This window comes from Sorex fumeus, unplaced genomic scaffold, assembly GCF_029834395.1.
Source record: "Sorex fumeus unplaced genomic scaffold, SorFum_2.1 ptg000072l, whole genome shotgun sequence".
Taxonomy (NCBI): Eukaryota; Metazoa; Chordata; class Mammalia; order Eulipotyphla; family Soricidae; genus Sorex; species Sorex fumeus.
In genome coordinates, this window is record NW_026606129.1 from 57187567 (window position 1) to 57687066 (window position 499500).

The following is a 499500-nucleotide window of genomic DNA, read 5'->3' on the forward strand; positions in this document are numbered from 1 at the left end:
ACCTGGCTTGCTCGCATGGTTGTCCTTCAGAACACTAGATAGTGTTCTGCCAATCCTATTCCGTATGACTCAAGTGAATAGCTTGTAGACAACAGACAACAGGCAGATGGGGTGATAGTTGCCAATGTTGTGAATGTCTCCCTTCTTGTACAGTAGAATGGTCCTGCTGGTTTTCCACTGGGACAGAACCTTGCATTCAGACAGGTAGCGTGTGAAGAGCTGAGCCAGTGTATTGATGAGTACTGATGGCAGATTCTTTAGGTGTTTGGGTCTGACCTTGTATGAGCCGGGTGCTGTTCACTTCTTTACCAATGAAATGGTGTGTCGGATTTCAGAAGGGAGAATGTTGGGAAAGACATATTGATCCTGCAGAATTTGGTATGTGGGCATGTAGACGTGGCTATTAAAGAGATCCGAGTAGAAGTCATGGATAATCTTCTCCATTGCCTGTCTGGAAGATGTGATAGAACCATTAGGACATCAGAGGGCAGTCATCTTGGTCTTGTAGTTGGCGAAGGACAGGAGTGCATTGCAAATGCTTTTCCTGGTTTTTGCCACATCGGCCAGCACTGCTGCTCTTCTCTCTTTTAGATCTTCCTTTATCGCTTCTCTGCACTGCTTTGTGAGCTCGGACATTCCCTTGTGGTTACATGAAGCTCATGCCCAGTCACACTGGAGAAAAGCTCGAGAGTTTTTGAAGACAGGCGTCTTTTTGTGGCATTCTTTTTCTCAGCGTTCCTCACCAATAATGGAGGTGCTGAACCAGTTGATCGCATTCTTCGTCAATGCTGTCAATGATGGCATCTTCCCATGTTGCTGCAATAGTGCTAAAGAGCTCCCAGTTGGTGGTCGTTCTGGGAGTTCTTTTCTTAAACTTTGCAGTCCTTTCTCCCCCCTCCGTGCAGTAGAATTTTGCATGAAGGAGAAGGTAGTCCTATCCCGCTTGGAATTTTGGGACAACAGAGACATTGGTCAGGCAAAACCGTCGACTGAATATGATGTGGTCAATTTCGTTGTGGAACTGTCCACTGGGAGACTCCCATGTCCAACGTTTAGATTCAACCTTCTGGAACTGCGACTTACCATGGATGGTCTTGGTCAACGCGATGAACTCAAGACAGTCTCTCACCCTGTTCGTTCCATTCTAGGCCATGGGTCCCGATGTGGAGTTCTTTGGCTGATCTTCTCGGTCCTATCTTGGCATTAAAATCACGGACAATGATCTTGTAGAAGGTATGGTCTTCTTTATAGAACTTCTCCACCTCAGTGTAGAAATTCTCAATTTCTTCTTCATCGTAATTGGATGTCGGTGCATAGACAATGAAGATAGACATTGCCGGCAGTGAGCCACATCTATTCAAGTGTAATCATCTGATTTGGGTTGTTAGGCATTCGAATGAATCAATGCTCATGGCCAAGTTCGTGTTGACAAGGACACCGACACCACCCGATGCTTCTTTTGTCACATGTTCCGAGGAACAGTTCTTCTTCAGTGTCAAAAATGGCGTGATGTGGTTGATGCCTTCTCATCTTGGTCAGACCAATGTTGTCGTACTTGATCTTCCATGCTTGCACCATCGGGTCCTCAATGAATGGATGCTTCTGATGTCAGCATTAGGTGCATTGAAAGTACAACAGTCATTTTAGTCCTTCTTCGTTTTGGCAGCCTAGTTCAGCCTTGAGATTTTTTTGGCCTCTCCTTGCTTCCGAAAGGTCGGACTGCAGCTGAACCTCATGAAGACAATGTTCATGAGAAACAGACTCGATCCTGATGCTCCATTCACTCTCAATGGAATGAACATCTCTGAATGCAGCAGTTATATATACCTATGCCGAGAACTCAACAGGATGAATGACCTGGCACCTGAGTTGCACAGAAGGAAGAGAATGGCATGGAATGCCTTCAAGAGCGTCGAAGAAATAGCTAAGAGGACGAAGAACCTCTGGCTCTGGGCACATCTCTTCAATTCCACTGTTCTTCCTTCATTAATATATGTCTCAGAGACCCGGGCCCTACGAAAACAGAATGAGAATGCTATTCAGGTCTCCCAAAGAGAAATCAAAAGAGCTATGCTTGGAGTATCACACTTCACTCAAGTGAGAAAAGGAATCTGGAGTTCCAACCTCCATTGAGGATCGAGAATCAGGGACGCTGTCTTGTTTACCAAGGCGTTGAAAATCAGATGGGCTGAACATGTAATGCGATTTGGAGACAACTACTGGACTAGGGCTATTACCAACTGGATTCCATGGGACGTCAAAAGGTGGCATGGCTGCCCACCTATGAAATGGTCAGACTTCTTCATCAAGACCCTGAATGATTGGTTTGAGGCTCTTTGTGTTCCTGGAGCAAGCAGACACCATTGGACTACACTAGCACACAACATGGACGAAAGAAGACGTTACTGGTGCCCGTTCGAGCAAATCGATGAGTAATGGGATGGCAAGTGATCAAGTGATCAAATGTTTTCAAATGTCTTGTCTGCTATTGCTAGTATCTGTGCCACATCTAGATTGGTTTCAAATTAAAAAAAATATTTTTCTCCTATGTTTTTTTTTTCTTCTTTGCATGTCAGTCACTGATTAGATGACATGCCATTGATCAGATGACAAACATGAAGTTTTTCCTTTCAGGTACTGTATACTTTTGTGTTCTCACATATAGTCTTTAAAAAAAATTCCTCTCCCGGTCCCATTGCCATTGTTGTGGCAACAAGAATCATACACATAACTGACTACGGTGTTTGTGCATTTACTTGTGGTGTTCACTGTGTGTTTCACACAAACTGTGGTGCTAGCAACTTGACAATACTCTCCAAGGGTCACACTTCTTTGTGTTTACACAATGAATTGTCATACTCATTAGCTGAGTCCTCACACATTTTCCAATTGTAGTGCTTCCCAGAGATATCATATAGCATCCTTATTTTACTTTTAGAGCTTGCACACAGGGATGCAGTGTGGTAGAAATCACTTATGTTTGCAAGGGATCTTAGCAGAGCTTCAGAATTTGACTCAGCATGTAGCGGCACTGGAGATTGAACTTGTCACTTGTTAGTCACAAAGCATGTGTTCTCAGCTATGAGTTACTCCATCAGTCTTTAGCTTTGTTCTGGGATGCATTTACTTGAAGAAAGTTTAGTTCTTTTGATTCCCTCCCTCTTTTTTTTTTTTGTTATACTACATTTTATTTCACTTACTTTTTTTTTTATTAGTGAAACACCATGAGGTACAGTTATAGACTTACAAATTTTTGTGCTTGGGTTTCAATTATACAATGATCAAGTATCCATCCCTCCACCAGTGCCCATCCTCCACTCCCACGTGTCCCAGCATCTCTCCCACCCCCGTCCCCCTATCCCATCCTGCCTCTGTGGCAGGTCATTCCCTTTTGTTCTCTCTCTCTCCTTTGGGGTCCTGTGGTTTGCAAGAGAGGCATTGAGTGGCAATTATGTTTGGTCTATAGTCTACTTTCAGCATGCTTCTCCCATCCTGGGAGGATCCTCCCAACATCCTTTATTTGGTGCTCCCTTCTCTATCTGAGCTTCCTTTTCCCCTAGCACATGTGGCTGGCCTCCAAGTCATGGCGCAAAATTCCTGGTACTAATCTCGGTCACTCCTGGGTGTTAGTCTCCCATTTTGTTACTTTATGTTCCCCAGATGAATGCAATCTTTCTGTGTCTATCCCGTTCTTTCTGACTCATTTCGCTTAACATGATACTTTCCATGTAGTACCACTTGTATGTAAATTTCATGACTTCATCTTTTCTAACAGCTACATAGTACTCCATTGTGTAAATGTACCAGAGTTTCTTTAACCAGTCATCTGTTCTTGGGCACTCAGGTTTTTTCCAGATTCTGGCTACTGTAAAGAGTGCTGCAATGAACAAACAAGTGCAGATGTCACTTCGACTATACTTTTTTGCCTCTCTGGGATATATTCCCAGGAGTGGTATTGCTGGGTCAAATGATTCCCCCTCTCTCTTGAATTGATCGAAGTATAGTGAGATTTGCAATACTATTAATGATGATTTCCACTGTATATAATTCCAACGCTACACCCATCACCAGTGTATCCCCCGACATGTCCTCAATGCTCCTCCCTTTCAATCCCTACCCCCAATTTGGTTTGTAGATTGTTCTGATTTATACCTTTGGCCCTTTGTTGCTACCATGCTGTGTATCTTTAAGTACTACATATGAGAGAGATCATTCTATATTTATCCCTTTCATTATGGTCAACCTCACTTAGCATGATATCATCTAGTTCCATTTGTGTCACAGAACATTGCATGATTTTATTCTTTCTTAGAGTCATATAATATTCCATTGTGTGTATATATTGTAACTTCTTGATCCATTCATCTGTAGTTGGGCATTTGGGTTGCTTCCATATTGGCTACTGTATTTCAGTCTTTAAGATCTGTTGGGTGACAGCAGAGTAGTATTTACTCTATGGTTAACTATTCCTCTTTGCTGAATCCAGGCCTTGTCAGGAATTTAACCAATGATGATACTCTAGTCTTGTTTATGAAACAGGCACCAACCTAAACACCACAAGTTCCTGTCTATCTTTTGGAATATTTTTTCCATCCTTGGGTAGTTTGTTTATATGTGTGCAGTGATCGGTAATCAACTGAGTACTGGAGGGAGTTTCTCTAGAGATCTCCAAGCTTTTTTTTTCCCCCCTCTCTCTTTATATGCAGCGCTCCCCTCTTGGGGCTGAAATGCTGTCTCTGACTTCTCAGCAACATATCTTCAACCTGCTGAGTACACTATGCACTGGTTTCACTGCCACACCTCCAACAACCACAGATGCCACAGCAGTAAAGCTTCTGGACCACTAAGTACAAACAGTTCACATAAGTGCAGGGAAGGAGTAGCAGGTAGAGTGAACTTAGGGAGTAAGGGTAATCTCTGGCACAGCATTTTAAAGTATAATAGCTCCTTTAATCCCTTTAATAATCCCCAGAGTGGGCCTGAGAGAATGCAGGAGGTAGGCCCTTGACTTGCAAATTGGTTGCTTCAGTTCAAATCTCCAGTATCATGTATGATTCCTTGAGCATAACCAGGTCTCATTCCTGAACACAGAGGCAGGAATAGTCCCTGAACATCACTAGGTGTGGCTCAAATCCCATATCCCCAATCCAAAATAAAATAAACAACAACAAAATAATCCAATAAATTATTATTTTTATCCCTTAACAATTGTGTAACCAATACACAAGAAGAAAAATTTAATAAATCTATAAGATACAACTTTCCTAAGATCTGTAATGCTGTAAGAATAAGGACAATGTTAGAAAAATGAAAAAGTCTTTTTTTAAAACAAAACAACAAAAAAAGTGAGAAAAAACTCTTTCCCCAAATTAATGCTTACTAGATCCCAAAAGGACTAAAAGATAAAGGTGAGGAAGTTTCCCCAGAAAACAAAGTAGAAGGACATTAAAAGCAGCAACAAAGAGGGGCTGGAGTGATAGCACAGCAGGTAGGGCATTTGCCTTGCACGTGGCCAACCCAGGTTCAATTCCCAGCATTCCCCTGAGCACCGCCAGGAGTAATTCCTGAGTACATGAGCCAGGAGTAACCCTTGTGCAACGCTGGGTGTGACCCAAAAAGCAAAATAAATAGATAAAACTTAAAAATAAATAAATATATGAATAAATAAAAATAGAAATGAAGAGATTAAGAGTATGAATGAAGAACATTAAAAGTAGGAATGAAAAAATAAGAATACTCAAAGAATATTCACAAATCACGAATCACGACCATCCTGTTATTCGTCAATTGCCTTGAGCAGGCTCCAGTAACGTCTCCTTCATCCTAGCCCTGAGACTTTTAAGAAAGTGCTATATTCAAGGCTCTTTAGGAGAATGAGACCCATTCAAAGAATATTCAATGCAGGAGAAATGGGATCAAATCCAAGAGTTTCAATTTTCTCTTTCTGAAGTTCTTTAAAAAAAGAAACCAGAAAATTGTGGGAAAAAAAGATACCAAAGAAGGGTTTGGGGAGAGAGTATGCTTGAATTTGACCAACCCAGGTTCAATCCCCGATACCCCATACGGTCCTCTGAGCCCGTCAGGTGTGAAATCTCCGGTTGCAGAATCAGCAGTAAGCCCTGAGGACCACTGGGTCCCAAAACAAAAGAGAGAAAGAGAAAAGAAAGAGAGGGGATGGAAAGAAGGAAGAAAAGGAGGAAAGAAGGAGGGAGGGAGAAAGGAAGGAAGGAAGGAAGGAAGGAAGGAAGGAAGGAAGGAAGGAAGGAGAGAGGGAGGGAGGAAGGGAGAGAAGGAGGGAAGGAGGAAGGGGAAAGGGAGAGAGAAAGGGAGGGAGGAAGGGAGAAAGGGAGGGAGGGAGGAGGGGAGGGAAGGAGGAAAGGAAGGATGGAAGAAAGAAAGAAAAACAGATTCTCTGATAGACACCTCCCTACCCCCACTCCTCCCTGAAAATAAGCAGCAAAGTCAGTGAAAGGGTCTGGGTAAATCTATGTGGCTGACTGATGTGCCAACTAAGCCTGCAAAAAACAATGACTGTTTGGCAATGTTGTTTGCTCAATCAACCGTCTATCTGCAGTGACTACAGTAATATGTTCTCATGTGGGCAAAGTTTTAAATCATCATGATCCTCAGATTTCTCCTGGTGGGTTTCGTCACCTCTTCTAATTCCCTTTCAATGTGGTCAGTCTAGAATTCTGTCAAGAAACAAAAAAGCATGAATTAAATGAATCAATGGCATCAACAAGAGGGAAGTTCAATGGTGTTTGCCACAGTGCAGTGGGGGTGCCAGGCAAGCCAAACCAGCAGAGTGAAACTGCACAACCAGATGTTCTCTTTACCAAATCTTCCAAGTCCCTGGGCTTTTGGAGACCTAGTAAGAGGTGGAAAGAATGGAAATTAAAAGTTAAACTCTTTGTACATGAAGACAGTGGCTTGGAGTTTTCTGTAATCACAGAAGCTTTATTAGAACAGGACTCTTGTCGTGAAGAGTTTTGCATTTTTAGCTCTTGAAGACAGCTAGGAATGGAAACTAAAGCAGCCAGTGGTGGTGACCACAACCCAGGAGCTGAAACCACACTCTAATTTTGCACAAAATTGCTAGCTCTGGCTCCCTTATTTACTTATGGCTTTTCATCTAGACGATGAGGATTACGTGTAGTTGTGTGTAAAATAACATCTTGAAACTAGACTAAGAAACCATTTAGCCCTCAGTTATTTGTTCTAACCCACAAAATGTCAGTATAAACATTTTCTAACATACTCATTGAGCTTCACTCTTTTGATATCAAAGTTGATTTGATCATGGGAAAGTCGGGGGGGCGGGAGAGAGAAAAAGCAAAGTGACACCCAAGAAAGATGAAATGGGGGAAGTGGAGAAGGGAAGAAGTGGAGCGGTAATTAAGAAGTACTCGTTTAGAAAAAAAAATTGGGGGGGGGAGAAGCACATACCTGGAGGTGCTCAGTCATCCTCCCAGCAGTTCTCCAGGGGAGCAGAGTGGTTGGGGCTTTGTTATTCACAGCACAGGTTTCAGCCCTGTAAGCAACCTCCATAATCCTTAGAGAAAAACTTGAACTTACTTACATTGACTTATATGAATATATTGGTTACTCTGGGAATTGACAATATGTTAAAGAAAATGGGAGTAGTATATTTAAAGACCAACTACCTACCTTATTGAGCCAACTTGCTCTTGAAATTTGGCTAGCGAAGCTTAACTTGTTTAGATTTTTCATCTAGAAACTACTCTTAGGGCTTAATAAATTAAAAACTACTCTTGAGGACCCAGAGAACAAGGGGATCCCCAGCACTGCATGACTTCCCCAGCATCCACAGGTGTAGCCCTGGAGACCCAGTTCTGCAAAGACTGAGCAGCACTACATCTGTGGATCCTATCTCGAACTGCTAGCCCTCTGGTTAGCTGAGAATCACTGGCAGGAATCCTCAAGCCCCTTGACCACCGCTTGAGAATAATGCCCCTCTGAACCAAATTAGCACTGTCTACTGTCCTCTCACTGGTCATCAATTTGCTCGAGCAGGCACCAGTAACATCTCCATTGTGAGACTTGTTACTGTTTTTGATATATCAAATACACCATGGGCAGCTTGCCAGGCTTTGCCATGCAGGAGGGATACTCTCGGTAGCTTGCCAGGCTCTCCAAGAGGGATGGAGAAATCGAACCCGGGTCGGCCGCATGCATGGCAAATGCCCTACCCGCTGTGCTATGGCTCCAGCAGTCCGAACCAAATTAAACAACAACAAAAGACTAATAAAAACGACTCTTGGGACTGGGGAGAAGGCTAAAAAGGACTGAGTCCTTGCTTTTCACATGAGAACTCTGTGTTTGATACTTAGTTCCACAGGGTCCCCCAAACATGACCATGAAAGACCTCTGAAGCACAAAACTGGGAGTAAGCCCCACGCACTGCCAGGTGTGCCCCCAAATCCAAGAAAACCCAGATCAAAAAGTTGCTCTGGGTAGATTAAAGAAATTTCATTAAGAATTTGAGAGTGAAGGGCTGGGTAGAGCACATGCATTGCATGCAGAAGACCTGAGTTCAATCCCTGGCATCAAAGGGTTCCCCAAACAACACGCCTGAAACAGGCCCCGAGCACTGTAAGGCCCCAGACCAAACAATTTCAAAGCGCTGTCTGCCTTCTGTTATGTAGCTTGGAGTTCATTAACACTCACATAATCTAAACAGAAGAGTCAACACTATTCTCTGACAAATATGACTTATTACTTGACTTTATATGTAGTATAGCTTCAAGATATAGTTGTTAAAATGAATAAGGGGCTGGGAATATAGCTCAAAGGGATGGAGCACATGCCTGGCATGACACGCCTGTCACTCCAGCTCTTCTGCCCCCTTTTCAGTGTATAGTCATCAGATGTGGCCATGATGGATCCCAGCAGTGATGGGCCCAATTATCTAACCATCAAGCCTGTTGCATCTGGTTGAATTTGGCCAGAAGTGACCCCCCACCCTGCCCTTCCCCCAGCACTGCTGCATGTAGCGCCTTTTAAAAAATGCATAAGTGAATGATTAGAAAACACATGGAAAGTGGAACTTAGAAATGAGCTCAGCAAAAAGCTTTGATATCATTTACCAAAAATGTTTGTTTTGAGGCTTACATTATTTTAAAGTTTATATTTTGCTTGGGCTAGAGATTAATACACTGGGTAGGGCACTTGCTTTGCATCCAGCTGATCTGGGTTTGATCCCTGATACCACATTATGGTCTCCTAAGCCTTCCAAGAGTGATCCCTGAGTGCAGAGCCAGATGTAACCCCGAGAACAGCTGAATGTGGTCTTTACTGCCCCACCCCCCAAAGATTTGTATTTGGGCATAAAAGGCAAAGATTTTAGAAAGAAATTCCAGAAGAAAATCCCAGAAATTTAACATTTAGAGGACAAACAATGTACACAACAACAACTGTGACAATGACTTTTTAATGCAATTTATTTGAAATGCTTCCAGAAAAGTTTAAGGCCATTATACAAAAACATCCAACTTATCAAAACGTTCCTTGACTTTCCTCTCAGAGGCTATCATTTGACAGACCTCCTTTCTCAACACATTGGCCAAAGGGGCTGATGCCTCCTGCAAAGAATGATTCATTCTTTTCTCCACCATGAAACAACTCTCCATGGCTTTCCTCTGCCTCTCTCTGCAACAGGTCCATGTTCTTGCTAAGTCCGTAACAACTTAGAAACAAAGCAGTTTTAAATAAACTTGTAATAGAAAAAAATTCATCATGTTTAAAATCTATAAATACAGAAATACGTTTTACAGGGCAAAATTGACCACAATATCTTTTGTTTTTTGAAAAATAAGTAATATACCTTGCATTTTTACTGATAAATCTTGTTACATAGCTTCTTCGAATGCATAGGATAGATGTACATAATAAAACAACAACATAGTATTTACTGCTTTCCTTTCTGTAAACTTGAAAGACACAGAAGATTACAAAAGAAACTTTTTTGGCAATAATTTAGAATCATTACTATGAGTGCTGGTGTGGGTATAACTTTGCACAGATTATCCTTAATATTTACACTTGTTGGGAGCTTTTCTGCGTAGTCAGAGAATGTTTCTTAGTAAGGTCTGTGACCCTCAGTGCGCTGTAAATCAAGGCTGGACAAAGAGGTTACTAGTTTGGCTAGCTCTTCCTTATTAATCACAGTTAATGAAGATGGCCTTGGGAGAATATAATTATGATTCTGATCAGCACAGAGCCAGAGCTGGCAAACGAAGACCCGAAAACCAAGTGGGAAAACCCAGGGCTCTGGCCTTTCCTGCAAGGGCAGCCAACCTTGCCTTTCTTCTTCAATGTTTCTCACATAAGGTCATGATGCAGTTCTTCTCAGTTTTTCTTTCCACGTATTTCTGTAAGCAGAGTCAGTGACTGGGTCACAGTTCTTCTTTCCTCATCTCTTCCTTCAAACTTTAAAATATGTTGGCCTCAGCAGATAAAACAAGAGATGGTATCATTTTGTAATCCCACCAGGCTGCCTGGGCCCTTGCAGTTCTTTTCCACTGTCTTAGGCTCGAAGTGGCTTTCTCACACAAGCTGGTCACGATGGTAGAGCCCTGCTGGTGTGAGGTACTCTGCATTGCAAGATCCAGAGCTGACAGCTGCTTTTGTGCTCGTCCGTTTAAGGTCAGACTCTATCTCCTGTCCCAGGAGATGTTTGCATCGGATCTGTACTGATGAAATTACAGGGTCAAGACAGTGTTGCTTCCTTTGTAAAATTAATCCTCCAGAATCCCCAGGAATGATTTTGTGCATTCTAGCTGGATAATATCGAAATATGTTCACTCTAAGCACTGATCTTTTACAGCTCTTCTTTGGGTGCCATTGCAATACATGAGTGACTTCCTCATGCCCTGTCTGCAGGGCTCTCAATTCCAGCCCTTCAGTTACCATGTCAAAGAGCTTAAGAAAGCATTTGAGGAACACACAGGGACTCTTCCAACAATCTACATGAAACAGTAGTTTAGAGATCTTATTTCCTTCAATTTTTTTTTTAAATCCAGCAGGACAACTGAATATAACTTGTTCAAGTACCTCTCCATCCATCCTGACACTTGTGAAATACAATACAGGGTAAGAGTTGCCAGATGCCAGCTTATCCAAACAGAATGGCAGTTACAGTACTAGGGATAAAGGTACAGATACAAGAGACTGGGTCACCACAGTCATCAAAGGATTAAAAAGTGCTTCTCCAAACCGTTCCATGTGTGGAATGCAAATACTTGTACAGGTAAGACACAGGGCTACTTCTGGGAAGTACACACACTTCTGTCAGACGTTGCTTTCAACAGGCGTTCCATTCCCACAGGAGGAGTCTGTCTGTTCCATGCGTTCACAGTCAAGGCTGACTTCACTGGTGTCCATGCTACAGTCAGACTCACTGTCCGATTGGTCCATCTGCTCAAGTTTGGATTCTCTCTGTGGCTCTCTGCTACCAGAGGTGGGGCTGAGAAATGGTCCCTCGGAGTCAAGCACCCCCACCTGCCCAGCTGCACACAGGACTGTCTCTTTGGCTTGACGAATACAGTTGAGCCACTGCTGTTTGTTGAAGCTGTCGTTAGCCTGGAGCGAGTGAGTCTGGCTTTGGGATCCATTTTTGAAACTTACTCTGAAGAAGTTTTTAACTAGGAATGAAAAACACATGGGAAAAATGGTTAAGAGAGAATTCGGAAGGCAAAGAAAAGTGGGGTGGGTAGCAAGTGGAGAGGCTCTAACCCTGACCCCTGTTCCTAGCGGCCAACACCACAGATTGGTTACAAAATGTGACACAGCTCAGCTTACTCAGCCGCTACCACCAGACAACTATAGTTGATACAGGTTGAGCTCAGTTGCCATCAGACACTTGCAAATGAGTATCACAGCTCTGAGCAACTACATCTTATGTTTCAGGGGACCCCAGAGGACTAGTTACCAAGTCCAGCTGCCTATCAAAATTCCCTGGAGAACTTGTTAAAAATATAGGCTGCGGGCTCTATCCTTAGAGATCTGGATTCAGTAGGTTAAGGTGGAACTGAAAAATCTGTATTTTCAACAGATGTTCTAAGCTAGAGCTTTTTCAAGTTTATGAAGCTCTTCATAATACTAAAAGTATGCTCACAGTCCTCCATTCAATGGTACCTACGCATTTAACATTACAAATGACTGAGACAATAGGCAAAGGCACAATTTTTTGGGTGTGTATTGTATAAATCGTATAAAGTTATTATACAATTACAAAAATTGAATTATGTTGCATTTATTTTCATTTTGGGGTCACGCCAGTGATGCGCAGGGCTTACTTCCGGCTCTGCACTCAGGATCACTCCTAGCAGGGCTTGAGGGACAATATGGGGTGCCCAGGATTGAATCTGGGTTGGCTATGTGCAGGGCAAGCCCTCTACTCTCTGTATTATCTCTCCAGGCCCTCAGTTATATTTAAAGTACTTCAACAGAAGTTATATCCATTTAAAAATAATAGTGCATGGTCTGGAAGACATTTTTTGTTGTTTAATAACAAAATACAATATTTAATGGGCCCTGCATGCAGTGTGCAATATAGAGTTCACAGGAGCAACTGCACTCAATCCTCTTGCTCTACCGTCTCTGTAGTCAACAATCTTGAAACCAACAGTTCACATCAATTTGGGCTCCATTCTTTGCTCCTGGTCAAGACCCTTAACTCCTTTATATCTCATTTCATTATTTGTAAAACATGAGAAATAAAGAGAATATCTCTTATATGGTTACTATGGAAGATAAGAGAGCTAATACAAGTAAGGGCTTACATAACGTCTGACGTGTAGTCAGTATTCAAGAAATATTACAGCTGCTGCTTCTGCTGCTGTCACTACCACTAGTATGGAGGAAATGATGAGGGAAGAAAAGGCAGTATCTATTAAATAACTTCACTATAAAATAACAATGTTGGTGCTGGAGAGACAGTACAGCAGATAGGGTGTTTGCCTTGCACCTAGCTGACCTGGTTCAATCTCCAGCATCCCATATGGTCCATTGAGCACCATCAGGAGTATATCCTGAGTACACAGTCAGGAATCATGCCTGAGCATCGCAGGGTATGACTCCAAAACCAAAAATATTAAAAACAAAAAACAAAAAAAAAAAAAAGAAAAACCCAATGTTAACCCGAGGCTCAAATGTCACTTCTTCAAAAGCTTCCCTGGTCATTTAATCTAAAATAGACTTCCTATTGCTACTTCTATCTATCTCTCTATTGAACTTTAGTTTTCTTAACAGTACACAGATTTGCTTTTGTTTGTGTACCATGTATTTCTTATCTCATACTGTAAGCTTCAAAGAGGCAAGAATTTTAAGTTTTTTGTTCATCAATATATATCAGCTCTTAGCACTGTACCTGTCACATAGGTGATACCAGATTAGACACTGCTATCTTAGTTTATCTTGGTTACATGCTTACTAAGTATCAAATTAGAGAGGCCCACTTGAGTAGCTACTGAGGAACTCTCAGGCCAGTTTACAGTTCTTCTATCTTTTTAGAAATGAGTTTGCCAGCTCAACTGAAAAAATCCACTGTTATGTAACCTGTAATTACATAGGGCCTCTGTGGTATTCATATGCTTTTACCCAACAGGAGACAGAGAAGGCGGGTATTGTGGTGGTGGTGGTGGGGTGCCTATAAGGAAAACCAGTTATATATGTGCACAGTTTTACCTGCAGTCTCTTTCTTAATCTTTATCACAATATGAAGCAGGCACACATGTATGCATCCCTGCCTTGCATATAGGAAACAAGCTCCCAGAGATTGAACAAGGGCACCTATTAGTAAGGAGTGAGTCAGACTGCTGTTTTACTCCAAAACTCCTCTCTCCAACTGGCCATCCCAACCACAACCAAAGATAATGCAACAGGTCAAAATGGATGCCATACATACTTCTTTCGTTGTTGCTGAAAGCCCCACGCAGCGAGCCACCCAGCCTCACTTCTCCATCTTGCAAGTCTTCTAGTAGCAGATCCTTCACCGGGATGGGCTGCCGGTACAACTGGTAGCAGAGCTGTTCGTTGTGGGTGATGGCTCGTGTGATCACAAGCACTTCTTGGAAGAGGAAAACATGCAGTTTCTGGAAGAAAAGAAGCCACAGATCTCCCTAAGCAACAACCTAGTGATGAGTTCACTAGTGGCTCTCCATGGGCAAGAGAGCCCATCCCAAGTTTCACTTTGAATTATGGATTTCTACATCAACTCTACCTGCAGCGGCATACAGAAGTTGTCAGAGTGGAGGCATTTCCAGATTCTTCTAGTACTAATACTACAGGAGTACCTCAATATAATAGCACTCTGAAGCCCCACTGAAGACAATATTTCTATAGACAGACACCCCTGCAACCAACCTCCAACTCCAGAATCACTATTCGAGTTGCAAGTTACAACCTGTGATGATGCACATAGCTTCAGGCTTCCATTAAAAAAAAAAAAGAAGAACAGAGAGAAGGGAATAGAGTGAAAAGTGGGATTTGGAAGAGAAGTCCCTGAGTGCAGAGCCAGGAGTAAGCTCTAAGCGCAGCCAGTATGGCTCAAAAACCAAATGAAATAAAATAAAATAAAAATAAAGTGGGGTTTGGTACCCCTGGATTTGGTTTATGATACCTAACACTTCTGAAGGATCAAAAAATGAACAATAGTCTATAAAGATTAGGACTATAAAAAACCTATGATTAATCTTTTCTTCTCAAGCCTGTAAGAATACTTATTCCTTCAACCATAGATTATCAGCTTGGATCAGGCATTCCAACTCAAAACACTGCCCATTACTGAGGAAACCAGAGCTTGCTGCCGGGGCCATAAAGGAAGATGATCAAAGTTGTCCTAAGTTAAATGTCCTAAGTTAAATCAGAGCCTTGATTCTCTGAAGAGACTGCACTTAAAAGACTGCACAATGACTGAAGTGTGGTGGTATGGGAAAAAAAAAAAGGTTCATTTCAAACCACATCATGAAAGCAACTTTACTTGCTGGGTGAAGCTGGAGTAAATTGTTACAAGTGCCAGTCTGAAAATGCTTGGGAACTGAAGTGAAAAAAAAAAAATCTAAATTTTGTAGTTAAGTTTTTGGTTTTCTAGTAGAAATACTTGGGACTGTATTTCTCAAAGGTCTCAAAGAGGAGTCCAGAAGATCAAGCCAGGCATAAGGTAAGGGCTGTCACTGTCACTGTCCTCTCGTTGTTCATCAATTTGCTCGAGCGGGCCCAGTAACATCTCCATTGGAGACTTTGTTGTTACTGTGTCTGGCATATCGAATACATCATGAGTAGTTTGCCAGGCTTTGCCATGTGGGCAAGATACTCTTGGTAGCTTGCCAGGCTCTCTGAGAGGGGCGGAGGAATCAAACTTGGGTCGGCCATGTTGGCTGCGTGCAAGGCAAACGCCCTACCGTTGTGCTATCGCTCCAGCCCATAGAGGGGTAAGGGCAGGGAGTCACAATCTTGATTTGGAGTAATATACATATATATATACATATATATATATTCAGACAATTTTACTTTGGGAGAAAATTCTACTGAGAAAGGAAAAAATAAGTAAAAAAAAAAATCCCACTGCCAACTTCTACTTTTGTTCTCAAAAATATATCTGCCTGCAATATGAACTAGAGTTTCTTTGGGTCTGGGGTGGTAGGACAGATCCCTAGGTATCATATATGCAAAGCATATGCCCTACCACTGAACTACATTCCCAGCTAGAATACATCTTTAATGCCCTTCCCACAATCCACACAGTCTTCAGTCCTTAGCTGAAAGAGAACAGGCCTTCATCCAAAGGACTGAGTCACTTTCCCAACTATCTACAACAAAGTTTCTGAGAAAATATGGTGAGGGAGCCAGATATCAGACATTGGTTTTCACTAGTGCTTTGTGAAAATCAGTGAGAAGCAGAATTCAGCTCCCAGCAACAAGTAGTTCTCTGGATAAAAAGAAGCATTTCATAGGCAGTGGAATCACCTCCGTGCCACCTCCAGTTGATTGGCTTTATAGAAGTCCTGATATTGTGGTACTGTGATATGTGCTAAATGATTTCAAGTAACATTTCTAAGTGGTGGGGCCCAAGTACTAGACTGTCAGGACTTACTGCAGGGTTGGGTATTGCCTGGAGCAGCCCCTGGGCCCCGGAGCCCCAGGTACTCCCTGGGGTGGTACCTTCTCCAGAAAAGAGTTGGCAGATATTGAAGATGAAATACAATTTAAATGGAAATCTTTTTATGGAAATTTTTTTCTCAATGGCTTTCTTAATATTGAAATCCATTGACATTTAGATATATTTAAGTATATATATTATCACATGAAACATAAAAATTATATACACACATTAGTATTAATTTCTACTGGCTACACATATACAGCTTGAAGAGAAAAAAAATGTTGCAATTATAATTTAAATCCATCTCCTTCTTTTACTCACTGACTCCTTGACCTTACATTACTAAGTGTTGAGAATGTGTTAGATCACCATTAAAAGTGCTTAAATTGACAAGGCATGTCAATTTAAGAATTCTTTTAAGACTTCCCTTTCTGTCAAAAAGAAGCTAGAAAATGGGATGTCTACAGTTTAGAGAGAGCTAGAGATAAGGCCAATAGAGTTTAGGTTACTATTTCCAAAAACAAAAACTTGGTCTCAATATGTCTTTCTGGAAATATGTGCTAATACATAAGAAAGTCTTTTCTTTTCTTCTTTTGGGTGGCACATCTGAGGGTTTACTCAGGGTGGTTCTTGAGGGATCATATGATATGCAGGGGACTGAACCCTGCTCAGCCGTATTGTTCTGCTTGCTGTGCTTCTTATAGCTTAATGCATTCAACTTAAGCATTACATTGAATTTAAGCATTATCTGTTTTCCTGTGATCTCTGTTAACATCCCATCAAAATCACCCATTTTTTCTGGTATCAAAGTAGAAGAAGATCGTGACATTTTGCATCTGTTAAGGAAGGTCATGATCAAACAAGATAAAAAGTTGGTACCCTTATGTTTGTTTTCAGTGTTCCATCTGAATATGTACTGCTCATGAAATTTTAAACACACACAATAAAATATACTTTATATAATACCTGAGTATAAATAATATATAACAAATTATAAATATTACATGTTTGTTATATATAATTAAACAAGCTATGTAAGACATAAAAACACAAACATCTGTATACACACATCCCCACGCAAAGATGAATATGTGAAATATATAATCCCTGATATAAAGGACAATGGGAAAGCATTTTTGTGTAAAGAACATGACAGTGGATAGAGAAGACATAGTAACAGGAGGCCCAGCAACAAATGGATTAAGTGTTGGGGGAGACTCAGACTGAGACAGAGGAACTACTCACCACGCCTCTGTTGTTCTTCAGTTCACCATGACAACACAGCACTCTTGAACTGTCGATCAGAGCATCTTTCTGGCCTTCTTCCAAGTAAAGAAGTCGCTCTTTATAATAGCGGCATTCAGATTCTCCAGTCTTGGTGTTGATTTCTGCCACAATTCCCTGAATGATGTTTATCTACAGAAACAAAGAAGAAAGTATGGGGAAATTAAGCAACTCTTCCATACAGAGTCACAGGGTCTAAGCCAAGTAAGTCACCAAGATAGGCTTGGATCAAATTCTGAGCTGCTTTGGGAAAGGGTAAAAAAGGTAAATTTTAATATACCATATGTCTATTCATCCATGTACATATACATATAGACAAGCATATATGTGTATGAGGGCTGGAGCGATAGCACAGCGGGTAGGGCGTCTGCCTTGCACGCAGCCAACATGGCCGACCCGAGTTCGATTCCTCCGCCCCTCTCGGAGAGCCCGGCAAGCTACCGAGAGTATTCGATATGCCAGACACAGTAACAACAAAGTCTCCAGTGGATACGTTACTGGGCCCGCTCGAGCAAATCGATGATCAACAGGAGGGCCTTTACTTACTTTACTTTACTATATGTGTATGTATACAACATACATATTACTACAGGTCTATAGATATTTGCATTACATATAAAACTATATTTCATCTTTTTAATCTGATTTTAGGCACTGTAGTTTACAATACTGTTAATGATATGATTTCATGTACGATACATTCCCAAATCACACACCCTCCACCAGAGTGCCCACTTCCCTCCACTCTCGTCCCAGTGTTCTCCCTACCCCCTGACCTATTCCCTCCCACACTTCTCTCCCCTCTGGTAAGCTTTGTACTAATGATCAGTTCTCAGGTTCTGTTGTCTTTGGGTATTTATTAAACCCCTACTTTCTTTCTTTATACCCTACTTAAGAGAGAGATCACTCTGTGTCTGTCCTTCTCCTAACTACATTCAGCGTGATGCTCTCTATACCCATTCACATAGCAGCAACTTGCATGATCTCATCTTTTCTAAAAGCTGAGTAGTATTCCATTGTATATATGTACTGTAGTGAAACTAATGCCTAGTTTGAACTGTGAAGATGAGCTTAAGGTACAGTTTTTAATGTGCAGGAATCATAACTAATAGGCTCCATGTTGCATATACTGTTAATTAAAAAATTAAGGAAGACAAAACAAGGATAACATGGAGACATTATCAGTGGACATTTATTCTGCAGTGATGTTTTATCACATGAATAATAGGACTAAAAAGTCAGAAAACACTATAAAACAAAGAAGTGATAAATTAGTTGAGCAAAAACTTAGTGAGCACAATCAAAGGCAAAGTAATGACTTCCTTAGCAGGATATTCTGTTCCCTAAGAGTGAAAAGCCCAATAGTTCCATCTCTCTAGCAGTGGCGTAAACTGAAAAGCCATGGTGAGAGATACTAGTAAAACTTCTTGGCCACATTTAAGAGAAAAACAAAACAATCTGTGAAAAGCAAGGTTTCAAAAGAGGCTTTTACTGAACAAGAAACTACCAACTCCTATAATTTGTTAAAGTGGTAGTGAATTCTAAGACTTAAGAGATTACTTTTAACAAGTTAGTGATATGGTATCTTCTGTCCAAAGAAACAGGAATGAAGAATGAAAAATTCTACACAGTAGTCTCTGGTAGCAAGTTTGGGAGAACATTGTAAGGTTCTGAACTAAAGTCTGGTGACTGTACCCTATGGACAGAAATATAATCTCTACACTTCAGTAGCTACTAAAGTTCAAATATTATTTGTTGTTTCCTAGTTCTCAAATTTAAATGGGAGTACTACTTTGATGAAAAAATAACACACACCGCTGAAAGTAGACTAAGGACCAAACATGATGGCCTCTCAATAGCTGTATTGCAAATCATAATGCCCAAAAGTAGAGAGAAAGAAGAAAGGTGCCTGCCACAGAGGCAGGGGGTGGGAAGGAGTGGGGGTGGCAGGAGGAATGCTGGGAACACTGGTAGTGGAAAATGCACACTGGCGGAATGGATGGGTGTTTGATCAATGTAACTGTATCTCATGGTGATTCAATAAAAAAAATTTTTTTAAATGATCACATGATCACATGATCATCCTGTTGTTCGTCGATTGCCTTGAGCAGGCACCAGTAACATCTCCTTCGTCCTAGCCCTGAGATTCTAAAAAGTGCTACATTCAAGGCTCTTTCAGGGTTAGGAGAATGAGACCCATCATTGTTACTGGTATTTGGCATATTGGGTACGCCACGGGGAGTTTGCCAGACTCTGCTGTAATAACACATATTATTAAAGAAAATACCAGGCTCTTAGTATCATAAATGTAGATCTTCAGTCTTTGATATCAGTCTGATTTACTGAAAAGAAATCATGTAAAATTAGACTGATTTTTCTATTAACACCTAACAAGCAATAAGTAGAACACTTTGGTATACAAATTTTGCCTTTGTTTCTGTCCCCGGTGGTTTTAAAAATTATCAAAAACAAAACCAAAAAAAGTCACAAAATATGCTAAAACTATGACTCCTTAAATTCAAATTAATGCAAATTGAGCACCTGTTCATTGTTAGTCTAGATGGTCACATGGAAAAAATGAGAGAGCTTCTTGCCCTCACAAAGCTCTAAAATATATGGTAGGGGGCTAGAATCAGGGGCTGAGTACTTAAGGTGCTTGCTTGCCTTGCATTAGGTCGATCCCACTTTGAATTTCAGAAACTACATTTGGTACCCTGAGCACCACCATGGGTTATTTCTGAGCTCAGAACCCTTGAGTACCTCTGGGAATGGCTCCTAACACCCTCTCCACCAAACATATCTGGGAGGTTTCTGTGCATTTGCTTATCTTATCCCTCTGAAGCTGTAAATATTTATTTTGGAGTGTTGGGCATTAACCACAGGGCATCACACATGCAAGACATGTACTCCACCACTTGAACCACATTCCCAGACCCTTTAACATTATATTTTAAATATATAAGGAAAATCATACGTTTTACCTTGCTTCAGTATTCATTTCTGTGGCTCAGCTTATCAATGAACTATTACTAGATAAACCTGGACAGCTAGAATTAACTAATAGTTGAGTCAATTTCCTGAACTTTCTGCAAGTATTCTGGAAACCGAAAGAAGATGCAAAGCAGGCAGAAACACATATTCACTTCCTAAATTAACTCAGGAACTGAACAGCTGGCATACTACACAAAGATTAATGAACTCAAATGCCACAGCGGGTTCCTAGAGCAGCTTTGACTACTTTCAAATGCCGCTTCGTTCTATGATGATTTAAAAAAATGTAAAGATATAAAATAATGGAAACCATATATTCTATAGTTTAGGTGTCTGTATTAACATGAAGAACTCTCAGTCTCCATTTATTAAAAAGCACTGTTTTGTGTATATATACTATCCCACAAACAAGGAGAGTTTAATCCTTCTCCACTAGCTTCTGAGACGGATTCATTATGCAGAATTACTTCAAGGAGTAAAGCTATACATAGCAAATTATCAATAGCAATCAGTTGTGGTAGTTTTGAGTTAAGGGAAATTTTTTTGCTTCTCTCATCGGGATTCAAACTGAAAGGAAAGGACAGGTGAAGGAGATGATGAGGGACACCTGGAACAGATCAAGGGTTAAGTCCCCATAGGCTGGAATCCCCATCCTCAAAGTGCTCTCTGAAAGCCTCGCGTGTCTAGTCACTTATGTGGTAGTATCATCTATTCACTGGTTCCTAATAAGAAGGAAGAGCAGCAACTTTCACTGATTTTTACATTAAAAGCAGGACAGTTCCTCCTACTGATACCAATGATTGTGTGGGTTTGTATGTGTGGTTGCTTGTTTCCAGGTGATACCTGGTGGTACCCACGCAGCTGGAACAATGCTAGGGCTAGTCACCAGCAGTGCTCAGGGGCCAAGTGGTGCTGAGGACCAAACTTGGGTCTCCTGCATGCCATGCACGAGCACCAGCTCTTCGAGCTACTTCCCCAGCCCTCTGATGACTTTTATTTTTTCAGGAGCTGGGAAGCAGTGGTGAGGAGAAAGAAGAGACATCTGCAGGGTCGTTTTCTGGGTAAAGCAGTCCTTAGAATTTATAACATAAACAATCAGATCTAAGGATTATTTGCACATCCAAAGTCCTATTTTAAGAATTTCTCTTTTGGGGACATTCCTATAAGCCTTCCAAAATACTTTTAAGAAATCCTAATAAGATATGGTAGCGTATGCACTGCTTTAAACAAGAGCTTTCTTTAAATCTAATCATAGAACTGAATGCTTGGGTAGAAGCAATATACTTAGAATTCTCTGATTTTTCCCTTTACATAAACGAAAATTTTATTCTGGGAACATAAGTCAAGCTACATTATTATTGTGGGTTTTCTGTTTATTAAACATTCACAATGTGCCCACAAGCACAGGGCTAAATATTTCTGCTCATCAAGAGTAACAACATAGGGATTTTGAAAAGAAGGGGAGAAATTGTCATGCCTACATTGTATAATTTGGCATTTAGAAAACTGGCTTTGCAGATATTCTCAAATACAGGTCTGCCAAGCTTTGTGCACAAATCTGCCTGAACAAACTATAGACCTGCTTTTGAAAATGGCATCACATTTTATGTACCAGGAAAGCTGGGGCCTCCTTTCCAATTGTAAACAACCATATTCTTCTCTATTTCAAAATTCTCTCGTGCTTGCTTTATTTTTTTTAAAAAACAGGACATTATTAAAAAGAATGTCCATTATTTGCTCCAGATTAAAAAGAAGAAAGCCTTATAGTAAAATTCAGAGCCTGTTCTTAAAAAAAATAATAAAAGTAATTATTTAGACTAGTTCGAGCTCTGTGTTGTTTTCATTTCTGCAGACCACACACTAGCTGGGATGAAATATGGAGAGGCAGCAACTCTATTGTTTGCTTCCTGGTAATAAAAACAGACATGATAAAGTGAGATGGTCCTCAATCCGGGTGCCTACATCACCGCTTGTGATCAATTGAGGATCTGCTCTGTTTATGCCAGACACACGGAACACCTCATGAATCAGGACAGTCTTTCTCCTCCTTCCTTTCTGCCTTATCCTAGCTGGATTCCACCCCAGCAAGACTGCCCCACAATGTCTAGAGGCCAGACTTCTTTCTGCAATTCCAAAGGCAACAGAGGCTTAAAGAGGTGGCAAAAGGGGCTGGAGCAATAGCACAGTGGGTAGGACGCTTGCCTTGCACACGGCCGACCCGGGTTCGATTCCCAGCATCCCATATAGTCCCCTGAGCACCATAGGGGTAATTCCTGAGTGCAGAGCCAGGAGTAACCCCTGTGCATTGCCGGGTGTGACCCAAAAAGCAAAAACAAACAAATAAATAAACAAAGAGGTGGCAAGGCTTTCAGCATCATGGTGTAGGATTATAAAGAAAGAGAAAAGGCATAGGAGTCATAGTTTACAGAGTCCCGATGTCAATTCTATCACCTGCAGGCACTGGACCTGGACAAGTCTCATCTGGAAAACTGTCCTAACATCCTAACAACAGCAGCTATTCCATAAGTTATGAGGAGGATTGAAAAAGAAAGAGACACATTACTCACAAGTCAATTACATAAAGCTGATCTACTTGGCATTCAGTAGGCCTTACTAGTGTTACTGCTTATTACTATAAATGTCCTCTCTGGGAAAAGAGGAAGTTAGTTTAGCGGTTCAAGGCTTCTGACTGTCAATTTTTTTATGCGTTTCTTCCTTCGGTCATTGCCCAGATCCAGTCTGGGAAAGAGCCCTGTGAGTGGGTCTCTTTGCCGCTGACCCCACTGTCACATCCTTGGGTTTCCAAAACTGGATACCTGCCCCATCACAACTTCTTCTCCCCTTGCCTCCCTGTCCTTGAGTCTCCTCCTCCTCCTCCTCCTCTATCTCCTGCTCTGCAGACAAAGAGATCAATATGCCCAAGGTTAAGGAGCTTATTAGTGATGGAGCTGCGATTTGAGCCCTGAATCCAAGCTACAGAGAATACAGAAAACAAACACAAGAAAAAAAAAGTCTGAAATTGTTATTTTAAAAAGCTTCTATGTGGGGCTCATCCTCATCCTTTGCCTCCCTTTCTAGCTACATCCTCAGACTCTCCCTGGCCCCAGGCAGACTGATCCATGATGACACTTTTCAGACAGGACCAGTCCTGTCTCACTCTTTGCTCAAACCATTCACTTGTGCTAGGCTGCCAGCTTCGCTGACCTACCCAGAAGAGCACGCCAATCAGCACTGAGCTTTCTGGGTGGAATGCTCACAGTTTGCAGTGTTCCTGTGATACGGACCCCACTTCTTCCTGGTGTTCAATAGCTGCAGGGGAAAAATCCATAGTGCCCTCTATTCAATAAACATTCTCAGTGTTTTGATGAGTTCTTCCACTGCAATCTGGCCTGGATCCTAGACAGGCTTCACAAATGGGCTTTGGAGTGCTGGTAAAAGGTAACTCCCCTTTGCTAACTAAGCCAGGATATTCCATTTAAAATCTTCCTAGAGATATTAGCCCTCAGCAATGGTAACCATTATAGTCATCTATAGAGAAATCAAGATGCTTTCAGAATAGCTGAGATCAACACCAGGAGGATTACTCCATAGCTTAGAGGCCAGCCGGGTATTCTAGGGGAAAGGACAGTTCAGATAGAGAAGGGAGCACCAAATGGAGGGTGTTTGGAGGATCCTCCCAGGAGGGGAGATGCAGGTTGAAAGTAGACTGGACTGAACATGTTTGCCACAAAATGCCTCTTTTGCTGACCACAACACCCAAAAGGAGAGAGAGAACAAAAGGGAATGCCCTGCCACAGTGGCAGGGGGGGATGGGGGGGCTGGGGGGGTAGGGATATAATCCATGGTGGTGGAAAATGGGCACTGGTGGAGGGATGGGTATTTGATCATGGTATGACCGAGATTCAAGCACAAAAATTTGTAAATCTACAACTGTACCTCATGGTGTTTCTAATAAAAATAAATTTAAAAAAAAGTAAAAAAAAAAAAAAAGATGCTTTCAGAATCAAATTGACCTTAGAGCTCATTTCAATATAAACACTGAGTTAAGAGAGAGAGAAGTGACTTGCAAAATCAAAATACATTTGATGGTGAAGTTAAGCTTGAAACCTCAGATTCCTGAGTTCCATTTTCCTGAGGACCCTTTACTCATCCACTTTCCTAATCCTCTAGATATAGTGAGTAGGAGTCGGGGAAGTTGAGTGGGAGACAGAAAGAAAGTCATCACTTACAGCTTCTTCCAGGTGCTGCTGATCTGGATTATCATTTGGTGTGTGCCTCAAGATTTCTCGAAGCAGTAGAGGGTATTTCACCAGACGGCTTCTTGGGATATCAAGGAAATTCCAGAGATCTAGTTTGCGGCTAAACGGGGATTCTAAACATCGCTGTAGAAAATCTTGAACTCGGTGGTCTTGTTTTTTGTGGTCCAGCAGAGCTTTGGCGGCTACTTGATTGCTGCAGTAGCTGTCATAGGAGCTGAGACAAGGCAGCTAAGAAAGGAACATCAAAAGAGAGTTGGAATGTTAAAATAACTGTGCTCTGAAGCTACAAGAAAACATCACTTGTTGCAACTGAACAAACACATAACTGGTCTCCACACTGGGCTATTACCCCTTTATCTGCCCGGCTGGAGGAGAAAAACCAGTGAAATCTTCAAATCATTATTAGGCTCTGGTTTCCTCACACAAAAGTAATTTTCTTAGCTGCATCATTACTTTTGTGGTTGTCAAATTCCTACATGGTTGGTTTGCATTTTCTGTCAGTCTAAGCTGAAAAAAAAATTATAATTCTTGCATATGCCTAAATTTTAGTGTTTTCCTAAATTGGAAATAAGGCATATGCACACAGTTCAGAGTTCTAGTATGCTGTCAGAAGAACTCTGTAAGGGTACTTCTTTAATAATTTAAGAAATAGTATTTACTTTTAAATTATTCATAAGAAATTTATCTAGAAGAGTTAACTCATGCATGCATCCACGTGTGTGCATATGCACACAGACACATACACGAAGGAGCCAGACTTTACAGCCTAGATGTCTGCATGGTACAAGCACCTCTACATAGATTAAGGTCACTGGATTCAAAGGTGGACTCGTAATAAAAAAAAAAGTTGTAAAAAATTTTAAAAAATAGAGGTTAGAAGTGTTTAGAAAGATGCCTTAAACTTTCTGATAGACCCTTAATCATCGAATCAATTGCTTTTATGCAATGGTTGACCTCACAACACATTCACCAAACAACTCAAGACTTTGAAACCCTGAAAACCTAAGACTCCACCATTTCACTTCTAGTGCAATACTAGTTTCCCGAACATGTCGCATCCATAACACAGCAAAGTGCAAACACAAAGTCAGAGATTTAGTGAAAGGGCTGCCCATCTTTCTTTCCTCCTCCTCTCTCTTTATGGCATCCAAGACTCACCACCCTGATACATGAGTTGCCAGCTTCCATGGAGTTACCAGAGGAGACAGAATGCAGCCAATGGTCCAACGGTTGGTTTCTCTCAACAGTGACTACAGTCACTCCAAATCATGCTTAGTCGAGGCAAGGGAGCATTTTCATTTCCGCCTCCCAGTGATTTACACTGGGCCTACTATCCAGTAGACATTCCAAGTTTGCGTTCTGCTTACACTAATACATAACTATTTAATAGGCTGCCAGATTAGGAAGTATTTGATGGTTTGCTTACAAATAAGTTGTGCCAGCACTGTACAAACCAACTAGCTAATTATAGCAGCATCCGAACAATAGGTTAAAGTAAAAGAACTAAGCAGCAGTTTCTCTTAGTTCTCCTAGTGAAATAATTCAGGGACTGAAACAAACAAAAATACCGTGGAAGTGATGTTTAAGAAGTTCACTGCTGAGTTTAACATTCCTTGGAAATGTCTACCTTCCTTACATGTTATAAAAAGAAAAACCAGAGCAACCCTTTATTTCTCTATTTGTGTTAAAAAGAGCTGAAGAAATTATTTCTGCAACCTTATATTTGAAAGTAATGATAATTGGTACTTACACACACACACACACACACACACACACACACACACACACCTCCCAGATGTGGTATTATGGCTTGTAATTTAGATTTTTAGAGTTAATTAAAAGGAGCCTCAGGTCCTCTTAATTTCATTTCCACTTCCTCGCCTCTTAAAAAGGCCGGGAAATGCCCAATGTTTTCATTACAAGAAAACAAATCAACAGTAACCATTGGATGTGAATTATCGAAGAAAGCCAGCCACAATGCTGCCCACCGTCCAATGGGCCATTGCTCTCTCTGATCCTGCCGCCTCTGCTGCTATGGCAACCACACTGAGCTCCAGTCCTGCATTCACACCTGACAGAATAGAATGCTCATTTCCTGAGCAGGGCCTCAGAGGCTGTCTGGTTTAACCCACTGGCTAGAAAAGACCACAAGTATAAACTGACAGAGAATGTAAAAAGTGGGTCCCTAAATACATACACTTGCTTCTAGATGCTGTGAGAGAGGATAAGGCAGTGGTTAAGAGGACAGGCTGTGAAACCAGGCATTTTCAGAACAAGGTCTAACTCAGTTACTGGTCAGGAAACCCTTCTGAGTTTCATTTTTTCTACTTCCCAAAGCATATACTGACATCCTCTTATGTTTTCATAAAGTAAGGTAGATAAATAGTGTAGCATGGCACTTGGATCCTGGTTAGGAGTTCATACTAGCTATTATTGCTATCCTAGACCATTTTTTTAATTAAAAAAAAGGTAAAGGCCCTCCCGTTGATCGTCGATTTGCTCGAGCGGGCCCAGTAACGTCTCCATTGGAGACTTTGTTGTTACTGTGTCTGGCATATCGAATACTCTCGGTAGCTTGCCGGGCTCTCCGAGAGGGGTGGAGGAATCGAACTCGGGTCGGCCATGTTGGCCGCTTGTAAGGCGAACGCCCTACCACTGTGCTATCGCTCCAGCCCTTTTTAATTAAAGCAATCATAATTTAAAGATACTAAACTCTTTGCTCAGTAGGAGATAAACTGAAGCATATTCTTTGCTCACCCTTCCCAGCAAAGCTTGAAGCTATTCAACATCTCTTTAAACAGACTATAAAGAATTTATTATGGAAATTCATTTTTCTTCTTTTCCTTTTTATTTTATTTTTTCTTTTTGGGTCACCCCGGCTTTGCACAGAGGTTACTCCTGGCTCGTGCATTCAGGAATTACTCCTGGCGGTGCTCAGGGGACCATATGGGATGCTGGGAATCAAACCCGGGTCTGCCGCGTGCAAGGCAAATGCCCTCCCCGCTGTGCTATCGCTCCTGCCCCATTCTTTTCCTTTTTAAAAGAAATTCTTTCTATGTCTGTAACATGGAAACCACACAGAGCTCCAGTCCTGCATTCACACCTGACAGAACAGAATGCTCATTTGAAAAGTTAAAGAAAAAATTTAAAAGTTAGATTTTTTCCTTTCATTTCTTTCATTCCATTCCTGACTCTCTCTTTGGAATTAAAGTTTAATTAGAACCCAAATTAACATGACAACTTGTCCCTTAAAGAGCTTATAAATTATTTTATTACTGGAAAAAATTGATAGTCTGAAGATAAGTTGCTTGGAAAATTGCTCCTTTCTCTTTTTCAGGTTTTTTAAAAAACAGCTTTTTAAAAAACTTAATGTATATATAATAGGAAACTGAAAAACAAAAAGCAAAGAACAAAATCATACACAATTACAAGCAGTTCTGTTTGACATCCTTCTAGGTCCTATTTAGGAAGTTGTTTCTTTATGGCAAGGAAGGCCCAGGAGAATAGGCTGAGCCATGCGGAGGCTGATCCACAGTAACCAAGGTGGCTGGGAGGAAACCCACACTGTGTAAAGGTCTTCAAAGTGAAAGTAATTGATTCATTCTAAGGTCAAAAGGACTGACCAGGGTTGTCCACTTGGGAAGCTCACTTGTTTGAAAGGTTTTCTCCCCTCCTACTTTTTCCCTTTGGGGGCAAATAAATCAATTTTTCATGGATTGCCTGGGCTCTGACTTTTCTCATTCAAAGTCCACTAAGATGTTTATTTTGTTCTGTTAAAAAAGCCAGAACTCAAACAGATGTACCTCTTGGTTTACAGTTCCCACTCACAAGGACACATCTGCAGTTAAAAGAGGGAAAACATTTAACAGCTCATCGGGTCTGATAAATAAGGGCCAGTTCTCATGAAGACTGGTAACAATGGGCCACTTGTTAAATATTAGGCTGCTCGTCAAGCTACAAGTCTCCATTTGAGGTCTGAAAAGTTCAGATAGCAATGCACCAGCATGGCCATGCTTTCTTCGTCTAATGACAATAAGGGATAGCAAAAGCCATCCTCTCATCAAACCAAATTTCTGAATAAAAGTGACATCTGTTTCAGAAAAAAAAAATTCACTAATGCTTCTGGAATAAACAGAAAATCTATATCTGATGCCTAAGTAAACCACATAGCTGCTTAGAGCCATCTTGCCTCAAATTGAGCAGTTGGCAAATTTATTCTGGAGTGTGGCCTCTTTGGCCTCTTTACTTCCCATCAAAGCAGTCCACAGCCTCAGGAAGTTTAACAAATACAGAGACTGACTCTTGAGAGAGAGCTCAAAGGACTGGAGGTCTGGGTTTGATCCCCTGCTTCACCGAGTTCCAAAACATCACCAAGTGTGGCCGGAGCAAAAAAGAAATACTGAGGTAGACCACCTAATCTCATTTAAAATGTTCTGTTTCCAGCGGGTAGAATCTCTTTAGAGAAATTCTTTATGGGCCAAATCAGTTATTTTTAAAAAATCACCAGAACTCAGAACAAAATGAAAGTCAAGAGGATAAGATGAGTGATCACTCTTGAAATATTAAGGCTCATTTTCTAAATTATTTATCTTAGAACATTACTTGTCCTTCTGACACACCAGGGATATTTCGGCCTCCATACTAAAATGGTCTACTGAACAAAAGTTATCTATGTCAAGTAACCCTCAAAGTCCCCTGGTGGAAAGAAAAACTGGGAAGCAAAGACTATGATAAAGAGATCAACAACATGAAAATTTAGGTCCTGAAAGGTTTTTAAGGAGTTTAAAATACAAATGTAACTGTGGAAAGAGATCATGTCAACAGTATGATTTATAATCTTCATAATATACTAGACAGTGGAATGACTCTTAACACTTGCCAGTATGGTACATGCTGCTGATTTTTCCAGATGACGGTGTAGGCAGACAGATAACTGATTTTGCATGAAAGAAGTCATCAGGGTAATTTGTTTTCATTATTTGCTTTATAACAAATTAAGAACACTTGGAGCTGGGGTGGGACATTCAAGTACTCAAAGAAATGGAAATGTACAATTTGGAAGTAATGAGCACTGTGGCAGAACACAGCTCATGTCTTGTCTAAACTAAATTATAGTAATCAGCAACCACCTATGCAATCTGATAAAACACAAGTTCAGGGGCAGGATTATATATTTAAAATGTATATGTACATTAAATGTGTATATAAACATACAGGATTGGATATTTACAACTTAAGACTAAGCTTACAGTTTATTTCTTTGTTTAATTAGCAAAGGAAAAGCATTCCAGTGGGATAATTAGCACAATACCCTATTCATCTAGTAGTTACTTAGGATCAGATGTATACTAAATATTCACAACATTTGGTTCTGATCTTGTTAATGAAATTACATTTGATCATAAGCCTAAATAAAAGCTTTTTAGGTAATAGACAGGAATATATCCATGAATTTTTACTGGAATAAAAGTTCTAACAATATGGTAGCATCTGGCCTGAATATCAACCAGTTTTACATGATTTGATGTGAAACTAGAGTACCCTGTATGCCTTCATGGGGCTCAAGGGTTATATGGTGCTGGGTATTGAACCCAGCCTCACAAATGTTGGGCATGTGTTCTACCAATTGAGTCCCTCCCACTCCCACCCCATGCCTTTCTATTTAATTTACAGCACAAAGGTCATGCTATCTTTAAATAAATTTGGAGCAATTTTCAGTAACTTTTTAAGAAGAAAAATATGCTTTCATGCTTTGAGGAGATAAAGTCTTATATAATACTTCATTTTACGAGAAATTTAGTATTTGATCTTTTTTTAACATATGAATCCAATAATTTCTAAAAATCTAAATGAAATTCCATTGAAATTATTAAAAATTATCATTAAAACCAGAGAATTTTTCTTACCCAGCCCACAAGGATAGGCCCAACATATTCAGTTGAACCATCAGGTTTCCGAACATCTCGAAGCTGACTCAGGAGCGCTGATAAAAGAAAAAAAAAAGGGTGAGGGGGGAACAAAACAGAATTTGTTTTGTTAGACACTTGAATATGAACAAGACTAGGTTTTTCACATTGTTTCATAATCCTGAGTTGTTTAAGACAACTCAACTAAAGCTACAAGCCACGACTCATTGAGGGAATAAAATTATACCTTCATGTAAAGGAATGAGAGAGTCCAGTGTTCCAAAGATTTGATTCAACTCTTGTTCTGTCATGATGGAAAGTTTCAACATGGGGTCATGATAGGCCTGCACAAGAGGGGAAAAAGATGGGAACAGACATTGAAAAACAGGAAGTTAGTTGTTCATGTAAATGAGGTCTGACACAGTAACAAGAAAATTTATTCTCCCCCCAAATCTCTTCCAAACAGGCTCAGATCCAGAGCTCAGAAATGATGCAGGTGAGGAGCTGGAGCGATAGCACAGAAGGTAGGGTGTTTGCCTTGCAAGCAGCCGACCCGGGTTCAATTCCTAGCATCCCATGGTGCTACGAATATGGTCCCCCGAGCACTGCCAGGAGGAATTCCTGAGTGCATGAGCCAGGAGTAAACCCTGTGCATCGCTGGATGTGACCCCCACCCCCCCAAAAAAAAAGAAATGATGCAGGTGGGACTTCAGAGCAACACAAAGTTGAACCAAGCACATATAGCAGGGGTCCTTTTTGTTTTTATTTGGGGACATTTGCCCACTACTATGTCATAGGCCCTCAGCTGTCCTTTCTGATTCTGTGATTCTTACATAGGCTATGACTATCAGATATTCTGATTTTTCTTCTTTCTTTCTTTCTTTTTCTTTTTTTTTGTGATGGAATCACTTTGAGATAGTTACAAAGCTTTCATGATCGAGTTTCAGTCATACTATCCATCCCTCCACCAGTGTACATTTTCCACCACCAATGTCTCCAGTGTCCCTCCTGTCACACCTACTCCACCCACCCCCTACATCTGTGACAGGCATTTTCCTTTTTACTCTCCACTTTGGGCATTATGGTTTGCAATAGAGATACTGAGTTGGCCCTTTGTCTACTTTCACACATCTTCCATCCTGAGTGATGCACCATTGACTTAGTGATCCCTTCTCTATCCCAACTGCCTTCTCCCCCAGCACATGAGGCAGGCTTCCAACCATAGAGCAATCATCCTGACCCTTCTCTCTACTGTCCTTGGGTGTTAATCCCATACTATGTTATTATATATTCCACAAATGAGTGCAGTCCTTCTATGTCTGTCTCATTTCTGACTCATTTCACTCAGCATGATATTCTCCATGTCCATCTACTTACAAACAAATCTCATGACTTCATCTTTTATAATAGCTGCATAGTATTCCATTGTTTTAGCCCCAAGAGAGTCACTGGATAGCAAAGTTTTGGAGAAAGATTTATTGTTAAGACCTTCTTAAACTCTTCCCACTCTGACCCCTTTTCACCTGAGAAAATGCAAGTTGGGCAAGCACTGCCAGAAACATTGTGGATTCAAGAGGTGACAATTTTGAGTTAATTTTAGGTGGCTGACCACCCAGAAGCTTTCCCTTTTGCCAAACATTTTGCCATCCCCCACATATGTGATCCCCATCCCCGAGTATGGGATCAACCAACAGTTTAAGCACCTAAGGTCAAGATTAAACGGACTACCGCACGACAGAGCCTGGCAAGCTCCCCGTGACGTATTCGATATGCCAAACACAGTAACAACAAAGTCTCCAATGGAGACGTTACTGGGCCCGCTCCAGCAAATCGATGAACAACGGGAGGGCCTTTACTTTACTTTACTTTACTTTACTTACAAAAGTCAAGGGTTTCCTCTCCCATCCAGCATTTAAATTTCTACATAAAACTTACACATAGTATCTAATCATCTCCTTCAAGTACTTGAATCACTCATGAGATTCCAGTAACTTCACTGTAAGACACAGCTCTGGTCCCCATTTCAGACAGTGCACACTCCTTCCCACGGATAGAGGAGCCTCCACATGATACTTTTAAGATAATGAAATATACATAAAACCAGGCCTCCACAAACACCTTTGGTTAAACTATTCCTGGAGGTTCATTAGAAATGTAGAGGGGAGAACCCCTAAAGGTACAAGGTTCAGATAGTCTTCTTGATTTGAGCTATTTTCCCCACTGTTAGATTTGCAAAGGTTCTTCTCTATTTTTGATAACCTGTCTTAGTCATAGAGTGCCTATGTAGCACAATTTTAGAAATGTGAAATAACTCAGAAGGAAAAAAAAATAAGTTGCTAAACTAACCACTAGATCTAAACTTACCTTTTTTGCCAGTTTCAAGTCCTCTATCAAGTCTTCTTCTCCTTGGGAGAGCTCAAAGATTGCCTGTAAGAAAAAGCATATTCACTGACCTCTTCTTTTCTTTCTTTCTGAGACTAAATTGAATAGTGCTTGTTCCTGTTCTCAAAGTCCCAGGTCTACTTATTCTTAAATATACTCAAGGATTCTCAACAGTTAAGTTAATCCCTAATTCTCTTAAGGATTCTCAAAAGTTAAGTTAATTTGCAGCAAAAGTATCAAGTATCTAACACTTACAAAGCAAAGACTTTGCAAAGTCCCTGTACGTGTGCTTATACATCTGTGTGTGGGAGACTTTCCACATATGTTTTCCATCTAACAAGTCATCTTTCTTGGTATAGAACTTTTAATGAAGCCGAACAAGAAGGAACTATTTTAGATGAAATAATTAGTTTGAGCTATGGATTCCATTTTGCCATTGTGAGAGGCAATCGTATTAATGAGTTTAGATGTGTTGGACACATCAGGTTTATTAATCAGAATATCACAACTTGCCTTATACTCAACAGAAGCTGGACTGCCACAGAAAACTCTGTTCATTTCAGCCACTATCTTTTTTCATTAATTTGGCTTGTTTGGGGGGCCATACCCAGTAATACTCAGGGATTACTTCTAGCTCTGCACTCAAGAATCACTCCTGGCAGTGCTTGGGTGACTATAAGGGGTCGCCAGAGATCAAACTACAGTCAACTGTGGCAAGGAAAATGCCCTACCCGTAATACTATGGCTCTGACCCAGCCACTTTCTTAAGACTGAACAAATCCAATATTTCACCATTAAAAATGTATGGCAAAATTAATTCATTCTAAATTACTTCCAAGTTTTACCTGGCACCATAAATTAAAAGAAGCTGTCCGTGTGCAAGAGTGTGTAAATGGACCATTTCTAACTTGTCTATATTACACCATCATCTTTAAAAGCTATGATGTACAGAACAAATTCTTCCATCTAAGAGTCTAACTGATGAGTAACATAACTTTATAAAAGACTACATGTTTGTGGTGATAATGTAGTCACTACCGTCTTTCTTTCAGTCTAGAGGGAAGAAGTGACTTGAATTTGAAACCCAATTTCCATCGATACGGGGAGGGGGATGAAGTGCAAGAAAAATGGGTATCAAAAAGCAGATGGAGGGTTGAATAGAGAGAATACAGAGGGTAGGGCACTGGCTTTGCATGTAGCCAGGTAAAAACCTGTCACTGTGCCTTAGAACAGATGACTGATTAAAGAAACTTGGGTACATCTGCACAAGGGAATACTATGCAGCTGTCAGGAGAGATGAAGTCATGAACTTTGCTTATAAATGGATAGACATGGAGAGTATCATGCTAAGTGAAATGAGTCAGAAAGGGAGGGACTAGAGAGGGACTGCACTCATTTGTGGAGTATAAAACAATGTAACATGAGGTTGACACCTAAGGACAGTAGATACACGGGACAGGTAGATTACTCCATAGCTGGAAGCCTGTCTCATAAGCAAAGGGGGAAAGGCAGCTGGAATAGAGAAGGGATCACTGAGAAAATGATGGCTGGAGGAATCGGTCGAGATGGGAGATGTGTGCAGAAAGTAGATAAAGGACCAGGTGTGATGGCCTCTCAGTAGCTATATAGCAAAACAATGCCTCCCTCCCCCCCGCCAAGAAAAAAGTAGAGAGAGAGTATGGGGAAGGTTGTCTGCCATGGAGGTAGGGAGAGGGTGGAAAAGAAGGGATATACCGGGGATATTGGTGGTGGGGAGAATGTGCAGTGGTAGAGGGATAGAAGTTTGATCATTGTGTGATTGAAACCCAAACATGAAAGCTTGTAACCATCTCACGGTGATTCAATAAAATTTAAAAAATAAATTAAAAAAAAAAAAAAACACCTGGCACTGCATGCGGTTCCCTGAGCCCTGCCAGCATTGATCTCTGAACACAGAGTCAGGTGTAAGCCTTGAACATCACTAAGTGTAGCCCCCAAACAAAATAAAACAAACAAAAAAAACAGATGGAGGTGAAAGATATCTCAAAATACTGGAGCATATTCTTTGCATGAGGAAGCCCCAGGTTGAAATTTCTGGCACTGCATGGTCCCCTGAGCACTTGGAGCGGCGCCCAAGAACCAGTGTGTAACCCCAAAACAAAACAAAAAGAAAATGGAAGCAGAACACAGCACTAGAATCCAGTGAATGGAGACCCTTGATTGAGGCACATGGATGTCTCCACGTCATGTTTTTTGGGGGCTCTATTTTATTTAACCTTTTATTTTTAAATAATTGCAGACTCATATACGATGGCAAAATCAGTACAAGGTGATCCTGTTTACCTATAACCCAACTTCCCCTAATTGGGGGGCACCTTACATAACTATAGTGTATTATATAAACCAGGAAATGGCTTGCCACAAAATAATTATCTAGTCTTTATTTAGACTGTCCTCAGATTTCCTGTACATTTGTTTTATTAGAGGTCACTTCAATAGGCCTGATACTCTGACTTAACAAGTCTGACTGGAGAAGAGGAACCCCAGTGAACCCCACTCTGGGTAAAACACCAGGGTCAGAACTTTGTAAAGGGTCAGCACAGTGTTACTGTGAAGACCAGAGGTTTTGAAGGGCAAATCTGATTTTGCAACTTCCTACATGAGTCACCTTGGATTCACTATACCTGAATCATCTCCTTATCTGCTGAATCAATCCTCCCCTTTCTTCTTACTACCAAACTGTATAGGTCATATCTATATACTACTAATCTTTGAGAAAACACAGGAAAGTATAAACCACCCATAATACCTATCATTCAGTTAACCAGTTTAAGATTCTGCAGTATTTCTTCACAGGAATTTTCAGGGGAGTTATTTTTGAAATGTTTTCAATGCTTAATACTTATTTATAAGTAGTATACTGACACGGTACATGAATGGGTACATATAAACACTTACCTCTAACCTTTTTTTTTTCCAGTCACATCTGACTGTGATCAGGGGTTATGCCCGGTTCTGTGCTCAGGGATCCCTCCTTATGGGGCTCTGAGAACCTTATGTAGTACCAGGAACTGAACTTAGGTCAGCTACATACAAGAAAAGTGCCCTGCCGCCAGTTAGTTCTCTGTTCTTTTTCCTCCTCTCTCACCTCCTTTCTTTACCCAAAACCCTTCCCAGGAAGAAACAATGTTACCAATTCTTTGTAAGTACTTCCAAAATTATTACACCGCTCTACCACAACACACACACTTGTTTTATGACAGCCTACTACACATTCATTTTTGTGCTTTGCTGTATTCACTTAGCCATATATATCAACTCTTTTTGTGTTCCAACAGCTACGGAATACTCCACATGTGGACATTCATTACTTAACAACTTCCTGGTAACACAACCAGGGTCCTTGTAGCTGGCTTAGAAACACAATGATGAAAAACCTTGCATACATATTTTTTAATCTGTGTATAAGTGGACTTGACCAATAAGTTCCTAAAAATGTGTCAATGAGTCCAAAACTTAGAAAGTTTTCAAGTACTCCCTCCACAAGGTCAAAATTTCTACAAAAATAGACATTCAAAAAATTTCACTAGCTTAAGCCTGGTCTGGAGTTTCTTTCACAGCCACTGGAGGCTTATTGAGACAGAAATCTTACATGGATTGAAGATTTAACTGCATCTCAAAGAAAAGAGGTTCTCCCCTAGGTTGGATCAATCAATGTTTTATAAGTGGAATGTTTTTAGAATATTCTAGAAGTTGCTATTAAAATTAAAGTGATCCCTTCTGTGAAATCTAGACTCCTAAACAGATAATTCCCTGATTCACCTCCTTTATAAATCCATTTTTAAAAAAGTTTCCTTTGAAAGCAAAGGCTACACCCACCCATCTGGGTGCTGGTTTTTCAGTTCCTTCCACAAATCCTGATACACCCCGACTTTAGCTGCTATCGGTCTACAAATGCACTGAAGCTCTCATCTGGAGACCACAGTGTGGGCCCCATGTTGGCTTTCAACTGCAGGACACCACACCCTGTGCCAGCTTCACCACCTTGTCCTGGGTCCCGTGCCTACCTCCTGCCGTTTGATTTCCTTGGAAGTAAGCATCTGATTGACGCACACATCGAAGGTCTCACTCCACAGCTTGCTGTCTCTCCGTTTGGTGCTCGAGGAGGTGGCATTTCTGGACCAGGGGCGAGGGGTGAGGATGTCGGGCCGGCTCTCACTGCGGAAGCTAATGGAACGCTAAACAATGAGAAAAAACAAACTGTCACGGGGGCAGGAATGGCAGGGCTGGGTGGATCCTTGGAGTGGCTTCCCGTCACGGACAGAACATAAATCAGACATTTGCAAGAAGAAGAAGAAAAAAAAGCAATGCTGCAAGGCTTTTTGGGAAGCCAGGCATTGTTATTGCAAGAGACTGCTTTCACTCACGTGCGGGGAGTATCCGCTCAGAGAGAGCCGGGCACCTAGTGTACCACTGCATCAGAACATTACAAGCACACTGAAGCACAAAGGCCACACAAAGTAATGAGCTCTCCATTTCCCCCAGGGGATGCCTCCCTTCTTCAGATGAACAAGGAAGGATTAGAAGGAATGGACTGGGAGTTCTTTTAAGTAGGGTAGAATCAACCTCCCAGCTTCCTTCCACACCTTGTCTCACAAAGTGTGGGTGGTGTCCCCTGACCAGATCTATCACTGGTTCAGGGGAGTGGGACATTAGTCCTTGCAATCTGTAGGAGAAAGAGGGAAAGAGTCTTTCTTCTTTTGGAACTGAACTCTAGAGAAAGTAAAACTATCAGTTTTGTGCAACTCCTCTCAGATCACAACAAAGAGTCCGCTACAGGAGAGAATAATGGGACAAACATAATGAAGGCTGCAGAGAGGCGATGACGAGAGGGAGGTAATGAGCTTGACCAACACTGTTTAAGCATCCCACTACTTAAAGCCAGAAAGAGCCTCCTAGACTTAGAGACTAATTAATGCTGTCCCCTTTTTCTCTTCCCATTAATCTCAGTGGAGTTTGAGTCAAGTGGAAAAGTACCAACTAACAACACAACCAATTTATATGCACCATCACAGCAGCAAACGATGCCAATTCCTGAAGCATTTTCTTATTTTCCAGAAAGGTTCCACAAAATGTGGGGGCAACTGAACTGCTCAAAGTCTACCTTTATGGTTGAAACAGACTCCCATAGTACTTCCTCATGACAAAAAAAAACATGATCAAAAAGAAAGCCTAGAGCAACATCTTTGGCCTTCATGAGAGGCAGTTTCAAAGTACTTATTGGAAACATTCCCAAAGCATTGAAGTATCACTGTGCTCAAAAAAAACACATCTTAGTGAGCAAATATTCCCATGCCAGTGGCCTTCAGTGTGAAGTTGCAACTCTTCCGTTTGGCACAGAAGAGCTCTTGGAAGTTGACTGGTGTGTCGATGGAGGATAACCTCCTGCACTCACCCATTAGCCCCCATTCTTCAGCTTGACTTGGTTACCTCCACTCATTCATTAGGCTTTATGCTTTGCCAGCACTTGGTGTTTCACTCAAGCATATTTTTCTTCCTGGAATGCTTTCATTGAATTAATTTCTTAGGGGCTGGGGGGCCACACCTGGAAGTGCTTGGGGTTACTACCAGCTCTGTGCTCAGAAGTCACTCGTGACAATATTTGGATCACACAGTCCTGGGGACGGAACCAATGCTGGGTTAAGGTACTGGCATACTTTTCTTTTATACGTTTTACTTGGCTAACTCTTAACTCTCCTCATGCTACAACTCAAATCCCTCCTCTGAAAGGGTCAGTGCCTCACACCATCTCCCAGACCAATCTGAACATACCTTTGATTTAGCAATGATCACATTTCATTATTGCTTACAGGTCACCTGCTCCGAACTATAAATTTCCTGAGGGCAAGAAGGGATTTTTACATGACATATGAATCATTATCACTAAGGCCTTCAACAATAGCTTCCAAATGTTTTGAAATCAACAGTAAAATTCAAGTAAAGAAAAATAAGTGTGTGTGTGTGTGTGTGTGTGTGTGTGTGTGTATGTTGCTAGGGATACAACCCAGAACCTCACACATGCACAACAACAAATAGTTCTACTGCTGAGATGCATCCCAACCCTATAAAAATGTTTGGAAAACTATCGAATACAAGAACACTGTTAAAGGAAGTTAGCTTAATGGAATATTACCTAGTCACTAAGACAGATCTGAGATGGCTAAAATCAATTCTACTTAGTTTAAAATAGGAAAATCTAAAAATGAATATTTTAATACTATTTCAAATTATGAAAATGCACACTGAAATAAAGGAAATGCCACAAAATTTTGTTGTTTTCAGCTTGATGAATCTTAGCTTCCAAGCTTTTATAGTTCTTGAAATATGCAAAGGAAACTTCCAAGGGGATTTAGGGCTTTGCCATGACCTTCTGCTACTTTGCAAGTAGCAACACAGCCACTCAGGCGGGCATAGGCATCTCTGAGTTCCCAGCTTGTTAATATGCCGGTCAAGAAAGTACTTGCAGCAAAGATACAGTTCACTGATGGTATCTTGCAAATCCCTGTGATCTTCCAAAACAGGCCCTTATAAACAGCCACCCAGCTAATGTTTGCAGATGCCCCAGCACTCATAATCAATTAGCCACAGGCACAGAAAGGTCAAAAAAACGAGGGAGTGAGTCATCAAGCAACTCACTCGTCTCAGTTTGTGGTTCTGATGCCAGCCAGGGCAGGACTTAAAGAACAGGAAGAGAGGAAAACATAGAAAAAGAAGACTCAAAATGAAAGCCATTTTCCACTTTCACTTGAGAAAGTTAACCACCCACCACCTCATTCTGTCAATCCCTGACCAACACTGCACACCCTCCCACCTAGTTCTGAAAGTAAGTTATGTTCATTTTAAGTATTCAGACCTTACTAAAGAATAATAATTAAGTACAAATCCCCTCATTTTCCCACATCCTCTTCCCCAGAATAACTGCTGTTAAGTGTGTTCCAGATCTTTCCAAACCCCTCTATGCACTTGCTATCATTCAGAGAAAAAAGTATTTTTTTTCTTCTCTGCAATAAGAGTCTTTGCATTAATACTTTTTTTTTAATTTTAGTTTTGTTTGTGGGACTTCACCTAAGTGGTGCTTGGGGGTTGCTCCTGATGATGCTTGAGGGAACATATGACACTGGGAGTCAAACCCTGGTCTGTGTGCAAAGCCTGTGCTCTATCCACTGAGGTATCTGGCCTTAGAACATGACTGAGGTGAGAGGCTGGAGGGACAGTACAAAGGTTAAAATGCTTGCCTTTCGTGGGACCAATCCAGATTCAGTCCGTTGCACCACATACGGCATGAGCACTGCCAGGACTGTTCTCTGAGCACAGAGCCAGGAGTAGTCCTGAGCACTCCACGTGTGGCCACCCTTTCCCCCAAAATAAGTAAAGTAAAGGCCCTCCCGTTGATCTTCGATTTGCTCGAGCGGGCCCAGTAACATCTCCATTGGAGACTTTTGTTGTTACTGTGTTTGGCATATCGAATACGTCACGGGGAGCTTGCCAGGCTCTGCCGTGCGGGCGAGATACTCTTGGTAGCTTGCCGGGCTCTCCTAGAGGGGCGGAGGAATCGAACTCGGGTTGGCCATGTTGGCTGCGTGCAAGGCAAACGCCCTACCGCTGTGCTATCGCTCCAGCCCCCCAAAATAACTGAGGTGAAATTTACAGAAAATAAAAGAGAGCTGGAAACTACTGTGATTTTCATTCAATGCCCAGGCCTAAGGATCAGGTGCCATTCAAACCCTTAGGCGCTAGAGATTACCAGGACCAGGGCCACCTGGATCTGCAAGCACCTTACACCTGAGATGGGGAGCTGGAGTTGGGGAAGGAACTCTCTGATCCATAAACTGATCTGTCAGTGTCACTGTCCTCCCGTTGTTCATTTTCTTGAGCGGGCACCAGAAACGTCTACATTGTGAAACTTGTTGTTACTGTTTTTGGCATATCAAATATGTCACGGGCAGCTTGTCAGGCTTTGCCATGTGGGCAAAATACTCTCGGTAGCTTGCCGGACTCCCTGAGAGGGACGGAGGAATCGAACCCGGGTCAGCTGCATGCAAGGCAAACGCCCTACCCACTATGCTATCACTCCGGCCCATAAACTGATCATTTAAAAACATTAAATTGAATTCGGTAGCCTTTATTACACTCACAATGTTGTACAACTGCCACCTCTATCTAGTTCCAAGACATTTCCATCATCCCTAAGTCACTCCTTTGGCTAGCTGCAGCATTAACATCTCCAGAGTCTGGATGAGACACAGTGATTCAATAATCCCCACCTGATGAATATTAAAGCCATTTCCTGTGTCTGGCAATTACAAAAAGTATCTCGGCAAATGTTCTTTTATGTATTTGTGGTACTATTTCTGTAAGACAGAATTCCTTAAGTAGAATTCCCCAGTTCCAGAAGTATCAACATTTTAGTGTTTGATAATGTACTGCCAAAATGACCTCCAGACCATCTGTTCAGCAATCCCAGAAAGGTATGCCAGCATGCTATATCACACTCCCATCAACAGGAAGTTATTAGCAGTAGGATGGGGGAAAACAGTGAGAGAGCTTAATTTCAGTTTCATGTTTTAAATGTAAGAACAAAAATTACTTATTGAAAAATTTCCCAGAACTGAAGATTTCCTTTTGTTGCAGCTTGGGTGAAAAAGAGAAGCAAATTATATGAGGAAGCGAGGGCTGTGAGGAATTTGCCACTTTGTGTTTCCTTGGTGATTGCTGGGCCCTGGTATTAAGGAGGGAAGGGATGGGGGAAAGTTCACCTGGTATATCCCTTAAGAACTGTTCTATGCCTGCCTGTGCTTAGTCCTTCAAGTGAGTTCTCTATGATCCTCAAAACTACCCTGCAAAGTGGTAGTTTACAAATGAGGAAACTGAGGCTCATGGAGGCTAAGGGACTTGCCCAGGCAGGTTTCAAAACCAGACTGGTCAGACTCCAAAACTTGAGCCCTTTTCATCTGGGGGCTACATCTGTGGCTTACAAGAAACTCATACATGGTCGGGAGTTTTCCATGACATAGAGCCTAAAGCTGGTTTTAGGAATAATGACTGAATGGTTGTTTTTTTTTTTTTTGCTTTTTTTTTTTTTTTTTTGCTTTTTGGGTCATACCCAGTGGTGCACAGGGGTTATTCCTGGCTCTGCACTCAGGAATTACTACTGGCGGTGCTTAGGGGACCATATGGGATGCTGGGAATTGAACCCGGGTCGGCCGCATGCAACGCAAACGCCCTACCTGCTGTGCTATCGCTCCAGCCCCCCTGAATGGTTCTTTGATCAAAGTTCAGCCTCACATCTTTAGTTAGGCTGGTTATAACAAGCATTCGGTCTCTTAAAACTCTACTCAGAAGTTGGGAGAATGTTGAAAGGAAGATCCCGAAGAAGAGATAAAGAATGATGGTCAGGTGCACAGTCAATAGCCAGCTGGCCCTGGGGACAGTTTACAGTTAACTAGGTCAAAACCATGGGCAGCATCCACCCAATCTGGCCAAAACAATGCACCCTACCTACCAACTATTAGTACAACTGGGCACAGTGAGTCAGGGAGTTGGAGTTGAGGAGGAACTTATGACTGATCACTGCTAGTAAGAAAAAAAGAGGCTGCCTCTGAGAACAGTGTGCTGCCACTACCCACCCCTCAATTCATATTCCCCTATTTTCACCATATGCTGCATGATATTTACTATACTGCTTCTGACGTGTTTTTTCCCTCCAAACTGAAGGGGAGTTTCTAGAAGGCAAAGATACCTATCTGCTCTACTCACTAATATTTTCATCAGGATCTCAACAATTTTGCTTGCATGTACAGCAGGAGGAAAGCTGGAGAACAGCGTTGAAGCTACAAGGAAAGAATCATTTCTCCCACTGTTTGACAGGTGTAGAGACTGCAGGCTCAGAAAAATGACACTGTGCTGAAGATTATGCGGTTAATGAAGGCTGCTCCCAAATTTACTCCCAGGACAATGGTGAATGACAATCCAGGTCAGATCCCTTTCAGTCCACCGTCCACTCTGGTCCATCATTTAGACTAGGATCTTACCCTGCTTTTCCTGGAGTAAGATTTAAAATGTGGTGTGACACCTGTGCCCAGACAGATGAGTTTCAGGTTTAGTTGATGACAGAGTTTCTCAACCATACCACCACGAACACTGTAGTCCAGAAAATTACCTGTTGTCCTGTGTGTGGTAGGAGGTTTAGTAGTTTTCTGACCTCTAATATTAGATGCTGACTGTATCCTCTCCTTGATTGTGACAACCAATACATCTTGAGGCACTGTAACTTATCCCCCAGAGGGACTGGGAGCAGGTCTGGCCCACAGAGAGGGACCCCATCCCTTGGGGGCAGAATGAATGAAAACAGAGACAACATACTGATCCCATGGGTATGGGAGAACTAGAGCTGGAATAAAATCTGTTCCAGGACAAGCATGAGATTCCATGAGGGACTCTAGCCTAGCACATGAGTTTTAAAAATCCCAAAGCTCATAATGGTTGGTAGCTAAAATAACAATGGCCATAGCAAGTCCAGATACTACAGATTTAGGAAATGGGTGCACATGTTTAGGCCTGGGCTGGGTTATGGAAAGATGTTGCAAAGTCTGTCAGGTGGGAAAAGGGCTCTGTTAAATGTGTCGGGGGAAATGTAAACCCAGTAGGTTATGCATGATGGAACCTATTTGATAATGCCACCTGTTCAGCGGGGTGCTCCCTAGTCCTTTTCCAAAAACAGAAGGTCTCTCCAGCCAAAGATAACAGACTCCAACAGAAAAGAAGCCAAGCAAGGGAAATTCACCATACTCACCATTGCTATTTTGCAGCAGATGGCTTATTATGAAATAAATTGGAGGTTAGGGTGGGACTGTAAGAGAAAAACACAGCTATAATTGGATCAATCAGTATGTGCCATGTTATAGGCAGGACTGGAAAATGTTCTCCACTAGCATCCTAAAGGACTCTCATGGAGAGCTTGATTGAGCAATTAATTTAAACTGAGAAATAACACTTCCCAGCTGTGTGGACTCCATCACATTTGACCTTCATTCTAATCCTAGCGTGAAGGATTAGTGTGAAGAGGCACTAAGCAGATTCTTGTATTTTTTCTTTTTAATAAATAAAAAAATTGAGTACCAGAGGATTAAAGGATAGACACAAGGGTTGGAATAGGAACTGAGTCCAGTCTTTCGACTAGAAAACATGAATTTCAGTTAAGAGCACAGATTTGGAAGTAAAATAAACATGACTTCAAGTCAACTTTGTGGTTGAAAGATCTTGAAAAAGTTTCTTTCTCTCTGAGTTTCAGTCTCCTTATCTGTAATGGGACACAGAAATGACTAATCACAAAATTGAAATGAAGATAACTATGTCCAGGACTTACCAAAGCACCTGGAGCTGGTCAGCAGGAGAGTGGATATTGTCTCACACTGTTGTTAAACCTCTCACTGCACTGCCACCATTAGTGTGGTTTATGAGTGTTTTCATCAGTACCAAAGAGCACGTCTCTGGACTACTTGTGCAAAGAGATCACTGCATGACAACCATTTGGATAACTTAAGGAGGAGGGAAAACACCTCAGGTGCTACAGGTGTTGCTTATGAATGCAAAAAATCCAGAAAAAGTTTTAAAATGCTGCAAAATAGGAATTAGTTCACCATAAAGCAACAACACCCATAATATGGAATATTACCCAGCTGTTGAAAACATTCCTTTGTTTTGGCACCACAACTACTAATATTGGAACTGTACAGAGGAGAGTTCTGAACAGTTGCATGCTCCTGCATTAAAAAAACATGCAAATTTGTCACGAGTTCTTTTTTTTTTAAAGCATATATATGAGCTAATAGTTAATTAAACCTATTATGGTGTAATCATTTCACAGTACCTATAAATCAAGATTATGCAGTGCTGTAGGTCAATTATATCTCAGTAAAACTGGAGCAAAGCATTCTCTTTTGAAAAAACCTTACTAATAAGAAAATCTCACATATAGAATTCAGACAAAGAAAACTGCTGTTTAAAATCAAATTCTAACAAAGGGTTGCTCCCTGGATTTGGGGGGAGGGCTATGAATTATTTTGTATTTTTAATCATCATACTTCTTTACATTTATTCTCCAGATTTTCTGTAATTAAGTGATATGAATGAAGAAAAATCAGAACCAGCAGACAAATGCACAAGACCATGAACATCAAGTCACATGCATTACTTGCTAAAAATATAAAATATCATCATAGAATATGGTTAATATTTATACACATTGTAGCACTAGCACTGTAGCACTGTCCTCCCATTGTTCATCAACTTGCTTAAGCGGGCACTAGTAACGTCACCATTGTGAGACTTGTTGTTACTGTTTTTGGCATATCGAATACATCACAGGTAGCTTGCCAGGCTTTGCGGTGCATGTTTTTTTGAAAATGCCCAATGAATACACAATCAATAAATTTTGAATTCCAAAGATTCAGTGCCAGGAGAAACACTACGTAGCTGTGAGGCATTCTGAGCAGAATGATTGAGGAGAAGAAGAAAACTTCAGTTCAGAGGTGGGGAAAATATTAGTGGAAACTGGCAGCTCAGCCTCTTCACAGGGAACCATGAAATGGTTTTTACATAATAATGTCATGTTCCATGAGCTGAAATGGAAATTCTGACTTAGCCCCACCTCACAGGCTAACAAAGGAACAGGAGTGAGATGGGACGCTCCAGTCCCAAAGCCTGGCCACGACTTTTTGATCTTGGTACAGTGTTAGTCTCACCAAAATGACGTTGTGGGGCAGTCCACTTCACGAGCAGCCCTGGTAGGTTCCACAGGACCCCAGTTTCCACAGGCACTTCTCGGTGGAATCCTGACAGAGTTGTGAAGGAGACAGCCCTGAATCTAATGTGCTTTGCACAGAACTTGGTTTGTTGTAAATACTCAGCTAATGGAAGTTGTTATTGCTGAATAATAATTGATAAGCTTTAAATTGCAATGGTCAACAATAACAATGATTTACTATTATTCTAAAAATTATTATTTTATTCTACCAGAGCAATAGTACAGTGGGTAGGGCACTTGCTTTGCATGTGGCCAACCTGGATTCAATCCCTGTCATTTCATATGGTTCCTGGAGCACTGACAGGAGTATACTTCTCAGTGCAGACCGATGAGAAACTCCTGAGCACCACTGGGTGTGGCCTCCAAAACCAAAATAAAAAAATAAACTGTTACTTGGTGGCCAGGGATAGGGCTCAAGTAACAGAGCATGGATGAGGTCCTAAGTTTGATCCCTGGAATTTTATGGACGTCACTTCCAGGTGTGGCTCTAGGCGCCCCCAAGATCATGGGATTTGATCACTACTGGGAATGATCCTTATAAAAAATATGTATATATATATATATTGAAAATATGAAAAAATATAAAAGAAGTGTTGTTTATAATGGTGGAAAATGGAAACAACTTGAATATTGAACAATATTGAAATATTGAAAATCATTATCTAAACTGTTATAGTCTGTTGAAAAAACATTATATGAACCCATTAAAAATTATGTCCACTGACAACTTGGAGGGGGATGGGTTGAGTTTCCTTTTCTGCCTCAAGCAGAACCCTGGCAGCTGAAAACCTCTAGAACCCAACCAAAGCCATGCTCAAGGCTGCTCTCCACAAGCTCGGACGAGCCTCACTTATGAGGGAGCCTGCAGGAAAACCCAGATATGCAGGACCCATGACTGAGTTCTCCAAGCTCACTTGGAATGGAACTGGGCCTCCTTCCCCCAGCTTCCCAGTTTTCCGGTAGCTCGGCAGTCACACCCACAAACTACCCCCGCTCCCTGGCACCATATAATCTCATCAATGGCCAAGATCCAGAGACTATGAAATAAAGATCCCAGAAGAGAGCAATGTAGGATGTCCTGGAGCACGCAGCTAGATCTCTCATACTCTAGCCCACTGATGTACCAAAAGTAGCACACATGTGTTTGGCTTTAACATACATGCTTGTAATCTCTTATATAAGGGCTTACTGGCTCCAGGATGAAATACAACAATCTTCACACACTTTCCTCTTACAGTGGTGTGATGGTACACGGTGGTGGAATGGTTTTTGTGAACAACTTTATAAAAATAAATACTGTCACTGTCCTCCCATTGTTCATCAATTTGCTCGAGCGGGCCCAGTAACATCTCCATTGTGAGACTTCTTGTTACTGTGTTTGGCATATTAAATCCTCTCAGAAGCTTGCCAGGCTCTCCAAGAGGAGTGGAGGAATCGAACCTGGCTCGGCCAGGCTGGCTGCGCGCAAGGCAAATGCCTAACCGCTGTGCTATCACTCCAGCCCTTTAAATAAAATATTAAAGAAATTATGTCTATAAAAATATTTAATGACATAAAATATATTTTCAAACTGTAAGTTCATTTTTCTAAGAAAATTATTCTAATACAAAAGGAAGTTAAGGGGTTGGAGCAATAGCACAGCGGGTAGGGCGTTTGCCTTGCACGCGGCCAACCTGGGTTCAATTCCCAGCATCCCATATGGTCCCCTGAGCACTGCCAGGGGTGATTTCTGAGTGCAGAGCCAGGAGTAACCTCTGTGCACCGCCTCTGGGTGTGACAAAGTTAAAATAGTATGACTATTATTTTATTAAAAGATATACATCACATGTGGACTATTAAAAACACATATATGTCAAGATGTTAATTATGTCAACATAATTCTTAAATAATGGTGACCTATGATTAAAAGTGACTTTTAGGGGCTGGATGGACAGTAAAGAGAAAGGCGCTTGCTGTGAATGCAGCTGTGGCTGCTGGACCCTGGTTCATATCCCCAGTACCTTAACTGGTCCTCTGGGCGAGCACTGCCAGGGTGACTTCTGAGCATAGAACCAAAAATAGCTCCTGAGCACTGCTCAGTGTGGCCCCAAAACAAAACAAACTGACTTGTATACTCTTCTCTGTGCTTCTCTATATTATTCAATTTTTAATCACTTTATACAATCAAGTAAGAAAGCACTTAAAATATGGCAAATGGATTCAGAAAACATTCTATACAGTTACATAATGCATTAAAACATTCACAGTCTAAATAACCGTTAATTAGGAGATTAGTATGTAAAATAAATCACACCAATATGTGAACTAATACTCAGTTCATAAAGATCTTATTTTCCAAGAATAGCTGTGATACAATACTTCCCTTAAACCAGATCATAAAATTCTCATCCAAATAAATGACAAGGGGAGGATGAAAGTAAGAGAACAACCCGTATCAGGAAACATACAAACAAGATTCCAAAAAAACCACTCGAAGACAGCTGGAGCGATAGCACAGCGGGTAGGGCGTTTGCCTTACAAGCGGCCAACATGGCCGACCCGAGTTCGATTCCTCCGCCCCTCTCAGAGAGCCCGGCAAGCTACCGAGAGTATTCGATATGCCAGACACAGTAACAACAATGTCTCCAATGGAGACGTTACTGGGCCCGCTCGAGCAAATCAACAAACAAAAAATAGCTTCATGGAAAGTTAGCGCTTTACCAGGAAGCTACAACTAGGATAAGAAACCTTTTGATAATCAGTTAGTTGCACAGCTTGGAAAGGGAAGACCAAACCCAACAGCGGGGTATAGAGATGCCAGAGAAACTGATCAGCCACAGGCCCCAGGGAGGTTTGCTCAAAAGTGAACTGATGACAAGGAAGGAAAAGCAGGTGAGACTCTGCATAACCCCCAAATCAGGCTTGGGGTGTGTAAACTGCATATTTACACCTAGAACAACGCAGGAAGGAAATGAGAACAATATTGAAAAGGTTGATTGGGTGTGGGAGACCGCTCATTCTTGTCTCTTTCCCCTTTCTATATTTTTCCATCATGAACACACTCTTTTACAATGGAAAAAGAATAAAGCCCGTGTTGGGAGAGAAGGCAAGGCCCACTCAGAGCGGAATGATCCCTGCGTTCCACCATATGCACTGCTCTCAGCTCAAAGGAGCCCGCCAGCAGCATGCAGCTGGGACCGGAGGCTGCGCGCAATCTACACGTGGAGCTGGAGTCTGCAGCCGTCTTTCAGAGCGGGCCAGATTTTCCTCTTGGGCAGGCCAGCAAGGGGATTTATAGGCCCAGGGGGATCCAGACATCTGTGCCCCAGTCTACGTCCCCATCAGAAGCAGACAGAGCACCATGCAGTCGGCGGTCCCTCTCCGGCTTCCACAAATGCTGCCTTTGTGCTGGGGCCCTAGCCCCCAATCCGTATGAGGCCCCAGGGAGGCAAGGGAACAAATTGTGCAGTGTCTTGCTGGACTGCTGCTGCGTGGACCACTCTCAACCGTAACTGGGCTTTAACCTTTGTAGAAGGGGCTGCCGGTCCCCAGCTCTCCTGGTATCCTCCTGGGTAACCTGTGGCCTCCCAAGGAGTCAGAGGAAGGACTGCTGAGTCTTCCATTATTGGTGAGAGCATCCTGTTTGGCCACTTGGATTTAAGTCCTCTCTTCTCCTGTAATAAAAGAAACCCTGTGGAGAGCCATAGCTAGATATCCAAAGGGCCAGAGTTGTCTTTAAGGGGACAGGGACAAAGTAGTGCGGCAGAAAACCAAGCTGCCTATTTGTAGTTTTGAAAAGCACAAATAACACACACATGAATGACTACTGAGAGGGCTGGGGCTGCCCCTCCACTCCTCAGTCTCAAGTGGAGGACTAGAAGGGGCAGCAAGACCACCGCAGACAACATCGAAAGGATGGGGAGCTATCTGAGTGTCCCTTCGGGGTTCTCCTTTCTCATTCAGCCTCCTCTCAGGTGACATTTGCATGCTAGCCCATTCTAGCTGTAAGGTAAGCAATCAAGTTACAGGGCACTTACTGGGGTGCCAGGCATTCTGAGGAACTTGTTCTGCATATGCCAAGGTGAGAGGTAAGGGTGTGGTGGGAATGACTCCTCCAGGCTCTGCAGATTCCCATGCAAACATTCTGCATCCAACTGCAGGAGCATATTGGCATTTGATGACCCTCTCCCCCAGAGACACACTCAAAACATAAGCACATTGCTCCAGCTCTCTCTGAGTCTATATTGTAAAAACATTATGAATAACAAGTTCTCCTTCGTTGTTTCTGTCCGACAACTGAAACCTGGCATGAGTGATTTCTTATGACTTTTTCACAAAAGCAAATTCAAATTATTTGACCAAAGAAACTCTTGAGGTTTTCAGAAGCCTATTTCAATAAGCCAGACCTCTCTCTTGGAACTGACTTTTCTGTCCTTTCTTAGACGCAGACTGCTGGAATTCAAACCTGGCTGGATTTCTTTCTGCCTCCGTTCTCTAACTCAAAGGAAAATTCCAAGGTGATCTGATTATTTCCTACAGTGTTCCCAGTGGAGGGGAGAAAGAGGTGAAAGAAAGAGAGGCTGCCAGGGAAGGCAAAAGGAAAGATTCTGAACTCCTGACAATGGCGGATCTTAACGTGATATGCAGCCAGGGCTGGATTGTGGTGGGAGGTATAGACAGAACTTTCTCTAGATGCAGGGCCTTTCTTCAGATGCGGGCCAGCAGGTCACGCAAGGCAATGGCAGTGAGGTGGACTGTATGCTGGGGAGGACACATAGGAGAGGTAGGGACCCTCAGAGGGGACAGCTGACTGGCTGTTCAGGTTCAGCGCATCACTGCCATGTGCGAACACTGACCCAGAACCATCTTGACATTCCTACATGACGGTTTCAAATGTTAGCTAAAACACGCAGCCGGCAAAATAGAACTGGAGAGCCAGATGAACCAACCAGAAGGCAACTCCATCTAGATGCAGCAGGATTAGAGCAGGGAGCTGGGTCTGGAGGAAAGCCCACTCCATGATGGGGGATGTGTGAGGGTCTCCCCGAGACAGAAGGCAACTGTCAGAGGATAGACATAGGACGGGATGGCTGGCCTTGGAACCAAGCCTGGTTGTCTTACAACCATGGGAGGAAACATGGGCACTGGGATGGAAAGGAAAGGGTCAAATGGCAGTAGGCAGACTAAGGAATTTTCAAAAAGCAGAACTCAGCAAAAGACCAGATGTGCAGGACCAGGGCGGTGATGAATCTTCCAGGGGAAGCCTGCAATGAACTTGGCCAGAGGGCTCAGGGACTGGTCATGGGGGAGAAAAGGTAAACACATTTTTCTTCACTAGCTTCAAAGTCCTTCATCTGTTCCCCCAGATGATTTTTTTTCTCTTCTCTATCTCCCCCCCCCCCACCCCCAGATAAAGGGAATCAGGGAAGAACCAAATGTCCAGAGGCCTCAGCACTGGGAGAAACAGAATTGATCCTATAGCCAATCAGGTGATGTGGTCTACATTTAGAAGAAACTGAGCAGGATTAACAGAGGTGCGGACGGGGAGAGGAAAGCACTGAAGAGGCACAGCTCTAGAATAGTGACAGGACAGCATGGGCCATGTGGTGTCACGGGGTCTTGGCTGAACAGGGCGGAAGCAAGAACATGAGGTGGGCCAAGGGAGAGGCGCAAACATTTCTCAGATATCTTTATAGCATGGGTTCTCATCCACATTTTTCTAAATGGTTCAGAAAGCTAAGACACCACGATCTCTAAGTAGAAACATTCAAAACAAATGAAAATTAGCGACCTCAAAACTATCCAAGAGGGAGAAAAGTCATTTGTTTGTTTGTTTGTTTGTTTTTTGACTTTTTACGGCATGACTCTTGTGGGCCTCAGCCTGAAAGAGGATCTTTTTATGATATCAAGTTGGATCCAAATCCTTGGACAAATAACAATGCTCACTTTAGGAGATAAACTGTATTACAAGCTTGGGAATATCTGTGGCACATGTTCACCAGATCATTATGATAACAGTCAGTCTTTACTGCACAGCTAATTAGTAAATTAGCAGTTGCTAACTAAGGGCCAAGGTGCTTAGGCTTGGTTCTTTCCCATGCTATCCTGTACATCTTTACAGTGATTTGATAAAGGCACAACTGGCATCATTTCTAGTTTATCCATTAGGTAGAAAAGCAAGACCTACAGATGTTAACTTACTTGCCCAAGGTGACAAAGTCTTTGAAGGAGCTGAGGTCAGAACAAAGATAATTCACTCTGGGGCCCTTATTCTAAGCCCAACGTCAGCAAACATTTTCTATAAAGGTCCAGATAGTAAATCTTTTGACCCTGATCAGCCAATATGACTGTATTAGAAGGGCTGAACTCTGTCATTGCAATGCAAAAGCAGCCACAGACCACACAGCAGCAGTTGGGGCCAGGCTATGTTCTATCAAAGCCTGACTGATGAACACTGCGATCTGAATTTCATATCATTTTCAACATGTTATGAAACAGCCTCTCTTTTCTCTTCTCTCTCTTCTCTTCTCTTCTCTTCTCTTCTCTTCTCTTCTCTTCTCTTCTCTTTCTGTCTCTGTCTCTGTCTCTGTCTCTCTCTCTCTCTCTCTCTCTCTCTCATCTAAAAAAGTAAAAACTTTCACTCCGTGGCCAGAAGGAAAGAGGCTGAATTTTTTCCCTGCACACTGTGGTTCTGCTTACTCAGGCTTACCCGGGTGCTAGATTCCTTAGGTTAGATATCTTAGAACATGACCCTAAATGTGAACTTAGAGGGGGGCACAGGATTCTGAAGTAGGTGATGAGAAGGGACCCAGTAGATGAGATTTCTTGAGTAATCCTTCCAAGGACTCCACATGACCCCATTTTAAGACTGAAAAACAGCTTTGCCTTATGGCCCCTCATGTGTTCTCCACAATCAAAGCTGATGTGTATTCAAGTTCATCTGAAACCGAGGCAGGCTCAAATATAACAAATCATCCCCTGGACACAGCACGGTTTCTCCAAACATGCAGCAGCCTTCTTACCTGCAAGGTCTGACCGAAGCGCTTCAGTGGTGTGGCCTTCACAGGGGGGATGAGGTTTGCAAGCGATGTAACTCTGGAAAGGGGTTTTACCCGTTTGTTACTGGGCTCCTGGAGGATTTAAAAAAGAAAAAAAATGTCAAGGTCAATTACAAAGACAAAGTCACTCCACTACACAATCGGGCCCCACTCCACAGGCTACTAGTTCTGCTAGTTCTGCATTCTCTCTCACTCCAGTTGTTGGCCATGGTGCAGGGGGCAAGGAAGGAGCCATGGGTGGGGGGTGTCAACACAAGACTCCAAGAAAGCAGCAAGTAGGCAGCCACCAGCTCCCATGCCCCAATATCCCATGCCCCAAAAAAACCGACATGTAACTTGGAAGCCTCCACTTTGTAGAGTCTATAGCAAACTCAGATTCAACCCCTGATGTAGCAAAACGCTGTCTGGGATCTTCTGTCTAATGACCTTGCCAGACAGTCTTTGGAGGCTTTTGGCTTCATCTTTTGAAAACCTTTCTCCTCCCTGAGCCTGCAGCTTCTTTCCGCATACATTTTATACAAAGGCTTTCCTAAGGCACAAAGAATCTTGGTTTTATACTTCACTAAATATCTTTTTAATTGTAAAAAAAAGAATTCTTCTATTACTATAGTCTTAAGAAAGCATTATTGTATCTACAGTACACTTGAAGCGTCCATATTAGCATTTATAAATAGCAATTCAGCAGAAAAAGGAAACATATACAAAAAAAAAAAACCTACATGGGTGTTCACTTTTATCCTACAGATAACCACGATTTTGAAAATCATCTCTACATAAAACAGACTTGGCAGATCTGCAAATTACCCCAGACCCAGCTGATGAGTGGGAAATTATGCATTTCCAATGCCTTTGCAGAGGAGAATTACATAAATAAAAACAATACAGCGTGGGAAAGAAAGGGGAAAGACAAAACACTTGACAAAGAGAATAGTTACCCTGCTCTTCCTAAGCTCCATCTGACCTGCAGTAGATGCTGGACAGCACAAGAAGACACCAGATTTTGATGGGAAAAGCCAAACATGCCAATTGTGGTGAACTTCAATCATTTCAAGAGGGAGCCCTCCAGAAGATCATCTTTCTTTTTCAGCCATTGCTTTCAAAGTTTTGAGGGTTAAGCCAGAAGCTCACATTCTCCAGAACATCCCCACGAGGTGTTTTGACCATAGTAGGTACTTGGAAAAATCTTCCTTGAAACCTTGATCACTGTCAAGAAACTTTCATATCATTTTATGCCCTTGCCAGCCTCAGAAACAAGAAGTCTTCTTTGAAATAGATCCCTCCTTTTTTCCATTTAAAGAGACAACCAAAAAGGATAAAAGGTACCAAAAAAGAGGGGGAAAAAATCCCAAATCTCAAAAAAAAAAAAAAAAAACAACAATAACACACACCAAAAACACAATTCACAATGTGGCCAGGAGTGAGTTCACAATTTCTCAGTGCTGTGAAAAGCCCTTTCTAAGTAGAGAACAAATCCGGACTGCTGGGTATCTCTCCAGTTTCTTGGCAAGCCGAGCTGAACCGATAGCATGAAACCCTCCAAGCACTGTGGAAGGCTCTGTTCAAAACAAAAAGGATGAATCTCTCAACATGAGAGACTTAGAATTACAAAGACTGCAGTGCTGAAGAGAAAGCTCCAACAGCTCTTTGGTGTCCAGGTGGTGGTACCCTTCAGGATGTTCCTGTTCAGTGCCTGGCTCCTGAGCATCTGTGCCCAGAAGGAGAATTTCTGAAACGTCAGAGCTGCACCATCAGCATACTGAACACACACACACACACACACACACACACACACAGCCTCTTGAGCCTTCTAAATTTCTCAAAATGGCCCCTGTTTGGGGCTAAAAATGCCAAAGTTGTGATATAATCACCTTTGGTGGCACAAACTGCATTGCAGCCAGTAAGATTTCCTGGGGGAAGCAAAAAAGGTTTCAGATAATCCTGCACGCACCTCAGAGCCCAGAGACTCCTCTGTTTCTGTTTGAGCATGCTGGCGCTGCTGGGTCATAGATTCTCTTTCAGAATGGGGAGACAGAAAGGGCAAATGCCAATTGGGTTCTCTTGTTTTAAAAGGGGGCAGGGAGCATTGCACACTTGGCAGGCTGGGGGAAGATTCAACATTCCCCTTGCTGTGTCATCTTTTCTAAGGTTCTGCTGACTTTGCTGTCCATTTCACATGACCCAGACACACCAGGATTTTCTGCCGAGTTACAAGATGTATGCATAACGCAGACCCCTCCAGCCCTCCACAGGTCGAACCCAGTGCTGTTACATGAGATGGTAATTAAAACTCCTTCCTAAGGCATTGCTCATTGGGAAGTAAACATTACGCTGCTCTCCGGCAACTGACTTTTCCAAATAATGAGCAATCAAACTAGAAACAATTGTTGTTAACCTACAGTAATTGTTGTGAACCCGTGATCTAGAAAAGCAGGCTGGTACAATTTCAAAACCAGAACTACCTACAGGGTTTTGCATCTATGAAAGTTTCATGCCTGATCCACACAAGCAAAGAATGAATTGTGTAGATCTTGTGGGCTTCAGTGAGAATCAGTGGCCTAATTTGATTTTTCTTTTTCATTTACTCAGTATGTCTCCACTACGTTTTACTATTGCCTACAAAGAGCCCTTGGGGAAAATGTTTCCAGATTCTAGTTAAATAGCTCTATGGAGAACTGGCAAATGAAATAGTAGGGATGCTTTCAGGTTTTACAGAGAGATGAAAGAACCAAACCTGCAGAAGCTTCCTAGTCTAACTCCTCAGCTGCCACACAGAACTGAGCAAGGTCAATGCTAAGTCCAGCAACAACTTGCCCTGTTTCAAGTACACACACCCCCCGACCATGCAATTTCAAGACAGGGCAGAGGGCACCTCTAATAGAGCTGTTTAAAAGAAAAAAAGAAAAAGGCAAGTATTGCATATGCTATCTAGGCAGTATGTTCTGAATAACATCAGTTTTGTTTGATCTTTTCTTAACAGCCTCGCTTTCTTGTCTTACTGCACCAGCTAAGACCACCTATGCATGGTTGATTATAAGCTGAGAGAGTACACTAGTTTAATTCCTGATTCTACAATGATGGCGGCAGGTGGGAGGGCATGCCTAGAAGTTTCAGAAATTATCCTGGCTCTGCACTCAAAGATCACCACATGCAGTGCCAGGGATCAGATCCAGGTCAGCTGCATGCAAAGCAAGAGCCTTACCCACTGTTATATCCCTCTAGCCCTGCTAAAGTAATTATTATGAAGAGCTGTCAGTAAGTATTGTGTTTGATGACAGCATAAATGAGATACCCGCTATCGAGCAGAGGAAGTACCCTTCTTTACCAAGTTTGCTGTGAATTTTTTTGTTTGTTTGTTTGCTTGCTTTGTTTCAGTTTTGATCCACACCTGGTAATGGTAAGGGCTTATTCCTGGCTCTGTGCTCAGGGATCACTCCTAGCTGGGCTCAAGGGACCATAGAGGGACTATGCCAGTGATTGAACCCAGGTTGGCTGTATGCAAGGCAAGAGCTTTATCTGCTGTATTATCTCTCCAGTCCCCAGTTTGCTATGAACTTTTATTACAAATGAATATTGACTTTCATCAAATTTCTTCTTTGTCTTGACAGAGTAGTTGAGTTCAATGCATTTTCATTTTTGAAAAATAATTCGTACTTGTTGCAAAGCACCCCCCCCCCCTTAAGGCACCATGATTTACCAAGTTACTCATAACTGAATTTCAAACATACAATGTTCCAACACCAATTCTACCACCGATGTCAGTTTCCCTCTACCAGTGTCCCTAGGTTCCCTCCCACCAGCCTTCCCTGCTCCCAGCCAGCCTCCTTGACAGGCACATTCTTAAGTTTGATTTTGTAGTTCGGATCTTATGTTTACAGAATTGCTGGCTCTGTGTTTTAGAAGTATACATAAACCACCTCTCTATCCCAGCAATGTGCAATGTGCTGTGGCCCCTGACCCCTACCCTTATTACATCCCATCTCCTTCTTCTTACTCTCCCACTCAATTCCTTTCTTTCTCTGTTGCAGGGACTCTTGCCAGTGGTTTTTCCATATTTACTTTTCTAGTCTTCCTAAAATCCCTACAGAGTATTATCTATTATGAGCCTCATTTTAAAGATGGGAAAACTGAAGGACAGAGTGAGCCACGATGCTTAAATTTACTCAGGTGAAATGTGTCTAGGATTTACACCTAACAGAGTTCTTCACTAGAGCCTGCAAACCTTTTCTATATGGGAACCAGATGGCAAATATTTCAGCTTAATAGACCATTCAGACGCTTTTCTCATGACTATCAGTTATGTCATCAGCCATAAGCAGTAAATAAATAGATGAGCATGGCTATCTGTCTCTAAACAATGTGACAAAAACTTAAAATATAATTTTCATATGTCACAAAATATTCCCTTCTGTATTTTTAAATTGAAATAAAAATTTAAAAATATAATTAAAAATTTAAATATATTAAATATAATTAAATTTTGAGTATAATTAAAATTTTAAATATAATTTTCATATGTCAAAAAAAATTATCTTCCTTCTGTATGTTTTTGAATCACTGAAAAATATAGAAACCACTCTCTGTTATGGTCTAGCAGAAGTGGCTCAGGGGCCATACTTTGCAGACCACTGTTCTGTTCTCCTGCTGGCCCTACGGGGCTCAGGTCCTGGATCAGTTTTCTACTATGACATATACAAAGATGACACTCACAGGCATGATCTCCTCCCACAGCACACTTAGTCTTTAGGCTCTGGCAGGTGGCACAGTCTTGGCTTATCATCTCCCTGGTAGTGGATATATAAATCCTCCCCTGGTGAGGATATATGTAGGTTACCTTTTAAGAGGAAACTCTACCTCACTGTTTTTTATTCTTTTAACTTCTAAAAAATCAGCCTGAACAAATATTAGCCTGAATATAATACAAACAGTACCTGATCATTAATATATACAAATAAGAAACATTAAAAAAGAGATGGGGTGCGGGGTGGGGGCCGGGGGAATGCCAAAGCCACATGGGATTGGAGAGAGGGGATGAGTCAGAACTGGATGGATCACAAGTTGGTTAAAGTCAAAGTAGGGGCAGGGGAAATGAACTTCAATGTGCAGTTCTACCCACAGAACATGACCAAAATCTCCATCATAAAAAGACTTGTTTTAATGAACTGAAAATTGTTCTTGCAAATGCACCAGTGCCTGTGAAACTGAATTGGCCATTGATATTTGAGTCGTTTACTTCAGTTGTTAATGAGGGTCTAGTGAGACAGCCTCTAGAACAGATGCAATTAGATAAAAAAATCTGGTTTAAAAAAATCCCATTACTAAAATTACAAAATCCTCATAATTCCCAATGAATCAAGACCAGTACAGAGAAAGATTCACATAGATGGTATCCAAAGGTGGGAGAGTGACTCAGAAACATTTAAGCATACAGAGAGGCACAACCAGGGTCCAGAATCTATGAAGTCTGTTTATTCCATGGATGGTCTTGTACATTTGCTGGTTTGTTTTGTTCTTACTAAGATATGAAACCCATCAACAGGCTCCTGATCACTGAACTCTGACATAAAAAAAAAATCTGTCAGACTTCAACTCTGATTCATGCCAGAAACTGTACATAGAACACACGGCCACTCAAGGTTAGATTTCCAAGGACAGGAGTCCTTTCTTTATTTCTTTATTTCTTTTCACTTATGAAAGACTGCTAAGCTATCTGAGACTATGCTCCAAATGCATGCTTTTCTTTCTATTTCTACAATGACACTGTCCCCTCCTGGGATGGCTTAGACCTCCAGTCCTTGCTAGATTCTCATTTCCACTCTGCTTCTTGCAAGAAAAGGAAATAGAAAGCTCAGTATTGAAAATTGCCTTCACTTTACACCACTTCCTTTGGACCGAGCAACAGTTCACATGGTTCTAGTTCATGTCTGAGATTCTCATCCTCAAAACCTCTAGGTCACCACAAGTATTATTGTATTCTCAGTTCCTTTGGAAAAACCTAGTATCAAGTCCATCCCACCCTGTTGGGGTCTCTTACTTACTTACCAGTCTATTAATTTTTGACGTGCTTCTTCTTCCTTCCACACTATAGCTTTACTACAAATGGTCCCACCCTTCGCTTTTAGGGGGAACTGACAGTTTGCTTTGTATCTTGCCCCTCAAAGAATCCTGTAGATTCTCTTTCCTGGTTAATGTTTTTCTAATGAAATAGTTAAGAATAAGACTTACTTAAAAAATGAATCTTGGGGCTGGGGAGATGGCTCAAGTAGCATTTTAGCTACTTAGCACCTTAGCATATGCAAAGCCCTGAGTTTGATCCCTGGCGCCTCATGTGTCCTGAACAGAGCTGGGTATAGTCTTTGGGCTCTCAGCATTGCTGGTGATCCCCTAATTAAAAATATCTCACTGAAACTCACATAAGCTGGGTGACCTTGATCAAGTTACCCATAGTTTCTTCAAACAAAGAAATGGGGAAATAATATTCTCAGAATGCAGTAGTGGGAAATCTGTGGATAAAGTTATCATTTATTGGAAACATAAACTTATCAAGACCCAAACTAGAAATTTCATGTGAATTTGCTTATCATCTCTTCAAAACTTTCTACCAGAGATAATATGGTTATCTCTAGTTTGCAGATGAGTAAATTGAGGTTCAATTAGCTTAAATACCAACAGAGGTCACATATCTAAAATGGCAAAGGCAAGATCATAAACAAGAACACACACCTCTTAAATCTCTCCTACAAAATTCTGCTCCAGAGATAATGACGACAGGCACTGAGCACAGTGTTCCATTAAAGCATATTCTCAACTAATAGTCCCAGAACAGGACTGTTACATTTTCACAAGACTGTTTCTCTGACTCTTCCCCTTTGTATCTAAGAATAGGTGAACTCATCCAATCATCCAATTGTACTTTTTCTTTTATAAAGCACTGATTGAAAAATAATTTTAGGTTTATAGAAGTGTTGCAAAAATAGTACAGAGTGTTCCTGTGCCCTCTTTACTCCACTTCCCCAAATGTTACATCTTATATAATCGGAAACCATTTATCAAAGCAAGTGATTAACATAGCTACAACATTATTAACCCACTATTAAAGGAGTTTTGGGATTTCACTGATTTCCCAACTAATGTTCTTCTGTTCCAAAAATCTAATCCAGAATCCCACATTATATTTCACTGTTCTAGCTCCATAATTTCCTCCAATCTGTGGCAGTTCTCCAGTCTTTACCTTTCATGATATTTATACATTTGACACTTTCAAAGAGTATGGATTTGGGCAGGGGGAGGTGTTGTCATAGAGAAAGTACAGGGGTAAGGTGCTTTCCTTCCGAAAACCTGACCCGGTTTGATTCATGGCACCACAAATGATCCTCTGACCCTCCCCACCATCCAACCCCTGAAGAATCCCTGAGCACAAAGAATTGGCTATTTTATAGAAAATCTTGCAACTGAGATTATCTATTGCTTTTTCGTGTTTGTTATTTAAATTAGTAAATCTAATTTTGGGTATTTGGGGCAGGAATACTGCAGAAGGGATGTGACTGTTTGGGACCCTCTCAGAGGATAAATGGTGTCATGGTATCTAGTGACTAGTTATGCCAATCTTGACCAGTTGGTTAAAGTGGTGTTGTGCCCCCAAAAAGACAAGTTGACATCCTACTCCCAAACCTGGGATTGTGACTTTGTTTTGTGTTAGAATCTTTGCAGATGTAATCACATTAAGATGATGATACAGTCGATTGGAGTGGGCCCTTAATCCAATCACCAGTGTCCTTATAAGAAGTGAAATTAAGATAGAAACACGCAGGGAGAACGCCATGTAGTGACGGAGGTCATGATTGTAGTGATGTATGTATGAGCCAAAGCACACCAAAGATTTGTAGCAAACACCAGCACCTGGGAAGAGACAAGGAGGGATTCATTCCCCTGCAGGCTTCTGAGGGAGGATGGCCTGCCAACACCTTGACTTCAGATTTCCAGTTTCCAGAACAGTGAGAAATAATTTTATGTTGTTCTAAGTCACCTGGCTTGTAGTTCTTAGTGATAACAGTTCTACAAAGCAAATGCAGGGGGTGTCTGCTGTATTGAAAATTTACTTTTCCCCCACCTTTGTAATCAATACATATACTGGAAGATAGTGGTTGGATTTAGGGCCCACTCCAATGTATCATCTACTGTATCATCATCTTAATGTGATTGCATCTGTAAAGATTCTAATACAAAGTAGGATGTCAACTTGCATCCTTATAAGTTCAACCCTGCCTGTGTTTATCCAATATTTGCAAAGTTGCCTTTACTGATATGTTCAGTGCCTCCCTAAGGGAATTTCTCTTGAATGAAGAAGGAGAACCAGGCAGAGTACACAAGACAGCCCAAGCATTTACTTGGCGCAAGCAAGGAGTTAGCTGAGGTGCTGGGTAGGTGGGGCATGGTGGACTCCAGGGAATGTAGGACAGACACAAAGACAGCAATGAGGAGGCCTTGATGGAGCTGTTTGATAAGAGGAATGTGGCTGTAGGGATAGAAAGGGGAGCAAGCTAGTGACTATCTTATTTATTCGAACTAGAAGAGGATAATAATGAAATAATGGTTTTCTAATTCCAAAATTTCCATCAAATTTTGTTTTCTGTTCTCCTTTCCCTGGCACAGAGCTCAGTGACCCAGTGCCATCTGTTACCAGAAACTGAAAGACAAGTAATGAAACCCAAATTCCAACGGAAATCTGGCTTCATCGATTAGGTCAGATGTGTTTCAGAATTACTTGCTTTCTAAGCCACGAGGTAAGCAGAGAGTCTTCATTCTTACAATGACAATATTTCTCTAAACACTTATCACTGGGTTTGAGGACCTTAACAACCCACCAGGAATAGCTGTGGGGAGGATCTCTGATACCTTTGGATTGGCTCAGCACAAAGATGTCCTCACATACTCACTCCCACCCAGAATAATTCATTTCTCCAGCCCTGAGTCTGGTTGCCTTGCACTAAACATCTGAGAGAGATCTGATTTCCTCTTTGGTAAAATGACCCAATTTCTCCACATTGTACGCTCTCACAGAAATCCTTCTTCTTTCGCACTTTAAGAGAAAGAAATTAATGATGGCTGCCTTTTGTTAGGTTGGTTTTGGTTTTGCCTTTGTTTGACTTGGTCACAAATGGGGGAACTAAGAAGGCTTGGACAGATAGCTACAGAGCATTCAGAGTTAGTTCAGTCCGTGGCCAAGCTTCAGTGAAGGTACCAGAGTGCTATGCTAAGGATGTCATAATTTTTCCAACCTTCCTTCACGGAAATGCGACAGAGCAGATGATAGATATATCCCAAGATGGCCTGGGCAAGTCCACAAAAAAATCATCAACTCGAAGGGGTGTAAAATGGAACAAAGAGTGTTGGAGAGATAGTACAGCTAGCCTTGTATGCTGCCGATCTGGGTTCAATCCTCATATGGTTTCCCAAGCCCCACTAGGAGTGATCCCTGAGCACAGAGCCAAGAGTAATCCCTGAGCACAGCTGGCCCAAACATTTTTTAAAAGTATTTAAGAATACTTTTAAAAAATGGAATACAGTAAGGCAGGAGGGATGCCTTACGCCCTGTAGATCAAATCTGTCTTAGTTGAAGCCAGAATCCACCTGCTAAGAGCCTGGAGCAGTACTATTTGACAGAGCTAAGACAATGCTGGCATGAGATTCTGGAAGTACACTCGGTTCCTGCCCCAAACACAGTGACCCCCCTAAATACAAATAAAAACAGAGGAAAGAAAGAAACCACACTTTACGACTGTTTCTGTGGACATTTGGCCTCCTTTCCTCCATTCTTTCCTTGCTTCCATCTAGTCAAAAACACACAGTGGCAAAACCAGCATGGCTCTCCAGTGTTCATGACCACCACGGAATAAATGAAAAGAAAGGTGGGCCAAGAGATGGATTTCATCCAGGGTGCCCTGGAGAAGCAATTAATTTTACTACAAACAGAAAGGCTAATGTTCACAGCATTTTGTTTTGTTCCTGAGACAAGACCTCGAGCAAGCAATTAATCATTATTTATCTCATTATCTTAAATGTTTGTCCCCACATTGTAAAAGTAGCTTATTCAACTTGTCTGCTGTAGGGAAATTCAGATTTGTGGAATGATGGTTTGTGGGCTGAAGGAAAAGAAAAAAGGAACCATGGGAAATAATTCAGTTAAAAAAAAAAAGTGGAGGGGCCCTCCAAGAGCTGAAGCAGGGCGCAGCAGTATAGATCATGAATACAATCTCTTTGCAGTGCCAGTAAAATAAAACAGAGCCACTGCTTCAGACACCGTCTTTTTGGCTAAGGCTTCGCTCCTCAATTACTTTCAAAGTTATTCATTTCAGTCAACATTATAAGGGTAAGTCAACATTTGTCCTGGCAGCAAGCCCAAATTTGTTATTTTATTAGTCTGCTACTGGTTCAATTGGCCCAAGATTAAACAAAGCTAATAAATAGCCCTAAAATATTGGAGTTTAGCAGAAAACCACATTCAAGTTCTCTTACACAGGATGTTACTATTACTTAACCTTGGGTCGGAGAAATGCACACCCACACCCCAATAAGTTTCTTTCAGCAGATGCCAGTCTATGGACTGAAAACTCATTTCGGTCATGCCCAGACATGGCACGACAGACCTTCAGAGAAAGGGGAAACCAAATATTTAGCTCTTTCTTCAGTCTTGAGCTCCACATCTGCCTTCTGAACAACAGCAAAGCTCTTACTCTGTCAAGGCGGAAAGGGCCAGATACTCTGGGCTGAAGCTCTTCAACAGTTGGCCCTAGAAGAGCATGAGGCTGCCAGCAGTCCTGCCCCTGGACTCCACAGAGCAAGGCCAGCCTTGGGCCTAGCAAACATCTTCACCTGATTTTAAGGGGTTACCTAGGCCTAGTTGGCAAGAATGCATTGACTGTGATGAACCCACCACATGAGCCCCATTCCCCAGGCTGGAGAATGGCGCTAAAGCAGCACGGCCTCTGGTGGGAGGAAGTAGCAAGGCACACAGGGGTGGTTGCAGTGGCCTAATCATAGTTCCAGGACCTGAGGAAGCCGCTGTGGCTCCGGGGTTTCATAACCACTCATTTCCTACCAGCTTCTTGGAAACCAACCCCTGGGTGGAATGCAAGTTCTGTGTTTGCCTGTCTCTGTGAAAGGGATTCCCTGACACTCCCTGGAACTGGGTGAGAGTCAGGTAAGGGCAAGGAGTGCTGCCCCTGGGAAAGCAACTCTTCCTAGTTCAGGTCTTGGTTTGTACGGGGCTCATTAGTCCTTTAAGGGGACAGAGGGGGGATGTGGCTCTCAGCGGTAAAGCACCAGGCCTGCACGCATAAGACTGTGGGGAGTCTGACCTCTGCCGCCACCCCCACTTGACCCCAGCACTGTTCCTGTGGTGTCAACATATTTTTGTCAACAATGACGACAATAATAGCAAAGGGAACAGGGAAAAACAAACACCACAGAGTCCTTTGGGCACAGTTGCACAGGAGCTGAAAACAAGGGGCAAAGTCAAACCAATATTTCTGCCCAGAGCACAATGCCCTGGGAACTCCAGGCGCGATGACAGAGGGTACTAAGACTTCTGGCTAAAACAGTGGCCTCTGCAGGCCAATTCCCATGGAATGTGGGGGTGACTCTCCTCTCCCTTTCAGGGGAGTTGGAATGGGGTGACGAAATGACAGAGCATCATTCTTGGTACTAGTGTGCTCCCGCCGGAAGTTGTCAGTAAATATTAGATCAGTTGCAGTGGCCTAATGTTCTGATGTCCTAGGAGAGGCCCACTGGCTTCCATAGCCTCTAGTGCCCTTGCCCATCCCTGAAGCAGTGGGTTTTGTCCTGGGCCTTCCAGGGACAAAGCCTGAGCCCCAGGTCATCCACCATGGACTCAACAATCACATGCTCTGGCCAGAAGCCCTGGGCTAAGTATTTGGATTTTACATTCCTGCCTTTCTTTCTTCCTGCAGTTTTATCATCTGTTTAGTCAAGCTCAGGGTGGTGGGGGTTGGGGTTGGAGGGAACAGAGCAAACCTGGGAGTGGTTTGGCAGGATCCAAGGCTAAGTCAGAAAAGGAACACATCAGTTAAATCCAAAGATAAAAACCTGAGTGTGGGGGAGGGGATCTAAGAAGGTGGGTCTAAGGATCTTAGAGAACTCCTCCACCCCACTCTAGATCCCTGAATTACAGGCTATAAGAGATTACCACTTGCTTTGCAAGTGGCCAACCTGGGTACAATCCTCAGCTTTCCATACACCCAGAGCTCTGCCAGGAATAATTCCTGAGAGATAGGAGGGAGTAACCCCTGAGCATTGTTGAGTGTGGTCCCAAAACACAAGACAAAACAAAATAAGAGCTGCCATCACAGTACTATTCAGGAATAGGTGACATAGAAACAGTCAGCTCATGACAGATGTGCAAGGTGATATTTCTACCCCAAAGAACACATTAGCTAGGGTTTCCAGAACATACAACAGAGAGAAAGAGAGAGAGAAAGAGAGGGGGCAGGGGTTCATTGTTGGGGGTAGTTTGTTTTTTTTTTCTCTTTCCCTACCCCCATCCCCTCTATCAATCATCCTTTGAAGCTCAGCATTATCTTAGTTTCCAAGAAAAGAAAAAGTGATGAAAAAGGATGAGCAGATCTTAATCTCAGAGTTCCAAAGGAAGGACAAATTGTTCCAGATGAATCTGAAGGGAGCAAACACATCTCAAGCAAGCAAAGCTGACACAGACTGCCATCTGATGATGACGATGATGCCACTGGGACCAAGGATGCCACCTTCAGTGCCAGGGAAGCATGTGACCAGGCCACAGGTTCTGCAGGAGAAGAGCACCTTCTTGTTACTCAGACCATCTCTGTTTTTAACAAGAACACAGATTCAGAGCAAACAAGCCTCAAAGAGCTGGGAGCTCCAGATGGAAACCTTAAACGCATGTGCCATGTTCCTTGGAGACCATGAGCTGCTCATCCTCACACAGTTTACCCCTTGAAATCAGCTGTGCTTGCACTTGGAAGTGAAGAACACTTTAGAACTATCTGCTCTCTTCTAAGAAGAGCTCATGCAGAAATTGGAGGGGGTGGGAGGGACATATCAGTCATACAGCCCTAGAAAATGGACAGAGTCAGTTAAAATGGAAAGTTTTTCAACTTTCCAGCTTTCACTTGACATTTTGCCATTCAATGCATAATGGTGGTATGTTAGAAAATAAGGTACAATGTGTAACTATTCAGGGACCGTGAGGTCAGAAATCTATACTGGCCTTCCTCTTGCTTCTGCACAACCCAAACTGAGCAGATAGCTTCCAAATGCGAATCCTTGAGGTATGTAGGTGTGTGTGTGTGTGTGTGTGTGTGTGTATACATACAGAACAAAAGACTGACTTACTTTAAGAATTTTCACTTGGTAGCACTTTTTTTAGTGACAAATTTTAAAATGCCCACTGACAATAGATCCCCCCCCCACACACACACCAAAAGCTCATAACAAACCCTGGCTCCTGGTGCTTTGCACATGCAACCTTGAAACCCAGTGATTAAGTGTTATTTCTAACTCTCCACAATTAATATGCAACCAGATGTATAATTATCTACAACCGGTTAAAACTCAAAAAGCCAATGAATTTGAAAAATGAGGTATTCTTCAGCAAAGGAGGCAAAAATGCCTGGAGACCCGGCCTCACTCCACTCCCCACCTACTAGCTAATTTCAAATCATAAAAACTCAAGATGGAAGATAAACAGACGATGGTGGTTGACTTAAAAAAAAAAGTGGAACACAGACCTGTGATTTGGAGGTTCGGTTTTTGTAAAACAATGTTGGTTTAGCCATTGAAGATTCAGTGGTAAGGGGTGCCAACAGAATTTCCAGAAAAAGACAAAGGCAGTTTTGCAGTATAAGGAAGTTGTTATTCCTGAGGTAAAGGGCTACTGCAGAGGAGGTCGTGTCAATACAAGGGGTCGTGACATACGAGGGTTCCCTTGGAGAGACAAGCTGCAGCACACTTTCCCAGTAAAGGCTCCCTAAGAATCTTCCAGGGATGGAGAGAACAGCTTCCTTCCTGGTCCAACCTGCAGCTCTGCCCTTCTGTTTAGGCCTCAGGCTCTGTGTTCCTGAGTATGAGGAGTGGGTGGCAGGAGCATCACACCTGGCTAAGCCTCCTGATTTGTGATTAAACAAATGACGTGCTGTCAGGGCTCGCAGTCACTCCCAGATTCTAGCAGTTTTCTAGAAACAGAATTGTTCTCCCACCTCTGCGTCTCACATTGTCAAGAAGAGAATAAAGTGCTCTAGAGATGCCGGGGGAGCCCTGTATGGAAGGTGGAGCCAGGCAGTCATTCTGCACACACACACACACACACACACACACACACACACACACACACGCACGCACACACGCACATGCACAAAATGCATGCACAATAAGCATGCACATGCACACATGCATAATCATGAAGGCATGCTACACACATAATCACACATACTCACCTAGAACACACAGCAACACCATCACCCCATTTTATAGACAATGAAGTGGGTATTCAGAGAAACAAAGCAACTCTCCCCTGACTTGAAAGTCTCTTCCCAGTCCCACACTGGCCACCTCCCAGCATATATATACAACATCCTTTCATGTCGTAACAGCAATAATACTGAGGGTTCCTTCAGGCCCAGGATTGTCTAGGTGCTTTTAGGGCAGAATTTCTTTGACTTTTCTGAATACAAATGTGCCCATTTCATAGAGCGGACAATGAAGGTTCAGAGGGGTTAACTGCCAGTAGTGGCAGTGGTCTGAGACCACAATGCGAGTCAGCAACATTCTTAATCATAATATGGCTCTTTTCCTAAGCCTATTGGCAGTCTGAGAGGAAACAGACCAGGGGGCTGATACTGAGGCAGGGAATTGGAAGAGCAGCTGTAACAGTCAAACCCTGTCAAATGGAATTGGCATCCCCCAACCCTCTGCTTGGTGTCTCCTTCCCACTTCTTCCTGTGCCCCCAACTGTCTCTTCTCCAACAAGGGCACGTGGGAACTGGTCTCTTCGTACACTGGGGCTTACTAGATGGCCATCTCCCAATAAAACTTCCACTTCAGTCTGCCAAAGTCCCAAGTAATATTGTAGTCTTTCTAGAGAGATGACTCAAAAGGCTGGTGTGCTTGTTTTGCATGTGGGAGCCCAGTTTGAAACACACACACACACACACACAAACACACACACACACAAACACACACACACACATATACACACACGCCTCGCCAAGCATCTATCACTGAAAGTGGCCCTCAAACCAAGGACAGCTGGCTTTCCTCTGACAACTGCCAATATGTCAGGCTTTTAAGTAGCTTCCTCAAACTCAATAAAGTCCAGGGGCTGGAGCAGTAGCACAGTGGGTAGGGTATTTGCCTTGCACACGGCCGACCCGGGTTCGATTCCCAGCATTCCATATGGTCCCCTGAGCACTACCAGGACTGACTCCTGAATGCAGAGCCAGGAGTAACCACTGTGCATTGCCGGGTGTGACCCAAAAACAAAAACAAATAAAAAAAACTCAGTAAAGTCTGAAAACAGAAAGCATAGCTTTCTCTTCTTTAAATCTGGGGGGTGGGGGAATGATAGGTCAAATCTGGTCCCAGTAATTCTTTACGGACAAAGAGCATTATGGGTACTGTCCAGCTTCCTCTTCAGTGACTTGCGTGTATCATGCTATGGAGTTTCCCCACATTTCCAACAAAAGATCTATTTAGAGTGAAAGCACTGCTAAAGAATGGGATGGGGGGGGCTGGAGCAATAGCACAGCGGGTAGGGCGTTTGCCTTGCATGCTGCTGACCCAGTTCGATCCCCGCCATCCCATATGGTCCCCCAAGTACCGCCAGGGGTAATTCCTGAGTGCACAGCCAGGAGTGCAGGAGTGACCCCTGAACATCGCTGAGTGTGACCCAAAAAGGCAAAAAAAAAAAAAAAAAGAATGGGCAAGACTCCAAAGCAATCTAATCTCACCTGCTTGTCTTGGGCCTGGGGCAGTGATCAGACCAGCACAGTTAAGATTCCCTGAAGAGGGCCAGAGTGCAGAGTGAACGCTTTATATGGAGGAAATCTGGGTTCAATGCCAGTCCCATGGTTCCCTGAGAACTGCCAGGATAGAACCCTATGCGCTGAGAGAGGTGTAGCCCATGAACACTGCTAGATGTGACCCCCAAACAAAATTTCCTGATGAGGGATCAGGGGTATAGCTCAAGCGAAAAGGCCTGGGTTTGCCCATTGGCCCTGTCTGGTCTCTGAGCACCACTGGGCATAAATCCCCTCCGTCCACCCCAAAAGAGATTCACAGATGATAAATGGAGAGATGACACACTCCTCATTTCCCTGAACCAAGCTGCCTCTCTTCCGAGGGCTCCTATGCGACCTTCTCTATGAAAATCACCATATGCTGGCCTTCAACTTTTTCCACCTGTGACCCCTTTTCCAAGGCAAATCCTGGCAAGTTACTCATGATGTATTCAATATGCCAAACACAGTAACAATAAGTCTCAAAAAAACAGAGACATTCCTGGGCCCGCTCAAGCAAATTGATGAACAACGGGAGGACAGTGACAGTGACCGTGACTTCTTTTCACCTGAGATGTTTTTCTGTGACCTTAGGAATAACAGTATATAAAACAGGTGTACAAACTAGACATTTATGGATAATAAATCAAAAAATCATTTAAAAATTTTTTCTTTTTCTTTTTTTTTTTTTCGCAACTGCGCCATTGAAGAAGAAAGGATGATGGGAACACGAGAAAACCACACTGAACTCTTTTGTCCCACCTGGCAGGAATGTGCGTGAGTGCCTGCCAGCATGCTTGGAATATCTTTTGTTTTTAAAAAAATAATGTCCAGTGCCAACTCAGATCCTTGGGAAACTGGGTGGGTGTTTCCTAAAAGGAAATTCAAGTGACCTCTCTGTGAACCCCTTGATAGGACTAACCACAGCATCCACTCAACTAATAGATATGAAAAGTAGGTGCTGCTGGAAGGGTCTTTGGAGCACTGGCTGTGGGCAAGCCCTGCAAGCCCACAGTCGCCTGGAAAATTCTCAGCCAGATAGCTGAGGAGTTTCCACAAACTGGTCTGAGCTCACAAGATTGGGATTCAAACTCAGCTCCTCCCATGTCCCGAATCCAAGCTCCTCGTAGCTAGGTTTGATGACTGCCTCAGATTAAAAACGTCAACTTACCAATTCTAACTGGAGGAGGAAAGATGATAATTTAAACGATTCCAACTGAACCTCTTGGGACTGCTTTTTACCCTTCGGATTTGGTCCTTAGAAGAGAAATTCTGGTGTTTTTTGTTTGTTGTTTGTTTGTTTGTTTGTTTGTTTGTAAGGTGGCTAAAACTGAATGCAAAACATTTCCCATGCTACAGAAAAGTTAAACTTACCCTATGAAAAATGAATTGAGCTGTTAGAAAGTCAATGGGCTGAGTTCATGTTCTGCACGTAGGAGGACAGGATTTAAATCTCAGTACTACCTGAGCACCCTTGGGGGGACCTCTAAGCACTAAGTCAGGAGGAGCCCCTGGGTACTGCTAGTGTGTCCATCTCCTACCCCCAAATACTGATATCTGAAATTTGGGTCCTATGCTCAAATTCCAAAGGTCAAGTCTAGCCTGTAAGTCATGGTCACAGGCCTCCTGTTGTTCATCGATTTGCTCGAGCGGGCCCAGTAACGTCTCCATCATGAGACTTGTTACTGTGTTTAGCATACTGAATATGATACGAATACGAATACGTCATGGGTAGCTTGCCAGGCTCTCCGAGAGGGGCGGAGGAATCGAACTTGGGTCAACCATGTTGGCTGCTTGTAAGGCAAACGCCCTACCACTATGCTATCGCTCCAGCCTGTAAGTGGCTGTGGCTAAACATAGAAACTGATGCTCTTAATCCCAGAAAAGCCTTCCTTTGCAATGCTCTCCATACACTGCATCATTAGGATAGTTTCTTAGCCCTATGTCGAGATTCCTGAACTATTACATATCTAATGTTTCTTTACAGTGCATAGTAAACAATGTAAAATTAAATTATATTACTGCTTTAATTGAAAAATCATTATCACCTATCCTAAATAAATCAATCTCAGGTCCACAGACTGGTGTAGCTCTATTGATATTAAACCAGTTGGAAACCCACTGAAATAGATTCTCTACTCCCCCCCACCCCCCAAAAAAAAAAGAACTCTGTAGTTTCAAACTCTTGATACTTTTGTTTCCCTGAAGGTTTAGGCCTGAGCTTCGTTAAAAGGGGAAATGTGCAAGTCACAGACTCAAAAACATACCAGCTCCAGAGGTTTTCACCTTGACAAAATCAGATGGGTCAAAAGTAGACCAAACACAATTGCCACTCAATGCCTCTTTTGCAAACCACAACACCCAAAAGGAGAGAGAGAGAACAGAGGGGAATGCCCTGCCACAAAGGGAGGGGGGGATGGGGAATGGGGGGTGGGAGGGATACTGGGATCCGTGGTGGTGGGAAATGGGCACTGGTGGAGGGATGAGTATTTGACCATTGTATAATTGAAACCCAAGCACAAAATTTATAAGTCTACAACTGTACCTCATGGTGTCTCACTAATAAAAATTAAAAAAAAAAAAAGAGAGAGACCTGTAAAGGGAAAGTTGTTCAAAATTATGGTGGGTCCTGGCTCCTGTTATCACCTTGTCCCTGTATCATCTAAGCTACCTCAAGTGGTATGAAACCCACCTTTTGAGAAATAATGGTCTAACCTAATCTCACTCCAGACAAAGACTCTCTGGTTCCTAGTTGCGCCCTGTTGCCAGCTCACAAAGGGAGCAGTTGTAAGAAGAAATAAAAGCTTCTAAAGAAATTCAGGTGAGCATTTAAGAGTCTCCCAAGCCAAGTTCCTTTTCTTTAGCATTGAACCAGAACAAAGTTCCCTCTCTGAGATTCTCGGAGTCTGGGGGTAACGCATTTTGAAGTCTTTTCTGATGTTCTCTCCCTGTTTAAAGTCTATGATAAGTCCCTATCAAGAAGCTAAAGCGGAAGGGGGTGACTTTTCTGTGGCTGACACTTGAGCTACCATCGATGCCTTCCTCTTCTAGCTTCAACTTCCTTTGCCATGGTGGTTTGAGACCTTACCTTGTCCGTGAGACCACACCCAGAGGGCGTCCTGAGCAATCACCAATCGGCAAGAAGTAGGGCTGGTGTGTGAATATAAACCAAGACTGCCAAAAACCTAACCGGAATAGTTAGTGAACCACCCGCATGCCTCCCCTACCTGAAGTGAAAAATGAGTAGTGTCTTCACCGGTGACCTTTAATTATCTTCTCTGTATTTGCCTGGAATTGTTCGTGTCATGTGTGGGGATTTGGGAATTATGAAATGTTAGCCTTGTGATATAAGATAATACACTTGAGAAAGGAACTTGTGCTGGCCTTGTGTCAGGGTCAGAGAGCACCCAAAGGAAACCGATCACTTCTCCCCCTATCAGGCCCAACACCCTCTCTTTCTACCCACTGGCTGGTTCCCTTTTCTTTGTGTGACTGCTGTTTCCAGGAAGACCTCTCATTTCCAAATAAGACAGCTGCAAAACACTGAATTTTATAAAGTTGTTCTTGTAGGCTCTTGGTTTTATTTCATTTAACCAGGTTACCAACTTCTAGTGATGTCTATGGAAACCAGACTCACGGGAAATGGGCTCTAGTTCTCTTTAGCATTTAATTAACACCGCTGCTGGAAACATCAGACCTACTGAGCTCCAAAAGACACTATTTAAGGATGGCATCTACATGCGAAGAAGTTTGTGTCTACTCATTCTTTGGGGCAGCTGCCTTTTATCTGTGATCGCACATCACAGTTACAGTGAGGCCTTGCATTAAATAAATCTTCTGGAGGGCAGGTGCAGAGAAGACCCACAGGAACACTGGCCCCCAGTGAGACTCCTCTATGTGATCACATTTAATGGGATTTATTGTAAACACCCCCCAAATAGTGCTGCTTACAGCAGAGGCCCCCTCCCACCTCAGGAAAATGATTGGTTTAAGACATCTGTACAGTGTGCTAAGACGTCAAGACTGGATAGGAGGAGCCACCATTTCAGCCCTGACCCTTCATTGCTCTGAATCTCTTCCCTCACTGGACAAAGAGGATTTGCCTGGCCCAGCTCCCTTAGTGGGTGCCAGGTTTAAGGAGGAAGACAGATGGTACAATGGATAGGGCACTTGTGTAGCATGCAGCTGACCTGGGCCCTATCCCTGGCACCCCATATGGTCCCCCAAGCTCCACTAGGAGTATCTCTGAGGGCATAGACAGGAGTAGGCCCTGAACACTGTGAGGTGTGGCCCCCAAACAAAAATCAAAGGAAGAAAGCAGGTGAAATAACTGCATTTGGATACCGGTAACAGTACTGGGTTTTTATTAAGCAAAAGGAGAATGGAAGGATAATGATGAACATCCCTTCCTCTACTTCTCTAATCCCAAGTGCATATGTCTACACTTAGATTGCTTACATCATGCATCTGCTTATGCTCAATTTTTCCCTCTTTGGTTTTTCCAGGAAGACTAAGGTATTTCTGATTGCTAGTGTGTGTTACATCAAATGATGCACATGCCTGAGGTCAGGGTACGTGGGAGCCAATCTCTCATTGTAGATCAGGATGGATGCAGGTTTTTCAATGGTTATAAACAAGTTAGAAAGAATGCTAGCTGGAGTCAGACTATCAGACTTTAAGCTTCAGCTCTGACATTCCCAGCAGGGTGATTCTGAAAAAATCATTGAGCCTCTTCAACTTGAGGATACTCAGATGAGGCAAAGAATATAAGGTTTTTTATATATACATATATACCTATAGCATGCAAAAACATAAAACTTGGGCCATTATTGTGAATTATGTCATTATGAACAACTTCGGATGCCTAGTTCCCTGCCCCGGCCCCACATAACTGAAATACTGGGTCCAAAGATCTAAACCTTTTTTCCTTTCCACATATGCCCTGGAGTCACTTTATTCCTTACTGAAATGTGTTATTTATCTGCAACATCAGCAGCATTCGGTTTTATTATCTCTTGGAAATATTTGCTAAGTCATTTAGTTATGAAATAGTATCTTGTTATTAGTCTCTTTAAAAATATTAAGAGGTTTGGGGGCCACAACACCTGTGTTCAGGGAATACTCCTGGCTCTGTACTCACTCCTGGCAGGGCTTGGAAGGACCATAGGTGGTTCTGGGGATCGAACCTAGTTGACTGTGTGCCAAACAAGCACCTTCCCCAATGTACTGTTTCTCTGGCCCCTCATTTTTATAAGTTCTATTAGAATGAACATCTGAAACCTGAAGATAGCTCAGTGGCTTAAAGCATGTGACTGGCAATACAAAGCCACGAGTTCAATGCCTCAGGCACACACCATGAGCACAGCCCCCAGGGCTACTATACAAACTGAAGCAATCCTCACAGCCCTGCTATCTGACAATCCCTAGCAAAGGAAAAATACTGGAGCCATACAATGAACATTTCAGATAATGTTTACTTTTATAGTTTTTACATATAACCAGGCTATTGCTGTCTGCTTAACTGTCAGTAGACATCTTATAGTATTCTTTTACATTTATGTAAATTATATTAAAAATTAATACTTGATCTGTATCTATTTCAAAAATCATTTTCAATAGATAGTCTAAGAAAAAAACTAAACATGGAAGAAGCCTTGCATGTGAACTGTGTCTTGGGCTGTTCCTTACTTAAGCTTTCCAGGTACACTGATTTGACTATGAGTCCAATTTATAAAAATGAGAGGACCCAGGAATATATCAGGAGAAGGCAAGTTCCTGGGGGTAGTATGTGTGTGGAACGTGAGAAGAAGGTTGGTGGGATGGAGGGGAACAGGACTGAGGAGGTTTCCAAATATCATGCACTAACTATTGAATTCTTTTAAAAAATATTTTGCTGGTGACGGGGACCAAATTGAGGGCCTCATATTTGCAAGGCAAGCACTCTACCGCTGAGCTATATCTCCTGCCCTAGAGGCTAGCTATTGAAAAAGCATTATTGTATAATAAATACGCAGTTCCATAAGGCAACATTAAATTAAGAAAGGATTTGTCTGCTGATCCTTATTGAACAAAGATGGAATCTACAGCCTTAGAAGGTAATGAACTCTTTGTCCCTGGAGGTGCTTAAGCCAAGAGTGAAAATCTCCAGCAGTGGTAAGCCTGCCTTCTTACAAAGGGTCATAATAGTCCAAACACAATAGGTCTGAGCACATATGCTTTGGGAAATTTTCTTCATTGAGTTGTGACAAGTCACTTCTAAGTTAATAGCTACTGTCACTTCACAAAAATTGGAAGACATTAGAAGCACTGGCTTTTACTCCAGACAATCTATGAGCCAATAACAACAAGAATAACTGGCAAATGTATTCATAGCAATTTCCTCATTTTGAGGAACCTGTACTTATTATCATTGCTGACAAATTATGGAATGCAACTGCATGCATAATGAAATAGCCATAATGTAAATGAAGGAATCCTTCTAGATACTCACATGCCATTTATAACAATTACATGTACCCAGGCTTTGAAAAATTGGATATGATCAGTAATTTATTTTCACTCAGTTGTTATAAAAACAGTGGCATCAGTCCAGGATTTTATAGGCAATCACGGAGCATCTTGAGAAAACGGCACAATTTGCAAGTATTCAGATGGCAGTCAGGGGCTTCCAGTTATTCATTTATGTGTTAGGATAGTGGTTACCATAGATAAGCAAAATGACTAATTGCAGAACTAACCATGTCACCTCCAAAGAGCTGAGTATGCGGAATTCTGCTGAAGACTGGTTCCCTGGAACCCTTGAACACAGAGCGGAAGTTACCAAAACCCTTTCAAATGGAAGGTTTACAAACCAACTCCTGTGGTTTGTAGTCATTCTATATAGTAGTCTGGGAGAGTATTGTCTAATGGTGGGATCTCCCACCCAGGCACGCGGGGGGGTGGGGTGGGGGGGGGTGGAGGGATGGGCCTTTGGCCATGAAGCAATTTGCTCCAGCAACTGGGTTCATCCTGCATGTGTTATGTGGTAGGAAGCCCAGTGATTTAGTCATTTAGAGGCATCGTGTTGTGGTTAGGAAAGTACAGACTTCAGGGTCAGACTGGGGAATCGTGGCTCCCCCACTGAGTAGTTCAACTCTCCTGAAAGGCTACTTTTAGTTTCTTGTATGAAAAGGGGCAAATATCTCAACCTTGTAGGGCTGTTGTGAGGTTGATAAAAGGACTTGCAGTAAAGCTCCTAAAATACTCCTATGCATAGAACAGTATATTGGGGAATTAGAATGTTGATCATGTTTCCTAAAACTAGTTTAGTTTGAGATGTAGGGACCATGATGATATTCACATAATATGTGCCAACCACTATGCTAAGCACTGTAAATGAATCATCTCACTGACCCATCACTGAAGTCTTGCAAAATAGAATTTTTATTTCCATTTCACCACTGAAGAAACCAGGATTTAGAGAGGCAAGCAGATGGTACGTCACTGGGACCCAGCAGTCATAGTCCAGAGCTGATGCCCTGAGCTGACTCAAATGTACATGTATAAAGTCAACATATTTTCCTCTACAAACCTACTCCTAATTCATGGACATCCCAAAGCCCAAGACCACCTCCTACCACCACAAATACTTTCTCCTCTGAATATGTCTTGGAATCATGACTAAACCAGATACTATCAGCATGTGATGTTCTTTACCTGGGTAACTCCATATGGCTCCCCTCCCAGCATGATCCAAAGTCACATGATTCACTGGGGTCTAGTCATCCCAAAGTTTGAAACTGCAATAACTCATCAGAACAATTTCCATGCAGCTGGTTAAATAAACTGGCAGTTAAACAGCATGCGAAGCAGATTCCAAAAAATATATGAATGGCTGGAAATTGATTGACCCCTTTAGCTCTCCAGTTGGCAGGCCAGGAGTATAGCCCCAGGTGCATACAATTTTCAAATACCTCTGTAGACTGAGTGTGCATAAATCCTGATGGGCATAGCATTCACTTTATCCTATAGAGCTGAGGCTTGAATGATACCTCCTCAGTTACAAACACACTCAAGAGTATGTATTTGAAAGAAAACATTTTCAAGCATTTTATATTGGTAAATGTAAAATTTACTCCTCTCCCCTGCCTTTTCCTTCACAGAAGTAAACGCCCTCAGTTGCTACAAACCATGCCAGTGTGAAAAGCTGGCCTTAGTCCATCAGGAAACCTGGCATTGGAACTTGGCTCAGGTTCTGATTTTCTTCAAGGCTTTCTTCGAGACACCGCCCATCAGTGTCTTTATTCATAAAGTGGGGGAAAATAATGTGTGCTTTATATGTGTGCTGTTTACCTTACAGTTAGGTTGGGGTTTAAGAAACTGGATACAGCACTTGGAAAAGAACTGGAACTCGGTCATTTCTGGGCAGGTGTCATCCCAAGAGTACTGGCTGAGTCAAAATCAGAACATACACTTTTAAGAGGCAAAGGCAATAAACAGAATTACAACTAAATCTCATCTAATACTGACCAACATCTGAGAATGAGTAGGCTGTCAACTTGTCAGCTACATTGTTAGAAAGAAGAAACCAGAAACATCTTTGTATTTTCATGAAAAATGAAAGGGACTCCATAGCTTTAAGTCTATCTCAACAGGCCCTGGCATCCTTAGCTAAAGTTTTCATTTATTAGCAAACCTCACCATTGGGAAACAGTAACTTTTAATTTCTATCTATTATTTTGTCTTCTTGTTTGTGGCCTTCCCTGTAGTTCTGGAGGACACCAGAGCAGTACCTGGTAGTTCCAGGGAGGTTTATGCAGCGCCAGGGATCAAGCCTGGAGCATGCAAATGCCAGGCAAGCACTTCAGCTCTTCAAGGCATCTCTCAAGTGCCCAAATCTAATTCTTTAATAGTGCTGACAGCTTTTCCTTCAGTAACTTGATTGGGTGGTTGGAGGACCTTACATTCCTAGAAGAACAATATATCCTGTAGTGGGAAGTAAGCACCCAATAAGAAAATAAAAATAAATGAAACAAAGCTGCCATCAATAATCAAATCAGAAGAAATAAACTTCACAATGCTCAGACGATCTCATGTTTCTCTGTGAAAGTCAACTAAGATGGACTAAGCTTCTTAGATTTTGAGGTTAATGATTCAAGCCAGAAGGCTCTCACAGGTTATGGGTGTTAAAATTAAATATCTGCAATGTAATTCCTGCACTTCAGTTATAAGGAATACCAGATTAAGCAGCAGAATTGTATTGATATAATCAAGACAGAATATTTTCAATATTTAAAACTGAAAAAAAACACACATTTTAAAGTCATAGCTTTTTTTTTCGCTTTTCACTGGACACTATCATTAAGTAAAAAAGTTAAAACAAGCTGAAATCTCAAATAGAAATTTTGCGATTGTTCATTTCAAATAGAATGCCTATTGGTACACATTTTTTCAGTGCATATCAGTGAACACCCCTTCCCCACAAGTCTTTCCTATGTGGAGATTCCCAGAAAACTTGCTGTACTGGCACCAATGTGCTATAAGGCCTTTTCCTGTATGATATTCTGCCCACTGTCCTCCTTGGAGCAAAAGCTATGGGCATGGCCCTGAGGTCTCTAAGGGCACAGGTGCTTTGTTGCAGCTGCCTTTGAAGTTCAAAAAGGACATAAGGTAAGCTAGTCATTTTTTATTATAACCTCATTTGTTCAGCCAGGAAGATCAATCTAAAAACTTACTTTCATAGGAATTAACAGCAAATGCCTAGTTTCTAAGCAAGTAAATACGTTTTTCGAAAGGCCAACCAGTATTTGCTATTTAAATACTTAGAAATACGGACGACACCTACTGGTAGAATATATATCTAGTGAACTGCTTTATATATCTAGCAAGGGCCCAGAAGTCTTAGCAATCTTCTGTGCTGATAACAGAAAACTACCCATTAAACTTATGCAGGGTCTTTTTCTGACATTGTCTATCATAATCAGGAAGTGACATTAGCTCAAAGAAACTAAGAGATGTAGTGGATTAGAGGCCTCTGCCTCAGAAGCGATACCTCTGATTTAACCTTCCCTCCTCCACACACACACACACTAAACTTCAGTGGTAATACCTGAAAAATATTAGCCAACTAATTCCAAGATTGTTTCTCTCTCATCTTTACTCGCACACCAGGATTACTCCATAAAAAGGAAGATAACACTTTAGAATTGAAGCCCAGCTGCCAATAAAGAAATTAACATTTGACTTTTGATAACATATTTCAACCTCATCACATTTGTGATATTCAGATAAACCTGTATTCTAAGATTAAGCAGTTGAAATAAGTCAAACTACTCAAAAACAAACAGCGACAAAAACCACAAAAAAAGAAAGAAGCCACACAGGACTAAGTGACAGCCAGAAGGGACGAAAGTCCATAGCTATCCTCACTATTCTTTCCTTCAATTCACTTCAAGTTATTAAATTCGGTTATATTTTTGTTTTCTTTCAAAGGGGTGTGAAAGGGCACTGTGGCTACATTTTTTAATTATAAATTTCCCACTGAAAGTCATTAGACCCATTCCAAGCCTGAGCAACCTGAGTCCTATGCAAATACTGTCCTGTCAAAACTCCAACAAGTGTCCAAACATCCCAGTTTCACAGCTGCTGTGAACAATAACTCTTTGTGGAAATAATGTCATTGAGCTGGGGGTGGGGGGTAAGAGCTGTGCTCTTACAGAAAGCTGATTACAACCAGAGACTCATCAGCTTGGAACAACTCTGGTTAGGGGGAATGAACCTTTGATGAAGACCTCCTAAAGATGCAGAACTCGGCGAGCCAAGTGCACACAGCTAAGCTGTCCCATGGAGGAGGGTGGTTGGAAACCCCAAGAATGCTTCAGCAAGGCCGGATGCACACCTGCCAACAGACTGTCCCTGGGGCGGTTAGGGGGAGCCGGGGTCTCCCAGTGGGTGAGCGGTGAGTGGGTGGTGAAGGGCAATGATGAGCTGGGCTCTGCGGGTTCCATTACAGTGACACTGCGCTCTAGCCAAAGCCATGGTGTCCCCCATCTTCTGCCACTACGAAGGTCCCTTTCTCCTCCAGCTAAACCCCAGCCCTTCAGATCAGCGAACGCTTTGCCAGAGATAAAACACGCTGCAGGAAAGAGACAGACTAAACATAAGCCAGGAGGACTCCCAGTCTCCCTCCCTTAAGGCAAAGCAAAGTGCCCAGAAAGAGAAATGTTCCCGACGTTCCAACATCCCACCACCACCCGCCAACCCCCGCCTCCCCAGGAGTTTAATTCATTTTCAGGATCCGTGCGGAAGACGCTCAAATTACTCATTTTTGCCCTGGCCCCCCCCAGCTGAAGGACGCCCACCGACCGGGCAAAGGCGACAAGAGCAAGAGGTGCTGGCCGCGTCCCGCCGTGGCTGCCAAACAGCTGCAAGGCGGCCCCGCCTGACAGGTGAGGGATCCCGGGGGGATCCCCGCGAACCTCCCCCTTCTCCCCGAAGTCGGGCAGGAGGAAACCCCACGCACGCTTGCACGGGAACTCTTTCCTGACATCTGGACCCGCTGCTGCGGTCCAAGAAAAGTCTCTGAGGATGCTGGGGCGGCGGCTGAGAGCCACGGAGGACGCGGCGGGAGGCGGGGGCCAGGACGCGCGGCGGCTCGGTGCGGGAGGAAGCGGGAGAGACACGGGAGGGGCGCGGGGCTGGGTGCACAGGAGAGCGCGCAGAGACGGGGATGGAGAGAGGGACGCTGACCCGGGGGGTGGTGGTGGGGGGCGGGGGGGGGTGTCCAGACAATAAGGGGCGCCGGGAGGCCCTACCTCGGCGTCCTTGGCCGGACTGCTGCTCCCGGGCACCTCCAGGCTGCAGTTCGCTCTCTTGACCGTGAGGTAGAAGGGGTAATCCTTGGCCACCATGGCGGCTGCCGGGCCTGCCCTTTGGGATGTCACCGCTGAGTCGAGGCGATGGCAAAATTCCCAAGAAAAAGGGGGCCCCCGCTCCACGGTGCCGGGCGGCGACGCGGAGACTGACAGCGCGAGCTTCTGGTTTGACTCGACCCGGCTCGGGCGCTCCGGTTGAAAGGGAGGCGGAGCCGAGGCCGGGCCCGCCCACCTGGGGCGTGTGGGCGTGTCGGGGGGGCGTGTCGGGGCGGCGGGGGCGTGTCGGGGCGGGGAGGGGCGGGGCCGGGGCGGGGCTCCGCTCCACTCGGGTCCGGAACGCCCGGGTACCGCGACGCCAACATCTCCAGGGCGGCGAGGGGCGGGCTTGGATCCTTGAGCCTGACGGGCTTCCTGCAGGTTCCTGACCTCCCGACCTCGGCTAGGGGTCCGCGATTGCGAGGCCGCCTGGCACAGGAACGTCTCCGTTTGGACTCCCTGGCACTCCCAGGGAGGTGGAAGGGGCAGCAGAAAGGGGCACCGGGCAAACAAGAGCGTTGGCAAAGAGGGCAAAATGCAGGAGAGCAGCTATGGTTGGGTGGGGGAGGGCCTTATTCCCAGCTCAGTCACCTCCCCACCCCCTTTTTTTTTTTTAATGACCATGCCTGCAGATAATCCACAATCGCGCCAGAGATAGTTAAGGCACATTGATGTGCTCTCAACACTGAACCAATGACATATTTGGCCGAGAATAGCCTGGAGGCGCCCCAAGCCTGAGCACTGCTTGGGAGAGACCCCTCCCATCAATACAATTTTTTTTTCTTTTTAAATCGATAAGTAGTAAAACGTTAAAGGTATACAGTTGGTTGAGGGATACAAATGTAAACACCTGGGCAACCATTTCCATCAGGACTCAAAACATTCCCACTACTTTAGAGGGCTTCCTCCAGTCCTTTCCCTGCACCCACTTTAGTACAGGAAAAGGGTGTTAAGAGGCTGCCTGCCACTCATAAAGGGCCCCCAGTGTGTGAAGTTGAGGTAATGCGGTCCTGACCTGGCTCTACATTCTGGAGAAACATTAAAATGTAAAGTGCCCAGCAGGCAGTTAGCAGATCCTATGCTGCTGCCAACCCAGTGTGGACAGTCAAAACCCAAACGAAACCAGACTGCCAGGCAATAAGAGTGTGCCTTATGGAATACCACTAGCAGCACTCAAAAGGAAGATGGGTTTGGGGCATGGAAATGATCTCTTTCGGTGAAAATTACAGGTGCCAGAAAATGGCCCAGTGGTTAGCGTGCAAGAACCTGATTCTTTTTTTTTTTTTTTTTTTTTTTTGTGAATAAAATAAAGTTTTATTTTATTGTCTAGCTTCACAATGTCCTAGGTGAACAAACTCTCGTTGTTGGGCAGGAGGACAAATGGGCGACAAAGCAGCCACCGCAGGCCTCGTCTCCCAGGCCTTGTAAGGGGCAAGAGGATCTATAAGGCAATTACGATGTGACAATGGAGCCTCGATCCATCACGTCACCTCTTTATGCATCACCTTTTTCCTGTGTCACTGAACGAGATGCGTGGGCTCCATGCGCCCAAAGGTTGAATGTAGTGAACTATGTCAAATTAAATATGTCACATGGCCCAGATCCTTAGAAGCAAAGTCAATATTTAGTAGGTGTAATTTTTTTTTTTTATTTTTTTATTTTTTTTTTTTTATAATTTATTTATTTATTGAATCACTGTGGGAAAAGTTACAGAGCTTTCGGGTTTAGGTCTCAGTCATGTAGATACCGAACACATTTCCCTTTACCGATACTCATTTTTAACCCCGAACCCCAATAGACCCCCACCTCCCACCCCTCCCAATTCTTGTGAGGTAGATGAGTTCTAGTTAATACTCTATCTACTTTGACTAGATAGATTATTTCGATAAAAGATGCACAATTATTGTTAAGAGTTTACGACCCACCCCCCCCCCCCCCAATCAGACATGCTGAAACAGCGTTGTGAAATGATTTGCTTTCTACAACTTGGTTTAAGAATAAAATGATGTCGCACGGCCGCGATAGCGGCCGCGCGGTTTTGAATTTCTGCTATTTTACTTATTGACCCTGGAAGAATTTCTGTTAAAAGTTAGCTAGTTAAGAGATTGGTTTCTGTGTCCTGGAGTCGTGGCCGTGCCGGAGAGCCGCTCGTGGGGGGCAGCTGGCGACCCCGGTGGGGCGTGGGGGACGGCCCACAAAGCCCCCCTTCCCATGAGGTCCCCGCTGCTCCCCCCCCCGAGCCCGGCTCAAACCCGCTTTCCACAAGGCTCCCGTGCGGCCGCCATCTTTCTTTCCAGAGAGGAACGGGCGGGCAGGCCAACGCCCTTCCCCCTCCGGGCAGGCTTGGTGGCGCGGATCAACACAAGTCCATTTGCTTTTCTGCTCCAAGCGGCTGGTTCTCTGTGCTAAGTCCTTGTGCCTCCGGGGCCGTGGCCGTGCCGGAAGAACCTGATTCTTGATCAATTCCTTCCACCACATGATCCCCTCTGATAAAAACCAACAGTTGCAGTTCTGGAGGCATCCAGAACCTTTGGAGGGGCCCACAAATCCCCAAGACCTCAGGGCAGAAGCAGTATTGCATCCTTGGGCCATTGCAAAGAACTGCCACCTGGTTGACTGAGAATCACCAGTGCACCCCCTCCACCCACACCTACCTACCACCAGACCTCCTGAGCCTTGGTTGAAATGAGAAAAAGATGCCTACATACAAAAAAAACCCCCAAAATTATAGAATAATCATGGCATAATGTTATTTGGTTCAAAATACATCTACAAATAAATTCCAATGACTTCCTAGGGAGTCAAATGGAATTGTGAACCATCTTGAAGGATGGATAGCAATCTTAGGAGTTCCCTTAGAACTTAAAGGGATACCAGTGGGTCCCTGAAAGTATTAAAGATCATTTGACATGGGACCATTGAGAGAACACAGTGGCATTTGCCTTGCACATGGCCAACCAGGTTAAATCCTTGATACCACATATAGTGTTCCAAGAACCTCTAGGATTAATCCCTGAGTACTTCCAGGTGTGATCTCAGACCACAGAGAGCCAGGAGGACGCACTGAGCCCTCTAGTTCAGCCCCTCCTCCACACACAAAAAAAAGTCATGGATGACAGAGATTTTCGGTAAATAGTTAATGCAGGGCCAAGGATATGGCTCAGTGGTAAAGTACATATCTTGCATGCCTGAAGCCTTGAGTTTTGATGTACACCAAAACAAACCAAGCAGGGCATGTATAAATTTAGAGCTAAAGAACTTAAATTTTTACAGGAAAAATAAACTTACATGTCACTTGGGGAATGAGAAATTATTAAAATATAAAATGATCATGGAGCCACAGTGATAGTACAGTTTGTTTTGCATGCGGCTGACCTGAGTTTGATCCCTGGAATCCCATAGGCCCCCTGAGCACTTCCAGGAGTAATTCCAGAGTGCAGAGCCAGGAGTAACCCCTGAGCATCGCAGGGTGTACCCCCCAAAGCCAGAAATTCACAGCCAGTGGTCATCTGGGGAACCAAAGTCTTTTGTTTGGTGGGCAGGAGAGGGTGGGAACGAAAAGACCTGGGCGCTGTTTCAGTGCTGTCTCCAGCTGAGGCAAGACTCCAGCAGCCCCCACTTTCCAGGCAGGAAAACTATTCTTCCGTCCCATGTACCAAACCCACACCCTGGCACTAAACTCACCCTCCATCCTGCCCAGTTAGTACAGACAAACTGCCTGCAGATGTAGGGACTGTCTGGCCCATTTTTACCAGCTTCCCTGTTGCTCCGATGGAGTAGATTCCAACTGAGAAGAGACCACCTGAGTGCTCGCCCACAGATACACATACCAAAGTAATGAGAAGGAAGTGATGCGAGAAAAGGCTTGGTAGGGGGAAAAGAGGTTTAGGATCAGTGGTTTTTCCTATTTATGTTTTCCTGAGGACCACTCTGTCCTTTCAGCCTGAGCTCTGCTGACAGGCTCCTTATACAGATGCTCACCATCCAAGTCTGGCCAAGCTTGGGAAGGGAGACAAGAGAACCCATTCTCTAAGGATACCCAACCAGTCAGTTCCTGATAAACACAGCATTTAGTGGCACGTGTGTGTTGGGGGGGAGGTGTTGTGAGACAGGACTCTCTCTCAAGACTCCCCTTGCTATCAAGGACCTGGGCCTCTATACTTGGAACTGGTCCTCATTCCTCCCTCTTCCTACTTCTCTGGCTCTCTGAACCCAACATCTCAACTAGATGATGCTGGCCAGCAACAATTTCTTTGGAGATGGGTGGGTTGGATGCTCAGGGGAGCTCATTGGACCTTCATCTCTGGTTAGAAGGCATAAGTCCCAGCCTCTGATAAAGAAGAGAATGATCCTGGGGAAGTCCAACAGCCCTGGTGCTGGGTTTGAGGATGCTCAGAAGGACAATGTGTCATAAATGTCAGTGACAGATAATAGAAAGATGGAAGAAGGGAGCTTCAAGCGCAAGATGAGAACGTGATTGTATCTATTTTCTCTTAAAACATGACCTTGGTCCTCCACAACGATTTGAAACTTTAAAAAACCAATTAGAATACTTGGCCCCATGACTTATGTGCAACACATTTATATACTTTCCATAGTACATGCCAGAGAGAGACAGAGGGGAAAAGAGAAGAACAGAGAGAGAGAGAGAGAGAGAAATAAGAGAGAAAATGGCCTCTAACAAATGCCACAGGTGAAAAGTAGCATAAGCTCCAAAATGAGTGTGAAGTAAGGAGAAGTACAGAGTTGCCCTGGGTGGTCTGAGGCTTCCAAGCTTCTCATGGCACGAATCTCCCACCATTATGAATCAGATTCTGGTGTTTAAAGACATATATTTCTGGAGCTGTAAGACTTGTAAACTGAAGCTAGCAATTTGGGGTATACACAGTCATGTATGTGGTCCTTGAGACATTAAAAGGATTTTCAGGGATATTTTTGGGTCCATGCAATTTCCTTCCACCTTGTGCCCTGACTTTAGAACCCCCCATTCGGGATGTGTAACTCCACCATTAACAGGTTTGGGGGTTAGGCAATCTGCCTGGGTTTCCAGCCAGGGCTGCCTGTGACCAAAGGCTGTCAGAAAGCAGGCTGCTCTGTTAGAGGTCCCAGCACACCCTGGAGGCAGCTGCCACAGTTGAGAGAAGGGCTCCAACTCCGCAAAGCTGCCCAGCTGCAGGGCCCCAGGAGCCCCCTTTCCCCATCCTGCCTGAAGGTGTGTTTATGGGCTTAGGAACAACTCAGCCCCAAACAGTCAGCTCCACTCAAAGTTACAGCACAAAGTGCCTTTCAGAACTCGCCTTAGGCACAGCCCGTTATAATCCTATAAAACGCTTCAGAGCGGGGCAGTGTTCCTCACAAGCCAGCAGCCTGGAGACTAGAATAAAGAAGCTTGTTTTGAATTTCCAGGAACGATGCCAAGTGCAGGGCCTGTGCTGCTGCCTGGGCCAAACATGGCTCATTTGTGCAGTTGGTGGAGTGGGGGGCCTCCACACATACGCCCACCACAGGTCGTGAGCTCCTTTTAGATGCACAGAGTGCGGCATCAACTTCCTTAAATCCCACTCCCGTGACCATGACAGGCCCATGGGGTGACAATCTTCTTGATGAACAGGACAATGCTTGGAGGGAGCATTTCTTAAGGGGGAGGGCTGATGAGCCACATCCAGCAGTGCTCAGGGGCTACTCCTAGCCCAGTGCTCAGGACTATCACAGTGCTTCTCTGGGGACCAAGTGCAGTGCCAGAGATCCAACCTAGACCAGCCAGATGCAAAACAATCTCCTTTAACACCTGGACTATCTCTCCAGCTCAAATTCTATTGTTTGTTAAGGGCTTATTCATTCATTCGTTTGATGATTAATTAAATATGTAAGACTACTTAATACAGTTCAAAGACTCTGCAAGCTACAGTTTATCCCTCCTCTACCTGTCCCTGGACCTATATGCCAGGTAGGTGAGAGTGACTTTAAAACATGACGTTTCAGCTATAACCTTTGTAGCAAGGTATGCCTTTGAAGAAGGAGCTGAAATGATAGCTGTCCCAGAAAGTCTAGCCTTTTAATTCATGTCCCCTCATCTGCTTCCTTAGATAGGCATTCTCTCTTCTACAATAGCTAATCTGATCTGGTCACATAGATGCATGTTGGACACATATATGTAATAATACCTCCGGCTTCCCCTCCCCTCCATTTGGGTTAGGAATATTGTTAGAGGGAACAATATCCCGGTTAGGAATATTGATCCCCCTCTTCAAGGAAAAGAATGTGTGGGCGGTGGGGAAAGGGAGGGTATGGTAGATGTTAAGGAACTTCTGGCAGTGAATTATGAGAGATCAAGACTGTGTTTTGCTACCAGGCAAGTGAAAAGGGGCACAACTGGGCCTGGGGAGATAGCACAAAAAACTGGAGTCCATAGTCCCCCCAAGCACCTCGTTGGAAGTAGCCCTCAAGCACCACCAGATGTGGCCCCAAAATCAAACCAACAAACACATGGTATATAAGAAACAGTGGGAATATGTGCATTGGCTCTATGCTAGATTTGTGAAAATATATCTGTGGATATTCTAAAATTGGATGATTGCTTTCTTGCATTCTCTTAAAAGATTTCCTTTCCTGAAATAAGTCTGAAAACCCAGTGCAGTTTTAGGGAATATGTCTCTTTCCCTCAGAATTGAGCTAACCCTCTGAATTATTAGCTGTAATGGAAAAGTAACCAAGTTTGTTTTGCTTTAAAATATAAATAAGTGTCTTTCCTTGAGACCCCACAGGGTAAGGCTCTGGTTCAGAAAAGCAGTGATTCACTGTATTTCCTAGGGGCCGTTGGCACTGTGTAGATTTATTTTTTATTGTATAATGGAATGGTGTGTGTGTGTGTGTGTGTGTGTGTGTTTGTGTGTGTGTGTAGAGGGGGGTTCTCCTGGTTTTTAATGGGTTAAGGTGAGATTACTGGTATCATCCTAAACTGCATCGTTATGGTATCATCTTTGACTGAATCCTATACACTATACCAAGAAAGAATTAACAGATCCCAAGTAACCATTATGCCACTGTTGAGAGACTGCACAAAGAAACACGGAGAACTGAAAGTGTGGTGTGAGAGTCAAGAGTCCCTGTTGGTTTTGACCTAAGAGTATATTCACTACAGACCTTCATCACTGATGGGTGTCAAGTGTCATTTTGCACTTAGGGTGGAACAAAGTAAAAATGTGGGCCTCCCAAGAAGCCCCAGGATATTTCCCTGATGCCCAGACCTGATCCTTAACAGCACAGCATATTTCACAAAACAAGAAAAAGATAATAAGAAGTGAGAGTCAGTGTGGGATAGAAAATTGTCCTTTACTGTTTCAGATATAAAAATGAATCTCAGAAGATAGTGAAAATTAAAGTTCCAAAACGGAGGGCTTAAAGAAGAAATTGGGGAGAGAGAGGAGAAATATTTCAAACCTTACTGTTTGCCAGGTCTCAGGCTTGGTGCTCAAGGGACCTTGAGGAGCCCAGATCAAATCTGGTGCTCCCATATGCAAAGCAGGTGCTCCATCCTTTGAACTCTCCCTAGCTTCAAGAAACCATATTTCTTTCATTATCACATTATTTAAATGTCTGGGGATACAGAAATGCAAACCCTGTGATGAAATACAAACTCAATTCACTATCGTTTTGATACATTTCTGGCGGTACAGCATGTATGACAGGAAACTCATCTGAATAGAACTTTTACAATAAAAAATCCCACAACATATAGATTTTGTTGGTTGGTTTGGTTTAGGGTCAAGCCTGGTGGTGTGTAGGGGCCACTCCCAAATTGGTGCTGGGAAGAGGGGGATTGCTCCTGGCGGTGCTAGAAGGAACCACGTGGTGCAAGGGATCCAACCTGGGCCTCCTGCATGCACAGCATGCACTCCTGACCTTCGAACCAGCTCCCTAGAACTGACCTCCCATAATTTGAGCTGACCATTATCATAAAACTTATTTTGCTCACAGGGTTTAAGTCAGTCCTTAAAACACTTTTGCATACAGTTCTTTTTTTTTTTTAACTTTGTGGCTATTCTATATTTAAGAATATTTCATATTTTAAATTTAGAATTTGGGGCCAGAGCAAAAGTATAGCAGGTAAGGTGCTTACCTTAAACATGGCCCAGCTAGGTTTGAACCCTGGCATCCCTGTGGTTCCCCTAGTACCACCAAGAGTGATTCCTCAATGGACAGTTGGGAGTAAAGCCCTGATCACTGTCAGTATGGCCCAAAACAAAAGAAACAAAGAAAAACAAAAAACAAGCCCCAAAAAGAATTTGTTATCCTCCAAAGTACTTATTCCCCTTACACTAAGCTAATCTCTACATTAGGTGGGTTTTTTATATTAACTCCACAATCCGTGGAGAAATTGGGACTGAAAATGTGTACAGTCTAGCTTTGAGTAGTGAAAGTGTTTCCTCTACAACGAGTATAAATTCAGCAAGGTACTATATTTCATCAAACGTCAGATGCCATAAACTATACAATGTGTTATTGTTCTATGCACTCCAGTGAAAGAAATAATGTTGCCAATTAAATCATAATACTCAATAAATTGGAAGATACATCTTCATTTTAGAGAGATGAAAATTTATGGTGCGTAGAGGTCTATACTGCAATGAGTTATTGTGGTACTCATATCATCTGGCAGAGACTAGAAAATTTACATATTCCCAGAAACATGACTCCTGGGAATTCAGGAATAATAATTCCAGAAATTGTCTTCAGAGACATCAACTGAGAAATTCAGCAAATCTATTTCCCTGAGGAAAATGTGGGCCATTGAAATGTGGATCACTGAACTGCACTTCTTAACAGTGAACTTCCGAAATTGGAATTTTCTCTTTTTGGTTACTGTTGTTTTTGTTTGGGTGTCACACCCAGTGGTGCTCAGGGGACTATGGGGTAGGGGTGGGGGGTGCAAAGATTAAACTCTAGACATCATACATGTGAGTCCAATGAGCTACCACTGAGCCACATTACCAGCACTAAAATTTGAATTTTTGATAGATACCCTCAAAGAGCATGATCTGAGGGAAAGTGTTGTGAATTAAAATTATTAGCCATGGGACAGAGATAGTACAGAAGTGAGGGTGCTTCACTCAGGCCGAGCCTCACCCACAAGCCTCATCCCACTAATCTCCAGAAAATCCAGGTATGCAGGACTCTGTGACTGAGAAATCTGGATTCAACAAGACCTGTACTGAAGATCCACTGCCCGTATTTCCCTGTCTCCATCAGTTCAGCAGTCACACCCATAGGCCACCCCTGGCCGGCGCCAGATAATCTCATCATCAACCACCATCCAGATCAAATGTCTTTTTCTCTTGGAAGGGAGCATAACTCAACACCTGCCATAACCATGCAGCCAGATCCCATGCCAGGCTGTTTCACTCAGGGCCCCCCTGAGGGGGGTGGGTGAGACCCCTCTCCGCCCCAAGGCAGCTGAAAACCTCCAGAACTCAACCTCCACCATGCTCATGGCTGCTCTCCACATGCTAGGGCCGAGTCTCACCCATGAGTGAACCTATTCCTGGACACTTCATACCACACACCCTACCCATACTCCAAGAATACTGCACCACTATGTGATGGGGTCTTGCTCTGCCAGATACACACGCACACACACACATACACAGAGACATACACATACACACACACACACACACACACACACATATAAAAGCACACAAGGCTCAACCTTTAATAGCATGTTAGTGATCTCTTACAGAAGGGCTTAATGGCCCCTGGGTGAAATACAACAATCTTCACACTCTTTCCTCTAAGGATACTTTTTTGTAGCATTTTCAGTGGTTTTTCATAACAAACACTACAAAATATATTATTTCGATTCTGCTTTGGGGCAGGGATTGGGGTTTGGGATGGAAACATCCAAAATATGGTGGTGGAAAGGTATAATGGTGGTGGGACTGGTGTTTGAATATTAAATGTAATCAAATATTGTTTACTACTTTATAAAATAAAAAATAAAATAATTAAATTAATGTCAAACAATAAAAAAAAATTAGAATGCTTGCCTTGTTAGTGGCCAACCAGGGCTTGATCCCCAGCACACCATATGATCCATTGAACCCACCCAGAGTGATTCCTGAGTGCAGAGTCAGGAGTTACCCCTGAGTACAGCCAAGTATGGTCCACATCACAAATTATTAAATAAATAAAAACAAATTATTAGCCAGTCCAATAATATACTTGGGCCCTTACACTTCCCAACCCCTCTAAGCATATATCTTGAGGCCAGAGGTCCCCAGAAGTAATTTTCTGAGTGGTTGTAGCACTGACATCTAAAATGCACATGAGGAAATGTATGACCTCAAGAGCCTGCTATACACAGGGGTGCATTGGCCAGAGCACAGTACACAAGGGACCAGGAGATAGAACAGCAGTTAGGGATCATGCCTAGCCTGTGCCTGACCTGGGTTTGATCTCTGCCACCACATGGTCCCTGACGTATCACTGTATACAACCCCGAAGGTCTGTGAGCAGTGTTGAGTGTGATCTCCTCACCTAGCACCACTGGCTGGCCCAGATAATTCCTAGCATTATAGGACCCGAGCAGCCCAGTGTCTTTGAACACCTACACTGAGTCACTTGTCAAGAAGGCTGAGAAATGCATTTGGGATATTATGTTCCCTGAGCAGTGCTTGCCCCTTGACCCCATGCCAACACACACACACACACACACACACACACACACACACACACACTATGGTAAATATATATATATATATATATATATGTATATGTGTGTGTGTTTACCGTTCATAATGAGATATATTCCAGTTGCTCGAACTTGATCAATCATCTAGAGTTTTAATTAAAAGCATGTTTACCTTCATAGCTGGGGGCTATGTTCGCATTTTAGTTTTCTTTAAAAAAAAAATTAGCTGTAGCAGGAGAGAATGGGAGAAGAGCAGTTGGTTTGAGAAGTTTACTTGAAAAAAAAAAACCTGGGTCTCTGGGGGTAGGAAGGGGGGCACGTGTAGGAGGGCGTCCTGTGTACAAGACCTTAATTATGGAGCAAGTTCAATCAGCAGCAGCAGTCCGGCACTGCTGGCAAGCATGAGACTCACTCATCTGGCAGGAGCGGAAGTGGATTGTAGCATGCTCCAGAGCGGCCCGTGGTTTGCATGTCGCGTGCCATGGCCATCAGACAGTGTTATAGAGGGTTAGAGGGTGCAAGTTCACCAAGAGCTTTAGTCGAAAGAGGGAGTTGAAGGGGGGGAGGCTCTTCAACTACATTTGAATTTTTTGATCTTACTTCCAAAAATGAACTCAGCAAACACAGGGCTTCTGTGTCCATAATTCTGATAGAATCAAAAGCTTGGGAAAGCGGGGCTCAAACAAAAATGCTCCTCTAGCAGACTCACTAACTGACCACTGTGTCTTCGCTGCCTGGCAGCAGACTATAAGGGCATAAGGACCATATTTATTTGCTCATCCCAAGTGGCTCCATCTTCTACCCTGCTACCTCACAGTAGAAGTACACTTGTTGGAATAAAAATTAAATTCAAGTGATACTAATGAAAGACTGTGTTATAGAGGAAAGTTTAGAGAAGAATCTTTGCAACAAGGACATAGTGCATTGAAATTTCGTGGTATGGGACCAAGAAGTCATAGGCAAAATGCTTCAGTGAATGTTAAAATTTTGTATAAAGTACATCCATGTACTAATACTTAGTTTTCTGAAGAGGTCAGGTACAGGCTAGGCTTGAGCCCTAACTACTCTCTCCCAGCCCCTTTATATTGTGGTCCGGTCAATATATAGCAGTATATAGTATAGAGCAGGCTCTTGGGGTAATAAGTCTCCTCAGGCCTATTTTACATTTCACTGCTACAACCACTGGGATAGTCACCTCTGAGGACCTCTGAAACTCAGAAGGGTTTGGAAGTGGAAGGGCCCAAGTATATTATCGGACTGGCTAGTAATCTGCTTTTTAATTTATCTAATAATTTATTATTTGCACCACATTTGTCTTTGCTCAGGGGTAACCTCTGGCTCTGCACTCAGGAATCACTCCTGGTGGGTTCAATGGACTATATGGGATGCTGGGCATCAAACTCTGGTTGGCCGCATGCAAAGCAAACACCCTAACTGCCGTACCATCTCTCTGTCCGTGGCTAATAATTTTAATTCACAGCACTGTTTTCCTCAAATCATGTTCTTGAGGGTAATTATAAAAATTCAAATTTAAGAGCCAGTAATGTGGCTCAGTGATAGAGCACTGGAATCGCATGTAAGATGACGAGAGTTCAATCCTTGACCCACCTTGGTCCCCTGAACACCATGGGTATGACACCAAAACAATATGAAAGGGAGCTCCTATGGTGTAAGGCATTAGGACAATTTAGAATATTATTGAAAGTGTTGAGCACAGCGGTAGGGCGTTCGCCTTACAAGCGGCCAACATGGCCGACCCGAGTTCGATTCCTCTGCCCCTCTCGGAGAGCCCGGCAAACTACCGAGAGTATTCGATATGCCAGACACAGTAACAACAAAGTCTCCAATGGAGACGTTACTGGGCCCGCTCGAGCAAATCGACGATCAACGGGAGGGCCTTTACCTTTAACTTTACCTATTGAAAGTGTTCCCTCAAGCTTTTTACATGCACCCAACAATTTACACTGATTCCTGAACCAGGGCTGGGGTGGGGGGTAGGGTGGCTGCCCAGGAAGATGGAATCTAGTGGCAAAGAGAATGCCAAAAAGTTTGTTTTCAGAGATGCTGTGTGGCAAGCTCTGCTGTCCTTTTCCTTCCCTCTAGAAAGGCTTTGTTTTCCTCCTCTAAGATTGCTCGAGCGGGCCCAGTAACGTCTCCATTGGAGACTTTGTTGTTACTGTGTCTGGCATATCGAATACTCTCGGTAGCTTGCCGGGCTCTCCGAGAGGGGCGGAGGAATCGAACTCGGGTCGACCATGTTGGTCGCTTGTAAGGCGAACGCCCTACCCACTGTGCTATCGCTCCAGCCCTCTAAGATTTCAATGTTGCTTAAACCCTACAGGTGTATGTATGTGTTTTCCTTTTGCACTTACCTGTTCACACCTAATGCTATTTGGACTGAATCTTTGTTTTCTAAATGGGGCACTCAGAAACTGGCTTTTAAGAGAGATATTTGCATGACTAAGCATTACCCTAATCTAGGTTCTCCAAATGTTACAAATTTAGGACCTTCTGGCCTTGGGAGAAGGAGGGGACTTCTCCCTTGGCTGCTCTGCCCAGGAATAATCATGCTTTCTTGCCTGTGGTCCTTACGGAGCCTTTCAAGAGATGCTTTGAGAGCTCATTTGGTTTACATACAACTCAATGTGAACAAAACTCATCTGTCAATGAGAGGGAGGAGGGAAGAGGAAAAGGTAAGAGAATTAAAATTGCCAAACCAATAGCATGTGCCTTCCGCCTTGAACTTTAATAACCCAGCGCTGCCTGCAGGCTAAAAAAAAAAAAAACAAATGCAATGGGTAGGTACAAGGCTTGTGCCGGTGCCAGGAAAATACAGCAAGACACAACTTTTACAAGGTAAGCAATTATTCATTAATAAGAGCCCTGCAGGACAAAACTGTTTTTAATATCTTCGAAGTTGGCAACCAGATGCCTGAAACCTTGGCTCAGCATATCCAAAACTCACAGCAGATAGGACCACCTTCTTGAAGATGAAATCACCTTCCAGGGGAAAACAATAGCTGAGAGGCTGGGTTTTATGATTCAGGGAAGGAGGGGAATTTGATCTATATTTTCTTTGCCATAGCAAGACCCATTTAAACAAACGTCACAGGTATCCCATATGTTAGGAAAATTTTCAAGATTTTTTTTTTAAAGGAAAGACATTCTGTAGATACTCTGTGGATCAAGAGCTCCATCTTTCTCCCTGTGCCAAAGAAGGATTTTTTTTTAACCCTCTAATGCTATCAGGAAGATCTGAAACTACAACTCTTCATTTGAATTCTGAAGATGAACCGCTCTTTGGGGTGTCTTATTACACTTGTCACCTTCAGAAGCGTTAAAGGAAGTGCCTGTCACGAACATTCAAAAATAAAAATGAAAATGATGCTGGAGGAGTTCAAAAACCAAATGCATCAGCATTTTGCTTCAGTTTCCTGTTCATAAAACTTGATTTAAAAAAAAGAAAACACCCATTAAAAGGGGGAAAAAAGCTCACAACAATAGCTCGTTATTCTTTTCCTAAAAGCTTGCCTTATGTCACTTTGAAATGAGGTGCCATCAAGTTTCCTGAGTAATGGATTCCAAACGCCACCTCCCTTTCCTCACTCTTGCACCCCTTCCGCAGCTGGCATGGTTCCTGAATCCAGGCACTCCTCAGTTGACCGTGTATATTCCCTCCTACCTGTCCAGAGGAGGCCAAGCATTTGTGCCAGCTGGAAGCCTGAGTAATGGAGGCTTCCTTCCTTCCAATTAATTTTCATTTCCTAAAGAAATCTTTAATAACATGCGCACTTACAAAGAAAAAAAAATCACTGACAGACTGCTCTAATGGTGAACTGAAAATAATCATAAATGTATTGCCTTGTGAAAATCATCTGTGCAAAAGATATTTTCCTCCCTTGTTCTCTGGTAAAGCAGTCAAATAGTCAAGGCTCTTCATTTATTGCTCAGTGGACATGAATATAAAGTCTGGAATGAGAAGTCTGGGTTCAAAAGCCAAATTTCTATTTGCTAACTATATGAATTTGGGCAACTTAACTATATTAAACCTGAGTTTAATCATCAGTAAAGTAAAGATGTGAGGGTTTCAGTTTCAATAAAACAAAACATGAATTGTTTAATAACTTAATACACGTATCACTATTCTTGTGTGTGCCACACTTGTTGGTGCTTGTGGAAGAGTGAAAATAGGAGGGAGGAGATATTTCCAGTCCAGTGCTCTGTGTCAAGCTTGGTGGTGCTCAGGGACCATGTGTTGCTGGAGATTAAACCCAGGGCTCCTACATGCAAAGCATGTGCTCCAGTCTGTTGAACTATCTTTCCACTTCCTATATCAACATTCTTGACACTGGTAAGCACATCCTTTATTTTGATATTAACCTCTCTGCTATATAAATCATCCTACTCTGTTTTTTCTCACTGAATAAAAAAGGAAAAGATGCATTTGCTTTTCATTCTCATTCCTTCCAATGGAGTGACTTCTTTCATTTTAATCTATGATTTCAAGTGTGGGTTCTAATATTGGACATACATTAAAGAATTCTTTCATTTTAACCTATGATTTCAAATGTGGGCTCTAACAGTTTACATCAATGGAGTTGCAGGGCAGAGTAGACTAATCTCAATCAGAAGACTGGTCCCATCCTGGTTCTACCATTTAATTTTCCGTGTGACCTTGGTCAAGTCCATTACACTTTGAAGTATAGTTTCTAAAGCTGAAAAGTAGGATGCCTTAAATATAAGTTCATATCATCTGTGAGTCTATGAAACAGCAAAGGGAGTATGTATGAGCTATAACTTCCATTTTTTTGTTATTTTATTGCAGTAGAGGAAATTTAAATGTTAGTATTACTTCCAGATGTAAACATCCTTGTCTAAAAATCATCAAACTTGGTAGAGGGAGCCCACATTTGGGGTTAGTTTGGTACTCTCACAGTTTATAAGGGGTCATCAGAAAACCCAGTCCCTGGGCCAGCAACGTGGCTCAACAGTAAAGCATTTGCCTTGCATGTGTGAGGCCCTGAGTTTGGTCCTCAGCGAAGAGGGAGGCACAAGGAGTTCAAGCAACTTACTCAGAATCACAGGACTTCTAAGTGATAGCATTGGGTACTAAAGGCAAGAACCTCATTTCCAGAACCTTGTAGTTATGATGCATAATACTGACTTCACACCTTTTACAACTTAGAGGCTTTGCACTAGGGCCTGGAAAGCTAGGGGCTCAGGATCTGAGTCTGTGGGATTAATAAAACATTAAATGTGAGAGAGGCAGGAGAACTGAGGGGTTAGATGGTCATTTGGGTGCTAGAGACGCTTTGGACACTGCTTTCCAACCAGACCATGGCTGGTCACACAGCTGTGCCTCCTGTCTTCCTGGAGCAAGAACTACCACAGTATTTTCAACCACCAGCCAGACATTCTCGGTGCTCTCATCAGTAATTGGGACATGAAAGCCCAGCTTCACAAGGAGGAGGTGGAGATCAGAACGGAGCCAGATCAGGGGCTAGCATAGAGCAGTAATTTCATTGGCCTCATCCAGGTTGACTGTGATCCCAAAGAAAGCCAAGAGCTAAGTCTGGACGAGTAAAAGTTCCATGTTGGATGACTGGACTTGCTTTCAAAAACCAGAGAGGGACAGTGGTGATGGCTGCACAACAATGAAGATGAAGTAAGCGCCACTAAACTATATTTAAAAATTGGCAAGATAATGAATGTGCTTTATTAAAAAAGAAATCCCAACAAACTAAAAACTAATCTGTGGATGGGGTAAGGCCATTATCAAGTGGTACTCAGAGGCTCTCCTGGATCTGTGCTCAGGGGGTCACTCCTGGCAGTGCCCAGGGGATCACATGCAGTACCGAAGGTTGACCAGGGTCAGTGGCACGCAAGACAAGAGCTCCACCCCTGCATTATCTCTCCAGCCCTAAAAACTATTTCTTTTTTGGTATTGCTTTGATTATTTGTAAAACAAAACAAACAATAAAAACCAAAAAGTAATGTAGCCAGTGTTAACTTTGGATAGAACAAAAAAGCAGCCGTTGCAGTTTAGGGAGGTCACATGTGATAGAGAAAGATTACCAAATCATGTTCACTGCTGCTTTCTCTCTAACAGGCCTGTGACCTGTCACAGGTCTCACCATCTACTTGAGGGCCCTTTCTCTGCTTTGTAGAGGGTGGCAGAGTAGTTCAGAGAAACCACACAGATACCAAATACACTTTGAGTCTAAGCACTAATGGTTTTAGCCAGGCATCTACAATCCTCACCCCAGGTCCCCAGGCAGTGGGCTCTTTGCACCACAGGGGCATCTGACTTTATTGGCAGGGCTGTGTGGCCTCATGGGATATGAGGTCACAGTGCACAGACCGGGCAGTCACGGCAGGGCTGGTTCTCTAGGAAGGAGAAGCTGGGAAAGGATGATTTGCATTTTCAAAGAGACAGCAAAGAGAATTCCTTTGTCTTTGAAGAAAGGAGTAGTTCATTTACAACCTAATGGCTCTTCCAAGGCACTGGAGTAAGAGTGGGGGTGGGAGGGAAGGGTGGGGTGGGAGGTGTGGTTCTGTCTCTGTTTATCCCCGGGCTCTGTTTATCCCTGGAAGCTGTGGGCAAATCATTGAACTTTCTTGGCTTCCGTTTGCATTAAACAGAGTGTACTGGATTAGAGTTTTTCAATCCAAGTCTTGTGGAACATTAACTGCTTACCACTTCCATTTCAGGCCCAGGAGGTCAGGAGTAAGAGAGGAGCCACAACACGGACTGACCTTCCGTCCCGCCCTCGTGGATGTGGGGGAAGGAATGGAAGATGGCGTAACTAGAGAACACTGCACCAGGTGACTCTTTAGTTCTCCTTCTTTTCCCTACTGAATACTCTGGGGCAATATAAAAGAAAGAGGAAAGAGGGGACTCAGGCCGGGGTTCATCTCGAATCTGTATTTCCACAGTTAGCATGGTGAATGAGAGGCCTTTCAGAGTGGGAGGGCATTGGTGGAAATAATGGGGAAGAATGCTCAATCTTTTGCCTTGAAGTACCCACCATTACATACAGTGAGCTCTCCAGAGATGCTGACAGCATTAACCTCAATTGCAAACATGCCTGCATCAAATGGAAAGAGGTTGCAGAAGCAACGTGACTATGCCAAATGCCCACCGTTTCTGTGGTGCCAGCCACCCACTCTGACAAAGCCATTTTCAGATCAGTGCTTTTCAACCCAAATGAGCACACCTCTTCCCGCAGGATAACCACAGGTAAAGCTCCTTTTGCTTCCATCCCACGTGCTTGGAAACGGAACAAAAGGGAGCTGTCTGGAAACTGAAGAATTCCTCTTGCTTGCATTGTATCTCTGCCCAGGGTTGTGACAAATACTGTTTCATGCTTAGCTTTAGAGCTCAAAAGATAAAGTGCCTTGGTAAGAATGAAAATAGAGGAAAAATGGTGAAAGAACAAAGAAATGTAAGCCCTATATTATTATTTTTTTCATTCACATAGTAGCCTTTTCTTCCTGGGAAAGGTGACACTTTCCACAGCCTCCCAGGAATGACCAAGACTCACAATTAGCTCCTTATTTTTATTTTTTTCATTCTAAAAATAGAATTGAAGAGTAATCTCAGGCCTGCTGACTCTGAGCTTATGTTTATTCTACAAAATCGGTTTGCTCATGAACCATGTTCCCATACCACAAAGGCCGGCACCTAAGTGTTCCATAAATATTTATTGAATAAATTAAAGAACAAAAGAAAGAGGCTCTAATATGTGCACTGAAGACCATGCACAAAAGTGGAGCAATAGGCTGACATTTGAAAAGTTTGGCAACTCTTTGACCTCAGGTCCAGACTAGCCTCCCTCATCCTTCTCTGACTTTTCAAATATGACCCAAGCCTAGACCAGGCTTTTCTTCTGAGAAACCTGTCTAGAACAATCCAGCCCACAGGAGATGGCTCCCTCTTTTGAATTCTAACAATTTTTATGACTACCACTCATTAATCTTGTTTTATTAGCTGCCAACATTTGGAAAGTGTTTAGCAGTCTACAGCCACATAACTTTTCTGGTTATCTAACCAACTAGAACTACAGCTAGTGTTTAAAAAAAAAGCACTGTAGCACTGTCCTCCACTGTCCATCGATTTGCTCGAGCGGGCCCAGTAACATCTCCATTGTGAGACTTGTTGTTACTGTGTTTGGCATACTGAATACATCCCAGGTAGCTTGCCAGGCGAAAAAAAAAAAAAACTGGAGAGGGAATTGTGTCATCCCCAGTACGGTAAAGGGGTATTCCTGGCTCTGTGCTCCTGGTGTCACTTTTGGTGGTATTTGGAGAACGATATGCGGTACGTGTCATCTCAGGTACACTGCAACAAGTAGCCTAGTGAGCAATCCTGGGACATCATCAACAACAAAGGATGGGAAGTGGGGGAAGTAAAGATGGTATCTGATCAAACCTCCAACTCTGCCCAGCGGTTTACAGGAAACAGAATGATAAAGGAAAAAGTCACATCCCAAGAAAGCAAGTCCCAAATCCAGGAGAGTAAACATGACATGGCACAAGGCTCTGATTTATCCAACAAATCAATCAACAAGTCAAGGAGAGGTATGGAAAAGAGGGAAAAGGAAGTTTTACAGAATAACTACCATAAGAAAGGAGTGAACTTATATGGGATCCTGATGCAAAAGATCAATGGGACAAGGAGAAAAATTACCAAGAATTTCTCTTTGTCATCCAAGATGCAATCCAAAGGGAAATGTGGGGATATCTGACTTTGAACTGAATACCTCAGTATTATCTAACTAAGGATTCTTGTCAGTTTCGTGTGTGAAAAGGTACAGTGGTTAGTTATGTAAAAAAAAAAAAATTAAATACCCTTATTAGTAAGAGATTGTCATAGTACTGATTAGTGACATGATGATTGAGTTTTACTTAAAATCCTAAAAACACAATGTGAGACCAGGGATTAACCATTGAGATTGAAATGCTACAAGTGAAGATGCTAATTATAATGTCCTTTTAAACTATCCAACCCAGAAAATTATAGTTTCCAAGGCTGGTGAGAATATAACGTAACTAGTACTCTAAATAGTTGAAGGCATTTAAAACTGCTCTGCTATCAAGAGGTGTCACTATATACTAATAGTGATAAAAGATACAAATATCTTGTCCTCCTATTCTGACACATGTGAATATGCCAAAAAGAAAATAATATATACAATGGAAATATTTTCAGTGTATTGTCATTTAATAGTCTAATTTAAAATAATAATAGGCTAGTTATTGAACATGGATAGTACACTATATGCCAGGAACTACATTAAGTGCTTTTATACTGTATTCCCTAAACAATCCTCTGAGGAAAGTATTATCATTCTCCTGATGGAGCTCCTCCCTAAGACGACACAGCTAAGAAATGGCAAAGGAGGAGGTTCAGGTCAAATGTATCAGCCCTGCACCGTTGCCCTGACTCACATGTTTGACAATAGGTGACACTTAATTAAATTATGAGACATTCACGGGATGAACATTATTTAAATATTAACAACAATATTTGTGAAGTCAAACATGGAAAACATTAAAAAAAAGGATGGAACTTCATGAAGGCACCTACGAAATATGTCTTTATGTGGGAAATCTTTGCAGGAGAAGTATATAAAAGGGAGGGAAGTCACAACTGTATCTAAAGCAAGGTTTTTCAATTATGGCCCTGCAGTTATTTTTGTAATTAAAACAAAATAAAAGGAAAGGAAACTTAAGTAAGGGGTGGTTATGACTACTGATGAAACCAGGGCTTGATGGGATAGGTTTTCTCAAAATGTTATAAACCTTTACTTTTTTCAAATAAGTGTCTTTAATTCTTTGGACGTCTTCCAGATCTAAAGGAAGAAACACACCCTTCTCCTCCTCCTCTAAATATCTTTCCAATGATCTCTGCCCAAAATTTTGGCAAGAAATTTGACTAGCAACAAAGAATCAACCTGTTGTTTCCTCTGCAGGAATGCTGTGTAAAATATTAGAGTAAGAAAATGGGTGTCTTCAACATACTACAAGAAGAAGACAACAACATATGTGAGTCTGCAAAGCACTGTTGCATGATGGAGTTTCACTTAGAACCTCTTACAGCTTATTTGTTATTTGCATGATGTGGGGGATGGGGGAATGAGAGGGAGGTGAGGGTTACAGAAGCACCAGAAAATGAGAGCTCGTCCTTCATCTTATCACAGCCTAATGCATCCACCAGACTGCTAATCGCCTCACAATCTCAGCCCACAGCTCACCATCCTGCATAGACTCTGTGTGCTCCCCCACCCTGGAAACACACATTCAGCTCTTAGATACAAGTTGACTGCAAGACTCTATATATGGAAGTACTTTGGAATCTATGAAATGTTCTACAGATGAAAGGTTATCCTGTTGAAAAACCTGATGTGTTTCTTCTGCCATAAACGAGTTCCAGAGACATTCTTTGAGGAGGGAAGAAAACAACTAAGTAGATACCAGTTTTCTTTTTTAATTTTTTTTTTAAACTGCCAGAACCACAGTAACCATAAATAATCAACCTTTTATGACCAAGCTTCTGTAACTGCCAGGGGATCATTATCTTCTGAAAAAAGTCTCTAATCTGTAAGCTGAGGGCACATGACCATTTGTGATTCTGTGTGGTATCCATCAGTACCCATCACCAAGATAACAGCTTAATCTTGAATGGAGGAGGCAAGGATATTTTTGAGGAAGCACTGTTAAACATTTCCCTTTAAAAAACTGAAAAGAACTAGAGAGACAGCATGGCAGGTTGAGAGTGTGCTTTGCCTGTGGGAGGCCTGATTTGATTCCTGGTACTGCTTGATTTGATTCCTGATTTGATTCCTGGTCTACCAAGCACTTCTGGGAGTAACCCCAAAGCACAGAGCCCGACTTAGTCCCCCCAAACCACCAGATGTGTGCAAAAACTCTCCTGCCCCCCAATTTAAAAAAAAATATAAATAAAAGGATTGGGATATGGCTTGGTGGTAGAAAGCATTGCTTGTTCGTGTGAGGCCCTGGATTCATTCCCTGGCACCACAAAAGAAAAGTGACAAGAAAAAGATCTTGGGGTCTTGGGGAAAGAACAACAACAAAAAAATAAGCGAGACACCTCGCTGAAAGAACAGACTAGGCTGAAGTCAGAGGCCCTTCAAGAGAGTCAGTGCAAGTGTTGTGGAAGATTATGGAAAAGCCTCTTAGAGATGAGAATGAAAACCACTAAAGACGGTTTGCTGAATGTAACTTTAAATATTTTAAGTTTGAACAAACAGAATTCCAGGAATTAGGAAAAGAGGAAATTGCAAGGTGCTTTGCAAAGCACCAACAAAGAAAAGTTCACTTAACAATAGAGTAGCAGGGAGAACAATGGAGAGCTCATTGTAGAAGAGGTTATTTTGGAGGGGGAGAGGGGACAAGAAATAATAGGAGCAATAATCATAATGTTAATGATTGTATCACTAGTAGTGGATGCTTTTGTTTAGGGACCACACCTGGTAGTGCTCAAGGGCTACTCCTAGCTCAGTGTTTGAAAGTCATTTTCAGAGGTGCTTGAGGGGACTATGTAATGCTGGAGATTAAACTCAGGACTCCTACATACAAAGTGTGCACTTCAGCCTTTTGGGTCATCCCCCAGTCTAGCAGAGACATTCTTCTTTCTATTCTAGTGCTGGGGATTGAACCTAGGTCCTCATGTATGTATGCAAGACGAGGCCACAACTGTGGTCCATCATCATCATCATCCTCATCCCTTTTTTGTTTTGTTTTGTGGTAATGCCCAGGGGTTACTTCTAGCTCTGCACTCAGGAATCACTCCTGGTGGTGTTCAGAGGACCATTTGGTATGCCAGGGATGGAACTTGGGTTCACTGCATGTAAGACAAGCATCTTATATGCTATACTATCTCTCTGGTCCCCATCATCAGCCCTTTTAATCCCTAGACATCCCGGAAAGTAGCCTATGACCCCCTTTCTAGGTAAGAGACTTGAGGCTTACACAGACCCCACAAATTTTTTTTAGACAATGGTAGGGCTATGGTTCAAACCCTGATTTGCTTAAAATATATAATGCCTTTAAACTATTATACAAAAGGCATGTAATTATCGCAAAAGATCGTATTTCGTTGTTGTTTTATTTCTGGGTTACACCCGGCAATACTCACTGCTTACTCTTGGCTCTGCACTCAGAAATTACTCCTGGCAGTGTTTGGGGACTATATGGAATGCTGGGAATCGAACCCTGGTCAGCAGCATGCAAGGCAAATACCTTACCTGCTGTACTATCATGCCAGCCCCAGATGATACTGATATTTTAAAGATTACTGACAATTTTTAAATTATGTTTGCATACCCATTTTTTTAGCATTATAACTCCTCACTTCCTGTCCTAAAGATACAAATGAAAAGAATGAAATGCTACACCAGTTCATGGTAGCAATTGCAGATCTTTTCTGGAAAAGGTGAGAAGAAACTATTAGAAAAATCTGGGGGGGGGGTTCTTTGTTTGCAGACCATTGTTATTAATAGCTAATTATAACAGAATTCTCAAAGAGAAACACCTTAGTGACTTCACTGTTTGAAGATTGTTCTAACAACTCAAGTATGTGCCTATAAAGAAGAATGAGGAAAGGCAATGAGGTAGCAAGGTCAGGGTCACACAGTCTGCTAATTCCTAAGCACTGTTCAGAACCCAGACACTGGAGTCTAAAGGCTGAGTCTGAATTCCTTCTTTACCACTCTTTCCTGGGATTCTGTGCGTGTGTGTGTGTGTGTGTGTGTGTGTGTGTGTGTGTGTGTGTCTTTCCAGGCAGGCCTCAGTTTCCTCACTTATAAAACAGGAGTGAAACTAGAATATAAATCCACTGTAAGAACCAAATGGACGGTGCATGAAAACAAGAAGCACAGTGCCAGACACAGTGTGAGTTACTACTCCTGGCACAGTCAACAAAGAAACCAGACTGTTTCATTTACAAAGACCCTGGCACTTCATGTCACATTCTTTATAAGCTACAAAATATTCATGTGTGGAATGAATACACAGCCTTTGCAAAAGCACCAAATTAAGAATCTTGCCCAACTCAAGGGCTCATTCATTTTTTCCAAGCCAGAGTCAGTAGTTTAGAGGAGGGAGACAATATTTCTGTATGTTCTTTTCCACGAGGCTTTGGCATTTGACAAATGCTGCTGACATAGGGCTGCTTTTCCAACGAGGCCCACTAGAATCAGAACCTAGCATCCGTAACAGGCAGCAGGGTTCTCTGTTTCCAGCTTTATTTTGTAAAGCTGGGGGCAAATGACAAAGACTCTTGCTCTTGATAATCGCGTGACAGCAACTCAGTGACACCTCATTTTACCAGCTTAACTCAAATCCAGCGGCTTCATTCAAGACTTTCATTGTTGAGCTGTTGGCACACAGAGCCCATTCTTTAAGAGCTCTAGAGCGAGGAGCTCACGATGTACGGCACCATGGGCCTTTTGACACACTCAGCTTCAGTCCTCCCTCTTCTAATAACAATTCTAGCATCTCTTTGGGGGAAACTGTCCCTCTTTCATTTCCATGATTTCAATGGGAGCACACTCACTGTCAGGCCCCTTGAGAGTACATATGACTCAGGATGAACCAATCAACACCCTCCTCCTTCTGATGATAGTGATGGGGGTAGGAGGGCAGGAGACTCAGTCTTTGGATTTTTACCAGAAGACTTGGGCAAGAAAGGACCTCTCAGGACCAAAGAGATAGTACAGTGGATGATCCCTGTCATTGCATATGGTATCTTGAGACCCACCAGGAGTGTTCCCTGAGCACAGAGTCAGGAATAAGCCCTGAGCACTGTCAGGTATGCCCTATCCCCCACAAAAAAAAGGGCACCTAAATAAGAATTTTGGAACATCTGGTGCCATCTTTCCATCAGGAGAAAAGACTCATATATGAGAATGGAGGCAGCAACGGGAAACAAAATCTGAGGAAAATTAGCACCTGGATCTAGCCATGCCTGAATGCCATAACTTGCTGAAACCTGAACATGTATTTCTTTTTTGCTTAAAGGAATCCGAGTTGTGTTTTTTGACTGGAAACAGCAATTTTTTTTTTTTTGGGGGGTGATAACTACAAAGATTTTTTTTTTGTTTCAATTATACAATGACCAGATACCCATCCCTCCACCAGTGCCCATTTTCCACCACCATGGATAATATCCCTCCCACCCCCATCCCCCCATCCCCCCAGTCTCTGTGGCAGGGCAATCCCCTGTGTTCTCTCTCTCCTTTTGGGTGTTGTGGTCTGCAAAAGAGGCATTGAGTGGCAAACATGTTCAGTCCATAGTCTACTTTCGACATGCATCTCCCCTCCTGGGAGGATCCTCCAAACATCCTTTATTTGGTGCTCCCTTCTCTATCTGAACTGCCCTTTCCTCTAGGATACCCGGCTAGCCTCTAAGTTATGGAGTAATCCTCCTGGTGCTGATCTCAGCTATTCTTGGGTATTAATCTCATACTTTGTTACTTTATATCCCCCAGATGAATGCAATCTTTCTATGTCTATCCCTCTCTTTCTGACTCATTTCGCTTAGCATGATACTTTCCATATTGTACCACTTGTATGTAAAGTTCATGACTTCATCTTTTCTAAGAGCTACATAGTACTCCATTGTGTAGATGTACCAAAGTTTCTTTAACCAGTCATCGGAAACAGCAATTTTTAAATGGAAATACATAGAATATATATTATATATAAAATACATATAAAATGTACATATTTTATATAAAAGACTTTATCATATAAATACATATATATGACACATTATCAAGGGTTTACATTACATATAATGTAAACATTACATTGCTTCTCTTGAGAAAATTGTAAGTTTCCCATAACAAGAAGATCAATTTCACAATCTACTATGAAGTCAAAACTGCTTGTCAAAAACAAAACCTTAGGATAGCAGAAATTATTTATAGCAATGCCAAGGAGAACAGCATAGGAAAACGTTAAGTTTTCATTGGTCAGTTTCTGGAACTTGACAGCAGGCTTAGGGACCATGTGAGTATCCAAAGCTACCTTTACACTGGGGCTCCCCTACTTCTAATTCTTCTACAACCCTTTACTTGACCCTGTTAACAGAACCCAGACCCTGTTAACAGAACTCCTACCTGTTAACAGATAGGAAGACCAATATCCAAATATCAGGCTAGAAGTTTAATTAGAACCATGAGGTTTAATTAGAACCACGAACAAGTCCCTAAGTATTACTTGTGACACTAGTAAACCTAATTTTACTCCAAAGAAAGATTCACTTCCCCCCGCCCCAACTCTTCACATACAAATTTTAAGCACATTTGTATATAATAATTTGTGGAGTTGGGGGGGGGGGCACACACAGAGGTGCTCAGAGCCAACTCCTGGTTCTGTGCTCAAGAGTAAGTCCTGGCAGGGGCTGAGGGAGTATATGGGGTGCTGGCTGATACCATCTTTCTTTGCAAGGCAAGCACCATACCCTACAGATAGTACGACTGTACTATCTCTCCAGCTCCTGTATAGGATTAATAATTATAATTTTTATTATAGTGTCATATGAGTTTTTTTAATATATATCAAGAAAAACTTCATACATACCAAAGACCATTTATGTACAAAAACACAGAAGTACTGTATGAAAATTGACAGATAGTAAAGGTTTTTTTTTTTTTGGCTTTTTTTGGGGTCACACCTGGCAACTCCTGTCTCTGCACTCAGGAATTACCCCTGGTGGTGCTCAGGGGACCATATGGGATGCTGGAAATTGAACCCAGGTCAGCCACGGGCAAGGCAAATGCCCTACCTGCTGTGCTATTGCTCCAGGCCCAGTAAAGGCTTTTCTATCTATGAGTCAATATTTAAGAAAAAAATTTAGTGATCTTTTATAAAATAAAATATAATTTTTTTTTAAAAAGGCCATCCACTTGGCAAACCAAACAAAAATATAGTAAGCAAAACAAAGCAACTCATGACAAACTGGGAAAATATTTTCAACAATTCATATGTAAACAAAGAGAAAACTGAGATGCAGAGAGGTTAAACTGCTGAAGGTGGCAACGATGAGTGGTAAAATGATAATTAATTTCAGCTGTGACTGGCTCCAAATACACTTGCAGTGTTCAGGGCCACACCCACCAATGCTGGAGACCTTGTGCTGCTGGGAATTGAATCCAGGGTCTCACACACGCAAGGCTTGTGATCTACCACCAGAGTCCCTCTGTATGCATTTTGCTATGCTATTCTATTTATAATAAAAAGGTAAGAAGCAAGTCACTCAACTAAAAAGTTGTAGAAAAAGATATCCAGAGGCCTCCAGTTCTAAAAGTCCTGTCCCTCAGGTGTGAAAATGGTCCCTGAGCAAACCACCATTCACATGAGAGTTGCGAACTGGGAAGGAGGAGACCCAGAGCGCTTACTGCAGACCTTCACCACATGTTGCTACAGGTCTTCCTCTTCTTCGCTCAGAAGTCAGAAAGGCTATCGTGAACAGTGCTGCAATGAACATATAGGTACAGATGTCGTTTCTACTGTGCTTTTTTGCATCCTCAGGATATATTCCCAGAAGTGGTATTGCGGGGTTATATGGAAGCTCAATTTCTAGTTTTTGAAGGACTGTCCATATTGTTTTCCAGAAAGGCTGGACTAGTGGGCATTCCCACCAACAGTGAAAGAGCATCTCTTTTTCCCCATATCCACGCCAGCACTGGTTGCTTTTGTTCTTTTGAATGTGTGCCAGTCTCTGTGGTGTGAGATGATATCTCATTGTTGTTTGATTTGCATCTCTCTGACGGGTGTTTGATCATTGTGTGATTGTAACGCAAACATGAAAGCTTGTAACTAGCGAATGAACCCAAGTGCCCTAGAACAGATGACTGGTTAAAGAAACTTTGGTACATCTACACAGTGGAATATTATGCAGCTGTCAGGAGAGATGAAGTAATGAAATTTGCTTATAAATAGATAGACATGAAGAGTATTATGCTAAGTGAAATGAGTCAGAAAGAGAGGGACAGACATAGAAGGACTGCACTCATTTGTGGAGTATAAAACAAACTAACATGAGGCTGACTCCTAAGTATAGTAGATACATGGGATGGGAGGATTGCTCCATAGCTGGAAGCCTGCCTCATGAGCAAAGGGAAGAGGGCAGCTGGAATAGAGAAGGGATCACCAAGAAAATGATGGCTTGAGGAACTGGTTGGGATAGGAGATATGTGTTGAAAGTAGATAAAGGACTAAAAATGATGACCTCTCAGTGTCTGTATTGCAAACCATAAAAGTAAAGGTAAAGGCCCTCCCGTTGATCGTCGATTTGCTCGAGCGGGCCCAGTAACGTCTCCATTGGAGACTTTGTTGTTACTGTGTCTGGCATATCGAATACTCTCGGTAGCTTGCCGGGCTCTCTGAGAGGGGCGGAGGAATCGAACTCGGGTCGGCCATGTTGGCCGCTTGTAAGGCGAACGCCCTACCCGCTGTGCTATTGCTCCATAATGCCCAAAAATAGAGAGAGAGTATGGGGAATATTGTCTGCCATGGAGGCAGGGAGATGGTGGGAAAGGAGGAGCGGTATACCGGGGATATTGGTGGTGCGGAATGTGCACTGGTGGAGGGATGGGTGTTTGATCATTGTGTGATTGTAACCCAAACATGAAAGCTTGTAACTATTTCATGGTGATTCAGTAAAAAAAATTTTTTTTTAAAAAGAAGAAGTCAGAAAGGGTAGGGCAGGGCTCCCTTCTGGGGCCATGTGGGAGGGGAATGCACTGCTGCTGATTTGGGGGGACAGATTCATCTTTGTTCTTTTTTCCCCTTCTTTTTAATTGAATCACTGTGAGATGCAGTTACAAAGTTCATGATTGGGTTTCAGTCATACAATGTTCCATCATCTGTCCCTTTACCAGTAAACATTTCCCACCACCAATGTCCCTGGTTTTCACCCCAGCCCCCTCTTCAAGCCTGCCTCTATGGCAGGCACTTCTCTCTCTCACTCTCTCTTTCTCTGTCTCTTCCCCTTTCTCTCTCTCTCTCTCTCTCTCTCTCTCTCTCTCTCTCTCTCTCTCTCATTTTGGGCATTATGGTTTGAAGTACAGGTGCTGAAAGGTTACCATGTTTGTCCCTTTACCTATTTTCAGCACTCAGTTCTTGTTCAGAGTGACCATTTCCAACTGTCATTGTCATAGTGGTCCCTTCTCTAACCTAGCTGCTCTCTCCCCACCACCACAGTGGCATGCTTCTAACCATGGACTATTCCTCCTGACCCTTGTTTCTACTGTCCTTGGGTATTAGTCTCATAGTATGTGTTTTCTTTTTTTAATGTCCCACAAATGAGTCCAATCATTCTATGTCTGGGGGGCAGATTCTTAATGGTGCAAGTGCATTCACCTGGGCCCTGCAAAGGACCTCGTATAAGCTGTCTAGGCTCAGGGACTTTACTCACTTTCTAGAAGTGGATTCCCTGGTTCCATTTCTGCCTTCAGCATGACCAAAAAGGACAAAGGCCCCATGTTTCGTTTGGCCCATAGCTGTAATACTTAGGGAATTACTCCTGAGGCCCTACAACTGCAGTGAGGCTCTGCTTAAGACAGGTGAGATGCCCTCACTTAAGCCCCACTTTAAAACATTGATGCTGTCACAAACCAACAGTTGCTCGAATTTGGACGTGGTTTAATTAACAGAAGTTACAGTGCCAGTGGGCTGGAGTGATAGCACAGCGGTAGGGCGTTTGTCTTGTGCGCAGCCAGCCCGGCTGAGCCCGGTTCGATTCCTTTGCCCCTCTCGGAGAGCCTGGCAAGCTACCGAGAGTATCTCGCCTGCACGGCAAAGCCTGGCAAGCTACCTGTGATGTATTCAATATGCCAAACAAAGTAACAACAAGTCTCAAAATGAGACATTACTGGGCCAGCTCGGGCAAATCAATGAATAACGGGAGGAGAGTGCTAGTGCCAGTGCCAGTATCCATGTGTTAAGAAGGAATATCTCCTCAGATGCCCAAAGGCTGGGGCACATGCTTTGTAAGTCGGACTCCCAGGTTTGATCCCTGGCACTGCATGGTCCCCTGAGAACTTTGTGTGGTTAAAAGACAGAGAAAGAAAACATAAAACAAAGAGGCCATGCCTCCCAAATGACAGTCTTCTCAGACTCACACAGATTCTGCACTGCACTGTAGCATTGTCCTCCCATTGTTCATCGGTTTGCTCAAGCGGGCCCAGTAACATCTCCATTGTGAGACTTCTTGTTACGTGTTTGGCATATTGAATACGTCACGGGGAGCTTGCCAAGCTTTGCCGTGCAGGCAAGATACTCTCAGTAGCTTGCTGGGCTCTCTGAGAGGGGCGGAGGAATCGAACCCAGCTTGGCCGGGGTTCAGCTTTTCAAAATGGACATATACCACTAAGTCAATTATCTGTGGGAATTCCAATATGTACTCTTATTGTCTTATTACCGTTCCATCTTTGGAATGCTTACTGAAAAGCTTGCAGCAAAGTCGTTCCAAGAACAACAAAACAAACAAGCTATTTGGTCCCTAAAACTGTAGCATTTCAGGTTAGAGAAAATACCTCCACCAACTTCATCAATTCATTAATTACATAAAGAAGAATTTGGTTTGATCTCTAAGGAGAATATCCAGACTGAAAATTTTAGCAACATTCTCCAAATTTCTGTACCAATGCCCCAAATACCTGCACATTATTTAAGGTTTAGATTTGACAAGCATGTTCTGACGCCTCCCAATAGGCTGTGAAGAAGGCATGCCAAGACCCTCTTTTAGAGAAGGCAATGAAACACAGAGGCTATGCAGTGTGCCCACAGTCACAGAGCTTTGTGACAGAGCTGGGACTAGAACCAAGGAAGGGGGGCTTGAGATCCCCACCCTGCCCCTCTCTTTTTAATTGTGGGAGGTGGGGGGCTTGCTCGGCTGTACCAACCACACCCAGCTGTGCTCCAAGCTTACTTCTGGTGGTGCTCAGAGGATCAAATATGGTATCAGGGATCAAACTGGGATCAGCTACATGTCAGGCAAGAGCTTTACCTCCCTGTACTGTCTCTCAGGTCTCTTGAGTTTCTGTTTGAAACCACAATGCTACACTGTTACTCAAGATGATGGTGGCAGTAGCTGGTGACTGTAGAAGTGATGATGATGATGATAATGATGATGATGATGCTGATAATGAAAACGACAATGATGGTGATGATGATAACACTAAGGCTTATGGTAAGCATTCCTTATACCATATCACATTAAATTGATCTCCCCACATATTCCATCAATGTCACCTTCTCCATTTACCTCTCTCTACTTCACTTGCCACTATTCCAGCCCACCTGGGCAAGTGCCATGGCCCACTAACTGTTCTCCTTGCTTTAAGGATTGATCATTTGGACAGTAATCTCAGATCATAGCATTGACCCCTTGCCCTTTTGCCTAAATTCATCAGTAGTTAACAACCAGTTAGACTGAACTGAAATCACAGTTTCTTTTTCTTTATCTTCTTTCTTTTTCTTTATTATTATTATTATTTTTACTAGTGAAACAACACGGGGTACAGTTATAGACTTACAAATTTTTGTGCTTGGGTTTCAGTTATACAATGATCAAGTACCCATCCTTCCACCAGAGCCCATCCTCCACTACCACAGGTCCCAGCAAACCTTCCACTCCCCATCCCCCCTATCCCACCCTGCCTCTGTGGCAGGTCATTCCCTTTTGTTCTCTCTCTCTCCTTTAGGGTTCTGTGGTTTGCAAGAGAGGCATTGAGTGGCAATCATGTTTGGTCTATGGTCTACTTTCAGCATGCTTCTCCCATCCTGGGAGGATCCTCCCAACACCCTTTATTTGGTGCTCCCTTCTCTATCTGAGCTTCCTTTTCCCCTAGTATGTGTGGCTGGCCTCCAAGTCATGGAGCAAAATTCCTGGTGCTAATCTCGGTCACTCCTGGGTGTTAGTCTCCCATTATGTTACTTTATGTTCACCAGATGAATGCAATCTTTCTGTGTCTATCCCTCTCTTTCTGACTCATTTCCCTTAACATGATACTTTCCATGTAGTACCACTTGTATGCAAATTTCATGACTTCATCTTTTCTAACAGCTACATAGTACTCCATTGTGTAAACCTACCAAAGGTTCTTTAACCAGTCATCTGTTCTCGAACACTCAGGTTTTTTCCAGATACTGGCTATTGTAAAGAGTGCTGCAGTGAACAAACAAGTGCAGATGTCACGTCGACTATACTTTTTTGCCTCTCTGGGATATATTCCCAGGAGTGCTATTGCTGGGTCAAATGGGAGCTCAAATTCTAATTTTTTGAGAATTGTCCATACTGTTTTCCAAAATGGTTGGACCAGTTGGCAGTGAAGGAGGGTCCCTTTCTCACCACATCCGCACCAGCACTGGTTGCTTTTGTTCTTTTGGATGTGGGCCAGTCTCTGTGGTGTGAAATATCTCATTGTTGTTTTCATCTGCATCTCCCTGATGATTAATGATGTAGAGCATTTTCTCATGTGCCTTTTAGCCATTCGGATTTCTTCTTTGCGAAAGTTTCTGTTCATTTCTTCGCCCCATTTTTTGATGGGGTTGGGTGTTTTCTTCTTGTGGAGTTCAACCAGTACTTTGTATATCCTTGATATCAACCCCTTGTCAGATGTGTATTCGGCGAATATCCTTTCCCATTCTGTAGACTATCTTTGTATTTTGGTCACTGTTTCTTTTGAGGTGCAGAAGCTAAGATAGTCCCATTTGTCTATCTCTGTTTTCACTTGCTTGGCCAGTGACATGACATCTTTGAAGATACCATTAGCTTCAATGTCATGGAGGGTTTTGCCAACTTTTTCTTCAATGTACCTTATGGATTCCCATCTGATGTTGAGGTCTTTAATCCACTTTGATCTTACTTTTGTACATGGAGTTAGGCAGAGATCTGAGTCCACTTTTTTGCATGTAGCTGTCCAGTTTTGTCAGCACAATTTGTTAAAGAGGCTTTCCTTGCTCCACTTCACTTTTCTTGCCCCCTTATCAAAGATTAGATGATCATATGCTTGGGGAGGGAGGGAGGTGTCAGTATATTCAACTCTGTTCCATTGGTCTACAGCTCTACCTTTGTTCCAGTACCACGCTGTTTTAATTATTACTGTTTTGTAGTAGAGCTTGAAGTTAGGGAGGTTGATTCCTCCCATCTTCTTTTTCCCAAGAATTGCTTTAGCTATTCGTGGGGGCTTATTGTTCCATATAAATTTCAGGAGTGTTTGCTCTATTTCTTTGAAGATTGTCATGGGTATCATAATAGGGATTGCATTGAATTTGTACAGTGCTTTGGGAAGTACTGCCATTTTGACAATGTTAATTCTCCCCATCCATGAGCAGGGGATATTTTTCTATTTCCTCGTGTCCTCTTTTATTTCCTGAAGTAGAGTTTTGTAGTTTTCTTTGTACAGGTCCTTTACTTCTTTAGTTAAGCTGATTCCTAGGTACTTGATTTTCTGGGGCACAATTGTGAATGGGATTGTTTTCTTCATGTCACTTTTTTCTCTTTCACTATTTGCGTATAGGAAAGCCATGGATTTTTGGGTATTGATTTTATACCTGCCACAAGTCTATTGTTTCTAGGAGTTTCTTGGTAGAGGCTTTAGGGTTCTCTAAGTATAGTATCATATCATCTGCGAATAGTGAGAGCTTGATTTCTTCCTTCCCTACCTGGATGCCCTTAATATCTTTTTCTTGCCTAACCGCTATTGCAAGTACTTCCAGTACTATGTTGAACAGTAGTGGAGAGAGTGGGCATCCTTGTCTCATCCTTGATAAGTACCTGAATAGACCTATTCACAGCAAGGAAATTGAAACTGTAATCAAAAGTCTTCCCAAAAACAAAAGCCCAGGTCCAGATGGATTCACTATCGAATTTTTTCCAAACATTTAAAGAGGACCTATTGCCAGTTCTTCTCAAGCTTTTCCAGAAAATTGAAAAAAACAGAAACTCTCCCAAACAGTTTCTATGAAGCCCATATATCTCTAATACCAAAAGAAAACAAAGACACCACAAAAAAAGAAAACTACAGGCCGAAATCCCTGATGAACATGGATGCGATGATTCTCAACAAAATACTAGCAAATAGAATTCAACAACTCATCAAAAAGATCATACCCCATGACCAAGTGGGATTCATCCCAGGGATGCAAGGATGGTTCAACAGTCAGAAATCAATCAACATAATCCATCATATCAATAAAAGAAAAGATAAAAATCATATGATCATGTCAATAGATGCAGAGAAAGCATTTGACAAGATCCAGCACCTGTTTATGATGAAAACCCTCACCAAAATGGGGATAGAGGGGACTTGCCTCAACATAGTTGAAGCCATCTACCACAAACCTACAGCAAACATCATCCTCAATGGGGAAGAACTGAGAGCCTTCACCCTAAAATCACAGTTTCTTGCCACAGCTCTTTTATTTTTGGTAGTGCCAGAATCTCATATATGTAGAGTAAGTGCCAGGAATAGGACCTCATACTATATGCAGCGCAAGTGCTCTACAGCTGGACCGAAACTGAAAACTGACCGGGCTCTACCCATCATCCTTCACCTCCTGCTCCCTTCCTCCTCACCCACAAGCTGTGCACAGTCTCCTTTCTTTTCTGACTTTATTGTGGGCCAGGACACTTGTCGTGGCTCGTCCCTGCTCCAGATCTCGGCAGAGCTGGCTCCTTTGGCTAAGGCGGCATCAACTCACATGACCGCTAATTAGAGGGGCTGTCCCTGCATTCCTAACTCTAGGAAAACACCAATCTCCATCTCTTCCTGATTGCTTCAAAACTCAAGAATTTCTTTTTTGATTTACTGTTATTTACCCTGTCTCTGACTAGGCCTGTACTCTGGGACTGCAGGGATCTTGTTCCTCATGTTTTACCGTTTTATCACCAGCACCTCAAACTGTGCCTGGCACAGAGTAGAGTCCAATAAACATTTACTGATGAAATAACTGAGTGAGCTCATTTACTCTTCTCAAGAGCACTGTTTTAGAAGAGAGGCAACAGTTTTGTAATCTTCAATGACACACCTGAGGCCATATGTCTAATAAGTGGCATTAACTCGAGCCCTCCATTTTAACCCTCCTATAAGAACTGGTTCTCTGACCTCGACTTTCTATCCCATTTCTCTGTCTTCAATGTCACACCCACTTTTAAATAAGATCTTAGGGCCGAAGATGTAGCTCAGCAAAAGAGCACTGGCTTCCCCTCTGGAACACAACATCAATCAATAAAAATAAGATCTCGACCTCCATCCTAATTTCCAGGCATCTTCCATGTCTCTTAGTTCCCTTCAAGAGGATTTAGAATTTAGAGCCTATGTGTCTAGCCAGTTGGCTCAAGGTTGGCAAACTTTCCAATGAAGGGCAGATATTTTATTTTATTTTTTATTGAATAACTGTGATTTACAAAGTTATTGACAGCTGAGTTTTAGGCATATAATATTTCAACACCAATTCCACCACCAGTGTCCACTTTCCTCCACAAGTGGAAATATTACCTCCCCAACCCCCACCCCCACCCCCAAACTCCACCCTTGCCTGTCACTTGACAGCCTTATTACAAAATTTCAGTGGTTGCAGCTTAGATCTCATGTTTTCAGTGTGGTATGATCTTATGAGTACAGATTTCCGTATTTTCTTCACTTGTAATTGTTTTTGAGCTCCCTTTCTATTGTTTGCCCTAAATCTCAGAGTTTAGTTGAATCTAGCCTATTTATTCTCCGTTTTTATCTGTTCTCTTATTTGTAGGTTATATAGTTCTCTTTTCTTTCCTTCTGCCCACCCCACTGTTAACAAAAAATCACTGCCTTTCACATTTGCCTCCTGAACTGAGATTAGTTCTATAAAGCTCAAATGTACCACAGGATATGCAGTTACAAACTTACCAGATGTTCGCTTTCTTCTAAAACATTTACTTAGAAACCAAATGCAAGTTTGGATCATACTTCATGAATCTTAGCCTCCAAGGTATATCAACACCCTTACATTTGCCAAGAAGGATGAATGGTCAATTTTTTCTGAATTTTCTGTAATTTTGATTGCCGTTGCAAGCATTCTTCAGGAGGTAGTGTAAGAAAGCACTTCTGGGAACCAGAGAGATCCAAGAGATACAAAGAGTACAGGGATTGAGGCACTTGCCTTGAATGTGGCCAACCCTGGTTTGATCCCTGGCACCAGGCATGGTCTGCCAGCATCACCAGAAGTGAGAATAGATCCAGGAGTAATCCCTGAACACAATTCTTCATCCTGTCTGTCTGAGCAATGGCTCCCAAGGCACCTGACTTGAGAACAGTAGCATCAGAATTATCTGAGAACTGTTAGGAAAGTGTAGTTTTTTTTTTCCCTTTATTTTATTTTATTTTTTTTTACAGTTGTAGATTTACAATTTTTTGTGCTTTGGTTTCAATTATACAATGATCAGATACCCATCCCTCCACCAGTGCCCATTTTCCACCACCATGGATAATATCCCTCCCACCCCCATCCCCCCATCCCCCCTGTCTCTGTGGCAGGGCAATCCCCTGTGTTCTCTCTCTCCTTTTGGGTGTTGTGGTCTGCAAAAGAGGCATTGAGTGGCAAACATGTTCAGTCCATAGTCTACTTTCGACATGCATCTCCCCTCCTGGGAGGATCCTCCAAACATCCTTTATTTGGTGCTCCCTTCTCTATCTGAACTGCCCTTTCCTCTAGGATACCCGGCTGGCCTCTAAGTTATGGAGTAATCCTCCTGGTGCTGATCTCAGCTATTCTTGGGTATTAATCTCATACTTTGTTACTTTATATCCCCCAGATGAATGCAATCTTTCTATGTCTATCCCTCTCTTTCTGACTCATTTCGCTTAGCATGATAAGGAAAGTGTAGTTTTAAGGCTCATCCCAGTCCTGAATCAGAAACTCTGCAACACCAACAGGTGATGCTGACACTCAAGTGTGGGAACTACTGTATTGAGCTTCCCCACTTTGTAACGAGAGGCTCAGCCATAGACCAGCCACCTGACATGAGGCCAAAATACATAGGTTAAGGAAGGAGTGAGCAATTTTAGACATCAGAGTTTTTATAGACCACGGGGAGGGTGTCACTGGGACAGAATGAGGTTTTGGTCCCGAACGGGGGCAGCCCTAGAAACCCCTAGAAAGACCCTCCACTTCCCTGGATATTATGGAGTTGGTGAGGGTTCAAAGAGATGTTATATAAAAGGTCTCACGTCGTATGATTCTGCTTGGAGCAAAGAACTAGGATAGGAAAACTCATATAAAGTAGATTAGTGGTTGCACTGGTGAGGGGCTGGGGGTGGAGACAGTGCAATTGCATAATAGGCATAGGGTTTCCCTTCAGGGACACAAAGTGCTTTGAAATAAAGAGGCAATGGTTTCACAACCTAGTGACTACAGTAAATGCCATAGATTAGTATAGTTTAAAGTAGATAATTTTATGTCCTATGAATTTTGCCAGCATTAAATAAAAAGAGAGCAATTACATGGAAAATACTCCACAGAGGACCAGGTATGTTGTAAAAAGGAGCAATCATTATTTTAAAAAGTTGACTCTTTTGTGAAATTAAATGGTGGCAGGCCCCCTGTCCAATCATAGTGCATTTAATAAGGCTATGTCCCTAGTGAAAGATTCAATCTGAATCAAATGAATCTGTTCAATGACTTTGAATCAATACTACGGAGATACTGAGAACAATAGGGTTCAGCTGTGTATAAGCAAGCAATGTCCTCAGGGTAGAGTGAGAGCAGCAAATCCTAAAACAGTATGCTTGAGTTGACCCATCTGTTTGCTCAGAGTTCACTTAACATGCATTTGGGAGAGTTAGACATCAAAGGAGTCACTTCTCTCAGGTAGTAAAACTACGCTGGAGAAATAGTATAGGGGTAGGGTGCTTGCCTTGCACACAGTCAACCTGGGTTTTATCCCTAACACCCTATATGGTCCAAACCCTGCCAGGAGTGATCACTGAGCAGAGAGTCAGGAGTAAGTCCTGAGTACCACTGGGAGTGACCCCAAAACAAGCAAATGTATTACCTTTATCTTATAATTGCCTATGAAGTCAGCGTGAGTATAGGATAAAGGAAAGAAAAAAATTGGGAAATGTGAAAAATAATATACTAGTATGTTTTAACTTTAACTGGTGGATCCTTACTTAAAAATATCCTGAATATCTGTACTATATTCTGGGAAGATAGTACAGGGATCAGGAGAATGTGCTTTGAATGTGCAGGACCCCAGCTGGACCCTGACATGATGTGGCTGCCAGAGCAATGCTGGGGACGGCTCTAGTGTCCCCTGGTACCACGGGGCTCAAACAGCACCTCATCCTCCTGCTTTAGCACTGAATCACCCAAGCCAGTTAGCAGAACATTGCCAGGAGTGCTCCATCCCAGCACCCCCCGGGGAGTCCCCTGCAAAGTAATCTGAATATAAATCTGGTCCATTCTCTAGTGGCTTATATTCCTGGTTTTAATATTGGGTTTTTGGAAACAGATGCACACTCATTTTTCATGAATTAAAATCAAACAAGTAGCGCTAAATAAAACCATTAATTCAGAGAAAGACTAATTCTTCAATTATTGCTTCCACTTTCAAAGGCCTAAGCCACATGGAAGAACCATACTGATCCCTTGAAGAAGGGAATAGTTAACTTTGACAGAAAGACTTCAATGTAATCCACCGCCACCACCACCACCACTCAGAAAATGCCCTGGAAGGTCTCACATCTCCAGGCAGATGGCTATCATGGGGCCCCATGAATGAATCAACCACAATCCACTTCTGACCTTGGTGGGGGCTAGAGTAAAGAAATGGCATCCTTTACCTTCATCAGAGTTAAGAACTGGGGAGTTAGTGCAAAGGGCTGGGGCAGATGTCCTGTATACTTAAGACTGGAAGTTTAATGCCCAGCACTGCTTACCAACCACCCCCAGCACTCCTGGGTGGGCCCTGGTGGCCCCCAAGCACTGCTGAGCCCAAGTACTGAACTGCCAAGCCAAGTATTACCAAGAGTATCTTTTTGGGTCGTAGCACCACATTGGCACCTCACCCCCAAATAATAATAACATTTTTAAGGGAATAATTTGTCTTTGCTCAGTTTCCCCAAAGACCTGAAATCATGTCTCAGAAAAATGGTGTTTACCAAGTAAAGGATGCTTGGAGGGCCCACACGGAATGGGAGATGAGTGCTGAAAATAAACTATAGACCGAACATGATGGTCACTTAATACCTGCACTGCAAATCACAACACCTTAAAGGGGAGAGAGAGTAAAAGGGAACGTGACTGCCACAGAGGTGTGGGGGGTTTGGGGTGGGGGATACTGGGAACACTGGTGGTGGAGAATGGACACTGGTGGAGGGATGGGTACTCGATCATTGTATGACTGAAATGTGAGCACGAAAGTTTGTAAGTCTATAACTGACCTCACGGTGATTCATTAAAAAGTAATTTTAAAAAAGAAAGAAAAAAAAAAGAAAAATGGTGTTTAGTGTGTTTCTATAGGACCTTCTTGAGGGTTTGCCGGCAAACATCTGATTAGCACAGCTCTTTCCCTGTTACCCCTGCCCACTCTCCTCTGTGCCTAAGAGAAAACTCATAATGATTTGCACAAGGCCAAGTAAGCAGTTTTAATTTTTATTTGTTTGTTTGCAGTGCTAGGGAACAGACACAGGGCTTCACACATGTAAGTGCTCTACTACTTGCTTAAGAGCTACATTCTGGGCCAAATTAGTGGTTTTAAAAAAGGAATGAATTGAAAAACAGATGTTTCTTTTAGATCCATACTTGACAAAAAAAACTTCTAAAGGAGTAAGGGTCATCTACAATGACCCTTGGACAGCACAGATTTGACTCTGGGACTCATTTATTTGCGGACTGTTTCTTTCCGTGGAGTGTGCAACCATGGATGTTGTTGGTTGAATCTATGGACATGGAATTCATGGAGAAGAGCACTGACTACAAGGGACTTGAGCATCCTCAGATTTCAGCATCAGGAAAGACCCTGAAGCCAACCCCCCACCTCCCATCCCAGGCCCCTACTGATACCAAGGGATGGCTGGATATCTGATTGTACAGGGTTGGTACCCCTTAGCTCTGTGTTGTTCAAGGATCAACCCTATAGTATTTCCTTTAGGAAAGAAAGTTTACTTTAAGACAGGTTGGTGTTGTTATGGGGGAGTAACTTTCAGGCCACACCTGCTGGACTAGACCCAGTTCTGTACTTGAGATGTCACGAATCATAATGGGGTTGATTGCTTCCATGGCAAGTGCCTCAATCTCTGCGCTATCTCTCCAGCCCCTACGATGTCATTTTTGAGGATTTCCTCATGCATTTTTGTACACAGAAATGTTGCATGACACTCACTCTTGTACACTTTTTTTAAATAATGAAGACAGCAACTTTGGCCATGAGGGGAGCTAAGCTATGCCCTGTATTACTAAAGGGTGGTTCCTGGCTCTGTGCTCAGGAGTGATCCCTGGTGGTGCTCAGGGGACCATATATGATGCTTAGGATTCCAACTGGGGTTGACAGGATGCAAAGCAAGTGCCTTATTCCCTGTACTATCTCTTCAATTGTTGACAATTTAAATAAAAAATTATTTCTATAATATTATGACCTGTGTAAAGGCCCTCCCGTTGATCATCGATTTGCTCGAGCGGGCCCAGTAACGTCTCCATTGGAGACTTTGTTGTTACTGTGTTTGGCATATCGAATACATCACGGGGAGCTTGCCAGGCTCTGCCGTGTGGGCGAGATACTCTCGGTAGCTTGCCGGGCTCTCCGAGAGGGGCGGAGGAATCGAACTCGGGTCGGCCATGTTGGCTGCGTGCAAGGCAAACGCCCTACCACTGTGCTATTGCTCCAGCCCTGTGTGATTATTCTAATTAACCTTGTCATACATTCATTCATTGGTGAATTCATTCATGGTGATTCTATTGTTCAATGATTCATTCACTCACTAACCCAAAGTCTTGAGGAGTCAAATATAATCAAGCCATTCCCTGCTTGACTGAATTTTTTCTTTTTATCCCCCGTCCTTCAAATGATTCACACTAGTTCTGAAGATGCTTTTGAGACAACCAGTGGAGAAATAAAAAGGAACCAAGTAAGGACCAAAGTCGACATGAAAGAACTAGAGTATATTTCAGTCTTTACTTCACTATTTCCCAGAAGGCCCATCATCCAAATATTTCACACGAACTTATGCTCCAAAGATGCAGAAACTAGAAACTAAAGAGTGTGTTTTATTGGATGTGCAATCTTCTATAGAAAGTGAAGAGTTGGATCAGAAGGGCAGAAAATGTAATTTTAGACTTTGAAAAGACTGGTGCTGAACTGTTGATTAAAAAGAATGGCGATTACAGAGCCTGGCTAGCTCAATCAGTAGAGCATGAGAAAAAAATGATGATCTGGGGGTTTGATCTCTGGCAACACACACACACACACACACACACACACACACACACACACACACAGAGCTTTATATATTTTTTAGAGCAGAGTCTAAATAAGAGACTTTATAATGGGCAAGGGAAGAGAGTGAGCAAAGGACATAACTATTTTCCTGCTGTAATACTAAACACTGCAAAGAGCATGACCAACTCAGTTTATGGGGTTCTTGCCTAGTAGCCTAGTATTAGCACCATGCTCCTATCAACCAAGCTAACTAGGGCTTGAACTGTGGTTGGCCTCCCGCGAGGCAAGCACCTTAAAAACTTCTGCACTAAGCCTTCCATTTATAATTGGGTAGAAAGCTTGTCAGGAAATTTTGCAGTCCATGTAAGTAGAAAATCTGAGGATAAAAGACGGCACAACGAATGAGAATCGAAGGAGATGACTATTCATTACAGCATTAGAGGAGCTATTCCATGAAGCTGGAGGGCAAGACAAAGCTGCGGGAGCCTGTGGAAGCCTGCTCCTCATAAACCCTGGGCCCTGACACCATCCCCTTCCCCAAATGAGATCACAAAATTGCAACAGGTCTTGACACAGTTTCCTCCCAGGAGTCAATACCTCACCAGACAAGGCTTAGCTCTGATGTTCTGAATTCACCCCAGTGTAATGGTGCCACTACAGACTCTGGTGCAGGCACAGTCATTTCCTCTGCTAATGTGTGCACACAAGTAAATCCACCCTGGAAGCTCAGGATTCTAAACTTCCTTCAGTAGCCAGAAGTCACACTGCAAACGTAGAAAAAGCCATAAAATGCCATCAAAGTACGCATTTTTATTCAATGATTTCACTCCTGGGAAGACACTTGCAGGTGCATAACAAAGTGCAGACTGTTCACCACAGGGCTATTTATGTTTAGAAAAAGAGACAAATTAAAGATAACTCTCTTTGTGCTCAATATAACTGTGAAATGGAATATCACGTACCTTTCCAAAATAATGACAGAAGGCGATGGAGCTGGTGCAGGGGTTAAGGTGCTTGCCTTGCTGGAAGCCAAAGGCAGTTCAAGCCCTGGCACCTCGTGGTTCCTCAAGCATCATTTGTCCATGAGCATCACAGGGTCCTAGTAGCTCTCATCCCCAAGCACCACTGGGGTTTCTGGGTGATGCCCTGTGCTGCAGGGCCCTACAGCACTACATCCTTGGGTCCTTTCATTCAGCCCTCAGTCTGGTTGAGTGAAAGATTCTGGGGGGAGTCCCTGGCTTTCTGGGTACTGCTTGGCAGGATCCCCTAACTCCCCCAAATAAAGAAATGACAAAGAAAAAAAAGTTACCCACATTTCTCAACTTTTCTACAATAAAGAAATACTTTGGTGAAGCATGTAAAAGTACTGTGGAAGGAAAAAATATTAAAAATTTTACACAATGTCATAGCTATTCTGCCAGACCCCGTGCCAGGCTGTTTCATTCTGGGCAACCCAGATGGGGGAGGGTGTAGCCCCTCCCAGCCCCAACGGAGCCTGCCCCAGTAGCTGAAAACCTCCGAAATTCAACAGACACCATGATGTTGGCCCTCTTCACACACTCAGGTCGAACCTCACCCAATGAGTGAACCTATTCCTGAACCGTGCAGCTGCGTTTGCGGTTGAACGACATCTCATACCTCACACCACTAATATTCCAAGAGTAGCACACCACATTTGATGCGTTTGATGGTGTTTAAAGTAGAAGGCAAACACTCTTAGAGGGAAATATATTTTACAGATACATATGTTCATATATATACATATATACATATATACATATACAGATATGCACACAAGGCTCAACTTTAACAACATGGTAGTAATCTCTTTTAGAAGGGCTTACGGACTCCTGGGTGAAATACAACAATCTTCACACAACTTTCCACTAAGAAGCCTTTCTTGGATGATTTTCAGTGGATTATTCATATCAAACAATATAAAATAAATGATTTCAGTACTGCTTTGGAGTATGGATTGGGGTTCGGGATAGAAATATCCTAAATATGGTGGTGGGAAGGTGTAATGGTGGTGGGATTGGTATTTGAATATTAAATGTAATCAAATATTGTGAACTACTTTATAAAAATTAAATTAAATTTAAAAAAAGAAAAAAATTTTACACAGATACTGTCTACATAGTTAAATGACCATTTAAATGCACTAGGAGAATATAATGCTAATGTAAATATTTTGGAACAAGTTTGTATATAAGAGATAGTCCCTCCATATTTTTAGCTACTAAAATATATGTTGTAATGGTTACTTAAATTTTCACTGAATTTTGAATTGCTATTTATTAAAATATTTTTTTTAAAAAATAAAATAATAAAAGGGCTTTGAACAATGCCAAAACACCCACACACCTCACTAACTAGCATTTTTCCATCTGTAAATTTAAAGATCCTAGACTATGGTTATAACATCTTTCCAGGTTAATAGTTGACATGTAGATGTGAGAAAGAGGTTTTCCATAGACAAAATGCAGACTGCAGGAAAGAGCAACAGTTGGCATCCAGGTAGTAATAAGGGTGTTGAAAATCATGAGGAGCTGGCCTGAAAGTTCAAAAGCACAAAAAACTGGAGCCAAACACTCATAACATATCTGGAAGCCAGTAGTGAAGCAAGACTGATGATCTTTCTAAAATTATATGGTGCCCAGAGCGATAGATAGTCCAGCAGGTAGGGAATTTGCCTTGCATGCAGCTAACCAAGGTTCGATCCCCAGCATCCCATATAGTCCCCTAAGTCCACCAGGAGTGATCCCTGAGCCAGAGATATGCCCTGAGCACTACCAGCCCCAAAACAAAACAAAATCCCTCCAAACCCAAAAATTATAAATGAGAATTTTATTCATATATTTTATTTAGATCATCTGCTACAAAAAGCAGGAAAACATAACATCCATAGCAAGCTAAATTTGTGTATTTGTATTTGTACATTTCAAATACAAATGCATTTTAAAGTAAGATATATTCATATGCGTACATATATATACTTCCATATGCATATAGTAGAGGGGCACTTAGATTTTTTTTTGTCCACACACCTCAAGTGGTTATTTAGATTTTTTAATTGGTGTTTAAAAACTATAAATTTAAATCCATATGGATTGTGTTATTTCATTGGGGAGATTATCTGTTATTAGTAGTACATTGGGGAGAGTATCTGTTGCTTTCTTGATTTCAATAAAGGAATTATAGTTAGGTAAGGTTTTTGTATTTGTTTTGCATTTGTTTTTGTAGTCAGTGCTGGAAATGGAACCCAGGGCTTCATATATGCAAGCGAGAGCTCTGATACTAGGCTACATATCTGCCCTGCAAAATATTAACAAAAAGAAATTAAGTAAGGGACATGTAGGAACTCTCTCCACATTATACTATATCTTAAAATTTTCTGTAAATTTAAATGTATTCCAAAGTAAACTTACTGAAACTGTGAAACAACAAAATGAATAATGAGAACTTGGTTATTTAAACCTATTTTTATGCTTTGCACTTTCTCCCCAAATCTCAGGAAGCCTATGGTTGAGATTCATGGCTGGGATTTTACTAATTGGTATCAATTTAGTATTCTAAGGCGTCTTTGGCCCCTTCTCTACTTTTATCCATTTATCGTGTAGATGTGTAGGAGTAGATAGCTTTATTTAGGAAACATAGAAGGTCATGTGGAAATTGGGGGTGGAGGAAATTCAGAGACACAGAGACAGAAACTTAGGGAGAGAGGCAGAGACATACAGGCAGAGAAACAGACAGAGAGGGAGATCCAGAAAGAGAAAGAGTTGCAGGCCATTAGGTACAGGTAGAGCAATTAAGCACACCAGGCTGGGACTGTGCTGGCTTCTTTAGACAGCTCATAGAAAATACATTGCTTTGCCCTCCACAGTCCAGCTGCTAGGTTTACAAACATGGGAAAGAGTGGTAGCACCTCTCAGAATCCCAGGTCTCCAGAAGCCTGTCATTTGATAGAAGTTCCTTGGGATGGTTTCAACCACTAATCCCATGTATTAGTTCATCTCCACGGCATGTCACCCTCTGCATTTTCCCTCAAGCTTCAAGGGGAACTGGGAGGTGGAACACACATCCAGCAGTCACCTAACTCTTAAGTGAATTTGTTTAACTCTTTGATGGAAAGTGCTCAATTTTTAAGACCTTCCCTGGTATTCTGCAAACAAGAGGTACAGAAGAACAGATTGCTGATGGCCAGAGGGAGTCGGGGATGGAAAAATGCAGTAAAGAAAATCAAAAGGCAAAGCTTTCAGCTACGATATGAATTAGTCACAGGATATCATATAAAACTGTTAAGTACAGACACTGCACACTGAAATATGCTAAGAGAAAAAAATTTTTTTTCTATCTTCAGTTTCTCTTACTTCCATGTCTAGCCTGGCAGGAAGCATCAATTTATTTTGCCTTAAAAAATTATATCTGGGCTGGAGAGATAGTACAGTGAATATGCAGATGACCTTGGGTTCATCCCTGGTACCTGACATGGCCCCCTGAGCATTGTCAGGCGTGATCCCTGGGTATAGAACAGGAATTAGCCCTGATTAATGCCAGGTGTGGCACCAAGACAAAGTGAAATAAACAAAATTATACATATATATAAATATAAATTCCAGGTTTAGGTTTAAATTCGGAAAGTTTCTTAACAACAACAAAAAAATGAAAATAAATAACTTGAAGAAGTACCTAAGCTAAGAGAAATTTCAACATTTCTTTCCATAGGCAAAACATTTTGCAACTGCATATAATGATGGATATTAATTAAATTTTTTGTGGCGCAGCGGGTAGGGCGTTCGCCTTACAAGTGGACAACATGGCCGACCCGAGTTCGATTCCTCCGCCCCTCTCGGAGAGCCCGGCAAGCTACTGAGAGTCTTTGATATGCCAAACACAGTAACAACAAAGTCTCCAATGGAGACGTTACTGGGCCCGCTCGAGCAAATCGACGATCAACGGGAGGGCCTTTACTTACTTACTTTACCATTTGTTAATATACACAAAATCAAACCATTATATTGTGTAGCTGCAACAAACAATGATCATATATCAATTATATCTTCTTTTTTTTTTCAAGTAAAAAGAAAGAGCTAGAAACCTTCTCTGCTGCATTTTAGCGAGCACTCCATGCTATGCTTAGGAAAACCGGCCAACAATGACTAGTAACAGGAAAAAACACTCTTCTTCAGGAGCCTGTAAATATTTACTGTGTTCCCTGGTGTATTTACTGTTCAATGATCATGAAAACAAATGTTCTAGGACAAAAGACTGGGCTTATTTCTCCAGGCCCATGAGCTTCAAGGCTAGGAAGGAGGTCAGTGTTTAGATCCCACATGTTACAGACAAAATAGTTGAGACTTCAAAAATGCTCCTATCAAATAGCTATCACCTTTAAGAATATAAGAGAGAATATACGCTCTATGTCAGCATAGATTCCCCAAATCACTACTCATTATTTAACCTTTGTCTCACACAACTGATTTCAAATGTTTGCCAAGGGATGTTAACCTCATCAACCACCAGCAAAATTTGTGTGTGATACACCAGGAGGAATCCCAGCTTTGCCTATTCCTGCTCCTGGGGAATCTCTTCACTGCACCAAATTTAAAACCGAGAGGACAAACCCTATCTCTGAAAGCCAAAATAAGCAGCCAGGAGTTCACTGGAAAAGTTCATTCACTGATTTATTATAAAACTAACACTTCTTAAAAATTTATTTTCTTAAAAGGGATAGAAGAATACTATCGTAGAGAACTTGAAGACATTGTTTTTCACTTATTTCATCAGAAAGAGAAATTTAAATTTAATTTTTTTATTTTGTGTGTGTGTGTGTGTGTGTGTGTGTGTGTGGTGCTGTGTATTGACCCTAAGGCCTCATATAGGCTAAGCAAGAGTTCTAGTACTCAGCTATATCCTTAGTCCCCTATTTTCTTTTTTCTTTCTTTCTCTCTTTCTTTCTTCTTCTTCTTTTTTTTTTTTTTTGGTCTATTACTCAGCTACATACTGAAAATTTTGATTTTTGAGTCACAACAGCAGTTCTCAGGGCTTACTCTGGCTTTGCTTTCAGGGATTACTATTGGCAGGACTGCAGAGGTGGGGGTAGGGAACCATATGTGGTGCTGGGGTTTGAACCTGATTAGCTGCGTGCCAAAGCAAGCACCCTACCTGCTGTACTATCTCTCCAGCACCGCCCCCGTCCTTTTTTTTAGATAAGAAAACTTCTGGAATTTTGCTTCATTAAATTTCATGGATAAGAAGATTTACTGAGGCACATGGTTGACCCTAGGCTGAGTCTAGACACTGCGCCTGGTCTCCTGAGCACTGCCAGGGGTGTTCCCTTAGCACAGAGCCAGGTGTAAGGTCTGAGCACTGCCAAGCGTGTCCCCAAAACCAAACTAAAACAAAATACAAAACAAGTTTTACTAAGATAGAAAGAGCTTCCTTACATGGTAATATGGAAAGGTTCCTATTATTAACATGCATAAAATGAAGCAATGCCACAGGAAGTCACTAGCTCCAGAATATATCCGCCAGATTTTACAGTTAAATTAACGATTAAAGTCTAAAATGCTGAAAAGTCCTACTCTGAGTCCCAATTTCACCAGTACCTTCTAGTACTTTATCTGTACTAATGAAGATCAAGGTAAAACAAACAGCAAATTCACAACTCTAGTTATGTCCATTTGACATTTCAAATCCGAAGTAAAAAGAAGACTCTCACTGCCTGTAGACTAGTCATGACCAGTATAGGAAAATCTCACTCCATCAGCTTCACGAGCTAATCAGGTAGGAGCTCTAAAGAAGTGACATAGAAAAGGTGGGGTTTCCTGACGGGTGGGCTTTCAGAACAGGATCACCTTTCTGTCCCAGTGTCACAGTGTTTATTCTTATTCCATCTTCTATGGCCTTTGTTTTGTAACTATTTACCCAGTTATCTGCCGTCCACACTGCAGAGCCTGCACTTTCCCTCTTTCTCCATCCCTATCCCTTTCCAAATCACTTTTAAGCCGAGTAGTTGCTTAAGATTCCTTCTGAGTATAAAGTCAACTAGCAAAGGCTAGAGCTAGAACAGATATATTTGATACACAATTTAAACAAAAGCTCCCACAATCTGATTTTCTTTTTATTAGTGAAACACCATGAGGTACAGTTATAGACTTATAAATTTTTGTGCTTGGGTTTCAGTTATACAATGATCAAGTATCCATCCCTCCACCAGCACCCATCTTCCACCACCACAGGTCCCAGCATCCCTCCCACCCCCCCACCCCCCCATCCCACCCTGCCTCTGTGGCAGGGCATTCCCTTTTGAATCTGATTTTTCTAAGGCCGTAGTTACATAGTCCATGCTAAAGACCTAGCTCTCCCTCAGCACCATTTAATTAGAAAAATTCTTGTAATAATGTAAGAACTGAGTCTGTGATGAATGAGAATTCATCAGATTGATCTGAAATGGGTGATTTCCAAAATAACACCCAACATGAAAGAAACAAAATAAAATAGCTTAGAACCCGACCTCCCCACCAAAACGTCCCTATATCCATGTACAAATTTCCCCCAAAAGGGCCAGAACAATAGTACTGCACGTAGGACATTTACCTTGTACGAGGCTGACCCAGGTTGGATCTCCAGCATCGATTTGGTCCCCTGAGTACTGCCGGGAGTAATTCCTGAGAGCAGAGCCAGGAATAAGCCCTGAACATTTATGAGTGTAGTCCAAACCAAAAATATTTCCCCCCAAAATAAACAAAAAAAAAATTAGGGCAACACCTTTTCCAATTTCGTATTTATATTGAATCAAGGTGTTGGTATTTGTCTTATTATTAAGAAAGACCTTTCTTGTTTTCTAAAAAATATCTAAGTTCTACATATTTTGCTCAGGTAACCTTTACAATAGCCCTCTGAGGTAGGAGCACACTCTGAGGTAAGGAAATGGAAGCAGTAAAGAAGAGTAAGAGCCCAAGTTATGTAACTGTGGAGATAAGATTCGAACCCAGTTCTTCCCTAAAGCTCAAGCTCAGCACATGTCTGGCAGTCTCTTCCCAAATATGGTCCATGCACCAATTGTAGAATGTGAGAATTTTAAGATACACATGGATAAATCCTCGTTTATTTTAAGTTTTGTTAATGTATGTTTATATAGAGACGTTTATTTTAATGTGATTCATAAAAACAAGTTCAACCAATCAGATCCATCTTGGATTACACTGTTTAAGCTCTGTTTAATTTAGTACCAATTACATACTATAGAAAAATAGGCAAGAGTTACTGGGTAAATTTCTCCTAGGAATTTTAGTGATCCAGCCCACCACGGGATGGAGTCTCTATCAGGCTATTGGATTGATACTTAACTGAGTTAATCAACCTGAACATTAAATGATTCTTAACAGATATCGAGAATCCAGTGTTTAATTTTTAAAGCTGAATTTCTCTTCTTACTCTTCTTTCCTCTCATCCTCACTCTCCTGCCTCAACCCTGCCTCCTTATCTTGACACAGATTACCCAACACAAGGTGAAGTGATGGAGTGCAGAGATGACAGGATGTGAACAGAAAGTTCACTCATCCCTCAATTCCCAGCACGGTTCATCACAGAGCACTTCCTAGGGTAGCCATAGATGACCACTGAGTCAATGGCCAGACATTAAAGCACCAGTGATTTAGAAATCTCTGGGTGGTGAAAAGTTCTCTTGGTGATATAGTATGTTTAGTGAATCCTTTTTATTGTTGAAATAACTTATCAATAACTGCTATTGTACACTGTGGCTAGTTCTGAAGAGAACTGTGTGTTCCACTTTTCACTTAATAAAACAACTCCTTATTCCAAAAGTAACATGCAAGTACTTTTTTATTGTAAAATTTTAAAGCATGAAGGTTTAAACTAAAGTTCCCTCCCAGACTACCACAGGAGCTAAAACTAGGCCCAGCTTCACAAGGAATCATTTAAATGAATTTAGGGTGTTATCCTTCAGACTGCTTTCTATTCATTTGTGTAGCTTTGAAAAAAATAAACAGAATTGCCTTACATGTGGTTTTGTTTAGCCCACAAACTGCATCATGCTCAAATTTCTGTAACTTGCTTTCAAAAACCTAGCAATATGTCTTGGAAGTCCTTCCATCATTGACCTGCCTCATTTATTTATTTTCTTTCCTATCTTTTAAATTTTATACTACTATATTATGTTCCAATCATTCTAATACATATTTTACATTTTAACAGTGAAAATATTATGTGATTATAATTTTTGGCTATTCTACAACACTTTTTTCTCCAAGGGCAGTTACTTACAAGAATAAATACCACCTCACCCCTATTCTAAAAGCCTTTTTCTTCTAGCATCTAGAAAATTGCATTTAATTTAAGTAAAAATAATGATCAGATGACAATATGGGTCAGAGATCAACCATATTTCTTGGTGCAGTGCAGGTTATTAAGATATGGAATCAGGCAAAACCCCAACTCATAGATATTTTGTCTTCAACTTGTTAATCAACATTTCTGAATCTCCAGTTAATTACTTGCAAAAGTAAGATCTACCCTTTTGAAGTCACTATCCAGATTGTATATATATATATAAAAGAAATATAATAAGTAGAGTGTCTGATAACTTAGTGTATTACAATCATTCAAAGCCTTAAAGTGCAGTTATGCTAAATATTGCAGAACCCAAATTGATTTCTGTTGTGTAGGATTTCCTGTTTATGTTAAAAATTATTAGTTCTCTATTAGAACATCTCTTTAGCAAAGATGCAGAACCCTGTGGATTTATGCACTGTAGTACTGTCCTCCCATTGTTCATCAATTTGCTCGAGAGGGTACCGGTAATGTCTCCATTGTGAGACTTGTTGTTACTGTTTTTGGCATATCGAATATGCCACAGGGAGCGTGCCAGGCTCTGCCACGCAGGCAGGATACTCTCAGTAGTTTGCCGGGTTCTCCGAGAGGGACAAAGGAATCGAACCCAGGTCAGCCACGTGCAAGGCAAATGCCCTACCAGCTCTGCTACTGCTCCAGCCCCTGTGGATTTAGAGGTAGGGAAATTAAGCAGACAAATGTACTCAAGGTTATTTCATCATGGTGCTACCATTAGCTTTTCAAAGGGTTCTTTTCTATGATTTATCATTAAATTAATAAACAAAATGCTTGAAATTACTACTTGAAACTTTCCACTTTGTTTGGAATCCTTAATGTTAATTTTTTTCAAATGACTATTATTCAAATTAGTTTTGCTAAACAAATTGAAGTTAAAAAAAAAAAGACAACTATAAAGAGTCAAATCTTTCAGGCAAAATTTTTTAATGAACAGAACAAAAAAGGAATAGGAAAACAAACCAGTACAAACTGCTGCTGTGCCCAGGATTCCAATCAACAGAAAATGGGCCAGGTTTTGCTTCACCCTTGTAGTGGAGTTAAACTAATCAACTTGAAGGATTGTAGTGAGGAGTCTGGATCAATTACTCTAGATTACATAAAACCAGAGACAGACACAGGTGGTTTTGTGACTACAGCAATGTTTTCTAGGAAATCTATAGGCTATGGTCTCTTAGCTCTTGATCTGTTTTATCACCTCTATCTACCGAGTCCCTGAACATCACATGTGGCAAACAATCTCTTTTTGTTTGTTTTTGTTTATAGGTCACACCCAGCTATGCTGGTTCCATGAACAGGGGTCATTCCTGGATGTGCTAAGAGAACCATATACAGTTCCAGGGACTGAACTGGAATCAGCCACATGCAAGAAAAATGACGTAATTCCTGTGCTAACTCTCCAGCTGGACAATATCTTATCTGTCTTTCACAATCCCTGCCTCCTGAGTTCATGCACTTGAGTGATCCCCTGCCTTGAGTTTAGGTAGATCCAGTTATTTGCTGTAGCCACATAGAATAAGGCAAAGTGAGATGATTATAAGTATATAATCGTCTTGCATAAGAGCCTAACACCCATATTTCAAAGCGACCCTCTGCTAACATGAAAAAAAGACAAGACTTCATAAGAGGAGAACCCAGTGACAAATAAGGCTTCAGTGGTAGTGGAGGGAAGGTATAGTCAACAGTCAAGAAGAAACTAAAAATTTCAGTCCTATAAACCAGAGGAACTTAATTCTGCTAATACCCATGTGAGTTTTGAAGATCTTTTTCCAGTCAAACCTTGGAGCAGATCACTGACCATGGCCAAGTTTCTGAGACCCATAGTAAAGGACTTAATTAAGCTCACAAGCCTCAAGAGCCATAAAAAAAAAAAAAACTGAGAAAATATGTGTTGCTTTAAGTGATAAACTTGTGCTTCTATAGTTACAGATAACTAATGTATCATATGTTATTCCATGTCATCATCTCAATAAGGAGCAGAAATCACAAAGAAGCTGGTTTTACCAGTAAAAAGGAAGTAAAAATCCATGCCCAGCCTTGGTTGTATTTGGTGAATACAAGTTGTATTTGGTGAAACCTGGAATGAAATGAGGCTTTTTCCAAAATTTGGTGCTGCAGTTTGTATTTCTTTGGTTCGTTATTTTTCCTTTTTGTCCATACTGAGAAAGAGAAGAATATACAATTTAAAATGAATAGAATCCCATAAATAGATGACCATCCTGGGAGATTTCCAACTTCTTCCTTAATTTATCAACCACTAGGCTCTGACTTCAGTCAACTACTTTCTCTTTTTTGTTTTGTTTTTGAGCTACACCTGGCAATCTTCAGGGGTTACTCCTAGCTCTGCACTCAGGAATTACTCTTGGCAGTGCTCAGGGACCATATGGGGTCCTAGGGAAACCATATGGGAAACCTAGGTGGGCTGTGTGCAAGACTAGCACTCTGCACTGTATCTCTCCAGCCCCTCAACCATTTTCTCAATCCTTGATCTCCTGAAAGAACACTCCAATCAGATGATATTCCCCCTCTCAAGCCCTCACTCTCTAGAGAATCAGAGCTAAACTTCTCAGCAAATCTCTGAGGACCAGCTTTCTTGAGTGAACAAAAACATAATGGCCTGGGGCCATATATGTCCCACTGTCTGCAGTAGTGATAGGTCAATGCTGAAGATGGTTCCTCCACCATCTTCATTCCCCCAGTGCCTAGCATTGTACTGGTCATGCAGCAGCTGCCCCTCCCCCAATTTCCTATTGTGAAGAAGCTGGTTCAGAGGCAAAGTTATGTGGCTGCAGCATGTTAGGTGACTCATGAGTACAAGGCCATGGGTTTGATCCCCGGTACTGCCTGGCCCCTGAGCACTGTTGGGTAAATGTCCTGAGCCCAAGCAGTGGCAGCACCACACACACACACACACACACACACACACACACAAAATCCACTACTTCTAGGATCTCTGTAAAAACTTTTGGTTTTGGAAACACACTTGTAAAAATGAATCCAGTCTTCTTAAGCCCAATCATGTGTCCACCGTGTAAAAACGTCCAACAGTTAACAGCACAAAATATACCTCCAAATGGATAACCTAAAATATCCATTTGGAGGTGTGGGAATAGATGGCTGAGCAGCAGAGCGCCTGCCTCCCAGGCCTGAGAGCTGGGTCACCGGATAAGCCAAGTGTGAGCCTGGTGGGACTGTGGTCTGGGATCTCGGACAGAGCAACTAAGAGTGTGCAGTCCCGTCTCCCCACAACAACAACAACAACAAAGAAGGGGGGGGGAATTTCTCATCTGAGTTCAAGATAATTTCCTTTTCACTCCAATCCAAGGGTCTTTTCACTTGCGCTTTTTTTTCTTTTTTGCTATATTTTCTTTTTTGCTTTATTTTTTTTTGCTTTTTTTTTTTATTTATTTTTTGCTTTATTTTCTTTTTTGCTATATTTTTCTATTTTGCTATATTTTACTCAACTTCATTCCTCAAAGGAGCACGAGAACACAAACAGAATTGTGCAGAAACAGAAATTAGGGTTGGAGGAAATCCGAGGTTGAATAAAAGACCAGGTAATGAATGGTCTTACCACTTAGGGAGCCGTGTGGACAGAATGTAGGTTGCCGGTTGTTCAGGAATAATGAATGAGAGTTAATTGTTAGGGAGGGTAAACATGACTGGAGAACTTCCAGGCCCAGGTGCTGTTTATTCAAAAGGGACACATTTATAGAAATTGCTGTGAATGGGCCCAAAGTATGTGTGGGCCGATTGATTTGCTGTTTCTGCTGCTTTGATTGCTCATGGGTACACCAGAAATTATACACTGCTATTTCAGAACAGGGCTTGCTCACGGGCAAACATCGCAAGCTTTCCCACACCACCGCCTCTCCACAGAGCTGATCTTTCACTAACTGGAGTGCATATTGTGGGGTTTTTGGTGCGGGTACGGGAGAATGGCACAGAGCTGCCCCTTCTGACTGCAGGGGCACAGGAATCAGCGCATAGAACTGCCCTATCACAACCATGAGAAGCACCAGGAACTTGGGAAAAATTCACTGCCAGTGCTGAAAGTGGTCTATAGACCAAACATGATTGCCACTCAATGCCTCTCTTGCAAAACACAGTACCCAAAAGAAGAGAGAGAGAACAAGGGGGAATACCCTGCCACAGAGGCAGGGTGGGACGTGGGGGGGGGGAGCGGGGGAATGCTGGGACCCGTGGTGGTGGAGGATGGGCACTGGTGGAGGGATGGGTACTTGATCATTGTATAACTGAAACCAAGCACAAAAATTTGTAAGTCTATAACTGTACCTCATGGTGTTTCACTAATAAAAAATTTTTTTAAAAAATTCACTGCCAAGCACAGCAGAACCCCAGCTGATCAGGAAGTACCTCTAAAGAAAAAAAAAAGACCTCCATTGTGACATTTAAACTATCTTTGAGTTTTAATTATGTATTAAAGTAATACATAATTGGAATATGCCTTAAAATATAATAAATAGAAGGCATGTGGGTGAAGGAAGAAAAAAGTTTTTAATGGGAACACTCATTCTAGAGTATTCAGCTAGAGAGAGAGTACAGCAGGTAGGATGTTTGCCTTGAATGTGACAGACCTAGGTTTAGTTCCTGGCATCCCATATGGTCTTCCAAGTACCGCAGAAGTAATTCTTGAGTGGAGAGCCAGGAATAAGCCCTGAGCATCACTGGCTGCCCAAAACCAAAACAAAACAGAGAAAAGAAAAAAAGGGAATGCATGAAAAAAAAATTATCCTTTAACTTTTTTTAGAGGATAATTTAGAGCCAGGTGAACTTGTATATGACATGACAGTTTTCTTTATAGAAATCTCTTGAACTTGTTTTCCTTTAAATCTGCGCGATTTATGGCTTACTTTTTTCCCCTAACAACTTAATTTTTTATGCATTTTTTTAGTAGCACTGTAGCACTGTCCTCCCATTGTTTATCGATTTGCTCGAGCGGGCACCAGTAACTCTCCACTGTGAGATTTGTTACTATTTTTGGCATATTGAATGGCCAAGGGGAGCTTGCAAGCTCTGCTGTGCAGGAGGGATATTCTCAGTAGCTTTCCAGGCTCTCTGAGAGAGACGAAGGAATTGAACCCGGGTCAGCCACGTGCAAGGTAAATAAATGCCCCACCCACTGTGCCCCACATTTTTTTTAGTAACTTAAAAAATTATCTTTACTCCTCCTTCCTCTTATATCTCTCAGATTTTTGTTCATGATTAAGAATTTCTACAGAAAAGAAAAATACAATAGCTGCAGGGTCAAGTCTAAACTTTGTCATTTGCTAGCTCTGTGGTTTGGAGTAATTCACTTACTCTTGGGAGCCTGTCTCCAGGTACACAATGGCTATAGCATCCCTTACTTTGAAGGCATTATTTTGAGACTTATGGCCTGGAAGTATTTCTAAGAGAATGCAGGAACTCAGCAAGAGGTAGTTTGCTACTGCTCTCATGAAATAAAATGTACTACAGGGGGTGAGGTGGGGTGGGGACTAACAGAGAATGCCTTCTGCATATATACAATTGGCATTCAGCTTTCTCACCTAGATCTCTCCATACACTCAATGTACGAATAGATTTTTAAAAAGGTTGAACAGAACACTAATCATTATCAGAAGGTACCTTGTTCTTTATTTAGTAAAAACACCAAAAGGGCTTTAAAAAAAATCTCTATTGCAGCGAATCAGTCCTCATTTATCTCATGCTGCAGTGAAAGCCAGTCTTTTGTTCTTTTACTTCATTATGTTCTTGGGGATTAGATAATAACACCCAAAGTCTCCTGCACTTACAGACTGAAATGGTCATTTGTCAAGAACTTACACAATTCTTCTTTACAGGCTTTCCCTCTGATTTATTTAAAATTAAAACAGCATAAGCTAGAGGGGGGGAGGGGTTTCATGCACACATACAGATAAGGGTTAGTGATCATCTGGCAATTGGTTCCAGCAATGCAGTTACAAGCTTGACCAAGATTCTTAACTTTGTTCAGCCTCATTTTTAATCTGTAAAATGGGGAAGGAGGGGGCAGTGTATAAATTTCCTAGGATGTTGAAGACTCAAAGGAGAAAATACATATTAAAGTCACACAGTAAAAGTTCAATAAATCTTAGTAACATTAGTTCCTTTAATTACTAGTTTACCGTGTTCTCAACCTGTTCTTACTCTGATAGTTATTTTCTTTCCACAATACGTGGGGACCATTGCCTTCAAGATGATGTTTTACCAACTCTAGCAGCCAAATATAGACAGTTCCTCCTTACCTCTGGGTGAAACAACAAGAAGTTTAATTACCAAAGAAAACACACTTTATTTTCTCTTTCTAGCTATCAATCCTAAAGTAGTACGAAGAGTGGAAGAATGTGTCTGAAATTACATTGTCATCTAGTTAGACTGTTTCTAGAAATCAGAGAACAATGAATTCTAAAAATATTGTGCCTGCATCTTCCAGCCATCACATTCCAGCATGGACAGGACAACTCAAAGGGCCTTTTGGGAAAATATCTGATGCAAAACTTAGTCTCGTGCCTTAGACTGTCCTTATCAATTCTGACTCAAGTAAATTGCCTTATACCAAAAGTAAATGGCCTTATACATTTTCTAAGTTTTAAACACTCTACCCCTGCCCCACCCCCACTCATGGCAGGGCACTTAACTATATTTTTAGCTTTATATGTTTAATTGACACTTCCCACATCATCCACCACCTGTAGGTACAAGGTTCCTGGAAATTTTAAAAATGTAAGCAATCCCTACTTTGATAAAGTCATTTCATACCAAAGTTTCTTTATAAATGTGTTATCAAAAAAAACTTCAAATGGCATGTTCTTCTCTCGCGGAAGGGAGCATAACATAACACTCACCATAACCATGCTGCTAGACCCACGGCAGGGTGTTTCACTCCGGGTACCCCAGAGGGGGGGGGGGCGGGTGAGAGCCCTCCCCGCCCTAAGGAACCCAGCCCTAGCAGTCGAAAACCTCCAGAATTCAACCGCCACCATGCTGATGGCCACTCTCCACACGCTCCAGCAAGCCTCATCCATGAGTGAACCTATTACTGAACACTTCATACCCACACTCTACCCATACTCCAAGAGTACCCCACCACATTCGATGGAGCTCAAGGTAGGAGGCAACCACTCTTAGAGAACAATATTCTTTTTTTACTGATATATATATACATATATATATATATATATATATATATACATAAAAACACACAAGGCTCAACTGCTAACAACATGCTAGTGACCTCTTATAGAAGGGCTTAATGGCCCCTGGGTAGAATACAACACTCCTCACCCTCCTTCCTCTGAGGATATATTTTTGTAGCATTTTCAGCAGTTTTTTACAACAAACAATACAAAATATATTATTTCAATTCTGCTTTGGGGCAGGGATTGGGGTTCAGGATAGAAACATCTGAAATATAATGGTGGGAAGGTGTAATGGTGGTGGGAATGGTGTTTGAATATTAAATGTAATGAAATATTGTGAACTACCTTATAAAACAAAACATTATAAAAATAAATAAATAAAAACTTGAAATGGGGCCAAATGATAGTAAGCAGGTAGGGCATTAGTCTTGCACACAACTGACCAGGGTTTGATACTTTGTATTCCTTATGGTTCCCTGAACACTGTCAGGAGTGACCTCTGAGTACAGAGCCAGGAGTAATGCCTAAGCATTGCAGGGTATGATTCCCAAATAAACAAAAACTCAAACCAAAAACCTTCAAATAAGTTGTTCTCTTTTTCCATGCATAGGAAACAAAGCCACCTGCAGTTTGTTTAACTCATAGTATAGTCTTATTACTAGAAAAAGATTTCATATTATATCTATTTAGTTGACAGCTGTATAAACAGTGCTTACAATGTACCTGCCTAGTATGGGATGAGGCATTTGGAGAAGCAATGAAACACACAAAATCTATTTTTTATTTTAATCAGTCACTATATAGAGCTAAAGATTCCAGGCAATGGGCTAGGGACTTTACATGCAGTAACTCATTTCATTCTTTCTTCCATTTCAGTTTTGGCTTTTGGGCCACCCCTGACATGGTGAACAAAGGTGGCCCCCAGAGGTGATAGGGGTCAAACATGGTTCCCCTGCATGCCAAGTACACATGCCTCGACCCATGACACCAGCTCTCCAAACCATTCATTCTTTCACTTTATTTATTTATTTATTTATTTATTTATTTAAAATAGCGACCACATCTGAGGATCCTGGGGATTGTCAGGCCTATGTCTGGCAGAGTTTGAGGTGGGGGTATGGTCAGGCAATTCTGTTGACTAAACTCAGGGTCTCGTGCATGTTACATTGGGAGCTATCTCCTTGATCCCTCTTAAATCCTATGACTGTCTTGTGAGGTAGGTAATAGCATCACTCCAAAATTCAGAGGGAGAAGCTGAGGTACAGAGAGCTCAAGTAACTGGTTGCTTATGTATTAAGAAATATGTGAAACCCAGGTGGGCTGGCTCCTAGTGATACAAACTGCTTGTTCAGCACATTGTCTTTCTATGACAAAATGACCCCAGATTTCACCTGAGGGCCTGAGCTATGTCCTGGGGAGGCACTCATGTTCCCACTCAGTGACTATTCTTCCTCTTTTCACTCTCCCTCATGTCTGCTCCAACAGTACCTGAGGTGGCCAAGTCTTATTAGGGCCTCTCCCAGCTCTCTTATCCTCCTATCTGCTCATGCGGTGGGTTCCATTTTAATGTTCTATTTTCTAGGGCCAAGGAGAGTTGGTTCATCGGGCTGAAGTACATGCTCTTCATATGGTGGTCTTAGGCTGCATGATACACCCAGCATTGCATGGTACCATGAACACTGCCAGGCAGAACCCTGGAACACTGCTGGTTGTCTCTCCCTCTTACCCATCCCCCTCAATCCCACCCAAAGTCTATTAGTATTCCTCACTTGAAGGATTTTGATCACATCTTAATAGGTTTTCCTCTCCTCGGTATTTCCTACAACACTCTCTTCCTTTAAAAAATTTTTTAAAAGGTATAAATAATACACAATTTTTGCACAAAAATGAGAAGACAAGCAAAAAGAAATGTGGAATTATTCAAGATGTCTAAAAATTTAAAGAACTCAATTACCATATGCCATAAATAGATGCAGTGATTCCACTTTTTGGTATCTACCCCCGAGAACTTTAAAGTGTTAGTTCAAAAAGATGTTTGCACTCCTACGTTCATTGCAATGCTATTCCCAAGATGTGGAAATGTTTTACATGCCCAAGAACAGATGACTAGATAAAGACACTGTGGTATATATACACTCTATGAAATATCACTTGACTGTTAGAAAAGATGACATCCTAGGTCAAAAGGAGAAGGACAAACACAGAGTGACTTCTCTTACATATGAGGTATGAAGAAAATAAAGAGGGAAAATGGCCAACGATTATAGACCTTGAGAGTCAACCTATACACCTGAGCATTCTAAGATGTGTGAGGATGTCAAGGAAGGTGAGAGGGGACCTGTAGACAATGATGGAGGGATGCGGATGCTCCAGCAGTGGGAGTGGTATAGCAACATGGTATGCTTGAAACATTATGATTAAATTATAATTTTTGGTACCTAAATAAAAATGGGTGGAGTGATAGCACAGCGGGTAGGGCGTTCGCCTTACACGCGGCCAACATGGCCGACCCAAGTTCGATTCCTCCACCCCTCTCGGAGAGCCCGGCAAGCTACCGAGAGTATTCGATATGCCAGACACAGTAACAACAAAATCTCCAATGGAGACATTACTGGGCCCGCTCGAGCAAATCGACGATCAAATAAAAATTAAAAATAAATAAAATTACCCAAAGCTTATATCCATAGATAAAACTTGCTTTCTGGGTTAGTCCTAGTCCTGTTGATCTGTGCCCAGCACACACACACATGCACACACACACACACACACACACACACACAAATTGCTGGGGTTTTTTCAAATGCATAAGCAGAAAGCAATATATCTGTGTTCCATTTTCCTTATTCCTGCAGATCAAAATCTTGTTTCACTGAACAGAAGAAGGAAAAGTCCTACAAATTTCTCACAAGCTGACTCACATGCTGTAAAATCCCCACTTGTATAATATGCCATTCTTAATGGTCAATTTGGAGAAGAAAATGTTAAGTATGTAGTTTAGTAATCTTTCCAGCTTCAAAATGCAATGGCTGATTCATCAACTCCCAATCTGACATGTTCACTTTATCCTCTCAACTATTCCCGTGACTCACTAGAATTATTACTTCCCAAAGAGGAAGGCTGGCTGCTCAGTGGATGTATATATCTTGCGCTGCATTTAGAAAATAATGAACGCAAGGGCTCAGAATAACTGGAGAGCTCGCCAGTTGAGAGTCTCTATTTGAAGTTCAAGGGAGTTTGTGTTTAAGAAGACCTCCCAGAAACAGTGTATTTTCAACCCTGAATTTGGTTCAAAACTGGAGATCTGTATACAAAATGAATCTTGCTCTTATTTTGTTCGTTGCAGATCTTTTCTCTAGTACCTCAGCATAGAAAAAAAAAAGATGACAGCAATATCAGAGGGAAACTTGCAGAACTGGACACGTTTTATGTGTCTATAGACAAAACCATCTGATAATTGTGTAGAGGACAGCTGGCATCTTCTCGCCTCAAATAAAAAACCTGGTTATTAAAGGTTTTGTTGCTGTAATTTGATTTAAAAATACTTTTATAAGATGCTGAGAACCAAAATTATTATGAAGGCCTTAAAATTTACAGAAACATGTCCCCACACTGTGAACCCTCATGGTCTCTCTTCCATGATAACATTATAAAATGCAAACTATGAGCCACAATCTCTCTTAGGCTCTTCAGAGCACATAAGCAACAGGTGAAAATAGAGAGTCCAATGGAAGCTTCCAAAAGGGGCATCTCACACTGATGTTCAAGGAGGGCACCCCAGTGAAAGTGACAGGGAAAGCAGAGGCTTGAAAGACAAGCAGGGAGAGGCATGGACAGAGGAAAGATTCCAGTCAGAAGGAGTTGCAGGTGGAAGGGATTGTGGTCCCAAAGTACATCTGTTTAGAAGAGGATAATGGAGAAAGGCTCCTGGGCAGACAGGGGCTGGGTTTTCAAAGCCACATTAGGAAGCAGGACTTTTTTCAATAGTAGCCACACCTAGAAATGCTGGAGTAAAGAAGATGGGGGATATGTAGTACCAGAGATTGAACTCAAGGCCTCACACATGCAAGGCAGTGTTCTACCCATGGAGCTATCTCCTGGGCACTAAAAGTAGGCCTTTAAAAAATCATTAAGTCACCATCAGTTTATAACATTATACAAGTTTCAGTTGTATCATAGTTTGGCATGTATATACAATTGGGTCAACAAAAGTCTAGTTTTTATGTACTCCCATACAATTGACCTCTTTATGTATTTTACCTTCTGGACACCACCATTCTGTTTTCAGAATCTTAGAGCTTGCTTTTATTTTGTTTGTTCATTTGCTCTGTTCCTTTATCATTCATATAGGAGTAAAAAAGTATTCAGTATTTGTTATCTTCTTTCTCAGACTTATCTCACTTAGCAGATTCAAGGCCCCCAAAATTGGGAAGAGAGGCTGAGCTCTTCGCTGGGACTAGAGGAATCAAAATATTCTCCCTAATGTAGCAGAAAAATGCAAGAGAAGAAAGAAATAGCTATTTTAGGGGAGAAATAAAAGGAAAAAATATTTCATGGCTCGGTTTTCTCCAGTGGGAATTGCAGGGGGCCAGGAAAAGATGTAAAGCAGCAGAGCAATAATGCGGCCTGTGGCTTAGGAAGACCCCACTGGCTTCAACACAGGCAATAGAGGGAAGGAGAAGGAAGGAGACAGGTAAAGTACCTACTACAGTGGTTTTCAACCACTGGTCCAGAGACTGGTGTCACTGTGCTAGTGTGAAAAGACTGAAAATCACAGAGCTGGGGGCAACAGAAATGCAGGCCAAAGAAGGGGGCAAAGCAGCTGCCAAAACCTGGAGGAATCCAGAGATATTTAGGAGTCAGGCAGAGGGAGATGTGGTGATGAAGTCACTGTCAGAGAGGAAGGAACCATGATATCACCTAGGCTTCTGGCTTTGGCAACTTTGGGGTTGTATTTTGAGGGGCACAGATTCTTCTGGAGCAGTGGATTCAACAAGAGAGATGTTGCATGTCACATACGCCTGTGTGGAGACTGAGGGGAACACTCAATGAGTGGAGGCCTCCATCAGGCCTCCATCAGGCCCCATGTTGGCTGCTCCTATTTAAGAAATTGCTGAAGGAATCTGCAAGGGAATCCAGTGTGGCATTGGGCAGGGAGGAGAAGGAGAAGCAGAATATCCTGTGAAAGGGAAAGCTGAATCAGGGGTGGCTGGCCATGCTGTGTGGCAGGGTCAGGATGGTCAATGAGCCAGATAACATGGCCATGGCAGGACCTGATATTCAGGCACTTGAGTTTCTTTCCACACTGAGGATGGCAACAAGGTCAAAAAGAGGTGAAAGGGAAGAATCCCACTGAATTGGTTCCCCGTGCAAAAGGAACAGAGGAAAGAGATGGAGAGGAGGGCCAGATAGACGGTGCTTGCAGTCTGCCAAGGGCATCTACTAGAATGAGAAAGGCTTAAGGCTATCAGGAAAAGTTCTGCTTCCCATTTTCCTCTGGAGAATGAAATGTATTACCCAGGAAATGGAGGATCAGGAATGCAAATACATTTTCTGACTCTTCAAGTATCTCATGTTGGTAGCAGCCAGCAGGTCTTGACAGAAATAAATCCTATATAAAGGATGCCTATGCCTGAATGATAGTGACCATCAGAAAAAGCATTCTAAATAGTCACATAAGCACCAAAATAAAAAAATTTAACTTCTGAAATTTATGCTACCAAATACTAATGGGTCAATGTTCAATTCCACTACTTGGATTTTCTTATTTTTTTCTTGGTGGCTCCAGAAATTGAAGCCAGGCTTCACCCATATAAGGTTCACCTTCTCCTCGGAGCCACATTTCTCACCTGAAGGTTATGTGAGGTTTATTTGTACTTTTCTTTTTGGCAGGGAGCATTGCAGGAAGGAAGTCAAATGCAGGGTCACATACATGAAAGGCAAATGCTCTACTACTGAGTCACATCACTGGCCTCACCATTACCTGTTTTTATTTGGGGAAGGGGGATATGGGTTGGTGGGTAGGTGGGGCAGGAGTGTATTTGGGTCACACTTGACTGTGTTCAGGGGCTGTTCCTCACTCTGTGCTCAAAAGTCACCCCTGACAATGCCCAGAGGGCCATATTTGGTGATGTGAATTTGAACTGCAGTCATTAAAGTACAAGGTAAGTGTCTGAGCTCTTGGCTCTGGCCCCTCGTTAGCTTTAAAAAGGATTCTTTTGTCATTTCACTCAGTTTCATGTCCAAAGGAAGGGAGAGACTGCAGAGGAGATGGACGCCCGACTTATGGGCAGATATAGATTGGGGTGTGACCCCGTGTTTGTAGAAGAGGGTCTCCCAAACAGAACTGGATATCTAGACTCATAACCTGTCAGACCCTAGAGATGAACCCTTCAAAAGCACCAAGCCACACACACAAAAGAAAGCACAGTGATAAATAAAAGGAAGAAAGTAAAAAGAATGCTTTGCCTAATAATATTTTTTCTGAACGGAATACAACTCAACATTTTTCGAAATCTCAGCTTTGTTTTGTTTAACCGTAGAAACTTCAAATACCAACACGAAACGAGAATTTTTTTTCTTGTGCCAGAAATTGAATCCAGAGTTTTACACATGCAAGGCCAACACTCTACCACTGAGCTACTTTCCTGGATTGAAGGACTGCTTTCCAATCTAACATCTCATTTCACTTTTATATTTATTATTGATAATATAGCCTGCCCACAGGGCAGAGTCTGGCAAACTCCCCGTGGCGCACCAAATATGTCAAATACCAGTAACAATGATGGGTCTCATTCTCCTAAAGAGCCTTGAATATAATCTCAGGGCTAGGATGAAAGAGACGTTACTGGGGCCTGCTTGAGGCAATCAACGAATAACAGGATGATGAATGATGAATGAATGAATTGATAATAAGCATACTTTCTCTCCATTAAGTGCTTATTATTCTAGTAATTCTTGACTCTGCATCTTTATTACAGATATGCCTAAAGTTACCCAAGGCTCCTCCTCCTGCTTCCCCATCCACTATGCTATGTCTCAACCCCCATATTCTACCTCCTCTCTGGGGAGCTTCCTTCTATGTACAGAGCAGTGGTGACTCTCACTCCTAATCTTTCTCTGTACATTAACATTGACAAATACTTTTGTGTATGACACTTGTGTATCCCCTAGTTTTATCTGTTCTATAATTTTCCTAAAATGAATCAAATTCTATTCCACATTACGAGCATTTTTATTTCTGGTTCCAAGGACCTATCATAATAGCGGCTGATATCTCTGCTGTTATAAATTGGAATTTGAAAAAAATCTAGAGGCTTTCCAGAGATTGCATAGAGGCTTTGCTCTGCCTCCCAAGATCAATTGACTTGCTTCTTTATAGTTTCAGTAAGGTCTAAGCCATGTTATGTCTTTGAAAATTTATATTAGAGCTTTTCAAAATCCCTGGCATTCACTCCCTCTAAAACTAACCACGGAGACCAAAGCCTGTTATATAAGCATCTGAGTCTACAGCCTTGGGCTGTACTTCTTCAGCTGCCAGATCACATGACTGATAACAAGGCCAAGATAAAGGCGGTAATAACAACTTTTCCTTTTTATCAGGAAAAAGACCCAAGTCTTTGAAAAAATAAAAACTCTGATCAGAACCCTTTCGAAATGGTTAATCCTCAACAGCATAACAGCAACAACATTTTAAACTTTGAACTCTACCTAAAATAGGTGCACACAGTGTCCTAAAGACTGCCCCTTATTTATTCCTCCATTCTCTCAAAAATTTCTTTTTTTCCCCCTACACAAACTGATAAAATCTTCCTGGCCTCCTCTGCAGGTTTTCATTGGCCCAGAGATGAGCATGTGACTTGAAGGTCCCAGTCACATTAGCAGAAAGAACTCGTTTCCTAGGAGATGGAAGTGCATTGCTCCAGTGGCTGTTGGTAGTCATCTTGCAGTCATGAAATCAAAATAAAAGAGCATGAATTGTAGGGTGTAAAGAGTAAGGTGGGGAGGGGGAATAGAAAGGATTTGGGGTTTGTGAGAGTTGCATTGTGTCCCACCTTACCTCTGGACTTTTTATTCAGCGAGACAAATCTTTCTTAGCATCTAAAGTCCATTGAGTCAGGATTTAGGCTGCTTTCTCCAAACAGATAAATCACTAAAGAAAGCCAGAAAAGAAATCTGCCATTTTCCAACCTATCAAAGACTTTGGAAAGGCTTCTCTTACCTTTTACTGAGTCAGTTATATAGCCCCATCACTGTATCCACATGTGTTTTTAAAGAAAATATTATTGTAAAATAGAATACAGAAAATCACACACACACACACACACACACACACACACACACACACACACACACCACCTGTGTGATTTAATTATAAAACATTCTTATACCCACTCTCTATATTCACAGAATTTGCCAGCTACTCCAAACACATGCATTTTTAGAGTTGAATACATTTTCTTACATCTTTAAGGAGCTACTTTGATGACATTAAGCCCCGTAGCTAAATGCATATGATAAGCTCGCAGTGACTAAGAGGGATGTTTAATAGAAGCAAACTCTTACTTTGAGAATATAAAACCCCTGCTAGGGCCATCACAGGGACTGAGACAATGAACAATCAGAGGCTCTGTCTGTGCTCTGGAGTGGCCAATGGTGCAGGGATGCAAAGGGGTGACTGCCAAGAGGAAACAGGTGGAGGGCAGGGCTCTTAGATAGGGTTATGGGTGGGTCTCCACAGGGACAGAACTTGAAAAGCTGAGAACAAGGTGAAAGTAAGATTGGGAGAAGAAGAAAGAGAGCAATAAACTCAGACTGAGGAGCAACAGAAAGTACAAGTTTAGTAGAAGGCTCAAGAAAGGGGATAGGAAAGAGGATGACGTTGGCAAGTAGGCAAGAATTCAGAGATAGGGTTCTGCAAGTGAGAAAGTGGACTGGATGGATACAGGGCACTAAGTGTTGACGACATGGGGGCATGCAACTGGGGCATGCATGATGGTGTGAGGGCATGCAACTGGAGGCTAAATTTAGGACATTGTCCAAGCTAGGCATGTGTTTTACCGCTTGAACTGTATCTCTGCCCCCTTGGTCAGCAAATCTTTGGGAGTTCTCTCCAGTAGAAATCAGGGGCCAGGGCCCAGTCCTGGAAGTTCTTGGTCTGGCACAAGGGCTTGATTACATATGTCACCATTCAAGTCTGGAAATGGGATGTTGGATGTGGTGCTCTGGGACCCAATGGGGCTTGCAGCCAGTAGGGTTACACCTAGTGGTGAGCAGGGGCCCATGTGCCAGGGACCAATTCTGGGACATTGTGCATGCAAGGCATTGGCCCACCCCTTTGAACTCTCTCCCTAGCCTATGTCAGAGATGTATTATTGTTTCTGTGGCACAGGTCTCTTGGAAAGCCTGCTGAAACTTACTGACCTCCTCAAAAAAATGCTTTAAATGCTACAAAACAAAATAGAAGTATATAAAGAATGACTCTGAAAGAATACTATGAAAGGGATTTAGGAGCAAGGGACAATGGGAGTGGTTTATCCTGGTATGGCGGAGTATCTTATCTTTGACATTGTAGTTGCCAGTCTATGGTGATAATAAAGGTAGAGATTTAAGTACTTTATATGGTCCATGATACTTACGGCCTAAATAGAGATAACAATCACTTCTCTACTTACCCGCCTTATACACTTATGATGAAGGAAACCAATTATATTAATGTATTAAAAATCAATTGCATAGTTTCTGTGTGCATGTTTTAACAAGATTTAATTCCTGCTCTTGTTTTGAATAACCACAGCTATACATATTATTTTCATATGTATGCGACTGGTATGATAAATATAATTAAAAACAAAGTCATCAGTACATGATTTTGGTGATAACATCACAGGTACTGCTGCGGTTTTCTGTCCTCAGTTATAATGACAGTAAATCTACGTTTCAGTTGGAAGTTGGCGAAAAGAGATTTTTTTTTTTTAATGTAAATGCATAGATGCCATGGAAGCCACTGGAGGGTTTTGCTAAGGAGTGTAACATGATCATGTTTCTGAAAAGATCAGCATAATGGGTGGTGGGTGGGTGGGCAAAGAAAACACACCACAGTCATTTCCAGCTCAGAAGTTGGCATTGGCTAGATGGGAAGAAGGGCAAGCCCATGGCTTCTCTTGATGTAGTACTGTGAAGAACAGAGGATCTGTCCTTCTAAGTGGTCTCATCAAATAAGCAATACTTCATAAAATAAAGCCCCTCCAGTCTCCTGCTTCAGGAGAAGGAGAAGGGAGATTGTGGCCAGGAAAGTTCCTTGGGAATGAGTCCGTGAGGGCTGGAAGGAAGAAATCATGTTGGCCTAAGTTTCCTATAAGATGGAGCTGAGGATAACTGCCTTCTTGCTTGTTCTGCAGATGAGAGGAGCAGTCGGTGACAGATACTGGTTCCAGGGCACTCTCTATAGCTGTGGCAGTGCTGTACATTTTGGTACCTTCTCTCTGGGACCTTGCCATCAGCTTAGAGGGAAGTGGAACACAGAGAAATCTCAGGGGGCAGTTTACTTTGTGGAAGTCAAGGGATGACCCCAGATGATGTAGAAAACCAGGGACTAGATAGGGCCAAAACCTAATTCTGTTAGCAATGGTCGGAATAAAAACAATGTAAGCTCTTCAAATACTCAACATATTAAGACTTAGATTGATTAGGTGACAATGTGCAAAAGGAATTCCTCCTCTAGGAGGGAAAGTAAGAAAAATGAGACCAGAAAAGGATCCTAGGTAGTGCTCTGCATGATCTCCAGATCTGTTTTTCCTTTATGGACACATTAGCAGAAGGAGTCTTGGATCACCCACCTCTAGACCAGCCATGCCCTCGGGAGAAGGGCTGTTCGCAGCCTTACTGAGGGCAAATACAATCCAGGGCTTCCAAGGCAGCTTCTCTCTGGGACAAAATGTTCTCGCCTGGTTTTTGTTTTTCCATTTCTCTTTTCTCTGGCAGTGCCAGAGACAGAACCCAGGTCTGATGCATGCATAGCAAGTACACTACAACTGCAGCACACCCCAACTTTCCTATTTCTTTTATCCCTTTCCTTTCCTCCTATCTAAAACACAGCAGCTATGGGATATAAACAAGCATAGTAAGGGAATAACAAAGAGTCAAAAGCAACAGAGCTTCAGAGCTTTTGAGAACTGGTCCATAGAACTGAGCCTACCATGGCAGGGAGGCTGGGTGGGGGGAAGGGATGGGTCTTGGAGGTGCACCCAGAGAGAATGGTGGAGGGAAGCAGGCACACTAATGGAGGGTGTGGGATTGGAACGCTGCATGCATGAACCCTATCATTAGCAGTATTGTAAATCATGGTGCATCAAATAAAAGTTTTTTAAAAAAACTAAAGAACAGGAAAAATAAAACCCAGCAGCTATGTCATTTATAATTATTCTTGAGTGTCCCCCCACAAACTCATCCATAGCAACAGAAGGAGGGGAGGGGGTTTCTTCTGGGAAATCTGATACAAAGTCAGAAAGAGATTCTCATCTACATCTTGAAATGGAGGAGTAGAAGAAAACTAAGGCCCTCCACCATTAAGCTCCTGCACCATTTGGGACTCTATAAGGAACAGCTCAACAGTCAACTAGGAGAAAGGAGCAGGGAGCAATTTGTTCTGGAAATGGGAGAGGGGCAACTATAAGACCAAGACTGAAGACCTACCCAAGAGCCTCACTTCCCAGCATAGCCCTCCTCCACAGAGTACACGTTGGACCCGGGACTGCTGAACAGTTCTTGTTGAGCCAACATCTGTCACTGTCACTGTCGTCCCGTTGTTCATCGATTTGCTGGAGCGGGCCCAGTAACATCTCCATTGTGAGACTTCTTGTTAATGTGTTGGGCATATCGAATTCGTCATGGGTAGCTTGCCAGGCTTTGCCGTGCGGGCGAGATACTCTCGGTAGCTTGCTGGGCTCTCTGAGAGGAGCGAAGGAATTCAACCTGGCTTGGCAAAAGCCTTACCACTGTGCTATCAAGCCAACATCAAACCACTTTTTTAAAGGGTTGGGAAATATTCTCTCCCCAAATCCCTGCTCTTGTTCCAGGGGTTTAACAAAAAGCTTTTATCGGGATGGTTTCACTAAGACATTGCACAAAGAAAGCAGCCTGAAGGTCAACAGTGCTGCTCTTGTTTCAATTTGCAGCTCCTCTAGGAGGCCTGGGCTGAATGAGGTCCCCCTCCCCTCTCCATGGCAATGTGTATTTGTTTAAAGACTTACCATGGGGAGGCTGCTGTGGGCAGCTGACCAAGGCTGATCAGCAAATTGCACCTCTTGCCTTGCCTTTGGCCCTGTCGTTAGATATTTTTTTTAGGTCAATGGAAATGTTATCAACACTCCTCCGCTGGAAAATGTTTGGGGTGGCCGCTGAGTGTGCCTCTTGCAACTGCTGACAAAGGATTCCAAAAATCATGGGACACAAGAGTCAAATGAACCCCCTTAGCAAAAACTCCTCTAGTTTTTTCCACTTCATTTAGTCTGTGTACACTGAGCAGCTTCATTAGAGTCCCAGCTTTCACTCCTCCTCATGTGAATGTGGCTCCTCCCCCTCCCCCACCCACACCCTATAATGAATCACATCTGCAGTGTTTTTTTTTTTTTTTAAAGCATCTGTTTTGGACCTCGGAAAGCTTGTGTTCTTACAAAACTCTATGCATGGAATCCATAAGCCCCAAGTGTGACAGCATTTGGAAATGGAGTCTTCGGGAATTTACTCTGGGGTTTAGATGAAGTCATGAGAGTGGGGCATTGGGATGGAATTAGCATCCTTATAAGAAGCTTTCTGCCAAGGGAGGACACAGCTGGAAGATGAGGATATGACCAGCTGCAGGGCCTGGGCCAGCTCTCACCAGAAGCTCAATCTGCTGGCACCCAGATCATAGATTTTCCAGCCCTGAGCTTTTAAAAAAGAAATGTCTGTTGTCTAATAAAATGGTGTTTTGTTATAGTAGACAGACTAAGCATCCTGATGAGATTTATTTACTAGAATAAGAAATGGAAAGGTAAGCATTAGTGTCCCTAACTGCTAAGGTCTTTTCCATCATCTAAGGTATGGGAGGGGACTTTAAACAAAAAGGTGCTGGTCAGTGCTAACCCAGTTTTCAATTTAGTTGTGCATCACACCTGGTGGTACACAGGGGCTCAGTGCTTAGGGAATCATGTGGTGCTGGGGGTTGACTTGGAGACTCCTTGAGACCAACACACTTGCTTTAGACTTTTGGGCCATCTCCCTGACCTTGCTCTCCTGTTTTCTTTTTTTTTCCTCTTTTTGTTTTATTTTGTTTTTGAGACATACCTGGTGATGCTTAGGAATTATTCTTGGCTCTTCACTCAGGAATGACTCCTGGCAGGCTCAGGGGACCATATGGGATGCCAGGGATTGAACCCAGATTGGCCACAAGCAAGGCAAGTGATGTACCTGCTATACTACCTCTCCAGCCCCTTCTCTCCTATTTTCTTTCTTCATGTGCTGGTGATGGAACCTAGGGCTTCACATAGGCAAGGAAGCACTTCAGAAACATCCAAGAAATGCTGAGAAACTTCTCTGCCCTGGTCTGCCATTCCTAACCAATAGTTAATGTATTTTTTTTACCTTGTACTCATCTCCCTGAAAAACCTAGAGTAGGCAACATATCCATCATAGACCACACAATTGAGCACTAGAAGGCATGGGGCTGATTGCACTGTTTTATCAATGTGGAAACCAAGGCACAGAGAACTGAAGCAGCAGACACAAGGTGTGAGAGCTACCCCTCTGACAGAAAGGCCAGTGAAGCCTAAATCTTCCCTTTGCAGCTGGGAATGCCTGTTCCAACAAGGCTGTCTGGTTATAAAGCTTGACACAACCCACCAGGCTCTCTGGCCTGCTATGTGTTGGCACATTCAAGGCAGCCTCTTGCTGGGTAACCACATCTAACTGTGATCTCCTCTAGGCTATAAGGAGCTTTTAAGAAGACAAACCACACTCCTGCTTACCACCCTCTTTGACCTCCCACTGACTCCATAGTGGTCTTAGGGAAACAACCTAAATGTTGAGTGTGTTCTTTTAGGCTTTGCATGGTCTAGTGCCTGCAGGCCATGAGTCTTAGACCATCTACCCACTACTAATCACATTTGCCTTTAGAACTGCATGTCCCAGCCTGCCCCAGGATCTTAGCATGAGCTGTTCCAGGCTGCAGTGCATTTTTATTCTCACCTTTAGCCTAGTGAATACTCTCCCTTCTTTCACATCTCACGTCCCCCCAAAAAGGTTTTCTTGACCTTTCACAATTAGATCGAGGTCTTCAAAATACCCCCAGAATAGCAGGTTTCTTTTGCTTGCAAAATTTTATTCCCACTTGCAATTACATTCTTGTTATTTCTGGTCACTAATTAACATCTGCCTCCTCTGTTTCGTTATAAATCACTTGACTGGTTTGCCCACCACTTATCTCTGACCACCAGCAACATACCAGCATAAGACCTGCTCAACCAACATGAAAACTAATGAAAGATTAAATGAGAAGAATTTTTAAGACTCTTGGGCCAGGGATGTGGGTCAGTAATACAGCACTTGTCTTGCTTATGTGAGGCCTGGTGTTTGATCCAGCTTCGGAGCCACCTTATATCAGGAACTTTTCAGTAATAAATGTCACTTCATACAGACCTTTTTAGGAGAGTAAAAAAATCACTTGATACTCTTTTCAAAGAAGTCCACTTGCTTCAAGACCACAGTACATAAACTCTAATAACATTTCCAAGTCTACTCAGTAAAACATGACTCTTCCACTGACATGAACCCGTCAGTCAAAAATAAACTCCCAAGTGAAACAAAACCTCCAGGGTCCCAGTGGCAATTTTGTTCCTTACTACAGTTTCCCAGGACCCCATAAATCAAGCCCTTCATTACAGTGCACACAGCGATAGCCCTCCCATCAAACCTCCCCTGTTCTCAGACACATTCTTCGCGACTGTCGCCAGCAGCTGGCTCATTTCTCATTTCAGACACTCCTCCACATCCCCGCGGGGACAGGGAGCACATGGGTAGACCTATTTCCGCAACCTGACAATAATTTAAATTAAATTTCAGTTTCAATTGCTGCTTGCATGGTGGAGAGAGATCATCACTGAGGAACATAGCTAGACTTACAACAGCAAGCTGGCAATGGGCAATTTGGGACAGAGCAAAGACTGGCCAGAAAGAAGAACGGGCCTTGGTGGAGGAGAGTGGAGCCAACTGCCCGGCAAGCTACCCACAGTTCAGGAGAAAAAGCTCTTTGGGAACATAATTATAAGCACAACACATTTTGGATGTGAAGGCAGAGCAGCATGATATATCAACATGAAAGGAAGAACCAGTTACAATTTGTAAGGCCAATATTTTTCAGCTAAACATACTATTCTTTTCTTTTTTTCTTTTTGGGTTACACCTGGCGATGCACAGGGGTTCCTCCTGGCTCTGCATTCAGGAATTACTCTTAGCGTTTTTCAGGGGACCATATGGGATGCTGGGAATCGAACCTGGGTCGGCCACATGCAAGGCAAATGCCCTACCCACTGTGCTATTGCTCCAGCCCCTATTATTCATTTTTTAAAAGAAATATTAAAAAGCTGTTTTCTCCTTCCTGTGTCTTCTATTGTCCATTTATGTGTCTTTAATCATATTTTAAATGGTGCCTGGTGAGAGGCCATTTGGGAGCTTAAACATCTTCTTCCAAGGGCAGTTGCTTCTGTGAGCAGAGGATCGATATTTTGGTTTATTTGCCATTTCCCACCGCTCCCCAACCAACCACCACTGTTTTAAGGTATCAGCAGCATCAGTATCAGGTGAGACAAATGGAAGGTCCATTATGGGTCCATTACAGCTTTCTACTGTCTTTGAAGCTTAGAGTCAGTGAAAGGCATTTAGATTTACAAACTTATTTACCTTCTGTATGTAAGTTCACTGAATACTTAGGTCAAAGGGAAGCAGAGGTGGTGGGTGGGTCCACACAGCAGGTGCCTGGTCCTCTTCCCAGGCCAGGCTCCTCCTCACCACTGACTCTGGCAAGAGGGGGAAAAATTTCCCCAGGGCCAAGGTGGCAGAAACAGGCACATCCCTATTTCCTACAGAGGAAGATGTCTCTCTAAAGCAGCTCCCTAATTTATTCACAATACCTCTTTCTTTTATTGATACAACACACATTTACATTTAAACCTAATTGTCGAGACATATTCCTGGGCACAACCATGCATCAGAAGTGCATTGTTTTTTGAGTGTCTGGGAAGCATTTCTCCCCAGGAGCTAGGATGAACCAGAGATGAGCAGTGTGAATGACAACACTGCATACACCTCTTCTATGGCCTTCGGAGGTGTGTTTTGCACTCAGTAAATAGCAGTTAAGTGGAAAGGAATTGAGACTTCAGAAGAACAATGTTTTTCATTTTAACAAATCATTTCCGTTCCTACCATCATGCCGAGAGAGTCCCACAGCACTCTCTCAGTTCGACGTAACAGCATTGGCATGAACAATTCCACCTCTGTGGAGTTCATGTGTACAATCCACACTGCTTATATCCCCTTATCTTTGGGCTGATTTATTTTATTAGGTCATAAAAGCCCGGCATTACATTCACTTATCTTGCCTGAAGGCCTCCTCAGGTAGACCTTGGTTTTATCTCATCGGGTGGATTTTCTTCAAAAACAAAGGAATGCAAATATATGTGTGGCGAGGAAGACATTCTTAAAACGCTGCTAAGATAAGTCTAGCCTATGTTTATAATAACTTTCCAAAGACAGCAGGAAACATATGAAGAATGAAGTGGCCTCTCATTCATTTAGCCAGCAAGTGGGTGGACACACTCTGTACCAGACACCACTTCAGATGGGGAGAATACGACGGAAAACAAGAGAGAAGTTATAGTGTAGTGTGGACAGACACTAATGCATACAAAGTACATCATGGGGCAGGTGGTGATAAATATTATGAGGAGGAAAAAGTCAGACCAGAAGAATAAGGTGTACTGGGGGCTAGGGGTAGGGTGGAAATGATACTTCACACAGGAAGACAGAAAAAGCCTGTCCATAGAAAGACTGCATTCATCTGGGAAATATAAAGTAACAAAATAGGAGACTAACACCCAAGAGTGGCCGAGATTAGTACCAAGAGGTTTGCTCCATGGTTTGGAGACCAGCCACACATGCTAGGGGAAAAGGGAGCTCAGATAGAGAAGGGAGCACCAAATAAAGCGTGTTGGGAGGATCCTCCCAGGATGGGAGAAGCATGCTGAAAGTAGACTATAGACCAAACATGATTGCCACTCAATGCCTCTTTTGCAAACCACAACACCCAAAAGGAGAAAGAGAACAAAAGAGAATGGCTTGCCACAGAGGCAGGGTGGGATGGGGGGGGATTGGGTGTGGGAGGGATACTGGGACCTGTGGTAGTAGAAAATGGGCACTGGTGGAGGGATGGGTATTTGATCATTGTATAATTGAAACCCAAGCACAAAAATTTGTAAGTCTACAACTGTACCTCATGGTGTTTCACTAATAAAAATTAAAAAATAAGAAAAAAGAAAAAGCCTGTCCATGAACATGTGAGCAGATAAATGGAGGAAAGGTAGAAGCCAGCTATGTGTGTGTCTGAAGGAACTTCTCACAGAGATAGGGACAGTCACCTGCCAAGACTCTGGGGTGTGAGTAAAGAAAGGTAGGAGAAGGGCTGGTGTGGGGAGAACCCAGACAAAAGGGGTCAGAGGTGGGTGATGAGGTCCAGACTTAGCAATATGATTGATCATGCTGCCCTCAAGGGGCCACTAGGAGAATGTGGCTCTGCCACAAAGGCAGGAAGAGACATGAAAGAGATTGAAGGTGACTTAGGCTTAAAAGAAATCCTTCAAATGCAGCATTGAGAGGGAATGACACAAGGTCAAGGGAAGCAGGGAGAGCAGGTGAGAAGCTCCCAGCCTCTTTCTGCCACAATGAGCATGAAGGTTATCCTGCCAGAGGTGGTGACAATGTTGTGGTTTTGGCTAGTTTCACGCAGGCCTGACAGCAGGGATAAGTGACCAGTCCCTCTTTGGTGGATACTGCTGGGTCTGAATAAAGCTTTGTGAAGGAACTCAACTGCCGAAGCATCTTCTTAAATACTTCTAATAGCTCTTATTGACAGAAGGGATTCATTTCTAATAAACTCTTTTCCCCTAAAAAGACATAGGATCCCACAACTTTCTACTTTTAAGCAACACATAGAGATCATATTTATTATACCAGTATCTCCCTGGTATCACTTATCTTTTATGAGAGTTGCCAGATTTACATTTGGAAAAATTCCATTCAATAAATCTTGATTGAGATCTGGATACATACCAGGCATATTCTGGGCACCGGAGGGGGGGGGGGGGGGCGGCGGCAGTAATGCCTAAAATAGACAATATCCTTGTCTATGGCTATTCCCTGCTCCAGGATTGTTCTACAGAAACATCAGTAAGTGCATACTTGCACCAGGCATTGTGCCACAGTCCTACTTGTATTGTCTTATTAAATCCCTACAGCATTATTATCTGTTCTCCCTCCCTCTCTTCTTTTTCTTTCTTTCTTTCTTTCTTTCTTTCTTTCTTTCTTTCTTTCTTTCTTTCTTTCTTTCTTCCTTTCTTTATTCCTTTCCTACCTATTTTCTCTCTTTCCCTTCCTTTCCCCCTCCCTTTCTCCCATTCTCCCCCCCCCCCCCCTGCTTTCTTCATTCCTTCCTTCTTTCTCTCTGGGATCACCAGACACCTCCATGATGGCACTACAGGACCATGCAGTGCCACAGATCAAACCTGGGATCCACACATGCAAAGCCTATGCTCTATCCCTTGAGCCACACTCTGGCCTTCATTTTCATTTTCCAGCAAAAGAGATTGAAATTTTTGTCCAAGATCACATAGGAAATTGTGAGGCCAGAATTCCAGGATCAGCATCAGAATTCTGAGCTTTCATCTTTGCTTAGATTTGAGGTATAATTCAGAACATGAATCCTAAGATTGGTATTCTCAGATTTCCTCAATCTTCGCAGGGTGCATATTTGACTCATCTCAGTTTCAATTACCATATTTTACAAAATGAAATACATTTAACAAGAAAATCACTCAGGTTCAGATCAACTCTGAAACCCAAAGCACACCAAGTGAAAACACTAACCTGAGAACAGTACCCTATATCAATGCAAAGATCTCTCACCACAGAACGTAATTTCTAAAGCTCAACTTTTGCAAAGCACCTCCAAATGGAAAGTTGGGTTGGCCAGCTAAAAGAAATGAAATAGACCAAACAGATAGTTTCATGGGTAGAGCCGTTGCCTTGCATGCGGCTGACCCAGGTTTTGATCCTAGGCACCGCAAATAGTCCCCTGAGGTCCGCCAGGAGTGATGCTTGAGCACCAAGACAGGAATAAGCATTGAAGAGTATTAGGTATGTACTCCCAAAACCGGGGGGGGGGGGGGAAGTAAATTTAAAGTATACTCTACAGGGGAGAAATGAAAAATGTTAGCAAAATCTATAGCCATGCTTTTTCTTCAAAAGCAACTAACAATCTGGAATCGTTCTATTACAGAAAGGAGAAAACCAAATCCACATTATACTGCTACAGCGTGCTATCCCCATGCCTGGTTGGCTTTAATTTTTTTGTATGCTAGCATGGTGCTAGGAATTGACCCCAGGTCTCATGCATACAAGGCTTTACTTTACCTTGAACCTCATCCCCAACTCTAAGTGCTTGGGTAAGAGCAATCCCACCTTCTACAGATGAATAAGTCTTAGATTTTACTTCCTTCACTATCATTTTTGCCTCTCAGATCTCAATAAATGCCAGCTGATTGAATTAGTGAGTGATTCAATGAATGCACTAAAGATTTCGTGAGTTCTATACTAATGAATATTTCCTTGAATGGAATTTACATTGACCTGACTTGCAACTTGCAAAAGTATCATCCAAAGATGATTTGAAAAAGTCTCATCTTCGCTGGCAAAGGAATACATGGGCTTTATTGTGTTCCTTAGAAGATTCCAATTTTAGCCATTTATATTTATTCAAGTGTTTGGAGACAAAAAGAAATCTCATTTATACAACTAAAGAGGGGAAAACAATAATTTCCTCAAAAAAGGATCACAATAAACATCTTCAGGTCTCCGCAGGAATCTAAGGAGTTAGCCCAAATTAAGGACTTTGACCACTGAAGATTAAATGTTCACTCTTGCGGTACAGCTGGCAGAGTGCTTGCCCTGCACATGGCTTACCCTGGCTCAATCCCTGGCATTCCATATGGTCTGCTGAGCGCTGCCAGGAGTGATCCCTGAATGCAGACCCAGGAGTCAACCATGAGCCAGCCTGGCATGGCTCAAAAACAAACAAGAAAAATGAATTGTTCAGTGTTGAGAGCACCATGACTGCTGCTTACAAAGAATCCACCTTGTCAATAGCCATAAAATGACCCATGACTTGAGTATGAATTAGCAACAGGATGGTGGAAGATACACAGTCTGTAGAACTCTCCTGGACCCTTCACATGTTTTTTTCAGAAGTTCCTCCTAAGCTTTACTATCAATCAAGTAATATAGAAAACACAGGATTCATGCAGGGCAAATGTCAAGAGAAACTGTCCTAGACTGCATTAGTTATAACTAAGAAAAGTAAGAAAAATATAGCTCCTGTTATTGAAACCAGGAATATATAACCAGATCAAAGAAGAGGCCTGTTGCAATTATATAAGTCATTTGGGTGAAAACTCAATTATCTGGGAATAGAAGGCTGGATGGAACTTCCTCACAAGAATAATAGACATAATTTTCAGGTGGACAGACCCAGGCATGTTCTTGAAAAAAATCTTGAACAAATGTATTTGTGAACCATTCTTTTGTAGAGCTTTTTGTTTTGGGGGTTTTTGTTTGTTTATACTACAAATGTTCTCAGGCAAGTCAGGTTAGATGTAAACTTTGTCAATATAAAAAAATTTCTTTCTTGGGGCTGGAGCAATAGCACAGCAGGTAGGACGTTTGCCTTGCACGTGGCCGACCTGAGTTCGATTCCCAGCATCCCATATTATCCCCTGAGCGCCGCCAGGAGTAATTCCTGAGTGCAGAGCCAGGAATAACCCCTGTGCGTTGCCGGGTGTGACCCAAAAACCCAAAAAGCAAAAAAAAAAAAAATTTCTTTCTTGGGGTTGGAGCGATAGCACAGCAGGTAGGGTGTTTGCTTTGCACATGACCAGCCTGTAACCCAAAAAGCAAACAAAGATAATTTATTCTTTAAATTTAAAATACAATTTTTAAGCCATGGAAGATACAGAAGGAGCACACTTTTTAAAAACATATAGTTTTTTAAAAAGGTGTATATATCATTTAAATGAAACATAATGATGGTGACAAAAATAATTTTCTTCACCTATTTTCACAGACTCTTCATTAGGTGACATTTTGATTAGCTTGATTTTTAAATTTGTTCTGTTTTTCTTTTTTTTAAATGAACTTTTAAAAAATACTAAAACTTCAACTGAATATCAGTCTAAATGAAAATAGCAAGTGTTCAAGGCACTTTTTTTGCCTCTACCTTAAGCTCAGCTCTGTTTTTGTTTTTCTTGGAGGAAAAGGTACACATTGAGCTGTGCTCCGGGATCACTCTCTAGGGGACCCCTGGCTGTGGAGACAGTAGAGAAGGTAGGGTACCTGCCATGCATGCAGTCAATCCAGATTCAATTTCCCAGGACTATTAGGTCAGCGCCAGGAGTAAGCCCTGAGCATCACCAGGGGTGGCCCAAAAATAAACAAAACAGCCAGCATAAACTTATGGTCATTATCTATGTCTAACTGTAAATATCTGGAAAGGGACCAAACTGATAGCCAGAATTCTGAGTTGCTAAGTGGGACCTGGAGGTGGATGGACAGAACCGTCAGTTCTCTCTCTCTCTCTCTCTCTCTCTCTCTCTCTCTCTCTCTCTCTCTCTCTCTGTTTAGGGTCCACATTCACTGTTGCCTGGGGGCTACTCCTGGCTCTGTGCTCAAGGATTCTACAGAGTGGTGCTAAGGATAATACTGTGCTGAGGATCAAACCCGGACCTGCCTGGTTTTGTGAGTGCGCGTGTGTGTGTGTGAAGGGAGAGTTTTCAGTGTTACTTGTGAAATTAAACATTTTTCTTCTTAAAATATTCACCTTATGTTCTATGCTAAAGTATTCCATAGTGAATTATATCTCTCATGCCATTCTGCCCTAAGTATTTCAGTATTCATTTCTACCCCAAATGATTTTCTTGAGAGCAGAGTGTTTCTACTAAAATGGTAGGTTAATATAAATCATTTCATCTTTCTCTAAAAGAATTTGGGGTCATACCTCAAGTCTTTGAGGGTTGCTCATGGTAGTGCTGGCCAGTCAGAGGAGGGGCGGGAGGTGATATGTAGTTCTGGGAATCAAATCTGGGGCTCTCATGTGAAGAGCATGAACTCTAACCCCTTAAACTATCTCCCTGGGCCCAACTCATCATTTTCAAAAATAGTAAATATGTCTCAAAGTATTATCTGAACATCAAGTATTGATAAATGATTCAAAGCCACGTTTCTGGGGCCAGAGAGATGGCGCAGTAAACTAGAGAACATGCAACGGAGGCCTGGGCTTGAATCACCACCAGGATTAAACCTGACCATCTTGCATGCACGTGCTCCAACCCATTGATTTTTCTCTTGAATGCTTTTTGTTTTTTGTGTGTCTTTTTGCTTTGGAGTCACATCCAACTATGCTCAGACCTTACTCCTGGCTCTGTGATCAGGGATCATTCCTGAAGGGCTCAGGGAACCATATGGGTTTCTGGGGAGCGAACTTGGATTGGCTGCATGCAAGGCAAGCACCCTACCCACTGTTCTAGTTCTCTAGCTCTCAATATATGCATGCTGAATCTAGAATCCTCAGACTCCCAGAGAGTCAATGGATAAATTTTGGATCATAAATGAGCATGGATAGACAACAGCATCCCTTTAGTTCACTGATCACTCAAATTTATCATTGTCTTCTAGACTGAAGGGAAGCACCAACCACAGAAGCATCTATATATTTGTGACTTCATCACCATATAAGAGCGATAGCACAGCGGGTAGGGCGTCTGCCTTGCACGCGGCCAACATGGCCGACCCGAGTTCAATTCCTCCGCCCCTCTCGGAGAGCCCGGCAAGCTACCGAGAGTATTCGATATGCCAGACACAGTAACAACAAAGTCTCCAATGGAGACGTTACTGGGCCCGCTCGAGCAAATCGACGATCAACGGGAGGGCCTTTACCTTTACCACCATATAAAGCACTATATTTTATGTCATTGTGGCTGCTGCAGGTATTTCAAAACATCTTACCAGCTCATGGAAAATATAATGGTTATTAAAATTTACTTGACCGTGGTCAGGTTTTATTACTCTGCATTAAATAAGAAGCACATATGATTTGGGGGCAAGGTTTGGGGTTCAGGATGGAAATATGAAATATGGACTCAGCACAGGAGGGAAGGGCTTGGTGTCTGAATATTAAATGTAATCAAATATTAATATTGTGAACTTTATAAAAATAAAATAAATTTTTTTAAAAAGACGCACATATAAAATTCTTACCATAAATGTGTTCATTAAATATTTTGTTAGCAGTATTTCAATAGAAGTGGAGTTTTATGGTAATTTTGTGTTTTTTTTATTTTAAGCATAGATCAACCATCTTTGGAGGCAGTGTTCAGAAGTTTCACAGATAACAAAGATTAAGAACTTCTAGAAGGCACAGTAACTGCCTTGCAAACATATGGTCATGAATTCAAATCCCCAAGTGTCCCTCATGTCCTGATGCACATGAGTACAATATTGGTTCAATATGTCCCTTTGAAGGAAGTAGTATCCTTGTATTACTATCATCCTGTTGTTCATCAGTTGACTCGAGCAGGCATCAGTAATGTCTCTATTCATCCCAGCCCTGAGATTTTAGCAGCCTCTCCTTACTTGTCTCAACAAACCATAGAGGTAAATATATATATATCTCGGAGAGCCCGGCAAGCTACCGAGAGTATCCCTCCTGCACAACAGAGCCTGGAAATCTCCCTGTGGCATATTCGATATGCCAAGAACAGTAACAATAATCGGTCTCATTCCCCTGACCCTGAAAGTGCTTCCAATATGGTAGAGTTGAAGGAAGTAGTTAAAGCAACAAATTAGATGTTGCTACATCATTCATTTTGGAGAGCCAGTTGGGAAGCTCCTTGGGATTTTCTCATCATCGTGCTTTTCAGAGGTGGCCCAAGAGAAAAAATCACCATACCATAGTCCCCACTAACTGGACTAAAGGCAAGATGGCAGGAGTCTGTCAACCAGGAGGAAAGGTGCCATCAGAGAAGGCAGACAGGAATGACCATGGACTCACACAGGTTTCTGCACGACCTGAGGCACAGATGGTTTCACAGTCAGCAGACACAGATCATAATTCCTCACACACACACACAAAAATGCTAACAGGTCAAATACAAGCATGTGCTAATGAAGACCCAATCTCAGAGACAGGCCTGGTCTCCTTGGTGATAAAGCGCATTATTAAAATCGCCTGCGTAATTCATCAAGGCCTCGTGCTGGCCAGGGCAAAGCTAATCTCCCCAGCTCGCAAGTTCCAGAACACATCAAGAGAAACAAAACCACACAACTGGTATCTTTTATAATTATCTGGACTTGGCTGAGCAGAGATAAAATAATCTCGCTGCTCTGCTGGGTCTGGTGTAACATCCTCTAGCAATGAGTAGTCATTGAGCTTCACCGAGACAGGAAAGTCTTCCCCTGCTTCTATCTCGACTCTAGGCCTCCGACAGCCACCCCACTGGGAGAGTAATCAGAGAGCACAGATGACTGAAATTTGGGGATGCATGTCATAAACCTCAAAGGAGGTTTACCAAAGATCCACCAAACCACCCATACATCCATGGCCCCAGGAGCCAGGAAGGCAGATGCTTTCATCTCCTTTCTTTCCTGCTCTGGAGACAGTGAGGGGAAGTCATGAAATCCAGCCACCTTGGGCTTGCCATGACACTAAGCTGGGATTCTGAATGAATGGCTATTTCTCTGGGCCTGAGTTTTCTCAACAGCTAGGAAGAGGGTGAGACCACCCATGGTCACAGGGACACTTAGGGGATTAAATGGATCCATTCTACCTCCAGTTTGGGTTGGCCACTTCCACAAGGAAGCCACCAGCAAGGAAGGGATGCCCTGCCTCCAGCTCTGCCACCCGTAGGCTGGCATGCCCATCATGAGACGGGCATGTGTCCCAGCAGGGAGTGCAAATGGTAGAACACATTCCCTGTATGTGGAGGCCCTGGGTTTGATTCCCACACTGCATGGCTTCTCGGCACAGGTGGGTGTGGCCCTGTCTTTCAGGCACCCTCAGGTAGGGATGTGGCCCCAAATAATTAGAAAGAGAATGAGAGAGAGAGAGAGAGAGAGAGAGAGAGAGAGAGAGAGAGAGAGAGAGAGAGAACACTAGAACACTAGCTGGGCCCTGTGGTTCAAAAGAGAGGGGCATCTGATCAGATGTTCCATATTCAACCTACAGACTTAGGAACAGGTTACAGAAAAAGCAGAGAGAAGGTCTAGAAAAACCTGAAAACAATCTCTCACTCTAGGAGTTTCCCTACCAAGCACTCAATACACTATTGACTATTTGCTTGTCACTGTCACTGTCATCCCGTTGTTCATCGATTTTCTCGAGTGGGCCCAGTAACATCTCCATTGTGACACTTGTTATTGCTTTTGGCATATCGAATACGTCACAGGTAGCTTGCCAGGCTCTGCCGTGAGGGCGTGATACTCTCAGTAGCTTGCCGGGCTCTCCGAGAGTGGCAGAGGAATCGAACTCGGGTCGCCCATGTTGTCTGCGTCCAAGGCAAATGCCCTACCGCTGTGCTATCGCTCCAGTCAATTTGCTTAAAAAATTATTTTATTCATCATGATTTACATTATTGGTACTGGCAGGGCTTTATGCATAAAACATTCCAACAGCACTTTTCCACCAGACTGTCACCTTTCCTCCACCATTGTCTCACTGTCCCCCATCCATCCTATCCCACTGCCAGAGAGTATGAACCTATCCATGGGTTTAAAATATTCACCCTCAGATGTTTGCCTTGCATGTAACATATCCAGGTTTGATGTCCAGCACCCCATATGGTCTCCCAAGCTGTGCTAGGAGCCAGGAGTGATCTTGAATGCAGAACCAGAGTAAGCCCTGAGCACGACCAGATGCAGTCCCAAAAAGAAAAAAAAAAAAAACTTACCCTCTTTAACTCAGGAATTTAATATTTTATCCCTTTAATTCTACAGATAAAAGAGATTGTACAAAGCTATTCATGGATATCCATCAGTGTTATTTATAACAGTATAAAATTGGAACTCACTGAAATATCCAATAAAGCATCGGTTAAATAAATTTGGTGCATCTGTTTGACAGAGTACAGTTATTCAAAATAATGAACGTTCTTGAAGAACGTCAGGATATGATGACATGATTTCAAAACAAGTAAAACAGAACACAAGAATAACTTTAAATGGGTTAGGATTCAAAAGTTTTTATTTGTTTTTATTTTTTTGCCTTTTTGGGGTCACACCCAGTGATGCTCAGGGGTCACTCCTGGCTCTGCACTCAGGAATTATTCCTGGCGGTGCTTGGGGGTGGGGACCATATGGGAAGCTGAGGATCAAACCCGGGTTAGCCGTATGCAAAGCAAATGCCCTACCTGCTGTGCTATCACTCCGGCCCCTGGATTCAAAAGTTTTTAAATTGTGTGCTTATGCAAACTTTAAGAACTAACTGAAAATGTATTTGCTATTTAGGGATACACAGAAAGTTTACAAGCAGGCAAGACAGCAATAATTTCTGAGGGTTGGGGAAAGCAGGGGTGTGTGCATAAACTTACCACACCGGTGGTATTCAGAGGGCCATGCTGTGTAAGGTAAGCATTTTAACCCACTTACTATCTCCTTGGTCCAGTGATAAATATTAAATTCAGCCAACAAAGAGATTTGCAAAGACCTTTGGCTTTGCAATAAAGGGCGTATTTCTTGAGTTGTTCTGGCATTTTTTTTTGTCAGGGGGAGGGGGTGTCATACCTAGCAGTGCTCAGGGCTTATTCATGGCTTATTCAGGGCTTATTCAGGTATCATTCCTGGCAGGATTCTGGGCACTATATGGGGTGCCAGACCCTAGTCAGTTGCATGCAAGGCAAACCAGTGCCCACTGTACTATCTCTCCAGTCCGTTTTTATTTTTTAAATTGGGGCCACACTCCATAAAGCCCCCTGGCTTAGGGGAGTATCCTGGTAGTGCCACATATTTCTGGCAGAGCTTAGACAGATATGAGGCAGTTCAGACTGGTGGCACTCAGGGGTCACTAGGGCCATAACTGGTGCTGCTGGGCTGGGGATGTAGGCGATGTGGGGAATGATGTTTGGCATTATACATCCCAGGCATATGATCTACCACTTGAGCGATCTCCCAATTTCTACCTGGAGTTTTGTGTTATCTATTATAACATCTTGTATGTTTGCTGGGCTGGAGTAACAGCACAGCAGTAGAGTGTTTGCCTTGCAAGCGGCCAACATGGCAGACCCAAGTTTGATTCCTCCACTCCTCTCGGAGAGCCCAGCAAGCTACCGAGAGTATCTCGCCTGCATGGCAAAGCCTGGCAAGCTACTCATGATGTATTCGATATGCCAAACACAGTAACAATTGTCACAATGGAAACGTTACTGGGCCCGCTAGAGCAAATCGATGAACAACAGGAGGGCAGTGACAGTGACAGTATTATTTCATAATGAATTTTGTGCATTTATTTGGTGGGGGGAAGGGGCACACCTGGCAGTGTTCAGGACTTACTCCTGGCTCTGCACTCAGGGATCACTCCTGCTGGTGCTCAGGGATCATATGGAGTGCCAGGGATCAAACTTGGGTTGGCTTCATGCAAGACAAACCCCACCCTACCTGCTGTACTATTGCTCCAGCCCCCTGAAACACTTTTTAAAGGAGCATGTGAATAAAGGCAGGAAGGAAATACATCAAAATATAGTTACTGCTTGGAGGTAGGACTATCATGAATCCTATTGTTCACATTTGCCTCCAAAGAACACACTTAAATAAACGTATACCATGTATTCACATGTATATTTGTGTATACATATGTATATTCCTTTTATTCTATTACACTGTTTTTATCATTTAAAAATGTTTAAACATTTTAAAACGTTTTATGTAAACCAAGACTCCTTTGCTTTCTAAGAAACGTGGTCTAAGCCTAAGTACCCAGCAGCAGGGTAACTGTACCCACATTATTCTTCTTCCCATGGCCTTTCCTAGGGCACCAGGAACTCCAGTTTGTCACCTGAGTATCCCTCATCCAGTAGAACCTAAATGAGAAAGTGCTGTGGGGGAAGCAATGTCCCTGAAACCGGCCCACTCCTATCATCTGACGTGAGAGATCTGTAGGCGGCTGCTGGGAGCATTCTCTCCTCTGCAAATTGTTCTCGAAAGTATAGGCTGCTTTCCCACCTCCTGCACCCCACCAGAACAGTTTGTGTTCTACCCTGCCAGGAAGCTGGGGGTGCAGCCAGTGGATTGCGTGAAGTGGTAAGGGGGGAAATGACGCTAATTATATCGTCAATGAGCATGGACTCTCTCTTCAGTCAGAATTTATTTTCACCAAGGACTGTGGGCGGAGGTTGGAAGAATAATTCTTTGTAAATACACCAGGGTTTCCAAAACCCTTCCAGCTTCCTTGTGAGAGGACAGCTTAGCATGGGGTCCACTGGGCCTCCACGGATCCATAGAATCACAGTATAATCTTGTAACATTTCTGGAGCCCAGATTATCACCAATGCTCCACCAAAAGGCCATGACACCCCACCCCAACATCTGAGCAGGACTATTCTGAAGAATAAACTCTTTTCTTAGCCCATCTACTTGAGTGTTTAAGTCCAAGTTCAGTGAGAGGTTGGAGAAGAGTTTAGGAGGAAATCTTCCTTCAGGCACCAATAGCAATGACCACTTGAGGCTTTAAAATAAAGTACGATGTTGGTAGGAATGTTTGGGGTTATCAGCACACAGATAGCCCTAGGGGTTCTAGAAAAAAAAAAAAACTTCAGGTAAGAGAGATAGTACAGCATGTAGGGCATTTGCCTTGTATGTCATAGATCTGGGTTTGATCCTTGGCAGAACATATGGTCCTCTGAGTGCAGAGCCAGGAGAAAGCAGTGAGTATCACCAGGTGTGGTTTCCAAAACAAAAACAAAACCAAAAAAGGGTGAATCAAGTGTTTTCATTTCCGAACTTTAACTCACACATATATTTTTTTAAGTGGGTGTATATGATAACCTCCCCCGCCCCCCATCAGTTTGCTTTGTTGGTTTGTCTTTGGTTTCGGGCCATACCTGGCAGTGCTCAGGGATTACCCCTGACTCTGTGCTCAGAGATTACTCCTGGAGGGCTCAGGGGATCATATGATGTGCCAGGGATTGAACTCAGATCTGCTGAGTGTGTGTAAACAAATACTTTACCTGCTGTAGATGCTCTATCCACAAACAAATGCTCTCCGGTTACTGGTTTGCTTCTAAAAAATTTATCAACCAATAAATATTTACCAAAAGTCCACTGTGGATGAATGCAGCAGTGAGCTGAGTCATAGTGGAAACTTGACCCTGAGTTAAGACCCCTTCTCCCCTCATTTAGCAACTTTTTTTTACAAGGCATATTATCTGGTGAATATCTTTCCACTTATTACATGGAATCAAATATCAGAGATACTAATATTTTCTCAAACTTTCACGACTTCTGGTATGAGTCATCATGGGAATCTACTTTTTATTTCAGCTACTTTCCATTAACCAAAGAAATAGGTTCAAAACAACTCTTCATGGCTGCCTGTTAGCTAATGGACTGTCATTCTACTCTGACTCTCTTTTAAAAGAAATCTGGGTAGCCAACAAAGACCACTGCTTCATTAAATTGGTTAATTTACTAGATTTAGGTTTTATTTAAATATTGGTGCCTTTATTGCAAAGTATCTCCACTTAATTCCACTCAGTCTCTACTGCTGTGGCCATGCCTGGATATGTCATATAACTTGTCACGTCTATATGATTGTCAGTAAACTTGCAAAACTGGTGGTTTATCTTTTAAAAAGTAAGCCTTTCTTGTCCTTGGGTTACTCTCATTTTTATAGCCATTATAATACTATGTGACAATATGTTAGGAAAATTCTCAGGGTCTGGAATCTGTCTACCAATATTCAGGAGAAATGTTAGTCAACTCAGAAAGGAGTTTGTTTTATCACTAAATTCCTAAGCATAAAGGTACATTTCTTTTTCATTAAAGTCTCTTTGCTATAACAAAACATGGTGTGTGTGTGTATGTTTGCATGTGTGTGTATGTTTGTGTGTGTGTGTGTGTGTGTGAGAGAGAGAGAGAGAGAGAGAGAGAGAAAGCGAGATCTATAGTTGCAGGAGAAAAGACACTGAATTATTTGGTATATAAAACTTAAATGATCTCCATGAGAAGGCATGATCATAAATGCCAAGTAACAGCAAAACTGTATCACAAAAAATAGTTGCAAACTATTTTCATAGAAGATTTTAGTGATTCCATGACAAAAAAAGCTCTCAGAGATTGTCTTTCCTTAAAACTATAGCTGTTGGGAGTGTAGTAGGGGTGGAGGTAAACAGGTAAACTTACCTTGCATCTTGCCAACCCTGACTTGAATTCCCAGCACCATATAAGGTCCTCAACATCACTAAGGGTCACTCCTGAGCACAGAGCCAAGAATACCTCTGAGCACCATTAGGTGTGACCCAATAATGAAAAACAAAAAAGTTGTAAAATGTACAATGAGGCATATTCCTAGCACTAACCTAAATAAAAAGTTTTGCCTCTTCCTCTCTGGGTTTCTATTTCTTCATCTTCAAAGTGAGATAACTTGAAAACCATAGGCAAAGTGCTCTTTATATTGTAAAACTAAATGATCCAAATCATTTGCATACAACTAAAAAACTTTCAAATACACACATACTTGTTAATAAAGGACGTTCCTGACCTTCAAATGCTTGTTGATAGAAAAGCATTCAGTAAATAAAATCCACAAACATCATATTCCTTTGTTTTTGTCTTCACCTTGGAGGAACCACTCCTGGTAGTGATTTAGGGTTGCGCCTAGGTGCTCAGTAAACCATGCAAGTGTTAGAGATCAAACCCAGGACTCCCACATAAAAGCATGCACCCTTTGAGCTATTTCTCTGGCCCCAAACATCTTTCGGTTCTGCTCCCCTGGCAACCAAGTAAATTTATCCTGCTCCATGAATTTGATGGCCTAGAGATGGGAACAAAACCCATATGGTGAAATAAAGATGGGCGAGTACATTATTAATTAGATGCCAGCTCAGGCTCATTATATTGTGCCTTTTGCGACAGAAGAAACTTTAATAATTAAACTAACCAAATGAGCACTTTCTATAATCTGTGTTCATTGCAACTTTTAGTGTTTACAATGGTTTTAGAAGACCTCAACCCCAACCATGAAAAAATAAATAAATAAAACAAAGGAGCTGAGAGCCCAGGCATAGTAAGATACTACCCAAGTGTTGTATTTACTACAGGCTGTGCCAGCACCACACCCCAGTTCTGAGTTCTGCACACAGGCTTACTTCTCATTTCATAGCAATGGTTTCAGTGCTTTCTAAAGAGGCAAAAGAACTAAGGTTAGATGGATCCACTGTGTACAAAGATGAAACCCCAAGGAGTGTAAGAAGATGAGCAGATATGGGGAAGGACTCAATTTCCTATGACCACCCGAGGCCCTAGAGAGCGAGACCCAGGGAGGTTTCCCAGTTGTGTCAGTGAGGAGACAGGAGACTTTGCCAATGAAACCTGCTGAAATGAATGATCCAAGAACATGGAGCAGAAACATGAACACTTTTTACCTCTACTATCAACAGGATTGATTACCCTCATATTAAAATATCTTATACAAAAAAATTTTTTTTCTAACAAGAAAGCTAAGCGTATAAAGCTAAACATTTCTGTACTATACCAGGAAATAGACTTGATAATTCTCGCTATTATTGTTTTGATTTTCAGAATAATTCTTTTAGACTCTTTTCTCTTATTTTGGGGATTTTTTTTTGTTTTGGGGCTATACCCAAAAGCTCAGAGCTTACTCATGGCTTTGCTCTCGGGCATCACTCCTGGCAGGACTCAGAGGACCATATGTGGTGCCAGGGATTGAACCCAGGTGGACCACATGCAAGGCAAGCACTTTACCCACTGTACTATCTCTCAGGCCTCTTATTTCTTTTTCTTTTTTAAATCCCTTTTCCTTTTTCAGAATACATTTAGTAGCATTCTGGAGTTACTTCAAGCTCAGTGCTCCAAGGTCACTCCTGGCAGTGCTCAAGAATCATATGCTGCCAGAACCTTGGCCTCACACATGCAAGCAAGGGTGACTGATTAAATGTTTTCAAAACTAATTTCCATATTTCCATATAACAAAACCAAAGTGAGTAAAGGTGCCACACAAAGGCTAAACAGACTCATTTTTCATTTTTTTTACCTGTTCAATACAAAGTCATTCAAACCATCAAGTTGTTGGGCCTGGCTGTTGATGAGGGGTGGAAGGCACCTGACAACCTGAGTCAGGCCAACTTGCTAACTTCTCCCAAAGGGTAGTAAACATTCAGACCTCTGGTCCACCTTCTAGAACCAGCCCCCAAACAGCACAGCAGCATTTACCCAGGTTCTCTCCAGATGCAGAGTCCATCATTCATTTTGAAAGAGAAAAGACTTAAAAGACTTAAGACTTAGCTTTCTTTAGTACAATGAAACACATTTTCTGTGGGGTTCTAAGACTTCTCTTGGGTCACAGCTTCCAAATCTGGAGCCTCCTTTAAGCACCCAGCCTGGTAACCCCTCAGCAGTGAGTACATACTCCTGGGGAAGGACCATACTTACACTTATGTCGAGACTACAGAGACTGACAGCATCTTCATCCTGGGTGCTCTGCTTCCTTTTTCGCTGCAAAACAAGAAATGAAACAAAGATTATCACTACAACCGAAGAAACTTAAATTTTCTGTGAGCTTATGACGAAGAAGTCTGCCAGGTTAGATATGAAAAAAATACATTTTATTCTTTAGAAAAATAACTCCATCTATAAACAGTACGAAACTCACTGAAGATAAATCAGCCTTTCTTTGGCATCCCCAGCTTAATCAATGAAACAAGTACTGTTTCTTCTTCTTCCTTTTCTTTTTTTTTTGTTTGTTTTTGAGCCACATCCAGCAGTACTCAGAGTTTAATTCTGGCTCTGTGCTCAGATATCATTCCTGAAAAGACTTAGGTGCCAGGGATTGAAACCAGATAAACATATGTAAGGCAAATGCCTTACCTGCTGTATTATTTATCCCAATATTTCTTGAGTTCTTAATTTGAATTCTTAGTTTGTCAATGGCTGTCTCCTGATTCTACTTGGGAAGAAAATGTTGTTTAAGAATAAATAAACTGGGCTGGAGTGATAGTACAGCAGGTAGGGCGTTTGCCTTGCACTTGGCTGACCCGGGTTTGATTTCCAGTATCCCATATGGTTCCCTGAGTACCACCAGGAGTAATTCCTTAATGCAAAGTCAGGAGTAACGCCTGTGCATCACCGGGTGTGACCCAAAAAGCCGAATAAATAAATAAATAAACAAATAAATAAACTAGCAAAGACAGCCCGTAATAATTGCAATGAAGTTACATGGGGTCCAAGACATCTGAGCTCTTTCTTCCACCCCACAAAGCTCAGTATGTGGGATAGAGAGCGCTGGAAGTACAGGGAAGGAATTAGTTTGGTCTCCATGGGGTTGAAGAGGTTTAACTAGAGTAGGAGACACCTGAATTGGCCTGAACAATGGACAAGAGTTTGCCAGACAAAGATGGGGCAGGAACTGGATCCTTTTATTTCATAGCCAGTTACTTAGATCCTCAGAATCCCCCAAAAAGAATGTGGTTCTATCCAGAATATCAGAGTTCTCCATGAGATGTATTATTCCACCTGAGGAATGGGATGATTTAGGGGTCCGATACCAGAAGCCAGCCCGAGGGATATTAAATCAGCTGCTTTAAGATGATATCCAGAATGTGCATGAACCAGCTTGCTAAGTTATCAGTAGGGATTCTGAACACTATATCAAGGGGCTTTACAGAGGAGACGTGAGGAGATGCTGGCAGCAATGCCACACACACTTGCCACTTCTGAGGCCGCTTCATGTTTGTCCGGACCTGACCCTTGCTGACTCATCTTCCTGCTACAAGTTACGGCGGCACTTTGTAGTCAGGGAAGCCAATTCATCCGCTTATCTTCACACGCTGACGTTTTTTAGGCCAGTGAAGATGATTCCCATTTTGTGGATAAATAAACTGAAGTCAGGAAAGATAAGCAACTGGCTCAAAGTTACAGAGTTACCATGCAGCACTGAATTCAGGGCTCTAATTGCTAGGGAAACCCCCTTCCCTATCATCATTAAGAGATTGTTTGACAAATCAGCTCTGATTCATTTGTCATCTAAATGGCTTGGTGGCACATCTTCCTGGCACACTGGATTGCAAAGAACAAACAGCCCAGTAAATAGGAGACTGCTTGGCTCAGCCACATGTGCCAGGCAGAAGGATAAGAACTGCTGCCTGGGTACCCTATTGGCTCTGAGAACCCCACTTTTCCTGAGTTGGGCTGCACTTGTCTTGAGAGGCTCTAGTATTAGATGTGGGATCCTGGGAACTGCTACAAGAGGGGCTGAGGCTCTGGACTGGGACTCTGAGATGTCATCTGTGATGTGGCTGCCATCATATAGCATCCTGACTGCAAGGTACACCATGTTTACTGACATGACCATAGTACCTGCTACCCTCAGACATACACTGGTGGAGGAAGGCTCTGACAAGGAGAAGTACAACTTTTGCAAACATAGTGATACAGTCACTCCACCTAGCATGAAACCCTGCCTCTCAAGCACCCCTAACTCCAAACACTTCTACCAGCCCTAGGTGCCTAAGCCGGAAGGTTAAAAAGCCCTCTCAAGAGGCCAGAGAGTTAGGAGTTGAGGGACATGTCTTGCACACAGAAGACCTGCTTCAATCCATGGTGTAGCCTATGCTGCTCCAATAACACTCTCAGGAGTGATCTCTGAGCACTGTCCATGAAGCTCAAACCATCCACACACACAAAAATGAGGCCTTTTAAATTAATCCACAGTCAATTAATTACTCTGGGATGAAATGATGTCCTAAGAAACCCAAAGTTCTTTGGGGAGTGCAGGGCCCAACCTCAGTGGTGCTTAGAGATCACTCCTGGTAATGTTTGGGAGATTGAATCAGGGTCAGCTGTATGCAAGACAAGGACTGTGACCTTTGTTCTTTCTCTCTGATCCTTGAAACCTTTATCTTTAAGGGGCAGAGAAACAGTTCAAGTGACAGACCTCATGCCTAGCATGAGCAAGTCTCCAAGTTAGATGCTAGCATTGTATGGCCTCAGAGTACCACCAGGCGTGGCCACAGAAAGGGCATAGGGAAGAGGGAGAATAAAAAACTGAAATTTTATTTTTACAAAATAAGAGCTATATGAATTAGCAAGGTGAATTTTCTATTCTTATTACACAACACAGTGACTGATCGCTGTTAGAAGGACTGAAGGAGCATGCAGATTAAACTCTGGGTGTGAAGCAAACATTTCACAATGTGTGGCTCAGTCATTTGTTCATTTGCTCTACGTTCACTGAGTGCTATGGGTAAAGCCTACATTTGGGTCTGGAACTCAGCAGTGAATAGGCAGGCATAGTTCCTGTTCGCTGACTGGGAGCAAGAAAGAAAAGAAAAACAGATGTGGTCTCTTCTCTGAACAGATCACAGAAGGAATAGAGGGGACAGATACGGTGAGGGGAGGCAGCATTTGAGAAAGCTGAATTTATTTAATCTTTCACTTCCAGCTATTGGCTGGCAACCTCATGAAACACGAGGCCATTGAGGCAGGGCTGGTCTTTCACCGTCACATTCCCAGAACTTGGTGCAGAACCTGGTGCATAAGCAATTCCCCCCAGGATAGTAGGCCTGGAATCTCTTCTGAATGCCAACAGAGACAGGGACAGGCGCAGGAAGCCAAATGGGCACTGACCTGGCCAGCCTGACCAAGCCAGGTGAGGATAGGCTTGCAGGTGAGAGCTGCCAGTCATGTGCTGGCTGTCCTGCCCAGGAATGCTGAATTCCACTAGCAATGGGGAACAGGCTCAAGCCAATGCTCTACAGCAGAATGGGTTTCAAGCTTCTTGATGGTTGCCCCCTTCAACCTTCCTTCCTTCCTGTGGTCCCTCATAAATGTGATTTCACCTGTGGCTCCCTTGAAACACTCTGGGGGCCAAGAGGGACATCTGACACCCACTCCTCCCACCTTGCATTAAAAATACTAATCTAAAAAACAATTCATGGAAGAAATCACCAATGAGGAAGGTGAGGCTGGAGACGAGGGCAACGAACATCTCCAAAATCTCCGAAAGTGAAGACGTGGCAGAGAGCCATCACTCTGAACTTCACCAAAGTGTTTAATGTGGGACAACAATCAAACTGATAATCACAGCAACTTTAACAACAGTTCAATCACAGTGCTAAACTCTTAAACACCTTACCTCCTTTGATCCTCATGACCAGGCCATGAGGAAGTAGGAACGAGAACGATCTCCATTTGATGAGGATATGAAGCCTCAGGGTTTTGCCCTTTTTTTTTTCCTTTTTGGGTCACATCTGGCGATGCACGAGGTTACTCCTGGCTCTGCACTCAGGAATTACTCCTGGCGGTGCTCGGGGGATCATATGGGATGCTGGGAATTGAACCCAGGTCGGCCGTGTGCAAGGCAAGTGCCCTACCCACTGTGCTATTGCTCTAGCCCTCTTGCCCTTCTTTTTTTGTCATTGGCAGAGCTTAAATTGTAATAAAGTCTGTCTGGTCCCAAATCACTTGTTTTATTAGTGTGTGATCCTGTCACAGAGTCTGGGAGGTCAAACCAGACTGAGGAAAAAGGCTAAGAAAGTGTTGAGAATGAAGAATTTGGAAGGAAGAAACTTTCATCACTTTGACTATACCAGAGGACTGGTCTTGAGGAGCACACACTGTGCTAACATTTTAGGGCCCTTTCTAGTTTCACGTGATCACTGCCTGCTATCAGGTTTGCTGGGGAATGGGCCATGTCACTGACATTTTGCTTTCTCTAGACATCAGAAACCAGAGACTAGTAACCTGGGGGGAGTTCTTAGGCGGGAAGGATACCATGTGAATTATCTGCATTGATTGTCAGCTAGGCTGAGAAGCCATGGACTCATCCTGCCATTCTTGTTAAATTTATTGAAATGCCCAGTCACTTCCCTTTCAGCCATAAATACAAAGCACCTTGGGTGCGCTCAGTAACTGTGCTGTGGTCTGCCTCTGATTTGATTACTCTGAACCCCAGTGGCCTGTGTTGAGGTCAATAAATAATTTTTGAATGAGTGACTGAAAGAATGAATAAAGGAGGCCAGTGTTGTTGAGGCGACACCCTTTCCTTCCACAAACCACCTGGCTGCCAAGATTAAATCAAAACCTCAACAGCAAAGGTTACTGAAGGTTGGAATTCTTCAACTTCCTACGTCCTTGGAAACTCAAAGTCTGCACATTCAACCTATGATTCTTGCTTTTCAAATTAGAGGTCATTTCCCAACCAGAGGGGGCATTTATTTTCCTCAAAGTACAGACATATGAAAGAAAATTTCAGCGGTGTAGACAACGGTCCAAGTGGTACGTTAGTGACTTCTGCTTCTTTAAGGAAAACATCAGACACCTTCGAGCATAAGGATTCCCATGATCAGGCATCCTCTGTACAGTGCCCTGAGCAACACTATCTCTGTGCTTCAGGAACAAGGGGGTTACAAGACTGCAATGCCTCCAATGAAAGGAATGAGCCACCTGGATCAAACCAAGAATGAAGTGAATGGGAACGTCGCTCTGTCTGAACACCTAGTGCCTGGCTAGAGCAGAGGAGAATTTGTGAAACATGGGGCCTGAGTATTCTATCTGCAGGTTACTCATTGGATGGAGACACATTATGAGTGTTTAAGTGCTAAGAAAACCCTCTTAAGCGCTTATTATTCCGAAAACAACCAGGAAGTACCTTTGTAAGTTTGCAAGCATTACCCTTTGTATATTTGAATATACATGGATGATTGTGTATCACCTGGATCTGGTAAACTGAGTCTCATAAATGAATACATCTTCCTTCTCTCTCCACCTTCACTGTATGCGGAAAGTCTTCACTGTCTGCTGTCTAACCTCCCTTCACAAATCATCTTTGCCTCCTGGGTCACACTTGGGTTCTCTCCTTCCAGGTTTGTCTGCCTCTGATGGAGCAAGGTAGACATCTAAATTTCATCAGTAAATGATCCATGAGACACTATGATTGCTGTTGTTGTTCTGTTCTACTATTGTTCTTTGTGACTTCCCTCTATCCTTAGTTGATGGACTTTTTAGAAGCCCTGGTTCAAGCCTGAATATATAAGCCCAGGTTTTATTCTCTCTAGAGAGGATAAAGCATTTTTTTCTCTATAAATACCAGGTATTAGGTACCAGGCATTAGGTGCCTTTAGGACTTTGGGTTCTGGAATCAAGATGTCTTCCAATAAACAAGTGAGGGAAGTAGATGCAAAAACTGGCTATTTGCTCAAGTACCATGCTCTACTCACAATTTAAGGGATTTTTTTAATTTAAGCTTTGCCTCAGCCACACTTACGCATTTGATCTATTTTAATGAGGAACACATTGAAGTATTGGAAGGTTTCAGCAACTTGCTTAAAGTTACAGAATTAACGCAAGAGAGGGATTTTTTTTTGGCTAGACTCTCAAACCACTGATCTTTTAACCATACAATATTATTTCTCTTTTATATGCACACTTAAGTTCATTGTATCTCTGAGTACAATAGCTAGGATATGAAAGCAACCCAAATATCTAACCACAGATAAAGGAAAAAAGAAGTTGTGGTACATATACACAATGGAATACTTTGCAGCCACTAGAAAAATTAAAGCCCTGCAATTCGTGGCAACTTGGATGGAATTAGATGGTCTCATGCTAAGCAAACAAGCCAGAGGCAGAGAGCAAACACAAGATGATCCCACTCATCTGTGGTATGCAGAGGAACAAATTAATGATATGAACAATATCAATTTATAGTAAATTCTGGACATTCGATTACACAGCTGAGTGCCAGGTTGAGCTATTGTGAGGGAAAAGCAGGAGACTGACTGGAAGTAACATGGGAACATAGGTGGGGGATCTGGAGCACATGGGTATGGTTAGAAGAGTTAACAGTATATGCCAAAGCCATAACTGTCAATCAACAAATAGTGGGCGGGGGGAGGGTTTAGAGAAGCAGGAAAGTTGCACCAGGGATCACAAAGGCACAGGTACGGAAGGTCATGAACACTTCAGTCATGAGAATGTACAGTAACTTTGCACACCAATACCATAAACTTAAACACTATTGTAACCCTATTGCCTAAACTATAATTTTAAAAGATTAAAAATTTATATGTTCCACATGAAAAATATAATCTCTTTATAAACTGATTAATATATATTTAAATATATTAAAATGACAAAATTATTATTATTTTAAAAATTTTTTATTAGTGAAACACCATGAGGTACAGTTGTAGACTTACAAATTTTTGTGCTTGGGTTTCAGTTATACAATGATCAAGTACCCATCCCGCCACCAGTGCCCATTCTCCACCACCACTGAAAATGACAAAATTATTTTAAATGTGTTTCACATGAATATACAAAGGCTCATAAGGTACTTACCTACATACCTCAAGAAAATTAACAGCATAAATGAGAGACTTAAGCTCTTTTACTACTTAGAGTGTAACCCTGTAAGTTACACTCACACAAATGTTATTGAGGATCGATCTACTGTGAACCAAGAAGATTCCAGGTGTGTAGGATGTGTGTGTGGCCACGTGTGTGTGTGTGTGTGTGTGTGTGTGTGTGTAAAACACTTCTATTGTCTTAATTTCTCCAGCATATCACTATCTCAAGGATAAAGAAAAAAAACTTAGAACAGGGTCAGGCATATGGTAAGAGATTTCTAAAATGATAATTAATAGGCTGGGGAGCATGTGGAGGCCTCGAGTTCAATCACTGATGTTGCATGACTCCCCCTCTCCCATGAAAGTGGACACCAGGCCTCCCCCCACCCCAGTATTGCTTGGGAGGAGTTCTCCCCAGTTATTTCTCATTTGTGGGGCCACACTTGGCAAAGTTCAGAGGAACAGACAATGCTGGGGATCAAATCCAGCCTCCTGCATGAAAAGCATGCATGCATGTTCAGCCTGTTGAACAACTCTTTGGGCTCAAAAAAATATTTTTAATGAAAAAGTCCATAATTATTGCTAGTTGGTTATTACCACAATCACTGTTACTATGATTATCACTGCTGCTTTGTTCCTGTTCCGCCTTAAGAAGCAGGCAGAGCGGATGAGGGCTGAGGGCTAGTACAGGATGACGGCTCCGAAGCCTGGTGTGCAGCCTGGCCATTTCTAAGTATCCTCATCATGCAGAGCTGTAAGAGGCTGTTCTCTGGATACCGCCGGTCACATTTGCAGTGTGTCAACTCCTACTTCTTACACAGAGACAGGGAAAATGCAAGGTCTGTCTGACTTAATTATCGATGGCTGAGATTGAATTGATTTTAATGTTGGAACAGCCCTGTTATTTAATCAACTGGGCTTTTCGATTTAATAACCAAGTGGGCAGAACAGCAAAAACGCACTGATGGAGAGAGTGCAGTTCCCGTTCTGACAGCAAACGGCCCCTGATTAGTCATTCGTAATTATTAAATTCAAACCAGACCCCAAATCTTTTTTTTATTTATCTTCTTGCAGGCAAACTGCTTTGGTGGTTTCAGAGGCTTTGATGCCTGGTCTTTCATCTACACCTTTTTTCTCGGGTGAGATTAGCACCAGGATTGCCCTCAGCTGCAACGTGACTCACTGAAGTCACATTTCAGCAAGGAGAGGGCCCACATTTCGTTTCTCTCCAGCCTGAAGCTCCAGGGGTAAGCAAAAGAGAGATTCTTTGTTTTTAAAATACACTGTTGTTGTTTTTTATTTTCCTTATTTTTCAGACATCCTCCCTTCCCCAGCCACCTGGATCTGGGTTCCTGGTCCATAAAAGGGAGGTGCTAAGGCTACAGTGAGAGGCAGATCAATGGGGTTTATAAAGGGTTCAGCAGAATGCCTGGCACACAGTATGTGATTCAATGCTCCTTATCACTTGTTAGAAGCTGCAAGAACACCAATAAGGGAAAGACAAAACAAAACAGCACTGGGAAAATAAATCAAATCTATACCATCTACCAGGGACAAAAACCACTTATCAATTTCAGTTACAAAATTCCCAACACTTAGTTTGTTCAGAAGCAGAAATGAGATAGCTTTGGCAAAGGAACAGGCTTTCTCTTCAGTAGGAAGGAAAAGATGCTGCATCAGGCAAGAGGTCCACAGGGGTCCTCAGCACTGGGGCCTCCAAGCAGCAGCTGGAGTCACTGACAGTTACCCCCAAATAGTAGGGTCCAGAGGAGTAAGAAAGAAAACAAAAATGGCTGGGAAGCAAGATATTTTCAGGAAAACTGTTCCAGAAAAGTCACACTGTTGACTCTTCTAGCCATCACCCAATAGAAGGTGTGAAAGGGGATTCATAGTCACAAAGATTTTTCAAGAATGAGATGAGACAGGAAAAAGAAAATCAAACTAGGCAGTACACTCTTCTGACTTTCTAGTGATTACTACAACTGTGGCTTTTCTTTTGGATCTCAGGTGCACTGAACTGAATTAATCACCAACCTTGGTTCGTAACACACCATTATCACTAGGATTTCTCTGGCCCTCTTGTATTTGTTTATTCACTTATTTTTAATAGCATAAGGAGCTTCCACTTTTTATAATTTTTCCCATAGGTTGTTTGGAATAAGTTTTAACAAAAGCATAAGGCAGAGGGTTTAGCAAATGTTCAAATAAAAACCCTATTCCTAGTAAATTACTCCAAGGGGCCAATCATTTTAGATGTTTTACCTGCACAATTCTGATCTGCAGGTGCATGTTTGTCCGTTGCTGTACAGGGAGCCTAACCTCCCAAGGAGAGTTCTCTGTCCTTCCCTCATATTTGGCTGTGTACCTACCTTGTCCTATCTAGAAAGACCTCACTGCTGGGAATGCCTTATCAGTCACAGCACCCCAGACTTTCCTGTGCGGTCTCTGAAACTGGACCAGGCAGGCGTTTGAGCAGAGAGAGAACAAGGCTTCCCTTCAGCCTCTGGTCTCTGGACCCGCTCCTCCTGGGAGGGGTGGGGTGACAAATGGGGGGAGGCGATGAGTCACACCAAGCAGGTGTGGTACATGTGGGTAAGTGGTAGCACCTGCTAAGCCTTTCCTGACAACTCACCAGAACACTCCTTTCAGAGTCCCTGGAAGAATCATTCACCTATTTCCTACTAGACCATAAACCCCAATCTGAGAAGCTTCTTCTTTTTTTTTTTGGCTTTTTGTGTCACACCCAGCAATGCACAGGGGTTACTCCTGACTCGTGTGCTCAGGAATTACTCCTGGTGGTGATCGGGGACCATATGGGATACTGGGAATTGAACCTGGGTTGGCCACGTGCAAGGCAAATGCCCTACCACTGTACTATTGCTCCAGCCCCAAGAAGATTCATTTCTTTAAAGGACATTCTGGCTGTTAAGCCTTCCCCTCCCTTTTCTGGGAGCAAAACCATTGTTGAGTGAAACTCCATACATGCTGGGTGCTTTCCATATCTTCCACCCAGTCATGACCGGCCTACAGAGAGAAGTTATCCTCAAAGAGCCTGAGACTTGAGGAGCTGAAGTGACTTGATTCAAGCTGCTCTGTGGGCTGATGGACAAACTCAGCATTTCCTATCAGCGTTTTTTTTTTTCTTTCAGCTCTCCACAGGTCTGTTATGCTGAGAGTTTAGTGCCACAGAAGCAGTACTCAATCCATGTGCGGCTTCAGTGGGAAGTAAATATACCAGCAGTCTAGAGCTGGAGGACATACCAGTGCGGGGAGGGGGACTCTTATGTCTTGCTTGAACATAGGAATCACCTGGGATGTTCAGGCGCCCAAGCTGCCTAGCTCCCACAGTCAGGGATTCTGAACAAGCTTGTGGAACCCCCAAAAGATTTTACAGTTCAGTCAAGTGACACAGAAAGATCCAGCAGGACTGAGGCTCCCCATTGACAGTAGAGCTGAGGTGCTCATGGCCACAATCTATACTGAGTGCCTTCTCCTCCCTGTCTCCCTCCCTGCTTCCTCACTGGTGCTTCTGGGGGGCACCTCCCAAAGATCCAGGGCAAGTAGCAGCAAAGGGTCAAAGGTAACACAGTGGGTAGATTGATTCACAGAAGTTTGTGTGTGTGTGTGTGTGTGTGTGTGTGTGTGTGTGTGTGTGTGTGTGCAGCACTGAGGACTTGAGGAGAGGAAGGTGGGCACCCCAGTGATGAGTGTTGGAATTATGTACATGTGAAAACATGGACTGTACTGCAAACCACACAACCTCAATCAATAAAAAAAATAATAAACTATTTTCATGTGTACTGGGCTGGAGCAATAGCACAACCCGGGTTTGATTTCTCCATCCCTATCAGAGAGCCCGGCAAGCTACAGAGAGTATCCCACCCGCAAGGCAGAGTCTGGCAAGCTCCCTGTGGTGTACTAGATATGCCAAAAACAGTAACAAGTCTCACAATGGACACGTTACTGGTGCCTGCTCAAGCAAATCAATGAACAACAGGAGAACTGTGCTACAGTGCCACATTTGTACTGGGTTTGGCTCCTGGAAGACTGAACTAAGATGAGCTAAATATGACTGTACTTCTAAGCTAGAAATGTACTAGATGAAGTCACAGAAGAGACACAAAGCACCTGATCCACTTTATGGGAAGCCAGAGGAGCCATTAATAGAATATTTAAACAAGAGGAGAATGTCAATTCATAGGCATCTGTAAAGGTATGGCTGGGGAGAAATTTAGAGACAAATGACTTTTGTATTGCACATTGCTCATCCCCCTAAAGGCACACCAGGGGTTGACTCCACTTCTTCAGCCAGATGCTGGGAAGTGTCCAGAAGACCTGACAGAGCAACGACTCTGGGTTTTGGTCCATCCATGATGCTCCTCTACAGGAAGAAATCCCATTAAGCGTCTCTAAAGAGACTTTCCTCATTTGGTTACTAATCCGAGGTCAAATCAGAGTACAAATCTTCATGCTAACAAGCCCAGTTCCATTTGCACACCGTTACTTATTTTCTATCTCTGTCTACCAGATGAGGTTCATTCTTACACGCTGTGATTAGAACCATAGGTTTTTAATTAAGATAAGAATAACCCAAATAAAGATGAAAAGAGTTGAGGATTCAGTTCAGCAGCAGAGCACTTGCCTTGCATGTATAAGACCATGGGTTAAATCCTCTGCATTGTGTGTGTGTATTAAATATTCCAAATAAAGTTTGAATTACAATCTTGTTTGACTATTTTTTATGGTGATGCTTGGGGTTCATTTTTGGCTTTGCACTCAGAAATTACTTCTAGCGATGCTCATACTGGAGGTTGAAATTGGGTGGGCTGCATGCAAGGCAAATGCCCTACCCACTCCAGCCCCTGAATTACAGTCTTAAGTTGGAAATCTGACATGAGTCTTTTGGTCTCTATGACTTCGGGGAACACTGGCACTGCCTGAGATTTATAATCAGAGACCGTAAGATGGGAAGGCAGAATGTTGTTGTCATTCAGCTTGTCCCCAAATGCCACAGACAGGATTAGGTTATATAACAGATGCAAACTTTCTGGAAGACAGTCTGACACTATCTATCAATATTTAAAATAACTGCTAGAAATAATCATGGGAAAACCAAGGTTATACTTTCAACCGAGAACCGGGCACAAGGATGTTTACAATAGCACCGTTTATAATAGTGAAACACTGAAAACAAATCTCCAACAAAAAAGACTAGCTAAAACAAACTAAGGCCATCCATATAATAAGAAAACTTATTAGAATACCGTAAAGCTATACAACATATGTGACAACCTCCAGAATATATTTAATGATAATAATACAGCATGTTTCCAGCTATGCTAAATTCTTAAAATTAAAAGAAAAATATTTATCTCCATATCCATAAATACATGTATATTTATATATACACATATTGTAAAGTATTATTTACTAATTCTTTTTTCTGTATGGAAGTATAAAAAAACACTCACTGGGAGAAGAGTTGGAGTAGGAGAAATAAAACTCACTTTTAATTCATGCCTCTCTATACTAAACAGATATGTTTATCATTTCATTAAAATGCCATTATAGGTTACATGAAAACTATGACAATTCCCTTTCATTTAGTGCCTACTGTTTCTTTTATATATCTCAATACTAAAGAAAGATGCTCAGGTCACACTTCACACATGAATAAACTCCCACAGAACCCAGGTAATGTAGAACTTTGTGACCTTGGACTCTGGACTCAAGTGGACCCGGGAGCAGAGATCCTCTGCCTGCTTCCCCCAGTCTCTGGTGATCCAGGGGTCATACCCATAAGCCACACCCTGCCAATACCAGAAAATCTCCTCATCAAACACCCTCCAGAACTCACAGCTGCTCCATCCAGATGGGAGTATAAAATGGGGCCCCCATGACCATGCCACCGGACTCTACACCGGGCTGTTTTCACTCCAGGTGCCCCAGAGGGGAGCGAGTGAGAGCCCTCCCTGCCCCAGGGGATCCAGCCCCAGCAGCTGACCTCCACTACCCAACTGCCGCCATGGTCCAGGCCACTTTCTGGACTGCGTGGCCGCTTCATAAGACACTATTTACCCATTTTCCATAATTACCACACCATGTCTGATGAAGTTCAGACAGTAGAAAACAAATCATATATACATATATAGATATAGATATATAGATATATATCTCAGAGAGCCCAGCAAGCTACTGAGAGTATACTGCCTGCACAGGCAGAGCCTGGCAAGTTCCTCGTAACTATAACAAGTCTCATTCCACTGACCCTGAATGAGCCCCCAATCACTGGGAAAGATGAGTAAGGAGAGCCTGCTAAAGTCTCAGGGCTGGAAAGAAAACTACAGGCCGATATCCCTGATGAACATGGATGCAAAGATTCTCAACAAAATACTAGCAAATAGAATTCAACAACTCATCAAAAAGATCATACAACATGACCAAGTGGGATTCATCCCGGGGATGCAGGGATGGTTTAATATTCGGAAATCAATCAACATAATCCATCATATCAACAAAAGAAAAGATAAAAATCATATGATCATATTAACAGATCCAGAGAAAACATTTGACAAGATCCAGCACCTGTTTATGATGAAAACCCTCGTCAAAATGGGGATAGTGGGGACTTTCCTCAATATACTTAAAGCCATCTACCACAAGCCTACAGCAAGCATCATCCTCAGTGGGGAAAAACCGAGAGCCTTCCCCTTAAGATCAGGGATGAGACAAGGATGCCCACTCTCTTCACTACTGTTCAATATAGTACTGGAAGTACTTGCAATAGTGGTTAGGCAAGAAAAAGATATTAAGGGCATTCAGGTAGGTAAGGAAGAAATCAAGCTCTCACTATTCGCAGATGATATGATACTATACTTAGAGAACCCTAAAACCTCTACCAAGAAACTCCTAGAAACAATAGACGTGTATAGTAAAGTGGCTGGCTATAAAATCAATACCCAAAACTCCATGGCTTTCCTGTACACGAATAGTGAAAGAGAAGAAAGTGGCATGAAGAAAACAATCCCATTCACAATTGTGCCTCAGAAAATCAAGTACCTAGGAATTAGCTTAACTAAGGAAGTAAAGGACCTGTACAAAGAAAACTACAAAACGCTACTTCAGGAAATAAAAGAGGACACTAGGAAATGGAAAAATATCCCCTGTTCATGGATCGGGAGAATTAACATTGTCAAAATGGCAATACTTCCCAAATCACTATACAAATTCAATGCGATCTCTATAAGGATACCCATGACATTCTTCAAAGAAATGGAGCAAACACTCCTGAAATTTATATGGAACAATAAGCCCCCACGAATAGCTAAGGCAATTCTTGGGAAAAAGAAAATGGGAGGAATCAACCTCCCTAACTTTAAACTCTGCTTGCTACAAAGCACTAATAATGAAAACAGAATGGTACTGGAACAAAGGCAGAGCTGTAGACCAATGGAACAGGGTTGAATATACTGACATCTTCCCACAAGCATATGATCATCTAATCTTTGATAAGGGGGCAAGAAAAGTGAAGTGGAGCAAGGAAAGCCTCTTTAACAAATTGTGCTGGCAAAACTGGATGGCTAAATGCAAAAATGTGGGCTCAGATTTCTGCCTAATGCCACGTACAAAAGTAAGATCAAAATGGATTAAAGACCTCAACATCGGGGGGAATCCATAAGGTACATTGAAGACGAAGTTGGCAAAACCCTCCATGATATTCAAGCTAATGGTATCTTCAAAGGTGTCACGTCATTGGCCAAAGTGAAAACAGAGATAGATAAATGGAACTATCTTAAACTAAGAAGCTTCTGCACCTCAAAAGAAACAGTGACCAAAATACAAAGACAATCTACAAAATGGGAAAGGATTTTCATGGAATACACATCTGACAAGGAGTTGATATCAAGGATATACAAAGTACTGGTTCAACTCCACAAGAAGAAAACATCCAATCCCATCAAAAAATGGGGTGACAAAATGAACAGAAACTTTCCCAAAGAAGAAATCCGAATGGCTAAAAGGCACATGAGAAAATGCTCTACATTATTAATTACCAGGGAGATGCAGATCAAAACAACAATGAGATATCATTTCACACCACAGAGACTAGCCCACATCCAAAAGAACAAAAGCAACCTGTACTGGCGCGGATGTGGTGAGAAAGGGACCCTCCTTCACTGCTGGTGGGAATGCCGACTGGTTAAGCCCTTTTGGAAAGCAGTATGGACGATTCTCAAAAAATTAGAAATTGAGCTCCCATTTGACCTAGCAATACCACTCCTGGGAATATATCCCAGAGAGGCAAAAAGGTATAGTCGAAGTGACATCTACACTGCACTTGTTTGTTCATTGCAGCACTTTTTACAATAGCCAGAATCTGGAAAAAACCTGAGTGCCCGGGAACAGATGACTGATTAAAGAAACTTTGGTACATTTACACAATGGAGTACTATGTAGCTGTTAGAAAAGATGAAGTCACGAAATTTACATACAAGTGGTACTACATGGAAAGTATCATGTTAAGCGAAATGAGTCAGAAACAGAGGGATAGACACAGAAAGATTGCATTCATCTGGGGAACATAAAGTAACAAAATAGGAAACTAACACCCATGAGTGGCCGAGATTAGTACCAGGAGGTTTGTTCCATGGCTTGGAGGCCAGCCACACATGCTAGGGGAAAGGGGAGCTCAGATAGAGAAGAGAGCACCAAATAAAAGGTGTTGGGAGGATCCTCCAGGATGGGAGAAGCATGCTGAAAGTAGACTATAGACCAAACATGATTGTCACCCATTGCCTCTTTTGCAAACCACAACACCCAAAAGGAGAGAGAGAACAAAAGGGAATGCCCTGCTACAGAGGCAGGGTGGGATGGGGGGGATGGGGTGTGGGAGGGATACTGGGATCCATGGTGGTAGAAAATGGGCACTGGTGGAGGGATGGGTATTTGATCATTGTATAGTTGAAACCCAAGCACAAAAATTTGTAAGTCTGCAACTGTACCTCATGGTGTCTCACTAATAAATATTTTAAAAAATAATAATACAAAAAATAAAAAAATTTTAAAGGCACAGCTCCTTGGAAAATGATTTAATTCCAAGGTTGCGGGGGAAGGCACATAATACAAGATGAGTCTGGGATATCATTTTTTGTATGAAAAATCAGGTCAGGTATTATCAGGAGCACAATTCCTTAGAATATAATTTAAGAATAATTAAATCAAAAGTAACAATTCCTCACTTCCAAACAAAACTGGAAACTCCCACTGGAGACGATTGATCCTTAAAGCTATTTCTCTCTCGGCAGGAAAGAAACAGCGACCAGTAACAGTGTAGTGATGAATATTTGAGCTCTCAAACAGGTATTCAACTATGCCAATAAGCACCCTCTTCTGGCTCTGTAGGAGGCAGTGGAGCCTTGGGAGCATCATGCGCTGGCCTCTTGACATTGACCCTGCCCACAGCACAAAGTGGCCGCCACTTTTAAAAGTGGTTTTAACAAGTTTAGAATAACAGTCCTGGCGATAGTGTATGGAGAAACCATAGTGACCCGTGAAAGCCTGTTCCTATTTCAGAGCAGAGTTTAAAAAGGTGACAGCCGAGATAAGGAGGACATTTTCCTTCTGCAGTTGGCTTCAAAAGTGGAAAAATGACCCACCACAAACCCAAATTGCAGGTGGAAGCCACAGGGCCCTGGGATGCCAGGGGCATGTAGGTTTTTGTGGCACCTTCCTTCAGTGGCACTAGCACGTTCTGCTTGGTGTTACATGAAAAGCAAAAGTTGTGGTGAATCGCAAATGCCCTGCAGGGGTGCTAGTGGGAAAGACTTTGCACTAAATTTTCTAATTCTGAATTTTCTCTTCAAAGCTCTTCCCCCTCACTTTTATCCTGAAGCCTAAAACCGAGGTCTGGAATTTGCAGAATGAACACATATTTATGTAGTATTTAATCAATTTCCTAAGATATCAGTGTTTTTACTTAGAATTCTTTCATGTTCAGAGATTTCCTGGACACCTTCAAGGCCTAACTCGGTACAGAGAAAGCCACACACAAGTTTGTTGACTGACACTGTGAACAAACCAATCTTCTTGCCCACAAGATGGCAAATTAAGGCTGCAGAAGTTCGAATTTTTAAGAAAACTAAAACATAAAAAAGCCACTGTTTTAATTCTGGAACCCAGAAGATTTCTGAACTTTAGCACTAGAAACCGAGGAGTAACAGTAGTTACAAACTGATAGATGTGACCATCTAGGTTCATTCATTCTGCATTTTACTAGACACCTATCATGTGCCAGGCACTGTGAAAGCTGTTATGTATCTACTAGTTAATGAAAGAAATAAAGCTCCTGCCCTCAAGAAGAATATGTCGGGTAGAGAATACAGAGTCAAGTAGGGAACAGAGACAATAAACCAGCAGGCATATAAATAAGTTGGTTCTAGAGCCTAAGAAATATTGACAAAAGAAGCCAGAGTAACAGAAAAGTCCATGATTGGGGCTTGGGACAGAGCCATGAGAGGCTTCTTGGAGGAAGGACATTTGAGATGACACCTAATGATGGAATGGAGGGAGACAAACAAAGATGGAGATGGGTGTGGAAAGAGATGTGCTACAGGAAAAGATGCAGTTCTCTCTCTTCTCATGGCCGCCACACTATACCTGATGCCTTTTCTGATTGGTCTGTGGTCATGTACGTGTGGTAGTTCCCCTGTTCTTATTGGTCAGTGGCCAAGCCTGTGACTGTTGACATGGAAAAAGAATTAACTCCTTACTAACAAAGATGAGAATGATATTAGAGTAATATAATTATACTGAGGTTATTTTAAGGGTTGAAAAAAGTGAACATTTTTACTTTTCTGGTATTTTAAGCAGTGAAGACCAACCTGAATTCCCCCAGTCATCTTAGCTCCTCTATGATCTTGTGCTAGGTCAAGTCCTGATTCACCTCTTATCTCAACCCTCATTCCCTTTGCTCTGCACTCTGGCCTGTCATAATCCCGATACTTCTTCAGTGTTCCTGCAGTGTTTACACAAGCTGTTCCTCTCAGCCTGAAACTCTCTCCTCTGGCCCTTTCCTCCTATTTAACTATTCCTTAGTATTCCAATGTCAACCATTGGAAATGCCAAGATGGTGCCAAACTGGATCAAATTACCAGGTTATGGTCCCTTAGCCTCGTGTGTTTCTTGGTTGTACCAGTTCCATTAAAATGTTACTTCTTCTGGGTGAGAGCGATAGTACAGTGGATAAGGCACTTGTCTTACCCACAGTCAACCAAGGTTTAAACCTCACATCCCATTTGGTCCCCCAGCCTGCCAGAAGTGATCCCTAAGTGCAGAGCCAGAAGTAAGCCCTGAATACCACTGGGTGTGACCCAACCCCTGCCACCACCAGCAAAAAGGTGCCACTTCTGTGAAGATTTGATTAACACATTAACACTGGTGGCTCACACTTGAATGCTGCTTAATTAACACAAATTGCAGTGCCAAAGTCAATGTATTAATGGCTGACACCTCCTTAAGAGTTCAGTTCAGTGAATGCAGAAAGATCTAGTTTCACTGACTCTGGTACCTCTAGTGCCTTCCACTGTGTGGGCACACAGAGTTGAATATTTTGCAGTCACAGTCCTAAAACTGATCAGTATTTTTTTAACCAAGAACCTTTCATTTTCATTTTTTGCTGTATTCTGAAAACTATGCAGCCAGTCCTGGGAAAGAAAGACTGCATACGCACTTTGCCATGGTAGGTATTCATTCTGAACCTAATATCTGGTATTTAGTACATGTTCCTGAAATCCCAAAGCAATGTAAATGGTAAATGTTTGATCATTCAAGAAGCAGTATTAGGCAATTTTATGTCCCTGCATTATGGAAGCTTTCTGAGTGCAGAGTCCTATCCTATCCCCACCTTTCTACTGGGGGTTCTGATCCTGCATCACCTTTTTAAAAAATTTTATTTAATTTTTTATTTTATTGATTTTTTATTGAATCACCGTGAGATACAGTTACAAAGCTTTCCTGTTATAGTTTTAGTCATACAATGATCACCCTTCTCTCCACCAGTGCACATTTTCCACCACCAATGTTCCAAGTATCCCCCCACCCCCCATCCCACCACTCTCCCTGCCTTTATGGCAGACAATTTCCCTCTTACTCTCGCCCCAGTTTTGGGCATTATGGTTTGCAATACAGATAATTAGAAACCATCATGTTTGGTCCTTTATCTACTTTCAACACAGATCTCCCATCCCTAGCAGTCACAATCCTAAAATCCCTCCAACCATCATTGACTTAGTGATCCCTTCTCTACCCCAGCTATCTTCACCACCGGCTCATGAGGAAGGCTACCAACCATGGAACAATCTTCCAGACCCTTGTCGCTAATGTCCTTGGGTGTTAGTCTCATATTATGTTATTTTACATTCCACAAATGAACCTGCATTATTTTTTAAGAGCATCTGTGGCCAGGGAGAGAGCCCTAGGGGTAAAGCACAAGCCTTGTATGTACAATGCCTTGAGTTTGATCCCTGGCTCCACATGGCCTCCCCACACTATACATAGATCCCCGGAGGCCTCAAGCATTGCTGGAAATTGTCCTATAAACTGAAAAACAAGATGCTTCTCACTCTTGAGATAGTAACAGGTATACCACACCTTATAATTCACCATTTTCAAAACTAGGTTTCCTGGGATAGGACTTCATATCTTGGGCCCAACCCTGAAAACAAGAAACCGAGGGACTGTGATTCAAGTGGGAAAGCACATATGTTGAATGGGCGAGGTCCTGAGTATAATCCCCAGCACCACATGTGCCCCTGAGCACTGCTAGGAGTTCCCCCATCCTCCTCCCTACAAACAGATGCACAATAGTAGAAATGCTTTCCCCATCAGAAATTTAATTTTTCCTTCAAACTAACAGTGGAATTTAAGCCAAAACAAAAACCCACACTAGGAAGTATCTTTTTGGGATTTTTTGTTTGTTTGTTTATTTGGTGGAGTTTTTGGTAGATGGGTGCTGGTAGGCCATACCCAGCAGTGTTTAGGGCTTACTCCTGGCTCTGTGCTCCTGGCAATGCTGGGGGACCATATATGGGACTGGAGGCAAATGGATTGGCAGCATGCAAGGAAAGCACCTTAACCTTTATACTATCTCCCCAACTCCAGAAGGCATCTTTTTAAATATCCCTCATTTTTTAAAATTTTTTGACTTGTTGGGTCACAACCAATAATACTCAGGGGTTACTCCTGACTCTAAACTCATGAATTACTGCTGGCAGTGCTCAGGGGACCATATGAGATGCTGCGGATTGAACCCAGGTCGGCTGTGTGCAAGGCAAATGCCCTACCCGCTATACTATCACTCCAGTCTCAATCTCATTCACTTTAAATTCTTGGTTTTCCGCTGACATTTGGAAAAGACTTGGCAAAAAGTGGTTGTCTAGCTTTCCCCAGTGGGGTACGGGTGAGGGGGTAGTTCAGGCAAGGGAATACTAGGACAATGGTGGAGGGGGAAAGTGCTTGCCATAGAGGCAAACTGAGGCATGGAAGGGAAACTGAAGACAATGGTGGAGGAAAGTGAACACTGGTGAGAGGTTGGTGTTGGAACACTGTGTACCTGAAATTCAATCATGAATCACTTTGTAACTTTTTAATTCACAGTGATTCAATTAAAAAAAGGGGCCACTGAGGGTGAAGGCCTGAGTTTGGCAACACTGTCCTACTGCCTTGCAAACAGGTCTCATCATGGCTCCACCAGTAACTTTGAGCAGCCTCAAACCAATAGGTGTGATTCACTGGCCATGTCATACAGTCCAGCAACAGACACATGCCACTCAGTGAATATGGGCAAACTTGCAAACACCCGATTGAAAAATGAAAAGCAAAAACGGAAAATCATGCTACTCATCAGTAAACAGTATCAACCATGTGTAAGAGAAATGGCAAAGAGGGTTGAGCACTAAACATGAGAAGATGCTTATTACCAGTTGGGTATAAACCTCGGGGTACTTTTCCCTGAAGCTAGGTCTGGAACTCTAGGACTGGTGAAGCTATTTTGGGCTGAATGCTTTCCAGCTGTCCTTGCTTGGGCCCTACCCTAATCAGAGACTAGGATAAAGGTGTAGGTCTACAGAACCGTGCTTACCATGGTGGAAGATGGGGTTAGATTCAGAGGCTGGGGAGGGTTGGGCTGTGATGTTGGAACACTGTAGGAATGAAACCCTATCATTAACAGTATCATAAATCATGAGACCTAGAGCAATAGCACAGTGGTAGGGCGTTTGCCTTGCACGCAGCCAGCCCAGCCGAGCCAGGTTCGATTCCTCCACCCCTCTCGGAGAGCCCGGCAAGCTACCAAGAGTATCTCGCCCGCATGGCAAAGCCTGGCAAGTTCCCCGTGACATATTCGATATGCCAAACACAGTAACAACAAGTCTCAAAATGGAGACGTTACTGGGCCCACTCGAGCAAATGATGAACAACGGGAGGACAGTGTTTGTTTGTTTGTTTGTTTGTTTTTAATTCAGTTGCATGCTACTTATTGGGAAGTGATCCCCAGGAAGGCATAGTAGAGACTAGAGGAGGGATGCTAATAAGGAGTGGGGGACAGCAGGTTAGACATGGGCAGTTTGAGTTCAAGTCATGGGGATTCCCTGAGACATGGGGTGGGCAATTTTCCACTGAGGGGTGAGGAGGTGCAAGAGATCAGAATACCAGCTCCTGGGTTGGTATGGAGAAAGGCTTCTTGGGATTGAACTCCCTTAGCTGCAAAACCTCTCAGATGGAAGTATCTGACAAGTGGTACATGGGGACAGCAGGCTCTGTAGGTGGCCAGTGCTGTGAGTTCCACCAATGGGGAGCAAGTTTAGTGTTGACTCGGGGAATCGGCCCAACACAAGCTGAGGCTTCAGCCCGCACAGAGCACATCCCCTGGTGGCTGTTACATTTTCCACGCACTATCCATCCTGAATTCCTCTGAAAGGCTCAGACTGGGGCTATCTCCCCTTCATCACCCTCCTCCAGCCCCTCCATGGTGTCCCAACCTCTCTCGTTCCCCTCCAGGTGTAGAGCCTCAGAACACAACATCTACTTAGAACTGAGTCCCATTGTTCTGTGCACATTTGTTTATCTTCATGGTTCAACCCTATTTTTGGAAGTCTCCTAGTTTTCTGTTTATCCTAAGAATATAAACTTTCCCTTAAAGATAAATAGAAGGAGGGGAGGGGAGTGGGTTTTTATAGAAAATTATGACAAGATGATTCACAAATGAGTGAGACTTAGGAAGAACTTTCTTTGTGGAAACTCCCTCTCACGACTACCATTCGGAAGAACAGTCCCCCGCGGTCGCATGCGTGGCACTGCTGTCAGAAGTTCAGCAAAAGTGACGTTCCCTTGCTCTCTTCCTCTGATGACTGAAAAGGGACTCCTCCCTCCTTTCCCCCATCCTTTCTGGGAGGATCTGTAGCCCTCTGTCTGCCTGGTCATGGGTCACAAATGAAATTTGTATCTAATAGGTCTAACTTTAGCCACAGGAAATGGGAGCGCTCGGGGAACACAGAAGGCGAGCCATGAGTTGTTTGAGGATGGGCACATTATCTCACTGAGCGCTTCCTTCCCCTTCTGGGCAGGGAAGGGAGTGGAGGCTAAGATTTGGGGAGCTAGTGGGAAGGGAGGCCTGTGATATCTGTTTCCTGGTCAGTTTTGTGGGAAATTTCGTGTGTGAGTGTGTGTGTGTGTGTGTGTGTATGCATGTATATATTATATTATATACATATTATACATGGGTCAGAGCAATAGTATAGCAGTTAGGGTGTTTGCCTTGCACGCAACCAACCCGGATTCAATTCCTCTGCCCCTCTCGGAGAGCCCGGCAAGGTGCCGAGAGTATTCCGCCTACATGGCAAAGCTTGGCAAGCTACCCGTGACGTAGTCAATATGCCAAAAACAGTAACAAGTCTCACAATGGAGACATTACTGGTGCCCGCTCAAGCAAATTGATGAACAACAGGAGGACAGTGACAGTGACATATTATACATATATGTATATACATATAATACATATGTATTGGGCTGGAGCAATAGTACAGCAGGTAGGGCGTTTGTCTTGGATACGATCGACCCGGGTTTGATTCCTCCGCCCCTCTCAGAGAGTCTGGCAAGCTACTGAGAGTATTCTGCCCGCATGGCAGAGCCTGGCAAGCTCCCTACGTGTATTCAATATGCCAAAAACAGTAAATACAAGTCTCACAATGGAGACGTTACTGGTGCCCACTCTCAAGCAAATCGATGAACAACGGGAGGACAGTGCTACAGTGCTACATACGTATTATACATAAGTATTAGAAAGAGAGAGGATAGAAGGGGAAAGAGTGAAAAAATAAAAGAAAGTCATAGAATGAAGAAAATTCACATGGAAAACAACTCTGCTCAGTCAGAACAGTTCCCCATGAAAATGGAGATGCACCCCTTTGGCCAAATCCTTTTTAAAAACACATTAGGGGCCACACCCTGCAGGATTCTGACCAGTGGTACTTGGAGGCGAGCAGGGCCATACCCAAACTCTGGCCCAGCTATATTCAGGGACCACTGGGGTTCCATTCAGAGATGTCAGGGATCCAACTCCAGGTCTTGCACATGCCAGGCACATACTCTCCCACTAGAGGAAGCCCTGCCAGTGTCTTTTATGAGACACATAAAGATGTTTCTGGCAGCACTATACAATTGGCAGGATCTAGAACAAAATGAAAGGGTGTGCTTCCTTATTCCCAAATAGGACTTTCCAGTTGCAAATGCTAAGCCTTCAATGGAGTATGAGACCCTTTGAAGGCAGGGAGGAGCCTGTGGCCTTACACAGGGTTCAGATGGAGAGGCTGGGTCTAATTTCAGGCCCATAGAAGGCCCAAACTGAGCAAGGCCATGTGGCTGGTCCCCAGAAGCTAATTTCTCCTCACTCCATCTTTTTGTCAGTGTTTGAGCAGAGCCTTGAGGCTTAGTTTAGTGCCTTTATCCGAGCATGATCCAAAATACTTGCCCAGGTTAAGTAATAGGAAAAGGCTTGATTTCTTCCCCCTTGGTGCCAATGCAACTGAACCCAAGTGAGAAGAATACAGAGTTTCTACGAAAAGAAAACAGTGCCCAATTTCTCATTCATTCCTTATGCACAGAACCAGAACAGAGAATTTGCACACATACACACATACGCATTTCCTTGAGGTAAAGACTTCCTGAACAGCTGGTTCTTCAAAAGAATAAACAAGATAGATCAACCCTTGGCTAGACTCACAAGGAGAATAGAGAAAATGTCAAAATCAATTGGGTCAGAGATAAAAGGCAGAAATAACAACAGACCCCTCAGAAATTCAAAAAAAAGTGAGGGGTTCCTATGAAAAAACTTTACACTGTTAAGGCCACCTCCTAGGAGAACTTAGAAGCTGTGCCTGTTAAGGAGGCAGGCTGGAGGTGGTGAAAAGCGTGGCAGTGCTCTGGGTGACAGAAACTGGGTGAAGTCTAGAGGGAGAGCCCCAGGTGAGGCGGCAATAAATGGCTTCCAAGCAAGTTGAAGATGGACTCATGTTACTGTTCAAGATTTCCTGTTAGGGAGACACTCAAGAGCAATTCTTGCACATGGGCAAGCACTGCAAGACCAGCACAGGGTGTCTGAATACGCACAATAGCAAAGGACTAGCCGTAGTATTTTACTGGAGTAGAAAGGGATTGCAGGACATGTGCCAACATTTCTGTCAACAAAACCAACCCATTAGTCATGTGCCTTCTTTCACACATACCCACCTATCCAACAATAGTGCCTATGCCCAGAGGGTTAAATTCAAACTCTGGGGGCCCAGGAGATCATACTGTGGGTAGGGCACTTGCCTTGCGTGCAGCTGACCCAGACTCCATCCATGGTGCCAGTTATGGTCTCCCAAGCACTGCTGGGAATGATCTCTTAGTACAGAACCAGGAGATAGCCCTGGGCACAGCTGGGTGTGGCCCCAGAATTTAAAAGGAAGAAATGAATAAATGTAAACTCTGCTCACAAGGCACTCTCATTTGGCCAATCCGAAACCTGATCCCAGGTCCACAACTGCCCTCATCTATGAACTGATTCCTTTGACTGCTCCTGAGTCCACTCAGTTGCCTGAACCTGCCCTGCCTCTGAGTCTCAGCCTCCCTCCGACCAGGACTCCTATGCCTCTCACAGTTTGATCCAAAGGTCACATCCTCAGGAAGTCTTCTCTGATTCATTCTGCCCTTACAGCTCCAACTATTTATGCTTAGATATGTCTTTACTTTTTGAGTAGGCAATTTAATCTTGAAAGGGTAATGAGCTAGAGAGGTAGCCCTCCCTCTCACCCCAGGCATCCCTTCCTCTTCCTGGAGATAACCAGTGGGATCAGTTCCTTCTGCCTTCTCTTAAAGTCATTCTGAATATAAAAGAGCCCATCTTTCTTGTTTTGTTTTCATTTTGATTGGGAACCACAGCCAGTATTGCTCAGGGACTACTCCAGATTCAGAACTTGGGAGTCCCTCACGGTGATGCTTGGGAGACCATCAGTGCAGGGGATCAAAATAGGTCTCCTGCATGCAAAGAATGTTGTCCAGACTTTTGACTCTCTCTCTTCTTTGCAATCATTTCTTTTACCTAAATGGTAACTGTTCTATACTTGCTTAACTCTGTATCTCGGGCAGTTTTCCTGTCATCAGACAAAAATTGGCTTTATTCAATAGTTACAAATCATTTTTTAATTTGGGGGGTAGCACCAGAGACTGAGTCCGGAACCTCACTCTTAAAAGGCAAGTATTTTACTTCGCTGAGCACATCCTGGCCCTTTAAAAACATACTATGGGGTACCAGAGTGATAGAATAGCAGATAGGGCACTTGCCTTGTATGAGGATGACCTGGGTTCTACCCCAGCAACCTATATGGTTCCCCCCCCCACCACGCCCCATGCACATCCCATATCGTCCCCTGTGCATCAACAGGAGGAATTTCTGAGGGCAGGGCCAGGATTAACCCCTGAGAATCACCAGGCTGTGGTTCCAAAAGAAAGCAATTTTTTTTTAAATATACCATGACTTATTTATCTATACCCCATTGGATGGGTCTGTATGAGATTTCTAGTCGTTTGCAGATTTAAATGTCCTTCTTCAATAAACTACATATGTGAAAGACTATAACATTAATATTTAGGCAGGGAATTGCTGGTCCCATGACAATATATATTTGAAATATGATAAACAAAAAAGTGAAATATGATAAACATTGTCAAATTGTCCTCCATAAAAACTTTTCTAGTTTATATTTCCACTGGCATTGTATAAAATGTCCTGCTACCTCCTCCAAATAGTACCATCCTACTTAGAGTCTGTCAGTGTGGTAAATGAGGGATGATACCTTTGTCCAGCTTTAATTTATATATATATCAAATAAGATCAAATCTCTAGAGTTTCACTTCCAAAAAAGGATGCTCAGTCTAATGAGTACACATGCTATTTAATTTTAAATTAATCAAGATCAAATAAAATTTAAAACACAACTTCTTTTTTTCACTGGATACATAATACAGTCGAATATTAACCATCAGTATCATCATAATTACAGACCTCCCCAGGACCTTTACAGGCCAAAGGCTAGACAAGGTGCATATGGTATTGAGCCCTTGAAATATGACTGAAATGACCTGAAAGCAGCTCTAAGTATATAACACACAATGGATTTTGAAGACATTGTACTGAAAGAGGGGGGGGGAGAGAGAGAGAGAGAAAGGGAGAGAGAGAGAGAGAAAGGGAGAGAGAGAGAGAGAGAGAAAGGGAGAGAGAGAGGGGGAGGAGGAGAGGGGGAGAGATAGAGACAAAGACAGAGGCAGACAGAATATATACTTTTAAAAGTTCTAGGCCAGGACCCAGAATGATAGTACAGCAGGTAGGGCATTTACCTTGCATGCAGCCAACGTAGGTTTGATCCCCGGCATCCCGTATGGTCCCCTGAGCATCGCCAGGAGTACAGAACCAGGAGTAACCCCTGAACATGCCTGGTGTGACCCAAAGAGGAAGAGAGGAAGAAAGAAAGAAAGAAAGAAAGAAAGAAAGAAAGAAAGAAAGAAAGAAAGAAAGAAGAAAGAAAGTAAGGAAGAGAAAAAGAAAAAGAAAAAATAAACAAAAAAAAGTTCTCAGCCAGAGAGATAGTATGGGGGTAAGGAGTTTACCTTAATCCGAATTCCATCTCTAGTTCAATTCTCCAGCATAACATATGGTATCCAGAGTACCTCTAGGGGTCACTTCTGAGCAAAGAGCCAGGAATAGCCCCTGAGCACTGAAGGGTGTGACCCCCAAATAAAAATGAAAAAGAATGTCAGGGGCCAGGAGAAAGCTCAAAGCGCAGGAGTGCCCTGGGTTGGATCCCTGGCACCATGTGGCACCCAAAGCAGAGCGCTGAAAATAGTCCCTGAGCACCCCCCCCCCCCGCCCCATATAGCCCCCAACCAAAACCAAAATCCCTACAATGTCTCCCTAATGATTTTTGCATCGGTCACATGCCCGATACTAATATTTGGATATGCTTTGCTAAATCAGTTATTGACAGTCATTTTGGTGGCATAGCTACCAGAGAATTTTAGATTTGCATGTGGTTCAAATTCCCTTTTTATTGAACAATGCTGCTTCACAGCGCACTGTTCTGTGGCAACCTGAATTTTAGCATTTTCCTTTTCACAAGGAAAAGAATTTTCCTTTTTACAAGGGATGGGTCAGGTTACAACTGCTATGAAGAAAAATAGTCTCATTAGAAGCATTTTTTCCCCCTCCTGGCCCTTCCCTGCCCCATGCCGACAGGGTGGGCAGCAAAAGGAGCATGGGAGGCAAGGAGTGATCACGGCTGAAACAAACCCTTCCACTTCCCACCTGCAGGTCACAGGCAGGAACCAGCGGCATCACTGACCCCAACCAGGGACCGACTTCCTGGTGGCTGTAAAAACAATGCATCACCAGAGAACAAAGTGCCTGTGAACTAAGAATAGAAGAACGGCTCCAAATAAGAGTTCCAGGACTCAGAAACAAACTCCAACCCTGCTCTTTTCGTCAGCTGCCTGCTGTCCTGGCTGCACAAATGCCCCCATCTCAATTCCAACTTGTTTGTATGTCCAGGAGTTTGTACTCAGCTCTAAGTGAAGACTGAGGAACAGATGGAAAGGGGAGACCTAGAGAAATAGGGGATGTAGAATAAAACAGCCCTAAAGGGCTCACACCATGATAGTTCTATAGTTAAGGCATAGAGAGCTCTGTCATCTGAGTCTTTGCTTTGAATGTGAAAGGTCCAGAGAACTCAGTTTTGGGGCCAGAAAGGTAGTACAGGGATAAGGCACTTGCCTTGCCAATGACTGACACTAGTTAAATTCCTGGCACTGCATATAGTTCCCCGGGGCACTGACAAGCATGATCCCTGATCACAGAGCCATGAGTAAGCCCAGCATTGAATGTGAACTAAATTCTCCCCATCATCACCACCAAAAAAGAAAAAAAAAACCACCAAAAAAACCCAGTTTTGCTACGTGGTCCAGGAAACTGATAGAATAGAATGGACATTGAATGAATACTGATTGCATCTGTTTGGAGGCAAATATTATTATTATTATTATTATCAGCTGTTCCATTGATCAAGTGAACTTCTCTTTCTAGATTGCAGTGTTCTCACCTATAAAAATAGAAGGGTTGGATTAAAGTTTTCCTATCCCATCCAGTTCAAAAGTTCTGTGACCTAACAAAACATTCTTAGCACTTCATCCTACTCACTCATTTTAAAAGAAAGCTCATGGGGCAATTTATGATTCAGACCCTGAAGTTGATACTGGCATCACATACAAACACACCTCCCACTTAATGAAGTTCTTAAGAGAGGAAAGGGGAAAAGAAAGAAAACAGAATGATTGATGAGAACGGAGTTAGTGCTGAACATGAGGTGATGGGCCTGCAAGGCAACTTTCATGATGACAGTTTCTGAAAACAAAATTTCAAATGGCCTGTGACCTCAAGAGAGAAGAGGTGGTGATCTGGAGAAACAGTGATAGGTCAGCCATCACGCTAAATTCTGCACTCTGGTAAGCATTTGAAGAATTAGCACCACAGACAGTACACAAAGTTTCTATGGGTTTAAACACACACAGGATTCAGACCAGTCTCTCTGGCTGCCAAAGTCATGCCTTTACCTCACATCAGGAATGATACCTTTGTGCATGGCTTGTCCCTGATACTGAACCTTCTTCACCAACTCTCCCCATCTTCACAGCAAGGGTCGATAAGCCTTTAACGGAGTATGAGTGCATCTCGCCTGTCTTGCCTGGGATATCTGTATGTACCACTATGGAGGTGGGAGGTTGAAATGACATGGCCCAAGTGAAATACACACCACTAGTCAGTACTCTGAAGGGATTGCCATGTTCATTCATCACCTACTGACTTATATCTGATACATTTTAGGTCAGGCTAGATGGTCTTATCGACTTCATTGCCTATTGGGAACCTGTTTCTTTCCCCTACTATGTGGGAGAGTGTTCCACATAATAGCTGCTCAATAAACGTTGGATGAGTGAACAAACCATGATGATCTCCATGGTAGATTCATTTATCCTTCAGCCAACTTTCATGCACCTGCCTGACTTCTGTATCCTGGCATTATGATGTCCTCTGGCCATTGAGATATGGGTAGAAGGAAAAGTTATAATTTCTGGATCTAGACCTGAAGAATCATGGGTTTCTGCTTATTCCCCTGAGATTCCCAGTATCTCTCCTCTCCCTCCTCCTCCTCCTCCACCTCCTCCTCCTCCTCCTCCTCCTCCTCCTCCTCCTCTTTCTCCTTTTCCTCCTCCTCCTTCTTCTCTCTCTCTCTCTGTCCAGTTCTAGGGATCCAACCTGGGGCCTTGCACACACCCAGCCAGTGCTCTAACATGCAAAGCAAAGATACATCTTAGCCCTCCCCTGAGAGTTTCTAACTCCCACAGGAGGACATACATGCTGTTAGCTAGAGAGTTCGTCTGGATAGACCATCCTAGTCATGCTGGGCACTTGTTACTTATGACACCAGGGTTGAAGGTGGCTGTTACCTCACACTGAGGGATGCTTCCTTGACCTGCATCTAGAGATTTCAGACAGCATGTGACTCTGGCCTCTGCCTTCTCAAATCAGGTGGAATTTCACTAATCAGCCTCTCCTTTGGTTTTCTCTTAGCTAGTAATGCCCAATTCAAATAAGAAAAGAGGGGCTACAGAACCCATATTTTGGCTATCTTGGCATAGGACACAGAGTGAAAGATAAAATTGGTGCTCGGGTAGGGGCTGGTGAGGAAAAATATGGATGTATTCTGGTAAAAATCCTGCGCAGGCAGCAATCTAGATCTCAAGACGCTCAGGGTCAAAAAGTCCGTGATCCTCAAAATGTGGGAAGTAGACTTCAGTGGTGAGATAGTATCCTTTCAGACCATCTAAAGTAGACTAGGGTTACAATTTTAATTGTTTTTGGAGAATACAGCCAACCTGTGGTTTCAGGACTATTAATATTTAAGATAAATTTAAAAATCAAGCAGACAACTTAAAGGAAAAAATTAAGTGAAAAATAACTGCACAAGTGGGCGTGACTATAGGAAATATGACTAAAGTTCAGGAAACACTGAACCATTTCCAGTCTCATTTGCCTACAAATCAACCACATCATTGCCAGCATTTCTGAGCATCAATGTGATAGAAAATAAATTTGTGGGATTATAGAGCCAGAGCAATAGTACAGCAAGTAAGCCTCTTGCCCTACACATAGCCTACCTATGGATTCAATTCTTGGCATCCCATATGGTTTCTTGAGCCTTGCCAGAGTGACCCCTGAGTGCAGAGCCAGGAATAAGTCCTGAGCACCCTTGAGTATGACCCCAACAACAAAATAATAATAATAGTATTTGTGACATCCCCTTTCCATGGGACATCAAAAGGATGCATGGTCGCCCACCTACGAGATGGTTAGACTTCTTCGTCAAAACCCTGAACAAACAGCTTGAGCCCTTCATGTTCCTGGAGCGAGCAAATGCCATTGGGCTACACTAGCACAAGACAGGGACAAATGGAGACGTTACTGGTGCCCGCTAGAGCAAATGGACAATCAACGGGACGACAAGTGATACAAATGATACAAGTGAATATTTGTGAGGGGCTTTGGGGGGGTGGGTAGTCCCAAGCAATGCCTTGGTGATCCTTGGCCAACTAGGACAGATTGTTCAATGCTGAGGCTGATCTGGAGTCTCCGGGGTCACTGTGGCATGCTGAGGAGTCGGGTATGTGATTCCAGGAACTGGACTCAGAGTCCGCCATAAGAAGGACATGCACTCAAGCCCTTTGATCTATGGCCCAGTATTTTGAAGCAAAAAGCAAAAAAGTCAACCTCGAGAATCCAGAGTGTGTGTGTGTGTGTGTGTGTGTGTGTGTGTTTGTGAGTGTGTGTGTGTGTGTGTTTCCAAGAATAGAACTCAAAGCCTCAGGGCAGGAGAGGAAGTACAGTGGTTAGGGATTTGCCTTACACGTATCTGATCTGGGTTTGATCCCGGGCATCCCCAATGGTCCCTCAAGCAACACTAGTAATTCCAGAGTGCCGAGCCAGGAGTAACCCTTGAGTATCGCTTGGTATGACCACCCTACCCCGCACAAAAAAATTCGAAACCTCATATTTGCAAGCTACCGAGAGTATTCGATATGCCAGACGCAGTAACAACAAAGTCTCCAATGGAGACGTTACTGGGCCCGCTCGAGCAAATCGACGATCAACGGGAGGGCCTACCTGCCTACCTGCCTACCATATTTACAAATCATGTGCTTGACCACTGGGCTGCATCTCCCACTCCAATCCCTGTTCTGAACATCAATGTCTTGACTGATTCCAGATGGAGAATCTGATACCGGGGAAGTTGAGCTGAGCCAGGTGAGCTGCAAAACCAAAATATAAACCCCAATCTTTGGACTCTTCACCCAGTGCTCTCAATCCTACTGCCTAAGGAGAACTGTGGCAAGATCACTGGGCATTTATGGCAGGGGCTGAGTGAGGAGATCACCACAGCAGTGAAGCCTTGAAGGGCAGAGATGGGGACAGAGACAAGGCTGCCAAGATGAGGCAAATGTTTAAGGACGTGCAATAGCAAGAACGTGGGCAAATTTATTCCGCCATAAGGGCTGGCAGAACAAGGACGAGCAAACAGGGGCCGCTTCCTGAGAGCTTCCCGGGAGACCCGCCGCCCCCACCAGTGTTGAGAAGCAGTTTCCTTAGTGACAACAGCGGAGTTTCTATTTCGGTCTTCCACTCACCCATTGTTTCTGTCCCAGTGGACTCTCAGGGTCACTCCCCTGTGCCCCCTCCGAATCATACCTCTGAGAGGCCCTTCAAAAGGGGCCCTTTCAGGGGCAGGTTTGAATCAACTTCCCTTTCCACAGCTCCCACTTGGCGCCCGAGGCAAGCTGTCAAAACATGGCTGGACTCGGGGCTTTACAGTAAAGCACCAGCCTTCCATGGAACATGCTGCTTCCTTCCCTCTACAAAAATCAAACCCGGGGCATGCTTATCTCAGGATATAGGGTGTGTCACAGCCCCACTGCCGCTACATCCTTACGGGCTGAAGAGGCATCCGAAAGTAATACATATGCAAGATGCGGGGTATGGGATGGGTCATGTTCACTACGAGTGCTCACGCTGCTTGGCAATGTCCTGAGTCGTTCCATTCCTCGTAATCTAATAAAAAGACACAGTCTCTGATCTCCATTTTAGAGAGGACAAAGTCAATTCAGAGAGGTTCAGTAACATGCTAAATACTGCCTGGCTAGGTACGGGCAAGACTGGGATTCAAACTTCTGTCCACATGGTTCTACCTATCGTCATACACCTTGACCAATACTCCACAGATAGAGAAAAAGCTTGGCCAGATCTTAGAAGAGAGATTCCCTCTTCCCTTCTTCTCCCTTCGCATTCTATGACCAACTGCCTTCTTATTTTCCACCCCCAATTCCTCCAGAATCTCTTAGCAGACTCTCAAAGTCATTCAATATTTTCCAGAGCAGAAGGGTCAATAGCCAGACAATCAATTACATTTTGAACTCCAATTAATAATCCTTGGGTCGTATATACTCAAAAGCACTCATTAACTCATTTGAGTTTGGTGAGGAGAGAACTGTTCTTGACTTTTTGTGCAAGATATCTGCACACCTTAGATTCCTATCAGACGTGATATGAAAATGAATGTCGCAGCACCAACATGTGTCATGTGGGGAAACTCAGTGGGAGAAGGCAGAGATTCATCACAGAAGCTTTTTATACAAACACTAACCAGACCACAGCAGACATCCACCCAAAGAGGCCAGCTTGCCAAAAGACTAAAAAGCAGTGGTACAAAAGATGGATGCTGAACACAAAAAAAGCCGTGGGGCGGGCCCCATGCTTATAATTATCACATAGTGCCCGAAGGCTGTGTCTCTCTTGTATTCGTTCTGCCTAAGCTTGAAGTCAGGCCCATTACAAGCAAGCTAAGTGATTGACAAAACTATTTCTCTAAACCTCAGCTTTAACCATTCACCAAACAGTGTAACTATGTAAAACACTGCAGCCAAATTCTAGTTTTAGGAGCATTTTAAGAGCTAATAAAAGTAAGAGGCTTAGTGATACAACATGTATCTAAATCAATGATAGCTATTATTTATTATTTCTCTCCCCCCTCCCCCGCCCCTCGTGCTGATGACCAAGGCCTCATGATCTACCATTGAGCTATACTCCTAGTCAGTCCCTAATGTAACTTTTATTGATGTTAACTACAAATAAACTATAGTAAACGATGTAAATGATGTAGTCCATTTCCATATCAAAAACTCAAAAAAGTATTCTTTATCAAATGAGCAAATAGTGAGCTCAGTGATATGGGGAAAGGAGAAAGCGTAAAAGCATTCAATTACACAGAAGATGAAAAAATACATGTCTATGGTCACATATAAGGATCTGTAATGAGCATTACAAAATCAGTCTGCAAAATAGAATGCTTATGAAAGGAAGTGAAAAATCACTGGCAATTTCCCTTAGAAAACAGTTTGAGTTTGGTAAAAACTTTAATCCCTGGGCCCCAACAAATAAACAAATGGGACAGAGATAGAGTGAAGGCCAGAGTTCCTAGCATTCTTTAGTCCTTAGAAGTTCTATGCTTCTAACTTCTCCCTCTGCAATAACTAGGTGCTAATAATCTCTTGGTCTGTGTGTTTGTTGTGGTGGTGCCGGGGAATAAACCCAGGACCTCATTTATGCGAGCATACTTCCTACCATTTCCCTGGCCCCGGAACGAACAATCTCAGTGAGCACAGCAGCAAACTGGAATCTCCCCTGATATGATCTGGCTGCAGCTACCCAAGGATGAACACAATCAAATCACCAGGAGCACGTCAAGAAAGCCTACAAAAACTTGACTTCAGGCAGAATAAACTTCCAACACAGACTTTAGTCCTCTTCCAACTGAAGATCTTGGAAGTCTATTTATTCTGTGAGAACAGACATAGCAACAACAAGAAAAAAAAAATTCAAGAGCTGATGCATTTTTTTTTTCCTCCTCTTTCCTTCCTCTGAATTGAAAACAGGTCTTATCAAAAGTAAAATACTAGCATCGTGTTGTAAGAGCAAAGTGTGAAAGACACCACAGAGGCCCCGCCACCCTCCCTCTCACTCTGCTCCAATCACAGATGCTAAGGGCGCCCCTGACAGCTAGGCACCCACTTAACTCACCATCTCCACCAAGCACAACCATTTGTGGTCTTGAACACAACCACACAGCTCTTCACTGATGTGCACCAAAGTGAGACACACACCCGCTTCTGTCATTCCGGGGGGAGGCGGGGGCTATACCCGCTCACAGCAACATTTCTTGGGCAATGAGAAGCCAGCTGTGTTCGCAGACACCTCAGCTCCCAGCACAGCTGGTGAGCTCGGCCCTCCCTAGCTCAGCAGCAGCCACCGCTATCCTCCCCGCCACGGGCAGCTTACCTGAGCAGGGACAAAAAAGCAACACCACACCATGGGGCGCTCCGACCTCATCCACCTGGAGTCCCCTGCCCCTAACTGTGGTGGCGTCCTGTGGACGGGATTCTCTGAGCGGAGCAGAACAGAGCATGGTTTCCTTGAAGGAACTCCTCCCCGCCACTTGGGCTGCATGACAGGAAGTGACAGGGGGCCATCAGTTACAAGTGTCAGAAGCAGAGAGCGGCACCAGCCTGGAGCTCCCCACCTCTGGCGGTTTCCTCGCCTGCTGCTGCTTGCTGCTTTTTCAGAACATTCTGTCTCTGGACACTCAAAGGCACAGTCCCAAATCGGTTTCTGGCTGACAATCTCTAGTCCGTGAGAAGCACACAATGGTCGCTGGGTCCCCACCTAGGGTCAGGCTGGCCATTCCTGTGGCGCTGCTGAGTTTGCTGCCAAATGTCCATACCTTGAGTCTTGGACCCAAATATGAGAGAGAGAGAGAGAGAGAGAGAGAGAGAGAGAGAGAGAGAGAGAGAGAGAGAGAGAGAGAAACCCAGGAGTGGAGAGGAACTTTGGGTGTTTGGAGAAGAATCAATGGCCCGTTTGAATTTCACTGAAGAGCCAGCAGCCCTGCCCAGGATACAAGACCCCAGTTTCAGGGCAACTCAATCAATGAGAGCCACTGCGCAAGTGCCACACCCATCCGTTTCTTCCCCTTTTTTTCTTGGGCTAATCTGGCATCCCCTCTTCAGAGCCCCATCAAAATAGCTGCTTCTGAAACCTCCCTTTCAGTTTGCGATGCAGAAAACAGGAGACTTTCAGAAGATTTTATTGCTCTTCTCAGTTATTATGAAAACAACTCAGGACTGCTATTTCTCATAGGAACTAGGGTGTCACCAAAAAGCACACCTTGTCCCAGTTCTCTGCCTTTTACAAAACTCAGACTTCCTGGCTGATTCAGAAGGTTTTACAGTGAACTACGAGGTTTCAGCTGCACTAGCTCAACCACTACCCCCACCAAGCCTCCATCACCCTCCTCGGGGAGTGGCAATGCTCTCACGAGCACTAGTATTATAGCAGAGTTTTTACTTGTTTGCATTTTAGTTCTCTAATCAACCATTATTTAATTTATGGGGGAGGGGGGTGGGTAACTCTTTCTAGTGACAATGACCAAGCCCAGGGCTTCCTGAGGTCTTTGTGTTAAAAAATGCACTGTTTTTTTTTATTATTATTTTTAAGCTTTTTGGATCACACCCGGCAATGCTCAGGGGTTACTCCTGGCTCTGCTCTCAGGAATTCCTCCTGGTGGTGCTCAGGGGACCATACGGGATGCTGGGAATTGAACCTGGGTCAACCGCGTGCAAGGCAAATGTCCTACCCACTGTGCTATCACTCCAGCCCAAAAATACACTTATTTTTTAAGAACCTTTGCCTATCTCAGCCCTGAGACATGTGGGTGACTTAATGCAGAGAATTCCTTTAGTTAGGTTCAGGGGCTGGAGCAACAGTACAGAGGGGAGGGGCTTGCCTCACACACGGCCAAGATGGGTTTCATCCCCGGCACCACATATAGTAAGACCTGAGCACTGCCAGCTACGGGCCCCAAACCAACCATAAATAAATTAAATCTACCTTTCAACTTCAGTGCTTATAAGAAAGGAGGCTCTCCCCACTGGCCATGCCAGCTCTTCGCCTAGGGCCTCTGAAACATGCCTTCCACCCAACAGACATTGTAGTGACTACACCAGACTCTCGCAGACCAAGGTGACCCTCTCTGACCAGAAAATGAAAAAAAAAATACTGCCAGGAATTTAGAAAGAAAGGAAAAAAGAAGGAAGGAAGGAAGGAAGGAAGGAAGGAAGGAAGGAAGGGAAGAAAGAAAGAAAGAAAGAAAGAAAGAAAGAAAGAAAGAAAGAAAGAAAGAAAGAAAGAAAGAAAGAGGGAGACAGAGAAAGAGAGAAAGAAAAAGAAAAGAAAAGGAAAGGACAAGAAAGAAAAGAAAAAAAAAAAGAAAAAGCAGTGAGGGACCAAGAATAATCTGAGTCTTGCGGATGCATTTGTTTTTAAAGGGGAAGTGCTTTGGGGAAAGCATCTCAGAGCAGCAGACACACATCAGAATTCTGCGGGGTATTCTAGGTAGACCCGGCAAGAGCCATAGCAGAACCATGGGCTGTGTCTGGGGGGGAAAAAATAGCAAACGCTTTGCTGGTTTTGTTTCTCGCTTCAAGGAGCATGAAGGGGGTCCCATCTGTTCAAGAAGGAAGGAAGTGAAATCGCTGTGAAAGGCTCCGGCACTTCAAGCAAACGACCTGGGTCACCTCAGGGCCTTTTAATACCTCCCCGTCCGGCACCTGGGAAAGGCTCAGTAGGCTGCATCCTATCAAACAGCAAGCGGCCACAAAAAGTAGGTATCAGGGCCGAGCGGAAAGGGCTCAGGGCACACGTCTTGCAGGCAGGAGCCGGGGATTTGCTCCCCAGCCCAGGCAAGCGACTTGCAGCACCACCTGGAATAAATCCTGAGTGCACATGGAGTGGCCTCCTTCCCCAAAAGTGGCTTGTTCTTGGGAGCTGCTGGTCCCTAATAGGGAGGCAGGGAGACAATCCCAACACACCTCTGGCCTCGCCTCCAGCTCTGAAAGAGCCTGGGTTTGAGGCCTGGAACCCCTTGGGAGACACCAGTTTTGGTAACAGCTCAGGAAGAAAGTCAATTCAAAAAGTCAAAGAAAGTGGGGGGGCAAGGGGGGAGGAGGAAGGGAGGGGGGCAGCAAAGGAGGTCCCATAGCTCGGCCCTGTTTCTCCCCGAGGATTTGCAAACAAGCCGCTTCAGAAACCCCAGCAGTGGCATCCAGGCCCCTCGGAGTAAGGAGCCAGAGGAAACTGGAGGAGACCATTTTGGAATGGGTGAGTTTCTTCTGAGAGCAGAGAGGGCAACAATCGCAAACACGAGCCCCGTGTTCGTGGAATGATGAGCCTTCCTTCTAGCTGCTGACTGTGAGCGGAAAAGAAGAACCGAAAGCCGTGGGCGAGCACACTCAGAGCATGGGGGAAACTGGAGGGGCTCAGGCCAGGTAGCCGTGCAGCGGGGGCGGGTCCCTGCAGACACCCTGGCAGGGAAAAGGGCAAAGCCGGCCCAAGGGAAGAAAAAGATGGGCCTCGGCCTTCTCCTCAGATGCCCTGCTCTGACCAGCAGCGCAGAGATGAATCCAGCACAGGGGCCCCACCGAGCCTCTCAGCAAGAGGTTCCTGTCCGCAGACCCTTGGCCATGTCCAACTTTATAATTTGAGCTCAGAAAAGAATTGGAAATGTGCTTCTTCTCTAGGTGGCATCTCTGAGGCTCCTGACTGGGTACTCAAACACATTTTCTGTTCTGATTTTGGAGGCGAGTGGCCTCCTACGCAGTGCTCAGGTATTGCCAGTAGGACCATTTCCAACTAGAAATTTCAGATTTTTATATAAGGTTCCCCAACGTTTTCATGCTGGTAATGAATTGTCTTTCTAAAATGCCACAGAGCCACACAAAATACCAGTGCTGGCTGGATTTGAATGGAGGGTTACCACCACTGGTAACCCTGTGGAGCTCCTTCTGAACATCTCCATCTGTTGAAACACACATAAATTTTTGGGTATAACATTATTCCCATTTAAAAAATGGAACGATAGGACCAGGGAGCTAGCTAGCTCACAGGTCTGGAACACAAGCTCCCTATGCAAGAGGCCTGGGTTCAATCAATGACAACCAACAGTCCCTGCGTACCACCAGGTATGACACCAAAATGTTAAAACAGAGAGGGGGGAGAGAGGAGAGAGAGAGAACAGTGGGGAAAATAGCACTGTTTTATCACTTTTTTGTTCACTTAATCTTTAATCTCTAGTGCATTTCCCCACCTAACCCAAGTTTCAATTTAATCGGCACACTCCATGGTAGGAAAGCACTGGAATTCCTCCACCTCCACCTTGGGAGCATTCAACAAGCACTAAAAGTGCTCTTAAATTATCCCTCATGTTTCCTCTTTACCTCAGGCATCATTGGACATGTTGCTCACACGAAAAGTGCACCTGTGTTTGGAGGTTAAACTCTCACCAAAGAGTAACAGAAACCTTACATGGGCACTGAAGTTTTCACATTTAATAGGAGAAACTTAACCTGTGGTTTGCAGGGACCTTCACACATATGGGAAGCTAGGCCTTGCCATTATCCCACAGTACAGATCTTTTTGTTTGGTTTGGGAAACCACCTCTGGCAATGCTTGCTGATTACCCCCAGTGCAGTGCTCAGGAGTCAATCCTGGTGGTGATCAGGGGACCATGCAGTGCCAGAGATAGAAGCCATTCCTCCCCCATATACACCCCAGTTCTCTGGGCCATTTCTGTTGTACATATTTTTAAAGTGAGACTCATCTGTGTATCATGAGCCTGTCCAAGGCAGCGGGCTTGAGGTCTGGGGCAGAGCTGAGTGCATTAATCTCCTGCACTCGGCTTCCCAAACACCAAGCCAGAAGAATACCCTGGAAGAGTCAAAAGCTTGCCATGTGGCAGACATCAAACCACAAACCACTGTAGGAGAAGGTTGGAGGGTGGGAGAAGGAAGAGAGGGAGAAGAGAGAGAGAGAGAGAGAGAGAGAGAGAGAGAGAGAACACACTAAAAAAAACAAATAATTTCTGGGAAAGGACAGTCCGATTTTTAAAGTCATTTTCACAGTCAGTGAAAATAAATTCTACATAAATTAAAATGTTAGGAGAAAAGGCTATAAAATTCTGGGGATATAGGTTTTACTTTTTAAAAAAAATGTGTGGAACTGAATTATTATATATTTATATATGAGAAGCTTGTATATGGCCCCGGCCACAGAAATACTATTTCCCACACCTGGTTAAACAGTATGCTAATGACACCCACATGTAGCACCAACATGGGGAGCCAGCTAAGACTCCACCTCCCTGCACCCTTTAAGCCGCTTGAACTTGAAGATGTCTGTGTTGTTATTCTGCACATCTAAGGTATTTTTTGCTGCAAAATTTCCAGTAGATTTCTTACCAAGATATTACAAGAAACGTATTCATTTGGGTTATGAAATTTTCACTTGCGTGAAGCAGAGCAGTTCAGTTACGTTCCAGGAAAACTGCTTCTTCATTAAGAGTTGTTGATGAGGGGCTGGGGAGATTAGTACAGGGGATTCAATCCCCAGCACCACATGGCCTCCTGAGTGCCAGCGGCCAGCTATGCCCAAGTAGTACCACATCCTCAGGCTCCAGTACTGAGCTTATGGCCACCTGTGCCATGTCCTTGAGGCCTCCCTTCCAAGAAAAGAAGTATTGACGATTTTCACTTTATGTCCATGGGCATTTTGCCTGCGATGTTTTCCCGATGTATTTTCACTCATCCCTTTCCCGCTTCTGTTGTGTGATATCAGGGGTCCCTCACTGCGGGCTGTTGCTCTCCACGGGTCACCCGTGACTACATGGGCTTGCACTGGTTGCATACTCCAGTTGAGTGCTCACATGCACTTGGTTGTGATGTGCAGGAGATCAGGCACTTTGGTTGTGGTTCTAGGGATCCCACAGAGCAGAACTGCTAGGATCAGATTGTGATTGGGGTGCAGCGTCGGGGATCAAACTTCTGGCCTTCTGCCTGCTAAGTAGGTCCTTTCCCAGTGGGCCAGCTCTCCACCTGCCTCCACTCAAATTTTATTCTGGATTCTTGGACTTTCTCCATTTGTACCCAAGAAATCTTAGATATCACAAAAGTCCAGAGTAGGTATTTTAGGGGTTTTGACATTTTCTACTCGATGATCAAACAGACCATCCTTAACAGCTCTGTAAGCTGAATTATATGTAAGCTCTGTAAGCTGAATAGCACAGCGGAATTATTTTAAAAAAATTTTTTTTCATGAGAATTCTACTACATCGATGGTATACCATTTTAGCCAAGATTCTAACATCAGAAAAGTATCACTGCTCAGATCTTAGGGTTGTGTGGCTGCCATCAAATTCATGGAAGACTCTGAAAACCAAAATCATCTGTGGTTAAAAGGGGAAGTACAATTATACTCTCGGTATTATTATGCTGGCAGGAAAGCAAAATGAACCAGACATCAGAGAGAAGTTTAAAGAACAGAGTCCCAGAGCCTGGGAGTTTACTTAGGGTCGACCCTGTCTTTGAATGTTTGACTGGTCATTCCTCCCTGCTGGAAGTGTGCTGTGAATCTAAACAAAACCAAAGCCACCACTCTGATGGCCACACCATGGGCTGGGAACAAATGGGGACCAGCGGGGGTCCACACCCTATTGCTCCAGGCCAGGGCTGACTGGACCAAAGGTGCTTTAGAACAGAGTGGGACTGACTGGTTTGTGCTCTTCCTCTAGAGCTCTGATGTGCTCTGGCTCAGTAGGGTAACATCACAGAAAGAAGGGAACGGGCCCAGCACTCAAGGTTAAGAATTAATCAATATTCAAAAACCAGAAATTGAGCTTCCATATGACCCCACAATACCACTTCTGGGAATATATACCAACGGTGCAAAAAAGCACAGTAGAAATGACATCTGCATTTGTATGTTCACTGCAGTACTGTTCACAATAGCTATAAACTGGAAACAACCCAAGTGCCTGAGAACATACGACTGGTTAAAGAAACTATGGTACATCTACACAATGGAATACTGTGCAGCTATTAAAAGAGATGAAGTCATGAAATTTGCTTATAAGTGGATAGACATGGAGAGTATCACGCTAAGTGAAATGAGTCAGAAAGAGAGGGATAGATATAGAAGGACTGCATTCATTTGTGGAATACGAAATAACATAGTATGAGACTGACACCCAAGGACAATAGGCACAAGGGCCAGGAATACTGACCCAAAGTTGGAAGCCTGTGTCAGGAGCTGGGGGAGAAGGTAGCTGGAATAGAGAAGGGATCACTAAGTCAGTGATGGTTGGAGGGATCAGTCCGGATGAGAGATGTGTGCTGAAAGTAGATAAAGGACCAAACATGATAACCTCTCAGTATCTGTATTGAAAACATTAATGCCCAAAAGTAGAGAGAGTATGGGGAAATTGTCTGCCATAGAGGCAGGAGGAGGGTTGGAAAGGGGGGTATACTGGGGACATTGGTGGTGGAGAATGTGCACTGGTGGAAGGATGGGTGTTTGATCATTGTATGACTAAAACTCAAACATGAAAGCTTTGTAACTGTATCTCACAATGATTCAATTAAGAAAAAAAGAATTAATCAATAAAATGTTTTCCTCCATGGACTTAACATGAGAACTAAAAATAAGTGACACTGGAACAGGGAAGTCTCAACAGATGTTGACCAAAGCAAAACTTAAGTGCTAATCTTATTGGTTTGTGACAAGTGTGATTTTTTTTACTTACTAAACAAATCTCAATTTTTTGAGTGGGGAGTCACCCCTGGTGGTGCTCAGGACTTATTCCTGGATCTACATTCAAAGATCTCTCCTAGAAGTGCTGAGGAACCATATGAGGTGCTGGGGATTGAACCCGGGTCAGCTGTGTGCAAGGCAAACTCCTTAGCCCCTGTTTCATCACTGTAGCCCAACAGATTTTGATTTCTATAAATTTATCACATCAGTTTGGAAATGAACACATACAACAACTAATTTTTATAGGGAGGAGAAGAAAAGAAATAGAGTTACGGTGAAGGGGAGAAGAAATAGATGAGAAGCAATGGGAACAGGGGCCAAGGGGACTCAGCTACATTGATGGTATTAAGGACACAGTCAACAACACTGAAATCATGAGACACTTAAATCGCAAAACCTCCATTTTAATAACCAAACTTAAAAGGTGCCTGTCAAAATGGCAAGCTGTAGCTGAGTTAGGGGAAGGAGTTGTGCACAGGAGAGGGAATCTGGGAACACTGGTGGAGGGAGGTTGACACTAAGGGCAGGATTGGTGATGGAACATCGCATGCCAAAAGCCTAACTACAAATAACTTTGTAACTTATGGTGCTTTAATAAAATAAATTTTGGGGAAAATTTTTAAAGTTATTTTTGTAATCATTTTTTTAAAAATCCATTTTAAAAAAAAAGAGCCTTCAGAACAGAAGCAAGAGCAGCCTGAAGAATGTGCACAGAGTTGACTTGGGTGCTTGCAAATCAGCTCATGGGATTTATTTCTTAGAAACATGAATACTCTGACCACAGCTTTGTCAAGGGACTATCATGTCCCCTTCTTTACACTGTCAGTTAAAAGTGAAATTTGGGCAGGTTGCTGACCTCTGTCTAATTCCTAGAGAAAATAAAGAGGTTTAAAACCAGATTAGTTGCTCTCCATCAGCCAAAGAGCTTCCTTAGTTGGAAATGAGGCTGACTGCCCAGCATTATACTGTCAAAATTCATTAGAGGTGGAAAAATCTGAATTTGACAGGGGTAGTAGTCCTAACACTCAAATAAATACTTAGAGAATTTTCAAAAGTAATTTGCTTATAGCAAACCAACTCTTGACTAAATTTCTTAGTTAAAAATTGATCCCCAAAGCGAAGTAAATTTTATTATAAAGTTTCTCAGCATTATTTTTACTCCATATATCTCAAGGATAATTTCTGGGAACAATGACATGATTAGAACCATGAAGAGTAAGTTAACATGAGGACCCCAGAGTGACAGTACAATAGGTAGGACACTTGCACAAGGCTGACCTGGGTTTGATCTCAGGTATCCTAGTTCCCCAAACCCTTCCAAGAGTGATTCCTGAGTGCAGAGCCAGGAATAAGCCCTGAGCACCACTGGATGTGGTCCAAAAACAAATGAACCAAAAAAGTTCATATGAGGACCCTGTATTTTGTTGTGTTGTTGTTGTTCTACCAATTGCTAGTTGAATGACATGGTGAGTCATTAATCTATCTATTTACTTGTTTATTTTTGCTTTGGGGAACCTCATCTTGTGGTATTTGGGACCACTCCAGTGGTAGGAATCAAACCCAAGGTCTTACACAGACAGGTCCTATCACACCCCGGGTCCCAGTAAGTCACTTAACAGCCTTGACTCTTAGTCTCCTCATTTTAAAAACAAGAATAATGATTCCATCATCCCTTGCAAGATTGTAGAAGGACTTTAGAACAGATGTGTTTTAAAAACAGAAATGAGGGGGGTGCTGCAGATCACCATACTCTGTGTTTTTATATACACTAATTTGTTTATTCATTAAAAAATGAAAAACAAACTGTTTATTTTTTTTCAAGCAGAATCAATTTTCACTGGTGGGTAATTATGATTTTGGTTTAAATTTGTCTCTTAGCAAATTGAAAAGCTGATCCAAAACCCCAAATAGCTTTCATTTTATCTTTATTTTAATGAGCACTAACAACTGAGCATCCAATATGAAAAAGGCAATGAAAAAGTACAATTTTCCACTTTCATTTCTTCCTTCCAATAGGGAAATATACAAGAAAGTCATTAAAATGTGGTTAGATTTATTTATTTCATTTTACTGCAGGCTGGTGCTGTGAGTGGCAGTGCACAAGGACGAGACCCTCCCCCACGAGGGCTCCGTGCCAGGATCAAACCCAGAGCCTCACGCGTGAAAAGCGTGTGCTCTACCAATGGAACCACCTCCCTGACCCCATGTTTATTTTCCAAACGTGGACCATTCTCACTTCCTCAAAATTCCCATGGCATCTAAAAAGTCCTTTGAAAACACCCCCCAAGAAAGTAGCTGTGCAGTCATGGCTTGGAGCCTTCATTCAGCCTACACCATGGTGAGAGTTGTTTTCTGTTTTGTTTAGTCTATGTCCGAGTGTACTTGAAGAATAAACAGTGCCACTTTCCCCTTACATCAGGTTCAGAAAGGAATCACCTAAGCTCCAGGAACCACCAAACTGAGCAGGGGGAGAGTGGGAGGGGGAGGGAGGAAGGGAGGAGGAAGGTGTTTGGGGGAGAGTGGTTAGTGGTTGGGGGGGGGTCACTCAGAAAAGGCTTCTGGATCCCGATCTAGGGAGCCTCCCCTTCTAGGACTAAGCCCAGGAGGCTGTGCCTTTAAGTCCGACTTCCTGGTAAGGCTCAGAGATTTCCGCCTGCAGCTTCCTGGAGACCGTATGAGATAAACAATAAACCTTGCAGCAAAATCATGGACAATAAGCCCCACATGGCCATAACAAAAAGCAATTATAAACGCTGACAATAGCTCAGGCATTTCCAGCAGGAATGCGAATTCGTGATAAACATGGGAGAAACATGCTACTCCACACACCTGCACAAACGAAAGGGGTTCTTAAGAAATAAAAGAGGTCCTCGCCTCTCATCAGCCTGAGAAAGGGTTGCTTCCAAATTTGGTGCTCTTTTCTTAATCATTGAGAAAGGCAGTTAGGTCTCTTGTAAAGTCCCACCACAGATGAGTCACTCAGCCCTCCTGCCTCTGTGAGAAACAGTCCCCATCCTCTCGATACATTGCGCCCAATTCCCTTTTGAAGCTTGGGAGGACCCTTACTCACAAACCACAGTTGGACAGATAAAATGCAGAGGCCCCACATCTGCTTCTCCAGCCTCCCTTGCGTGAGGGCAGGCGAGCCTAAGTTAGGTTCATCCAGCCTGGTAGCCCTACCCCCCAGATTTGCCATCCAAAGGTGGGATGCAAAGCCACCAGCCCCAGACCCTTCATCCTGCAGAGGGTGGCCTCAGGGGCAGCGGGGAGTGCAGACTGGGCAGGTAAGTTGGTGCCAGGGTTTAGGTGCAAACCTTGTTGCTTCCCCCCGCCCTGCCCCCACCCCCAAAGAGCAGCATCAGCACCCCAGCAGGAAACATTTGGTAGTGTCATTTGGAATGTCCTGCAGTTCCCCTGAAGCTATTTACAAAATTCTCCGAGAATTAGAGGATTCAGAATTCTCTGAAGAATTCTCTGAGCTTCCCCTATCCTTTAATAGATTATTTTGCTGCCTAAATCAATCAGAAGAGTTTTATATGAAGCTTTGGCTCATGCACACAGAACAGAGAATGGGCTAAAGCTCAAGCCGTCCCAGAAACCAATCGCTCAGAATCAATGAACATATGGATGGAATGACGTCTAACACTTCAGATTCCACCCGAACACAGCCCCCTGGGCTCCCAGGCCTTGTATCTTATCGTCTCCCTCTTTGTTTCCTCTCCTCCCAAGCTCTAGTTCTACCTCATTTTCCTCATTAGGTTCTTTCCGACCTCAGGGCCATTGCACTTGCACCCCAGTGCTTCATTCAACTCTTCACATTGCACCAGTCCTGTCTCACAGTGGGGTCTCAGCTTACAGAAGACCCTCCCCGACCAGGCTGCCTCACCATCATGGCATTCTGTTTTTCCTTCCATTACAGAAGTCAACTGATTGCATTACTGATAGCAATAACCACAATCACTGGCTGGAGGCTTAGTGGCTGCCGGATGCTAAGCCAATAAGCTCCTTTCACTCTGCCCATCTCTGGCTGACAGAGGAGAAGACTGCCTCCCAGGGAGTGAGGTGCTTTCCTGGGAACCAAGTATGGCAGTGAGGACTGAGGGACTGAAACCCAGGCTGGCAGTCTGAACTCTGCACTACATGTCTTCTAGACAGTGTCCGCTGGTAAGTGACCTGCCCGTGACACAGCCTCTGAACACAAAGGATGGGCCTGGCTCTCAAGCCCTGGTGGCCTGAAGCGTCACATCTCCCAGCTGGGGCTACTCTATTGATGCAACATTTCCTACGTTGGGCAAGAAATGCAGCCAAGGGGTTGGAGCGACAGCACAGCGGGTAGGGCGTTTGCCTTGCACGCAGCTGATCCGGGTTCAATTCCCAGCATCCCAAATGGTCCCCTGAGCACCGCCAAGGGTAGTTCCCGAGTGCAGAGCCAGAAGTAACCCCTAATGCATTGCCAGGTGTGACCAAAAAAGAAAAAAATAACAAAGAAAAAGAGAGAGAAAAAAGAAAAGAAAAAAAGAAACGCAGCCACGCATTTAAAGAGGAGGTGGTGCCTTTATTCAAGAGAAATGTGCCGAGTGTGGGACTTACAAAAGAAGGAGGGAGGCAGAGAGAGCCAGGAGTACCCCCTGATCATTGCCAGGTGTGGCCCCAAAACCAACCCCTTCCCCCCAAAAAAAGAACAAAAACAAGAAGTAGGGAGGAGCCACCAGCTAGATGTGATGCTGACCAGCAAACCATCCTGACAGCTCAGGCCAGGCACCGGCCAGACACAATTCTCTGATCTTCCCGGAGCACTTCGGCAGCTGAGCCAGTCATTAGAGGAAGGTGAGGTTGTGCCAGGCTGAGTCGCAGGGAAGAGCCTCGGGCAGTGGGCAGTCAGTCAGAGGACAGAGGGAAAGGCGGGGAGGCTGGGAGAAGTCAAGGTGGGGATCAAGGTGAGGATTCCAGCTCCATTCTGTGGGAAACGGGGAGCCAGTGGCAGTTGAGGGGCAAGAGCAGAGACATGACTAGACACAGTTCTAGGAACTGATCCCACTTCGAGGCTTCCCTGCTCCCTCTCCCTGCTAAGGGAAAGCTAAGTTTGCCTTTCAGACAGGACATAAATGCAGGACTGCCTCCCAGGGGAAATAAGGCAGGGCACTCACCTCGGTAATTTATGGCAGGAAGAAAGAATTCCCCTGCCACCTTTCTTCACAATGCTGATCACCTCTGCCCACATTCCCCTAGTGTGATAACAAGAACCTCACCTCTGGGTTGTGTCAGCATTAAAATGAAAGGCTGATTTAAAGGGGAAAATTTTTTAAAAAGAATGTATGAGGTTGCCCTGCTGACTGGCTTACATGGCAGAACACGGAAAAAAAAAAAGAATGTTGAGACCCAGGGGATTTGTGAGCAGAATGTGCACCTGGGGCTGTGGGGGAGGCAACCCCAGAATGACGTTGAGGCTAGGGATCTTGGTGACACCAGCACTTGGAAATAGGTCCTAGGAAATGAGAGATTCAGTTTGTACTGGAGAGGATTCTGGGGACCCCAAGATTAATGGAGGTGGTGAAGGCAAAGTCTCTCGAAAGTAGACTAGAAGTCAATGAAGCACAGAGGTTAGGAATCTCAAGTTGCCTAACCCTGATTCAAATCCCAGTGCTTTTACTTACTGAGTGACCCTGAGCGATTTATTGCTCTGTGCCTCAGTTTTGTCACCTGTAAAATGGGGGTGACTAGAGCACCCACCACTCAAGGTCATTGTGAGGATTCAATAGTTACCAATAGTTGCATTTGCCATCCCTTTGAGCCCAAGAAATTTTTCATGTGGAATTAGGGGGAAAAAAGGAAAAATTTTTATGCAACCCCTAAAAGATAGGTATATAAGATAGGTATAAATGTCAGCTTTTACTTATGATAAATCATTAATAATTTTTTTTAAATTTTAACATTTTTTCTGCCATCCCCTACAGAGTCTTGAGTCACAGTTTAGAAACTTAAACCTAGAACATTATCTGGCACAAGACAAGTAAAACATTAGCTTCCTGGAGACTGTATCATGTAAACAATAAACTGCGGCAAAATCATGGAAAATGAACTCCTTTGTAGGGCTACAAAAGACAATTACAAATAGCTGACTATAGAACATTTCCAATGGGAATACAAATGTAGGCAATTAGCTGTGGCTATTAATGCAATTCATTTTGGTGTGTAAGATAAACTTTCAAAATACATTGTGCAGTGCAGGGCTGGAGTGATAGCACAGCGGTAGGGTGTTTGCCTTGCACGCAGCCAACATGGCCAACCCGAGTTCGAATCCTCCGCCCCTCTCGGAGAGCCCGGCAAGCTACCGAGAGTATCTCGCCCGCACGGCAGAGCCTGGCAAGCCACCCATGATGTATTTGATATGCCAAACACAGTAACAACAAAATCTCCAATGGAGACGTTACTGGGCCCGCTCGAGCAAATCGATGAACAACGGGAGGGCCTTTACTTTACTTTACTGTGGAGTATATATAACATTACTTGATATGGGTAATATAATGAAACTGTGATCTGCTTTGGTCAATTTAAAAATTTATCTGGAGGTAGAGAGATAGTACAAGTGCTAGGAAACATGATTTGCACCTATCTGGCTGGCACACCATGGTCCCCCCAACATCAGCAGGTGCTGGTCACATGAGATTTGCCAGGTGACCCAGTCATCCCTGCAGGGCCAGAACAGCACTGTATCCTCAGGATCTTGCTGGAACTGACAGCCAAGGTAGCTGAAAATCTCCACCCATTGAGTCTCACTTAGGAGCCCACACCATATCCATCACCCTAAAAAAAGAGAATTTATCGAGTCAGAAAGAGAGGGATAGACATAAAAAGATTGCATTCATCTGGGGGAACAGAAAGTAACAAAATAGGAGATTAATACCTAAGAATAGCCGAGATCAGTACCAGGAAGATTACTCCATGGCTTAGTGGCCAGCCGGGCATTCTAGGGGAAAGGGTGGCTCAGATAGAGAAGGGAACACCAAATAAAGGGTGTTTGGAGGATCCTCCCAGGATGGGAGATGCATGTTAAAAGTAGACTATGGACCAAACATGATTGCCACTCAATGTTTCTTTTGCAAACCACAGCAGTCCAAAGGAGAGAAAGAACAAAAGGGAATGCCCTGCCACAGAGGCAGGGTGGGATGGGGGGGGGGGGGGCGGGAGAGGGGAGGGGGGAGGGATACTGGGATCCATGTTGGTGGAAAATGGGCACTGGTGGAGGGATGGGTATTTGATCATTGTATAATCAAAACCCAAGTCTACAACTGTACCTCATGGTGTTTCACTAATAAAAATTAATTAAAAAAGAGAGAATTTATCAAAGGCAGAAATGAGGGCACCCCAAGAGATGGCACCTGAGCATTGTTTATTTAGTGACTTCTGACCCCCTTCAGATACAGTGACATGAATATCCCTCTAAAGTCAAATTGATTGGCTAAAGTCCAGGCTATACCACATAGGACTTAGAGGTCTGTGAAGGTCACTTAGCCCAGAAAGCCTTGATGTCTTTATCTCTGCAAAGAGGATTACACTAGGACCCCTCTATCAGTTCTGCCAAGCACTGATAATCAATTTCACATGAATTTTTTCACATGTACTCTTCTCTCATGAGCCAGCAAATCACATACAATTATGACATCACTCTACAGAGGAGAAAGCTGCTCCACAAGTCAGAGATGGTCAATAAATAGTAAAGAACATACAGCTGGACAGAAATACAGGGAAACTGACCAGGGTCAGTCCTCTAAGAGTAGTTCTCAGCAGGTGCACCACATAGCATTTCCTTATGGCCCCCAGGAAACACCAAGAACTACAGTGAAAAAATATCTTATAGGGGCTGGAGCAATAGCACAGCAGGTAGGGTGTTTGCCTTGCACGTGGCTGACCCAGGTTTGATTCCCAGCATCCCATATGGTCCTCTGAGCACTGCCAGGGGTAATTCCTAAGAGCCAGGAGTAACCCCTGTGCCTCACCAGGTGTGACCCCAAAAGCAAAATAATAATCTTATAAGCAGGGTACCACAACCTGAAACTAGGAGGCCATAGAGAAGAAATGAGGCCATAAGAACAGGACGTAGTTGGAAAAAGGATGAGAAACACAGCGCCAAGCACTTGATTTTGCACAGCAATACCTGAGGAGGCACGGAGAGCCATGGCAGAGGGAAAAGAAGCCGACAAGCACAGCCATCACCCACTCAGATGCCATGTGCTCGCCCACTGCAGAGCCCTGCCTCATGGCCTCTGCTAGGTCCTGCAGCACCCCCTTGTTGGGTACTACTGTGTTCCAGGTACATAATGGATGCTCCTTATGGACCTCACCGTCTCATCATGGATCAGTGGGCACCGAGGCTCAGAGAGGCTGAGATTCTCGCCTGCCATCACAGAGCTTGTCAGAAGTAGCCCCCAAGTCCAAGACTGCATTTGCCCTACTCCCACTGAAACTGATGAACTCTGAAAACGACCCCTTAATGCCCCTCAAGTGCCCTCTCCCCCTCATTACCTCCCATTCTGAACACACAAAGCTGCTTATTCTACACCAGGATAAAGCCACGGGGGCTGAGCAGGGCCGGAGTAAAAACTATAATTACCACAGACAACAATTTGCATTCCGAATCAGCAATGTGCTCCAGGCCCCATTGGAGCCTTGTAATCAGTTTGGCCTCTGCCCACATCTCGCTCTAAATAAAGGTACAGTCCACTAACAGAGCCACAGAAGGGTTGGGGAAAGGATGCCAGTGCTCCTCTCAGGCCCCAATGCTGCCAGTGGCAGGAAAAAATAAAAGTGCCAGGCAATGGCCAGGGCTGGGTAGAAGTGCAACTCCAGGGAGGTCAAATTCTTTTGTCATAGAACAAAGCCACGAGCAGCCAAGACAGTGAACTGGACCACGGCGAGACCAGTAAATCATTAAAGACAGGAAGCATATTACATAACATGAGGGCCGTGATACAAGGTGGAGCCAACACCCTTCCCTCCTGGATCACAAGTCACTGTCTTGTCCCTGAGTCACAGGTCAGATGGGGGTGGCCTGGATGCCCAGCACATAAAAGACACTCGGAAGATCAGCAAAAGGCCTACCGAAACATAAAAGCCCAGTGAAGCTCCACCGTGAAGAGTATCCCAGAAGGACCTCTCTGTGGACAAAGAATGTCCACGGGAGATTTTGGGTTACTGTGGAGCAAGTGGAGGGTAGAATAGGGGTGAGGGTGGGAGAGCAGAGTAAGTTGAGGGTGTAGTGGGGGAGGGAAACTGGAATGTGAAAGGCTGTCTGTGGCTTTCTCTACTCTGAATCACAGAGAACTGGGAGCTAATATCAGTACTGTATCACCCAAGCCACAGGTATAAGCTGAAATTAACTTCAGCTCTCACTGGGAATGAGTGACTAAAGGGAACCAACCTCACATCCATTTCCATCACCCCAAATTCTGTCCCAAGACTTTCACATGAAATCTCCTCTGAATTGCCCAGATCTGTTCACCAGATTTGGACAGTGCAAGAAATCAGTAATTTGCCATGCAGGAGGATCTGGATAAGATGAGGTTCTGATTCAGATGTGCCGTGAGTCCTGAGATTTTACATCTCCATCAAAGCTCCCAGGGAAGCTGGAGAGCTAGCACGGAGGGGGTTAAGGTACTTGCCGGGCCTGCAGCCAACCCACTGAAGTCTCTGGCACCGCATCACCAGGAATAAAGCCTGAGCACCTCCAGGTGTGGCCACGAAACAAAACAAAACAACAAGAAAAGCTCCCAGTAGCTGGAGCAGCAACTGCCTCGTGGACCAGGCTTTGAGAATCTCTGCTGGACTCCCTTTGCTAATGCCTGAGGTAGAACAAGGGAAAATTTCTTTTTTTTTTCTTATTTCCAGACTCCTGATGGCAAGGGCTGACTTGGTTCTAATCACAAAGAAGGGACCTCTAACACTAAATGCTTTTAAATTTCCTGTTTCCTGGCTTGCCAAAACGCCAGCACTTCCAAGTAACCTTCATTCGTGATGACCAGTAGACCCTTCTAAATTAACTTAGATGCTATTAACTAAGGAAACTTCGGTGGGTCTTCCCTTGGCTGACTGGAATAGCTCCAAGAATCTGACATTGAAAGACTGAAGACTAAGAGCTGGGAGAATCCTTCCAGAGGATTTTCATCTGAAGATGCTCATCTGGCTGTCAGACTTCCTTGCAGGTGCTGTGTTCTGGGCATCTAGGAATCTAAGCACTGCCCCGCCAGCCATAGGCTGCACCTTCCCCCCAGACAGGCACTTTAATAAAATCAGTCAACGGGTCCAACACATTTTCTAAAAATCTGGCTGATGCTGGCTAGCCTGTCCCATTATGCAAGCCGTACACAATGAGTGGCTGATAGCATCTCCTTCCCACTGCCAACATAAACCCAGCAGAGCCAGCAGAAATGAACCCAGAGACCCAAGGCAACAATAGTATCATGCATTTGTTTAAATAAACACAAAGAACAACAAGCTGAAAAAAAAGATTTATCTCCTCCTATTGTTAAGCTAGACTTTTGAGGTTGAATTCTTCTAGAAAGAAAACCAGAACCAAGAAGAAGAAACAAATGTTTCTGCAGAGAGAATAGTTAGAACACTACCTATGTGTTCCTCCCAACCATACTTAATTTTTTTTTCTTTCAAATAAGTAACAAAAGCTACTAAAACCAAAGTAATTGAGATTCTTGCATTACCAGTTGACTGGAAGGATTTTCTTTTTTATTTTTGTCCACAGCGCTTTTGACATGTCCTTTTGCACTGGGTAGTGGAAATATTTCTTCACATACTGAAGGATTTTGAGACTATTTTAAAAAGTTACACATACGAAATAAAAATGTCATTCTTCATCTTTAAAACAAACCCCTAATATAGAAGTGTGAAAGGCAAGTGAATGAGTGAAGAGAAACGGGCTTAGGTTAAGACGCAGGGGATGCTTACGTAGTGAGAAGGGGATGGGGGGGGGTGTGGATGAACCATCAGAATGACTAATGAAACAATTCAGAGAAGTCACTTCCTGAGCCACGAGTTTTGGGAGAAGAGAAGAGCAAATCGAGGACATGTATTTTAGTGATACATATGCAGAGCTCTTAGTCATCCTGGAGAACGAGTATATTTTAAAAGGCAGGGGGGAAAAAAAGACATGACATCAGGATGGTAAGAACATGCAGAAGGAAGCTTTATTGTGTTCCCAAAACAGCAAATCTTGTCCATTTGTAATCAAATCTGCAAGCCTGAATAGATGACTCCAATCTGAACTTCAAACTTTTCCTTCTTTAACAAGTGTTTTGTATTTGGTGATAAACTTATTGATGCCTACCCTTCAAAAAAAAAAAAAAACCACATCCAATTTAAATTATTTTAATTATAAAAATTCCACACTGAAAAATGTACTTGGGGGCAGGGGTGGGAGGGATTGTAAATTTTAAACGCTATCTTTTTGACCTTAAAACTTCTAAGCCACATTTGTAATCTGAAGTCTTCTGGGTTTCAATAATAAATTAAATCAAAAGGAGAAATACACAGGCTCCCAAATGAGGCATTTGTCTCTCATTTTCCCAAAGCAATATTCTAAAGAATTTCAAAGTTATCACTCGGAACCTATAAAAATGATGCGTCCCAACTCAGTTAAATGCAAGTAAGTTACATATTAATTCTTTAGCATTTTAACTCTTTGGGGGCTAATTGTTTCAGAATTATTATTTCTTGGTTGAATGCGCAGAGCATTTATTCTTATTAAGGGGCTTTCCTCCCTTTGTAAATATCCAAGTAAGATTTATGGATTTGTTTTTCTTAAAAGGAAAGGCAAAATTTCTCCCAGGCACCTCTACCAAGTTCTCACATTCGAAACTTATCCACAGACAGGTGGTCATCTTTTAAAATTTCATCTCAAGTAGCCATGAGATTTGGGTCAATTCATCAAATTTCTGACATAGATTTATTCCTGTTAGGGATAAAAACCTAAAACATCCTCCACTTCAAAAATTACAATAAAAATATGTGTTCTCTCACCTCAATTTTTCTTTCCCTTGATTATGAAAAGTATGAAAACACACTGTAGAAACTTGGGACAGTCAAAATAAAATGAAATAAAAACATCATATAACCTCACTTACAGATAGAAAACTTTTATTAACATACTGACATGTTTTCTTTAATGCTTTAAAATAAACCATCATAGTCACTTTGTTTTCTGATTTTAAATAGATAACAGTAAGCATTTTTCCTGAATTAAAACTTTTCTGCAACATTCCTTTATGACTGCAGAATATGCCCTACTATGGATAAAAAAACAATTTACACCAACTGTCAGATATTTAGACTTTCTCCTGTTTTCTATTAATAATAAAATGACTGCTACAGTAGATATTTTTTCTCATCTATATTTTTGATGCAATCTAATCAGCCCATTTTGATGGGCTGGAGCGATAGCACAGAGGGTAGGGCGTTTACCTTGCACGCGGCTGAACCAGGTTCAATTCCTCCATCCCTCTCGGAGAGCCTGGCAAGCTACCAAGAGTATCCTGCCCACATGACAGAGCCTGGCAAGCTCCCTGTGGCGTATTCGATATTCGAAAAACAGTAACAACAAGTCTCACAATGGAGACGTTACTGGTGCCAGCTTGAGCAAATCGATGAACAATGGGAGGACAGTACTACAGTGCTATATTTTTGGATTCTATGGGAAATATTCCTAGAAGTAGAATTATTGAACCAACTGTCATAGATATTTTCATGGCTCCTGACACAAAGAGCTTATCAGAAAGAAATGGAGTCTCAGTGCCATAGGAAGTCTGTAAAAGCATCTGCCCTGTAGCACTTCAAAAAATGTTAATTAATTCTATACATGGAAAAACAGCACTTAGAAAAATTTCCAATCCCTAGACTGACTGCTGGGGTCAGTGATTTCATTTGTTCCCTTAATATAAAACTAATCTTTTATTCTTTAAAACTTGATGTTATTTTTTCTTTCCCACATGTAAAATTGCCATTCAAACCACAAACATTAAAGGCATGTGGTCATTGGACACATTTGCTGGATGTTTTCATTGGGCACTATAGGTACTATAGTTTAAAAGCCAAGAATAGACAAGTGGCGTGGACCCATCCCCAGAACAGAGAGATGGGAGCAAAATAAATTAAGAACTGAGTCTGCTGCCAAACTTCACAAGATACAGAGGATTTAAATTACCATAAATCAATACCTATCAGAAGGAAAACATTAGAATCCTCAAGAACCCATTCCAACTACATTTAAAATTCATTCATTCACTGACGTTCACTTAAATTTTTTTCTTTTCTCCTCCTAAATCCATACATATTACCAAATACATCAACTACATTTTTTAACTTAATGGTACAACCAGGCAAAGAACAAATAGCCCAAATTTAGTTTCCATAACATGGAAACAAAAAAAGGAGATAAATCGAAAGTTTCCTACTATTCTAGAGATGGGGGTAGGTCTCCCCAACATTCTTTTTCCAGGAAACATACCCCATTTCCCTTATATGGCCTACAATTCTTGCTGTGATGCATTAATAGTAATAGTAAGCAGAGATTATTTTAATTTTATTTTATTTTTTATTTTGGTTTTTGGGCACACCTGGAGAGATTTTTTTTAAATGTATGTTCAAGATCATGAACGATCGGTTTGAGGCTCTTCATGTTCCCAGAGCGAATAGATGCCATTGGGCTACACTAGCACGCGACAGGGACAAATGGAGACGTTACTGGCACCCGCTCGAGCAACTCGACGACTAACGGGAAGTTAAGTGATAAGTGATTAAGTGATATTTAAAGGGGGTGGATTTAAAGAGGACAGGAAGTATCTATTGAGCCTTTATTATGCCACAGCCCTAGTGCTAAACACTTAACATGGAACATTTATTTAATCTCAAAAGCACTTACTATAAGCGTGGTTTTTCAGAAAGGCAATCTCTTCTGTATATCTCAGGGAGATGAGTTCCTTACCCAAGCAGTGAGGGGTAGATCTGTTGGATCTTGACATTCTGGTCAGATGACTGGACCAAGAAGTCCTTTCCAATTGCTACCCAGTATCCTAACTCACCACTGTGAGGCCCAGCACAAGAGAGGCCTGCTGACGCAATCAATTTTCCTGGAGATTTGGGGATGAGACGGTCCTGTGATAAGACAATCCTGGGATCTGCAGGAGGGAACTGCTAACAGATGGTGTCAGGCTAGATCAGAGCAGGCATCCAGACAAACCCAACAATGCCATGAGCATAGCAATGACTCTGAGAGCAGAACTTCCACAGCCATGGTAAGGGCACAGGAAGAGTAAAGCCAGTACTGAGAGAAAGCCCGGTTCCACCAAATACATCAACTACATTTTTTAACTTAATGGTACAACCAGGCAAAGAGCAAATAGCCCAAATTTAGTTTCCATAACATGGAAACAAAAAAGGAGATAAATCGAAAGTTTCCTACTATTCTAGAGATGGGGGTCTGTCTCTCATGAAACTGCCATTTTCTTAAGGATCCTTTTGTTGCAGTTATTTGAATTTGGTTCTATTTTGCCAAGACTCTGTCTGAAAAATCTACCAAAGAACCTACAGTACAGTTCTCTCTTTCTTTCTTTCTTTCTTTCTTTCTTTCTTTCTTTCTTTCTTTCTTTCTTTCTTTCTTTCTAATTGAATCACCATGAGATGCACAGTACAAAGTTTTTTGAGATTGGGTTTCTGTCATACGATGTTCCAAAACCTATCCCTTCCCTAGTGTATGTTTCTCACTAACAATGTCCCCAGTTTCACCACCACCCCCCTCTTTGTCTCTCTCTCTCTCTCTGTGTCTCTCTGTCTGTCTCTGCCTCTGTGTCTGTGTCTGTGTGTCTGTGTCTGTCTCTCTGTCTCTTGTCTCTGTCTCCCCCCCCCCCCCCCCGCCTTCCTCTCTCCTTCCCTCCTTCCCTCCAACCCTCCCTCCCCCCTCCCCCAGGCAGTATGGTTTGCAATACAGGTACTAAAAAGTTATCCTGTTTGTCCCTTTACCTCCTTTCAGCACTTAGTTTTTGTCCAGAGTGATGATTCCAACTATCATTGTCATAATGGTCCCTTCTCTATACTAACTGCCCTCTACTCAACACCCTCCCCACAGAACCCCCACTCCACCCACACACCCCACACCCAACCACCACTACCACTTAAAGCAAGCTTTTAACAGGAAACGAGGCTGTCCTCAGGATCTCTCATGAAGGAGCACCACACAAAACTTACAACCTGAAGGCTGTTCTCTCCATAGATGCTTATACCAGCAGTCATTAGGGTGTTTCCTGTCCCTATAGCAACCTGTTCTTTATACTCAATTTACAAACTTACTACAAATATAATAAATATAAAATGACAATATAGAAAATCACTCAGATACATTCAAATGTGAATATGAACTTTCATCATTATTTCAGTAATTCATTTCCTCTAATTTCCACATTCCATAATCTTTTCAGAACGAGCCAAAGATCTAAAACATATCGACACTAGTTTTTAAAAAGTGGGATGGGGGAGTATTTGAGGAAAAAAATACACGAAGAAAATTTTTTTAACTTTTACTATAGTTTAGGTAACACGGTAATAGTAGTGTTAAGTTTATGCTGTTGATATGTACCCCTCTACTACCAAAGTGCCCATGAGCCTCTACCATTATCCCTATGTCACCTATAGTCCAATCTTTACGCCCCCTACTCTTCTCCCCACTGCTTATTAAGAAAAAAATCAAATCAAACAGAATGAAATAATCAGAGTAGGAAAGATAGCTGAACAAGCTAAGCACACATGCTTTACACGTAGAATACCCAGGTTTGGCCCCCAGCACATCATGGTCCCTGAGCATTACCAAGCGTCACCCTCAAGTGCTGAGTAGGGCATAGGCTCTGAGCACCACCAGGTGTGACCCAAAATCCGAAACAAGAAAAAGAGGAGAAATAGCAGCCTTCAACTTAATAGAAGGTAAAGGCCCTACTCTCTTCCTAAGGCCGGAGTGACAGAATGGTGGGTAGGCGCTTGCCTTGCAGGTGGCTGTTCCCGGGTTCGGTCCCCGCTACCACGTACTTCAAGTAAGCACTCTCTGGTATTCACTGGAACTTAATAAAACAAACACAAAATTCCAACCAGATGGAATGCATAACCTTTGAACACTGGGGAGAGGGAAGGCGGGAATCAACTCTAAAGGACAATTGAGAAATTGTTACAAATTCTTGGAAATTATTGATAAGTTTCATAGGCTATTTTTCTTAATTATTGTTATTAGTTATTTCTCAGTTGTTAATAGCTTTCTTAATGAGACTACCCTTACTGTCCTACATTACCACAGTCCTCGAGCGGGCCCAGTAACATCTCCATTGTGAGACTGTTGTATAATTTAGAAAAATATCCTTATTCTTAGGGTTGTATATATCCTCTACTTAGAAATAATAGTGATAATATCAGCAATTGAGTTACTTTGAAAAGATTTAGTAAGGTCAAACTGTATAAACAGCTAGAGATAGATCTATAGGAAGACAAAACGCTAGCAATTGTTGAGACTAGAGAGTGAGTGTTCATTGCATTTGTATTTTAACTTTCCACCTGTTTGAGATTTTTTAAAATGAAAAGTCGAAAAATCAGCACACATAGTGAAAAATAACAATCATGGAAACCTTAGGAAGAGAGTAGATGAAGCCTGACACCCTTTGTCAGGATGTTTCTCCTCCACTGCCAGAAAAAGTATCATACATACATGTCCACTTTAACCCCAGAAGCACAGAAAGTCCACATCACGGTCCAGAATCACTACCACTCCATAGGGATCAACACAAGAAAGAGGAGATTCGCTAGCTCATTTACCCTGAGTCCTAAGTTCTCTCCCCAGTCCCTTTTCAATGAGCAAGTTTAGTTGAACCTGAATGAAGTAAACACAATTTTTATTCCATCTGCCTCAAATCAGGGCTATGGCTTTAAACAAATCCTCATTTATCCATAAAAAAATGAATAGGCTGCATTTCCCATTTTCTTAAATAGGATGTTAGGTATCAAATCAGCCCTGAGGATTCAAAGGCAATCATGCATTAACAGGGTTCTGCTGTGGGGCACATTTCCTCCTCCCAAACATGTATTAATCAAGTGGTGAGGGCACTGGTGGTCCATTTTGCAGCTGCAGACTCTAATCTAGCTGGTATTACTGCCAGTATCACATGGACATCAGGAGTAATAATCATGGACAAAAAGTCCAGCCCAGGAGTTAGGTTAACATGTCCAGAATTGGATGGCACAAGAAAAAAATACCCAAAAATTTTATCAGGCTTATGTAGGGCAACCCATTTAGAAATAGGCCCAGTGTAATCACATTCTAATAAACTCTTATTTTTAGCATTTCTTATGGTCACTGATGTTAAATTTGTGAGATGTCTCCGTATTCAACAATAGGAACACCTTGCCCTGTTAAGGATAAGTAAGCTATGCTAAATATAAGTAAGTAATTAGAAAGTAAATGAGCTCAATTCAGCCCAGTCCATCAAATGGGTCATGTAAACTAAAGTGGAAGATAATTGACAGGAGAGAAGAAAATCAACGACAGGAATATTGCAGGCATGGCATGATCAAAGCAGTCAAAGACTACTTGGTAGGACAGAACCATGTTCCCAGGGAACGAGAATACATGAAAACACGGGTCTCATTGTCCGGGTGGTCCTCCGGGTGGTCTTGTCATATCATCCACAGCCCGCATGCTCCCTGAGTCTCCTTTGAAAACAGACACTAGTATTGGCTTACACATTAATCTCAGGAATTGTTTTCGGTTTTGCTGTTTTTCAGTTCTCGCACACAGCCCCTTCCTCTTGGCATGTAACCACCTTTGTCCTTGCTCAGTACATGATCATCTGGCCAAACGGTAGAGCTGCTCACTCCCCAATAACTGCTGCTCCCAGTCACCCCAGGTGCTGAAACTACTGTGTACTGTGTTTGATCTGCAGCACAGACCCTTCACCAACTAGGATGCAAGAGGCTTCGATCTCCACCTTAGTTTCTGACATGAGCAGGAAACAGAAAAATAAAGTGCAATATGGTGGGGTACAGGTGATATCACAGCCGGTAGGGCGTTTGACTTGCACATGGGCAACCCAGGTTCGATTTCTCTGTCCCTCTCAGAGAACCCGGCAAGCTACCGAGAGTATCCCGCCTGCGTGGCAGTCTGGCAAGCTCCCTGTGGCATATTCGATATGCCAAAAACAGTAACAAGAAGTCTCATAATGAAGACATTACTGGTGCCCACTCGAGCAAATGGATGAACAACAGGAGGACAGTGCTACAGTGCTACATATGATGGGGGAGGGGGGTGGAGAAAACTGAGGGACAAGGTAAGAACTTCAAAACAGGAATTTCCCACATAGGTGTATCCCGGTGGCTCTCACCCCCCTCCCCACCCCCAACACCACCACCTCCAGCTCCGACGTCTCCTTCACAGGGTCTAAGGGCCTTTGGGGGCAGAGATGGGTGGCCATGAGGGTAACAGGATCACTGTTATCATTATTGTCTGTATGGTTAAAATGAAAAATTAAAAGCTCCATGAAAAGTCCACAGGGACAAAGCAAGAGACTAAACTGATTCTCAGGCCATCTTCTGTTCTAAGCCAGTGTCTGGGCACCTGTGTTTCCCATTATCCCAGAAATGGCCACAGCCACTCCAGAATGCAATTCTACTGAATCAGCTATTGTTTCAATTAATCTAGAGAACTATTACATGTGCTCTGAAGAGTCTATTATACATATTGCTAGGGTTTGTTTTTTTATCAGTAACCACAAGGACTGCATCTAAGCATACACAAAAGAAGAGGAGTTTGGTGTCTTATCTACCTGGGGTCAGGACGATTGTAAGAGAGATGGGATGACTTCTACAGATAAAAACTGTTAACTATCCAGTGCTTCTTCTCTCCTGCACACTACTCCTCCTTGTACCTCTCCATCCCATTCTATGTCTATGGTTACCATAGCAGCCACCAAAGTGATAGAAAGAACCCTCATTTTATGGATACTACTTATTGGTCCAGGAGTATCCATCTAATCCAAGCTGAACCAATCAAAATCCTTCTCTAAAATTTTGGCTCAGAAAAGGCTTCATCTCAGCAGATGGCCACATTTCCATGGCTAGGAGAAATAGAGGAGTCAGTCCACAGAGAAAATGCAGTAAATAACAGAGAGGAGTGGGAGACATTTGTTGACTACTGGTTCCTGGTTCTGGGGAGCCCCTGAGTCCCTGATGCATGAGATATACCTCAGAAGTATCTTTACTTACTCTTTAAAGAAGTATCTTTAAAATCTCCCCTACAGGTCAGGGAGAACCAAACCAATCCCTGGAACCGGGTGGCTTCCTGAGCATTGCCAGGTGTGGTTCTTAAGGTCCCCAACACTGCAGACTCTGAGCTACACGACATCTTGGGTCCTAGAGAATCTCAAGGAGAGGCCCTGAGATGCTAAGCACTGCTGGGAACCCTCCATACTCCAAAAAGATATAAATCATTCCTTCCTTATGATGGGCTGGAGCGATAGCACAGCGGGTAGGGCGTTCGCCTTACAAGCGGCCAACATGGCCGACCCGAGTTCGATTCCTCCGCCCCTCTCGGAGAGCCCGGCAAGCTACTGAGAGTATTCGATATGCCAGACACAGTAACAACAAAGTCTCCAATGGAGACGTTACTGGGCCCGCTCGAGCAAATCGACGATCAACGGGAGGGCCTTTACCTTTTACCTCCTTATGATAATTTGAGTTGTTTGTAACTTGCAACTAACATTTCTCTTTTCATTTCTTTTTGTTTGTTTGGTTTGGTCTTGGGGCTACATCTGGCAATGTTCAGGAGTTACTCCTGGCTCTGCACTCAGGAATCTCTCCTGGCAGTGCTTGGGAGACCATCTGGGACGCCTGGGAGTGAATCTGGGTTGGCTGTGTGCAAGGCAAGTGCCTTATCTCTCTGGCCCCAACCATTAAAATTTCTTAACCTGTAAGATCAAAATCCAACTAATCTTTAACCTAGCATAACTCTGGAACAAAAATGAAACAAAACTGAACTGACAACAACATAAACAAAGGCACCTATAAATTTTACCTGAACTTTATAGAATTTGTGCCTAGGGGATAGCTCAAAGGGTCAGAACACAAGCCTTACATGCAAGAGCCTGGTATTCCATCCCTGGCACCACATGGTCTCCTTGAAGTTCCAGGACCCCACCACCCCATCCCACCCAACCCCCAACCCCAGCTTCAAAAAAATGTAGAAACTGCTTGACTGGTTTCTTACCAGTCACTGAGTCACTGAGACCCCACAGGACCTCCCATGTAATTGATAAACTGCTTTAGAATCTAAAAGTAAGCCACGATAAGCCAACTGGTTCTTGTTGTCAGCAGTCTGGGGGTGACACAAGCTTTTCCTCACAGGTGTCAACATCTACTCACAAGCCCACTATGCTGTAGCCTGCAGGGAAACAAGAGCAGTGGCCTCAATGGAAACCAGTGACACTCAGTTTTACCATTAAGGGAGCATCGCCTCAGGGGAAAACAAAAAAAGTCATCTATCAAATACACACATTAAAAAAACAGTCATGGTTAAAGAAACTTTGGTACATCTACACAATGGAGTACTATGTAGCTCTTAGAAAAGATGAAGTCATGAAATTTACATACAAGTGGTACAACATGGAAAGTATCATGCTAAGCGAAATGAGTCAGAAAGAGAGGGATAGACATAGAAAGATTGCATTCATCTGGGGGATATAAAGTAACAAAATAGGAGATTAATACCCAAGAATAGCTGAGATCAGCACCAGGAGGATTACTCCGTAGCTTAGTGGACAATTGGGCATTCTAGAGGAAAGGGCAGCTCAGATAGAGAAGGGAACACCAAATAAAGGGTGTTTGGTGGTCCCTCCCAGGAGGGAGGGGAGATGCATGTCGAAAGTGGACTATGGACTGAACATGTTTGCCACTCAATGCCTCTTTTGCAGACCACAACACCCAAAAGGAGAGAGAGAACACAGGGGATTGCCCTGCCACAGAGGCAGGGGGGGGGGGTGGGGGGATGGGGGTGGGGGGGACATTATCCATGGTGGTGGAAAATGGGCACTGGTGGAGGGATAGGTATCTGATCATTGTATAATTGAAACCTAAGCACAAAAATTGTAAATCTACAACTGTACCTCATGGTGTTTCACTAATAAAAAAATATATATATATAAAAAAAAAAAACAGTCATTTTAGGGGTGAGGGAAGTCTGGTAACATAAGGTGCTGATCTCTTCTGCACACTGGCAACCCACAGTTCTCACTTCACACATGTCGTACTGGGGTGTCATTCGGGGAGGGGATGGCTCAGTGTCTTGCTCTGCGGAGAAAGGCTCTGATGCTGTAATCTGTGTGGATGTGGTCTGCCATTCTGCCCCCAGAGCACAGGCTTTTTTCACGTGTTTTAACATAAGTGTGGGTTTTCTTCAACTTTGTTTTGTTTTGTCTTGAGTGGGGGGGGAGGCGCATGACCAGCAATGCTCAGGACTTACTTTGGGCTCTGAGTTCAGGGATCATCCCTGGTGGGGCTCGGGGGACTCTATGTGGTGCCAGGGGTCAAAGCAGAGCCCCCCCAACCTCCCACCACCACCATGCAAGGCAAGCACCTTACCTGCTGTACCATCTCTCTGGCTCCAAGTGTGCTTAATTTTTCACATATGTTAGAAAAAAATTTTTTTACTTCTGTCAAGGATTATCCACTAAACTCAAAGACTATGGGCTCTCCAGGGGCAGTTGGCAGTAAAAGCCTCCCCCCAAAGTACACGGAGGCAGTCTCTATCTGATGTGGGGGTCAGGGAGGATAGGAATGTGGGATGGTAGCAAAGACTTAGGGCCCAGCACAGATACACACCCAGACTGGACAGGTCCCCATGTTCTACCATGACACATGTGCAGTGATACAGACTTGTCTCGGGCCCCAAACCTTTCAAAATAACACCCCCTCCTAAGTGGAAGGGTGTAGGATAACATTGGTTTGTCCTTTCCATCTTGCCACAGGGAGTTTAGGTTTATTGGGTTGCTCCCATCACAGTGCTCCCATTCCTCTGTGTTTACTTGTAACCTCTTTCTTCGTCCTCTGTTGACTTGTAAATATTGTTTTTCTCCTCTCCTTAAGTCCTTTGCATAGTTAATTCAGAGCAATGTCCTTTTTGTATGGACACAAGAAGATAGTTAATGCTCTAGCTTTTGGGCTGGAGCGATAGCACAGCAGTAGGGCATTTGCTTTGGACCTGGTGGACCCAGGTTCGATTCCTCCACCCCTCTCAGAGAGCCTGGCATGCTACCGAGAGTATCTAGCCTGCACGGCAAAGCCTGGCAAGCTGAATGAAATATTTGATATGCCAAACACAGTAACAAGTGTCACAATGGAGATGTTACTAGGCCCGCTCAAGCAAAATCAATGAACAAAGGGAGGACAGTGACAGTGACAGTCCTTTTTGTATGAACACAAGAAGATAGTTAACGGTATGCTTTTGTGACTTGAGAGTTAATTGACTCAAAATGATATTTTCCTCCTGGACATCTATACTCTCAACTTACAGCTCAGTTGCCCTTACTTCCTACTACCCAAAATCAGGGTCCCAAGAAGGGACTGGGTGGACCCAGGGCAAGCTGTAAGCTATGTGCTACCCTGACATCAAAATGGGCCTGGCCAAAGCGCCATAATACTTAACTATAGTTAATACTTAACTATAAGTTAACTATAATAACATGGACAAATTCTGTCATGATCCAAAAAGTAATAACTAGATTCAGACCCTGCTAGGGTTAGGAAAGATTAATCTAGCCTGAGCACTGTAGTCTGAGTCTATGATGAGATGTTCCCAGGAGAGCCACCCTACAAGTTCAATGTATTTCATACTGTGTCCATACAAAATAACTAATATTAAGAAGTAGAATTAAGATGTTAATTACGATGTTAAGTAATTGTACTAAGGAGAAGAGGAACACCCCTACGTGGTATTTCACTTGAAGGGCAGTCAGAAAGGGCTTTCTTATGTTGATTTTGCTACTGATGGGTGTAGCATCTACCCCCAGTGCTAGGGAGTTGGAGACAGACAATAGAGTTGGAGAGAGAAGAGAGAGACAGAGAGCAGGGCAGCAAGATGGAGCGCAGAGAGACTAGCAAGGGGGACAGAGGGAAAAGAATGTAGAAGGATACAGGAGCAGGCACGTAGAGAGAGAGAGAGCCCAGACTGTGAGATGAAATGCGAAGAGATGAACAGGAGAGACAGGAGGAGACAGGAATGAGGAGCAGCGTGAGACTAGAACGGGGAGCTTTGTGAGACTGGAACAGGTCCGTGGGGAGAATGGAATAAATGGTAACTGATCAATCAACTGGCTTGGCCCTCGCTTCCTCCTTCATCTGCTCATGGCATGGGCCGCCCTGACTGGGGGAGCATCCCAAGACCACCAAACCCAGGTGGCGAGAGGGAGAGCTGCCGGGGCCCTCCCTAGCCACTCAGAGAATATACAGAAGAGTGTGTTTTCAATTCATGCAACTTTATTGTCTTAGCTAATAATAAGTCTTAGCTAATAATATTGTCTTAACTAATAATCCTTAGTAAAATAAAATTCAGAAGGCCAGAGCGATAATTCAATAAGTAGGGCATTTGCCTTGCACATGACCAACGTGGGTTCTATCCCTGGCATCCCATATGGTCCACCAAGCACTACAAGGAGTAATTCCTGAGTGCAAATCCAGGACTAAACCCTGAGCATTGCCAGGTGTAACCCAAAAAGGGGGGAAAAAAGGTTTTATTCAGGGAGACCCAGAGATGGCACAGTTGTAGAAAGTGAGAGAGTGAAGCCATGAGCCAATGCTGGCACCACCCCACACGGTGAGCACAATCTCAGCTGTTCCCTGCTTGGGAACCACAGCACAGCCAAGTGTCTGAGGACCAGAGCTCACACTCGGGTCATCACAGAAGCAACAGGAAAGGAAGGACGATAAAAATAAATTTAAATCAGGCATTATCAAGAAAGTGTAGTAACTAGTTCCCTGGAACTTCACTTATTCTAGATACTCAACAGTAATATTCTCCCAAGTCTGTATCATTATACATCATATATTATTATACACAGTGGTAGGGCGTTTGCCTTGCACACGGTCAGGAATCGACCTGGGTTCGATTCCTCCGCCCCTTTCGGAGAGCCCGGCAAGCTATCAAGAGTATCTCGCTCACATGGCAAAACCTGGCAAGCGACTTGTGACGTATTTGATACGCCAAATACAGTAACAACTGTCACAGTGGAGACGTTACTGGTCACAGTGGAGACGTTACTGGGCCCGCTCAAGCAAATCAATGAACAACGGGAGGACAATGACAGTGACAGTGATTATTATACACAATATATTATCTCCCTATGAAAGCAGATGGGTTTTGTATTGTTATTATAGTTACTGGTTTAAATAAGTACTAGGTGTTTCCTGTCATATGCTTCTGCATTTGTCACACATAGTATGACAACTGTGTGGCTGAAAGCACAGATGCTGGAAGCAGTCTGTCTGGGTTCACAAGCTGGACTCACCCCTCTGTTGCTATGGGAACCTTGGGGATATGTGTTGACGTTGGTGGGCTTCAGTCTGTCCATTTGGAAACTGGGTATAATAATAACAGCATCTCCTGTTGTTTAGGCTTACTAGCGGACATAATGACATATTAAGCACCAGAACAGTATCTGACATTTTGCAAGTGATCACTGTCACTGTCACTGTCCACCCGCTGTTCATCAATTTGCTCAAGTGGGCCCAGTAACCTCTCCATTGTGAGACTTGTTGTTACTGTGTTTGGCATATCGAATACGTCACGGGTAAGTAAAGGCCCTCCCGTTGATCGTCGATTTGCTCGAGTGGGCCCAGTAACGTCTCCATTGGAGACTTTGTTGTTACTGTGTCTGGCATATCGAATACTCTCAGTAGCTCGCCGGGCTCTCCGAGAGGGGCGGAGGAATCGAACTCGGGTTGGCCATGTTGGCCGCATGTAAGGCGAACGCCCTACCCGCTGTGCTATCGCTCCAGCCCACGGGTAAGTAAATGAAACATATTATTTTCATATTACTTGTATCACTTAAAAATATTTTGAGTGTTGGAGTGGATAATTTGACCTCATTAATGGATTGTATTTGTTTCTTCTTCTATGCTGGTTACTTCAGTCCCTCAACCATTTTCTTTTATTTTTCCAACTACTTTTTTGTTTTTTTGTGTTTTTTTTTCTTTTTGTGTCATACCCGGTGATGCACAGGGGTTACTCCTGGCTCTGCACTCAGGAGTCACTCCTGGCGGTGTGCAGGGGACCATATGGGATGTTGGGAATCGAACCCGAGTCGACCGCGTGCAAGGCAAACTCCCTACCCGCTGTGCTATTGCTCCAGCCCTCCAACTACTTTTTTATTGAGTCTTCTAAATTTCAAAAGCCTATACTGCTTTGCAAAAGTTCCCTTGTATATTAGTTATAATACGCCATAAGGAGGTTCGTGTACAATGAATACTGCAAATATTTCCCCCACTTGCAAGTAATTTCTCATGAGAGAAGTTCCCAAAATATTTTGGCAAATAACACAGGCTAGGAAATAAAGTGAGCCAAGTTTAAATCCCAGCTCTGCCACTAATATTTGTGATGTGACCCTGAGCAAGATGCTTTACTTTTAAAGCATCTGTAGATTCAGAAGACAGAGATCTAGAATGGTCCCAAGACTCCCATCCCTAGTGTACACACCTGTATAACCACTTTTCCTGAATGCATACAGAACCTCACTGTATAATCAAATGGCAAGCCTCTGATTACGTTACTGAACACTAACTTACAGATCGCCCGAGGGAAGCTGATCTGGGAGCTGATCTGATCTAATTAAGTCTGGTGAACCTTGAAAGGAAGCTTTCAAAGGTTTCGCTCTCAAGTCAAAGAGATCTGAAGCATAAGAGATATTTGATGTGAGAGAGAACCTCTCTACTTTGGAAGATGGAAAGATCTACTTTTTCTCAGTCACACAAACCAAGCAATTCTCATATGGCCAGGATATTAGAGTGGCCTCTAGGTACTAAGAGTTGCACTGTCCACCATGGGACTTTAGTTCTACAGCTGCAAGGAACTGCATTATCCCAACAATTTGAGTAAACATCAATAAGGCTCCTGAGCCTTACATGAGACCCTTCCCGTGTTGACCTATTGACTTAGTCTTGTGGGACTCTGAGCAAGAAATCTAATCATGCCCAACTTCCAACCTACAAACTGTGAGCTAATAAATGGGTGTTGTTTTAAGCTGCTAAATGCTTAGTAATTTGTTATGTAGCAACCAAAAAATGGACAAAGTTTATCTATTTCTGGGCATTATTCTGATAAGTAATATATATATTAAGCATTCACTCAGTGGCTGTAGAGTGTACCTGTATAGCATTCACCTGAGAATAATAGAGTTATTACTATTGTTTTCATTATTACCATTACAAACTGAAATTGTTCATATTTGTACTTATAAAATCCCAGGAAATAAAGGAAAACCTTGAGGGACAGGTATTCATATTCCTTTGTTCTTTTTTTCTTTTGGGGTCACACCCAGAGATGCTCAGGGGTTACTCCTGGCTCTGCACTCAGGAATTACTCCTGGTGGTGCTCAGGGGACCATATGGGATGCTGGGGATCGAACGTGGGGCTGCCATGTGCAAGGCAAACACCCTATCTGCTGTACTATTGCTCCAGCCCCTGTTCCTTTGTTTCTAAACCTGAGAATATCTTCATGTCTACACTTTCTAAGATGAGGAATGTGTGCTCAGTCATTCTTTAAAGGTTGCTCTAGAGGCCTGGGGACAGAGAAGGTGTCTGGGTTCAAATGCTGGCTCTACCACTTATCACAGTTGTAATTTTAGGCAAGTTAATGGGTGTGGGGTTTAATTTCTTCATCTTCAAAACAGGGATAAGTATGAATTCCCATGCAGGACTGCGGTAGCCCTGCCTGGAACTGATGTTCAATTAATGGAGGTAAATATATAGCTGGAAGCTGTAAGAAGAGGGGAAGCTATGTCCTTAATCTGTTGAGGAAGTATGGCTGGCTCACCATCGGCACCTTCCTAAGTGTCAGGTGCTCTACGGGGTTGTACATTTCAAAGCTGTTCAGCCAACAGATAATTTCTCCACACCGATGCTTTGACAACTTGCTTACAGATGAGAACGATCAGGGCAGTGTGGAGCATGTACAGGCCCTAGAGACTGCAGACCTGGTTCTCGTCCTGATGTCTCCACACTCCATCTTCAAAAGTGGTCACTGTTATTGGTTATAGATTATTAGTTATAGGTTCCAGGGAATAGTATGTCTGGGAACCAGACTTTCTTTTGCTAACAGTACCAAACTCTTTCTTGGGCAAATACCTTATTCCACCAGGGCATTACATAGAGTTCATAAGTGGATCTTGGAAGTGAAAACATCCTTTTTTTTTCCTCTTGAAAGGTCTCCATGTGCAGGCGATAAAGACCAATAACCTAAGAGTAACTAAGCTAAGAGAAGGAGCACCCTGGGATACTGCTGTACTTAAAACTGACCCACTTCAGTTTCACATGAACCAAGCAATTCCCTTTCTGCTTGAGCTCATCTTAAATGAGTTTCTATCATTTGTAACTAGAAGCATTCTAATACAAAGCTTCATTTCCCTCCTCTGCCCATTAAAGGATAGGGGCTCCAATGTCCAAAGCCCTAGAGCCTAGAAATTGCTTCCCAAATCACCTAGGTTAAATGGCCAGGCTCAGAAGTCTAGCACTGTAGCACTGTCCTCCCGTTGTTCATTGAATTGCTCGAGCAGGCCCAGTAACGTCTCCATTGTGAGACTTGTTGTTACTGTGTTTGGCATATCAAATACGTCACGGGTAGCTTGTCAGGCTTTGCTGTGCAGGGGAGATACTTTCGGTAGCTTGCCCTACCGGGAGACAAGAAATGTATGGCCCTGAAATCTAACTGATACTTAGTGAAAAGCTCAGGTCTGGTACCCAGCACAATGCCTGGTGATCAACGGCTGTTGTTCTTCTGAGATCTTCACATCTCCAAACGGGTAAGTTCCTGCTTACATCTTCTCTCCTCCCCCCACCCCAGTCCCCACCCTCCCTCCAGCCCATAAGCTGTAACTACAGTCAATATCACAAAGAAGGCAGAAATTTTGAGTCCAGCACAAATACTCCCTTATGCCCTCGAAACCCCCCCGCCACACACACACACACACACACACACACACACACTACATTCTGGCTTTCACCTGTAATATTGTCAGTGTAACTGCCCCGGCCCTACAAGTGCCTCTCCATGGAGTGTCTCCACGGCCCTTGAGGCTGAGATGATAGCACAGCACTGCCCTTGACTAGGAGGTGCAGTTACCCTTCCTCCCCCCCCCACCCCCCCACCCCCCGCCCACAGGCTTCTGTTTCCTCTGAGCAGTGAGGCAGCTAAGGGGTCAAACACAATCTTCAATGAACAATAATGGCCACGCACAAAAGAACTTGGTAAGTCAAAAGGATGTGTCACCTGTATGTCACCAACCCTTCCTCAGTCTCTCCACAGCCAGACACTCTAGCCAAAAAGAAACATCCAACCCCAATCCCCCATGCTGCAATTGTGCCTGTGGGCACAACCGATGCAATGAAAGTTTTCTGGCTTTTAGGGTTACAGCATAATTCCTGAGCAAAACTTCTTCAAACTTCTTGGAGAGCACTTTTGCTTCTCCCCGAATATCTACTCGATAAGACTCCAGCTCCAACCCCACCCTCTCTCCATGCCCTGTCCCCTGGTCCCTCCAGAGTCCCCCCACCCACCCACCCACCCACACACACCCCAGATGGGTCTACTTCCCTTTCCATCCAGAGCAGTTTCCCAAAGTGAGCAACACTGCCCCCTGGGGGCACCTGGGATAATGAGGGGAGCAGTAGTAGTCTTGGGGGAAGTTAGTTGGGGAGGCACTTTCTGTTTGATTGCTTAAAGAAGGTAGATTTCCAACGGAAATTTAGATAATTTTTAGGTAAATTCAGATCATTTTTAAGGGGACAAAAAGTCAAATAAGTTTGGGAGCCTTTAATCTAGAGTGATGTGTTTCCTTCTCTAGACTTTCCAGTCCATTTTTCCCTCTATACTAGCCCCTTCCTGCCCAATGCCCCCGCAAATATACAAATATAGAGGACTGGAGAGAACTACCACAGGATCCTTTTATTCTTCACAAGCTAAAGAGGAATGAACTCGCAAATGCTATTATGGCTCTCTCTGCCAACATCGATAACTACGGGAAGTCTGTCAGCACCAAGGTTATGGAAACTTCCTTTCTAAATAAAGAAGAAAATTAAAGGTTCACAGAAAGCAAACTCTGCCCCAAGACAGTGTGCCCAGCTCAGTCTCACAGGACTTATACTCAGATTTCTTTTTAGAAAATACATCTATGACAATGCCCCAATGTCTTCCTTCCGGTGTTCTGGGTCCGTTTCCTTCTGGGCATCAGAAGGACGGCCACAGGCACTTCCTGGCTAGGCAGGGGCTGTTCTCACACAGTGTGTTCCCTTCAACCCCCATCTTGGAAGAATATTTCTCTTATGAGGCTCTGAACAGTTTGCCTCTGGTATAATTTGATGCCACTTTGTTCAACATTTCCAGTTAGGCCAGGGCAAATCAACGCAAAAAACAAGAGACAAGATAAACACAACTGACCTAACCTAACAGACTACTTGCTCCTGCAATTTTAATTATTGAAGAAAATGTTGTGAGCTGGCTAACAATTTGAGGGCTGAGAAGCTGAAATCTATGACACCAATTTGGTTGCAATTAGCCGAGGGCAGTTTCTTTGCATGCCTGTTAATGAATGGCTAATTTTAAATGTTACCTCCAAGGATGAAGTTAAAGAAAGGTCATCTTAACTGAAATGGCTATCTCAAAAATACATAAAACATTTTTCTAGGGCAAACAGTTGAAGAAGTCTCAGGGCCTAGGTGTAAAAATTAATAGCCCTAGTTTGTCTAGGACTAAAAAGTTTTACAAGTGGTGAGACTTTGAATGCTAAAACCAGGACAGTTCTGGGCCAACTCAGAGGCTGGTCATCCATGATATACTTCAAACTCTCGCTATTGATTACTGTTGAGTCAGGAGGTGCAAGGGAAAAGAGGAAGGGAGAGAAAAGGAACTCTACCCAACAAAACAACATGCTCCCAGAAGGTGTAATTTCATTATTGTTCAAAATTCACTATATATAATATATATATATATATTACAAAGTAACTACAATGTGAAGGACTGTGGGTTAAGTTTGGCATATGCAACACATTCCATCAACTATGCTGAAAGTATTCTCTATGTACATAAACTTATGGAAAGTTCTAAGAAGTTGTGCAGTGGTGAGCATATTTAACTTGGTTCACTGAAAGGGTCCTGGGTTTATTTGACCACACAAATCCTTTCTTGCTCAGTTATGATTACCCAACTGAACACACTTCGAGAAATGAAAATCTTATCCACAAGACAATGACCAATTTAGGAGTTACATGACTTATATTTAACACGGCATGCATTTTCTGACAGTAGGTCAACACACTTCTTCAGCAAAAGTTCATACTGTAAACAGAACTAAAGCGGAGCCATGATCAATATATTTTTCAAATAAAACACTTTGGAAAAATGACTGAGCTCAAGGTAGGATATTAAAATATTAATTGACCTAGTAATAAAAAAAGGCGAAAAGTCTTGAAGTTGAAACACAATCTAAAGTGGATTGTGTTGCAGAGGACGGACGGTCACAGGAAACAGATAAATAAATAAACAAATAAAGTGGATTGTGTATCTGATGGATGTGAGAGATTTATTCACCTATTCCATTCATTTAATTGAAAAATTAAATATTCACTATATCATCCAGTGAACAAAAGAGAACCAACCACAAAGTCACTATACATCTGACACTTTGGGCGTCTCATCTTAAATTTCAGTAAATACCACTTAACAATCTCAACAATGATACAAAAGTGCAGTGACATAAGAGAGATGGTCTGACTCATACTCTTGGGGAGGATCATGATGGCTTCCTATAGGAAGTGAGGTCAAAGCTTGGACTCAGGAATGAATTTAGGAGGGCCAGTTGCAACATGTGTAGGAGTACTGAGCTTGGTATTAAGTGTTCTGGGCAGAAGGAACAAGATGTACAAAGGCCTGGAGGTAAAACAGAGCTCAGATCTTGTTCCCAAGCTCAGTGCTAGAATTCATTTTGCACACAGTAGACCCTCAATGCACTTGAACTATTATTAGTATCATTAAATTAAGGGAAAGAACATTGTATCAAAAGGAGGTTAGGTCTCATTCTTCCCGTAGTGTTCTAAGCATTTACACCTTTGTGAATGGAAAAACTTGGATTCCCTTTAAAATCTGTTCAAAACTTAGAGACTTCTGAAAGGCAAAGCACCATCATAAATCTTATGTTTTAACAGGCTGTGCAACTTTCTTTTTTCTCCTCCCTATGTACTGCTTTCCTCCAGATTCCCAAGAAAACAGTCATAATCAACTTTGGCTCCTCCAGTCTCTTCAAAAGGAGCTTCCAGCCCAGACCACATGGTAAGCCACTCAGCAAGTATTGCCCCCCCAAATTCATTTCCTATACCCATATTTTCCTTTGTTATTACGTACTCCAAGCATGACGTGACACTTTCTCTTATGATTCCCATTATTTACACCTATCATGACTGCTATATTGGTGGTGGTGATGGTGGTGCACACCTGGTGAGGTTTACTCCTGGCTCTGTGCTCAGGGATCACTCCTGGTAGACTCTGGGTACCATATGGTGTATTAGGGATCCTACCTGACTGGGTGGCATGCAAAGCAGGTGCCCTCCCCGCTGTACTATTCCAACACTCAGCAGGCGCTTTTTTTTTCTTTTTGGGTTATACCCGGCGATGCACAGGGGTTACTCCTGGCTCTGCACTCAGGAATTACCCCTAGAGGTGCTCAGGGGACCATGTGGGATGCTGAGAATCGAACCCAAGTCGGCCGCATGCAAGGCAAACACCCTACCCGCTGTGCTATCGCTCCAGTTACAGCAGGCACTTCTTGAAACCCTCTTGTCTTATTTTTTAATTAAATCACATTCTCTGGTGCAACTGTGCCATCCTGATTAGTCAAGTCATCAAATGTGGCTTTGGTTAGCAGAGGCTAAGCTGGCCAGGTGGTCACTGGAGCATTCGGAATGTGCCATGTCGCTGTGACAAACCAGGAGAAACACTTACCCCTCTGAAGTTCCAAGTTTTCGGAGAGGGAAACATGAAGTTGTTCTGTCGCTGCCTTTTGGGCCTAAAAGACAAAAGACAAGACAATGAGTCTGGGATGTATCAGTTAGATAGAAGAGATTACTGAAGTCAGGTCTGCAGCTGTATTTTTTTTTCCTAAGGAAATAAGAGAGAGAGAGACTAGGAAAAATGGCCTGGGCAAAGAAAGGAGGCACTGCAAACTTCAGCAGTCAAATACACTCATGCTCCTTCCCAATCCACCCAGGAAGAAAGCCCTCACCCCTAAGATACTGAAGCCCCTTACCACTAGGAAAGTAAAATCTAAAATTCAGCCCAGACACAATCAAGGAGCCAGCCCCAACTCCCAGTCTTGATCTCCCTCACACACAATTCCCTGCTGAGAGCCATCAGGTGATGTTTATAGCTGCGCCTGGGCCCAGAGCAGTTCCTGACCACAACTCACTGGGGGGAGGCCCAGCACCTTCCGTGGGGGCTGTCCGGGAGCTCCCAACTTTCAAGATGACAGACAAGACACCTCACCAGAACTGGGCTCCTCACCTACTAACATCTGCCCATGAGTCTGTCCCCACACCCAGGATGAAGCAGCTCCCCTGGGGTGAGCACAGGAGCCAGGGCAGGAGCACAAGCCAGGCAGGCCAGCAACTCCTTATTCCATCTTGTAAAGTGAGTCCAGTGAGGGAGCTTCCGGGCTACCAACAGGGACACTTTTGCACCAGGTTTTGATTAAGTTACAAAACACCTACCCCCACCCTACCCCACTCATTTTTTGTCAATACAGATGTCCAACTTTTATGTTTAAGTACCAGCTCCCTGTAAAGCATCCCTGAAAAGGGTCTATCTTGGGCTTGTCTGAGGATTTTTGTCACTGTTGGAGCAGAAGGATTTCACAGGTGATTTTCTATGTGCCGGTGACTTCTGGGCTTGGACCCTGTGTGATAGCAGCCTCCTGACCGCCAGAAAGCCTCCAGTGAGCATGGGGTAGCCCTGAGGCCTGGGCAGAAACCCCCCCGTTGGCTCTACCGTACAAGAACTATAAACAGGGGGGTGGGAGGGATACTGGGATCGATAGTGGTGGAGAATGGGCACTGATGGAGGGATGGGTACTCGATCATTGTACAACTGAAACCCAAGCACAAAAATTTGTAAGTCTACAACTGTACCTCATGGTGTTTCACTAATAAAAATTTAAAAAAAACTATAAACAAACACAAAGCACCCTAACGAGTACTGGGCACTTAAAAGAGCCTCTGCCGGTTGTGGGTGCATGTTAATACTTCCTATAGCAATCTCATTGCACTTCATCCTGTGAGTTGGAGTTCATTCATGTGCCCATTAAATGTTTAATGAATAAGAAAACAGGCTAGAGAGATCGTGTAGCGGGTACAGCGCTTGCCTTGCATGCAGCTGGCCTGGGTTCAATCCAAGGCACCCTGTATAGTCCCCCAAGCACCGCCAGGATAATTCCTGAGTACAGAGCCAGGAGTAGGACCTGAGCATTGCTGATCTGCCTCCCCACCAACCACACACACACACACACACACACACACACACACACACACACACACACACACCCCAAAAAGAAAGAAATGATAAAAACAAATAAAAAGGGAAAAAATGGAGGGAGAAAAAAAGACTAAAGGAGTTTAAGAGGCCTGACTCTCATCTACAGATGCTATCAGAAATCTCATCTGCGCAGGCTGAGCTAAAATCCTATGGGGGGAATGCAGTTCTTAGCCTCAAGACTCCAAGCACAAGACCTCCAATCAATGTGCAAAACAGGGAAATGAATGCCCACAACCTAAAGTCAGGACAGGTGAGGGCTCTGGCTCCAAGTGCCACTATTAAGTTCTCAGTCACCATCAGCAGACCCCACCGGTCCTCGCTCCAAGAAACGGGGTCACAGGACTGACCCGGGGGAGCTCGGCTAGCCAGATGGGAGCTTCTGCCTGAGGTCTCTGGGTCTCCCCACCTGTACCTTCCTCCTCCTACTCAGCCATGCTACAATAATAACAACCCTGGCTAATAACATCTCCAGACAAACAGAGAAGGCGGGGGCAGCCCTTTAGGTTTAATACTCTTCTCTATGGAGTAAAATGTTGGTGTAAGTTCTAGAAGACATTTCTCCGTTCAAAGGAAAAAGCGGCTTAGAATTCAGTCATACATTTCCCTCCCCTCCCCCAGGCATAATTGGGTTCTGCTTTCCTAATTATTTGATGAGCTTCACTGCTTTCAAAGCAACAACACAGACTAGCACATTTTGAACCAATGTGTTTGTTTCATGCACTGCAGAAAATGATCGCAGTAATTAACACTGATTAAGTCTCAGGAGGTGCCATGGAACTGTGCTAAGCACTTTACCTCCGTATCTAAGTCTCACAGTAACAAGAAGATAGATCATTCTATTAGGTGATAAGGTTAAGTGCGTGATCTTCAAGGATTATAACAGTATTATGTAATACTTTACTTGGAATATGTTCTAATGCCATCTACTTTTAAAGAAATATCATATACTGTCATGTGATGTTTACTACAATAATGGCAATATTTCCCCCATTTTACAGATGTGATCAACCGAGGCTAGAGAGGTCAGACCACATGCTGGAAGTTTTACAGCTGGTCAGAGGCCAAGCTGGGGAACACCACCCCTCCCCCCCCAGGTGCGTGTTCAGATTCAGAAGGTGCTGTCTCCCTGGTGGAGAGAAGCCCTGGAATACAGAGCCCCACCTGTTTTGGAAAGAATGCAGCATGGGGCACTCTCAGGAAAGTGGGCACCAGCTGGTTCAGCCAGACTTCACCCTCTCAGGCAAGGAAACGCCCCAGAGCAAGCCTATGGGCCCAGGACACCCGGGCATCCCTCTTGCTGGGAAAATTGGGAGGCAAGCACCGAAGATAAGGGCCGCCCCACCCCGTGCATTCCATCACCAGCCAAGCTTCCAGATCACTCCCTTAGAGTTCCTTTAAACAAGATGTTTCCCAAGAGTCTCTCCAGTTTGCACCAATGCCAATGCTACCTCCCAGGAGGCCTTAAAGGACAGCATCAGGGAATAAACCCACTCTCCGGAGAAAGTTCCTTTCTGCAGCCCAGGAAGAAGCATCTGAGCACCTATCAAAGCAGGTCCTCGCTAGGGAGGCCAGATAACAGAGCTGTATCTTCTGTTTGACAAGCAACTTCTTAGGGCTCTAGAGGCATCAACACCAGTGATGCAGTTCTGCAAACTTCCCAGAAACAAAGAGAAGCAGGGGACCTCCAAATGAGGTGGGGGTGGGCTAGCAGAAGGCGGTATCCCTCACCCGCTGGGCCCAACCCTCAACCTCTCAGGTGCGGGGCAGGAACACATGCACACAGGACAAAGCTGGGGAACAGCCCCCTTCTAGAGAGATCCAAGAGGGAAAGACACTGAGCGTGAAGGAACTGCTGAGGCAGGAGCGCAGACAGCTTCTTTCCCAGTAGGTGATCACTTGGCAAAGGTGGGAAGAAAACCCTGAGTCTGCACTTCAGGGAAGCAAACATTTAGACATGGAGAAACGCCCGAGGTGGGAGTGCAAGATCCAGATTCCAGGGATACTTTGGGAATGAACTTGGATCCACGTGTGTGAGGCTGGAATCAAACAGAACAAGTGGGGTGGCAAACATCCCCCGGCATGGGAAAACAAACATGACTGGTCCTCACCCCTGAGAAGGAGCCGGGAGGCCATTCCTGCTCCTGAGAGGGAGGGTCTGGGTGTGAGAGGGAGAGGGAGAGGCTGGTGTTTCCGTTTTAAGGAAGCCTATAGGGAGGAGCCCCAGAGGACTTCCATCACCATTCGAGATACTTCCCTGGGGAAAATACAGGCCTCACCAGGACCCCGCGGAAAGAACTCAGCCACGCAATGAATGAGAACAGGAGTCACTGTCTAACCCCCCCCCCACCCGCCCAACTTCTCAGAAGAACACTGTCCAGTAGAAATACTATGTGAGTCATATATCCAACTTAAATTTTAGCATCGATCCCATTAAAATGAACGGGCAGGTTCAATTTTTTAATAATATGGTCTGTCTACATCTATAGCCTAGATATTACCACTTCGAGATGCAAACAAAGAAAAATATTAGAGCTGGGGATACGGCTCAGTAATAGAGCACTCGCCTTGCACGTACGAGGCCCTGGGTTTGAGACCTGGACACAGCAAGAGAATCAGTCATATAGGAGATATCTGAAGGGGTGTTGGAGCCAGAGTCAGTGGTCTTTAGGGGACCCCTAGCTGTACTCAGGGATCCTGTGCAGTGCCGGGATCAAAACAGTGCCAGTTACATGCAAGGCAAGTGCTTTATCTCCTGTACTGTCTCGCTGGCTCTGTTGCAAATATTTTCCTTTTCCTTTTATTTTTTTTTTGTATTCCATTGAGTATTTCACCCTTATCAGAATTCCTCCCCCCCCCCCCCCCGCATCCTGCAGTGCTGGGGAGAGGGGCTATTCAGGGGAATGGTGGGAGCCTCTTGGGCCTGTTAATTGCCACTAGTCACTGCAAGTGCTGACAAGCATATATGTGGCACATGGACTGCACCACCAGGCTGATCAGCGGCTACAGAAAAACAGCACATGCCACTGCCAAGAGCCTTCACCTTAGAAAGTCTATTGCTTGGTTTCAGCAGTTAGTGAGCACATTATAAACTGGGACCCGTGTGAAAAGTGAGACCATCTCCAAAATGCTGTCAGGACACATCTTTCAAATCAGCAAAATACCTCAAAATTCTTGGGTTGAATGAGCTGGAGAGCACAGCAGGTTGGGCGCTGGCCTTGTATGGGGCTGATACGGGTTCAGTGGTTCCCTAAGCACCACCAAGAGTAACTTCTGAATTCAGAGTCAGAAGCAACCTATGATCATGACCAGTGTGAACCCCTCCCCCCTCAAAAAATGTCTCAGGCTGGATAGATAACACAGTTACTGGGTAGGGCTTGATCTCCAGCACCACATATGGTGCCCCAAGTCCTGCTAGGAGTGATCCCTAAGCACAGAGCCAGGAGTAAGCCCTGAGCACAGTTGGGCATGGCACCCCAAACAAGCAAAAGTCTTGACAGGTAGTATCTAGGAAAAAAAGATATGCTCTTCAGTGCACAAACATAAATAACCTCCCAGATTGAGCAACAAACAGAATTCTTCCCCAAATGAAGATTTTTTTCCTACCATACATATATGACACAGAACTCCTCTAGTCAAGCTAATTCCAGAATTAGCTATAAAGAAGTGATTGAAATAATTTTTTAAACCCATGGAATTATTGTAATTGTAGTCCCCCTTTTGTGAAATGATTGTTAAGTTCATTTTCTCGCCTAGAAAAAGGGATATTCTTTTTGAAATAGATTTGTAAAAGTTCTTTATAAATTCCAGATATAACATGTAGCAAACAAGTACAGAGCTCATGCTTTAGTAACCAAATTAAAAACACAATAAATTCCATTATCTGAGGAGGTAACATAATAATGTGTATATATCTATAGTGTGTTATTAGCCAATAATTTAAAGAATAAAGTACTGATATATCCATAACATGAGATAATCTAAATACATGCAAAGTGAAAGAAACCAGAAACAAACTGGCAAATATTAAATGATTCCATTAATATGAAACTCAGAATTGCAACTCCATAGAGACAAAAGTATTACTAGTGGTGACTAGGGGCTGAAGGAAGTGAGGAGGCAGGGACTGAGCGTTTACTGGGTACTCTGAGAGTCATGAAAATTTGTAATCAGATTTTTGTCAAATGCGCCCAATACCTTGTATGTGGTGTTAATGTCACTGAATTTTTATATGTATTTTTAAAGTTTTATTATTTACCACAAGTTTTTTAAGTGTAGGAAAAAATAAAAATATTTTAGGCAAAATGAAAAATACATATAATGGGGAAAATCCTTCTGAAATAAAAACGAAAAATAAGGGAACTGGAAAGATAGAATATCTTTCTTTATATGCGGCTGACCTGGTTCGATACCCGGCACCCCATATGGTCCACTGAGTCCCACCAAGAGTGATCCCTGAGCTCAGAGCCAAGAGTAAGTCCTGAGCACAGCTGAGTGTGGCCCCAAAACCAAAATCAATCACTGTAAAATGAAAATCTATCAGCGACTGTGGGAGAGGGAATTCTGTAACTAAAAATTAAGAGAATGAGCAACTAGCCCTGCCTGGGAATGAATTAAAATAATTAAAACTCACCATGAAGTTTCATCAGCACTCAGGAGAAAACATGGTCCTATTTCTGAGACACGTTATGTGAATCATTCCACAATGATAAAAATTCCCACAGTCTCTGCTTCCTCCCACTCTCCACCCCCCACTCCAGACTCCGTTAGGACTGTGTCTGTGACTGTGTCTCAGACTGCATTAGGAACCTGTTTCTGCTCCCACCTCTTGAGCCATTCTTATGCCTTTCCCTTTGGGGATGGAGCTTCCTGCAAAACCTTTATTACAGCTTTTCATGGGTTCTACCTTCCAGGAGAAGCTCTGCAGGTGGCGAATGTCAATGTTGCATTGAGAGTAAGGGGCAGCCAGGCATAGTGGTATTAGAACAGCGTTTCTCAGCTGGGAATCTTAGGCCACCCTGTGGGTTCCCAAGATATTTTAAGGGGAGCACTGCAAAAAGACCAGGGAGCCAACTGATAGGATAGTGGGTGGAGCCCTGCATCAGAGAAAGGAAACAGTTCAGAAGCGGGCCACATTAGAAAAGGGCTGAGAACACCAGCATTGAAGATGGACCCAGCTCTGCAATTCACATTGCATGGCCCAGGATGGTCTTAACTTCTCCGTTCCCTAGCTCTCATCTCTGTTACTCCCTCTGAAGGTTGGCGTAAGAGTAAATGAGTTCCAAGAGTCCAGTCCAGAAACTGGCACACAGAAGGGATCATGTAAGAGGCCTTTTGCTGGTGACGGCCACGAACCAAATGCAGGATTTAGATTCACTGCCATCTCTATGACCACTGCACTACTTAAATATTAGCCAGGGAGGGGGGCTAGAGTGACAGCATAGCAGGTAGGGCATTTGCCTTGCATGCAGCCTACCTGGGTTCGATTCCCAGCATCCCATATGGTTCCCTGAGCATCACCAGGAGTAATTCCTGAGTGCAGAGCCAGGAGTAATTCCTGTGTATCACCAGGTGTGACACAAAAAGCAAATAAAATAAAATTATATATATATATGTGTATATATATATATATATATATATATTAGCCAGGGAACGAATGCACTATTTGCCCTTTTTAAGTCTGTGCTTGGTGGTATGACAGAACAGTCTCATATCATAACACGGTACCACCACAGGCTCTCAGGGAGACAGAGAGAGAAAATAAATCCCAGCTGAGACTCTCCCAAGAGGTCCTCAGAGTCACAAGAGGGAATTCTGAGAGTCAGAGCCATGAATCTTTTCCATCTCAGCTTCCCCTCTTCCCCCAGGCCTCTCTCATGGGAAACTGAAACCTAGTTCACCACTATCTAAGCAAAAGGTCCTCAAATTCTAGTCTGGTCCTTGGCCCAAAACTGTTCAGTGAACAATGCTGGAGCCCACACCCAACTCTAGGGTGAGCACTGAGTAGCATTTTGGATTATAAATCACTTAATCCAAGTTAAATCCAAATCCAAATTAAAGGCTCAGCACCCTGAACAGGTTTCCTTGCTGTTCTTTCATCCAGGAGAATATACCATCAAATGTCAACACTGCCCCAACAAATTGGAACCCCTAAACATTCTGAAAGGCTCCATCCTACCTAAGAAATACGCTGCAAATACCGCCAGATCCGTATTTCAAGCCCACCATGGGTCAGAGGTCACTCATTCACATTTCCATCACGAACTTACTAGAACAAAGAAGATCATCAAACAGAGACTGCCATCACACAAGGCAAACAGAGCATGGAATCTGCATTTCCAAGGCCTGGGTTCAAGTTCACATCAACCAAGTGACTTGGGGCAAATTGCAGATGTTTCTATCTCCAACAGGAAATAGGATATGACAAGACTAAAACTTCCTAGGGTATACCTCTGAGGAGTGAATAAACGATTGCTATAAGATGGTTTGATTATGGGTTCACGCTGAGTATTAATAAATATTCACTCAAATATTGGCTAAGTGTCTACTATATGCCAGGCATCAGCAGAGCATAAAACATAGTTCCATTTTTCTTTTCTTGGAACCCACAATAGAAGGAGACAGATAACAGGCGGTCAAACAAGCAGGATGGGAGCCTAGGGTTGTGGGAAGGACTGCAAGTTTATAAACAAGCTTTCAGGCCTCTTTCCAAAAGGAAAGCTTGAACAGGGACCCATTTGGAAGAAGGGAGAGAAAGTTCCAGAGAGACCCAAGCGCACAGGCAGAGTCCTGGGTTGTGGCTGAAGGCTGGTACCACTGGAGGGGATGCAGGGAGTGAACTGATACAGAGCAAGTAAAGCAGCGGCAGGAGCCATCTCCCACGAGCTCCACTGACTTTCACAAGGTCTCTGGATTTCAGCCAGAAGGCAGTGAAGAGTAGAAAAGCAGCATGGAGTGTTTATAAAAGATTATTCTCCAGGCTGAGTGGAGAGAAAAGAACAGACAACGAGAGTAAAATAAAGCTCAAGTCAAGGCCACTCTCGGGCATTCAGCCTGCAGCACTCAGGATGGTTCCCTAAAGAACAGGATTGCAGGAGATGAGTTCCAGCCCCCTGAGCGTGGTCCCCCAGCTCTACCTTGAGTCCCTGGGCACCACCAAGTGTGTGATCCTTCCTGGATGCACAGTCAGTCTAAGGACCACCCCCAGAGAACTCCTTAACCAAAAGGGCAAGCATGGTGGGTGGCCAGGACTGAGACAGAGAGTAGGGAGCATGTATGTTTACAACTCAGTGACCCATGTTCAACACTGCCAGCAGATTATGCCCAAGCACCCCAATGGAAGTGTGCGACCCCCAACCCTGGAGCACAGTGGCCAAGTGTGGGAACTCCACACACAGATGGGCTACTCTGAGTGAGCATGTGTGTGTGTGTGTGATCCTCCCGTGCCCCCAGTCATGGCAACAATAGCAGCAGAGGGAAGGGGCAGAATAAAACAACAAAGTTTTAGCAAACTGAGCAAAGTTTTAGCAAAGTTTGGATGATGAAGTTTGAGAGAATGACGAAGGCTCCAGGAGAGGCAAGATTGAGGGTGAAAGACTCGAGTTCATGTCACACATGTAAGCATCAAATCAGCCCCCCAAGAGAGAGGGCGGAGTCAGGATTTGGATAGAAGCGACTGGAGACTATTCGAGTCATGAGCCTTTAATCGGAGAGGAGCCTCTACCTAGAGAGACAACCTAGAGAGGGAGCACCCCAGAGCCCAACTAGGAGTGGGTGTCACAGCGGAGGGCTCAACTTAGGAACTCTGCAGCAGATGGGGATATGCCTACTAAAATTTGAAGACATGTCAAGAGGGAAGGGGTGAAGTTGGGGATGAGAACTGGGGCGAACTGGTCTAGAGTCGATAGAACCAATATTTGTAAAAAATAAAAATAAAAAGTTGAATTAATAGGAATTTGGGGTTTAATACCTAATTAACATGTGAGCTCCTGGGGCCAGAAAATAGTTCTGCATCATACAGCTACAGGTATTGTAGCTGTAAAGGTAAGGTAAAGGTAAAGGCCCTCCCGTTGATCATCGATTTGCTCGAGCGGGCCCAGTAACGTCTCCATTGGAGACTTTGTTGTTACTGTGTTTGGCATATCGAATACTCTCGGTAGCTTGCCGGGCAGGAGTCCTGGATTTAATCCTCAGCACCACACAGTCCCTTGAGCAGCACTGGGAGTGAATTTGAGGTTTTATTTATTTGGGGGGCAGAAACATCTGGCAGCATTCAGGGCTTACTCCTGCTCTGTGTTCAGGTACTCATGAGAACATAACTGGTGCGTGGGATCAAACTGTTTTCAGAAGCACGCGAGGCAAACACCTGAACCCCTGTACTCCAGCCCTGGGAGTAAATTCGGAGTGCTGAGCTGGGAGTAAGCTTTGTACTTTGCATCACCAGATGTGGCCAAAAACCAAAAAAAGCACACATACCCTCCAAATAATAATGATGCGAACTCCTGAAAGCAGGCGTTTCATCTTTAAAAAATAATCTATATTTCAAATGACTCATTCCTACCCTCTGGACACCTGACACATGGGGGCTCTTAGAAATAATAAGTATTTCTAAGACTTTTTAAAAAGACTTTTAAATGTTTTCTTGATAACAATATAGATCAACAGAAATTTCCCTCTTACAACGGTATAGAACACAGTAAGAAAACTCATATACGATTGTCCAAGATAGAATGCTTCCCTCCCCTTCCTTGGCTAAAGAAACTATAATTAGTGCTGTTTAATAATTTTAAAAATATTGTTTAATTAATTATATTACTTGGGATTTATTTAGCATAAAAATACTTTTTTCAGAGATGTACAGAAGGTAAGGTGTTTGCCTTGCATGCAACTGATCCGGGTTCAATTCCCAGAACCCCGTATGGGCCCCTGAGCACCACTAAGAGTGATCTCTAAGTGCAGAGTCAGGAGTCAGCCCTGACCACTGCCAGGTATGACCCAAAACACCTCCTCAAAAAAAAAAAAAAAAGAAAAAAAAAAACAGAGAAGGAAAATTAAAAATAACATATTGCCTGGGGCTGGAGAGCTGGTACAGGGATTAAGAAGCCAGTCTAACAAGTGACCCAGATTCTATCTCTGGCACCACATTTGGTCCCCTGAGCCCTGCCTAAAGTGACCCCTGAGCACAGAGTCAGGAATAAACCCTGAGCACCACCAAGTGTGGTTTAAAAATCAAAAGAATTAGGAAGGATGTGTGTTCCCTTCACCCCATCATCAGCCTTCTGGTTAGCATCAACTGAGAAGCGATGGCTTCCCAATATCAGCCTGTGGACCTGGAACACCCAGCTAAGTGTGAACTGGTCTAAATGAGTAGAAATCAGAAGATTTTTGAAGAGTTCTTCCATTAAAAAAAAAAAGAAACGAGAACTCTTTTTTTATCCTATTCACAAAGCACAAGCCTGCCCTGCCATTTCTTGAGTGCTGAGGGGCTGCTTTTCTGAGCGAAGCCATCACGTTCCCTCTCCCCACCTGCAGCCATTGAATCAGGGCTCGTTTTCAATGGGAAAGGCTTCATTACATCCTAAGGAAATCCACATCCTGCACCTCCAGGTCACAGCCCCGGCAGAGAGCAGCCTCAGGTCCCTCCGGAAAGGATAATTAGTTTTCTACCCTTTAATCAAGGAGCGGCAGATTGTTGTTTTTCTAAAGTTTTGCCTGGGGAGAGTGTGTTCTTTCTCCAGCCTGTGTTTTTCTAACCAGGGCTCCTTACCCCTACCCTACCTTCCCAGGGGCCAGGACTGAGTGGCTGCCTTTGTCTGAGGGAGGAAACAAGCTCCCCACTCTCAGAACCCCAGGCTCCTCAAGTCCTCAGACGCTGCGTAGTTCAAGGGGCACCCCAACTCATTAGCGCTGACCCTGGCCAGGAGACTCCTCTATCTACCTGGGATGAAGCTTTTAATTAAGGTTTTTACTTCCCCCAAATCAAAGGCTCATTATGTGTCAGACGTGGTTCTGTGTTCTTAATAAACATTAGCCCCTGTAATCCTCAAAACAATTTCATGGGCTGCTCCATGGCAGAGCACTGGTTTCGCACGTGCACAGGTGAGGCCCTAGGTTAGATCCCTGGCTTGTCAAACAAAACCAAATTTCCTGAGGAGGCACTTGTATTGTCCCACTTTGTCCGTGAGGAAATTGAGGCTCAGAGAGGTTAAATAACTTGCCCCATTTTATACAGTTAGTAGGCAGCAGAGCAGGATTCAAAGCCGGAATTCAGCTAGACTGACTCCAGAGAGGATGGACAGAGAAAGAGCCGGAGAAAGTGGCAGCAAAGACAGAATGGAAGCAGAGATTTCAGCTTACTCATCAGCTTACTTTCAGGTTGGTTTTCTCTTTACATGAGGAGTAATCTAAAGATATAACAATTACAAGAAACGAGCCATTCGTTGCAGGTTATTCTAGATCTGCAATAAAAACCCATGCAGATTAATTGCTATACTTCACTGTTGTATATGTTATACTTTGATAAGAGTTTAGTTAAAAAATGGACATGCCTGAGTTTTCTTAATGTTTTACAGGAATCTGGATAAAATAAGTCATCTGACTGAGAGAGTTTTAAAAACCATCCTGAGCTGTCTTCTCAATGTTTATCTTTAAAAGAAAAGTGAGAAAAATCTTTGCAGTTGTCCTTTCAAAATACACAGATCAGAAAGAAATGGGAAGAAGATGAATTAATGGTTTTCAAATTCTCGATATCTCTAACTGAAAAATTATAATTACAGACACCATAATTTCCTGTTCCTTCCTAACAGTCATTCTCAGCCCGAGAAACAGAAGAAAGTCTTTATACTTTATTCCATAACATATTGATCAGAAGCTAATAAATCAGTACATAGGTGGCTCAACACCTCCAAAATGAAAGTTGCAAGCCTAAAAATATGTCCCAAGAAACAAGCCTCTCTAACAAATGTTCTGTTGATGTTCTGACTCAGTTAAGGACATCAAAATTTCTCAAATTAGCCCACATCGCTTAAAGCTATTTACCGACTCTCCAATACAGGACCTACCACAGTCTCCAAGGTAATTAGAAGCTCTATAAATGCTGTTTTTGGCAGATCTGGGCCACACATAAAAACATGTTTATTCCCAAACCATCAGTGAAATAGACCGGTGGGGGTGGGACGACATCAGACTTGCTCTAGCCATGTGGCAAAAGGAGGGGGCAGGTAATGCCAAGGGCACTGCTCAAAGGGCTGATCTCATCAGGATGACAAATGGCCTGCCACCCTGAAACACGAGTAATTCCAAGTCAAAGAAGATAACACTAGTTTAATCACGAGAATACCCTCAGTGCTCTGCTTTTTGTGCAGATCTACTCCCTTTCCTTTTCCTGGGTGCTGAGAGAAATAGGGCAGTGACAGACAAGGCTGAGCTAACAGAGGCTGGACTTGGGAATGCCTCGCTGCTACTAAAGGTCAAGGTCAAGGACCAGACACTATGACAATGACTCTTGGAAATGATCCCTCTGGAGAAGAACTAAGTGCTGAAAGTAGGTAAAAGGATACACATGATAACCTGTCAGTACTTATATAGAAAAACGCCCAAAAAGGGGGGGGGGGAGGAGAGAAAGAGAGAAAGAGAGAGAGAGAGAGAGAGAGAGAGAGAGAGAGAGAGAAGTATCTGCCACAGAGGCAAGCTGGGGCTGACCCATCCCTTGCACCACAAGGTCCCCTGAGCACCATCAGCAGTGACCCCTAAGCACAGTCAGGAGTAAGCTCTGAGCACTTCTGGATGTGCCCCAGCCCACCCAAAAATATAAAATAAAATGAATAAAATAAAAGTTACTAATAAGCACGAGTCCACATTCCCTGCTCTTAATCCCTGGATCTCACTAAATCCTCTAAGAATTTTTCTGGCCACCTAATCCACAAGAGCCACAAACCAGGTGTGGAAACCATATGTTGGCCAGTTAGGTGCTGCTTTTCTGGCATTTCAGCGAGCATCTGCCATCTCATGCAGGGGACAGCGCTAGGCCCTGCCCTTTCTCTCAGACAACCCCCTTCCAGCTCACCAGCTGGGCTCTGGTGCACACAGGGCCGCTCTTGCATCAGTGTTACCATAGCTACCGTCACGGCAACGGCCTTTTGTTGCTCAGGGAAGATGCTCTCCCCAGTCTGGAGCCCTAATTCAGGATCACAGCCCCTGTAGAAACTGGCCTTTCACCTCTTTCCAAATTGCTCATGTCTTTACGAGATGGAGAATGTGTTGGGAGACCACCAGCCCCTGGCTGTATTTAGACAAAGCTAATGAAGATACAGCCTGACAGAGAGTTGGGGTCGTGGGAAGGCCGGCGGTGCAGCCCGCAGCAGATTGGGGGTTAACGGAACATCTCCAGGGGCCTGAGGGCCTCACATGGTTAGTTTGGATTCTGGTTCTGGCACTTAGAGGCTGGGGCCCCAACGCTTATGATTCCGCCTCTAAGAAACCACGTCTCAGATCTCGGTTTAGGGAGACAAGGTCAGGGAGATAATCAAAGGACTGGAGCTCAGGCCTGGCATGCAGGAAGCCCCAAGTAAGATTCTCTGCATGCTCACCTGCTATCACTCTGGCCCCCCAAAAAGCACATCTTAAGATCTGAAGGCAAGATGCAACTCTAGGAATCTTTCAGGTCAGAGAGTGACAATTCAAAACCTTTCTAGAAAATTCTGGGTGGGGGAAATACCCATGCTGTCAGCAATGGTATTTCTCAGAGTTACAATCATGGCAGTATAGGGTCTGGGGGTGGTTCAAGGACTCAAAGCATCTGCCCAGTGTCACTTGCATGAGCTCAGCAAGGGTCCTGGGTAGTTCTGCTGGTTAGTCTAGACATACCACACAGAAACAGCCTGTGTGCACCTCAAGACTTGACAGGATGTGCAAGAGCACTGCAACCTCCAGTGAGCACTGTGTGACCCCCACTAGGATGTTCAAGGGCACCAATGAAATGAAGTACATGTGACCTGCACAGAACACCGCAGCCAAGTGTACAAGCCCCACAACCAATCACAGGCCACCCCCCAGTTGTTGCGAAATCAGCAGTAACTCAAAGAATGGAAGGAGGGAACAATGTAACCAGGGAACTGCACCTGCCACATCACACATTCGCTCTCTGACCTTTTAGGAGAGGCACACATTAATTTTGTAATCATAGAAGAATAACTTTCAAGAGGAGAAAACTGGGTCAGATAGAAAGAATAAGGGGAAAGGGCACGAAGAGAGATTCTGGTGCTTGCCTCGCATGCAGTTAACATGGGTTCAAGTCCTACCAAGAGTGATCCCTGAGCACAGAGCAAGGAGTAAGCCCTGAGCACAGTCGAGTGCTCAAATACACAAATACAGGAAGCGGAGGAGGAGGAGGAGAGAAATTTGCCAATTCAATAAAAGAAGAAACCCAAACAGGAAGCAAAAAACCTTTTCTTCCTTCTTCAAACTAGAAAAATGGAAATGGAAATAAAATAGCACATTGGCCTTTCAAATGGGTCATTTTTCCATGATAATCTTGGATGTGGATAAGAATGGGAGAAACAGGCACTTTGCTTCACAATTGTGTGTGTGTGTACATTTACATATACTTTTGGGGAAAAAAGGTCACATTTCCACAGCATGATTTTGACAGCAATTTAGCAGCACTTCGCAAGAGCATCAAAAATGACCCAGAATGTCAGCCCTTACAGTAATTGACCTGATGAAACAACCACGAATACAGGCTTAGTATAAGGAGACAGCTCCAGGTGTTGGTTCCGAGGGAGACACGGACACGGCTCGAACACCAGCAAGAGGGGCTGTTTCGACCTCTACATGTGAATTGGCCAGATCTGCTCGTTCCACTTTGCCAAAATGTGGAACTATCTGGATTTGAGGTTTCTGCCACACATTTACGGCCCACCCTCACTCCCTTTGCAACCAAGCAAGCTAAGGCCCAATTACTAGTCGGTGGTGACAGACCCCACTGGCTGGCGTGGGCCCGCATTGGCTTTGCCTTCCGGTTGACAGAGCTGTCTCCTCTGAGGTCGTATATAGGTTCTGGGGTGGGGCCACACTCTGCTCTGGGGCCACAGAATTCTCATGTTAGGGCTGGAAATAGCTCATCCAGAAACAGCTTCCTAGAGCTAGGAAACAGACAAAGCACACGCTAGAGTCCATGAGCAAAGCTGCCCCAGCAGAGGAGGCTGCGTTCTGGGACCCGTGCTGGGGTGCTCAGCCTACCCCAGCAGCAGCCCAACAAAGTCAGCTATCCCGTCCTAAATCACCCAGCTCCGAAAACAGAGGACTGGTTAATGAAACTTTGGCACATCTACACAATGGAATACTATGCAGCTGTTAAAAAAGATGAAACCATGACATCTGCATATAAGTGGATGGTCAGGGAGAGTATTATGCTAAGTGAAATGAGTCAGAAAGAGAGGGATAGGTATAGAATGACTGCACTCACTTGAGGAATATAAAGTTACATAATAGGAGACTAACACCTAAGGATAGTAGAGATGAGGGCCAGGAGAATCACTCCATGGTTTGGAAGCCAGTCTCACGTGCTGGGGGCAAGAAAGCGGGTGTAGAGAAGGGACCACTAACTAAATGATGGTTGGAAGGCTCGCCCAGGATGGGCAATGCTGAAAGTAGACTATGGACCAAACATGATGGCTGCTTAACACCTGTAGTGCCAATCATAATGCCCAAAGGGAGAGAGAGAAAATGAGAGGTAATGTGCCTGCCACAGAGGCAGGGGGTAGGAAGGGGTGGGGCTGGAGGGAGAGATACTGGGAATACTGATGTTGGAGAATGGGCGCTGCTGGAGGGACGGGTGTTCAATCATTGTATGGCTGAAATGTAATCACGGAAGTTTCTAAGTCTGTAACTGTATCTCACAGTGATTCATTAAATAAATAAATAAAGCACCTAGCTGACAACGATGCACACGCATCCCTTTCAAAATGCTTCCAATAAAACAGGGGCAAGTGCTAGCAGCCACCTCCAAGGCTTTGCTGTCAGGCTCTGGGTGGGCACCTAGAGCCCTTGCTGAGAGCATCCCTGGCCAAGCACACACTCTCCACGGAACTCGCATTATTTCTATGAGGCTGAAGTGAGGATCTAGATCCAGCTGTCTGACTTCAGACCTCAGATCCCCCACTCACTGAGCGACACTGAGCAAGTGACGTGACTGTCTGTGCCTCAGTTTTGCCATCAGGAAAAGCATGAGGATGCCCGCAGGCACTTACTTGCATGAATGACGGCACTGCCCCTCTGGGAATGGACTTAGATCAGAATAGTGGGCCTGTCCCACAAAAAAAAACACAGTCTGTGTTGTTACAAATGTACATTCTGTCTCCTGTTAGCCCCTGGTGACAGTGGAATGACACCACCACCACCCACAGCAGTCATTATTCTAGTGGCCAACACCTGGCACCTGCTCTCTGACCACACCTGACCACACTCATAGGAGGTGCTATCAATGTGCTGATTTACAGGTGGAGAAACTGAGGCACAGAAACTCTCAAGCAGTGCCCCTCAAGTGATACAGCAATGGTCCTCACCTTCCAACCAAAGCAACCAGGTCCCAGCCCTCACTGCGCTGCTCCGCCAATTCTCACATAGCCCATGACTGCCTGTTTGCAAAACTGTATGTCTGCAGGTACTTCCTATAATGGGGTGACTCACCATCAAAACCCCCACCTGCAGGAGGAAAGCTGGTCCCTGCAGACATCTGACACACAAATAATAAGTCACACTGGCACAGTCACCAAGGAGCGATTCCTGACAGCCCCTCCCACACCTTCCGGGGAAATACACACTGCTGTGCATCTAAGTGTATAGTCCAGGCCCGGCGGTTCCAGCAAAAATCCTCGACTGAGACCACTAATGTCATGGAAATAGATGCTGACAGCCACACAGCTGGCCTTCCCCGCAGCTGGGGAAAGTCATGCTCCCAAGTTCGTTCCTGGAGGTGAAGCCAGGGGAAATCTCCTCAACGTGCCCTGCAGGCTTTTGGAGCATGAATATGGAGGCAGTGAGCTCACTTCCTGTTGCCAACCTGAAAAGTTGGTAAAGCTTCCTTGTAGATCACGTGGCCAGACCACAGCTGGGAGCCACCGAGAAACAGCATCGCTGGAGCAGAGGCAGGTACTCAGCAATTCACCAAAAGAGTTCAAAGTTGAAGGGCAAAGAAAAAGAATCTGCCCGTGTGTTGCACAGAAATCCGTAACTCTGTATTGTCTCAGAGAAACTGAGTACAGTACGTCTGTTTCCAATCATGTGCCTAAAGCCAAAATAAATAAATAAATAAATAAATAAATAACCAAGAGTGGGAAGGATCTTCAGAGAACAAGCTAGTCCCACACCTGCACTGAGACTGGAAACCCACGGCTGACTCAGGACCCATGCAGCCAGCTATTTCCAGTCTCTCTCTCTCCTAGGACCTAGCACTACCCTCTAGGTACCTGACCAATTGGTCCCTGTAACACAAGGAATGGGTGGCCTGGTATCTATCCTTTCAAACTCTGCTGCAGTCTAGGAAACCCATGGGGAAGTTTCCCTCTGTCTCCCTCTCAGCCACTGGCGATCTGGGCTGCAGGAAATAATCTGGGCTTTCCTGGCTGGGACAGCCACCTGCAGGCTCAGCAAGCCAGGCAGGGTGAGAGTCTCCAACTCTCACACCCACTCACGAACTAGCACAGATATGCTTGAACTTTATCAGTTAACCTTTCAGAGGTATCTGCCCTCCTGAGCCCCCCAACTCGGGAGTCTTTTCTGTAGGCAAATCCAGTGCTTAAATCCAGCCTGCATCGGGGACAGGCTCTGTCAACGCAGGACAGACAGCGGCTGGACCACCAACCTACAGCCCCCCCCCGCCCCCCGCACAGACCCAGAGATGCGTGGGCACTGCTCCCATCTTCCTCTGTGCTTATTCGCACCCCAGCTCCACGCTCTCCTGCCTGTCTCATTGATCACTGTCTTCCTAGACCTGCACACCCTCATCCTCCCAGAGGAGGCGCTCATTCCATGATGGAATAGAACGTAAATGAGAAAAAAAGAAGCAGGGGAGATAGCTCAAAGGACTGGGATGCAGGCCTGGCACTGCACACCTGCGCATGGAGCCCCTACAGTGCTGGGTGTAGCCCTGGTGATGCCCAGTATCCCATCCTGAGCAGTACCACATGACATCACCCGCTGAGAACCACCCCTGCCAAACCCTCATAGGACGGAGGGCATTGCAGTTCACTGCCCTGCACTGTCTTCTCGTTGTTCACAATTTGCTCGAGCAGGCCCAGTAACGGCTCCATTTTGAGACTTCTTGTTACTGTGTTTGACATATCTAATACGTCACGGGTAGCTTGCCAGGCTTTGCCGTGCAAGGCAAGATACTCTCGGTAGCTTGCCGGGCTCTCGGGGGGCAACGCTACAAAATAAAGTCCCATAGTGAACATACTTGGATCTCTATCTCAGGAAAGAAGGAAAACACTAGAACATCAGCAGTGGTAGAGCCATTCTTCTTTTTTTTTATTTTCCTTTTCTCTCCTTGTGCATTTTTCATTTTGTTTTATGAAGTTCAGGTCTAACTGCCCACATAGAACTGGGATGAAGAGAATCGCCTCTTCCTGGATTTTCACAGTCATCACAAGCTCACTGAGGAAAGGATAACACTTTGGATTAGTTTGGCTCCGGGCGGAACTGAGGAGGGGAGGAAAAGGAAAACATAAGAGGAGCCCAGGCCTTTCCTTGCGGGCAGCGGGCAGCTCCCTGTGGCCTCCAGTCCTGCAACCTGCTATCAGCAAGAGCAGCACCGACTGGGCTTCCGGATCCTGGAACCCCAGCACGTTATGGGAAATTCTATTTCTTTTGGAGTCAAGGATGGCAATCTTCCCCCTGACCCCCGCCAGCTCCCAGACCCGGGTCTATGAATGTTTCCAAAGAAAAACACATGGAAGGAAATCTCATCCAAGTACAGGAATGGAAAGGAAGTGGGCGTGTGCGCGGGGGACACGGCAGGGCTGTCCTCACCGGCTGGGGGGCTGCCCACACACGGCCCCCGCCTGTCCTGAGTTCTCGGCTCCCGGTGCCTCGCCTGCAGCGCTTGCAGGGAGCCGGGCGCGGCAGCTTGACCAGGATTCCGGGACCCCCGACGCTGTGCCAGCGTGCCAGGGCACAGAACTGAGCCCTGTTCCTCGTCGGTTTCACCAGCGTTTCCAAACGCCTGAGCGGTGCAGGTGCTGGAAAGGCGAATCCCGACAACAGGTCTGGGGCAGACCCTCAACCGACCTAATAATATAGGACCGAGATAAGCCCAGGCACGGCGAGATGGACCGGCCGGTGGCGAATTAAATGCAAGGGGTGCAACGTGATTACTGCTTCCCCAAATTCCTGCCAGTAAGTGCGTGGGAGGTCCCATTGCTCTGTGATCCCAGCAATCAGGCAGGAAGCGCTGGTCTCTGGAGACCCACAGACCCGGACTGGCCCTGCTTCAACCTGCAAAGGTGTCCCAGGGTAGGGGCTGGAGCACAGCGGGTAGGGTGTTGGCCTTGCACGCGGCTGACCCGGGTTCGATTCCCAGCATCTCATATGGTCCACCGAGCACCGCCAGGAGTAATTCCTGATTGCAGAGCCAGGAGTAACCCCTTTGCATCACCAGGTGTAACCCAAAAAAGGAAAAAAAAGGCGTCCCAGGGTTGACTGACGGACCCTCAGACAGGATAGGTGCCCTGCTGCCCCCACACCCCTCATCCCCCATCCAACCTCTCCTCTCTCCAGCTGCAGCACATCCAGGATTCTCCAACCCAGGTCTGGCCAAAGGGGTCCTGCGACTCTTGGGGAAGATCCTCTCTGACACACTCTGTCCATCCCTTCCTCCCAGCACTGCAGGTAGAGACCAGACCATCCATCCTCTGGGGCCCCCATCTTGGACCGGGAGGGGCGGAAGTGGAAGAGAAGAAGGAAGCATCTCCACGTATTTTCCAGGTGCTGGAGCGGCAGTTTCCACACCTTAAAAACTGAGTACACAGGAGGTTCACTCCATGGCTTGGAGGCCAGCCACACATGCTAGGGGAAAAGGCAGCTCCGATAGAGAAGGGAGCACCAAATAAAGGGTATTGGGAGGATCCTCCCAGGATGGGAGAAGTATGCTGAAAGTAGACTAGAGACCAAACATGATGGCCACTCATGCATGCCTCTTTTGCAAACTACAGCACCCAAAGGGAGAGAGAGAACAAAAGGGAGTGCCCTGCCACAAAGGCAGGGTGGGATGGGGGTAATAGGGGGTGGGAGGGATACTGGGATCAGTGGTGGTGGAGAATGGGCACTGGTGGAGGGATGGGTACTCGATCATTGTATGACTGAAACCCAAGCACAAAAATTTGTAAGTCTACAACTGTACCTCATGGTGTAGAGTTCACTAATAAAAATTTTTTAAAAAACTGGGTAAAGACCATCCTGTGGTCTTGCATTGCTCTGTTCTTCCTTCCTGCAGATTATATTTATTGGGGGGTGGGGGGAAATCTCAACAGGGCCCCTCCTGATGACTCATTTTACTTTAAAAGAGTAAATGACTTTTTACTTTAAAAACTTTTGTCAAGTTTTGAATTTCTTCTCTTTAAAAACTGTATTAAAGAAGCGTGATTTACAAAGTTATTGACAGCTGAGTTTGAGGTATGCAATATTCTAGCTTCCATTCCTCCACCCGTGACCCCGGAGCCCCCCAGCCTGCCACCTTGACAGGCACATTTTTAAGTTTGGTTGTGGTGCTTTGGATCTCACGTTTTCAGTGTTGTTCACTCTGCTGAGGATTCGTGGGCAACCAGCCCTGCACTTTGATGTGAGGCGGGAGGGAGGAGACGGCAGCCAGAGCTGGAAGAAGGGGGGACCCAGGGAACTCGCCTGGGACAAGCTCCTCCGAGTTACGATGCAGCCAGCATGCCGGAGTCGGCCAGGTTCTTTTCAGTGGCAGAAGTCCCGAAGCCACTCAAAATCTACAGTATAAATCTAGTTGAAGCAGAGTGCCCCTCGCGGAAGGGACAGAGGGTAAGGGGACAGGCCCACCGGTGTCCCCTCAACTCTGTACCTCCAGCCTGGCAGTCACCAGGGAGAGTGAAGAAGCATGCATGCCTCAGGCCTTCACCCGCCACTGAGAGATGACTCTGAGGCCAGTTGTGAGTCTACCCTTTCTTCTTTCCTCTCTCCTTCCTTCCTCGCTTTCTTCCTCCCTTCTCTTTTTTTCTTTCTTTTCCATCTTTCAACTTTTAAGTGTTCAAATCATACATTCAAAATTAAACTTCGTGGGACTGGAGCAATAGCACAGCAGGTAGGGCATCTGCCTTGCACGCGGCCGACCCGGGTTCGATCCCCAGCATCCCATATGGTCCCCTGAGCACCGCCAGGAAGAATTCCTGAGTGCAGAGTCAGGAGTAACCCCTGTACATCACCAACCCCCCCCCCAAAAAAAACTAAAATTTGTGAGTGAGCAGTGTCTTACCCGAGTCACATCCAGCAATCTTTTCCAAAGGGAGGACACCCCCGAGGGGAAGGGAATCTGATACTATGGGGGGGCAGTAGTAGCTTTGGGTACAATTGGGAGACGCTCTTGGTTGTTCCAGTGGGGGGCTGATTTTTTTCCTGTGATGGGCAGGTCGGAGCAACACCTGTGCAGGATGGACCCCTCCCTCTCAATGCCACCTACATGACCCTCAGCGCCGTCTGACTCCCAGAGCCCCAACCTTCCACGGCACTTGGGGTCTCAAGAGGGTTAAACATGCTGCACCCTATGTGGCCCTCTGTCCTGCCAGGAGTGATCCCTGAGCACAGCGGGTGTTCCTCCCCCAAAAAATAATGCCACCACACGTAAGTGCATTTGGTATGGAGCCAGCCAAAGGTCAGGGCCCAGTGTCATGTATCGCTATTATCAGGGCCACTTATTGTTAGTATTAACTGCATCAATGGGACTAAAGAGCATGTAGGGCTGAGGGAAAGGGAGATGCCCAAAGGGCTGGGGTATCTGTTCAGCACAGGCCCGGGAGCACCTCTGAGAATGATCCCCACACATGTCATGAGTGGCCTCACTGCCAGGTGTGACTCAAAAGATAAAAAGTTAAAAGAAAAGAAAAAGAAAACTGCATGCTAGGGGAAAACAGAGAATCCCCTGAAAATAGGTACATACATGATAACCTTTCAGTTATCTGTATTGCAAACCATAATGCCCAGTGGTGGGGGGGTGGGGGATGGAGAGACAGACAGACAGACAGAGAAAAGAAAACTGCCTTAGAGGCAGACTGGGAAGGGTGGCAGGAGGGAAACTGGGAACATTGGTGGTGGGAAACAAACACTGATGAAGGAAGGGAAGGAAGAAGGAGGAGGAGGAGGAGGAGGAGGAGGAGGAGGAGGAGGAGGAAGAAGAAGAAGAAGAAGAAGAAGAAGAAGAAGAAGAAGAAGAAGAAGAAGAAGAAGAAGAAGAAGGAGAAGAGGAGGAGGAGAGGAAGAGGAGAGGAGGAGGAGGAGGAGGAGGATCCCCTGAAAAGAATGAAATGCCCTGCATGGGACGGGCAGTGCCCCTGTGGCCCGCTCATTCCCTCCTAGAACTAGTCAGGACTCCGGCCTTTGCGGCCAACCCACAGCAGGGACAGGGAGCGCCTGGCCGAGGCGGTGTCACTGTGGGGTGAGCTGGTCCACCTGCACCCAGGTAGTTCTCTGAGGGTGCTCCCTCCTGTCTCTATCTCACTCCCGAGAACCGGAGCTCCAAGAACCTTCGAGAATACACCTCCCTCTAAGGTTGTTTATAAGGATTTGGACATTCGGACAACAGTAAATGTGATGCTAAAACATTTCAGAGCTGCTATTCTGAAAAAGTCCCCTGCGGAGAACTCTCTCCAGTTAAGCAGAAAATTATTGCGAGGGACCCACCAGGGCGGGCGGGAGCAGGTTCTCGCCGCTGCCCTACAGGGCGAACCGCGGGTCAGGCGCGCCCTCTGCTGGCTGGCACGGAGCCCGCAGCGGATGTGCTCTGCCCCTGAGGCCTTGAAGCCCCCTCCCTAGTTCTTTATCTTTTATTTATTTATTGGGGGCAGGAGCACTCCACCGAGGTGTTCAAAGGTCTGAGGGCCATTCTCAGAGATCCTGTCTGGCAGTTTCAATGTCAGAGACCAAGGATGTGGTGCTGCTTGGTCCCCACTGTATCAGGAGCACCAGGACCACCCTTTTATTTATTTATTGGTGTAGAGGTCACACTCAGGGTGCCCAGGGCTTCCTCCTGGCTCCATGCTCAGGGATCACTCCTCGCGATGCTCAGGAAACCAGATGTGGTGCCAAGGATCAATGGGCCGCATGCAAGGTGAGGGCCTTAAGCCCTGTACTACCTCCCTGACCCTGTTTTTTATTTTTTTTAACTTAATCAGAACTGGGGAGGGGAGGTGATGGCTGGGGGAAGGGGGGTGGGAGAGTATTTCTTTTCCTGAAAAGAGAAGAGCTGAAAATCAGGGTCAGAGAACATCTCATTCCACTCCTCACTTTAGTCTTCTTGCTGGAATATTTGACCAGCATCTGAAAACCCACCCGGAAGTGCCACTGTTAAGCCAGTCCCCTGGGGGTTGGGGGGGTTCACCCAGCCAGACCCAGTTCCCTTCTAAGAGGAGGGTCCTCTGTCTCACAGACCTTCATGCAACACAGCCACCTGCTTGCACCCCAAAGCCCCGAAACGGGCCCCTGAAAGCCTGAGACAATCCTGTGTGCTGGTGGGAACTACTATAACCTCCTCTGTTCTCCTGCCTAGGCATCCCCCCCACCCATGCTCCTCAGGAATTCCAAGGGGAGTAGGAACCCCACACCCAGGGAATTTCCACACAGTGGCCCACTGAGCTGATTTTCATATCCAGTTCATCACTTCCTGGTGTCAGAATGTCTCGACTGGGGGGTCTTTCTCCATGAGAAAGGGGGAACTGTTACTTCCTAAAGGTCCACCACCTGCCAGGAACTTGATGGTGTCACTTCAGGTGGCTTTCATGGCCCTGAGGCTGAGGCAGCTCTACTCCGAGTCGGGGGCAAAAGATTTTTGCTGGCTTGGGTTTGCGTGCCAGGGATCATCCAGCAATGATCAAGAGCTGGTTCTAGGGGTTGGAGTGATAGTACAGTGGGGAGGGCATTTTGCCTTGCACACGACCAACCCACGTTCAATTCGCAGCATCCCATATGGTCTCCTCGCACCACCAGGAGTAATTCCTGAGTGCAGAGCCAGGACCAACCCCTGAGCATCAATGGACATAACCCAAAAAGAAAAAAAAAGAGCTGATTCTAATTTGTGGCTGTGTCTACGTGGCCCAAGTACGTCCATGGGCTGAAGGAGGACACTGACCCCGCCTTCTGCCATTTTCTCCCTCCATTTTCTTCCTCCATCCTAAGGCCTGAGGAAGTCAGTTTCCATAATGCAAACTGAGTCAGAAGGGAGAAATGAGCGATGTGGAGAGGTAAGAGAGAGCCAGGGGTGGCAGAGGAAAGAAAAGTCTCCCATACCTAGTGAAGGGGTTAGACAGGCGTGGCGTGGCAAGGCGGGAGAGAGGTTAAGAGGCACCACAAGGCAAGAGTCAGTGGTGGCTGAGAGGAAGGAACAAGTCTCTTGGCCGTTAAGTCGAGGTCCTTCTAGCTTTTGAAAGACGCAAAAAAATAACACCATTTTCCAGCTTTATTAGCCAGTCCATTTTGGTTCATGGATGTTGAGCTGCTGATGGCAACAAAACCCCACACCTGAGGTATGAAAGGCTTTGGGATTTGCTCCGGTTGTAGTCTGATGGACAGATTGGGAAGCAGAGGCTCAGGGAGGGTCAGCAGAAGCAGAACGCAATCGTGCACGCCTAGCCCAGACCGTGTGCAGCTGCGTGCCTGTGCAGGAAAGAATGTGCACTTGCCTGGCAGATCACAGGGGTACGTACAGTGTGGGCAAGGGCCCCTGGGGGGGGGGGGTGTCACACCAGGCAGCCAACACCAGAGCCACCAGTTTCTGCCTCTCCCCTCTCTCCTAATCAGTCCAGTCGTGACCCCGACCCTGTACTCACTACTGGCTCCCTGGCATGTTCGTCAGCGCCCCTAACCCTGTGTGACTGAGTGGCCGCCCACTGCTCACTCCCCCAGCTCTGCGCGCCACACTTCCTCACCCCAAACTCTTCCAGTTGGAGCAGATTCACCCCGAAAGAATGGCATTCTGTGCCTTTACACCCAGCCACCTGAGCTACCCACATGCCCACCACTCAGGGAATTGTCGCCGGTTTCTGTCTGTGCCCAGCAGTGTGCCAGCCCCTCGGGATGAGAGACTGCTTGAAAACCAGCCCCCCTCCCACCAGTCCTTTTAGACTCTGAAGTCAGCCTGAAGTGGCCATTTGACTTACTGTTTGTTTTTGGCTAGGGCACCGATTGCCGTAAAGTTAGGATGTGGACTTGGAAAACATTGATAAGCTGCAAATCATTTGTCAGGCATGAAAGATAAATCCAAAGGTTATGGTGTTCTGTTCCTCTGAGTGCTTAACCGGCTTTTTATCCATCACAATCTCATTCCATCTTTCTTTTCTCCACATTCCCCATGTGTGTGCACAGGAAACATAAAGAAAATATGACATAATCCTCCTAGATATTTAGAAACAGAGTCCAGAGTCTTAGAACCAGCTTGACCTTTTCTTCATCCTCCTAGTTCTCCTATAAGAGATTTTACCCAGGTTGAGTATACACGAGTGAGGAAGGTTTTCAGGGAAAACTGGAGTTTCATGTGACATTGTGAAAGCTAAAGGAATGACTTAGGGAAGCACTTAGTCAGCAGTGATGGCAAGTGCAAAGGCCCTGTGGTCAGGGGGTGAAGGTGATGTCTAACAACATTATAATGTGACAGTCAAATCAGGTCCCCAAGAACACTGAACTGGAGAACTCTGTTCCCAGAATTATGTGGCTATAACATTCTTGAAGAATTGCGGGGGGAGGCAGGAAAGTGATGGCAAAGTCCCAGTTCTCAAGAGGACCAAATACCACCCCCCCACACACACACACCCTCAGCAATTGTTACAGAGGAGAGACCCACATCCCAGAGTCAGCCCCTTTCCCACCCAGTGCCCTCCAGAGGTCAGCTCCACAGTAGACTCCAGGGCTCCTACACCAAGTCAGCATGGCACTAACACCTTCTCCAGGAAGCTGTCCAAACCCTGCAACATGATGAGAAAGAATCTCTGCACATTCCCATCCACTGACTCCCAAGTTTTACACTCATTCTTAGTCTCTGTTTGGTTTTTTGTTTGGGGGCCACACCCAGTGACATTCAAAGATGAGTCCTGGCTCTACACTCAGGAATCATTCCTGTCGGGTTTCGGGTGACCATATGGGATGCTGGGGATTGAACCCAGGTCAGCCCTGCCCTCTGTACTATTGCTCTAGTCCCTATGCTCTTGGTCTCTGAAATAGGGTTTTTCTCTTTCTTGGAGCTTAACCAGTACCAGTACTGGGGCAGAACCCTGACCAGGGGCTGTGAATTAACTACATTACACTAGGCAGTGATTTCACCTACTTAAGTCTCTGGGTTCTTGTCTGCCAGAGAAAATATTCATTTCTCATTCAAGGATTCAGAGATGATAGATTTTTTTTTGCTTTTTGGGGTCACACCTGGTGATGCACAGGGGTTACTCCTGGCTCTGTACTCAGGAATTACGCCTAGAAGTGCTCAGGGGACCTTATGGGATGCTGGGAATCGAACTTGGATCAGTTCTATATGCAAGGCAAACGCCCTACCAGCTGTGTTATCACTCCAGCCCCGAGATGATAGATTATAACATAAAAAATATGCTGTCTCATGCTGGTTAACATCATTCAATGCTGTTTTTGAGACTACCACAAGGTTTTGTCAAGTAAAGATTACAACTCTGATTGAACCATATGGTCCCCAGCACCGCCAGAAGTGATCCCTGAGAGCAGAGTCAGAAGTGAGCCCTGAACACTGCCAGGAGGCCCCCAAACCCAACAAGATAGAAAATAAATACCTCACAGAGAATTTCTGGCCTATCATCAACATGCTCATATTTTCTAAAGAGCCCCTGTTATGGAGAATATGAATAATTCTCCAAAATTATTTGCCACAAAGAGGAAAGAGTCTCAACAGTCTGGTTCATCTCACCAGCCCTTTTCTAAAGCCCTTTTTCAAAACTACTCACACTTTTCACCATGATTGTGTCACTTAATTATCTTAAGGTACGCATCTAGGGGCTGAAGCAATAGCACAGTGGGTAGGGCATTTGCCTTATACACGGCCAAACCAGGTTCGATCCCCAGCATCCCATATGGTCCCCTGAGCACCTCCAGGAGTAACTCCTGAGTTCATGAGCCAGGAATAACCCCTGTGCATCACTGGGTGTGACCCAAAAAGAAAAAAAAAACAGGTACACGTCTAAGTGGGAAGCATTTTGTTTCCTTGTTAGATCTGTAACAATACACAGTACATTTTAAATGCTCCCCACTTTCTCCTTAGTCCTTGATAACAGGAGAAAATTAGATCTCTAGCAGGAGGGATGGCTGGTGTGTACCGTATCCATTCTCAGCTCTAGGTTTCCAATGCCTCAGGACACTCAGTCTATTGGTTAATACGTAATGACGAATAAAAATTAAATCTTCCAGACTTATCAATTTATTTTAGCTTATTTACTGTGTCTTCTTAATTCTTTGAGGACCAACTGAATGGTAATCATAAGATTAGACATCACAGGCAGTAATTATTTTTTCATTTTTTTTCTTTTTTTGGCAGAGGTTGGTGGGGTGGTGTGGGGGTCATACCTTGGCAATACTCGTGCTACTCCTGGCTCTGCACTCAGGAATTAGTCCTGGTGGTGCTCAGGGGACCATATGGGATGCCGAATATCGCCTCATGCAAGGTAAACACCCTACGCACTGCAGTACCGCTTGGGCCCCAATAATTATTTTTTCAATTAATGGATCCCAAAGTGTTTAGAATTGAAAGATGTTCAAGAATTTGCCACTAGGGGGCAAAAGAGAGCAAACTTTCTTGGCTAGCTGGCTGGCTGGTTTTTTTTCATAATCAGATCTCAATCGGAGACTTCGGTAAAGAACAGGTTTTTGTTTGTTTGGTTATTTTTTTTAATCTAACGTGAAGCCAAAATTTGACATCTGAATGTTTTCTTGGAAAATTATGATGAAACTTTCAAGGCTGATCTGAGAGCTCTTGGGGACTCTTCTAATTTAGATCCCCGGGACCCATTTAAAATGAAAACACGACTAGGTAACATATTCATGCCACCAACCGCTAACTCCCGTGGGCAAGGAGGTATAATGCATCCACTGAGTCAATGAAGGGCAAGGCCCAGGGGGCGAGGACGGACAAGGTCAATCTGGACCAGCAGAGGAGAGAAACTCAAGTCCAGGGTCCTCAGAGACAAACACCCTCCTTTAGTCTTCCCGAGCGTGTCTTGGGAGGTTTCCGACTGGAGGCTCCTCAGTAAGGAGGAAGGTTATCACCCTACCCACCCCCACCCCACAGCCACTTGATTTCCCCTCTCTCCTCCCTCTCTGCCTCCACTTAGCTTCAGGTCCTTCCTCCTCTGCCCAGCCCTATCGGAGCTTCCCCTGAGCCCTGCAGCCAGCAAGAAGCCAGCGAGCCTCAAATAGTCACTCCCTCCTCATCCCTGCGGTCCACTTTAGATCTGGGCATGGCTCCCTGGCTTTTCTAGAATTAAAACCAGGAGTCAAAGCGGAGTTAAGGGGACTCGCTCGAATGGAAGCACGCCTGCCTATCGAGACTCAGGGTGCTCCCTGGCACCACATGCCCTCCCCCAAGCACCCCACAAGGGCTCAGTCACTGGGTTGAGCATCAGTAGGTGTGGCCCCAGGTCCTAATGTACCCCGGGCGGGGGGAGCCCATTAAAAAAATACACAAGACTGGGGTGATGGTTCAGAGGGTCGGTGCATGTGCTTGGCATGTGGGAACCTCAGGTTCAATACTTGGTTCCATATTTCCCTGAACACCACCAGGAGAGACTTCCAAGCACTGGAATAGGAGCAGCCTCCAGCACTGGCAGAAGGAAGGGAGGGAGGAAGGAAAGAGGGAGGAAGGGAAGGAAGGAAGGAAGGAAGGAAGGAAGGAAGGAAGGAAGGAAGGAAGGAAGGGAGGGACTGTTAAATCAGCCCACTTCTAAACCTGTCCCATCCCTCCACACCTGGACCTCTTTCCTGATATCCTCACTCTGCACCCAGGCCCCGGCTCCAGCCCTGCGGAGTCCACTCCCCAGCCCCCAGCACCGGAGCTCCTGGTCCCCACTAAACTGAGCCTTTGAGACCCCAGCGGGGTGCATCTCTTTAAGAGAAACCGGCATGATTCCCCAAACGCCCCCCCAAGCTAGCCGATGACTACTTGGTCCCCAGTGGAGATATTCAGACTTCAGCCTGTCCAAACCCCCAGGTTTCCTTCAGGTCAGTGTCCATGCCTAGTCAGCTCTGTCCAATCTCTGATCTGGAAGAGAACTAGCCTGGGGCTCTGGGCCTCAGGCCTCTCAGGGGCTGCTGTCAAGAGGAAGAACAGCTCCTGGGGGGCGGGAAGAGATGTCAAATCCTGCCCCGGACAGCTCGGAACGGGCTTGTCTGAGCAAGAAGGACGGAGCGAGGGGGCTCTGGCAGCCGCTCCATAAACAGGGCTGCCTCCTTGCCCAGCTACCTGGGGCAGGTCCTCACAGGAACCCTGGGAGTTGTTATGGGGGAGGGGGGCTTTTTCCACACCCACGTGTCTTTGCCCGGATTGACGGGGGAGACAGCCTGGGAGTAAAAGGAGGGGTCCCCGGCAGATGGGCTGAGGGTGAATGACCCCAGTGTGCCCTCTGCTCCCCTCGCCCCGCTGCCCCACCAGGCGCCCCCTATCATTACCAGGAAACTGGGGGAGTTTTAACATTTTTCACTCCTCCTTGTTCCAATTTAGAATTCCTGGAGACGCCGGGGCAGGAACTTGTAAAACCTTCACCTTCCGGAAGCCGGGCCCCCATGGGCTGGAACACAGTCCTGAGCAGCCTCTCTGGCCTCTGCTGCCTCATTCCCTTTCCCTGAGCGGGCCGGGGGGAGTTGCCAGTACCTTTGATGTCTGGGGTACAGTTGAGTCTCTACGACACTGCAGTTACTTATGCAAATGCCAAACCAGTAACAACAACACAACCTGTGCTCCATTTCCAGAGCCAAATTTCCAGTCAGCCAAGCCTCTCTGCACACAAACAATCAAAAGACAATGACCTCTTTATGCAAACCCCTTTTAGAACCCCCCCAAAAGCAAAGGCGCCAATACTCTGCACGCATGCACGCACAAGCGCGCGCGCACACACACACACACACACACACACTCACACACCACAATAATGACATCAACCAGAAGGTGGCCTTCCACTCAATCATTTGGCAAAGCTGTTACTTGGTAACAGATACTGCTCAATATTTACAAACACTAAGGCTCATTAAATGTGACCAGGAAGGTGGCCCCAGAGCCTTCTCTCCCGGTCATCCTGTTTCTTTCTTTCTCTTCTTTCTGCCAAGAACAACACTGGCTCAATTTCCCTCTTTCCTGGTGGGGCTCTCTTCGGCAAAAACCATGTCCTGGACTCGAGGGTGCCCTGAGCCTCCTCCTGGCCTCAGCAGCCAGACGCAGAAGCCACGGCCAAGCCCCAGGTCCAGTCCTGTGACTCAGGAACCGTCTTCCCAGTCCCCAGCCCCCACCCCACCTCCGACACCAGGCAGAAAGCCTGGCCGCCAGTAGATTGGGTGTTCCATGCATGACTCCAATCTCAAGCAGTGTCAGTCAAGAAATGGCCACTTCAAACAAGGCTTCCAACATCCTTTCCACCACTCTGCTATCGGTTATTTTGGGACCCAGAGTCAGTGATGGCCACGGGCACACACAGTCCTCTCCTTAGTAGATACTATCAAACTGAGCCATGTTCACATATGAGCATTGTGAACAGGAGTCCTGCAAAGCGTAAGGTCCATCCAGATGGGCAGAACCTCAAAGAGCCTGTCCTCAGGGAGGGCTCCTTCATTATTTCCGGCTGGAGCGCTACATGTGCAACTGAGAAGAGGGATTTGGAAAGAGTTGTTTGTGTTTTGTCTTTTGTTTTTCAATCAATCCAAGCTGTACCACCAGGACTTTTCATCAAAGGCATGTATTTTATCACAAATTATTTCTCGTCCACTAATTAGATCAATGACTTTGAAAGGTTCCACTGACAGTCAAAAAATGTCTCTCTTCAACCTCCACGTGGTAGGGCAAAATATTCTCAGCATGCGTGGCTCTTCCTCATTAAAAATGAAGATTTAGGGCCGGAGCACTAGTTCAGCAAGGAAGGTGCTTGCCTCGCACATGGCCAACTCAGGTTCATTCCCAGTATCCCATACGGTCCCCTGAGCCCACCAGGAGTGATCCTTGAGCAGAGAGCCAGGAGTAAACCCTGTGCACGTCCAGGTGTGCCCCCCAAACAAAAAGGAATTTTTATTGACAAGAACATGACACATATAGAGAGTGTAAGACCACCCCATGTGGTAGCAAAATTCAAGTCCTGTCTGCTCCAGGAGTCTGAACCCCAATTCTGTTACACATTAGCTGTGAAGTTTTGGGAAGATGATTTAATCCCTCTGAGCCTCCGCTGCCTTGTCTGGGAAAGGGGGTTAATTAGCAGCATCTGGAGCACGGGTAGGTAGTGAGGCATCACTGGGAATGTCCTGCCAAGGCTTAGCCTGATCAGGGTGCAATAAAGGGGAGCGACTGGACTGATTGTGACTACGGATCATCAACACAGAGTACCACACATACGTACAGAAGGACTTCCCAGGGCATCTCATACACTCTAGTGAGAGACTGACAGTAAAATCTAAGCGGCTAAGTAAGGTCTAAACAAAATCCTTTGTTTCCCTAAAAGGAATCTCGGGGATGAAACATGCGTCAAGCTGTGCCACCAGGATCTTCCCTGGCGAAAGCTGATGCTAGTGCACACCTTGCCCTGCTACTCCTCCTCCCCCAGCGACCCCAGGACGATGCTCACCCCCAACAGGTATCTCTACCTGATTATGTCACTGGAAGCAACTACAGTCCTGCGTGTAAACTTCATACAAGTGGAATCCTGTTACAGTTTAGTCTCCAATTTTATATTTGAGAGTCTTTTTATTGTTCTTATTTATCTTGATTAAAAAACACTACATCTTACAAAAGTTGTTCATTATACAGCTGTTTCAGGCACTTAAAGTTCCAACACCACCCGGGTGACCTTCCCACCACCAAATGGCCCCATTCTCCTTCATATCCCCGATCTGCCCTCTTAGGTACATAACAAATTTACTTTAGGTTACTTGTTCCAACAAAACTTTATGAGATGGCACATAGAAGGATCAGAAAGTAAATCAGTCAGAGCCAATTTGAGATTGCTATATGATTTTAACCTATGCAAATAAGGAAAATACAAATATAATCGAGTGCTTGTTCTCTTACATAAGTAAGCTCTCAACTCTGGAATCTAAATTTAATTGCATTAAATTTTGTTTTACACTTGTATCTCATTATGGCAATAACCATGCCTTACCTGCCTTTAATAAAACTTTTAAAGAAATTCTGTGCCAGTATATTTTGGAGTTTACATTAAATAGGTAATATGTAAATCCCCCCCCCACACACACTTTATATAAACACTGTGATTTGCAAAGATGTTTATGATGATCTGGTGCAGGCATTCGACTTTCCAACACCAATCCCACCACCGTTATCACCTTCCTCCACCATTGTCTCCTATTTTCCCAACCATCCCTCAAGCCTGCCCCCATAGTAGGCCACAATAATCTGTATTCTATTGCTTGTCACTAATAAATTGCTAATAGAATGATTAAAAATATTTCCTTAGAAGATTAGTGTAAATTGTTGTATCTCACCGTAAAACATTAAGTCCTTATCTGAGGGATTACCAAAATGTTGTTACAGATTAAGCCTTCCGTGTTACTGTTCGGTTAGTCAAGATTGGTTGCCTTCTGCGTTATATCCATCACACTGCAGGAAGTGCAGAATTTTTAACTGGATGGAACAGCTGGAGTTAAATTTTTAACTGGGCAACAGCTTTGGGATGTGGATGTGACTGCCTGGGCTTCCGGAAGTACATGGGGGAGGTAGTTGATCCTGACTCCAGGAAAGCCTGGAGATTTCAGTCACAAAGACCTGCATGCCTGACTTTTCAGCAGGTTAATTTCCCAATGAGCCTCGGTCATGGGGACAGTTTTTCAGTGAGGGAGAGAGCTGCTGCCGTGGATCTGATTGGGTTTGTCCCTTATGTTTGTGACTCAGTGTATCCATATTGGCATATGCAGGCCATGACTGTCTGGGTATAATGGGGATTGTTTTGTGCATAATCCTAAACTGGAGATTTATGGTGCTTAGAGATTTTTGTTTTAATTTTTGCCATTTTAAAACACACTATTATTTTAACACTTTTAACACACACACACACACACACACACACACACGCTCTTGTCTTGGGGCTTTCCTAAGGGACCTGCCCCAGCCACAGCACCTCCAGGGAATCATGGCAGGTGTGGATGCATCTTGTTGTCCTTACAGTGTTCCCAGCCTGCAGTGAGACATTCTCCCCATCCCAGATCTTCCTGCCATGAGAGAAACACACACCTCAGCTCCCACCAAAGATGTACAAGAAATCGGTGGAGGGCTCCTGGAGGTCTTTCATCTCCCAAGAAACAGGCCTTCCCTTGTCCCAGCCCCCTGCTCAAACATATACATTGAGGGTCAGAGACAAGCACCCAGAGTTTAGATAAGGACAAGGCAAAGGGCAAACAGACTCTTATTTCAGAGCTAAATTAGCCTCATCCTTTCTTCAGCAGTATTTCAGTATCAGTCTATAATGACATAAAAATATTTCCCCACAAAAAGTGAGCTAGACTCTTGAAGTCTTGTCTTATATACTAAAAATAAAAATGGAATTCTTAATTTTTTTGAATAATAAAGTAATACATATCTATTTACAAAAAGAACAAAATGTATTCCTTTGTTCCTCCCTGTGATTTCTGGACCCCGCTAGTAGTTCTCAGGGGCCAGTTCTGGCTAGGGGGGTTAATAGCCGTAGTGCTTGGGGACCTTAAAGTGCTGGAGATGGACCCAAAGAATAGAGCAACGCACGTACTCAGAACTTTGAGCCATCTCCTCAGCCCAATAATATGCTTTTTTACAAGGTTTAGGAACAGAACAAACAACCAAACTATGAAGCAGAACATGCACCCATTTTCAGAATAGGCTAATGAAGAATAAGAGAGTTACAGTGATAACTGAAAATACTCAGATACACTTACTAAATGCCAGGCCCTCTAGCAAGTGTTTCAACCATATCTCAGAAGAAGGGGAAGAAACATTATTGTCCCCACATTAGATACTCTGTAAACAGACATCAAGTAAAGGTAAAGGTAAAGGCCCTCCCGTTGATCGTCGATTTGCTCGAGCGGGCCCAGTAACGTCTCCATTGGAGACTTTGTTGTTACTGAGTCTGGCATATCGAATACTCTCGGTAGCTTGCCGGGCTCTCCGAGAGGGGCGGAGGAATCGAACTCGGGTCTGCCATGTTGGCCGCTTGTAAGGCGAACGCCCTACCCGCTGTGCTATCGCTCCATCAAGTAATATGCCAATTGACTGAGCTGGTATACAACAGAGCCAGAATCTATGAGCTTATTAGCCCTGCAAAGAATGTGTCCATGTGTCAGGCTAAACAATAGCCCAAAGATGTCCATGTCGTATTCCCAGAAGCTATAGATAGGCTACCTTACATGGCAATGAGACTTTGCAGCTGTGATAAGTTAAAAATCTTGAGATGGAGAGACGAACCCAGATTTCCTGGGAGCCAGATGTGACAGAAGGGATTCCTGTCAGAGGGAGTGGAGAGGTTAATGCAGCAGCAGGAGATGCTGCGGTGATCTGGGGAAGGACGACAAGCCCAGGAATGCAGGGATCCTAGATACATTAAAAGCTAAAGACAAACTCTACCCTGTGGCCCCCGGAAGGAGCCATGTCTACTGACACTTGACTTTAGCCCAGTGAGAATTACTGGTCATGCAGGGTGATGCAACTAGAAAGGTGCTAACCTCTAAACCCACTCAGTTGGGTCAAAGAGATAGTACAGAGGTTAAGGTGCTTGTCTTGATATTGGTGACCCCAATTCAATTCCCAGAACTGCATATGCTCCTTGACCCTCCACCAAGTACCTCCAGGGGCCACCCTTGAGCGATGAGCCAGGTGTGACCCCAAAACCAAGAAAAAAAAAAAAGAAAATTTAACCCTTAAGTTTGTGGCAATGGGTTATACTCAGAGGAAATTAAACTATACAGTTGATCTCTCTCTCTCTCTCTCTCTCTCTCTCTCTCTCTCTCTCTCTCTCTTACACACACACATTCATACACACGCTTGTGGCAATTGGTTATAGTCAGAGGAAACTAAACGAATACAGTTTCTCTATCTCTTTGTCTCTGTCTCTGTCTCTGTCTCTCTCTCTTTCTCTCTCTCTCTCTGTCTCACACACACACACTCACACTTACAAACACACTTTCACACCACAGTTCTGCCTCAGGAGCTGGTGCATCCAGGAAGACAGAGACAAGCCGCCAACTGTCCCTGAATACCAGGTGAAATAAGGGTCACAGAACCCCTACAGATGTACTGTGGGGACCTGGGGAAGGAGTCCCCACACTGGGACCTTGGCTTGGCCGTCCCGATAGAAGGTCCCTGTCACCTAGAACTATTTACAAAACTCACGGAGGTCAGGACAGTCTGGAGCCACTCACTAACGGATTGTTCCCCGGAATTCATTTTCTAATGGACCCGCCCTGATAATGTTTCCTCACTCAGAAGAGACAAAAACTTGGCAGAGGAAAAGGCAACGCCCTCAGAGCTTCCTTCCTGGAATCCTTCAGTCCCTGATCTGGACGGACCAGCTGGGTCTTCCTCCATCCCCATCAGGGACAGAAACAGATGATCTGAACTGCAGGAGAAGTCTCAGCCTCCTGAACTCAGGTCTCCCCTCAAGGAAGCACCTCTCGCAAGCCCCAGCCCCCTCAGACAATCCCAACACAAGCCTGGCACTGGCCACACCATGCAAATGGAGGCTACATCACATGATGTGTCACATGAACTAAATGGAGGTACAAAAAAAGGAATGACCCTCTCCCCTCTGTGAGATGTTTTCTTCAAATACACGAAGAAACCTGGCCTTTCCGAAAGCATAGTTCAGGGACCGGAATGACAGTACAGCAGGTAGGGCATTTGCCTTGCATGCAGCCGATCAGGGGTTCAATCCCCAGCATTCCATATATTGCCTCGAGTACTGCCAGGAGTAATTGCTAAGTGCAGAGCCAGGAGGAACCCCTGAGCATTCCAGGTGTGACCCCCAAAACAAATAAATAAATAAATAAATGAACAAATAAACTTGAAAGCATAGTTCTTCTAAGACCTAAGTTTTTAGCAGCACTCTTGGAAGAGAGAGCCCAGATATATGGGGCATCTAGTTTGAGAACTATATGCATAGAATGTGGGAGAATGTGGGAGGTGGGAACATGCAGGAATGACTCATGACAAGTGACAGTGAACACTGATTGAGAACTTAATCTTATCATCACAACAATTCTAGATCACAGAGACAAATATCCACCCCACACGATAACGCAGAAACTAACCAGAACAACAGACTGTCTTGTCCAGGATTATAATATAAGCAGCAAAGAAGAATGAGGTTTCTGGAGGCAGATGCTAATTTTTGTTGTGACTTTTGTGTTAAGTTCGGTTTTGGTTTGGTGTGGTCTGACGGCCACACATGGCAGTGCTCAGGGCTTATTCCTGGTCCTGTGCTCAGAGATCATCACTCCCAGTGGTGCTCAGGGGAGCATATGGGGTACCAGGGATTGAACATGAGTCAGCCGCATGCAAGGCAGGCGCCCTAGCCCTATCCTATCTTTCCAGTCCCCAGATGCAATTTTTTTCTTGCAAACGTGTCTGCTGTACCCCATCTGCCACCTGAGAGCCACTTGTCTCTGCCTCACACAATCAAGTGCGTGAGTGTGGAGAGAGACTCATTCCCACAAGCCCAAGCCCCACATTCACTGCAGAGCAGGAGCTCAAAGACCAAGTCGGGGCCTCTGAGGAAGGCCTCTCCCGAGCCCTGCATGCCAGCTCAAACAACTGCCCCTTCTCCGTCATGGTTCTGTCCACAGATCTTGTGCAGAGCTGGGAGCCGGGAGTGAGCACCTAGGCTGCCTCCCTGGGTCTTGAAGGAGCTGGGGAATCCCCTCCACGAGGCTGTTCCCAGGGGTGTAACAAGGCAAAAATACCTTTTACAGTGCACCCACACAGGCCGGCTCAAGTACACCCTAAACCAGCCCCTAAACAGCATCGGCCCTGGAATGAAACTAACCCCAAGACTTAGCAGTTTAGAGTGTATGGAGGTTTTTATACACGGCATGTCCTTTGAGAAAAAATTAAAAAAAAAAAAACATTGTTATTTCTTTGAGGACCTGACATGCACCGATCAGAAGAGACAAAGGCACAACCATAAGCCCAAGAACAAGTATTAACGTATCAGCAGAAGAATATCACAAGTTTATATAATAATATATAATTTAACAGGAAGAATAGATTGCAAGAGACAAATGCACAACAGCAAACTATGACGAAGAATTCACATATCAGTAACACGATGTGTACAGAAAGACCAATTACCCCCAAACCATAAAGTCACCCCTAGCACCCAGAGCCCAGTTGGCACTTAACAAATGCTGAGTGAGCTAAATTAGGTGGGAATCGCTTTTAAAGGCTCTGTTACTTGCCAGGCTGACCTTCACCCGACAAAGCAAGAGGCTATAGAAAACCCCTCCCGGCCACATGCTGAGGTAATGTGAGAGCAAGAGTCACTGAGAAGCCCAGCTCTGCCCCTGTACATCCTGAGGGGTGTGTGTGTGTGTGTGTGTGTGTGTGGTGGGGGCAGCGGGTGTGCAGGGGTCCCAGCTGTTGGAGTCAAAGACCAGACGTTAGTGTCACCCATAGGTGGAAGCTCCACATAAAGGCAGGTTTCACTTGTGTCTAAACAAACCTTCAACGTGGCTAATGGTTTCCCTCAGAGAAACCCCAGAGCCCAGCAGCAGACAAGGCACTCATTAGGCGGAGCTGCATCCTCCTGCCCATTGTCAGCAGGCCTCGTCTAGACCGTCGGCAAACAGCTCCCAGGAGCCCACATGCCGACAGGCGGCATCCAGGCATGATCAGATTTCCATCAGGAGCAACACATGGCATTTCTCTCTGGCTCCGGTTCAGGTCCCCTTTCCACCACCAGCTCTCAGCAGCTTTCAGGGCTTCCTGGACAATCAGGCCTTTAAGAAAACGATCTGTAAGGACCAGAGCAATAGCCCGGCAGGTAGGGCATTTGCCTTGCATGAGACCAACCGGGGTTCCATCCCTAGCACCACATACGGTCCCCCAAGTCCCACCCAGGAGTGATCCCCGAGCGAAGAGCCGGGAGTAAGCCCAAAGCAGCACTGGGTTTGGCAAACAACAACAACAACAACAAAAGGAAATCTGTCTTTGGCTCAGATGAAGAGCTCAAAGGGCTTTGCATGCTGTAGGTCTGGTTGAGATCCCTGACACCACATGGCCCCCTGGGCACGGCTGGGAGGACAGCAGAGCACCAGCCCCCTCCCCAAGAAAAAGAAAAGGGTCGCGTTTCAGGGACACACACATCAACACACTCACAAATTCAGTGTCCTGCCTGGCCCTGAGAGCGTCCGAGGCAGGGTGAGGTTTTCTCAGACCCACACGCTCCCAATCAGGAGGTCTCGAGGCCATTTCCACCCAGGGAACCAGCACGACCTGCACACTCGACTGGTTCCCCAAACCCCGCTCCTTACATTCAGCCAATAGTCTTCCCTGACTGGGTTTCCCCCCCCCCCCCCCCCCGCCACCCTCAACCCCCACAGCAGGCACTGGTGACTCCTTTTGTTGAGAGCACTCTGTGGGACGAATATTGTTGGGGATATATCTAGACAGCTGGCCATGCCGTGCTCCTGGCTCTGCATGCCGGTTGCAGAGGTGTGTTGAGTGAGTGAAAACACAACAAGCTGTACGGGTTATATGTTTTGCTTTCTGTTTGGGGGTCAGGTCCAGTGCTGCCTGGCTTGGTGCTAGAGGGAACATGGGGCTCCGGATTGCAAAGCAGGTGCTCCGTCACACTGAGCCATCTCCCCAGCCCTGCATGGTTATTTGTATCTTTTTTCTTTTTTTTGCATGTGTCTCGCATCTAAAAAGTTAATGACTAAACTGCTGATTCACTTGAATTCTCAGTTTGTTCTGGAACTTCAGGGGTTGGACGTGGGAGGTCAGTTACACCATACTTCAGTCACATAAATCAGAGACTTTCTCAAGCAGCCTGAAAAACCAGTTGTTCTGCTGCTCAGAGCCCCACACTGGGTTCAGAAATACTCCCAAGAGCCACCAGAAAGGCAACCACAACTGAACGGCCGCTGTGACGCATCCAGAGGGGACGCTGGAACCAATATTCTTTTTTTTATTTTTTAATATTTTTATTGTTATAAGTTACTTCGCAATATTTGATTACATTTAATATTTAAACACCAATCCCACCACCATTGCACCTTCCCACTACCAAGTTCGGGATGTTTCCATCCTAAGCCCCAATCCCTGTCCCAAACCACAAACGAAAGAATATATTTTGTATTGTCTGTTATGAAGAACTGCCGAATATGCTGACAAAAAAGTGTCCATATAGGAAACAGTGTGAAGATTGTTCTATAAGACACGGGACCAATTTTTTTTTTTTTTGGCTTTTTGGGTCACACCAGCGATGCACAGGGGTTACTCCTGGCTCATGGACTCAGGAATTACTCCTGGCAGTGCTCAGGGGACCATATGGGATGCTGGGAATTGAACCCGGGTGGGCTGTGTGCAAGGCAAATGCCTTACCCACTATGCTATCACTCCAGCCCCAAGGGACCAATGTTCTTTATTCCAAGATGAAGCTTGGACAGTGACCACTGAGCTTTCCAGATGCACATGGCAGCCAGCATGGACGTCTGCAGAACCTCATCTTTTTTCTTGCATGTGTTTATTTTTGGGATTTTGTGTGTGTGTGTGTGTGTGTGTGTGTGTGTGTGTGTGTGTGTGCATGTTTTTTGGAGGGAGGGGCATATCCAGCAGTGCTCAGGGTTGACTCCTGGCTTTGTGCTCAGGGATCACTCCTGGCTGTGTTCAAGGAGTCATGTGGTGCCAAGGATTGAGCCAGGGCCAGCTGCATACAAGGCACACACCTTACCCACTCTGTACCATCTCTCCGGTCCCCCTATCTTTCTCAAATCTCCTGGCTGTCCATAGGGGATGGATATAACTGTTGCAAGTAATTGTTTTTCAAAACTAAAGTCTGTGCATGCAGTACCCTTCCTGCCCGCACGTTAAGCTCCTAGCTGAGCCCAAAAAAAGGGTGTGTCCCGGGAAGCTCTGCTGCCCCTGAGTCACCCTCCCCAGGCCCGATGGCTGCTCCTGGATCCTCATCAATTTTCCTTAAGAGGCTGGTGTTTGGGGAACAGGCTGCCAAAACTCACAAAAATAGTAAGACTCTTTTTATGAGTGAACAGAGAGCACATGAGTGGAAGATGCTTGAGACTCTCCATATCACCCTCTCTCGTACTCCCCCCCCAACCCTGCCCTCTCCCCCCTCCCCCCATCTCCATAACAGGAAACATTCTAAGCCCCTTAGCCAGTTATTGGGCCACACCCGCCACTGAGCAAAGAACTTTCTCCTCCCCTTATCCCAGCTGGGCTGCTTCCTATACAGCAGGGCACTGGTGTCACAATGCAGGGGCAGCTGGATCTATTCCTGACAAAGGACAAGGCTGGAAAGAGACACCCAGAGAATCATTCCATCCTGCAAGAGAGCACTGCACTGTCTCATTGTCCTCCCATTGTTCATCGATTTGCTCGAGTGGGCACCAGTAACGTCTCCATTGTGAGACTTGTTGTTACTGTTTTTGGCATATCGACTACACCACAGGGAGCTTGCCAAGCTCTGCTGTGTGGGCGGGATACTCTCTTGCCGGGCTCTCTGAAAGGGATGGAGGAATCAAACCTGGGTCGGCCGTTGTGCAAGGCAAACGCCTTACCCGCTGTGCTATCGCTCCAGCCCATCCTGCAAGATAAGGTCTCCAGAATACTTTAGTGTCTGGAGCCTAGATCAGAGAACACACTGGTGAATTCCACCCCAATGTGCTTTCCTAGAAACGATTAAGCTCAAGCAAAATGAAATCCGTGTGCTTTTCAGCCTGAGGAATCCTGGGAGGTTGGAGGTTCTGCCAAGAGCTGCCTCTTCTGGGAACGTGTGAGTGTTGCCGGGTCAGCTGAGAGTAGAGAGCTCGCTCAGGCTTCCCCAGGCTCCTTCCTCCCGCAGTCACTCGGCAAGCCCTGTGACAGAGTTTGGATGACGGCAACACCTGCAGTAAAACTCTACTTAATGGGGCTCCTGGAAGCCAAACAGAGAAACACTGGAAGGAAGGGAAAGGCCTGAGATGACAGTCCTGGCCTCGGTCCAGCGCTGGGATCACAGGTTCTTCGAGTGTCTTTTGTTTGATTTGGTTAGTTTTTTTTTTATTTGATTTAGTTTTTGCAGTGCCAGGGATGGAACCCAGGTCTCATGCACACAAGCCATGAGCCACATCCCATTTCCTCATTTCTCCCATCCAAGTACTAACCAGGCCCATCTCTGCTCTGCTTCCAAGATCAGATGAGATTGGGCGCATTCATGGTAGTATGGTCGTAGACTTCGTTTCCTCATTTCCTCATCCCCGAAGTGAGATAGCTATGAAGTCCCTTCAGAAGCTGGTGGCCCAAAGACACATGTGGATTTTTTTTTTCCTAACAAGTTGCTAGCCTTTAAAAATTCAGAGAACTCCCATATGAATTGGGAGATTTTTACACTCAGATCCTGATTTCTGGGTTCTTGGGGGAAATCACCAAATCCAGCCACACTGGGGCCATAGTCCAGTCCCACGAGGAAGCAGGAACAAGGAAGGAGGCCACAAAAATGACATGCTCTGGCTTTCATAATTGGCCCTGGCAACCCCATGAGCATTCAGGGTCAGGACTCCTGCTCATAAGCCCGGCTTATTTTTTCCCTTTTAGCATACTGCTTAACCTTTTCACTTTTCACTTCAGCTGAAACACTCATGGATAAACTCTGAAGTCAGAATAATGTCACAAAACCCAGTATCACTAATCCATTAAGTGCAGAGCCACAGAGCTGGCGGCCTGGGCCCAGCCTGCCAGGGATTCTAACACAGACCATCTAGGGAGCCAAAGCGGCTTTAAAAAAATCTTCCCTAGACCCTCTGACCTCAGAGGCTGCTTCTCCCCCTCTGGTCCCCCTGACTCTGGGCAGGGACTCGTGTTGCAGAGTGGGAACTGTGACGGCAGGGGCAGGCAGGACTCGGGGGGGGGGGGGGGGGTAGAGCCACATCTGCATTGTGTCATCCTTCTGCACGGGCCTTGGTGTGCAACCCTGCCAAGCGGCCAGGGAAGAGGGAACCATCAGTGACTCCTCACAATGAGGAACAGCAAACGAGAGAGTGTGTGGATAAACCCCTTCTCCAGCTCAAGGGCACACAGGGATGGGGCAAGGGGAGATGGATTTTGCTCACACTTCTTGCAAAGGTCCCCAGACTAATTTGGTCTATCACCCCCTTTTCAGAGAAAAAGAAAAAAGTCTCTCTGTGTCCTCACTTACAGAAATATTTCTTTAAAACATACAGAATTGCACCCAAAGCTTCTATTGCCCTCTGGATCATTCCAGCATTCACCCCCCACCCCACCCCCAAACCATGTCACCCATTTGGGAAAAACGCTTCTTTCAAGGAGTCATCCATGATAAGATACCAGGAATGGAAACTTGATTCTTAAGCCAGTCACTTCTCACTGGTAATGACAACAATATCAGTGATACTGGTAAGGACAGGGACAATATCCACAGCATCAAGACCACCATGACGGTTAAAAGTGAGCTCTGACTCTGCCTCCGCCAGCGATTCTAACGTTGTCCATCGAGGGACCAAAAATGGCTTTTACACTTCTCCCCCAAACCTTCTGACCTCAGAGGCTGTTTTCTCTGATTATTCCTGTTTTGTTGCTGATGGAAGTGAGACCCAAGAAAGCCACAGAATTGAACAGAAGAGCACGTGGTGGGGCAGGAACAACCAGTTGTCTCCTGCGACCAGGGTGTGGACCATGAGCCTCCAGGTCAGCCCTGGGACACGAGCACCAAGGCACAGCTACTCTGTAGTTTGAACTAAATTTGAAGGTGAAGGTGTCTGTTTATTCTTCCTACTAAAGACCTACTGCATATAGCCCTACCAATAACCCCAGACAATTCACCAGCCTTATTCCATTTTTGAGACCACAGAGTGTTCAGTAGAGAGAAAAGTCTTGTGGATCCTATTGCCAACTAACTTTGATTTTCCATTCCCAGGCGGCCAATTCTATAGGCCAAGGCAACTGCCCTTCAAGAAACACTCCCAGGAGCCAGAGATGTAGCTCAGCAGGAGAGCACTGGCCTTGAGTGCGTATGGGTTCAATCCTCAGAATCACAAGCCCCCTAGAAGACTTTCAGGTGTGACTGCAACAAAAGTAGGGGAAAAAAAAAGAAAGAAACACAGGAACAGGGACCTGCCCGGCCAGCACTCAGGGTGTATGAGGAAGCTGAAGGACCAGTGAAGGACTCCTAGTACCCATGACCCACATAAAGAGAAAAGACATCCCAAACATCTCCCACATGCCGCCTCCAGCCATTCCTGAGCTGCAGGGAGCACCGATGTCTGAAGGGGATGATGCATTTGTTGAGAAAACCGCTCATCACAGAAGTTGAAGATGGTCTCAAATGAACTGTCTACACTGCTGCCTAAAGTCATGCTGGGTGACAGACTACAGAAATGGATCCAATTACAAAATGTATATCTGTATTTCAAACTATAATGCCCATAAGGAGAGAGAGAGAGTAAGAGGGAAATTGCCTGCCATAGAGACAGGGGCAAGGGTGGGGCGGGATGAGGTGCGGGGAGGGATACTGGGGACATTGATGGTGGAAAAAATGCACTGGTGGAGGAAGAGGTGATCGATCATTGTATGACTGAAACTCAAACATGAAAGCTTTGTAAGTGTAGCTCATGGTGATTCAATAAAAAGGAAAAAAATCACAATGTGGGTTTGTGTTCAACGTTGCCTTTGGGGGGGGGGGATTTGTTAACTGTCCTCAGGGCTTACTCCTGACTCCTGATCAGGGTAACTCCTGACATGGCTCAGGGGAACATATGGGGTGTCAGGGATCAATCTCTGGTGGTTTTGCATTGCAAGGCAAAAGACTTAACCCCAGTATCCATTCTCTCATTCTCTCTCTCTCTCTGATTCTCTCTCTCTTTCTCTCTCTGCCTGTCTCTTTCTATGTCTCTCTGTCTCTGTCTCTCTGCTCTCTGTCTGTCTCTCTCTATGTCTCTCTGTCTCTCTCTGTCTCTCTGCTCCCTGCCTGTCTCTCTATGTCTTTCTGTCTCTCTGTCTCTCTGCTCTCTGCCTGTCTCTCTATGTCTTTCTGTCTCTCTGTCTCTCTGCTCTCTGCCTGTCTCTCTATGTCTTTCTGTCTCTCTGTCTCTCTGCTCTCTGCCTGTCTCTCTATGTCTTTCTGTCTCTCTGTCTCTCTGCTCTCTGTCTGTCTCTCTCTGCCTGTCTCTCTATGTCTCTCTGTCTCTCTCTGTCTCTCTGCCTCTGTTTGTCTCTGTATCTCTCCCGCCACCCCCCAAATGCAGAGCACAACCATCAGTGAGGGTGAGGTGCTATGCGCCCTGGAGAGCCTGCCCACTCCTCCAATCAAACACTCACACCCACCAAGTGCCGGACAGTGTCCTTCACCCCCGGGCTCCTGGTCCCTCCCTGCTCTATTCTTATCTCCCCTTGCCCGGGACTGGGGGAGGGGCTGTCACTGTGGCCTGCAGCTGGTGCTTTTGATAAGCAGGTGTCAGGAGTTTGAAAATGATCTTGCTCATCAGCTGGTGGGAACCCAGAGGACAAGGACACCTCTGTATCCCTGTCTGCTGGCTCTCAGCCCCCAGAGGAGGCATAGCGAGGCCTGGGGTGGGGAGGCTGGAGGGAGGCGCTTACACATCACACATCTCATATATACATGTGCACACACTCCCGTGCGCTCTCTCTCTCTCTTACACACACACACACACACACACACACACACACACACACACACACACACCCCAGGAAGTTAGCAGCCAATAGTTAATCCACAGAACTTCACCCAAGAGAAGAGAAACCCAACAAAGAGGAAAAACCAAAAGAGCCGAGCCAGACAGACAGACGTGCAGAGGTATATTCCCCGACCACAGAGGTAGCAAAGAGAGACAAAGGAGGGTATCAGGGATACCCAGGGAACGGTCCCCCCGCCCGCCACCAGCAGAGCTGCACCCTGAATGGAGAGTGCAGCAAAGGGAGTGTCATTCAGCCGGCAGTGCTTGCGCGGGAACAGGGCAGTCAATGGCCGCTACTGTGGCCGCTGCTGGAACAACGCCAGCGCAGGACTGGGGAGAGAGGGAGTGCCCGCTAGCCCAGCTTCTGACAAAATGTGGCTTAACTGGCACTGCTCTGTGCAGCCCAAGGGACCAATTCAGAGCTGAAAGGAGTGTTTCTTCCACACAGAAAGGCCGAGCCCGCCCAGCTAGTACCTTTTATTTCCTCTCATCCATTCAGTGGCTCAACATGACCCATTACTAGTTGAGATGACTCCTGGGTCCTAGAAGCAACAAACTCCCCCTCCCCGCACCCCTGCACCCCTCCAACTCCTCAGGGCAGTGGCTGAGACACCTCCCTCTTGGCACACATAGACTGAACTCCCTTCTGCTTTATCACTGGTGTGGGCAGTGCTGCCCAGCGATGAGTCGCCAGTGAAAGCAGACATTGTCCCCCAGGGCCCCAACTCTGTGCCCACATATCCATTCACACTCTTGCAAGCGAAGATCTCTCTCTCTCTCTCTCTCTCTCTCTCTCTCTCTCTCTCTCTGCAACTCCCAGAGGAGCCACTGGCCAGGTTGCAAGGGCCCAGGCCTGGTTCCGTTACCCGCACAAAGGACAAGCAGCCCTGGGCAATAATTGCAACAGCACACAAGGAACAGGAGAGAACCAAGGCCAAATTCCACTGAGCCGATATTAAAACTTACACTTCTTTAGCATGTTTGGTCCAAAAATATTTAGGTGCCCTTAGTGGTGATGACAATAATAAGTCACATTTATTGCACATCAACTTAAGCATTGGCTGAAGAGGGCACAGATCTCATTTAATCTTCAGAACAACACTATAAGGGAGCTCCGAAGACTAGTTGCATGGCAACACAGTCAAGGAAGCTGCAGCACAGAGAGGTGACAGAGTCACACAGTAGTACAGTCAGGATTTGAACCAAGGTGGTCCATTTCTAGAGCCCCTGTTCTTAAATACCAGATTGATGTGGGATTGTGGAATGGAAGTGAAATTCAAGTGCTCAGACTTAGGCCTTGGAGGGAGGGTGTGGTTTTGCTCGCTTTCACGTTCCCTCTAAGAAATGCTATTACCTAGTTTCTCAGATGTGGAAAGAACATATTTTAGCAGATAAGCCTCGGATGCACATCACCTCCCTTAGTCCTCACAATCACCCCATGATATCAGAGCAAACATGGCCCCTTGACAAAGATACTGAGGGTCAGAGAGATTAGCATCTTCTCGCCCAAGGTCAGAAAACAGAGCAGGAATTTGAACCCCCGAAGGTAGGATTGCTGCATAGACATTCTTTCTACTCTATATACCATCTCTCACGTGATTTCAAGATTTTCCTGGGGATGGGGAAAAAAATCAAGAGTGTCATGATATGTTCAGTGAGAACAACCAAGGCAGCCCCCAGGATCCCCCAAGAGGGACGGGCCATAGCAGGGGACTGGCCAGTAACACAGACCATCATCCACCTGGCCTGCAGCCCATATTAGCCAGCCAATGACTTTGGGCAAATCCCTTATCCCCCAAGGCCTTGGCTTCTAGTTGGTGAAAGAGGAGCAAGAGAACAAGAGCTTTGGAGCCTCGCACACAGCCCCTTGGTCTCTCCCCTGGCAGACTCGGGTCCGGAGCAGGTTTCAACTCAGTCCCCAGAGACAGGTCTACACACCCGCAAGAGACAATAGGGCACAGGCCGAGCTGGGCTGTGATGAGGAAACCCAGGCTTTTCTGGGAGAAGGTGGGGAGCGGAAGACAAGAGGGGGACAAGGGGAGAAGAGGGTGGGACAGGGAGTGCTAGAACAACTGCAGCTCCTAGATCTGGGGGCAGAGACTCTGAAGAAACTTAGCACCCTGCACAGAGTGGCAGGCATGGCTTCTCTGATTACAACTCAAAGAAAGAGCAAAGGGATGACAAATCAGAGCCAGAGAAATAACTCAGAAGTTAAGGTGCTTGGCTGGCATGAGACAGACCCCGTTTTAATCCAGGCACGAATTGGTCTCTGAAGTAATACCAGGAAGGACCCCAGGAAGAACTGGGAGTAGTCCCCAAGCACTACTGGGTATGGCCCCAACCCACCACCCAAAATATGACAAATCAAACCAGGCACAATTTTACCAAATTAAGGGGCTACGGATATAGCTCAGCAATAAGTATTTGCTTTGTATGTGTGAGGCTCTGGATTCAATGACCAGCATGATGGAAAGAGAGAGAGAGAGAGAGAGAGAGAGAGAGAGAGAGAGAAAGAGAGAGAGAGAGATTTTACTAAATCAAAACTTTGCTACTACAAATGTCCACATATAACAAATAACATCCCATCAAAATCACCCCATTGCCTTGCACAGGTTCGACCTATTTCCATCCTGGACACCATATACGGTCTCGTGAGCACCACTAGGAGTAAGCCCTGATCACTGGCCGGTATGGCCCCAAATCAAAACAGAACAAAACAAATGAAAACTAAACTAAAACTAAAGTGTCTCTCTTCTAAGTTCATTATAAAAAGGGAATAATGCAGAATCACTAAGATGAACTGTGGCATTGAATTAGGGGACTTGGTAAGAGTGAACTAGTGCGTTCCCCACATGCTCAGGCCCAGCCTCACGCATGAGCGAAGTCCAACAAAACCCAGGTAATGCAGAACTTTGTGACCTTGGACTCTGGGCTCAATAGGACTGGGAGCGGAGATCCTCTGCCCATTTCCCCCGAGTCTGGTGACCCAGGGGTCACACCCATAAGCCACCTCCTGCCGACACCAGATAATCTCCTCATTGGCCAACACACAGCTTTTCCTCCTGGAAGGGAGCAACATGACACCCGCCATAGCCATGCCACCAGACTCCTCGCCAGGCTGTTTCACTAGGGGCACCCCAGAGGGGGGCGGGTAAAGCCCTCCCCGCCCCAAGGGACCCAGCCCCGGCAGCTGAAATCCTCCAGAACCCAACCACCACCATGCTCAAGGCCCGCCACGCTCAAGGCCGTTCCCCACACTCTGAGCCAAGCCTCACACACGAGTGAATGTATTTCTGGACCACCAGCCGCATGCAACCAAGCGACACATCATAAGACGGTTTTCCATAACACAATAAAAAAGATATTATTTCTATTGTGCTAGGGACAGGGCTTGGGGCTTGGGATGGAAACAGCCCAAATTTGGTGGTGGGAAGGTGTAGTGGTGGTGGTGTTTGAATATTAACTGTAATCAAATATTGTGAACCACCTTATAAAACAGAAAAAAATTTAAAAAAAAAAAAAAGAATGAGCCAGTGAAGTCTTTGAACAACCGAATCGCAAGGTGCCCACCCAGCTCACACTTGGACTCTCATACCAGCTTCTATGCTGAGTGTGTGAGAAAATAAGGCCAAGAGCCTTAGTTGGGATTTAGAATCCCCATGATCTCTCGGGGGTTTTAAAATCACAAGTTTGCCACTCAGGGTGGAGCCGACATCACAGCCCCTTGCAGTTGCCCCTCTCACCTGTGGCAAAAGGCAGTGAAGAGGGAAAGTATGACATAAGCACTAAGCTTTCTGGCCCCCTGGATGAGATTCCCCAGCTGAGGGTAATAGCACTCGGTCTTCCTACTGGGAGAAGCACACCACCCTGGCTGAACAAGTGCGAGTCTACTTGGGAAGTCCTATTGAGAACGAGAGAGAATGAGAAACGCATCCACAGCTGTGGGGGGAGGACAGCTTCTGGGAGGTATCACAGAGGAAGTCTTCCCGGGAATGGAGCCAATGGAAGGCAGCGCCAAAGAAGGAAAAGAGACCGGAGCCTTGTAACACTGAACCGCAGAGTCCAGCCATGCCTGAAGCTGTGCACTGCGGGGCTTCCTGTTGATAAGAGCCATTACATCCCCCTGTGCTGCTCACAGCCAAACAGAATTCTGTTTCTGTCCCTGCAGCAATTCTAGGTCCTGACTAATGGAACCACTGGGTAAAATCATAAGCTTGCCAAGTTCGACAGGATGCTGGAAGCCAAGCCATGTCTGGGGTATATCAAACATTCAATAATCGTCAGTTGGTCTACTGGGTGAATAAGTTGATCATCACTCTAGTTCCAGTTTCCCAAACTAAAATCACTCTGCTTTGGGGTTTTTGGTTTGTTTTATTTTGTTTGGAGTAGGGGGCGAGGTTTTGGTTTTGCCTTTAGTTTGAGACACACAAATGATGATGTTCAAGAGCTACTCCTAGCTCAGTGCTCAGTGGTTGTTCCTGGCAGTACTTAGGTGCTACAAAGTGCCTGAGACCAAACCTGGATCAGTCACCTAAAAGGCAAGTGCTTTTACCCCTCTACTTACTCCTTGTTTTTTGTTTTTTTTTGTCTGTTACTAGGACACTCGTGAAGAGCATAAGTTTGACCCTTGTTCCAACCCAACATGCAAGTGGAATTCAGGAAGCCCTGCAACCAGGGTCCTCAGCACCAGAGGAGTGTAGGAACAACCAAATCGCATTTGGTTGCAACTAGGGGCACAGCCTCCAGTCACTGCCACCACAAAGCAAAAAAGGGGAAAAAAAGGGGGGGGGGAATTAACAAAACTGGAGCAGAAGCAACCCTCCAAAAGAGATTTATGACTCAAATTAAATACAGAGACAGAAGAGCCGATCCCGGTGAGTCTGACTGGCCAGACCCCACCATCCTCTATCATTATTCAGGAAGTACTTGCCATCCAACTACATGTAGCACTGTAGCACTGTCCTCCCATTGTTCATCAATTTGCTGGAGTGGGCCCAGTAACGTCTCCATTGCGAGACTTGTTGTTACTGTGTTTGGCATATTGAATACCTCACAGGTAGCTTGCCAGGCTTTGCTGTGTGGGTGAGATACTCTCAGTAGCTTGCTGGGCTCTCCGAGAGGGGCGGAGGAATCGAACGCGGGTCGGCCGCATGCAACGTAAATGCCCTACCCATTGTGCTATCGCTCCAGCCCATCTACATGAATTGGGGGGGAAAAAAAGTTCTACCAACTGGAAAGGCAGAGGAAAATTTTATTAATTTGCTTACAATATGATTATATGCCTGGAAGATTTTTTCCCTGTAAAATAACATCTAAATAACTATTAGAACCAGTAAGGCAAATTCCTAAGGTTAACCAAAATTAATTTTTAAAAGTTATTCATTAATAGTACTACTATTATTTTAGAGGTCATAAAAATTGGGGGGCGGGCCCACACCTGGCAGTACTCAGGGGTTAGTTCTGGCTCTGTACTCAGGAATCACTCCTGGAGGGCTCAGCAAACCATATGGGATTCTGGGGATCAAACCCAGGTCAACGAGGCAAGTGCCCTACCTGCTATACTATCACTCTGGTCCCAAGGTCATAAAATTTGATGATGATCTGGCTAACATAAATGATTATTTTAAGGTCCATTCCTTTGCCATATTCCCTCCTCTCGGCTAATTTGAATTTTAGTGGAATGCACCCTTTTTCCATATAAACACTGCACATTTTATGCTTTTGTATTTTTTTTTTCAAAACAGTGGGATGTCACTTAACTTGACCAGGCCTCTTTCCTGCCATTCAGGGTCATTTTCTGCCCCCTTGGATTCTGCTTCCTCTTTAGTTCCCTGCATGGGCAAAGCCTGAGTGGGACTGCAGAGTGCTAGGAGGCAGCTGAATCCATGGAGCCTGACACACAGCAGGCTATCAGCGGATGCCCTTCCATGAACAAGACATGTGTCACACAGGACTGCACCAGGCAGGACCACAGTCAGTTCAGCTCAAGTGCCAGTAGGAAGCCCGGGGAAAGGGTTAACCTGTGTCTCCACACTCTTCCCACCCGGAGAACTCCCAGTCTCACACCTCCCCTGCCCTAGCACAACATCCCAGATGAAACCTGCACTTCATCAATATATCTGGATCTTGGTGTGCCACTTGTGGTGAGTGAACACTTTCAACAAGCCCCCGCCCTGCCTGGCCTAGCCCTCTTGGCCCTCAAAGCTAAAAAGCTGTGTTTGTCCCAGGTCCAGTGCCACACTCTTGCCAAACAGGAATTTTCTGATTCCCCGCTGAGGGAGATGGACACATAAGAGCTTTGCCCAGCAAGAGCCTGGCCTCAGGGCAGTGAAGAGGCCATAGGCCATCAGACCCTCACAGAAACACTTTGGGGCCTGCTGGGCTCTAAGACTTGTGTTTCTGGGGCAGCCTCAGAGGGTTGGGCCAGGTCCCGTGAAACAGACCAGCAACTGCACTGAAGCCAACGTGGCACCATGTTTTCTTGCAAAGCTGAGGAATGTTTGGGGGAAACTTCACTCCAAGGAGGATCCCACCCAAACATACCATTGGGATTGCTGAGAGGACACTTTACTGAGAACAAGAGTCTTATCTGAGCTCATAGAGGCCCAGAAAGCAGAGTCAAGGTCAGAGCCCCAGGCTTGGAGAAGGTACATTGTCCCTCTGTTGGATTTCCAGCTTCTCAGGTCAGCAGCTGAACCTCTGCAGGGAAGAGGAAGCAAAGCCAACCCCACAGGCCCTTTGGGCCAAGAGCAAATAACTAATAAAAATCAGTGACCAGAACCTCACCAGACTAAGGATGAGATGGAGGCTGATAAGCAGATGGAGACTAACAACAAACACTGCAGCTCCCTGGAGGGAGGGGGCGGGCTCTCAAGTCCCACACCTCACCTTCCCCTGAAGCCGGGAAGGGGACTGGCACTGGGGCAATGACAGGTCTGAGTCAGGCTGTCTGTGATGACCCGGTTCTCTAGCCGGTGCAGTCAAAACCACGTACAGACTGCCTACTGTGTGCGGGCTCCAGGTCGGGCGGGGTATCCTTACACCAGAATAAAATCAAGCAGAGCTGACAAAGGTGCTCCAAACGTGAGCTCAAAAAGGAATGGACAAGTGAGCCAGGCACAATCCTAATTTTTTAAAAAATAAATTAATTAAAAAGTCACACATGTCTGCAGGCTCTGAGTGAAAGGTCCTGCAAGGAAAACCTACTTCCTTCTTCGGCCAATTCCCGAAAGCTCTCGGGGCTGCTGAGCACTGCTGGAACATCAACGGGCACAGCCAACAAGCCGGTGAACTGAGACCTGTGCCCTTCTCCAGCACGAGCTGAACCCGAACCCGAACCTCCCACCCTTGTCACCATAAGCCCATTTGTAGGACGGATTGCCAAGATTCCTTCCTATAAAATTCCAAAATTCCTGTCAAATTCTTCTCTTTGTATTGAGAGCATCAGAAAGCCTGGAATACTTCAGGGCTGGGGGAGACAGCCATCGAGTGTTCTGGCCTCCCAGAACAGTTCCAGAGTGTTCTGTCCCCACCTCCCAAGCTAAGATCTTAACTTAGAATTTATGTCTTAGCCATCATTCTGTCCCTGGGGCACATGGCGATATTCAGCCAATTCCCAGTCTAGGAATCCATTGATTCCTCACAGATTTATCTGCCGCTAAGCTCTAGTTGTCTTTTTTTGCTTGCTTGATTATGGTTGGTTGGTTGGTTGGTTGGCTGTTGTTGTTGTTGTTGTTTTGGCCATTCCTGATGGTGTCCTAGGGACCATATGTGGTACAGGAGGTTGAACTCAGTCGGTTCCATCCAGGTCAGTCATAGGGAAAGCAAGCACCTTGCCCACTCTGACATCTAGCCCTGAGGTCTAGTTGGAAAGGAAAAGGTTCCTGACAGTCTCAGGAGACGGAGCAATGATGAGCAAGAAATCAGAGCAGGGCGTAAGGCCTGAGAGCTAGACTCGTCAGAAGACTGAGACAAATATTCAGGGCATTATCTCATCACTCGAGGCCTGAGTGCTTAAAGTTGCAACGACAAAGAAGTGGAAACTGATAGAATGAAGCCTGGGGACGTGGCAGAATACGTGTCTAGGGATTGATCCCCAGAACCACACTAAGGCTTGGCACCTAAGCACAAAGAAAATAAATGATACAATAGGGGTGGAACAGATAGTACAGTGGATAGGGTGCTGGCATTGCATAAGAGGTTTGATCCTCAGCACCCCATATGGTCCACTGAGCCCCACCAGGAGTGATCCCCAAGTACAGAGCCAGGAATGATTTCTGAATGCTTCCCTCCCCCACCCCACGACCCCCCCCCCCCACACACATACACACCACCACTACCACCACCACCAAAATTGACACAAAAAGTCTAGGATCCTTCCAGCACTAGTTTTTTTTTTTGGGGGGGGGAGACCATTCTTTTTCTTTTTAATTTTTTTTTAATTTTATGAAGTAATTCACAATATTTGACCACTCTTAATAGTGTTCAGGGGCTACTTCTGGCATGGTGCTGGGGCAGAGAAGGTCATTATGGTTACACTCAAAGGAACTTTATGATGCCTGAGATCAGTCATTTGCGCGCTCTCTCTCTCTCTCTAGGTGCCCCAGATCTAAATTCTCATGTCTCTGAAACATAACAGGGATGGAGAAGAGGTCTCAGGAAGGACTTTTTTTTTTAGTGAATCACCTTGAGGTATAGTTACAAAGTTACAAATTTTCATGTTTGCATTTCAGTCATACAATGATCATTTACCCATCCCTCCATCAGTGCCCATTCTCTTCAGCAGTGTTCCCAGTATCCCTCCCACCACCCCCACCCCATCAGGGACCCGACTCTGTGGCAGGACATTCCCTTTTGTTCTCTTTTTGGGTGTTGTGGTTTGCAATAGAGGTATTGAGTGGCCATCATGTTCAGTCTATAGTCTACTTTCAGCACTCATCTTTCAACCCAAATTGTTCCTCCCAACATCCTTTACTTGGTGTTCGCTTCTCTGTCTGAGCTACCTTTCCCCCCAGCATGTGAGGCTGGTTTCCGAGCCGTGAAGCAGACCTCCTGGTCCTTATCTCTACTACTGTTGGGTGTTAGTCTCCCATTCTGTTACTTTATATTCCACAGATGAATGCAATCTTTCTATGCCTGTCTCTCTCTTTCTGACTCATTTCACTTAAAATGATACTTTCCATGTTGATCCACTTATATGCAAATTTCATAACTTCCATCTTTTCTAACAGCTGCATAGTACTCCATTGTGTAGATGTACCAAAGTTTCTTTAACCAGTCATCTTTTCTCAGGTACTCAGGTATTTTTCCAGATTTTGGCTATTGTAAACAGTGCTGCTATGAACATTCAAGTGCAGATGTCATTTCGACTATACTTTTTTTTTTTTTTTTGCCTCTCTGGGATATATTCCCAGGAGTGATATTGCTGGGTCAAATGGGAGCTCAATTTCTAATTTTTTGAGAATCGTCCATACTGTTTTCCAAAAGGGCTGAACCAGTCGATATTCCCACCAGCAGTGAAGGAGAGTTCCCTTCTCCCCACATCTGTGCCTTTTAAACTGTACTATGCTTGCTTTGGGGGAAATATTTGAAGTCAAACTTTTCAGTGGAGGGATAATCAGGTCTATCATCCTAGATCCTTTCTGCACAGCTCAGTGGGCATATCTGTCCTAATCTAGTAGACTAGTCCCCCATGAAAAGATGTTCTTTTGGCTGAAGATGGGCGAGAATCCCACCCACTACTATACAGCTGGACAGACGGGCTGAGCATGGACAAGTTCCTGTGCTAGATAAAGGACAAGACCCAGAGCCACCACTCGCTACTCCTCCAAACTCCTGTGGGGAAAAAACAGAGGCAGAATAACAGCCAAGTGTAACCCACAAACATGACCCGACAGCATCACGGGGCGCGGCAGGACTCAGCCCTCAGCAGGCGTGAGTCTGCCTCAGAGTGAGAGCCTGAGAGGAGCAAGCACCACCCTGAGAGCCGGATCATTTTCCCCCTTTGTTGTTCGGCTTGATTTGGAATGAACTTCCATAATACTGTCCCCTAATGGCTATATTAGATAATGGGTAACAATAGAATACCCAACTTTAGAGGGCCATTGGGAGAGTAAAGTGAGATGAGCCAGTCATGTGCTCCATACAAAGCCTGACAGCCAAGGAACCCATAAGTTGCTGTCACCAATTAGAATGACAATGAGAATGACAATGACAATGGCAAAAGAAGCACCAGTGGTGAATGTGACCTGCTGAATGAATTAGGAAAATTCCCCAGGGGACTTTTCAGAAGAGAAAACAAAGTGACAACCACCCCTCCTAGAAAGGTCCACAGCTGTCCAGATACCTGGGACTGAGCACGGGTCACTGGGACTCCGGAGATCTATTGGTACCATCGAGAGCAAAAACCCAGTAGTGGAGACTTGAAGATTAAATACCCCAAAGCAAAAAGAAAGGGGAGGAAATAATAACTATGGAGAAACATCACTGTTCGCCTAACCGGCTGGAAAAACTAATGAGCATGAAGACTCGAGGTACTGCTAGAGGCAGCAAACAGGAAATCTAGTTCCCTGATGACAAGTAGTTCTCTGGAGAGAGAGAAGTGATTTGGCAATATTTACTAAGATCTTAAATGCATATGTAGTACATCTAAGCTCTCAGCAACCACTGCAGAGGACTCCCAGCCGTGCTTGGAATACAGGACCCAGAGAGGCATCTCAGCATGTCAAGGGGGGAAAACCTGGAGCCCAGCTAGCTACTTATCACTGCTGGGAACAACGTGATTCTCCATGTACTGTATAGAAGTATGAGAACAAGGCAGATTCACAGACACTGTCTTGTAAACATTTTATGACATGCTAGGGGAGTTGTCTTTGAAAAGATATCGAATAAACTAGCAGGGGTACTATTGCAGCTTGTATGTAAAGAACAGAATCAATAAAGGGAAGAAGGAATTTTTTCTATGTATGCACCTAGAAAATATTCTGGAAGTACATCCACAAAAACACGGCAGTGATTATTTCTAGGGAAAGTAGAAGTGGAGAGGGGTTAGAAATGGAATTGTGGCATCAGGAGGGAACTTTACTCTTCAAATTGCATCTAGGCATTTGGAGAGATTAAAAATTTATTTTTTTATTTTGGGGAATCACACCTGGCCATGCTCAAGGCTTACTTCTGGCTCTGTGTCAGGAATCACTCCTGGTGGTATAAAGGGAACCAAATGGGGTGTCAGGGATTGAACCCAGGTTGGCTGAATGCAAGGCAAGCATCCTGACAGGAATATTATCCCTCCATCCCCAGTCTTGGGACTGAATTGGGGTCAGGTGCCTGCCTTGTCCTAACTCTCCAAATTCTTTATGAGCTCCATTGACATATTAAGCTTAAATTAAGTCCTACAATATATTTTAAAATTCTGCACTGTATTTAAAAAGTCAATGTAAAAACTCTATTGCATTAAATTAATATCTTAAAAAGGTAAAGGTAAAGGCCCTCCCATTGATCCTCGATTTGCTCGAGCGGGCCCAGTAACGTCTCCATTGGAGACTTCGTTGTTACTGTGTCTGGCATATCGAATACTCTCGGTAGCTTGCCGGGCTCTCCGAGAGGGGCGGAGGAATCGAACTCGGGTCGGCCATGTTGGCCACGTGTAAGGCGAACGCCCTACCCGCTGTGCTATCGCTCCAGCCCTTAAAAGGTTTTTTTTTTTTTACCTTTCCTTGTTTTCTTCCATTCCTCTGAAGACACACTGATTCATTACTGTGGAACTGTTGATATAGAAAAAGTGGTAGGTCCAGGTCTTCCTTCTGAAAAAAGCAGAATTTGGGTCACTAGTATTACAAACACTAAAGCAGCCGCATCAAAGGGTTGTGTCAAAGGTTTTTTGTAGGCGAGTGGGATGTCAGAGAAAGGACAATGGTAGAGGGAAGTGGTCATTCTGGACCAGGACGAGGTGCTGGAAGGAGGTAAAGTTATATGCATGGAGCGATAGCACAGCGGTAGGGCGTTTGCCTTGCACGCAGCCAACATGGCCAACCCGAGTTCGATTCCTCCGCCCCTCTCGGAGAGCCCGGCAAGCTACCGAGAGTATCTTGCCCGCACAGCAGAGCCTGGCAAGCCACCCGTGATGTATTCGATATGCCAAACACAGTAACAACAAAGTCTCCAATGGAGACGTTACTGGGCCCGCTCGAGCAAATCGGTGATCAACGGGAGGGCCTACTAGGGCCTACCCTATCAGCAATAGTATTATAAACCACAGGGTCTAAAAGACAAGGGTGGGTAGAGAGGAAAAAAAGAAAAATTAAAAGTAGCCTGTCATACAAACAGTATGGGGGTGGGAGGAAAACTGGGGACCCTGGTGGAGGGAAGGAGACACTAGTGAAAGGACTGGTGTATTGGAATGTCTGAAACGCAATCATGATTAACTTTGTACTTCACAGTGACTCTGTTTGGGAAAATAAAAAAGGCTGCTTGGTGTCTAACAAAATGTTTCATTTCCTCTCCATAGCCATTCAAGTTTTCCCTGACACCCATATTTCCCAAGCGTCCCTGTAGCTAAGTGTGACCAGGCTTCTACATTCCAAATGAAATGGAAGAGGAAGCAACAAGTGATACTTCTTCACCTAGGTGGGGTTTGTTTGTGGTTTCAGTGATCCAATCTAGGTGTCCTGAATGCAAGTCAAGAGCTTTGCTGCAGAGACACTGCCCAGCCCAAATAAGACGAACAACCCCTAGTATTGGCTTCTTTTTTTTTTTTTAATTCACTTTGAGTTGCAGGGATTGAACCCAGGGATTCACACACTCAAGGCATGTACTCTACCACTGAGCCGTACCCCCAGACCTCCAATAGCTTCCTAAGACATTTGCATGCCTGTTCATCCTTCCCACTAACTGGAACCCAGCTCATCCACACAAATGATTACAATGTACATGGAAATAAGAGAACAACAGGATAAGGCCCCAAGGTCCCTGACTGACTGTAAAGTATACCTCACCCCTCTAGCCAGAGAAATGCCTCCTAGACAGAAACGTCTTTGTTCTTGAAGGCAAAGCTTTATTGGTTTTTTAAATGGCTACTTAACTTCTCTTAGTTGGCACTGTGATGAAACCATCTCTTTGGGGCCCTTCTGAGGTTGGATTTGATTATGGGGAGTGTGGGACATGCCACATCTGTGGAAACCAGAAAGGTCAAACTGTTTCTGGTCAAAATTTTGGCAAACCTGCACGCAATCTCAAGTAGGCACTCAGTTATACATATGAAGGATGAGGAGGGATTAATAAGCATTTAATATCAAAATGGGGGTGCTGGAGAGATGGTACAGCAGGAAGGGTATACTTGCCTTGCACGCAGCCAACCTGGGTTCAATCTCCAGCATCCCATATGGTCCCCAGAGCACCACCAGAAGTGAAGAAGGGATCCCTGAGTACAGAGCCAGGAGCAACCCCTGAGCGTCACCATATGTGCCCAAAATAAAAACAAAGTAGGGCCACTCTTAAAGGCAGGCACCTAGCTGAGAATGGGGAACACTGATATCCACAAGCATGGCTTGTGAGCGTCACTGCACTTTTCAAAACAATAGGACTGAGAATGACAAAACACCATTCAAATGACACCCACTTTTTTTTGCTTTTATTTGGGGGGGGGCATCACACCCAGTGATGCTCAAGGGTTACTCCTGGCTCTGCACTTGAGAATTACTCCTGGCAGTGCTCAGGGGATCATATGGGATGCTGGGGATTGAACTTGGGTTGGCCGTGTGCAAGGCAAATGCCCTACCCACCTTACTATCACTCTGGCCCATGTCACCCACTTTTAAGGACTCAGGAGAAAAGGGAACATCAATAGATGGAGGACTATGCCCTCATCACTCCCTAAGTATTTGCTTAGGGGATTCTAAGACCCAATCTAAGGATCCTTCTCCAGCACTAGCTTCTGTATTCCTCACCACTTGGGGTACAGTCTTTGAATGAGCAGACTCTCTTTTTACAAAGTGGCACTCAACACAAACCAGTTATTTCACTTGATATCAACCAAAACATGGGCATCGGTTTCAATACTATGCAGGCCAATCTAAGGCAGAATATGCGGTTCTCAAGTCTGGTACCTCCTAGGCAAAAGGGGATTTGGGGTATTTCAGACACTCATGATCTCTAACGTTGGTGCAGTCATTACAACCAGCTCTTCTATATCAGCTGCTTTGACTATTGTCTCGCAGGCCTACTTGGCCAACTCTCCCGCCATCCTTCTCCATTTGCCCCATTGTGGCTCTGACCTGCTCTAGATCAAAACACCATTTGCAGAACTGAGAGACAGTTCAGTCAGCTGAGCACATGCCTTGCATGCAGAAGGCCCAAGGTCTCTCCCCTGCACCACATGGGGTGGCACTACTGGCAGTAAGCCCTGTCGTGGATCTGGGAGTAGACCTTGAGCGTCACCTGGTATATCCCAAAGACCACAAGAAACAAACAAACAAACACACAAACACAAAACCCCATTTGGATAAAACTCTCTAATCTAGGTAAGCAGGACCAGATAGTAGAAACCCCAACACCTCAGAGCACTGGACAGCAGCATGGTTGAAGCAAATTCCCAGCCACAGCTCTGCTTTAACTGAACTTGCGAAGAGTACCCTGGGATATATTTAGCATTTGGATCCCTGTCTGGGCCACGCTCTGGCTTCCATCAGAGCTAACTTCATCAGCCAAGGCATGTGCACGATGGAGGAGCCTGGAATGAGGCCAGAGGGAATATGTGGATCCCAGAACGAGGAGCGATGGAAGGGCAGTGGCTTGTGAGCTGCCACTGAATGCTCATAAGGGGAAAGAGTGGGAAGACAGGAGCGGACCACGCCTGTGCCACTGGAGTGTGCACACCTGGGTCCACCTGGCTTTAGCCTGGAGGCCAGCATTGCTCTGGGCACTGAGAGCTCCTGCATCACAGTAACTACTACACAGACTCCACACTGCAGCCCAGATGGTGCCAACAGAAGGATTCCCATCAAAGCCGCATTTTCCCAGCAGCTGCAAGAGGTCAGTGCCTGCCCTTGAATGGTCTACTGGCTAAATGTGGGTCAGGGTTCTAGAATTTTTCCTCCTGATTCTGGTGGACAGATTCAGTGAGCAGCCAGTGATTAAACAGTGCCCTTTAGCTTGTGGCCCAGCAGGGATGGGGGCACCCAGTACAGAGGAATGCACAGGGGCCAGATACTGGGATGAATTGTTTATCTCATCAAATTTCCCATCAGCCTTGGAGGCAGACACTGTCTTACTTTCAAATTGGCAAACTGGCCACCAAGTGGTAGAGGTTTGGCCAAGGCAAAACAAAGGCAAATGGTAAAGTTGAGGTGTGAACTAGGCCTTTGTTCCAGAGTCTGCATTCCTGGTGATAATGTACATAGTAGAGCTGAATGGATAAATGAATGAATGAATGAATGAATGAACAAATAGAATCAAAGCAATGTTAGGGCTATGGGAAGCCAGTGTTGCCACAGAACACTAGAGGGGTTTGCCCACAGCCTGACCTGCTCTGTGCCAGAAATCAACCCACTGGGTGAATATTCTCAAGCACCTCTCAAGGCAGCCACTCAGTCCTTGGAACTCTGAGCCAGGATTGCCAGTTTCTATAAAAGGAACCAATGTGCTTAATTCCAGTGTTGGCAATGACCACGGCCACTGCTGACTCAGAGCCCCTGTGTGAGGCAGTAAACACAGGCCCCCATACAGAGGCCACTCATGTCCACCCACAACCCAGTGGAAATGCAGGAGCACACCCATTCCACAGATGGCTGAACCAAAGCTCCTAGAGGTTGCAAGCAACTTCAGATCACAGCACTTACAGGAGGAATAGTTTTCAAGCTCAGCTGCTGGGCTGAATCTGGGGGCCTTTTCCCCACCAAACACCACTTGACACATTGCAATGCAAATGCAGTTCCAATCTCCAGCTGCAGAGTTCTTGTTTTAAGGAATATAATCAGTATTTCCCGTTCCATGGATAGAAATTCTGACTCTCCCCAACTAGAAATGCCTTTACATCAACTACTTCCTCATTCCTCTCACCAGCTCACTAGCTCAGATTTGACCAGCATTTGCCAAGTACAGCTTCCTGCGGGGCATAACTTAGACACCAAACCCCAATAATTCTTCAGTGACAGGTAAGTATTCTCAGGATCTAGCAGCAATAGTGAGGGTGAGAGGCACCCAGAACTCCAACAACCTGTTTCCGATAGGGTTATAAATGGGTCAAATCATCCTGGAGGAAGGCGGCAGTATTTACCCAACGGGTATTCGTTCCTAGGTACACAGTACAAACCAAAAGAGAGTTTCTAGAATGTTCTCAGAAGCACTGTGTATAACAGCACTTCCTTCATTTCCTATTGTTTTGTAACCAATTATAACAAACTTAGCATCTTCAAAAAAAATACAGATCTATCGTCTATCATTCTGGAGATCATATATGAGTCATCAGGACTGCATTTCTTCTAGACAGTCTAGGGGAGAATCCCTTCCTTGCTGTTTCCAGTTTCTAGGCACTGCCTGCATTTCTTGGTGTGTGGTCTCATCCTCATTTCACTACTCAAGCCACTACAGCCAGGCCTTCAAATTTCCCTCTTTTCTCACTGCAGCTGCCTTCATCATACCTCATGCTCTGTGCCAGGCCCTCCTTCATCCCAGAAGGAGTCAGAAGGAGCCACCTGACTCATTGGTGCCACCTAGATAACCCAAGATCATCTCTCCATGTCTAAATCCTTAATCATATTTGCAAATTTCCTTCTCCCTTATAAGGTATATCAGCCAGTAGACTGGTATCCAGGGGAGGGATGAGGGCAAGGTCATCTTTTGGGTGGGCATTATTTGGCCTAGGGCTGGAGCGATAGCACATCGGTAGAGCGTTTGCCTTGCATGAAGCCGACCCAGATGACCCAAGTTCGATTCCTCCGCCCCTCTCGGAGAGCCCGGCAAGCTACCAAGAGTATCTTGCCCGCAAGGCAAAGCCTAGCAAGCTACCTGTGACGTATTTGATATGCCAAACACAGTAACAACAAGTCTCACAATGGAGACATTACTGGGTCCGCTGGAGCAACTCAATGAACAATGGGAGAACAGTACTAACAGTGCTATTTGGCCTACCACAAGCCCCACATCAGAAGTTCATCAACATCAGAACAAATGGTGGCAATACCCAGCAATGACAACAGAGAATCCATGACCACATATAAGAAGGCTGACCTCTCACAGTGCTTTCAGCACAAGTCTGTCTTCACAAAGGGCAGAATCTGGTCCAACCACCAGTCATAAATGAGAGGTATAAAGGGAAGTTGTAGGAAGAATAATGGCTGTAAGAGGGCACAAGTGGGCAATTGGGGTGCTGTCAAGATTCTACCCCCCAATCTGGTTATTACCACACAAGTGTGTTCCATTTGTGACAATCACCAAGCTGCAGAGTTTTGACTAAGCCCTTCTCTGTGGGAATACTATGCTTTCATAAGTAGCCTGCAGAATTCTATGATAACTTTTGCATATGCCAAGGTTTCATCTGGGGTTCACCAAATACCTGGGCCCCCTATCCTTTTATCCCACACATACAACTCTGGGTAAGGGGCAAGCTACTACAGGGTCTAAACAGAGGTTTGGAGTCATTGGCAGGTTCATCTTGATGACCTCCATTTACCACTATTTTTTTTTCCTTGAATTATTACAGGTACATACTTGATGTGTACTGGGGGCCATCAGGAATATACCCAGAGGTGCTCAGGATCATGCAGAGCTGGAGATGGAACCCAGGCCTCACACATGGGTGCCACTTGAGCCTTGTTCCTGGCCCCCTAACTCTCTCAACCTTCTGAGAGCTGGTAAATGCCATGCTGGATCTCGCTCTTCAGAGTGTCAGACTCTAAGGGCAAATCCCTGAGAAGAGTCCCAGCAAATAGCTCTGAGCTGGCTGGGGGCAGAGAAGTCAGTGTCAACAGTATCTACTCCTAACAAAGAAAAAGTCCATTGCCAGTGAAAATATGACTATTAATAGCAAGTCACGCCCTTATAGATAGAAAGTACTCCAGGGGCCTCCCAGAGCATAACAGCAATGGGCAACCCACTGCCTGTTGTGTTCCCTTGTCACCCCCTGCAATTGAAGCCTCCCATCCCTGCCACTTTAATCCCTCCTATCACAGGTTCCCCAGCAGCTGCTCAGATCTGCATAACTGAGGGACACTAGTGGCTCCTGGGCATTGATGGGTCTGCTAACTGCCTAGTACATTAGAACTTGACTAGCAACCTTGGGCACTTGAAATCTCAAACACCTGATGCCTTGCCTAGGTCAACCCAAACTCAGAGCCAAAGTTGGGGGCTTACACTCCAGACGGAATCTCCCTAGGTATATGCTCAACCTTAGCGCAGCAGCCTGTGTCAGCACTCAAGACAGCAAACCTCTTACTCAGCTGTGCCCAAACTCAGAACCACAGCAAAGACTGGGCACCTATGACTGTGAATTCCCAGATCATCACCCCATCTTGCCTGGGCAGAGCCTTCCAACCCTCACCCATACCCTGGTAGAGCACCACGCATAATGAGAAACAGAGGAATTCCCCCCATCCTTGGATCAAACTGTACCCTGGAGGGGCTGGATTGCACAGTGGGTAGGGAGTTTGCCTTGCACATGGCCAACCCGGGTTTGATTCCCAGCAACCCATATGGTCCCCTGAGCACCGCCAGGGGTAATCCCTGAGTGCAGAGCTAGGAGTAACACCAGTGCATTGCCGGGTGTGATCCAAAAAGGAAAAAAAAGACTGTACCCTGGAGAAAACTTATAGGAACAAACTATGCAAGCCACCTGAAGAAGACTTCAAAGCCACAGTTCATTGATGCTAATGAGGAGATCAATAGCAAGAATTTAAACAAAGAGAAATTGAGGAAAAGTTCAATTAAAAAATGCCAAAGAGAAATTACAGAGCTGAAGAGGGCCAGGGAAATAGCATAAGGGCTAAGGTGCTCACCTTACGTGTATCTGTCCCTAGTTCGATCATAGGCACCACTTACAGTCCCTTGGGCACAGAACCAGGAGCAAATCCTGAGCACAACAGGGTAGGATTCAAATTCCCACCTCAAATAAAATAAACACAATAACTTCACAGAATTGAAGAAGACAAAATTGAATTAGTAAACTCAAAGGTTAAAGCCATGGAACTATCCTAAAAGAAAGAATTAAAAACAATAAAGATAACAATAAAGATAATATTGTGTGAGACAGCACCAAGAGGATCAATTCACATTAGAGGAGTTCTAGAAGAAGAATGAGAGAAAGGAGAAAAATTCTTATTTTTAGATTTAATAGCAAAACTATTCTGCAAGCTGAAAATGGAATTAGACACCCAGGTCCAAGAAACTTTAAAAGTTCCAAACAAAATAAACTCAAACAGATGCACACCAATGCACATTATAATACAACTGGCAATAGCAAAGAAAAATGCTAAAAAACGGACCAAGAGAAATGTGAAATCATATATAAGGCAAAAACCACTCCCCCCCAAAAAAAAACTATAAGGAAATTTCTCTGTAGAAACTCTACATGCGAGAGAGTAGTGGCATGACATAAATGTGTCTGTATGTATGTGTATATATATAAAATATGTATGTATATATAGTAGATATAGATATAGACATACATAGTGCTGTGTTGAAAAGGAATCTAATTAAGGTCTCAATTGGACTACTCATCTCAGCTAGCCTATCATTCATATTTGAAGGAGGAAAAGTTTTTTTGACAAATAATAATTCAAGGAATTCATCATTCCTAGACTGACCCTTCAAAATATACTTAAGAAGCTTCTATATAAAGAAAAGAAGGGGCAGAACAATAATACAGCAGATAGGGCACTTTCCTTGCACATGGCTGACCCAGCTTCAATCCCCAGCATCCCAAAGGGTCCCCTAAACACTGCCAGAAGTGAGCTCTGAGTGTAGACATAGGAGTAACTCCTGAGCATCTTCAGGAGAGGCCCAAAAACAAAAACAATTTAAAAAATTATAAATATTTTTTAAGAAAAAATATTCCATTTAAGGGCAGGGAGATATCCCAAAGGCCTGGCATATGTCTGTTGCATGTGGGAGGCACAGGTTTTGTCCCTGGCTCACATGATATTCTAAGCACCATCTGGAGCCAGCCCAAAGCAATAAACCAGGACCACCAGGTATGACCCAGGATAATAATAACAGGGATTCTATTGATTTTCATGTTTATTGATTCTTTCCTGGTTATCTCCATTCTGCTAACTTTGGAGAATTTTGAATTTCATATATTCTGTCACTGTCACTGTCCTCCCATTGTTCATTGATTTGTTCGAGCGGGTCCAGTAACGTCTTCATTGGAGACTTTGTTGTTACTGTGTTTGGCATATCAAATACGTCACGGGGAGCTTGCCAGGCTTTGCTGTGCGGGCGAGATGCTCTCGGTGGCCTGCCGGGCTCTCCGAGAGGGGCGGAGGAATTGAACTCGGGTTGGCCATGTTGGCCGCTTGCAAGGCAAACGCCCTACCCGCTGTGCTATCGCTCCAGCCCCCATATATTCTATTTTATTATATTTTTCAGCTCTAAAAGTTATAGATGGACAAGGTCCATGAAGAGCACATGTCTAGCATATATGAAGCCCCAACTTTGATCCCCGGCACTGCATGACCTCCCAAGCACTGCAGCAGGTATATCCCTGGTGACCACCAAGCCCTGCAGTGCGGGCTGTGGCCCAGTACCACTGAGAGTGTCTACTATAAAAATAAAATGAAGTGGCCAGAGCAATAGTACAGTGGGAAGGGCATATGCCTTGCAAATGACTGACGAGGCTCAATCCCCAGCATCCCACACGGTGCCCTGAGTTTGCCAAGAGTGATTCCTAAATGCAGAGCCAGGAGTAAACTCTGAGCATAACTTGGTGTTACCTAAAATCCAAGGAGGAGGAAGAGGAGGGGGAGGAAAAGAAGAAGGGGCTTCTCTGCTCTGCTCATCCCCTTTTTAATCCACAGTCATCTGCCTCCCTGTCAATCATCATCCCCAATACAGACCTCTAGTACATGGTCCTTGCCCTCCATCCTTCACTCCATCACCCACGTGCCCATGGTGTGCTCCAGCTCTTCCCCAGAGCTACCAGCCCATTTCCATGGGATTCTCTGTACAAAGCACATCATTTGGTCACTTCATCATCACCTATAGTATCAGCCACTTTGGTGTAACCTCTGTAAGAGACTGAAAACTCTCTAGAAACAGGAATCAAAGGTCGTACACGTTTCATTCTCCTTCTCCTAGTTTTGACTGGATGCAAAATCTAATGCTAACTAACAATAACTACTAATACTATCAGCTTCGTTAAGAACTTGGTGCACTGGGTTCAGGGTTCCTCATGTGCTGTCTTTCTTGCTCTTCTCCCACCCAGGACTGTGGGAACTCTCTCTACCCTTCTTTTGAACAGGAAGAAGCTGAGGCATAGAGTGGCTGATTGGCTTGCACAAAATCCCAAACCTCATCCCAGCAAGGGTGGGCTTTGAACCCATACAGTATGTATCTAAATCCCATCTCCTAACCCAGACCCTACACTGGTACAGTTAGATCCCTACCAGAATTGGTATCATCAATGCCTAATAAACTCACTGACACACTGGCTTCCTCACATACACAAAAAGACAGATTAAGGGAAAGCAGCTTCTCAAGGACATAAGGAACAGACCAAGACTCTTCTCCCAATAAAATCTTTTTTATTCTCAGATCTCAAAAGGACACACCCTCCAAGAGGGTCACAAAAGCCCCACATGTTCCTTGCTCTGCATCATGCTTGGCATTCAGGGAGTTTTATAAACATTTATCAGTAAGCAACAGTCTCCGGCTGTCCTCTGGGCTGTTATCAAAACAGGGGGAGAGCTGGATACTTTTGTTTTTCTGTCTGCCAATCTCAGGGCCAAAGCCAAAGTCAGACTGGAGGCTGATTGGACAACCAAGACTGTGACCACAAAGTCCCAATCCACCTACCCCAGATGACCTCACCCCACGATGACCCAGAGTCCTTGACTGAAAGCAAGGCCACCACACGCCTGAGGGCTGCTGTAGCTGTTAAGTGTCACCAGCGGTCACGCTATGGAGCTCAGTGTCCGGCTCCTCACATATCCCCCCGAACCTGGCCCTGTGGTCACTACCACATGGTGCTCTGACCCATGCTGTCATCCCGTATCTCTGTGCCAGTTCTGTGACATCCCCAAGCAGCCATCCTTGTCCACAGATGAAAGCACCTATGCAGGAATCTGTAGGCGATTAGGGAAACAGTATTTACAGTGGACAGGAGCGGGAAGAGGAGACAGTGCTGGGTCTAAACCCAGGGCCTACAAGGGCAAGTGTTCGACCACCAAGCTACATCCCAGACATTATTTTTAACTGCTTGCCTCTTCCTGGAGCACAGAACCAGGAGAAATCCCTGAGCACCCCTGGGTATAAATAGCCCATCCAAAACTTGTTTAGAACAATGATTCTACTTATCACTACATATACCTCTTTATTTTGCTTTTTTGGTCACTCCCAGTATGGTTCTGGGGACTGAACCAGGTCAGACACACACAAGGCAAATACCGGCTCTACACTCTCTTCCTCCCTCTCTCTCTTTCCCTCCCTCTCTCCCTCTCTTTCCCGCCTTATTTCTCTCCCCCCTCTCTCTCCCTCTCTTGTCCCTTCTCTAGTTTTCTTTATTTTTTAAATATGATGTTTATGTGTAACTTTATTTTTATTTTATTTATTTATTTATTTTTGCTTTTTGGGTCACACCCGGCGATGCACAGGGGTTACTCCTGGCTCTGCACTCAGGAGTTACTCCTGGCAGTGCTCAGGGGACAATATGGGATGCTGGGAATCGAACCCGGGTCGGCTGCGTGCAAGGCAAATGCCCTACCCACTGTGATATCTCTCCAACCCCTATTTGTAACTTTATAATTCAGTGATTCGATAAAAATCCCTGTGGGTGGGATACTCTGAGTAGCTTGCCGGGCTCTCCCAGAGGGACAAAGGAATCAAACCCAGGTCGGCCACATGCAAAGCAAATACCCTACCCACTGTGCTAACACTCCGGCCACTCTAGTTTTCTTTAAAGCCAGTATTTAATCTAAAAATAGCTGCTTTTTTTCTTATGAAGCATTAAATATTTTATCTGCTACCACATTGCCTACCAAATGGTACTTTACTGGATCAAATTTACTTCCACTTAATTCTTTTAAGCTTTTGAATATCTTTGAACCAGTACAGTATAGCACAATTAAAATTACTACTACTTTATAATTAGCTGTAATATTTTCTAGAATAAATTCTCTAAAATTAAATAATACATGACTGCCTCCAAGGTAGGACATTAAACTGGCTGGTGGAGAGGGAAGCCTGAGGAACTCAAGGAAGGCTTCTCAGAGGAGGTGATGACTAGGCCAAGTTTCGAAGGACAATTAAGAGCCTGCCAAGTTAGCAAGTCCGGGTTACTCTGAATGACATGCTAGTGCCTGTGTGTTGTTAAGGGAAGGAGAAAGAGATAGGCAAAGAGGAGGGCGTTCACACAAGAGAGAAGGGCATGAAGGAAACAGAGGAAGGTGAGGGCACTGTGGATCTCAACTCAGGTGATGGAGCCCCTGCAGGTCCAGTGCAATTACCTACATCCAGCGAGGAAGGTGGACTCATGGCCAGTGTTCTCTACTCTGACTTTCATCCTACTCCCCCCTTCCTGGAGGCCAGACACTAACAGTTATGGGATTGTTGGGCCCAGAACTGGGAAATGAGGTCCCCACCACCCCGCTCTGGGAGTTATCCTGAAGCTCAATCCTTACCATCCTCACAGGCTTTCCCAGGTTCCCAGCATCCTCCATCTTCCTGGTCACCCTCCCCCTCCCCAAACCCCCACACCCCGCCCATCTCCCCAACAGCACAGGTTGTGTGGCACCCCGACCTCAAGCACAATGATGGGGAAAATATTTGCTAAGCAACCGCTCAGGGCCTCAATGGAATGCAAGATAGAAATCTCCTTCGGGATCAGGCTGCCCCTGAGACCATCACCACACACCTTGAAGAATCAACCACCACCAGGGGTGCTGATCACCCCCTTATGGTAGAACATCAGACTCTCAAAGGCGGAGCCCCACAGCACCCAGCCGAAGCCTTCAGCCACTCTCCCGCAGAAGGTGTATGCAGCAGTCTAGGTCTCGGGGACTGTATTTCTAGCTGCCCCAGGGTCAAACAGATGAAACCAGCAGGACCCTTCGACCAATAGGATTCTCTAATGCCTCTCAGGTCACATGGCGTCCTCGGGCCAGCATTTGGCTCTCTCCAAGCTCAGGCTGAGCTTAGCAAGGTGGCAGCACGGAAGGAGTTCGGGGCCCCCGTATGTGTCAAGGCCAGCACATGCACATGCTCAGCTGGGTAAGAAGAGGGAGAGGTCAGTCCTAGGGTCCTGCCAGAATCCAGTCTCCAGCCTGGCGGTGGGGTTACCACCAGCAATCAAGTCCTGTCCAGCTACCTGACCATCAAAGGGCATTTCCGTTTTACCCAGGGCATTTCCGTTTTACCCAGGGCATCTCCTCCCCCAGTAGTGGGTGCTGGAGTGCTCGGGCAAGTTCTCACACTAAAACCATTTTTTAAAAAAAGTTCATAAAAGATGGTCTTGTTCAAAAACTCTGACCGCCCTGCCCAACACACACACACACACACACACACACACACACACACACACACACACACACCTCTTTCTGGCGTGCTCTGGTGTTGTGATTAATGGACACTGGACATTTTCCTGGGTGGATGGAGAATGTGTTTATCCCATCAGGAGGAGGGTCGGATACACCATAACCTGGGTGCTAGAGTCTCCCAATGCTTGCTGGGAGCCACTGCCTGGCTGAAATATCACCACTGTGCCATTACCAACACTGCCCTCCATACACCACTCAAAGAGGATGGCAGCATCTGGGGTGCCAGCCTGCAAGGGGCTTCAAAAGCCTGATACCATTTGACCCTCTCAAGGAAGGCCAGACTTCTTACCCCTGTCTCACAGATGAAGAAAATGGGGCACCAAGGGATTTCAGTAACCCACCCAGACCCTCTGAGCTAGAGAGTAGAGGAACCAAGGAATAAGCACCAAAGGGGGGGAAAATAGCAGAAATCCAAAAGGAAGATGACAATCACATAAATGCAACTAAAAAATTGCCTTGGGCTAATTTTCCCAATTATAAATAAAACTATATTCCTTGGGGGCTAGAGACAGTGTTGAAAGGGCTGAAGGGGCTGGAGTGAGACAATAGTGAACTGGGCATTTGCCTTGCACGAGGCTGACCCCATCTGATCCCCGGGACCTCATATGGTCTCTAAATGCTGAGCCAGGAGTAAGTCCAGAGCACCATCAGATGTGGCCCAAAAAACAAAATAAAAAAAAATAGGGGGGTGCTGAGAGCAAGCATGCAGGAGAGGCCCAGTTTCTATCCCTGGACCAATATGGTCCCCCAGCACCTCCAGGAGTGACCCCTGACCACAGTACCAGTAGGAGTATCAGAAGAAAAAAAAAACTGGATTCCTTAAGCAGGGAAAGACTTTCTGACCTTATTCTTCACCAATGACAGCATTGAGCAAAGTAAACTTGCGAGAACAGATACCCTTCATACTCACTAACTCAGCCTGAGATTTCTGAGGGTCAGCTTCCTTAACACACACCCCCATGAGGACAATAGGTAAAACATGGCACCCTTCATGCCCAGAGAATTCTGCAAACTGCCCGCAAAATAGGTAAGCTCCCTTCAAAGCCTCACTCTAAATACCACATCTTCAAGTTGAACAGAGCCACTTGCAGAAAATTAAAATTCACTAAAATCGGGGCTGGAGCAATAGCACAACAGGTAGGGTGTTTGCCTTGCACATGACTGACCCAAGTTCAATTTCCAGCATCCCATATGGTCCCCTGAGCACCACCAGGGGTAATTCCTGAGCGCAGAGCCAGGAGTAACCCCTGTGCATTGCCGGGTGTGACCCAAAAAGAAAACAACAACAACAACAAAAAAAATTCACTAAAATTTGAGCATCACCAGGCATGGCCCCCAAACAAACAAAAATCCTTCAGCAGGCTCTGGTAAAGAAGTGGAAATGGTATGCGGGGTGGGGGGGTGGGGAGAATTTAAACAGCCTAACTCAGTACCACAGTAAGTCACACCAAGTCCCCATAGGATATGTGACATTCTCTGCCACATTTGACAGGGAAGGACATGAGCGCTCGTAGAACAGCCAAACCACGCTCCCCCCACTGGCACTGCAGAGCTGGTCAGCCTGACCCCTGGCCCAGGCCTCCAAGCTTCCAGTATCCCATGGGAATAGGTGACCCAACTCCTCTCTGAAACACAGCTCTAGGGTGTCAGAGCTCTGGGCTCTGAGCTCAGGGATCAGCAGAGAAGAACAACTTGATAAAGGTGTGTGTGTGGGGGGGGCAGCCTGCAGCCTCTGATACTGCAGGGAAATTTCTATTGTTAGAAATAGGCAGGAAAGGCCCTTAGGCTGCAAAATCCCCCCTGGTCCCAGCACCCCTAGGAAGATGCTCCATAGGAGGAGAAGATCCAGCCTGACAGGTAAAGTTGGGGCGGGTGGGGGTGGGGAGAGTCAACAGTCTCTCAGACTCACCCCTATTCTGTGCTATGCATGCGTTTGCATTTCAATGCTATGTGTATGTTCTGTTGTGCCTGTTCCATGTGTTGTATGGCATTACATGCACTGTGCATGTTGTATGCATGCTGTGTTGTGTGTGTGCTATGCATTATGTGCATGCGATGGTGTACAGTGTATGTTAAGTGTGTTGTAGGTGCTATGTACGGGGTGTGCGTGCGTGCGTGTGTGTGTGTGTGTGTGTGTGCTGTGTTCTGTACAGCTCCATGTTAGTTGGGGCACAGGTTGTGGGTCCAGCATTGGAGGGGGGGACCTGCATATTCACCACTCCAGTCTCCTACTCTCCAGAGCATGCTCTCATATGGCGGGAGCATAGTGTTAAGCAGTTCCTCTCTCTGGGAGGCTCCAATTTAATTTACAGTGTTAATTTGGGGAAAAGTGATACAGGAGACCACCATTCCCCAAGGATGTGACTTTCCATAAGCTTCACGAACATCTGGATCATAAATTCTAAAGACATTGACAACATTGATAACCAATGACTACTGGGACTTGGAGGCCAGATAGGAAGACAAGGCAGCTAAGACACTTGTCTTGCATGCATCCGACCCAGGTTCAATCCCCAGCACCACATATGGTCCCCTGAGTTCACCAGGAGTGAGTCCTAAATGGAGAGCCAGGAGTAAGCCTTAAGCACTGTCGGGTGTGGCACAAAAAAGAAACAAAACAAAAAGATTATTGGGGCTTTTTACTGTATCTGCCACTTTGCGGGAGTGGGATTGGAAGGAACTCCTCTATGCCTCACTTTCCCCAACTGTAGACTCAGGTCACGATGGTGATCATTTCATCGAACTTCTGTAGGAAGTCAAGAAAAGTGTGCAAGGTAAGGGTCCAGCACAGGACTTCACAAAGGTCAGTGTCCCCTTCCTTTGAGAAGGAAAAACAACAAAAAGACAGGGAGTGGAGGCTCTGGGAGAGGCTAGCCACCTGCCAGTGGCCCCACAGTGAGTGGGGCTCGGAGCTTGATGCAGCGGGTCTAGAGTAAGAGTGGGCATGTCAGGAATCAAGTCAGCTTGGAGGAGCCCCACGTAGAAAGGAACAACTATAGAGGCACTTGGATAAGATCTGTAGGCAGCAAATCGGACCCTTCGGCTACAGTCCCTGTAAAAGTGGCATGAGCCTTTGAGTTCTGAACTGGGCACACAAGACTTCAGCCCGGCCAGTCACTGCCTCCCAGACCCAGGATTTGGGGATCACTGCCCCTCCTCTCTGAGAGGCCCAGCACACATGCCCACAACCAGTGACAGTGATGCATGAGCAGTCGGCAGGGGTGTGTGGTGGGTGGAGTCACGTGGCTGGCATTTGCTCCTCTCTGCCAGCAGCTGAACCCGAACCTGCCCAGATCCACTTGGGCAGAGGAGAAACAGCAGCAGCATGTCAGACCCCCAAGTGGACCAGCATGTGCCACAGCCTCGCACACATGGCTGGAGAGTCACACTCAATGTTCTACCCGATCCACTGGGAAAGCTGCGGGGCTGGGGGAGAGGGGGTGATGAGGGTGAAGAAGGCCCCTTCCTCTGCATGTGGGGAGGGGCAGCCAAAGGAAAGGGGCAGATGCTTCCAGAAGCAAATGTGCCTTGAGCTCTGCTTTGGGAGAGAGCAGCTGTCCCCCGGGGCCCCCAGCCTAGGGGCTGCTGGGGAGGAGGATAATACAAACCAAAGTAGATTTGGGGCCAAGGGCCCCCAACTAGTGGGGGGGCATCAGCTGTGACAAAGGCACTCCTGCATGCTTGGGAGGCAGCAGAGTTCAAAATGAGAAGCCGAGTCTTCTAATCCCTGTGGATGACAGGCGGGGAACAGCCGCTGTTGCCACCCAGAAACCCTCCTGGTGACCCGGTACCAGAAAAGCCAACCGCACCCGGCTGGCTGAGACATGTCAGGGCCTGCGGCCAGAGGACGAGAATCTTGAGTTTCCATGATGAAGACTCAGAGCATCAGAGTCCAATGGTCCTTCTGCAGGGGCCGATGATGCCACACTCTCCCGAGGGTGCCTGGAGCTTCCTACCCAGCATCCCTTCATTCCCTCTCCTGTTAACACAATCTATCAGGTCGCCCAAAACCCAGAGATGGCGCCATGGAGAGAGGCTCTGCCTTGCAGATGCCCCACCCCACCCTAGTCTCCCGTCTGTGGCCCAGCCTGCCTCTCTGGCAGATACTTTTCTGTTTCCCTGTAAGGTACTGTGGTTGGCCAGACTGCTGCGGAGAGGGCATCATGCATGTCACTTCACCTCCTTTCATCACCCAGTTCTTGTCCAGAGTGATCACCTCCCCCAGTTCTGTAGCTCTGCAGCACCACGTGATCACACAAACACTGCAGTGTCTAACCGAGGGGGCTCTCTCTGAGACCCACTGGGGAACCTAATCCCCAGCACCAAGGTTCAAGTAGCACTACACAATCAACCACTGGCCCTTGGCTGAAAATCACCAGGAGGTCCCTGGTACCCTTGGAATGGAACTTGAGTGGCCACTCTGCTCCCAAACAAAACCAAACAAGTAAACAAACAATTAAAAACTCACGTTCCTTGACTCTGCTGAGGGCTGGAGACCCTGTGGTGGTGACAGGAAGGAAGGTGGGGGGCACTGGCCACACTTGTTCCTGCTGCAATGTCTGAGCATTCCAACTCCCTGGATTTATCTTTCATATTTATTTTAACTTATTGAATCACTATGAGATACAGTTAAAAAGTTCCTCATGACTGAGTTTCAGTTGTACTATGTCCAGCATCTATCCTTTCACAAGTCCATTTCCCCCACCAGTGTCTCCAATTTCCCTCCTGTTCCCCAGCCCACCTCTGTGGCGGACACTTTCTTTTTTCCTTTCAGGCACTGTGGTTGGCCAGACTGTTCCTGAGAGGGCATCACTCCACCTCCTTTCAGCACCCAGTTCCTGTCTAGAGTGATCACTTCCCACTATCATCGTCATAGTGGACCCTTCTCTGGCCTAACCACTCTCCCTGCAACGTGACAAGCTTTCTACGAAGGACCAGTCTTCCTGGCCTTTGTTCCTACGGTCTTTGGATCTTATTCTCCTGCTACGTTTCTTTATATCCTGCAAATGAATCTCATCCTACGTTTGTCCGTCTCCCTCTGACTCATTTCACTCAGCATGAGACTCTCCATGTTCATCCGTGTATCAGAAAATTTCATGACTTCATTTTTCCTAATGTGGAGCCAATTTTTTTAAATAAAGGGCCACACCCAGAGGTTCTTGGAGGGCTCAGGGTCACTCCCAAATACTGAGCTGACACAGAGGGTCTGGTGCTCAACCTGATGGTCCTCAGAAGCCACCAAGGACTGAGATAAGATTAGCGTGCCAGCGATCAAATTCCAGGCACATGTTTTACCACCTGAGTTAGCTCCCAGACCCTGGGGCATACACCTCACTGCAGGGCACCAAGGTCCATTCAGCCCGGGCTGCCCCAGGCTGTCTCCTGGACAGGCTTTAATTTGTCATTGGATATCAGCACAGGGCGTGGATACTGAGTGATGTGCCCAGGCAGACAGAGGTAGTTTCACTGGCCCGCTCACTGGCCCCCCTCCAACTTCTACAGGAAGACCAACCACCACCTCAGCGACTCAATGAGGCAGACTCCCAACCCTTTCAGGATGGCCCGTGATAGGAAATCCACACACTCCTCCTTCCACACACACCCCTATCCACACATACCATCCACACACCTCTCCTTTTACACACACCCATCCGCACACCCCTCTATCCACTCGCCTCTCCTTCCACACACCCTCCATTCACACAGCCTTCCTCCCACACATCTCTCCATCAAACAGCACAGAACTAGGAAAGGCCACCCAAGACCGTTTTTTTCCCACAAGGAGCCATGGCTGCTGTTCCTATAGGATGTGAAAATGATAGGGAGAAGAGGAGGAGGAAGAGAAGGAAGAGGAGGGGGAGGAAGGTGTGGAGGAGGAAGAAGAGGAAGTGGAGGAGAAGAAGGAAGAGGAGGAGAAAGGAGGAGGTAGAGGAGGAGGAGAAAGAGGAGGTGGAGGAGGAAGAGGAGGAGGAAGTGGAGGATGGAGAGGTGGAGGAGGAGGTAGAGAAGAAAAAAGAGGAGGAGGAAGAGGAGGAAGAGGAGGAGGAGAAAGAGGAGGCTGAGGAGGAAGAGGAAGAAGCGGTGGAGAAGGAGAAAGAGGAGGAGGTACAGGAGGGGAGGAGGAAGAAGAGAAGGAGAAAGGAGAAGGAGGAGAAAGAGGAAGAGGTGGAGGAGGAGGAGGAGGAGGAAGAGAAGGAGGAGAATGAGGAGGAAGAGAAGGAGAGCAGAAGAACAAACACACCGTCAGCCCTGTGCCCAGAGGAGCTACCTGTAGGAGGGCCAACGCTTTCTGAGAGAAATACATCAAGTCCATGAACCTGAATATTGTGGTTCAATTACTAATTTAGATACTTACACCCACACCATCACCCAGAAAATCAGAACAGAAATCAAGGCCAGCCCTCTCCTAGATTCCCTCCCTTCCTTCCCCAGCCACCGCTTTCCCAAAGGCTGATTGTTTCATTGGATCGGTATGCTACCGTGTATACAACTATTTGGGGGGTTCTGTTGTTATTTATTTTTAGGCTACACCCAGGGTGCTCAGGGCTTTCTCCTGGTCCTCTGTATAAGGTTCTCTCCCGGAGAGGCTCAGGGGACCATATAGAACCCAGGTCAGCTACATGCAAGGCAAGTGCCCTACCCGCTTGTACTAACTCTCTGCCCTCTATTCCTACAATTATTGAAGGCATCTGGGTTGTTCTTAGGGGTAATTAAGAATGAGCACCATCCAGGAGAGATCCCTGAATGCAGAGCCCTGAGCCTTGAGTACCGCCAGGTGTGCCACCCCTCAAAAAGAATAAAGCTGGGCTTGGACACATGGTGTGGGAGACCCTCTCCCTCACCCCAACCTAGGAGTGGAACTGAGGCAGCTCACAGAGGCATAGATTTTGTTTTGGTAAACACTGACAAAATGATTTTCAAAGTGGTGTGGTTATCCCAATTTATATGAACTTGGCAGTGGATAAAAGCTTACTGTCCACATCTTCACCAAACACTTTTCTAGTCCTTCTCGGTTTTCTTTGGGGGGGGGGGGGGAGTGGGAGGTTGGAGGAGGGCAAACCCAACTGTACTCAGGGCTTATTCCTGGCTCTGTGTTTAGGGTTCTCTCCCAGCAGGACTCAGGGAATTGAACCCAGTTGAACCGTGTTCAAGTGTAAGGACCAAGTCCTCCTCTTCCTCCTCCACTTCCTCCTCCTCCTCGTCTTCATCCTCCTCTTCCTCCTCCTCTTCCCCTCTTCTTCCCCTTTCTTCCCTTCCTCTCCTCCTCCTTCTATACTGTACTATCTATCCGGCCCTTTTATTTTTCTCTTTCATGTTCAGCCATTCTGGGTGAATATTTAGTGGTATCTCATTATAGTTAAAACTGTTCTGATGGAAGTCCAACAAGATAGCTTAAGTGGTAGAACACATGCTTTGCAAGAGCAAGACCCTGCATCTGATCCCCAGTACGACACAGCTCCCAGAGCACCCTCAAGTGTATCTCCCAGAGCAGCCTCAAGTGTATCTCTGACCTTGACCTTGCCCCTAAGCTCCTCACCACAAGCAGAGCATCAAACCATCAGTTCAGGCTGAGCACTGCCAGGAGTTACCAGGGCCCCTGAGTAGCGCTGGGGGATGCCTCTATAAAAACTGCCCTGATGACTCAGGCCACACATCTGTCCATGCATCTGTTAGTCATTTGGAAGCCTCTCTGGTGGCATGCTTAAGCAAGCCTTCTCCCCCTCCCCCCGAGTGAAGGGGATCAAACCCGGGCCACACACATGTAAGGCAAGTCTCTACCACTAAGCCACAGCTGTGTCTCAAGTCTTGTTTTTCTATCTTGGGGGTGGGGCAAGGCAGGGAGGACACTTCCAGAGACATTCTGAGCAGCAGTTCAACACGAAGATTTGAGGATGTGGTCCTGCCAGGGACCATCAGGCCACCCCAGTGTTCGGGGGCTACCAGGACCACACCCAGGACTCAGTAGTGTGAGGGGGAACCACGTGATGTCAGGGACCAAAGTGGGGTCTGGTGCATGCAAGGCACATGACCTAATCCTTGTACTATTTCTCCACCCCTTTTGTCTCTCTCAGTTTTGTTTCTTATTGATTTGTAATTCCGTAATTGGGATTTAAGTTCCTGCTGGAGATCATGTATTTCAAATAACTTCTCCCTGGCTGCCCTTCCTTTAGTGCTCTCTTCATGGTATCTCATGACTAAACATTCTTAATTTCAATGAAATCTGATATATGAACTTTTTCCCTTAGGGTAATGCTCTGGTGTCTTAAGAAATTTGTGCTTGGGGCCAGAGAGATAGGACCGTGGGTAGATGCTTGTAGAGAGATCAAACAGTGGGTAAGGTTCGATCCTTGGCACTACATATGCCCCCCCCCCCCCCAAGTCTCACCAGGAATGATCCACTGAACACAGAGTCAGGAGAAAGCCCTGAGCATCACTTGGTGATGCCCAAGAACAAGCAAAATAATCGTTTAAAAATCTGTGCCTACAGGAATAAGGCACTTGCTTTTCACATGGCAATCCACGTTAGATACCCAGCACCATTTATTCATATTCTTTTCATTTTTAATTTTATTTTCATAAAGTTGTTCACAATAATTGATTACATTCAATATTTCAACACCAATCCCACCATTACACCTTCCCACCACCATTAATTTGAATTTTCTCACCACCACTCAAGCCTGCCCCACAGGCAGATGCCAGATCATTTATTTTGTATTGCTTGTTATAAATAATATGAGATATCTGTAAGGATCTATCTCACAGTGACTCAACAAAAAAGTAAAATAATAAAAATAAAAAGTAAAATGTATTAGATGCTGTGTAGTTGCTCCTGGAATTCTGAAATTTTAAATAATTGGGGTCTTAAGACATCTCTGCAGCGAGCTGCTCGGTTCTGAGATTCATTTGTGAGTCTCTGGATCACAGCCATTAATGCGCTTAAATCCCAGCATCATTTATGCGGTGCTCAGTACCCTGAGTATTGCCAAAGTGATTCCTGAGCACAAAGCCAAAGGTAACCCCTAGGTACTTAGCACTCCCCTGTGTAGCTGAACACTCCCCCATGCGCTCCCCCCCCAAAAAAAGAAAAAGACACTCACACACAGAGAAATGTACCTAGACTAATTTTATGTATTCTTCTCTACTTTCTTCCAGAAACTCCATTGATTCCAGATTTAATTTCTGAATTCATCTCAAGTTGGTTTTTTCATTATTATAAAAGTCCAAGGGATATATAACATTATATTAGTATTAGATATGTGTCATGATTGATTTAATATTTGTCTACACTGTGGATTGATTGTCCAATCAGTTCAGCTGCCATCCTTCACCATACAGAGTTACACTCTGTGTGTGTGTCTGTGTGTATGTGTCTGTGTGTATAAAACCACACCTTCTAACACTTTCTTAGAAACTTTCAAATATACCAGAGTCTTATAAAGTATAGTCACATTACACCCCCATCTCATCTGAGTTACTTCTGTGCATAGTTTGCAATAGGATTGATTGGGATGCAGATATGCCACACAAACCAGTCACACAGTATCAGTCTCTTACCCCAAAGTAAGATGCAGTATCTCAGATGCTCCAGAACTTTACCTAAATCTTACAGAAGGTTCTAATTCCATTTTGCCTTCTGCAGCCTAACAGGATTCCGATGGTAAGTCCCTATTATTTCAGAGAATTTGTGGACACAACCTGTTTACAAAGCACTATCTTCTCATATAAAGCCCACAACTTCCCATACGTTAAAAATTGTTGTGGGTCTTTTTAAAATGCAAAATGACGGGGTTGTACAGGGTCATAGGTAGTTGTCTTGCATGCAACAGGCCCCAGTTTGAATCCTTGCACCCAGGACTACCAGGGATCACTCCTAAGCAGAGAGATGTGAATAGTCCCTATGCACTGCCTGATGTGGCCCAACACACACACACACACACACACACACACACACACACACACACACACACACACACCCCACCACCACCACCACCACCACCACCACCATCACCAAATAAAATAAAAAATGATTCAGTAGCAATCTGCATCAGGACAATGTAAGAGAGCCCCTGACTATCAGACCTGCTAAATTCCCACTTGACATTTATGGGCTGAAAATTAGTGGCTAGGCCAGACCAGATGTCACTCCCCTAATTGGTCTAAGAAAGATACCAATGGAAAATGGATTAAGAGTAAAAGGGTAGAGAAAAGTGCCCAAGGAAGACCTTCCCTGCAACACTTAGGCCAAAATTTAAATGGAAAAAGGAATTGGCCCTGAGAAGAGGTCAGAGCATTCTCTATAGGACAGAGTAACAACAAACTCAAACACCATTAAAGAACAGGGATTGGGATTTTGCTGGAACGTCCATCCACCAGTAGACATGTAAAAGTTCCAACATACACAAAAATAGAAAGAATGTGCCTGTCAAATGATGCATTTCTAATCTTATTTATTCTATATCCCTTCCAGCAAAGTGAATCCCAGACATCACACTACTCAATACAAACATGACTGGACTGCCTCCTACTCTGATGGACAAAAGTAAGTGCTTGATTCTTAATCACACTAACTTGACAGTAAATTGGAAAAAGTTAAGAAAAAGCCACATAAATGAGCCAGCTTTGAAACCAAGTTAGCAACTCAAATAAAATTTCAGGAGACAAGATTGAAACTATTGGCCAAAATGAATTTCGCCATACTCAAGGCATTTTCAGGCACACCATTAGACATTCATTAGAAAATACTCACCATCAAGGAATGCCTACCTATTTCTCCTTCAAATAAATATTTTGGAAGAGCAAGTTTCTTTCCATAAAGCAAGACATGTGGCCTTTTACACACACACACACACACACACACACACACACACACACACACACACAAAACAGTCTTGGAAATGAGTATTCCAGCTGCTTCCTCAAGGGCCATAGGCTTACACCTCTTTTATGGTAACTAGCTCCAAATAAGCCTGGTCTTTCTGAAATGTCATTGCAGCTCTCTAAGTCTGGGAGAGAACTGTCACATCTGGAGTAAGTCCCACGCCTAGCAGAGTGAGTGACACTCAGTACTCAATGCACTTGCTTAAAGACATCTACTCTTTAAGAGCCAAATGGGACCTTTCAAAAGAACCTGAAGATACTAAAATGCAATTATATCTAATAACATCTTTATGGTGACAAAATATGCTTATTTATATCTTCCACCTGTTTTCAAAACTGCATGGGGAAAAAATGATTGAAATTCTCTTTACATCTTTATGCCCTAGAAAGAAATGCTGTTTTGGAGTCTCACCTTCCACACGTGTGTGTGTATGTGTGTTTGTGAGTGTGCGTGAGTGTGCATGTGTGTGTGTGAGGGGGGAGGGGTGTTTGTGAGTGTGTATGCCTATTGTCATGGCTACAAGTCCGGGCTCCTTCCTGAATCAGCAACATATCAACCCCGGCTCTGTCATGTGCAGCCCGTGAGGCCTCTGGCAAGTTCCCTTCACTCCCCACAGCCCGTTTCCTCTTCTATGAAGTAGTGCTGATGAGAGTGGCCTGCTGCAGGAGGCGAAGAACAGTCCCGAGCCCTGGGTCGGCACTCAGGGAGGCCTGATCCAGGTAGCTGCGATTATTTGTGTTTCCAAAGTGAGTCACAAAGGAGCTCGGGACCGCTTCTAGACTCTTTGGCGTACCTCCCTGGGCAGGCCTGCGTAGGAAGGGAATACACCTGCCTCCAGAATCTGGGAAAGGGGCTGGCAGAAGCCAGGGAAATGGGGTGGAGGAGAGACTGGAAGGAAGCTAGGAGCAGCAGCAGCAGTGGCCTCTGAGTCACAGGCCAGCCCCTCCCTGCCACATCCCTTTGTTTGCCAGGGACTGAGCTGTGACTCACACGGTTCTAGTCCTGGGCTGGGCCCATCTGAACAGCCCACTGCCACTCACACACTCCATTTGCACACTTATCCACCACATCTCTCACCCTTTGGCCCAGTGACCGGCTCCCCCTGGAACCCCTCCAGCCCGCAGCATCAGCTGACGGGAGCCTGGGCCCTTGTGGGCAGCTGGCCCTACCTCCCCACTCCCACTTCGCTTTCACTGGGGGCCTGTTTGTTCACTGGGCGCCTATTTGGATTTAACTCCAGCCTTACAAAGAAAAACGGTGCCGGAGATCGACTGTAGTAGTCACATGCATTCGCACACCCTCCAACTCTTCTTACACTTTGGGGTGTGTGAGTTGGGGGGGAGGGGCTGTACATAGCATAAAATGTATCCTTTTAACCTTGTCAGTAGTCAGTTCAGTTGCAATAGTACACTCACAATGTTGTATAATCACCACAAGTACCCACAGCTAGACTGCGTTTCACCATCCCAAACAGAAGCTCTGTTGGGGCAGGGGAATGTAGCTCAGTGGTACAGCAGGTGTTTCACATGTATGTAGCTTTGGGATCAATCTCCAGCATCCACCCCCCACCCGACCCCCCTAAATGGCCTATACTTATTAAGTAATACCTATCCCATTCATCTCATTTCCCAGTATACCTAGCATATATTTTCTGTGTCTATAAATTGGCTGGTTCCAATTACCTTCCTGTAAGTAGAATCATACAATATTTGGCTTATTTCCCTTAGCATCTTTCCAAGGTTCCTCCAGACTATAACATGTGTCAGAATTTCTTCTTTTCTTCTGAATAATATTCTATTGCAGGTAATTGTTGCATCCTGTGTATCCCCAATCATCTGGTGAATGTCTTAAGTTGTTTCTATTCTTTTTTCTTTCTTTTCTTTTTTTTTTTTTTTTTTTTTTTGCAGAAGGAAGGGGCATACTCAGCAGATTTCAGGAATTACTCTTGGTTCTGCACCAAGGGGTCACTCCTGGCTCTATCTCAAGGAACCATATGTGGTACTGGGGATCGAATTAATGTGTTGGCTAAGGCAATTGCCTTAGCCTCTGTAATAGCTTCCTGGCCACTTCTGCATTTTCACTGTTGTGAGTCATTTTGCTATGATGGGTATGCAAGTATCTCTTTGAGTTCTATCCTTTGGGGCAGATAACCCAGGAACAAAACTCCTGAGTGGCGTGGAGGCTCTATGTCTAACTCCTGCGACACTTTTCAAGTGGCATCAGGAAGCAGCTCAGTGAATGCTCAGTGAGAACTCTTCCAGGTTATAAACACTGTTGTTATAGGGGTCACTCCTAGCAGTGGTAGGGGCTCTGCTGTCACTCCAAAGATGCTTGGCCGGGCAGTGCAGGCCTGAAGTTTCAGCACTCAGGCCCAGCAGAGCTGAGGTGCTACTGGGGAGAACTCAGAGGGTTATGCAGTGCAGAAATCAAAAGCGGTTCTCATGCGTGCACATGCTCTCTCACCTGGGCTTTCTTGCTGGCCCCCCTAAAGACTTTTCATGCATGCATTCATTTATGTAGTCCTCAAAATAATCCTGCAAGATGAGGTGTGATGATTCATTCCCATTTTACAAATAGAGTGAGGTCAAGCCTACAGCTGACAGTGCCAGCATCTGCCCCAGGCAGAAGCTGCTTTTACACATTCCTCTGATGGCGACAACGCAAACCCACTGCCCTGCCTGTGTGCATTCGCTGGCCTGGCGGGAGCAGGCAATGGCTCCCTGAGGTCCTTAATCTCATTCTTTGTTCTGGATCCAAAAACAACTTTAACAGGGGTATGGGGCAACTGCTCCAACAGGTTCGATTGGCTCTGACTCAGTTGTAGCCGTGAGATTGGATTCCAACAAGACGATTGAAAAGGGGGGTCTGTGGCGCAGGCAGCTGACCTGTGCAAGATCCCGGCATCCCATATAGTCCCCTGAGTACTAACAGGAGTAATTCCTGAGTGCAGAGGCAGGAGTAACCTCTGAGCATCAATGGATGTGACCTAAAAAGCCAAAATTTTTTTTTTAATTTTTAAAAAAAGAAAAGAGGGATTTGAGGTGTCAGCCCTAGTGAGCACTGTGTCTGCTGTGGGCTTATGCACCACAGTGATTGTGTGCAAACCTCTGGGAGCACAGCACAGCAACCCAGAGGGTGGATGTGTCATCACAACAGGGAGGGGAAAGAAAAACAATGAGGGGTGATGATGGGAGGGTTACTGGAGCAGCCTCAGCCAAGTGGTTGCAGGCCAGGAGGCTGTACCAAGTCCTTTCCTCACACTGTGGACACTCGGGCCCTGTCCTTGCTGTTCTGCAACTACATGTCCCTCTGCCACTACTGGACAAATAAGGATGAGCTAGGGGAGATGCCGGCTGGGCATATCTGCTGCTCTGTGCAGTCAACAGAGCCAGAGGCGTGTGAGAACCAGGAAGGGCACAGCCTGGGCCAAGGCCACCACCTGGGTTCTAGGGCATGGTGTGTCCTTGTAGAGAGGGAGGGAGATGGGCCCAGCACGGCCACTCACTTTACAGAATTTGGAGAAGTAACCACCCAGAAGCTGCCCACTAACTCTGAGCAAAACAAGGGTAGCGCTGCTCCATCCACTCAGTGAGCTAACAGTTAGTCAGTTTAGCAAGATAAAAAAAAAAATTTTTTTTTAAAGGGCGGGTATGGGGTGGGTCAAAGAAAGCAGAAAGAATGTTTGGTGTGAACAAACAGAAAACACACAAACACACACACACACACACACAGAGCACAGCACAGAGTGGTAATGATTCACAGGGAAGGAAAAATACAGGGGACACTTGCATCAAGTGGGGGAATCCTAAAGCCTTTTTTATCTCTGTTTTTGAAACTTTAAGTTAATGGCTCAACAAATATTTATTGTATCTACTCAGGTGGTGGGGATGTGTCAGGGAGTAAACAGAAGGAAAACCCAGCTCTTCTGGGATTTACATGCTAGAGGGTGAGTCAGACTGCAAAAGAAAGGACAAATATACAACAACAACCAATCCCCTTTTGAGTATTTACAGGAGTGAAGAAAAGAGCAAGGCATGGAGCAGTGTTGGGGCTACAGGTGACTGTTAGGTGATACAATGGTCAGTGAAGGTAATATCTGAGCAAAAGGTGATATGTGAGATGATGAGGAACTGAGTTCTGTCCATATCAAGAAAAGAAGGCTCCAGACATAACAAGTGCAAAGGCCCAGAGGTGAGCAAAAGTAAGACTAAGTAGCTGTAGTAGGGTCAAGAGGAAGAGAAAACTCAGGGAAGAAGAAATGAAATGTGGCCAGAGCGTGGAGGTCTTGTAGCTTTGGCTGTGAGACCCAGGTCTTCTGCAGTAAGAGCAGAGGAAGATATTCCGTAAGAAGGACCCCGCTAGCTTTGAATTAAGAATAATTTGGAAGGTGGTAAGAATAGAGGCTGGGAAGTCAGCAAAGAGACTTTCAGGAAATTCTGGAAGAGGGGCCAGAGTCGCAAAAGTCAGAGTAGTGAGAATGGGGTAGAGCAGAGACCACATTCTAGGTATAGTTCAAAAAGTGTACATTGAGGATTTTCTGACAAGTGTGGGGATAAAAGACACTAGGGCCAAAGATGACACCTGGATTTGGGGCTGAGTAATCAAAGGAACTGAGTTGCCATTTAGCTGAAATGTGGGAAAAGCACCAGCAGAGTGAAGAAAGGGAACGAAAGGGCTTCAAGGACGACAAGGCAACCAAGTATGTCAAATGCTGCTGACTGTCCTGCAGGACGGGGCCAAAGAATGGGCCACTAGAATAACAACACGATGGTCACGGCAGACTAGGAGATGGTCAAGAATAGGACAGGGGAACCAAAAACTGCTTGCAAAGTTGAGTTAAAAAGAGAATGAAATAGGGGCTGGAGTGATAGTACAGCAGATACTTGCATGCAGCCGACCTGGTTTCAATCCCCAGCACCCCGACATGGTCCCCTAAGCATAGGCAGGAGTGATCCCTGAGAACAGAGCCAGGAGTAAGCCCTGAGCACAGCTGGGAATAGCCTGCCCCTCCCCCCCCCCCAGAAAAAAAAAAGTCAAAAGAGAATGGGACCACACCATTATTTACATTTTTCAGAAGAAAGAAACAATCCAAATTTCCCTAAGCAGATCAATGGGCAAAACAATAGGGCACACACATACAACGGAATTCAGCCTTAAAAGGAAAAAGAAATCAGGGCTGGAGAGATAGCACAGCAGGTAGGGTGTTTGCCTTGCATGCAGCCAACATGACCGACCCGGGTTCGATTCCCAGCATCCCATATGGTCCCCCGAGCACCGCCAGGAGTAATTCCTGAGTGCATGAGCCAGGAGTAACCCCTGAGCATCGCCGGGTGTGACCCAAAAAGCAAAAATAAATTAAAAAATGTAAAAAAGTAAAATAAAGAAATCATACATGCTACGCCATGGGTGAATACTGAAGATATCAGATGAAGTAAAAAATAGTCATAGAAAAAGACAAATAGTGGGACTGGAGAAGTAGCTCAGTGAGCTAAGCACACTGCATGCAGGAGTCCCAGGTTCAGTCCCCCGTACCACACGAGGATCCCAAGCACCAGAAGGACTGACAAGTGATGACGGAGATGGGAGTGGCCACAGCAATAGGTGTGGTCTTGAAACAGCAACCACAACAGCAGTAACAACAACAACAGACTGTTGTCTATCAGTACAGATTCTGTTTTTATCTAGTTAAATTCATACAGACAAGTAGAATGGTGAATACCAACGGGCTGATGGGGGGAGAAAGTGAAGAGCTGCCACATCGGGAACTGTGTTTCTCATTTGGGACCACAGGCAGAAAATCATGTAATCTGGGACCATGAAGTAAGACTAGGGGATACAACAGGTAGGAGAGGAGGGCAGAGAAAGAAAACAAAGTGAGAAGGGAGCTATGGTCAGAAAAAGATTAAGAAATGCCTCAGCCTTTCTGCAGTTTTGCAAGATGGAATGTTCTGGAGATTGTTGCACAACAGCATGAACACAGTATTATTGAACTGACACCGAAATAGTGATGATACATGTTTCAACTTTTACATATAGTGTAGCATTGTAACACTGTCCTCCCCTTGTTCATCAATTTGCTCAAGTGGGCACCAGTAATGTCTCCATTGTGAGACTTGTTACTGTTTTTGGCAGATTGAATACACCCCAGGGAGCTTGCCAGGCTCTGCCGTGTGGGCGGGATACTCTCGGTAGCTTGCCGGGCTCTCCCAGAGGGACGGAGGAATCGAACCCAGGTCAGCCGTGTGCAAGGCAAATGCCCTACCTGCTGTGCTATCATATACACACACGTATATATTTGTGTGTGTACATATACATATACATATTTCTTTTTTTTTAATGAGAGATAACATGGAGCTGGAGAGATAGTACAGCAGATAAGGCACTTGCCTTTCATGCAGCCAACCTGAGTTCTATCCCCAGCATCCCATATGGTCCCCCAAATCACTGCCAAGAGTGATTCCTGAGTGCAGAGCCAGGAGTAACCCCCTGAGCACTGCTGGCTGTGACTCAAAATCAAAAAGTAAATAAGAGAGAAAAAGAAGCAAAAATCTATGGTTGGCAAGTCCAGAGAGTTCTCTCAAGAAGTTCTTGTTCTAACTAGAGAAGTGTAGGCATAACTGTGCATAGAAATTGAGTTAAAAGAGGATTTTTTGTTGTGGGTATTTTTGTAAGTTAGGAGAAATAATAGCATGTTTGTTTGCTGATGGGATTAATAGAGTAGACACTGTTCTTGAATGCTTAATTGCTTTCAAAATAAAAGCTACATTTGGGGGGAGGAAACATAAATGTTAGATCATTATAATAATGATTGTGCAATTTGTGGATATACTAAAGACCAGTGAGTTATACACTTTCTTTGTCTTGTCTTTTGGTTTTAAGTCAGATCTGGTGGTGCTCAGAGGCTACTCCTGGCTTGGTACTCTGGGCTCTCTCTCAGTGGTGCTGAGAATCAAACCCAGGGCTACCACACACACAGTTCATGTTCCAACCCTTTCAGATGTCACACACTTTAAAAGGAACATTTTTTATGGTATAGGAATAATATGTAAATTAAAATAAAACTATAAAAAGGTAAAAGGTAAAGGCCCTCCCGTTGATCGTCGATTTGCTCGAGCGGGCCCAGTAATGTCTCCATTGGAGACTTTGTTGTTACTGTGTCTGGCATATCGAATACTCTCGGTAGCTTGCCGGGCTCTCCGAGAGGGGCGGAGGAATCGAACTCGGGTCGGCCATGTTGGCCGCTTGTAAGGCGAACGCCCTACCCGCTGTGCTATCGCTCCAGCCCTATAATTCAACATTATATGGAGGCCATGTTCTCAAAATACAGGCTGATTTTCCACCCAATAGCTCCAGCTACCAAGTTCCTGTAGCCTGAGACACACAGATTGTCACAGCTGTGTAGTTTGTGGAAAAGTCTTCCGGGCTTTAGTCAAGACACAAATGATTCATCAGCACATAGATAAATCCACTGACAACCACCATCTAGCAAGAAAAAAATAAATTACTCTGTTCTCTCAAATCAGTGGACTCTTTGGTCTCTGGTCTAAAAGTAAGACGTAAGAAAAACCCACTTAGGAGCTGAATTGATAGTAAAGTAGGTAAGGATCTTGCCTTGCACACAGAAGACTAGGGTTCAATCCCCAGCACCCCATACGGTCCCCTGAACCCCTCCAGAAGTGATTCCTGAGTGCAGAGGCAGGGGTACACCCTGAGCACAGTTGGGTGTGGCACCCTCCAAAAAATAAAAAGGCAAAAAAGAAAAATCGTTTCAAATCAGAGCAAGGAAATCTGTGTCATCTCTCCCCTGACTCTGCTATCTTTCAGCCCATGCTGTCCCCTGCAATGTATGGGAACCAGGGATGAGTTTACTTCATCATCAGCCACGAGGTGGGACTCTTTCTGAAATGTCTTCCAATGTGTGGCAGTATCCCACTCCTGCTTCCCACTGTTGCACATCTCTGGTATGAATCCCACTTGATCATGATGCACCTAGGTCGAGAAGTCAACATGACAAATGACCTGGCACCCGAGCTGCACAGGAGGAAGAGAGCAGCTTGGAACGCCTTCAAGAGCGTCAAAGAAATAGCTAAGAGGACGAAGATCCTCCAACTCCGGGCACATCTCTTTGATTCCACTGTTCTTCCTGCATTAACATACGCTTCAGAGACCTGGGCCCTACGCAAACAGGATGAGAACGCTATTTGGGTCTGCCAAAGAGGAATTGAAAGAGCTATGCTTGGAATATCACGTTTCACTCAAATGAGAGAAAGAATCCGGAGTTCCGACCTCCGTGGACGATCAAGAATCAGGGACGCTGTCTCATTTGCCAAGGTGTCGAAAATCAGATGGGCTGGTCACGTAATGAGATCTAAAGACGACCGCTGGACTAGAGCTGTTACCGACTGGATTCCACGGGATGTCAAAAGACCGCGTGGCCGCCCACCTACCAGATGGTCAGACTTCTTCGTCAAGATCATGAACGATCGGTTTGAGGCTCTTCGTGTTCCTAGAGCGAACAGATGCCATTGGGCTACACTAGCACGTGACAGGGACAAATGAAGACGTTACTGGCGCCCGCTCGAGCAAATCGACGATTAACGGGAAGTCAATTGATCAAGTGATCAAGTAATCATGATGCGTGAGGCTTTTGATACATTATGGGATTTTATTTGCTAAGATATTAGGAATTCTGCATAGGTGCTCATCAGTGAAAATGGTCTTTTATTTGAGTAATATATCTGTTTGCTTTAAATATCTCTCTGGCTTCTATTAACTTTGTTTCTTAAAGAATGGAGGTAGGGGGACAAAAAGATAGTACAGGGGGTACAGTGTTTGTCTTCCACAAGAAATGACCTAGATTCAATTTTAGACACAACATAAAATTTAGACACAATTTTACCCCGAACACCGTCAGGAGTAAGCCATGAGCTCAGCAAGGCATAAGACCCCCCAATAAAAATCACGGTCACGGTCATGGTCCTCCCGTTATTCATCGATTTGCTCGAACGGGCCCAGTAACATCTCCATCGTGAGACTTGTTGTTACTGTGTCTGGCATATCGAATACGTCACGGGGAGCTTGGCTTTGCCGGTCAGGCAACATACTCTCGGTAGCTTGCCGGGCTCTCCGAGAGGGGCAGAGGAATCGAACTCAGGTCAACCATATTGGCCGCTTGCAAGGCAAACGCCTTACCCACTGTGCTAATGCTCCAGCCCCTGCCCCCCAATAAAACCTATCCCCAAAACAATTGACCTTCCATCAAAAATCAACTCTTAGTGCCTGTATGTGTACAGTATTTCCAGTTATCAGATGATTCAAAAAATAAAAATAAAACAAACAAAAACTAAAAAAATAAAGCAATCCAGAGGAAGCAGAGAAAGCACAGGGGCCAGGGCACACATTCTGCACGCACCAGACCCCAGTTTGATCCCTGGCACTGCATGGCCCCTGAAAATCATGTGGCACAGCTCTAAAGCCCCCCGCCGCAAGCATCTCTGGCCCAAAATACCACCAGGATGACCTTGCTCTCCCCAAGACCACAGGGCCCAAGAAGCACTATATCCCTGAACCTAAGCACAGAGTCAACCAGTCTTGGTGTATCAGGAGTATCAGCAGGAGTGGCTCCTGTGTGCCCAAGCCTAGATTCACTGAAAAAATAAAGCCAACTAGGAAAAACAGCCATCACAAAGGATACATTTGGTTTTAAATGCAAGTTTAATCAAACAAGTAACATCATTTATAATAATTCTGTGACTAATTTTTTTATATATCTAACAATGTTAAATAGCATCATATTTTCATATTCCTTTCAAAGGGCAGGTTACTAATTTGATTTACGTCAAGAGATTTTCTATTCTTTTTTTTTTTTCAGGGATACATCCAATGTTGCTGGGTAGGAAGAGGCATCCTTGGGGTCACTCGTGGTGACACTTCGGGAAACGTGGAGACAAGGGATAAAACCAGGAACTCCCTATACAAAGCAGAGCCTTGAGTTGACTGAGCTATCTCCGGGCTTAATACCAGTGTCTTTTGTTTGTTTGTTTGTTTGTTTGTTTCTTTCTTTCTTTCTTTCTTTCTTTGGGTTTGGTTTTTGTCCACACCTAGTACTCTGCAATTAGGGATCAGTTCTGATGGAATTCTGGGGATCATATGGGGTACTGGAATCAAACCTGAGTCAGCCACATGCAGGTGCCCTATCCACTGTACTATCAATCTGGCCCCAACTAATATCAAATTTTTAATACCAATTTTTTAATGGGGCTATACCTACCAGTGCTCAGGGACCTGAGGCTACTCCTAAGAGTGCTCACATGAACATTTGCCAGGGATCAAACTCGAAGCCCGTGATCTACCAATTGCACTATCTCCCCAGACCTGTCCTCGTGGATACCACCCCATTCTTACTACTCACTCAAATCATAATCCTAAATAGCTACCTCCCTTCCCTAGTTTCTCCATTCCTAATTACCACACCACAAATTGTGGTAAGGAGTAAATGAAATAAATACATATAAAATACATTGCTAATTGGCTAGCATAGGGTTTTTCAAACCTCCCTTATGGGAAGTGAACTCAGCTCAAAAATAACTTAATAGGGCTGGAGCAATAGTACAGCGGATAGGGCGTTTGCCTTGCACGTGCTGAACCAGGTTCGATTCCCAGCATTCCAAATGTTTCTGCCAGGGATAATTCCTGAGTGCAGAGCCAGGAATAACCCCTGTGCATTGCTGGGTATAACCCAAAAAGCAAATAAATAAATAAATAATAAATAAATAAATGAATAACTTTATTGGGCCCGCACCATCACACTTTTTAAATAAAGATATAAATTCATTAATGTAAGAAAGAATTATTAGAGGGCACCAGTTATAGAAAGGATAAGTATTGCTTCTTTAAGCTTTTGTTTTACTTTGTTTTGGAGTCACATCTGGTGGAGCTCAGGGGATACTCCTGGCTCAGTGCTCAGCAAACCATCTGGTGCCAGGAGCTAACTCCATCCTTCTACATGCAAAGCATGTGGCCCTTTGAGATATCTCCCCGGCCCCCACCAAACTTCTGATTCATATATGTGCTGGGAACCAGAAAAACAGAACAGCAGATAAAGCGCATACCTTGCATGTCACTGAGCCAGGCTCAGTCCCTGGTGCCCCATATGGTGCCCTGAGCACCACCAGGAGTGATCCCTGAGCACAAAGCCAGGAGTAAGCCCTGAGTTCTGCCAGGTGTAGGCCAAAATAAACTAAAAAATGCTGATTCATATGTATATACACACGTGTGACACACACATATGTAATCTAGGTTATAGTTTAGATTTATTTTTACAATGGCTATAACCAATACCAAATGTGAAAAGTCTAGTTCCACTGAATAAAAAATCCAATGTCTATAAGATGTGCTAGCATCCTTATTGTCACCTCACTATAAAAGACATCAGAGTAACTTTCTTATCAGTATAGTAAAGTCGAGCTGCTAATATCAGTATTCTGCAGCTTGGCTAGAGCCATGTACTTGAGTATCACTCTACCTCCCAAAATTCACTTGCCAGTCCTCTCCTCAAAGGACTCAGGCTGTCATGTCAATATTTTCTGACTCACAATGCTGGCCCGGGTTAGGGACGCCCTGCCCAGCACACACGAAATATTAGTGATTTCTTAAGAAAATCATTTGCGTTTTAAGACTCAAAGTTTCTAAAATCAAAGCCATGCGGTGGTGAGACAATGCCCTCAAGCCCAGGGGAGATGTGTCACACAGAGGTTACACAAGGTCAACTAAGTGGTTCCTTGCAGGAGCCATAGCCCAAATCTCTGTTTCCTCCTTCCTGGTTTGAGGGTGAGCTTCTGTCACTGTGTTTTCCCCTAAGTTTCCATGTGCATCTGTGTGTACACTCTGCTTATTCCCACCACCAGTGTGATCTTCCCTCCACCACTGTCCCCATTTTCTGTACTAATATTAGAACAGAAATAAAGGACCAAGAATAAAGTTCAAAAGGCTCTCCAGGAAGATTATTCCATGGTTGGCAGCCTGCCTCGTGAGCTGGAGGAGAAGGCAGCTAGGATAGAGATGGGATCACTCAGTCAATGATGGTTGGAGGGATCGCTCAGGATGGGAAATGTGTGCTGAAAGTAGATAAAGGACCAAACATGATGGCCTCTCCGTATCTGTATTGCAAACCCTGAGGCCCAAAAGTAGAAAGAGAATAAGAAGGAAATTGTCTGCCACAGAGGCAGAGGCTGTAAAGGGTTGGGAGTGGCAGGAGGGATACTGAGGACTTTGGTGGTAGAGAATGTACACTGGTGGAAGGATGGGTATTTGATCATTGTAAGACTGAAACTCAATCATGAAAGTTTTGTAACTGTATCTCATGATGATTCAATAATAATAATAACAATAATTAATAATAAGAGCTCTGTACAGGCCCTGCACACAGGATCCCCTGGTTCAATCCCTGGGTCTCCACATAGTTTCTGAGCATTGCCAGGAGGCAGCCCTGGGTACCACTGGCTGTGACCCCCAAATTAAAATCAAAACAAATGAAATGAATGGAAATAAAATCCTCAGGAATGACCTTTTCTCACCAGGCTGATAAAGAGAACCTGGCAAGTCAAGAATCTTAGAGTATGAAGATCTCAAAATAATTCCTGTTGTATATAATTTCTTTATTCCTCAGAAACAAACTAAAATCCTGATTATCCAAAGTAATGCCTTTTAAATTGCTCTTTGGGATCAACTAGCCACAAAAATTCATGGATACCCCTGTCTCCCAGCTGAAAACTCTGGGGCACCCTTGGGAGGGGGTCAGGTCAAGTCCCTACCCTACCAAAGTTTCAGCAGCCACACCCCCCAGCTGCCATCATGCCAAGAGCTCTGCAGACACATCAAACTGTAGAAAATTTCAGGTACACTGTCTTTTGGTTGAGAGTCTTTTCAGAATGGGGATTTTCCAACCCCCTACCCCCATACTTCTGGAAGCCTGGTATATCCCACAACCACTATCACGTAAACTCACTGCCCAGTTCAATATGCTTGAGTTTCTGGAGCACACAGCTGCATCTGTGGCTGCATGGCACCCCCAACTCTACAGCACAGACATCCGAAGAGCACACCAAATTAGATGGAACACCAACTAAGCTCAATAAACAAAAACATTAACACAGAAGGTTCAACTAGCAACAACAGCTTAGTAAACCCTCAGACAAGGACTTAACGTCCCCATGCGGAGATAACACTACTGACACAAATTTTATTTTACTAAAGTAATTTCTGATAATTCCAATCGCCATTTAGTTGTAACAAATTATTTTGTGCCTGCTAAGGAGGCAGGCTTAAGAGGTGGTCGGGAAAATGGGGACAATGGTGGAGGGAAGGTCACACTGGTGGTGGAATTGGTCTTGGAATACTGCATGCCTGAAACAAACGCATCAAATCACAGTGTTTAAATAAATAGGGAGGGAAATATATTTAAAAAAGAAATAAAAAATTGCTCTTTGAAACAACAGAGCTGAACAACTCCAACCATTCCCAGCCCCCTAAACACACACACACACACACACACACACACACACAATGTTTTCTCATGAACTGCTCACCCCAGCTGAGAATCAGCTGAGAGGGTTTGTATTTCCAGTGCAGTTCCTGAGGTCTGGAAAACCAGGTTTCAAGTGATACAAATGTGAGGTGCTCCAATTTTTATCTTCCTTTCATGATAAAACAACTATGGACTAGAACTTTACATCTTGAACAAGTGTGTGTGTGTGTGTGTGTGTGTGTGTGTGTGTTCTATTTCTTACCATTACTTCATTTTTCTAAGTGGATGCCAGTGAATTGGGACCCATGTGAGATGGGAAAACTTGCTTCAGTCAGGCCAAGAATGGAGCCCATTAGTGCAGCATCTGCTTCATATGTCTCTACCACTGGGAGATCTGAGTTCAATCCCCAACACTCCCCAAATTTTCTTTAGCAGCATAATCTTTTCCTTAAATATAATCCTAGTTTTTTGACCAATAAATAAAAGGCCCTCCCGTTGTTCATCGATTTGCTCGAGTGGGCCCAGTAACGTCTCCAATGGAGATTTTGTTGTTACTGTGTTTGGCATATCGAATACATCACGGGTGGCTTGCCAGGCTCTGCCGTGTGGGCGAGATACTCTCGGTAGCTTGCCGGGCTCTCCGAGAGGGGCAGAGGAATCGAACTCGGGTCGGCCATGTTGGCTGCATGCAAGGCAAATGCCCTACCGCTGTGCTATCGGAGCAATAGACCAATAAATAAAACACATGACAACTGTGCCTTCTTCAGCACACTTGGTTCCCTGCTTGTGGAGTTCCCAGGTCTTTGGGGGGATGTAGGTGAAGGGGTCACACACAACAGTCCTTTGTAGCTTCCCCCAGCTCTTTTCAGGGGTTGCTCCCAGAAATGCTCAGAAGACCAAGTGGTACCAGGGATCAAAGCAAGACCAGCTGCATGCAAGGCAAGCACTGAAAGTCCTGTACTACCGCTCCAGCTCAGGTCCCCAGTTCTCTCCAGTTTTCCAGACCTGGAGGTAGAGAAATGTGGCAGGTCTGGCAATGTCAGGGGCCATGTGGGCTACAATAAATGGTACTGGGAGAGAACGAGTAGGGTGAAGAGGGCATGTGGTGCCAGGGATCAAACTCAGGGCCTTGCATATTCTAGGCATGTGATCTACCACTTGAGCTCTCTCTCCAGAATTCAACTGGTTTTTTTACGTTTCTAATTCATTAATTGTATTCCTATGTATTATAATTTTATATACCCCACACACTTTATCTCCCTCTTCCATCCCCTTTTCCTCACTAATTTTTTTACTTAATATTTATTAAAAACATCATGATTTAGAGAGCTGTTCATTATGCAGTTGTTTCAAGCACTTAGTGTTCAAACACCACAAGTGTGACCTTCCCTCCCCCAAGTATTCCCAGTTTCCCTCCCAATCCCAACCTCTACCTTTTCGCACATAACAAATTTACTTTATATTACTTAGTTCAACAAAATTGTAAGAAATGGCAAATAGAACGATCAGAAAATAAATGAGTAAGATCCAATTTGTGATTACTATATGATTTTGACCTATGTGGCACTGTCCTCCCATTGTTCATCGATTTGCTCAAGTGGGCACCAGTAACGTCTCCATTGTGAGACTTGTTGTTACTGTTTTTGGCATATCGAATACGCCACGGGGAGCTTGCCAGGCTCTGCCATGTGGCCAGGATACTTTCGGTCACTTGCCGGGCTCTCCGAGAGAAGTGGAGGAATCGAACCTGGGTCAGCTGCGTGCAAGGCAAACACCCTACCCACTATGCTATCGCTCCAGACCTATGTAAGTAAGAAAACTAAAACCATTTAATAAAGTATAATAAAATGCCTTTTCTCATATACTCGTTTTTCCAACTCTGGAATCTAAAGTATATTACACCAAATTTTATTTAATACTTGGATCTCATCATGGTAATAATCATGTCTCACCTGTCATCAATAAAACATTTAAAGCAATTCTGTGTTAATATATCTTGCCGTTCAGATGGTCTAGCTAATGCCCACATATGCAAATTTCCCCACACACTTCATATAAACGTTGTGGTCTACAAAGTTGTTCATGATGATTTGTTATAGGAATTCAATATTCCAACATCAATCCCACTAACATTACACCTTCCCTCCACAATTGTCTCAAATTTTCCCAACCACCCCTTAAGCCTGCCCTCATAGCAGGCCCTCAATAATTTATATTGCTTGTTATCAATAATTTACTAACAGAATGATTTAAAAAATGTTTCCTTAGAAAAAAATTAATATAAATTGTTGTTTTTCACCAAGGAGACATCAAGTCCTTGTGTAAAAGATTACTAAGATGTTGTTACAGGTTAAGTCTTCTATGTTTGTGTTATGTTAATTGAGATTGGTTGTTTTCTACATTAAACCCCCTCCAATCTGGTGTGCTACTACTACTTTATCAGTGTTGCAGAGTTTGAGATGTTGTGCAGCCACAAATGTGGCCATGCACTCCAGAAAGTCTGGAATTTTTAACAGAGTGTTACAGCTGGAATTAAATTTTTAATTGGGTGGGTTAACTGATTTGGGGTCTTTGGATGATTGCTGGGGTTTCCAGAAGGGAGGTGGGGAGAGGTAGCCCATCTGGACTCTGTGAAAGTCTGAAGATTTCAGTCACCAAACCTACATACCTGAAGTTTTTAGCAGATTGATTTCTGGGTAAGGTTTGGTCCCAAGATAGTGGAGTCTGGACAGCGGCATGGCAGTGACTTTGGAGTATGAAAGCAAGTGGCTCCCAGGACTCTGTTTGGGCGGGCCAGCCCAGAGCGTGCCCCTGCTCTGGAGTGTCCCAGATATGTCAGCCATGTGCGGGTGCGTTGTTGATCTCTTTCAAGATTCAATTTTTGAATTTTTGACAGAGAAACTATCAGCACTATAATAGAGTTCATATGTTTTCAGTAAATGGTGCTGGAATAATTAGATATCCACATGAGACAGAGAAGATAATCTGAATGCAGACAGCAAACCCTTCACGAAAGAAATAACTGAAAATTGATCACAGAAACATGTAAAACTAAACCCACTGAACTATCACTTCACTTCTGTTAAAACAGACATGAACAAATTAAAAAAAAAATTAAAGATCAGCATGAACAAGTAAGTATGTGGAGAAAAGGGAACTTTATGCAGTCAGTGGGAATATAAATTGGAAAACCACATGGGAAATGATATGGCATATCTCAAAAACTTGAAAAGAGAACTACTATAAATCAACTGTTTCGCTTCTGAGGCCCAATCGTCGAAAGAAAAGAACAACACAAACTGAACAAGATACTGCCCCCAGTATGCACTTCTGTATTTATTTTCACAATAGCCAAGACATGAAAACCAGGACACTGACAACACCACCTGGCCCTCTAGGAATGAGTGGCTAGAGAAGCTGTGGCACACATCTACAACTGAATATTAGCCAGCCATTCAAAAGGAGGAGATCCTGGCAGAGATCACTCAAAGGGCTTGAGCACATGCCTGGCATTTATGGGCCTGACTTCGAGCCTTAGCACCTCTGAACCCTGAGCATTGCCAGCTATAACCCTGGTGGCCCCCATCATTTTTGGTTCAAGCTCTGAAACCACTGGTTCCGTATCACCTAGACCAAAAATTCCCAGGATTTAAAAAAAAAAAGTGAGAAAATCCTGCCAGTTGCACCAACCAAGATGAACTTGAAGAGCATTGTGTGGCAGTAAATAAACCAGACAGAGAAAGACAAATATTGCACAAGATCTCATGATCAGATAAATGGAACCTTAAAAAAGAAGCTCATAGAAAAAGGGGGTCAGATTTGTGGTCGTCAGAGGGAGAAGAGGTAGGGGGGATTTTCTTTTTTTTTTTTTAATTTTTAAAATTTTTATTAGTGAAACACCATGAGGTACAGTTGTAGACTTACAAATTTTTGTGCTTGGGTTTTAGTTATACAATGATCAAGTAACCATCCCTCCACTAGTTCCCATTTTCCACCACCACGGGTCCCAGTATCCCTCCCACCCCCATCCCCACCATCCCACCCTGTCTCTGTGGCAGGGCACTTGCTAGGGGGAATTTTCATCACAAGGAGTTTTTTAATTGCTTTCTTTATCAATTTAAAATGATAGGTGCTACTAAACTCATTAGAGTAATCATCACAATACATAAGTCAAGTGTGTATGACTTACGTATTCAGAATACATAAGTCAATACCATATCCCTTAACTCAAGAGCTGATGTATGTCAGCTTCTCTCCATCAACCAAGGGAAAAAGAAGCCCAAATCTTTAACAAATACTTCTTTAAGGAAAACAGATGGATGGCAAATAAGTGTATGAAAGCACATCAATAATCATCAGAGAGATACAAATTAAAACATCAATGAGACAGGAATCATTTCTGCTCCAGTAGAATGGTCCAAATCCAGGACACTGACAACACCGAATGCCAGAGAAGATGGGTTTATACAAACTAAACTTCCTCCTACCAAATGATCCAACAATCACTCTCTTTGGTATTTACCCAAAGGATTTGAAAAAGCTCACGGCCACACAAAAAGAAACCTGAATGTGGATGCTTAGAGCAGCACTGTTTATAATTACCCAAACTTGGAAGCAACCAAGATGCCCTTCTGTAGGTGGATGGATAAATAAACTGTGCGTGTGCTGCCAAGTCATGAGGAGGTGGGGGCAGGGCGGGGCTGGTTCGGTGGCAGAACACCTGTCTTTACAGGCCTGAGGCATGGGGCCAATCCCTGCACTACCTTCATGCCAGTGTGATCCCGCAGCACTGTCACTGTAATCTCCAGTGCACCCCAGCCTAGTGTGTGAGCACTGCACCAAAGAGTAACGGGAACAGTCCCCAAACCCTCACAAGTACCACCACAAAATTCAGGAGCCCCAGGAACCCAGCTCCAGGATGAGGTACTTGCCTTGCATGTGGCTGTCATGGTTCAAATCCCTAGCACTATGTACTCCCTCAAGCCCTGCCTGGATGTCACCTCCTAGAGCTGACATCTCCTGAGCTCAGAGACAGCAAGAGGCCCTACACACTGCTGGGTATGGCTCCACATCACCGAACATTAATAAACACATTAAATCAACTTATCTTCAATCCATCTCCATACAGGCTTGGCTCCTAATTAGATGATCTCTAAAAAGAATAGCTTTCATCCTGGTGATGTCTCAAAATCAGGGAGGACTTGCAATGTGGTCAAGCACACCCTTATTCTTTCTTTTTTGGGTGGGGGGAGAGGTGGTCACAGCAGCCCATGCTTGGGGCCATTCTCAATGCAGTGCTCAGGGACCATGAGGTTCTGGTGACCAAACTCAGGCCTCCACCATGCAAAACACATGCTCAAAATCCTTTCACTCTCTCCCCAGCCAAGCATACCTTTCCTCTATAAGCACAAAGTGGGGATGAAGTGACCTGGATCAGTTCCAAGTCACCAGACACTGACCAGAGTCAGCCTGTCCTGTAGGTGAGCTCCTGACAGGCTCTTGGCAAATCTCATTTAACCCCGAGCAACCTGAGTCAAACAGCCACGCACTGTCTGTTAACAGAAGAGTAAACTGAGGCTGAGAGAAGTTCCTCAATTTGTCCAAATTTATTGCATTCGCAAAGTTGTAGCTGAAGCTGCAATAAGGGTCCCCATCTGCCACCTCCACATCCTTCGGACTCTGCATTAAAGACAGCCAGTGGGCAGCATCCTCCAGATCCCAGGACATTAATCATGAGCTCAGCACTGGAGATAAATCCAGGGCAGGATAGAAAATCCAGACCCATACAGATACCCTAAGTGTCTTGCACTGAAATGAACTCATCTGGTCTTTAACTAGCCGAAGCAGCCAAGGACAAAATTGCCTCTTCTGTCCTTGCCTTTCTCTGGCCCAGTGATCTGATATTCTGGCTTTCACGGAGCCCAGTTCTGCTCTAATTTTCAGATCACCTTGGTAAGGTCAAGAAATATCTGGGAAACTCAAGCAATGACCTCCAGATTTTTCGCTCCATAGCTACCAGGGACTCCGGCATCCACCTAACATCCCAACTCCTCCTGGTGCCACAAATGGAGCATTAGGCTGGGTGCAGTTTGTCCTCAGAGATCTGACATTCCATGGGGATTCCACAAAAGTAAAAGTGAAGCCCGATTAATACATTTTAAAATACTTTGGGGTGGGGCAGGGAGGGAGTGGGCAAGACACAGCTGGTCTCTCTCTCTCTCTCTCTCTCTCTCTCTCTCTCTCTCTCTCTCTCTCTCTTTGCCTCTCCCTTCCCCACCACCTTCTCTCTCTCTCCTTCTCCATTTTCCTCCCTCCCAGTTCAGTATTTGGTAGCTGCTCCTGGCAGTGCTCTGAAATCAGGTGGTGCTGGGATGGATCTGGGCACTCACGCATACAAAGCCTGTTATGCTCCAGCCCCCTGAGATCTCTCTCTCTCCTCGCCAAACACCAATCTTTCTTAACAACACTGAATAAATCTACTGGGGGAACCATCCTCAGCCCAGTTCTAATATGACATCAGAGCCCCACAATGACATACAGTGGCCCACACCTCACTGTCCTAATCTGGAAGGTGGGATACCGAGAGGGCCCGTGGCATGAGCTAGCCGGGGAAATTACATGAAGAAGGTGGTACAGAGCTGGGGACCACAATGCAGCCACAGCAACTGCCATCTGTTGAAGATATCTATGTCAGCTCCCTTCCTACAGTGTGCTCAATTCTCTCTCTCTCTCTCTCTCTCTCTCTCTCTCACACACACACACACACACACACACACACACGCACACATTTCATAACAATGAGATAATAATGAGACAATAATAATAATAATGAGAATCTTGTACCATCTGAGAGTTAGGGTAATGATGGGGGGGGGCATTGGGCCACACCCAGCTGTGCTCAGGGTTTATTCCTGGGGACCATTTATGGTGCCAGGTATTGAACCCGAGTCACTGTATACAAAACAAGCTCCTCACTATTCTATCTCTCAGGTTCAGAGCTGTAACTCTTTCTCTGACCCTTTATGTAAGCTGCTCTCCCTCCCTTCCTTTGTCACTCTGTGTAGGGCAGACTTAGAACCAACCTTCCCTGGAACTTCTCCGATGTCCCCTTTTCCAGGAAGCCATCCTGACTCACCTCCTTCATGCCATGTTAAATATCATTCATTGATTCATCAACCAATCAAAACATTAAAATATATTATAAATAGGGCGTTCGCCTTACAAGCGGCCAACATGGCCGACCCGAGTTCGATTCCTCCGCCCCTCTCGGAGAGCCCGGCAAGCTACCGAGAGTATTCGATATGCCAGACACAGTAACAACAAAGTCTCCAATGGAGACGTTACTGGGCCCGCTCGAGCAAATCGACGATCAACGGGAGGGCCTTTACCTTTATAGTATAGTATTATATATTATTAATATATTATATTATATTATATAGGCTGGAGTGATAGTCCAGCGAGTAGGCGTTTGCCTTGCACACGGCCGACCCAGGTTTGATTCCTCTATCCCTCTCAGAGAGCCTGGCAAGCTACCAAGAGTATCCCACCCGCACAAGAGAACCTGGCAAGCTCCCTGTGGCATATTCGATATGACAAAAACAGTAACAACAAGTCTCACAATAGAGACATTACTGGTGCCCACTCAAGCAAATCTATGAACAATGGGAGGATACTGCTACAGTGCTACAGTGTTATTATATTATATATATATATATATAGTTACAATTATATGCTACTTTTGTAAGGGGTGAAAGCCAAGGCCTTATATATGGGAAATCCTACATATTTTCCCCCATCAAAAGGGGCTGGGGAGATGTTCAGTTTCCTGAGCATATATGCAGGAGGCCCAGGCTCAAACCCCAGCACCAAAAGGTCCCCTCAGTACCAGCCAGAGCAACCCCAAGCACGGATCCAGGAGTAGCTCCAGAACAGCTCTGGGTATGGCTCCAAAAAAAAAAGTAAAAACACCCTATGAAGTTACTACTTTCTTCTGTTAAGTGGTTCCCTCCAAGGGATGAATATCACCAATGACAAAAGGAGTCTATGGTCAGGGCGGATGGGGTAAGGCAAGTCTTAACTTGTGGCCTGATGGGTGCGGGTCATAAATCCAGCAGTGCCCCAGGCTAAGTGACCAGGTGGCATTTTCGGGAAACCTCATTCCTTAGGTTCCACCCTCTTGGAGGGAAGGAATGAGCCTCTGGTCATCTCTGAGCATAAAAGGGTGCCGAGATCCTTCTCCAGCCCTAGCATCTACTTGGGGGAGTTTGGGGAGGGGTCCTGCCCCAAAGGCCTCACTTGTCTCTCCTGAGACTTGTCAGGTCTAGGGCTCCATAGCAGATTAGCCGCACCAGGAGTCTGACCTCCAAAGTCAAGTTCTATTGCCATGAGATGATCCCCCCCGCCCCCACCCAGATTTACGAGTTGCGCCTTTCGCATGAGGGTTTCCACTCAAAGGCTACTTCCGTGGAGAACTTTCCTGACCCAAACTGGTGTTGCTCCCCTCTCAGTCTCCCTGGATCTGCTGACCCAGACCAGCTGCTCCAGATTCTCCATCTGTTGTCTACCTCGCTGACAGGATGGATTCTTTGCCCCTGGCCCCACAGGGACCCAGTAGTACTGCATCCTCCAGCCCTTGCATCACTCTGTCAGCCCAATTGGCCAAGAATCCTGGGGAGTGGCCCTGGGTCTCCTGAGCCCTAGGGAGCATCCCCAGCACCAGCACACAAAAGGAGGTGTTGGTTTTCTTGAGTTCTGCATGACCAGTGCCAGCACCCTGCCTCGCAGACAATGTTTGAATGTTTGAAGAGATGAAGCAAATGAAAGGAGCTACATGGCTCTGGCACATACACAGATATGCCAATTAGCTAGAGTCTCATTCTACCATTTTGACCACCACCAACACCTTGCCACCCCCCCCCCCCCGACCCCGTACCATTTGCTTTTTCATATTTTTAAATTTTCATTTTTTTATTTAGGCACCATTATTTTCAATACAGTTAATAGTGTTTCCGCTGGACAAGAACTGAGTGTTAAAAGTAGGTAAAGGAATATTTCTGGTGACCTTTCAGTATGGGTATTGCAAACCATAATGCCAAAAAGGAGAGCGGGAGAGAGACAGAGCGAAAGAGGGAGAGAGAAAGAAAAAAGAGAGAGACAGAGAGAGAAGAAAAGTAAAGGCAGGCTGGGGGGAGGGGTGTTAACGGAGGGAAACAGGGACGCTGATGCTGGGAAATGTACAGTGGTGCAGGGATGGTTGTTGGAACACCGTATGACTGAACCCTAATCATGAACAGCTTTGTAAGAGTCTATCTCACAGTGATTCAATTCAAAGAATTAAAACTTTGTTTTTTTAAAAAAGAAATTATCAATGGGTGAATATGGGGAAAGTAAGTCTTCCTTTTAAATATGACCTCTGAATAAAATCTGTTAACTATCAAAAAATAGTAGTGTTTCAGGCAATCAATGTTCCAGCTGCACACCCACCACCAGAGTGCCTGTGTAGCTCCGCCAATGTCACTAGGTCCCTCTCCCACCCGACCCCCATCTCCTGTGCAGACCCAGCTCTTAGTAGACCTCAATTCTCAGGGTCTGGTACCACCGGCTGTTCTTTCCCCCGTTCTATGTTTCTTTATATTTCTTTATATTCCATATATGCAAGAGATCATTCTTTTTTTTTTTCCTCTTTTTGGGTCATACCTGGAAATGCACAGGGATTACTCCTGGCTCTGCACTCAGGAATTACTCCTGGCGGTGCTCAGGGGACCGTATGGGATGCTGGGAATCGAACCTGGGTCGGCCGCGTACAAGGCAGACGCCCTACCCGCTGTACCCCAGCCCCAAGAGATCATTCTTATTTGTCCATCTCTCTCTGACTCATTTCACTCAGCCTGACAATCTCTACTTCTAACCAAGACGCAGCAAAATGCAGGATTTTTTTTCACAGCTAGTAGTAGGGGGTACATACACCACCATATCTTTATCCACTCATATGTTCCTGGGCACTTGTCCCACAGCCTTTCTTCATTTGGGAAAGTAGCCTTATCCATTTTAACAACTCAATGAACCATTTAGCTAAAGAAGGAAGCAAAGGCCAGAGATGCAGTTCAATGGCAGAGCACAGGGCTCACGTGTGTGAGGTTCTGGGTAAGTTCTCCAGCAAGGAAAAATACAGTGATCAGTAAAGGGGACCATGGGGAAGGCTCAGTGGCCAGAGCACCAGTCCTGCACATGTAGACCCCAATTTCCATCCACATTGTCACCCACATGAGCACAGTGCAGTCCTGAGTTCTGCTGCTTGGGAGTCCCAGTCTGGTGTCAGTAGTGTTCCACAATGAGGGTTTTTCAAGCACCACAATTAAAGTGAACAACCCATAGCACATACAACTACAGATGCATGGGCACAGCAGCCAGACGGGTGACCCCTGTCAATCACTGCAACCAGAACATACATAAGGACCACACTTAAAGGTGTGACCCCCAGCAACTACCTACACAAAAACTGCAATCAAGTGTGTGTGTGTGTGTGTGTGTGTGTATGTGTGTGTGTGTGTGTGTGTGTGTGTGTGTGTGTGTGTGTTCCTTAGTCAGCTCAACAACAACAAACGGAGAGTGGAAGTAGACTCACAAAAATCCAAAGGGAAGCAAAGCTTATCTCTAAACCTCCCTCCCTCCCACACCCCCCACTCCACTAGTAATCTCCCACGCAGGAACTTGAACTGACTCGATACATTAGAATCATTTAAAAAAAAAAAAAGCACTTCATACTCATTCAAGTTTCAACCTGCCATATGAATTATATGAATCAGACAATATTTGTACAAATCATTACACTAATGGGCCTCAAGATTAACTATTTAAAAGATAGTTAGGTTCACAATTAAGAGATTGATTATAAAATGACACAGAAGCATGGAGGGTAAGAACAAAAGGGTAAAAGAAAGAGGCCAGTGTAGTGACAGGGACTTGAACAAGGCAGACCGTGGCCTTGACCTGGCAAAGCCAGAGCTGTTTTCTCTGGAGGCTTTCTGCCTGAGGCCTCCTCTGATAACCTCAGTCTCGGGGGTCCTGATGATAAACCTGGGAAGAGGACTGGACGAGCAGCAGATTGGGGGGCACGGCTCATCTCATTCGAGGTGGGACAGACCCTGTACTTAATTCTCTGCACCCCACATCCCTCCTTCAAATGGAATGGCTGTCGCAAGAGGTAGTGAGTTCCCTATCACTGGAGGATTTGTGCTTGGGTTAAGCAACAACTAGGGAGAGATGTGATAGAAGTGATTTAAACTGCCGGTTGAGCTATGTATACTTTTAAAGGTTACTTTTAACTCAGAACTCCTGACAGTCAGTTCTGTGGTATTTGACTACTCTTAAAAGCTTTCAACCTTAGCTCCCTCTCTCAACTCAGAAAACTCTTATCCTGTCATCCAGGGACATTTTTGGAGCATCTACTAAGTGCAGGGGCCAGAGTTCAGCAGTGAACAGAATAATACATCACCCTCTTGGAATCTCTATTCCCCTGGGTAGGTACAAGACAATAAACCATAAATATATGTGTAAGACCAGTTCAGGTAACACCTTAAATAAAACACAATGGGAAGGCCAGAGAGCTAGTTCAATGGACTAAGCCTAGATTTGATCCCCAACACTGCATGTCCCTCTGGCACTGCCAGGAGAGACCCCCAGGCACCAATCTGGGAGGAGCCAGTTTGGTGAATACCACCAGTTCCAGTTCAAAAACAAAACCAAACCATAATGGGCAATGTACAAAAACTGATACTCTCTACCAGGGTGGCATCTGACCCAAAGGACAAGACAGCGTCACACACCAGAAGCGGCTGTGGAGGAGTGTCCGGCAGAGGGAAGGGCCTGCTGTCCCTTCTCCGCAACTGCCACAACCACCAGCATCTCCTTTTGCCAACTGACCTCTTTATCAGATGCTCCCAAGCCAGAGAGAGCCATTCCCACTGGAAGTGTGCTCAGAACAAGGGCACAATAGAACACCTCTGCACCCTCACTGGCCCTGAGAGAACAGAGGCAACACTGGTGCCACACCCCCTCAAATTGTGCCTGTGTTCTGTGTGGGGTGGGACAAGAAGCCACCATATCCTCATTAGCAGGACCGAGTCCACTTGGTGAAGTGCAGCCCTTTCACAGCATGGTGACGGAAAGAGAATCTTCTGGAAAAAATGATGCACCTGTGTGCATTTCAGAAAGTTTCTAGAACCTCAGAACGTCTGTGTGGTGCCCACCCAAAGAGACACTAATTAGTCTGGAGGCTATAAGGGGGTGTGTTGGGGAGGCAGCCCTGGGAGAGATCGCTGGTGAAAGGAACAATCTGCTGGGAGAGGATGACAGCGGGGGACAGTTGGGACTCTCCAATAGACTCAGTCTGACAGAGAGGAGAGGATGTCAGCCTGTCAGGGGGCCCACAGTCATTTGAGTGAAACTTTATCCACTGCATGGCAGGGAGAAGCATCCAGTCACACCCCAGAGCTTCCAAAGAAGATCCCAGGCCCCATTTCCCAGGAGTGTCCTTGACAAAGGTCATCTCTAATCTCATATTCTGAGTCACATTTTGCACAAAGCTAGTTAGCCACAGGAAGTACAACTGCCAAGCCAGTGTTTCGGGAGTTGAAGGGGACTGCATGGCTACTGGAGAAATGACAAGGGTCCTTTTCAGGAGAAGGCAAGGGAGTAGGACCCAGCCGGCCAGTCCTCTGCGGTGGTAACAGCCTTTGAGACCATGAAGTCAGTGCACACTCTAGACTTATCTGACACCACCCACCACTGTTTCAACACGCACCCCTCCCCTCCACCCTGCAGCCCTCGAAGGTGTGACTGCCTGTGCCCCCACTTGACACCTGAGGAAACTGAGGCACACATAGGTGAAACAACTTGTCCAGATACTCTGTGAAGACCAATCCACATACCAAATTTCTCCTCTTCCAACACCCCAGAGAAGAAAGCGGGGCTAAGTCGAAGGCGGAGGCAGAGGAGAGGCTTGAGGAGACGTTTCTGCCAGTGCACACGGGGACAACTACCTTCTGGGTTTTCACATCCTCACCTGGTGCTGGGGCGCACGCAGGTTCCGGCGTTCCGTGGAGCAAGAGTCCTCAAGGAACCTGTGTCTCAGTCTCAACCACGTTCAAGCAGGAGATGAGGGCACAGATAAGTGCCTCATCCGCACCAAAGCTCAGAGCAAACTATTTCCACCGGGCAGAGACAGCCCCCAGGTCTAAAACACGCAGCCACGGGGCACAGAGGTTCTCCTGGACCCCTGGGCAGGCGCCTGCCTCCCTTGCGTCCCCGGTGCAGCGTGGGCGGCGGTGCGGTTGGAAAGATGCAGCGGCTCAGGGACCTACCCAAGGCCACGGCCCCCCATCTCAGCCGGGACCCTGGTCCACCACAGCCGCCCCAGATGCCAAGCCGCTGCTGCCGCTGCTGCCACTGCTGCGACACAGACCCAGACCCGCAGACGCCCGAATCACCAAGACAGGTGGCGCCTCCCTCCCCGGAAGTGGCTCCAGGAACTTTCTCCCAAGATCTACCAGGGGATCGGGGACCAGGTCTAGGGGGGTGGCACTGTGCCCCCGACAGCTCAGAGAGGCTCGGGTCCAAGAGCCAAGCGCGCAGAGCCCGCTGCGGGCACCCGACCGGGAGGAGGGGACGTTAGGACCGTGAAGGGTTCAGCCCCGGAGGGTCCCGCTGCCCGGGTGCAGCTTCCCGAGGGAGGGAGGGTCCAGGGCAGGGGCTGCTCGGGGGACCGCACTCACCTTGTTGCCGAGAGACTGGAGAGCGCACCCCACGGTGCCGCTGGGCTGCGGGCAACGGGGGTGGCTCCCCCCTTGCTGGGCGGGGCCGGGGGCGGGGAGACCCAGTGGGCCACGTGGGCGGGAGGCGGGCCCGGGACCCCCGCGGGCACCCTGCTGGCCCTGGAAGGGCTAGGAAAGGGGGTGCCGAGAAGAAGAGGGACTGGGCCCCAGGGAACTGCCCCCCACTGCCACAACCTACACCTCACTTCGGCAGGAAGAATTTATCAGGCTGGGGAAGTGGAGAAGGGTCGTAGGAGCCAACTCCTGCGCGCGCGCGCCCACTACCCCAGCCTGGAGGCGCAGGGGTACCAGGGGCTGTAACTGCACCCCGCACCCCCCTCCCGCCTCCCTCCCTTTCCCCTGACTCCTCCCACACTCTCCGCCCCCCACCCCTTGCTTCTGAACTTGACTTGGGCGTGTGGGAGCTAGCCCTGGCCACACTTTCCTGGACTGTGGGGGTGAGGAGGAGGAGGGAGGAACCACAAGCCGAGCCAGGCACTAACTCAGGAGTCGCCCACCCGTGGGCGAAAGCATCATCCCTGCCGAGATAACTTGGGAATCTAAATAGAACAATCTGCTGCGGCTGGCTCGTTTGTCCATTCACCCCATAGAGTAACGCCTACTCTTGGAAGTCAGGAATGAAGAATACCTAGGTACCACCAAGACAAAATTTGAAGAGCAAATTTGGAGAGTTAGTGCCCGGGTAAAGGCCCTCACTCACCTTGTACACAGCCTAAGTTTGATCGCCAGCAGCACATATGGTCGCCCAAGCACCCCTGGTTATGGCCCAACACTCCCCCACCGTAAAAAAAAAAAAACTCCCACAAAACTTGAAAATGCATTGATTGCTTCCCTATGACAGGCTGCCTTTTAGGTGCTTGGCCTATGTAATATTCCAAGGTTATTGTGAGGCTGGGAGCGGTACAGCTGCTTCTCGGGTGAAAAAAAAAATTACGCAGCTTAGACCCGTGAAAGCGGTTTCCAGGTCAGAAGAACATCAACCAGCCAAGGTCCAAGCTTTTGCCTAGCTGAGTCTTCAGTAATAGGCAGGCCTGGCTCCAAGTGGACACTGAGTGTGAAGTGCTCCCATGCCTTCTCCCAGGAAATGTGGTGGGGGAGTTCCCAGGAAGCAGTCAATGTGCTCTCCATCTTCCAGCCCCAACTCCGTGTCCTGCACACAGTGTTCAGAACTGGCTCTGGCTCAGTGGAGACTTCCTCCACCGGGACACGTCACTGCCCAAGGCACTCAGTCTCCTAGCACTGGGTGGCTGCTTCCTGGCTCATAGCCCACCTTTGTGGCCAGAAGCCGGGTGACCCGAAGCCAACAACAAGCCAACTTTCATTCCAACAACAAATCATTCCACTGCTGTTTTAGGGGGAAGCTTTGACCCCCGCCTTAGTACCTCATGACCCATATTCATTTCCTGTTAGGGACACACCGCCTCCCCTCTTAACTCTATTTCCAAAGGCAAATGTCCAGTCTCCTGGTCCTCCTTCATCCTAAGTCCTTCCTCCATTTTGTGAAAAAATCCTCCCTCTCTGTTGATAATCCTGTCCACTACTGAAGGATAAAGGGCTTCTACTCCCTCATGAACCCAGAGAGCTCAGTGTGCACTCAGAGCCACCAGCCAACACATGACCCCATCAGCCTTCTCAAAAGGAGCCGTTTCACCTCCCTTAGATTCCTTTGACACTTATTGTAATGACTTTCCATAGACTGTCAGGTTCTGGAAAACTACAGGGACTGCCACCCCTACAGACAGGATCCATGACCTCATGGAGATCATGGCTGATCAGGGAACATTCAGACACGAGGCAGTGAAGGCGCGGGACGTGGCAAAAGACACACCAGAAGGGAGTGCTGGTCCAGATTCAGACACGGGAAACTTTCAGTGAGAAGTGAGTGTTGGCTGGGGGCAGGAGGGAGAGGAGGAGGTGTGGAAGCCCAAGAATCACTGTGGAGAGCGGCAGGTGCGGGGGTGGGGGTGGGGGGATGAGGCCAGAGGAGCCTTTATAGCCATGGTGAGACACCAGGCTTCCACCAAGGGAAGAGCACAGATGGGACCCGCTGGTGGCAAATGACCAGGGATGGTGGGAGGTGTCCGTGCCTGCAGCCCAGGTTCTGTACACCTTCCGTTGTTATTGAAGGCAAACTCCTTGGTTTCCTTTATATTTCAACACCGGGTTTCGAGAAATTAGAATAGGTCTGTAGGTAGACTATATAGACCAACATCAATTCACTTAGGGATCAGATAGTACAGTGGGTAAGGCATTTGGCTTGCATGTGACCTACTGGTTTTGATGCCTGGCATCCCATATGGTCCCCTAAACCTACCAGGACTGATCCCTGAGCACATCAGGTATGGCTCAAAAGCAACCAAAAAGAATCAATCCACTTCTTTTACAAAATCCTATATCCTCTCACCCACATCCACTCCATGCTTGGCCCTGTGGGTATGAGTGAGGGTGAGGGATCTCCTGGCTCCAGTTCAGAGTCTTTTGGGGAGGGGAGTGATAGTACAGCAGGCAGGCTTACATGTAGTTGACCCAGTTTCATTGCCAGCATCCCATATAGTCCCCAAGCACTGCCAGGAATAATTCCTAAATGTAGAGCTGCATGTGTTCCCAAAATAAATAAACAAGTCTTTTGGGAAGGAGGGACAAGAGAGATAGTACAGGAGTTAAGTTGCTTGCCTTGCATATGGTCAACCCGGGTTTGATCCCCAGTACAATACATGGTCCCCCAAGTACCTCCAGGAGTCACCCCTGAGCTCTAGAGGGTAAGGTCCAAAGACAAAGTCCACTGGAGAGGGCTTGAGTGAGAGCTGTGCAAGCTGAGAACCTGCTGTGTGCAGGAGGCTTTGATTCAATCCTTGGTACTAACTGGTCTCCTGAGCACCGCCACCAGTGACGCCCAAGAACAGAACCAGAAGTCGCCGACTCAGAATTGCCAGGAGTGGCCCAGCCCCTCCAGAAAAAGAGTCTGTTGAACCTGAGAAGTAGCACAGCAGGTAAGATGCTTGACCTGCATGCAACTGACCAGGAGTTGATCCCTGGTACCAAATAGGGTCACTGCCAGGAGTGTTCCCTGAGACAGAGCCAGGAGTGATCCCTGAACACAGGCAGGTTTTCCCCTCCCTCATCAAAAAATCAGGACTAGGGGAGAGGAGATCCACCCAAAGGGAGCCTCTTGGAAGGGGTGGGAGGAAACACAATGTTTCTACATGTGGAGTTTGGAAACTGTGGAGGAGCCAAAAATCACTGATGACCTTTTGTCCCTGAAAGAGTCCATTCATGAGACCCGGGTCCAGAACCTCATCCAATTTTCCGAACTGTGCAGGACAGAGAGAATGGGATTGGGGCAGTCACCTCACTACATTCTCTGTGGAGAGAGCTGAGGTAACTATAAGAGGGGACCACCGTGGCCTGTGGCAGTGATGAGGCTGTGACTGAGAGTAGGCAGGAAAGCAACAGTGAAGACTTGGAGTGCAGGTTGTCAGGGAAACTTGTGAGAAGACACCAACGCAGGGCCAAGGGTGAGAACATGAAGATCACTTTCCCAGACACCGAGCCCCATAAACCTCGACTCTTGTGTCCCTGTGCACTGGAGACCTTCTCCCAAACCAATGCAGAATAGACTGAGAGGCTTCAAGAAGTAGGGGGTGTGTTACCTCTCGCCATTTCCTATGTTTCCAGAAGTGCCAGCAGTCACACGCACACAGCAAACCTGCCACCCACTTAAAAATTTAACTCCAGCTCTATCACCCCATTAAAAATTTTGGACTTTCCGGAGTGCATGAGGCCGCATGACATGTCAAACACTACAACAATGACAAGCCAGCAGTAGCACACCAGATTGGATGGGATGTAATGTAGAAGGTAATCAATCTTGTTTAACAAAAAATAAACGCAGAAGGCTTAACCTGTGACAACATCTTAGTAATCTCTTACACAACTTAATGGCTCCATGGTGAGATACAACAATCTTTACTAACTTTCTTCTAAGGAAATAGTTTTTGGTCATTCTGTTAGCAAATTATTTATAATAAATGATATAAAATAAATCACTGAGGGTCTGCTATGGGGGCAGGCTCAAGGCATGGTTTGGAAAATTGGAAATAATGATGGCGGGAAGGTGCAAGGGTGGTGGGGTTGGGGTTGGAATATTGAATGCCTGTAGCCAATCGTTATGAACAGCTTTGTACAATAAAATCACACACACACACACACACACACACACACACACACACAAAATAACTGAGAGCTGTGAAGAATAAGACAAACACCACGGGCTCACCATGCAGATACCCAGCACTGTATGTGTATCATTTTCCATGTGATCCTTTCCTCTGTCATGAGAGTTGACAATATGACAGTGTTTTGTTTGTGGGCAGGAGCCACACCCAGAGGTGTTCAGGGGATACTAGTTCTAGCAGTGCTTGAGGGTCAATCCTATGGGTACTGGGGTTCATGGGGTGCTGGGATGAAGTTATGGAGTCCCACGTGCAGGTCCTGCCTCCAGCCCTTTGAACCATCTCTTTGGCTCCTATAATGAGACGATACATGACCTTGTGTTGGTCTGTTGTACAAACATATTCTCTTTTGATAATCATCCTCTCAGTTCTTCATTGCTGCCTCCTTTCTCAGTATTCCGGGATGACACTTTTACTCAAATTTCTGACACTGCCTATGACATAACCCTATAAGCGAAATTATTGAGCGGGCCATCAAATCTTCTGCTCATTGTGATGGAAAGAGGAGCAGAAGTGCTCTTGTTTGAACCTTTGTGTTTGCCTGGTGTGGAACAGTACATTAAAAAAGCAACACTAAGCCAGGCAACCTCAGCCAGGGGAAAGTGACATCTGGTAGGGATCAAGGCTTCCATCTTACTGTTCAGGCCTAAGCAGTGCTCTGCAACAGCCAATGAAGGCTTTTTCCTGCACTCTGAATCTGTCTGAGGACAACCTGAGAGGCCAGAAGGGGTCTTTGAAGTAGGAAATACCTTGACGGTCGGGTGGCGGGGGACATTGGGATAAAGGTGGAGGGATCCCCAGACCATGGTAGACATGGTATAGCAGCACTGCAAGTATTAAAGCAATAATATGGGGGGGGAGAGCTGGAGAGACAATGTTGCAGGTAGGGCATTTGCTTTATGTGCATATCTGCCCCGGGTTTGATCCCCAGCATCACATATGGAGCCCACTGCCAAATGTAATTCCTGAGTGTAGAGCCAGGGTGTAAAGCCTGAACATCGATGGGATGACTCCAAAACAGAAACAAAACAAAAAACATAATATTGGTTTTGGGGTCAGAGTGACAGTACAGTGTGTAAGGTATTTGCCTTGCATGCAGCTGACCTAGGTTCAATCCCTGACACCCTGTGTGGTTCCCTGAGCACCACCAGGAGTGATCCCTGAGTGTAAAGCCAGAAGTAACCCCTGAGTATTACTGGTTGTGGCCCAAAGACAAAAACAAAAACCCACACTAGTATCGGCTGTATTGTAAAGATGATAATGTTTTTAAATTTTCTCAATGCAAAGAAAACAACTTTTTTTTTCTCAATGCAGTGTGGACCCTGCTCTAGGTTTGCCAAAATTCTTCAGTCCCCAGCAAGGGGAAGTGGAGTCCTGGCAGGCACCTACCCCTAGAGAGAACTCTAATCCACCCCATCAGGACCCCAACCCATGTCTCCCTCCAGGACTCCGCTCTCCAGGTGGGACAGAACCCAGAGAGTGAGAATCTTAAGACCACACGAGCCCTTTGGGGGAAGGAGGAGGGGGGCTCAGTGGCCCCCTCACTCACTGTGGTGATCATGCTAAACTTGTGTCTTCTGCTTGGGGAAAAGCGTTGTCAATTTGTTAGTTCCTGTGACTTCTGGCCTGAATGAAGGTGAGATAAGTGTCAATGTTTCTGATCACTTGCCCTGAGCAGATACCTGTCCACTGCTTTATCCCCCATAGCCCCTAAGACAGACAGGTACATCTCTACCCCCACCAGACAGATGAGGAAACTGAGGAAGAAGGAGAAAGCAGTTGGCCCAGTGACAGCTCAGTGGCCCTGCTGGGGTTTGCACGCTGGTTAAAGAATCTGAATCCAGCCAAGAGGGAAAGCCTCTGCCCGTGAGCAAGAGTGCCATCCTCTGACCAGCCTAGCTGACTGCTTCCAAAGGCTTATATCAGGACCTACAGGGTTAGAAGTCAGGGAGGATGGCAAAAGAAGGCTGGGGAGAGTGTCTGAAAAAGAAGAAAGGGCCTATGCAGAGGCCCCGGGCTGCCCTGAACACCACCAGGGATAGCTCTGACATGATGAATAAGAAAGAAAGGGACACAGCGAGAAGTCCAGGAAGGTCAGTTAAGAACTTTGGGCTCAGGGTCAGAGAGAGATAAGAAGGTAAAGTGCTTGTCCTGCACATATCCAACCTGGGTTTGATCTCTGGCACCCCATATGGTCCCCTGGGTCCCACCAGGAGTGATCCCTGAGCACAGAGCCAGGAGCACAACCTGTGCAGAACCCTGAGCACAGCCAGGTGTGGCCCCAAACCTCCACTCTCCAACCCCCCGAAAAACATCCTCAGACTTACCTTCAGGAGCACTGGCAGCTTCTAGGAGGAAAAACACATCTAAACTGATGGGCGCCTGTGCAGGCCGCTGCCAGCTGCCCTGCAAAACAGACTCCTGGGAGACACGAATTTCACTTGGTTACCTAGTCTCTCTGCTACCTCAGATTAGGACTGAAGCAGACACTCGGGGACACCGTTACCCTTTCTTCAAATTTGCTTTTGGGCTGTACCCAGCAGCCCTCAGGGACTACTCCCAGCTCTGTGCTTGGGACCATCTCCCCATGGTGGATGGGATGATGCAGTGCCAGGGACTTACCTGGGCCTTCTGCATACAAAGCATGTGCTCAGCCCACTCTCTGGAGATCCCACTTGATGAAGAAACACTTTCCTGAATTTTCCCAGGGGTGGGGGGGAGTCACATCCCATTGCCAGAGGGTGCTCACCTTGTGTCAACTCTTTCCCCGCAACTCTACCAGGTCCCACAGTCTTCCAAGGGGCTCAGTAGGCACTGAGCTAATCCTCACTTTCTAGATGCAGCATCTAAGGTCTTAAGCAAGTCCCCTGCCCAGAGTCCCACAGAAGGGAGCAGACCAAGGATGCTGAGAGGGCTCAGTGGCTCAACGGTCACCTTGCACGCTTGAAGTCAAGGGTTGGGTCTCCAATTATACATGTGCTCAGCATGATCCTGGCAGTTCCCTCTCTCTCTGCTCCCTGTGATCCCCAGCACGGCATGCAATTTTCAGTGACACTGCAGCAAGGTGCTAAATGCACGATGAATAAAGGGTGTAACCCTGGTGAGCCCCACAATAAAAAGGACATGCAGATGCTGCAGCGAGCTGTGAGGGCCTGGCAGGCATGTGAGTACCATAGCAGCCCAGCAAGTATTCTCAGAACCTTGGCAAGTGCCACAAAGGAGTATGGCCACGGCGAGCTCTATAACTAAATGTACAGCATCACAACCTAGCATGGGGCTGACCCCAGAGTCAACACAATAATATCACCTGAGATAAGGGAAGGGGTGACCCAAATAAGACCAAAGAGCTAACTCAAAGGGCCGGGGGTACCTACACCTGTGGGAGCTCTAGGTTCCATCCCTTGTACCGCCTGGTCTCCCTAATACTGTCAGTAGTGCCTTGGCCCCACCCAAAGTTAAGTAGCAGATAAGATCTAACTTCAGAGTGCCTGAGATCAGAGTCCTAATTTAATCATAATCGTAAACATAATAATAACTTCAGCAATGATAATGTGTGATTATGCATGTGTGCAGGATATTCAGCTCCAGGGAACCTCAGCAAGCAAAAGTAGACAGGACATGAGCAATAGTACAGTGGGCGTTTGCCTTTCACCAGGCAATCCGGGTTTGATTCCTGGCACCCCATATGGTCCCCTCAGCCCCTGGGCGCAGAGCCAGGAGGAAGTCCTGAGCACCGCTGGGTGTGGCCAGGGAACAAAACCAAAAAAAGCAGGTAAGTGTATGTGTGTGTGCTGCAGCCTGGCGGGCTCTGGCCTTTCCTGGTTGTGAGATCTCTGTCCCCGGGTCAGACAGGGGCTGGAGGGAAATGTCTGCAGTGTGTCTCACAGTTGACACTCGCCTCTCCCGGGAACGCTGCTGCCTGCATACCTCCTTCTGGAGGGTGAAGTCTATACCCCACCCCACCCCAACTTGTGAAAATCGGAAAATTCCCCTAACCTCACGCTGATAGTGGGGTAAAGAGACAAACCCTGCTTTGTTCTTCTCCAGAGTGGGGTGCAGTCTCTCACACAGAAGCAGTAAATTCAGAAAGAAAAACAAAAGTGTCTGTATCATGGCTCAAAGGCCAGCAGGCACAAAGGAGCCTGGTGAATGGGATGTTGGCGGGTCTCAGAGGGTGTACACATTGCCGCAGAGGCTGAAGGACCACTACGAAGAGGCCTAGTTACTGTCTTGATTAATGCTGCAAGTGTAACCCCTTTCACCCCAGGCCCCATCCCGTCTCCAGCTGGGCCAGCAAACAGGTGTGTGGCAGAGAACTGAGCAGACAACTGTCTCCTCTGAGCAAGCCTCAGCCATGGCCAGCCCCTGGAGTGGGCAGAAGCAGCCCAGTCTCTGCAGAGCTGTGCTCCTTCCAAGCAGAGCTGCTAATACCTTGTAGATCAACGCACCTCATTTTATCATCCCCACAGCCCTACACGGAGAGTCTGAGTCTCCGCGTGAGGCTCTGGAGGGTGACTAGCCCCCGGCCCTGGATGTAAGAGGTGGAAGCAAGAAGGGGCAGGAATCAGGGTTTCTTGCCGCATCCCCAGCACATACTTCAGGCTCTCAAATAAATGCCAGGTGAAGGCTAAGGCACATATTAAATGCGAGGGGCTGGAAAGATAGTACAGGCATTGAGGTACTTGCTTTGCAGGCAGCTGACCCTCATTCAATACCCACCGCCACATCTGGTCCCCTGAGCAGAGCCAGAGAAAGCCCCTAGGCGCTGTTAGGCACTCCGTATAATTACATTACAAATGTGAGCACGGGGGCCACAGAAATACAGGGCAGGCAGGGTGCTTGCAGGCTGGAAAATGTATGTACGAAGGCCCCAGCATGCCCAGGAGAGCAATGATGCCTTTTGTCTTTTCTCTCTACCTGCTTATAATGCAAAAGGAAAGGGTATATATATATATATATATATATATATATATATATATATATATATATCTCACACACATATATATCATATATATATATAAACCCTACCTGCCCTGCTATTACTGTGGCCCCTGTGCTCACATTTGTAATATATATCACTGTATCACTGTCCTCCCATTGTTCATCGATTTGTTCGAGCGGGCCCAGTAACATTGTGAGACTTGCTACTGTGTTTGGCATATCGAATACGTCACGGGTAGCTTGCCAAGCTCTGCCGTGTGGGCGAGATACTCTCAGTAGCTTGCCAAGCTCTCCGAGAGGGGCAGAGGAATCGAACTCCGGTCGGCCATGTTGGCCGCACGTGCAAGGCAAACGCCCTACTGCTGTCCTATTGCTCCAGTCCTATGCGTGTGTGTGTGTGTGTGTGTGTGTGTGTGTGTGTGTGTGTGTGTGTGTAATGCTCTACAAGGGGAGGTTAGCCTTAGCTACTCTAAAGTTTGACTTTCTAAAATAAAGTAAAATAGAAATCCATGGTGAGACCCCAGAGACATTGATACATCTCAGCAGCTATACAGACTCCACTTTCTAACACAAGAGTAAAAATCAAGGCGTCTCCTACTGTTCAGAAGTCTCCTCAGTTCATTGAAAACACAAGATAAATATTTCATTAGTTTTTTGGGCCACCTCCAGCAGGGTCGGGGGATTGGGGATGGTCATACGGGATACTGGGGATTGAACCTGGGTCCGCCACATGCAAGGCAAATGCCCTACTGTCACTCTAGCCCCTGCAACTGTATTTTAATTAAGTGATAGGATACCAGGTAGGAAAGATGCTTTCCTTACATGTGGGAGCCTAGGGTTTCACTCCAGGCACTAGATATGGTTCCCTGAGGCCTCCATGAGTAAGCCCTGAGCACAGTCAGTTGTAAGCCCTAAGCACCACTAGGTATAGCCGCAAAAGGAGAGAGAGACAGAGGAGAGAGGAGAGAGGAGAAAGAGAGAGAGAGAGAGAGAGAGAGAGAGACAGACAGACAGACAGACAGACAGACAGAGATTCACTTACTTTCATCCCTGTGTTTGTGCCCCCTTGGCCAAGCTACTTGGTTTCCCATTTCCAGAATCTCCAAACTGAAGCTGACTGACAGTCCCTCACACACTGGGATGAGAAGAGTACGCAGCAGAACTAGCCATGCCGATGTTCAAACGTTGTCTGACATCACTTCCTCTCTGGTACTATCAGAAGTTCTCTAGTGCCTTCCACCAGATACTCTCAGGTGCGCCCCTACCTGAGTGGCCAGCCCTTTGCCAGCAGCAACACTGGCAGCAGGGGTAGAGTCTGTCTCTAGCCAACTGTGCAGTCAGGGTGGCGGCTCGAGTCCCAGTTTCCTCTCCAAGTTGCAGAGAAGCTAGGAGATAAGTGAGATGAGTGCATAGAAATCAATAGGCACTAAGCAGTGGCTCTCAGAAATGAGGATTAAGAACAGAGTGCTGGAAAGAACAGCCAATGGCCAGGAAAGATTAAGTCCTGGAGTGCATGCTCTGCACGGGGGAGCCTGAGGTTGGATCCCTGGTACCACATGGTTCCCCAAGCACTGCAAGGAGTGACCCCAGAGCAATGAGCCTTAAGGAGGCACTAGAACCATGGGATGGTTCCACCGCCACTTCCATTGCCATCTCCCAAACAACTCAACAGGAAAAGCACAAGCAGCTTCCTGGACGTGAACGGGAATGATGAAGTATGTGTCAAGGACAGGAGGCTAGAACTTGAAAAATTTCCTCCTCCAAGCAAGCAACAGGGCTCAATTCTACTTTCAAGATCTAAAATCATTGGTACCAGAACAATAGCAGAGCAGGTAGGTGCTTGCCTTATACACAGCTGACCTGGGTTTGATCCCCAGCACCACATATGGACCCCTGATGACAGGAGTGATCCCTGAGCACAGAGCCACAAGCCCTGAGCACTGCTGGGTGTGGCCATCCCCACCGCCACCAAAAAGATCCAAAACCGCTTGTCAGGCCAGGGCCGGAATTCTGGGTCCATGCTATTTCTGAGCCTTTTTTATCCCTTCCTGGGTACATGCAGTTCCTGAGCACTAAGCGGAGCCAGTGAGCACGTCCCACTCAGAATGTCTGTCTCTGAAGGGTCAGCATTCTGAATTTCAGTAACTCCTTTCAAGTTTCTATTTGTTCTGGGAATCATGGTTGTGGTTGTTGTTGCTGTGGATGTGTGTTTCTACTCCAGATGCCAGGCAAGGCAGCAGGCACCGACCTGCTGGAGGGTGAGGCTGAGGACTGGGAGGGCAGGTCCCTTTCCTTCTCCAGGGGCAAGAGGACCCCAGAACCGTCCCTTCCTGGACACAGAGGCCTCCCACAAACACCTGAGAATGCCAGTTGTTCAAGAGGCTGGAAAAACCATCCAGAATCATGAACGACCACAATCTTAGGACAAAACATTTTATTGGATAGAGAAATTCTAAAGTACAAAAACATTTTGCCAAAGTTGGGCATGAGCTACTGCCACCTATTTACAGGTATGTACAAATCAAGTAAGGCATCGGCGTGTAGAAATCCAGCGAATCGCTGCAGTCCCAGTGCTTGTGATGCCACCAAAGGCCACCAAGGTCCAACGTGCAGATGAAACACTTGCTGTGGCACATGCCACCGTGTCCCACGGGCGCTCCAGGGAACAGGGCGCCAGGGTCAGTCTGCAGTCCACAAAGTAGTCCCGAACACCTGGGCCTGTACTGGCACCTTGTCACTAAATAAGCACTCTGGATTTTTACAAACTTTTCGCTGTTTAGAAACACCATGTTTTTTCTTTCTTTTTTTGTCAAGAGAAAATCCTTTTTGTTTTATAACAGATGTCCACAAATGAGTGGAACCCGATGGTTAAGTGTTTTGTCTAACAAATGGAGCAGCAAACTGGGTCTACATCACACATAAACAGATGACGGCTTCTCTGAATCTTCTTGACTTGAATTTTATTTGACATAAACATCAGCTATGCAGCCCGAATGTTTTCTCCCTCTCAGGCTGTGCAGAACACAGTGCTGGGCCAATTCCCAGCCGTGCAACCCTCCAGCCTTTCAAACACACAGAAAAGCTCCCGAGGACTCAGGTCCCAGCAGAGCCTCAGAGAGGAATCAAAGGGCGGCAGGCCCACAGCACCCTCAGTCTCCACAGGCCCTCCCCTCTGGCCTCTCTGCAAATGAGCCCTTAGTCACTGCCTGTCTTGCAGCGGTCAGAGTGAAGGCGGCACCACTTAATAACATTCTGAGTTAGGAATTAAAGGCTAGAGATTAAAGGCCAGGATTAAAGGCTGTATCTAGAGATAGGGAATAGAAAAATAAGAGTTCAGAGTTGGGCAGGGGTGGCAGTGTGTGTGTGTGTGTGGGTGGGGGGGAACCTGATGGAGCTGCCACTCAGAACCTAAGAACTGGTCCTGAGGAGGTGCAGGAATCATCAAATACATCAGAGGAAGAAGTACCGTGTGTTTGACCACAAGCGGGAGAGAAGGGAAACGAGCCATGTATGAATGAGGTCTATTGACAAGGGACGGAGGAACCTTTCCAAAAACCCAAACATGGCCAATAACCCTCAAAATGTATATTGGTGACAACCCCCCCCCCACTTTTTTGCTTTTTTGTCTTTTAGGGCCACACCTAGTGATGCTCAGGGGTTACTCCTGGCTTTGCACTCAGGAATTACTCCTGGTTGTGCTCAGGGGACCATATGGGATGCTGGAGATCGAGTCCAGGTCAGCCACGTGCAAGGCAAATGCCCAACCCGTGTACTATATCGCTCCACCCCAGGTGACATCCCATTTGTAAAAGCATCATTAGATCTGCAGAGACTAAGAGAAGCCAGGCTCATAAGGATTTTCCTGCAACCCTCTCTTTGGATTTCCCAAGGCACCAATGGGAATAAGGCTGGGCAAGTGATGGAAGTGTGAGTCTGAGACAGCAGGGCACTGAAAATTAGGAAGCCCTTGGAAAAGAAAAGCTATGAAGAATGGTTTAAGTGGGTGGGATTATTTATCCTTGAAATCAAAGCACCAGGGGGATGACTTCACTGTGGTTTTTTTCAGATGCACTGAAGGTGACCAGCTGTTCTTTCCTCACTGCATGTAAAAACAAAGGACTGGTTTGAATTTCTATAAGGAAAAACCTACAAAGAACAGGATCTCAATCTCATCTGGTGAAATTAAGATGGACAACTAGCCCTCAATCTTTCACAACGTGCAGACTTCCCTGTCGTCAGCTCCTTGGTCTCCCATGACTCTGGAACATGCCATCAAAAGTAGCAAAAAACTCTCAAGCTCAAGGTCTTTGCATTGAGATCATCCCCATAGTCTCATTCTTGTCCCCTCACCCCCGGACCTAAAAGCCTGTGACTTGGCAAAAACCTTTATCTGAATTCCACCTTATCATCTCCACTGTCCAAGACAATGTGTGAGTTGAAAAATGCAGCTCTGCAGACAACAGATGTTTTGCCTTAATCTGAAAGGCAACTTATCCCCATTCCCAGCAGAAGGGGTGGGGAGAAACAAAACAATAGCACAAACAAGTGAAACTAATACGGCAAAAACCAGGAAGCTGAACTTTTCAACTTATTCTGGGTTAGGCGTGCACACTGCAGTATCCTTACTTGGCACATTTTGCAAACATCAATATTTCAAATTACGTTTCCAAACTCCAAACTAAAACAGCACCTAATGTCTGGACTAGCACAGTTTCCTCTTCCATTTTCAAAATAAAGTTCACTTATGAATGTTTCTGCCCGGTTTCGTGACTCACCTTCCTTTACCCCCACCCTGGTCCCAGCCTGCATGCTGTCCCCGGGGCCAATATTTCAGAGACAGCTTGTTTCACACGCAGAGCATTAGGGACCAATAATTCAAAAGTGGCTCTCACAGTTTCCTCTGGGGGTGCACACCATTTTTTGGTCTCAAGGAGATCACCTCTGATAAATGTTCCAAAGTGAATTTTCCTTGTGAAGTCCAGAACACCTGATCCCCCAAAGAACATAGGGTGGGGGGCTGAAAACGGATAAGATGGTCCCGGATGAGCGAGAGCCGGTGCCTGTCCTGGGCTCCACGAGACAAGTTGAATTTTTTTCTGACACCATGGCTGTTGTGGGGGAGACTGATCCGGCAGTTCACTTTTCTCCCCTTTAGAACAGCTGTGGGAAACTCGATGCCCAGGAACAGACCAGCACGTTTTTCTCCCCAGAGTGAACAGCTGACTTTCTGGAGCTGTGGCACGGCATCTGCATCCAAAAAGCCATGCATGTCTCTTGTCTGCAGGGGCCCGTGGAAGGAAGGGTCCTGCCTCATTTCCAGTGGTCCTACTTGCTGAAGGAGTGGGAACTATGATCCGGGAGTGCTGCTAGGGCGGGAGGTCCACGTCCCAGCGCATCCATGAGCTGGTGAAGAGAGATGCTTCTCAGCCCCTCCGGGCCCAGGGAGACGAGACACGCAGAGGTAAGTGCCAATCGCCAGAGGGATGGGAACACTTGCTTTTACCCTTGGCAAACAGAAATCCTGGCAGGAGACATCCTAGAAATAAGGCTCATGTTTCCTTCTTCCAAAGCTCTAATACCTGTTTTTGGTAGCAGGGCACAAAGAGCCCCTCTTGCACCGGGTAAATTGCACCGGAAATGAAGCACAACTGAACTCACAGGCTGGGAAGAGGGTGGCGGGGTGGGAACGCGGCACTAAAAGACTCAAGAATTTACCCATTTCAGGTTCATCCTCTTGTTTCAGTGATGCCGGAAAACAAATACATCCCTGGGATGGTCCCCTCCTTTCAAACCTTCTTTAAAAGGGGTTCTCATGAGTCCAAAACCAGTTCGAGCAAGCAACTGGCCGTGGCCTCAACACACTGCTGTACTTCAGAGGAATTCAGATCCCCAATATTTCAGACCCAGATTTAGACCAGGGGCCAGTCAAAACACACACAGCAACTCCAGTGACACAGCCTGGGCAGGGATTGTTCTTTTTTTTAAAAAAAAAAAAGCCTCCAGGTACACACGCATCTGAGGTAAGGCAGCAAATGGCACCTCTGGGGCTGGGGGGCTCTGAGCACAGGAGACCCAAGACCCAGAGCTCCGGGACTGCCTGCAGCTGGACCAGCCCATGTCAGAAAGACTCATCTGGAGGGTGGGCCTGGCCCCCCACCTCAGCCAGCAGAGCCGCCTGCTGTGAGGTCAAGACTGGTTTCGTGAAAAGGTCGCTTGGCTACAACCCCTTGACTCCCGGGGCCCTTCTTAATTCCCAGGCCATGGTGGTGTCTTCCTCACCCAAACCCACCTATAGGAACCTCCCCCTCAAGGACGAGGGTTCCACGAAGACTGTCACTCGACTTTTCTGGCTGTCACTGGCACTCAAAGTGCTTTTTCCTCAAAGCCCTTCACATCAGAGAAGCCAAACAGGCAAAGTTAGTGGAGATAAACTAAACCTGGAACCCTCCCTCTGTAGGGCTCTTGGGCCGCCTCCCACGACCTACTTCCTGCCCACATCCCCGAGCTGGATCTCATCCAAGGACTGACCTAACGGGCAGGCCGCCGTCAGACTTCCTGGATGTGCCTTTCAGAGTTCCGTGCGGCTTGAGACAACTGGGAGAACTGGCCAAGGTATCTGCTAACATGCTAAGAGGGTGGGGCCAGGTGAGTGAGTCCTGGCCTGAGTTTCACTCCGTGTTGCCTCCTGGGAGCCCTCAGTCCCCGAGAGAAGACCTGGGACCCGGAGAGGCGGCGGCTAAAGTGGCAATGCTTAGATGCTTCGGCTTCATTACAAAGGGGCCACGGCACAGAGCTCGCCAGTACAGCTGCGGCAACCAGGTTCTGCTTGGCAAGCCCCCGAGGCCAGGAGCTTGGAAGGCAGAGCAGGAGGGTCCTCCTCACCTATGGAGACAAGAGAGGACAGAGGCACGAATCAGCACACTTCCTGCGCTGGAGCAGGGGCTGAACCACAGGGCCCCTCAACCAGCCCCGCCCCCCAAAAAGTGAGCTTCCCTTGGCTGAGGGAAGGGCTTCCAGGGCTCACATGCCTGGCACTAACAGGAGGCGGGAAGTCCTTTCCCTGGGGCCTGTGCAGAGATGCAGTCAACAGTCCAGGCTTCGAAGGCAAGCCCTGAGAGGCCATGAGCAGCCCCTCCACTGACCCTCATCCAACACCCTGGGGTGCTCTGCACGGGGAAAGCCAAGCCTTCCCAGGCACCCGGGGGCTCTCACCATAATTTGTCACCTGTATTCCTGCAGCTCACAGAAGCAAATGCTCCCATGACCTGGGACCAAGGGAAACTACCAATTTACGTGTCCCTTTCCCTGAGGTCCTCCAGCCCATGAGGTCTGCATCCCAATTAGGACACCGGCCAGAGTCCTGGACGAGGCTGCCCTGCCACCGCGGGTGTGCCTGGCTCCCAGGGCCTTACCCACCCAGGCCCGAGGAGGACGACACGCTCTCCGCCAACGAGCACGTTTCTGTCGGGTCTGTGAAGAGTCCTTCCATCAGGGGCAGCGACAGCTCAGACGAGGGCACGGAGGAGTCATAGATGCCCGAGTCCCGAGGCATGTCCGAGGGCCCCGCGGCTTTGACCGCGTGCAGCAGGGGCTGGAGCACGGAACCGCCGTCGGGGCCAGGCCGCACCTCCGTCTCGTGCCCCGGGGAGTGACCCTTGTCGGCCGGAGCCCCCGGGCCGGCCGCCTCAGCCCCCGCTTTGCACATGACGTCGTTCAACACCAAGCCCGAGTCAAACTTCTCCAGGACCGGCTCCCGGAAGCGGAGTGGGGGCGGGGGGTGGCAGGGGATGAACTGCTTCTCGAACCAGTCGGGCTCCTCGTCGATGAGCTGGTGCATGTTGCAGATGGCCACATAGAGGGCGCGGCCGGCCTTGCTCCTGAAGTAGTTCCGCCTGCTGCCGTGTCCCGGGGGTGGGCCCGGCTCGGGCAGCCGCGGGTCGCGGGCGTGCAGGTGCGAGCAGAGCTGGGGCAGGTGGTCCATGAGCTTGTACTTGGTGCTCAGCTCCAACACGCCGGGAATGTCCCCCTCGCAGGAATAGTCGAAGTAGACGGCGATGAACTTGCGGCGCGCGGCCGGAGAGCTGTGCTGGGCCTGGCGCAGCTGTTCAGCGATGGCCCCCACGGCCACCAGGAAGAGCTCCCCCGTGCCCGGGCTGCGCCCACCGCCCCGGTGCTTGTGGCTCTTCTTGTCCACGAAGTACTTCATGCCCTTGGAGCACACCACGATGATGAAGTGGGACTCGCGGATCTGTCGGGTGACCCACGCGCGCTGACCCTCCCTGCAGAGAGTGACATCGTCCCAGAGGTCCAGAGCCACCTGGAATGAGAACGCGGGATGCGGGCCCTCAGGCACTCTGACAGCTGCAGGGCCCGGCACCGAGGGGACAGGTACAAAGGGGACAGGTACGGAGAGGATGCCAGTGAGGTGGACCCGCCCTCGGGCCCTGGCTGGCAGTGCCGGGAGGCACAGCTGCGAGGACCTCTGTCTGGGCGTCACCGGGGCATCAGAGATCACATTCTGTTTCTTCAAACAGTGGTCGACAAAGAAGCTTCATTGGTCTAAAAAATTTTGAAGAGACCAGGGAAATGTTTCAAGGGAAGGAATGCAGACTCCGCATGCAGGAGTCCTGGTTACATCCCTGGAACTGTACGGCACAGGAGTACCAGGAGTTCCCTCCCCAATGGGAAAAAAAAGGGGGGGGGCACAAAATGAAAAGAGAGAGGGGAGGGAGAAACCATTCTACTACACCCAAAATTCAAACCCGTATTGTATGTCTAAACTCACCTATGCAGAAAAAGACTAGAAGGAAATATTGCAAGTATTAAATGTGAGTCCTCTTTCCTTCAGATTGGCATTACAGAACTGTTTGAAAATGTATTATCTTTTCTGTCTTCCAAATGTACAGTGTTAAGTATTACATTCACATTGGGAAGACTGCCCCCACGCATGCCACACCCCCCAACCCAGGCTCATTTACTTTCAAAGCAGAACACTGCGTATTAAAAAGACATCACATCCCACGGGCTACAGTTATTCAACACGCAAGCTGAGTACTCCATCCCCACACCCCTACACCCAGTTTTTCAAGAACCGGGTGATCAAGTATCATACCAGACTTGCGGATACATTTGATTGACGCTAGAGGGCAGCCTCACCACGTGGAGAGAGCCAGACACTCCGGGAGGCCGTTTCAAAGCACAGCAGACCACAGTTCCCACACAATTTCTGCATTGGTATGGAATATAGTGTGCCTTCCCTGAGAGCTTTGGCTTTAGCGCTAAAATGGACACTGCAACAGTACAGAGAAAAACCTACACATTCCTAGCTTAACTCAAGAAAGACAAAAGGTTAAACAACATTCCAGAGAGTAGACTGGAGATTTTGGGACTTGTGGCATTTGACTATCTCCTCAGTAGAGCCCTGTGTGCCCCCAACCCAGAACAGTCTCAAAAATATCTGCCTTCATCCTCTCAGTCCTCCAGAGACCCGGGTGGCCCCTTCCCCATGATCCGGAGGCAACCTAGACCATCGGTGCCAGCGCCTGGTCTTTTTAGGGCTTTAGGAAACTGCCCAATGGGAACCACGCTGTGCAGAGGAGTGTCAGGACTAGAACCGAGTGTGGGGGCACGCGGGGTGCTGGTGACAGGCAGAAGAGGGCAAGGAAGACAGGAGAAGGCTGATCCTGTCCTACGCTGAGTCAGGGCACAGAATAGCCCACTCACCTCGCAGCCACAGAAGTCCTGCAGGAAGTAGGCAAAGCACTGGACCACGTTCAAGTGGTTCTGGCCGTCTTTACTGGAGTAGCAGAGGAAAACCTTTGGCCGTGGGCGCAGCCGCTCTCTGGGCAGCGCCGTGGTATACGTGGAGGACTCAGAACTCTCTTCATCTAAATGTGAATATATATTTTCTAAATTGGAAGAGAAGACAGGGTTGATTCCTATAAGCTGTGTTCCTCTGGAGCTCCAGGGACAGCCAGTGACGTGTCCACCTCAAGAATTCCCTGTGCCCCAATGCCACCAGCAAAGTGGCGATTTCTCCACTGTTGCAACACTTGACCAAAATCTGGTCTCCAGCTATGCCAGACAGGGCTAGCCGAGAACATCTGTCAGCAGGGAGACCCAAGACACGCTCCTGTAGCCCACACACCCAATCCAGCAGCGAGCATCGGCAGAGCTAACTGTTTTCACCGTTCCTCACACAGGGAGAGACTACTGTTAGGAAGACATACACCAGCCAGGGAAATAGCTCAAAGGCCATATGCTCCCGAGTCTGATTCCTAGCATGAAGATCTGCTGCCCACTGGCGTCTTCCCCTGCAATCCTGGGGCTGAGCAACCTTGCATGGTCAGACCAGGACACTGAGCTGAGGATTGCCAGGAGTGGCTCCCACATCCCTGGCCATTGCTAGGGTGGTCTTGTCGTCCCCCCAACACACACACCAAAAGAGCACATCTCCATAAATGTTTAAGTCTATCCCCCGTATGACCACTGCGTAACTAGAATCAAGACACACAATACCTCCAAGATCGCCCTGAAGGTCCCTTCCCGGGATTCTGACTTTTCTGACTGTCCAGTCCTAGAGACTTCCCTTCATGCCCTCTGCTCAGATTTACCCTTGTTGGCAGGAAGACAGAAGGATGCCTCTCACTGGAGTGTCCCTTGAGGTTCGAGGTCAAGTACTAGCCTCTGGGGAGAGCATGTGGCTTCCCCTCCCCCGCTCGGGGGACACCAAGCCCCCCCCTCTCCCTCAGCTGCCAGCCATCCCACCCCACCACCGCACAAAGACAGACCTTGTTGCTTTTTGCGGCACATCACAGTGAAGAGCGTGGCGAAGGCGGATATGACCACCAGGGGCACAGTGATGGCGACAGCTCGGATGGGCCCCGCCCACGGGGAATGCACTGGAAATTCAAAGGGAGGCTTTGACATGGAGCAGCACAACATTTTCCTTCTTGAACATAACCCACAAACAGGTTCTCACCACCTTCCTCAAGTCCTGGTTCCCAGTTTACAAAAGAATTCATTTGAAAGGGCTGCAGGAGACAATTCCCTAGTTCAGAGTAGTCTACAGGGACGGTAAATACCTTTCAGAGGGAATTTTGCCTAAGGAAACCTCCCCTCCCACTTCTCCTGAGAGGACAATTGACTATTTAGTCCCAGAAGTACACTTCAGACTGGCTTTGATCTTCCAGACATCAGCTTTTAGGGTAGAGGGGAAGTCGGGAGGGATGAAATATCATTTAAGAGAAAGGAGCTCCAGTTTTCTTGTGTCTTGTTCATGCGAACCTTAAAGGATAAGTATTAAAATAGCTTCGTCTCCTATAGTCCACAGCCAGCATTTCAAAGAACAACAAAAATTCTTACCTGGCTTTAAGGCATAATGCATCACTTTTCTTGTGGTATTAGTGTCATCTACCAGCTGCAAAATTGAAAATGCTGTATTACTGTTTTGTTTTTTTTAATGATACTATTTAATCAGATTTCATTCATTTTTCCTCCCCCATCCATGAGCAAAGGAGGCAGGAAAGTCTCTGATGTCTACGACAACTTACAGGCAGATATTCATTTTACTGACTCAAAATTCTCCATCACACCTCGGGACCCAAAAGGCTTCCTTTTGAATCATGAGCCTGCTTATTCGCTGACGAACTCAGTGACTGAGTCCCACATTCTAACAAGGGCACTGTCCGGTGACGCTTACTGTGCTTTCACTAATCACAAAACAAACACCCCAGATCTAGGTGTTTTGGTCACAGTGTTAGGACACTTGATTACCTCTGAATAGTGGGGGTGGAAGGCAGAGGGGGCCCTCCGGACAAACTTTTAATTTTCCTTCTAATTTCTCTTTTAGGCCAAGTTTTCTAGACCAAATTAGATCATAGAAAAGTTAAGAAAAATATATCTGGCTGGAGCAATAGCACAGCAGAGAGGGCGCTTGCCTTGCATGTGGCTAACCCCAGCATCCCATATGGTCCCCCAAGCACTGCCAGGGGTAATTCCTAAGTGTAGATCCAGGAGTAACCCCTGAGCATAGCTAGGTGTGACCCAAAAAGCCAAATATATATATCTCGACTGGACAGGGAACACAGTACATGGGTTAGGGTGCATGCCCTAGACTATCCCAGGTACCACAGCCCCCTCCCCCACCAGCAGTACCTCAGGGCCCAAGATTCTGGCACTCAGGGCCCAAGCAACACCACAGAACACCACAGGCTCTGTCGTTCAACTCTCTGGCCTACTTGGCAGAGAATCTCTGGAGGTGACCCCTCCATGTCCTCTGAGCATGGTTTGGGAGATCTCCACACAAATATACACACACATATATATAAAACGTGCAAGGTTTTTAAATACTACTTATAGTCATGTGTATTATAAAAATCACTTAACTTCCCGTTAGTCGTCGATTTGCTCGAGCGGGCGCCAGTAACGCCTCCATTTGTCCCTATTGTAACTACAACTGGTCTCATTCATTCATTATAAAAATAAGTCAGTAGAAATCTAGAGGAATATGGCAGATGTAATGAGTACAACTTTTTTCTGGCTGTTTTAATTACAGAAATAAAACTTAGTTTTTGGTTGTTGACCCACACCTGGCGGTGCTCAGGGCTTACATGGGACTTGGGGGACCATACGGGAGGCCAGAGACTGAATCCGGGTTAGCTGCATGCAAGCGCCCTACCCGCTGTGCTATCCAGCCCCTAAAATAAAACATTAAAGGCTACAACTTTTAAAATATGACTTCATAGTTAAGGAATATTACATAGAAATGTTCTTTCATGCTAGGATGTGGCTCAGAGGTAAAGCACCTGCCTTGCCATGTATGAGATCCTAGTTTCTCCAAGCACCATGGGAGGGGGGAGAAGGTTCAATTATGGCTGTGTGGCTTACTGTCACTGTCACTGTCCTCCCGGTTTTCATCGATTTGCTCGAGCGGGCCCAGTAACATCTCCATTGTGACAACTGTTACTGTGTTTGGCAGATTGAATACGTCATGTGTAGCTTTCCAGGCTTTGCCGTGTGGGTGAGATACTCTCGGCAGCTTGCCGGGCTCTCCGAGAGGGGTGGAGGAATCAAACTCGGTGGCCATGTTGGCTGCTTGGAAGGCAAACACCCTACCGCTGTGCTATCGCTCCAGCCCAGTGTGGCTTACCTGGCTGCATAAAACTACTTGAAATATTTAACGATAAAAATTAAGTATTGGGCAGAGTGATAGTACAGTGGATAAGGAGCCTGCCATGCAAGCAGCTGACCCAGGTTCGATTCCCAGCTCTCCTTAGGGTCCCCTGAGCCCCTCCAGGAGTGAGCCTTGATTGAGCACAGAACAGGAGTGAGTCTTGAGCATGGCCAAGTGTGGTCAAAAAAACGGGGGGAAAAATACCAGGGTCTGGAAACCAGTACAGTGGTTAAGGCTCATGCCTAGCATGCATGAATCCAGCTGATTCCCAGCAACACATGGTCCTCTGAGCACTGTCCCGGAAGCCCCTGACATTGCCGGGTGTGGCCCTGAAAGCGAACTAATAAATAAAGCTCTCTTATACAGACCTCAATGATATAATCCCCTGGAGAAACATTCTGAAGAAGGCAGCTGGTTGTCTCTGTATTTGGCTCCTGCAAAGAAACAAACAACATTGGAAAATCTTACTTCGTGGAGCCAGGGAGATACCGGAAAGACTGGAAAGCACTTTTTGCACAGGGGAGCTTCAGAAGCTGGGGGCGGGGTGGGGGAAATGGAGGAGAGGGAGAGATCAACTCCTTCAGAGAAAGGAAAATTTACTTCTAGGAGAAAGACTGTCTCACCCCTTTGTTCCCCATAGGCTGAAGTTATCAGTCTATTCCAAGACCTCTTACATGATCCAGTTTGGTTCAAGATAATCCTTAATACTGGTATGTAAATTAAACATTTACTGATAAAAATACTACAAAGTAGTTTATTTGAAAATAAAATTTTTTAAAGTTACATGGTCTACAGTTTGAGAAACCGGACTCTAGACCATGTTTTCGAAAGATGTTAACCAATTAGCTGAAAAAGCTTCTGGACCTGGGCCTGGGGCAATAGTATAGCAGGTAGGTGCTTGCTTTGCATGTGGCCAACTGGGTTCAATCCCTGGCACCACATATGGTCCCCTGAGCATCTCACCAGGAGCACAGAGCCAGGAGTAAGCCTTGAGCACTGCAAGGTGTGGCTCAGAAAACCAAAACAAACAATAATTCAGTTACTTAGCTTCTATTTTCCTTGGCCTATGTGTAAAATCAAGAGCCATACATGATAACCTTTTGGTACCTGTATGGCAAACCATAACGCCCAAAAGGGTGGAGGAGGAAGAAGCTGGGGAGTGGGAGAGAAGGAGAGGGAGAGGGAGAAGAGAGAGGGAAAGGGAGAGGGAGAGAGAGAGCGTGAGAGGGAGAGAGAGGGACAGAGAGAGGGAGAGAATGAGAGAGAGGGAAAGAAGTGTTTGCCATAGAGGCAGGTAGGGGTGGAAGAGAAACTGGGGACCTTGGTGGTGGGAAACGTACACTGGTGAAGGGATGGGTGTTGGAACACTGTATGACTGAAACCCGATCATGAACAACTTAAATACACAAGAACAAGCCAGCAACCTCTGCACTGGATGGTAAGATGGTTCTTTGCTGCATGGCTTTGGCATAGGACTGCAGGAACTATGGAGTGAGGGATGAAGAGAAGATGGCCTGAGACACTCCTGGATCCGATACTCTGGGACTGCCCCCGACTGCTGAGAGACCATCTGTTGCACCTTTCAAATTCCAGGGCCTAGGGTGCTCACTTTAAACCATGGGGCGTTCCACCCTCACCTCACCGCTTACCTGCTTGCAGGTCTTCCGCCGGAAGGGTCCTTCATGCTTGAGTTTGTAATGCAGGTAGAAGAAACGGAAGCCAAAGCTGTGTGGCGCGTGGTCGAAGGTCACTTGCATGTCCAGCCCGTGCTGTGTGATGTTCAGGCTCCGCGGCTTCCAGACTGAGGGGGTGAGGGGACGAGAGGCCTGAAGTGAGCACCCAGGGGTCGCCCAGCAGCACCAAGGGGAAGCACTCTGAAACACCACAGACTAACAATAACTCTACTTACATGGCTTACAGGCCAGGTTGTCCGGCTGTAACAGCAGGTGGCAGGCTAGAGAGAAATATGCATTTTTAGTTTTAAGTCCATGTTCTTTGTTTGACAATTCAGTAAAACAAATGATTCAATTTACAAAAAAAACAAAAACATACAAACCAAAAAACCCTACTGCACTGGGTTCTACTGGGAAAGCTAGATAATACACCAATTCACCAATAATTTTCAGTAAAGCAATTGTTATCTACCAAAGCCCCACACTAGAAAATATATAAAATGTAACTGTAGTTCAATTTATGCAAAATAAATGGAAATTGTATGGGGCTAGAGAAATAGTACGGCAGGTAGGGAGTCTGCTTTGCACGCAGCCATGCCAGGTTCGATTCCCAGCACCCCATTCCCACTAGAAGTGATCCCTGGGTACTGCTGGGTGTAGCCCAAAAACAAATGAAAAAGGAAACTAAAGTCACCCGGGGTTTTGGACACAGTCACAATGTCTCGAATGACTGTGTCTACACTCCTTGTCCTATGGAGGCATTTGTAGCTACAGACAAATGCTGCTGGTCACTTATAGTCACTGAGCTTCTATTTTCCTTGACCAATGTATAAAATCAATAGCCATGCATGATATTTATATAATTCATATAAATATAAATTCAAGAACAACTTAAATACAGAAGAACAAGCTGCACTATTTGATAAGACTGTTCCTTACTAGGTCATAATAAATAAATAATGTATTCTTATTCTTAAATAAACAAATGGGCTTAAATCTATATAAATAAAACTTTATTGAGATGTGCAGACCCAAGAAAACTTCCGGGTAAGCCTGGCAACTACAGTGGGGTTATTTTCATCTTCATTGGAGCTCTGGTTTAAGATCTTTTAGCTGGAATCCAAAAAGGACGGCCAGGCACCTAAGTAACGCACCAACACTGAAAGCCAGGCACCTAGTTAGCAACAGGATTTGAATATGACCGGAAAACAGTGAGGGGCAGAGGGAGAGCTCAGAGGGGCGATGCTTTGCCTGTATGAATCTGGCATCACAGGTCCCCTGGAGCACTGCCAGGAATGACCCCCAAGCACCAAGCACTGCTGGTTATGGTCACAAAAGCAAAACACACAGAAGGCTGTGGGAGAATGAATATGTAGTCCTTAGATTTGAATCTGCTTCATGGTACCGACCTAACTGTAGGGTGTGACCCCTATGCAGGAGAGGGGACCAGCCCCAGCACCCAGCATTCAGCTGTGTGTGAGAACACTAGCAGGCAATGCACCAAATGTGGAACCCGGACAACATAACAAGGCCACAGGAACAGGGAAACACACACACACGCACACACACACACACACACACACACACACACACACACACACACACCTGTTCTAGCATGGCTGGAAAATGTCTATAAATGTCACAAAAATCAATGACAATACCCCAGTCACATGGCACCGAGGAACGATACGGAATGCTCTGCCCGTCTCTGTTTCACCCCCGACAGACAGACAAGCTGATTCTGACAGGAGAAGCAATCTCCAGCCATGCTGTCTATGACTTACGAAACTTCGCACAAACACATTCCTTGAATCCTCTACCAGGTGGTTAGGCGTCAAGCACTGAAGTGAAATGAGCACCTGGTTTCCACCCTCAGGAACTTTTTAAAATGATACTGATTGTGTGTGTGTGTGGGGGGGGGGGGGGGTGGCATGGGGGCTGGGAGACAATGAGACACAACACACTACACCCCCTGCATTCAGGGACTGACTATACACGGCGCTGGGGATCTAACTGCCAAAGGCAAGGCAAGTGCCTACACCCTCTACTTCCTGGCTCCCCAAATGATACCAACTATTATGAAAGACCGTCTGCATAGAGAGCAGCTCCAGATTAGACCACAAAGCCGGCAGTGACCCCTGAGCATCTCAGGGTATGGCCCCCCAAACCATCTCACCACCCCCCACGTCCCTGGCAAAAGAAAGGACAATGTCTGTAGTTTAAAGGAAAACTAAGGCAAAGAGAAAGGAACCCAAGCAAAAGGAAATGATTGCGACAGGCCTGGGCTGAGAGGAAAAACATCCCCGAGTGGGCAGGAAGGGCTGGAATGACATCGGGCAAGCACAGGGCCCTACCCTCATGGGACTCCAGAGCATTGCTGGGTGTAGCCCTGGAGGCCCCCCAGAAAGGCTGCGGGGGGAGGCGGGGAACAGGGGACGAGGGACGGGACTGTCATGAGAATTAAGATGGACCCAGGCCACAGCAGCAGGGCCGATGCCAGGACAGACGGCTGGCAGACTGGTCAGAAGGCAGATGTCTCAGGGTGCCACGACAGGTTTCAGGGTGCCTGGCTGACTCTGAAGGCAACAACGTGAGTGGATGAAAGCAGAGGAAAGCCAGATGAAAGAGGGCCCAGTGGCTAGTGATCTGAGTGTGGGGCCCAACTCTCGGTTCCCCGCAAGCCCTTTAACCACTCCATGTGACCCACAGCTTGTAAGGTGAGGGGGGCAGCTAAGAGTAAATTCTTTGGCAGGCCGGGCTGTTAACAGAGGTAAGTTACTATTTGGCCTGGCTTATAAAGGCCAAGCAAACTTTCTAGAAAGTGGTCTCGGGGGACCTACTCTGATTTTCTGAATCTCGTCCTGAGAACAGCAGGCACTCACTCACTCACTCATAGGATGGCCGTCTTCCTGATGAAAAAAGGCCAAAGGATGGGGTCTTTTGCACGTGCTGTTCTTCAAATGCAACTCTAGCTTTGAGCAACTGCAGCTCTGCGTTTGGGCTGCAGCCAGCAACGCTTAGGGACTATTCATGGTTTGGTTCTCGAGGTTCCCTCCTGATAGTGCTCTGGGGCCAGGCAGTGCTCAGGATCCCAACTAAGCCTCCAACAGCCAAAGAATGTGCTCCAGTTCATTGAGCTAGCTCTCCAGCCCTCGACTTGTACTTTTCATTGACGTCAAATCCCTGTTTTGTTTTGTTTCTTTAACCATATGCCTGTCTTACAACACCTTCCCCCAAGAACCAACTGTCCCGCCTCGGGAAACGGCTGTGCCCCGTGGCAGACACACCGCTGGAGCCCAATCTTCATTCCGAAAATTGGTTTTCCTGGATGTTGTTCCCTTCACTGGGCTCGTTTCTGATCTGCATTCGTGTCTCCGTCTCAACGTCCTTAAAATCAGAAAGGTGTGCTCCTGGGAATGACAGGAACCCATACTCACCACGGGTTCTGAAGAAGAAAGGGTGGTAATTGCTTTCATTTTTAATGGAAGGAAAAGGGACAATCTTCACAAAGTAATCTGTCTCAAACTTCATGTTCAGGAAAGGCTGCGATTCCATTCCCTGAGAGACAACAAACACACTTGTGATGTCTTAAGACACGACCCACCCTGTGCTCCCCAAGAGAGTCCCTCCTCCCTGGGCATCACCCTGCCCCAACTCCAAGATGGGGACATGTGACCACAGGAGGGAGAAAGTCTGGTCTATGAGAGAGAGAGACAGACAGACAGACAAACAGACAGACAGACACACACACAGAGAGAGAGAGAGAGAGAGAGAGAGAGAGATAGAGAGAGAGACAGACACACACACACACAGAGAGAGAGAGAGAGAGACAGACAGACAGACAGACAGACAGACAGACAGACAGACAGACATGACCCGTGATGCTTCTGTACTTTGGGGAGGAAGGGTGGAAGCCAAGGCTTGTTCACACGGGACCTCAAAGCAGCCGATCACAAAGCACTCCTCCGCCCCAAGTGCAGGGTATGTAACCCGAGAGGCATGTTTACCGGCTGGGAGGTGCTGCCGAGTCTCCCTGGGAGAGCGGGGCAGGCCTGAGGTGGTGCCCGCTGCTCTCGCCCACCTTGGCAGGCGGGGTGGACCCCACAGCCCCTCCTTCTCTGGTTTCACAGACTTTCAATAGCCCATTCAGGCCCCGGAACAATGGCACATCTTGAGGCGCACATTCCCTGCGTGTGACTTACGGTTCTTTTGAAGCTACTGTTGAGCTGCTTTGGGTCCTTCAGAATCAGTTGTTGGCACTGTCTTCCCTCTGACTTCAGCTCCTCCAGTATTACCCGAAATCCTTTTAGGAATTCGATGCCTAAGCAAAGCAGAATGGTTTTTCGTTAGAGTGGACCGAATTACATTTGAACACGTTCCCCTGTTCCATCCAAGTTTCCTGTTCTCTCCTCTATACAAAAGAGTTCAGGGAATCCTCCATCTGACCGGAATATCTGAGGAGGGAGGGAGGGAGGGAAGGAGGACACACAGCGGGCATACCCGGAATTCCTCCGATGAGGTTCCTTCTCCCACCACTACCAACTCATTTCTCATCCAGACAGTCACTCACAAATGCCTATTTTGGCTTGAGATATTGAGTCTCATTTATCTGTATGTTTGGGGGCCGCACATAGCAATGGTCAGGGGCTACTTCTGGCTCTGTGCTCAGTGGGGTCATACCTGGCAGCGCTGAGGGTCCAGGCAGGACCAGGAATCCTACCCTGGACTCCTGCGGGCTTGTCGAGCTATTTCTCCAGCATAGGTTAATATATTTAAACTCATGGTACAATTGATCATCAAAGTCTGCTATGGGACGTATCATTTTTAGATTATTAAAACAATATGTATTTAGCTGATGATAAATCCTAATCCTGACCCGGACTCCCTGCCCCACTGTGCCTGCATACACACACACACACACATACACACACACACGTCACATTTTAAGTTTTAGTCCGATACTTGTTGGCATGTTTCACTGAACAATGTACAAAATTCCCAACAAAGTGTATGTCTGCGCCCAAGGGGTTCCTAGGCTTGAGATTAAATAGCTGAGGAGAATGCCTATGCGATTTACAAAGCGGTTCTTGCTCTAATCACGCCTGAAAGGCAGACACCCAAAAGCTGCCCAGTGTGTGTTCTTCATACAACGCTCAGAGGCCCGAGACGCCCACGGTGCTGCTGAAAGGCGCCGGCCCAGCCTCCCGCCACCTGAGCTTCCCCCGCTGCACATCCGACTAGATGCTTTCAAAAGGATTAAGCTCTGATGGCCACAAGAGCCAGGACTGACGCTCGGTATCCCATGGAGACTGGAGTGGTCCAACTGCAGCTGGAGAGCCCCAAAGCCGGCCTCAATTGGCGCGATATCGATTTCGCATTCTTTCCGAACACTAGACAAGGAGACATTTTCAACTCTTCCCCTCCCAGGGCACAAGTAATTACACAGGATGCAATTAACCAGGTGGGAAAATTATTGATGGCAAAGGCCACGAAAAGCTTTTTCTCTTTTCAAATAGGTTCTCCAATCCCATAATTATTTGATGAAGAGCACATACTTTGCTTGTGGGCAGGGCTAAAGCAGCTACAATTGAGAGTTTCACATTTTCGAGGCCATCAGGGTTGTAGACGCAGGTACTAATCACTACGGGGTCTGTCAGTATAAAGCTGGGGGCGTCAAGCAGCCAGGTGACCCACACCCAAGATGCAAACGGGCCGTCGGAGACCCGTTCAGTAGCTGCCCAGAAACTCGTCTGTTAAGATAAAAAAGTTGAAACTGATTTCTCATGCCATACCACAGTTTGAGTCCTGCGGTTGCAGCCCAGCCGTGAGGGACAGAGGCGAGAGGGCAGTGTTTGGCCCTTAGTCTCAAGGAGTTTACCCCTCAAGGTGAAATTTAAGTGGGGGCTAGCTGGTGTCTGGAGATGACTACATGAACACACAGAGCATTGTCTGGACATCTGCATGAAGTTTTAGTAAGGTGTAATAATGTCCTTTCTATCAGAAGTGTTGAAGATGAGAAAATGAGAGAATCATGTCTTTTGGGGGCCTTCCTTTTGCTTTTTTTTGTTTGTTTGTTTTTTGGGTCACATCCGGCAATGCTCAGGGGTTACTCCTGACTCTGCACTCAGGAATCACTCCTGGCAGTGCTCGGGGGACCATATGTGATGCTGGAAATTGAAACCAGGTCGGCCGCGTGAAAGGCAAAAATGCCCGACCTGCTGTGCTATCACTCTAGCCCTTTTGGGAGGCTTCCTAATATGCATTTCTAGACAACAAAGATTTGTCTATTTTTCAAAGAAAAAAAAGTTAAAACAAAGATTTTTGGAGCAAATTTCAAAATTTCACCATTTCTATTGATCAAACCCGGATCAGCCAGGTACAAGGCACATGCCCTACCCACTGTACTATCGCTCTGGTCCTGGCCTGATTTTTGCTTTTTCCCCTTTGGTCTGCTGTTTTCAAAACATCTAAGGCAGCACGGCAATGTCAACAGAGTAGGCCTGAGGCTTGGGTCCTGATGCTGGCTACAGCAGCCACTGTTTTTGTAAGAGCTCTCTCTGGAAACACAGCAAGTGTGTGTCTAATTCTTAGACAAACCAAGAGGCACTTATCTGCACTTTACACATGAGGAAGTGGGACTGAGCAAAGTTTAAACACCTCTTGTCAAAAGCAGACCCTGGGTGTGAACTTCAGCCCACGTGAACAAAAGAGTTCCCTTTCCAGGGTCCTCCCCACACCTGTAAGCCTGCCCTGCAGTACCATTAGCTCAGCTAAGAAGACAGCCAGATCCAGCCCTAAGCTGAGTTTGGCCAGATCATGTGGGTTTGTGTTTTCCTACTTGTGTTTGGTAAAAGTTCAATTCGCTGCCAACATTGAAAGATGATCAATTCCATGGTTTCTCATGATAACTGGAATTTTTCTAAAAGCTCACAAAATGTGCCAGTGATGTGTGCTGGCAGACTGCGTGCAGACTGACACTTGTGTGGCCACAGGGACTGTCTGTGTCGTATGCCCGAGCCAGGAATGACATCCCTGCAGGGGCTCCGCTACGCTGAGACCCAGAGGCCACGGCCTCTCACACACTATATCCAACAGTGTGCTATCACTCACACACTATTGGTTTTTGTTCTTTTTTCCCATTTGGACACACCTCCAAATTCTATTGGGAAAAATGTGGAACACTTTACGAATTTGTGTGTCATCCTTGCGCAGGGGCCATGCTGTCCTCGGAACAAAAGGTGAGCCCTGCCACAGTGGTAGGGTGGGATGGGGGGATGGGGGGTGGGAGGGATACTGGGACTGGTGGTGGTGGAGAATGGGCACTGGTGGAGGGATGGGTATTCGATCATTGTATAACTGAAACCCAAGCACAAAAATTTGTAAGTCTACAACTGTACCTCATGGTGTTTCACTAATAAAAAAAAATAGTTGTATGCATGCTCCACCCCATCCCCCACCTCCGTGAGTGCCCACAGCAAATCAGCAAATGTGTCTGAGCCTGAGCCTGCCAACGATGCCTTTGGACTGCCTGGCCACCGATGGCATTCACGTCCGGGACCCTGACCTGGCACTATCCGGCCAGGCCACCATGGTGGGCTTTTTGAATACTTACCGAGGACCCCTGGGGACCAAAGAATGGTGACTGCCACTTGGTCATAGCACGCGTACTGGCTGATGGTGATATTCTGGGCATCGGCAATCACGTGCTTTCCCACTGGGTTCAAGTAGGTGGTGCAGTCTAGAGGGGGGTGGGGGGGTGGGGGGAAGGATGAGAAGAGTTAACATTTGATTTTTATTTCTTGTTTCCGAGTTCATCCTCTCAAATTACACAGAGCACATCTGGAGGTGACCAAATCCATTCTGTTTAAACACATCTGACATCAAAGGTTGACTGTTTAGAATACTCCAAGACGCGTTAGTGGGGTTTATTTATCGCACCAGCATCCCACTCCCATCAAATTCCAGGGCAGTGTTGGGAGGATCTTACTGTCTGTCTGGAGCTGAATGTGTGTCTGGCTTGAACTCCCGACCACCCCCTCCATCTACCAGGATAACATTTTGCCCAAACCAGTAATTATTTACGTGGATTCCGGTTTTCAGCAGCAGACAGTGATCTGAAACCAAAACATTGGCTACCCGGTCAGGAAGATTGTTTACTGTTTGTTTTTAGAAGCAACTGAGAGGGAAACAGGAAACCAGGAAACAGGAGTGAATGAGGATGTGAACTCCTGGGGTGAGATTCCCTGCAAGATAGCTGGTCCAACAATCCCATTAGCACTTGGAAAAGGCATTGACTTAGTGACAGGCAAGCACCTCCACGCTCACCAGCATCTCCATGTAAACCTTTTGTTCCCAAACACCACATGTCATCTTAGAACCCACAACACCCACCAAATCCTAAGAGCGCCACATTGCTCAGAAAAAGAAAACCACTGGTTCTTTGATAGTGCCAGTGAAGCCACAACCTGTGGGCAGCTGGGCCACCTGTTACGACTAAATCCAGCTTCAAAGTCTGCAAGATTCTAAACACACTGCCAGAAGCTTCCAACCAGACTGTGTGGCTGAGCCTTGTGGAAAGAGCTGCAGCTGCCAAGCCTGAAGACACCAATACAGACACACCCCACCCCCACCCCCACCAGCCCCCACTCTCTACCATTTTGTCTTCAATTCTTTCCTCAGTGACTAAACTTGAAAATCCTCTTCAGCATCTGCCACAAAAGATTTTCACTTTCAGGGTCAGAGTGATAGCACAGCGGGTAGGGCATTTGCCTTACATGCGGCCGATCTGGGTTCAACTCCCAGCATCCCATATGGTCCCCTGTGTACTGCCAAGAGTAATTCCTGAGTACAGAACCAGGGCTTTACCCCTGGGCATCACCAGGTGTGACCCAAAAAGCAAAAAAAAAAAAAAAAAAAAAAGATTTCCACTTTCCTCAAACATCCCCACCGGCCATTACACACTGGAGTCCAAGGAAGGTTCCAGTTACTTCCTAAGATGCCCACTGACCCCCAGTGGACAGTACCACACATTTCCCTTTCTTAGGACTAACAATGTTCACTGATGGCCAGAGCGACAGTCCAGTGGGTTAGGCCCTTGCTTTGCACACGGCTGACCCAGACTTGATCCCTGGCACCCCATAACATCCCCCAACACTGCCGGGGGTGAGTCCATCACCTCCCACCACACAGAAATAATTGCTAGGAATATTACAGGATACTCCTCCACGCCTTTTAACATGCACGGGATTAAAATTCACCTTCAAATTTCTTGTTGACTTGCAAAACACATACGTGGACTAAAATGCACCCTCCCCCTTACACGCACCCTCCACGGTGCTTTGGGTTCCACGTGTCTAAATCCTTTCATGGCACGCCTTTCTGTCAACATTGCCTGCTTGAAAAAAGAGCCAACTCTACATCTCAATGATTTTTTCGTGGCATTGTTAGAAATTAATACACAAAATTCCTCTTCTGATTGAAGGCTTTTCATTCTGATTTAGAGGCCTGTTTTCTGAGTACAAAAGAAAACTTCAGAATAGGAAATAGATAAATAAACATATATATTTTTAAACGGGCCAGAGCGATAGCATAACGGGTAGGGCGTTTGCCTTGCAAGCGGCTGACCTGGTTCGATTTCTCCACCCCTCTCGAAGAGCCTGGCAAGCTACCGAGTGTCACGCCCGCACAGCAAAGCCTGGCAAGCTACCTGTGATGTATTCGATATGCCAAAAACAGTAACAAGTCTCACAATGGAGACATTACTGGTGCCCACTCGATAAAATCGATGAACAATGGGAGGATAGTGCTACAGTACTAAGTATTCTTAAACACTTAGTTTCACACACATTGTGCGCATGTGGACGCTGCAGTCAGGAGGTGCTCTGGGACCCCACAGCTGCTGTCCTGCCTAGGGTCAGACATGCACAGCCACCCATGGCTTAGACGACGATGGCTTTTACTTATTTTTTTTCGGGGGCCATACACGGTAGTGCTTGGTGGCTACTCACAGAGGTGCTCCAGGGAATCGGGCAGGCCAGGGACTGAACCCAGGTCTGCTGCGTGCAAAGCATGTGCTTTAGTCAGCTGAGCTCGTTTCCAGGTCCCAGGACATGAGCCACTCTATCCTCAACAGAGCTTATTTCTAGACCAAGTTCTCGACCAGAGGTCTGCAAAAGTCTTGACTTAGACCAGGGTCTTCAAAAGAACAAAGATAGCCTCCCATCCTACTTACAAAGTTCAAACATTTCGTTGATTGAGATCTATCTAAGTGAATAAGAAAACTTGGATTTCACCTGCTCTAAGAAAAGATGCACAAACAACAACCAAAAAAATTGGAATCCCCCCCTTTGTTCATGCGGAATGCCAAAATTAGCACTCTCCCAGTTTTTGTAAATACAATTATGCAAATATAAAGACTAAGAATTAAGAAAATGTATTACAACCTACTCAGGCATTACCCCCTCAGCGCCTGAAGGAAAGTGAGAAATGCAATGTGAAAAGAAGCAAGGAAAGCGAAAGTGCACAATTTGGCTTTGACTTCGCAGTACACCCCCCCCCCCCCCATTCTGTCACATTAAATGACCATAGATTAAAAAAAATAAACAGAGGGTCAGGGGCTAGAGCAGATAGAATGCTTGCCTCTCACAGGCCCACCCAGATTCAATTCTGGCACTCTACATGGTCCCCTGAGCCCACCAGGAGTGAACCCTGAATGCAAGGTCAGGAGTAAGCCCTGAGCACTGCCAGGTGAGGCCTCCAAACAGATAGACAAAAAAGAGGTTCAGAAGTTCCCTAACTTACCTGGCTTATCACCCCTTTACAGGTTAAAAAAAAATCAAAAAACAACACAACAATCACTCAGTGCCCAGTGCTCCCCTCTCCAATCTACCTTCCTGTAGAGAACAGAAAACACCCTCCAATCATACCCAAGGTTACTACTGCCCCCCAAAACCAATGTGGTTCCAGCACCCTCTGGGGATGTATCACCAGTTGGAAAAATGCAGTTTTAAAACTCGGTAATCAGTTCTTAAATATTTCAGACAAACCCCAAAATCGGTCAACTGTGCAGTTACAGGAAACTCCATGTGGAAGTGTAATCGCTTTTCAATGGAAAGAAACGTGTTTGGTTTTTACACAGCCTGGATCCGTTTATTAGCAACGCCAAAGTTTTGGATTCTGATTACAGAAATATTAGCCCCAAATGACATTTTGCCAAAATGCAACTGAGTTTTCAGATGTCTCAGGAGTCAATGTAAAATGTGAATGGTGAAGGAAATGGTGAAAAATCAGAAAATAATGGTCAAGAGAGGGGTGAATATGCAGCCCCATGAAGAGAACAATATGATACTTATTAAGTTTTACAGGTAAAGATTCCCTTTCACAAAACCCTATATTAAATTAGAGATGCAAATACTTGTTTGCAGCTGACCGGAAAATTTTGAACTCTTGAATGTAATACAAGATCTGCCAGGACGAGAGCATGTATTAAAAATTAACTTTCTAACTCAAAAGAAAGATCCTTTACACATGTCTCTACTTAGCTGAACCAAGTATCACGGACCTGCACATTTTCATGAGCATCACAGCATTTACCCAAAACATGCCCACAGCACTAGCATGGAATGTCTGAGTTTCATATGTAAAAGTTCTCATCCATTAACTCGGAATACTCAAGTCAGCAACTGTCAATTTGACACACATACTTGCATCTTAAAATCGTTAGGATGCATATATGACTTCAAAAACCCTGTTTTTTTTTTTGCAGCGATCACCCCAGAGTCCTCAATGTGACCTAAAGCCTCTTGTACATAGATGGCCCTCTCTGAAGAATTAATCGAATGTCCAGAGCCAGAATTATGCGCCGAGCTCCCTCTTATGAATATTTTCTCTTATACATTAATGTCTAGGATGGAGCAATAGCACAGCAGTAGGGTGTTTGCCTTGCATGCAGCCAGCCCGGGCAAGCTGGGTTTGATTCCTCCACCCCTCTCAGAGAGCCCGGCAAGCTATGGAGAGTATCTCGCCCACATGGCAAAGCCTGGCAAGCTACCCATGACATATTTGATATACCAAACACAGTAACAAGTCTCACAATGTTATTGGGCCCACTCGAGCAAATCGATGAACAACGGGAGGACAATGACAGTGACATTATGTCTAGAAAGGCTAAAATGCTTGCACTTCTACATAATTTTTTTTCAGGCAAAAGAATAGCTTCTTTGAAGACTTGCTATATGCTCAACTGGAAAAAGCACTCGGTAAAGCTGCCCTTAGGGGGAAAAATTCTACTTCCTTCACAGAAAGGGGTAGACAGGTGCTTATTGTCCAACTCCAATAGGAACTGCTTGTAGTATTAATGGACACTGATTTCTGAATGTCCACTCCAAGCTCACTATCAAGCTGCAATTGCCAGCCTCATTCAAGTCTTAAAATGATGTGGAGAAAGAAATTAATCCTTTTTTTTCTAAAAGGAGGAGGCTGGGAGAAGTCATGGTCACGCTTTGCCCAGATAGTTGACAGCTGTTCATCTGGACGGGGACCCAGGCCAACATCAGAGATAGATCCCTAGAGATTGTCAGGACCATCTGGAACCCAATTCACCTGCCGGCCCTGTGTGTGTGAACCTTTTTAACTGCAGCCAACTTTTTTTTATAAACATCAAAAATGCAAATATACTACTCTTTTGGGAAGTGACATATGCCTCTACTAAGGGAATCGATCAAGGCCACAATGAAGAGGACCCTGTGTCCTTTCAGACATGACATTGGGCTCGAGGCATAGTACAGCGTGATAGTACAGCAGGGAGAGTATTCACAAGCAGCCCACCCAGGTTTGATCCCTGGCACCCCATATGGTCCCCTGCACACCACTGGGAGTGATCCCTAAGCACAGGGCCAGGAATAACCCCTGAGCACAACCAGGTGTGGCCCAAGCCCTTCTAGGAAAAAAAAAATGAAGACATGGTGTTCTCCAGTGTGTCACTGGCCCGTCATTCCCTATGTCCCAAACTTGGGGAGCTCTGTCCATCTGTTCCCCGCTGGGCCTATGGGCATCTGCACTTGCTCCAGAGGACCACAGGCCTCTCAAGAGAGGGGGGTCCCCCGCAGAGAGGTACAATTGCTCTGAAGCCTCCAGAGGACATTTGACCTGTGTGTACTCCCAAACTTTGACTGACTTAATGGAGAGACTGTTTGTAACCCGGAGCAGGTTTGGAAATCCCCCCTGGCCCCCGACCCTGCTGTGCCCCTGATTCAGCATGACCGTGTGAGCTTTAGATTACAAAAGGGCTCCATTCTTTGGCGGTCAGGGTGGTTACTTACTGTCATATCTGAAGGTGACGTTGTGCAGCCCGCTGTTTCTGCTGGCCGGCCCCACTCCCTGCGGGAAAACAAGAGTATACGATGAGGACGCAAGCCAATTTGCTTTTCCAATGTAGATCCCCACGGAGTCAAAAAAGCACATCTGACCGTAGAGGCCTAGGTCATGCCCGTCTCTGGGCAATGCTTGAAGATCTCCCACATCTGCTCTGCCTCCAGTGCCTGTGCTCCCCCTAGCCCCCAGTGAGATCCCCAACTTCCAGGCCATGGGGGCCGGGAGCAGTCACTCTGCTGAAGACCAGAGAAGTGGGTTGTTACATTTGGGGGTTAAATAATAATTCATTAACAGTAAAAAAAAAATGGGAGAGTGAACACGGGCTGCCAGCTGGAGTCCCTCCAGTTGGATCAGCCTGGAGCACTGATTGGTTATAAAACTCGCCGACCAGACACTCTCGTCCAAAAGCACTATTAAGCCACGACAGATAGGCAATTCCTCAAGTCTAAGGAAACAGGTTTCTCCTTCCAAGACCAAGAGTGTGGGAATAAGCCGTTACTTTTAATGAGAAAAATTCCTCACTGCATCCATACCTATGCTTGGAACATAGAGAGTGGGTCATAAAAGAAAAAGAAAAAAAAAAAAGACTTTAAAATGTCTCATTCTAACTCTAAGTGAGGTGGCTGTGAGCCATCTGCTCTCTTAATAGCAGGGGATAACAACTCCACCAGACTTCCCGCTTTAATTACAGCATCCACCAAGGGAGCTGAGGAATCCTCCCAGCGACCCCGCCCTTTCCAAACCCCCCACTTATCCATCCTGAGAAAGAGCTGCCACGGACTGACTCTAAAGTTTTAACTGTTTCTGTAATAATCTGCAAGTGCGCCAGTCAGTACTAGTGGCAGACTTCTCTGAAACATGTCCATCCAGAAATGCTAAATGAAGAGAAAACAGTCTAATCACACAGCTCAAGTTTCCACTCATCAAGCGAGACTTTGGAAGCGGCATATGCCAGCAGCTTGGTATTTAATGGGTAACCGTTACCCCCAGACACAATGTGCAGAGTACTTGAACAGGAACGAGTGCCCTGTCTGGGGCCCCAGGAACATCCAGATGCTATAGGGCATGTTTCTGCCACGGAGGCTGGGCACCCCCGCTGAAACTATATCCTGGAGCCCAGCTAAGCAGGGACTAAGGCAAGCACAGCTGTGCAGAGGGGTTCACACACACCACACCGGGGACACCAAGCAGTGAGCAGCAGCATCTAAACCAACACAGTGCACCAGCCCACAGTCCAAGGACATTTCTGTCTTCCGCCTGATCTTGCTTCTCCAGCTTTCCTCCTCCCAGCCCTGCTTCCTACACACACACACACACACACACACACACACACACACACACACACACACACAAGATTTCCAGGGCTCCTCACCCAACATACTTCAGAACACTTTCTTTGGGGCCAAAGTGACAGTACAGCGGGTAGGGCATTTGCCTTGCACATGGCCGGCCCAGGTTAGATCCCAGGAGCAATACCAGGAGTAATTCCTGAGTGCAGAGCTAAGAGTAACCCCTGAGCATCGAAGGGTATGACCCCAAAAGCCCTACCCCAACCCCCAAAAAACGATGCTTTGCTTATGAAATTTTAAATGCCTGGGACCAGAGCAATAGTACTTGACTTGCATGCAACCTATCCAGATTCAATCCTCGGCATCCTGAGCACCGCCAGGAGTAATTCCTGAGTTTGGAGCAAGGTGTAAGCCCCGCGACCATAGGGTGTGCCAAAACCCAAAGGAAATAGCATGTAAATGCCTTGCTGCTTGTTGGGGAGGAGGCCCCAGTTCATCGTCTGTGCAACAAGAGGATGTCCAACTTCTACATAGCCCCAGTCATGAGCAAACATACGACCCAGACACAGGAGACTGCATTTCTCCGATGTCCCTCACAGCAATGCCCAGATACATACATACATACATACATACATACACACACACACACACACACACACACACACACACACACACACACCCTACCCCTACAACTACTAAAACAAAAACCCTATTCACCCTCTCTTAGGAGTCAGATTTGGTGAACGAAAGAGTCATTGCCCGTGCCTTGGGACAAGAAAGCAGCCTGGCACTTGGACTCTGCATTGCAACGAAGGGTGTGTGACACCCTGGCCCTCCACAGACTCTCAGTGTAGATGGCAAGTCAAGGTTATGCCACCAAGGTGGAAGAATGAGCTCTAATAAGCACGCAGTGTACTAAGTGCACAGAAGTGTACTACGGAGCACTTCAGTGAAAAGGAAACAAAGGCTGAGGACCAAATCAGAAGCTACCAAGAGGCAAGGAAGGGGAGGGGTGATGGCTCTAACGGCTGGAGCACATGCAGAGCGTGCAGGCACCCCAGGTTCTACCCCTAAAACTACACGCCCTGCCACCACCATCCCCATCTTAGGGCCTTTACTGTGGGCCTTTTATCAGCTTTTCATTTTGTTACATTTCTATTTTGTTTGGTGCCAGGGACTGAACCCAGAACCTCACCCATGCAAGCTCTACCACTGAGCTACATCCCTGGCCCCTCAAATGCAAAACATTTTTAACAGCTATTTACTGGGGATGTGCAATGTGCACTGCATTACAGAAAGGGCCAAGATGTGCCCTACTGTGTGTGTGAGAGACTTCATTACCCCAACTAAGGCCTCTATAGTGGTGTGCAGTGCAGGTGCAGTTTCACCGACCTGACCTCACAAGGCAGTGAACTTGCAGGCACTGCCTGTTTACTAATGACTTGCCCAGGCCTGGAATTCCAGGTCGAGCCCAGAGTCCCTGACCTCAAAGGGCTATGTCTGCCAAGATGATCTTCTATGTGCAAATCAGTCCACATTCCTGTGCCCATCAACTGGCTTCCTGTCCTTCCCAGATCATTCCTAACAAGTTCCTTACTTCTTCTCAGATGCCCCCTCCCTATCTTCCACACCTTTCCACACTTCAACATTCCCAGTCCTTCCCATCACTGGGTTCCCCTCTGCCCTGTCTCCCTGCCTTAGTCCAGCCCCTCCCCCCCTCATTCTGACAAATCCAGCTGCCTGCAGAGTCTACTTGATGAGCACAGCAATCCATCATTTGTAATTTGACTTTCAGCATGCTTCCGCAGACACAGATGCGAAATAGGGAATTCTGATTCTACAGAGAAGTGCTTGGTGCATTATCAATGTATTGGGTGCAATTTCTCCATGCATGCATCAGGCAGCTGCTGTGTGGCTCACGCCAAATCCTATTTTGGCTGCTCCAGAGCCCTCAGAACCAACCGTGAGAGAGTGCCCAGGAGACCCCACAGGGCACCACTGCTATCTTTACACTTGGCAGAAGACAAACTAACCGCCTTCAACCCCCCTAAGTGACCATTTTATAATCCCCCAAGCCTGAATGTTAACTCTACACAGCAAAAGGAGTTATGCAGGAGCTATGTGATTTAACTTTAGAGGCTGAAACGGGAAGATCATTCAGGATTTTTCAGGTTGCCCAATGCAATCACAAGATTTTTAAGAGGAAGAACTGTGATCATGGAAGCAGAAGGCAGGGGAAAAGGTCAACATTGGGTTACAGATGTCACGCTGGGCCGGAGAGAGAGCACAGGAGAGTAAAGAAGGTGCTGGCTTCCCATGACCTGATGCGCCACATGCGGAGTGATCCCGAGCATCTCCAGAAGTAATCTCTGAGGACAGAGCCGGGAGTACACCCTAACACAGCAGGGATGACCCCCAAGCCCCCATGCACACATACACACAGACAAATAATAAAGATCTCCTGATGGGGAAGGAGCTAAAGAGGAAGGAATGCGGGTGATCCTTGGCTATCTGGAAAAGGCAAGGAAGGAAATCTACCCCAGAGGTACAAGGAGACAGCCCTCCTGAATCTTTACTTTGAACCCCCCAACACTCGGTCAAGAATTCTGCCTTCAAGATAACACTGTGCCATTTTAAGCTTGTAGCTTGTAACAACTATGCAGCTACTGGAAGCTCATAGCTGCTACATGACATGGCCATTCCACTTAGGATGGAATGGATCTTGGTAGCACACAGATGGCACATGTTGTCATGTGACTGTCCTCCCGCAACTGGGTACACTTGTCACTTGCCTCCCTCCCACCCCAGCTTCAGACCCACCCAAACAGAGATCTGCTGGAACTACTGCTTGAGATTTTGCCATCCTGTGAGCAGGCCTATGGCTGAACTGCGGCAGAAGCAGAGTTCCCAGAGTGAAATTTGGAGCTGCTCAGTGAGGGTACTGTGGTCCAATTTCCCCCTTTCTTTCAGGGGCATCTCAGGCGAATTTTGAAACCTTTCTGAGACTCATTTCCCGGAGGCACAGATACACATGTTTGAATAAACTTCCTGGAAGGAACTGGCGTAGGGGGCTAGGTGCCACACAAGTCCTGATTGCTTATTAGCACGGCATCTAACACATAATGAAACAGTTATTTCATACTCACTTCTAGGACTGTTGCTGAAAAAATTTCCTGCTCTAGTCAGTAAGAGTTGGGCAAGAGGAAAATCCCTGTAGAAGAAGCAGTCTCCCCAGGAAAGCTCTGCCACTGCAGAAACCCTGACCTGGCAGGACGTGAAGCGACACGGAAGAATGTATCCTGCTCAGTCTTGGTGCTCACCAGGTGCCCAAGGACTTCACCAGTTAAGTGCACAGGTTGGATGCCCTGCCCCCTCCCAGAAGCCTGCTCACCCCAGGGCCTGGTGCAGTCCTTAAACACAATGATTTTTCATAGAATGCATGAATGACTACCCCAGTATTAACTACAGAGAACCCAGGGAAACCTCGCTTGGTATGACAGGGTGATTTATGAGGCTCAGAAACAGGGAGAACACAGATAAGGTGACTTACAAAGCTGGTCTTCAGGAAACAATTGCAAGAGTGAGCTACTACATCCATTTGATATTTAATGAGCTGACAATTAAGAATACTTGTTTGCTGCCTGTTACTTGAAAACTATAAATGCCAATGCCATGGCCTCAGGGTGTCACATTCTTAGTTAATTAACCACCTCCATTTGCTGCACTAACGGGCAGTGTTTAATTTGTTCCAATGTGAGCTAAGAAGCAAGCCCGGGGTGCCCCGGAGCTCTGCTAAGGCAAGCAGGGCAGGAAGCAGCAAATGGGAGCATAATGGAGAAAACATCTTTTTACTCAGGAAAGGGGAGGGGGTGGCTGGGAAGGGTAACTCTTAAGTGCTCTAAAGAAATAAAATTTAAAAGGCAAAAGAAGAAAAAAAAAAACCCTCTCCATGCTCACCCATATGGCAAAGGAAAAGCCTGGATGCAAAAAAAGGACAGGATCAGGCAGGACCCACCCAGAGCAGCTGCACTGACTGGGGATGCTGTTGCAATCAGATAGCCAATTTCTTGAGGGATTTGTAGAGATCCAAGCTAGCTGAAGGTAACAGCTTCTGAGGACAGCTTTTCTAGAACCCAGGCACAAATAGCTGAGTTGATTATTAGGGGGAAATGCATTTTGAAAAAGGCGCAAACAACTTTTCAACCAAGGCATTTCATTTCGGAGACTCAATCCTGTGGCAGGGCCCTGAGTGCGGGTCAGCTTTTTAAAACAGACGCATCCAAGGCCATGAAGATAGTTCAAAAGGGCTGGAGAGTACAAGCTCTGCACACAGGGACCCCAATTCAGGTCCCCAGGAGCAAGGACTCCAGGACTGCCAGGAGTTAACAGACACCAATCAAACAAAAGAGCATTTGTGAGCATCAAAAGGATGGTTTGCTTTCTTTTGAAGGTGTGTAGTCATTATGCAAAATTAAGTCCCACCCCTACTTTCTATTTTCCACCGCACAGCCTCCCTCTCAATTTCCAGCGAAGAGGTAAAAGGTGCTGGGGAGTTCTAGGAGGCTCCAGTTCCTGGCCCTGACCAGAGGGCAGAGAGGGTCCTTCTCCTCTGTACACATTCAGGGGTTGCATAAACAAAGTCAGTTCCCACTTCCTTCAGTCCCAATCTTTAACTTAAAAAAAAAAAAAGACATCAGCCCAGGTGATGTAAGCCAAGGAGAATGCTGGCAAACCCAGAACACAAGGAAAATAAATCCCAGAGCCAGCCTGGGCCTGGATCTAGTCAGGATATTCTCTCCACATTCCCTGCAGCGGTTCTCGCTCACTCTCCATCCACCAAGTTCAGAGACCCGGGGTGCCAGCCAGCTGTCTGGCTGGGGAGGCCGAGGTCTGGGGTGTCTAACGGGGAACACACAAGCTCTGGGGGAGTGCCGGTGGGTTCCCACCAGCAATTACCACGTTGAGGGGGGGCGGGTAGGAGGGAGGGGGACCCAAAGACCTGGAGATCTTAAGCTAATTAGAGAGATTTGCTTGAGGAGGTCGGAAATCACTACTCCAGAGCATCGCCTGTGCACCAGACCAAAGCCGTAATCATGATTCATCTCTGACATGTTGCTAATCAGCACACACATGTTACTAATTTCACGCTCCCCAAAGGAAAGCTGAAGGGACAATTGTTTCTGAGCTCCAACATGCAGCCAACCCATGTCAAGTTACCATGTGTCCTGCATATCAAACAGAAAGCTCTCGTTCTCATCGGCGTATTTTCCCACTGGTACCCCCTCGGCTTTCCCACCCCCTCCCCTACCCCAAGGAAAACCAATCACTTAAGAGAGAGATGTATTTGTAAGAGTAATTTCTCAATTTTCTTTTTCTATTTTGAAAAATGGTGATTTTCCTGCAATGAAAACGTTAATATTGCCAGAGCTGAAGGTGTGCCACATGGTTTTACGCTGCAGTCCCACATATGGCACCTAAATGGTGGGAGCCTGAAAGGAACTTGATAAGATTTTATTTCACATGCTTTTCCGGCGGTGCCAATGGGTCATACAGCACCGGATGTGGAATTCAGAGCCTTGCAGAAGCAAGGCATGTACTCTGCCTCTTGAACCATCTCTGCACTCTTTCTTCATGCATTTTTATTGACTCTTTGTTTGGAAGCCACTCCCAGCAGTGCTCAAACCTTACTCCTAGCTCAGTGCTCAGGCATCACCCCTAGTGATGCTTGGGGGGCCAGTAGGGATCAAATTTAAGTTGGCCACATGCAAGACTAGTGCCCTACCTGCTGTACTGTCATCTTTCCAGTCCCTTAATGTAGCTTAAAGCATCCCTTCCTACTCCAGACGCTACAATTTTCTTGCTGCTTTGCCACTGGAATGCACATAAGCAATTAAAGCCCAGAGAAACACCCGCATGCACACATGCACACAGCCCTGCCTTTCCCCCACTGTGTTTTAAAAACATAAGAAAGCAAAGCTCTGCTGCCTCCTTGGTTTTTCACAAAGCAGAGGCCCAAGAACTTTTTCCAATTAGTCTCTTAAGGATCTGGGCCGTGTGTTCTCCTGCGGCTGATACAAATAGAATTGTTCCATTCTTTCAATTCTCGAGCCGTTAAAAGCAAGCTATAAAACATGCCTCTGGACAGAGAGCCAGGCCTTTCCTCCGGCACACACCGCCACTCCCATCCACTCAAATGAGAACCGCATGTTTGGAGGACTGGCATCTTCAAGGTAACAGTCAACCCATCTGCAGCGTAAAAAGCACACACAGACAACTCACAGACGCAGATTAACTGGTTTTCTGTAAATACTGGGTAGGAAGAGGAAGCAAGCCACCAAACGCCCAAATAAAGGCCGGCCAAGCAGCTACTTCTGGCTCTCAGCTGTTAAAGGTGGTTACAAAGATTTCTTCGAAGCCCAAGAAAGTATCTTCCTTCCAGAGCAAAATAGTGATTAGACAATAGAGGAAAACGTAAAGCTATAAACATGATTGTTATGGCTAAGCTCAGAGGAAATGTTCGGATCAAAACAAAACTACTAATAAAAAGCCTTAGGACCACACAGAGTGTGCCGTGTGCTGGCTGAATTGGGCGGCTTCAAATACCATTTCCGAGGCCCGGGGATGAAGTCTCCAAATACTGTATCACATCTGGAATTCCGCTTTTATAGCACAAATGCCTGCACAAAGGGGGGGGGTGAGGAGGGGGGTTATGACGTTGCCATGGGGACCTGGCCTCCCCCGCAGGAGCCCCAAGCTCCTGCACATGCGCTCCTTTCAAGGTGGACTCCGGGTTTTCGGAAATCACGGGAGGCCCCCCTCTTAGATTCTCATGCCAGTCCAGACTGCTAGAAAGCACGGCAACTCCTCTTTGCCAGCCCTTCACTTCTGTCCACCTGGTGGCCTTGGACAGAAAAACCTCCTTAAAACAACAGTGGGAAGTGGCAAGTCAGCCTTAGACAGCTTTTTCGAAGCTATCTGTGGCTTCCCCCGCCCCCTTCCCGTCAGCTGGAGAAGGGCTTCAAGCATCTTTCTGGACACTCTCTTGGGAGCTGGCTGCGGAGTGTGTGAACCTGTGTTCTGAGCTGCCGGCCCACAGGCACCCCAGCAGCTCGGCTGGTCTGTGGGAACCAAGACTACCATCCAGCAGGTGGCCAGAGAGAGGACCCTGCCCCCCCAGCCCCCATCCCCCCAGCCCAACATCTGACAGGATCTGGAGGCATCCCAGGTCCCAGGGTTCAACATGTGGAATCCAGAGGCCCCACTCAGAAATGAGGGGAGGCAACCCTCCCATGCGATGGGGGTGGGTCTGGATACACACACGAGTAATATGACCCCCTCAGCTGCCCGAGTGCCCTCCTGCCCTCCACCCCCCCATACACACACCACATCTCACTGCCACCCTCCCTCTCTCCTAAGCGCCCCCACCAGGCTCGGGCCCTCTCTCCCTTTCCCCAAGGAGCAGCCTCCTACCTAGAATGTCCAAGGGACACTTCTTGCAGCCTTTCCCCTAGGTCCTAGGGGATGGAACTGTCTGCCCAAAGGGGAAGCAACCAGTCACCAGGCCGCCAGGGCTGATGGGAGGGTCTCAAAATAACCCCAGGCCCACCAAGGGAGTGGGGATTGCAAGTGTGTGTACGGTGCATACGTGGTGTGCTGTGTGTGGACTGTGGGGGACGGGGGTGTGGAGGGGTGTTGTGGGTGTGGAGTGTATCATGTGTAACGGAGGGAATGGGTATGTGTCCATGGGAGGTGTGTGATGGGGATGGGTGTGTGCCATGTGGGAGGTATGGTGTGGGGGTGGGAGGGTGGTGTGTGGGGTGTGGTGTGTCTGTCAGTCGCCACACAGGAGAGATATAAAGCAGCCCCGGGAAGCCAGCAGTGCGGCTCCAGGTGCTAACACTTAGCGCATCCTGCCCAGCCCCCTCCAGCTTCGGGCCAGCCGCCTGGGAGCCGGACACAGCAATTAGGCTCTTCCCGGGCTGGGAGCCTTTGTCCCCTCACTAACATCATTAGTGTCTGACTTCCTGTGCACAACTGGAGGGGGGGGCGGCGGAGGGGGGCGGGGAAACGGCAGGCTGACCCGGGCAGGGCATTAGACTTCCTTTGTCAAAGACCCTCAAATGTTAACAAGCATGTGAACAAGCCCCTCGGCCCCGCCCCCACCCGGTCATTCCTCCGGGAGCCCAAACGCTTCTCTAAGGGACAGGCTTTGGCCCTGACTGTGGGGCCCCCAGCGGTCTCCAGGCTCCCGGCTCATTTCCTAAAGCCACTACTTTACTGAGCCCCGGGCCTGAGCTCGGATGCTCGGGCAGTAAGTATCCTGACAGTGCGCCGGGGGCAGGACTTCTCAAGGACTCCCAAGATGCAGGATGTGCTGAAAGCCCGACACACCCGCGGCTCCCAAACGCGGATCAGATGTGAACACAGCTGCCACCCTACAGCCAGTATCACCGGCAGGGCCCAAGGCACTGGAATCTTCTCATTTACCCCTTTATAGCTCCCAATCGAGGGTAGGATTTTTAGGGCTGTTTTTTTGGTGGTTGTTGTTACTGTTGTTGTTGTTCTTTCAGGCACAGATGTCCCCGATAAAATTTGGCAAGTGAATTTGGCGAGAGCTACAGCACAAGTCAAAGGTTTTTGCAGCTTCACCTCTGCTCCTCCTCCCCACTGCCCAACGGTACATAAGGCAGAACAACCGTGGGGTTAGTAACACTGAAACATACAGGCCTGAGCCTCCTAGTTAGGAGGGCCAGGAGCCGCGTTCTATGGGCTAGGTGGGCCAAAGCGGGTGCAGTTTCACAGTATCCTGGGTCTGCTGATGCACTGATCCAGCAGAGTCTGCGCAGCACAGCCCTTCTTCACCTCTAGCCTCTCTGCTCTTCGCTAGGGTAACGAGAAACACCTACTATCATTATCATTATTTTGTATATACGATGTATGTTCATGGTATGTTACTCAACTGCACAAATTTGCTGATCTCCCTCATGAATATGTATGTGCTTCAGACAAACTACCAGAATACATTCATATATATACTTTTACATCATTCTCTTTGCTGGGTCCAAAGCCGAGCCCCGACTGACTCCCTCTCCTTGGAGCCATCCTCCATCCTTCCCAATTTCAGTTGTTTCCTTATCAATAAAGCTCCTCTTTCTATTCAGTGGTTCCGGCGCTTTTTCGAGGATGACACCCATTCACTAACTGTGCACTGTTTGTCAGCAGGTTTCTGAACCACAAAATCCAACATGCCTGACTTCTGAATAGTCTGACATCCTAACAGGACACGCAGAGTGATTTAGCGATCAGTGGGGAACCCAAGGGAAAGATAGTGATTAAACACAAATGCAGGACTGGAAAGAAAGCTCAGTAGGCTGAGCACAAGATTTCCATGCAAGGGACCTGGTTCCATTCCCAGCACTGCTTGGTCTTCCCACAGAGCCAGGAGCAGCCGCTGAGCACCGCTGAGTGCAGCTCCCCCAAACAAAGAAACAAATGAAAAGCAGGGATGGACAGAGAGCACAGCAGGCAAGGCACCTGTCTTGCACACAGCCAACCCGGTTTAGCCCCCCGACACCACATATGGTACCATGGATCCCCCAACCCCAGTGATTCCCTCAACACTTAGAGCCAGGTGTCAACCCGAAGCACAGCTGGGTGTGGCCTGACTCCCATCCACCCCCAAAATAAAATGCAGGAAGGGAAGTGGTTAGAAGTGAAATCCCATTCTCAAATGGAATTCAGGATTAAATGTTTCAACTATATTCCTTTCCAAGAAGTTTGTTACGATTCAGTAAACACTTTGTCTGATCCCAAGTTCCAGTGATCACCCCTTGAAAGCCAATACTGAAGAAAGAAGAGCAACAGTGGAAGGGCAAGAGCTACAGGACAGCGGGTGCGGTGCTTGCCTCACGCAGCCAACCTGCTTTCCATCTCAAGCTTCACACATGGTCCCCCAAGCCTGCAAGAGTGAGCCCTGAGCACTTCTAGCTGTGACCCAAAAAAAGATTCAAAATAAAAGCAGGTTTGCTTTTAGGTGCTAGCAGCCTGAGAAGATAAGACTTGCAGACTCATGTCCCCAAAGCCACCTTGTTTGCAAGTCACAGGAAGCAGTTCTCACAATGAAAGAGAACAGGGAAACACACTTTTTAAAAGGGTGGGGTATAAGCTGCCAAAAACTTCCCTAGTGGGCTGGTGCCCTGAGGTTCAAGGTCTTATCTGCAAATCTAAACAAAAATTTCCGAGTAAGGCTTTGGGGCTGAAGACAAGTAACAGATAATGTCCCTGCCCAGAATAGTGCAAGTTTTTTATTTTTAATTTTTTTAATTTAAATTCAACTCTTAATTTCTTTTAGGCTGCTTTTACTATGACTTATGAACTTGACAAATAGCAACATAAAAGGCTCTTTTAAAGTGTAAGAGCCCATTAAGAGAAACAATTTTCAGATCACAGAAGGTAACAGTGATGTCAGCGGTTAACTTCACTAGATCAGCTAAAGCAAAAGTTAAAAAATAAAACTTTTGCTTGCAGGAGAACAGAAGTGACACCATCCCCATCCCCAACCCCAACCCCTACCTAGTAAGCACTGAGTGGAGCAGCACAGCTGGGTGTGGCTCAAAAATCAAATGAATAAGGCTGTGAATTCATTCCCTGACTGAACATATATACCCAGAAGGGGAGAGAAAAGCTGACTATTTAACTGCAGTGATGCAGTGATGGTGACATTTGTGGTCAACACACAAACTGAGTTAGGTTTTGGACCCATTTTCAAATATTTGCCTGAGACACCACAGAGAATAACCTAAATTTCCTTTTTTGGGGCACACCTGGCTCAAGACCTACTCCTGGCTGTGTGCTCAGGGAACACTTCTGGCAGGCTCAGGGGAACATATGGGGTGCCGGGATCAACTCCGGATAGGCTGTGTGCAAAACAAGCACCCTACCTGCTGTACTATTGTTCCAACCCCTAAAATTCCAATTTTCTGTCTGAAATGAATAGTCTATGGCTTTGACTTCTATTCTAAACACACCAAAACCCATTCAAGCTTCAAAAATGTTAGTGGGCAAAGAGAAAAACAACATTGATTCCATGATACCAAGACCTCCTACATTAATTCTGCTAAATTTTACAAGGTGGAAGGGTTCAATTCTTTCATTACAGGCTCTGATTTCGACCTTTTGGAAAGCTAGTTTTAAAATTTGAAGTATTCGGAAGGCCATGCTCAAACTCAAGTGAGCCTGCAACTCTACATCTCCCCACTTCTTGGATGGATGCCAGTGGTCTGCCGGCTAACTGTACGCAATAAATCCAGAAGACTCGCTTCTGATTTCTCAATGATACCACACGGAATTCCCATTAAAGCAAAGACACACACAATGACATACCAATTAAAGGACGGTGCCATTTAGGTCAGGAAATAATTGTGTTTGCCAAGATGTACTAGGTTTTAATTTCTTCAAATGGCTGTAACATCCTTCTGAGAAGGAGAACAAAAAATGATGTAAAAAATAAAGTGTGAATGCCGCAGTGGATTTCAGGTTTAGACAAATGCCCCTTGAAGGCAAAGGAAGCGGTGCCTGAGTTTCTGGGAATACAGACTGCCTGGCACTTCCAGCAGGGATTGGGATCTAGAGGGAAGGCAACAGGCAAATTCCTGGGAGGCAGAGCAGGAGAACAAGACAGCAGGTCGCACTCACTGAGTGGAGTAGCCCTGGTGGGGTCCTGCCTCTCCTTCAAGTGGCCCAGGCAAGTAAATGACACATAGCCTTTCTCCTTCCTCTCAACAGGAAGAAGAAGAGAGTATGTTTTGTCCCCTTCTCTTGGGGCTTCCCAAGGAGAAAATGCTAAAAAAAAAATAAAAATAATTGAATTGCAAGTAAATGACACATAGCCTTTCTCCTTCCGCTCAACAGGAAGAAGAGAGTATGTTTTGTCCTCTTCTCTTGGGGCTTTCCAAGGAGAAAATGCTTTAAAAAAAAAAAAGAATCAATGCAATACAGTGGAAACAATAAATCTGTCATATTTTGCTACAGAGAAGTCAGAGTAAAACACAGACTGGCCCAGAGAAGCAGTGATTAGGGGCTGGAAAATAGCACAGCGGGTAGGGCATTTGCCTTGCCCACGGCCAGCCCGGGTTCGATTCCCAGCATCCCAAATGGTTCCCCAAGCACCACCAGGAGTAATTCCTGAGCGCAGAGCCAGGAGTAACCCCGTGTGTTGCTGGGCGTGACCCAAAAAGAAAAAAAGGAAAAGAGAAGCAGTGATTAATTTTTTTTTTAAGTTGTGTGGGAGCTGGAAAGAGAGTTCACAAATCATGTGGAGGGACTGGATCTGATCCACCCTACTGCCTGTTCCTGCCATAGTACTGTGTGGGCCCTGATCACCAAGCCCTGAGGCACTACTGCATGTGATTCAAAAACTTAAATGAAAAGTGTGTGTGTGTGTGTGTGTGTGTGTGTGTGTGTGTGTGTGTGTGTGTGTGTTTTGGCTCAGGCAAATGTGGGGTGAGGGCAGTCCACAAAGGTACCAGCTAAAATGACTTCCGACTTGAAGGGGCAAGTGGGAGATGCAGGCAATCATCAGTGATCCTCAAGTGGAGTCCTGTAGGGCTGGAGTGATAGCACAGCGGGTAGGGCATTTGCCTTGCACGTGGCCGACCCGGGTTCGATCCCCAGCATTCCATGTGGTCCCCCGAGCACCGCCAGGAGTAATTCCTGAGTACAGAGCCAGAAGTAATCCCTGAGCATCACAGGGTGTGACCCAAAAAGCAAAAATAAAAACAAAAACAATCAAATAGAGTCCCAAAGAGTTCACTTTCAAGTTTCTAATTTCTTCTGTAAAGGACTTTATATATTTTGGTTTAGGGCCAGATCTTACTGGCCATGCTCAGAGGGCTTAGTCCTGGCTCTGGGCTGTAGGGCCCAAAGGTGGTGGCGGAGACTGAATTAGGGTGGGCTACATCCATGGCCAGCCTTATTACCCCCTGTACATTCCCTCCAGTTCTGAAGAGTACTTGATGATTTGGGGGAAAAAAAAAAATCAAGGCAAAGGAAATTTCAGTTGAAGAATATATAAATCCCTCCCTGTCAACAGTACTGTATTCCATGCTTCAAAAGTCCTGAGACTAGAATTTAAAATAGTTCCACTACAAAAAAGAAATAATTCTGCGATGTGAGAGAGTTATTAACAAAGGCTCTGGTGGTAACATATTGCGCTACATGAATGGGACCACTCAGCACCTTGTCCAACTCATACTTACACAATATAGTCTAAGTGTCCCCTACCCCCAGCCCCCCAGTTTTTGAGCCACACCTGGCAATGCTGGAACACCAGATGTGGTGCCGGGATTCGGACCAGGGTCATGGTCTTATTTGCATGGTCGGTAAGCACCTTAATCATTGGAGTACAGTCGCTGGCCCCTGTCTATCATACTCAAGTAAAAGAAATGCCTCCTGGCAGGTAGGGCACTTACCCTGCACACAGCTGACCTGGATTTGATTCCTAGCACCCCATATACTCTTCTCCAAACTCTCCAGGAATGATACTTGAGCAAAGAACAAGGAGTAAGTCCTGAGGACTGCCAGGCCATGGCCCAACATTTTTTTTTTAAAAAAGAAGAGAGAACTCCTTCCCCCAAACTCCATCCCTTCTTATTCTGAGGACTCTTCCAGTCTCCCTTGCATGCATCTCATGGACTAAGGCCTGATGTAAGTTAGATCCTACAGAACATTTGTCCTGGTCAATCACCACCAGCTGGAAATCAATGCATTTCCTCTGGAAAGAGCCATGTGGGGCCAGTGGAAGAAATGTGTTTTGGCTTTGGTTCGGGGGGCCACACTAAGCTATGTGTGAGAACAACCCCCAGTTCTGTGTTGGGATCACTCCTGGCAGTGCTCAGGGGATCATGCATAAAAGCTGGGCCTCCTGCATGCAGAGCATGTGCTCAGCCCCTTGAGCTATCTCCTGGCCAAGAAATTTTTAAAAGATCCTAGAAAAGTGAGATTTCAAACCAACAATCCAAGGTCTAGAGGTCCAGCCTGCCCTGACATCATTCCCCACAGAGAAAGCACCACCACTAGGAAGGGCTGTTCTATCAGCAAGACTCCTTGGTACTCAGTACACACATATAGAATTTCACAGGCTGTCTGAGAACATGGGGTTCCAAAGTCCCATTTTGTAAGGTGACCAAATGACTGTAATTTATCTTATATGTTTTTTAAAAATGACGCAAGCTTCTGCACCACAAAAGAAACGACTGTCAAAGTAAAAAGACGCCCCACAGACTGGGAGAGAACATTTGTCCACCACTCATCTGATAAGGGGTTAATATCCAAAATATATAAAGCACTGGGAGAACTTTACAAGAAAAAAGAAACCAACCCCCCATCAATAAATGGGGGGAGGGGAGATATGAACAGAAATTTCCTCAAAGACATACAGGTACCCAAAAAAGTATATGAAAAAATGCTCAGCGCATCACTAATCATCAGGGAAATGCAAATCAAAACGAGTTACAACCTCACACTAGAAAGAACGGCACACAAAGAACAAAACAACCAATGTTGGCACGACTATGGGAGGAAAGAGACCCTCATTCTCTGATGTGGGAACGTTGGATGGTTCAACCTGTTTGAAAAACTGTATGGACATTTCTCAAAAAAAAAATAAAACCCTAGAACTGAGCTTCCTTATGACCCAGCCATTCCACTTCTTGGCATCTACCCCAAGGGCCCAAAATGTCTATTCAGAAAAGATATTTTTCATTCCTATGTTCATTGTAGCACTATTCGCAATTATCAAAATCTGGAAATGACCCAAGTGTTCAAGAACTGAGAACGCAATAAAGAAACTACGGTACATATACACAGTGGAATAATACTCAGTGCTAAGCAAAGATAAAATCGCACAATTTGCTGCTACATGGCTGGTTCTGGAGAATATCATGGTGAGTGAAACCAGGAGAGAGACAGACACAGAGACACAGAGTGACCTACGGGATACAAAGGAACAAAGTAGGGGTGTACCAAACATCCAAAAGCAACAGAAAAGGAGAAGAGGTCTACGTAGGAAACGTATCACTGGGGGGCAATAGGGAACTGGGAAAACAGAAGGGACAAGCAGACACTAGGATGTTTTGATGATGGAATGTCACGTGCATGGACCCCTAGGAATGTCACATGCATTAACAGTTTTGTAAACAGTGGTACCTAAAATTTGAAATAGTAATGGTAACTGAGGGAGGCCTGGGAATGTGCCTGGCCCTGCATGTATGAGACCAAAGTTTGATTCCTGCCACCACCAAAAATAAACAAATAACGAAATTCCATATGAAAATAAACTGCACAAATTTAGGGGGCTTATGATTAATTTGTGTGAGTAACAAAACCGTGTAAGACTAGAAAGGACGCTGGCCTATTCAGAAAGAGGCTGTCACAGGCCTAAGGGGCTGCCCGGAGTGAACCTGCACCCTGTCCCTGCCGCTGGACAGTCCCACTGGCCGCAGGGACAGGCATCACAGGGCAAGAACAGACAGGAGAACTCCGTTTTGCGTGTGACACATCTCTGAATCAGCAAGACCAGCACAAAGTGCTCCTTTACCCAAAAAACAGGTCTTCGTTTGGCAACCAGGAGGGCGAAGGGGAAGGGTCTGTGACCCAGGGCAAGGGGGCAATGGGCTAGGCTGGGGGTCGGGAGGAGAGAAGAAAGAAGCAATAAAACTGCAGCTTCAAAGGATGAGCCAAAAGGACCAGTGACTTGAATCAAAGGGACTAGTCGGGTCCCAAGGACCTGCAGACTGGAGGTGACACCAATATAACAGAGGCTGGGCGTCGGGGGCCTCCCCCATCACCTAACTTTCAAGATGGGCCTGTTGGGCCTCCCAGTACAAAATCCAATCCTGGCCAAAAGGGCAGACACAGAAATTCTCTTCCACAATGAACCTAGTGAGTCCAGCTCATGGACACAGAAAGTAGACTGAGGGGGGTTGCTGCCTGTAGATGTGGGGACTCCTTCGGGCAGAAGGAGAGTGACTGGTGGGAGATCAAAGTTTTGCGGAATGATGGTGGCCACAGTCCAGAACAGTATTAAGGTCCAAATATGCCACCAAACCTTTTTAAATGGTTAGCTTTAACACACTGATGCCTGCACATCGGTAACTGCTATGCTAATTTTACTATAATAAGAAGGAAGATGGGGGTTCCCTGATCTTGGAGGATGGGAGCATATGCTGTGCAGACAGGAGTCCTGGGGTCAATCCCCAGCAAGGCCTGCTCCCCAGGCACCACCAGGAAGTGACAACCTCGCCCCCACCAACACTACCAGGTGTGGCCAAAATAAACAAAAACAAACAAAAAGGGAAAGGAAAGGGCTTCTTAGGCAGCAAAGGAGGGGGGGGGGGGGGAAGTGCAGCACTGCTGGTGAGGCCCCGAACACAAACAAAAGCACAATAAATGGGGGCTGCAGTCATGTGTGCAGGAGGAATGACGAGCTCCAGCAGGCAGAGACATGGAGAGTAAGCATCCCATGTAATGGGGCAGGGGCGAGAGAGGACGGGTTTGGGGGGCAGGAAAGACGGGTTTGGGGGGCAGGAAAGACGGCAGGACTTGGCGACAGACACCATATGGAAGTGGTGAGGAAATGTTCAAGGAAACTGGACGGCTCCCATTGGGGACCTGGAAGACTGTTGACTTTACGGTACCAGAGAACACAGTGCCTCTTTCTTAAGAGGACAGAGAGGGTAGAAGGGTCCCTCCTAACACCAGGGATTTTAGGGGAAATGCAGGCTAGAAACAGACAGGAAAGGAAGAGGTGAAGGAGAGCTCATACTCCATGCCCGGAGGATGGGTCCGAGGAGCTAGTGGGCAGCAGGTCTGAACAACAACAAAGGGTGGGATGTGACCTTTGTGGGTGACCCAGAACTAGGGCAAACGAGAAGAGAGACAGAAGAAGGGAGATAGATGGTCAAAGGGAGCCAGGAGAAACCAGTAAGCGAGAGAGACTGAGCTGGGATTAAAATAAAGAATATCACAGAAACTGCATGTGAAAAACAAAACAAAACAAAACCAAAGAGTCAATGAGCTGAGTAGAGAGATGCAAAATTCAAAATTCAGGTTTTATCCCCAGAACCACACAGTCCCCAACCCAAGCACAGAGTTCCAAGCATTCCCAAGGACCTGCGAGAAGCACAGAGCCAGGATTAACCCTCTGAGAACCACTGGGTGTGGTGTGAAAAAAAAAAAAGCAGAAGAATGGGGGAGCTGGAACTATCGACAGACCGGGTCTGGTCCCCGGCATCCCATATGGTCCCCCAAACACGGCCAGGAGTAATTCCTGAGTGCGGAGCCAGGAGTAACCCCTGAGCATCACCAAGTGTGACTTAAAAAAAGCACCCTGCCAAAAAAAAAATTCAGAAGAATGGGTTTTTCACAAAACCACCTTTAAAAAGACATAAAAATCCCACAAGCAATAATTCTATCTCTAGTTCATTTAGAACAGGGTCTCCATGTCAACTCCCAAGTTTTTTTGCTGCTAATTCAAACTCTTCCTCTGGTCTCCTATAAGAGGCTAGAGTGCCTCTTTTGAATGCACAAAACGGAGATTCAATTAATAGCCCTGCACAGTCCCCACCCACACACACACACACACACAGACACTGACAGTGATCCTCAAATATGGTCCAAAAAACAAATTAAAAAGTTTATTCCCAGGGCTGGAGCGATAGCACAGCGGGTAGAGCATTTGCCTTGCACACAGCCAACATGGCCGACACAGGTTCGATTCCCAGCATCCCATATGGTCCCCCGAGCACTGCCAGGAGGAATTCCTGAGTGCATGAGCCAGGAGTAATCCCTGAGCATCGCCGGGTGTGACCCAAAAAGCAAAAGAAAAAAAAACTTAATTCCCCTTGGGGCTGGAGAGAGAGCACAGCGGGTAGGAGGCTTGCTTTGCACACGGCTGACCTGGGTTCGATTCCCAGCGTCCCATATGATCCCCTGAGCACCGCCAGGAGTAACTCCTGAGTGCAGAACCAGGAGTAACCCCTGAGCATCGCCAGGTCTGACCCAAAAAGCAAAAAAAAAGTTTATTCCCAGACAACCACGACAGGTCTTGAGAAATATTCTAACATGCAGTTACTACTATGCTGGTTAAATGTTTATCACTAATGACTATGGATGGGTAGAAAGACAACACGTGTGGCCCCATAGTGTAGCTGTAACTTGACCACACTCCACTCAACTCTTCCTGAAGGTACAACTTCAAATTACAAATCATTGCTTAAGGGAATACAGAATTTCTACAATCCAGTTTAGAAAGGACTATGTGATCTTTAAAGTGACAACACGTGTCGGGATACTCAACGTACCCTCCTTTGGAAATCTCCCCATCCTAGTAGACCAGTAAGAAAGAATAATTAACCACATCTTCTTAGCATCCAGAAGTTTCAAGATGATTCACCTCTCCAACAAGGAAATAAATATCATCTGATAAGGAGAAAACTGATTCCATGGCTCCCATCAGATCTGGACCATTATAACCGGCTTTCACCTGTGAGGAGTTAACCAAAAGGGCAATGCATGGCAGAGAGACCAGGGCAGACCAGGGCTGTGCTTTTACAACTTTTACAGCCACAGCAAAGAGAAAAAGTAATTTAAAAAGGGACAGATGGTGCCCCTGCTCCTCCTTCCCCCACCCCCACCAAAAATAACCAACCATAAACTTTTAGCACCTCTCAAAGACTTCAAGAGGCATAAAGGAGAGTATGTAGGCCTTGTTAAGGACTCTCAAATCAGTGTGATTTCTTTCTTTACAGTTTTATTAAAATACACAAGCACGGGCTTTATAAACAAAGGAGTCATTTCTGGTTTTGCTTGGAAAAATGGGAGCCAATACATTCCTTCTGGGAATTCAGGGTAAGAGCTTTACAAAAACAGTGTCCAGATGTGCTTAAAAAATCCAGTCTGTTCTTTCTTTGGGGGAAGAGCGTAACAAAGGGTAGGAGAGACATTTTATTAAAAATGGAAAAGGTTATTGGTTTTTCTTGGCTTGCACGCCTGCCCTCCACTGACAAACCACACAGGAGCAGGAGGTGCACCTGGGACCGTGGGGGCCACCATCCTACCAGGTTACTGATACTACGAAGGGGCCCAAGGCTGCCAAACTGGAAGATTCTCCACGGAGAGGCAAGCCGTTTTCTACTGAAACCAGCCCTCTCCATCACGAACCACGCTTTTTTCCTTTTTTTCTTTTTTTAAGCTGAGATGTTTTGTCAACACTACATCCCAGCTCTAAACGGGAAGATGCGCTGAGATCTGAGGCTTCCCCAACCCCGTGATTTCATTCCCAGAGTCCTTTCAACCACAGAGACTTAAACAGAGAGCCGGTTAGAAAGGGCTCTTGGCTTTCAGAGGAGTTGATGCTAGCTCTGGGGACTGAAGGTAAATGAGGGTTTCACACGAAGCATAAATAAGGGAGACAGAGTCAGGCATATATTATGAATAAAAAAAGATAATCCTAATAATAGTTTACTTTATCATGAACCAAAGTTTATACGAGCCGCTAAGCCCGCTTTCAAAGTGGAGGGCAGCTGCTGGTACGGCTGGCGGAGGAAAGTGAGATGTCAGCAACGTGACCTACCTTCCCGTTTGTTTAACTCCGCTGTCAGCCACGGCTTCCTTCCGCCACCTTGCACCGGTAGCAGGGCGGGCTGGTCCTTTTGGGAAGTGTTTCGTTTGAAGGAGCCAAAAAAAAAAGGACTGTCTCCGTGTAAGAACAACCTCTTCTGTGTAGGTCACGATCAAGGCTCCCAAAACTAAGCCTCCCTCACCAGCTCCTGAGGGTTTAAAACGGGACCCTGCAGAAGTGAGCCCACTGCAAAGGCAACCTCTACTGCTTGAAACATGCTCAGGTGAACAGTACCTGGAGGCAGCCAGGAAGGTCATGAAAAGTAGGTCTGGGGTTGCTTCCTAACAGAAATGCTGGGATGCAACAATGTAGCCCCTGAAGCTCTCATCCTGCAACATCTCGGTTGACCCTTACTCCTAGGGCACCCAGGAGGCAGCGAGGAAGTGTCGAAGACTCATGGAGGCAGGGACCATTTACGGGAAAAGACACCAAGGTGGAGGTGACAAAACCTATTTACCTTCATGAAGTCTAGAGGGGGTAAGGGGGCAACTCTGGGGGCAGCCCGCCTCTGTATGTCCAAGCTCCGCAAGACCCCCAGCCCGATTTGGAGTTGAATCTGGCTGAAACCTCCAAGGTAGAGAGCAGAACAAAGGAGGGAAAATGTGACCTGCCATTCACCTTCCTTTTCTCCCAATTTCCATAGACTGGATGTCCGTTCTCAGGATGCTTTCACCGAGCTCCACATTCCTTTCTAGTCGAAGTGGGTGGAAAGAAGAGGAACAGTCCAGTCAGGAGAGGATCCAAAGTGGCTGCCGCCCTCCTGCCCCGACTCGCCCTGCTCTCCTCTCCTCAGCCCAGAGAGCACACAGCTCTAAACTGCACTCAGCGATGGGCCCGCGCATGGCAGACATACAGGGCTGGCCAATAAGTCTCGTGATCTTCTGGAAGATGCAAAGAACCACAGGTCACAGATAAGGGGTCACAAAACTGGGATGATTGATGGGGGCATTGGTGGAGGGACGTGGACCCTGCAAAAGGGACCGGTGTTGAAACATGGTGTGATTGAAACCCAATCGTGACTAACTTTGTCATTTCACAGTGACTTAAAAAAAACTTTCTTTAAAATCAAAGAGACAGAATTGGTTGGGGAGGTGGTAGGAGTTCAGGAAAGGCGTTCCTAGCCAGTTTTCATCAGAGGTGAGGGCATCTGGAGACACAGAGTCACATGGTCTGTGCAATCTCGGGCCTTTCCTTTTTGGGTTTTTGTTGATTTTTTTGTTTTTTGTTTTCTTTTTGGTCTTTTTCTTTCGGTAGTGCTCAAGGCTCGATGCTCAGGGATCTCTCCTGATGGGGCTCAGGGGAGCCTATGGGAGGCTGAGGACTGAAAACAGTGTGCCTCACACAAAGCAAGAGCCTTAGGCCCTGTACCGTCACCATCTCAGTCCTTTCTACCACACCCTAAGACTCTGTTGCTCAAGAGGCAGCAAGAAGCTCAGCCCTTCACCAGCATGCAGAGCCGGCCTGTCATCACTTGGATCTCAGTTCAGAGCTTCCTGCAGGGTGTGACCCTGGAGATAAGGCTCTTCACCTAGGCAGCCCTCCCTGGCCCTCCTCTGCAGGCCATGCCCTTCCGGTGGCTGGGGAGGCTTCTTCCCAGCCTCGAGCCCCCTCCGCCTCCTCTGGGGCATGACATCTGAGTGACATCCTTCTGACAGAGCACTGAGCACCCTGCTCTCCTGCCACGCACAAGCTGACACCTTACCTTCGTACAGCCTGTCTCTGCCTTTGTCTTCTCTCTCTTCCTGGTCTCTTTAGGGCCACCAGCCCATGGACCCTAAGCCCAGGCCCTGCATTCTATTTTTTCGTTTTGTTTTGTTTTTTGTTTTTTGTTTGTTTTTTTTTCAGAGGCCCCTCACTAACCTGTTGGCGGAAAGGCTCTTCCAGACACATTATCACATCTAAGGGGCCTCATCAGGGGCCACTAAAGCATGCTCCTCTAACTTGCGCAGTTGGGGATCCAGAGATGACAGAGGCGACCCCAAGGGACTGCTCTCCTGGGTGGGGCCCGAGTATCTGTGTGTCCCCCGAATCTAACCTCCTTAGCCTACCCGCCAAGGGGGGAGTGTGCAAAAAGGAATCGATCCCTCAACTCTGCAGTCACCCAGAGCAATGACCAGCCAAACTACTGCTCAGCTCTGCTCATCAGCAGCTGCCGTTCTTCTGCCCCCCAACCCCAATCTAGCCTCACACCGAAACTTCTCTCCCCGACAGCCACTGACAAGAGTGGTACAGGTCTCAGTGACTGTCAACACCCCAGTGTAATTCAGAGCTTGTGGGGATCCTGCCGGTGCCCTTGTTTATGGATTCAGTGATTGATTAGGACCTAAAAGCCCCAGGCCAGAGGGAGTAAATGGGCTGAAATCAATCATTAACCGTGGTGCAATGTTTGAAAAAGGAGAGAGATGGGGTTTGGGGGTGGGGGGAGCTTTGGCCCTGTGGACAGATGGACGAGCAAGCACACAGGACTATGAAGGACAGAGGCAGAGGGACAGGCAGGTGGGACACCTCCTAGCAAACAAGGTCCGGCAGCAGTGAGCAGCGGAGCTGATAGGTCACACTCCCTAAAGCCAAAGCAGTCTGTGTATTAATTATCTTAAAATTCACACTCCACGTGGAAAAACATGTAATTTACCCTTGTAAGTGCAAGATCTGCAAAAGCAGCCACAGTTGAGGTGTCTGGGGGAGAGAGGGATTGGGCCAGACCACCCAGGGCTTACATCTGGCTTTGTGCTCAGGGATCATCCCTGGAAGTGCTCCAGGGACCATTAGGTGGTGCCTGGGATAGAACTGGGGTTGGCTGCAGTCAAACCTCTGTACTTTCTCTCCAGCCTTGGCTGTTCTTTTCTGACAGAGACCAAAACAGATATATGAGCAAGCACAAGAGTAAAGGTTCTGGTAGAAAGAGAAATGTCCTGTGCCGGAGAGACAGTCCAGCACGGAGGGCACTTGCCTTGCACACAACTGACCCAGGTTTGATCCCTGGCATCCCATATGGACCCCCAAGCACCACCAGGAGTAATTTCTGAGTGCAGAGCCAGGAATAAGCCCTGAGCACCACCAACTGTGACTCAAGAACAAAAATAAATTCAATAAAACTTATTTGGAAAGTATATCACCAGGTGGAAAGAAAATCCATTCCTTAAGAAGTTCAGAATGAGAAAAGCATGGGCAGGGAGCGGGGTGGCTAAAGGCTGGCATGCTCCCGCGCATGTGGGAGGCCCTGGATTCCAACCCTGGTTCCACATGACTTCCCCGGTACCTCAAGGTGATGCTCTCACATCCCCCAGCACCACTAAGCTGGAGCGGTGCAACATCGGGTCAAGCTTTGAGCTATCTGGCCACCTGCTGACCAAGTATAAGCAAGAGTGTCCCTGGTCTCTCTGAACATTCCCTGAAAGCCCCCCCACCCCCACCCTGAAAATTTTAATCGAGGGCCAGAGAAATAGTACAGGGGTTAAATTATTTGCCTTTCATGTTGCCAACTCCAATTTGAACTCTGGCACCAAATAGTCCTCTGAGCACTGCTGGGAGTAGCGCCCAAACACCATCACCTTCCACCCTGCCCCCCACAAAAATAAGACCCCTCAGAATGAAACAAGTACAGCCACAGGGTCCTCTGGGCACTGCTAGAAGTAGTACCCAAACACCATCCCTGAAGAAAAAAAGTCTCAGAATGAAACATGTATAGGATACCACTAAAATTGAAACTATGAAATTAAAATGGGTGTCGGTATTTTTTATAGTGTGCACATACTCCTTTGCTAACAGACTGCCACCAGTCACAAAGAAGTTAGTATGTGGCCAAGCAGAGAGCTAAATTACTTTAGACAGAGTTTCTCCCTTGGGTTTTAAACAACCCTGGGAGATCAACTCCGACTAGCCCATTTTACAGCTATAGAAATAAATCTGCCCGAAATCTCTGTCGATGGTAGTAAAGGGGAGGACAGGAATTTGTGCCGTTTCTCCGAAACACACTGTGCAGGAACTCGGCTCTGTCCTCACACAGGACATTCTCATAAACGTGCTGCAATTTACAAGATAATTCTCCCCAGGGATTCCATGGGGAGGAATATATTCCAAAGAAACAAAACGGAAGTGGTAAGGGAGGCAGGCGGGAAACCATCTGAGGAAGCTGTTCCAAGCGGTTTTCTCAACAGCAAAAAAGCGGGACGCAGATCAAATGCTTCGTTAGTTGGGGTGAGGGCTGACACAAAGCGGGGGACACAACATGAAAACATCTTATGACCATTAAGAGCGGTGACTGCAAGGCCAGGCAAATGGCTCAAAGGGCTGAGCACATATTTTGCATGGGGAAGCCCTGGGCTCTGTCGCTGGCTCTGCGTGGTCCCTGAGCACACTAGGAGTGATCCTTCAGCACCAGTGGTCCCAGAGCATGCAAGATTCAGAACATCTTTCTCTTCCTGACCCAAACAAGTGATGTTTTTACATGAAAACTGAGAAGTAGCTCCAGTAACTGAAAAAAGAAAAACCCTCTTTTGTTTCGTTTTGGAGTCACACCCAGTTAGCTGTATTGTACTCAGAACTTAGTCTTGGCTCTGTGCTCAGGGATCACTCCTGGCAGGCTTGGGAGATTATAAGGGGACCTAGAGATCAAACTCAAATCTGCCACATGCAAGGCAAGCACCCTACCATTGTACAATCTCTCTGGCCCCCAATTAGTTCTGTTTTTAAATAAGGTTAACAACAATTACAAAAAAAAAAAATCTCAGTTAAAAAAGCGATAGAGGCGCCTATGCCGCCTGAGCTCATGTGCTGCTTGTGCCCCTGTGGTCGAGCACATGTGGGCTGAACACATGTGTCGCCCGCATCTCCCCTCTTGAGATGAGTACTTTTATGCTTTCGTGTCAATTGCTAGGATGTGTTTAGGGGCTCTCTCCACCCTTGGAGAAGCCCGTGTTCTCTCTTGAGTACGTTATTCTCTCACTCTCTCCCCCTCCAAATAAAATCTGTTCTACTTTAAAAAAAAAAAAAAAGCTATAGAGAGGGGACAGAGTTACAGCAGGTAGGGTGCTTACTTGCCTTACACGTGGCTGACCTGGGTTCAATCCTCAGCATCCCATTTGGTTGCCTAAGCCCTGTCAGGAATAAGTCCTGAGTTTAGAGCCAGGAGTAAGCCCTGAGCACCACCAGGTACGGCACAAACAACCCTACCCTGGAAAAAAAGGCAGGAGCCTTGCAGGCAGCTGACCCAGGTTAGGCACCAACCTGACAAATGTTCCTCTGAACTCCGGCAGGACTGATCCAACACCCCCCCCCCCCAAAATAACAACACAAAAAAAGATACAAAAAATACACAGCTTGTGAAAAAAAATAATGGGTCCCCGACAAATTTATCTTAGTCTATGTTTATAAAGGGCTGTAGCAATAGCACAGCGGGCAGGGCGTTTGCCTTGTAAGCAGCCAACGTGGCCGACCCGAGTTCAACTCCTCCGCCCCTCTCGGAGAGCCCGGCAAGCTACCGAGAGTATCTCGCCCACATGGCAAAGCCTGGCAAGCTACCCGTGATGTATTATGTATTCGATATGCCGAAAACAGTAACAATTGTCACAATGGAGACATTACTGGGCCCGCTTGAGCAAATCGATGAATAACGGGAAACAGTGACAGTGACAGTGATGTTTATAAATTAAAAGGTTATTTGTTACCATTTGGTTTACAGAAATACAAGTCATACTCTTCAAATACCACTGTCATGCACATTTGGAAAAGCAATGCTATCTACGATCACCTTGGGGCTAGGGAGAGTTCAGTGGGAGGGCGTCTGTCTTGCATGTGGTCGACCTGGGTTAGATCCCCGGCATCCCACACGGTCCCCCAAGCACCGCGAGCACAGAGCACCATGAGTAAGCCCTGAGCACTGCTGGGTGCTCTGCCTCACCCCAAAAAAGTGTGTGAACAAGTTTAAATGGAGGCCATGTGTTCTTCATGTTAGATGTGTAAAGTGGGAGTTTTGTGCCCATGTTTTTAGGGTCTCAATCCCCAGAATGGAGCAGGTCAGACCGACACAAGTTCTACATCATATTCTCTCCAAGACGGCACACACCTAGTCATGCCACAGGTACACAACTCCAATCCTGTCTGCAGAATGCTCCCCTCAACCTTCAATCACTTCCTAGGTATCATGTCACTTTAGGGGAACAGGAGCACGGTGAAATCTAAACTAAATACTGCACCATTTAAAATAAGCAACAGGAGGGGCAAGAGCAGTAGTACTGCAAGTAGAGCATTTGCCTTGCACATGGCCGACGCAGGTTCAATCCCAGCATCCCAGATGGTCCCCCAAGTGCCACCAGGAGTAATTCCTGAGTGCAGAGCCAGGAGTAACCCCTGAGCATCACTGGGTGCAGCCCCCCACAAAAGAGAAAAAAATAAGTTAATTAAATAAACCGCAGGAGCCAGGGGTGCAGCTCAGGGGCAGTGCACTCCTCTCACATGCATGAGACCCAGGGATCTATCCCCAGCACTAAATAAATAAATAAATGCAGACTTCAAGTTTGCGTGCTAAGCCACAGAAGCTAGGCCCAGAGAGGGCATGCTTCCTTCTAGACTTGAAGAGAAACAGACTCTTCCACAGTTAAGACTGCCCCCTGCGTGGGCACAGCCACCTGAATCTTCACCCAAGGCTCCTTTTCTCTCTGCCCTTACCATCCCACATGCCCTGTCCATGTCCCCATCTTGCCAATACAAGGGGGTTCACCTAAATAGTTCTTCGAGAGAAAGTTCCATTGAGTTCATCAAGCACATGGCAGCGAGCCAAAGCCCCCCACGGAACAAAGTCTCCCCACCCTCCCCGCTTTTTCCCACCACAAGAGATCTCCTACTGTGGCCTCTAAGCACGCAGAGCTAGGGAAATTTAATTTGCACACCTTCAAAATTCAGGCCCTCCTTTGTGCCAGTGAAATGGAAGGAAGAACCTTTAGTCATCAGAGACAGTTCTGGAGGTGCTGGGCTCAGAGAACCAGCGGGCGCTCATCTGCCTCTGCAAGTCCAGGTCATAAGCTGACACAACTAGACAATTGTTGTCACCTGCCACCAGGCACCATTTGTTCCCTCTTGTGACACTGGAGTGATCAGCCTGCCTGGGAGGGCGGCTTTATCAACACACGGTGATTTGTGGCATACGATCCCATGAGATTATACCTGGGTAAATGTTTCCACTGCTGTATCCACGAGCACAAGCACTACAGGGCACAGCTCCATCAACCCCACTCCTCCACTGTCCTGCCCCTCAATCATCAAACCCTCCTCCAAGACCCCCACCCAACCCCTACCCCAGGCAAACCTGGCAACCCTGATTCTGGCAGCATTTTGAAAAACTCAGATTCCCGGCCTTCCCCTGGAAATCCCACTTAAGCAGGTCTGGGGTGAGGCCCGGAATCATCCACCCATCCCCACCCCCACCTCAAGAATGTTCCTCAGGTGATTCTGGTATTTGGCCAGCTTTGGGAACCTCTGGGGTAAATGCTGAATCCTAGCTGAACTTCATTATTTGCAAAGTGCTCTCTGGTGTCTGGTCTTGCTCCCCCCACCCCCTCGCTGCTTTGTTGCGCATGGCAGGCATCCATCTGAGACCCGGTGCTTGAGAGGAAGGCAGGGCAAGCCCCTTTGCTGGGGGCACCAGCCAACTAAGAATTGTGGCTCTGCTTGCTGGCAGAGAGGGGCCCTGGAGTCACATGGCCTCCCATCCTAATCCCTTCCTGGCTCTTTGTGCCAATCCTCATCTGGAACAAAAGGAACCACATCAGAGATAATCAGCTACCTCTGAGGTTCACTAGGAAGTAGTGATTTGGACAATATGGTCAAAGGCACTGGACAGCCAGGAGGCAGGGACCCTATCCGGGATATCACCACCACCCCAGGGGTTCCCTTGCTAGGAACTCCTCACCCTCACTGTTTACTTGATGGATGCGGGGCGGGCGATCAGGGCTCAAATTACAACTGCAGCCTTAAAAAAAAAATCAAGACTTCTTTTCCTCCGGTGATCCCCAGGGTAAGGCACCAAATTCCGCTTTTTTGATTTTTTTTTTTTTTTTGTAAAGCGGTAACTCAAGAATCTGCATCATCCCAGAAAACCTCCTCTGCTCCAAAAAGTAAACAATTCAGAGCTTTGGCTTGTTCCTGCTCTGCAGAGGATTCCTGGAAAACACTTTGAAAAGTTTAAGATGATCAAAGGCAAAGTATGGCCAACACACGAAACGCTATCATTTAACATCACATGTTTATTTAGCCCCACCAAGCCAGAGAGAGAAGATTGTTTGAAAGAGAGAGAATGCCTGCTTAATCAACTAAAAATGCATTCATTACTATGCTATTCACTGCGGCTTTCCTGAAATCAGACACTTTTGCCCCTAGACCATAAGATTGAAGCGATTTGAAATGAAAATATTTCCTGTCCACTGCTTGCCAGTTTCTAGCCCCAGAGTGATATAACAGATGACATCCAGTACAATAAATGCTTTTATTAACCATAAATTTGAGACTGCTTTAGGGATTTGAAGTGTTGGGTTTCATGCTGAAAAAATGTAATGTTATCCACAGACCATCAGTGAGTAACAAAAACAGAGGCACAGGTTATGCTACTTTGATCAAATTATGGCAAAAAAAAAATCAACTTTTGCATTTGAATAGTAGTTGCATTCAAAACCTGTCTTCAAGGAGTACCACAATAGTTTAATCACATGTTGAGCAGTTTAATGGAAATTTATCCGAAGTGCAGGTTTATAGAACTATCAGCTTCTGGTATACAGAAAGGAAGTTGAAAAGTGTGACAAGGCAGAGAAACCCAAATACGAAGACGTGACCCCCACCCCACTCTCCATCAGGCGTTTTCAGCCCTGGCACTATTGCCATTTGGGGCCAGACACTGCTTTTATTGGGGCGGGCTCACTTGTGCCAGCAGCACCCCCTCTTCTTGTACGGACTGAAAATCTCTCACGAGTTCCCCACATCACTCCTAACTGAGAATTATTGTTCTACATTAAATTCTAGGTCTGGGGCTGGAGCGATAGCACAGTAGGTAAGGAATTTGAGGTAAGGCATTTGCCTTGCATGTGGCAGACCCAGGTTCGGTTCCCAGCATCCCATATGGTCCCCCGAGCACCGCAGGAGGAATTCCTGAGTGCATGAGCCAGGAGTAACCCCTGTGCAACGCCGGGTGTGACCCAAAAAGCAAAGAAATCATAATTCTAGGCCTGCTTTAATCCCCCTCCCCAACATACACACACACACACACACACACACACACACACACACACACACACACTTCCTTTCACCCAAAGAACGCTCGAATCCTGAGGGTGCCCTGGGTTTGGTGCAGAAACAGGAAGCCCCATGCGATTTCTGAAATGACTGGGAGCCCTGAGAATGGGGCTGAGGAACCCAGAAGCCTCTCGGAGAGCGCCAAGAGCCAAGGCCGCGCCTCCTCCGCCCTGGCCTTTGTGTCCCCCACATTCCAGCACAGGAGCTGCCCGGCGCTGGGCGGTGCCCGCACCCCATCCCTGCCGGCGTCCGGGGGGCTGCTTTCTGGCCTTTCACTGTCGGGCCTCAGAGGGGACCGTGGACTTGGTGCCAAAAAAGAAAATGAAAAGCAAAGTTGAACCTCAGCAGTCCATTCTCTGGATGCTGAATGTCCCACTAGGGCAGCGCGGCATGACATTTCACGGGCAGCAGGGGGGGAGGCCCCGGCCTGAAAGCCGAACAAACGCGGGGCGGAGGGGCCCGCCTGCACCCGCCCTGCCTCCCCCCCCTTATGAATAAAAGATAAGGCTTTGTCCCCAGCGTTTCCCTGGTAGCCCGGCAAGTATAACAACTTGTCGCTTCTTGACATTTTAACTTGCTGTGAAAAATAATCGATATTAACATGATGCATCCTGGTCCCTTAAGCCCGGGTAAGGCCAGACGTGTAAGGCCAAACGAAGACAAGGAAAAGTCACTGTCATGAGGTAGAAGATAGTGATCTGAGTCACACTCATGCATCTGTCTGGAAGGGACCCTGATGACCCAGCTGCTGGGCACAGAACCAAGAGGCCGGAAACGGTCTTGGAGGGCATGTTTTGAGTGAAGTAGCGCATTGGGACGGAGGGGGGGGATATAAGTTCAATGTTGCCTCAGCACAAAGGAAAGCAAAGGCTGCGTTCCGGTGTGAGGAAGCACTCGGGCATGAACCCACCCCGGCAGGCAGAGGTTTTGCCTAGGAACCTTGGGCGGCTTTCCCAGTCGCTGAGGGCAACAGCTTCCACTTAAAGCTGAGCCGCAAGGGCAAGTGCTTCGCAGGAGCCTGGGCGACTCCTGGGACCCTGACTCAAGTGGCCAGTGCTCCGCTGACCTCGACCGCGTATACTGTTCGAAGGAAGAGATTTTATTAGCGGAGAGCACAAATCAAACAGGGCACTTTCTCACTCTGGACCCTGAGTATATCCGGTAAAAGAGAAAAAAGCAAAATGCCTGAAGTAAAAAAAAAGGGGTAGGGGGGTGGAGTGACAGCACAGTGGGTAGGGCGTTTGCCTTGCACCCGGCCTATCCGGGGTTCAATTCCCAGCATCCCACATAGTCCCCTGAGCACTGCCAGGAGTGATTCCAGAGTGCAAACCCAGGAGTAACCCCTGAGCATCACCAGGATGCAAAAAAAAAAAAAAAAAAGCCTGTCAACAGGGCAAATTACACAACCGTAAACGAGGTTAAACCATAAGAAAGGCACAACACATTCCAATAGAAAAACCCAACTTTGCTCATTGCTGAAACTGTCTATATACTTGTTATTCAATGACATCTAAAATACTAGGGTTACAAAAGCACCCTTAAAGAGACTGTCATATGATTTCTCTTGATCCAGATCATGGGGAAACAACCAGAAACCCAAGCTGAAGGAACATCTACACACAAGTGACCTGAGCTCTTCAGAATGTGTCTGTTCTGAGGGACCAAAGAGTAGGAGACCATGGGGCTGAAGAGCTAGTATGAGGGTTGGGTGCTTGCCTTGCAGCCCAGACCCAAGTTTTGATCTCAGTACCACATACAGTCCCCCAAGCACTGCCAGGAGTGATCCCTAAAAACAGGTCCAGTGTGTCGCCCACACACACAGAGCAGAGCTAAGAGGAGAGATTGATGGTTCTGAATTAAAGGAGACTTGAAAATAGGCCGCGGGGCTGGGGAGATGGCCCAGAGAGCTGGAGCACATTCTCTGCACATTCAAATCCCAGGTTTGAGCCCAGCATTGCAAGGCCGGGCCAGGCCACACCACCCCATTCCCAGCAACAGTTCCTCCTAGCTGGGTGCAACCCAAAAACAAAAACAACAAAAAACAGATGTCTATAATTAATAAGTAACTCTTGTCTTGAATCCTGTAATGAGACTCATCAAGGTGTCTTTTTTTGCGAAGAGGGGGCTTTTGGGGTCTCACCCAGCCATGTTCAGGGGTTATTCCTGACTCTGCCCTCAGAAATTACTCTTGGCAGTGCTCGGGGGACCATTTGGGATGCCAGCAACTGAACCTGGGTCGGCTGCATGCAAGGCAAATCCCCTACCCACTGTGCTATCACTCCAACCTTCAGCAAGCTGTCTTGAAGGGGCAGGGAGGAGAAAACAAGGTAGTTATAAACTGGTAAAAATTGGTGACTTGGGGTGGAGAGACAACAGGGGTTCGGACGCTTGCCTTGTATGCTGTCATCCCAGTCTGAATCCTCAGCACCACATGTCCCCCCACACTGCTGGGGCCAGTGGGGTCACTGCTGAGTTCAGAGCCCCAGGAACAGTGTGAGCATCTCTGGGTGTGGTACAAAAAAAAAACAAAACAAAGAGAACTGGAGACTCCAGGAGAAGGCTCAAAGGGCAGCACATGGTACTCTGGAGTACCTCCGGGTGTGGCCTAAGAACAAAAGAATTAGAAGAAGAGTAAAATGAGGGACCAGAGAGTTGTAAAGAGGATCAGGCACTGCTTTACATAGAGTGAACCTGGCTTTGGACCCCCCCCAACACCAAACAGCAACTCCTACCCCCAGGTCCTGCCACAAGTGATCTCTGAATGGAGATCCAGAAACAAGCCCTGGGCACAGCTGAGTGTGGCCCAAAAAAAGTACAATAAACACCTTATTTTCAATTTTCCTATAGGTCTGAATACGTTCAGAATACAGACTATGGGCAAGAGAATGCTGAAAAACCCAGGGTGCCGGACATTGGCTGCCCTTGGATATGGGTGGAGGCTGGGTGGTCACAGCCACCTGCTGAGCTTCAAAAGATGCATGCCCCCAAAACTACAATATTAAAGAAAAAAATAGTCTTAATTCAGAACAGTTCCAGTATGAAAGTTAATTTTAGTGGGGGTGTTATTTTGGGGGCCACAAGTTGGAGGTGTTCAGTGGCTACTCCCAGCTTAGTGCTCCTGGCTGATTCCACACAGTCTCAGGGAACCGTGCAGTGTGAGGGATTGAATCTGGGGCAGCTGCGTGCGTGGCAAGCATCTTACTTGCTATATTCTCTGCCTCCCCCCTCCTTAAACATTTTAAAATTCATTAGGAGGGCTTCGGAACTTCTGCTCAAACTCTTCCCCCCCAAGCCCTTTTCTCAAGGAGATAAAAGCCATGAATAAACACACCGATCTTGACCAACTAGAATACTATCCACTTTTTTAAAAGTGTGTGTCACTTTTTTATTTATGTAAAAAGAAAGCAAAAAAAAAAAAAAAGGAGATTGGAAATGCGCTCCAGGGATAAGCTGCAGGGGCTGCATTTCTATTTCCAGAGGAGACTCACAAACTCAGGGTGCACAATGGCGTACCCCCAGGGCAACCTTTGGAGGCTGGGAGGAACCCTGCGCCCCACGGCCCCACGGCCCAGCAGCAGCCCTCAGGAAACACAGCCAGATGTTACATTTTCTCTGCTTAATTTCAGTAAAACTCCATGACCTCTTTCTCAAATTAAAAAGGCCATGCTACTTCTCTCTCTCTCTCTCTCTCTTTTTTTTTAAACCACAGGAGCTATCTTTAGTGAAGACTTCTAAGGATTTCATTAATTCATAGCCAGCCAACCAGGACTTTCCCACAGTCTCCCACAAAAAAGCCCGGGAAGTCACTGATTGCTTGGTTGGATCTGAATATGAGCAGAGGTAAGATCAGAAATATCTAGTTCCTCCCACAGGGAGGCAAGGCATGGAAATCAAAGCCGGGCGAAAACTCATTACCACAGCTGGCCAGCAAACCCACAGCCCCGGAAAAAAAAAAAAGGCAAAGAGCCTCCTGGAAGCAGGACGGAACCATCCAGTGACCTCCGAGAACAGCAGGCATTCACAACCAGAGGGGGAGGGAGCAACAGAGGGACCCGAGGCTCCATGCTCAAGAGAGATCCCAGGACCAACGGTGGGAATCATCTCCTCCACACCACTGGGTCGAGGATGCTCGGCATTCCATTTTCTTGTCAACTGCCTACTACCTGGATAGTCTAGACATTCCCTCTTGGAGGGTTCAGGGAGAGAGTAAAGGAAAGGCATTTGCCTTCATGTGACTAACGCAGGTTCAATCCTTGGCACCGGTTCAATCCCCGGCACCTCCTATGGTCCTCTGAGCAACACCAGGAGTGATTCCTGAGCACTGAGTCAGGGGTAAGGCTTGTGCAGTCAGGTGTTACCCCAAAACAAAACACAAACATAAACCACATTCCCTCTGTGAACCACAGGCCCTTGGCACAGTGCAACCTCCCTCCCCTACCAGCCCCAACCACTCACCTCACCTGTTCCCGAACCATCCAGCAGCCCAGCAGTTCGTGCCTCTGTGACCTCTGGTGCAATAATGATCTGAGGTGGACGTGAAGTGGGATACTGAGGAGCCACACGTGGCAGTGCCGGGGTCCCCGAGGGCCACACCCAGTGGTACTGGGCAAGAGGGAAGCATGCAGTGCTAGGAGTGAGCTCATGAGAAGTCTGGGCTCAACCACCTGAGCCACATCCCCAGCCCTAAGCGGAGTATACTTTCAGGCAGCGGCAATCTGAGCACCACCCGAGGAGCCAATTTTTAAGAAAATATAAGGAACTCCAAACTTTAAGAAGAAATTGCCATTGCAATTGCTGGTCTCCATGGCACCCAAGACCTTCCACTGTTCAGCCAATTGCTCTCCTCACTCCACGGTCTGGAGAGCACTTAGCTGTCATTTAAGAAACACGGAGAAGCAATGACATGCCAGGGATGGCGCTGGGGTACTGCAGTGGGGGTGACACACAGCCAGCCAGACAAGAAAATCCATGTGGCTGGCTCTGTTGGGGGAAACAGAGGACAAGAGGGTGGGGTGTGCAGGGGGTCACTATTCTGAGCAGGGCCCTCAAGTGATTCTGTTACCCAACTGGTCTTCCCTACTACAGATTATGCTCCAGAAACTGGGTCTAGCAGAAGGCAAGCTCCAAATCCCTACATGAACAAATGGCTGAATGAACTATCTTACCCAACTACCACCTGCTGAAGGAGCCCCCTGAGCCCAGGGTGGACAAAGGCCGAATTCAAGGTGCCTTCCTCCAGCTCTGCCTACACCTTCCTTTCTGCCCACCTGCTCCCCACCTCCAGGCTCTATTTGCCAAGAGGCCCAGCTAAGACCCTTCAGTGGGCCCTGCCTTTGTCAGTCAAACTCCTGCCACCCCAAGTCTCCCCTGCAGCACCCAAGTTAAATGTCTTCTTTTAGAACTAAATTAACGGGGTCATCCAGCAGTTTTCAGGCACAGGTGAAACTCACATCAGAGACTAGGGGGCAGATTTGTGGAATGGGGAGACATCTTGAAACTGAAGCAGGGAGAGACACCAGAGTTACTAGGTACAAAAGTTGAGATTTTTTTTTTTTTAATAATCTGGATTCCAGGGGTCAGAAGGATAACACAATGGTTAAAGCACTTGGGTTTGATCCCCAGCAACACCTGTGGAACCCTAATTCCACCAGGAGAGATCCCTGAGCACTGCTGGGTGTGGGAAAAATATATTTTTAAAAGTCTGGATTCCAAGGAACAGAGAAATAGTATAGTGGGTAGAGCACCTGCCTTGCACAGGACCAACCTGAGTTCTATCCCCAGCACCCCAAATGTCCCCCCCAGCCCACCAGGAGTGATCCCTGAGTAAACAGAAGTAAACCCTGAGCACAGCTGAGTGTGGCCCAAACGCGCACGCGCGCGCACACACACACACACACACACACGTGATTTTTAAAAAATGAAAATCTGGATCCCAAAGGTAGGTGCCAAGCAGCACCCAACACTTATTTGTCACACCGGCCTCTCAAACCAGCCTTCACAAAAAAGAAAACATTCAAAGACAGTGCTTCCCAAAGTGGGCTCCCCCAAGAGCACTGGAATTGGGGGTGGTAGTAACCTCAGGTGCAACTGGGGGGTATCTTAAAGGAGACGGGTATCTGGGGGGGTGCTGAGTGACCTTCTGAAAAATAAGGTAGGAAGGAAGAGTGGGTGCGGGAGGAGGAGAGAGGCCAGCCTCCTGCAACCCTTCACTGCAACCAAGTGAACATGACGTGACAAAGCCGTTGCTCAAAGCATTCTTTTGCCTCCTTGCTCCGAATGAGTCTTTTTTTCCCTGCACTTCAGACAGTGAGCAGTTAAACCCTAACCATGTGAGGCCCAGAGAGATGGCGCCAAGGGCTGGAACATACGCTTCGCGTGTGGGGGCTCTGGGTGTGCACCCTGCCCTGCACTGCCTGGTCCCCCAGCACTGCACTGGCAGCAGCCTCCTAGCACTGCCATGATGAGGTATTTCTAAAACCAAAGAGATACTAAGCAGGTGCCTGTGCCCTGCCACAGCAAACATGCCAATCTGTCTACCTCTGTCACTCAGCAGGACACATGCTCAGACTTTTTCTGCATTCAGTCAGGATTGCATTGCACTCTTCTCACTCTGTGTGTGTGTGTGTGTGTGTGTGCGTGTGTGTGTGTGTGTACACTGGGGGGGGCGGGGCGGATGGGCACAGTCTAGAAAAGGAGAAACCAGAAATCACCTGGATAGAATAAAATCACAGGGAAAGGCTTTCTAAACCATCTGGCCTGTCTGAGGAAAGTGCACCTCTTCATTTCAAGGAAACCCTTCATCTATTTCCATCAACCCTCCTACCTTCCAATAAAACAGTCCATCTCAGAACAGAAGTCTGGGGCAACCGCCAGCAAGTTTTAAAAGGTTACCAGCCAGTAAAGAGAGAAAAATATCTACAAAACTGACAAAACAGAACACTCAAGAGAAGCTATGAGCTCTAAAGGAATGAAATACTTTTTCTTTTCATCTAAAAAAGTTATATTTAAAGCTTAATCCCCATGAGTTCCAAAATACTCCTTTGAAGTATGCAGTTAATGCATAAAATATAAATAGCCGACTAAACATTTTAATTAATGCTATCAATTCCCATTGCCTCTGCAAAGGGCTGCTTCAACTTTATAAGGCATTTCTGGTAAGTTCAAGCAAGTTTTTTACAATGTAGTAACTTTAGTGAAAAGCCTGTGATTAATGTCTGTTCAATCAGGTTTGGAATAAGGACATGTACCGCTACAATTTATTAAAATTTCAACAATCCTGATGATCTACTGCCCTTTATACTCTAAAGGTACCAGTTTTATGCACGCAAGATGTTTACCATTAGGTTTACTATAAAACACAAACACTTGAAAGTGCACAGTAGAGATAGTTTTCATTTACGCTGTTAAATCAGACAATTTATAGGCCAACTTCCGCTTTAGAAGAGAATTACATGTGTGTTCACATCACATCTTTATTTTGTCATCCACCCAGTGATTTGTTGAGGACAGCTGGTACCTATTAAGTCCCACCTTTAAATGTTGTAGCCTTAATTAGCTACATCCAGCTTCACCCAACATTTATTTCCAAGCAAGGAAAGGGGAAGCTGTTTTTATCATGGATACTTTGAACAATGGAGTTGTAAAAGTTACAATAATAGACTCCATTAGAGATCAAGTAGTTATTCCTCTTTCGGGAACTTTTTTTCTTTTTTTAACAAAACCCGGGAACTGGGTGTTTAAAGTTTCAGGCTTTGGTGCTTAAGCAATGTTTTAATTGTTTAATTTTTAGTTTCTTGTCTGGCATTATTAATTAAACCTCCTTTTAAGAGACCACTTGGCCCTGGGGATAGTCTTGGTTTTATTTAAACAATAAACTTTTTACTTGGCCTTCTGAGCATAGGAGTGCAAGCAAGCAGAGGATGCATGCAGAAAGCAACAAGCCAAGTAATGGTAATCTGTGAACAAACACCAGATTCTTTCTTCCTACAGCCCAGAGTTTCCAACTCACAGGACAAGAAACTCAGCTTATGATACTGTTTTAACCAGCAGTGTGGAGAGCACAAACAGATCTCACTACAATTAAGGTGACTTCTTTAAAACAAAACAAACAAAAAACAATTTAATTGGGGGGCGGCATTGATCCGTTTAGGAGTTGATGTGAATCACGACAACCATCTAAATTTTGAGCAAGGCAAGGAACCATCTCAAAGAACCCGGGTGGATGTGGCTTCTTCTCTGGACTTGCCCCAGCTTTCAGCCGCCAGTGGGGACTATCTGTCTCAGTAAGGATGTGATCTCTCCTAGGCTTGTGTCTTTTCAATCAGCCGGTGGCCCTGCCGGGCTTAGAGTGGCAGAGAGGAAGTGGCCTGTGGTTAAACAGAGGAAATACCAAGGCATTTTAATAGAGCAAATAGTCTCTTTACTTCCCACCGGGAAGAGCTTCAAAGGGCCCGGGCCCTGGAGGAGACAATGTGTTTCAGGGCCATCAGTCACCTAATCGTGTGTCAGGCCCATTCAGAACATCCCAGCAGCCAAGACAAACAGAGCCCAGGAGGACACCACCTCCCGCAGCCAAGCAAGTCGGGCTGCCTGGAGAGAGGGGGCTACTGGGCTTGCCTAGGGCTGGAGACCCTGCCAACTGGGGGCACGGGGAGAGGGGGGTGCAATACGGAGCAGGGTTGCCGGCGCGAGGTCAGCTTCAAGGTGCCTGCCCCCACCCCAGCCTGTCAACTAAGGGGATGTGAGCACAGCCACACTCTGCACTCTGACCAACAGGGTGGGGGGCCCAAGCGTCTAGAAGCCTGAAAACTCATCCATCAGGGGCAGAAGCGGGAGGCAGTGAGGAATGAAAGGAAGAATTAATTGCTGATGCAGTAGCCCCACAGCAGTGGACATCTGCTGGCCTGGCATGCGAAAAGTTCAGGGACCAATGGGGCTGGAAAGGCGGGTTTGAAAGTGCATGCATGCACACATGCACACACACACACACGTGTACATGCACATACACAGTTCTTTCTCCTTTCCCTCTCCAAAGCAGGGTAAAAACTATTCAACTTAAAATCAAGACTTTAAAAGGAAAAAAAAAAGCATTAGCAAAGCTTTCCTTTGTAGTTTAAACTATAAGCACTGAGCAGCTGAGAATATGATTTGGATCCAACCCTACTCTTCCGAGATGGTTTTCCAGTCCAGCTATACTGGGGGAGGAACCCAGCGGGTGAGGAATCCGGTGGACGGGCAGGGCTGTTATGGTGCCAGTTGGCTCTTCAATCTCAGGCCAGAGAAACCAATCCAAACTGGGGGGACCTCACTGGGCTGGCTCCCCAGCTCCCCCAGACTCCCACCTGGCCCCTTCGTTGATGAGGCCTCCAGGAAAGTCTCCACTCTAAGATCAGGGAAGTAATTTCAAGTCAAACTCTGATCTTGAATTTGAGAATGCAGTGTTTCCTTGAGATCACTGAAGCCTTCTCCTACAGCAAAGACTCTCTCTACTGAGAAACGTCATGGGGGACTTGCTCAAAAGTCCATCCTTTGCCCCACCTCATCCATTCTGGTCCTTTTTTGTTTTGTTTCTGAAACCACAGTAGGCACTATCTAGCTGCTACTCTGGACTCAGTGCTCAGGGGTATCTCCCAGCCGTGCTCAGGAGCCAGGCAATGCCACGGATGGGATCCGGGACTCCCACATGCAAGGCATGTGTTGCAGGCCCTCTGAGCTACTGGGGAGGTTGAGGGCATTAGCCTTGGATCTGCACTTTAACAAGCTCCCAGGGTAGTTCTGGTTCTAAGAATCTCTGGACTTCACTTTGGAAGGAAAGAGTCACAGAGCCCATACTTATTTTCTGGTCTCACGCAGCTGAATCCCCAAGTTACTGCCCAGCACAATGCCCCGGGCAAAACAGAGGCCTTCAGTAGGCTGGATAGGTGGGGGTGGGGGCTGCTCCCAAGAACCAGACTGCGCCAGGATTCCCAATTAGCAAGGCAAAACAGACTGGAAGTGAGCACAGAACTTCTCAGAAAAAATGCCCACCTTAAAACCGTGTCAACAGAGCCGAGGTCATTTAACCCAGAATTCTTTAAGGGACAGAGGCTCCATCACATGGATGAGGGGACCAGAGTATGGGCAGAGCAGATGCAGGGCTGGGCGGCCATGAGTTGCAAGTGAATGAAAACACATCCAATTCCGAATCAAATAAACATGCCTGGGCCCACAGCCAAGGAGAGTTCTTGGATTGGACTTTTATCAGGGACCTAAATTTTAACCAGCTGGAACTTCTTCTTTTCCAAGTACCACCCGACTCCTTCCTACCTTTTCAGATGAAATATTTTCCTTAAATGGGAAACTTGCACTTCATTGAAAAGTTGATGCCAACATTCTGTTTCCCGAATTCCTCAAGAAGCTGACTTTTTGGGGGGCAGAAACTGTGTCCCAGGGATAACAGAAAGGAGAAGCATTCCCTGTTTAGGTAGGAAGGCAAGCAACACTTCCTCCTCCTAAAATCACTAAATCAAGATCTGGGAGAGTAGATTTCTCATTCCTCATTCCTTAAATAGGCTTCTCAAAGCACCAGCAAAGTAAGGGGTAATGAAGCCCCAGCACCAAAGACTTTCTATCAAGTTTTCCATCACAAACCCAACCGTTGCATTCTCAACCAGAGTTGGGGCAAGAGCAAGAGTACAGTGGGTGGGCCACCTGCTTGCACGTGGCTGACCAGGTTCGATCCCTGGTACCACATATGGTCCCCAGAGCCTGCCAGGAATGTCCCCTGAGTGCAGAATAAGCCCTGATTACCGGCAGGCGTGGCCACAGGACAAAAACAAAATTAAACCAAAAGGTTTAAGACCCAGAGGAAATGAGAATGGCCACCCCTCTAGTAGTTTTACAGATTGTTAGTACGTTGGGAAAAGAGTATTTATTACTCTAAGAGCAACTTCACCTGGCAGGGACAGTAAGAGGTTTTTTTTTTTTTTTTTAAGTAGTCGAGGAAGTGTGCCCACAACTCATTTCTAAAACACTGAGCTGTGTTCAAGATGGTATCAGTCCCTTAATTGCCGCTAATAAAGGGAAGGTTGTGAAATCTGACCACTTAAACCAGGCCGGCTCCTCCAAGAGTGTGCAGCAAGTGGGAGCTGGCAGAGTCGGAGCTGGCCGCAGTCACCTTGCAAGGCCTGGGAAAGTAGACATTCCTGCAGGGACGAGAGAATTACTGGAACAAATGCTCCCTTGGAAACCAAGCCGGCCACTGGCTCCACTCTGCTCCAAGCACTCAGATCTGCCCCTCCTTCAAAACCTGCTCCCTCGACTGCCAGCGTCGGAAGGACCTGCAGCCCACCAGAGCCCTGGTCTGTCTGCCTTATGCATAGCCTGTCTTATTCCTCTAGGTTCGTCAGGCCCCAACTAGACTAGAAGTCACCTTGGTCCAGAGCTGCGGGCTGAAGATCCACAGGTGGGGTGCCCAGACACCCGAGTTCAATACCAAAGTCTCTGGGCAGTAGAAATTCTGAGAGCAACTTCTGGGAAGAACAGCCTCTGGGGAGGTTGGGACAGAAAAAGTTTGCAGTAGGAAAGGGAGGTTGGGGGTTGAGAAAGGAACAGAGGGCAGAAGAGTGTGTGAGAAGGCGGGCACTGGGGCTTGGTGCTCTGATCTCTCCCAGCACTTTTCAAAATCTATCATTCAACAGCAGGTTTCAGCCTTCTTACACCCCTGGGGTCTGCACACAGGCAGCTGATAACCACAGTGGTAGAACCAAAACCAAAAAACCAAAAAACCCACCTCCACGAGATTTAGCAGGAAGGCTGCAAAGAATAACTGGGCTCGGCTCAATGTTAGAGGTCCAGCCTCCAAGGCCACCCAGATGAGATGAAGTGTCTACACATAACTCGTTTAGCGACAGGGATGTGAGCAAATACGGAGGCTGCAACCTGATGAGGACCAAAGTGCAAGGTCCTGTCCAAGACGGTGAAGCAAATGGACCAGCATTCGGGGAGGGTTTCCCTGAGGGGGCAGCACCTGAGGTCAAGGAACAAATTCTTAAGGGAGGAAAAGACATACTCGGGGTGAAGGCAGGCAGGTCTCGCTCGGCAGCATAAAGGGCTACAGGGGGCGGTGAGGCAGAAGGCAGGCTGGAAAGGGGGCGGCACAAAGAAGAGGGGCCGTGTGGCTTCATCCCATACACAAGAAGTCCTGAGAACAGGAGCTGGGCCTGGGGCTGGGGGGCTCCCAGACAGCCACTGGTGAAGGGGGCCTGGATGGCCCTAGGGCAGAACTGACAGGGTCGAGGCAGGAACTGTGGTAGGAAAAAAGGAAATCATGGTAAGTGAGAGGCCCCTGGTGAAGGAAGGGCGCCCATTCGTTGTCCATTAGTTATGGGGGGTGCAGGCTGAGGGAAGAATAGACCTACCGGTCTACCACACACACAGCAGTGAAACTTCACAAGCCTTGCGGCAAGGGCAGAAAGCACAGGGCGCCATCCTTCTAGGCTATAGGATGAGAACTGGGCAGTAAAATCCCCCAAATGCCTCCACCGCTCAGTCCAACGCCAAGGGAGCTGTTAAGATCCCACCCCTACCCCCAATCTAGGAGGATGAGTCCCCAAGAGAGGGTGGGTGGAGAGAAACTTGAAACAAAAAGATCGGGACAGAGTTGAATGATTTCTGTCTTTAACACAAGAAAGGGCAAGAGCGTCCCACACTTGACAAGGGTGGGACAACAGAGCGAGAAAGTGTGACGCTTCACGCAAATAAGGAGGCTGTATCCTCTATAGGGATTGTGGAGGTGGGTGACTGGGTTTGATAAGCGCCCTGCCAGGCTCGGCCAGCTTGAGGCTTCGGACTGCCCAATAGCAGGGTCAAGGTCACGTCCCCGTCTGTCCCGACTGCAGAGCTGCTGCGAGTCCTGCCCACCGGCTGCAGGACCCCCGAGTGCCCACGCGTAGCTGCGGCCCTGGCGTCGATGGGAGATGCGGGGAACGGGAGGGGCGGGGGCGGCGCAGAGAAACGCGCGCTCGGGGTCCAAAGGGGCATCAGCGCCCGCAGCAAACCACCACCCACCCCCTCGCCGCCCCGGGCTCCATCAAAGCAGCTCTGGACTCCGGGTCCAGCGACGGCTCCGCGCACCCGGCGACCAGGGTCTGGGCACCTGAGCCACGGGACAGAACCCACTCCGCATCGGGGCCGCGAGGAGAATCCGCACCTCGAAGTGGGCCGGGATGCTGGCCGGGGGTCCCGGGACTGCTACCTACCCAGGGTCCACCTATGAGTCCAGCGGCTGGACGGGGAAGGTTTGAAAGCGAGCGGGGAGCAAAACACCCCAGGAAGTCGGGTGGGGGTGAAAGGGGGTGGGAGAGAATAAAACGACCCAACTTAGAGGGAACAAAGCAGCCCCCGGGGAAGGGGCGGGGGGCGCCTCCTTGGCCTGCGCCCGAGACCCCGCTCGCCGGCCGACCCCGGCCTCGGCAGACGGCCGGCCAGCGGCGCTCCCGGGCTGCAAAGGTGCCGGAGGGTCCCCCGGCCCGGAACAAAGGGTGGGGCGCCCCCCGCGCCCGCACGCCGCGACGGGAACCCCCGGGTCCCCCCGCGCCTCACTCGCAACACAAAGCCGGGGGGTCGCGCAGCCCCTTTCATCCCGGCCGGGGCGGGCGGACGCGAGCCCCGGGGAGAAAGGCAGGGCAGGCGCCGCGGGGGTCCGGCCGGCCCGCGGGCACCTGTGCGCGCCGTCGTCCCCTTACCCTCCAGCCGCAGGTGTCCGCGCCCCGAGCCCGGCTGGAGCCGCCGGCGGCCACGGCCAGCTGCGAGCCGTTGAGGCAGGCGTTGACCGTGAAGAAGACGGAGCAGAGCTGCAGCCACGGGGCCATGTCCGTGCGCTCGCCCGGCCCGGCCCCAACTCCGCGTCCCCGCGGCCCGCCGCTGGCCAGCCCCGAGTGGGCGGTGGCGCCGACGGCGGGGGCAGCGGCAGCCGCGGCTGAGCGCTCCGCGGCACCGAGCATGCGCCGCCCGCCCGCGCCCCGCCCCTCCTCGCGGGGCCCCGCCCCGGCCTCCGTGCGGGGACCCCCCCCCCGGCCCCGCCCTGCCCTCCCGGGTCACGCCCCTAGTCTGCAAGGAGGGCCGTGGCCCTCCCCCTCCGCGGAGAGGTCCTCGGGTGGGCAGGGGCCGGGGCCGTGGGTGGAACCCCCGCCCCCTGCACCAGAACGTGCGCTCAGCCCCCAGAGACCTGTCTCCCCCTGCTTCTTTTTTAATCCGAAGGATCTGTCCGAATGATGCTTGCTCCCTGCAAGACTCAGAAAAACACCAAGCATACCATTTGTTCTGATCATGATGGTCACAAGCACCCGTTTGCTTCTGAAATCCTCCAAGTCATGCTCACGTCTCGGTGCTACTGTCATGCCAGTTTCCAAGACAGAAAAGTGGTTCCTTACTTTGTTTGGTTGGGGTTTTTTGTTTGTTTGTTTGGGGACCTGGATCTGAGATCACGGATAACTTCTGGCGGTGCTCAGGGTTCCATGCAGGGTGTCTGGGATCCAAGCTGGAGTGGGCCACATACAAGACAAGCACCCTACAGCTGTACTATGACTCCAGCCCCGTTGTGGTTCTCTGATTAACCACAGGCTCTGCTCTTTACTGCTCCCCGTCTCCAGAAATCTGAAATAAGTATTGTAGCTTTTAGGGGGGAAAGTCTATTGGTTAGTCACAGTAAGAGGTGAGTAACGGCTACAATTGATCACCAAGTGAGTGTCTTAATTTACCCAGAGCTGGTCGTGCCAGAGCACTAGCAGTGCCAGTAGGGCATTTCACTGTCACCCCATAGGGTCCCCTGAGCACCGCTAGAGATGATCTCTGACCGCAGAGTAAGTTCTGAGCACCTCCAGGTGTGGCCCAAGAGCCAAAACAAAAGCTCTCATATCTGGTTTCCACCAAGTGAAATTCAAATACAGCTCTGACAAAAGCAATCACAATATTCTAAACTGCTACACAAGTCAAACTTCCTTACCAAGAAGTGGATAGTAACTCCCTTGGGAAAAGAAAGCTGAAGCTCAGGGACGCAGAAGAGGCAAGGTCAGAGGGATTTCCGCCACACCCCTCCTTTGTCTCATATCTGTGCGTCCCAAATCCATGCTTCACCCTAGGCGTTGCCCTACCCCCATCCGCCTCAACTGTACCACCACCCCCTCCACAGCAGCTTCCAAAGGGCCCCTCCTGCTTCTGCTTTTTGTCCCCAAATGCAACATAGGGCTTGTGATAGTTGAGGGGCTGCCTTCCCTTGCCAGGTGCCAGTCCCACCACCACCCACACACACCCTCCCCAATGTGTGCTTCCCCACGGCTCTCCACTTTGGGATCTCAGCACCACAGCAAAGCATGTGATCACTCAACCAAAGCAAGTGCCTGAGAGCACTTAACTAAAGTGTGCAAGTACTGTGACCAAGCAACAAATTGGGAAGAGAATGGGGAAAATGAGTTTAACTTTTCCTTTTCTTTTTTTTCTTTTTTTTTTTCTTTTTTTTTTTTTGCTTTTTGGGTCATGCCCGGTGATGCTCAGGGGTTACTCTTGGATTTGCACTCAGGAATCACTCTTGGCGGTGCACAGGGGACCATATGGGATGCTGGGATCAACCCGGATCGGCCGCATGTAAGGCAAACGCCCTACCCGCTGTGCTATCGCTCCAGCCCCAGAGTTTAAACATTGTTAAGTACAATGGGTTGGGTCGAGGATGCGGTTCAGCAATAGAGTACTTGCCTTGCTTGTGCAAGGCCCGGAGTTTCATCCCTGGCATGGAAAAGAAAACAACCAGAAAACTTCTCTACGCCAGATCCAGGGAGAGTTCCGAAATGACAAATTCTATAACACACCCTGATCTAACAATCTTCTTTAGTGGCTGTTATTCAATAGTCATTTAGTACTGACTGTACTGACCTTTTCTCCCATATTTTCTCTTCCCACGTTCCCTTAGGCTTGGGCCATACCTGATAGTCTCAGGATTTACTACTGACTTTGCTCAGACACCATTCCTGGTGGTGCTCAGGAGACCAAATGTGATGCCAGGGATCATATTGGGGCTGGCAAGCCTCTTCACCCCTGTACTATCTCTCCAGCCCTATCCCGCTCTTCCTTTAGTATTTGACTCCAGCTAAGCTATCTCCCCACTTGGTCTTCTGGTATTCATGACCTTGGGACTCCACCACTTTTTTTTCCCTTTTTTTGGGGGGGGGTCACACCCGGCCATGCACAAGGGTAACTCCTGGCTCATGCACTCAGGAATTACTCCTGGCTCATGCACTCAGGAATTACTCCTGGCAGTGCTCAGGGGACCATATGGGATGCTGGGAATCGAACCTGGGTCTGTCGCGTGCAAGGTAAACACCCTACCCGCTGTGCTATCACTCCAGCCCCAGGACTCCACCTCTGTGCGCGTCTAAACAGACTGACTCTGGTACCAGACTCCATTCCTCCTGGGCCCAGAATCCCCTCCCTCCTTCATCTGACATGGCCCAACTCTGCTAACTCAGTCATGCCCGAACGCCGGAGTTTCTGTACTTTCCCTGTGACTTCCACACCCTGAACTGAAACTCTGCATGGAGGCAGAGGTGGTCCAGCTTTGCCCACGCTGAAGGAGAAAAAGTCTCCTCTCTATAATGCCACAAGGAGCCAGGGAATGACTCTGATGGAGCCACATCCTGGGACCAGCCAGCAGAGCCAACTTCTAACTAGAGATCAAAAGAAGGAGACAGCAACCGGCCAAAGGAAAACTGGCAGAAGATCGGAGAAAGGGAGGGTGGGTACTGGGTTCCTCGAGTTCTCCACAGGAGAAGGTGCTGGATTTTCCTGTCTGGATGCACCATCCCTCCAGCTGAAGGACATCTATTAAGAGCTGTGATTCAAAATTTTTCTACTTTTATCTGATGCTCAATTATTTTCTTACGACCTGGCTGCAGGAGGTGCTTGTAAAATTGCCAAACTGCTTCCTGCCACCTTAATTGGCTTTTCTGATTGCTAGTGAAGTGCTCCCAGTTCTCCGGTATGGGGCGGGCAGTCATTTGCATGTCTTTGTTCTGGGAGTTGGAATCCAGGAAAAAGGATCAGTTCCAGGAGATACGGGGGAGATAAGAGAGAGGAAGCACGTTCAGCAGGCTATAGCGGTGAGAGCCTTATCCCGGGGGTTTTACTCACACCTTATGCTTGAGTAACTCCAAAGAAGGCAGCGAAAATGCCTTTCTAACCTCCTCCCCCACCCACTGTTGAGTACCCTCCCACCCCAAAGAGCGCAGCACAATCGGGCCACAATTAAGAAAAAAAAAAACCAGCAGTTCAGAGCACTCCAACTTGACTAAAGGCATGGAGGGGACACAGGGAGAAACACCAGCTACTAAGTGTGGTTAGAGTCATATCCCAGAGGGCCTCCTGCGTACCTTCCAGCAAGGCCTTAGGCATGTAGAGGGCAGTGGGGGCACAGGAGAGGCGTGACTACCTACATCAAAGGTCAAATTTGGTCAGGAGATAAAGGTAACAAATTCACTTTGGCAACATCCTTCCCATCCCCATGGGGGTGGAGCTTCTGTCCCCTTTCACCCCTTCTTTTTATACTGCCCTTCAGAATGTACAAGAGATAGGAAGTGCACCTCTGTGCTGGGCTCTGGTATGGAATGAGGGGCCAAGAGCCCCCCAGGCTCAGTTGGGTAGGTTAGTGAAGGAGGAGGCACAGATCAAGCACAGGTCTCACGTGTCAGCTCCTGTGACCAGCACAGCTCTGCAGACAAGACCCCCATCACACCCACCCGTTTGGAATAAAGCTGGGCTCAAACAAATGAAATCTCCATAAACTTCAGATAAAGGGCTAGAGTGATAGTGCACCGGATGGGGCATTTGCCTTGCAAACGGTCAACCTGGGTTCAATCCCATATGGTCCCCCGAGCTGGCCAGGAGTGATCCCTGAGCACAGAGCCAGGAGTCAGCCCTGAGCGCCACAGGGTATGGACCAAAAAAAAAAAAACAATAATAATTAACTAAATAACAAAACAATAGACCATAGAAAAATGCAAATACATCTCCCCAATTTACCTCCAACCTAACCAGATTTTTAAAAATCCTCCCCCCCCAGGAATGCTTCCCCCGTACTAGCCCGTAGTGTGGTGCTCTGCATCACTTGTGACCTGAATCAGTGTGAGCCGAGACAAACAAAATAAAACAAATTTTCAGACGGAGAGTTTCGCTAGCCGCAGTGAGTGAGCTGAGGGGCTAATTTATTCCTGGTACGGTGGTGAGCATATAGGAGTGCTTCAGGGATAAATCCGACAATAAAAGTTGCACGCTCCCCCCACGCCCACCCCCATCCGTCTCCAGAGAACTGATGGTTGCCGGCACCCCCAGTCCGCAGATAGGGAAGCTTTTCTCCAGACACAGCCAGTCTGAAAAGCCCACCTGGGGACAGGGCACGGCGCAGGGACCCCCTTCCCTGCTGGGTTCGGCTTCCCACCTTCTTCCCGGATCCAACCTGTGCCTCCACCCCCGCTTCACCCCCCACTAACCCGTAGCCCGGAAAGGGGCGGGAGGAAGACTTTGGGCGGACTCCATCCCGCATCCCGGACCCGACACGCATCCCCAGGTAGCTGCTCGCATTTTCCGTCCAGGTGGAAGTGAGGCGCGGGCGTCCAGCCTGGCCGCGAGGGGGCGCGCGCGGTCCGGGTCTCCTAGGCCCTAAGAGCCCCGTGGTGAGTGCGGGAAAGTGACCATCACCCGAGAGCAAAGCGCCCCCAGCCGGGCCGGTGCGAACACTCGCTGTTACTCAAAAAGTATATAATCCTCAAATCGGTGAGAAAAGAGAGTTCCAGTGTTATTGCAGTAGGTAGGGCACTTACCTTGCACGTGGCTGGCCCGGGGTTTGATCCCCAGTACCTCATAGGGTCCCCCGACACACCTCCAGGAGGTGAGCGCAGAGCCAGCAGTAAGCCCAGAGCATCGTTTGAGTGTGGCCCTACAAATAATTAAGAAAACAGAGTTAAATACATATTAAATTATATTAAATACATATTTAATTATATTAAATACATACAGCTCAGCTCCTGGGAGAGAACAAGACAGAGTCTCCTACCCTATGCCTGACTGTCTCCACCAGGGCCCAATAGCTGAAGACCATCGAGGCCCAGCCAAGGCCATGCTGGGAGCACTCTCCACACACTTGGATGAGCCTCACGCATAAAAGAACTGACAGAGGAACCCAGTTGTGTGGGACCCAGGGCTGAGATCTCCAAGCCTGCACAGTTTGGGACTGGACCTGCCAGAGTTACTGGCAGTTACACCCACCAACTGCCGTGTAACTCCAACAACGGCCAGGATCCAGAGATCATCACACTCAGCTCCCGGATTATCATCTCATTCCTAATTTGGTCAAACTGGCAGGCTACCAAATGTAACATGCCCACACGGCAGAGTCTGGCAAACTCCCCGTGGTATACCCAATATGCCAAATACCAGTAACAATGATGGGTCTCATTCTCCTAACCCTGAAAAAGCCTTGAATATGGCACTTAAAAAAAAAAAATCTCAGGGCTAGGACGAAGAAGACGTTACTGGCACCTGCTCGAGGCAATCGACGAACAACAGGGTGGTCGTGATCGTGATCGTGAAATACATACATAACCACAGGTGCGAATTCAGGCAATTCACTTAACATCCTGGGGTGTCAGTTTTCTCAGCTGACACACATAAGTGACTGGGAGGCAGACCCAGTGAGTTTTTTGTGGGTCGGAGATATGCTGTCAAGGTGAGTGAACCACACTGTGGCAAACAGGTAGACCAGGAGTTAATGCAGAAAAACCCATGGGCAGCTGGAACCCAGAGGACAGATGGGAGATGGCAAAGATGTCTTTCTAAACAGCCTGGTTTGAAACTGCACAGAAGTGAAATGTAAAAGATCAAGTACTCTGGGAGTCCCTGCACCATGACGAACATTAGACCAGGAACTGGGAACCATCGTGAACACTGTCACCAACAGGGTTCTGTCCCTGTTGTCATACACACCAACATTCCATGGGAATAGGGGGCCTTATTTGAATAATCACATAATCAGGGAATCATTACAGACGGGTGTTTATTCCTTGTAATGATGCCCAAGATGAGATTCCGTGAATGAAATACCTGGGAAAAGAAGAAGGGAGCAGAGACAGGAAGAGTCTTCTGGGCAGGGGGAGCATGTGCAAAGGCCCTGGAGACAGAATGGAATGTGGTGTCTCTTGAGAAACTGAAGAGGTCATGGTGGGTCAGAGCAGAGAGGTGTGAAGGAATGGTGCCAAGAAGGCAGAACTTTGAGTCATGGTCTAAAGGTAATAGAAGCGAGTAGCTTCAGGGTAACAGGGTCGTAGCAGGGCTCTTTCTCCCTTTTAATGTTTTCTTTTTGTTTTTTTTTATCCCCTTTTATATATTGTTGTGATAATAGGAGTTGCACATGTGCCTAGCTGTGGGGTCCATGGGAGGGGTTCCCCAAGCAACAGGCCTGTAGTAAACCTTAGCGCCGCAGGGTATAGGCCCAAAACTAAATGAGCATTTAACAGCCACAAAATAAAATAAGATAAAATAAAAGTATTCAACTGTCACATCTCAGGGTTCTCCTGAATATGACAATGTCTCTGGCACCCCCATTAAATGTGATTTATATCCTATTTAAGATGATTCTGAAGTGCAATGATTAAGTACTTTAAAGGAAGCCCCTGTATTGGGACTTGATAACAATAATTCTAAGGGCTACTACGGGCGCTAAAGGTTACTACAGGCCTGTTGCTTGGGGAACCCCTCCCATGGACCCCACAGCTAGGCACATGTGCAACTCCTATTATTGTTTGCCTGGATATAATTTCTTACTTTAACCCAAGTTATACCTTTATAAAGGGCTGGAGCGATAAGCACAGCAGGTAGGGCATTTGCCTTGCACGCGGCTAACCCGGGTTCGATTCCTCCGTTCCTCTCGGAGAACCTGGCAAGCTACTAAGAGTATCCCACCCACACGACAAAGCCTGGCAAGCTTCCCCATGACTATTTGATATGTCAAAAACAGTAACAACAAGTCTCACGATGGAGATGTTACTGGTGCCTGCTCGAGCAAATCGATGGACATCAGGAGGACAGTGCTACAGTGCTATGCATTTATAAAGTTTAAAAAGCAGGGGCTAGAGAGATATGGCAGTTGCCTTGTACACTGAGGACCCTGGTTTTGTCCTGGGGACCACAAGAATACCCCCATACCCCACTCCTGCCAGGAGTGATCCCTGAGCACAGTCAGAAATAAGTTCTGGGAACGTTTGGGTATGAGCCAAAACCACCTTCCCAAAAATTCAGGTTCTATCGAAGAGAAAGGTTGAGCAAGTGTTTTGCATGTGGCAGCCCCAGGTTTGAGCCCTACCATCAGTTGATCCCAAGCACCGCCAGGAAGGGTCCCCAAGAAATAAGCCTGCAGTCGCCCTGAGCGCTGCCAGGTATAGTCCCCAAACTGAACCATCTCCCCCCTAAAAAAGAGTCAGAGCCAGAGAGAAAGCTCAAAACGCTAGAGCACAGAGACCTAAGTCAATTCCTGGGATTACATAGTCCCCTGGGCAGGTAGGAATGACCTCTGGGCACAGAATCAGCAGTACAGGAGTAGCCAATGAGCACTTCCAGGTGTTACCCAGGAATCTAAAATTTAAAATTAAAAAAAAAAGAAAAAATAGTGCTGGAGCACATGCTTTGTATTCAGGATCCCTGAGTTGAATCCCCAGAATGATATGGTACCCCCAATATCAAAATTGATAAAATCACATTAGAACTAATAGATGCATAATGAAAATCAGCAACCAGTAAAAATCGACAGCCCTCAGCTTCTCCCTTGCCACTCCCACTCCCCAGAGCGCCCTCTTGCTATACTTTAATTTTATTTTTGTTTTTGTTCTTGGGCCACATTCAGCAGTTCTCAAAGCTGACTCTTTCTTGGCTCTGTGCTCGGGGATCACTCCTGGCGGTGCTCAGGGCAGCACACGCTGTGCTGGAAATTGAAATCAAATGTCTTAACCCCTGTACTATCTCTCTAGCCTCTATTATTTTAATTTGTTCATTTTGGGGGGAGCTCCACCTCCTGGCCCTGCACTCAGAAGTGCCCCCTGATAGTGCTCTGAGGCCCATATGTGGACCCAGTCTTAGCTGCAACAAGGAAGGCCAGTCTTCCCTCCTCGGGGCTGGAGAGACCGTACAGTGGTAGGAACTGGGCTTGCACAACTGCTGACCCGAGTTGATCTCTAGCACTCCAAGCCAGGAGTGATGCCTGAGCACAGAGGCAGGAGTAAGTTCTGAGCACCACCAAGTCATCCCTGCTGTGTTCTCCCTGACCCAACCCCCTCTTTCCGGTCGGTTGGCCGATGTTTGGCACATGCTGCCCTGTTTCAGAACGGGATGCAGACCTTGCTGTTCTTGACTGACCAGTTTAGCTGTAATTTCCAGCTCCTGACTGTGTTTCCTTTCCCCACCCCCCCAGCTTCCTGCAGTATCCCACACCCCACAGCTCTTGCAGAACCCCCTGCCCTGTGGAGACCAAGTCAGCAGGCTCTCACTGCCCCCCTCTGGGCCAGCCAGGCCAGTGAGAGGTACAGGCCGTGGGGGTGAGGCAGAGCTAGGCGGGGTGTCTATGCTCCAGTTACTCTACTTCTGGGCTATACCAATGCGGGGGCTGGAGCGATAGCACAGCGGGTAGGGCGTCTGCCTTGCACGCAGCCAACATGGCCGACCCGAGTTCGATTCCTCCGCCCCTCTCGGAGAGCCCGGCAAGCTACCGAGAGTATCTCGCCCGCACAGCAGAGCCTGGCAAGCTCCCCGTGATGTATTCGATATGCCAGACACAGTAACAACAAAGTCTCCAATGGAGACGTTACTGGGCCCGCTCGAGCAAATCGACGAACAACGGGAGGGCCTTTACCTTACCTTTACCTTACCAATGCGGGGGAGTGTACCCTCCTGGCTCTGCCATCAAGCACCCTTGCCCTTTCACCTCTGCACCTTTGGGGACAGGGAATGCCCTCCCCCCCACCCCACCCCCCACTGGCATCACATCACACCTTCCCTTGCTGTATCATTGACCGCTCAGTCACAGACAAATGGGTGCTCTGGCTCTTCCCAGTTCAGTGCTCCTGTTGATGTTCAGGGGTCCATGCAGTGCCCAAGTTCAAACCTGGCGCTCCAGCACGCACAGCATGTGCTCCAGTCCTCTGAGCTCTCTCCTGGCCCTTCCCAGTCTATTTTTAGTTCTTAAAAATTGGGGCTTGGGCCTATCCCCAGCTGTGCTCAGGCTTTACTCCTGGCTTGTGCTCAGGGATCACTCTTGGCAGGCTTAGGGACCAGGAGGAGATGGAACCTGGCTTGGCTGCCTGCAAGGCAAATGCTCCACTCTGTATTCTTGCTCCAGCCCTCCAGTCTTTCTAATAAAAGTTTCTTAAATTACCACCTTTAACTGCTTGTGGGGACCCAGACTAACATGCCACAATGTTGGTTAAATCAATATCCAATATTTAAATTATTGTGGCCGTGTAAAGCGTCATTCACCTCGGCAGCAAGGAATGTTTGAGTGCAGTATTTCCTTCCTTGTTATAAGTTTGTGTGTAGTTAGCGTTTCCCTTTTAAAAAGTTGCTTTGTATTCTTCTCTTCTTGGCTCTGCCATGCAGCCTGCACCCTGAGAAGCATTAACTTTTATCAGCTCTGCTTCCCCCAGAATTTCCACCCCAGGCCTCTGCTCCTGCCTGACTCATAGAGCTGTTATCCAGTTGTCACAAAGTAAATGAGGTGTATGTGTGTGTGTGTGTGTGTGTGTGTGTGTGTGTGTAGGAGGGAGGGTTGAACTTGAGAGATAGTACAGCGAGTAGAAAGCTTGCCCTGCATGCAGCTGGTCTGGGTTAGATCCCTGGCACCCCATATGGTTCCCCCAAGCCACTAGGAGTTTGATACCTGATCACAGAGTCAGAAGTAAGTCCTGATCGTCTCTCACTATGGCCTCCGATCAAAAGCAAACAAGTGAATGGAGGCTGGAGAAAAAGCTCAGGGGCTGGAGTTTTTGCATGCTGGAGGCTCAACTTCTTTCCCTGGCGCCACATAGCTCCCAGACTCCGCTGGGGTGACCCCACCCACAAACACCAGTGTTGGGAGCAGCCCCTGAACATTGCCAGGTGTAAGCCCAACACAGAGCAGGAGGGAGAGAGAGGGGAGGGAGGGATAGAGAAAGAGATGGAAGGAGGGAGGGAGGGAGGGAGGGAGGGAAGGAGGGAGGGAAGAAATGGGAGAGAGAGAAAAGAGAGGGAAGGAGGGAGGGAGGGAGGGAGGGAAGAAATGGGAAAGAGAGAGAAGAGGGAGGGAGGGAGGGAGGGAGGGAGAGAGGGAGGGAGGGAAGAAATGGGAAAGAGAGAGAAGAGGGAGGGAGGGAGGGAGGGAGGGAGGGAGGGAACAAATGGGAGAGAGAGAAAAGGGAGGGAGGGAAGGAAGGAGGGGGGAGGGAGGGAGGGAGGGAGGGAGGGAGGGAGGGAGGGAGGGAGGGAGGGAGGACACAAACTGAGTGTTGTGTTTTATACTGAAAATAAGTTTGCACTGGCATGTTGAAGGCATTGCTCCTCTTTCAGATGTGAGTTTGCTATTTAGAAGTCTGATGTCATTTTTTTTATTATCGCCCCTTCAAATATTAATCTCTCTTCCTCTCGCTCAGCATTCTCTCTATCTCAGCTCTGTTTTTTGTTGCCAAGGAGAGTTTGGCCCATACTCAGTGGGGCTCAGGGGACCTTGTGCTGCTGGTGATGGACCCTAGGGATACTGCAGGTAAAGCAGGAGCATCTCCCCAGCCCCGGTGTTCTGAATTTCATAGGACTACAACTCTTGATTCATTTTGTCTGTCTTTGCTTTGGAGATGCGTGTCCTGGGCTTCAATTTCAGTATTTTTCTGGGAAATTTCAGTATTTTTCTTTTGATTTCAACAGATATAAACAAAGAACTTGAACTAAGTACTTGGTGTGAGAGATTTACTTTTGCTGAAGTTTGCCATTAAAGTCTGACAGTAGAAGAACTGAAGCATCTCCTAAATGTTCACTTTAGGAACATCGGTCAGCTCTGCAATGGCACGGAGGAAGATGTTTTCTATTAGTGGTTAGTTAACCATCTACAGTGGTTAATTTTTTTTTTAATGTAGGAGTACTGCTATTTATTCAGCCACTGATTAGGCTGATTGAATTGGGCATGAACTCCACCTTACTTTTTTTTCATTTTTTATAATTTTATTTATTGGATCACTGTGAGAGCGGTTACAAAGCTTTCAGGTCTAAGTCTCGGTCATACAATGAAACACCCGTACCTTCAACACTGCCCATTCTCCACCCCCAAAAACCCCAGTATATCCCCATCCCACACCTTCCCCCTACCTGTGGGGCAGATGATTTCCACATTACTCTCTCTCTACTTTGATCTCATTCAATATTTTGACACCAGACCCACCATTATTATTTGGGATTTTACCCCAACACTCAGATCTGCCGAAAAGGCAACAGTAGACCATTTGTTTTCTATTGCTGGTTATGAATAATATATGACGTCACGTGGCTGCAGTAGTGGCCACATGATTTTGAAATTCCAAAATTTTAACAGTTAAATCTAGAGGGATTTCTGCCAAAACCTGCTGGGTTCTGAGATTTGTTCCTGAGTCTCTCGGATCATGGCCTTTAAGCAGCTTGATCAGGAGCCAGAGAGGCCGTTCGTGGGCGGCGACTCGGGGTCTCGTTGGGATTGGGGGGGGTGAGAACTGGCTCCACCCCCATCCCGTGAGGCCCCACATTTCTTGTCACTGAGGGCCCAAACCTGACTGTCCATGGCTCTGGAGAATGGCGGCCACCGAACCGCCAAGGGGAAGCAGGTGGAGGGACAGCACCCTTTCCCCCCTGGGGTGGCCTGGCGACAGTAACCTACTGCGGGCTCCAGACGCATTTCTGCCAAAAGCCTCTGGGTTCTGAGATTTGTTTCTGAGTCTGATATCATGGCAGTTAAGCAATTAAGTTGATCAGGAGCCAGAGAGGCCGTTCATGGATGGTGACTCGGGTTCTCATTGGGATGAGGAGGAAAGGACCAGCTCCACCCCCATCCCATGAGGCCCCATGTGTCTTGTCACTGCAGGCCCAAACCTGACTGTCCAGTGGCCTCTGGAGGATGGTGGCCACCGGGCTGCCAGGGGAAACAGGCCAAGGCATGAAACCTATTCCCACCTGTGGTGGCCCAGCGCCAGTAACCTACTGCAGGGACCGGATGCATTTCTGCCAATAGCCGCTGGGTTCCAAGATTTGTTTCTGAGTCTCTGGGATCATGGTCATTAAGCAGCTTGATCAGTAGCCAGAGAGGCCGTTCGTTAGCAGTTGACAGCAGTTGACTCGGGGTCTTGTTGGTGGAGAGGAAAGGTACAGTGGTTAATTTTTCCTTTTTTTTTTTTTGTTTTTGTTTTTGGGTCACACCTCGTGATGCTCATGGGTTACTGCTGGCTCTGCACTCAGGAATTACTCCTGGCAGTACTTGGGGAACCATATGGAATGCTGGGAATCGAACCCGGGTTGGCCACATGCAAGGCAAATGCCCTACCTGCTGTGCTATTGCTCCAGCCCCCTCTTTTTTTTTTTGAAAAAGGGAGGCCTAAAAGATAAAATAAAAAAAATAGGGGCCTTGTCAGTGTTGCTTGGGGCCCCAGACGCTCCCTGAGACACTCAGCCCTGTGCTGTGGAGACCAGAGAGTTCAGTGATTTGGCCTGCAGTGATGGGGGTAGGGTGCCATGGCATCTTACTCTGGGCAGGGCTTGGGCTCTGTCCTGGGCCTGGCCTGGCCTGGTCCAGAGTTCTAAGATACTCCTTTGACTTTTGGTGATATCACCCGCCACTTCTGTCCCTCTGCTTGGTCTTTATTTGAAAATCCTGACTTGCATTGCAAGGGATCCTCAGTTTATCCTCCAATTTTTTTTGGCGGGGGGGCTTTTTGGGTCATACCTGGTGATGCTCAGAGGTTACTCCTGTCTCTGCACTTAAGAATTACTCCTGGTGGTTCCTGGGAAACCACATGGAATGCTGGAAATTGAACCTGGGTCGGCCGCATGCAAGGCAAAACACCCTACCTGCTTACCCTATCCTCCAATTTCTAATCATTGGTCCATTCCATTCCCTAGTCACTATATTCCTGACTCAAGAACATTTCTTCAATGCAATCTCCAAAATCAAACGAATATCTGTTTGGGTACTGTATTTCTTATCTGTCGCTGGTTTCCCAATGACACACAGCTCTTTCGAGGTTGTGAACCCAAAACAGAGGCTGGAAAAGAGGAATCACAAAGGGTGAGCTGAGAGAGCTGGGAAGGCAAGCAAGAGGAAGCTGTATTTGTCAGCGTTCTCCGGAGAAACATTTGCCAGTGTATAAGCAGAGAAATGTGTCTAAGGGGAAATTCATTATAGGAAGTGGCTCGCCTGGGTTATGGAGGGTGAAAATTCCCACAATCTATGCTCTGCAAGCTGGGAAAGCAGGAAAGTCAGTGATGGAATTCAGTTCAAGACTGGAAAATTGAGAACTGAGGACATAAGTTCCAAGACAAGAGATGTTGGAAGTCTTAGTTCAAGCAAGGAGAAAATTCACCCTTCCTGTGAAGGCTGGTTCCCATCCACATGACGGCGATTAGTCTTACTGGGGTCACCAGCTTGAACATTCTTCCAGAATGTTCTCACAGACACGCCAGAAATAGTGTGTGACCAGCATCCTTCAGCCCAGTAAAATCGAGTGTAAAATTAACCATCGCAAGGAGGGAAAAGTGTGAAACTATTTGCTTAAGGCACTGGTGCTCTGCTACCCATCCCACCTCTTTCCTAATTTACATTCTGGCTAATATTATAATCATATATTTTATTGCTTTTTCAATGGGATCCATTATGGTGTTGGGTGGCTCATGCCTGAGCCACTTGATTCGCATTCTCCCACCTCCCACCTTCCACTTTACATTTCCTCAGTGACTTAGGACAAGAGGGAGCAGTGACTTCCTGGCATCTGGAGAACAAGAACCCAAAGAGAAGGGACGTGTCACCGTTTCAGGGAGTTTACAGTTTACTTGGCCTTACTGCTCTGGGGTTAATCCCAGGAGCGGAAATCCTCAAAACTGAAGTCTGCAGGTTCTGACAATGCAGGACCCTGGATGTGTTGGCCCAGTGGGTAACCCATCTCCACCAACCCCTGCCCTGAATAGTGCTAAAGTACGAAATCTCCTGGTGCCCAGTGCTTCAACCTAAAACTTTGGAGCAGACAGTTCTAGAATACATTTCACTAGAGATGGAGCAAAGGAGAGACAGATTATAAAAACAGTCATAGACCAAGGCATGGAGCCAAGTTCATGAGCAAAAGATGTCAGCTCATACCTGCAATGTGAAAGCACAGTCCTGAGAGGCCCTCAGGCGCCCCCAACCCCCAGCCCGCCAGGTTTCAGGGAGGCAGCTGCTCCGTGTCCCTGACACTGCAAGTGGGGGCCTCTGTGGACACGCAGTGGCCGGGTAGAAGGGGGGTGGGGAAGAAGGGGTCAGGCTTTCTAATACTGGAGAGGTTAGACAATGGCTTCCACTGGCCTTCCCCCATGCGCATTTAAAAAAAAGAAAAGAAAAGAATATATATATATATATATATATATATATATATATGAAACCTACAATAAATTCTCCCTTCGCTGCCGGCTGCCATTATGTAATGTCTCACAATGTTTCCCTGGAACTCTCCAGGCGGTCTCATTTACTGCCTTGGTTGTGCTTCCAGCTTTGTTCATGACTTCCAAACTTCTTTCCATAAAATTGAGCCATATGTACATTGGCTACTTGACATGGTTTGTACCTCGACGTCTGTGGACATGGTTTCGAGGCCACTGCTGGGAATGGCTGGTGTACAAGGCCACAGACTGGTCCCTTTACAAAGCAAATAAAGGCTGAGAGTTAATTCCAGGGGAAGGCCACTTGACTTGCACATGGTTGACCTGGGACTGATCTCCTGCCCCCCCCCCCCAGGGTACCCTGAGTACCACCAGGAGTGATCAGGAGTGTTTCCCTGAGCACAGAGCCAGGAACAAGCCCTGAGCACCAACGGGTGTCGCCCCTGCTTCCCAAAAAATACCCATAAAAAATAAGACTAAATTAAAAGCAAGTAACTGGGCTGGGAAGTAGCTGGAAGGCTTGAGCGTAGGATGAGGGGCAGTCCTGTCCCCTGAGCCCCTGTGCAAACTGAGCACCTCAGTGAGAAAGGAAAAAGAGAAAACAAAGAACTGGCAGCATTTCAACTTCATTTAAAGAAATGTTTACAGAAGACTATAAACTTACAGAATAACTGCAATTCTCCACCAGATCCCCCTGATGCGACCCTCTTATACTGACCCATGGGACAATTAGGGCATCAGGAAGTTAACATGAGTATCAGACTACTAGTCCTCTGCAGAGCTTATAGAGATTTCACTGGTCTCCCTGCTAATTAACTGCCTTTAAAAAAATTAAATGTTAGAGGGGCTGGGGCAATAGCACTGCGGGTAGGGCATTTGCCTTGCACACGGTCGACCCGGGTTCGATTCCCAGCATCCCATACGGTCCTCCAAGCACTGCCAGGAGTAATTCCTGAGTGCATGAGCCAGGAGTAACCCCTGAGCATCGCCAGGTGTGACCCCAAAAACCAAAAAAAAATTAACTCTAAGAGTTTTAGAAACGTTTTAGATTTATTGATTTATTTATTGGTTTACAGGCCACACCCAGCTTTGCTCACAGGAGAGGGAATTGCTTCTGGCAGAGCTCAGGGGACTGTTTGTAGTGAGGGGTTAAACCGAGCTGGCTGAAGCAAAGGAAACACCTGAAGCCCTGTACTATCTCTCTGGCCCCCGAGAGGTTTAGATTTATAGAAAATATTAGAAGACATGTCAGAGGGCTCACCAATCCCTCAGAATGAGTACCCTTTTCGTTGATAGTTTGAAAGTATGATGGCACAATATGGTGACATAGTAAACTAATATTGATATGCTGGTATACTATCGACATACTAGTAATTAAAGCTCAGAGTTTACCAGAGTTCTTTCATTTCTGTTTTTCTTTTTAGACTACACTGGCTGTGCTCAGGGCTTACTCCTAGCTCTGCACTCAGAGAGCATTACTGGCAGTGCTCAGGGGGCCAATGGGTGTCAGGGATCAACTTGTGGTCAGTACTATGGAGGGCAAACACCCTCCTACTCACTGTGCTATCTCGCCACATCCTCAGTTACTTAATAATAAAGCCTCATGAATATGCATTTTATTTTGTGAGTTTTATCCCAATATTGCCAATGCTTATTTGTTCATTTTAGTTATTCAGGGTATTGGAGCCATACCCAGCAATGCCTGGACATTACTTAGGGGGCCATGGGGTGCCAGGCATCAAACCCAGCACTCCCATCTCCTCAGCCCCCATTTACATTTTATATTTGCGTTGCTGAAGTCGGCTTTACAGTCATCTTTGGGGCTCAAGAGAGTGCAGGAGGTAAGTCCTAGCGTGGCCAAGTCTAGGCTCGATCTCCAGCATGACACGTGGTCTCCCAAGGAGAGATCCCTTCACACCAGGCCAGAAAGAAGTCCTGAGCACCACTGGGTGTAGCCCTCCCAAATAAAAAGTAAAATAAAAATGAAATAAATGCAATTAAGTCTTTAATTCCCCTAGGGCAGGGGAGATATCTCAGGGCTGAGACACAGGCTGGACGTAAAGAGGTTTCACGTTTCATACCTGGCTCTGCATGGTCCCCCAAGCATCCCAGGGGTAGCCCTGGTGCCTTCCCCCAATGCTACTGGCCCAAGGGACATGTGGTCAAGTACTGCTGGGTGTGGCCCCAGGCCCTCTGTGCACTGTATGGGTGACTGTCCCTCAGAGAAAGAAACTGCATGGGACTGCGAATTGGGGGACAATATTCACGGCCAGTCCTGGACACAGTAACTGCAGGGACTGTGTGTCTGCTCATTTGGGAAAGAACGTGAGGGACACATCGTTGAGCCACACTCAATGACACTGAGGGGCTACTCTGGGATCCTTGGTTCCTTGGGGGTCTCTTCTGGCAGTGCTCAGGGAACAGTATGGTACCAGGGAGCAAACTCAGTGCCTATCACATGCAAAACATGCACTCCAGCCCTTTCAGCTGTCTCCCTGGCCCCGGCTAACTTCACTTCAAAGATAAAGTTAGCTGTATCTTGTTGCAGCTTTGCTGTGAGAGAGTTGTAATGTGTGTAAAAGGGAGTACAGAGAACGTAAACAAAGGGCTGGGCTGTGCAGTTATTAATTCCTTGCCTCTCAAATCTAAATTCATCCTTCCTTACCTGATCCAAAATCCAAAATCCAAAATCCAAAAAGGGAGATGGTTCCTTCAAACATTCCCCATTGCTGGGCGATTTCAGTAGAGGGCGACAGAAAGCCATGGCAGAAGACATGGCAGAAGACAGTCGCTGGTCTCACAGTGGCTTCTCCAGGCTGGGCCATGCTAGCTGCTTCTCCCCTGTCCAGGTAAACTGCACAGATGCTGCTTCTGCCCCAGGTCCTAGTAACCCCTGCAGTGCACAGAAAGCAGAAGCATCAGCCCCGTGCCTCTCCCGGCCTCCTTCAGGGGCAGTTTTACAGTGATGTGCTTCCAAGGAGTCACTTCATCAGCAAGAGCTTCCCTGGCACTGGACTGGGTGCGGTTTTGGCAAGTTCTAACAGTGCAACCCCAGAGTAGCTTGTTATTTGGTGTGTGTTTGGGGGTGGGGGGGAGTGTCATAGCAGTGCTCAGGGGTTACTCCTAACTCAGTGCTCAGAGGTCATTCCCAGCATGCTCAGGATCAGGCCTAGGGTTTCTGCATTCCAGGACTTTGAGTCAAGCTGCTGGCCCCCTAAGTGGCTCTGATGTCACTCAGTGAGCTGTGACTGTGCCCTCCCTCCCCAGCACGGTCCACAGCTCCTCCTCAGGCTTCCTCAGTCCCTGGGCAGGCTCTGCCTACATGCTTTACCATCCTCTAATCTCATCACCTAGCCCTCATTTCTCCAATCTCATTATAGTTAACTTTTGATTTTTATTTTTGGGCTACACTCAGCAGTGCTCAGGGCTTATTCCAGATTCTGTACTCAGGGATCATTCCTGGTGGGGCTCTGGGAACTCTATGGGATGTTGGGGATCTAACCCCAGTCAGCTGCATACAAGGCAGACATCCAACCTGCTATACTGTCCCTCCTGTAACCTGATTAGTAATTATTTTTTAATTAAACTTGACCTATCAAATTACTGTGTGGTTCTGTCTCCTAATTTGGACAGGGCTGGTTTGCACAGAAAATAGTCTCACAATTGGTAATTCATTTCTCTAAAGGAGACCCAGAGACAAACAACATAGAAATGCATGAGTATTTGTTTAATCCTGTTCACTTTTAGTTTATTTTATCATACCAATCAAAATTTGGCTTCTCAGAATCTCTGAGGTCAGAGCACTTCTTCACAACCCCTTCCTGGAGGATTGTATCATTTGCTTCAAAAATACACCAAAACATCGTGGGAAATGGGCACTGGTGGAGGGATGGGTATTTGATCATTGTAAAATTGAAACCCAAGCACAAAAATTTGTAAGTCTACAACTGTACCTCATGGTGTCTCACTAATAAAAATTTTAAAAAAAAACACACCAAAACAACAACAACAAAACCCAAAACCCAGGAGACTCGGTGGCACAGTGCCTGCTTGCAGGTGTGACAGTTCCATCACCAACACCACCTGGCAGACTGAGCATGATGCTAGTAGCTCTGCTGTGTGCCAGTCCCAGCACCACAATTAATCTCTGGCACTAGAGTGGACACTCTAGAGAGCCAAATGTCTGACCTCTATGCGGGAGGTCAACACTGTGGCAGCAGCAACAACAAAGCAAAAGATACAGACACATGGATTTCTTAGGAATATTCAGAGAAGCGATGGGGGCCCCTTCATCCTCATACTGTGTCCCCATTCCCCCCTTTCCCCTCTCTTATTCTCCCTCTTTAATAAAACCAGCCACTTTCAGCTTCTCCTTTACTCTTCTGGATTTGCTTTGCCAGTTGGTATATGTGGGCACATAGAGGCCCTCTGGGCTGAGCACATCTCCACTGCAATTTGGTCTTTTTTTTTTCTTCAACAAAGTGTTGGCTCTACTCATTAAATCTCAAAACCTTTGGAGGGATGACAACTGTAGAAGTAGATGATATAGTGAAACACTCAGTGTCTGCCCTTCTTCCAGAAAGTTATGGGGGGGGAACCACTCCTATTTCCACCTCTCCTACAAAATATTAGAATCCTTTCTAAAAGTTGCCTCACAAAGTTAGTCATATAAGTAACACAGTAGCTGGAAGGGAGATTTCTAGCAAGCGCCCTTACCTGCCGCTGCATTCTGTGGTCAGCATTTAACTTGCTGCTCTATCACATTAGACCCATCTTGAACCTTGGGTATATAGAGTTGGCTTGGTTGAGTTGTAGAATGGATATCTGAGCTCAGGAAGCAACTCATGGCTCTGGTGAGTCCAGGAATCCCGAGACTTTTGCTTTCTATTTCAAATATGTGATTATACATATGCACATGTATATATATATATAATCTATATATGACTATCTATGTATTTCTATATATGTGACTAAAATAGAGAGATGGGTCTGGGGAGAGAGAGTGCAGGAGGAAAGGCACCTACTTCACAGATGGTCATCCAGGTTCCATTCTGGACACATATGGTCAGAAATCACTCCTAAGCGCTGAGCCAGAAATAACATCTGAGCACCACTGCGCTGGTCCACACCTCTCATTCCCCTCCCCAGTAAATAAAAGGATGAAAAATATCTTCAAATTTACATTATTTTATTCTTAGAGGAAAGAAGGAAAAATAAAACTACATGCGGCCTGAACAATAGAACAGTGGGTTTTGTACACTGCCAACCTGGGTTTGATCCTGGGCATCCCATTTGGTCCCAGAGCCCAGCAGGAGTGATTCCTGAGCACAGAGCCAGGAGTAAGCCCTGAGCACCACCAGGTGTGGTCCAAATCCCACCCCCTAAAAGAAAAAAAATAGAATCTTAGCCTTTATGGCATTAAATAAAAAGGAGTAAGATGATAATAAGCCAGAAAGCCGACTAAGCTACTAATCAAAGACAGAGACACAAATACAATTAGTGTTTTGGGCAGTTGCTCTGAGGATTCTTGGATAATCCTGAGACATCCCGGGGCTTTGTAGGGAGAGACTGGTCCCCAGCGGGACACAGAAAGACACTTCCTGCCACTGCTCTTTGCTTTTTAAAAAGTAGCTTGGGTTAAGACCATGCAAAATAAACAACGGAATTTTGCCAGGCATCACATTCCCTTTTGGGAGGAAATTACTACACTTGGTCTTTTTTTTTTTTTTTGGCTTTTCTGTTTGGAGTCTATCTTCTGGCACTTTAATTTTTAAAGCTCTGAGCCCCTCTCCTGCCTTTTAGGAAAATTACTTGTGTTTTCTATTTATATACACTCAAAGCTGTACCCTTTTTTAAATAGTCTCTCTTTGACTTAAAAAATTTGCACGAACAACAAAGAAATTCTTTTGAATGCAATGTGCCCTCATCAAACCCAGATCATGCACAGAGCTGGAATCATGTTTTTCAACAGTGAGAAAAGCACGCTGTACCTCAGCATTGGCTGCCGGGCTTCCGCGAGGGTGCATCTGTTCTCCTGGGGATGCAGGCTGAAAGGTCAGGTCCTGCCTCAGCATCCCACGCCAGGATTACCGGCCTAATTCTTCCCTTCCTTTTGCCGTCCATGCTGTTTTATTTTATTTTTTGGACCACGCAGCAGTGCTCAGGGCTCTGCACTCAGAAGTCACTCCGGTAGGGCTCGGAGGAACATAGGTGGTACCAGAGATCAACCCTAGGTCTGCTGCATGCAAAGAAAACACCTCATCCACTAGACTGTCTCTCCAGCGCCCGCCCATGTTGTTTTAAGTTTAAGCATTGCGAGTATGTTATTTTCATGATATAAAGAACATTTTCTTTTGAAGCAACAAAAGGGGGTTCTGTATGCAGGAGGCCTTTCTAGATCTCCTGCACGGCATGGTTGGTTTCTCCCTTCTCGCCCCAAGCGTCAGGGGAATGAACTCTGAGCACAGAGCCAGGAAGAGCCCCATGGAGGATCAAGTAACCGAAGCGGAAGAATGTTAATGCAAACAATAAGATGCACCGGGATTGAAGTTTGCACATAAAAATCCCCATGGCTGGGCCAGAGTGATAGTACAGTGGGTAGTGTGCTTGCCTGGCATGCAGTTGACCCAGGTTAGATTCCTGGCATCACATATGGTCCCCTGAGCCCACCAGGAATGATTCCTGAATGCAAAGCGGGAGAAAACCGTAATTACTGAAGGTTGTGGGTCCCCCCCAAAAATGTCTCTAGGGATCAGGAGAGAATTCAATAATCAGGATCAAGAGTGCATGTTTTGTATGCGGGGAGGCCTGCATCTATCTCTGATAACACATGGTTCCAAAAAGCACTGAGCCAGGAGTAACACCGGAGCACCTGCAGGTAAGACCCCAAAACAATGAAAACAAAATTCTCATTTTTAATTGCTGGCCACCTCCATGTCGACCCTGCTGGACTCCACGGCCCTCTTGGGGCCTCCTGTTTGGTTTCCCGTTTAGTCTTTAACTGGTCTCCATCCCCGCCCCTTTGTGGCCCTATGATCCTGCCGTGATGTTTGGGGTAGCACACATGCCCAGTGCTGGTGCTTACACATGCCCAGCTGTGGCACTGTCTCAGGGTGACACCTGAGCTGGTTGGGCTCAGGGAGGCTGGCCTTCCTCAGGGGCTTGTGCTCGCATGCGGGCTGGGGGTCAGGGGGTGTCACACTTTCTCATGGAAATCCCCGAGCTCTGGTTGTGGTGCACACTGAGGTTACTGTGGGACTCACAATGCTCACCAGGGGCCATGTTCCTACAGTGCTCACTGAGGGGCAGGGCGGAGTTAGCATGCCACATTCCTCTGTTACGCTTACACAGGCCTGCGGGAAATTGCCTGCATGCTGGTCTGGCAGGTTTAAGCTTGGAACTCAGGGTAACACTCAAGCAAGGCAAGAATCCTGAGACACTGAACTCTGCTTCCCCCCACATTCATGATGGCTCCCAGATCAGCTGGAGTAAGTTTCTTTCCCCCCCCCATATCTGGAGGGGGCGGCACTGGGACCACACCTGGCTGTGCTCAGAGAATGTTTTTATGGGGTGCAGAAACCACAGGTGGAGCTGGGGATTGAACTGAGGTTGGCTTAGTGCAAGGCAAGTGCCTCACCTGCTGTCCTGTCTCTCTAGACCCTCCATGTGTGTGCGAGCCCCCATGCGCCTGAATCCTTCCCTCCCTCCCTCCTGCCCTCCCTCCTTCTCTCCTTCCTTCCTTCCTTCCTTCCTTCCTTCCTTCCTTCCTTCCTTCCTTCCTTCCTTCCTTCCCTCCTTTCTTCTTCAATTGAACCCAGGACTTCATGCATGCAAGGCAACCATTCTGACAGAGAGTCATATCCCCAGCTCCGAGAAAGTTTCTTTTTGTTGTTGTTGGTTTTTCCTCTGTGCTCAGGGATCATTCCTGATGGTGCTTGATAGATGCAAGTGTTACTAGGGATTCTAACCAAGATCAGTGGCAAGCCAGGCAAGTGCCTTACGCCTCTACTCTCTGCAGGGCTGGAGTGTCCGAGCAGGCCCTTGGAGAGTAGAGGGAGATCTGGGAATGGGAAGCACCAGAAACATAAAGCAAAAACTCTCTGAGTTTAAATTAAAGACAAGTTCCTGTCCTGGAGGCTGGTACGGCTCAGAGAGGACACCCCGAGAGCAAACCAGGTGTGGCAGGAGCTCCCCTCAAAGACTTTGGCGTTGCCTCTCTGCTCTGCTTCCTTTTAGCAATGTGTTTGGCAATGGCCCCATCTGACTGGGCCAGTTACCATCCTCCCTGGGACTGCCGAGTGGGGGCACGCTTCCCTTTGGCGGTGATGCTGAACTGGCCCCCACTGAACCTGGTATTGTCCCACTACATCCTGGCATGATGAATAGTGAGATGAATAGTCGGGGCTGTAAGGACAGACACTCTCTGAGTCTGCAGAGGCAGCGGGAGCTGAGGCCAGTGCCCTCCCTAGCCGTTCCATGACAGACACTAATAAACCCCCTTATTGCTTCAATTAGCCGGAGCTGGTTTCTTCTTCTGCAACACAAAGAGGCCTGACTAAATGCACACTGCATTGTTTCCTTCAGATTTGTTCCAAGTCTCCAAATAAAAAATGTGCTATTGGCAGAAAATTTTCTTTGTAATTCAATAGTGAGGCCAATCTCGGAATATAGATGGGCAATGTTACAGTTTTGCAGGATGTCGGCCTTCTAGAAAGCTGGAGCCAGACCCAAGCCCACTCTTTACAGCTCCCTTTTGTGGGAGTCTAAACACTTCGCTTCACTTTCGTAGACCACAAGTTCAGAATTCCTTCCAACCTCCTTTCCACACTTACAACACCCTCCCACCAGAGCGAGACACTCAGCCCTCACAATTCCAAACATCCTTATTTTGTTCAGACCTATAAAGTCTGAGACTTGCTCATCCACGCCACCACAAGTAAAGGAAGCCTAGAGTTCACTGAACTATCTAGAGTTCAGTGCTCTTTATTGTTCCTTAGCATTAGCCTGAGGATAGTCATAAGATTGCAAAAAAAGTCTCCCTGCCCTACTTCATTATGTTTGTTATTTATTTCAAACACTACATTTGAATATGTGTCTCTGCTTTTATTGGAATTGAAGATTTTTTTTTTTTTTTTGCTTTTTGGGTCACACTTGGCGATGCTCAGGGGTTACTCCTGCCTCTGCACTCAGGAATTACTCTTGGTGGTGCTCGGGGGACCATATGGGATGCTGGAAATCGAACCCGGGTCGGCCGCGTACAAGGCAAACGCCCTACCCGCTGAGCCATGGCTCCAGCCCCCCTCCTCTGTCTTTACTCTCAGACTCAGTTCACCCTCTCAGCAGTCCAAACCTATGCTTATCTGTTCAAAAATAAGTAGATGGGGCGGGGGCAAGGGTGGACTGGAGAGGTAGTAAAGTGGTTAAGTGTAGGATAACACTCTTTTGTCCTTCCTCAGGTAACTTTGGTTTATCGGGTCACACCCATCTAAGGACACTGAATTTGTATTGTAAGCAATGTCCTTTCTGTGTGGACACAGGAAGACAGTTAATATTATGCTTTGTAACTTGGGAGTTGATTGACTCCGAATAATATTTACTCCTGGGCATCTGATTTCTTGACTCAGTTTTCCTTAGTTCCTAGCACCCCAAAAGAAGGGTCCCGACGAGGGACTGAATGGACCCAGGGCAAGCAGTGAGCTACCCTGGCATCAAAATGGGCCAGGCCAAAGAGCCACGATACTCAACTATAAGTTGAGGGCATGATCATGGACAAATGCTGTCATGATCCAAAAGAAAGTAACGACGAGACTAGGACCCTGCTGGAGCTAGGAAGATTAACCTGGCCTGAGGACTGCGGAATGTATAGTGAGATGTTCTCAGGAAGAACCAAACTAAATTTATATCTCTTACTGTGCTCATACAGAATGACATTGATAAAAATATTAGAAGTAGATTTATTACAACTATTTATGTAGATTACTAACTGAGGGAAGAACACACCCTTGTTGGGATCCCACCCTTGAGCAGATCTCCTAGTAATCTGAAGTAATCTCTGTAGATGAGATTTTATCCTTGAGTTAATCTCCTGGAGGAGTGGTCTTACCTCTCTTTGTTGATTCATCAGTATTCAACCCACCTTTATGTCACCGCCTTATGTGACTGCTATATAAACTAAGATGTAAGCTCGAAGAGGAGAGTCAGAAGCGAGAGAACTCGGGCTCCAGAGATCCAGAGTCAGAGCCAGAAGGAGAGAGCTTCCAAGATTGGGGCCCAGGAGATAAGGAGGCAGAGAAAGACAGGAGTGAAGAGGATTGGAATAAACTACTATTGATATAGACCGGCCTGGTCCTCGTTTCTTCTTCCGTCTGCCCTTGGCCAACAGCCGTCCCGATCCAGGCCACACACAGCGGCTCAAGAACACTGAACACAGGCGGTGAGACAGTGCCATCCAGTGAGCCCGTGAACACACAACCTTCGGCAAGATAAGATTTTACAGGTAAGGCACTGGTCTTGCACATGGCTGACCTGACTTCAATGCCGGCACCCCATATGGTTCCTTGAGCCCCATAAGGAGTGATCCCTGAGCACAGGGCCAGGACGTGTGTGGTCCAAAAGTCAAAAGGAGATGGGGTTAGTGAGACAGTGCAACATGAACACCTGTTCTGCATGTGACTCACACTGGGTTTGATCCCTTACGCCACAGAGTCCCCTGAGAACAGCCAGAAGTGGTCCCTGAGAACAGAGGCCGGAGCACAGAGCCTGAGCACCACCGAATGTTAGCCTCCAAACAAAACAAAACAAAAGAAGATACACTTGCTTTCTTATTTTTCCTACTTCCCCCCACACCATAGATATTCCAGCACTTTTCTTGCTAAGTAATCTATAACCTGGACATCACCTCTTACTAGTTCACAGGGATTCATTCTGACGTGTGTTTCATCAGCACAGCCCACACTGTGGCCACATGCAGTGGCTCAGCCAATCCTACCATACATGGCCATTTAGGAGGTTTCCAAGACTTGGCAATTACAAACAGCGCTCCAGAGCATAAGGCTTTTTGTATTGCTGGAAAGGTTTCTCTAGAGTAAATCCCTAGATATTGTATTGCCGAGTTAAAAGCTAAAACATATGTGTAGTTTTGTTAGATGTTGTTAGCGGTTTCTTCATAAGGGGTCTAGCAATTTGCATACCCACCAGCAGAGTACAAGCATCTCACTCCCCAGAGCTCTGTGGCAGTCTGTGTTTTGCTAATGGGACAGGGAAGACATAGCAAGTCAGTGCAGTTTTAAGGGTCAGGGAGATAGTTCAGGCGGGAGAGCACATTCTTAGTATGTTCAAGGCCCTGCATTTAATCCTCAGCATTACAAAATGCCCCCCACACCTCAAGCACCAATGGCCTCAGCACCTAACCATAAGACCCGTACCACCAGGCCACACATTTACATCATCCCATTCTATTCCCAGCTACCCCACACTGTCCTCTTTAACTGTCCTTAAACCCTGACCTACCTGAGAGACAGTACTGGAATTAAGGTGCTTGCCTAGCATGTGGTGGATTTGAATCCCCAGCGCTGTCTATGATCCCCAGAGCACTGCCAGGGGTCACTCCTGAGCACAAAATTATGAATAGTCCCTGAATACTGCTGGTGTGACCCAACCGCCTCTCACTGAAAAGATCCTTTACCCACCTGTAAACTCTAACACCCTTGACGTGTTTTCCAAGACACAATTGTGATTTGTCCTGTTTAACATGAATAAAACTGTACTTTTGTTTTGGTTTTCAGACCATACCTGGTGGTACCCAGGGTATGCTCCAAGCTCTGCACTCAAGAATCACTTCTGGTGGGGCCTGGGGAACCAAATAGGGTGGTGGCGATCAAACCTAGTTTGACCGTGAACGGAGCAAACACACTACTGGCTGTACTATCACCCCGGCTCCCAAAAACCATACTTTAGTATGCAACCTTTTGACACTTATTTCTTTCACTTGGTGCAGCAGCTTTGAGATTCACCCATGTCATTGTTTCTTATTACTGACCAGTAGCCTGTCCTTGTCCAGTGATTCCACAGTTGGTTTAGCCATTTACCCTCTGAAAGTCTTTTAGCCTGTACTTGGTTTTGCTTATTTCAAACAAAACTGCTAGATGTGGGTACCATTTTACAGGTAGATTCCTAAAAGCTGAAATCCTGAATCATATGCAAAACAGATGTTTATTTAACTATGTTAGAAACTGAAAAATCAACCCCAGCCCTGGGTCAGGGTGGCCGAAAAGACCTGCGTATCCTCCCGCCATAGCACTGAAATGCTGGTTGGGTTGGCTAAGAATTGCTGTTGGCCAATCCCCAGAATCTCAGAGTACCACTTGGGAGCTCCCTTCCCCCAAATTAAAGAAATGGAAAAAGAGATAGGTAGCACGCTTGCGTCGCACATGGCTGACCTGGCACTGATCCCCAGCACTGCATATGGTCCCCAGAACCCACCAGGAGTGGTCCTTGAGCACAGATCCATGACCATCACTGGGTGTGGCCCCCCAAACAAAGCAAAAATTCATGGTCATGGTCCTTCTGTTGTTCATCGATTTGCTCGAGCGGGCCCAGTAACATCTCCATTGTGACACTTGTTACTGTGTTTGGCATATCGAATACGTCATGGGGAGCTTGCCAGGCTTTGCCATGCGGGCAAGATACTCTCGGCAGCTTGCCGGGAATCTCCGAGAAGGGCGGAGGAATCGAACTCGGGTCGGCCGTGTTGGCTGCGTGCAAAGCAAACACCCTACCGCTGTGCTATCGCTCCAGCCCAAAGCAAAAATAAACGAAGAAAAAAAAACACTGGTGGTATGATAGTGCTATTTTTCTTTTGCGTTTACCAAGCAGTACTTGGGAGGCCTAGGGGGTCTGGAGGGCTTTCAACAAAGGCCATCTGGGCCAGGCACACCCACCAGTGCTCAGGAGCTTCCAGGTCTACACCCAGAGGACCATGTGGTGCAAGAGATCAAACTGGGGTCAACTCCCATCCAGGCCATGTGCCTTTAGTTCTGTACTATTTCTTTGGCCCAATAATGCTATTTTTCTAAGCCCTGAAACTCAGTGGTTGAAACCAATGAGTCTGTGACTGTGTTTAGCTTCACGTGGCCTGGCTCCAGACAGCACATTAGGTTCAGGCTGGCTTCCTGGTCCTTAGGGAGGAGCCCCATCGGAAGGACAGAGGCCAATCAGGGCATGCTTTTCTCCTGGCAATAGCACAAGTTCAGATAGGCAAAGGGAAACACAAAAATGATTATTAAAGCCTCCTGCTGGGATTGGTGCAGTATCACTTCTTGTCCACATCCCCTTGGCTAAAGAAAACCATATAACCAAACCCAACACCCAACAGGACTGAGTGAGAAAATAAAGTCTACTCTCTACAGTGGTGCTGAAAAACTACATGACAAAGAACATGAATACATAATGTATTTATTTATTTATTTTTCATAATTTAAAAACAGACCGGGCGTGAAGAATTGTAAATAATGGCTTAATTTACTAAAGTCCACTGTAGACTGTTCAGAAATAGGTGAATTAGGGTTCATTAATATAAAAATGTAAGTTGTCAATTAACATACCAAAAGTTAAATCTCAAAGCAAGCAAATTAAAATGGGAGGTAAGGTAAAGGCCCTCCCGTTGATCGTCGATTTGCTCGAGCGGGCCCACTAACGTCTCCATTGGAGACTTTGTTGTTACTGTGTTTGGCATATCGAATACTCTCGGTAGCTTGCCGGGCTAATTTTTATCTATGAAATTGGCAAAAGTTTAAAAAATGTTTTGACTTAGTGCCAAAATGTGATTTAAAAAAAAGGCAATAGTTAAACAGTTTAATTTTTACAGCAATAACGGTCACGGTCCTCCCGTTGTTCATTGATTTGCTCGAGCGGGCCCAGTAACATTGTGAGACTTGTTACTGTGTTTGGCATATTGAATATGTCACGGGGAGCTTGCCGTGCCGGCGAGATACTCTCGGTAGCTTGCGGGGCACTCCGAGAGGGGCGGAGGAATCGAACTCGGGTCAGCCATGTTGGCTGTGTGTAGGGCAAACGCCCTACCCGCTGTGCTATCGCTCCAGCCCTTTACAGCAATAATGTAAAAATATCTTTAAAGCAATCCAAAACTTTATTTTTATTCTTCTGAGGATTATGTGAATCTTTTTTAGAGAGGGACACACCCTTCTGAGCTCAGAGCTTACTCTTGACTTCACATTCAGACATCACTCCTGGTAGGCTCATGGGACCATATGCCATATGCGATGCTGGGAATTAAAACAGGGTCGGACACATACAAGGCAAGCACCTTACCCACTGTACTATCTCTCCAGCCCCTGACACAAATTTTTAAGAGAATTTATCATAAAAGCAAAATGTTCCCTGAAGTTTAATTTCTCTACTTATTGTATCTAATACATACATACAAATAATCACTCTTGGATGCCATTTAATTTAGGAGGAATTTATTCCTGGTTAAAATAATTCTAGCATTTTTCTCTATATCTCTAGTAATCATTTTCAAAGGCTTTAACATTTTGGAACCTTATTTGGAAACTGGATCAGAGTGGTGGACCCATGTCACACTGAAAGAAATGTAGAACATGAATAAAATGTTCGCATGTCCTTTATTAATATTTCCAGATTAGTGTTACTTTTAAAATTATTTGTGGAGGCTACTTTGCAAATTTCTGAAAGAAAAAACAAAACAAAAGCTTTTGCAACAGCAGCAGAAGTAAAAGAACTTTTAGAGTCCCTTGAGTGTGTAAGTTGAAGGGTTAAATATGGTCCACTTCGTGCAACTTCAGGAATTTTCAAATGTCTCAAAACTTACATCACTTTTAATCCAGCTGTTTCCTTCCGTCACACACTTGGTTTCCCAAACCTGTCAAATACCTTTTGATTGTCTTTCTCTAATCTGCCCCTGGTGTCCCATCTCCACTGAAGCCATCAAAATCCTGGCTATTGACAACTTCAGAACTAGATATTTCCACTGCAGGTAGGGCGATCCCCTGAATTCTACATCTTCTTGCTGCATCCTGGCTCTACTTCCTAAACCAAGATGTACCCTTAGTTTAATAACCAGGCACTGCTTGCCACTTCTAATAATACTAAATTTTACTTCTTAACCTTTTTATAAGGTCTTCCACGTATCTACTCAACAGGCAGGGCTTACTAATTTTGGGGACTCAGCATGAAATGAAAATGTGGGGCCCCTTGGTAAAAAAATGATTGAGAATTATGGAACTGGAGAGATAGTTCGGTAGGTAAGGCACCTGCCTTGCATGTAACTGACCTGGGTTCAATCCCCAGCAACCCATACATATAGCTTCCTGAGCACCACCAGAAGTGACTCCTGAGCAAAGAGCCAGGAGTAACCCCTGAATACCACCGAGTGTTGCTCAAACCCAATGCCCTGCCCCCCCCCCCCCCAAAGAAAAAGAATTTCAAGATGGCAACAGCATAGACTTAAACCAAGTATAGAACTGAATGCAGGAAGTTGTGTTAACTACAAGAGATGTAACACATGAAATTGGCACCAATAGGCATCTATGGTCTCAGGGAGGCCACCGTTCTGGCTGTCAAGTTTCTGAATCACCAGTAACACGGTCCATCAACACCAATTCCTGGGCTGGACCAAGAGAGCAGTGGGCAGAATGTTTGCCTTGCATGCATCTGACCTGGGTTTGATCCCTGCACCCCATTTGGTCCCCCAACTGCACCAGGAGTGATCACTGAGTGGAGTCAAGGGAAACCCTGAGCATAGCCAGATGAGACACCCCCAAAACACTAAAACAAAGAACACCAGCTGCTGTCCACATTAAGCACTGTCCTTTTCCCAGATCCATGAAGGTAGAGGCAAGTGAAAGCTGGTCTCGACTTCTCAACATCTTTCTGAGTCCTCCCCACCTCCAGCCCACAGTGGTCCTGATTATTTACACCCATTAAAGAAGTCCTAAATTGTACCTATCCTTATTATTTCATTTCATTCATTCATTATCCATTGTGGATCAACTATTTGCCAGGCACTGGCTATGCGAAGGCCCCTAACGGCAGGTCTTGCTTGGCTAACTGACAACTCCATCTGCAAGGCTTCACAGAGTGACTGTCTGGAGCAGGCAGACATGGAATATTTGTTGAATAACTCAAAGAAATTAGATATGCCCTTCTCCCGAGCCCCTCCAGGGTGGCCTCAATATCCCCCACACTGCAGGGTTAGAGCAGCTCCACGTCCTCAGGCCCCAGCATGAATTGCACACTTGGTTGGCTGAGATTCTCTGAGAGTTGCCCCCCCCCCCCCACCCAGCACACTGCCCCACCCACACCCCCCACACAGAGTAAAGTGATATGCCCTTCTGGACCTTTGATGTTTCTCTCTTTTCTCCTATCACATGGTAAATTCCCAGAGATCAAGGATTGTTTTCATTTGGTGGCATTGTTTGAGATTTCACTATAGGCTACACATGGTTCCAGACGTGAGAATGCAGTTTTAGGATGATGTGTGGAGGGTCGGAGGGGACCTTGAGACATTAGTGTCAGGATGCAGACATTCTGGTGGTGGGTGTGGTATTGGAACAATGTATGTCTGAAACTTTATTATTATTATTATTATTATTGCTTTTTTGGGTCACACCTGGTGATGCTTCAGGGGTTACTCCTGGTTCTGCACTCAGGAATTACTCCTGGCGGTGCTCAGGGGACCATATGGGATGCTGGGAATCGAACCCGGGTTGACCGCGTGCAAGGCAAACTCCCTACCCGCTGTGCTATCACTCCAGCCCCCTGAAACTTTATTATTAACAGTATTGTAAATCACAATGCCTAAATAAAAAAATTTAAACAAATAAATATTTCTAGACTATTATACCCGTGGTGTATTCAATGTGCCAAAAACAGTAACAATAACGGGTCCCATTCCCCTGACCCTGTAAAAGCCTCCAATAAGGCAGCCTTGGGAAAGGCAAGTGACGAGTAAGGAGAGGCTGCTAAAATCTCAGAGCTGGGATGAATGGAGACGTTACTGCCACCCGCTTGAGTAAATCGATGGACAACGGAATGACAGTGGTACAGTGATACAGTGATTTCTATTCCCTGCCGTATTATCTCTAGCATATTGTTATCATAATAAGGGATATCCTTTTGCTTTGGGCTAGAGCCATAGCACAGCGGATAGGGTGTTTGCCATGCATGTAGCCAACCTGGGTTCGATTCTTCCATCCCTCTCAGAGAACCCAGCAAGCTACTGAGAGTATCCCGGCCGCACAGCAGAGCCTGGCAAGCTCCCTGTGGAGTATTCGATAGTAGTAGTCACAACAAGTCTCACAATGGAGACGTTACTGGTGCCCGCTCGAGCAAATCAATGAACAACGGGAGGACAGTGCTACAATGCAGTGCTATCCTTTTGTTTGGGGGCCGCACCCAGTGGTGCTCAGGGCTGATTCTTGGCTATGTGCTAAAAGATGACTCTTGGCAGGACTCAGGGAACTATATATGGGGATCAAAGCCGGGTTGATTGCATGCAAGGGAAGCACCCTGCCCATTGTACTATCGCTTGTTTTGTTTTTATTTTTGTGCTACATTCAGCAGTACAATTTCATTTCATTTCATTTCATCATCCTGTTAATCGTCGATTGCCTCGAGCAGGCCCCAGTAACGTCTCTTTCATCCTAGCCCTGAGATTATATTCACGGCTCTTTAGGAGAATGAGACCCATCATTGTTACTGGTATTTGGCATATTTGGTAGGCCACGGGGAGTTTGCCAGACTCTGCCCTGTGGGCAGGCTACATTCGATAGCCTGCAAGTTTGTCCAAAGTAGGAATGAGATAATAAGATGTCGCACGGCAGCAAATGCGGCCGCGCGGTTCCGGGATCTGGATTTTATAGTCTCTGAGTCTTGGCCGCTGATGGGATTACACGGCGCCAGGGGGCCAGGTGGTGGGTGTGACCCCCGCCTGCTGGAATTTGGAGGATCTGGGTGGAAGATGCTCGACTCCAAATCGAGTAGGCTTGGAGGTCTCGGCCCCGGAACCCGCGTGGCTTTGTCCCTCTGCCAGTACCTTCAGGTGTGCGGAGAGTGGTCTCAGCATGGTGGTGGCTGGTCCTGGAGGTCTTCGGCTGCCGTAGCCCTGGTCGGGGTGGGGAGGAAAGCTCAACCCGCTCCCCTCCAAGGGACTCCGGGAAGGAACACCCAGGCGCGGGGGCAGAGACAATGCTCATGGGAAACGCCCAGCTCAAGTGTCACTTCCCATGGTGCTGAGGGGTAGGGGCAGGCTATGCAGTACTAGGAATCAAATCCAGATCTTCTGTATCCAAACCATGAACTCCAGCTCTCTCCATCTGAGCCCTAGAACTAACATTTACAGGATGGAGCGATAGAACAGAAGGTAGGGAGCTTGCCTTGCATGCAGTGGACCTGAGTTTGATACCTAACAACCCATATGATCTTTCAAGCACTGCAGGAATAATTCCTGAGTGTAGAGCCAGGAGTTACCCCTGAGCATCACTGGATGTGGCCCAAAAAAACAAACAAACAAAAATCTGGCATTTACTGGATAAATTTATAAGTATCAGGTATTAGTGCAAGACTTTACATTCATTATCTCATTTAATTTCTCCAATGGCTGAGTGAAATAGGTCCCATATTTAAGCCCCTTTTATTCTATTTTTAATTAATTTTTAACATAAATTTTTTGACATATTATGGTTTCACGATACTATAAAAAATTCAGGCATCCAGCTTCACACTATTCTAAGTGTAGAGGCCTCCCTACACCCACCACAAGAGTTCTGGCGCCATCATACTATCAGACTCACCCTGAGATTGAGATTTTCAGAGTCTAAGAGTGATGGTTGTTGTTTTTCAGATTCTTAGCTGTTTATTTATATTCCAAATATGAGTGAAACCGTATCATAACAACTTTCCTTTACTGACTCACTGCACATAATCAACCACACATTCTACCCAAGTTCTATCACAAAAGGCAAATTTTTGTCTTTTCAAATATCTATTATGGGCCGGGGAGAAAACTCAGTGGTCAGAAGTACATGCTTTGCATATGGGAGCTCTGAGTTTGACTGCTGGCCACATGATCCCCAGAGTACCACCAGGAGTGACTCTTGAACACCAAACTAGGAGAAGCCTTGAGAACTGTCAACTGTGGCACAAAGCATAGACACACGCTAACACACATAGACACACACAAACACACACAGACAGACGGACATATACGCTCCTAAGAGGATGGATATATTATATCATAATTTCTTTATCAGTATTTAGCTTGATCCGTGTTTTTTGAAATGGTTAATAATGCTGCATTGACCCCATTTTACAGATGAGAAAGCTGAGATTCAAGAGATTAAGTAACTGGATAAAAGTCAAATAGTAAATAGGGGGCTAGAGTAACTAGGGTTTACATCCTGATGAACAGGCTAAGCTCTTTGCTATATTGCTAGGCTGCCTCCAGTAAGGTTTTGTTTGTTTTGAGCACAGATGGCTGTGCTCAGGGTTCACTCCTGACAGTGCCCTGGGGATAGAAGCAGGCTTGATCTCATGCAAAGCAAGTGCCTTACCTCTTGGATTCTTTCTGGCTCAATAAGTTGAATCAGTCTGATTGAATTGGAAAGATTAAGAAACATCAATGCAGGTGGCACAATACAAAGCCATAAATATCCAACTAATACGGACTAAACCCTATCAAAACAACACATTGTTGGAGCCAAAGCGATAGTACAGGGTTTATGATGCATGTCTTGGGTGGGTAGTACAGTGGGTAGGGCATTTGCACTTTGCAAGCAACCAACCAGGATTCGATTCCTGGCATCCCGCATAGTCCCCCCAAACACTGCCAGAAGCAATCCCTGAGCACAGAGCCAGAAATGAGCCCAGAGAGCCGCTGGGTATGACTCCCCTCCCCAAACAAAAACAACGAAAGCAAAAAAAAACACATATCCTGCAGGCACCTGACTATAGTTTAATCCTTGGCACTGTATATCATCTCTTAAGCACTTCCAGGAGTGATCTCTGAGCACAGAGCCAGGAGTAAGTCTTGAGCAGAGCCAGTTGCACTTTAAAAAAATTTTTGAAAAACACATTGTTATTCAATTTCTGGATCAGCACCACATAAAACAAATATATAGTTCTTTGCAATGTTGCAAATAGAACATATATTGTAGCATCATTTGTTTCACCGAAATCATCCTGACATAAAATGTTAAACAAATAAGATGCTTCACTAGATCATTCTAGAGGCCAGGAAGAGAAGAAACCTCCTAAATGTCAGTGATGTGTGCTGAGATCAAAAGTCAGCACAAATCTTTAGATTGGAGGCCTATTTGTGGGATTTCATAATGCCCATTTATACCAGGAGGGTGAAAGGAAAAGGCAGGGGATAAGAACACAGGAGAGAGATCCGATGGAGAGGGGAGCCAAGGAGAGCTGGACTAGCCCCCCAGCAGGAGGCAGAAGAGTCAACATGTATAACCGCAAGCCAAATAGTGGGGGGTTTCAGTCCCGTGGTGCTCAGTGAAACGGAGACAGCAAGTCGCCACCTGTCATACTTTGCTGCGGGTTCCACACCAAGTACAAGCACACTTCTTGCCTTTAGAAGAAGACGCGAAAGCCCAGGCAGAGGCTGTGTTGGTTGGGTTCAGCCATGGGGGATTTATGCCACTCCAGTGACGTGCGATAAGATGCAGGGGGTGAAAGCAGCTATTAACACTGATTAACTCAGAAGCTGGCCACCAGCACACACAGCCATTGTTCCCACCAGTACTCTTTAATGATGGGTTTTGTCTGGCTGGCTTCACAAGAGACAAGTGCCATTACAGGAGACCAAATAACCTTATTTAGGCGGTGGTCAGATAATAGAGACGCTCCAGGTATTAGCCTGACTGCATTAGTTTGATTTGTTAGTACTGTTCACCTTGTCTTGGGCATTAATGGAGACAAAGACTTGGAATTAACCAGGAGCAGAGATAAGCTGTGGATTAGAACCTGTGTGTTTCAAGGGAAAGATAATTCTAATTTGGGTTTTCATTTCCATTTTCATCAAACTTAAAAGTACAGTTTTCGCTCTGAATTTCATTATCATCTCTCCAAATTACTAGCAACTGTAATTTTAAAAAGTTTCTGGCTCATTATTTCTTGGAACAGGATCAGTCTTTATCTTTCAGGCTTTTGAAAATGATTTTGTGGACATATACTATGTTATATGTTGTATATTATCTTGCTTCATGAACTCACTTTCATTAAGATTATAACAAAACTAATTATTTTGTTATAGACCTGAAAGTGTAAAAGGATGTACCTGTTTATTTAATATTAAAATTCTAATATTAATTCTTTTCTGACTTACAAATGTAACATTTCAGTTACAAATCTATCATTCTATAATAAACAGTATTTCAGTTACAAATACATGACTTTGGTTATAAACACAACTACTTTTATTTACAGACAAAACAGAATTTTAGGATGGTATAAATAAATTATATTTCACAGTAAAATACTGAATTAATGAGAGTCTAGAGTTACATTTCTTTCCTTTTCATAATCTTAATTGATGTGATTAGTTTTGTAGTAAAAACAAACAAAACAAAACAAAAAACAATCTTTTAGAGTCATTACTAGGTGTTAATAATGTCTACAATGCTGATTCATTTCTTTTTGGAGTCTATAATTTTATACAAAATTCTTATAATCCAGAGATTTGATTCAATTTTAGATAAATTCTAGATTAAACAACGTTTACTCTTTGGAAATAATAATTTGTGAAATGTTTACTTAGAAACAAATACTAATATTTGGAATAGTATGCTAGTTACTTCAGGACTTGAAGTCTTATTCTAAACTAAGAAAACAATTAGGAGACAGAGCTATATGTCTGACAAAATATTGGAAAGTCACATTGCATGGCAAATGTGATTCTATTTTTACAAATAACTACAAAAATAAAAAAAATTAAGGCACACATATGCATAAATACACCTATGCACATATGTCCACACATTTATAAACAAAAGGATCTATAAAAATATTTACCAATGGTTATCTCTGAATTCTGATTTAAGAAAAAATTTATGCTATTTTCTTACTATTCGAGTTATTTATGGTACATAGACCCTTAGGATTAAAATAAAAGGTTACAGGAACCAGACCGATAATGAGGCAAGTAGAACGCTTGCCTGCATGCGGCTGACCCGGGTTCCATCTCTCTGGTACCTCATATGGTCGGCCAGGAGTGACCCTTGAGCCCAGAGCTGGGTGTGGCCCCAAAACAAAATCTAAACAAAACAACTAACTAAAATAAGTTTCTCAGAAAAGGCTTGTCAGCCTACTCACTTCTGGTGATTTCTAGCCCTCTGGTTTCCCATAATCTCATGGGAACCCAATGTAGAACAAAAAAGCTCCTGGTCGGTAAATTTCAACTAACATATTTCACATACAGTGCAACAAATTTTACATTAACAGAAGCACTTTTTTTTTATATTGGAAAACGTGGCCCAGTCACCCAGTAAAGGCTTTCTTGGAAAATGTTGAATGTCTGTGGCTGTGGCTGCAATGTTGAAACTCTGCTTGCCTGCCCTCTCTCCTCCTCTCCAACCCAGCCACAGAGAAAGAGAGTGAGAACAGCCGGCCAGACGTGGAGACAGAGCTCTCTACCCAAGATGTGCTTTCAGGAAATTATTTTCAAAATCTCTAAGATATGAGTCATGCTATTTTTTTCTCTGAAATAATATGCATATTTTAATCTTTTATATAATAAAATAAAAAGAAAGTAAAGATATAGTGAATATGGGTTCAATAATTCAAGGTGTACCTTCTATTCTGGTCATTACTGGGACAGAAAAGGACAGAGAAATATGAAAGAAAGAAAAGGGAAACAAGAAAAATTTAATACAAAAGGGCAAAACTGAAATATCACTTCCAGAAGACAAAGTCAGAGTCCTGAAGTTAACATTTCAAAAGAACACAGATTTGGACTTCCATTAATTAATTAACTGTAAGATAAATGCACCCAGAATTCTAAGTGGAGAGGTTTTCCCTTTTTGTGATACATGTAATCATGTAATCCTATTCTCAACTTTAATTTGTAGGTACAATGGGGAATATAGGAAATGCCAGAAAAGTACAGTTTTTGTCTCTTAGAAATGTCCCAATTAATTCATTAATTATACTAGAGCTCATACAAAAGGCAGGTGAGTTATCTTACCTTTTCAGTCAATTATATTTTTTGTGATGAGATATATATAGTTGATTGAAAATCATTAAACTTGAAATAGATAAGCCAGATGATCATTATCCTTAATGAATAAAAGTAAAGAACGTTAAATGAACTAGAAAAATATTTTAGATTTTTATTTATTTGCAGCTTCTGTACAACATAATATTAATGGGATGAGCAAGACAACTAAGACTTTCATGGGTTTTTTTTTTTTGGCATGACTTTGCTTTAAAAAGAAGCCCCTTGAAAACTGGCATTCTATAATATTTGTTTTGACATATGGAGAGAATTTCTTTACTTTATGCCAAAAATCTAAAGGAACTAAAGGTTCAGGAATAGATAAATAAATCATATTCTGTAACATAAATATAATTATGTTCCCAATTGTACTTGTAGGGAATAAACCAAAGCAACTTTGTGATGTTCTTTGGATCATCTTACTTGAATTTTTGGGTAATGAAATCTAATTTGTGAGTTCCTTCGTCATGAATTTACTGATTTTAGCAGTGCTTACTTTAGTTGTTAACAAAGAGAAAGCACTAGGTAAATAAGTAGAGACTGACCATAGGAGAAAGTTCAGGGTCCAGGGCTATAGTACAGTGAGCTTGTTCTATGTGTGTTGACCAAGCTTCCATCTCTGGGGCCCCATTTTGTTCCCCTGATCCCCGCCAAGAATTATCCCTGAATGCAGAGCCAGGAGTAAGCCCTGAGCACTGCCAGGTGTGGGCTCCCTCCCACGAAAAAAAAAAAAAGAAAAAGAAAAGGTCTAGTTTTGTTCACTTCTTCCTGGATTACAAATACTCTGGAAGGATTGTTTATAGCTTCAGTGTGGGTCTCAAACCTCCAAATCTATAAATACCCTTCCCATAGCCAGATATAATATTTTCTTTGTCTTCATTGGTTAAGAAAAAGTTAATTCATGATTAATAATTTTAATGTTCTAATTTTATACAATAAAATTTGTAAGCATTTGGCAAAAATAATTGCTGAAAATGTTTGTTAAAATACATAGGAAAAGACTTTATTGTAACTAAAGCTGCCCAAGTATAGTAGGTATCGTATTATAATTATTATTTATAATATATTTTCATAAAAATCACAATACTTAGGTTAAATCAAGAAAAGAAAAATCACATTAAGAATTCTTGGTTCTTTATGTTCCACAATTGGAAGATAATTTCACATGTTTAGTTTTCTATCTGTTCCAGAAGATTTGTGTTGAAATTTTTTTTTGCCATTAGAAACTGTGACTCTCTATGGGACCTTTTCAGCTTTGCACGCCGATTTTGGAACCAGATCTGAAATCAAGGAAAAATAAAACAGATCTCAGAAACATTGTTTTGCTGTTCTAAACATTTCAGCCATCCCAAGTAAGGACTAACTTTGAAAATTACCTGGATTCTGTCTTCCTCTAGATTCAATTTTTGAGCTAAGTCTTCTCTGATATCAATGCCAGGATAGCAGTTTACTCTAAAGACATTTTCCAATACTTCAATCTGAGAATGGGGAAATCACTCTTTAAAATGTGAGTATTTGGTTTGTCATAAAAAAATAAATTTTAATTTGTATAACAAAACAATTGTGTTGAAGTCCCGGACAACTTACCTCTATGCTTTTTCAAAATGACTATCCAGAAATTATTAACAACCAATATAATCTATTGTTTTATTAATAAGGCTTCCAAATTAAGATCCCAAAGTGAATGGGCTCTAGCTCAATGGGGTATCAGTTAAAGCCTCTGTATTATCTTTACTGGCTGAAAAAACTTCCCACCTGGTTTTGTGTAAAAGCAGTTCTTGGTCTTCGGCCTCTATACCAACTCAACTCTCTTTTCATAGACAATCTTTCTGAGACTGAAAAGCAACTTTCATATTTCAGAATTCTTTCTTCTGGTACTGGATGATTCACAGAACAAGGAACTGAGATTCCACTAGGAAGACTTGGGACACGTAGACATAGGTTAACACCTTCCCCTAAAAACAAGCAAACAAAAACATTCTCTCATCTTAGATATCCAGTCTTACATTCCACAAAGTCTTACTAGAATTAGTTGTGGGAACTTAAGTTTTTCAACGTTATTCTGGGTTTCACAAGAGAACTGACCTCTCATTAGTCAAACACAAACCAAAAAAAGCAAATGAAGCCTCTGCCTTGATGGTAGAGAACATTTTGGTCTTGTTGCAGCCATGTCTGCCGGTAGCGGGTCTCTAAATAGCATTTGTCTTTCAAGGAAATAAGATTTAGAACATCCAATTCATCAGTTAAACACACAGAGAGGTTTCTGAAGCGCAGTTTCTTCTGCAGGCACTTCCTGTAAGTATATTCACTTGGATCTAAGATCTCCACTCCTTTTACTTCCCACTGGACTCAGCTTTAGTCATTAAAAGCCCTACGTGCTTTAGTTATATAATTGTATGAAACTACTCTCTCTTTCGCTCTTTTCTCTCTCTTTTTCTTTTTTGTTTTGTTTCCTTGGGGGAGGCCACACCTGACAGTGTTCAGGGCTCACTCCTGGTGCTGGCAGGGCTCAGAAGACCATATGTGGTATGCCAGGGATCAAACCCAGGGCAGCAATGTGCATGGCAAGCACCCTACCTATGGTACTATCTCTCTGGCCCTGAGGTGGTACTAACTTTATACAGCATTAAATAAAAGTCAGTTTAAACACTGCAACCTTAAGTAACAAAGAGTTTTTTAAAAAATTAAATTGTGGCAAACCTGAACTGCCGCAGGTGTCTGTCCAGGGCCTGTGAGGCTTCCTCTGTGGAGCACAGTCTTTCTTCTGGTCCAGTCCCAAGATGCTCTCAATTGAAAAGGAGCAGGATGAGGGTTTGCTATCCCCAAGCTGAGCACCTTCCTGAAGACTGGGAGACATCCTGGTGGGGTTGCGGCTCTGGACTCTCGGTACCTTCCGGCTGGCTCTGCCCCACACGTACAGAGCTGGAACCTTCCAGCAGTTCACCTTAAGGCTCCGCTGACAAGGGGGCTGGATTTAGAACGTCACTAATTAAAATACTGTCTTAGAAAGTTTTAGCATGTCAATGAACAGTAGCCCAGCCTGCAGCTCGAGGAGTTAATTGTTTATTTGTTTGCAAGTAATTAGCAACTAATGGCTACACCAGGGGGGCCACCTACAGGGACAGAAAGTGTTATCTCTCCTAAGCAGAACACAGATTTAACTTTCTCAAAAGAAGCGAAGCACAAACTAGCACTACTCTTTTATTTGAAACCATTAATGTATAAAATCACGCTTTTTATTCTGAAGTTTATACTTTCATGGACTCTGGTTACCCAAACACACAGGCAAGATAGGAGAACAGTCAAGAATAAATAATCTTGTTTAAGTGAATTTCTTCCAAGGAAATTGGAAAAAATAATAATCTCTTAATGCTATTACAGTAATTCTGATGAAAATGCCTGTTTTTATATGCATATGTAATAGTGAACGTTGTCAATGAAAACACAATAGTGTTTGAAGCGCAGCATACTGGAAAAGGTTGGCAGAGTTATTCACACTGAGTATAATTATCTTCCAAGTGCCGGGATTAACTCATAAGGAACAGTTGCACCAAGTATTTTAAATAATCAACGAACCAATTCCCCTTTTTCATCTTTTCTTTTTTAATGCGAAACATAGACATTAATATGAAGATTCAGATATAGCCACTTCCAAGCAATTTGAAAACACAACTATTCCAACTAAAGGGAGAATTTTGTTGTTTGATTTTGTCCCATACCTGCAGTGCTCAGGGCTTACTCCTGACTCTGCACTCAGGAATCCCTCTGGCGGGGGCTTGAGGACCATATGTGGTGCCAGGGATCAGGGATTGGCCCCAGGCCCGCCAGTACTATGGCGCTAGACCCCCAAAGGAAGAATTTTTCTCCTGACCACAATTGTTTTAAAGGAAAGATGACAGTTTGTTGTATTTGGGTGGGGGGGGGGCTGGTTTTCTTCCCTCTTCCCTTCGTTATTGTTAGAGTCACTAGTTTTCTGTCTTGTCTGTCTGTCTCACAGGCATGCATGCACTTGGTTGTGGAGTTCACAGGAGTTGCACGTTACTTGTGGTGCATGAATATTCTGGTGCTTGACAGGAGCTGCCATGGTGGTAGCACATGTTCTCCCCTGGGCTAACACACCTGTCTGTGATGCCTGAACATCCTCAGCTGCAGTGCTCAGTGCATGAGATATCATATTGAGGCTTCAAGGGCTCCAGACAGAATCATCATCAGGACAGTGCTCAGCGCATGTGGGCATCACTGTGGCTCAGGTTCATACCTTATGCTTGCCAGGCAGGTGCTTTCACCACTAGTCATCACTGACCCTGCCCCACCCCACCCACTCTTTGTTTGTTTTTGTTTGGGGTCACACATGGCTGTGCTCAGGGTGTACTCCTGGCTCTGCACTCAGAGACTCAGGGATTATTCATGGCTGAATTTGGGGGACCATATGTGCCGCGTCCCACGCGGCTAAGTCTAACAGGGTCCCCGAGGCGTAGGAAGAAGGGCAACAGGGTAAGGAGAGCTGGACAAGCAATGCTCATGCAGCATCTTTATTGAACAAGCAACAGACTTTCATAGGTCTCTAGAAGGAAACATACATTGGAAAAATAAACAGGAAAGTTCAGGATATATAAGCTTAGAATGTACTGGGCTTCTAGACATCAAGAATGTTTTTCTGTAATTACACCGTTTCAATGATATTTTCCTTGGTTATATATTGATATACCTTAGCAACATGTTCTGCCATAAGAATGAGGAACGAGCCCGCTAGAAAAACAGAAAGTCAGACCTTAGATTGTGTAACCCCAAGACAATGGTTTCTAATAAACCAGCCTTTAGACAACACGTTCACAGGACAAGAACTTTCTTAATATTAACTAGCACCAGTTCCCAACACATATGAGGTGCCAGGGATCGAACCCTGGCCAGATGCCCACAAAGCAGACACCCTGGCTGCTGTACTCTAGACCCTGAAACTTTTCTTACCGTCAGTCTCACCTAGTACTTTCTCTTTAATAACATTTAAAGTAAGCGCATTTAATATACTAGAATGCTAACATCAGTATATTCATGACAAAATCTCTCCACAAAATAGATTGCATTATCAAAAGAAAAAAATCAAGTGAAATCACCTAAAGAATATCACAAACGTAGCACTATAGCACTGTAGCACTGTCCTCCCGTTGTTCATCGATGTGCTTGAGCGGGCCCAGTAACATTGTGGGACTTGTTGTTACTGTGTTTGGCATATCGAATACGTCACGGGGAGCTTGCCAGGCTTTGCCATGCAGGCGAGATACTCTCGGTAGCTTGCTGGGCTCTCCGAGAGGCGGTGGAGGAATCAATTTCAAGGGCAACTAGGAACAAAATTTATGTTATAGAATATGATTTACTTATCTATTCCTATAGCCTTTAGTTCCTTTAGATTTTGGCAAAAAGCAATGAAAAATTCTCACCATATAGTAAGGGCAGATTCGAGGTGCTTCTTTTTCCTTTTATTTTTTTCTTCTTGGTTTTTGGGCCACACCCAGCTTACTTGCTCAGGGCTTACTCCTGGCTCTGCACTCAGGGCTCATTCCTGGTGGGCACAGGGAATCATATGGGATGCCAGAGATTGAACTCAGGTTGGCCACATGAAAGGCAAGTGCCCTATCCACAAGGGGCTTCTTTTTTTTTTTTTTATTACTCCTTTCATCATTTATTTATTTATTTATTTATTTTGCTTTTTCGGTCACACCCGGCAATGCACAGGGGTTACTCCTGGCTCTGAGCTCAGGAATTACCCCTGGCGGTGCTCAGGGGACCATACGGGATGCTGGGAATTGAACCCGGATTGGCTGTGTGCAAGGCAAACGCCCTACCCACTGTGCTATTGCTCCAGCCCCAAGGGGCTTCTTTTTAAAGCAAAGTTATTATGACAAGAGACATAAAAGCTCCAAGAAGCCTACTCATCCCATTAATATTATGTTGTACAAAGCTGCAAATAAATAAAAATTTAAATGTTTTTCTAGTTTATTTAATGGGCTTTACTTTCATTCATTAAGGATGATGATCATCTGGCATATCTATTTCAAGCATAATGATTGCAAATCAACCATGTATCTTATCACAAATAATAATACTGAGAAGATAAGAAAACTTCTGGGAATCAAACTGGGTTGGCCCCATGCAGTCAAGCATCATAACTCTGTACTATCTCTTTGACCACTGCCCCAGTATTCTTTTATTATTATTTTTTGCAATGCCAAGGATCAAACCCATGGCCTCACAGATGCTAAGTATGAACTAAGCACAGAAAGCACAGAGCTACTTTCCCAAACCTGTGATCATTCTTTTTCATTATCATTATTATCATTATTTTATATTATTATAATTATTATTGTTTTGGCTTTTGGGCCACACTTGCTGATGCTAAGGGGTTATTCCTGGTTCTGTGCTCAGAAATCATTCCTGCAGTGTTCAGGGGACCATATGGGATGCTGGGGATCAAACATAGTTTGGCCCGCATGCAAAGCAAGAACCCTACCTGCTGTACTATCTATCTCTCAGACAACCTGGGCTGTGATCATTTTTTAAAAACATTTTCTTCTTTTTTTCTGATCTCTCCCAGGACTGAGAGTTCATGAAGACATAAGATTTATAAAAAAATAATTAAGAGTGGAATTTTAAAATTTCATCATCCTAGGAAAACTTGGAATGTTGGTAATGTGTACTGAGAAAAACAGTCTGGAACCTAAAACAGCCCGAAGAATCTGACAAGTCCTTTGAGGAGCCCAGAAGCCTTTGCGATGCAGCACTGCAGGCCTAGAGCAAGGCCGGATTCCTGGGATGGAGGTTTCACATCAAGCCTGGACAAAGCCTACAGGAAGAACTTGAAAATGGACGCCAGGAGTTCAATACTTTTCCCCATGAAGAACAACCCAATTAACTCTTGGTCAAAGAATTTCAGACTAAGGCAGTTATGGAAAATATTCCCATAAAACCAAAGTGATGAGTGCTCTCTCTTTTCTGGAGAAGCCCCTGCTCACTTTTGAGTGCAAAACTCTCTCTCTCTCTCTCTCTCTCCCCTCATTTCCAAAATAAACTTATCTTTGTTATTGTTTGCTTTGTTATTGTTTGCTGGGCTCCACACAGCAGTGCTCAGGGGAGTCCAGCCAGGGTCACAGCCACAGCTTCAGCTGGTCAAGCGCCTGAACCTTTGTACTCCCAGTTCCCCCAATACACTTCATCTTACTTCACTATTTGTCTCCTTCCTAAAACTCTCTTCTGTGAGGGAAAACGATGTTCCTGGAAAACCTGGGAATAAGTTAGGACTGATTCCCTTTCTTGCTAAGGAAGAGCAAGTCCTTGCTCTAGCCAGAGTTCAGTATCTCCCTGAGCAACTGGTGGGCAGGGATCATTCCCTGTGCTGGGTAGAGTAAGTACCACTCTGGTGCAGTTTGATGACTGCTGGCTGGAGCTGGGGAGGTCTGGACCACAACCACCTCAGACCCGATTCTCATCAGCCCTAAACTTGCCCAGGCATTTCCTTGGGTAATCGAGCAGAACAGAGAGGAAGGTAGACTTCCCCACTCAAGGTGGACACCTCTCTTTCTCAGCTTCACAGACATCGCCTTTAATAGCAATATAGCTGCAAACTGAGAAATCTGAGGTGCTCCAGCCCTCCTGATCATATACTTTGCTGCTGCTGCTGTTGTTGTTGTTGGGTTATACCCTGCAAAGCTTAGGGGTTACTCCTTCCTCTGTACTCAGGAATTACTCCTAGTGATGGTCACTGAGGATCAAGCCCAGCTTGGCTATGTGCAAGGCAATATCCTAACTATGGTACTATCTTTCTGACCCCCAAATGGGATAGTTTTAGTCCTGGTATTCTGTTGCTCTGTGCTTTCCATTACTTTCTTGATAAATTTAAGTGCTCTGTTTTACCTAGCATTTACACAATGACTGGAGGTTTTTTCTTTCTTTCTTTTTTTTTTTTTTTAGAAAGAGAAAAAAAGAGTCTCTAACCAGAGGAAATAACCCCTATGATGGAGTCCAACTTCATCAGATTTTTCCCTATCATTCTGTCAAAATGTTAAACCCTCCTTTCACAAGCTCTACAGTGAACAAAAGATTCACATCCAAAACATTGACAGGCATAAATAAGAATAGATCTATAAATGCACGTAAAGTCATTCTGAGAATGAACAAACTAGTAACTTTTACACTGCACGAAGTTTAGCCTATATTGTCCTGGAATGTAGACACTACCAAGGTGCAGGTGACCTCACTTTGGGAAAAGTTGGAGAAAGAATTCAGGACTTTCCTAGATTCTTTTTCCCCTTTTGAGTCATGTATTCACTTACCCATTCACATCACAGTTGGTTGGTACCTGTTCAGTGCCAGGAAAACAGTGGAATTCTTAGCCTCGTGAAGCTTCATGTGTGATAAGGGCTGAGGGTGGGGAGACAGGCAGAAAACATTTATAAGTAGATTATCTGGCATGTTAGTGGTTGAGAAGAATGAAAAAGAGAATCAGGAGCGGGGAAACTGGCTCAGTACTGTGGGAGGGGAAGACCCCACTAAGACAGTCACCTCCACAGATGCATAACTTGGCAGTGATGCTATAGCACTTATCAAAGCAATGCCAGTCTCCATGTTCTTTCTTTTTTGGGGGGGGTCACACCCATCGATGCACAGGAGTTACTCCTGGCTCATGCACTCAGGAATCAGTCCTGGCGGTGCTCAGGGGACCATATGGGATTCTGGGAATTGAACCTGGGTTGGCCTCGTGCAAGTCCAGGGTCCATGTTCTTGATCAACAAAGACATTCTCACATTTTAACTCAGTTCAAGTTCTTTTAGTTTTTGGTCGTGCTTGGCTTTGCTCAGGGCTTACTCCTATCTCTGCACTCAGGGATCACTCCTGTTGGTGCTTGGGAGACCCAGTGAAGTGCTGGGGATCAAACTCAGGTGGATGAGTGCAAGGGAAATGCCCTACTGGCTGTACTATCACTCTGGTCTTAAGTTGGTTTTGTTTGGATTTATATAACACCATTTGTGTGTATGTGCATTTGTAGGGGGCAGGTATGGAGGTAAAATCTGTTTATTTGACTCAGTTTGATCTCAAGTATCTCAGTGAATACCCTTGCAACCTGATCAAATATAATTCTAAAGATTACCTGATTGTCTTACAAACAAATACAACACAGATTTTACTCAGTTCATTAATTGATGGGGAAGCCTATAAAATAAGAAAAGTGGCTCTAGGTTAAAATACTACAGGGATTGAGGGGCTTGTCTTTTTTTTTTTCTTTTTTTTTAATTTATTTATTGAATCACTGTGGGAAAGGTTACAAAGCTTTCAGGTTTATGTCTCAGTCATGCAAATATCAAACACATTTCCCTTTACCAATACTTATTTTTTACCATGAAGAACCCCAATAAAACCCCACCCCCCCACCCCTCCCCGTCCCTGTGAGGCAGATGAATTCTAGTTAACACTCTATCTGCTTTGATTAGATTCATTGTTTCAATAAAAGATTCACCACTATTATTTAGAGTTTACCCCCCCCCAAATCAGACATGTTGAAAAAGCATTGTGAAGTGATTTGCTTTCTACGGCTGGGTTCAAGAATTAAATGTTGGTTTTGGATTTCTGCTCTTTTACCTATTGACCCTGGAAGTATTTCTACTGAAAGTCAGATAGTTAAGAAATTGGTTTCTGTGTTCTGGAGTCCTGGCCGTGCTGGAGAGCCGCTCGCGGGGGGCAACTGGTGGCCTCGGTAGGGCGTGAAGGGCAGAGCGAAACGCCCCCCTTCCCATGAGGTTTTAGTCGCCCCCACACTCCCGGCTCATACCTGCTGTCCACAAGGCTCCCATGTGGCCGCCATCTTTCTTTCCAGAGAGGAGAGGGCGAATGGGGCAACACCCTTTCCCCTCCGGCAGACTTGATGGCCTGGATCAATGCATAGTCTGTTCACTTTTCTGCTCCAAGCTGCTGGGTTCTGCATTAAGTCCTTGTGCTTCTGGGGCCGTGGCCGTGCTGGAGAGCCGCTCGCGGGGGGGCAACTGGTGACCTCGGTAGGGCGTGAAGAGGGGCTTGTCTTAATTGTACCCCAGTACCCCATAAGTTCCCCTGAGTACCATGTGGGATAACTCCTGAACCAGAGGCAGCTCTAGCCCTTGAGCACTGACAGGTGGAGACCATCTCCTTGCCCTATTCCTTCTCTCCCTTCCCCCTCACTCCCCCCCACCCCCGGCCATCTCATGCCCAAAGAAAACTGACTCCAAGAACATTTGTGTGTTTTGTTTGTTTGCTTTTGGTCCCTATCTGGCAATGTTCAGGAGTTACTCCTGGTTCTGCACTCAGGGATCACTCTTGGTGGTGCTCAGGGGATCATATGGGGTGCTAGGGATGGAAACCAGGTCAAGTATGTGTAAGACAAATACCTTACCCACTGTACTATGACTCCAGTCCTGACTCCAAGAATATTTGGGAAGGTGAGTATTTCTATTTCCCTTAGTCACTTTTTCACTGTTTTTTTTCTTTATTTATTATTTTTTTTTATTCTGGGGCCATGTCTGGCTATGCTCAGGCTTAGTTCTGTCTCTGTTCTCAGGGAATTGCTTCTGGTGGGGCATGAGGAACCATATAAGTTTCAGGGAGTCAAATCAGGGTTGGTCACATGCAAGGCAAGTGCCCTACCCTCTGTACCATCTTTCTAGCCCCTTCCCTTTATTTACAACCAATCAATTATTTTTTAAATGTGGTCATTAAGGTAACATGTTCTAAATAGGGTTGACATTTATGTATTTTTTGTTTTGATTTGGTTTTTGTGACACACTGGCAGTGCTCAGGAGTGACCCAGTGCTCAGAGGACCATATACAGTGCTGGGAATCAAACTGATCAAAAATGACTTAATGAAAAGGATCAGTCACATGCTTATCCCCATACAATCTCTCCAGTTCCTCTATTTGTAATTGTTTTTAGAAGTCTCTATACTGTTTTCTTTATTTTATTTATTTATTTATTTATTTGCTTTTTGGGTTACACCCAGCAATGCACAAGGGTTGAGCACTCAGGAATTACTCCTGGTGGTGCTCGGGGAACCATATGAGATGATGGGAATCGAACCCCAGTCGGCCGCGTGCAAGGTACAAACCTTACCCACTGTTTACTGCTCCAGCCCCTATACTGTTTTCTTTAGAGGCTGACCCACCAGATGCCATTCTCACCAATAGTGAATGAGGGCTCTATTATCACTGCAACCCTTGCAATGCTGGCTGTCTCCAGTATTTTTGATATATGCCATTCTCACTGGTGTGAAATCATCACATAGTCAGTCATCACATAACACCACTTTATATTATAGGGGTGAATACCACTGTACCACTGTTCACCGATTTTTTTCAAGCAGGCCCAGTAATGTCTCCATTGTGAGACTTGTTATTACTGTGCTTGGCATATCGAATACATCATGGGTAGCTTGCCAGGCTTTGCCGTGTGGGCAAGATACTCTTGCCAGCTTGCCGGGCTCTCTGAGAAGGGCGGAGGAATCCAACCTGGGTTGGCCGGGCCGGCAAGGCAAATGCCCTACCACTGTGCTACTGCTCCAGACAGAACAGGGGTTGAATAGATGAACATTGAAAGAATTTTTTTTGTTTGGGTGCCACACCTGAGGGTGTGCTCAGGGTTTACTCCTCACTCTGAGCTCAGGGATCACTCTTGACTCTGCACTCAGGAATCAATCTTCGCATTTCCCAGGACATTTTATGGGGTGCTGGGGAGCCAACCCTTGTTGGTCACATGTAAGGCAACTACCCTACCCACTGTACTATCTCTCTGGCCCAAGGAAAGCATTTATATAAGCATATATATATTTTTCCCCAATCTTAGAAATATACATATTCCTAATATAATACTTAGTATGTGCCAGACACTGGGATAGGTGCTAGAGATCAGTGATGAATAAAACAAGAAAGTTTCAAAGAGTAACAAGTTCATTAATAGGAGCAAACAAATGGGGACTGGAAAGATAGCGCAGTGGGTAGGCCTTGCACATGACCGGCCTGTGTTTGATCCCTGGTAACTCATATATGGCCAAGCCACCAGGAGTGATCTCTGAATGAAGAGCTGGGAGTAATCCCTGAGTACCGCTGGATATAGCCCCCAAACAAAATTTTTTTCTGAAAAAGAAAGGAGTATACAAAATGATGGTGATGAAACATAATGAGCTTGGGGTCAGGGGTGAAAAACATTCTTTAAGTGTGTTGACTGGAGAGGTTCTCCTAAGGAGGTGTTTCGTTGTTGTTGTTGTTGTTTTTGTCTTGGGACCACACTTGGCAGTGCTTGGGGCTTACTCTGTGCTCAGGGATCACTCTGGGTGGGGTTCAGGGGACCATGGACTTAAAGGCCAGGTATTAAAGGCCAGGTCAACCATACGTAAGGCAAGCGCCTACACATTGTACTATCTCTGCAGCCTTGGCATTGGGATATTTGAGGGAAAACAAATAAATAGAGGGAAGTAAGCCCCATTTATCTGGAAAGCTAGAAGGGGCTGGATAAATGACTGGTTATGATGGTTTTTATAAATACTGTGGTAAAGAGTCCAGGAGCAAAAGGAAACAAAGAGAAAGTTTTACACTGGAACTTATTCTGAGCTATTTTTTCTCACAACATTATGACACCAAATATATATGAATTTTCTGTACCAAATAATTCTCAATTCTTGTGTCTTACAATTAAATTCAATTTTGATACTATTTAGAGAACCAGATTAAGTACAGATTAAGGGCTCATTTCCTTAGTTTGTTCACTTTTCAGACTCCAGATGTAATCCCAGGTTGTCACCTGTCCTAGCTATAGATTCAAAATTCCCATGACCCCATTCTCAGAATCAATTATTTGTTAGAATAACAAAGAATACAACCCAGGAGCCGTCAAATGGAAGAAGTACAGAGTGCAAATACAACCCAAGAGCAATAGTTTCCATACCTTCTCCAGACCTAAGTTCTGCAAACAAGTAACTTGGTTGTTTTATGAGAAAAATAATCCTTCATTGTTTAAATCACTAAGAGAAAATATTCAACAAGGTTCTATACCCATCTATGATAAAAGTGCTGGGGCTGGAGCAACAGCACAGCAGGTAGAGTGTTTGCCTTGCATACGGCTGACCCGGGTTCAATTCCCAGCATCCCATATGGTCCCCTAAGCACCACTAGGAGTAATTCATGAGTGCAGAGCCAGGAGTAAATCCTGTGCATTGCCGGGTGTGATCCAAAAAGAAAAAAAAAGTGCTCAGAAATTCAGAATAGAAGGAACATACCTAATATAATGAAGGTCATGTATGTCCAGCCTACATCTAACATAATTCTCAACAATGAATAATGAAATATATTCCCCTAGTCTTGGAAATAAGTCAAGAATTTCAATCTTACCATTGCTATTCAACATAACTTTATAAGTCATAGTCAGCATAAATAGGTAAGAAAAAAATTTCAAATTGGAAAAGAAACAAAACCATTATTATTTATAGATAACAAGCTTCTATACCTGAAAGTTCCAAGGAGATTTCACAAAAATCTACTAGAAATTATGAACAAATACGGCGATAGGATACAAAAGCAATATACAAAAATATGTTTTTATACAATCACTTAATCACTTAACTTCCCGTTAGTCGTCGATTTGCTCGAGTGGGCGCCAGTAACATCTCCATTTGTCCCTGTCGCGTGCTAGTGTAGCCCACTGGCATCTGTTCGCTCTGGGAACATGAAGAGCCTCAAACCGTTCATTCATGATCTTGATGAAGAAGTCTGACCATCTGGTAGGTGGGCGGCCACGCGGTCTTTTGACATCCCGTGGGATCCAGCCAGTAACAGCTCTAGTCCTGCGGTCGTCTTTAAATCTCATTATGTGGCCAGCCCATCTGATTTTTGACACCTAGGCAAACGAGTGTCCCTGATTCTTGATCGTCGACGGATGTCGGAACTTTGGATTTTTTCTCTCATTTGAGTGAAACGTGATATTCCAAGCATAGCTCTTTCAATTCTTCTTTGGGAGACCTGAATAGCGCTCTCATCCTGTTTACTAGGGCCCAGGTCTCTGAGGCATATGTTAATGCAGGAAGAACAGTGGAATCAAAGAGATGTGCCCGGAGCTGGAAGTTCTTCGTCCTCTTAGCTATTTCTTCGATGTTCTTGAAGGCGGTCCAAGCTGCTCTCTTTCTCCTGCGCAGCTCGGGTGCCAGGTCATTTGTCATGTTGACTTCTCGACCTAGGTACACATAGCTGTTGCATTCGGAGATGGTCATTCCGTTGAGAGCGAATGGGGCATCAGGAACGAGGCTGTTTCTCATAAACATTGTCTTCGTACGATTCAGCTGTAGTCCTACAAACTACTACTATAATAATTTTATACAAACAATTATTTATAGGAAAGAGAAATGAAGAGTTTAATTCAATTTACTAACTGGAGTGATAGCATAGTGAGTAGTACGTTTGCCTTGCACGGCCCACCCGAGTTCAATTTCTCCACCCCCCCGGAGAGCCCAGCAAGCTACAGATAGTATTCCACCTGCACGGCAAAGCCTGGCAAGCTACCCGTGACATATCCCATATGCCAAAAACAGTAACAACAAGTCTCACATTGAAGACATTACTGATGCCCGCTCGAGCAAATCGATGTACGGGAGGACAGAGCTACAATTCAATTTACAATTGCATAAAAATACTGGTATTACACTTTAAAAGGGTGATAAAAATCTACATACAAAACTATAATATAATGTTAAGATAAACAAAAAAACAAATGAAAAAATATTCTGTGTTCATGAATTAGAATAATTAATATTGCTAATGTATCCATATTGTGCAAAAACTACCTTATTAAACTTTAAGAGGTCGCAAAAATTGGCAAAAATAAAATATTTCTGAAAGCATATGGCAAAAATTCAATTCAAAATTAACTATGTACAGTGAGTAGGGATTTCCCTTGCACAGACGGCAGACCTGGGATTGATGCCCAGCATCCATATGGTTATGCAAGCACTGACAAGAGTAATTTCTGAGTGTGGAGCCAGAAGTAACTCCTGAGCATTACCAGGTGTGGCCCGACAAAACAAACAAACAAACAACCCCCTCCCCATTGAAACTCAATGACACTTTCCAAGGAAACAGAACAAACAATTCTAAATTTTGCATGAATACACAATGGATCAGAAACAGTCAAAAGCAATGTCAAGAGAATATAAGTATGAAGAAATCATGGTTCTTGATGTCAAAGTATAAGCAGTAAAGTAATAACAGTCAAAGCAGCATGATAGCTGGAACAAAAACAGACACAATGGCCAATGGAACAGAGAGCACAAAAATAAACACATACATACAAACATTTAATTTTGTGACAGAGGAATTAAGACCATACAATGAGGAAAAAAATAACACTTCTTCAGAATGGTATTGTTTGAATCCCTGACAACACAAATAGTCCCAATAGCAATCCCTGAGACAGAGGCAGGAGTAATCTCTGAGCACTGTTGGTTGTAACTCACCATCCCCACCCCTAAAAGTTCACATTTATTTCAATCACTACCTCTGCTAAAGGTATTTTTGCTCAAAATCTGGGAAGAAAAGGCAATCTTCACAATAGGCCACAGAGCGCTACACAATCTGGCTTTCTCTTTCTTGTTCATTTTCCCCTGCCAGACCTGTCAGACTCTCACCGACTTGCACCCTGGTCTTTAAGCAATTCTTTGTGTTTAACGGGGCCATTGTTCCCAGAGGTTCTTGGAGGACCACACAGAGACAGGAAAGGAACCCAGTCTCCCTTCATGCAAAGGATGACACTGACCCATCTCCCCCAGAGTCTTTAAACAATTCTTAAAGCAGGCCACTCCTCCCTGAGGATTTAGGGCCTTTGCTATCCTGGTTCTTCTTCCTTGAATACTCTCTGCCCTGAGGTTTCCATTACTCCTTTAAAACGTTCTTACAAATAAACTTTGTCAATAAAACCCACCTTAATGAGTCCATTTAAAATTTCAATTCCTTCCAATCTGTTTTCCCTGTTCTATCTCCCATTGTACTTAGTCCCTTCCTAATATAGTATGCTTCTAAAACTGCTTGTTATAATAATCTTTTTTTATTGTCTTCTCATCATTCCTTGTAGCTTCACAAGTGTTGTTTTTCATTTATTTTTTCTTATTGATTGAGATGTCATGAGTTACATCATTGTTAATGCTGGTTTCTCATAAAAAATTCCAGGACTACACCCATCACTAGTGTACCCACTTCCCTCTTCATAGGTCCCTAGGGCCCCCCTCCTTTCAGCATCCCCCCATGCCCAAATTTAGTTTTGTGGATTAGTCCTCCCAAGAGTGTGTGAGTGTTTTAATACTTTGTTCATTAATAACACATATTTATTGAATGAAGACAGAATTTCCTGTTTGAATCCCAAAACTAAATTCAGAGCGCCATCTAGTGTTCTTAGAAGGAGGTGCTGAGTAACCCTAAGACTTTCTTTCCTCAAGTATTTTGCTGGTCCCTCATTGGGTGCATATACAAATAGGAGTGTGAGTTCTTCCTGATGTACAGATCCCTTGATCATTAAGAAATGCCTTCACTCTCTCTTATAACCTTCTTCAGTCTGAAGTCTGTGGTCTGATACTAGTATAGCCATCCTGGCTTTTTTGAGGGGGTTATTTGCTTGGAGAATTTTTTTTCTAGCCTTTGACTTTGAAACTGAGTTCGCTTTGATTGTTCAGATGTGTTTTTTTTTTTACAGGCATCAGAGTGTTGGGTTCAATTTTTCTAATCCATCCTGCCACTCTGTGCCTATTGATTGGTGCATTTTGTCCATTGACATTGAGAGAGATTATTGTGATGGGGATTTGTGCCATCTTTATGTAGGAGTGCATCAGGGAGATGCAAATCAAAACAACAATGAGATATCATCTCATACCACAGGGACTGGCACACACCAAAAAGAACAAGAGCAACCAATATTGCCATGGACATGGGGAGAATGGGACCCTTCTTCCTTGTTTGTAGGAATGCTGAGTGGTTCAGCCTTTTTGGAAAACAATCTTTCAAAAAGCTAGAAATTGAGTTTCCATATGGCCCAACAATTCCACTTCTGGGACTGTAGGCCAGGGGCACAAAAACACACAGCAGAAGTGATACCTGCACTTCTATGTTTATTGCAGCACTATTCATAATAGCCAGAATCTGAAGACAACCTGAGTGCTCAAGAACAGATGACTGATTAAAGAAATGATGGTACATCTACACATGGTATTCAGTGGTATTCAATGCAGCTACTTAGGAAAAGTGAAGTTGTGAAACTCGTTTATAAATGGGAAGACATGGAGAGTATCATGCTGAGTGAAAAGAGTCAGAGGAGATGAATACACATAAAATTATTGGACTCATTTGTGGGATAGAAAAAAAACCACAACATGAGACTTATAGCACAGCGGTAGGGCGTTTGCCTTGCACGCAGCCACCATGGCCGACCCGAGTTCGATTCCTCTGCCCCTCTCGGAGAGCCCGGCAAGCTACCGAGAGTATCTCGCCCGCACGGCAGAGCCTGGCAAGCTCCCCGTGACGTATTCGATATGCCATACACAGTAACAACAAAGTCTCCAATGGAGACGTTACTGGGCCCACTCGAGCAAATCGATGAACAACGGGAGGGCCTTTACATTTACCTTTTACCTAAGGATAGTAGAAACAAGGGCCAGGAGGATTGGTCGATGGTTGCAAGTCTGCCTCAAGCGCTGGGGAGAAGGCGGTTGGGATAGAAAAGGGACCACCATGACAAAGATAGTTGGAAATGACCACTTTGGAAAAGAGCTGCATGCTAAAAACAGGTAAAGACTCCCAGGGACTTGTGCAGACCAGCTTTCTAAGCACAGATGATCTTGAAAAATATAGACACCCAAGGTTCATTCATGGAGAATATGATTCAGTGGTACTTGAGATAATTCCACAAACCTGTAGTTAATAACAAGTTCTGCCCATTAATTTTCTGCACAGCCTATTTAAGAATCATTGCTAGAGGTAAACAGAAGATCCAATTTTCTGAAACATAAAATTTAAAAATTTATTCATATCAGTTGGTTTATAATTTACTATTTCTCTCTTGGATATCAAACACAAGTATTCTGCTTACTGTAGTTCTTTTAATAAAAGTTTTTGGTTAGGTATATGTAAAATAGATATCTAGATACAAAATGAAATCTAGTTGCAAATTGTCTTTAGAAACTAAGACAATGTAAGCAAAAAAAGGACTAAAACGAATAAATATGTGCAAAATAACAAAGAGAAGATGATGCTGGGTTAGTTTTCCTAAATAGCTTTTTTTATATTTTAGTACCAAGTAAAAATAGAACTTAAAGAAAATGCTCAATAACCCCTTTAAAATGTAATTATATTATTAACAAGAATGAGATTATTAATGAGTTGCTCTTCTTAGAATCATAAATAAACTTATATCACAATCACAAATCATCCTGTTATTCGTCGATTGCCTCGAGCAGGCCCCAGTAACGTCTCTTTCATCCTAGCCCTGAGATTATATTCAAGGCTCTTTAGGAGAATGAGACCCATCATTGTTACTGGTATTTGGCATATTGGGTACACCATGGGGAGTTTGCCAGACTCTGCCGTGTGGGCAGGCTACATTCGGTTTGTCCAAAGTAGAAATGAGATAATAAGATGTCATAATAAGATTTCGCGCGGCCACGAATGCGGGTCTTTGGCTGCCAGCGCCCTAGTCGGGGCAGGGAGGAAAGCTCAACCCGTTCCCCTCCAAGGGGCTCCGGCGAAGGGCAGCCAGGCATGGGGGCAGGAGACTGCACTGTTCTCTTCCGGGAGCTGGTTTTTATAGTCCCTGGGTCTTGGCCATTGATGGGATTGCACGGCACCAGGGGGCCAGTTGGTGGGTGTGACCCCCAACTTATATATTGAGAAAAAAACAGGTAAAGGAGCAAACATGATAACCTCTGAGTACCCGTGTTGGAAACCATAATGCTCAAAGGGGTGGGGAGGGAGGGAGACAGAGAGAGAGACAGTGTCTGTCATAGATACAAGCCAAGGGTAGGGTGGCAGGAGGGAAACTGGGGACACTGGTGGTGGAAAATTTACTCTGGTGGAGGGATGGGTGTTGGAACACTGTATGATTGAAAGCCGACTATGAACAGCTTGTAACTCTGAAACTCATGGTGATTCAATAAATTAAAATTTAAAAAAAATTAAAAAGACTTATTGCATTAGCCACAAGGTAAAACAGTACCGGTTGAATCAAGATTTACTGTTTTTTTTTTTTTTTGGTTTTGGTTTTATTGTCCTCTGCATTTTGTAAAAAAAAATGCTTTTTAATAAATAAACAGTCATGGACACAGTGACTTCTCTGATATTAGCCTTTTTTTCTTTTTGGGTCACACTGGGTGATACTCAGTGGTTACTCCTGGCTCTGCACTCAGGAATTATACCTGGAAGTGCTTGGGGGGACCAAATGGGATGCCAGGGATCGAACCCAGGTCAGCCATGTGCAACACAAATGTTCTACTGGCTATATATTGCTCTGGCCCTAGCCTCCTTTATATATTGATTTGCCTGTTGCACCCGGGAATTCCTGTGGGAGTTAGTGCCTTTGAGTTTTCATGCTTTGTAAAAAATAACTTTATTTTAGTCACTGTGATTTACAATTTTTGCTATCACTCCAGCCCCATTGCTGATTCTTCAGTATCAATATTACTATTATTGCTTTGGGGACCATACCTGGTGGTGCTCAAGGCTTACTCCTGGCTCTAGGCTCAGGGATCATTCTGGGGGGAACTCAGGGGCCCATACAGGGTACTGAGGACCAAGCCCAGGTTGGCCACATGTGAGGCAAGCATCCCACCCTCTGTACTATTTCTCCAACCCCGTTCATTGCTAATATTGCTTAAAATGTTATATCAGAGAAGGGCTTTTAGGTGTGTGCAGCGTGAGGGTACGGTGATGAGAGAGACTGACTCCACCTACCAATACCACCTGAGACCTTGCCCCATGCCTGAATACGCTAAAAACCTTAAACTGTTGAGATAGTTGTATTCCACCCACTAAACAAAAGTCCTATTGGAAATCCTCAGACTTCAACTTACCGCCACAAAACAGGACCTTTAAAATGTGGAACTAGGGCACACTGGGTTCGATTTCTCTGCCCCTCTCGGAGAGCCCGGCAAGCTACTGAGAGTGTCTTGCTCACATGGCAAAGTCTGGCAAGCTACCCATGATGTATTCAATATGCCAAACACAGTAACAACAAGTCTCACGATGGAGACGTTACTGGGCCCGCTCGACCAAATCGATGAACAACAGGAGGACAGTGCTACAGTGCTACAGGGCACACTTAGCATGGTGGCAAAGGTCCTAGGCCCTACTAGACACCTACCCATCCCAGCACCAGCCCCAGTACTATCTGGACATAGCATTGGCCCAGTTTAAGCTCAGTCACCAGTGAATGTAGCACGTGGGACAGTGGGAAAACAAAAGCACACAGAGGTGTCAATAGAACGGGCAACAAAATTTGAGGAAGCTCCTCAATGACATGGGCTGGAGCGATAGCACAGCGGGTAGGGCGTTCGCCTTACACGTGGCCAACATGGCCGACCCGAGTTCGATTCCTCCGCCCCTCTCGGAGAGCCCGGCAAGCTACCGAGAGTATTCGATATGCCAGACACAGTAACAACAAAGTCTCCAATGGAGACGTTACTGGGCCCGCTCGAGCAAATCGACGATCAACGGGAGGGCCTTTACCTTTACCTTTACCTCAATGACATCAGATTTCTGTGATCTGCTGAAGAAGTCTTTAGGACAACAAGCCTATCATTGCTCAGTGATTTGAAACTTGACAGTTGAGCAGAGAATCCTTAAACTTGAAGAGAGCCTGATGGGAAAAAGAGAAAGAAATAAAGGAACTTAGGAATGCGGTAGCCTTAGTAGCAGTATGGATGAAGTTGAAATGTAAATCAGTACACTGGGAGATAAGGTAAACAAGTCCAACAAGAAAAAATATAGAAAAGAGAATGTGAAAAAGTGAAAGACTATAAGGGGTATTATAGACAATGCCAAGGGGAACAAACTCGGAATTCTAGAGGGAGAAGAAACAGAGAGAGAAGAAAGACAAGTTAAAGAAATAATTGGTTTGAATTTCCCCAGGTGGAAGGGCAAGATGAGAGCACTGATGGGAGCACTGATTTAAGGGTTCAAAGATTGCCAGAGTAAACCCAAACAAAACAACACCCACTTACTTTAAAAAAACTTTAGTCACAGTGAAATAACAAAGTTATTCATGATTTGGTTTCAGGCGTACGATATTTCAAAAATAAACCCTTCACAAGTGTCCACTTCTCTCCACCAGTCTCTCCAACCCCCACTTGCCTCCCGCCCAGCAGTTTGGTTCTACCAGAGACACTTTTAAAAAAGTTTTTGCGCTGTGGTTTACAGTACTGTTGCTGACAGGGTTTCATACATGATAGTATCAACTTTCAGCACTACCTCCTCCTCCTGGTTGAACTCTTCCCTCCACCACAGGTGTTGCCCCCTCCCTGTCCCATCCCCCAGCCCCGTCAACTCGCATGGTTCCTACTAAATACCAGTTCCAAGTAATTTTGTAATCCAAATGGCAAGAACCAAAGACAGAGACGCACTCCTTATAGCTGCAGACATAAGCAAAACCTCACAATAAAAGAAAAATGCTTAATTCACAGTAGATTTCTCTGATGAAACTCTATAAATAAGAAAAGAATGGAATAACATATGCAAAGTATTGAATAAAAGAAACTCCAACCAAAAATTCTCTACCCAGGAAGACTGTCACTTAAAGTGGAAGGAGTAAAACAAATATTCTCAAACAGCAGCTGAGGATATATTTGGAATCTAGAGCAGCTCTGGCAAGGACATGGAAAGGTCACATATAAAAAGGAAATGTTAAATGGCACAAGTACCAATTTCCTCATATAGACATGGCAACAATTCCCTCCATATAAATAATCTCTCTAAATTTCAGTGACCACAGTCTCCCATAAGATGATACAGAGGGAGGGCAGAGAGTACAGTGGATAGGGCGCTTGTCCTGCATGCAGAGACATGACTTTCATCCTGGCAACTCATCTCTGACAACCCCTGAGCCCAGCCAGGAGTTATCCCTGAGCACAGAGCCAGGAGTAAACCCTGAGAATCACTGGGTGAGGCCCCAAAATTTAAAAAAAAAGACAGAACCAACTCAAACCTTCTGTTACATATAGGAGATATAGTTAAACTCTCATGATAAACACACACTCAGAGTGAATCACTGAAAAACTGTCATATAGGCTAAGTAAAAAATCACAGGGATGGCCATATTTGTTTTAGACCAATATTTAAGCTAAATAAAATAATAAAAGATATTAAAGAGGACCGACTGCCAATTCTTCTCTGGTTCTCCCAGGAAACTGAGGAAACAAAAACACTCCCAGTTTCTATTAATCTAACAGCAAAAAGCAGACAGAGATACCACAAAAAAAAAAAGAAAATCACAGGTAAAATATTTGATGAACATAAGTTCGAAGATCTTCAACAAAATACTAGCAAATAGAGTCCAAGAAAAAGATCATACATCATGACCAAGTAGGATCCATCCCAAGAGTGCAAGGATAGCTTAATATATGAAAGTCAATCAACATACCATATCACTGTCACTGTCACTGTCCTCCCATGGTTCATCAGTTTGCTTGAGCAGACCCAGTAACATTGTGAGACTTCTTACTGTGTTTGGCATATCGAATACATCACGGGTAGCTTGCCAGGCTTTGCTGCGCGAGTGAGATACTCTCGGTAGCTTGCCGGGCTCTCTGAGAGGAGTGGAGGAATCGAACTCGGGTCGGCCCGGTTGGCCGTGTGCAAGGCAAACACCATACCCACTATGCTATCGCTCCAGCCCATACCATATTAATTAAATTAAAAATAAAAACCATATGGTCATATCAATAGGTGCTGAGAAAGCATGTTACAAGATCCAACACTCATTCATAATAAAAACTTTCAACAAAATGGGAATTGAACGAGATTTCCTCAATATAGTCAAAGACACTTAACACAAGTCTACAGCAAACATTATACTCAACAGGGAAAAACTAAAAGCCTTCTCTCTAAGATCAGGCACAAGATAAGTTTGCCTACTCTCACCACTGCCATTCAATACAGTACTAGAACTACTTGCCATAGCAATTAGGCAAGAAAAATATATCCAGGGAATCCAGATAGGAAAGAAAAAGTCAAGCTCTATTTGCAGAAACATGATACTATACTTAGAAAATCTTAAGACAAAAAAAGTTCCTAGAAGCAATAAATTTGTATAGAAAAGTTGCAGACTACAAAATCAATATGCAAAAGTCCAGGGCTTTCCTATATACAAATAATAAAATAGAAGAAAGAAATGTAAAAAAAAAAACCCTCAGCAATTTTGTTCACAGTTGTGCCTCAGAAAATCAAGTACCTTAGAATCACCTTAGCAAAAGAGTTGAAAGATATACAAAGAAAATTACAAAACACTATTTCAAGAAATAGACTAGAACAAAAGAAAATGGACCCCCCCCCGTACATGGATTGGGAGGATTAATATCATTAAAATAGCAATAATCCCTAAAGCATTGTACACAATCAGTGTATTTGCTATAAGGATACCCATGTTACTTAATAAATATATAGAGGAGCTGGAGCATAGCACAGTGGGCAGGGCGTTTGCCTTGCATGCTGCCAACCCAGGTTTGATTCCCAGCATCCCAGATGGTCCCCCGAGCACCGCCAGGAGTAATTTCTGAGTGCATGAACCAGGACTAACCTTTGTGCATCTCTGGGTGTGACCCAAAAAGCAAAAAAGAAGAATAAAAAATAAATAGTCCAAACACTCTTGAAATTTGTATTGAACATTAATATTCCCCCACCCCGGACAGCTAAAGCATTCCTAAAATAAAGAAGATTGGAGGTATCACTCTCCCCAACTTTAAACTTTACTACAAAGCAGTCATAATGAAAATAGTATGGTATTGGAGTACAGAACCACAGATCAATGAAGCTGGGAAAACTGGTCAACTACAAGCAAAAATAAATAAATAAATAAATAAAATAAATAAATTTAGACCTTTTTATAATGCAATGTACAAAAATCAAATTAAAATGGGTTAAAAACCTTGATATCAGAGCTGAATCCATAAGGTACATAGAGGAAAGTGTACACAAAACTCTCCATGACATTGAAGCTAATGGCATCTTCAAGGATGAAACACCACTGATCAAGCAAGTAGTAAAGTAAAAGTAAAGTAAAGGCCCTCCCGTTGATCATCGATTTGCTCGAGTGGGCCCAGTAACGTCTCCATTGGAGATTTTGTTGTTACTGTGTTTGGCATATCGAATACGTCACGGGGAGCTTGCCAGGCTCTGCCGTGCGGGCGAGATACTCTCGGTAGCTTGCTGGGCTCTCCGAGAGGGGCGGAGGAATCGAACTCGGGTCGGCCATGTTGGCTGCATGCAAGGCAAACGCCCTACCGCTGTGCTATCACTCCAGCCCAAGCAAGTAGAAGTAAAGATAAACAAATGGGACTACATTAAACTAAGAAGCTTCTGCACTTCAAAGAAAACAATGACTGGAATACAAAGATTCCCATGGAATGGAAAAAATTATTTCCCCAAAACACATTGGATAAGGGATTAATATCCAAGACATACAAGGAACTGGTAAAACTTGACAAGAAAAACATATAATCCCATCAAAAATGTAAAGAAGAGATGAACAGAAACTTTCTTCAAGAAGAAATACAAATGGCCAAAATGCACATAAAAATGTTCTACATCACTAATTATAAGAGATGTGAAGATCAATCAAAACAATAACGAGATATCTCATGCCACAAAGAGAACACATAAAAAAGAACAACTAATGCTGATACGAATGTGGAGAGAAAGGGATACTCATTCACCTTTGGTGGGAATGCCAACTGTCCAGACTCCTGGAAAACAATATGGACA

At 45.3% G+C, this 499500-nt stretch overlaps 3 protein-coding genes, 1 long non-coding RNA gene and 1 pseudogene across 7 annotated transcripts; 1 reads left to right on the forward strand and 4 right to left on the reverse strand.

Moving 5' to 3' along the window:
* Positions 1-9443: 9443 nt before the first annotated feature.
* Positions 9444-354885, reverse strand: ARHGEF3 (Rho guanine nucleotide exchange factor 3). Of its 4 annotated transcripts, XM_056129189.1 has the most exons (13): positions 354850-354885; positions 303639-303731; positions 246019-246082; positions 171437-171499; positions 52791-52898; positions 36992-37162; positions 32928-32990; positions 30811-30907; positions 30564-30640; positions 24628-24885; positions 17369-17539; positions 13928-14114; positions 9444-11663 (listed from the first exon to the last, which is right to left on the reverse strand). In XM_056129189.1, the coding sequence occupies exons 2-13, from the start codon at positions 303680-303682 to the stop codon at positions 11311-11313; spliced, it is 1656 nt and encodes a 551-aa protein (XP_055985164.1). In that variant the 5' UTR covers positions 303683-303731; positions 354850-354885; the 3' UTR covers positions 9444-11310. The 4 variants fall into 4 exon arrangements, with proteins under 4 accessions (XP_055985164.1, XP_055985165.1, XP_055985167.1 ...); XM_056129190.1 differs by lacking the exons at positions 246019-246082; positions 303639-303731; positions 354850-354885 and adding an exon at positions 206378-206464; XM_056129192.1 differs by lacking the exons at positions 171437-171499; positions 246019-246082; positions 303639-303731; positions 354850-354885 and adding an exon at positions 80662-80903.
* Positions 98186-102379, forward strand: LOC130037368 (uncharacterized). The gene is made up of 4 exons (XR_008794492.1): positions 98186-98272; positions 99895-100027; positions 101422-101494; positions 101692-102379. It is a non-coding gene; the product is annotated as an uncharacterized LOC130037368 (long non-coding RNA).
* Positions 354886-370390: 15505 nt separating the features above from the next.
* IL17RD (interleukin 17 receptor D) lies at positions 370391-436445 on the reverse strand. Its single transcript, XM_056129553.1, has 13 exons — positions 436271-436445; positions 392249-392306; positions 386542-386667; positions 383132-383250; positions 382367-382487; positions 379166-379210; positions 378906-379057; positions 377625-377690; positions 375447-375501; positions 374873-374983; positions 373806-373990; positions 371499-372399; positions 370391-370964 (listed from the first exon to the last, which is right to left on the reverse strand). The coding sequence occupies exons 1-13, from the start codon at positions 436394-436396 to the stop codon at positions 370852-370854; spliced, it is 2178 nt and encodes a 725-aa protein (XP_055985528.1). The 5' UTR covers positions 436397-436445; the 3' UTR covers positions 370391-370851.
* LOC130037948 (uncharacterized) lies at positions 386097-386157 on the reverse strand (annotated as a pseudogene).
* Positions 436446-475658: 39213 nt separating the features above from the next.
* HESX1 (HESX homeobox 1) lies at positions 475659-477346 on the reverse strand. Its single transcript, XM_056129702.1, has 4 exons — positions 477190-477346; positions 476245-476444; positions 475866-475967; positions 475659-475769 (listed from the first exon to the last, which is right to left on the reverse strand). The coding sequence occupies exons 1-4, from the start codon at positions 477344-477346 to the stop codon at positions 475659-475661; spliced, it is 570 nt and encodes a 189-aa protein (XP_055985677.1).
* Between the last annotated feature and the right edge of the window lie 22154 nt (positions 477347-499500).

Bases quoted from the DNA above. Each gene is read 5' to 3' on its own strand.
- HESX1 (XM_056129702.1), bottom strand. From the start codon at position 477,346: ATGTCTCCCAGTCTTCAGGAAGGTGCTCAGCTTGGGGATAGCAAACCC. The intron at 476,445-477,189 runs GTTTGCCACAAT...GCTTGTTTTTAG, and splicing joins AGACACCTGCGGCAGTTCAG to GGGAAGGTGTTAACCTATGT. The intron at 475,968-476,244 runs GTGGGAAGTTTT...CCCCATTCTCAG, and splicing joins CTGCTTTTACACAAAACCAG to ATTGAAGTATTGGAAAATGT.
- IL17RD (XM_056129553.1), bottom strand. From the start codon at position 436,396: ATGGCCCCGTGGCTGCAGCTCTGCTCCGTCTTCTTCACGGTCAACGCC. The intron at 379,211-382,366 runs GTGAGTATGGGT...ATTTCTCTCTAG, and splicing joins TTTCTTCTTCAGAACCCGTG to CCTGCCACCTGCTGTTACAG. The intron at 377,691-378,905 runs GTAAGCGGTGAG...GTTTCTTTGCAG, and splicing joins GGCGGAAGACCTGCAAGCAG to GAGCCAAATACAGAGACAAC.
- ARHGEF3 (XM_056129189.1), bottom strand. From the start codon at position 303,682: ATGAATCAGTGTGTCTTCAGAGGAATGGAAGAAAACAAGGAAAG. The intron at 52,899-171,436 runs GTAAGTATGGTC...TAAATCCTCCAG, and splicing joins TCTGTAGTCTCGACATAAGT to GAGCCCAGTAACAAACGGGT. The intron at 17,540-24,627 runs GTAAGTGATGAC...TTGTTTCTGTAG, and splicing joins AGCAGCACCTGGAAGAAGCT to ATAAACATCATTCAGGGAAT.